The sequence below is a fragment of the Crotalus tigris genome, unplaced genomic scaffold, assembly GCF_016545835.1.
Source record: "Crotalus tigris isolate CLP2741 ecotype Arizona unplaced genomic scaffold, ASM1654583v1 scf7180000019840.826796, whole genome shotgun sequence".
In the NCBI taxonomy this organism is placed as follows: domain Eukaryota; kingdom Metazoa; phylum Chordata; class Lepidosauria; order Squamata; family Viperidae; genus Crotalus; species Crotalus tigris.
This window is the reverse complement of record NW_024097735.1, coordinates 228,616-686,454: the sequence shown is the minus strand read 5'-3', so window position 1 is coordinate 686,454 and position 457,839 is coordinate 228,616. Positions and strand designations below refer to the sequence as shown.

General features: G+C 42.8%; 11 protein-coding genes and 2 pseudogenes across 29 annotated transcripts; 6 read left to right on the top strand and 7 right to left on the bottom strand.

Annotated features, from left to right (window-relative positions):
• Positions 1-45,608: 45,608 nt before the first annotated feature.
• LOC120317829 (alpha-2-macroglobulin-like) lies at positions 45,609-131,071 on the bottom strand. Of its 2 annotated transcripts, XR_005559316.1 has the most exons (37): positions 130,759-131,071; positions 126,402-126,588; positions 126,068-126,263; positions 123,402-123,454; positions 121,277-121,297; positions 115,273-115,441; positions 113,896-113,980; positions 112,212-112,329; positions 110,533-110,647; positions 105,800-105,909; positions 104,590-104,751; positions 97,091-97,306; positions 96,523-96,583; positions 94,386-94,531; positions 92,863-93,012; positions 90,273-90,431; positions 87,022-87,106; positions 82,664-82,832; positions 77,885-78,113; positions 76,876-77,002; positions 73,664-73,785; positions 72,931-72,982; positions 71,333-71,416; positions 68,474-68,650; positions 65,875-65,959; positions 62,931-63,087; positions 60,156-60,230; positions 59,381-59,546; positions 56,184-56,413; positions 55,787-55,999; positions 53,596-53,723; positions 53,208-53,298; positions 51,639-51,707; positions 49,845-49,947; positions 49,563-49,604; positions 47,670-47,836; positions 45,609-46,078 (listed from the first exon to the last, which is right to left on the bottom strand). XR_005559316.1 is itself a non-coding variant. In XM_039364736.1 (36 exons), exons 1-36 carry the CDS (start codon positions 130,851-130,853, stop codon positions 46,053-46,055), a joined length of 4,473 nt encoding a protein of 1,490 aa, XP_039220670.1. In that variant the 5' UTR covers positions 130,854-131,070; the 3' UTR covers positions 45,609-46,052. The 2 variants fall into 2 exon arrangements, 1 of the variants encoding a protein (XP_039220670.1); XM_039364736.1 differs by lacking the exon at positions 47,670-47,836 and having other exon boundaries at positions 130,759-131,070.
• A 7,217-nt stretch (positions 131,072-138,288) lies between these two features.
• Positions 138,289-215,677, bottom strand: LOC120317830 (pregnancy zone protein-like). Of its 3 annotated transcripts, XM_039364737.1 has the most exons (37): positions 215,478-215,677; positions 214,705-214,888; positions 211,256-211,421; positions 208,752-208,804; positions 206,521-206,541; positions 205,410-205,520; positions 205,232-205,289; positions 203,629-203,713; positions 201,235-201,352; positions 200,590-200,704; positions 198,696-198,805; positions 193,431-193,592; positions 191,129-191,353; positions 187,360-187,423; positions 185,705-185,850; positions 185,186-185,335; positions 183,385-183,549; positions 181,928-181,991; positions 178,310-178,526; positions 175,283-175,574; positions 172,352-172,478; positions 170,856-170,977; positions 168,550-168,601; positions 167,826-167,909; positions 165,263-165,439; positions 162,578-162,659; positions 158,249-158,405; positions 155,162-155,236; positions 151,583-151,748; positions 149,493-149,719; positions 148,511-148,723; positions 146,531-146,658; positions 146,003-146,093; positions 144,330-144,398; positions 142,727-142,829; positions 140,652-140,693; positions 138,289-138,532 (listed from the first exon to the last, which is right to left on the bottom strand). In XM_039364737.1, exons 1-37 carry the CDS (start codon positions 215,570-215,572, stop codon positions 138,504-138,506), a joined length of 4,545 nt encoding a protein of 1,514 aa, XP_039220671.1. In that variant the 5' UTR covers positions 215,573-215,677; the 3' UTR covers positions 138,289-138,503. The 3 variants fall into 3 exon arrangements, with proteins under 3 accessions (XP_039220671.1, XP_039220672.1, XP_039220673.1); XM_039364738.1 differs by lacking the exon at positions 205,410-205,520 and having other exon boundaries at positions 205,232-205,400; XM_039364739.1 differs by lacking the exons at positions 138,289-138,532; positions 140,652-140,693 and having other exon boundaries at positions 142,729-142,829; positions 144,330-144,401; positions 146,005-146,093.
• An 11,097-nt stretch (positions 215,678-226,774) lies between these two features.
• Positions 226,775-252,441, bottom strand: LOC120317815 (zinc finger protein 91-like). Of its 5 annotated transcripts, XM_039364717.1 has the most exons (8): positions 246,338-246,647; positions 245,760-245,841; positions 243,912-244,038; positions 238,835-241,747; positions 229,717-229,724; positions 228,450-229,374; positions 228,279-228,365; positions 226,775-228,196 (listed from the first exon to the last, which is right to left on the bottom strand). In XM_039364717.1, coding segments are annotated over exons 1-8 (4,692 nt in total). In that variant the 5' UTR covers positions 246,340-246,647; the 3' UTR covers positions 226,775-227,648. The 5 variants fall into 5 exon arrangements, with proteins under 5 accessions (XP_039220651.1, XP_039220649.1, XP_039220650.1 ...); XM_039364715.1 differs by lacking the exons at positions 226,775-228,196; positions 228,279-228,365; positions 228,450-229,374; positions 229,717-229,724; positions 246,338-246,647 and adding an exon at positions 252,415-252,441 and having other exon boundaries at positions 236,943-241,747; XM_039364716.1 differs by lacking the exons at positions 226,775-228,196; positions 228,279-228,365; positions 228,450-229,374; positions 229,717-229,724; positions 246,338-246,647 and adding an exon at positions 252,202-252,319 and having other exon boundaries at positions 236,943-241,747.
• On the top strand, positions 252,255-266,982 carry LOC120317821 (major histocompatibility complex class I-related gene protein-like). The gene is made up of 6 exons (XM_039364727.1): positions 252,255-252,393; positions 257,988-258,263; positions 260,626-260,901; positions 263,588-263,878; positions 265,315-265,392; positions 265,849-266,982. The coding sequence occupies exons 1-6, from the start codon at positions 252,342-252,344 to the stop codon at positions 265,974-265,976; spliced, it is 1,101 nt and encodes a 366-aa protein (XP_039220661.1). The 5' UTR covers positions 252,255-252,341; the 3' UTR covers positions 265,977-266,982.
• Positions 266,983-272,893: 5,911 nt separating this feature from the next.
• On the bottom strand, positions 272,894-298,027 carry LOC120317820 (major histocompatibility complex class I-related gene protein-like). The gene is made up of 6 exons (XM_039364726.1): positions 296,984-298,027; positions 288,063-288,338; positions 280,621-280,896; positions 277,638-277,928; positions 276,176-276,253; positions 272,894-273,293 (listed from the first exon to the last, which is right to left on the bottom strand). The coding sequence occupies exons 1-6, from the start codon at positions 297,144-297,146 to the stop codon at positions 273,145-273,147; spliced, it is 1,233 nt and encodes a 410-aa protein (XP_039220660.1). The 5' UTR covers positions 297,147-298,027; the 3' UTR covers positions 272,894-273,144.
• An 8,148-nt stretch (positions 298,028-306,175) lies between these two features.
• LOC120317819 (major histocompatibility complex class I-related gene protein-like) lies at positions 306,176-329,431 on the bottom strand. Of its 4 annotated transcripts, none has more exons than XM_039364723.1 (10): positions 328,939-329,431; positions 323,054-323,335; positions 322,488-322,583; positions 319,268-319,453; positions 315,366-315,653; positions 313,238-313,423; positions 310,689-310,796; positions 308,155-308,190; positions 306,673-306,794; positions 306,176-306,540 (listed from the first exon to the last, which is right to left on the bottom strand). In XM_039364723.1, the coding sequence occupies exons 1-10, from the start codon at positions 329,003-329,005 to the stop codon at positions 306,490-306,492; spliced, it is 1,422 nt and encodes a 473-aa protein (XP_039220657.1). In that variant the 5' UTR covers positions 329,006-329,431; the 3' UTR covers positions 306,176-306,489. The 4 variants fall into 4 exon arrangements, with proteins under 4 accessions (XP_039220657.1, XP_039220656.1, XP_039220658.1 ...); XM_039364722.1 differs by having other exon boundaries at positions 313,238-313,507; positions 328,939-329,148; XM_039364724.1 differs by lacking the exon at positions 319,268-319,453 and having other exon boundaries at positions 313,238-313,507; positions 328,939-329,152.
• A 14,979-nt stretch (positions 329,432-344,410) lies between these two features.
• Positions 344,411-354,788, bottom strand: LOC120317817 (annotated as a pseudogene).
• Positions 354,789-355,874: 1,086 nt separating this feature from the next.
• On the top strand, positions 355,875-366,135 carry LOC120317818 (gastrula zinc finger protein XlCGF57.1-like). Of its 3 annotated transcripts, none has more exons than XM_039364721.1 (5): positions 355,875-356,213; positions 357,940-358,063; positions 358,224-358,306; positions 362,384-362,510; positions 364,218-366,135. In XM_039364721.1, the coding sequence occupies exons 2-5, from the start codon at positions 357,940-357,942 to the stop codon at positions 365,699-365,701; spliced, it is 1,818 nt and encodes a 605-aa protein (XP_039220655.1). In that variant the 5' UTR covers positions 355,875-356,213; the 3' UTR covers positions 365,702-366,135. The 3 variants fall into 3 exon arrangements, with proteins under 3 accessions (XP_039220655.1, XP_039220653.1, XP_039220652.1); XM_039364719.1 differs by having other exon boundaries at positions 355,875-356,635; positions 364,221-366,135; XM_039364718.1 differs by having other exon boundaries at positions 355,875-356,635.
• Positions 366,136-371,576: 5,441 nt separating this feature from the next.
• On the bottom strand, positions 371,577-376,210 carry LOC120317828 (general transcription factor II-I repeat domain-containing protein 2A-like). 2 transcript variants are annotated; one of them, XM_039364735.1, is made up of 3 exons: positions 375,523-376,210; positions 372,635-374,576; positions 371,577-372,546 (listed from the first exon to the last, which is right to left on the bottom strand). In XM_039364735.1, exon 2 carries the CDS (start codon positions 374,229-374,231, stop codon positions 372,639-372,641), a length of 1,593 nt encoding a protein of 530 aa, XP_039220669.1. In that variant the 5' UTR covers positions 374,232-374,576; positions 375,523-376,210; the 3' UTR covers positions 371,577-372,546; positions 372,635-372,638. The 2 variants fall into 2 exon arrangements, with proteins under 2 accessions (XP_039220669.1, XP_039220668.1); XM_039364734.1 differs by having other exon boundaries at positions 372,635-376,210.
• Positions 376,211-386,874: 10,664 nt separating this feature from the next.
• Positions 386,875-396,559, top strand: LOC120317836 (gastrula zinc finger protein XlCGF57.1-like). 4 transcript variants are annotated; one of them, XM_039364752.1, is made up of 5 exons: positions 386,875-387,537; positions 391,091-391,177; positions 391,420-391,533; positions 393,131-393,257; positions 393,800-396,559. In XM_039364752.1, the coding sequence occupies exons 1-5, from the start codon at positions 387,127-387,129 to the stop codon at positions 395,479-395,481; spliced, it is 2,421 nt and encodes an 806-aa protein (XP_039220686.1). In that variant the 5' UTR covers positions 386,875-387,126; the 3' UTR covers positions 395,482-396,559. The 4 variants fall into 4 exon arrangements, with proteins under 4 accessions (XP_039220686.1, XP_039220685.1, XP_039220687.1 ...); XM_039364751.1 differs by having other exon boundaries at positions 386,876-387,537; positions 393,797-396,559; XM_039364753.1 differs by lacking the exon at positions 391,091-391,177 and having other exon boundaries at positions 386,878-387,537; positions 393,797-396,559.
• An 8,512-nt stretch (positions 396,560-405,071) lies between these two features.
• Positions 405,072-414,708, top strand: LOC120317834 (zinc finger protein 420-like). Of its 3 annotated transcripts, XM_039364746.1 has the most exons (4): positions 405,072-405,725; positions 408,436-408,549; positions 409,340-409,466; positions 411,039-414,708. In XM_039364746.1, the coding sequence occupies exons 1-4, from the start codon at positions 405,306-405,308 to the stop codon at positions 413,057-413,059; spliced, it is 2,682 nt and encodes an 893-aa protein (XP_039220680.1). In that variant the 5' UTR covers positions 405,072-405,305; the 3' UTR covers positions 413,060-414,708. The 3 variants fall into 3 exon arrangements, with proteins under 3 accessions (XP_039220680.1, XP_039220681.1, XP_039220682.1); XM_039364747.1 differs by lacking the exon at positions 409,340-409,466 and having other exon boundaries at positions 405,072-405,438; XM_039364748.1 differs by lacking the exon at positions 409,340-409,466 and having other exon boundaries at positions 405,590-405,725; positions 411,039-414,707.
• A 5,949-nt stretch (positions 414,709-420,657) lies between these two features.
• Positions 420,658-442,508, top strand: LOC120317809 (annotated as a pseudogene).
• A 3,925-nt stretch (positions 442,509-446,433) lies between these two features.
• LOC120317835 (zinc finger protein 420-like) lies at positions 446,434-456,122 on the top strand. Its single transcript, XM_039364749.1, has 4 exons — positions 446,434-447,105; positions 449,955-450,068; positions 451,054-451,180; positions 453,233-456,122. Exons 1-4 carry the CDS (start codon positions 446,707-446,709, stop codon positions 455,092-455,094), a joined length of 2,502 nt encoding a protein of 833 aa, XP_039220683.1. The 5' UTR covers positions 446,434-446,706; the 3' UTR covers positions 455,095-456,122.
• Positions 456,123-457,839: the final 1,717 nt, after the last annotated feature.

The window sequence follows — 457,839 nt, the reverse complement described above, 5'->3', positions numbered from 1 at the left end:
GCCGACCCCCAAAGTGGGTTTTTAGATAAGCGGGTTCCGTGTCACGTGTGAATGCGGTCCCACTCTCCAAATGGCCACATTTTAACCCGTCTTGTGCGGATTTAGCCAAAGCAGGGGTGCGGTTTGCTGTAACGTGGGAATAAAAAAAAATTGGGATGGGAACATAGAAAATTGGTGGGGGGGGGAGTAAAGCGCGGTTCCATCAGTCCCGACGATGTTGTGAGAACAGGGCCAATACGGACTCCCTTCTATTCACCACCACCACCCCATTGCCTTCCTCGATAGACCTGACCACCATCATCGCCCATCCTTCTCCGAGTTGGCTGGGGATGATGGGAGCCGCAGCCCAAACCTCCACCCCGAGCCCATCTATTTCTCCACCAGCCAAGATCTGCTTAACCACGATCCCCCTTTTTTTCCCCTCCCGATATTTCTTGCGTGTAAGATAGCCAGAAGCGGCGGGATGAATAAAATCAAGACTAAACAAAGACATCCCTGCTGGCTGCGGATGATGGGGCCGATGGGTAAATTGCAAGACGGATGCGCCTTCCTCCCGCAGTCGTCGCGATATGTGCATGCAAAGAGCCCTTTCAGACGTGCGCCAAGCTACCGCAGATAAGATTAACGCCAGTCGCTTCGCGCACGTCTGAAAGGGCTCTTTGCACACACGTGTCGAAAGGGCTCTTCGACGCCCTGCAAAAACTGCTGCCACGGAATAAGAGTGTTTATTCCCAAGAGCGGTTATAAACGCATCGAAGCGACCCGGTCTCGGCTGTCGTGCCCAGGCGGCTTCTTGGAACTACAGCTCCCATCGTCCCCCACTGCCCCCTCCAAGGAGAGGGAGGCGGGCTTCGCCTTCGCTGCTCCGCCAGCCGGGAGAGCAAAGCCTGCTGGGAGTTGTAGTCTGGAGTCCAAAGCAACTGTCCGCTTTGATGTCGGGGTGGAGAACCGGGATCTCCGCATCCCGGGCGGCGTTGCTTCCAAGCGGAGATTCTGGGGCCGGGTTCTCACGATGCACGCAATTCCTAAGCCAGCGACCTGCATTTTAGCCCTTAGCCTGGTGCATCCATCCAGATCTTGAGAGTGGGGATTCCTGGCGCTCTCTGACCTTGGAAGATTTCTTTGCAGACGCTTCGTTAAACAAACTAGCTAGGTAATAAATACCATCGTGCTGCATCATCATCAGGAGCATGGATGATGTTACCTAGTTTGGTTATTGAAACGTCTGCAAGAAAATAACCCAGCTCAGGGAGCACCAAAGACTGCATAGTCCTCCTTCTCCTCTTCCTCCTCCTCTTCTTCCTCCTCCTCCTCCTCCTCTTCCTCTTGCTCACCACCACCACCACTCTACTCTCTACTAGAACTGATGATGTTTGGTTAATGACATGTCTGCAAGAAAATAATTCAGCTCAGAGAGTAACAAAGACCCCACAGTCCTCCTCCTCCCCTTCCTCTTCCACACACCCCTCCTCCTCCTCCTCCTCTTCTCCACCATCCCCACTCCCTACTAGCACTGATGATGTTACCTAGTTTGGTTAATGAAACGTCTGCAAGAAAATAACCCAGCTTGGAGCACCAAGAACCACTCAGTCCTTCCTTCCTTCCTTCCTTCCTGCCTGCCTGCCTGCCTGCCTGCCTTCCTTCCTTCCTTCCTTCCTTCCTTCCTTCCTTCCTTCCTTCCTTCCTTCCTTCCTCCTCCACCTCCTCGTCCTCCATTCTGCAAACCCCACTCCTTTCTACAGCTGATGCTGTTACCTACTTGGGTAATGAAATGTCTGCAAGAAAACCACCCAGCTCAGAGAGCACCAAGGGCCCCTCATTGCAAACCTGAGCCACAAAGATCCTCCTGGATTGGGCTCTTGAGTGTGTCTTGTGAACCTAGAAAACTGGGATCGTAGTGTAGGGAACGAGCTGTTGGGATACATGGTTTCTAAACACGGGTGCAAAAGGGAGCATCCCATGCATTAGCCATGCAAATGCAGCCATTTTTAATCTGACCATTCACAAATCTGGAGAAACCAGGGTTAACAGTTGTGGGTGCTCCATCATGGAAGGTTTTTAAGAAGAGATTCGACAACCCTGTGTCCGGAATGGAATAGGGCCTCCCGCTTGGGCAGGGGGTTGGACTAGATGACCTCCGAGGTCCCTTCCAACTCTTGTTATTTTGCATCTTGGATCCGAGTCGAGTTATATATGAGCTGCAAAAGGGGGGTGGAGAGAACAGAAGAATTTTGCCTTTGCCACAAGCACAGAGTGGGAGATTTGCTTTTTTTAAAAAAAAAAAGTATTAAAATATGTTTGGTTCACGTTTATGACAGTCGCAATGTCCCCGGGGGGGGGAGTCCCGTGATCCCCTTTTGCGACCTTCTGACAACCAAAATCAACGGGGAAGCCAGATTCACTTAACAACCGTGTGACTAACTTAACAACTACAGTGATTCACTTAACAAATGTGGCAAGAAAAAAATCACAAAATGGGGCAAAACTCACTTAACAAATGTCTCACTTAGCAACATAAATTTTGGGCTCCATTGTGGCTGTAAGTCGAGGACTACGTGTACTAAGCTGTGCAGTGGGTTTCCACAGTGAATCACCAATTATCCAACCCTGTTTTAATTCTGCTAACGTGCAACTTTGAACTCTGTCTGGTGCCATGTTGCTTGACCCGAGTAAAACATAAGTAAAATATGAATTCTTCAAGGCAGTTCGCTTCACAATCTGAATTGAAAACTGAGAAATAACTTTTCAGTCTGACAGAAAGATCAAGTCTTTGCACGTTGGTGGCTGTGCTTGCAAAGAACCCGGTTTCCAATTTCAACTATTTCTATTTCTGGGGTATTCCGATGTGCGTTGGAATTTAGCTGTCAAATATGTTTGTAGTCCCATATAATATAATATAATATAATAATAATAATAATAATAATAATAATAATAACAACAACAACAACAACAGCAACAACAACACCCCAGACTTAACAATTGTCGATAAAGACAAAAAAGTCTGGATAGTGGACGTGGCAGTGCCTGGAGACAGCAGAATAGATGAGAAAGAACTGGAGAAGATAACAAAATACAAAGACCTACAAATAGAAATAGAAAGACTGTAGCAAAAGCAAGCAAGGGTAGTACCAATAGTCATAGGCTCCTTGGGTGCAATCCCAAAACAACTGGAGCACCACTTGGACACCATCATCGGCATTGACAAATTCGCTATTAGTCAATTGCAAAAGGCAGCCTTACTAGGAACTGCTTCCATCCTGCGACGATATCTGTAATACCATCAAACAGCCACATCTGCCTATCCCAGGTCCTGGGTAAGGACTCGATAGGTAGACAAAATGCCAAATCCAGTCTGAACATCTGGCTGACTGTGCGATGAGATAATAATAATAATAATAATAATAATAATAATAATAATAATAATAATGGTTGTGGGGCTTGTGTACTCTGAGGAAGATGAGAGCTATGCTAGAGGTTCAACCATACTGGACAGGTCTCATCAGAGGAGTCAGACAAAGAGTGTCTCTCCCATAAAAAATATGGTGAGACGTAAATTTCAGAATGCCATACCGGCTCGGACGTCGCCCGGGTTAACAAGGTCCGCACTAGATATTGGAGTTCCTGGATATCTGGTGAAAAATGGGTTACAGGACTCAGGACTGTTGGCTGAGCAACCAGGGCCAGCAGCTGCAGAACTACTGGAAGAAAAGGTGTTTACCCGTCGCAGATACACAGTGATGGAAAACAAAGAAATAATGATCTGTTACTACAGATCAAGTCCAACAAGAAGAGGATATCTAAAACGAATGCACCAGTTCTGGAAAGAACAACATCCAGAATCAGAAATAACAGAACAGAGACTAGCAGATCAACGCCGATTTATAACACGAAATAAAATATTCACAGAAACAGAATTGGACGAACTGCAAAGGTTTACCCAGGGCAAAGAAATCAAAGCCTTACCAGAAGTAATTCAGAATGTAGAGGCAAACCAGGGGGAGTTGGCAGTGAAGGAATCTAGCAGAGATATACAACTGTTCTCATTTGGAAACCAGGCACCTCTACCTCAGGAAGAACAAAACCCTCTAACTAAAGAAATAAAAGAATTGAAACAAAGAATAACTGAGCATCTAGAACAGCACAAAAACAACAGAATAAGGCTACCTGCATTGAAGCTTGTTCCAAAGAAACAGCTAGCACAAGCATTAAAAGATGCAAATATTGCAATATCAAGTATAAGCACCAATTCATTGCAAGAAACAAACCAACTAATGTACAGCACAGCTGCAGTTATAACAGAATACCTGGGATGCAAAATCAACAAAAGAAGAAAAACAAACAAACAGTGCACCAGAAAAATGGAAGGTTAGACTAGAAAATAAGATCAGCAAGTTAAGATCACATGCAAGCAAGCTAGAACAGATGAAAGAAAAGAAGCTGAAGAACAAGAAGACCAAAGAATACCTAATCAAGAAATACCACTTAGAAACAAGGAAGATCAAGGAAGCACTGGAAATAATAAAGCAACAAATAACAGCTATAGCCAGGAAAATCAGTAGATATGAAGCTCGAATTGCAAACTATAGGCAGAACCTCCAATTTCAATCCAATCAGAAACGTTTCTACCAATCCATCAATGGAGAAACTGCAAGGAATCAGTCAGTACCTGACAAGGAAGAAACAGTGCAGTTCTGGAAGCAGATATGGGATAACCCAAAGAAATACAACAAGGATGCGGCTTGGTTAAAAGAGGTGGATGCAAATAAAACAGAAGTTGAAATGAAAGAACTAGTAATAACAACAAAAATGGTAGAAAAAAGAGCAAAGAAAATCAAAAATTGGTCAGCACCAGGTGAAGATGAACTGCATGGGTTTTGGTTGAAACATCTAACTGTTATACACCCACTCATTGCCAAACAGTTCAACAATATACTACAAGGAGGAGAAATTGAAAAGTGGCTAACAACTGGGAAAACCTACCTAATAATGAAAAATCCAGCAAAAGGGGCAACACCAGGTAACTACAGGCCAATTACCTGCTTACCAACAACTTTCAAATTACTAACTGGTGTGGTAGCTGATGCAGTACAACAGCATCTAGTTGAAAACAATCTCTTTCCACCTGAGCAGAAAGGAAACCGCCCCAATAGCAGAGGAACAAAAGATCAACTCCTAATAGACAAAATGATCTTGGAAAACTGCAAGAGAAGGAAGACCAACCTGAATGTGGCATGGATTGACTACAAAAAGGCATTTGACTCTCTGCCACATGATTGGATAATAAAGTGCCTAGAAATAACAGGAGTCAGTAGAAACATCAGAAAATTTGTGCAAAGATCGATGGCACAATGGAAGACACAGTTGCAGATCAATGGTGAGAGGCTGGGAGAGGTTAATATCAAGAGAGGAATATTTCAAGGAGATTCATTATCACCATTACTATTTGTTATTGCACTGTTTCCTCTGTCAACAATACTGAATAACTCAGGACATGGCTATCAAACATCAAAAACATCTGCCAGACTATCCCACCTCCTTTATATGGATGATCTGAAGCTGTATGGAAAAACATCATCTGAAATAGAATCGCTGCTCAACACTGTCCGTATATATAGCCAAGATATTGTAATGGAGTTTGGCTTGGACAAATGTGCCACACTTACTATCAAACAAGGAAAAATAATGAAAACTGAAGGAATCAAGATGCCCCACGAAAATAACATTAAGAGTCTGGATGAGGAAGAGTACTACAAATACTTGGGTATCCTTCAAGCTGACAACATCAAGCACACTGAAGTCAAGAAAAAGATTAGAGGTGAATACATCAAGAGAGTGAAGAAGATCTTAAAATCCAAACTCAATGGAGGAAATACCATAAAGGCAATCAACACCTGGGCAATCCCAGTCATTAGGTACACAGCTGGAATAGTGGACTGGACTCAAGCAGAACTAAAAGCAATGGATAGGCAGACCAGAAAAATAATGACAATGAATCATGCCCTTCATCCACGCAGTGACATTGATAGACTTTATCTACCAAGGCAAATAGGTGGGCGTGGAATGCTACAAGTACATCAGATGGTTGAAGAAGAAAAAATGGCTTTGGAAGAATATCTGAAGAACAATGATGAAGATGCACTGAAATTAGTATATCAGGAAGGCTTACTAACTACTGGAGAGACCAAACTGGCCTACAAGAAAGACCAAATGAAGAACAGAATAGAGGCATGGGAAGACAAAGCACTACATGGCCAATACATGAAAAAAATAGCTGGTGAAAGCAGATAATAATAAAACCTGGCAATGGCTAAGAGCAGGAAAATTGAAGAAAGAGACCGAGGGACTAATTCTGGCTGCACAAGACCAAGCCTTAAGGACAAATGCATACAAAGTCAAAATTGAGAAGACAGCAACAGACAGTAAGTGCCGCCTATGCAAAGAAGCTGAAGAAACAGTGGACCACTTGGTAAGCTGTTGCAAGAAGATTGCACAAACTGATTACAAGCAGCGGCATGACAAAGTAGCAACAATGGTGCATTGGAAGATCTGCAAAAAATATCATTTGCCTGTAAGCAAAAACTGGTGGGATCATAAAATAGAGAAAGTCATAGAAAATGATAAAATTAAACTGCTCTGGGACTTCAGAATTCAAACAGACAAGCACCTGCAACATAACACCCCAGACTTAACAATTGTCGATAAGAAAGACAAAAAAGTCTGGATAGTGGACGTGGCAGTGCCTGGATATAGCAGAATAGAAGAGAAAGAACTGGAGAAGATAACAAAATACAAAGACCTACAAATAGAAATAGAAAGACTGTGGCAAAAGCAAGCAAGGGTAGTACCAATAGTCATAGGCTCCTTGGGTGCAATCCCAAAACAACTGGAGCACCACTTGAACAACATTGGCATTGACAAATTCGCTATTAGTCAATTGCAAAAGGCGGCCTTACTAGGAACTGCTTCCATCCTGCGACGATATCTGTACTACCATCAAACATCCACATCTGCCTATCCCAGGTCCTGGGTAAGGACTCGATAGGTAGACAAAATGCCAAATCCAGTCTGAACATCTGGCTGACTGTGCGATGATCGATAATAATAATAATAATAATAATGTGATCCCCTCCCCCCGGGACACTGCAAGCTGTCATAACTATGAGTCAGTGGCCAAGTGTCTGAATTTTGAACACGTGACCATAGGGAGGCTGCAACAGTTGTGTGAAAAATAGCCATAAGTCATTTTTTTTCAGTCCCTTTGTAACGTTCAATGGTTATTAAATGAACTGTTATAAGTCAAGGATTATCTGAATGAGATGTAAACCAGACTATGATAGGAGATTATTATGTGGTTTGTTAGATGTCATATGAAGCTAGACAATTTTTGGGGGTTAACTCAAGAGTTCAGGCTTAGAATATTGCAGTGTTTCTCAGCCGTGGCAACTTTAAAAAGTCTGGACTTTGATTCCCAGAATTCCCCAGTCAGCAAGCTGAGTGGGGAATTCTGGGAGTTGAAGTCCACACATCGCAAAGTTGCCAAGGTGGAGAAGCATTAATCTACTGGGTGCATATAACCAACAAAGACATTTTTTTGCCAGATTTGTTAAGCGAATTGCTACAGTTGTTAAACGAATCGTGCAGTCGTTAAGCCAATCCAGCTTCCCGCATTTGACTTTGCATGTTGGAAGCTGGCTGGGAAGTTTGCAAATAGCCGTCATTTCCTTGTGGTCTCCTTTCCGCAGAAACAGGCCAAAGATTCCAAAGCCAGACGTAGTTAGCCCTTTGCTGGTGCATCTTATTAAATTTGTCTGAAATGGTATAGGGTTTCCTGCCTGAGTAGGGGGTTGGACTAGATGACCTCCAAGGTCCCTTCCAACTATTATTATTATTATGGATCATTGCACAGTCAGCCAGATGTTCAAACTGGATTTGGCATTTTGTCTACCTATCGAGTCCTTACCCAGGACCTGGGATAGGCAGATGTGGATGTTGGTGGTATTACCGGTATCGTCGCAGGATGGAAGCAGTTCCTAGTAAGGCCGCCTTTTGCAATTGACTAATAGCGAATTTGTCAATGCCAATGGTGTTCAAGTGGTGCTCCAGTTGTTTTGGGATTGCACCCAAGGAGCCTATGACTATTGGTACTACCCTTGCTTGCTTTTGCCACAGTCTTTCTATTTCTATTTGTATGTCTTTGTATTTTGTTATCTTCTCCAGCTCTTTCTCTTCTATTCTGCTGTCTCCAGGCACTGCCACATCCACTATCCAGACTTTTTTGTCTTTCTTATCGACAATTGTTAAGTCTGGGGTGTTATGTTGCAGGTGTTTGTCTGTTTGAATTCTGAAGTCCCAGAGCAGTTTAATTTTATCATTTTCTATGACTTTCTCTATTTTATGATCCCACCAGTTTTTGTTTTATTATTATTATTATTACTATTATTATTATTATTAAATGTAGCCCCATTTTCTATCCCTGCCAACGCAACCCGTGATCTGAAAGAAAGGAAATGTTTATGAATAATTTGTCTTTGCTGTAGAAGGTGGCACCCTGCTGAGTTTTGAGCCAAGATCTTTGCAGCCAGCCCAGAGTGGATAAAAACATGCTATCCACAACTGAGGTTTCTCTGCCCAAGAGAACGAATTATCCTTATATATTTGATTTAAAGATGGAGCAGCAGGGAGCCTGATGCTTCCTTCAGCTTAATTTCAAACCTTACATTAAAAACTTTTTTTAGCTAAGGATTGTATAATAATAATAATAATAATAATAATAATAATAATAATAATAATAATAATAATAATAGTAACAGGGACGACAGAGTAACAGGGACGACAGAGAATGAGATGGCTGGATGGAGTCACTGAAGCAGTAGGTGTGAATTTAAATGGACTCCAGAAGATGGTAGAGGACAGAAAGACTTGGAGGAACATTGTCCATGGGGTCGGACGGGTCGGACACGACTTCGCAATTAACAACAACAATAAATAATAGTAAAGTTGGAAGGGACCTTGGAGGTCATCTAGTCCAACTCCCTGCTCAGGCAGGAAACCCTACACCATTTCGGACAAATGGCTGTCCAATCTCTTCTTAAAAACTTCCAGTGTTGGAGCATTCACTGCTTCTGGAGGCAGGTTGTTCCACTGATTATTCAAAGTCAACCTCTATTTATCTAGATTTTTGGCTGCGGTAGCAGCCTAAAAAGCTAATACAATCCTTTCTTTTTTTATTATTATTTTTTTCATCAACATATGTTAATTTTTCCAATCAACAAGTTGTCTGGAGTTTGCTAAGCTATTACATGTTCAATTCCTAATCCATCATTCTTTTCTCTAACCAAGAATAAAATAAATTCCAAATTCGATAGTAGTCTGTATCTTCTTTGTCTTTCAACCTCATAGTTAATCTGTCCATCTCTGCACATTCCAGTATTTTCCTGAATACAGTCCTTGATTGTATAAACAGAGGCGTAGAATCAAAATCACGTGAAGTATTAGTACCGCTTTATAAAGCCTTATAAAGGCCACACCTGGAATACTGCATCCAGTTTTGCTCACCACATTACAAAAAAGATGTTGAGACTCTGGAAAAAAAAATGCAGAGAAGAGCAACTAAGATGAATAAAGGCCTGGAGACGAAAACATGTGAAGAACAGTTGCAGGAATTGGGTATGTCTAGTTTAATGGAAAGAAGGACTAGGGATGACATGATAGTAGACTTCCAATATTTGAGGGGCTGCCACAAAGAAGAGGGGGTCAATTTATTTTCCAAAGCAGCAAACGGCAAGACCAGAAACAATGGATGGAAACTCATCAAGGAGAGAAGCAACCTGGAATTAAGGAGAAACTTCCTGACAGGGAGGACAATTAACCAGTGGAACCACCTGCCTCCAGAAGCGGTGGATGCTCCAACACTGAAGGTTTTTAAGAAGAGACTAGACAACCATCTGTTGGAGATGGTATAGGTTCTTCTGTTTGAGTAGGGGGCTGGACTAGAAGACCTCCAAGGTCCCTTCCAGATTCTATTCTATTCTATTCTATTCTATTCTATTCTATTCTATTCTATTCTGTGTTTCTATTCTATTCTATTTCTATTTCTATTCTATTCTATTCTATTCTATTCTATTTCTATTTCTATTTCTATTCTATTCTATTCTATTTCTATTTCTATTCTATTCTATTTCTATTCTATTCTATTCTATTCTGTATTTCTATTCTATTCTATTTCTATTTCTATTCTGTATTTCTATTCTATTCTATTTCTATTCTATTCTATTCTGTATTTCTATTCTATTTCTATTCTATTTCTATTCTATTTCTATTCTGTTCTGTTCTGTTCTGTTCTGTTCTATTCTATTCTATTCTATTCTATTCTATTCTATTCTATTCTATTCTATTCTATTCTATTCTATTCTATTCTATTCTATTCTATTCTATTCTATTCTATTCCTTGCCTCCAGTAGTTGTGGGTACTCCATCACTGGAGACTTTTAAGAAGAGACTGGACAGCCGTTTGTCTGAAATGGTACAAGGTCTCCTGCTTGAGCAGGGGGTTGGACTAGATGACCCCCCAAGGTCCCCCTCCCAACTCTGTTATTCTGCAATTGAATAGAGGCGCGTCCTTACAGCAACAGCGGGATAATCGAATCTCGCTGCCCTCCTTTCCTAGCCGGTAGGTGACTCGGCCTCCTCCTCAGGCTGGGGATGATGGGTCAGAGGGGCCGTCATGCGCCAAGCGGCGCACGGTGCTGGGCGTCTCCGCCTCTCCCATCCTGGCGAGGGCGCGCTCCGTCCAGCCAGCCCAACGCAGGGCAGGCTCCGCCGGCTGCCTGGCTCGCTCGCGGGCGCCTCCTCCGGCCCGCGGGGAGAGACGGAGTCCAGCCCCGCCGCCTCTGCCCTGCCCTGCCCTGCCCAGCCCAGCCCAGCCCAGCCATAACTCCCGGCAGGCCGTGTCAAACGCCAGCTGGCAGGCGCGGAGGGGAGGCCAGCTCCGCCGACGCTTGCAGCTCCGTGGCGGGTCTGCCGGGGAAGGAGGCGGCGGAGGAAGCCGTAGCGCAGCCCGCTCTAGGGCTCCCGAGCCCAGGTAAGCCCAGGAAGCTCCAGACGACCCGCCGCGGCCGGGATATCCGCCTGCCCTTCTCCCACTCTGCGCCTTTACGCATCATCTGCGCCTCTGCCCGGCCTCGGCAGCGCAGCGAGCCTGGCCCAGATGCGGGTAGTGGGGTGGGGGGGTCGTGTGAATGGGGACGGAGGAGGGGGGGAAGATTAGCCGGTCGCGGGACCCAAAGCAGCCCCTTGCGAATCGGGAAAGAGGGGTGAAGGGTCTCCCCTCGCCGGCTTTGGAGAGCGCCCGGGGTCGCTTCCAGGCACCTCTCTGCCTTCCTTGCTTGCATGGTAACCCCTGGGCACTCGGGCTAAGAAACGGAGTTGCTTCCCCTTCGTGCGCCCCTTGTCCCCCGAACATTTGTCATGTGCCCCAATATGTCATGTGCCCCAATATTTGTCATGTGCCCCTAATATTTGTCCTGCACCCTTGTGCCCCTATTTGTCATGTGCCCCTAATATTTGTCATGTGCCCCTATTTGTCCTGCACCTTTGTGCCCCAATATTTGTTATGTGCCCCTAAAATTTTTCCTGTACCCTTGTGCCCCAATATTTGTCATGTGCTCCTAACATTTGTCATGTGCCCCCTAATATTTGTCCTGCACCCTATTGCCCCTATTTGTCATGTGCCCCCAACATTTGTCCTGCACCCTTGTGCCCCAATATTTGTTATGTGCCCCTAACATTTGTCATGTGCCCTCTAATATTTGTTCTGCACCCTTGTACCCCAATATTTGTCATGTGCCCCTAACATTTGTCATGTGCCCCTAATATTTGTCCTGCACCCTTGTGCCCCTATTTGTCATGTGCCCCTAACATTTGTCATGTGCCCCTAATATTTGTCCTGCACCCTTGTGCCCCTATTTGTCATGTGCCCCTAACATTTGTCATGTGCCCCTAATATTTGTCCTGCACCCTTGTGCTCCAATATTTGTCATGTGCCCCTAACATTTGTCATGTGCCCCTAATATTTGTCCTGCACCCTTGTGCCCCCAAACCTGGCTTTTCACCCTCGGCCTTGACTTTGGGCTTAAGTGCAGATTCTCTGCATGTCCTCACGGTTTTCCTAGATTTGGCCTTTCAGGGCAGTCCCAAGTTCTGTTTGCCAATGACCCAATTTGTCTCCAAGCCAACGGAGAGGCTGGGGACTGGGGCCCCAGACTCCAAAACTGGATCTCACAGGTTGTTCCCTTCTTTTACTGGTCTGGATGCGAATCAGGCTTATCCTGGGGTTTGTAGAAACCTGGGGAAGGGGCAGAATAACAGAATGGCAGAGTTGGAAGGGACCTTGGAGGTCTTCTAGTCCAACCCCCTGCTCAAACAGTAAGCCCTATACTCATTTCAAACAGATGGTTGTCCAGTCTCTTCTTAAAAACCTTCCAGTGTTGGAGCACCCACAACTTCTGAAGGGAAGCCAGTTTCACTGATTAATTCTTCTCACTGTCAGGAAGTTTCTCCTTAGTTCCAGGTTGTTTTTCTCCTTGATGAGTTTTCATCGATTGCTTCTTGTCCTGCCTTCAGGCGCTTTGGAGAAGAGCTTGACTGCCTCTTCTTTGGGGCAGCCCCTCAGATACTGGAAGGCTGCTATCATGTCGCCCCTCGTCCTTCTCTTCATTAAACCAGACATACCCAATTCCTGCAACTGTTCCTTGTATGTTTTAGCCTCCAGTCCCCTGATCATCTTTGTTGCTCTTCTCTGCACTCTTTCTAGAGTCTTTACATCTTTTTTACATTGTGGTGACCAAAACTGGATGCTGTATTCCAAATGTGACCTTACCAAGGCATTATCAAGTGGTGTTTTGGTCTGTTTGCATTTTGCACCAATCCCAGGCCTCTTTTGTGCGGTTCTGGTGGAACAGCAGAAGGAGATGTTTTCAAACAGTTGAATGGAAAGGGGTGGGTGGTGTTACTCCCCTTTGGCTTCTGTTCCTGAATCTGTGTTTACACAGCCCAGGCGGGGGGGGGGCATTATGTGAACAGCCTTTGAAAAAAAAACCCAGAATAGGGATGTTTGCAAAAAAAAAAAAAAAAGAAGAACAAAAAAAACGAGTTGAAAGAATTTTCAGGAATCTCCAGGGATTCTCCTAATGAAAACAACAACAACAACAATAACAACAACAAAGCAGAGGGCTTTGGATCGAGACAAATTCAAGCGCTAATCTCTAACTCCCACCGAGGGATATGAATTATCTCTCTCTTGAGCTGCCTTGAAATATTTTACATAACGGGGATAATTCAGGAAGAACGTTTAAAAAAAAAAAAGAGAGAGAGAGAGAGAGATATCAGGTTAGCAGGAACTTGGGTCTATATTTAGCAGCCCTGTGACCTCGATTTTCTCACGGAAGCTGGCAGTAGGACTACAGTGTAAACCTCTTGCTAAACACCAAATTATTTTCAGGATTGGACAGCCATTTGTCTGAAAGAGTATAGGGTTTAGACTAGAGCATGGGGTTAGACTAGATGACTTCCAAGGTCCTTCCAGCTTTGCTTTATTCTATTCTATTCTATTCTATTCTATTCTATTCTATTCTATTCTATTCTATTCCATTCCATTCCATTCCATTCCATTCCATTTATTCTTCTCTTCTCTTCTCTTCTCTTCTCTTCTCCTCTCCTCTTCATTCTCCATTACAGTGATGGTGCTCCAGCACTGGAGGTTTTCAAGAAGAGATGGACAGCCATTTGTCTGAAATGGTATAAGGTTTCCTACCTGAGCATGGGGTTGGACTACTAAATGACCTCCAAGATCCCTTCCAGCTCTATTCTGTTCTAACAGACTGGACAGCCATTTGTCTGAAATGGTCTAGGGTTTCCTGCTGAGCATGGGGTTGGACTAGATGACCTCCAAGGTCCCTTCCAGCTCTATTCTATTCTAACAGACTGGACAGCCATTTGTCTGAAATGGTCTAGGGTTTCCTGCCTGAGCATGGGGTTGGACTAGATGACCTCCAAGGTCCCTTCCAACTATTATTATTATCGATCATCGCACATTTATTATTATTATTATTATTATTATTATTATTATTATTATTATTATTACTTCGAAGTCAAGAAGATGCTATGGAGCACAGCTTGATGGTTTAATATTCCTAACCCCCGGTGTATATATATAGTAATGTATTTATAGTAATAGTAGTAAAGTTGGAAGGGACCTTGGAGGTCATCTAGTCCAACCCCCTGCTCGGCAGGAAACCCTACACCATTTCGGACAAATGGCTGTCCAGTCTCTTCTTAAAAACTTCCAGTGTTGGAGCATTTACTGCTTCTGGAGGCAAGCTGTTCCACTGATTAATTGTTCTCACTGTCAGGAAGTTTCTCCTTAGTTCTAGGTTGCTTCTCTCCTTGATTAGTTTCCACCCGTTGCTTCTTGTCCTGCCTTCAGGTGCTTTGGAAAATAGCTTAATTCCCTCTTCTTTATGGCAGCCCCTGAGATATTGGAATACTGCTATCATGTCCCCCCTTGTCCTTCTCTTCGTTAAACTAGACATACCCAATTCTAGCAACCGTTCCTTATATGTTTTAGCCTCCAGTCCCCTAATCATCTTTGTTGCTCTTCTCTGTACTCTTTCTAGAGTCTCAACATCTTTTTTACATCGTGGTGACCAAAACTGGATGCAGTATTCCAAGTGTGGCCTTACCAAGGCATTGTAAAGTGGTATTAATACTTCACGTGATCTTGATTCTATCCCTCTGTTAATGCAGCCTAGCACTGTGTTGGCCTTTTTGGCAGCTGCAGCACACTGCTGGCTCATATTTAAGTGATTGTCTACTAGGACTCGAGGTCCCTCTCACAGTTACTACTATTGAGCATGGTGCCACCTATGCTGTACTTGTGCATTTGGTTTTTCTTGCCTAAATGTAGAACCTTGCTTTTTTCACCATTGAATTTCATTTTGTTAGTTAGTGCCCAGTGTTCAAGTCTGTCCAGATCCTTCTGTATCTGAAGCCTGTCTTCTGGAGTGTTGGCTATTCCTGCCAGCTTGGTGTCGTCTGCAAATTTGATGAGTTCCCCATCTATCCCTTCATCCAAATCGTTGATGAAGATGTTGAAGAGTACTGGGCCCAGAACAGAGCCCTGGGGCACCCCACTACACACTTCCCTCCATATAGATGCAGTTCCATTGAGGACCACTCGCTGAGTACGGCCGGTCAGCCAGCTACGGATCCATCTGGTGGTGGTTCTGTCTACCCCACATTTTTCTATCTTGTCAAGTAGTAGGTTGTGATCTACTTTATCAAATGCCTTACTGAAGTCCAAGTAAATTATTTCCACAGCATTCCTCTGATCCACTAATTTTGTCACTTGGTCAAAGAATGCAATAAGATTTGTCTGGCATGATCTATTTTTGACAAACCCATGTTGGCTTTTAGTAATGACTTTGTTTGCCTCTAGGTGTTCGTTGATTCGTTGTTTGATTATCTTTTCCAGGATCTTCCCAGGTATTGAGGTCAGGCTGATAGGTCTGTAATTTCCTGATCCATTTTTTTTTCCTTTTTTGAGGATGGGAACTACATCAGCTCTTTTCCAGTCCTCTGGTAGTTCCCCTGTGTTCCAGGATCTTTGAAAAATATAGTTCAGTGGCTCCGATATCACATCTGCCAGTTCCTTGAGAACTCTGGGGTGTAATCCGTCTGGTCCTGGCGATTTGAACTCATCTAGGCTGGACAGGTGCTCACTAACGATTTTCTTGCCTATCTTAACTTGTGTTTCTGTTTTGTTTTTGTGGCACTATTTTTGATAGGTTGGTCTGTTTTTTCCCTTTGTGTAAAGACAGATGCAAAAAATGAGTTAAATAGTTCTGCTTTCTCCCTGTTGCTTGTCACCTTCTTGCCACTTCCACCCACTAATGGACCAATCATTTCCTTCACTTTTTTCTTGTTTTTTACATGTTGAAAGAAGCTTTTTTTGTTATTTTTGACTTTGGTCGCAAGCCTCAGTTCATTTTGAGCCTTGGCTTTCTTCACTTCATCTTTGCAGGCTCGGGCTATTTGCTGATATTCTGACTTAGTTATGTATACTTGTCCTTTTTATCTTTCAATTTTCAGAGAGTTCTTTATGCAGCCATGCTGGTTTCTTTTGAGAGCTGTTGTTTTTCCTCTTTGTTGGTATTGTGCTAGACTGTGCTTTTATTATCTCATTTTTCAAGATTTCCCAAGCTTCTTGAGTTGTTTTCCCCTTGAGGATTCTCATCCATGGAATCCTTCCCAAGCCCTCTCTAAGTTTATTGAAATTAGCTCTCTTGAAGTCCAAGACTCTAGTTTGACTGTGTTCTATTGGTTGTGCTTCTATAATGTTGAATTCTAATATTGCATGATCACTTCCTCCCAGGGTTCCTATGGCTCCAACACCGTCTATCATTTCATCTCTGTTAGTGAGAATTAGATCCAAAATGGCTAATCCCCTAGTTCCATTCTCTACTTTTTGGGAGACAAAGTTGTCTGCTAGGTTTGCCAGGAACCTGTTTGATCTTCCACTTGGTGCGGAGTTTGTCTCCCAGTTGATGTCAGGGTAGTTAAAGTCCCCCATTACTATTGTGATGTGCTTCCTACATACCTTAGTTAGCTGACTAGCAAAAGTTCATCTATTTCCTCTGTTTGGTTGGGTGGTCTGTAGTATACACCTATGGCAATGTCATTTCCCCCCCCTTTTATATTGACCCAAATGCATTCAAGACAGTTTTTATCATTGTTGTACTCTATTTCTGTGAAGATGTAGTTATTTCTTATATAGAGAGCAACTCCACCTCCTCTTTTATTTGGTCTGTTTCTTTTAAATAATTTAAATCCCTCTAGCTGTGTGTTCCATGTGTGAGTTTCATCCCACCATGTTTCCGTAATGGCAACAATATCGTATCTGCCCTCATTAACCTGAATTTCTAGTTCACCCTGTTTGCTGTTCATACTTTGTGCATTGGTGTATAAACATTTGAGTCCTTTGTGGGTGGCCCTGTGTTTCCTTTCTACATAACCTGTGTGGTGCCTGAGTTCCCCTATTGTCTTACCACCTATTTGGTTAGTGCACTTTATATGGCACTCGCTATTAGAGGCTTCATTTTGATTGGTAGCAAGGTTGGTATTCTTGTCCACACACACATCTGTGCTACATGGACTGATAGCCCTATAGTTTTTAAATTGCCGGGGACAGGGTTGTTCCGTATCAATTAACTCCCTGTCCCCGCTGTTTAGTTTAAATTTCCCTCCAGAAAATCTGTGAATTTATAGCCGAGTAACTCAGTCCCTTTTTTTGATGGATGCAAACCATCTCTTTTGTACATCTTTTGATTGGACCAGCTACTGACATCGTGACTAATATATCCAAAGCCTTCCCCTTTACACCATTCCTTTAGCCACATATTGAATTGTGCTATGCGCTGGCCTTTTCCGTTTTGCTCCTTATACACTGGTAAAACCTCTGAGAAAGTAAGCCTACAGCCTATTCTGCTAAGTTCCTTCCCCAAGCTCTGGAAATCATTCTGCACAGAGAGTACATCTTTTTGGGACAGATCATTAGTGCCAAGATGTACAATAGCCTCCACATCACAGTCCTTGCTGCCATTCTTGATTATTTTAGAAATACGCTTCTTGTCCCTACTGGCAGTAGCACCTGGAAGACACCTGACCTCTTTCAAAGCCTCTGTGTCCTTTCCTAAATTTACATCCCTTATAATTGAATCACCTACCAGAAGGTAGCTTCTCTTTTTGGGAGCCTTTCTATTCTTGCATGACTGATGTGCAATACCTGATTCACACTTCTCCCTATCAAAATCTAGTTCTTCATCTCGGACCACAATCCCCTGCTTATTTGAGTTATCTTCACAAATACCTTTACCAGTCTCCTTAATGTCCCTATTAAGGTCAGCAAGAGCACTGTAGCTGTTGTGCAGGGACACAGCGAAAGCTTTGTGTTTATGGTTCACAGCTCTCACCCTGCCAGATCCCACGGTTGTCCACACTGCCCTTTTCCTGCAGGATCTTTGTGGTAAAGGGGGCTGATAGCAGGGAGGCTTACTAGAGTAGAGGGGCTGAACTGGACACCTAATTTCTGCCCGAAGAGCACGGATTACAGACCCTAGGTAAATGATCTGTCCTTGTAGGCTAGTGATTTGTTTACAGATAGGACAGTTTCCAAGTTTGAAAAGGGTACTGCGAAGGACGGCTGCAAAGCAGGTGTTGCACTGAACTAAGCCGGACATCTTAGATACAGGGGATGTCAGACACACTTGCCCTGAATGTACTGCTACTGTTTGTGATTTTTAGTTATATAGTTATATAATTCGCGCGCCTAACGGCGCGCGGGCCGCTACTTTCCTGGTGGATTCTCCCAAAACTTACAGTTTAAGCAGCAGCTGGTGGAATGTAGCACGTTCCAGCAACCCGATCAGAGTTGGAATGGGGTTTAAATAGAGTATAATACCCTATAAATATAATGGAGATCCAATCAGGGCCTTGCTACTTTCCTGGTGGATTCTCCCAAAACTTACAGTTTAAGCAGCAGCTGGTGGAATGTAGCACGTTCCAGCAACCCGATCAGAGTTGGAATGGCGGTTTAAATAGAGTATAATACCCTATAAATATAATGGAGATCCAATCAGGGCCTTGCTACTTTCCTGGTGGATTCTCCCAAAACTTACAGTTTAAGCAGCAGCTGGTGGAATGTAGCACGTTCCAGCAACCCGATCAGAGTTGGAATGGGGTTTAAATAGAGTATAATACCCTATAAATATAATGGAGATCCAATCAGGGCCTTGCTACTTTCCTGGTGGATTCTCCCAAAACTTACAGTTTAAGCAGCAGCTGGTGGAATGTAGCACGTTCCAGCAACCCGATCAGAGTTGGAATGGGGTTTAAATAGAGTATAATACCCTATAAATATAATGGAGATCCAATCAGGGCCTTGCTACTTTCCTGGTGGATTCTCCCAAAACTTACAGTTTAAGCAGCAGCTGGTGGAATGTAGCACGTTCCAGCAACCCGATCAGAGTTGGAATGGGGTTTAAATAGAGTATAATACCCTATAAATATAATGGAGATCCAATCAGGGCCTTGCTACTTTCCTGGTGGATTCTCCCAAAACTTACAGTTTAAGCAGCAGCTGGTGGAATGTAGCACGTTCCAGCAACCCGATCAGAGTTGGAATGGGGTTTAAATAGAGTATAATACCCTATAAATATAATGGAGATCCAATCAGGGCCTTGCTACTTTCCTGGTGGATTCTCCCAAAACTTACAGTTTAAGCAGCAGCTGGTGGAATGTAGCACGTTCCAGCAACCCGATCAGAGTTGGCATGGGGTTTAAATAGAGTATAATACCCTATAAATATAATGGAGATCCAATCAGGGCCTTGCTACTTTCCTGGTGGATTCTCCCAAAACTTACAGTTTAAGCAGCAGCTGGTGGAATGTAGCACGTTCCAGCAACCCGATCAGAGTTGGAATGGGGTTTAAATAGAGTATAATACCCTATAAATATAATGGAGATCCAATCAGGGCCTTGCTACTTTCCTGGTGGATTCTCCCAAAACTTACAGTTTAAGCAGCAGCTGGTGGAATGTAGCACGTTCCAGCAACCCGATCAGAGTTGGAATGGGGTTTAAATAGAGTATAATACCCTATATATATAATGGAGATCCAATCAGGGCCTTGCTACTTTCCTGGTGGATTCTCCCAAAACTTACAGTTTAAGCAGCAGCTGGTGGAATGTAGCATGAATATGTATATTGGACTCGGAGATATTCTGCTCTTGTTTTTGTAAGTGTCTTTGTCCTGTTTTTCAAAGATATGAAATAAAGAGAACGGGGATTGCTTTGATTTTTTGAGATGGTTTCTTTCTGCCCCATCTTGCATTAAGCAAAATAAAGGCAGGTTTATTTTGAGTTTGTTTCTCACATTATGCCCTCTATCTCTGGACTATGTAATATTCTCTCCATGTCCATTTTTAACAGCTCCCTCCCTCCAATAGAGTAGAGTAGAGTAGAGTAGAGTAGAGTAGAGTAGAGTAGAGTAGAGTAGAGTAGAATAGAATAGAATAGAATAGAATAGAATAACAGAGTTGTAAGGGACCTTGGAGGTCATCTAGTCCAACCCCCTGCTCAGGCAGGAAATTCTACACCATTTCAGACAAATGGTTGTCCAATCTCTTCTTAAAAACTTCCAGTGTTGGAGCATTCACAACTTCTGGAGGCAGGTTATTTCACTGGTTGTTCTAACTGTCAGGAAGTTTCTCCTTAGTTCTAGGTTGCTTCTCTCCTTGCTGAGTTTCCACCCGTTGCTTCTTGTCCTGCCTTCAGGCGCTTTGGAGAATAGCTTGACTCCCTCTTCTTTGTAGCAACCCCTGAGATATCTATTATGTCCCTCCTAGTCCTTTTTTTAAAAATTAAACTAGACATACCCAATTCCAGCAACTGTTCCTTATATGTTTTAGCCTCCAGTCCCCTGATCATTTTTGTTACCCTTCTCTGCACTCTTTCCAGAGTCTCAACATCTTTTTTACTTCATGGTAAGTGCCTTACCCTCTTACAGCCACAATTAAATGGGCCTCACAGTTGTTGTTATTGAGTTTATTTTATTTATTTATTTCTAAAATTTATATGCCGACCAATCCCAAGGGACTCAGGGCGGCATACAAAATTAAAACAATAATCTGACAATAAAACAATAAAATAATACATTCATACAGCGTGTCCGATCATATCCCGCCCCCGGGGACATCAGCCCCAGGCCTGTCGGAACAGGAGAGTTTTAATGGCTTTCTTAAAGGCCGGCAGGGTGGGAGTAGTTCGAACCTTGGGGGGAAGTTGATTCCACCACGTCGGACCACCACAGAAAAGGCCCTTCCCCGAGGGCCCACCAGCCGACATTGTCTGGCCGACGAACCTGAAGGAGGCCCAATCTATGGGACCTCACAGGTCTCTGGGAACTGTGCGGCAGTTCCTAAGGCAGTTGCTAAGTCATGGCTGACTTTCTGCATTCCCACAGATCACAGCAAACTAGCCCCCTCCCATTGACCACTGTCTCCCGGAGTCCATCCAAATCCACACCCACTGCATTGATGACACAGAAGTGTAGTGCCCAGCAATGAACAAGGAGATGGGCAGTCCTACAGCAGAGAAGCTGGACAGTTGTCCCAAAGGTGCTTGTTCAAGAGGCAACTGGACTTTCTTGTTTTTCTTTGAAGATGTTTCCTTTCTCATTCAAGAAGCTTCTTCAGCTCTCATTGGATGGTGGGGAATGGAAGGATTTATAGTCCTTGCAGACAGCTGGTCATTTGCATTCTTTTAGAGAGTCATTGAGGCCACTTGGAGGTTTATCTGTGTCCTCAAGGTCACCTTATTGCAAATGGCTTGAGGATACAGATGAACCTCCAAGAGGCCTCCAAGTGGCCTCTCTAAAATAATACAAATGACCAGCTGTCTGCAAGGAATATAAATCCTTCCATTCCCCACCATCCAGTCAGAGCTGAAGAAGCTTCTTGGATGAGAAGCGAAACGTCTTCAAAGAAAAACAGGAAAGTCCAGTTGTCTCTTGAAAAAGCACCTTTGGGATAACCATGACCTGGATGATTGAGAATCTCCCTAGACATAAACTGGACAATTGTATCCAAATAGATCTCATGCTGATAGTGTCACCTCAAGATTCCTTCCTAGATCAGAGGTGTCAAACTGCCGGCCCACAGGCCGGATATGTCACGCTGAAACCATGCCCACTCCATTGCCGACAATGGAGAAAAAGTTGCGATACATTGTGACATGTCACGTGACATTGCCCTAGAGAAATGTTTGTCCATCTTAGCAACTTTAAGATATGTGGACTTCACTTCCCAGCATTCCCCAGCTAACCAGCCAGTCAGGCTGGAGAATTCTGGGAATTGAGATCCACATACAGTGGGGCAAAAAAGTATTTAGTCAGCCACCAATTGTGCAAGTTCTCTCACTTAAAAAGATGAGAGAGGCCTGTAATTGTCATCATAGGTAGACCTCAACTATGAGAGACAAAATGAGAAAACAAATCCAGGCAATCACATTGTCTGATTTGGAAATAATTTATTTGCAAATTATGGTGGAAAATAAGTATGTGGTCAATATCAAAAGTTCATCTCAATACTTTGTTATATATCCTTTGTTGGCAATGACAGAGGTCAAACATTTTCTGTAAGTCTTCACAAGGTTGGCACACACTGTTGCTGGTATGTTGGCCCATTCCTCCATGCAGATCTCCTCTAGAGCAGTGATGTTTTGGGGCTGTCGCTGGGCAACACGGACTTTCAACTCCCTCCAAAGGTTTTCTATGGGGTTGAGATCTGGAAACTGGCTAGGCCACTCCAGGACCTTGAAATGCTTCTTACAAAGCCACTCCTTCGTTGCCTGGGCAGTGTTTTTGGGATCATTGTCATGCTGAAAGACCCAGCCATGTTTCATCTTCAATGCTCTTGCTGATGGAAGGAGGTTTGCACTCAAAATCTCACGATACATGGCCCCATTCATTCTTTCCTGTACACAGATCAGTCGTCCTGGTCCCTTTGCAGAGAAACAGCCCCAAAGCATGATGTTGCCACCCCCATGCTTCACAGTAGGTATGGTGTTCTTTGGATGCAACTCAGCATTCTTTCTCCTCCAAACACAACAAGTTGTGTTTCTACCAAACAGTTCTACTTTAGTTTCATCTGACCATATGACATTCTCCCAATCCTTTTCTGGATCATCCAAATGCTCTCTAGCAAACTTCAGACGGGCCCGGACATGTACTGGCTTAAGCAAGGGGACACGTCTGGCACTACAGGATCTGAGTCCCTGGCGGTGTAATGTGTTACTGATGGTTGCCTTTGTTACGTTGGTCCCAGCTCTCTGCAGGTCATTCACTAGGTCCCCCTGTGTGGTTCTGGGATTTTTGCTCACCATTCTTGTGATCATGTTGACCCCACGGGGTGAGATCTTGCGTGGAGCCCCAGATCGAGGGAGATTATCAGTAGTCTTGTATGTCTTCCATTTTCTAATTATTGCTCCCACAGTTGATTTCTTCACACCAAGCTGCTTGCCTATGGCAGATTCAGTCTTCCCAGCTTGATGCAGGTCTACAATTTTGTTTCTGGTGTCCTTCGACAGCTCTTTGGTCTTCACCATAGTGGAGTTTGGAGTGTGACTGTTTGAGGTTGTGGATAGGTGTCTTTTATACTGATAACAAGTTCAAACAGGTGCCATTAATACAGGTAATGAGTGGAGGACAGAGGAGCCTCTTAAAGAAGAAGTTATAGGTCTGTGAGAGCCAGAAATCTTGCTTGTTTGTATGTGACCACATACTTATTTTTCACCATAATTTGCAAATAAATTATTTCCAAATCAGACAATGTGATTGTCTGGATTTGTTTTTTCATTTTGTCTCTCATAGGTGAGGTCTACCTATGATGACAATTACAGGCCTCTCTCATCTTTTTAAGTGGGAGAACTTGCACAATTGGTGACTGACTCAATACTTTTTTGCCCCACTGATATCTTAAAGTAGCTTATGTTGAGAAACACTGCCCTAGGGATTCCCCACTTGGAATGGATGAGGCAAAATGCTTCCATATCAGAACTTCCTATCTTCACCTATAACCTACATATCTTCACCTCCTTGATATAAACTATTTCAACATCTTCCCTTGGGACGATGCTATAGGCCACATTATACACCAAAACAACTAGACATGAGGACAGTTTTTCCACCATGCCATCACTCTGCTAAACAACTAATTCCCACAATACTGTCACACTATCTAGTAAGCTTGCATTATTATTATCCATCTCACCTTTCCTATTACCTATTTCCTTATCTTCTTAACTCTGTTGCTTGTATTTTATTATTTATATTGACTGCTTATTTAGTATCCTAGTATGATTTATGTTGGTTGCTTATTTAGTTATGCTATGACTATCACTGTGTGGTATCCTATGATTTATGATGATTGTATTTATGATTATGATCATGATTTAACACTTGTTGCTTGTATGTACATCGAGAGCTTATGCACCGGAGACAAATTCCTTGTGCATCCAATCACACTTGGCCAATAAAGAATATTCTATTTTCTACTCTATTCAACACCGCCAGTGGATGTCAACCTTCAGCGATGGGCTTTCAAGGAATCAGAAGTGATCTTTTGAGGACACATTCTTTTCAACCTGTTAGTGGGGTCCCAATGAGCAAATAGTGTAGATGGACCTCTGAACTGTCTTGCTCTTGGCTTCTTATTTGACTTTCCTTTGGTCGATTGCTCACATTATAGTCCAATTCTACCTGTGGGAGCTAACTTTTCCTTGCTTATTTAATCAATCACTTCTCTCTGGCTGCTGAATGTCCACTTTCTATGGAACATATTTTATCGCAAGCAAATCTTTCTCTTTCTAGCCATCTTTAATGTTCAGTCTTCATTTGGGGAAGACACAACAGTGAGGATAAGAACCAACTTCAGCCTTGCCATGGATCTCAACTTCAGCAGAACTTTTTAAAGCCTCTTCCTCTTGATGTCAACTCTACAATGAACCTGGCTGAAGCCATCTTGCTCATTCTAGATTGCCACAAGAATGGGAGGGTGGTGGTGGAGGATTTCTGCTAAACAATTCTTTGTCCCGTGGGAACCAAGGTTATTTCTACCAGTTAGATTGGGGTATTGAGCATTCTGTTAGAAAGCCCGCTAAACTATTTTATTGGGAAACATAATTGATTGCATAGTAATGGGGTGAGAAGGTTAACTTTGTAATAGTGTAACGTTTTGGAAGGAATTTCAGACTTGGCTTCACTTTTGACTGTCCAATACTTTGTAACCAATAAACATGTTATTTGAGGAAACCTCAAGCTACAGAGTTCTGATTTATTAGTGTTCATCTATCAGAACCATGACATTTGATTTAACCTATAACATTCATTTTCCCATCTATGATCCTGGTCACTGACTAACAAAGGTTCTCGATGGACTTTCTAAGCTGATGAACAGGAATATATAGAATAGAATAGAATAGAATAGAATAGAATAGAATAGAGTAGAGTAGAGTAGAGTAGAGTAGAGTAGAGTAGAGTAGAATAGAATAGAATAGAATAGAATAGAATAGAATAGAATAGAATAGAATAGAATAGAATAGAATAGAATAGAATAGAGCTGGAAGGGACTTTGGAGGTCTTCTAGTCCAGCCCCCTGCTCAAGCAGGAGAACCCATACCATCTTGTACAGGTGAATGTCTAGTTTCTTCTTAAAAATCTGGAGTGCTCATCATTTCTGGGGATAAGCTGTTCCACTGGTTGATTGTCCTCACTGTCAGGAAGTTTCTCCTTAATTCCAGGTTGCTTCTCTCCAGCCATTGTTTCTTGCCCTGCCCTCTGGTGCTTTGGTGAACAACCTGGCCCCCTCTGCCTTGTGGCAGTCCCTGAGATACTGGAACACTGCTATCATGCCTCCCCTATTTCTTCTTTTCTTTAGACTAGCCAAACCCAAGTCCTGCACATCCGTTCTTTGTATGTTTTAGTCTCCAGGCCTTTGATCATCTTAGTTGCTCTTCTCTGAATTTGTTCCAAGCTTTCAACATCTTTTTTGTGATACGGTGACCAAAATTAGCTGCAGCATTCCAGGTGTGATCTTACTAGGGTTTTATAAAGTGGTACTAATACTTTGCGTAATCTTGATTCTATGCCTCTATTTATACAACCCAGGATTGTATTAGCTTTTTTGGCTGCTGCTGCTGCACACTGCTGGCTCATAGTCAACTGATCATCCATCAGGATTCCAAGGTCCCTCTCACAATTACTGTTTTTGAGCCAGGCCTCGCCCAATCTGTATTCATGCCTTTGGTTTTTCCTGCCTAAATGTAAGACTTTGCTTTTCTCCACATTGAAATGCATTTTGTTGGACAGGGCCCATATTCTCCCATATATTCTGTCTCTCTACTCCAGGCAACTTCGTTATCTAAACAGAACAAATGAATTAGAAAGGTAAAGATTGGGCTTTCTGGCACCCTGGGAGCATTCTTCCGTTCCTTTCCTCCCATGTGCAAACAAGCTGGAAATGAAACCAGCCTTCTGGACCTTTAAAATCAAAAGAAAGAAAATCCCAAAGTTTTACTCTTTTTCTGTCCTTGGAACTAGAAGGGGAAAGTGGCAGAATGTTTGTCAGTTTCACCAGATTACTTTTATATCTATTTCTATCTATATCTATATCTATAATCTGTATCTGTATCTACATCTATATCTATACTGTACTTCTGTACCTCTATTATCTAATCTATATTCATACATTTATCTATGTCTATCTCTGTTTCTGTCTCTATATTATCTATATATCTATACAGTTATCTATTATATATGTATATTTATATCTCTATCTCTATTTATCTCTAATTTATCTATCTCTGTCCCTATCAATCATCTATCTCTCTACCATCTATCTCTCTATCTATTATCTCTTGCTCTCTCGCTATCATCTATCTATCTATCTATCTCTATCTATCTATCTATCTATCTATCTATCTATCTATTATCTCTTGCTCTCTCGCTATCTATCTATCTATCTATTATCTATCCATCTATTATCTATCTGTATCTGTCAATTATCTATCTATCTATCTATCTATCTATCTATTTCTCTATCTATTATCTCTTGCTCTCTCACTATCTATCTATCTATCTATCATCTATCCATCTATTATCTATCTGTATCTGTCAATTATCTATCTATCTATCTATCTATCTATCTGTCAATTATCTATCTATCTATCTATCTATCTATCTGTAATCTGTCTATCTATCTATCATCTGTCTATTATCTATCTGTCTGTTTATCTATCTATCTAATCTTACAGTCATCAAGGTTGAAAAAGGCACTTCTAAAAGGTATCATGATTTTTCTACATTAAAAAGTTTTAACCAAGTTTGGACAGTGAATCATCCCAGCTGGAGGAACCGCAGCTGGACCTTTTGATCAACATGTTTTCTCTGCCCCTTCATTGCAGACACAGAGACAATCAATCCTGTTGCCAGAACTGGGTTCTTTGCTCTATGATTATCAAAATCACAGTCATTTTCTCTTCTTTCCCCGGGGACCTCCACAAAGATTGTCTTTGAGTTGAGCATGAACAAGAGCGGGCGATGTTTTCCATCCAAGGCTGCACAGACTGACTCATAAATGCCTCCTGTCTACTGAGAGCTTTGACCAAGGTCCAGCTGAGGGGAAGAAGATGTAAGGTTTCTCCATTCCTATCCTCTCTGAGAAAGGAATCAAAGGAACGACTTTCAGGAGGACTTGGAAAGCTTCTCTTCATGTTCCTAATCGATTGTGAAGCACAAAAATATTCTTCTAATGGTCACCAAAATGTTGCTGATGTTTTCCCTGTTTCTGATGCTGCTTCTACATCCAGCCTGTGGGGTGTGGAAGACCAAATGCTCCTTGACTCTGGAAGGGATTATAACACAGCGAGTGCATGACTTCAAGCCAGCAGACTATATCCTTGGTGGGATTGCTTCGGAAAATACGGTTATGCGCCCATTTTACCATTTCAACATGTGTCCCTCTACCGAAGAATACATCCAGTGAGTCCAAAGGAGGGGGTGGAATTGCCTCTAGTTAATTCACTCCTGATTTCACCAACATCAGGCATCCAACTTCTACTAGGGATTCCCTGCACTAATGGCTGCTCCTTAAATCTCTGTCTTATCTGGGGAAGGCTTTGATGATCTATTTAATTAGAGCTTTTCAATGTAGGTGTACTTCTTCCTTACTCTGAATTAATTCTGAGTGGGAATGCCATGTCCATAATACAGCACGTAACCAATTCTGAAAGCACGATTAAAACTTCTCTGCTCTCTTGTTGCCTGTATTTGAGTTCTGTTTGTCAGTTTCTCAAAGTGACCATTTTTTCTGGTATGAGGTCCAATGAGTCCATGTTTTCTCCCACTCTTCAGTTTGCATCACAGCTTCCTTTGTAATGATCTGAGGATAGCTTCCCTGCTGCTAAGATTGCTAAATAATTTCCATGACAACTTCAACCAGATATCTACCTAATCTGACCATACAAAGTGAAACATGGCTCATTATGGTTCTAAGAGTAGTTGGCAATACAAATTCTCTTCTCTTTTTAGCTTTAATCAAAACAGCTAAGTCATGCTTAGACATTCAGGAAGGAAAGAGTTAATGGAAGGGCTGAAGGCAGAGGGAGTTGGTTTCAACTGTATATTAATCTTTAAAATCTTCTCCATGACAAAATTCTAGTATGTCACCATAAGTTAGCCATTTGTCTTTACTTATTATTTCTCTTCTGTACAATACATCTTGTGCAGAGAATCCTAAATGTATTTTCAGTCACAGCCTAGGTTTCTATCAATTCTATATTCTTGGTATGGCATATCTAACAAAATGGCTTTTAAAATCTGCATTAATCTTATCTTTGATATATATAAATTGATCACGTGAAGTGTTCATGATCACGCCAAGTGTTAATATCACTTTATAACACCTTGGTAAGGTCTCACTTGGAATACTGCCTCCAGTTTTGGTCACCGTGACGTAAAAAAGATGTTGGGACTCTAGAAAGAGTGCGGAGAACAGCAACAAAGATGATCAAGAGCCTGGAGGCTAAAATATATAACGAACTGTTGCTGGAATTGGATATGCCTATTTTAAAGAAGAGAAGGACAAGGGATGACATGATAGCAGTGCTCCAATATCTCAGGGGCTGCCATAAAGAAGAGGGAGTCAAGCTATTCTCCAAAGCATCTGAAGGCAGGACAAGAAGCAATGGATGGAAAGTAATCAAGGAAAGAAGCAACCTAGAATTAAGGAGAAATTTCCTGACACTTAGAACAATTAACCAGCGAAACAACCTGCCTCCAGAAGTTGTGAATGCTCCAACACTGGAAGTTTTTAAGAAGAGACTGGACAGCCATTTGTCTGAAATGGTATAGGGTTTCCTGCCTGAGCAGTGGTTGGACTAAAAGACATCCAAGGTCCCTTCCAACTCTATTATTATTGTTATTATATATCCATGCCACCTAAATCTTCAGTCATGTCTTTTTATTTCTCATGAACAACCACTCTTGCATTCAAATTAAACAAACTGCAAGGTATAATTTCAAGTCAAGTAACCCCAGATTCAAAATATCAAAAGTGTTCTCTGCATCTAAAAAAAATCTATGCAGCTTGTCCCAAAGATGGTTTTTCAGGAGGCAAGTGGACTTTCTTTTTTTTTCTTTGAAGATGTTTTGCTTCCCATCCTCTTTGACCCCTCTTTTAAACCAAGAGAATCTCCATAGACATTTAGCTATGCAGCTTGTTTTTCATCATTTTGTTTCAAATACCCTAAAATGTCCAACACCAATTCTAATATTGTCCTTTAACTGTCTTTTAGGTAACAACAGACACTGGTCTTCAGGAATAAATCCTTGTTAAAATTATTGGCATTGGAAATGAAGTTTAGTAGGACTTAATGTCCATATAGGCTACATTATATCCATGTGAGCATATCCTACACCTCTCAGCCATTCAACATTCATTTCTTCCTGTCATTTATTTATAGGGAGCAGCTGGGTGGAGAACAAGTGGGTTATCTTCTGATCGCTCCTTTATTTGAAGAGATTTCATGGGCTAATACTAGCACTCAGACTCCCATCTCTATTGCAATGATGTCCCCCTTCCTTCAAAAATGTCTAGTCTATCATAGATTTCACCAGAAACTCCCAGAAGCAGAGAATATGTTATGACCCAGAAGCTAAATGGAGGATGATGGTGTGATCCTATGTTTTTTTGCAGGGCAGGCGCAAGAAAACTATGGCATCTCCTTTCTTTCTTGTACACCATTCAAGAGATCAACCAGAATCCAAGTATCTTATCGAATATCACTCTGGGCTACAATGTCCATGATACCTATTGCAGTGAAGAAATGACTTCTGCAGCCTTGCTAGACCTTCTTTCTTTTGGACAAGCCAATATTCCAAATTATATGTGTGGAGGAGAGGAGAACCTGCCAGTTGTTCTTGATGAGACGGACTCTGACATCTCCATCCAGATTTCGACCCACTTAGGCATCTACAAAATCCCACAGGTAAAGCTGGAAAAACTGAAAACTATCCATTTCTCCCTTAAAATGCCACCTGAAAACTCAATGCAGAGCAAACAGTGTGCAGTTAGAAAGTGACAAGGATCTGTGGTATAATATCCTGGACTGAAGAAATGCATTCATTTTTATCCTTGGAATAACCTTTGGTATACATAATGAAATCATGCAGCAAGCTGATCTCAATTTATTCTGCAAAGAACGAGCCAGTGAAAGCAGAGGTCCCCAATCTGTGGGCCATAGCTGATTACCGGGCTGTGGTCTATGTACAACTGGGCCACATCAGTGGTAAGTCCTCACATAAGCAGTGGGCACTGGTGCTCGTAGCCCCACTTGTGCAAGCAATTTGGGTCTATAACTCAAATGAAGCTGCCCCTCACACAAAACCATCCCCTCTTCCTCCCCTGCCCCCCCCCCCTCCACGCCATGCCACCAACCCAGAAAGTTTGGGGAAGGCTGTCCTAAAGGACATAACCAATCCCTTCCTTTCATTCCAGGTATCTCATTCTTTTGTTTTCCAAGTGTTGAGCAATAAGACCCTGTTTCCCTTTTTCTATCGAATGGTCTTTTTCTATTAATGGCCCTTGGCACCATCCCAGTTAGGCCCTTCTGATTGGGATGTCTTGTTGAAAGCCAGTGTTTACAACTAGTTTTCAACAAAAATCCAAGAGAGAGGCGTAGTTAAGAAATATGGAATATGAATAACAAATAAGTGTATAAATAAATGAGGAATACTTGGTGCTCTCTGAGCATGGTTGTTTTCTTGCAGACGTTTCATTACCCAAACTAGGTAACATCATCAGGAACAATGCTCGTCACCCCTCATTTCAACCCTGAGCTACACATATTCTCCAATCAATCAATCAATCAACCAACAAATAAATAGGCTGTCAAGAATGAAACTTTGGCAGCTACATGCCTCTTCATTTTAAGTTGTTCATTAGAGTGGGGGAGAAGGTGTTGCTTTAAAAGTGTTTACATGGTGAAATGGAACCTTTTTGATTCTGCTGAAAACCATGAGAGCCTGAGCCATTTCCAAGCACACTGAAGCAGGTGTGGAAGAAAAACAGACGGTTCCCATAACAAAGGGAAATTGTTTATAGGGACTATGTGAGTGGGTGGGGGCTTGGGTGAAGAGTCTATTGTTTAATTCTTTGATCTGGTGTGAATTCTTAAAGTGAATTTTGCTTCGACAGTACTATGCCGTATATTCAATAAATAGTAAGGATTTTAGAAATGGAATGGTCCTGGTGATTTATTTGGATTCTTGAGTTGGATGTTGACATAAGCCCGTAGTGAACAATGGGCGCAATTAATCATTGTGATGTTCATTGAATGACTGCAGCAGTCACTTTATGACCATGGCATTTGCTTGAGTAATACTGTAAGAAAGATCATAACATTGGATCCAGTCACATCATGACCTCTGCAGTTTACAGCCATAATGGGGAGGCTCCATTAAGGTGATTTTTCAGGAGGCAACTGGACTTCCTTGTTTTTCTTTGAAGACATTTCGCTTCTCGTCCAAGAAGCTTCTTCAGTTCTGAATAGATGATGGGGAATGGAAGGATTTATACTCCTTGAAGACAGCCGGTTATTTGCATTCTTTTAGAGAGTTGTTGAGGCTACTTGGAGGTTTATTTGTGTCCTCAGGGTCACCTGGTGCACGTGTTTGGACCCTTCTTGGCTGAAGGATGTTTTTTCTGCCCTGTGTCCCTTCACTGGTGAAGACAGATGCAGACTGGTGAGGATGAGTCTGTACTGTCTGCATCTCAGATTGAAGTGCAGATGGGTTCTGTAGTCTGCAATGTGTTCTGGAAATCCATTCATACTCCTGCACCATTTGACGGCTGTTCATCCCAAAGTGCATAGCTAAATGTCTATGGAGATTCTCAGTCATCCTTCAAAGAAAAACAAGAAAGTCCAGTTGCCTCCTGAAAAAGCACCTTTAGGACACCATGACCTGGATGACTGAGGATCTCCGTAGACATGAGGCTCCATTAAGGTTGTAAGTTGAGGATTGCCTGTATTTTGTCATTTGTACGAATGTGTGTCCCTCGGAGCATTTTTATAGGTTTAAAATGACTCATCAGCAATCCCATCTTTTCATTCCAGATATCTTATGCTTTTGTTTCACAAGTGTTGAGCAATAAAGCCCTGTTCCCACTTTTCTACCGGATGGTGCCTGAAGAGGGAATCCAATATTTAGGGATGGTCAAACTCCTCCTTTATTTCAGGTGGACGTCCATCGGCCTCGTTGCTCCAGACACAGACAAAGGAGAGGAGTTTCTGAAAACATTGACGCCACTCCTGGAAACAAATGGCATTTGTGTCCTTTTCTCGCTAACTATCTCAGGGCTAAATCGGTATGAAGTGGATATCCCTTCTGATATCTTTCTCAAATGGAAGCAAATCAATGTATATCTTTCCTTGATGGAGACACATTCCGACTTCTTTAGAATGAATCTTATAGAAAAAGTCTTTGAGGAGGAAATAAAACCCAAACAAGGGAAAATCTGGATCATTACAGCAATGAGGAATATCGTCCTTGACTTGAGGTATTCTTCTCTCTCTTTCCAGTACACCTATGGCTTTTTTTCCTTCTCCATCCAGACCAAAAAGAAGATAAAATACGATGATATGGTTCTCTTCTTTGCTTCAATGCAGCGGTATGTTTATCGAGCATTTCAGTGTTCGTATTCAACACATGCCTTGTCTGTGAATGGCTGGATACGATGCAGAGAGAGAGAGAAGCTGAGGACTTTGCCCCAGGAGCAGATTGAAAGGGTGCTTTCCCTCGGTGGCTACCGCCTCTACAAGACCATCTGGGCTGTGGCCCGGGCCTTAAATGCTGCCTACTCTTACAGATCCACGTGGAAGAGGAGGAAAAGGAGGGAGAATTCAGGAATTCAGAGGCTGCAGCCTTGGCAGGTATTTTTGTTTTCGTCTCTGATTTCTCTGTCTAATGTAATCATCACTTTGCAAAAAGTTGAAGGTGAAATGCTTTGTTCTTTGCAATAAAGGAGAATATTTGTAGCCGAGGGTTGAACTGAGGAGTCCTTGGTGCTCTCTGAGCTGGCTTGTTTTCTTGCAGAGGTTTCATTAGAGATAGTGCCAAGCCAATCTTATTTCATTCTTTGTTGGAGTGATTAAATTACTAGACCAGCAAAATAATATGGACATAGTATACTTAGATTTCAGCAAGGCATTCAACAAAGTAGACAACAACTTACTTCTTGGTAAACTAGAAAAATGTGGAATAGACAACATCACCAGCAGATGGATTTATAGCTGACTGATAAACCATACTCAGTGAGTAGTCCTTAATGGTACTACATCTACATGGAAGGAAGGAAGCAATGGGATGCCACAAGGTTCTGTCTTAGGCCCAGTACTCTTCAATATCTTCATAAATGACTTAGATAAGGGCATATGTGGGGAACTCATTAAATTTGCAGATGACTCTGAACTAGTAGGAATAGCCAATGCCCCAGGAGATATGCTCAGGATCCAAAAAGATCTTGACAGACTTGAACAATGGGCACTATGACAATGAGGATGACAGTGAAGATGCTGACCGCAAGGAGGTTGTGCATTTGTAATAGTAGTAGTAAAGTTGGAAGGGACCTTGGAGGTCATCTAGTCCAACCCCCTGCACAGGCAGGAAACCCTACACCATTTCGGACAAATGGCTGTCCAGTCTCTTCTTAAAAACTTCCAGCGTTGGAGCATTTACTGCTTCTGGAGGCAGGTTATTCCACTGGTTAATTGTTCTCACTGTCAGGAAGTTTCTCCTTAGTTCTAGGTTGCTTCTCTCCTTGATTAGTTTCCACCCATTGCTTCTTGTCCTGCCTTCAGGTGCTTTGGAAAATAGCTTAATTCCCTCTTCTTTATGGCAGCCCCTGAGATATTGGAATACTGCTATCATGTCCCCCCTTGTCCTTCTCTTCCTTAAACTAGACATACCCAATTCTAGCAACCGTTCCTTATATGTATTAGCCTCTAGGCCCCTAATCATCTTTGTGGCTCTTCTCTGTACTCTTTCTAGAGTCTCAACATCTTTTTTACATCGCGGTGACCAAAACTGGATGCAGTATTCCAAGTGTGGCCTTACCAAGGCATTGAAGAGTGGTATTAATACTTCACGTGATCTTGATTCTATCCCTCTGTTAATGCATTTGGTGAACTGGTGTAAGAAAAACAGCCTAGTTTTAAACATTGGATAAATCAAAGAGATCATTGTTGATTTAAGAAAATGCAGGCACAGCCACACTCCTCTATGTATTAATGATTCACCTGTGGAGATGGTTACCAGCATCTAACTCCTGGGTGTGCAGTTAACAAGTAGGCTGGCTTGGTCACATCACAGTGAGACACTGGTAAAGTGGGCACAGTAGGGCCTCCATTTTCTGCGTCTCATGAGAAAAGTACATCTTCCTTCCCCTGTCCTTACCACTTCCTATAGAGCAGTGTTTCTCAACCTTGACAATTTTAAGGCATGTGGACTTCAACTCCCAGAATTCCACAGCCAGCATTGCTGGCTGTGGAATTCTGGGAGTTGAAGTCCACATGCCTTAAAATTGTCAAGGTTGAGAAACACTGCTATAGAGGGATGATCGAGCGCATCCAGTCATATTGCATTACTGTCTGGTTTGGAAGCATCACTGCTTCAGACAGGAAGGCAGTGCAGAGAATGGTGAGGATGGCAGAAAAGATTATTGGCAGTTCACTCCCTTCCATCAAGGACATAGCATATAAGCGTAGCTTGAGCAGAGTCTGCAGGATTGTCTGGGACTCTACACATCCTGTTTCACGACCTGTTTTCTTTGTTACCTTATGGGAGGAGGGGGCTTCATGGTATCCAAAGCAGAACATGCAGATTCAGTCATAGTTTTGTTTCATACAGTATTAACCTTGTGAACTCTAAAGCTTCTTCTTTCTGCTATGTATTCAAGATGGATAGTGATTAATTTTTATATGTCTTCAGACAATGCTAGCTTCCTTGGCTAGGAAATGGAGATCTTATCTATCTTATCTATCCCACAAAATGAAATTTAATGTGGAGAAAAGCAAGGTTTTACACTTACTCAGGAAAAACCAAAGGTACAGGTTCAGGTTAGGTGAAATCTGGCTCAAAATCAGTAACTGTGAGAGAGAGCTTGGAGTCCTAGTGGATGATCATTTAAATATGAGCCAGCAGTGTGCGGCAGGAGCCAAAAAAGCTAATACAATCCTTGGTTGTATAAACGGAGGCATGGAATCAAATTGACGTGAAATATTAGTACTGCTTTATAAGACCTTATCTGGAATACTGCAACCAATTTTGGTCAACACATTACAAAAAAAATGTTGAGGCTTTGGAAAGAAGGCAGAGAAGACCAACTAAGATGATTAATCACTGGCGACTAAAACATACAAAGAACGGTTGCAGGAATTGGTTATGGCTAGTCTAGAAAAAAGAAGGACTAGGGGTGACATTATAGCAATATATCCAGAGAGGCTGCCACAAAGAAGAGTCAACTTATTTTCCAAAGCACCAGAGGGCAAGACAAGAAACAATGGATGGAAACTAATCAAGGAGAGAAGCAACCTAAATAAAGGAGAAACTTCCTAACAATGAGGACAATTAACCAGTGGAACAGAAGTTGCCTTCAGACGTTGTGGTGCTTTATCACAGGAGGCTTTTAAGAAGAGACTGGATAGTCACTTGTCTGAAATGATATAGGGTCTCCTGCTTGAGTGGGGGGTTGGACTAGAAGGCCTCCAAGGTCCCTTCCAGCTCTATTCTGAATTGAAATTTAAGGTTGAGGGTACCCTTGTTGGGTGAGGAGTTATCTACACTAGATCCCTCTTTTGCGTCTAAGAGGCTCAACATTGGAAAGGAGCAGAATTAAAGTAAAGGATATTTATTTCCTTCCCCTCAAGTGTACTTTCTAAAATTTGTCATTCTAGCTACATCCTTTTCTACAAAATTCTCAATTTTATAACAGTTCCATAGACAGTGTATACCTAAATAAGGATGGAGTGCTGGTAGCTAACTTGGACATTGTCTACTGGGTGAAGTTGCCCAATAAATCTGTCAATCAAGTCATCTTTGGGAGCATAGAAAAACAGGGGTCCTTGGAGTCCATGTTGATTATCAAGGAGGAGGCCATCGTGTGGCCAAAATGGCTTAATCAGGTGAGAACATCACTTCCGCACATATCCTATGGTTGCTAGCAGCATTCTGGCAATGGATTGTAGGACACAACACAGCATCTGAATATCTTTTCCAATTCCTTCCTTGATACCTTATCAACTGTGGTATATTTCTTCACTGCTAGTTTATTTAATCGAAAAGGTAGAATCTATTTACCATCTTAAAATCTTTATTCTCATTCCTAAGGCTATTTATTGTATTATCATCATTAGTTTGGTCACCTTTAATGTTTGTCCTGTTGTTACTGTGTTCCTTACTTACTGTGCTACAATCAGTGAGGCACATATAGTCTTCTTTTCTTTTCTCTTTTCCTTCCTTCCTTTCTTCCTTCCTCCCTTCCTTCCTTTCTTCTTGCTTTTTCAAATATTTGTTGTTGTTAGTTGTGAAGTCGTGTCCAATCTATCGCGACCCCATGGACAATGTTCCTCCAGGTCTTCCTGTCCTCTACCATCTTCTGGAGTCCATTTAAGTTCACGCCTACTGCTTCAGTGACTCCATCCAGCCACCTCATTCTCTGTCGTCCCCTTCTTCTATTGCCCTCAATCTTTCCCAGCATTAGGCTCTTCTCCAGTGAGTCCTTCCTTCTCATTAGGTGGCCATTATAAATAAGGTCTCGTGTTCTGCTAGCATTAGTCATTCAGAATCTTTTGAGATTCTTTTTAGAAGTTTTGCCCAAGTTTTTGGTTTGTTTGTCTGTTTTGTGCCTACCAGTCAGTACTGACTCCTGGTGACTAGTGGGAGAGGTTCCTGCAGTTTTCTTGGCCAGACTTTCAAAAGTGGTTTGCCATTCCCTTCTTCCTAAGGCTGAGAGAGAGGAACTGACCTCAGTTCACCCAACTGGATTTGTGCCTAAGGAAGGATCGTGAATATCATGGTTGCCTGGTTTAAAGGCAGATGCTACCCCACATTGTTTGTTGCCTTAAGATTCTTACAGCTTAAAAATCAACAAAGAGAAAAAAGAAGGGGATAATGGAAGAGGAGATTAACAGAGAAGCCATCTGCATTTATCACAGTTGAAGAAAGTTAGTGTTGAATACCAATTTTTAGTTAAACTAAGTTTAGTTTCCTTTAGTGCCTTGGTAAGGCCACACTTGGAATATTGCCTCCAGTTTTGGTCACCACAATGTAAAAAGAGATGTTAAGCCTCTAGAAAGAGTACAGAGAAGAGCAATAAAGATGAACAGGGGACTAGAGGCTAAAACATATAAAGAACCATTGCTGGAATTGAGTATGTCTACTTTAACGAAGAGAAGGACGAGGGGGGACATGATAGCAGTGTTCCAATATCTCAGGGGTTGCCACAAAGAGGAGGGAGTTAAGCTATTCTCCAAAGCCCCTGAAGAGAGGACAAGAAGCATTGGATGGAAACTAATCAAAGAGAGAAACAACCTGCAACTAAGGAGAAATTTCCTGACAGTTAGAACAATTAATCAGTGGAACAACCTGCCTCCAGAAGTTGTGAATGCTCCAATGCTAGATGTTTTAAAGAAGAGATTGGACCACCATTTGTCTGAAATGGTATAGGATTTCCTGCTGAGCAGGGGGTTGAACTAGAAGATCTCCAAGGTCCTTTCCAAGTCTTCTCTTCTCTTCTCTTCTCTTCTCTTCTCTTCTCTTCTCTTCTCTTCTCTTCTCTTCTCTTTCCTCTCCTCTCCTCTCCTACCCTACCCTACCCTACCCTACCCTACCCTATCCTATCCTATCCTATCCTATCCTATCCTATCCTATCCTATCCTATCCTGTTCCTTAAATGCAAACTCCTAAGACCTGTTCATTAATATCTCTTTTTTATTTATTTAGTCCATGCCCTCTTCCAGGTGTGTTGAAAGTTGTTATCCCGGATGGGTCAAGCTTGTTCCAGAAGGAGATCCAGTCTGCTGCTACATGTGTGTTGTTTGTGCAGAGGGGACCATCTCCTCTCAGAAAGGTGGGGATTCTAGAGGATTAGGATTTTAGTCACTCCTATTATTCATCTGTGCATCCTCATTTTTATACCTCATTGATGGCCACATGAAAGGGTGGCCCAAGGTGGCCTCAAGTATAACATCATGAGAACATGGAGCATGGAGATGAAGTCACTGTGGGAAATCTTGTGCAAAGTTGTTGATGAAGATTCTCAGTCATCCAGTTAGAGCAAGTTGAATCATGGCAACCGGACTTCTTTTCTTGTTGGTTTGAAACATTTCATTGCTTATCCATGTAGCTTCTTCAAGGTGAGCAAGTTTTTTTGGGGGGCCCTATATATGTCCTGCAGGGTAGTTCCATTTATCACCTAATTTGAATGGGTATTAACATCCAGCTCGAGGATCCAAATAAAAATCCAGGTTCATTTAGTTTCTGAAGCTCTTACTGTTTATTGAGTACACTGCATAGTAATGTTGAGGCAAAACTAATTCTGAGGTTTCCAGATACCAGTTCATTCTTGACAATAGGCTCATTAAGACCCACCTTTGTCCAGATCTGAATAAATGTGTGACTCAGAGAGAATTGGATTCTGCCTCTTTATTCATGCCAGGCCAGGCCTAGTATTCCTACTTAACAAGTAGTCAGAGAGTATTTGGGATGTAAATGTTCCAATTCCTAAACATCCCAGGGGTCATTAAGAGTGGTCTTCTTGGTGAACCTATGAAGTGGTCTTAATCTTCCTGGGGACAGCATCAATAATGGGGGACAGGTTGTGCCTGAGGCCTCCCCTTCTACTGAGGGAAGGAGTTTCCACCAGCATAAATGGATCCCATCACTTGTGCAAAGTTAGAAAAGAAAAAAAATGTTTTTCTATTCAAGGTACATGGCCTTTGTGATTGACTGATGATTTGTGAGTTCTTCAGTGAGAACTCTTAAGTACTTTATACAGAAATCCATTTGTTCATTTATCTGGCTCTCTACAGTGCTCTACAGAATGTTCTCCAGCAACAAATGAGTCAATACTCTTCCTATCCTGCTTCTTTTAAGTCCAACTTTTATAAGGACATATGTTCAAATTTTCAACTAATAAGATTGTTGGTTGAGCAGGTATAAAGATAGACAGGGAAGTGATTGAAGCCTGGGAAGTGGAACCTTTGTCAATCAACATGAGGCTGATTTACCATCATCTTATCATGATGAACAGATTTCCAGAAAACAATGCAAACTAAAGGAACCACTTGCGCTTCAGTTTCAGATGTAGACAACACAGACTCATACGCAAAAGCCTGTGCCTATCTTCAACACTGAAGGGACACAGGGCAGAAAACATTCTGTAGCCATCAAGGTTCCACATATATTTATCCTACTCAGTGACCCTGAGGACACAGATAAACCTCCAAGTGGCCTCAATAACTCTCTAAAAGAATGCAAATAACCAGCTGTCTGCAAGGAATACAAATCTTTCCATTCCATACCATCCAGTCAGAGTTGAAGAAGCTTCTTGGATGAGAAGCAAAACGTCTCCAAAGAAAAACAAGAAAGTCCAGTCATCTCATAAAAAAGCACTTTTGTGGTCTTTGATTTTTATTATTAGAGCCTAAAACTAAGCTCATCTTCTGGTCTAGTTCCCCTTTATGTATATTCAGCATATAGATAGACTAAATAAGAAAAGAATATTCAGTGTTGTTAAACTCCATTGCTCACCTGGAATCAGTCTGTTTCACCTGCATATATCTGCCTGTACTGCAGCTTCCTGACCTGTATATATATATATATATTCCTCATGAGGACAATGAGAGATTCTAGAATTCCCATTTTTCTGAGCATATTGTGACCATGATTTTCTCAATTATCCAGTGTGCATCAGCTATAAAGTGTCATGTTCTTTAGTTTTTTCTAAAGCTAGCTTAGTCATCTGGCATCTCTTTTTCCATGTAGGGCTCTACTCTGCATTGGATGATCCTAAGCATTGTTTTACTTGCATGTGAAACTCAGATTATTGTATAATAGGTCATATACTCTGTTCAGTCTCTCTCTCTCTCTCTCTCTCTCTCTCTCTCTCTCTCTCTCTCTCTCTCTCTCTCTCTCTCTCTCTCCCTCTCTCTTTCCCGCTTCCCACCCTCCCTCCAGATCACCCTCGCTCTCAATTTGCGATTTCCTAAAAAAGTATAACTTGCTGGGAGTAAATGTAGATTCTTATCAAAAAGTATTTAGTGATTGAAGAATGAACGGATGGAAAATGGTGGAATAATTTAAATGTTTACTCTTGTTCTTTGCAGATGCAGACCAGTGCATCAAATGTCCTAATAATCATCACCCAAACAAAGATCAAGATCAATGTATCCCTAAGATTACAGTGTTCTTCCATTACAGAGAAACTTTGGGTATTATCCTGGTTTCCTTGGCTTTATCCTTATCCTTAATCACTGGCTTCATCTTAGGAATCTTTATTAAATATTTGGAGACCCCAATAGTCAAAGCCAATAACCGGGACGTTTCTTACATCATCCTCACTTCCCTCCTGCTTTCCTTCTTGTCCACTTTTCTCTTCATTGGACGGCCAAGCAAACCCACTTGCCTCCTCCGACAAACAGCCTTCAGCATCATCTTCTCAGTGGCTGTCTCTTCCATCCTGGCCAAAACGATCACAGTGGTACTGGCTTTTCTGGCTACAAAGCCAGGGAACAAGATGAACAGATGGGTTGGGAAGAGTTTTGCCAACTCCATTATCCTTTCTTGTTCTACTGTTCAGATAGTCATATGTTCCATCTGGCTTAGTGTCTCTCCACCTTTTCCTGACTCCGACATGTACTCCCAACCCAGAGAGATCACCTTGCAATGCAATGAAGGCTCTGTCGCCATGTTTTATGTTTCTCTGGGCTACATGGGCTTCCTGGCTGCCATCTGCTTCACAGTGGCTTTCCTGGCCAGGAATCTGCCTGGGGCGTTCAACGAAGCCAAGCTGATCACCTTCAGCATGCTGGTCTTCTGCAGTGTCTGGGTATCCTTTGTGCCTGCCTATCAGAGCACCAAGGGGAAGTCCATGGTGATTGTGCAAGTCTTCTCCATCTTAGCTTCCAGCGCTGGTCTTCTGGTCTGCATCTTCTTCCCCAAGTGCTACATTATCATCCTAAGGCCTGATCTGAATACAAAAGATCACCTGACCACAAAAAGGAAAGATGGCATCTGAATCTTACATATTTAAGGAGTGATTCATTTACTTTAAAGAAGCAATGCTCCTTCCAATTGGCATATTAGATGCTGCTAAAATAAGCAATTTCCTTTTTTTCCATTTTAGAGCTCTAGAGAAGAAGTCATCACTTCATGCTGCACTGGCCAGCAACCATTTAATGATTAAATCATGGCAAGTGAACCAAAAGTTTTTAATTGGAGACATTTCATTGCTCAGTTTGGTCCAGTTGTCATGATTCAACCTTTAGACACCTTTGGCCTGGATGATTGAATCTTCATTGACAGATTGCAAGCCATTATAAAAGAAAAACCTTGACATTGGTGTGACAAAAGTTGGTACATTCCAACGACTCTCTGCCCAACTAATTTTGGTCAGACTGATGAAGTTGCTTGGATGAACAATGAAATGTCTCAAATTTAAAAAGGTTGGTCCAGCTGCCATGATTCAATCTTTTGACACATTGCATGGATCCTCTTTGTTTTCTGAAATTCTTTTAGAGGGTTTTTTTTGGGGGGGGGAATGCTCCTTCGAATTAGTATATCAGATGATGCTAAAATAAGCAATTCCCTTTTCTTTTCATTATAGACCTCTAAAGAAGAAATAATCACTTAACACTGAGCTAGCTATGAACCATTTATTTTCTTTTAATGTTTAATCTGAATGTTCATCTTGAACATTTGAATCCATTGTCCTGCCCTTTGGCATAACAATGAAGATTATTACTGAAGTGTGACAACCCTTGAAATATTTGAAGACAGTTATTGTCTGCTTTCCAGTGTGTTTTTTGAAGTGCTGTGGTGATGCAGTGGTTAGAATGCAGTATTGCAAGCTGATTCTGCCCATTGCCAGGAGTTTGATCCTGACCAGCTCAAGGTTGACTCAGCCTTCCAACCCTTCCAACGTTGGTAACGTGGGGACCCAGATTGTTGGCGCAATAAGCTGACTCTGTAAACCACTTAAAAAGGGCTGTAAAGCACCGTGAAGCACTATGCAAGTCTAAGTGCTATTGCTATTGTAGGTTAAACAAACCCAGTTCCTTTAACTGTTCCTTCTTGAGCTTGGTTTCCAGGCCTTCAGTGTCTTGCTCATCTTTTGCTGAACTTGTAATTGTCCTTTCTGTACTGTGGTACCCAAACTGGATATATAGAATAGTGGTGAATATCTGTAGCTCAGGTGAAGGATGAGGGTGAAGATTCGGTCTCCGAGCTTGTGGGTTGGTTTCTGAATGTTTTGTTACCAGGATAGGTATCATCTCCCCATCACAAGACCCATCACAAACCTCTCACTGATGACTCACAGACCCATCAAAATACCCATCACAAGACCCTCTGTCATGGTTCCGACAGATGATACTCTTCAAAGAACTTTGAGGCATTGTTTACCTTAAAGAATCTTTATGGGAGAAGCATAGCTTTGGCACTAGCATAGTTGAAGCCAAAAACTGGATACCCCTCCCCTGAGCACATAGTATCAAAGCACAATTCCCTCCTTCAATTAACAGTCATAAATCACATTGTCCAATTAGTTTGAAATGCAGCCTTTCCCTCCTGTTCTGCTACCCTGCCAATTCTTATCATCTCTTATTTCACACACTAGTACAATATTATTATGTCTAACTGACTCCCACCACATTCTGCCTCCTCCCCCAGCATCATCTAATTCTAAGACTAAAGCATAAGAAAGAAAAAAGGTTGCATCTTCATATGTTGTCAAAGCAAGAACATCCAATGTTAGCAGCGTTGACACCCTCACTTGACACACCCACACCTGAAGCTCTTATAAACAGAAGGATACTGACACTGACATTCCCCAAAACTCCGCTGAAGATGTTACCTAGCCTGGTAATGAAACATTTGGAAATCAACCCACAAGCCCGGAGAATGAAGCTTCACCCTCATATGTAGAATATTCTACGTTAATGAGAACAGCTGCAAAGTCAAGATTTCTGAGGGGCAGATTTGTCAGGCCAAAGAAGACTTCTGTGCTTGTGATTGCATTATTTTTGTGGGTGAACTGACATTGCTGCAACTGTCTCAAGACTGGGATGTGAAAATGCTGAAGAAAGAAGAAATGATTGCCCAAGGGAGCAGATTGGCTGCACCAAGGACTGGTTGATGGAGGAAAAGGCCTACATTGGAAAAGGCATTCAAACAATAAGGAAATGCAGGAAGCTCTGTAAACAAATATATATTTGGTTGTTAATTGAAGGTCCCTGTATGTGGGAAACATAAGCATGAAATATTTCTTCTGCAGTGCTAACAATAAAAATCTGTTTAGTTTGACAGAAGAATACTGCACTTGTATCTGAATTTGTTCTAGTTTCTTTTCTAGCCTCAATTCTTTCATCTGGATATTTTTTTCTGATTCTTCTTCTTCTTGTGCCATATCCATTATTGGACATTGACAATCATGTTGGCGATCCTGTTTTTATCATCAGCTGCACGAAAAAGTGCTGCTAAGTTTTGTTCAAACCAGTCCCTTAGATTTTGAAGCCATGATGTTCTTCTTCTGCCTGGACCTTATTTGCCTTCAATCTTTCCCTGGAGGACTAAATGGAGTATGCCGTATTTTTCTGGGTGTCACATCACATGTCTGAAATACTCTAATTTTCGTTTTTTAATTGTTTTGATGATTTCCCTTGGTTTTCCCAGGCGGCTTATCACTTCCTCATTTCTGATCTTGTCAACCCAGCTTATACGTAGCAGCCACATTTCAAATGCTTCTAGTCTCTTCAGGTGGCCTTCTGTCAGAGACCAACTCTCTACTCCATAAAGCAGGAACCAAATTGTGATAGCTATAACCTATGGAAAGTATTTCCTGAGCATCTTCCATATGACACTATTTATGTACTTAAACCTTGATATCATGATTCCCTCCAGTCTTTTTTCTAGACTAAACAATTCCAGCATTCTCCACAATAGTAAATTGTGCTGTTCCAAAAGTTAACTTAGGACAAGAAAAAATTGACACTGGATGGGATAATCTGTCCAAATCTGTTCTTTTATTCCAGCCAAGACAATCAGAGAAAAATGATAAAGGGATATACAGGAAGCTGAAGATCTGAGTTCTGAAAAAAATATTCTAAGCAATATTGTAAGAGATCACAATGGGATGAGATGGGATGAGGTGGAATGGGAGGAGAGAAGAAGAGAGGAGAGGAGAGAGAAGGAAAGGAAAGGAAAGGGTTTTTTCATTACAAGAGATTCTAAAAAACAGGATTGAATTTGTAAAAATGGTTACCTTAAGAAACAGTCTCATCACAGTTCATTTTTAGTTCCCCCAGGTTGGCTAGGGAATTATGGGTGTTGGGGTTCACACATCTTCAAGTGGTCAAAATTGAGAAACCATGTCTCAAACATTAAAGTTAAATTTCACAGAAATGTGGAGCTCACTTGTTGACTTTTCAAATCATAATTTTCAATGCTTCTCCTATATGCTTGAAAACGACTGATCTTAAATATCTATGTGTAAGTATACTCTGCTGTTCCATACCTTCAACTGGCCAAATATTAATTTTATACATTGATTCATTTACTGCATTAAATGTTAATCCGTATCTGATTTTTTTTCTCTTGGTTTGCTTTGGCTTCCTTCAATCCGCACTTTGGTTTCCCACCCTGCCCCAATGATTTTGAGAGCAGCTCTTAGCAAAACTGCCTCCCGTACCCCAACATTCCCTACAAACACCTCTAGACATATCCTCAAGTTAAAGATTCACTTGAGAAACTCTGATGGAATAGAAAAAAAACTTATTTTATTTCATCCAATAATTCAGTGGTTCTCAATTATTTTCTGTCATGCCCCCCCTAGGAAGAAGAAAACATTTCGCGCCCCCCCCGCGTGACTGTCTATCCAATCGGGTCCTTTGCGTGTGTCACGTGCATCCATTATGACAGTATTTGCCGAGGTCAAATGAGCCCCCCTTTACGGAGCCTCGCGCCCCCCCGGGGGGCCCGCCCCACTATTTGAGAACCACTGCAATAATTGGAGAAAGTAAAACAATTTCTGCTCTGGATCTCCAGTAGTGATCTGCACCCCGGTTTTCTGATACCATAACTGGTGAAAATGTAAGTCTCCTGGAAGACAGTGTAAATGTGAAGGTTCCGACTAATGAAACCAAATAAAGCAGAACTCCGAGGCTTGAAGTTTCCTCAAAGCACATGTTTATTGGATACATAATGTTGGTATGATCAAAAGTGAAACCAACTCTAAACTTTCCCTTAGGGATTCAGTGTAATTAAATGTAACATTTCCCTCCACTGCATTATGTTATTGATTATGCTACCCAGTGAAAGCAATTGGTGGGCTCTGGGACACATCTCCACTCCTCCTTCCTGCACCTATGGGAATGACCTTGGTTCCCAAGGGACCGCTCCGTGTTTTGTCTAGCAATACTTTTGTGTTCCTTCTCTTCTTCCCCCCAAACCTATGTGGCAACTTAGATTGACAAAGATGGCTTCAGCCAGGTTCGTTTCAGAAGTTGACAGTAAGTTGGGCACATACATTTAGTGGGTTTTTGTACAGAAAAAAAGGGGGAGAGCAAACTTGATAGATTCTTCCTTGTTTCTCTTGGCTGGAGATTTTCTTGCTTAACGGATTTTTTTGACCTCTTCATCTGTTTAAGAAAAAGCAAAAAAATTTTATATATATATATAGGGGCTTTTTACATATCACCATTAATATTTGGTAAACAGTGTTTGTATTTACAAATAATCAATAACATTTAATTTTTATAGTTCCATATTCCACATAGTAATTTTCCTTGATTTTCTCTTCTTCCAATAATATTCTCTTTTATCAACCTTAAATTAAAACATTTCTTGGTATTTTTTTTTTGAAAAATAACAATTAAATGTCTATGAATATCTTCCATTTCATTATTAAGCTTCTTTTCTAATTAATCATCTAGATTCTGTTTTTAGAGTTCTCATTTAAATTTATTTCCCCCACAATATTCAAAAGAAAGCATTTTTACTTGTTAAAATTTTCTTAGCATTAATTACATTTATATATAATAATCTTTTTCCTCATATGAACCATCCCAACACTTACATTTTTCATATCTTGAAATAGAAAGAAGGACAAAAATAATATACTATCTAAAAAGCATATCCCTCTTAAACTAAAATACCTTAATAATCAATGTTTCATTTTTTAAAACATATTTGAATCTTCAAAATCCATTATATTTGAATATTTAACACATTTCCCTCATATAAATCTTCCCACACATTTTTATATTTCTCATATCATAGGCAAAAAAAAATACTGTATTGCTTAAGGAGCCTATCCCTCCTAAGCTAAGATTCATTTGTATTCAAAATTTTATTTCTTTACCGTATTCAAACAAGTGTTTAATCTTTAAATATTCCATCAAATGAATCCCTTCATCTAATTTCTTAATTCTGGCTTTAGCCCCTTTTGTTTTGTCAAACATTTTTCCTAATCAGTATGTTCCGTTGAATCGCAAGATATTCCCATGGTTTTGTAGCTAAGCTAAGTCAATTAAAGTGTTTTTGTGAAAATATTCCTCAGATTTGACCTTTATATTGTTCTCCCCAAAAAAATCAAGAGAGGTGAGATGGCCTTTACAAGCGAGAAAGATTTTTCTATGGCAACAGCACCCTATGTGTGCAATTATTTCCTGGAGAGGCTCGACAGATGCTCACATGAGTCTCATTCTGGCACCAGGTGAAGAACCTTTCCATGTTCCCATCCTTTTCAGTTGGCTTTTAACTAAGATTATTTTAGTTTTTAAATGGCTATTGTGCCGCTGTCTAGTTTATATGGTGTTTTCATTTTGCACTTGTCTTTATTAAAATTGTGGTTTTCTTAGTGTGTATTATTGCCAACCAACCACCCAGAGAATTTCAGCTTTGGGGCAGTTGAAAAGCCTCCACAAATAAATATATAAATTTTATATCAAACAAAACAAAAGAAAAAGTCCAGCCCAGCCTGGCCTAGGGTGTTCTTTTGTGGTACTGTAGGAGAAAGAATGGCACAAACTGGGGGTAGAGTCAAATGAGGACTTAGCTTAGAATCTCTTCATAGCCACAAATGGACTAAATCCAACAGACTCCCCTTGAATTTCATTTACCTTTATTAGCACCAAATAGTGCTAATCATTAGCTTAGGTTCCTGAGCGTAGGGATGAACTATAAATTAGTTTAATTGGAACTTCACCATGAGAATCTGGTCTTTCCCACCTGAGAGCTACTCTTTGACCATGAAATTATCCTACTTTTGAGACATTTTGTGAAGACTTAGTTTCCTGGAAAAGTCTTTGATGTTGGGAAAGGTGGAAGGTAAGACAAGAGGACAATTAGCAGCAAGGGACTCGGTGACAGTGGTGATGAAGGCATCACTGGGTGACCTGAAAGAGCAGATTATAGACAGACTGTGTTGGAGAAAATCTATGTGGTGGTTATGAGCTTACATGGACCTGATGAGATTAATAAATCAACCAATTAGCCATTTGTCTGAAATGGTATAGGGTTTCCTGCTTGAGCAGGGCGTTGGACTAGATGACCTCCAAGGTCCCTTCCAACTTTATTATTATTATTATTAGTAGTAGTATTAGTATTAGTAGTATTATTAGTATTAGTATTAATTAACCATATAAACAATTATTAAAAAACATGTAGGAGAGGATCAGGTCTAACTGGTCCTACAAAATCTGACTTGAACATGTATCTGGGCTCCAGATTTCCAGACGGAAGCAGAAGCTGATAATCTGGAAGCAGAAGCAACTGGTTAGTCCCATAAGAAGCAAAATGTTGGATTAAAGTGGGCTTTGCTTGGATCCAGCACAAGTGTTCTTCTTATAGAGAATAGGATAATGTGTACATGTGGTCTTAAGAGAAGTTGCTCTCTCTTGCTCTGATAATCAATGCTTTACAGCAGCGGTTCTCAACCTTTCTAATGCCGTGACCCCATAATACAGTTCCCCATGTTGTGGTGACCCCCAAGTGGGTGTGGCCACCAATAAGAGGGAGTAGGACAGCTAGGGAAAAGGGGAAAAAATGGCGGACAGTGTGGTTTGGCGACCCCCGTGAAATGGTCATTCGACCCCAAATGGGGTCACGACCCACAGGTTGAGAACCCACTGCTTTACAGAATAAGTGCTTTTCTCCTGCACTAGACCTATCATTAGCAATGTAGCCGCTGGCTATGATGTTATGTAAGTAAGGATAAATGATGGTTTTTTGTTGTGTCTTCTATGACATCTAAGTATTTTGAATCAGAACAGAGTTGGAAGGGACCTTGGAGATCTTCTAGGCCAATCCCCTGCTCAGGCAGGAAATCCTATACCATTTCAGACAAATGGTTGTCCAGTCTTTCTTAAAAACTTCCAGTGTTGGAGCACCCACAAATTCTGAAGGCAAGCTGTTCCACTGATTAATTGTTCTCACTGTTAAGAAATTTCTCCTTAGTTCTAGGTTGCTTTTCTCTTTGGTTAGTTTCCATCCGTTGCTTCTTGTCCTGCCTTCAGGTTGACCCCCCTCTTCTTTATGGCAGCCCCTCAAATATTGGAAGACTGCTATCATGTCATTCCTTCTTTTCATTAAACTAGACATACCCAATTCCAGCAACCGTTTTTCATATGTTTTAATTTTCAGTCCTCTAATCAGTTTTATTGCTCTTCTCTGCACTCTTTATAGAGTCTCAATGCCTTTTTTATATCATGACAACCAAAACTGGTTGTAAAACTATACGTAAGCATGCTCTTTGGGGGAGGTGTCAACATAGCATATGTGTAGGAAAACCAGACTATTCCATGGGGCTATCCCAGCCACAAGAGAGGCTGGTTTCTGTAGTGTAAGGTCCCAAATGGGCTTCAGACAAATTCTGTCCATATACAGATTGCAAACTGGGGTTCCACGCCATTATAACAAAATTCACATTAAAAAGTGCTCAATAGCCATCTAACTGCTCTTTGGAAAGGATTGTTCTTAACTCTGCAGAAACAGAGCAACATCGAAATACAGTATGTGGAAGTTCTTGTTAAAATAAAACAATCCGGTGATGTTGTCTGAGGAGAAAAAAAAATGTCTGAAATTGGGAATTTTGGCAAAAACCGATTGCTGTTTATACTCCACCTGTGCTGCAGGGGGCGATGTACTCCGAGATGGCATAGTCATCTGGAAACACAAACAAAAGAGGAAGAATTGTCAGAGCGCATCATTTAATTTGGTCTATCGACACCAGGGTCGCTAGTCCTCATGCTGCATTAGATTGTTTTCAAGAACTGGTGTCAAAGCCCTTGTCACTTAGACAACATCTTTGAAGTTCAGGGGTAAACTTGGAAGGAGATGGATTTTGAAAAATAATTGAATTAAGTACGCCGATCAGGCCTCTCCCCACTGGGATCCCTTTCTCACCGGTTTCATAATAATCATAGGCTTTCACCGGGGCAGGTTTCAGGCCCTGGACCGGAGTCTCAAGCTCGACCTTGAAGGAATAACTCTGGCTTAGACTGCTGACCTGCAGACCAAGAGAAATGATGGGATTATTCAAGAGACTAGAGAAGTGTCTTCTCTGAAGTAGGCAACTATCCACAGAGACATAATGGGGACCTTATTCTTGCAAGGCTATTTCCAAGTTCCCTAGTTACCTAAACTTCTAAGCCCAAGGACATATTTTGGGCATGTTCATAGAGGACCCCTGAGGATTAGCTGACTCCCTCCCATCAGAGAGGAACAGAACCATCAAATATATAAGAAACATATAAAACATATAAGGAAAGGCTGCTGGAATTGGGTATGTCTAGTAGTTTAACGAAGAGAAGGGGGACATGATAGCCATGTTCCAATATCTCAGGGGCTGCCACAAAGAAGAGGGAGTCAAGCTATTCTCCAAAGCGCCTGAAGGCAAGACAAGAAGCAATGGATGGAAACTAATCAGGGAGAGAAGCAACCTAGAATTAAGGAGAAACTTCCTGACAGTTAGAACAATTAACCAATGGAACAACCTGCCTCCAGAAGCGGTGAATGCTCCGACACTGAAAGTTTTTAAGAAGAGACTGGACAGCCATTTGTCCGAAATGGCATAGGGCAGTGGTTCTCAACCTGTGGGTCGGGACCCCATTTGGGGTCGAATGAGCATTTCACAGGGGTCGCCAAACAACGCAGTCTGCCATTTTTTCCCCCTTTTCCTTAGCTGTGCTACTCCCTTTTATTCTATTGGCTTTTGAAAGCCAATAGAATAGACTCTCTTGAATAGAGTCTAATTCTATTGGCTTTCAAAAGCCAATAGGAATTGTCCAGGCTGTCTCTGCCCTGCTGAGCCCGCCAAAGTCCCATTCTGCAAATGGTGCTGCACCAGTTGAGTAGTCCTCGACTTACGACCGGTTGGGGGTCGCGGCATTAAAAAGGTTGAGAACCACTGGTATAGGGCTTCCTGCCTGAACAGGGGGTTGGACTCGATGACCTCCAAGGTCCCTTCCAAGTTTATTATTATTATTATAATCAGAATAGAGCTGGAGGTCTCCTAGTCCAACCCCCTGCTCAAGAAGGAGCTCCTATACCCTTTCAGATAGGTGGCTGTCCAGCCTTTTTTAAAAACCTCCAGTGATGAAGCATCCACAACTTCTGAAGGCAACCTGTACAACAGAATAACAGAATTGGAATAGACCTTGGAGGTCTTCTACTCCAACCCCTTGCTCAGGCAGGAAACCCTATAACATTTCAGTCAAATGGCTGTCCAGTCTCTTCTTAAAGTGTTGGAGCACCCACAACTTCTAGGCTAGAGGCAAATCGTTCCACTGATTAATTCTTCTAACTGTCAGGAAGTTTCTCCTTAGTTCTAGGTTGCTTCTCTCGTTGATGAGTTTCCATCCATTGTTTCTTGTCCTTCCTTCAGCTGCTTTGGAGAATAGGTTGACTCCCTCTTCTTTGGGGCAGCCCCTGAGATATTGGAATACTACTATCATATCACCCTTAGTTTTTCTTTTCACTAGACAAACATGCCTAATTCCTGCAACTGATCTTCATACATTTTAGCCTCCAGTCCCCTGATCATCTTTGTTGCTCTTCTCTGCACCCTTTCAAAAGTCTCAACAACTTTTTTTATATCGTGGCGGCCAAAGCTAATTTTATCACATGACACGAGCCCTATCTTCTTGTAGGGCGGAAGAGTTCACCCACCACAACTCTCATTCACCAGCTCCTACTTACCTGTTCCAAATACAGGAGGACCTGGGTGGCTGAAATTTCAGCCCGCTGGACGAAATGACGTTCTTCCAGCTGGTGAAGAAAGGGAAAAGCTGGTGTCATAATACAAACTCTTTGGCTTGGAATGAAGGAAAGGAAGGGACAGTATTATCTATGTAGAAGGGGAAGGGGCTTTCTCTCAAAATGGAGAACTTGAGATCGTCCCTGGAGATGAATTGCAGGAGCATTCAGAACCAGTAAAGTAGACGTTAGTGTTATCCCCCACCTCAAATACATTTTTCTCAGGGAAAATAAAATGTCAACACTCTTAAGACCCTTACAGGAATATTAATTCAGAAAATAAAACTATAATAAAGTGTCAGGGAGAACCCTTAAAAGAAAGGGCTTCACTTTTTTAACTCAAGAAAGCTTCATATTCCTCCCAATTACCTCACCATTCGGACCTCATTAACTCACACGTGCTACAGCCTGATCAACTAAATGCTATCTTGATTAAATACCTATTGTAATTTGCAAAATTCTACATGGAGGGCTTGCGTCCCTTCTTCTTTTGGTATTTCAATCAATCAGAATACAGCTGGAAGGGAGCTTGGAGATCTTCTAGTCCAGCGGTTCTCAACCTGTGAGTCGGGACTCCATTTGGGGTCGAACTACCATTTCACGGGGGTCGCCAAACAACGCAGTCCACCATTTTTTTCCCCTTTTCCTTAGCTGTGCTACTCCCTTTTATTCTATTGGCTTTTGAAAGCCAATAGAATAGACTCTCTTGAATAGAGTCTAATTCTATTGGCTTTCAAAAGCCAATAGGAATTGTCCAGGCTGTCTCTGCCCTGCTGAGCCCGTCAAAAGTCCCATTCTGCAAACGGTGCTGCAAGTTGTCTGCAGCGAAGGAGAGCTGTCTGGAAGTTTCCACCCCTCCCTGCTGAACAACTACTAAAAATGTAAGTAAAAGAGGGCCAGGGGTGGGAGGCTGGCGGGCGCAGGGAGGGTTGCTGGCACGCGTGAGGCCTGGCGGGTGCCTTACCTCCCTTGGGCTGAGCCAGCTGGTGGCCCAGTCGGTGGTCAGCCTGCGCCATCTCTGCCGCTTCCCAGCTATGCCTCGGCTGGCGCAGGGGGCGGCACCACGCATGTGCGGCACTCCCGGGCAGGGAAAGTCCTTGACTTACGACCGGTTGGGTAGTCCTCGACTTACGACCAGTGGGGGTCACGGAATTAAAAAGGTTGAGAACCACTGTTCTAGTCCAACCCCTAGCAAAAGCAGGAGACACTATATCATTTCAGATAAGTGACTGTCCAGTCTTTTCTTAAAAACCTTCAGTGATGAAGCATCCACAATGTCTGAAGCACAATGGTGCTTCACCCCTGGAGGTTTTTAAGTAGAGACTGGACAGTCACGCGTCTGAAATGGTATAGGATCTCCTGCTTGAGCAGGGGCTGGACTGGAAGACCTCCAAAGTCCCTTCCAGCTCCATTCTGACTGAACATTAAAGGGTAATTCTTAACTTCTTAGGGCCCAGCTTTGTTGCTAAGAACAAAAATTCTTTGGAGAATTTGGAGAAAAAAAGTCTTTACCAACTTTACGGTTGATTTCACTGGGATGTATCCGGATAGCATCTTAATCTGGACAATTGCCATGTTGGAAACCACACGTTGGCCGGTGTAACTGGGAAACCAAGGAAAGAAAGAAGCCACGTCACATTTTTTTAAAGTAGAAATGCACAGCTTAAGGGACGAAACGCTGCATGCAGGTTCATAAAAGCTTGGGTGTGCCCTCAGGGCTTCCATCTATTCCATCCTGGAGTGCAGAACACTGGCTTTTAAGAAGATGGAGGAGCTGAGTTGAGGCCCTCAAACCCTTAGACGTTGCCCATCCCTGGAGGCGAAGCACTGGCTAAATAGCAAGGAGAGGTTCCCTTTGCCCCCATGCATATGCCCACGTGCTCAGGGTTGACCCGTTTACCTGACGCTGATAGCAATGTCAAAGGTCTGGTGCGCTTTAGGTCCAGTGCAATTCTGAGGACTTGTCTGCACAAGCAACTTGAATGGCGCCTCCTCCTGGGGTGGATGGATGTTATACCTCAAGCTGGTCTGAAAAGGAAGCAGCACACTTGTCTCTCTCTCCAAACGACCAGTTGTAAGCGAGATGCGTGGTTAAGATTTGAATGCAGAAAGGCCCGCAAAGTGGAAGAATACCTCACTTCACAAAGGCAGGGAACACAGCCCAGGGACTATTCAACCTACTGCAAGGACCTTCGGAATTTGTCTGAAGTTATGCCTCTAAACTTAGTCCCCCCCCCCAGACAGAGGTTCTTTACCCTCAAGGACTTCAGGTGACACAGTTTGTGACCACAAATGTGGTGCTCACAAAAGACTTGGAGATTAGCAAACATAGAGCTCCAGGGAGGATTGTGGGGAACCTGAAAGCTATCAAAGAACATTTCTATCTCCTTCCTGTCCAAAATTCTGTTCTGGATACCTTATTCACCTATGTTCGCCACCATAGCAAACACGTGTTCTTATGCTTCTGTGGCAACTGGAGATGGCGATGGTGTCACAACACAGGCTCCGCCCCATAATGGCATCAAAGCCCAGAAAAGTAAAGGAGGGGCTTGTGCAACACAGGTAATGTTGCATGGTTTACGGCCACAAGTCAGCCCAAAATTTCTGTCGCTTAAGCAAGACAGTTGTTCGATGAATTTTTCCCCCTTTCACGACCTTTCTTGCTGCAGTTGTTAAGTTAGCAACATGGCTTTTAAGTGAATCTGGCTTCCCCATTGCCCTTGCGTGTCACAAAAGGGCATCACATGACCCCGGGACACCACAACCATCATAAATATGAGCCAGTTGCCAAGCAGCTGAATTTTGATCACACGACCACAGGGGATGCTGTGATGATCGTCAGCATGAAAAATGGCCACAGGTACATTTTTCAGTGCTGTTGTAACTTCAAATGGTCACTAAATGAATGAACAAAGGCGATGATATGCGTCCCGCGGTAATGTTGCAGGATCCAATCTGGGTTGGTTCCCGGGACCAGAGGCTTTGTCTTCCAAGCTTTCCGACTCTCTCTAGCAGAGTGTGTGCTCTTCACGGTGTGGTATTTATAGTGCCTGTTGTGTGTGGCTTTTTTAGATGTTGATTGGGGTGTGTTGATGGCTGGCTTTTAAGTCGTTAGCTGTTGTTAGCTTGTTTACTCAATCCCTGTGATTGAAGCCTGGGAAAGCCTCACACTGCAGTGATTGCCTCATTCTGCACTGAACAAGGAAACACATTCAATTTTGCAGCTACTAAGATTGTTGGACAAGCAGGCACAAAAATAGCCAAGGGAGTGATTGAAGCCTGGGAAATGGACCCCTCATCAGTTAACAGGAGTGCTGATTTACCACCAGCCCACCAAGTACTTAGAAGGTGACGGTTGGCAGTATAAGCAAACAACAGCCAAAAACTTAAAAGCCAGTTATCAACACACCCCAATCAACATCTAAAAAGCCACTTACAACAGGCACTATAAATACCACACATAGAACAGCACACATTCTGCTGGAGACACATTGCCTGAAGATGGGCTCCAGCACGAGTCCGAAAGTTCAGAAGACAAAACCTCTGGTCCCGGCAACCAACCCAGATTGGATCCTGCAACTAAATAGAATACAATAGAATGACAGAGTTGGAAGGCACCTTGGAGGTCATCTAGTCCAACTCCCTGCTCAAACAGGAAATCCTATACCACTTCAGACAAATGGTTGTCCAATCTCTTCTTAAAAACTTCCAGTGTTGGATCATTCACTGCTTCTGGAGGCAGGTTGTTCCACTGATTAATTGTTCTCACTGTCAGGAAATTCCTCCTTAGTTCTAGGTTGCTTCTCTCCTTGATTAGTTTCCATCCATTGCTTCTTGTCCTACCTTCAGGCGCTTTGGGGAATAGCTTGACTCCCTCTTCTTTGTGGCAGCCCCTGAGATACTGGCTATCATGTCACCCGAGACCTTCTCTTTGTTAAACTAGACATACTCAATTCCAGCAACCGTTTTTTATATACCAATGAATGGTAGTAAACCAAGGACTATCTGTATTCTATTTCAATCTGCTCAAGCCATCTTTATTGGCAATGGAAAGCAATTTCCTTCTTCAGTGGCTGATTCAGGATACTCACTTGCATAAAGATGCAACCGGTCATCTCAGCCATGTAGTTCCCTGGCACCTGAGGCAGATCCTGGCACTGGAGCAGCAGAGAGTTGGTGCTGTCAACATGGAATTTGGTCAGGGCAATATCTCCAGAACTCAAGGTCACTCTGGCATCAACTCCATCCTTGGAATAAGTAATTGTCTTGTACTGGCAGAGGGCCTGGAGAGCCACCACCGTATCCTGCAAGAGAAAGCAAAGCTAGGACATCTCTCTTGGATGGCGTACCTCAGCTGGAATCTTGGGAATTAAGACTCGGCACATCTGGAGGGTCTATCGGGAAAAAACATCAGGTCCATCAAGTTGGGGCAGGGAGTATGGCAGCATCTTCCACTATCCTCTGAGAATCTGTGGGGAGGGAATGTACCTGTGTTGAAGAGAATCCTCCATTGGGATTCTGTTGGTTGGTCAACCATTTGACAATGGCAGTTGCTGTTGTTAATTCTTCCTGGGACGGGAATGGTTCTTTGGCCACGTAAGAAAGGAGAACGTAGGCGGTCATCTCTACCTCAGCAGAGGGAGCAAGGGGGTGGTAATATGGAAGATCGGGGGTCTTCTTCTGCTTCTCAGGTCTCTCCCAGTGGATGGAGCCATCCTCTTCAGAAAGAGAATGAAGGGTTTTAGTATTGGGTTGCCCCATTGAGGCAGCCCCATTGGTCAAGTACCTTTGCATCTCAAGGACATGTTGTTCTATTTAACAGAATAACAGAGTTGGAAAGAACCTTGGAGGTCTTCCACTCCAACCCCCTGCTCAAGCAGAAGCCCCTATACTATTCCAGACAAACAGCTGTCCAAACTCTTCTTAGAAGTCTCCAGTGATAGAGTACCCACAAGCCGTTCCACTGGTTTATGTTCTTGGCTGTCAGGAAATTTCTCTTGGTTGCTTCTAGGTTGCTTCTCTCCTTGATTAGTTTCCAACTATTGCTTCTTCTCTTGTGTTACCCATAACCCTTAAGTACCATGTCTGAAGCTTGGCACACCATTCATTGAGTAACTCTCCACATTTTTCATTATTTGTTAGCCCAGCATGTAGAGCAGGCCAGGAAATCAACTCCTCAGGAAGGCTAAAACTATCTGTATTGAGATTGGCTCCAATAACATACCGTATATTTTGGCATATAAGGCAACCCGGCATATAAGACGACCCCCGACTTCGACGCTGAGTCACATGCCTAGAAAGTCGTCTTATACGCCGGAAACTACCGTTATTTCCAGTGTATAAGACGACTCGGCGTATAAGACGACCCCCGACTTCGGCGCCGATTTCAACGCTCTCAAAAGTCGTCTTATACGCCGGAATATACAGTAATCTGATGATGCTACTACCATATTTCCCCCAAAATAAGAGCCAGACGGAAAATAAGCCCTAGCATGATTTTACAGGATGCTCATAACATGAGCCCTACCCCCAAAATAAACCCTCATTAAGATCGTCAGCCAGACAGACGCATTTAGCACGTCCATTGCAACATATGACGGGCGTATTGAATGATAAAAGAATAACATTAATATATAATTAAATATAAATAAATAAATAGTATTGAAATAAATACTTAAAATAAGACCTCACCTGAAAATAAGCACTAACGCATCTTTGGGAGCAAAAATTAATATAAGACCCGGTCTTATTTTGGGGAAAATATGGTCATGAAATGTCAGCAAGAAAACCACCAAGCTCAGAGAGCACTGAGGACGCCCATAATTGCACCAGACCTTCTCCCCTTCTTATATCCAGTGAATAGGGCAGCATTTGCTCAAACTGCTTTAAAAAAAAAATTCAGTTCCTTTTACCTTAATAATGATTCTTGCCTATGTCCATCAAGATTATCTTTCTTATTCTCTGCGTTATCCACCCCTTTCCCCAAATCTTAGATCTTCTTAATAGAGGATCAGAGGGTCTCGCTATAATAATAATAATAATAATAATAATAATAATAATAATAATAATACTGCCTGGAGATAGCAGAATAGAAGAGAAAGAACTGGAGAAGATAACAAAATACAAAGACCTACAAATAGAAATAGAAAGACTGTGGCAAAAACAAGCAAGGGTAGTACCAATAGTAATAGGCTCCTTGGGTGCAATCCCAAAACAACTGGAGCACCACTTGAACACCATTGGCATTGACAAATTCGCTATTAGTCAATTGCAAAAGGCGGCCTTATTAGGAACTGCTTCCATCCTGCGACGATATCTGTAATACCATCAAACATCCACATCTGCCTATCCCAGGTCCTGGGTAAGGACTCGATAGGTAGACAAAATGCCAAATCCAGTCTGAACATCTGGCTGACTGTGCGATGATCCATATAAATAAATAAATAAATAAAGTTGGAAGGCACCTTGGAGGTCATCTAGTCCAACCCCATGCTCAGGCAGGAAACCCTATACCATTTCGGACAAATGGCTGTCCAGTCTCTTCTTAAAAACTTCCAGTTTTTCTGGAGGCAGGTTGTTCCACTGGTTGATTGTTCTAACTGTCAGGAAATTTCTCTTTAGTTCTAGGTTGGAGAGCCTTGATTAGTTTCCATCTGTTGCTTCTTGTCCTGCCTTCAGGTGCTTTGGAGAATAGCTTGACTCCCTCTTCTTTGTGGCAGCCCCTGAGATATTGGAACAATTGCCATCATGTCATCACTAGTCCTTCTTTTCATTAAAGTAGACATACCCAATTCCAGCAACCGTTCCTTATATGTTTTAGGCTCCAGTCCCCTCATCATCTTTGTTGCTCTTCTCTGTACTCTTGTAAGTACTCTTGTAAGTCCAGGACTACTTGTATGTGAAATGGCTGGCTATATAAATTTAATAATAAGTGGACAAACACTTAGATTTGAGCCAGCCCTTTGCTGAAGCTGTCAAAAAAAGTCAACACAGTGCTAGGCTGCATGAACAGAGGGATAGAATCAAGTTCACGTAAAGTATTAATACCACTTTACAATGCCTTGGTAAGGCCACACCTGGAATTCTGCATCCAGTTTTGGTCACCACGATGTAAAAAAGATGTTGAGACTCTAGAAAGAGTATGCTCTACATGCTGGGCTTATTATTATTATTATTATTATTATTATTATTATTATTATTATTCATCATCATCATCATCATCATCATCATCATTGCATAGTCAGCCAGATGTTCAGACTGCATTTGGCATTTTTGTCTACCTATTGAGTCCTTCCCAAGGACCTGGGATACACAGATGTGGACATTTGATGGTATTACAGATATCGTTGCAGGATAGAAGCAGTTCCTAGTAAGGCCGCCTTTTGCAATTGACTAATGGCAAATTTGTCAATGCCAATGCTGTTCAAGTGGTGCTCCAGTTGTTTTGGGATTGCACCCAAGGCACCTATTACTATTATTATTGATACTTATTATTATTATTATTATTAGTTGTATTATTATTATTATTATTATTAATAATAATAAATAAGTAGCAGAGAAGCCAGACTCCACAAACATCCGACACAGAACGCAAGGGGGCTGACGAAGTTCCGTTGCTCATTGAGCATCCTGCACAACGGCCTGAGCATCACGCACCCACCTTGCCTCAAGCACACGCTTCTCACCTTCCTTCACAGCTAGTTTTTGAAGGGACTCCAACATCGCTTGCCTCCTCTCCTCATTCCCCGCCAGAGTAAAGGCATACGCCATCAGAGCCCGGGAATAAATGTGGATCTCTTCCGCTTGAGATGCCGTCTCCAGGAAATGCAAGGCGTTTCGTACCAAAAGGTGCTGCCGAGGGTGAGAAACGCAAGGCGGACAATTGTAGCCATTGACAAAAACTTGATGGGGTTCACAAAGTCTGGTTCGATTTGGATCCAGGTCTTTCTCACTCCCTGCCCATAATTCCGCAGGGAACAAGTTCAGCAAAAACATTTCACATTCTGCCTGGGGGTATAGCTAAATGCCAGTGTCTATGCTGATTCTCAGTCATCCAGGTCAGGGGTCCCCGTCCTGTGGGCCACAGCCCACTACCACTCTGCGGCCTATTGGCCACCAGGCTGCATGAGTGGCTGACCAAATGGGCCTGTATGGGCATGTATGCACGCGCACTCATTGCCCCACTCGTGCGAGCATCCTCACAAGTGTTGCATTGCTGGCTGAGGAATTCTGGGAGTTGAAATCCACAGATCTTAAAGTTTAGAGACTCCTTGTTTATTTTATTGTTCAGTTATCTTACTTCTGTTCACACTCTTTTCAAGTCTTCCTTTTTATCCTTGGAAGCTGCCTAGAGTAGACCTCCAGCGAGACACATGGGAAATAAATTTAACAAGTAATAATTTTCTTGGCCACAAGATAGTAATGGTTTGCCCTGAAATAATTCAGAGGGTGTTTACTTACTGTGCGAGGCAGAGGCATTTCCAGCAAAGTTATGGTGATGTAGGCCGAAAGAGAAATCGCATCATCAACCCCACCCTGGAAGAAGGGACACAGGCAGATATCAGCCCTTTTGCCATCTTTCTAGCCCTCTTTCCAAAATCAGTATCCCATCACACTCACACAAAAGCAGGATGTGATTTCCCCCCCCCCCCCGGCCTATGCATAATCTGGATGCTTCCATCCAAGGGCAGATATGTCAAGATTTCCAATCTCCATCAACACTGAGCCATGGTGGCACTGTGGTTAGCATGCAGTATTACAGGCTGACTCTGCCCACTGCAGTTCGATGCTGACCGGCTCAAGGTTGACTCAGCCTTCCATCTTTCCGAGGTTAGTAAATGAGGACCCAGAATGTTGGAGGCCATAGGCTGACTCTGTAAATCGCTGTGAGAAGACTGTAAAGCACTATGAAGTGGTATATAAGTCTAAGTGGTATGCTATTACTACTCATTCTATGTCTCTCTTGCCCTGTGGGAAGTCATCCCTCCAGAGAAGGAAATATTAAAAGGGCAGAAAAATGTATTTCCTCAAGGGATCTTAAAGAGGCAGAAAAGCATGCCCAGTTTTTTTTAATAGCCCCAAGTCTCCCTCCCCCAAGCAAAAACCAGCTCTGTAGAAATGCAGATTTAAATAATTCAGGAAGGTTGGAGGCCCCCAGCTAGAAGCTTAGGAAGACAAAGACACCTAAAATCTACATACCCCACCCAAACTCTAAGACAGGACATAATAGGATTAACCCACAGATGCCAAAGAGCACACCCAAACTCAGGTCAGAATACATGACACAGGAAATACAAAGCCTTAAATAGGAACAGGAAACAACTCCAAACAAAAGGCTCCAAAGGGTATAAAAACCCACTCCCTACATGTGCTCTCTCTCTTTTCTTCCAGAGCCATCTTCCCATCTGGCTCTCCTCTTCAATAAACTGCAACCTTCTTTCTAAAGCAGTCACCATGTTGTTTATTCCCAGCTTGGACTGAACCATGATGAAGACTTTTCCTTCAACAGCCCTTTGCTGAAGCTTCATCTTACTTTAGGCAGTATAACTCTCCATTTCTGCCTTCTGGTATGGCTCCTACCACTTCCCCAATAGCTCATAATCAAAACCTTGATGCTTAAAGAAGAGGCAACGTGGCTAAGTGACTTAAGACCATTTGCTAAGCCACAAGGGAGCAGCAAAGGGGGTGCAGAAATTGCACCTCCTTGGCTTCCAACCTAGTGGCCATTGGGAACTTTTCAGCCCACATATGATGGCCCTAAACCAGTGGTTCTCAACCTGTGCGTCGGGACCCCATTTGGGATCAAACGACCATTTCACAGGGGTCACCAAAAAACGCAGTCCGCCATTTTTCCCCCCTTTTCCTTAGCTGTGCTACTCCCTTTTATTCTATTGGCTTTTGAAAACCAATAGAATAGACTCTCTTGAACAGAATCTAATTCTATTGGCTTTCAAAAGCCAATAAGAATTGTCCAGGCTGTCTCTGCCCTGCTGAGCCTGCCAAAAGTCCCATTCTGCAAATGGTGCTGCACCAGTTGAGTAGTCCTCGACTTACGACCGGTTGAGTAGTCCTTGACTTACGACCGGTTGGGGGTCGCGGCATTAAAAAGGCTGAGAACCACTGCCCTAAACTAAAGGATAGTCTCGAAGTAAGAGAGGACTAACCCGTTCATTGCATTAAAAAAAATAGAAAAGAAAATCCTGCTCTATGCAAATATTGCATGATTTTGCACAATCATACCAGTAGGGGTCAAGGGTCTCCAAACTCAGCAACTTTAAGACTTGTGGACTTCAACTCTCAGAATTGCCTAGTCGTCATGGCTGTTTGGGAAATTTTGGGCGTTGAAGTCCACAAGTCTTAAAGATGCCAAGTTTGGAGATCCCTGCTGTAGATCATTAGACTATGCAAAATTTATCCCCAGTGTGAAGCATTATCATTTCCAGCCCTTGACTGGCAACTCCAATCTTATCAACAGGTCTCCCAGCAAATTGCCATCCTAATTTTTCCAATCAAAAGGTAATCCGGACTATATTGATCAGCACGATAGAAAAGTGAACAGAATGGAACTGAATTAAGGAGAGAGGGAGAGAGGGAGAGAGGGAGGAAGGGAGGAAGGGAGGAAGAAAGGGAGGAAGGGAGGAAGGAAGGAAGGAAGGAAGGAAGGAAGGAAGGAAGGAAGGAAGGAAGGAAGGAAGGAAGAAAAAAAGGGAGGAAAGGTGGTATCACCATGAGTTGGTTTTATAAGTTTTCTTAATAAATAAAATTAAAAATATAATAAAATTAAATTAAAAATATAATAAAACAAAATTAACATAATAAAACTAAAAATATAATAAATATAATAACAACGATAATAAATAGAATAAGATATAATAAAATAATATAATAGAAATAAAATAACCATAAAATATCAGACCTGTCAATTACAAGTACAAGAAACAGATGGAAACCAGGTCTTCCATCCCAATTGTGAATCACCGTTCACAGCTTATTGCGCAACTCTTAGCACATAACTCTGAACACTATATGCAGGGTTTGGTGCGCTGCAGTCTCTAGAATTCTTCCATAATGACTTCTTATCTTTTCTACAATAAATGCACTTGTTAAAAGTTCCCAGAAGATTGTTTATCCCGTTGAATTGCTTTCTGGTCTGAAAGAAGCTTGACGCTGACCTCATTTCCCCCCAAACCATACTCAAAACTTTTATCATCCAACAAATATTCCTCCCCTCCATACCTTTAGTGCGTTGTTCAGCAGAGACCCTCTTTTTAGGAAGGAACCATCTTCCAACTGCCTGAGCGCCAGTGAAGTCTGAGCATCAGTGATATAATTTTGTTGCACGGGGATGTAGGGCGCCGCCTGAGTGAAACTCTTCAGCACAAAAGCTGTCAACCTACAAGATAGCCCAGAATGTAAGAGAGCTTTCATTTTTCTTTGCATCAACTCTTCTAGTGTGAAATCTTCTTCACAAGGGGGCCTTCTCTGGTCCACAAAGAATTGTTTCCTTCACACGGCATAAGGAAAACTATTCCCTGGAGGACCATCTTGGAAGATCTGACACCTTATTGAACAAATTAAATTTCTGATACGGATCTTTTTCAGGAGCCTTAGAAATGGCCTCTCTTGCCTTGGAACAACAACAACAACAACAACAACAACAACAACAACAACAACAACAACAACAATAATAATAATAATAATAATAATAATAATAATAATAATAATAATAATAATAAAAGTTGGAAGGGACCTTGGAGGTATCCTAGTCCAACCCCCTGCTCAGGCAGGAAACCCTATACCACTTCAGACAAATGTTTGTCCAATCTCTTCTTAAAAACTTCCAGCGTTGGAGCATTTACTGCTTCTGGAGGCAGGTTATTCCACTGGTTAATTGTTCTCACTGTCAGGAAGTTTCTCCTTAGTTCTAGGTTGCTTCTCTCCTTGAGTAGTTTCCATCCATTGCTTCTTGTCCTCCTTCAGGTGCTTTGGAGAATAGCTTGACTCCCTCTTCTTTGTGGCAGCCCCTGAGATATTGGAACACTGCTATCATGTCCCCCCTCGTCCTTCTCTTCGTTAAACTAGGCATACCCAATTCCAGCAACTGTTCCTTACATGTTTTAGCCTCCAGTCCCCTCATCAGCTTTATTGCTCTTCTCTGTACTCTTTCTAGAGTCTCAACAGCTTTTTTATATCATGGTGACCAAAACTGGATGCAATATTCCAAGTGTGGCCTTACCAAAGCGTTATATAGTGGTATTAACACTTCATGTGATCTTGATTCTACCCCTCTATTAATGCAGCCTAGCATTGTATTGGCTTTTTTGGCAGCTGCAGCACACTGCTGGCTCACATTTAAGTGATTGTCCACTAGGACTCTGAGATGTAATATGTAATAGTAGTAAAGTTGGAAGGGACCTTGGAGGTCATCTAGTCCAACCCCCTGCTCAGGCAGGAAAGCCTACATCATTTCGGACAAATGGCTGTCCAGTCTCTTCTTAAAAACTTCCAGTGTTGGAGCATTTGCTGCTTCTGGAGGCAGGCTGTTCCACTGATTATTTGTTCTCACTGTCAGGAAGTTTCTCCTTAGTTCTTGGTTGCTTCGCTCCTTGATTAGTTTCCACCCGTTGCTTCTTGTCCTGCCTTCAAGTGCTTTGGAAAATAGCTTAATTCCCTCTTCTTTATGGCAGCCCCTGAGATATTGGAATACTGCTATCATGTCCCCCCTTGTCCTTCTCTTCTTCTCTCCCTCACAGTTGCTACCATTGAGCAAGGGACCCCCTATAGTATACCTATGCATTTGGTTTTTCTTGCCTAAATGTAGAACCTTGCTTTTTTCACCATTGAATTTCATTTTGTTAGATAGAGCCCAGTGTTCAAGTCTGTCCAGGTCCTCCTGTATCTTAAGCCTGTCTTCTGGAGTGTTGGCTATTCCTGCCAGCTTGGTGTCGTCTGCAAATTTGATGAGTTCCCCATCTATCCCCTCATCAATATCATTGATGAAGATGTTGAAGAGCACTGGGCCCAGAACAGAGCCCTGGGGCATCTCACTACACACTTTCCTCCATATAGATGCGGTTCCATTGAGGGATATAATATAAAGGGATGAAATCAATGATCCTTCAGTCCTTGGGGGGGGGGGTTCCTTGACACTGGTGCCCTGACTGACACACTCTAAAACAATTATAATCAAGGTTTTTAAAACAATGCATATCCTGGTTCCCACCTGAGTCAAACCCATAAGGGTGATACGGCTTCAACCTATTTTGAAAAGTCGCCTCCTTACAAATGTTAACAGGGTATTTGAGCAATAAGCAGGTACTCACCCCTGCATTGTTGACTAGCAGAATCCCATTTCCATTGGATGTAACATGCTCAGAGGTCAGGCTTATCGACTGTAAGGTTTCCCAGATCTTCTGAGTATACATCTTACATTGTAAAAAGTTTTTTTGTGCATGCCTTGGTAGGGAGGGATAGGACACTCCCCCCCCAGCCCCACTCCCACATAGAGCTGCCAGCATTTTCCCCATTCACATAGTTATTGCACCTCTTATTTAGAATGTTTCATTTCCTCTAAAAAAAAATTAAAAGCTCCTTGAGCTGCATTCAGCTCCTGGTAACTTCACTTAGATGTCTCATATAATTATCTTGGAAACAATACAGGGACTCTTCACTTAAAGATGACTGGTTCAGCGACCTTTTGAAGTTACTATGGTGTGGAACAAGACTTATGATCTCAAAGCTGTGGTCAACACAACATTCCTGTGGTCATGTGATGGCCAAGTGCAATCTTCGTTGCTGGCTTCTAACAAGCAAAGTCAATGGGGAAGCCGGCGGGAAATCGCAAATCACAATCAGGTGATGTTGCACTTAAGGATTTGTTTAATGACTGCAACCACTCAACCAAGTCAATAAGGTCAGGTGATTTCCCCCCCTTAATGACTACACTACTGGGTGATGGAGTTGCTGGTCCCAATTACATTTACTGAGGATTACCTGTATGGAGGCTATCTGGCCATTACCTTGTTCCACAATGCTTTTTCGAATTTCCTACTTTAGCTCTCAGCCTTCTGATTTCCCTATTCCAAGTGCTACCAAGTGCTTTTAGCTTTTGTGGTTAGTGAGAAGGGGAGAGGAACAGCCACACTGAGCATTATTTTTTCATACAACAAAGAAATCTCACCAGGTATTTCCTTCTTTTGAGCTCCTTTCTCCAAAGGTGCTGTAGGAACCATCAGAATGTTTGTAGTTCAGTTGCCTTTGATAGCCTGAAGCAGAAGATGAACATGAGTGGTGGGGCAAAGAGGCATGCGCAAAACTCCTTTCAAATCCAACTCAATGAGCTTCTTCGACTTTCTAAGCCAATTTGATTCCAAAATGGGATTAAACCAGACAGGGCTGGTTGATAGCCAGAGATTCCCCCAAACTACAACTTAAGCATTAGCTGTTACCGCTTGCCGTTGTGCTTCTTTTCCCAATAAATAGCACTTCCCTATGAGAGTGTACAAATTTCAGAATAACTGTTGGATGCACTCCTTTCCAACTTGATCCATTTCTCCTTATAGTACTAATTTCTTCTCTGGCATTTGTCAGCTGCTATAGGATGACCCAAGGAGATGGTATTTGGTTGCCCCTCTTCTTCTGAACAGTTGAAGAGTTCCAATGTGACTCAGCCAATGAAACCTGACCTAATTTACAATGTCCTTAATCAATAAATATCTATGGAGATTCTCAGTCATCCAGGTCATAGTTGTCCCCAAAATGCCTTTTCATGAGGCAACTGGACTTTCTTGTTTTTCTTTGAAGACATTTCGCTTCTCATCCAAAAAGCTTCTTCAACTCTGACTGGATGGTGGGGAATGGAAGGATTTCAAAAACAGAAAAGTCCACATTTTGGACAGAGAGGACCGCTGGTTTGAAAGAGGGGTCAAAGAGGTCATCTATGCCAAACTGAACAGCCTTCTCTCAACAGAGGGGGAGGGATACGACATTGTGTATCTCCAGTCTACAACATGGTCCTTTCAGCAGTTCCAAGAAGGATCCACACCCATTTGCACTAATCAGGTGACCCTGAGGACACAGATAAACGTCCAGGTGGCTTCAACGACTCTCTAAAAGAAGGCAAATAACCAGCTGTCTGCAAGGAATATAAATCCTTCTACTCCCCACCATCTAGTCAGAGCTGAAAAAGCTTCTTGGATGAGAAGTGAAATGTCTTCAAAGAAAAACGAGAAAGTCCACTTGCCTTGTGAAAAAGCATCTTTGGGATCCTTAATCAATAAAAGTAAAGGTTTCTCCTGCCCAATCACGTCTGACTCTAGAGCAGTGGTTCTCAAATAGTGGGGCGAGGCTCCGTAAAGGGGGGCTCGTTTGACCTCGGCAAATACTGTCATATTGGATGCACGTGACACACGCAAAGGACCCGATTGGATAGACAGTCACGCGGGGGGGGGGCGCGAAATGTTTTCTTCTTCCTAGGGGGGCATGACAGAAAATAATTGAGAACCACTGCTCTAGAGGATGGTGCTGACTTCCATTTTCTAGTCAAGGAAGGCAGCATTGTCTGAAGATACCTCCATGCTCATGTGGCTAGCATGACTATATACTGAGGCGCACTGAACACTGTTACCTCCCCGGTGAAGTACTACCTATTTATCTATTCACATTTGTATGCTTAAAACTGCTAAGCCAGCAGGATAAGATAAGATAACCTTTATTATGATTTTTTTTTACTGTGGGCACACTGGAATACATTAAAAATGAAATTCTGTTGCCTGCTCTCAGAAGTGTATACATACATAGCATACATATAAACATGCTATATATTCATACATATGTATGAATATATAGCATGCTCCTAGAAGCACGAAGCCGAAAACACCAGCCTGAAGATGACGAATGAGACTTCGTCGAAACGTCACCAAGACACTTCCAATTTCACGCGGGAGAAAACCCGAATGACCAAAGACCTACATATATATGTATATATCTACACCCTTACATATAAATACTTATAAATATTAATCACTGTCCATCTTAAATATATAGTGGAAAGAAGAAGCTTGAGAGTTCACAAGGTTGATGCAATATGGAACAAAACTGTGATTGAATCTGGATGTTCTGCTTCAGATATCATGAAGCCCCCTCCCAAAAGGTAACAAGGAAAATAGGTCGTGAAGAGAATATGTAGTGTCCCAGACAATCCTACAGACCCCCGCTCAAGCAATGTCCTGGATGGAAGGGAGGGAACTACCAATAATCTTTTCTGCCATCCTCACCACTCTCTGTCACCACCTTCCTGTCTGAAGCAATAATGCTTCCAAACCAGACAGTAATGCAATATGACAGGATGTTCTCGATCGACCCTATGTAGAAAGTGGTAAGGAAGATGTGCTTTTCTCATGCGATGCAGAAAATGCCCGCTTCGCCGGTGCCTCACTGTTGTGCAACCAGGCCAGCCTACTCGTTAGCTGCACACCCAGAAATCTGATGCTATTAACTATATCCACAATGAATCATTAATACACAGAGGAGTGTGGCTGTGCCTTCCTTTTCTGACATCTGGGGCAAAACCAGGAGCTCATTTCATCACCTGTTACTTGGGTTTTGAACTACCAGCCTACCGATTGACAAGCCCAGAGGCTTAACCACTAGGCCACTGCACCCCTTCCTTAATAAATACCAGTGGCCAATCTGTGGATCAAGCCTTTAGAAATTCCCAATCTCAGTAAGAAAACAAGGAGGGGAGAATTCATGTGGGACTGACCTGGGATGCTTCTCACCTGCCTGTAAGTATCCGATGGCCTTGGATTTGATCTCCTCGGTCAGTTGTCCAGTCTTATTGAGGTAGTTCAGGATGTAGATATTGGGGGCAAAGAGGGCCATGTTCTGCTCCCCACAGCCATAAGGCATCTTGAGAAGCTGATGGAGGTTCTGTATCGCTCCCCCAAGAATGTCTCCTGCAGTAGGGAAAGAGGTAGGTGGAAAATAGGGGTAATTAGAAGATTTTGGAATGGGTGTGTTGCAGGTTGGCAAGCTCAAGTCCAGAACTTCTGAAGAAGAGACAGATGATTCTGGAAAAAAAATGACAGTGTAAAACTGTAGTAGAATTTACATTTAGGAGGATGCCTGGGTGTGTTTCTGGCCATTCCCAGAGCAGATATAATTTAAATCAGGAGTCTCCAACCTGTGGGTCGCGACCCACTACCAGGCCGTGGCCTAATCACCACTGGGCCATGTGAGTGGCTAGCTGATGCACAAGCAGTGCCACATTAGGGGTGTTCATGGCCCCACTTGCACGAGCGTCATCGGGGGTGTTCGTGAGCCCACTCATGGGAGTGTCGAGGACGGTTATGGCCCCACTCGTGCAAGCCTCGTGGACGTTCATGGCCTCACTCATACAAGCATCATCATGGGCACTTGCGGCCCCATTAGAGCATTGCCGTGAATACTGCAGGTGCTCATGCACCCCCAACACAAAATCACCCCCCTTCCCCCCACCAATTTGAAAAGGTTGAGGAAACTGTGGTTTAAATGATGTTGCTGATGTTGCTTGTGGAGAATTGGCCAAAGAGCCTAAGCCTGACCTTGTGAGAGCTTGTGTTGCTCATCTCTAAATGACCCAAACTGAGAATTCCAGGTAGAATGGTTTTAATCCAGTTCAGCAATCTGTCCAACAATGGCTAAAGAAGCAGAGTGTGATAACCCCTGATATTTTAATCAGCAAAGTTTTACTGTGTAGAATAACAGATTAACAGAATCGGAGGAGATCTCAGAGGTCTTCTAGTCCAACCTCCTGCTCAAGCAGGAGACTCTATACCAGTGGTGGCAAACCTATGGCATGCGTGCCAGAGACGGCACTCAGAGCCCTCTTGTGGGCATGCGCGCCATGCCCTGGAGATGGCAACCATCCCTCTTCAATCAGCTTCCTGCTAACTCACTGAAGTCCCACGTGGCTGGATGCATCCCAGCACGGCTGGTTTCCCTCCCCCCCATCCCACCCCTCCTGGCTTCGCATGCTCTCCTTTTCCCGGGCACAATCCACTGCATTGCCTCTTCAGCTGTCGGCTGGCCGTCCAGCTCAGAGGCAGCTTGTCTGAACTGCTGGTGGCAAGCTGTGGAGCTGCTGACAGACACTGTTGGCCCCCATACACTCGCTGGCCTCTGTGGGGGGGGGGCTGATGGTGTCAGGCGCAGCCACCCTGGCCCCTTCCTCGCCTTGCCCTGCGACAATGGCATCCCTGCCCTGCCTCGCCTTACCTCACTCACCCCGGAGGGTAAGCTTCCTGCCCAATGCCCCACCTGCCAGAGACCCCCTGGATCTCCCCAACCCTGCCCGGCCCCCACAGATGTCCCTCTCCACGATGAACATCGAGGTAACCATGTCCACCTTGGCCACACCCATCCAATCTGCCATGACCACCACAGCCATGCCCACCCAATGGGCCATGCCCACCTGGCACCCGGTGATAAATAAGTGGATTTTGGGTTGCAGTTTGGGCACTTGGTCTCTAAAAGGTTCACCATCACTGCCCTATATCATTTCAGACAAGTGGCAGTCCAGTCTGTTCTTAAATATCTCTGGTGATGCAGCACCCACAACCTCTGGAGGCAAAATCATCCCACTAGTAAAACTACAAAGAAAAGCTTTGATTTCAGAATAATTTCTTCACACTGTCAGCTGCCAGCAGCCAGAGGAACAGGCTGCCACATGAAGTAGCAAGTTCTGCTTCATTGGGGAAGATCTTCAAACAGAGGCTGTCAGAAATGCTGAACTAAAGTGGCACTAAATCACGGGTGCCAAACTCACCACATTGTGTGATGTGTCGCAACATATTGCGACTTTTTTTGCATTGCCAGAGCTGGGCTGGGCACAGCCTCCGTATGATGCAACCGGCCCACGGGCTGGCAGTTTGACACCCCTGCACTAAATGATCTGTAAGATCCCTTTTGATTTAATAAGGCAGGTGATACTGAGGAGAAGAGGCAGAAGAGGTAGAAGCATGACTTCTGCAACACAAAAAGTAGATTAGAGCAGGGGTGTCAAACTCAATTTCATTGAGGGCCGCATCAGCATTGTGGTTGCCCTTGGGGGGGCAGGTGGGTGTGGCCAGGGTGGGTGCGGCCTACTGGGTGGGTGTGAATGGAGTGGGTGTGGCCTACTGGGTGGTGTGGCCAGCTCTACATTGTTTGCGTCAAGGGTGCCTGTGGTGGCCTGGGCAGGAGTGGGACAGATCTGAGGGTCTCTGGCAGAAGGGGGTGGGACCGGGGCAAGTGCCAAGGCATGGTGCATTTCTTCATTCCTCACAAAGGGTGACACCTCCCTAACATGCACCCAGGGGGCGGGGCCAACACGGCAGGTGCTGGTTCCTCGCTGTTTCTGGACGGCCTTGTGGAGCTAAGACTGATTGCATTTCAGCATAGATGGCCACCACAATATTGTACATCGGCTCCCAGCTGGCCTGGACTAGGGCCAAGGCAGCAGGGGCTGTTCCCTCACTGTTTCCAGGATGGCTTCGTGGGCCACATGAAACCACTTCACAGGCCGCATTCGGCCCCCGGGCCTTGTGTTTGACATGTCTGGATTAGAAGAAAAAAAAGAGAAGGGAGGGGGAGAGTGAGGAAGAGGGTTCTATACTTACCAAGTACACAAAAGGTCGCCCTGGCAGAGCCTTCCACAACATTTTCTGGCACCCTCAAAGATATTGGTTCTGACTGTACATCTCCTGGAAGAAAAGAGAACTTAGATGGATTTGGCTGCCTTACAGGGTTTCTATCTTCTCTGGGATATCCAGAACAAAAAGGGATACAATATAGGAAGCCCTGTTCTGCAATGACACCATTGCACAAGCCCCTCCTTTACATTTCTGCATTGTGATGCCATTATGGAGCGGAGCATGTGTTGTGACATCAGCACCATCTTCGGTTGCCACAAAAGGACAGCCGGACATTGACTGCCAGTAAAAAAAAACAAGCCAGCCAGCTCCGTTGACATGTTTTCTGAGGTAATTGCCAATTACTGGCTGAGAGCAGATCAATTGCAATCTGCTTCTGACTTGATTTCTGCTGGCCAGATACATATAAAGTGTCTTCTTTTTGTATCTGCTGCTTGGTTTTATTTTATTTTATAAAAATGGGGAATCAAATCATATCCTTTGTCTTTATTGGGTATAATGTAGACATATATATATATTCTAGCCAGTCTCTTTAGCATGTGAGAAGAGAGAGGTGGAAAGTTCTAGAATCTCTAGCGCAGTGATGGTGAACCTTTTAGAGACCGAGTGCCCAAAAACTGGTCCCGCCCCCGCTCCACCAACTGCCCTGCCCCCGCTCTGTCCCCCATCTCCTGCCCCGCCTGCCCACAGGACCACTCACCCCCTCAGAGCCCGCCGCAGATCACCCAGGCCGCCCAGCAGCGCTATGGCAGCCACACCCTCTGACCACACCCTGCAGCATCAACTGCATGATGGGGCGTGAGGGCAGTCTTGTCTACGCTGCCTGGCTGCCATGTCCTTGGCTGCACTGCTCCGTGTTGGCCACACTCAAGGACAACTCTCCTTCAGGGGGGCTGCTGGAGAGGAGGTCGTGGGGGGAGGCAAGGCTGGGGCAACGGCACATGTGCCCACAGAGAGGGCTCCGAGTGCCGCCTCTGGCATCCGTGCCATAGGTTCGCCACCACTGCCCTAAATTAAAAGTGGACCCATTACTTGGTCCTCTGATTTCAATTTCAAGCATTTCCTCCTGCTGTCAAATACACCAAATTTTGATTTTGTCCTACAAATGCTTCCCCACCACCCAGCAGGTTACTTAGAATACAGAATAGCAGAGTTGGAAGGGACCTTTCCACTTCCATATCCATTTCCACAAGTGGAAGGCAAGTGTGCCCACCTCTCACACAAATGGAGCTATGCATGCACACACACTTGCCTGCCGCTTTCACAGCCCGATTACAAATGAGCCATGGAACAGTACTGACCACAGCTCCTCCCCCCCCCCAGTTGGGGTTGGGGACCCTTGTTCTAGTTCAGCTAGAGAAGTCAGTTTCTTTAAGCCAGCTGTAAAAGGTAAAATGGACACCTTAACTAACTATAAAGTTTATACAGCTGGCTTAAAGAAACTTAAAAATACCTCCATGTTACCAGAAAGGGGAGTACATTTTTGGCCCTCTGCTCTAAAACAAATCATCCTCATCCATTTAATGCTGTGACGGGGAAGAAACATTGTGAAGAAGCAGCCATACCATCAGAACAGAGAAGTGAATTGAAGACTACCTCTTTCTCAATCCCTTCAGGCTTCACCAGGACAGACAGAAAAGAAGAACAAAGGAAAAGTTAGTGTTGAACATTGGAAACTAAACAAAAAACATAAAACAAAACCCAGTCTGCATAAATCTACGCAAATGCAACTGCCATTGCTAAAGATTAAGTTATTTAAATGATAGGGAGCAGCTCCATGTCATTTTTAGTCTTTCTTCTTTGTTTCCATCATTTTTCTTGGGCAAAGAGCTAAACAAAGGAACCACTGCTGATGAAATCTGAGTAAGTTATATAATAATCTAGGACAGATGTGCTATTGATTTGATTTTTATTCTGTAGACCAGTGTTTCTCAACCTTGGCTGCTTTACACCGTGTGGGCTTCAAGTCCCAGAACTCCTTAGTCAATCTTGCTACACTGCATGCTGCCTGGGGAATTCTGGGAAGCTTCCCCCGTCTTAAAGTTGCCAAGATTGAGAAACATCAAGTAGGTTAATTATTACTAGGGGTTGAGAAGAAACAGAGAGTGATAACTCTAGGAAAGCGAAAATCATTGAATGGAAAGATGGACTGGTGACCCAAGTTAATTTTCAGCATAAATGGACCAGCTAAAAATTGACTTAATGCGTTTGGAAACAAGAACATGGTTTTTTGTGCTTTTTTTTTTTTTTGCATGATTCTTCACCACATCCAGTCCACGATTAAATCATCTCACTTACCTCAACTAAAAGTGTTTTGATCACAACATCTTTTCGCTGCATGCTGGGCACCTCCACTATTTCATTCCCACAGAGCTGATCTGAGCTCACGGCCTCAGCACTGGCTGTGAAATTCACTTTGCCTAGGACCAAAAATAAACACAAATATGCCATATAAGCAGTTCTCGAGTTGAGGATGCTTTACTTAAGACCACCCCTAGATCTGAACAGTCTCCCTATTATTAAAAATGGTGGAGAGCATTCTCCTTTCTTGAGCTGATTAAGCACTGAAGGTATGCGGTCTTAATATACAGCCAGTTTTCAATAGATCCTGAGAGCATTGCGAGTCGTCAGCACTTCAACGTTTTTGAAGAAGAACAGTGCCGTCTGCCATTTTTAGGAATAGATAGTCCATTTGTAAGCACAGGTTCCAACTTAAACACAATTTGGGTCAGACACTGATTTATAGAATGGAATTCTGTAAATTACAGTGATTTTCCACCTTAAATAATTCCCCATTGTATATAAGAATATACCAAAGGGTCTGATAAGGTTATGTCTAGCCCAGGGGTGGGCAACCTTGGCTCTTTTATGACTCGTGGACTTCAACTCCCAGAATTCCTGAGCCAACCATACTGAGGGGAAAGGGAGAGGTTTCCAAGCTGAGCCATGCTGGCTCAGGAATTCTGGGAGTTGAAGTCCACGAGTCATAAAAGAGCCATGGTTGCCTACCTCTGTCCTAGAGGAACATATGAAAGCATAATTAATGTTAATTAATGTAGACTTTATTAGTTTAGAGCAGGAGTAGGCAACCTTGGCTTTTTTATGACTCGTGGACTTCAACTCCCAGAATTCCTGAGCCAACCATGCTGAGGGGAAAGGGAGAGGTTTCCAAGCTGAGCCACGCTGGCTCAGGAATTCTGGGAGTTGAAGTCCACGAGTCATAAGAGAGCCAAGGTTGCCTACCCCTGGGCTAGCCTTTTGAATATTATCTCTTTGTACATCACTTCTTTAGGGAGTTTGTTAAGATATTTAAACTGAGTAGCAGAAACAGTAGGGTTGTACAATGAGCCAGAACACACAGTTGTAGTTGATTGGTTGAAGAGTGCGGGATCCTGCCTGAGGCAATCTGCGCTGCGATTGGTTGCTATGGGTGTTGAGGGGAGTTTCCCTTTTCTCCCGCCTTTTTCTTCTGTTTGCTCTGTGATTTACCTCATGATGCTCCTGTTTGCCTGACTATCTTACTTGGTGTAGAATGTAAATATATTTATTTAGATAAACCTAAAGTTCGGGTCAACATCTCTGACTCCATTTGTGACACCAGTTACACAATTCCCTGACATATTTTCACACAACCTTCTTACCGAAAGACTTCTTCACCTGGCCAGCTGATAATCCTAGCAGAACTGGGAACTGGCAACACAACCATGAGTTAAGAGAAATGACGACAGATCATTTTAAGAAACTATTTTATCCGATGCACTTCTTCCAGTTCTACTTGGTATACCATGAGCTTTTGAGTCATCAAAGCACTTTTCCTATTGGTCAGGCAGCACTCATGGGCAAGGCTTGAGTACCCTAGTTCACTGGTGGCGAACCTATAGCACATGTGCCAGAGGCAGCACTCAAGAGCCCTCTCTGTGGGCACGCGCGCCACCGCCAGCAGCTCATGCAGGTCCATTAAGCCACTGCCGCCACCCGGAACAGCAGCTCCCCCAGCACAAAGGAGGTGAAGCAAACTCGAGTAGAGGTGGTAGAGCATGCCCAGTAAGCCAAAGACCACCCCGAGTGGGGAAAGCCGGATCCCCATTGGTGTCATGGCCGTCCAGGCCCAGCAGAGATGGGGGGCAGGCATGCAATCCTAGCTGGGACTGGGGAGCCATGACGCCGATGTGGCTTACCCCGCTTGGGGTGGCATTTGGCTTGCTGGCGTGGGTGTGCTCTACCACCTGGGCGTGCTCTACTGAAGCTTGCTAGTCGGCCGCTTTGCTTCCCTTTGTGCTGGGCAGGACTGCTGCTCCAGGTGGCGGCGGTGGCATAATGCACCTGCGCAAGCCTTTAATTACCTTAGTTGCTCTTCTTTGCACTTTTTCCAAAGTCTCAACATCTTTTTTGTTACGTGGTGACCAAAACTGGATGCAATATTCCAGGTGTGGCCCTACTAAGGATTTATAAAGCGGAACTAGTACTTCACATGATTTTTTTTTCTATGCCTCTGTTTATACAACCCAGGATTGTATTAGCTTTTTTGGCTGCTGCCACACACTGCTGGCTCATGTTTAAGTGATTGTCCACTAGGACTCCAAGGTCCCTCTCACAGTTACTGTTTGTTGAGCCAGGTTTTGCCTAATCTGTACTTGTACTTTTGGCTTTTCTTGACTAAGTGTAAAACCTTGCTTTTTTCCACATTAAATTTCATGTTGCTGAGTAGGGCCCACTGTTCAAGTCTGTCAAGATCTTTTTAGATCCTGAACTTGTCTTCTGGGGTGTCAGCTATTCCTGCCAGCTTAGTGTCATTGGTTTGAATTGTTGGATAGTTGAATTGCTGTAACAACCTTGAACCTTGAGCTGAGGTGGCGCAGCAGTTAGAGTGCAGTACTGCAGGCCACTCTAGCTGACTGTGTTCAGCAGGTCAGCGGTTCAAATCTCACCAGCTCAAGGTTGACTCAGCCTTCCATCCTTCCGGGGTAGGTAAAATGAGGACCCAGATTGTTGGGGGCAATGTAAATATATATATACATTGCTTACTGGTGTACACCGCTTAGAGAGTGCTTCCACTTAAAGCGGTATATAAGTCTCATAAATAAATAAATAAACCTTCTCTGATTTTGTTAAATGTGTTACCTCAATTTCATCTCAATTTCAAGTAGGTAGTCTATCCAAGAATGGCTGTTCAGCCCCAATTTCACATAAAACTGTTTTTTTAAAAAAAAATGACTAAAAACTGATTGTACACCACCACGAATCTTGAAGGTTCTGTGGCATGCAAGTTTAAACTACAATCATCACCACCATCGTCCCCATCCTCTGTCTCAGTTTTACCACAAGAGATAAGATGATGAAAACATTGAAACTTCTCTTGGTCCAGGAAGTTGGAAATCATCTTCTATCAAGATGAAAACGGCTCCTCTTCCACTCAGCCCCCAACCCTAACTGACTAGTTCAATTTTGTTTATACCTCATTTTTATTACTTTTATAAATAATTCAAGGCAATGAACCTTGAACTACCTACCAAGTGATTTGGGGGTCACCATCCAGGATACCGTTCTCCTCCCATTTGCACAAATGCAGTAAGATTCTTGCTGTTTGTCCATAGCGGTTGCCTCAAAGTCAGCAGAAGGAGCTAGAGATATTGTGACCTGGCCATAAATAATAAGATGACAGTGAGAAAGCTCTGTCCTCCAGGGAAGGAATTCATAAAAGGGGGAGGAAAAACAAGGTGGGCTTCAGTAGATAAGAAGTAAAGTTTTAGAGACACAGAGAGTTTCAGACAGAAAAGGCTAGATTTGCCTTGTGAGTTTTAGACCAATGCTTGTCCAATCTCCTTTAAAAAAAAAAAAACTCCAATGTGGGAGAATCCACAGCTCCTGGAGGCTTGAATAATTATAATAGCCTAAAAACAGCATGTGACAACTGGGAGCATTATCATTCTTTGAAATAATAGCAGAAGATAATAACAGAGTTGGAAAGGACCTGGTCCAACCCCCTGTTCAAGCAGGAGACCCTATACCAGGGTGGCGAAACTTTTACAGACCGAGTGCCTAAAGTGCAACCCAAAACCCACATGTATCCTCGGGTGCCGGGTGGGCATGGACCACTGGGTGGGCGTGGCTGCGGGTGGGCATGGACCACTGGGTGGGTGTGGCTGCTGTGGTAATGTAGACTTATGTATCATCGGGTACCAGGTGGGCATGGCCCATTGGGTGGGTGTGGCCAACTGGGTGGGCATGGACCACTGGGTAGGCGTGGCTGCAGTGGTAACGTAGACTGGGTGGGACTAAAAAGTTCAATCAATCAATTCCAACTTTGCGAGTTGGATCCACAAGTCAGAAAAGAGCCAAAGTTGCCTACCCCTGCCCTATACCATTCTAGACAAATGGCTATTCAGTTTCTTCTTAGCAACCTCCAATGATGGAGCACCCACAATTTCAGACAAGTGGTTGGTCCAATCTCTTCTTAGAAACCTTCCAGTGATGGAGTGCCCACAACATCGCAACCCACAACTGTCAAGGACTCCTTACCTGGATGCAGTGAGTCTGGTAGGAGAAGACTGTAGCCTTGAGTGGGAAGGCTTCTCCTCGCACCACGGAATAGGGCAAGGTGAGGTCAATGAAGAATGGCTGAAAGGCCTTCAGAGAAGTGGGCTGGGCCAGGCCAAAGCCGGTGTCTGCTGAAAGACAGAAAGCTCCAGCTTTCCATTCGGTGATGGTGTCCGGGATGGTGACAGGAAGAGACACGTTTTTAGAATCCCTGAAGGACAGAAGAGATCAGCAAGTGAGGAGAAGGGATTCCAAAATCCTGGCACCGAGGAAACCAATGGAGGGACAATACATAGCATCTCAGTTACAGATAATCCATAATTAACAACAGCAATGGGACCGCAATTTCCACCGCTAAGCCACGTGGTTTTAAAGCAAAATGTCATGTCGGTGAAAGCAGTTCTGGTTGCCATCATTACGTGGATCCCATGCTATTTGTTAAGCGTGATATAACGTGCTCACCACTTGCATCCTCCTGCTGGCTTCTCTGTTGAATACATGATAGCGTGTGTTCATGCTATCTATCCCACGTGATACCCTACATGATCCCAATTTTCCAATATCGAAGGAGTTACCACAAAGAAGAGGAGGACAACTCGTTCGCCAAAGAGCCTGAAAGCAGAACAAGAACCAATGGTTGGAAACTAATCAAGGACAGGGCCGATCTAGAAAGAAGGAGAAATTTCCGGACAGCTAGAACAATTAATCAATGGAACTTCTTCAGAAGGTATGGGTTTTTAAGAAGAGATTGGAAAAACTATCTGTCTGAAATGGGTACAGGGTCTCCTGTTTGAGCAGGGGGGGGACTAAAAGACCTCCAAGGTCCCTTCCAACTCTATCATTCTGTTATTGATTATCGTTATAAGAAGCCAGGTTATAAAAAAGGTTACAAATGACGGTGGCACCCTGTGATGTCAGAACTGCGAGCCAGGTGCCAAGCATCTGAACTGCGATCATGTGCCTGTGGGGACACTGAGACAGCCAAAACGTTGAGGACATGTCATAAGTAACAGTCATTCAGCATGGTCCTATGTTTAAACTGAGCTGAGGTGGCGCAGCAGTTAGAGTGCAGTACTGCAGGCCACTTTAGCTGACTGTGTTCAGCAGGTCAGCGGTTCAAATCTCACCGGCTCAAGGTTGACTCAGCCTTCCATCCTTCCGAGGTAGGTAAAATGAGGACCCAGATTGTTGGGGGGCAATGTAAATATATATATACATTGCTTACTGGTGTACACCGCTTAGAGAGTGCTTGCACTTAAAGCGGTATATAAGTCTCATAAATAAATAAATAAATAAACAAACAACCACTGAATGAGGGATCATTAAACAAGAACCACTTGCCTTTGCACTGTACTTTCAAATAAGTTTCTGAAATCATTTGGGGATTTTTATTTTCTTTTTGAATCAGAACAGGGCGGGAAGGGACCTTGGAGGTCTTCTAGTCGAACCCTCTGCTCAAGCAGGAGGCCTTATACTCTTTCAGACAAATGGGCATCCAATCTCTTCCTCAAAACCTCCAGTGATAGAGACCCCACAACTTCTGAAGGCAAAGCTGTTCCACTGGTTAATTGTCCTCGCTGTTAGGAAGTTTCTCCTTAATTCCAGGTTGCTTCTCTCCTTGATTCGTTTCCATCCATTGAAACGGTTCCTGCAACCGCTCTTCATGTGTTTTAGTCTCCAGGCCTTTAATCATCTTAGTTGCTCTTCTTAATTGCTCTTCTTCTTCTAAAGCAACTCCTATTCCTTTGGCCTCCCAAAAAGGATAAAAATTTAAGAACTGAAGCAAATGGGATTCATGGAATTGTTTGTGTGGAGGAAACTGCACCCAATGGGAACCTCGGTGAGAGAATGAAAAAAAAGTCAAGATATCTAAGATTGGGGGGAGTGGGAATCAAATCCGCACCCATTTATTGCCAATTTTAAAAGGGGCGGGGCTTTCAGTTCCCATGGATGCAGCTGAAAGTAAGAGACGATGCAAGGGAGCGAAATTAATTTAGTTAGGACTTGAATATGGGAGCATCATTTTGCACTTTTAATCAACACACAACCCAAAGGTTTGTTACCATTTAACCTCTTCAGTTCTCTGTAGTTTGCAAGGTGGCTTTCTAACAACAAAAACAACATACAGTAATGAAAATTCAATTCAAAAGGTTCATGAAATCAATGTCATAATTAAACTGTTGACTCCAACCCCCTGAAAAATGGAGGCGTTCAATATTAAAACGTCTCTGACATCTCCTTGAAAGAAATCCCATAAGAGGAACTCATCGTATCTCAGGATCAGTAATTTCTGTAGCCCCTGTTTGTGTCACTACTCTTGCCAAAATGAACAGAGCATCCTTGAAGTCTTTAAAGAACCATAAAGACAACCTTTGGACTATAAGAAAGACTGAGCGCCAAAGAATTGAGGTCTTTGAACTATGGTGCTGGAGAAGACTCCTGCAAGTCCCCTGGACTGCAAGGCGATCAAACCGGTCAGTCCTAGAGGAGATCAACCCCGACTGCTCTTTAGAAGGCCAGATCCTGAAGTTGAAACTCAAGTACTTTGGCCACCTAATGAGAAGGAAGGACTCCCTGGAGAAGAGCCTAATGCTGGGAAAGATTGAGGGCAATAGAAGAAGGGGACGACAGAGAATGAGGTGGCTGGATGGAGTCATTGAAGCAGTAGGCGTGTGCTCAAATGGACTCCAGAAGATGGTAGAGGATAGGAGGCCTGGAGGAACGTTGTCCATGGGGTCATGATGGTTCGGACATGACTTCGCCACTAACAACAACAAAGGACAACCTTGGAAGAAGCCATCCAGAAGCCATTAAGTAGCTAGAAAATTATTAGACTCAAATCAAGATGTTTTTTTCACGAGGCAACTGGACTTTCTTGTTTTCCTTTGAAGACATTTCCCTTCTCATTCAAGAGGTTTCTTCAGCTCTGGGCTGAAAGAAGCTTCTTGGATGAGAAACAAAATGTCTTCAAAGAAAAACAAGAAAGTCCAGTTGCCTCATGAAAAAGCATCTTTGGGACAACTATGACCTGAATGACTGAAAATCTCTATAGATTTATTAGACTATCTTCCTCCAAATACCATGGCGTATAAAAAGGGAGGGAAGTAAAAACGCAGGAGGCTTGCAAGATTCTGTTACCATATAGACCAGGCACGTCAAACTCGTGATGTCACGTGACATCGCGTGACGTATCTGAGTTTTTTGCAAATTGCCGGCAATGGGGTGGGCGCGGTTTCGTTGTGACACGTCTGGCCCGCGGGCCGGCAGTTTGACACTCCTGATATAGACTATTTCAATTTCGATTAAATTAAATTATTAAACTTTTTAATGTTTAATATTTTAGTTTTCAAGTTTTAAATAACTCCAATTTCCTTTATCACAATTCATCCCAAGATCTTACATCAGCTTATTAATAATACGATATAATATTCTTATTTTCTAATAATTTCCAAATATCTAAATTTAATAACCAAATTTTTTATCATTTAATACTTCCTCTTTTTTCTCTCAAAACCTACCAGGACATTGATTGTCTAAAAAGATTGAATGTTAAAATGACTAAGATATGTATAAACTAAAAATTATTGAAAAATGTAAAAAAGTTATTTGTATTAAATTGATATAATAAGAATTGTATTAATTTAAATGTGAGACAGTAAATGCCAAGGGAAAAAGAGAGGAAATATTTAACGTACTAGCTAGTGAGATGTACTAAGGAAATTTGTATATTATTGAATTATGAACCAACCCAGCTGCCACGTTGCTTTTCAAATATTTAAATGGAAAACTGGAAAAATCAATAAAAAATTAAATTATTAAACTTGTTACAGCCAAGGGAACCCGTTGGAGTTTCTTTCTAATATTTTCCACCTCCCTGAACTCAACATAAGCATCTACACCTGAGACTGTCTTAAGAGCTTCTGGCTGACGTCTCCAAGGTTGTCACAACATACCGGAGAAAAGGGTGTGGCTTATACCACATCACCACGATGCTGCAAAGAACCTGCAGGTTGGGGTGATTTAGCTTAAACCAGCGGTTCTCAACCTGTGGGTCAGGACCCCATTTGGGGTCGAACGACTATTTCATGGGGGTCGCCAAACAACGCAGTCCGCCATTTTTTTCCCTCTTTTCCTTAGCTGTGCTACTCCCTTTTATTCTATTGGCTTTTGAAAGCCAATAGAATAGACTCTCTTGAATAGAGTCTAATTCTATTGGCTTTCAAAAGCAATAGGAATTGTCCAGGCTGTCTCTGCCCTGCTGAGCCCGCCAAAAGTCCCATTCTGCAAACGGTGCTGCAAGTTGTCTGCAGCGAAGGCAAGCTGTCTGGAAGTTTCCACCCCTCCCTGCTGAGCAACTACTAAAAATGTAAGTAAAAGAGGGCCAGGGGTGAAGGCCAGTGGGTGCAGGGAGGATTTCTGGCGCGTGTGGGGCCTGGCGGGTGCCTTACCTCCCTTGGGCTGGGCCAGCTGGTGGCCCAGCTGGTGGTCGGCCTGCTCCATCTCTACCGCTTGCCAGCTACGCCTCGGCCGGCACAGGGGGCAGCACCACGCATGCGTGGCGCTCCTGGGCAGGGAAAGTCCTCGTAGTCCTTGACTTACGAGCGGTTGGGTAGTCCTCAACTTACAACCAGTTGGGGTCACGGCATTAAAAAGGTTGAGAACCACTGGCTTAACAGATAGCCGGCAGCAGATAAGGGAATATTTTCTGAGAAGCTTTATCAATGAATGGCCTGCTTTTTGCAGCCTGGCATCACCACTTACTCTATTATCACCAAATCCCATAGCCAGGTTTCAGGGAACTCCAATCTGATAGTCTCAACAGGCGTAATTTCAGTGGCAGAGGTCCTGATCATGGGAGAACTAGATGAGCGGTAAGCAATTGGAGAAGCCATCGGTCCTATGGCACCTGCCAATGGTACAGGGGCAAAATCTAGAGGGAAAGAATATGAGAGAATTTACATGCATTCCATCTTATTTGTAAGTAGCCTCTGTAGACCTGATCTGCAGGAACTCATCGCATCTCCTTGAAAACCATACAAATGAGTGCCCGTCACCCCAACTTTCCTGGAGATGAGTTCTACAAATTCATGCTGGAGAACTTTTGAAAAGAAGGCTAGGGGGGGGGGTGACATGATACCGTGTTTCCAGTGTGGGATTCAGCCGATTCTCACCAGTTCAGCAGAACCAGTAGCTAAATTTTGCTGCATTCAGAGAACCTGCCTCCAGAAGCAGTGAATGCTCCAACACTGGAAGTTTTCAAGAAGAGACTGGATGGCCATTTGCCTTCAGGCACTTTGGAGAATAGCTTGACTCCCTCTTCTTTGTGGCAGCCTCTGAGATATTGGAACTCTGCTATCATGTCCCCCCTCGTCCTTCTCTTCATTAAACTAGACATACCCAATTCCAGCAGTGGTTCCTTATATGCTTTAGCCTTCAGTCCCCTAATCATCTTTGTTGCTCTTCTCTGTACTCTTTCTAGAGTCTCAACATCTTTTTTACATCATGGTGACCAAAACTGGATGCAGTATTCCAGGTGTGGCCTTACTAAGGCATTGTAAAGTGGTATTAATACTTCATGTGATCTTGATTCTTTCCCTCTGTTAATGCAGCCCAGCACTGTGTTGGCCTTCTTGGCAACTGCAGCACACTGCTGGCTCATATTTAAGTGATTGTCCACTAGGACTCTGAGTTCCCTCTCAGTTACTACTATTGAGCAAGATACCCCCTATACTATACCTGTAGATTTGGTTTTTCTTGCCTAAATGTAGAGCCTTACTTTTTTCACCATTGAATTTCATTTTGTTAGATAGTGCCCAGTGTTCAAGCGTGTCCAGATCCTTCTGTATCCTAAGCCTGTCTTCTGGAGTGTTGGCTATTCCTGCCAGCTTGGTGTCATCTGTGAATTTGATGATTTCCCCATCTATCCCCTCGTCCAGATCGTTGATGAACATGTTGAAGAGCACTGGTACCCAGAACAGAGCCCTGGGGCACCCCATTACACACTTCCCTCCATGTAGATGCGGTTCCATTGAGGACCACATGCTGAGTACGGCCGTTCAGCCAGCTACAGATGCATCTGGTGATGATGCTGCGTGTTTTCACCACTGCGTGTTTTCCCAAAAGTAAGGTGTACCCCAAAAATAAGCCCTAGCTTGATTTTGGGAGGGTGGGCCTAATATAAGCCCTACCCAAAAAATAAGCCCTAGTTTTGGGGTGAGGCACACACCTAAAAATCAAGCTATGGCAGGGGTAGGGGTGTGGATCTGCCCCTTGTGCTCCGCACTCACTTACTTTGCAGCCAGGCCTCTCCTCACCAGCCCACTTCTTCTGCAGCCAGGCCTGTATTTCTCAGTCAGAGGCCTTTCTGGAAGGCCTCTGTAGCCAAGAACTGAGGTATGGATTCAATCCATAGCTTGGTTCTGCAAGACTATATGGCTGAGGACCGAAGTATGGATTGACTCCATAGCTTGGTACTCAGGCGCATAGGCCTTTTGGAAAGGCCTGATTGCAAAATGCAGGCCCAAATACAGCTGCAGAACCTCAGCCCCAGACGAAGTGGACCTGCTGGGCAGGGCTGTCTGTGCTGGAGGTGAATAAGACCTACCCCGAAAATAAGACCTAGTACCTCTTTTGGAGGTAAAAAAAAAAGATTGAGTCTTATTATGGGGAAACATGGGTAGCAGTGTTCCAATATCTAAGGGGCTGCCCCAAAGATGAGAGGAGCTCAACCTATCCCCCCAAACCCCTGAGGCAATAGATGGAAACTAATCAAGGAGAGAAGCAACCTAGAAATAGAACAATTATAACAATTAATCAGCGGAACAATTTGCCTCCAGAAGTTGTGAGAGCTCCAACGGTGAAGGTTTTAAAGAAGAGATTGGACAACTATTTATCTGAAATGGTATAGGGTCTCGTGCTTGAGCAGGAGGTTGGACTAGAAGACCTCCAAGGTCCCTTCCAACTCCATTACTCAAAAGGATTGCACTTCTTCACGTAGCACGCAATTAAGCTGGGGAACTGTGTTTTCATAAGACGTGGCAGTGACCACAAACTTGAGTGGCTTTAAAGAAGATTAGATAAATTCACAGAGGTTCAGGCCAACAAGGGCCATCAGTCCTGAAGATTCCATGCTACCTCTAGTTTGGGAGAAACATTAACTCCAAAAGCTCATTGGTGGGAGAAGAGTGGGTTTCCATCTCCTGCTTCCCAACTCCCACCATTCTGGTTGTCCAATATGAAAAATGTGGGCAACAGTAGTTGTTGGTTTGATCCAACACACAGCTGTTTGTTGTTCTTTGGAAAGAAGAGCCTTGGTGGCACAGTGGTTAGAATGCAGTATTACAGGCTAACTCTGCCCACAGTCTGAAGTTCGATCTTGACAGGCTCGGGGATGACCCTGCCTTCCATTCTTCCGAGGTCGGTAAAATGAGGACCCAGGTTGTTGGAGGCAACATGTTGACATTGTAAACTGCTCAGAGAATGAGATAAAGCACAATGGAGCGATATGTAAGTTTAAGTGCTATTGGTAAATGCTATGGCTAATGCCTCTTAAATTTACAGAAAGAAACTTCTGAGCAGGCAGGAATAGCCAACACTCCAGAAGACAGGCTTAAGATACAGAAGGATCTGGACAGACTTGAACACTGGGCACTAACTAACAAAATGAAATTCAATGGTGAAAAAAGCAAGGTTCTACATTTAGGCAAGAAAAACCAAATGCACAAGTACAGTGCATTTATAGGTGCAACAATTATAGGTGGTCTTCGTCTTACAACGTTTCGTTTAGTGACCATTTGAGGTTATGACAGCACTGAAAAAACATGCAACCGTTTTTCACACTTGTAACTGTTGCAGCATAGTCATGGGATCAAAATTCGGGCACTGGGCAACTGGCCCATATTAATGAGGGTTGTGGTGTCCCAGGGTCATGTGATCACTTTTTGCAAACTTCTGACAAGCCAAGTCAATCGGGAAGCTAGCCTCACTTTACAATTGTGTTACTCATGTAACAACTGCAGTGGTTGGCTTAATAACTGCGGCAAGAAATGTGGTAAAGTGGGGCAAAACTCACTTAATAACTCTCTTGTTTAGCAATGGAAAAATTGGGCTTCAATTGTGGTTGTAGCAATAGCAATAGCACTTAGACTTATATACCACTTCACAGCCCTCTCTAAGCGGTTTACAGAGTCAGCCTATATTGCCCCAACAATCTGGGGGGTCAGTTTACCAACCTCGGAAGGATGGAAGGCTGAGTCAATAGCAATAGCAATAGCACTTAGACTTATATACCACTTCACGTAGCTTCACAGCAGAATCAGCCTATTGCCCCCAACAATCTGGGTCCTCATTTTACCGATCTCAGAAAGGATGGAAGGTTGAATCAACCTTGAGCCAGTGAGAACCGAACTGCTGGCAGTCGGCAGTTAGCTGAAGTAGCCTGCAGTACTGCATTCTAACCACTGTGCCACCATGGTCATAAGTCAAGGAGTACCTGTATTTACCACTGCTACTACATTTACTCACTGGAGAAGGGCCTAATGCTGGGAAAGATTGAGGGCAATAGAAGAAGGGGACGACAGAGAATGAGGTGGCTGGATGGAGTCACTGAAGCAATAGGCGTGAACTTAAATGGACTCCAGAAGATGGTAGAGGACAGGAAGACCTGGAGGAACGTTGTCCATGGGGTCGCGATGGGTCGGACACGACTTTGCAATTAACAACAACAACTACATTTACAGGTTGCCCTTATGGGCTGTTTTTCACAGTTACGATCCTTGTAGCATCCCTGTGATCATGTGATCATAATCCCGATGCTTGGCAACTGGTTCATACTTATGATCGTTGCCGTGTCCCAAGGTCACGTGATCCCCTTTTGCAATCTTCTGACCAGCAAAATCAACGGGGAAGCCAGATTCACTTAACAACCCTGTTGCTAACTTATCAACTGCAGTGGTTCACTTAATAGCTGCAGCAAGAAAGGTCGTAAAATGAGGCAAAACTCATTTAACAAACTTAACGACCGAAATTTATGGGGTCAATTGTGGCCGTAAGTCGAGGACGAACTGTATTTCCAGAGCACATATCCCATTGTTTCAGCCCTCGGTAGATCAAATGCTTACCGGAGAAGCGTGGAAAAAATGGGGTAACCCAACAGATATTCGGCTTGCGTAGTTTAGTGCTAGTAAAAACTTTTAAACCCAAGTCCTGTCAAAGGAAATGAAGAAGTCACAATGAAACATTTCGAAAAGTATGAACACACCCAAATGAATTTTTTTTTTTTTGAAAGTCCAAGATGAATGCTAGGGTAACATTTCAATATTCTTACGGCTGAACTCATGTTTTGTGTCTTTTCCAGCAACTACCTGGAAATCATTTACCACTGTAAATGAACTAGCCCAGTGGTGGCGAACCTATGGCACGGGTGCCAGAGGCAGCACTCAGAGCCCTCTCTGTGGGCACCCGTGCCGTTGCCCCAGTCCTAGGCCTTCAGCTGGGTTTTATAAAACCTTTTCGCTTTAGGCCTCTGCTGCCCTGTCCAAAAAAAAAAGGTTCAATCAGTCAATTTCAACTTCTCACGGGGAAAAAAAGATCTTTATTTATTTTATTTTATTTATGAGACTTATATACCGCTTTAAGTGCAAGCACTCTCTAAGCAGTGTACACCAGTAAGCAATGTATATATATATTTACATTGCCCCAAACAATCTGGGTCCTCATTTTACCTACCCCGAAAGGATGGAAGGCTGAGTCAACCTTGAGCCGGTGAGATTTGAACCGCTGACCTGCTGAACACAGTCAGCTAAAGTGGCCTGCAGTACTGCACTCTAACTGCTGCGCCACCTCGGCTCGTCTTGCAAAGTTGGAATTGATTGATTGAACTTTTTAGTCCCACCCAGTCTGCCGTTACCACCGCAGCCACGCCTACCCAATGGGCCACACCCACCCAATGGGCTACGCCCACCCAATGGGCCACACCCACCTGGCACTCGACCATGCATTAGTGGGTTTTGGGTTGCAGTTTGGGCACTCAGTCTCTAAAAGGTTTGCCATCACTGAACTAGCCTATAACCCTGGGGTTTCCTGGTGGCCTCCTAGATGCTGTTACCTAACCAATCAAAGGTAAGGACTCAAGTCAAATTCAATTCTTGGTGGGGTTTTTTTGGGGGGAGACATCCATCGAGTGATTTTGGGAACAGTATGGAAGGAGTTTGCCATCACTTGCATCAAGGTAGATTTTTCAACCTAAATTATAATCCTGGATCTCCTGAAGGTTTCCTATCCCCCTATTAAGCAAGTCCAAACTTCCTTCACTGTTTGAGATCAGCTAAGCTGTTTAGTTACCAGCCTACTACCAGCCAATCTTCCACTGAGAAACTGTATACTGCATGAGCTAGTAAGAGGACTATGAAAATATCTAAAGACCCCCCATATCCTGGACATAAATTGCTTCAACTTCTTCCCTCAAGATGACACTATAGGACAGGGATCCCCAATCTGTGGGTCGTGGCCAATACCAGGCCACAGGCTATTGGCCACTGGGCCATGTGAGTGGCTAGCCGCTACGTGTGTATGTGTGCACTCACACACAGCCCCACTTGTGCGAGCGTTGCCGTGAGCATCACGGGTATTTGCAGCCCCACTCGTACAAGTGTTGCAGGTGCTTGCAGCCCCATGTGTGCAAGTGCTCATGGCCCCACTTGTGCAACAGGCGCTTGTGTGCATGTATGTGTGTGTTCACCCCCCACACAAAACCATCCCTTATTTCTCCCCTCCCCCCACTCCAGGTTGCCAACCCTGTAAGGTTGGGGAACTCTGCTATAGGGCATTGCACACCAAAACAAGTGCAATACAAGGACAGTTTTCCCCCCATGCCATCACGTTGCTAAACAGCTAATTCCCACAACACTGTCAAACTACCTAGTAGGGTTGTAATTATTATCCTTCTCATCCTTCCTATTAGATGGATAGATAGATAGATAGATAGATAGATAGATAGATAGATAGATAGATAGATAGATAGATAGATAGAGATTAGATAGATAGATAGATAGATAGATAGATAGATAGATAGATAGATAGATAGATATTGTAGATAACCTTTATTGTCATTTTTTATTGTGACCACACTGGCACACATTAAAAATGAAATTCTGTTGCCTGCTCTCAAAAGTGTACACATACATAACACACATATAAACATGCTATATATATGTAAATACCTACACCCTTACATATAAATATTAATCACCGTGTAGTGTCCCAGACAATCTGTGGACCCTGCTCAAGCAACGTTTCTGTGCTATGTCCTGGATAGAAGGGAGTGAACTGCCAATAATCTTTTCTGCCATCCTCACCACCCTCTGCACTGCCTTCCTGTCTGAAGCAGTGATGCTTCCAAACCAGACTGTCGTGCAGTACGACAGGATGCTTTTGATCATCCCTCTATAGAAAGTGGTAAGGAGAGGGGAAGGAAGATGTGCTTCTCTCATGCAACGCAGAAAATGCAGGTGCTGCTGTGCCCGCTTCACCAGTGTCTCACTGTTGAGCGACCAACCAGCCTACTCTTAGCTGCACACCCAGAAATTTGATACTGCTAAGCATCTCTACAGGTGAACCATTAATACAGAGAGGAGCGTGTCTGAAATTGACAATGATTTCTTTAGTTTTTCCAACATTTAAAATTAGGCTGTTTTTCTTACACCAGTTCACCAAACCCTCTACCTCAGGGGTCCCCAATCCCCAGTCCATGGACTGGCACAGGGGTGCAGTAAACCAGAAACCAGTCCACACAAACAAGGAAAGCCCCATCTGCGGGATGCAGGCAGTACATGAAAGCATGCCACCTCTGGTCTGCAGAAAAACTTCTCTCTCTGGTCCCTGGTGCTCAAAAGGTTGGGGACCTCTGCTCTATCTATTACCTATTCCTTATCTTCTTTTGACTATAACTTTGTTGCTTGTATCTTTACAATTTATATTAATTGTTTTATTTAGTATCCGTATGATTTATGTTGATTGCTTATTTAGTATCCTATGACCACCACTGAATGTTGTATCTTATGACCTATGATGAATGTATTTTATGATTATAATCATGGTTTATCACCTGTTGCTTCTATGTACACTGAGGGCTTATGCACAGGAGACAAATTCCTTGTGTGTCCAATCACACTTGGCCAATGAAGAATTCTAGTCCTTATCAATTGCTAGCCTGTCACTATTCAAATTAGAAAACTGAGCGATGGGTTTCTGTCCACAGATTTTCTAAATCTCAAGAAGGCAGAGACTAAACTCACCTTGAAGGGGGAGTGACCCATCTCTGCCCAGTAGAATAAGGGAAATTTCACCTGCCAGAAGCAGCGTAGAAGCTCACCTTAAGAATTTTGAAAACATCAGCTTCCCCATCAGAAAAAGGAACAGGGCGATAATGGATACCACCCACTTCAATGTTTTTCATTTTGATGCATTGCCTTCTATCCCATTCTCTTGCAAAGTGTGTGTCATATAAAGAGCCTGGGAGCAGGTTATAGATCTGAAAAGAGAGACATTGCAATTCAGAAAAGCTGTCCATCTGATGTGGGTCCCTGATCCTGTTAGTCCAACAATTGTTGTTGTTGTTAATTGCGAAGTCGTGTCCGACCCATCGCGACCCCATGGACAACGTTCCTCCAGGTCTTCCTGTCCTCTATCATCTTCTGGAGTCCATTTAAATTCACACCTACTGCTTCAGTGACTCCATCCAGCCATCTCATTCTCTGTCGTCCCCTTCTTCTATTGCCCTCAATCTTTCCCAGCATTAGTCCCTTCTCCAGTGAGTCCTTCCTTCTCATTAGGTGGCCAAAGTATTTGAGTTTCAACTTCAGGATCTGACCTTCTAAAGAGCAGTCGAGGTTGATCTCTTCTAGGACTGACCGGTTTGAACGCCTTGCAGTCCGAGGGACTCGCAGGAGTCTTCTCCAGCACAATAGTTCAAAGGCCTCAATTCTTTGGCGCTCAGCCTTTCTTATGGTCCAACTTTCACAGCCATACATTGCAACTGGAAAACCATGGCCTGGACTATAGGCACTTTTGTTGGCAGGGTGATGTCTCTGCTTTTCAGTATGCTGTCTAGATTTGCCATAGCTTTCCTCCCCAAGAGCAAGCGTATTTTAATTTCTTGGCTGCAGTCCAACAATAGAGGAGGGGAATCTTTCCATGTTTGTGCTTCATAAGAAGGGATACCCAACCATTTCCAATAACATTTCCCTACACTTGCAATTTAACAAGTGGTCCTTGACTTATGACCACAATTGAGCACCAAATTTCTGCCGCTAAACATGACAGTTGTTAAGTGAGTTTTGTCCCAGTTTTACGACCTTTCTTGCCACAGTTGTTAAGTGAATCGCTGCAGTTGCTAAGTTAGTAATACAGTTTAAGTAAATCCCCACCCTCCAATCACCCAACCAGCATCCGGCTGTAGTTAGTCCAAAGCGCAACAGTTGTCCCAGCTTGACCCTCTTCCTCCTGTTCGTCTGCGCAATCTTCGGCCTTCTGAGAAGCCCCGCCCTAACAGCGCGGTGCTCCCGCTCATCAGCTGTCCGGCAATCACTCGTTAAACTGTTCAGGCGTCTCCTCCACGTGGGCACGGCTCCCAACGTCATCCGGCATTCCGCTCGGCATCCGCTGCACACCAACCGCCCATCAGCTGTTTGGCGGTTCAAACGCCCCCAAAAGAGCATCACCGCTTGAGCTACTTCACCAAGATGGTGAGCTGCGTGGAACCGGTGCTGGCCGTCTTCTCCCCCAATGTGCTGTCCTTTTCCTTCCTCCCTCCTCTATGTCGAGCCCAGGAGGGCTTGACATCTGGCTTCCCCCTTAACTTTGCTTGTCAGAAGGTAGCAAAAAGTGATCACATGACCCCAAGACTCTGCAACCATTATAAAAATGAGCCAATTGCCAAGTGCCCGAATTTTGATCACAAGACAATGAGAATGGTACAATGGTCATAAATGTGAGTTGCTTTTATCAGTGCTGTTGTAACTTCCAATGGTCACTAAACATGAGCTGTGATGGTGCAGTGGTTAAAATGCAACATTGCAGGCTAACCTACTGCTCACTCCAGGAGTTCAATCCTGACTGCCTCAAGGCTGACTCAGCATCCGTCCTTCTGAGGTCAGGAAAATGAGGACCCAGATTGTTGGGGGCAATAGGCTGACTCTGTAAACCACTTAGAGATGCTGTCAAAACACTATGAAGTGGTATATAAGTCAAAGTGCTATTGCTAAACAAAGGGCTATAAGGAGAACTACCATTATTTCCGGCGTATAAGACGACTCGGCATATAAGACGACCCCCGACTTCAGCGCCGATTTCTACACCTTAGAAAGTTGTCTTATACGCCAGAAAATACGGTACCTGTATTTGGGGGGGAGGAAGTTTTAAGGAGATCTAAAGAATGAACACTATAGTTATTTGAAGGTATGGGCAGCACTAAGCTGGAGAAAATTGTTAGGTCCCTTCCAACTCAGTTATTTGTTAATTCTATTAATTCAAATACAGGTGGGTCTCAATCAATCAATCAGAATAGAGCTGAAAAGGACCTTGAAGGTCTTCTAGTCCAACCCCATGCTCAAGCAGGAGTCCCTATACCATTTCAGGCAAGTGTTCGTCCTATCTCTTCTTGAAAACCTCCAGTGATGAAGCATCCATAACTTCTGGTGGCAAGCTGTTCTGCTGGTTAATTGTCCTCATTGTTAGGAAATTTCTCCTTAATTAGTTTCCAACCATTGTTTCTTAACTTGCCTTCCAGTGCTTTGGAAAATAGGTTGACTTTTTTCTTCATGGCATCCCTTCAAATACTGGAAGACTGCTGTCGTGTCACTCCTAGTCCTTCTTCTCACCAGACTAGTCATACCGTGTTCCTGCAACCCTTCTTGGTGTCTTCATATGACCGTATGATTTCATACCTTCTTCATATGACTCACCTTCTCAGGGGAGAGCTGGGCTTCGGGTTTCAAGAGAAAGACACTCTGGTCAATAGCATGGAAAGCACAGAGGGAGCCAGAGGAAGCAGCAAGATGGAGTTGGGTTTTCTGCCCAGGCAGGCCTTCTTGATCAGAGAACCAGAGTCTGGCCTGTAAACATAAACCAGGTTTTTGAAAAAGTCATTTCTTCTGCAATAAGAAATGACACTCCTCCGCTGCCGCCACCCCCAAGCCATCCTTCTTGGAGGCTGCAGAAAGATGGGCTGTGCAGGCAGATTCAAAGCTTCTTGGCCCACTGCCATCGTCATGACAACCCAGCTGCCCATGATGCCCCCATTGTCATGATTATCTAATAAGCATTGTTGGGTAAGAGACAAAGGGGAGGGAAGACAAAATGGCTGGCGCCCCCATTGTCATGACAACCCAGCTGCTCATGATGTCCCTGTCATCATGATTACCCAATAAGTATTGTTGGGAAAGATTCAAAAGGGAGGAGGGAAGACAAAATGGCTGCTGGCCCCCATCGTCATGACAACCCAACTGCCAATCAAATAAGCATTGTTGGGTAAGAGATAAAGAAAAGGGAAGACAAAATGGCTGCCAGAAAGCTCTGCTATTAGCGTTCTCGGGGAGGCAGAGGCAGAATAAACAACCAAACTCTGGGGTAAAAATAAAGAATAATATTTTTTTAAAAATAAAAATATAGACAGCCCTGTGGGGACACGACAACGGGAAAAGAGGCGCCCGGTGAGAAAACTGGGAGGGAGATTTATTTATTTCCTTCCCGCAGAGCTGCATGAGGGAAAAATTCTTCAAGTTGTTTTTCTCAGACAGAGCCAAAAGAGGGAAAAAGGAGAAGAGCTTAAAGCCCAGCCATGATCCAATTAGCAGAAAAGGGGAAGAAAAGGTCAGGGTTTTGACACAAACAGAAATAGAAAATAAAATAAATAAAAAAGAAGAAGACCGAGCGCTGAGAAAAACATACAGCCCTAGAAAGTGACAAAAGATAAATGCGGGCAATAAAAGAAGGGAGATAAAGAAGATAAAGAAAAGGAAGATGGACAGCTATAGTGACATTGGACTTTAAAAAGTGTAGATAAAGAGCTTAGGGAAAATAAATTTTTAAAGAATATAGTGTAGATAAAGGTATGATATAGGTGGTTTATCTGGTCCCCCTGTTTGGTTTTCAATTTTGAGTTTCAACTGTCCCTAAAATTATCAGTTTAACTAAATAGTCTATTGTATTTGCAATTTTCTTCTTTTCATATTTCTCTTCTGCATGTCTTGTCCAATAGACCACATTTTTCTAACATATTCCTTGTAAATGGCTATTAAACTTGGAGGTCTTCTAAACCAATCACCTGTTCCAAGGTCCCGTGTTATTCTGTAATGCTGTAAATCTGTGCTGCCTTTTCTGTGGGTTCAGTCCAGGTCAAAAGGGGAACTCGTCTGACATTAAACACATGATCAATATGCTATTTCTAAAACCAGATTAAAAGCTGACATTTTGTTTTTCCACCTACCTTGTTGGAGAAGCACTTTTCTACAGTGAAGTCTCTGGAGTGAGCAACAAGTTCTCCATTGGGCAAAATGGTGTAGAGGAGCAAGCGGGTCACGGGAGCCGTGTCGACATCCACCGAGAGATTCAAAAGGAAGTCCCCTTTCGGTTCTAAAGCATGAAAAACCCAAGTGGAGAAAAGACAGAGAGAGAGAGAGAGAGAGAGAGAGAGAGAGAGAGAGAGAGAGAGAGAGAGAGAGAGAGAGAGAGAGAGAGAGAAAGAGATTGAAAAGAGGAATGTTAAAAGAAATGAGTTCCAGTTGGAATACATTAAATTCCAATAGGGCAACCATAACAGACTGAGAAAGTTCTAGGCTGCATGAACAGAGGGATAGAATCAAGATCACGCGAATTGTTAATATCACTTTATAACGCCTTGGTAAGGCTACACTTAGAATACTGCATCCAGTTTTGGTCAACACAAGATAAAAAAGATGTTGAGACTCTAGAACAGTGGTTCTCAACCTGTGGGTTGGGACCCCATTGGGGTTGAATGAACATTTCATGGGGGTCGCCAAACAACGCAGTCTGCCATTTTCCCCCCCTTTTCCTTAGCTCTGCTACTCCCTTTTATTCTATTGGCTTTTGAAAGCCAATAGAATAGACTCTCTTGAATAGAGTCTAATTCTATTGGCTTTCAAAAGCCAATAGGAATTGTCCAAGCTGTCTCTGCCCTACTGAGCCCGCCAAAAGCCCCAGTCTGCAAACGGTGCTGCACCAGTTGAGTAGTCCTCGACTTACGACCGGTTGGGGGTCGCGGCATTAAAAAGGTTGAGAACCACTGCTCTAGAAAGAGTGCAGAGAAGAACAACAAAGATGATTAGGGACTGGAGGCTAAAACATATAAAGAGCGGCTGCTGGAATTGTGTATGTCTGGTTTAATGAAAAGAAGAACTAGGGGTGACATGAAAGCAATGATCCAATATCTCAGGGAGTGCCACAAAGAAGAGCTATTCTGCAAAGCACCCGGGGGCAGGACAAGAAGCAATGGAAACTAATCAAGGAGAGAAGCAACCTAGAACTAAGGAGGAATTTGGTGACAGTTAGAACAATTAATCAGTAGAACAACTTGCCTTCAGAAGTTGTTGGTGCTCTATTACAGGAGGTTTTTAAGAAGAGACTAAACAACCATTTGTGTGAAGTGGTATAGGGTTTCCTGCCTGAGCAGGTTGGACTAGAACAGTGGTTCTCAACCTTTCTAATGCCGTGACCCCATAATACAGTTCCCCATGTTGTGGTGACCCCCAACCACTTATACATCACTGGGTACCAGGGGGGTGGCCAAGGAAAAGGGGGAAAAAATGGCGGACAGCCTTGTTTGGCGACCCCTGTGAAATGGTCGTTCAACCCCAAATGGGGTCCCGACCCACAGGTTGAGAACCACTGGACTAGAAGATTTCCAAGGCTGGTTCTAACTCTGTTATTCTAGTCTATTCTTCTATTCTAAATGTGGGACAGAAGTGGATCATTGAAAAATCAGGAGCTGAAGAACTTAAGCAGCTCTCTTCTCCTACACAGTTGCATGGGCTTGCCTTATCCATGAATCAGCAAGTGACTCTCCCACTGCCACTGGTGGTAACATCTCCCACTGCAAAACTACACCTGGCATGCCAGGCTGCAGCTCCGAGAGGCTGAACCCCTGAGCCTCTTTGTGGATCTCCAGGAAGAGCCAGTCCTAAAAGAAATGGTAGTAGGCAACTGGGCAACCTACTAATTGCAAAAGATGTCACTGTTGCACACTGTGATGCCCAACAAAAACTCAGGATGAAGGAAGTGGCTACATAGATTTGGGAGAAATGGCCTGTATCTTCTCCCCCCATGTTCCCACTGCTTGAGACCATCCTTTCCTTTGGTCACAGGCAAGGCTGGCTGTATGTACCCATGTTTCCTAAGAAATAGAATATAGCAACCAGTTGCAAGTGGGAAAAAGAGAGACTTTGCAGACAAGTAAGGGGCAGCCAGTATTTAGCAAGGGAGAACTGGAGTCCCCATAGATAGACACATCTCAAGCCCAGCACTTGAAATGGGAGGGGTGGACATTCCCAGGAAGCTTTTTGCCAAGCGTGGAGGGGAATGCAAGCTAGGGGTGGGGAAGCATTTACCTTTTCCCTCCATCGGCTGTGTGTGTGTCCCTGCTCGTATGATGTCTCCCTTTGCCATCACCTGGAAACAAAAGGGCAATTCTTGCAATGCAGGTCAAAAAGCGCCAAGGTGGCAGTCACCATCCTATCTTTTTTTTACCGCTTTCTGTGGACACCCTTGATCGAGATACTTTCAATACCCCCTGAAATCGGGCACCAGGTTTTCCAGTCATTTAGCAGCAAGAAGCTCATCAACAGTAGTGTGAGACAAACAGTCCTTGAACTTAATTTTTTTTAAAAGCAATTGTCCCTCTGAAATTCACTCTAAAATCACAAGCTGAAGATCTGGAGCATAATGCCGTAACAATATTCTACTCACTGGGGCCCATAGCTTCCTAAAATTGGTATAAGAGCAATCTCCAGCTTCCAAAAGGTTTCCAGTTGTGGTTTATGCCACTGATGAAATCAAAAATCAAATCTGTTGCTATTCTACCTAAGACTGAATCTTCATCAATCTATGTTCGCATTCTATACCCCTAAAGTATATCCTGTCTCCAGAAAAAAAGAATATCTTTCTTTTCCAACTCACCAAATAATGAAAGATAATTTCCTTCTTCACTGCATTTGGATCCAAGATGAAATGCACTCGAATCTGCTCTGTGTCACCACAGCTCAATGTTTTTGGCAGAGGCTCAATGTGGAGGTAACTTTGACTTGGTGAGTAAAATCGGTACACTAAGTGCGAGGCATGTCGGTGATAAATGGAGACTGAATTGTGACACCATTCATTTTCTTTGTAAACTCCCTGTTTATAGAAAGGAAAAGAAACCACCCTGCTTAAAGAGCAAAAAAATAATAATATTTTCACCAAATATAGTTACCGAATGAAGGAAAAAGCTAGACCAGTAATTTTTTCTCCCCAATTCTCTGCCACAAAGAGGACGGGGTCAATTTATTTTCCAAAGCGGCAGAAGGAAGGACAAGAAACAATGGATGGAAACTAATCAAGGAGAGAAGCAACCTAGAATTAAGGAGAAACTTCCCATCCGTGAGGACAATTAACCAGTGGAACAGCTTGTCCCCAGAAATTGTAGGAGCTTCATTACAGGAGGTTTTTAAGAAGAGACTGGACAATCACTTGTTTGAAATGGTGTAGGATCTCCTGCTTGAGCAGGGGGCTGGACTAGAAGACCTCCAAGGTCCCTTCTAGCTCTATTCTGATTGATTTGTTCAGTCCAACCATCGGCACACAGCAGGAATATACTACTACAGCATAGTCTTTAAATCCATAGGATTTTGTTTGAGACACCAGAAGGGTAGCACACGGGTGCAACTACCAATAAACCAGTACTCACTGTTTTGAGCCAATAGCTGAGTACTAATTTTTCCAAACAATCAGAGGAATAAATTATATTTATGCATTCAGTCAGGGTTCTGCTAAATACAATAGCATGTTTTGGTCTTCAAAATTCTGAATGCAAGATGCTCCTTTGCCTCATCTTGCTTGTGCACCATCATGATGGGCAGGACATAAGCCAGGAAGCAGGCAAGCTGTGTCTCTTCAGTAAAGACATCAGCTATACCATTGTTCAAGGAAGGAAAATGAACCTTTTAAAAGTAATCCTTGGAGGACCCAACCCTGTACACCCAATGTTTCTACACCTACAGAAGCTCCTCCATTAACCACCACTTATTCAGAGATTATTTGAATTTAACAGTAGCAATACTTAATGACCAGTTCTCAATTTTGCAGCTGTTTATTTATTTATTTATTTATGAGACTTATATACCGCTTTAAGTGTGAGCACTCTCTAAGCGGTATACACCAGTAAGCAATGTATATATAGATTTACATTGCCCCCAACAATCTGGGTCCTCATTTTACCTACCCTGGAAGGATGGAAGGCTGAGTCAACCTTGAGCCAGTGAGATTTGAACCGCTGACCTGCTGAATACAGTCAGCTAAAGTGGCCTGCAGTACTGCACTCTAACTGCTGCACCACCTCGGCCACCTGTTGCAGCACTCCTGCAGTCACACGATTGCAATCTGGGTGCACGGTAACCAGCCTGGATTTCCAAGTGTTGCAGCATCCTGAGGTCACAGAATCGTGATTTGCAACCCATCCCTGCTGGCTTTCCACAAATAAAGTCACTGGGGAAACCAGCAGGAAGTCAAACATTGCAAATTGCAGTCACGTGTGGTTCTCACTTAATGCCACATGGTGATTTTCATAATAATGATAATGGGGACTGTAAAAACTGCCCTCACTAAGTGGAATCACATTTTATGACCATGTCACTTAGCAGCAGAAATTCCAGTCCCAATTACTGTTGTTTAACAAGGGCAACCTGTATTGGGCTATAGGATAACTTGTGAGTTTTATCAGAGAGACTTCCTGGGCATAATAAACCTATTCCCAAGCATTCAATATCTTTGTTGCTTCCTCTTCCTTCTTCAGTAAAGATTCTCTCTTTAGTAATTCTCTCTTTAGTAAGTTATAGATCAGAAGTCTCCGACTTTGGCAAGTTTACAGCTTGTGGCCGTCAATTCCCAGAATTCCTCAGCTAGCATGGCTGACTGAGGAATTCTGGGAGTTGAAGGTCACAAGTCATAAAAGTGCCATGTTGGAAACCCCTGCTATAGACAGACTAGATCATTCAGATCAGTGGTGTTGCAGGGATGTCTATAGCAAAATATAAGGCAGCAGGGAAACTCCTTCCTTTGCACATCTTCATTATGACATTGCTGCAGGGTAGAATCAAAAAGATACTTTTCTTTGCCATGTTTCTGTAGCCTGTAGCAAAGCCCCGAGATATACAAGAGTGACATCTTTGTATGTTATGTGCATCTGAAATACACATCCAGCAAAATGGCCATGATGTGATGAAGAGCAGAATTGAAACAGATGTTATGAATGTGAGTGTCCTAGAAAAAAAAAAAAAGGAAGTTCTCAAAGCAGTGAGAAATTGGAAAGTGGTAAGGCTGCAGGCATAGATGGTATATAGTGGAAGAAATGTTCCAGGATGAAACAGGCAATTTGCTTATGGAATGCTTATGCAATTCGTTGAATGTTTGTGAAGACGGCATCTGTGCCAAACAATTGGAAGGACATTGCTATTGTTTCCTGTTACAAAGAGAGGGATAACAAGACCGAATGCAAAAACCACAGGGGATACCTTTGTGAGTTCTCCCCAAGATGGCACTTAGCAGAATTTGGAAGGAAAAGGGCACAAGAGGGGATTGTTTATTTAAAAAAAATACCGTATTTTCCGACGTATAAGGCGACCCGGCATATAAGACAACTCCCGACCAGCGCCGATTTCCATGCCTAGAAAGTTGTCTTATACATCGGAAACTACCATAATTTCCGGCGTATAAGATGACTCAGCGTATAAGATGACCCCCAACTTCGGCGCGATTTCCACGCTTTAGAAAGTCATCTTATACGCCGGAAAATACAGTATGTTTTATTAATTTTTTAACATAATCACCTTAATATTCGGTAAACAGTGTGCTGTCTGGGTTTACATTTAAGAAACATTCACTAACAGTTGATTTCTATAATCAATAATCTACATAATAACTTTACTTGATTTCCTCTTTTTCCCATAATGTTCTCTTTTACCAGCGTTAAGTTAATACAATTCTTGTTGTTTTAATGAATGATGATTGAGTATAAAAGTTTTCTAATATTTCTACAGATAACAATCACATCAATATAATATTCTTGGTTGTCTCATTATAGATCCTGTTTACAGTTCTTGTTTACATTTGTTTTTCCCACAATGTTCAAAACATTCTTATTGGTTAAGATTTTCTCAAAGTTAATTACAGTTAAATATTTAAGTATATTTTTTCTCATGTAAATCAACCCAATACTTTTACCTTTCTTAAGGAATAAATAAGACTAAAAAAAGAAAAAAGAAGAATAAGAATAAAAAAAGATAGTATGCTACTTAAAATCCCTATTTTCTGTAAGCTAATACATATTTATTTCCCAAAAAAATCGTTCTTTTTTTACCATAATTAAAAATATATTTAATCTTTAAATATTCCATTTAATAAATCTAATCCTCTAGTCTTTTAACTCTTATTCAAAACATTTTTAATCCATTGTAATTTTCTTAAAGTCTTTAGATTCTTTAGATATCTAAAACATTTGCTTTATATAAGCCATTCCAACTCTTTTATGTTACTCATATCAAGAAATAAAAAAATTTTAAAAAGAAGAAAATAGAAAGTACTATGTTATTTGAGGGGCTCTTCCCTCTTAAAGTCAAATTTACATCCAAAATTTTTCTATTTCTTTAACCATATTCAAACAGGTGTTTCTTTTTAAAATATTTTCTCTGATAGGTTCCATCGTCTATTTTCTTAATTTTCACTTTAGCCTTTTTCTTTTGCCCAGTATCTTTCTTTTAAAAAAACAAGTTTTATTGTTTTTTTTCATTTTACAAACAAGTGCTTAAGAAACAACGTGGTGGCCAAGCCATCAATTGTCCACAAAACAAAACCATACTCATAAAGTTCAGATTAAGTCATTAAAAACCTCCTCTCTTTTCCGTCTAATGACATATTATATTCAAATTGATATATTCCAATACAACTAAGTCAATCATAACAATCCTCAATAATCTTTCATCTAAATAAATCCACAAATCCAGATCCTGTGTTAAGTTTGACTATTTCACTTACTATGTTCCATATTTCTAATCTAAATATCTAGTTAACACTTCGGGAGTCTCCCCATAACCTTTTTCCTTAACATATTCAATAAACATTTATTAATATCATTTCTTCTTTTTTCCTATTCCTCTTCCATTACAAAATAACTATCAGTTCTAATAAGAAAAGAAAACATTAGTTCAAATCAGAAAGGAAAAAAAAACAAAGAAGAAAAAACAGAAACAAAGCAAAAAAAGAAAAGAGAAAAAAATACCTTTCTATTTCTATTATTCTTTATAATCTAACAATCAATCCTTCAATATCTGTATCAAATTTCTTTAACATCCTCCCAAAGTTACTATATCCAAAACATATTAATACATAGACAAAACAACCTGTTATTAAGTTCAAACCTTTAATTAATTTTTATTCAATCTAACCTCTTATTTAACTGTCTTAAGCCATAAATCAATCCATATCTAATAAGCCTTTTAAACCCATTACATAAAACCTTAAGTCACAGTTTTAAATCTTACTCTACCTTTCCTTTTATGCCAAAAAGGTTTCCATAACAAGGCCTCTATATCAATGAACAAGTCACTCTTTACGCCTTGTAGTATCCTTTGAATCAAACAAAGACGTCCTCTTTTCTGTTTTAGAGACCTAGCTCCTTTGTAAGTAATCCCTTGTTGTTTTGAAAAGTCAAATCTCCACGTTTGAAATTGTTGAATAACTGGCTCAGTTATGTCCAACTTTGTAGATGATAATTGTTTATCCAAGCTACCATAGTTCTCAGTTCGTTGGGCTTGTCCGTCTATTTCTATTGGTTTTAAGATTGTAAGTGGTTTAATTGCAATCCTTTTTAGTTCCTCAAAGATCTAATCAGCATGCATATGAAATAGGATGGAATCTTCTTTACCTTTAGTTAATCCCCCTTCTGTTGTTTTTTTGTCTACAGAGTGCTCAGAGAAGGTCTGGGAGTCAATTTGTAAATTCAAAGCAGAGTTTCTGTTTTTTATTTCCATAGTATATTCTTTTATTTGCAAACATATTTCATCAGTAGCTTCGTAAAGTTTTTCCAGTATAAGTTTATAGTCAAGTTGAACCAAGGGTTGCTCCATTTCAAAAATAATTAGAAACAGTCTGTATCATTTAGTAGAGGCTATGTTCAGAAAACATTTAATCAATGTCCACCCCCACCAGTACATCTGTTAATTTTCTTTGTATTTTCCCTTTTATGTTAATCTGAAAGTCAAGATCAGTCTGATCATCAGCAAAAAGGAGAAAATTGCAATTTTAACTTTTTCCACAAGGTGTCCTCAGTACAATGTAAAATCTTCTCCCATAGACCAGGAATCTCATAAACAAGATCAGGAAACACAGGGGGGGGGAGGGGAAGGAGAATTCAAGTCCAATAGCAGATTCAATATTAAAAAGTTTTCCAAGACCCCAAAGTGAAAAATAAAATAGAGAAAAAAAAGTCACTTTAAATTAATTCAATCCATAAGCTTCTTTTTCCCACACTCATCAACGCTGCCTTCTCAGAGCAGGGAAATGATTTCAAAAGTGCTTTTTACAGGCAAAAAAAAAAGGAGAAGCAAGAGAGGAAAGGGAAAAAGTCTCACCCAGCTCAGCCACGGTGGTTCCTGTACTTAGATGCTCTTCTGACTTCTGGTTACAGCAGCAAGGTGAATGGCCATTTTACTGGCCGTTCTTTCCACGTCAGCCCAAAGGAGCAATCTCAGTCCCTTGGAAGAAGCTGCCGCTCTCCCAAGGACGACAAGGACCTCCTCTCCGGTACCCGCCCCTCCAAGGCGGCTTTTCGACCCAATTAAGGGTCTAAAGGAGAATCAGCTGGCGAAGAGAGCAGTCTCCTCGCACAGCTGCGAGCGCCGCAATCCAGAACCCTGCCTAGTATCTTTCTTAATCAATATATTCTGCTGAGTCAAAGAATCTTTCCATATTCTTGTAGATGTTACGGTAGGTATAAAAGGTAAGTCAAGTACAATATCTTTGTGAGAGGCATTTGCCAATTTTTATTGAAAATCTTTTTCTTTCTTTTTCTCTCTGCTGCTGTTATCATTTTTTGCCTCTCCAGTTCTAGTGTTTTTCCTGGCATCTCTGCAGTCCATTTTGTCCAATCTTTTTTCTTATCCTCAAATTTGTTTTGTGGTGTTAAAGTTTTCTTTTCCAAATCCAGTATTTCTTGTAATTTTTTTTCCACTTAGGTCAAATCATACTTCTTTGTTTTGTTAGGTTCCATCTTTAAGTCTCTATCCTCAAATTTGTATTCAGTTGTTTGTTTTATCTGTTCCTTCTCTGTCGTTGTTTCCTGGGATTTTTTTGTTGTAAAGTTAAATTGGAGATGAATTGGTTTATATTTTCAAAGTTATTTTGGATTTCTTTGTGGTTTGAAATCATTCTTATTTGAATTAGTTGCAACATATCATATATCTCTTCTTGAAAAGTATTTATTTTTTCTTGATAGATTCTTTCTATAAATCTCTGATTTTCCATGATGACCAAGAATCCAAATTTTCTTTTCTCTGCAAATAGCTTTGAGGTCAGAGTTAAATAGATACTTGTAATCCAGAAAGTTCAAAAAAGTTTTTTCTTTTTTGTTTCTTTTTTTTTGTTCCCTGAACTTTGTCAGTCTCACTTTGTCTACAGCCCAGATTTTTTTCTTTTTTGTCACAGCTATTCTCTATTGTTAGAGCTTTGAAGGTCACAAGTAGAGATTAGTTTTTTTCCAGATTTTGCCAAGACCTGCATGAAAGCCATAGCTGTCATAGTCTTCATCCACCACTAGATGTCAGCACTGGTTTATTTTTCAAATTTTCAAAATGAACAAATTGCCTTTAAAATGAGAATCTTAACCATTCAGTAACTTCAAAGTTATCCAAACTTAGGTTTTATAGTCATTTCATTTCATTTCAATGCGTTTTGGTCCTCCATAAAAGGTTTAATTCACCACTTCCATTAATAAAAGGGTGGGGCAAAAATCCCCCTCCTTCACTTTCAGAGGTTTTTTGCTTCTTGGGATTTTTTTTCCCTTCAGGAAAGTTGATAAGTAGGATAGAGAAAATTGATGTTCTTACCCAGATTCAAATGCACTGTTTACAACCAGCTTAAAATAGTGTTTTTGACTTCAGTTGCTTGCAGCTTGGGCTAGACTCTGAAGTTAGGCTAGCCTTTCTCAGTTTCTGGAAGGCTTATCATGGACCAGTTGGGTCAACTGCCATCTCTCTGAGGTCCCCAGGACTTCCTTCCTTCTTTGCCACCTCTTCGAGGTGGCTTCTGGCCCATTTAGGGTCCCCTAACATGAAGAAACTCAACTGAAGAGCACAAAGTCCTGAACCCCACGACTACTGTGCTACTGCGCAGGACCCAGAGGGGATTGTTTTTCACTCCAAAACACTCACCTGAAAATTGATGGAGTCCTCTGTGAAATTAGATGTATCTATGGAAAACTGTATTCGTCCTTCCTCATTAGTTGTGTGCCTGGCTGTATATTTCACTGAAGGTCCTGTAATCTGAATGGTCTTGTTAGCCATCGGCACATCCATACCATCCACCAGTTTCATCTACATGGGAAAAAAAAAATCAACCCACATCCAATTATTTTAGATTCGAAATCTCATTAGGGGCATCCCTGCCATCAGAACCTTGCTGGTTTTTTTATGTGTGTTGCACATGGGACACACATTAAAAAGGACAAAGATTTTGATGCCCAGCCACTATCCTGACTTTTTTTGACTCACCCATGAATATTCATTGCTCAAGGGTCTTAAGGCTCCCTCTCCCAAGTTGAGTAGGAGCAGGATTTATGAGGAGGGGTTTGCTAACATGTTTTCATAGGTGGAATATTTGTGATAAGCAAATTAACACCACCACCCCAAATCTTCCCCCAAATTTTAAAGGCTGAAATTATTGTCCTATACTCCCTTGGGGAAAGCCACTAAAGGAATTATGGCAGGCTATATATGTGATCTTTGGTCTTTTTTTTCATCCCTGCCATATTGACTACAAAATTGAGAAGCTCTTTTTTGAACTCTGGTGGGTGGGGGAGGACAGATAGCACAGAGGTGATTGGGAAATGCCATCTGTTGGACTAGCACTGATGAGGTTACCTAGTTTGAGTAATGGAACGTCTGCAAGAAAACAGCAAACTGAGAAGCTACCAAGGATTCCTCAGATGCCATCAGAGGAATGGTTCTCAACCTATGGGTCAGGACCCCATTTGAGGTCAAACGACCATTTCACGGGGGTCGCCAGACAACGCAGTCCGCCATTTTTCCCCTTTTCCTTAGCTGTGCTACTCCCTTTTATTCTATTGGCTTTTGAAAGCCAATAGAATAGACTCTCTTGAATAGAGTCTAATTCTATTGGCTTTCAAAAGCCAATAGGAATTGTCCAGGCTGTCTCTGCCCTGCTGAGCCCACCAAAAGTCCCATTCTGCAAACAGTGCTGCACCAGTTGTCCTCGACTTACGACCGGTTGAGTAGTCCTCGACTTACGACCGGTTGGGAGTCGCGGCATTAAAAAGGTTGAGAACCACTGCCTTAGAGCAACTGGTTGAAAAAATCAGTGTTCGCCTCTTCCCCACCAGTAATCTCTTTCCCGCTGCCTTACCTGCAGGAAAAGGGGGATCCCAGGCTTATAATAAGGCTCTGCATTTTCAAAGTTCAGTTTGCTGGCTGTCGAAGTGATGCTTATGGTGCTCACCTCTGTCATTTCCACCCCTGTCAAAGAGAGGAAGCATTGAAGGAGACGGGAAAGGTTGACGCGTATACAGTGAGCTCAGGAGATGAGTGGAATGGGGATCCAGAAACCAGCCTTATCTGTTATGCCCCCAACCTCTTTTGAAACTGCTCTTCAGATGTTGGAATGGACCCCTGCTGCATTCAAAACCTGCTAATGTGAATGAAAGCAAATATGCATGCTCCAGGATAATATTGCAGGATCCAATCTGGGTTGATCACTAAGACGAAAGGTTTACTCTTCCAAGCTTTCTGGCTGATGCTGGAGCCTATCATCAGGGTGAATGTCTACGGAGATTCTCAAGTCATCAAGGTCATGGTGATACCAAGGGTGTTTTTTCAGGAGGCAACTGGACTTCCTTGTTTTTTCTTTGAAGACATTTTGCTTCTCATCCAAGACGCTTCTTCAGCTTCTTCAGAGCTTCTGAAAAAGCACCTTTGGGAATATCTTCTCTCTCTCTCTCTCTCTCTCTCTCTCTCTCTCTCTCTCTCTCTCTCTCTCTCTCTCTCTCTCTCTCTCTCCCTCCCCCTCCCTCCCTCGCTCTCTCTCTCTCTCTCTCTCTCTCTCTCTCTCATATGTCCGTTGGGCTGCTCAGTGGTTGTGTTTATACAGTTCCCAGTTGTAGGTAGCTTTAACTTATTAATTAGGGCATTAATGACTGGTAATAATAATAATAATAACAACAACAATAATAGGCTCCTTGGGTGCAATACCAAAACAACTGGAGCACCACCTGAACACCATTGGCATTGACAAATTCACCATTAGTCAATTGCAAAAGGCAGCCTTACTAGAAACTGCTTCCATCCTGCGACGATACCTGTAATACCATCAAACATCCACATCTGCCTATCCCACGTCCTGGGTAAAGACTTGATAGGTAGACAAAATGCCAAATCCAGTTTGAACATCTGGCTGACTATGTGATGATCAATAATAATAATAATAATAATAATAATAATAATAAAAATAAAAGTTGGAAGGGACCTTGGAGGTCATCTAGTCCAACCGCCTGCTCAGCAGGAAACCCTATACCATTTCGGACAAATAGCTGTCCAGTTTCTTCTTAAAAACTTCTAGTGTTGGAGCATTCACCACTTCTGGAGGCAGGTTGTTCCACTGGTTAATTGTTCTAACTGTCAGGAAGTTTCTCCTCAGTTCTAGGTTGCTTCTCTCCTTGATTAGTTTCCGCCCATTGCTTCTTGTCCTGCCTTCAGGTGCTTTGTAGAATAGCTTGACTCCCTCCTCTTTGGAGCAGCCCCTGAGATATTGGAACACTGCTATCCTGTCCCCCCTCGTCTTTCTCTTCATTAAATTAGACATACCCATTCCAGCAACCGTTCCTTATATGTTTTAGCCTCCAGTCCCCTAATCATCTTTGTTACTCTTCTCTGTACTCTTTCTAGAGTCTCAACATGTTTTTTACATCATGGTGACCAAAACTGGATGCAGTATTCCAAGTGTGGCCTTACCAAGGCATTGTAAAGTGGTATTAATACTTCACGTGAACTTGATTCTATCCTTCTGTTAATGCAGCCCAGCACTGTGTTGGCCTTTTTGGCAGCTGCAGCACACGGCTGGCTCATATTTAAGTGATTGTCCACTAGGACTCCGAGGTCCCTCTCACAGTTACTACTATTGAGCAAGGTACCCCCTATACTATACCTGTACATTTGGCTTTTCTTGCCTAAATGTAGAATCTTACTTTTTTCACCACTGAATTTTATTTTGTTAGATAAGTCATTAATTTTGTTTCATGCCATAGGGCGTCTCCTAAGTATCTGATAGGCTGGTGGTAAATCAACACTCCTGTTGACTGACAACATAATGGAGAGAGAGGAGTTCTCTGATGATGCCTGAAAGCTTGGAAGAATAAATCTTTGGTCTTGGTGACCGACCCAGAAGGGATCTTGCAATATTGCTAATGTTTTGCTCTGAGATGTGCTTATGTGTATGTATGTATGTGTGGGTGTGTTTGGGTGGGTGCTTGCATAGCAATTTCTACTAGAGAGTGGTTGCTCTTGTGTTATCAAAATTGATGATGTTCAGTTGAAATTATATGATTGTCTTTATACTGTACGCTTCTAAGCTGTCTAAAATCTGGGTCAGATTACAAGAATAGAATAGAATATAGAACTTAGAACATAGAATATAGAATACAGAATACAGAATAGAAAATAGAAAATAGAATAGAGAATAGAATAGAGAATAGAACAGAGAACAGTTGGAAGGGACCTTGGAGGTCTTCTAGTCCAACCCCCTGCTCAGGCAGGAAACCCTACACCAGTTCAAACAAAGGCTTCCAATCTTCTTAAAAACTTCCAGTGTTGGAGCATTCATAACTTCTGGAGGCAGGTTGTTCCATTGATTAATTGTTCTAACTGACAGGAAATTTCTCCTTAGCTCCAAGTTGCTTCTCTCCTTGTTTAGTTTCCATCCATTGCTTCTTGTCCTGCCTTCAGGTGCTTTGGAGAATAGTTTGACTCCCTCTTCTTTGTGGCAGCCCCTGAGATATTGGAACACGGCTATCGTGTCACTCCTAGTCCTTCTTTTAATTAATTTAATCAATTAGATTACATCTGGTCCAAGAGGGATACAGTGATCTCCCACTCTTACCATAGAGCAAAAAAATGCTGATCTATTGACACCACACACACACACACACACACACACACACACACACACACACACACACCCTTGTTCAGATGTCTTAGAGCTAGAATTTCCACCAGAGCAGCAGTTCTCAAATATTTTGGTCTTGGGAACCCTTTACATCACGGGTGTCAAACTCGCCATGTCATGTGACGTGTCGTGAAGTATCACAACTTTTTTTGCACTGCCAGAGCTGGGGTGGGTGTGGCCTCCATATGATGCAACTGGCCTGTTTGACACCCCTGCTTTACATTCTTAAAAAATGATAGAGGTTATATCTATAAATATATACTGTATTAAAAATTAAAACTGAGAAATGCTAACGCATTTAATTATTTGACTTTCCAGACCCCCTGAAAGGGTCTTGATCACACTTTCAGAATCACTGCACTGCAGCATCACTTGACATGGCCATCCCAACCCCTAGGAATAGCGATAGCCCACAAACCCACTGCCACACCCTTCCAGGAATTATCCAGAACCAAAGACAAGACACAGAAGGATGAAAGAAGCAACGTAATCTACAAAATCAACTGTAACGATTGTGACCACTTTTATGTGGGACAAACATCAGGTCAAATTAAAAACCAGGAACCGCGAACACTGGCTGGCAGTCCAACACTACAATCCCAAATCCTTAATCGCTACCCACATCAACACCGAACAACACCAGCCATGCTGTGACCTGCCAGGCTCGTGAGTTCATTGAAGCCTGGCATTCCACAAGCAATTCCATCAACAGACCTACAATCAGCTTAGGAACCTGTCATGCCTCCGTCTGAGCCTGAATCTGTGGAGGAAAATGAACTGGAACGGGATCCTATGGAGGCCGAGGAAGAGGTGTCTGTGGCTTCAGAGGAATGTGAGAAAGAGCAGGCTGAGGCAGGCCAGGGCCCTTCAGGATTGGGACAGGAGGAACAAGAGAGGCAGAGTTCAGGCCCCCACCTGATCCTACAGCACGGAGAGTGGAGAGAAGGAGGGAACAACACAGGCAGGCTCAATTACTCGGGAGGAGAGCGTCCCGCCCTACTCCACAAGGAACACCTGGAGATTGAGATTTAAGGAGCCGCTGTGGGGAGGGGCATTTGTCAAGAACAAATGCTGATTCATTGTAGTGTTGTGTATTGTTGCTCTTGTTCTGTGCCTTCTGTTTGGAAACCTGGAAACCTTGACTATCGGAGTGTATTTCAGATTCTCTCTTTTGGAAACTGTTCAGGCAAGCTAGGATTCAAACAGACTCCTTAAGTTTATGTTGTCTTCCTTGTTATCTCTATGGCCTTGAATACTTTCTTATGCTAATCAGACTGTATTTGAACCTACTTTCAGCCAGAGTCGGCTGAAGGGGTGTGTGTGTTATTTTGTTGGAGGTTTGCCAGCAAACGTGGGAGCATTTGGGGGAAATTGGGAGCAATAAAAGAACGGTTTGAATTGCCAGCTGACTGCATTGCCTCTGTGCTGTGCCCTGGGTCATCACAGAACCCCTCAGAATCCAAATCAACCTCACAGCCAACCAGAGACAGCATCGACCCTCAACCATGCAAGTCCCCTCTCCCCCCCCCCTCCAGTTCACCTCCCAATGAGCTTGACCTGATGTAGCCTCCCCATCACAAGACCCATCACCAGCCTCTCACTGATGACTCACACCTGACCCATCAGAAGACCCTCACTTGACACACCCATACCCGAAGCCCTTATCAGCAGAAGAACACTGACATCCCCTAAACTCCACTGAAGATGTTACCTAGCGATGAAATGTTTGGAAACCAACCCACAAGCTCGGAGAACGAACCTTCACCCTCATGACCATTCGTAACCTTCCTGAAGCCCTCCAATGAAGGAAAATTCATTGTTTCAGGTGGCAGCCCATTCCATCGGCTCACCCCTCACCCAATCAGGGAGTTCCTCCTGACATCTAGCCCAACCCTCTCCTCCTGCTGCTTCCTGAAAGATACCTGTGCCTTCTTCGATGATCTTGCCTTCTGCCTTAATATGCATTTCCAAACCATTTTGCTTCAGATGAAACATCTTGGTTTCTACCACCTGAGAGAAACACCCTTGTCCATTCGCCTGTAAGGGAAAACAAAAAAATACTAACCCAAGAAGCCAATGGTTTTAAGGACCATGTTGCTTTATGTGTTGCCTTCCTCAAATGGCTGTGTTCATTGGAACTGAAAACCCATCAGCCATAGCCAGCCTGTGCAATGCAGCTAGAAGGCATCAGAACAGCAAAGGGTGCTTTACAGATTACCGAAGAGGACATTTAACAGATGAAACCCAACTCGATCTCTTGGGAAACTACTTGCCTGCTTCATCTCAATCTTGCCAGGTTTTTTATAATATTTGGAGAACCTCAAGGCCATCTAATCCAACTCCTCAGTCTCTTCTTAAAAACCTCCAGGATTGAGCACCCATGATTTCTGAAGGCCAGGTGTTCCACCGGTTAATTGTCCTCACTATTAGGAAGTTTCTCCTTAATTCCAGGTTGTTTCTTTCTTTGATCGGTTTCCAACCATTATTACTTGTCCTGCCCACTGGTGCTTTAGAAAATAATTTGACCCTCTTTTTTTGTGGCAGCTCCTCAAATACTGGAACACTGCTATCATGTCTCCCCTATTTCTTCTTTTCTTTAGACTAGCCAAACCTAAGTCCTGCAGCCGTTCTTCGTATGTTTTACTCTCCAGGCTTTTGATCATTTTAGTTGCTCATCTCAACATCTTTTTTGTATTATAGTGACAGTATTCCAGGTGTGGTCTCACTAGGGTTTTATAAAGCGGTACTAATACTTTGCCTGATCTTGATTCTATGCCGCTGTTTATACAACCCAGGATTGTATTAACTTTTTTGGCTCCTGCTGCACACTGTTGGCTCATAGTCAAGTGATCGTTCACTAGGATTCCAAGGTCCCTCTCACAATTACTGTTTTTGAGCCAGGTCTTGCCTAATCTGTACTTATATCTTTGATTTTTCTTGCCTAAATGTAAAACTCTGCTTTTCTCCACACTGAAACTCATTTTGTTGGATAGGGCCCATTGTTCAAGTTTGTCATGAACTGCAGCTCACGAAAATTACACAGTCTGCTAATAAAATGTGTTAGTTTGAAAAGGCATCCCAGATTCCTCATTTTCATAAATTAACTACGCACCCATACCCGTCTACTGGCATTCATATAACTTTGATTTGAAATCTAAAAAGACATCAGGGAAAGGCTGTTAATGCAAGCACAAAATAGGGGCATGGCAATATGCAAGGGAGAGCTTTCAAAACATGGCAGATGAGCATCATCCCACCTGTTACGAAATCCATAAAAAAAATCAAGCAACTCCCGGAGACACCACTGGAAAATTCTCACTGATTAAAAAAAAGGGCTGGTATAACCATGTTTTGTGTCATCTAACCCTCTTTCCCCGGCATTGAAGCTGATTAATGAGACTGTGTGAATCTCGCTTGGGGTCTGACGGTAGCCTTAGATCCTCTAAAGCAAAGATGGTCAACATCTTTGGTAGCTGGGCTAACATTCCCTCTTCCAATTGTCCATGGTGGCTCAACCTAGCAGGAATCAGAACTGAAGAATGTTGGACGAACTACACATTCCTCATCCCATCTAGAACATTTTCCTTGGTCTGGAACCTACCTCTCCACTGTACTCTTCACACAGATTCAGCTCTGTCTCTGGACATGGATTATGTTGCATATAACGACGGCAGACAGCCATTTTCACTAGGCCAGGGACAGGTTTCCCATAGGTGTACCTGAATCCAGAACCAAACTGATTAAAGAGTTTAAAAAAACCAACCACAATCTACCGCGATAAGTTTTTGTGTGCTTTTATGATACAGAAGGGAGAAGGCTTGCCTCTTTTGTGAAAACAAGATTGTCTGTATCTGTTCATTCTTTTGATCACTGCAACTCATTTTATCAGTATGAGAAGTTGTCTTGCCAGGGATATTGTGAAGCCATTCCCCAAATACAGGACCTATTCTTTCATCAGCACGATTGATTATGGACACTGATGGCAATGCTCCCCTTCTCTGACTACTGTAATGCCTTGGGCTGGACTAAAATGGGAGGCTGGAAAAATACTGAGTGTCTGACAGAAATTGTGGGTGAAAGAGAGGTTTTCCTGTTCCCAGATGACACTTAAATTTAGAAATGCCAGATATCCTGTTTTTAACTCTGCACATGATATATTGCAAACTGCCTATCACTTGAAATATTGCAAATTGCTAAAAGCATTCCTATGTTAAAATGAGGAACTATAAATTATAACCATGTCTAGTAACCTTCCTATGTTAGAATAAGGAACTATAGAATGTAACCATGTATGGAATATGTCCTGATCAGGGAATACTTACGGTATGTATTGGGGGTTATAAATATGATCACCCATGCCCCTGTTGGGCTGTGAATAGCTCTCTGAACCTGCGCAAATAAACTTTCCTTCCACAAAAGAGTTGACTCAAGTCTCTCACTTCTACAACAGGATGACCACGAGGCTCATGACACAGTGATGGCACCTATCTTGTGAATGGTGCCTCAAGGAAGGATTGAGGTTGACAATGCATCTTATCCACATATCGTGCCTAAATTAATCTTTGGAAAGGGTCCTGGAACAACGCCGATCATTGATGTGAAAGAGAAGAGTTTGGAAGAGGAAGGAATGGGGGAATCCCCAGACTTGGAGGTATCTTTGTCCACCCCACATTTTCCTACGTGGCGTAGAACAGAGGAGGAATTACCTAGTCCCCTCCTCTTCCTCTCATCTCTATTCTGCTACTATAGTGTATGTCGAAGATTTAAAACTAGAACAAGTCTTTGGGACTCTTTATACAAATTATGAGCAGCATTGCTTTGAGCTGCCTTGGAAAGTTGTGTGCCTTTCATTATACAGCCGGAGATATGCAGATAATTTTAGTTTTTACCTGCTGTTCACATTTCTCCATGTTTTTACTTGGCTTTCATCCCTATTTTGCCTATTTAACCATTTCTGATGTTTTCTGATTTTTTTAAATCAATGCACCGCCAAGATATATATTTTTGCTATAATAGAATTTCAATATAGAATTGCAAGGGCTTACTCTAAACTGGATATAGGGAGTGACTTGGGGGCAAGAGAGGAAATTACCCATATAATTTCCCAACATGTGATTTCTAAAAAAAATTATCATGTCTTTCAGGCCACCAACTTGACCTTTTCATACCCTCCCCACATTCCCACCCCAAAGGAAGGTACCTAGGATGAGATAAAGATCCAGGGAGAAGTCCTCCATTCTCCCTTTTTTCCCCAAATAAGGAAAAGAAACCTTGTTAGATCTTACTTCCCACAAAAGGTTATTTCAAATTTTCCAGTCCAAATGGAGATTTGCTTCGGTCCCGTCATCGAAACTTTAAACTTGGGTAATACTAAAAAGAGGAGAGAAATGTCAACTCTAAAGGAGAACTTTATATGCTCTTCAAACCATGTTACTGTTTGCCTTGTTTTGCTATCCTATCATATTAACATGGAGTTGAATCCTAGCTGAAAATTCTGAGCATCTCTAAAAGCCAATCCAGTATTAGAATTAAGGATACATCCCGCATGCCAAGTTATTGAGTCTTTTTTGCCCTGGCTGGTCACAAGGGCTAACTTTGGGTTCTCTCCCTAGATCAGGGGTAGGCAACCTTGGCTCTTTTATGACTCGTGGACTTCAACTCCCAAAATTCCTGAGCCACAAGTCATAAAAAAGCCAAGGTTGCCTACCCCTGCCCTAGACAAAATGGAGATACCGATGCTAAGGCAATGTTTCTCAGTTTCAGCAACTTTAAGATGTGTGGACTTCAGCTCCCACAATTCCCCACTCCACACATCTTAGAATGTTGGCTGAGGAATTCTGAGAGTTGAACCCTTCTATATACTACAAAAACTCTTTGGTTTCTTTGTCTGTACATAATTGGGCAAAAAAATTTGAATCAACATACGTACTTCATATGGATTAACTTAAAGAATGCGCCCAAAATCCAGTTCCTGTGGGATTGAAATTTGGCAAAATAGGGACAGATTCAACACCATCACAGCCAGTTGCAGTCACATGTTTGTTATTTCCACTACTTCCTGCCTGCTTCCCACAAAGAAAGTCAATGGGGAAGCTGGCAGGAAGTTGGAAGTCACTCCCAATCCCACTGCTTTTTTGCCCTCCCATGATCATTCTGTTACTCAGTTGAGATAAGGAAATATCTCTGAAAAAATGACCCAGTGAGTTACATGTTGTCTAATGTATCTTCAGGTACTGGCTGGGGAATTCTGGGAGCTGGAGTTCACACATCTTAAAATGGGTGATATTGAGAAACATTGTGCTAAGGCAGGGGTAGGCAACCTTGGCTCTTTTATGACTCATGGACTTCAACTCCCAGAATTCCTGAGCCAGCCACACTGGGTCAGGAATTCTGGGATTTGAGGTCCACGAGTCATAAAAGAGCCAAAGTTGCTTATCCCTGTGCTAAGGCATTACTTGGAAATCCAGGAACTTTGTTTAACACAAGAAAAATATGAAGTAGAAGTCCCCCCTTGGACTCACAAGTTCATTCCAAGAATGCTGTGGAAGATCCATAGATATCACTTCTATTTCATTTATGAAAGTGTTCTTAGAGAGATTAATAGGAGTACAATCACCACCCAATTCTATTCAAGGCTCACAAGTAGGCTTGAACCTTCTTACCATATTCTTCCACATGAAATGTGTGCCCGGCAATCTTCCTGGAAGATTTTTCTATCACCAATTTGTAGGTGCCTAAGGCGGGCTCAGAAGACAGAAGGAAAGACAGCTGGGTGAGGCCCATGTTAAGCTTAACATCGTTCCACTGGAACAGACGATTCTTCCTGGGGTCCTGTCAATCACAAATTCAGAACATGAGAGCTTTTGATGTTGATAGCTAGCACACTTAATGCCCCACCTCATCTTCCGGTCAACGTTCCCCCAACTTTTCAGATTCTTAGAAATATAATTCCCAGATTCTTAAACCAACTCACATGGAGATTGCTCTTTTATTCTTTGGCTGCACAAATACATTTTCAAATTTTGTTCAGCTGCTTTCATTATTATTATTATTATTATTATTATTATTATTATTATTATCATTGATCATCGCACAGTCAGCCAGATGTTTATACTGGATTTGGCATTTTGTCTACCTATCGAGTCCTTACCGAGGACCTGGGATAGGCAGATGTGGATGTTTGATGGTATTACAGATATCGTCGCAGGATGGAAGCAGTTCCTAGTAAGGCTGCCTTTTGCAATTGACTAATAGCGAATTTGTCAATACTTATGGTGTTCAAGTGGTGCTCCAGCTGTTTTGGGATTGCACCCAAGGCGCCTATGACTATTAGTACTACCCTTGCTTGCTTTTGCCACAGTCTTTCTATTTCTATTTGTAGGTCTTTGTATTTTGTTATCTTCTCCAGTTCTTTCTCGTCTATTCTGCTGTCTCCAGGAACTGATTATTATCATTATTATTATTATCATTATTATTATTATTATTATATAACATAAAACATAAAGATACAAAAGAAAATAGTAAGTAACAATAGTAGGGGAAGGGGAAAAAGAAGTGTGGAAAGGAGGAGGGAAGGAAAAAAAGGCGTTGACTTCAAATGCCCTCCGTTGCAGTAAAACAAGGCAATAATATCGAATCTCAACTTTTTACATTTCTATAGTAGTATGAACTAGCCATTTCTATATCAACAAATCAATCTAATCAGTAAAATCCAAAATCATAGTATCATTTTTTTTTCACCTCAAGCACAAAGCCCAGAAATGGTTTCCAAGTAGAAACAAAAGTACTTATATTCTTTTCTTTTATCAAAACAGTCAGTGTAGCCATCTCTGCTAATTAAGCTGCTTTCAGTTGAAAAGCTGGTGCCTCACTTGGATTGTACTGTACTCGGAGAAGGGAACTTGGTAGGAATGGTGAACAGAAGCTCACAGACAGATATCTTGCAGAGATAAAAGGAAAAAAAACCTAATTTGGGCTTCATGGGTAGATAAGCCATCACACAAACTGAAGTTGGTTTAGAGCAGGGGCCTTCAAACTTGGCCCTTTTATGACTTGTGGACTTCAACTCCCAGAATTCCTCAGCCAGACAACTTCCTAGTCATTTTCTTCCAAAAACATGGGCTAAAAATATTGGAAACCCTCACACAAGATCTCCTAAAGTCAAGCGGTTAGGAAAATGAATCCTTTTTAAAAGCCACAGGAATCAGACCAGCTGTGAGGCAGTTGGTCTATATTAGGGTGGGTGGGTGAGCGTGTAAGTAAAAAACAGATTTCACAACAATAGGCAAAGCATTTGAAAAAAACCTCATTTTTTCAAAAAAAAAAGTTAAAAAAATATTCTGTTTTCAAATCTCCTTGGATCCACCACTTTGCCTTCCTTCATTCTATCAAAGCCAATCTGACTCATTTAAAAAAAAAAACATGCGAACGTTTGTCATCTGCACATCCCTAACAGGAAAACAGAAAGCATCACTTCCCTCTGATAGCCTGTTGGCCTCTTTCCCCAGTTTTGAAGCCAATTTGCATTCAATCTTATCAGAGAACTTTATCTGATCATTGACATTTCTCTCTTGCTTTCACAATAGAGACAGAAAACAGAGAATGTCCCAGTTGTAAAATGAAACATATTAGGTATCTCAGGTTGCTGGGGGAGGGGGTGGAGAGCTTAAAAGTAGTTAGGGTGGGGCAATAACAGGTTTTGCAGTCTTCAAAAGTATAGATCAGGGGTCTTGAAACTTGGCTCTTTTATGACTTGTGGACTTCAACTCCCAGAATTCCTCAGCCAGCGTGCTTGGCTGAGGAATTCTGGGAGTTGAAGTCCACAAGTCATAAAAGGGCCAAGTCTGAAGAGCCCTGATATAGATGAGTGGGGCAATCATCCCACAGCTGAGAAGTAAATCTTTCTTGAGAAAGCAAGACTGTGTTTCTGAAACTTAGCAACTTTAAGATGTATGGCCTTCAATTCCCAGAATTCTCCAGCCAGCCAACTTTAGGAGTTGAAGTCCACACACATCTTAACATTGTCAAGATTGAGAAACACTGAGCTATGGAATATTTGGACTGGTTAGTTGGTTATTTATGTGCTTGTTTGTTTGTTTGTTATCAAATTTACATGGCCACTCATCCAACAAAAAAAAAAATACTTGAATGGGAGAGCACTAGAAAATTCCCACTGGACTAAAAAGTCAGAAAAGCAGCTGGAGCACAGGAGTGGCAAACTTTTGTTATTGCTGATGTTAACCGGGTTGGAAATGGCTATTATCTTGATAGAAAATGCCTAGGAAATCTTAGACCTATAAATTACACTGAGACGTCTGAAAAAGTTTCCAGGAAATCATATCCATACTGCTGCCAAGAACACTTCCTGGACCTGTCCAGCTTTGGACCAGATTAGTTTCTAAATGGAAAATCACCAGCTTAAAGTGGACCAAGAATTAAAAAAATAAATAAATCTGGAAAAAGACCATAGCAACTTACTTAAGCACAATTGCTAAGAATGTTACCTGGGCAATGAGTCCAGGTGAACAGCAGGACTCACTGGCAGGTTTAGTTCAATTCTACTCCAATTTGGGGAAAAGCTACATTAAACTATTGAGGACCTTCTAAAAGAAACTGGAATTTCTTTGCGCTTCTTTTCTTTTCTGCAGCCAATTTTGGTCACCATATCCCAAAAAAGAGTTTGGAAAAAATTCAGAGAAGAGCAACTAAGATGATCAAAGGCCTGGAGACCAAAACATACGAAGAATGGCTGCGGGACTTGGGTTTGGCTAGTCTAAAGAAAAGAAGGAATAGGGGAGACATGATAGAAATGTTCCAGTATCTGAGGGGCTGCCACAAAGAAGAGGTGTTCAGGTTGTTCACCGGAGCACCAGAGGGAACGACGAGAAGTAACGGTTGGAAACTGATCAAAGAGAGAAGCAACCTGGAATTAAGGAGAAACTTCCTGAAAGTGAGGACAATCAACCAGTGGAACAGTTTACCCCCAGAAATCGTGGGCACTCCATCACTGGAAATTTTTAAGAAGAGACTGGACAATCACCTGTCTGAGATGGTATAGGTTCTCCTGCTTGAGCAGGGGGCTGGACTAGAAGACCTCCAAGGTCCCTTCCGTCTCTATTCTATTCTAAAGCAATGAACTGTCCCTGTCAAGTCCCCAGAACCTAATTCAAATTTAAATTCTTTCTTTTGAAACCCTTTCACTCAATCATTAACTGATATTGAGCGTGGATTTGGAAATCCTATTTCACCCCAACCAGAATAGGGAAGTACGCCTCTCCCCCTCCCCCCAAAAAAAAAGTACTTCTGCCCATATCTCTTGGTTAAAAAAATTGCAACGATGGTTAATATTTAACACTTTGTTCTCCCTATTTCTGCACCCGTAGTAAATCATATAAAAAAATCTATTTGCTCTAGATAACCTAAGGGACGAATGGTGCCTGCAACCTGAGCAGATTGTAACACCTTGCATTCTGGAGAAGAAAATCAAATAGTAATAGTAACAGTAGTAAAGTTGGAAGGGACCTTGGAGGTCATCTAGTCCAACCCCCTGCTCAGGCAGGAAACCCTACACCATTTCGGACAAATGGCTGTCCATCTCTTCTTAAAAACGTCCAGTGTTGGAGCATTTACTGCTTCTGGAGGCAGGCTGTTCCACTGATCAATTGTTCTCACTGTCAGGAAGTTTCTCCTTAGTTCTAGGTTGCTTCTCTCCTTGATTAGTTTCCACCCGTTGCTTCTTGTCCTGCCTTCAGGTGCTTTGGAAAATAGCTTGATTCCCTCTTCTTTATGGCAGCCCCTGAGATATTGGAATACTGGAATTCTGAAGCATCCCTAAAAAAAAATATACTCGTACAATAAACTAGAAATTAAACTTTAATTCAAATCATAAAAATGTCTTAAAAAACAAAAGCACTGAGCTGAGCTGAGTTCACAGATAAAAGTCTTCCCTAGTTATTGTCTCCCCTCCCCAAATTATTTCATTTCTTCATTTCCACAGGAAAATGCATTGATATTGCTAAATGACCTCATTTTTGCCCACTCATTAAGTCCCATTGACTTAAGGTCAATGTTTAAGTCCCAATGACTTAGAGTTCATGCTCTGATATGATAGCATGATGGGGAAACAAATTCAAGGCCAGCCAAAATACTTAGATTTCCTGGAAGATATAACAAAATACCATCCGTTATCCTTACTAACATAACATCATAGCCAGTGGCTACGTGGCTAATGATAGGCCTATTGTAGGAGAAGTCCCAAATTGTCTGTTATGCCCATGATAATGGTGTCCTCAAGTGATCACTTTGGCATTATTATTATTAACTTCCAGAAAATATCACAGAGCAATTTGAAGGAATGGGATTCCAGGATGAGCACGGCAGACTTATACTCAGGGAATATCCACTACCAATAAAGATGTTCCTTTACTGTTAGAAAGTTTTGTGAAATGTCTCTTTAAGAAAAAATTGGACCACCATTTTTCTGAAATAGTATAAGGCAGGGATGTCAAACTGCCAGCCCATGGGCCAGATGTGTCATGATGAAACCGCACCCACCCCATTGCTGGCAATGGAAAAAAACTCACGATACGCTGTGACATGTCATGTGACATTGTGAGTTTGACACCCTTGGTATAAGGTTTCCTGCTTGAGTAGGGGGTTGGACTAGAACAGGGGTAGGGAACTTTGGCTCTTTTATGATTTGTGGACTTCAACTCCCAGAAATCCTGAGTCAGTATAGCTGGTTCAGGAATTCTGGGTATTGAAGTCCACAAGTCATAAAAGAGCTAAGGTTCCCTACCCCTGCACTAGAAGAGTTCCAAGGTCCTCCCAACGCTGTTATTCTGTTACTGAACTGGAAACCTAAGATTATGACTTCTTAAATAGCCTTATTCTGTAGCTCCCTCATTTGGATATTTGAAATGGACTGTCCTATCCAACTGCTCATGTTTTATTAGCTTGTAAATCAGAATGCCACAGGGTACTTTGTCAAATGTGTTGCTGAAATCAAGTCATATTATATCTGTTGCATTACCACTATCTACTGAAAAAGTTACTTAATATAAAGATAAATATAATCTGACAAGAGTTGTTGACAAACATTCATGCTGACCTCTGGTAAATTATTGCACTGTTTTCAAGGGGCATAAAATATTTTTTTATGACCTACTGTAGAATCTTCACAGGCATGCATGTATACATATGTCTTATTTTGGCTTATATACTACTGCATTTCCAGAAACTTTTTTGTCAGTTTTGATACCAAATTGATTGGTCTGTCTTTTCCTCTTCCTGAAGATGTAGATATTAGCCCTCTTCCAATTTCTGGCAATCGGCTCTTTTTCCAGAATTTCTTAAAGAAAATAAAGTACACAGCACACGGTCCAACAAGCGCTGGATATATCCGTGTGTTCCAACTAATTCGCATATTAACTATAATTCTATCATGCCCAAACTGCATCTCTTCCTTCAGTGTGTTCCATAACATTTGTTGGTTCTCCTTCTTAAACAAAAGAAAATAAAATCTGAAAAGTTGTGGATGATGACATTAAGGAGGAGATTAAGCTTGAATTATGCTGAACATTGTGCAGTTTTGATACCAACAAACATAATTTGGGGGTGTAGCAGCCATCTTGTTATTACGGTAAAAGGAAAAAAATAAGTACTTACCTGGATGTAAATTAAAGGAATCTGACAGAAATAAAAGCAAGAGAGAGAGAAATCAGAAATTACAAGACTACAACAAATTATAATCTTATACACATGCACACACAGAGAGGAAATATGGATATATGAGATTACAGGTAATCCCTGCTGTTTGTGGGGCACGGGGAATTTGCTGCACTAGGACCGGGGAAGCCAAATCCTGGTCCTCCTCAGACATGGAAAGTTCTAGGAGAGTTTGGATCAGTGCCAAAGATGGTTAGGGGACTGGAGAATCAAATTAATGAAGAACGGTTGCAGGAATTGGGTACGCAACCTATTCTCCAAAGCACCTGAAGGCAGAAGAAGAAGCAATGGGTGGAAACTAATCCAAGAGAGAAGCAACCTAGATCTAAGGCAGTGATTCTCAACCTTTCTAATGCCGTGACCCCATAATACAGTTCCCCATGTTGCGGTGACCCCCAAGTGGGTGTGGCCACCAATAAGAGGGAGTAGGACAGCTAGGGAAAAGGGAAAAAAATGGCGGACAGCATGGTTTGGTTACCCCCGTGAAATGGTCATTCGACCCCAAATGGGGTCCCGACCCACAGGTTGAGAACCACTGATCTAAGGGGAAATTTCCTGACAATGAGAACAATTAATCAGTGGAATGGCTTGCTTTCAGAAGTTGTGGATGTGTCATCACTGGAGGTTTTTAAGAAGAGACTGGACAGCCATTTGTCTGTAATAGTATAGGGCAGGGGTAGGCAACCTTGGCTCTTTTATGACTTGTGGACTTCAACACCCAGAATTCCTGAGCCAGCCATGCTGAGAGGAAAGGGAGAGGTTTCCAAGCTGAGCCAGGCTGGCTCAGGAATTCTGGAAGTTGAAGTCCACGAGTCATAAAGCGGCCTAGGCCTAGGCCAGAGGTAGGCAACCTTGGCTCTTTTATGCCTCGTGGATTTCAACTCCCAGAATTCATGAGCCAGCCATGCTGAGGGGAAAGGGAGAGGTTTCCAAGCTGAGCCATGGTGGCTCAGGAATTCTGGGAATTGAAATCCATGAGTCATAAAAGAGCCAAGGTTGCCTATCCCTGGTATAGGGTTTCCTGCTTGATCAGGGCATTGAATTAGAAGTTCTTCAAGGTCCCTTCCAATTCTGTTATTCTGTGATGCTTACAGGATTGCCGTTGAGAGGAAAAGGGGAGAAAAGAGCCACCTTGAGCTCCTGGACAAAAGGCATGGCACAAAACTAACAAATAATTAATGGAAGAGGGAACACAAACTAAAGGACTCAGTTTGTGTCACATGTATGGCATGTTTGTGACAGACATATCATTTTGATGCCCATTGTGGTTTTTATAGACAGGGAAGATCATTGTGCTTATGTGAGTGTAAGGCAGGGGTGTCAAACTCAATTTCATTGAGCACCGCATCAGCATTGCAGTTGCCCTCGGGGGCCGGGTGAGTGTGGCCAGGGTGGGTGCGGCCTACTGGGTGGGCATGGATGGAGTGGGTATGGCCTACTGGGTGGGCATGGCCAGCTCTACATCATTCACGTCAAGGGTGACTGTGGGCGCCTGGAAAGGAGTGGGACAGATCTGAGGGTCTCTGGCAGAAGGGGGTGGGACCGGGGCAAGCGCCAAGGCATGGTCCATTTCTTCATTCCTCACAAAAGGTGACACCTCTCCAGCATGCACCCAGGGGGTGGGGCCGACACAGCAGGGGCTGGTTCTCGCTGTTTCCAGACGGCCTTGTGGAGCTAAGACTGAATGCCTTTCAGCATAGATGGCCACCACAAAATTGTACATTGGCTCCTGGCCGGCCAGGGCCAGGGCCAAGGCAGCGGGGGCCATTCCCTCACTGTTTCCAGGATGGCTTCATGGGCCACATGAAACCACTTGGCGGGCCGCCTCTGGCCCCCGGGCCTGGTGTTTGACATGTCTGGTGTAAGGTGAGCATGCAAGTTCATGATATTATTGTAGACCAGGATGTGCTCATGGGCCTAGACTTTATGTTACTATCCTTGCCTGCAGGAATTACATGAACATAGGAAAGGTATATTTTCTTATTATGCCAAGGTGGAGCTTCAGCGACGGCTGTAGCCTTCCAAGGAAGGGAATGAGCAGCCATTGTACTCTGTCACAGCCTACCTTCTTATTTGCAGGGCGAAAGTCTTCATGCAGACAAACGATGCGAATCTTCACTGTGAAAGGAATAAATAGTATTGGGTTTGTGGCCATGTAGATAGATATCTGGAGCCCAGCTTCAGCTTTATAAGCATAGTAGCTCCAAATTCCTCCTAGGCCAGTGGTGGCGAACCTATGGCATGGGTGCCAGAGGCAGCACTCAGAGCCCTCTCTCTGGGCACGTGTGCCGTTGTCCCAGTCCTAGGACTTCAGCTGGGTTTTATAAAACCTTTTTGCTTTAGGCCTTCACCGCCATGTGCAAAAAAAAAAAAAGTTTCAATTAGTCAATTTCAACTTCTCGTGGGAAAAAAAAGATATTGCAAAGTTGGAACTGATTGATTGAACTTTTTAGTCCCACTGCAGCCACACCCACCCAATTGGCCACACCCACCCAATTGGCCACACACACCCAATGGGCCACATACCCCTGGTACTCGACGATGCATAAGTGGGTTTTGGGTTGCAGTTTGGGCACTCAGTCTCTAAAAGGTTTGCCATCACTGTCTTAGGCATTTCTATCATCCATTTTTAGACTTGGAATGAAGGGAGAAGTCATCTATTCTGACTTCGAATGGGTACAAGATCAAGCCAGAACGGAATTGGCAAGAGTGACTGGCACCAAGGAAAGGGTTTATTTGGTTTATTGACTCATATCAGAAATTCTGTTTATATAAAGAGAATACAGAGCACAAATGAAGAGTACAGTCACCATGTGCTTTACTGCTCAACTATATCCTGTAACAGGAAACAAGAAACTCTACTCAGAACAAAAGATCACAGAGTATATAGCATAGATCCAAACTTGTAAATACTGCCATCTACTGGCTGAATACTACTGTAGTTGTTGCATAGAAATACTGGGTGTGACGAGCCATCCATTAAAGCATTCAGATTTTAAAAACCTGCACAGATTCCCAGAAATGGAATAAAATAAATAAATAATCTTCAACATAGTCTTAAAAATTATTGGAGGTGATCTGGTCCTCTGGGGGCAAGCAATTGCTGCATTAGTGGTATCCATAGAAAAGGGCCTGTTTTCATGCTCCGAAAATAAGCCCTAGCTTGATTTTTGGAGGTGGGCCTAATATACCCCCTACCCCAAAAATAAGCCCTAGTTTGGGGTCAAGGTACACATCTAAAAATCAAGCTAGGGTGGGGATCCAGGAGGTGGAGCTGCCCCACACGCCCTTCACCCACTTCCTTGCAGCCACTTCTGCTGCTGCGTCCCCAAGCCTGCATTTTGCAATCAGAGGCCTTTCTCATTGCACCAAGAACTGAGCTATGGATTCAATCCATGGTTTGGTTCTGCAAGGCCTCTGCAGCCGAGCACCAAGCTATGGGATTGAATCAATAGCTCGGTCCTCAGCTGTAGTGGCCTTCCAGGAAGGCCTTTGACTGCAAAATGCAGGCTGGAGCTCCATTCTCAGCAGCAGAATGAAGCTGCTCCTTCTGTCCCAGAAGAAGTGGTTCAGCTGGGCAGGGCTGTCAGTGCTAGAGGTGAGTGAAAAAGACACGTTCACACCCAAAAAATAAGACCTGGTGCCTCTTTTGGAGGAAAAAAAAGTCTTACTTTCAGGGAAACACGGTAGTGATCCTTTTTGACTGACTTCTCCATTCCTTTTCAAACCTGTCTACCATCTCTCACAGACAGATTTGTTCAGAGAGGCAGTTCTCCCAGTAACTGGGGGCCAAGGCATTCAGGGCTTTGAATTGGCCTCCAAAACCTAGTAGCAACCAGTGCAGACTTCTTGGGGGAGGTATGGCAAATTGAAAATATCTCTGCAAAAGTGGAATCAACCACAGCAACAAAGACCAAGTAAGTTTATCAGTTCCTTAGAACCCCTCTGGATAAGGAGAGGGCAGGAGATTGCCCATATGTGCTCCAGACAGCTACTCTTAGCAGAACAGTGGTTTTCCACAAATTGGAATGCCCAAAGACAAAAGGGATCAGCTATCTTTGCAATCGCAATGAAGCCTTTTAAAGGACACTAAGTTTGCAAGCCTCACTTTCTAATTTCTGTCAGAAATTGCCTATTAACCATCTTAAAAAGCAAACCGCCATACAGTGGTCATCCGCCCTTACGAATGATCGTAGAGACACTACAACATGTCCCCTGCCTATTTCAGTAAAGCCATGGGAAATGGGGTGGGAAGGAGTAAGTGGATTACGGGATGCTAGCAAAGCAGGCCCAGTCTGTGGAGACCTGGCAGGGCAGGATGGGGAAGAGCAATTGTGGGGACCCAAGGGAGTGTGAGGTATCTCAGTAGACCGGGGGAAATCTTGGGTGGCCTGCTCCAGCACCAGGCCCCCATAGTCTTCCTCACCTTGAGATACCTCATGTGCATTTAGCAACCTTCATGTTCAATTAGCAAATGCATTGGAGAAAGCAGGGAGTCATCACATTCATTTAAAGTGATTCGATCAAATGAATCCTTGGATTACAAATGTAATTGGTAGGCTCTATTATATTCGTAACTCGAAGATTAAGTGATTCACTTAAGAACCGTGGCACAAAAAAGATGGTAAAATCAGGCATGACTCAATTAAGTTGCTCAGCAATGGAAATTCTGATCCCAATTGTGTTCATACCTCTACCTCTACAATTTCTCCACTGGGAGACCTCACTTACCTTCCTGTCCTGCCTTGTAGATGGGCTTGTCTGTCTGAACAAAAAGTAGGTCACTTGGGTTTCTGACCATGACCAGTTCTTGTTGTGTCACGTTCAACTTTTTTCCCTTCAGTGCCACCTGGAGAAGGACCTTGGGACAATCTGTAGGGCTGGGAAATCTTGAGGGACAGCTTGAGGAATGATTCAACTTGGGAAGCTGGAGAAGAAACAAAGATAGCAGTGTGAGGCTTCTTCGCAGTTCCTATTGAAAGCATCTATAACCTCTTGCTTTACTTCCTGGACCCTTGCCAGTAATCATGGGGGCCAAAACAAAAACAAAAAATGGAATTCCTACCTGGAAGGAAATACATTGGAAGATGTCCTTCTCAGCCATCATGTTTACTTCAGTCAGGCTTATTTTCTTGTCCTCAAATTCCATAGTGATGCTCAAAGTCAAGGTCTCATTGAAATGGAGCATCTGGACACAAACCTTCTCAGAGGTCTGCGTGTGGATCACAGAGGGCACCAGAATCAAGTATTGCCTGGAAGGCAGGAAAGGTAAAAGGATTTATCAAGTGAGTGACATGGATGCCCTGTGACCAGGGTAGGTTTCACTACAGAAAGTCACCACCCCTGCAGCTAAAATAATTTCCTTGATGGATTAATTATCAGTTTTGTCAGTGTGGCAGAGGAAGGAAGGAAGGAAGGAAGGAAGGAAGGAAGGAAAGAAGGAAGGAAGGAAGGAAGGAAGGAAGGAAGGAAGGAAGGAAGGAAGGAAGGAAGGAAGGAAGGAAAGGAAGGGAGGAGGGGGAAGGAAGGAAGGAAAGAAAGGAAAGGAAAGAAAGGAAGGAAGGAAGGAAGGAAGGAAGGAAGGAAGGAAGGAAGGAAGGAAGGAAGGAAGGAAGGAAGGAAGGAAGGAAGAGGGAGGGAAGGGAAGGAAGGAAGGAGGCGGAAAGAAAGAAAGAAAGGAAAGGAAAGGAAGGAAGGCTCTTTTTTGCAAAAACTTTTATTGATTTTCTAATTTCACATTTAAATATTTGAAAAGCAATGTGGCAGCTGAGTTGGTCAATTATTCAATAACATACAAATATCTTTAGTACAGATCTCAAACTATTACATTAAATATTTCCTCTCTTTTCCCCTTGGTATTTACTGTCTCGTATTTAAATTAATACAATTCTTATTATATCAATTAAATAAAAATAACTTTCTTACATTTATCAATAATTTTTGTTTATACATATCCTAGTTGTTTTAACATTCAATCTTTTTAGACAATCAATGTCCTGATTAGTTTTCCCAATTTTTAGTTTCCCATTAATATTTAAATTTAACGTTTAATATTTATAATTTCCAAGTTTTAAATAATCCCAATTCCCTTTATCACAATTCATCACAAAATCTAATGTTCAGGATACATGTCTTGTCTATTTGAATCTCACCATCTTACATCAACCAATTAATAATACAATATAATATTCTTGTTTTCTGGTAATTTCCAAATATCTTAAATTCAGTAACCAAAGTTTTTCTTATTTCAACATTTAATACTTTCTCTCTTCTTCTCTTAATATCTACTATCTCATATTTAAATTAGTAATTTTTTATTACTTCTAAATAAGAACATATTTATTACATTCATCAATAATTTTAGCTTATATATATATTATCTTTACATTTAGCCTTTATAAGCAAATCAATGTTCAAATTCAACTGTTAATATTTCTACTTCCAAGTTTTAAATGACCAAAGACGGAGCTCGCCTTCCAGACATCCATGGCAACCACATTGGCAAGCCGAAAGTCAGAAAGAAAGGCTCTTAATGGCTAGATATATTGATATTTCTTGTCTCTTGAGAAATGTTGGCAGTTTGCAAGAAAAAAAAATCACCGCTTCTTCTCTCAATACCATTGCACCTGGTCAAATAGATTTGGTGGACTTTTTTTTTACCCCAAACCAACCAAACCTGTTTAAATCAAAAAGCAATATTTGTGCCACATGCTGCATAATGCCTCTCTCAAAATTACTTTCCTTAGACTCTAAAAGATATTCCTGTTCTCTTATTTAAATGGAATAATGTTCTCTCTTTTTGTCAAAATAGCCACTCACATCCAATTTGAAACAACACGCACAGGGCAATCTGTCTCCAGTTAAACGTCTAATGGCCTGATTGAAATACTATATGGATTCTTCCATGAATATAGCATGAGGACTAAAGGAACTGGGCAGGAGAATTAAATCTCATGAAATGATAGTCTGTGAAAACGACTTTTGAACGCTTACTGTCCTGGAGAAGAAGCCCGAATCCCTACTTAACAGAAGTTAACAGAATAACAGACTTGGAAGATACCGTGGAGGTCTTTTAATCCAATCTTCTGCACAAGCAAGAGACTCTATTCCATTCTAGACAAATGGTTGTCCAGTCTCTTCTTTAAAATCTCCAGTGATGGAGCATCCACAACTTCTGGAGGCAAGCCATTCTATTGGTTGGTTGTTCTCACTGTTAGGAAATTTCTCTTTAGTTCTAGGTTGCTTCTCTCCTTGATTTGTTTCTATCCATTGCTTCTTGTCCTTCTGGTGCTTTGAAAAATGCTAAATGAAATGCAGTTGGACTGGATCTTTGATTAAATTTTTGCCATGGACTTGTAAATTGATTTTTGCAAGAAAATTGTAAAGATGTATAACTAAAGTCGAAGCAAAACTAACTCTGAGGTTCCAACACAAAGCAAGTTCACTTTGTTATGGGAACCGTCTGCTTCAAACCCATGCCTGTTATGGTGTCCTTGAAAAGGTTTCAGGCTTTTATGTAGAAGTTTCTTTTCTCCATCTAACCCACTGAAAAGTAACACCTCCCCCCCTTTAAAGGCAAGTTGAAACATAGAGGCATGTAGCTGCCAAAGTTTCATCCTTGATAAGAAGTCTGTTGCAAACAGAATTAAAGTAAGATATTGCTCTATTACAATCAGTCATCACTTGGGGAATAAAATAAAATGGCCTGTGGATTTATCTGTCTCAATTCAAAGGTATAAAAGCCAGAATTGATTATTATTTGAAAATAAAACGGATGCCAGAAATCATGGCTGTGTGGTTAATAAATGAGAGAGAGAGATGGAGCCTTTTCAATATTATACTTCAACTCTTAGCTCCCAGAAGTTATCCAGAACAGAATAGAATAACCAAGAATACCAATATCCAAATGTATAATGCACATAAGTAGTAGAAACTTTCATATAAACCATGATCCCCCAGAATTCTATGAAAAATCTTATGATTTTTGAATTAACTGCCTGCACAATCCAGAGAGCTAAACTCTCTAGTCACAAGATCCATGTGTTTTCATGCAAAAAATCCTGAAATCTTTAGAAAAACCATTCTGCTGTGTTCTGGGCAAAAGGACATCAAACTTTTTTGAATCATTAACTCTTTGCAAAATGTAACTAAACTGGATTTTGGACCTGCATTTTGGACAACAACCAAGGCATGTTGTCACCTTAATTTGTTATTTTGGATCTACTTGATTAGCCATGATTCAATAAATTTTGGAAGCCCAGAAAAGTATTACTGCTGAGCCCTAATTAAATCATCTTTATGCTACTGTTTGTGTACATGCCTGGTCACATTCAACAAAATGGGACTAGCACAATTTTCTAAAAATAAGGGGTAGTGATAGTCCATAATCTGAATTTTCCTCCTCACATTGAGCTCTGGAATAAATTCCTACCAGGTAAGACAATTGTGAAGCATTCTGGATTGAAATGCCCAAAGGGGCTTTGGAGTGTGCTGTCTGCAACAGCAGAATTTTCCAAAGAGACACAGCTGCTTTAAAGAGTTGCAGATAAGAGCTGCATGAATATCCCATCACTCCCAGTTTTTTGCCTTTGAATATAGAGCATTGCATAGCCGTCGCAAACCCATCCGGAATGTTTGTTTCAGCTAATGAAACAAATCCTAGTTCCTCTAACTAGTTTTTGATGGCCTACAAAGACTCTCTAGAAAGAGTACAGAGAAGAGCAACAAAGATGATTAGGGGACTGGAGGCTAAAGCATATAAGGAACGGTTGCTGGAATTGGGTATGTCTAGTTTAACAAAGAGAAGGAGGAGGGGGGACATGATAGCAGTCTTCCAGTATCTCAGGGGCTGCCACAAAGAAGAGGGAGTCAAGCTATTCTCCAAAGCACCTGAAGGCCGGACAAGAAGCAACGGATGGAAACTAATCAAGGAGAGAAGCAATCTGGAACTAAGGAGAAACTTCCTGACAGTTAAAACAATTAACCAGTGGAACAACCTGCCTCCAAAAGCAGTGAATGCTCCAACACTGGAAGTTTTTAAGAAGAGACTGGACAGCCATTTGTCCAAAATGGTGTAGGATTTCCTGCCTGAGCAAGCGGTTGGACTCGATGACCTCCAAGGTCCCTTCCAACTTTATTATTATTATTACTCATGAGAACGCTAGGCTTACTTCCTCTGGCCTCAGAGTTTGTGGATGGGTCTCCAATTGATTTTTCTAAACCTCTGAGCCATACAAAGCCAGCTGTTGCCACACTGTTGCCACACTGGAGTCATTGTATGCAGCAGCCATACAATGACTCCTCTGTTGAGTGGGTGAATTCCCTACTTGCAAACCCGCAAAGAAGAAGAAGGAAGGACAAAGCTGCAAGTGGAGAACTGGTGAGGAAAGAAGGAAGACAAGAAGGTCCAACAAGCATCTTACGGTTCGGTGTAATTAGCCAAGGATGTCCGAGGAAGAAGAATCACCAGCAGCAGCAGGGCGAGGCTGGGTATCTCCCGGATCCATCCCTTCCCCATGATATTTGGATGGCTGGTGGTGTGCAAAGCCAAGGGCCCTGATCATTCGCCCTATGGCTGCTGCTACTTATACTGTCTAACTGCAAACAGAGAAGATAAGAAATGGGCTGGAACAGATTGCAACAGCCAATTCTGTTTGCATGAATTGATCTTCCTGGTTGCTGAGAAGGAAGAGGATTAAGTTGAGATAACTCAATTGCCAAATTGTTTTCCAGGGGTGCTGTGGCTTATGATTGAAAATTAGCGAAACTGGCCCCGTATGTTACCTTCCAACCAGCTCATATTTGCCTAGCAGCCACACTGCTCACTTCCTGTACCCACTAACTGATGTCATGATTTTCCAACTGTAACCCTTTAAAACCCACGGCCTTAGAACAAATCTCCGCACTTGCTTTGGAAACCTTAATCCCAAGTGACTTTTCTTTCGCAAAGCAAGGATTTCAAAAAGATTTGCACGCCTTGTGTGCTCAGTTAGCATTAACGCGCCATGCCAAAAGCAAAACCCAGCATTTCCTGGGACAACATCCTGGGTGCTTAAAAAGAAAAAAAAATCCATTTTACTAAGAGGATTCTGAGCGCCCTCGTTGAAAAAGGATGCTGGAAAATTGGGAGGGAGCCCAGGAGAACTACCAAGATGGTAGAAGATCTGGAAACCAAGCCTTTATTTATTTCAGTGTTGCTTCTCAAATTTATACGGCCACCATTTCACGCAAAGTGACTCTGACCCTCACTCGACACACCCACACATTCCCTAAGCCAGAGGTCTCCAACCTTTCTGGGCTCCAGGAAAGGAGGGAAGGAGAACAGCTTCAAAATTGGTGTGCGTGTGAGCGTGCACACTGGTGCGGCACTAGCAGCCCAATTCGAGCATGTGGCATATACTAATGCCTTGCACATGCGTGAACGGCTGCGCACCCCTCAGGGTGGCTAGCGGCCCATTCACACATGCACAAAGGCCACGCAAACCATCCGGGCTAGCAGCACATGCGCAAACGGGCTGTGGGCACTCACCCTGCGCTAGCATTCCGTTTGCGCCCACGCGCTTGCACAAACAGGACCACAGGCGCTAGCACGAGTGGGGGGGAAATGTGCACCCAGACATGCATGCACCAGCCAGCCATTTCCATGGCCCGCTGGCCAAGAGCCCACGCCCACCCGGCACCCAGTGATACATAAGTGGGTTTGGGGTGGCAGTTTGGGCACTCGGTCTCTAAAAGATTTGCCACCACTAGTCTAACTGTTGCTTTCTTGCTTTTTGTAATCGGCTTTTGCACCAGGGCAACCTCATGCAGGCGTGAGAATCATGTATCTGAAGTTCAAGTAAGGAACTGGGACCTTACAAAAGGAAGGAAGGAAAGGAAGGAAGGAAGGAAGGAAGGAAGGAAGGAAGGAAGGAAGGAAGGAAGGAAGGAAGGAAGGGAAAGAGAAAGAGAAAGAGAAAGAGAAAGAGAAAGAGAAAGAAAAAAAACCCAGTTTTCCTAACTCCAAGGATGACAGATGTGGCTTGCTAGCTGCAGAGCAGGAAGTTATACATCCTGAGCAGGGGATTAGACTAGATGACCTCCAAACTTCCAATATTATTATTATTATTATTATTATTATTATTATTATTATTATTATTATTATTATTATTATGGATCATTGCACAGTCAGCCAGATGTTCAGACTGGATTTGGCATTTTGTCTACCTATCGAGTCCTTACCCAGGACCTGGGATAGGCAGATGTGGATGTTTGATGGTATTAAAGATATCGTCGCAGGATGGAAGCAGTTCCTAGTAAGGCCGCCTTTTGCAATTGACTAATAGCGAATTTGTCAATGCCAATGGTGTTCAAGTGGTGCTCCAGTTGTTTTGGGATTGCACCCAAGGCACCTATGACTATTGGTACTACCCTTGCTTTATTATTATTATTATTATTATTATTATTATTATTATTATTATTATTATTATTTATTACTGTTGCCTGGGGGATGCCCAGTTGGGGGCTCCTTTCATGTCCCCATTAACGAGCTCACCATTCGGGTCTCAAACACGGGCCTGCAAATTGTCAATCCAGCATCCTAACCCATGTGAGCCACCATGTTCCACAACAGGAACTTTAAAAACATTGTGATGATTTATTTTAATTTTTTTGGGGAAGAAAGTCCTTTAGGTAGCATTTGTGGCTAGGAGAACCTTTGCACAACTACTTGTTGTGAACCCTTTCTTGCTTCAGGAGTTCCTGCACTCAGTCACTCCTGTTTGGACTATTGGTCATCTCCTGTTTGGACTATTGCAATTCTGTTCTCTTTGAATTTGTCAGACTGCACCTGGAACAGTATTTCATTCTGGGGGGGGGAGGGGGAGGTGCTGACTTCCTACACTAGGGGAAAGGAACTAGCCATGCTGTCTCAGGAATTCTGGGAGTTGAAGTCCACAAGTCATAAAAGAGCCAAGGTTCCCTACCCGTCCTACACAGTCTTCAAACATCCCCCCACCCCCATCACCTTCACCCATATTTTCTAAACTCTTTGCAATTCCCTCCCCCCACCTTTCTTCTATTGCGGCTACCAGATCCAGATATAGTGTTCCAGTGCAGTCTGACAAGTTCAGAGAGAACAGAATGACCACTTCCTGGTACGTTGCTCAATAGTAGTAACTGTGAGAGGGATCTCGGAGTCCTAGTGGACAATCATTTAAATATGAGCCAGCAGTGTGCTGCAGCTGCCAAAAAAGTCAACACAGTGCTAGGCTGCATTAACAGAGGGATAGAATCAAGATCACGTGAAGTATTAATACCACTTTACAATGCCTTGGTAAGGCCACACTTGGAATATTGCATCCAGTTTTGGTCACCACGATGTAAAGAAGATGTTGAGACTCTAGAAAGAATACAGAGAAGAGCAACAAAAATGATGAGGGGACTGGAGGCTAAAACATATGCTGGAATTGGTTATGTCTAGTAGTTTAACGAAGAGAAGGACGAGGGGGGACATGATAGCAGTCTTCCAGTATCTCAGGGGCTGCCACAAAGAAGAGGGAGTCAAGCTATTCTCCAAAGCACCTGAGGGCAGGACAAGAAATAACAGATGGAAACTAATCAAGGAGAGAAGCAACCTGGAACTAAGGAGGAATTTCCCGACAATGAGGACAGTTAATCAGCAGAATAAGCCAGGCTTCACACGTTGTAGCTGCTCCATCACTGGAGGTTTTTAAGAAGAGATTGGACAGCCATTTGTCTGAAATGGTATAGGGTTTCCTGCCTGAGCAGTGGTTGGACTAGATGATCTCCAAGGTCCCTTCCAATATTATTATTATTATTATTATTATTATTATTATTATTTCTATTGATGCAGCCTAAAATGGCATTAGCTCTTTTGACAGTTGCAGTACCTTGATGGCTTTGGTCTACCAGGACACCCCATTTTTTCTCATGGTTCTGCTTCTTAGCCAAGTACCATATTATCTCATACCTGGGCATCTGGTTTTTCCTGCCTATGTGCAGGAAAACCATTGAACAACATTTTGTTGGATAGGCCCCAAAGTTCAAGTTGATCAAGATTTTTTAAAAATCTATTTATTAAATTCATTTGCCTCCCATCTCGCTGTCACATGTCTCTGGGTGACTTACAAACTAGTAAGCTCTAGTATAAAACTTAAATTACGTAGTATGAAAATTAAAACAATAAATACTTTAAAATTAACAAGAAATAGCCAAGATAGCTGGGGAATATATAATATGGTGAAGCTGAGATCTTACAGTTAATCCAATAATCAATTCCAGAATAGCATGAATGGGGTGGGCTGATACTCTCGGGTTCAGACAGTTCCTCAGATAACCTAGATCCATGCCATAAAAAGCTTTATAGGTAACAACCAATACCTTGAATTGTACCAGGAAGCAAACTGGAAGCTCATGGAAGAGGTCTTACATAGGCCACTCTGAGACTCTCAGAACTATCCATGCAGCCATATTCTAGGCCAGCTCTACCTTCCAAATACTCTTCAAGGGTAGCTCCATGTAGAGTGCATTGCAACAGTCCAAACAAGAGATGACCAGGGCTTGAGTGACTCCTGAAGCAAGAAAGGGTTCAACAGGTGCACAACAAGAAGTTGTTCAAAGGCTCTCCAAGCCACAACTGCCACCTAAAGGACTTTCTTCCAAAAAAAAAAAAAAATCATCGTAGTGTTTTTAAACTTCCTGTTGTGGAACATGGTGGCTCACATGGTTAGGATGCTGGATTGACAGTTTGCAGGCCTGTGTTTGAGACCCGAATGCTGCTGTGCGACAGGGTGAGTTCCCGTCATTCGCTCCAGCTCCTGCCAACCGAGCCGTTCGAAAGCGTGCAAATGCAAGTAGATAAATGTTAATGGGGACATGAAATGAGCCCCCAACTGGGCGTCCTCCAGGCAACAGTGATGTCACTGGAAGATCCTTTCATTACAGAAGTGCCTCGCTGCTTCTGACACAGAAGTATGATATAACTTCCTGCTCTGCAGCCAGCAAGCCACATCCATCACCCTTGGAGTTAGGAAAGCTGGTTCTTTCTTTCTTTCTTTCTTTCTTTCTTTCTTTCTTTCTTTCTTTCTTTCTCTTTCTTGCTTCCTTTCTTCCTTTCTTCCTTCCTTCCTCCCTCCCTCCCTTCCTTTTGTAAGGTCCCAATCCCTTACTTGAAGTTGAGATATCATAATCTAATCAGATAACCCAAGTGGAGACTTCTTGATCAAGCAGCACTTTATCTGATCAAATCAAGCAGCTGGGCGGCCAACAATCTGGAACGCTGGCAGAGTTACATCCAGAAGTGCCACACCTTAGAAAGCTACTAAAATTGCTTTATAAACCTTGTTAACCAATGAAAATCAGATAACAGAGCCATTACAGCATAAGGAAGACATCAATCATTCCTGTATACTCCCTTATTCCCTCCCTCATGTACATCCCATCCATGTACATGATTCTCACGCCTACATGAGAGTTCCCTGGTGCAAAAGCCGATTACAAAAAGCAAGAAAGCAACAGTTAGACCAGGGGTAGGCAACCTTGTCTCTTTTATGACTCGTGGACTTCAACACCCAGAATTCCTGAGCCAGCCATGCTGAGGGAAAAGGGAGAGGTTTCCAAGCTGAGCCATGCTAGTTTAGGAATTCTGGGTGTTGAAGTCCATGAGTCATAAAAGAGCCAAGGTTGCCTACCCCTGAGTTAGACTAAACAATTTCCCTTTGTTCCAGAACCCTTCACTTTCATCCTCTTACAAATTTCCTTCTGAATCAGAAGGAAGCTCTTTTTCTGCTGTGCTTTGAAAAACAGTTGCTGGCTTGTGCCAGATCAAGAGGTCTATCCAGGTCACCTGCCATATTTCATTTCGTGGTAAGGAAAGATCTATTTGGCTCCTGTGCTCCATTCCTTCTGCTTCACAATGGGGTTTTTTTTTCCGGCACTTTCACCGATGGAGCAATGAAAGGATGGACTTTGGTGTGTGTGTGTGTGTGTGTGTGTGTGTGTGTTTAAGCCAGCCAAAATCAATAAGAGTAACCCCAGCTGGCAGTTTCTGGACAGCACTTGTACGTTTGCCAAAGCGCTTTGAGATAATTTATTTTTTTCAGAGCTTGCACCTTCAGACTTTTTTCCACACAACCTGTAAGAACCCACCCCACTTTGCATCTTAAGAAGACAGAACTCTTGGAATATTTCTTCCAACAGGCATCCTTTATTAAGAGAAAATGGTTGCAGGCGTTCTAGACAGGACTTGGGGGCCAAGTCCCATGGTTCAAAGTTTTAAGGGGTTCCCAGTAACCCCACCCCACCCCACCATCCTTCCAGTGACAATCCCAGACGTTACATTTCCACCCCTTTTCCTCACTGCCAGCAGAAGGGAGACTTCAGGGGGGAGTAGATGAAAGCTGATGGCCCCATTGTTATGTGTAGTCCTTTTGGTGGTATCCACATTCAGTCCCTTTTGAAGTTGTACCAAAGGAAGTGGGGGCCATAAAACCCCTTTGTTCACCCCCCTTCCCCTTCATCGTATGACAGAATCCTGAGAGGGCAGAAATGGGGTTTTCCATAGTCGATAACTAGAGATGAAATATAATTGGATTCTGACACAATCCTACCTTCTCGCTGAATGAAGGGATTGTTTGGCAGAATGCTCAGTGTGAAAAAGTTTCCCAGAGTGTCAAGTACCAAAGCAGGCTTTTGCTGATGCGACAATTATTGCTTCTCAGCTTGCCAATGATAGAAATAAAAGAAAGGTCTTCAAAATTTAATATTGAAAGAGAAATTTAAAATATAATTTGCTGCAGTGGAAATTTACTGAGTAGAGAAAAAAACCTATAATATATGGGAACCAGGAAAGGAGAGTGTAAAGAAAGGAAGTAAAATAAACACATAGGCAAAAATAGTTGGGTTTTAGAGTGGGAAAAGGAAGAAGACAAACTATAAAAACTAGCTGTAAGAGGAAATGGCTAGCCAGGAAAGACACTGAATTGAAATTGAAATAGGAAAGGACCTATTATTCTAAAAGGGGGACATAAATATCCACAGAGTTTAAAGTAACCATTTAAATGTCTAATTTTTCTTATTGTATATGTGAATATGATTTAATATGTTATCAGGAAATGTGTGAGAGGCGGTCAGAAAGAGTGTAATCTCATAGTACCTCAGCCAATAGGGAAAGAGGAGGGATGTGAGGCTGGGACAAGGATTGTATAAAGAAGAAAATATTTTGGGTTGGAACTTTGGAGAGAACCAAGCTTTGATAGCTTCTCTCCTTGCTTATTGCAATAAACGAAACAAAAGGCCTTCACTGTGTCTTGGATGGTTATTGGTCAGGCGAGCTTGCCTCTGGTCACGAAGGAAAGTAGCCAGGAGCACATAACACCAACAAGCTTGGGAGGGAGGGAAAGGATTGGAATGCAGGCTTCAAGGATTAAGAAGCCAGGCCGTGAGAGCCAAGGACAATTCACCTGGCACCTGGCCAGGCCAAGGATATTTTCTCAAAACCATATTTTTGCATTTAATTGGACAATGTGACATGGTCAAGAGGGAAGAGGAAGAATTCTGTGCTTTTACTATATGGGGATGGGTGGGGTCTTGCCAGAGCTGGTTTCACTTTCAGTCGTGCTGAATTGATGTACTCAATAAAGTTTTACATTAAGAGATCAGAATGTCTCAAAGATGTCTACTCTGTTGGCTTCATCAGTCGGAATCTTGACATTGCATTTAGAAACTATGGACATATTTTGAACTATATTTGAACTACATTTTTAATTTCTGTCTAAAAAAAGATCTCCCTCTCTCCACAACAATTTAAAAAACCCCAAAGTCTTCATTATTCCAACATGCCATTTGGACTGCTGCCAGAACGGATGGAAACACCCCATTTGATTTTCTTTTGGAAAATAAGGCACAAGGTAGAGTACACAGGTTTGAGAAGGAAAACCAAACAGCTGCCTTGATCCTGAAAAAAGTTATTTATTTATTCATTCATTCAATTTTTATAGCCACCCACTTCAGTCAACCACTCTGGGTGGGCTTACAGTTCAAAAAATGTATTACAACCAATTTTTAGTCTTTAGCGTTTAATATGTTAGTATATATAAAACCATGATCCTCCTTAGTTTCCCAGAAATTCATTCTTTCTGAGCTATTCCGGAAAACATGAGCTGAATCCTTAGACTTTATAGATTTCCTTGATGTCATCTGTCATGAAAAAAAAGTTAGAAAGTAAGTAAATAAAAACAGCTCAGATCAACTGATAAAAAACAAAGTTTAGGGTGGCATTAAGCAGAATGCCCAAATGAAACAACTCTCTTCTCATCCTCCTTTATGGATTACTGCCTTGTCGTGGCGAAGGGGCTTGCATAACTCAATGAAGCTATAAGCTATGCCGTGCAGGGCCACCCAAGACGGACAGGTTATAGCAGAGAGTTCTGACAAAATGTGATCCACTGGAGAAGGAAATGGCAAACCACTCCAGTATCTTTGCCATGAAAACCCCATGGACATACACAGACATAATAATGATAATAATGAAGATAATAACAATAATAAAGAAGATCTGCAAGAAATATCATTTGCCTGTAAGCAAAAACTGGTGGGATCATAAAATAAAGAAAGTCATAGAAAATGATAAAATTAAACTGCTCTGGGACTTCAGAATTCAAACAGACAAGCACCTGCAACATCACATCCCAGACTTAACAATTGTCGATAAGAAAGACAAAAAAGTCTGGATAGTGGACGTGGCAGTGCCTGGAGACAGCAGAATAGATGAGAAAGAACTGGAAAAGATAATAAAATACGAAGATCTACAAATAGAAATAGAAAGACAGTGGCAAAAGCAAGCAAGGGTAGTACTAATAGTAATAGTTGCTTTGGGTGCAATCCCAAAACAACTGGAGCACCACTTGAACACCATTGGCATTTACAAATTCACTATTAGTCAATTGCAAAAGGCAGCCTTACTAGGAACTGCTTCCATCCTGCGACGATATCTGTAATACCATCAAACATCCACATTTGCCTATCCCAGGTCCTTGGTAAGGACTCAATAAGTAGGCAAAAATGCCAAATCCAGTCTGAACATCTGGCTGACTATGCGATGTTCAATAATAATAATAATAATAATAATAATAATAATAATAATAATAATAATAATAATAATAGCAACAACAACAGAGTTGGATGGGACCTTGGAGGTCTTCTAGTACAACCCTCTGCTCAGGCAGAAAACCCTATACTATTTCAGACAAATGGTTGTCCAGTCTTTTCTTAAAAACTTCCATCATTGGAGCATTCACAACTTCTGGAGGCAGGTTGTTCCACTGGTTAATTGTTCTAACTGTCAGGAAGTTTCTCCTTAGTTCTAGGTTGCTTCTCTCCTTGATTAGTTTCCATCCATTACTTCCTGTCCTGCCTTCAGGTGCTTTGGAGAATAGCTTGACTCCCTCTTCTTTGGGGCAGCCCCTGAGATATTGGAACACTGCTATCATGTCCCCCCTCATCCTTCTCTTCATTAAACTAGAGATACCCAATTCCAGCAACCGTTCCTTATATGACCCAGTCCCCTGATCATCTTCATTGCTCTTCTCTGCACTCTTTCTAGAGTCTCAACATCTTTTTTACATCGTGGCGACCAAAACTGGATGCAGTATTCCAAGTGTGGCCTTACCAAGGCATTGTAAAGTGGTATTAACATTTCACATGATCTTGATTCTATCCCTCTGTTAATGCTGTCTAGCACTGTGTTGGCTTTTTTGGCAGCTGCAGCACACGGCAGGCTCATATTTAAGTGATTTTCCACTAGGACTCCAAGGTCCCTCTCACAGTTATTATTATTGACCAAGGACATATTATCCTGAAATAAGCCAGAGAAGTAACTATAGGTAGTCCTCAATGTACGACCACAATTGACCCCCAAAATTTCTCTTGCTAAGTGAGTTAGTTGAGTTTTGCCCCATTTTACAATCTTTCTTGCCACAGTTGCTAACTGAATCACTGAAATTGTTAAGTTAGTGACCCAGTTGTTAAGTGAATCTGACTTTCCCAGTGATTTTGCTCATCAGACGGTCACAAACGGTGATCACATGACCCCGGGATACTGCAACCATCATAAATATGAGCCAGTTGCCAAGTGTCCAAATTTTAATCACGTGACCATGGGGATGCTGCAATGGCCATAAGGGTGAAAAATGGTCATAAGCCACTGTTTTCAGTGCCGTTGTAACTTGGAATGGTCACTAAACAAATGGTTTGTGGTTGTAAATTGAGGACTACATGTACCTAAAAACATTTGGGCCAATGGCAACTCATGCTTTACCTGTACTGCAGGGGGCAGTGTACTCGGCTGTAGCAAGTTCACCTGAAATGCAAAAAAGAAAAGTATGTCAGGGCTGAGGTGTGTCTCTCCTAGACTTTGATCTCTATCGGATGGTTCATGATACTGCTCCAGGAATACAAAGTGCACAAATGGGAACAGCAGAATCTGCAGGATTGTCTGGGATGCTACACATCGTCTTTACGACCCATTTTCCTTGTTGCCTTCTGGGAGGGGGATTCGTGGTATCCGAATCAGAACATCCAGATTCAGTCACAGTTTTGTTCCATGTAGCATCAACCTTGTGAACTCTCAAGTTTCTTCTTTCCGCTATGTGTTCAAAATGGACAGTGATTAATGTGTGTGTGTGTGTGTGTGTGTGTGTGTGAAGCACCCAGTCTACCAAATATAAATCAGTCTGTTCTATGTTTCACTCCAATCTAGGAGCATGTTTTGCACGCAGACGTCACATACTGTGAAAACTGTAAATTCAAAATTTGTGACTGACAAAGAGTTAGTGGGAGACTAGTATAGCTATTTCAGGCTCATTTGCCCTCATCAACTAGTCACACCCTTCAGGGATTCGAACCTGGGCAGCTTGCATGTTAGGGAGCTGTATTACCCTTTTGAACCACAGGTTCCCCCTTACTTCTGTCAGCAGAAACCAGGGAGGATATATATCTTATCTATTGGGTGAAGCACCCAGTCTACCAAATATAAGTCAGTCTGTTCTGCGTTTCACTCCAATCTAGAAGCATGTTTTGCAGGCAGACATCACATACTATGAACACTATAAATTCAAAATTTGTGGCTGACAAAGAGTTAGTGGGAAACTAGTAGAGCGAAATGCAGAACAGACTGATTTATATTTGGTAGACCGGGTGCCTCGCCCAACAGATAAGAGATATACCCTCCCTGGTTTCTGCTGACAGGAGTAAGGGGGAACCTGTGGCTCAAAAGGGTAATACAGCTGCCTAACATGCAAGCTGCCCAGGTTCAAATCCCTGAAGGGTATGACTAGCTGATGAGGGCAAATGAGCCTGAAATAGCTATACTAGTCTCCCACTAACTCTTTGCCAGCCACAAATTTTGAATTTGTGTGTGTGTGTGTGTGTGTGTGTGAATATGTCCATGTGTATATATGTATTATCTATGGGTATGGGTAGATATATACCAGGCATGTCAAGCTCACGACTTCACGTGACGTTGTGTGACGTATCGTGACTTTTTCCCCATTGCCGGCAATGGGGTGGGTGCAGTTTCGGCGTGACGCATCCGGCCTGTGGGCCAGCAGTTTGACATGCCTGATATATACTTTCTTTCAAAGTAGGCAACACAATTTCATTTTTAATGTGGGCCAGTGTACTCACAGTAAAAAATGACAATAAAGTTTGTCTTGTCTTGTCCTGTCGTGTCCTGTCCTATCTTTTCATATCTTATCCTAACCTAATCCTAACCAGTTACAGACAAACAGAACCCACATGGAGGGGCCTGAGTTTCAACTGCCATCTTGACATTTTTCACTCCCACATCCAAGTGCTTCTGTCCTGAGCACCCACAGAGATGCAACTAAAAAAGCTCCAAGGGAATAGATGAAAAGTTCCATTCTGCATGACCACTCTAGGCTCCTACTTCTATGACCCCAGCCAGCAACGGCCTCAGTGGCACAAAACAACCCTTGTGGATTTGGACTTAATCATGATGCCTGGAAATGCCTGAGCTAGGTTGTGAAATGCAACTTTAAACAACTAAGTAAATTGCAACATGCAGACCAGTGAGGGGAGGGTGATTGTCCTCTGATTTTGCACACAGTTTCAAATGTTGTGCAGGAGGAAAGTTATCTGTCTCATTAAAAATCCTGAAATCTCCCCAAGAATCTGATGGATTTTTTCCACCAAGCAGTGCTTTAAGGCAGCTATCCCCAAACTTTGCAGCAGGGGACAGGGGAACTGGGCGGTGTGAGCAGTTTGAGCCCTTAATCTCCCAATGCAAAAAGGAGGAAAAAATGCCGATCAATTGCACGTTGAAAAATAATTAATGAAGCTAATTGGAGCTGCCACCATTCAGTCCCTTCTCACCAGTTTCATAGTAATCGTAGACAATCGCTGAGGCAGGCTTCAGGTCCTGGATGGGTGTCTCCTGCTCCACTGTAAAGGAGAAAGTCTGGATTGTGTTGCTTACCTGCAGAGAAAAGTTGACTGTGAGATTACTTGAGGGGAGGTTTAAGCAGGACAGACGGTTCTGCAGACATCACACTATTGAGTCCTTTCTGATCTCTGAGCTTGGTTGTTTGCTTGAAGACGTTTTATTACCTGCCTAGTGATGTGGAATTTGCTACTTTTTATATGCAGTAGCCTATCTATGTGTGTGTGGGGGGGTTGCTTTTCTCCTTGATTGTTTTCTGTTTATTTGTTTGTCTGGTATTAGTCCCTGCTTTTCTAGGAGTAAGCAGCTGGAGAGGATATCTTCTGGTCATATTGTTTCCTTCTTAGCTTTTTATTATCTTTTCTGAATGGTGTATAAATGTGCTTCATTTCTGTGCCTGTTGAAGGCTGATTTGTCTGAATGCTAAGCTCCTAGACTAGGGATATCAAACTGCCGGCCCGTGGGCCGGACGTGTCATGCGGAAGCCGCACCCACCCCATTGCCAGCAATGGTCAAACAGTCCCAATACGTCGCGCAACGTCACATGACATGACGAGTTTGACATGTCTGTTCTAGACATTCTGTAGCGTTTTTAGATTTGCCTTGGTCTGAGCTACGTGTGTTAGTTTGTCATGAGCTACATACATCTTTACAACCTTGAACTACATGTAATCTCTTTTATTGGAGGCATCACACTAGCAAGGATCCTAGAAAAACCTGGATGTATTTCAACCGTATCTACCATAGGCAATATGAAATACAGAAATACAATGGAAGTCTCTGAAAAAAGAGATTGGCTCCAGTAATCTCTTAACTATATTCCCTAGTGAGACCTCCAAGCTCTTTCAGAATCCTTGGGCCAAAAGGGGAAGATCTAAAATATACTGGTAGAGGAAAGATGGGCATTGTAGTCCAATCTATCTGGAGCCTTTAATCTTCCTTTTTTCCTTGTGTCCTAAAGCTGTTGGGGTCTCTTTTTCTCCCTGAACAGACTGGAGGCAAAGAATCCTGAAGCTGGAAGAGATCTTTGAGGCCACCCAGCCCACCCCTCTGCTCATTGCACAAAGCCAAATGAAAGTCATTTGAGCATCCTTTCACTGAGAAGATGCTATTATTTAATATGGGGAGAATTCCAACTGACATATTCTAATGTTGTAATGGAATTAAGCAGCATCATGACAGATGAGAGATATGCTATTTGTTTACGTAGAACAGGTTTCTCAGACTTACTGGCTGAGGAATTCTGGGATTTGAAGTCCATGCATCTTGAAGTTGCCGATGGTTGCGAAACACCGACATAGGAAAATATACCTGCCTCAGAGTGTACAACTTTGTGTAAAGTGTGGAAGCTGTCCTTGACCAGAAATAGAGGGTGTGGCATCCACTTGAAAAAACTCAACCCATAATAAACTTGTAACTCCTTGCTTCCAAGAAAAATAAGGACAAGGAGAAAGGAAGCTGTCCTGCCCTGCATTTTATCCCCTTGATTGAATGATCTTGTCCCCTGCTTGGGCTCTGCTCCTGATGCTCACTCACCTCCTCCAAGTATAGCAGGACATGATTAATGTTCACTTCAGTCCTCTTCACCTGACTCTGTTTTTCCAGCTTGAGGTGTGGAAACATTGGAAAAAAACACAAAGAGCTTTAGTAGCATTCATAGTCATACTTGTTTAACTAGTTCAGGGGTAGGCAACCTTGACTCTTTTATGATTTGTGGACTCCAACTCCCAGAATTCCTGAGCCAGCTGGCTCAGGAATTCTGGGAGTTAGAGTCCACAAGCCATAAAAGAGCCAAGGTTGCCTACCCCTGAACTAGGTGATTATAGAGTTGGAGCTGATGTTGTAAGTCACTAAGTTAAACCTCTCACTCAATAAAGAATCTGTGATGTCATCTTTGGCAGATGGCCTTCCAATCTTGAAAGCCTCTAGTGGAGAAAAATTCAGCACTTCAAGTGGCAGTCTCTTCCACTGGCTACCTGCTCATATAATCAGGAATGTCTTCTGATTCTAGCCTGAATCTGCTTCCTGGTAGCAGTAACCCACTCATTCTGGTCTTTGTCTCTGGGGCAATTGAAAACAAATCTATTCTTCTTCTGTATGACAACCCTAAAGACAGTTGAAGACTGCTGTATCACTCCTCCAGTCTAATGAAAAGAAGAACTGACATGGCCACAGTGTTCCAATATCTGCCACAAAGAAGAAGGGTTCAACCTATTCTCCAAAGCACCTGAAGGCAGGCCAAGAAGCAACAGATGGAAACTAATCAAGGAGAGAAGCAACCTAGAACTAAGGAGAAACTTCCTGACAGTGAGAACAATTAATCAATGGAATGACTTGTCTCCAGAAGTTGTGAGTGATCCAACACTGGAAGTTTTTAAGAAGAGACTGGACAAGCATCTGTCTGAAATGATATAGGGTTTCCTGCCTGAGTAGAGGGTTGCCTAGAAGACCTCCAAGGTCCCGTCCCATTCTAAGTGTATAAAAACACTTAGGGTTAACAGCTAGTCAGTGCTGACTTACTGTTAGCCCCGTCTTTGACACACGTAACCAAAAAAATGAGGCACTTCGTCAGGAACGGAGAACATCCAGTTTATTTCACAAACGTAAACGGAATAAAGTCAGCACTGACTAGCTGTTAACCCTAAGTGTTTTTATACATAGCTGGAACCCTTCCTAGCCCACACCCCTGTCACCGCCCATACACCGCCACCCACCTACGGACCGCCCCACACCTCCAAACTTGCTGCATCATGATGACTGAACGCTTCCCGACGACCCGGCCGCTTCCCGTTGCTTCGAGCTCTTCCCGAAGCTTCTGCCGTCTTCTTTCGACTCTTTGAAGATGTCCCGTGGCCACTATTGAGTACGCATGCGTTGGATTGCCTGTTCTGTCCTTCACGCATGCGCGGCTCTAGAAATCATGATTGCATGCCGGGCCGGCTTCTGCGCATGCGTGGCCGCCGGAACGATGTCGGGCCGACCGGACGTCACACAGAGTGGCGAGTGCCTTGCTGCCACAGGTAGGTTCAGCAGTTGGTTGCAGCACGGCCCGACAATTCTGTCAACTAAGCGTGCAGGTAAGCCTTGACTTACAGCCAGTCACCTAGCAAATGTTCAAAGTTATGATGGATTCCCCCAAAAGTACTTACCTGCATCAAGAAATAGGGCACCAAAGGTTTAGTGGAAAAAGGAAACTGGGAAAAAAATACCTTTTTTACACTGGATTTCACCGGGATGTATCCGGACAGCATCTTAATCTGGACAATTGCCATATTGGAAACCAGACGTTGGCCAGTGTAACTGAGAAACCAAGAAAGGAAAGAAGGCATATGACTCTTTTTTAAAACCAAGAAATACACAACTTGAGGCAAAATGCTGCATGCAGGTTCACAAAAGATTGGCCACGCCCTCAGGCCTTCCATCCAGTGGTCGGATTCAGCCAGTTTGCACCGCTTTGGCAGAACTGGTAGCTAATTTTTTGTTGCCCAGGCCCAGAATGGACTTCCGGAAGCGGCATCCACACAGAGAACCGGTTGTTCGCATATTTGAATCCCATGTTGCCTCCATCCCATGTTGCCATTGAATGGAACCTCTGGAATGTAGCACTGTGGCCTTTCAGAAGGTGAGGGAATTGAGTAGCAGCCTTTGGACCCTCGGACATGGTTCATCCCTGGAGGAGAAGTGTTTGTATCTGTCCAAGGAAGCAAGGCTCAGCGTTGATCCAAGGAAGAGATTACCTGACATTCACGGCAATGTCAAAAGTGACGTGAGCTTTGGCTCTTGTGCAAGTCTCAGGAACTGTCTTCACATCCAGCCTAAATGGTGCATCTTCTTGTCGCAAAGGGACATTGTATTTCAAGGTGGTCTGGAATAGAAATGTCATCATTTGATAAGCCGTGGTGGTGCAGTGGTTAGAATGCAGTACGGCAGGCTAACTTTGCTCACGTTGCCAGCAGTTCAATTCCTTTGATCCTGACTGGCTCAAGGTTGACTCAGCCTTCCATCCTTCTGAGGTCAGTAAAAATGAGGACCCAGATTGTTGGGGGCAAGAGGCTGACTCTTTACAAACTGCTTAGCGAGGGCTGTAAAGCACTGTGAAGCGGTATATAAGTCTAAGTCAATGGTGGCAAACCTATGGCACACGTGCCAGAGATGACACTCAGAGCCTTCTCTGTGGGCACACACGCCATCACCCCATACCTGTCTCCCCCCGCAGCCTCCTCCTCACCAGCAGCCCCCCGGAGGAGAGTCACCCCTGATCACGGCCCATGTGAAGCAGCACAGACAAGGACATGGCAGCCGAGCAGCGGGGACAAGATTCTGCCCTCACGCCCCATTGCACACAGATGATGCTGCAGGGTGTGGGGAAGGGTGTGGCCAACATGGTGCTGCTGGGCCACCTGGGTGATCTGCTGTGGCAGACCGTGGAGGCAGTGAGTGGCCCTGTGGGCAAGTGAGGTGGGGGGGCAGAGTGGTGGGGGGTGGGGGCAGTTTTGGGGCACTCAGTCTCTAAAAGGTTCGCCATCACTGGTCTAAGTGTTATTGCTGTTGCTATTTGGGATGTTCAACACTTCTGTGACGGAAGAATTTGGAGGTTTGAAACCAGTGGTATATGTAAAAGAGCAAGAAAAATCTGAATTCAAATACACACAGATACAGAGGATTTAAAGATTTGTAAACAGTTGAGACCAGAGGCTTTTCTTTGGGGAATTCAATGGACAAACAGTTGGGAAAAAAAGTCATAGAACTTTGCTGTAGTACATGATAACTACAGCAAGATTATTATATGCGCAAAGATGGAACGATTCAACACCTCCACAGTAGAGGAATGGTTGGTGAAGAGGATGGAATTCACTGAGATGGCCATATTGACTTATCTGATCAGAGAAAAGACAGGCCCAGGCCCAGAATGGACTTCTGGAAGCGGCATCCACGCAGAGAACCGGTTTTTTACATATTTGAATCCTACCATTGCCCTCTCTGAGGAGAAGGGCAGTTAAGAAGTATGAAATATAAACAAATAAATGAACAGCATCTTCCATTGCACCCAGAAGGAAACTGAGAGCTAATGCAGCTTGCCCAACAGAAATATTAAATAGGTAAATCTAAGAGCACCCATCACTGTGCACACTGTGACATTTTGGGCCAGTTGTAGCTTCCGGATGATCTTCAAGGGCAGCCCCATGTAGAGTGCCTTGCAGTAATCCAAATAGAAGAAGGAAATATCTTGGGAGGAGTGCTTCATTCATGTGTACAATTTAGTTGCTAGTAACTCTCAAAAGACCCTGGGTGGGAGCATTTTGCTTGGCTAGTGTAAACCACTCCATCGTCAGAAAATGGCTTCTCTAAAACTCTAGTCTCTGCCCACTTTTCTTCCCCAGTGCTTTACTCCCTCCCCTTCCCTCCCTTCTCAGGTCTCCTATATTTCATAAATGACATATGGATTTCATTCCCTCAAGACATGGTGATGGTTATTAACTTGAATGGCTTCTAAAGTAGGATTGGATGCATTCCCAGAAGACAAGGTTCCATGTTATTTCTGAATTCAGGACAGCAGGACCCCAAATGCCAAGTTGTGGGAGAAGTTCTGTCTCCTGCTTATCATGGCTGCCCACCATGAGAAGCAAAATGTTCTTCTTCTCTACTTGCGTTCCCATAATTCCCTTGGGAACCCAAAACACATCATCACTGGCCTCTTCTCTCATCAGGGCACTCACCTGCATAAAGATGCAACTGGTCACCTCAGCCATGTAGTCCCCTGGCACTTGGGGCAGCTCCTGGCACTGGAGCAGCAGAGAGTTGTTGCTGTTGACCTGGAATTCTGTCAGGACAGCATCTCCTGAACTCAAGGTCACTCTGGCATCGACGCCATCCTTGGAATAAGTAATTGTTCTGTACTGGCTGAGGGCCTGGAGAGCCACCACCGTATCCTGCAAGAGAAAGCAAAGCTACGACATCTTCTCTTGAATGACACACCTCAACTGGGAATCCTGGGAGCTGAGACTCAGCACAGCTAGAGGCCATATCAAGGCACATCATATCAGGTTGGTTTCCATTTGCTCTGTTGAAAGAAAAATCAGGTCCAGTTCCAAGCCGGGAGTAAGATGCTGGAAATGAAATGGAGGCTGCTTAGGAAAGAAGATTCCTGTTTATTGATGAGCAGAACCAATAACAGCATTCAGTTCTGGGACAGCTGACAAAATGGCTGAGTGAGCGGATGAATCTTTATGGGGCTCTGAGACTTTGAAGTGGAAATGTTTCTGGGTTGTGCAATAAGGTGAGCTTTTGTGTCTTTCACTAGTCTGAAGAAGGTGTTGGGTTAATCCTATTGTGTCCTAAAAGTCATGTCCTGTCCTTAGATTTTGGGTGAGGGAATGTAAATTCTTAATCCCTTCAGCTGTGGGGGCTGAAGGCATTTTGTTTATGAATGGACTGGCCCAGTCTTTCTTCACAGATTAGAAAATCTGCATTCCTAAAGGACAGCCTCTTCACGTTTCTTAGTTGGAAGCTGTTTTTCTTATGGCAGGGAGACTGGGGCTGCTTTCTGCCTTTAAGATTTTTCTCCATTTCTCCTTTGGGGAAATATCATAGTCTGCCTCTTTTTAATATTAAGAATAAAGAATATTTTAATCTGGGGAGCGGGGCCCTTCCCACAGCTCCTTCCAACATCCTCTGAGAATTTGTGAGGAGCAAACATACCTGTGTAGAGGAGTATCCTCCGTTGGAATTCTGTTGTTTGAGCAACCATTTGACAATGGCAGCTGCTATAGTTAATTCTTCCTGGGACGGGGTTGTATTTTTGGTCAGGCAAGCAAGGAGCACATAGGAAGTCATCTCTACCTCAGCAGAGGGAGCACGTGAGTAGAATGGAAAATCGGACCTCTGCTTTGGCTTCCCAGGCCTCTCCCAGTGGATGGAGCCGTCCTCTTCAAAGAGAGATGGAAAAGTTAACTTTGGGTTACTCAGTCCAAGCACTGTCAATCAAGTTTCAACTGGTTATCTCTTCAGAAACATCTGGCCTCGCTTGGTGTCACACCCTATGCAACTGGGCAATAGGACAAGCACATGACAGGTGGTCCTTGACGTACAACCGGTTACTTAACAGTTGATCAAAGTTATGACACATCTCCCCAGAATCACTTACAACTCATCTTTGGAGTTACAATAGCCATTCACACCTCTGTGGTCACATGATCACATTTTGGGCGCTTGGCAACCGACTCACCTTTATGACTGTTTGCAGAATTCTATAGTCACATAGAATCATGTTTGCAGCATCCTGTAGTCATGAAAGGTTTTTTTTGCCAGTAACTAGCATTTACTTCCAGTTTCTAGCAAAAAACATCCTTTGGAGAAAACGGATTCACTTAACAGCCGCCATGTTTACTAAACAACTGTCATAACAAAATGATTGTAACTTTGAATCCAATCTTCTGATACCTCAGCTTATGACTGCAGTGACTTATAATCATGATTCTGGGCTCAGCTACAGTGAATGGGATGGGATGGGATGGGATGGGATGGGATGGGATGGGATGGGGAGGGATGGGATGGGATGGGATGGGATGGGATAGAATAGAGTAGAGTAGAGTAGAGTAGAGTAGAGTAGAGTAGAGTAGAGTAGAGTAGAGTAGAATAGAATAGAATAGAATTCAGAATGAGTAGAATAGAATAGAATAGAATAGAATAGAATAGAATAGAATAGAATAGAATAGAATAGAATAGAATTCAGAATGAGTAGAATAGAATAGAATGGAATGGAATGGAATGGAACGGAACGGAACTGAATAGAATATAGAGTTGGAAGGGACTTTGGAGGTCTTCTAGTCCAACCCCCTGCCCAGGCAGGAAACCCTATACCATTTCAGATAAATGGTTGTCCAGTCTCCTCTTAAAAACTTCCAGTGTTGGAGCATTCACAACTTCTGGAGGCAGGCTGTTCCACTGATTAATTGTTCCAACTGTCAGGAAGTTTCTCCTTAGTTCTAGGTTGCTTCTCTCCTTGATTAGTTTCCATCTGCTGCTTCTTGTCCTGCCTTCAGGCGCTTTGGAGAATAGCTTGACTCCCTCTTCTTTGTGGCAGCCCCTGAGATATTGGAACACAGCTATCATGTCCCCCCTCGTCCTTCTCTTCATTAAACTAGACATACCCAATTCCAGCAACTGATCTTTGTATGTTTTAGCCTCCAGTCCCCTGATCATCTTTGTAAGTCAAGGGCTACCTCTAGACAGATTTCATTGAATCCCCAATAAATCATCCCATGACCATCATGATAAAGTGATAATAAGATGTTGAGTGTTAATACAATACTAACGTGAAAGACAGATTCATGATGGCCAGAAAGAACATCATCTCTGGATCATCTGCCCACTTATTTCCTTCCAGTGGTCATTAATGAATTATTCAGGTAATCAGTATATGCTTCCATCCTTATATAGCGAGATGGGCAGCAAATACAGTTAATAAATAAATAAAGTATACTCCTATATGAAAAACACTTGGAGCTATAGCAGTGATGGGATTCAAATAGGTGAACAACCGGTTCTCTGTGTGGATGCTGCTTCCGGAAGTCCATTCTGGACCTGGGCAACAAAAAATTATCTACCGGTTCTGCAAAACTGGTGCAAACTGGCTGAATCCCACCACTGGGGTATAGGCACCTCTTCTTGACTGGGGGGTTGGTTTCCAATGAACATTAATTACTCTTTGCATGCCAATAAAGTTTGTTGCATATCTCCAACTTCTTTGGTGGGTACATAATTTTCATAACAAAGAACTCATGTCTCACCGTCCTTCACAGCTACTTTTAGAAGGAAGTCCAACATTTCTTGCCTCTTCTCCTCTTTCTCCGCCAAAGCAAAGGCGTATGCCAACAGAGCCCGGAGATAAACGTGGATCTCTTTAGCTTCAGATGCCTTCTCCAGGCAAACTAAAGCATTTTCCACCACAAAGAACTGCAGAGGACAAGGTATTTAATGGAAATCAATATAGCAGGATACAAAGCATATACATCCCCGCCCTGTATTACCAGGGTCGTGGCCATTTGCAATAAAGCAGAAGCGAAAGTTAGTCACCGTGGAAGGGAGATGTTTGAGGAAAGCTGCTGGAGTAACCAGAGAAGGGATAAAATCAAAAATGAGATCAAAAGAGAATGAAATGCAATAGATCCAACGTTAAACATATGCAAAAATAGCAAGTTAAGTGGTTTGCTCACCTAGGGAGAATGTCTTTGAGATTCTATACCAGGGGTAGGCAACCTTGGCTCTTTTATGACTCGTGGACTTCAACTCCCAGAATTCCTAAGCCAGCCATGCTGGCTCAGGAATTCTGGGGAAGTCCACGAGTCATAAAAGAGCCAAGGTTGCCTACCCCTGTTCTATACCATACAAAGCATTTACAATAAAGAGGCCAAAGAATACGACAGACCCAGTAGAAGATGGAGAGACAGCATCAAAGACACAGAACAACAGCACAAAAATAACAATGATTGAGGCCACCAAAAGTGCAAGAACCAGAACTTTGTATTTCTCTCCACGCTTGAAGGGAGGGGAAGAGAAGGGGGAGGGGAGGGGGAGGGGGAGGAGGAGGAGGATTCTTGTAATCTAAAGTCAACAGGAGGAAGGTTCCTGAAGGAAGAAATTTTGAAGAAACTCAGGATCTCAGTAAAGCCCTGGGATGAAGGTATTACTATTACTATGAATTTCTGTATATCTGCTGCCTGAACCACCACTAGCTACTTGCTTTTTCTACATGTTCCTGTGTTTTTGGAACAAGGCTTAGCAGTTCCTTACTTTGTTGTTGTTAATTGCGAAGTCGTGTCCGACCCATCGCGACCCCATGGACAACGTTCCTCCAGGTCTTCCTGTCCTCTACCATCTTCTGGAGTCCATTCAAATTCACGCCTCCTGCTTCAGTGACTCCATCCAGCCATCTCATTCTCTGTCGTCCCCTTCTTCTATTGCCCTCAATCTTTCCCAGCATTAGGCTCTTCTCCAGTGAATCCTTCCTTCTCATTAGGTGGCCAAAGTACTTGAGTTTCAACTTCAGGATCTGGCCTTCTAAAGAGCAGTCGGGGTTGATCTCTTCTAGGACTGACCGGTTTGAACGCCTTGTAGTCCAAGGGACTCGCAAGAATCTTCTCCAGCACCATAGTTCAAAGGCCTCAATTCTTTTGCGCTCAGCCTTTCTTACTAGGTGAGGTCTAAAATGAGAGTGCTGGTGGGTCAATGCAGGAGGAGGAGGAGGAGGAGGGCAAATCAGGAATGATAATATAAGGATTCAGGAGATTGTTTTGTGAACAACCCTCTACAGACTCCGCCATTATCTGCAAAAAGAAGCTCCTTCTTTCCAGTTCACACAACAGCCCTTAGAAAGAAAGTCAAAGAAGTCTTCACTCTAATGTACTGAAGGACAACATGTTACTAAAGTGAAAGCTGCTGATGTTGTCACAACCCTTTCCTTCTCCTTTCAATAAATCTTGCTAAAGAAGACTGTGAACATCTTGCTTGGAAGAATTACATTGGTGGAGTCAGCTGCCAAGAGTCGGAGAGATGGCCATTAGGAGTCAAATCTAAAGAAGCAGGTGAGGTCAGAATAGATAGGATTATTATTGGCGTATGGCATTGTTACAGTAGCCAGGAGACCACAATGCTATTGTAGAGTAGCAGTTTGGCTTGCCGAAGTACCAGCCCTGTTATAGGACATTGCACACTTCCCATGGTGGGCCACAGGAGGGTGAGCTGGCTTTGCACCAAAGAGAAAGACGAGCGGTTCTTCCTGCAGCATCCGAGAGTTGACTCATAAATGGGCACCACAACTGGGAAGTGTTCTGTCCTAGCTACGTGAGTCCTTGTTAAGCTCACAAGGAAAAACCCCTCTTCCAACAAACAGGCTGGAACACAGGAAAAAAGCAATCCTCTTTTATTCTTCATAGACCTGAGTCAATGTCCAAGGCAAACAAACACAGTTCACAGAAACTCGATCCTCAACACTAACGGTTGCCTTCGGCAACCAGCACCTCCCACACCTTCTTTTTATTATGCAGCCAAGGCATGGCTTCCTAATGCCTTCTCCTTTGCCTTTGGAGCCACCCCATTGCATTTCTCTGTCCTACTCTGTTTTCTTGCCGGCATTTTTGTGCATCCTGGATATCTCCCATGATTCATCACTGTCCAACTCAGACTCCCAGCACAGCTGTGTCTCAGCCTGAGTGCAAGTAGAGGGGCCAGGCTCCTCATCAGACTGAAAGTCTTGGAGCTCCTCAGAACCTTCCTCTGATTCTGATGTCACTACAGGCCCCTCCTCCTCCTCTGATTCTTCAGACTCAGCTGCCGGGTCCACTGGCTGGTGAGGAATCACAACAGGAAGGTTCAGAGCCATCAGGAATCTGATTGCCTGCACAGAGCACCAGTTTGTCTCCTCGCCAAAGTGGTACCTATCTATCTACTTACATAGAACATGCTTTTCAATTGCTAGGTGGACAGAAGCTAAGGCGAGTGACAGGAGCTCATCCTGCCACACAATGCTTGGGCTCAAACCCCCAGAGCTGAGACACCTTCATCATTAAGCCATTGAACCACTCCGCCTCTTTTTTGATTGGAGACAGAAAAGGACAGAATTGACTGGAGAAGGGGAGGGATAAGGAAGAGGCAACTAGGCTTATTCAGCTTATATAATTACATTTTGGGTTCACCGGACTATGGCATGGTTTTGAAACTAGTCAGATGTGGTCTATTTCATTAGCCTAAGTCAGTGGTTCTTAACCTTTTTGAATGAATCACCCCCTTGAGCCAATGAGGAAGTTGTCATCACCCCCCTCCCCCAACATAACCTCCCAATCACAACATGGGAAATAATTCTTCAATTTATGCAAATACTTTTTTTGTTTTCTTTAAAATTGTTCATCAGGACATATCAATGCAAATAATTTATTTCCAGTCTTTTCCCCATATCTCCCATATTCTGGCTAATGGCATGCCACTGTATGGGTAGAGGCTGCTGCACAACATGCATGAAGATAAGCAATGCATATTTACATATGTACAGCGTTCTGTACTGAAGCTAGCTGGAGGAACATCTGAAAACACAATTCAATCCACTAATAGCGAGCGATCTGATGTTTTTGTATGACAGATATACAGCCATTCACTGTACGAAAAAGTCTCAAAAGTGCCCCCAAAACTTCTCGCTCCATCGCCCCCATATCGCCCCCTTTTTGTTCCTTCGCCCCCCGGAAAAATGAAATCGCCCCCTGGGGGGCAATATCACTGGCCTAAGTGATTGTGAACTCCATGACCAAGTGGGAACTTGAACATGGTTTTCCCCACTGCTAGTCTATTGCAATCATGGTTGCACTTAGCACACTTACGGAGGGAGATAGCGGCACTTCCAGCAAAGCAATGGTGATGTAAGCTGAAAGAGTGATCTGGTCATCAACTCCCCCCTGCAAGAGAGAAACAGATATTAGCTGCACCTATTAGACAAATGACTTCCACCATCTTCTATCACCCTGTGGGAATAATCCAGAGAAAGAAATATTTTGGGGAATATTAAAAGGCAGAATATTATATTTCCCCAAAGGATTTTAAAGGCAGAAACCACCCCCCCCCACACACACACACACACAAGTCTCTCTGCCCCAAACAGAAACCAGGTCTGCAGAAATGCAAATGTGATAATTTTGTCAGAAAGACTGGAGTCAGGAAACTGGGACTAGAAAGACAAAGATCTCTAGAATCAACAATCCCTCACACCAAAAATCCAACAGTCATCAGCCACAGCTCCAGGGAAGCAGGATATGACCTTTGGGACGTAATAGGATTAACCCACCACCATCAGAATATCAGAAAGGCACATTCAGACTCAGGTCAAAGTTCATGCCACAGGAACAACTCCAAACAAAAGCCCAAGAAGGTATAAAAATCCACTCCCTACTACATGTGGTCACTTTTTTCCAGAGTCATCTTTCTGTCTGGCTCTCCTCTTCAATAAACTACAATCTTCTTTCTAAAGCAGTCTCCATGTTTGTTTATTTCCAGCTTGAACTGGATCCTGATGAAGATTTTTCCTTCAACAACCCCTTCACTCTTTCCAAATCGATATTACATCTCCCTCACAAGAAATCATGGAGTTTTGGGAACTGGGCAATAAAGAAATGTTTCTCATCAGTAAATAGATTTTCTGGCATCTATAGCTAGCTTTGATTGGGAGCTTCCAAGTATATCAGCTATTACAGATGGTCCTTGCTTGCCGACTGCCTTGTTTTGACAACTATTTAATAAAATAATAATAAAGTTGAAAGGGGCCTTGGAAGTCATCAAGTCCAACCCCCTGCTCAGGCAGGAAACCCTGCACCATTTCAGAAAATGGTTGTCCAGTCTCTTTTTAAAAACTTCCAGTGTTGGAGCATTCACTGCTTCTGGAGACAGGTTGTTCCATTGGTTAATTGTTCTAACTGTCAGGAAGTTTCTCCTTAGTTCTAGGTTGCTCCTCTCCTTGATTAGTTTCCATCTGTTGCTTCTTGTCCTGCCTTCAGGCGCTTTGGAGAATAGCTTGACTCCCTCTTCTTTATGGCAGCCCCTGAGATATTGGAACACTGCTATCATGTCCCCCCTTGTCCTTCTCTTCGTTAAACTAGACATACCCAATTCCAGCAAACGTTCCTTATTTGAAGTTGCAATGGTCTAAAAAAAAAAAAAGCTTTGTGACCAGTCATCTCATTTACAACCATCACAATGTCCCATGGTCAGGTGATCACTCTTCTGACAATTTCCAAGCAGAATTAGTGGAAGAATGCAGAATTAAAATTGAAAGTCATTGTGACATGATGTTTTGCTTAATGACTGTACTGACTTGCTTAAGAACGAAATGGGAAGTGACATTGTAAATCTGCCCCTGTCAAATGATTTTTCCTCTTAGCAACTCCAGCATTGGAGTCAACAATTCCAATTGTGGTTGCTAAGCAAGACTAGCTTTAATAATTCTCATTTCATCCCTCTTTCAGTTCTGTATTGATTTTAGGTGGAATTGGGGCATGGGGTGCCTTTGTGGGGCTGAAAAAGACAAGATGGAGATTGTGGGTAGATCTTTGAAGCCTTGTTTATTTTTTACCTGCTTTGCAAATAAAAAAGAGTGGAGCTTCAACCGTGCAATTTTAGCTGCCATGTTGATTTTTATTTTTTTATTTTTTCTGCCTCTCCTGTAGATAACTTTGAAATGGGGGCACAGCTTTCATTAAATCACTGTTATCATATTTTAACATCATCCTAATTCTTTGCACCGTATCTCATTACATTATGCAGTTCACTGCTATTAAATAGGGTGGTAACCCCACCAATTGACATGGCCCTGAACGAAAAGGAGCATTGTAGAGAAATTCATGGAGGATCAGTCAATCCATAACTTCTCATCCTGTTAGATACCTTTTTTTCTGAATCAAAAAGAAAATATGCTGGGAAAAGATTGCAGAAGATTGGATGTGGATATTCTTGCCCTTTGTTTTTTAAAAAAAGTAATTTTAAAAAGCTTACTGAAGATATTCTGTCAGTTTTTCATGTAAAATGTGAAATCCTGACTGCAGAATATTTATAAGTCTTTCTGTTTTGTCAATACTGTCCTAGTTCATAAACAGAAAGAAAACACATATTTTCTTCCCAATTAGAAATCCAGAGTAATTCCCAGTCATTCTCTCTATGGCCAAACCAACTCAATTCATGTGTATCTTCAATCCACATTCTTTCTTGAGCTCATTCATTTAACGATGGTTCAAAGTTACAACTGCCTTGGAGAAATTGGTTTTCAGGTCATTCTTGAAATTACGACTCTCACATCACCCCCATAATCCCGTGTACACAATTTGGGCACTTGGCAACTGGCTTGCATTTACAACGGTTGCTTGCAGTTGTGTGATCATGGTATGCTACCTTCTTGCCAGTTCCGGACAAGAAAATGTTAATTGATGAAGCCAGATTTGCTTAACCACCATGGTGATTCGTTGAACAAGTGCAGTAAAAAGTGGTCGTAAAATCAGGTTGGTCATATGATCACTTGCTTAGCGACCATATCTTTTAAGTTCCAAAATTCCAGTCCCAAATTGTAGTTGTAACTCGAGGACAGTGGTGGGATTCAGCCGGTTTGCACTGGTTCAGCAGAACCGGTATCTAAATGTTGTTGAGTTTGGAGAACCGGCTGAACCCATGCTGCTTCTAGAAGTCCATTCTAGGTCTCAGAGGCCTGGAGGAGTCCTCCCAGGCCTAGAACAGCCCACAGGAAGTGCGTGGATGTCACTTTTGGAAGTCCATTCTAGGCCTCGAAGGCCCAGGCCTGCATCCACGCAGAGAAGTGGTTGTTCAGGTATTTGAATCCCACCACTGCTCGAGGACTACTTGTGTTCCCAATGTGCCCACTTCTCACTTCCAAAGACATGTCACCCTTTTCTCCCACCCGCCTCTTGTACCTTGAGGGCATTGTTGAAAAGAGACCCTGTGCTCCGAAAGCATCCATTTGTCTCCTGCCTCAGTGTCAGTGAGTTCTGAGCATCGATGATGTGCTTTTCTTCCACAGAGATGAAGGACCTCGCTGGAGCAAAAGACTTCAGCACGAAAGCCGTCAGCCTGTAAGACAGCCCAGAGCACAAGACAGCCTCATTTTAATTTTTCTAGTTCTTAATGTTATGATCCAGGTGGTCAAGGCAAGGCAGGCCTCTGCCTTCCATTGAGGACTTGTATACCACACGAGTCAAAAAGAGGGCTTTGAAAATATCTACAGAGCTTTCACTTCCTGGACATAAACTGTTTCAACTTCTACCCTCAAAATGATGCTATAGGGCATTGCACGCCAAAACTATCAGACACAAGGACAGTTCCCCCCTCCCTTGCCATCACTCTGCTAAACAACTAATTCCCACAACACCGTCAAACTACCTAATAGAGCTGCATTACTATTATCCTTCTCATCCTTCCTATTACCTATTCCTTATCTTCTCATGACTATAACTTTGTTGCTTGTATCTTATGATTTATATTGTTTTATTTAGTATCCTAGTATGATTTACGCTGATTGCTTATTTGGTATCCTATGACTATCACTGTATTATATCTTACGGTTTATGATGAATGTATTTTTACATTGACTACAGTCATGATTTATCACATATTGCTTTTATGTGCACTGAGAGCTTATGAACTGGAGACAAATTCCTTGTGGGTCCAATCACATTAGGCCAATAAAGAATTATATTCTATAAAGAAATAGAGAGTTCTTTATTTTTCTTAATAAATGTTCCAGCCATACGCCTTCCAACAAATGGTAAGGCTCCACCCTCACACTACTCTGAAGGCAGCCACTCTCAAGGCCCCAAACAGCAGCCCTGGTAGTTCAAATAACGCCCACAGAGTTGGAGCATGCTCACAGGGTAAGATCCAGGGTTCCAAGTCCCATCCACTAGGTAGAGTCCAGACACAAGACCAGGGCAGTCCTCAGGATAAGAAACAGGTCCCAGAAAAGAAGCAATTCCAAAGCCCCAGTGAAGCAAAAGCCAAACGTAGGCCACCAGAGAAGGGTGAGGTCCAGAACAAAAGGTGAAGAGCCATCGTCCAAGTGAGGCAAGGCAAACAGCAAACAGGCACTAGTCGAAGCCGGGGGAGTGTAAACCAAAGCAAGCAATTGTTCCTGGAAAAGACCAACTCCCCACGGCTTCTCCTTAAGTTACTCCCCTCCAGGTGTTCCAAATAGCCTTGCAGCCTTTCTCTGTGCTTGCCTATGCTCCGCTCTCCATGCCCTTGGATTGAGTGGGGGAGGAAGCTGTTCCTCATCAGAGGGGATCGGCTGCCTATCAGCATTACTGCCGGTCAGCAGTCGATCCTCCCCTGTGTCTGTGCAGGCAGGCAGCTCTCCATGTCCACCTCCGCAATGCCTGAGGGTCCTGGGACAATAACCTCAGGTGCCCCTTCCCCAGTTCCAATTCCTCCTCCTCCTCCTCCTCCAAATCGGGCTCTGCGGGGGCCATGACACCCAAGCTCCTACAATCTTCGGCCATCTTGGGATTGAAGAATCCATTGAAGGAGGTTATCAAGCAACTTAGGAGGGAAGCTATAACTAAGCCCCCTTTTTCACCAGCAGTGTGCTTGGTTTCACACAATTATAGGCAATTATCTTCACTTTTTTTTAACCATTCCTGAGTTATGCCCCCGCTTGGTATGGTTGCCATGTTTGTCTTCAATCCTGCACATGTGCAACTCTCTTAATAGAGAGGAATGGTCTGTTTCCCTGCATCCTTCCCTTTTAAAAAGGCAAAACTTCCCTCAAGGAATTAGGGATGTGTCTCTTGGGGACCACATGAATATCCCTGTGTAATGTTCTTGGCAGCAATATGGCACTCTCTTCCAACTGCCTTCTTCTGGGATGCCATTTCCACTTGCAAGTTTAGCCTAAAGCCATGGGATTTCCTAGTGGCCTGCCATCCAAACACTAAATGGAGCAAACCTTGCTTTTTGGGGCCAGAAGAACAGCCAAGTCTGGCTAGGTGGTGGTCCCTGCTGCCTTTCTCTCTAACTTTGGCAACTTTAGAATAGGTGGACTTTAATTTCCAGAATTCCCTAGCCAACATGCTGCCTGGGGAATTCTGGAAGTTGAAGACCATCCATCTTAAAGTTGTCAACGTTGAGAAACACTGTTTCAACACTGCTAACGTTGGATGTTCTTGCTCTGACAAAATATGCAGAACTGTGTGGTATTTTTAGAGTTAACTCAGATGACACTGGGAGGGAGGAGAAAGAATGTATGTGGTAATTATATTAGATAAAAATCCCTCACTGCAAATGGAAGAGAACCTTTGGCCTTCAAACTGATAGGAGAATGTGATTTATGACAGTGAATTAAGGGAGGGAACTGGCAAATATGTGCTCAGGGGAGGAGAATTTAGATCTTAGCATCCCTCATTCATGCCGTGCCAACATTTTGTTACATGAATAAAAGTCTTTTTAGGATAAACAATGCCTGGAAGTTCTTTGAAGTATTTCATTAGTTGGAACCATGACACACTGCTCTAAATGGTACACCCCATTCAGCTGCTCAGATTCCATTTTGTTGCCTCTGGTCCTCTTTGGCCACCATCAAGCTGGTTCAGGAAAGTGGAGCAATGGCTGGAAACTCATTCATTGAAGTTGCCAAGTAATAACACAAGGAGTAACATTCAGAGAACTGACAACAGTGAACAGGGCACCTCTGAACTGTAACTCGGTGTGTGTTTGGCTAGGTGGAACTGTGATTTTACACCAGAAATTCAAAAAAACAAATAAACCCAAAACATAAATTGGAAATACAATGATGAATATCTAAAAAATTGGACTGGGGAATATTCCTGCTCCTAGCTCTTTGGCAATGTCAGTCTTTCAGGGTAGACCAGACTTGGGAAGCCAAAATTTGAATGCCAAAAATCACTTTTATTGTAAAGTTACAGTAACAGAATTTTGCAAGTTGGAATGTTCCTGTCCCCTCCCTGCCTTTATCTACAAGAGAAGTAAGGAGGGACAAGTCAGAAATGTTTTTCTAAAATTACATTTCTGCTTTGGACTCTGATTTCCTTATCTGACTATTGTCTTGACTGCAGCTCTTCCTCCTGTCCCTCAAGGTTATTCTCATATCCCCTTACAGCAGGGGTCTCCAACCCCAAGTCTGTGGATCGTAATTTTTTCTTCAAATTACAAAACTTAGAATGATAGAATCTGTGCTCATACTTTATAGAATCACAGAATCGTGGAATCATAGAATTAGATTTGGAGGGCTTCATTTACTTTGTAAAGGATCTTTATTTCATGTTTGATGAAAAATATAAATTTACACAATGGCTCCTGAATTTTCGGAATGTTAATTTAGTTAGTCCATCATTGTAGAACAGACATGTCAAACACAAGGCCCGGGAGCCAGATGCGGCCCACAAAGTGGTTTCATGTGGCCCACAAAGCCATCCTGGAAACAGTGAAGGAACGGCCCCCACTGCCTTGGTCCTGGCCCAGGCCGGCCGGGAGTCAATGTACAATTTTGTGGTGGCCATCTATGCTGAAATGCATTCAGTCTTAGCTCCACAAGACTGTCTGGAAACAGTGAGGAACCAGCTCCTGCCGCATCGGTCCCACCCCCTGGGTGCATGCTGGGGAGGTGTCACCCTTTGTGAGGAATGAAGAAATGCACCATTGCCTGGAGGTGGCCAGGAAATGGCCCTCGCCTACTTCACATATCCGGCTTAATGGGCTCCAGGAGAGGTGTTTCGGCAGGCAGTGGGGCACTCTCCTCACAGCACCAAGAGGCTGAGCCAGGCGGCGCAAATCCAAAAAGAAGCACAACAATGCCCAGCCCCCAGCCTGCCCGGTTTTGGCAAGCAGCGGGGTGCTCTCCTCACAGCACCAAGAGCTGAGCTGGGTGGTGCGAAACCATACCACCATCCAGCCCCCCTGCATGGCCTGAGAGGAATGGTGAGGCTCCTCCAGTGGACCATGCCTTGGCACTTGCCCTGGTCCCACCCCCTTCTGCCAGAGACCTTCAGATCTGTCCCACTCCTGCCCCGACCCCCACAGGCACCCTTGACGCGAACAGTGTAGAGCTGGCCACACCCACCTAGTAGGCCACATCCACTCCATCCATGCCCACTCAGTAGGCTGCACCTACTCTGGCCACACCTCCCCCCAAGAGCAACCACAATGCTTATGCATCCCTCAATGAAATTGAGTTTGACACCCCTGTTGTAGAAAGTTTGAGAAATACTACCTTAGGAACCAAGAAATCTCACCAAGTGTTCCCTTCCTCTGAACGTTCCCCAAAAGCGCTATAAGAACCATCCGGATGCTTGTAGTTCAGTTGCCTTTGATAGCCTGAAGTGGAAAAAGAAAATTAGAACCGAGCTGAGTAGCATGTACATTTCCAGGTCCAACTGGAATATTTCATTCCAAGATTCATTTCCAAAAGTCCGTTTGACTTAGAAATTGAACCAAATTGACTTTGAATCTCCAAATCAAATCTGGAATATTATTCAGCCTGCTTGACTACACCACCACCCCTCTCCTTTCCCAAAGGTTCCCCTTATGATATCATGGAGACCAACCTCTGGCAACTGGGCGCTTAACTGTCAAGAGTGAAAATTGGGCAGTTATAATAAAAATTACTAACTTAAATATGAGATAGTAGATATTAAGAGAAAAAGAGAGGAAGTATTAAATGTTGAAATAAGAGAAGTTTTGATCACTAAATTTAAGATATTTGGAAATTACCAGAAAATAAGAATATTATGTTGTATTATTAATTGGTTGATGTAAGATAGCGAGAATTAAAATAGATAAGACTGTATCCTGAACATTAGATCTTGTGATAAATTGTGATAAAGGGAATTGGGGTTATTTAAAACTTGGAAATTATAAATATTAAACGTTAAATCTAAATATTAATGGGAAACTAAAAATTGGCAAAAACTAACCAGGACATTGATTGTCTAAAAAAAAATTGAATGTTAAAACAACTAGGATATGTATAAACAAAAATTATTGATAAATGTAAAAAAGTTATTCTTATTTAATCGATATAATAAGAATTGTATTAATTTAAATATGAGACAGTAAATACCAAGGGGAAAAGAGAGGAAATATTGAATGTAATAGTTTGAGACCTGTAGTAAGGATATTTGTATGTTATTGAATTATTGACCAACTCAGCCGCCACGTTGCTTTTCAAATATTCAAATGTAAAACTAGAAAATCAATAAAATTTTCTTTTTTTAAAAAAAAAATTGATAGTTACCTGCCTCTCTGTTTTTATCTTGCCATTAAAGAAGAGGAGAGGGAGGTGTTGTTTTTGAGTGAGTTAGTTAGAGAAATGAAACCTTTCCAGTTTACAGAAGCTTGCTGAAAGTTGGCAGTATGGAAAACTTTCAAGGACATTCTAGAACAGGGGTCCCCAACCTCCAGTCTGTGGACCAGCACTGGGCCACAACATACCAGAAACCGGTCCATGCAAACAAGCAAAGCCCTATCCACGGGATGCAGGCAGTACATGAAAACATGTCCCCTCTGGTCCGCAGAAAAACCTCTCTCCATGGAACCGGTCCCTGGTGCCCAAAAGGTTGGGGACCTCTGTTCTAGAAGGTGTGAAGAAGATAACAGATGGGTCCCATAACAAAGAAAACTTGTTTACATGAGCTACATGGACATCTTGAGGGGGGTGTTCGGCTAGGAAAGTCATTGTTATATGCTATCGTCTGATGCCTTACAATTTTAGAGTTAGTTTTACCTCGCCTTTACCAGGCCATGTATTCAATAAACAGCTTTTCAAAAATGAAAATTATCCTGGACTTTTATTTGAATATTTCAGCTGGAAGTTGAAATTAATGTTCAGTGTTCCTAAATCTTACACATTTTGTTTGTTTGTTTGTTTGTTTACCATTATACTTATAACCCCCTTTTCTCTTTGCATAAACACTCAACGGAGCTTCCATATTTAAACTGTAATTCATTCTAATTCTTTACTATTGCAGGATACCTGGATTGTCCCGAACAGCAAGCCATTGAGCAATATTTTATGTATTTATTTATTAGATTTTTTATCCCTCATTTACTATTTTTTTATAAGAAATTCAAAATAGTAAATATGCACTCCTTCCTTGTTTTATCATCCTCACAACCCTTTTCTATTTTCCCCAACCAAAATTTTGAGGCGACTTAAGCCAAGAGAGAGTGACTAGCCCCAAATCACTCAGCCAGTTTTTCATGCCTAGGCTATACTAGAATTCACAGTCTTCTGTCTATGGAGATTCTCAGTCATCCAGGTCATAATTATCCCAAAGGTGCTTTTTCACAAGGCAACGGGACTTTCTTGTTTTTCTTTGAAGACGTTTTGCTTCTCATCCAAGCTGGTTTGAAAGAAGGGTCAAAGAGGCCATCTATGTCAGAACAGAACAGCCCTTTCACAACAGAAGGGGAGGGATACGACATCGTCGATCTTGGTCCTTGCAACACTTCTAAGAAGGCTCCACGCCCATTTGCACCACTTAGGTGACCCTGACAACACAGATAAACTTCCAGGTAGCCTCAATGACCCTCTAAAAGAAGTCAAATGACCAGCTGTCAGCAAGGAGTATAAATCCTCGCATTCCCCCCCCCCACCCAGTCAGAGTAGAAGAAGCTTCTTGGATGAGAAGCAAAACGTCTCAAAGAAAAATAAGAAAATCCAGTTGCCTCATGAAAAATGCACCTTTGAGATCACAATCTTCTGGTTTCTTAACCACACACAAAACGGGTTCTCTATATTACTAATGTATCTTGTTCACAACCTCTGAAAAGGTCCCAAGTGCCTCAGTCAACCTAATTTGTCCAATTTACAACCTCCTCAATCGATACCAGTGACTCATCTGTGGATCCAGTCTTTGAAAGCTCCCAACTGCAATACAGAAAGCATGAGGGGAGGATTCCTGTGGGATGCTGCTCACCAGCTACTAAATATCTGATGCCCTTGGATTTGATCTCCTGGGTCAGTTGTCCAGTCTTTTTGAGATAGTTCAGGATGTAGATATTGGGGGCAAAGAGGGCCATGTTCTGCTCCCCACAGCCGTAGGGCATCTTGAGAAGCTGGTGGAGGTTCTGTATCGCTCCCCCGAGAATGTCTCCTGAGATGGGGAAAGAGGAAGAGAGATGACAAAGATGATCTTGCCAACGTTGTTTTTTATATATATAAAAGTTTTATTAATTTTAAAAAATTACAGTGTCAACACTGCTAACGTCGTTTGTTTTTGCTTTGACAACTTATGGAGTTGCAACCATTTTCCTTCTTGTGTTTTACTCTTAGAATTAGAGTTAGAATTAGATGATGCTGGAGGGGAGAAGGAATGTGCATGGGAGTTTAGTTAGACATAACAATACTGTAGCTAGTGTGTGAACCAAGATGATTGAAATATTTATTTATTTATTTATTTATGAGACTTATATACCGCTTTAAGTGCAAGCACTCTCTAAGCAGTGTACACCGGTAAGCAATGTATATATATATTTACATTGCCCCCAACAATCTGGGTCCTCATTTTACCTACCTCGGAAGGATGGAAGGCTGAGTCAACCTTGAGCCGGTGAGATTTGAACCGCTGACTTGCTGAACACAGTCAGCTAAAGTGGCCTGCAGTACTGCACTCTAACTGCTGCGCCACCTCGGTTCTTTTAAGAGATGATAAGAATTGGCGGGCTGGAGAACCTAGAGGGAGAGCCTGCATTTCAAACTAATTGGAGAATGTGATTTATGACTGTGAATTAGAGGAGGGAATTATGCTTTGATACTATGTGCTCAGGGGAGGGGAATTCAGATTTTGGCTTTGACTATGTAAATGCTGAAGTTATGCTACTTGAATAAAGATTCTTTAAGATAAACAATGCCTCGAAGTTCTTTGAAGAGTTTCATCTGTTGGAAACATGACATACAATCTTTAATGCTTAGTAAACAACATGTTGTCTGGGTTCAAATATTTAACATTAATGTCTTCACTATAAATCTGTTCAATACTACACAATACAGTATTTTTCCCTGATCCACCTTTCTTCTCCATATTTTTTCTATTTCTCCCTCATTACACCATTACAATTTTTGGCACTGTTAATGTTTACAAACTTAAATATAAGCATCTTCATCATATTTTACTAATATCACGCCAATAACAATAATAGCAATTCATAAATCAATAATGTCAATTCATCAATCAATATCCTGTTTTTCATGCTCTTGTTAAGGTTTAATTTCCCATTGGTATTTGAAATATCTTTATCAGTTATGATTTTCTCAATATTAATTACATGATGCTCTTGCCAACTTTGATCCCCCCTCAAAAGATGCCATTGCTTGAGTATCCAGAGAAATCTACCAACTTTCTCCCAGTCTTAGTCTGATGCCTAAAATGACCAACTGCAGTGAGGGTCTAACATGCTAGAACAGTGATGGCGAACCTTTTAAAGACTGAGTGCCCAAACTGCAACCCAAAACCCACTTATTTATCACCAGGTGGGCATAGCCAACTGGGTGGATGTGGCTGTGGTGGTCATGGCAGAATGGGTGGGTGTGGCCAAGGTGGGCGTGATCACCTCGATGTTGTTTGTGGGGAGGGACACCTGTGGGGGCTGGGCAGGGTTGGGGGAGATCCAGGGGGTCTCTGGCAGGTGGAGTGTTGGGCAGGAGGGGTGAGGCAAGGCAAGGCGAGGCAGGGCGGGGGTGCCATTGTCGCAGGACAAGGTAAGGCAGGGGCCGGGATGGCTGCTGCATGACACCCTCCACCCCCACACACAGAGGCCAGTGAGCAACTGGGGGCCAACAGTGTCTGTTAGCAGCCACAGCCCGCCGGCCCCTCAACCAGTGCATGCTGGGGCTCTGCAGCCCACCGTCAGCGGTTCAGAGAAGCCGCCTCTGAGCTGGACAGCCGGACAACAGCTCAGAAGGTCACAAAAGGGGATCACATGACCCCGGAAATGCAACCATCATAAATATGAGTCAGTTGCCAAGTGTGGGAATTTTGACCACGTGACTGTAGGGATGCTGTAACAGTCAAGTGTGGAAAATTAGCAATAGCACTTACACTTATATATCACTTCACAGGGCTTTACAGCCCTCTTTAAGCGGTTTACAGAGTCAACCTATAGCCCCCAACAATCTGGGACCTCATTTTACTGACCTTGGAAGGGTGGAAGGCTGAGTCAACCTTGAGCCGGTGAGAATTGAGCTGCCGAACTGCTGGCAGCTGGCAGTCAGCACAAGTAGCCTGCAGTACTGCATTCTAACCACTACGCCATCATGGCTCTTAAGTCAGTTACTGACTTAACTGACTTTAAGATGGTCGTAAGTCCCCTTTTTCAATGCCGTTGTAACTTCGGTTTCTCGCTAAATGAACTTTGTAAGTCAAGGACTACTTGTATATATGATGGGTGGGAGCAGCTTCTGGACTGACCCAGGGACTTTATAAAGGCATGCCCAAAGACAGAATTAATTTCCAAAATGAGTAGCATAGCAACCTCACTTACCCAGCACACAAAAGGAGGCCTTGGCTGAGCCTTCGACGACATTTTCCGGTAATGTCAGAGGAATAGATTCGGATTTAGGTTTTCCTATAAAAGAGAAACAAAATTTAAACCACGGTGCATTTGGCACTGTTATTCTGACTGGACTGTTGGTGCATGTACTGCTTAGATAGAAGGCTGAGCTACAGTAGTGATTTTAGCAGGAGTCAAATTGTTCAAGAGACTATGTCCAATATTTATATCATTTTCCCCCACCCTTCCTCTCATCTAGGCTTTCCCAAATATGCTTTTTCATGAGGCAACTGGACTTTCTTGTTTTCCTTTGAAGACGTTTTGCTTTTCGTCCAAGAAGCTTCTTCAGCTTTGAAGCTTCAGAGCTGAAGAAGCTTCTTGGATAAGAAGCGAAACGTCTTCAAAGGAAAATAAGAATGTCCAGTTGCCTCGTGAAAAAGCATCTTTGGGATAACTATGACCTGGATGATGGAGAATCTCCATAGACATTTAGGCCAGGGGTGTCAAACTGCCAGCCCACGGGCCGCGTGCATCATGTCGAAACCGCACCCACCCCATTGCCGGCAATGGAAAAAAAGTTGCGACACGTCAGTTGCGAGTTTGACACCCCTGATTTAGGCTTTGGTTTGGGAGGTGACGATCTTCTTTTAAAGGAGGTGCTTAAAAAAAGAGCATTTAAAGTAAGTTAATATTTGTGTCTACAGGGGCAACGTACCATCTGTGCAGAGATGAGTGTTGAAGACCACTTCTTTCTCGATCCCTTCAGGCTTCACCAGAATAGAAAGGGAAGGAAAAAGGAAGATGAGAACATGAGTGTTAGAATCATTTTTGAAAAAATCACTGTAGAAATAACATTTGAGTTAAGTAGATAAGCACCAACAGGAAATCCCAAAGGTGCTTTTTCAGGAGGCAACTAGACTTCCTTGTTTTTCTTTGAAGATGTTTCACCTCATCCAAGAAGTTTCTTCAGCTCTAACTGGATGACGGGGAAATGGAAGGATTTATACTCCTTGCAGACAGCTGGTCATTTGCCTTCTTTTAGAGCAGACATGTCAAACTTGCAACGTCATGTGATGTCGCACAACGTATCGGGAGAGTTTTGCCATTGCCAGCAATGGGGTTGGCGCAGCTTCCACATGACACGTCCGTCCCGTGGGCCGGCAGTTTGACACCCCTGTTTTAGAGAGTCGTTGAGGCCATTTAGAGCAGAGGTCTTCAAACTTGGCCGTTTTATGACTTGTGGACTTCAACTCCCAGAAATCCTCAGCTAGGCTGAGGAATTCTGGGAGTTGAAGTCCACAAATCATAAAAGGGATAAGTTTGAAGACCCTTGAGTTAGAGGTTTACCTCAGGGTCACCTGAGCAGTGCAAATGTGTGTGGAGCCTTCTTGGCTGCAGGATATTTTTTCTGTCCTGTGTCCCTTCACTGTTAAAGACAGGCGCAGGCTGTTGGGGATGAGTCTGTGTGTTCTGAATCTCAAACTGAAGCGCAAATGGTTTGTGTAGTCTGCAGTGTTTTCTGAAAATCCGTTCATCCTCCCTTAACAAGTAACAAGAGAGGTGAACCATCAAAAGCAGCATGTAGAATTCATATCACTGGATAGGTCAACGCAGAATTGCTTTGTGTTGTTTCCTAACAAGGCCATTTTGTTTTCCGTTGTATTGAACAGCCCCATAAAGATCTACTTGCTTGGTCCCTTAAAGTTTTATCTAGGTGACTAGGAAAGGAACGTTAGCTTTGATTCCTTAGACTGATGAAAAAACGTTATATTCTTCCCTCCATCTTGGTTACCACACAAATTCCTTTAACTCTTCACTTAATCCACATCTTTTTCAATCCTCAAACCCACAAATCGTATCATTTTTTTTCTTCTTCCAGCAAAAAGTCCACATAAGATTTCCAGTCTTTCAAAAAAAAGTTTTTATTGGTTTTATTTTTCTATTCAAACAGCAAATTCGAACATTTTCAAAATCCCTTTCTCCATTGTGAGAATTTCACTACGTTTCTATTTTTGTGCATACGATAATCTTTGTTGTAGGTCAATCTGTCATAAGTCTCTTCTAATTCACTACGTTCTTGCACTGCCCCCAGTCTGTAGTAGAATTCCTGGTTTCTTAAGTCCAAAAAAAGCCACATTATCTAGAGCCTTTTCCACCTCTGTTATTTCTGCTTTGTTTTCCAAAGTTCCTTTTTTTCTTTATTTTGTTTAACATCTCAAATTATTTTTTCTAGAATTCTCTAGATTTTTTATTCATTTTATTTTCCCAATGATCGTAGATCTCTTCAATTCTCTCTCTTAAGTTAGTCAGCTTCCTGTTAATTGATAAAGTTATACTTTTCCTAATTCCTCAAACAGGAGTCATGGTGGCACAGTGGTTAAAATGCTGTACTGCAGGCTACTTCTGCTAACTGACAGCTGCCTGCAGTTTGGCAGTTCGATCCTGACCAGCTCAAGGTTGGCGCAGCCATCCATCCTTCTGAGGTTGGTAAAATGAGGATCCAGATTGTTGGGGGCAAATATGCTGAGTCTGTAAATTGCTTAGAGAGGGCTGTTAAGCACTGTGAAACAGTATATAAGTGCTAGTGCTAGTGTTATTTTATGTAAAGTCTTGACTAATCCCTTTTTCTATCATTTGCTGGCTTTCTTTAAAAAGCCCCTTCTTGTTGTCATTTCTGTTGTTTTTGTTGCCTTTCTTATAGTAGCCATTTTTTCTATTGTAAAATTTGTAATCCAAAGAAGAAGAAAGTGAAAGGAGTGGGAGGCAAACAGATCACTGATAAGATCCCTTCCCTTCAGATCTTGTCAGACTTCTCCCAAGGAGCAACACTCCAGAGCTCAGATAGGTGATCTCATACCTTCTCTTCTTGTCCTGGGAAGCTCTACTGTCTGGGATAAATTGCCAGCTGTTGGTATTTTCCTCAGCATCTTCCCCAACATTTAGCATAGATATCCACCACTGCTTTACTCAAAAGTCTGTGTCCCCTCATTACCCAGCCCAGATTTAAAGCATCCCATATACCTCAACTAATAGTGACTTGATCATGACGTCTTTGTTTCCCATGGTGGGCACCTCCACTACTTCATTCCCACAGAGCTGATTTGAGCTCACGGCCTCTGCACTTGCTGTGATGTTTATCTCCCCTGGAACAAAAATGATCATTTCCTTACAATATGCTACCCTTATATTGTAATGGTATGTGGGAAAGATCTAGGGAGATTGGGCACAGAGACCCTGCCAAGAGTATGGTCAGATAAGGGACAGCAGAGCCTGCAGCTGTATAGTGGGAAGACGTCAACTGTCCAGTTGGCATTTCCAGAAAAAGGAACTCCTGGGACCAAGAATATAATACTTTACTGAAAATTTACATTGGCACAGAAGAAGCAAAACCAGCTCTGGTTTTCCCACTTGAAAATTAATTAAACAATAGATTCCCTTGCCACCACCCACAGGGTGTTCACATTGTCCAATATAATGCTTCCTCTTGTTACGGAAAAAGTCCACTTCTCCATCGAGCACCTCCATTAGTGATCTTGGAGTTATCAGCACCAAGCTCTCAAAGATGTCTCGGTTGCCTAGATACCATCCCTCCCACCTTTGCACTCCAAAATCATGTCAAGCTATGAGCAAAGGGAGAAAATGTAGGTGAAAAGGCAAATCAATCTTGACAGGAGGTGCAAGAGGATCAGAAGAGACCCTCCCTAGTCTCTCGGGCTGTACAGGAGAGTGCCGGAGAATTGAACTTTCAGAGTTGCAGGATTGATGCCAGTTAAGATAGACCAGACAGTAAACACAACCTGATGACTTAGTTCTATTTTAACTGTAAATCTGTATCAGTAGAATCTTTCATGTTTGAAAGTAAAAATCTCCCGCTGTCTCCTTTACAGCCCAAGAAATTAGGGAGGGTCTCTTCTGAGCCTCTTGCCCTGCCTTCTGTACATCTGCAGGCAATGTCGTCTCCTAGCTGACTATTCCCTAGGCCCATGGTGGCAAACCTATGGCACGCGTGCCACAGGTGACACGCAGAGCCCTCTGGGCACGCACACCCTCGCCCCAGTCCTAGGCCTTCAGCTGAGTTTTATAAAACCTTTTTGCTTTAGACCTCCACCGCCCTGTGCAAAAAAAAAAAGGTTCAATCAATCAATTTCAACTTCTCGCAGGAAAAAAAAAGATCTCGCAAAGTTGGAATTGATTGATTGAACTTTTTAGTCCCACCCAGTCTGCCATTACCACCACAGCCACGCCCACCCAATGGGCCACACCCGCCTGGCACCCAACAATACATAAGTGGGTTTTGGGTTGCAGTTTGGGCACTTGCTCTCTAAAAGGTTCACCATCACTGCCCTAGGCAATATCTTTTTGCCCGGTCTCCCAAGGTCTTTCTTGTAAACCATTATAATCCTAGGAAGAAATGATAATTAAAACTCTGCTCCTTGATTTACTTTATACACAGAGGAAAAACATCATCTTCTAAGTAATGGCTCAATGACCCAAAAGGATTGTTTAGTTACACTTACCTAGAATTTTAGGGGTCACCATCCATGGCACTGTTTTTCTTCCGCTTGCACAGATACAATAGGAATCCTCCTTCTTCTCCATAGGGGATGCGTCAAAGTCAGCAGAAGGAGCCAGAGATATTCTGACCTATTCATTTGGAAAAAAAAAATAGTTCAGTGGGAAAACTATACATCCCCACTGCAGTGCAGAGAAAAGCTCATAATCATCATTTCCCACGAGGCCCCTGTGAGCCTTTCTAAAGGCCCTGAAAACATGGTGTCTCCAGCAACACTGGGGATCCCGTGGGGAGCCTGCACAATGGTTATACTATGATTAGATGAATGTTCTTCTCCCCCAGTTTTGCTTTTATTTATTTGTTAAGTTTTGAACACCTGTGATATTGTTTGAATATTTATTTGTTTGCTTATGGAATTTTTATGCCATCAGCACACACATATACATATATAAATGAATGAGTGACTGAATGAATGAAAAGGATGATGTACAGTATGTTCAAAACTCTTTTATTCTCCAAAAAACTAGGCAATACACCTGCCTTTACCTATATCTATATCTGTGTCAGGCTAAGCTCAGGGTTGATGTCGAACAATTCAGCCAGAGTTCAGTTCTTTATCTGCTTAAACGCAACAGACAGAATCTTGCCGGACTAAACCCTTAACATTCCCAGTCTAACAGGTATATCCTGAGAGATTCTAGGAAATGACTATCCAAAATCTCTGTCTCCTATCCAGCTCCAAGCTGTGGTGCCTCTTATCTGCCCTAATTTCTAGAACAGTGGTTCTCAACCTGTGGGTTGGGACCCCATTTGGGGTCGAACGACCATTTCACAGGGGTTGCCAAACAACGCAGTCCACCATTTTTTTTCCCCTTTTCCTTAGCTGTGCTACTCCCTTTTATTCTATTGGCTTTTGAAAGCCAATAGAATAGACTCTCTTGAACAGAGTGTAATTCTATTGGCTTTCAAAAGCCAATAGGAATTGTCTAGGCTGTCTCTGCCCTACTGAGCCCACCAAAAGTCCCATTCTGCAAATGGTGCTGCACCAGTTGAGTAGTCCTCGACTTACAACCGGTTGAGTAGTCCTCGACTTACGACTGGTTGGGGGTCGCGGCATTAAAAAGGTTGAGAACCACTGTTCTAGAATGTGCCGCTCCTTCCTGAGAAACTGCTACTTCACTGTAAGCCACCTCCTCAACTCTTCCTCCATCTGAACCATCTCTCACAATCTTTTGGAATCAATTACAAATACACTTTGGAATATGGAACCATGACTGGTTGAATTAAAAACGAGTCATACTTCCATATTGTAGGCATGAATGTATGAGGAAGGAAACAGCTAGCCTGGTCCAAGTACTATGTTGCAAAAAATAAAGATAAATGTAGCATTGTGTCCCAAGCCTTGACGTCATCGTGCATATTTATTTATTTATTTATTTATGAGACTTATATATCACTTTAAGTGCAAGCACTCTCTAAGTGGTGTACACCAGTAAGCAATGTATATATATATATATTTACATTGCCCCCAACAATCTGGGTCCTCATTTTACCTACCCCGGAAGGATGGAAGGCTGAGTCAACCTTGAGCCGGTGAGATTTGAACTGCTGACCTGCTGAACACAGTCAGCTAAAGTGGCCTGCAGTACTGCACTCTAACTGCTGCGCCACCTCGGCTCATATACAATTCAAGTTATTCTAGTCCTAGAGGTAGGAATCCTACAAGCTTCTCTTTGCTATTCTTGGTAAAATAAGCAATTAAAGAACTGAAAAGGGAGATCAATCCCATTCTGGCTAATGGTAAAGCCGGATCCCAGCCACAATCTTCTGGGTACAACCTACACTTTCTCTGCACGTTCTAGTTCAGGGATCCCCAACCCCCAGTTCATGGACAGGCGCTGGTCCATGGCATGCCAGAAACCATGCCGCACAAACAAGTGAAATCCCATCCACGGGATGCAGGGAGTATGCAAAACCACACACCCCTCTGGTCCACAGAAAAAACTTTCTCCACGGACTTGGTCCCTGATGCCCCAAAGGTTGGGGGCCACTGTTCTAGTTCATTTCCCCTTAGGCACTCATTATTTTCATAGCTGTATAATTCAGTAGACAAGCATCTACTAGAACAATGTTTTCAAACTCAGCAACTTTAAGTTGAGTGGACTTCAACTGCTAGCTGGAGAATTCTGGGAGTTGAAGTCCAAACATCTTAAAGTCATCAAGCTTGAAATACTGTACTAAAGGGGAGGGAAAGTATTGAAAGCCAATTCTCTGGCGAAGATGGCAGTGAGAGAAATACAAACACAGTGTCTTAAAGAAATACGATGGCTTCAGACGTGTAGAATCCAGTGGGCAGTTCGGTTTCTGTTTTGTTTTTTTTGTTTTGTTTTGTTTTTGCAAACTGGGGCAGGATAATCTCAGGTTGTTTTGAGAGCTTGAATGCAAACCATGGACAGTTAAGAATTAAGCACCTGAAGGCAGAACAAGAAGAAATGGATGGAAACTAATCAAGGAAGCAACCTAGAACTAAGGAGACATTTCCTGACAATGAGAAAAATTAATCGGTGGAACAGCTTGCCTCTGGAAATTGTGGGTGCTCTATCCCTGGAAGTTTTTAAGAAGAGACTGGACAGTCATTTATCCAGAATAATATAGATTCCTGCTTGAATAGAGGGTTGGACTAGAGCAGGGGTAGGCAACCTTGGCTCTTTTATGACTCGTGGACTTCAACTTCCAGAATTCTTGAGCCAGCATTGAAGTCCATGAGTCATAAAAGAGCCAAGGTTGCCTTCCCCTGGACTAGAAGATTTCCAAGGTCTCTTTCAACTCTGTTATTGTGTTATTCTGAACTGGAGCAAATAGGCAGAGAAAGAGAACCAAGCAATTTCAAGAATACAAACAGAAGATTCCACAGAAGCCATTCAGTACTCCTTACCCGGATGCAGTAATCCTGGTAGGAGAAGACTGTAGCCTTGAATGGGAAGGCTTCTCCTCGCACCACGGAATAGGGTAAAGTGAGTTCAATGAAGAATGGCTGGAAGGCCGTCAGAGAAGCGGGCTGGGCCAGGCCGAAGCCGGTGTCTGCTGAAAGACAGAAAGCTCCAGCTTTCCATTCGGTGATAGTGTCCGGGATGGTCACAGGAAGAACAATCTCCTTGGATTCTTTAGAGACATCCCTCCTTCTGCCAGAACCAAGGAGGTGAGAAGGGCTACTTCCTTGAGAATCGCTGAAAGACGCAAGAGAACAGAAAGTGAGGGAAGCAAATCTGCTACAGGTAGTCCACGACTTCCAACCATTTGTTTATTGACCATTCCAAGTTACAACAGCCCTGAAAAAAGTGACCATTTTTCACACTTATGACCATTTGTCAACTTCCAGCTGAAGTATCCAAATAAAAGTCCAGGATTATTTTCATTTCTGAAAAGCTTATTGCTTATTGAATACGTGGCCTGGTAAAAATGAGGTAAAACTAACTCTAAAATCCCAAGGCATCAGACCATAGCATATAACAACGGCTTTCCCAGCCAATCCCCCCCCCCGAGATGCCCATGTAGCTCATGTAAACATGTTCTCTTTGTTATGGGAACCATCTGCTATCTTCTTCACACCTGCCAGAATGTCCTTGAAAGGTTTCCACACTACTGACTTTCAACAAGAACTGGAGAGGTTTCATTTCTCTAACTAACCCATTCAAAAACAACACTTCCTTCCCCCTCCCCCCGTATTCTAATAGCAAAATGAAAACAGAGAGGCACGTAGCTGCCAAATTTTCACTCTTTGACACCATTGCCACATCCTTGTGGTTGTGGTCAAACTCTGAACGCTTTACAACTGACTCATATTTATGATACTTGTAGAGTTCCCAGGGTCTTCTGACAAGCAAAGTCAATGGGGAAGCCAAAGTCCCATAACAACTGTGTCACCAACTAACAAGTTGTAAAATGGGACAAAATTCACTTAACACCTCTCTCGCTTAGCAACAGAAATGTTGGGCCCAATTGCAGTCATAAGCCGAGCACTTGCCTCTAAGGAACTCCATCAAGGAGACAGAGGATAATAGTTAAAACTGGCTACAGGTTTTAATTTCATTTACAATCAGTCGCTTAACAATTGCTTGAAGTTATGATGGTGTCCCCGACAAAGCTACACATTTTCAAAGTTATGATGGCTGGGCACAAACACACCCCCAATCTCATCTTACCATATTGGGCACTTGACAATCAGCCATTTGCAGCCTCCCACGGTCACATGACTGTGATTTATAGATTTGCTGATTTCTGGCATTTATTTCTGGTCTCCAGCAAAAACACCCACTGGGAAATGCCTATGGAGATTCTCAGTCATCCAGGTCATGGTTGTCCCAAAGATGCTTTTTCACGAGGCAACTGGAACTTTCTTGTTTTTCCTTTGAAGACATTTTACTTATCATCCCAGAAGCTTCGTCAGCTCTGACTGGATGGTGGGGAATGGAAGGATTTATACTCCTTGAAGACAGCTGGTCATTTGCATTCTTTTAGAGAGTCATTGAGGCCACTTGGAGGTTTATCTGTGTCGTCAGGGTCATCTAAGTAAATGAAAATGGGTGTGGAGCCTTCTTGAGTAGTCCACCCATTTGCAATACTCAGGTGACTCTGAGGACACAGGTAAACCTCCAAATGGCTTCAATGACTCTCTAAAAGAAGGCAAATGACCAGCTGTCTGCAAGGAGTATAAATCCTTCCATTCCCCACCATCCAGTCAGAGCTGAAAAAGCTTCTTGGATGAGAAGTGAAATGTCTTCAAAGGAAAAACAAGAAAGTCCAGTTGCCTCATGAAAAAGCATCTTTGGGACACCCATTGGGGGAAAAAAGGGTTTGCTTAACCATGGTATTCATTCAATGACCACTGCACAAACACAAAAAAAAAATCAGGTCACAATGCCTCAATTTACAACTGCAATGACGTATGACCATAATTCCAGGGTCAATTAGGATTGTAAGTTTAGTACTACCTATACATTTTTTGGGGGAAAAAACAGCATAGAAGATTGATCAGTCCTGGAGCAGTTGTGCAGAATACTTCAATGAACCAATGTCTACACAGCAATATAGATTTAGAGTGCTATGACCTGAATTGTCTTGAGAGTTTTAATTTTTTTTAAAAAAAAATCAATATTAAGATCAAGTTGAATTGCAGGCAGACTCCTTCCACGCATGTTTTAAACAGTTGTCTTCTTCTGGTGCCTTCTGGAACTATTGGATTGCAACTGCCTTCCTGTTCAGCCAAGCCAGCTTAAACTTGCCACTTGAGTTGGAGGGTGATGGGGGGAGCCCATGGTGACGAACCTATGGCACAAGTGCCACAGGTGGCACGGAGAGGCCTCTCTGTGGGCACATGCGCCATCACCCCAGTCCTAGGCCTTCAGCTGGGTTTTATTAAACCTTTTCACTTTAGGCCTCCACCGCCGTGTGCAAAAAAAAAAAAAGGTTCAATCAATCAATCAATTTCAACTTCTTGCGGGGAAAAAAAAGATCTTGCAAAGTTGGAATTGATTGATTGAACTTTTTGTCCCACCCAGTCTGTAGTTACCAATGAAGCCACGCCCACCCAATGGGCCATGCTCACCCGGCACCCGACAATACATAAGTGGGTTTTGGGTTGCAGTTTGGTTCACCATCACTGGGGGGAGCTATAGCCCTCCCTGTCTGGAAGGCTCCCAAGGTTGGAGAAATTGGTCTCTAGAGCAGTGGTTCTCAACCTTTCTAATGCCGTGACCCCATAATACAGTTCCCCATGTTGTGGTGACCCCCAACCACTTATACATCACCGGGTGCCAGGGGCGTGGCCAAAGGGGGAAAAAATGGCGGACAGCCTTGTTTGGCGACCCCCGTGAAATGGTCGTTCGACCCCAAATGGGGTCCCGACCCACAGATTGAGAACCACTGCTCTAGAGGAATCTCTTAGGCTGTGCCATCAACTTACTTTATCATAACCAGGCGCCACAACCATGTTTCAGGAAAAACGTGGCGAGGTGTCCTTTCAGGAGCAGCCACAACCTGAGGAGTGGGAAGCTGTGGAAGAGGACCAAAATGAACAGCTAAACCAGCTCCAGAGGATGGCATGCGCCCAGTTCCTGGGGAAGCGAAACCCTGACCAATAGCAGCCATTCCAGGTATCGGTAAATGCTCAGGCACCATCCCTAGAACACACAGAGAGAAAAATTGGATGAATTGCAACAAAGATGATCAGGGGACTGGAGGCTAAAACATATAAGGAACAATTGCTGGATTTGGGTATGTCTAGTTTAATAAAGAGAAGGGCTAGGGGGTGACATGATAGCCGTGTTCCAATATCTCAGGGGTTGCCCCAAAGAAGTGGGAGTCAAACTATTGAAGGCAGGAGAAGAAGCAACGGATGGAAACTAATCAAGGAGAGGAGCAACCTAGAACTAAGGAGACATTTCCTGACCATTAGAACAATTAACCAGTGGAACAACCTGCCTCCAGAAGTTGTGAATGCTCCAACGCTGGAAGTTTTTAAGAAGAGACAGGACAGCCATTTGTCTGAAATGGTATAGGGTTTCCTGCCTGAGCAGGGGGTTGACCTCCAACATCATCATCATCATCATCATCATCATTATCATCATTATTATTATTATTATTATTACCATCATCATCATCATCATCATCAAAGGATACCAGACCCTCCCCTCCTCAGGTCCGGTTTTGTTATTTGTCCGCATAAACCCACAGTGGATGATTGGAGACTTCCATATCCCCAATCTTTTTGGCACCAGGGACCAGTTATGTGGAGAGAGGCTTTTCCGTGGACCGGAGGGGGCGTGGTTTTGTGTGCTGCCTCCATCCCGCGGATGGGGCTTTGCTTGTTTGTGCAGACTGATTGCTGGCAGGCTGCGGCCCAGTACTGGTCCACAGACCGGGGTTTGGGGACCCCTGTTCCAGACAGTTGATGGGGGAAAGAGGTCCTAATTTCACCACTGGAAGCCCCGACCTTTCCACCTTCTTTGCTCCATGGAACTTGAAGCCAGGAGTCCAAACATCACCCCCATAAACTCTATCCTCTTTGTGACGATTATTGCCAAGCCCACAATTCAAACAGTATTGTTTTAGGTCCAAGTATATTTACCCATGTTGTAGTGGCAGCAGTGCTATTATTATCCTATTCACCTTCTCTACTGCCTGCTCTTCTTGTTATCGTATTATGATTATTAGCATGGCTTTTTTTCTCTCATAGAATGTACGGAACGGTGTTCCAGTACCTTTTTTGGAACAGAACAACTGGTTCCTTCTAAGCTGCCAGCAGGAGGACAGGTATGGCTGCAGAGTGATTTTGTGGACCCCCAGCAAGCCTATCCAGGCTCCAGAGGCCTGGAAAAGGCCTCTGCCACCCAGATCTATGGCTCCAGAGCGATTTTGCAGCCCCCAAGTGGCCCGATCCAGGCTCCGAAGGCCTGGAAAAGACCTCCGGAGCCCGGATCCATGGCCATGGAGCAATTTTGCAGCCCCCCCCCCAGTGGCCCGATCCGGGCTCTGGAGGCCTTTTCCATGCCTCTGGAGCTCGGATCCATGGCCGCGGAGTGATTTTGTAGCCCCCCCAGCGACCCGATCCGGGCTTTTCGAGGCTTTCTATCCCTTGCTCAAACAGAAGATCCTATACCAGTGATGGTGAACCTTTTAGAGACCGAGTGCCCAAACCGCAACTCAAAACCCACTTATGCATCGTCGGGTGCCAGGTGGGTGTGGCCCATTGGCTGGGCGTGGCCCATTGGCTGGGCGTGGCTGTGGTGGTAACGGCAGACTGGGTGGGACTAAAAAGTTCAATCAATCAATTCCAACTTTGCAAGATTTTTTTTCCCCGCGAGAAGTTGAAATTGATTGATTGATTGAAACTTTTTATTTTTTTTGCACACGGTGGTGAAGGCCTAAAGCGAAATGGTTTTATAAAACCCAGCTGAAGGCCTAGGACTGGGGCAACGGTGCGCGTGCCCACAGAGAGGGCTCTGAGTGCCGCCTCTGGCACCCATGCCATAGGTTCGCCACCACTGTCCTATACCATTTCAAACAAGTGGTTGTCCAGTCTCTTCTTAACAGTCGCCAGTGATGCAGCATTCAAACTTCTGGAGGCTGGTTGTTCCACTGGTTAGTTGTTCTCACTGTCAGGAAATTTCTCCTTAGTTCTAGCTTGCTTCTCTCCTTGGTTAGTTTCCATCCATTGATTCTTGTCTTGCCTTCAGGTGCTTTGGAAAATAGATTGACCCCCTCTTCTTTGTGGCAGCCCCTCAAATATTGGAATACCGCTATCATGTCCCCCCTCAACCTTTTCTCTAGACTATCCATACCCAATTCCTGCAACAAAGGGACACTCCCACTCAGCCCCTCTGCAACAGAGGAACTCAGGATCTCTATCAGGTCTCTATCTATGGAAGAGTTAGTAATAGTAATAGTAGTAAAGTTGGAAGGGACCTTGGAGGTCATCTAGTCCAACCCCCTGCTCGGGCAGGAAACCCTACACCATTTCGGACAAATGGCTGTCCAGTCTCTTCTTAAAAACTTCAGTGTGGAGCATTTACCTGGAGGCAAGCTGTTCCACTGATTAAGTTCTCACTGTCAGGAAGTTTCTCTTAGTTCTAGGTTGCTTCTCTCCTTGAGTTTCCACCCGTTGCTTCTTGTCCTGCCTTCAGGTGCTTTGGAAATAGCTTAATTCCTCTTCTTTATGGCAGCCCCTGAGATATTGAATACTGCTATCAAAACTAGACATACCCAATTCTGCAACCGTTCCTTATAGTTTTAGCCCCAGTCCCCTAATCATCTTTGTTGGTACTCTTTCTAGAGTCTCAACATCTTTTTTACATCGTGGTGACCAAAACTGGATGCATTCCAAGTGTGGCCTTACCAAGGCATTGAAGAGTGGATACTTCACGTGATCTTGATTCTATCCCTCTGTTAATGCAGCCTAGCACTGTGGTGGCCTTTTTGGCAGCTCACACTGCTGGCTCATATTTAAGTGATTGTCTACTAGGACTCCGAGGTCCCTCTCACAGTTACTACTATTGAGCATGGTGCCACCTATGCTGTACTTGTGCATTTGGTTTTTCTTGCCTAAATGTAGAACCTTGCTTTTTTCACCATTGAATTTCATTTTGTTAGTTAGTGCCCAGTGTTCAAGTCTGTCCAGATCCTTCTGTATCTGAAGCCTGTCTTCTGGAGTGTTGGCTATTCCTGCCAGCTTGGTGTCGTCTGCAAATTTGATGAGTTCCCCATCTATCCCTTCATCCAATCGTTGATGAAGATGTTGAAGAGTACTGGGCCCAGAACAGAGCCCTGGGGCACCCCACTACACACTTCCCTCCATATAGATGCAGTCCATTGAGGACCACTCGCTGAGTACGGCCGGTCAGCCAGCTACGGATCCATCTGGTGGTGGTTCTGTCTACCCCACATTTTTCTATCTTGTCAAGTAGTAGGTTGTGATCTACTTTATCAAATGCCTTACTGAAGTCCAAGTCCAAGTTCCAACACTCAATCCCGGAAGTAGCTGGATTGTAAAAGATCCCACTTTTCTCCCCATTCCAATTCTTACCACGGTTGAAGCAGATGTGCCGGTTGCGCAGCTTGGTGTTTGTAAAAATGCTCAAGCCAAAGTCCTACCAGATGAAGCAAAGAGCCACTGAGGAACAGTTCTTTCTGCTCATGAAAAACTAATTATCAATGTTTATTCTTCGTACGTTCTAATATACTCAACAGTAAGGAATATATTATTGTCCAACTCTCTCCAGTAATTCTTTTTTCATAATGCTGCATCCACTGCCCATATTGCTACCCATTTGGTGGGGGTTACTTAAAGGGACAGACAAGCAACAGATGGAAATTGGCATCTTCAATAGCCATCTATAGCCAAATAAAGGAAAGCCAATTCTTTGACGGGTCTTTTAGCAGTGGGAGAGGAGCCTTAGCTGGTGGCGGCTCCTGACTGAGCCTAGATCAGCTTGGAAGTTACAGGTAGTCCTCTATTTACAATAGTTCATTTAGTGACCATTCAAAGTTACAACAGCACTGAAAAAGTGACTTACAATTGTTTTTCCACACGCCCATTGCAGCGTCCCCAAGATCACATGATCAAAATTCAGATGTTTGACAACTGACTCATATTTGCAACAGTTGCAGTGTCTTGGAGTTATGTGACCACTTTTTGCGACCTTCTGACAAGAAAAGTCAATGGGGAAGCCGTATTCACTGAACAACCTTGTTATTAAAGCACTAGCACTTAGACTTATATACCGCTTCACAGTGCTCTACAGCCCTCTCTAAGCAATTTACAGACTTGGCCTATTTGCTCCCCAACAATCTGGGTCCTCATTTTACCAATCTCGGAAGGATGGAAGGCTGAGTCAACCTTGAGCCGGGTCAGGATCGAACTGCTGGAATGAAAAGTGAGTTAGCCTGCAGTACTGCATTTTGACCACTGCGCCATTATGGCTCTTAGTTTTAACGGTTGCCGTGATTCACTTAACAACTGTGGCAAGGGGCAAAACTCACTTAACAAATGTCTCACTTAGCAATAGGAATGTTGGGCTCAGTTGTGGATGTAAGTTGAGGACTACCTGTAAGGTCATACTAAATCCCAGGGAAGATGGCTAGGAATGACAAACGATTAAGAAAATAAGGAACGTACTATATATCATGAAGGAAGACAAATATACGTGTCCCACGATAATGTTGCAGGATCCAATCTGGGTCAGACATCGGGACCCAAGGTTTTGTCTTTTGAGCTTTTGGATTCGTGCTGGAGCCCATCTTCGGGGAACTTCTCTTTACCAGGATGTGTGCTACCTCCCTAAGGATGGGCTCCAGCACAAGACTGAAACCTCTGGTCCCAGTGACCAACCCAGATTAGATCCTGCAAGGAAAGTATATCCCTATGGATCTGAGCAGGAAGACATCAGGAGTCTACTTCAGCTCAGCAGAAAATCTACTAGGCACTTCTTCTTGCCTAATGAGAGCATCTACTGCATGGAGAACCATAGCTTTGATGCTTACCCTGAATATTTTGTAAGAATCCCCATCCATGGAAAAATGATGCAATGGGGCAAAGCCAATATTTTCAGACCTGAATGGTTCTTCAGGGCAGGGATGAAGATTGGTTTCATCCAAAATGAAGTCATCGGGGACGATGTGCTCTTTCTTGGGCAGGAAATTGTAAACCTGAAACCAGAAAGATTGCAACTAAGGATGGAGATTTGGGGTAAAGGAACTTCCTGCCTGTCAAGCTAATGAAACAGGCTGTACAATGGAATGGGAGAATGACCTTGGGAGATGAGGGAAGGGAGATAGAGGTCAGATAAAAGAGGGATGAACCTGAAGCTGACTAACGGACTGAGAAAGAAATGTAGAGAGGATCCACCCTAACCAACCAAATGGTAAAAAGAGACAGCAGGTGATTTGTGCTTTCAAACCTGCAAGATTGTTATCAGCCTCTCAAGTACAACAGACCAAACAATAAACACAATAAGGTTAGTTAAATCTACTTTATTGTAAGGTCACATTAACAGAATCTTGCAAGTCTGAAAGCACAGTTCTCCTGCCACATCTTTTCAGCAGTTGATAAATTAGAGCAGATCCCTTCTAAGTTTCTCTCTGTGTCCATTACTTAGTTTCGGGCTTCTTCCCCTTTTATCTGATCATTCCCCAAGAGCATATCTTCTGCCTGTGCTCCAAGGTCATTCTCATGTTTCATTATAGGCCGCCACATGAAATGATGAGTTCTCTTTTACTGTAAATCTCACAACAGAGGGCACCCTGGTCTTCTGGCCAAGATGCTCCAGATGATTCTACATTGAGACACCTCTGAGACAGGCTGGGTTGAGAATACAGGAGTGATCTGTTTGATGGAGAACCAGAAGTTGAGTGCTTAGTCTGTCCTCTTCCCCAATAGTCTGCACTGGTTTGCAATAGTGGCTAATATCTGTAGCTCAGGTGTAGGTTGAGGGTGAAGGTTCATTCTCCAATCTTGTGGGTTGGTTTCCAAACATTTCATTACCAGGCTAGGTAACATCTTCAGTGGAGTTTAGGGGATGTCAGTGTCAGTGTTCTGTTTATAAGGGCTTCAAGTATGTGTGTGTCAAGTGAAGGTCTTATGATGGGTCAATTGTGAGTCATCAGTGAGAGGGTTGTGATAGGTTTTGTGATGGGGAGGTTACATCAGGCCAGGGTCATTGGGAGGTGAACTGCTGGTGGAGGGAGAGGGGGGATGGTTGAGGGGGGATGGTTGAGAGAGATGGTTGAGGATCAGTGCTGTCTCTGGTTGGTTGTGTGGCCGATTTGGATTCTGAAGAGTTTGTAAGCTGGTTGTAGATCAAACTCCACTGAAGATGTTACCTAGCCTGGTAACGAAACATTCAAAAACCAACCCACAAGCTCAGAGAACGAACCTCCACCCTCACTCCACACTGGTTCTGGGAGTCTGAGGAGAGGACTGACCAGAGGTTCCACTCCCAATCCATCACTTTCACCACTATAACACATGGCCTCACATTATGGCAAACTCTCTGGACTGTGATACTGGGCTACCCTTGGTCTATATGCTTTGTCCTTCTATTTTTCTGACATTTTCTTCCCCTAAAACTAGTTTATGGACAACATTCTTTACGTCTCCTTGCCTACAGTCCTCCCACGGCACCTTAAATTTGATTATGACCTCTATCATCTGGTGTAAATTGTAAATAAGTGGCTGCAAGTGATCATATTTGAAATACATCTCTATGAACAAGTAAATCTTGGGGTGAAACCAGCAGAAGCCAGGACATATCTGGGCCCCAGTTGAAATGCAGTTGGGACCCACCTTCTCGGGGGAGATCTCGGTTTCAGGTTTCAAGAGAAAGACACTCTGGTCAACGGCATGGATGGCACAGAGGGAACCGGGGAAGGCTGAAAGATGGAGTTGGGTTTTCTGGCCAGGCAGGCCTTGTTGATCAGAGAACCACAGTCTGGCCTGTAAACATAAACCAGGTCTTTGAAAAAGCCATTTCCTCTCTGCGTGGAATGAATGGAAAGAGAAATGAGTGGAACGAAGTCATCCTTGTTGTCATGCACATTGTAACCTTGAGTTGCCCCCTGTGACTAATCTCAAGCCACAGTTTGACAGGGTCAATCAAACTATTGGCTGACCAAAGAAAAATAGGCTTTATTTTAGCTAATGTCTGGACAGGACATAGCTGATTACAAAGGATCAGGAGCAAAGAAGACTTTGTGGATATTAGCGCCAGTAGAGATGGGTAGCACCAGCTCAAAAAAAGACCTGTTATGGAACATTCAGATTCTGCCTTTCTTTAACAGCACAACACAAGATGCACAACTTTACCTTGTTAGAGAAGCACTTTTCTATGGTGAAATCTCTTGAGTCAGCAATGAGTTCTCCACTGGGCAAAATGGTGTAGACGAGCAAGCGGGTCTTGGGAGCCGTGTCAACATCCACCGAGAGATTCAAAAGGAAGTCCCCTTTGGGTTCTAAAGGATGAATTTTCCCAGTGGCGGGAGAAGAAGAGATCGAAAGAGGCATATAAATTTCATTAAACAGATGGACAGACAGATGAGAGAGAGAGGGAGGGAGAAAGAGGGACGGAGGGAGGGAGGGAAAGAGGGAGAGAGAATGAGAGAGAGAGAGCGAGAAAGAGGGAGAGACATGGATGGATGGACATAGATAGATAGATACATAGATAGATAGATGGATGGATGGATGGATGGATGGATGGATGGATGGATGGATGGATGACAGATAAAGATATGGATGGATGGATGGATGGATGGACGGATGGACGGACGGACGGACGGATGGACGGATGGACAGACAGACAGACAGACAAATAGATGATGGATGGACAGAGAGAGATATGGATAAATGGATGGATGGATGAAGATAGATAGATAGATAGATAGATAGATAGATAGATAGATAGATAGATAGATATAGATAGATGATAGATAGAGAGAGAGAGAGAGAGAGAGAGAGAGAGAGAGAGAGAGATGGATAGATGGATAGATGGATGGACGAATGAAGATAGATAGATAGACAGAGAGAGACAGAGAGAAAGAGAGAGAGATGGATAGATGGATAGATGGATGGATGGATGAAGATAGATGGATAGATAGATAGATAGATAGATAGATAGATAGATAGATAGATAGATAGATAGATGATGGATGGAGAGAGAGAGAGAGAGAGAATGACAGTTGTATCTCCCTCCAGTAACATCTCCCACTGCACAGGAGAGCAACGGACATAAAGCAGGCCCTGTGGCATATGCCATAGAGTCCTTCAACCTTTTGCCATCCTAGAAACCCAGGGTGCTGCCTTATTCAGTGCTGCTAATAGTGCCTTCCCATGGCTCTCTGGCGTTTCTGACCCTAATTAGGTCAGACTCTTGTTGAATTTGAGGCCTTCGGTGTACCAGGTGATTTGGGAACTCCGTCCCATTCTCTGTCCTTCATTCTTCTGCCGTGCATGTCTTTTGTTATGCTTGAAAACCAAGTCACAGCCAGCCTGCCAGGCTGCTGCTACAAGAAACAGAGTCCCCGATCTTCTCTGTGGGTCCCCAAGAAGCACCTCTCCCAGAGGAAATGGATTGTAGGCATCTGGGAAGCCTTCTACTGTCTAGTAGAGACATCATTGTGATGCCCAGCAAAAAACTCAGGATGGAAGGAAGCGGCTGCAGAGATTTGGGAAAATGGCCTATTCCCATTGCTTGAGACCATACCCCTTTCCTCTGCCCAATGGCAAGGCTGGCTGTACACCTTCCCTTGCCTGCCAGTGTGAAATGGGATACAGTGAACCCAGCTTTGAGTGGGAAAAGGAGGAGAGGTTTTTCAGACAAGCAAGGGGCACCTGGCATTCAGCAAGAGAGAACTGGAGCCCCACAGATGGACATACCCCAGGAACCTCTTGCATGTTTCTTGCCAAGCATGTATGTGTGTGTGGGGGGGGGGTAGAGAATACAAGTGGGAGGGAGAGTATTTTACCTGTTCCCTGTTCCACTGGCTGCCTGTGTGTCCCTGTTCGTATGATGTTCCCCTTAGCCTTGACCTGCATGGAAAGAAGAAAAGCCTGCTAGATATCCATCCAGTTTTGGTCACCATGGTGTAAAAAAGATGTTGAGACTCTAGAACAGTGGTTCTCAACCTGTGGGTCGGGACCCCATTTGGGGTCGAACGACCATTTTACGGGGGTCGCCAAACAAGGCTGTCTGCCATTTTTTTCCCTTTTCTTTGGCCATGCCCCTGGCACCCGGTGATGTATAAGTGGTTGGGGGGTCACCACAACATGGGGAACTGTATTATGGGATCGCGGCATTAGAAAGGTTGAGAACCACTGCTCTAGAAAGTGTGCAGAGAAGAGCAACAAAGATGATCAAAGGACTGGAGGCTAAAACATATGAAGAACAGTTGCAGGAATTGGGTATGTCTAGTTTAATGAAGAGAAGGACTAGGGGTGACATGATAGCAGTCTTCCAGTATCTCAGAGGTTGCCACAAAGAAGAGGGAGTCAAGCTATTCACCAAGGCACCTGAAGACAGGACAAGAAGCAATGTATGGAAACTGATCAAAGAAAGAAGCAACCTAGAACTAAGTTAGAACAATTAATCAGTGGAACAACCTGCCTCCAGAAGTTGTGAATGCGCCAACACTGGAAGTTTTTAAGAAGACACTGGACAACGATTTGTTTGAAATGGTCTATGGTTTCCTGCCTGAGCAGAGAGTTGGACTAGAAGAAATCCAAGGTCCATCCAATTCTATTATTACTGTTGTTGTTCTTGTTGTTGTTCTCTCCAAGGTCCTTTCCAACTGTTATTCTGTTCTATATGCTAGGGCTTGGTTAAATTGATTGATTGATTGACTGACTGGCTGATTGATTGATTGATTGACTGGCTGATTGATTGATTTGCAACTCCAAGCACTGGCTTTCATACCGGATATATACAATCCTAGAACTGTAGAGCCGGAACTTTCTAATTTCACCTTTTGAGAAGTGTGCAAGATTAAAACAAGAGAATAATATTTCACTCATGATATTGCAGTACTTTAATTAGCAGGTGTGAGATGTGACTAAAGCAATTATTCTGAAGTGTGCAACTCTGGGCAGCACCAAAGGAGTTGAGGAGCTGAAATGTCCCATTTAGTAGTACAAGAAGCTTGCTAACACAAGTTTCCCTCTTCCTGGAAAAGGACTCAGTCTTAGAACACCATCGGCTTTACCAAAATCCTAAAAAAATCCATAGTTATTCACCGTATGCTTTCATACTTTGTTAACACAAGATAAACTATATGTCAATGCTACTAACATCAGATGTTCTTGCTTTGACAACATATGGAGATGCACCCATTTTCCTTCTTATGTTTTACTCTTAGAATTAGAATTAGATGATACTGGGGGGGTGGAGGAGGAATGTGCATGAGAGTTTAGTTAGACATAACAATAGTGTAACTAGTGTGAGAACCAAGTTTTTTTGAAATAAGAGATGATAAGAATTGGTGGGTTGAAGAACTGGAGGGAAAGCCGGCATTTCAAACTAATTGGAGAATGTGATTTATGACTGTGAATTAGAGGAGGGAATTGTGCTTTGATACTATGTGCTCAGGGGAGGGGAATTCAGATTTTGGCTTTGCCTATGTACGTGCCGATGCTATGCTACTCGAATAAAGATTCTTTAAGGTAAACAATGCCTTGAAGTTCTTTGAAGAGTTTCATCTGTCAGAACCATGACACTACAAGCAGCGACTTTCCAGATTATACGTAGTCCAGGACATAAAACCATCACTGAGCCCAAAATTTCTGTTGCTAAGCAAGACAGTGGTTAAGGGAGTTTTGCCCCCTTTTGCGACCTTTCCTGCAACAGTTGTTACATGAATCACTGCAGTTTTTAAATTAGTAACACGGCTGTTATATGAATCTGGCTTCCCCATTGACTTTGCTTGTCAGAAGGTCGCAAAAGGGGAAATCACCTGATGCTGGGACACTGCACCAGTCATATATACTGTATGTCAAGGTCTTCATCGAAAATCGATGGACGAACAACAATGAACCAGTTGCCAAGCATCCCGAATTTTGATCACATATAACAGAGGTCCCAAACCTTTTGGGGACCAGGGACCAGGTTTTTCCATGGACCGGAAGATGCATGATTTTGTGGATGGGACTTTGCTTGTTTGTGCGGACCGGTTGCTGGCATGCCACAGCTCAGTACTGGTCCACAGACCGGAGGTTGGGGACCCCTGACATATAACCATGGGGATGCTGTAAGGGTCATACATATGAAATATGGTTATAAGTCATATTTTCAATGCTGTTGTAATTTTGAATGGTCCCTAAACAAATGAGTGTCAAGGACTACTTTTACAACATATATCATCTGATTGGCAAATAAATCCATTTTCTGGGTTCAGATAAAACACAAATTATCCATATCTTTGCATGTTAACACACATACACATGCATTAATTATTTTAGTATCTTCTGTGAATGCAGCTTTTGGATCTCTGGGCCTTTGCTGAGTAGAAATGCAGCCCCCCCCCTTCTCTCCGGTCCTATCCTTGAGTTTTCAGAAAACTAACCTGGTGTGAATCTGCTCTTCCCAGTGGGGATCCCACTCCTGTCTCTCTTTACTTCCATTTCAGCTCATTGCAGTTGCCTTCCAAAACCATGGAAAGCATAATAGATGTTATGCATCTTGATCACAAATACAGTTCTTTTAAGGAAACCTTGGACAGTGGCAGAAGAATAAGGGAAAATACTACTTGGACACAGTTTAACTGGGATAACCTCAAGTTGTCCAAAAATGCAGAAGTGTAGCCTTGGTTCTCACTGCTGACTTTTGGTATAATGGTACTGTAGGAAGTCAGCCCCCCAGAGAAGGAAATATTAAAAGGGCAGAAAAATATATTTCCTCCAAGGATCTTAAAGAGGCAGGAAAACATGCCCAGTTTTCTTAATAGCCCCAGGTCTCCCTTCCCCAAGCAGAAACCAGCTCTATAGAGATGCAGATGTAAATCCAGGGAGCTAGGAGATTAAGAAGACAAAGACCTAAAATCTACATACCCCATCCAAACTCTAAGAGTCATCAGCCCCAGGGAAGCAGGATATGACCTTTTGACATAATAAGATTGACCCATCACCATCAGAATACCAGAAAGGCACACTCAGACTCAGGTCAAAGTTCATGCCATAGGAACAACTCCAAACAAAAGGCTCCAGAGGGTATAAAAACCCACTCCCTACATGTGTTCAGCCCTTTTTTTCACTTCTCTTGCTGCCAGAATCATCTTTCTGTCTAGTTGTCCTCTCCAATAAACTGACTTGGGTTTGGCTAGTCTAGAGAAAAGAAGGACTGGGGGGGGGGGGACATAATAGCAGTATTCCAGTATTTGAGAGGCTGCCACAAAGAAGAGAGGGTCAACTTATTTTCCAATGCACCAGAGGGCAGGACAAGAAACAATGAATGGAAACTAATCAAGGAGAGGAACAACCTGGAATTAAGGAGAAACTTCATAACAGTGAGGACAATTAACCCGTGGGACAGCTTGCCTTCAGAACTTGTGAGTGCTCCATCACTGAAAGTTTTTAGGAAGAGACTGGACAGTCACTTGTCTGAGATGGTACAGGGTCTCCTGCTTGAGCATGGGGTTGGACTAGAAGACCTCCAAGGTCCCTTCCAACTCTATTCGCATTGATTGATTGATGGCTGTTTAACAAAGCAAAGCAAACATGCCTTGTGAATGCAGCCTGAACACTCACCATGTAATAGAAGATAATCTTGTCCTCCGTCTCATCATCTCGGTTAAGGATGTAACGCACTCGAACTGGCTCACGGTGGCCGCAGCTTAGAATCTCTGACGCAGGCTCAATATGTAGGTAACTTTGGCTTGGAGAATAAACCACGTTCGCTGTGTGAAATGCCTCCTTGTGCTGGGGTGTAACCCAGTGCAGGCTACCACACCAAGAATGGACTTGATACGTAGCCTATAAGGAAAAGCACAGATTTAGAGAAATTAGGTGAGAGGCTGGCTGAGAACATTTCATTGGCAGGGCTGAGAGAAATGGACAATTCAAAAATGTGACAGATGGATAGATGAAGAGATAGATAGATATAGATATACAATAGATATTCAATAGAGATAGATAGATAGATAGATAGATAGATAGATAGATAGATAGATAGATAGATAGATAGATAAATAGATAGATAGATAGACAGACAGACAGACAGACAGACAGACAGACAGACAGACAAATAGATAGATTAAAGGGAGATAACGAGATGATAGACATATATGATATGAGAGAGATACAGAGAGATAGCAAGAGAGAGGCAATCAAAAGTCAAGAGGGGGGCTGTGACTGTGTGCTGGAAATCACACTCCATTTGTTTTACCTTGTCACACACAAAAAAAACCCCAAAAGGAGTGGGTTCATTGACTAAATTTTGTTGCATGTAAAAACAGATGTGCCTTTGCATAATAGTGGCTTCCCTCTTGACTTTGTTCACCCCTCTGCAGACATCCCATTTGATGGTCCATCAAACTGTAATTCTCCTCCCTACAGCAAATGAGCCAGGTTGGCCAGAGAGGAACACTGCCCCTATCCCAGTGGAATGGAATTGTCAAGGATGAAACTTTGGCATCTACGTACCTCTGGGTTTCAACTTGCCTTTAGATTAAGGGGGAGGTGTTATTTTCAAGTGGGTAAGAAGGAGAAATGAAACTTCTTCAATTTAGCTGAAGCCTGTGGGAGTCTGAAGCCTTGTCAAGGACACCAGAACAGGTGTGGATTTGAAGCAGACGGTTCCCATAACAAAGCAAACTTGTTGATATGGCTTATGTAAGATGTTGGGAGTTTGGCTGGGAAAATTATTGTTTCAGTCTATGAATTGGTGCTGGAACCTCAGAGTTAGTTTTGCTTCCACAAAACCATGCAGTGTATGCAATAAACAGTAAGATTTTCAGAAACGGGATGAACCTGGAGGTTTATTTGGATTCTCAAGCTGGATGTTGACAGGAATATTCCTGACACCTGGCAAGTGAGATGAAAACAGGCTGTGAAGAATCAACTGTGCAGGAGTCCTGGCACAAAGGAAAATGCTCTGTGGGAAACGGGGGGTGGGGTTGGCTTAGAAAGCATCCAGCCCAGGCATAATGGAAAACCATCATCCATGGACCATACCGGTGATCCTTGGCTTATGACCACAATTGAGCCCAAAATTTCCATTGCTAAGTGAGATAGTTTCTCACCACAGTTTATTTATTTATTTATTTATTTATGAGACTTATATACCGCTTTAAGTGCAAGCACTCTCTAAGCGGTGTACACCAGTAAGCAATGTATATATATATATTTACATTGCCCCCAACAATCTGGGTCCTCATTTTACCTACCCCGAAAGGATGGAAGACTGAGTCAACCTTGAGCCGGTGAGATTTGAACTACTGACCTGCTGAACACAGTCAGCTAAAATGGCCTGCAGTACTGCACTCTAACTGCTGCGCCACCTCGGCTCTAACCCTAACCCTAACCCTAACCATCTCCTTTGACCCATCGTCACTCTTCCTGCCCTCATTTCCCAGCTCCCTATCCTTCTACTTGCAAAGTTCCCCCCAACAGGCTCTGCCTTTAGCACACACCACCAACTTAAGCAGTGAAGGACTCAAAATCTAGTTTTTGCGGAAGGGAAGATCCCATGCAGCTCTTTTATCTACGATCTACTGTAGAACTGAGCAGAGTCAGTTCTGTCCCATGCCTGGACAGGAGACCACAAAGAAATCTTCAAGTCTGTGGGTTAGACTGGGAAGTTGAAAACACATCTGTGAATAAAGCCACATCTGTGAATAAAGCCTGCTATGGAAATCACAGAGCCTGTGCAGGTGAATAAGATGGAAAATCACCTTAAAAGGAGAAAGCAACAATGAGGGAAAGAGAGAGAGAGAGAGAAAAGGGGGGGAGGGAGCCCTAAGTCCTTGCCACTGCTGAGAAGCTATTTCTTTTCATTTTTAGAGAATTTGTATGTCATAAAATACAGCCGTCGCAAACCGAGGAGACTCACCTTAAGAGTCAAAAGGTCACCTCTGAAATCGGTGGTGTCTATGGAAAATTGGGCTCGCCCCTCGGCATCCGTCACTTGAGTCATCTGCTGATTTCTTGACGTTATCGAAAGCTGCACTGTTTCATTGCCCATAGGCAACTCGGTACTGTCTACCAGCTTCACCTGCGCATGAAAAACCACAACATTTATCCAGTTGGTTGCTGCCAGAGATTTCAGTATTTACAAATGCAATTTCTCTTCTGCCTTCTCTTCAGGAACGCAAAGCTTCCCTGTCAATCCATACTAATTTTTTCCCATAACTAAAACTCTGTGAAAAAGGGGAGAACAGAGGGAGGGTCTAGAGCCCAGGAATAGATTGTTTGTGCTGCAGTTGAGAAAGAAAGGAAAGTATTTCTAAACTCAAGCAAGAAGCCACTGAAAGATGGCATTACAGGTTGGTTTGATAAACAGACTTTTTGTAAAGGAAAAAGATCTTTGGGAGCTTCAAAGCAGAGCATCCGCAGGAGATCACAGCAATAGCCATTGCACTTAGACTTATATACAGCTTTACAGCACTCTCTGGACAGTTTGACAATGTCAGGTTGTTGCCCCCAATAATTTGGGTCCTCGCTCTCCAGAGTGTCCATCGACTCGCAGTCACCCCTAGAGCCATCCCACACCATACATTCCCAACTCAGTCGGCATTGTAAAATGGAGGGGTCGTCCCATCTTCTTCGGATCGATCGTTTTATTTCTCTTGAGCCGTGGATGAGGTGTTGGTTTTAACAATCCCCCCCATCTCCGTCTGTATTGCTTTCTGCCGTATCAATTGGGAAGTCCCTGGTGTTCATAGTATGGGGATTCTGGGTTTTAGTTTTTATCGCCCTCCTGTTTTTTTGGGAGCGCGTTAACATTGTGGGGGTGGTGGGGTTCTCAGGCGTTGTTCTTCCTCTTCTGGGTTGTCCATGATTAGTCGGGGGGTTGGCATGTCCTCCTTAGTTTTTCTACTAGGTCCGCTGTTGGGCTGTCGGTAACGGGATGGTAACTGGCCGCACTCCATGATCTTAATGTCAAGTATGCAGAGCAGAGGTCAATATGTCGATTAATGGAGTTATTATTGGAAAGCCATGCCTCTTTAAGAAGGCGGCCTCCCTTTGTATTGTCACTTGCCAAGACGCATACCTCATTAAAATTAAAGCGGTGGCCCAATTCCGCCATATGAACCCATATCTGGGAGTGCTGCTCGCCCCTTTTCACTGCTAGTCTGTGCTCATGGACCCTAGTCTTCACTCGTTTTGAAGTCTCCCCAACATAGTTGAATGGGCAGTCCATACAATCGATCCTATATATGGCTGCCGATCTTTCCATGCTGGGGAGCGGGTCTGTGTGCTACCTTTATGTTATACAGCGCCAAAATTCTCGCAGTAGCCTCCGAGACATTGGAGATATAGGGGAGGGTAATGCGTGTTGTCTGTTGCACTAGTTCGCGGGGTGGTGGGTTACTCCGGGATTCCGATGGTATACTGAACCGATTAATGAATCTTACCGGGTACCCATTGCGCCTGCATACCTGGAAAAGATGGTTTCTTTCCTCTTTCTTTGCTTTGGTAGTACTGCAATGTGACTCCACTCGTTTGAATAGAGTCCTGACGCAACTGACCTTATGGGCTGTCGGATGGTTACTCTCAAAATGGAGAATCCTGTCCGTACAAGTTGCTTTTCGGTATACCTTGGTGGTCAGAGATCCATCCAGTTGGCATTGGACCAATACATCTAAGAATGCCAATACGCCCTGATTTTCCTCCTCCATGGTGAACTGGATGTCTGGGTATACCGAATTCAAAATACCCATAAAGTCAGTCTTGTGCTGCTTCTTGATGACTACAAACGTGTCGTCCACATAGCGGGCCCAAAATTTTGGTTGGTACTGGGCCAACCAGTACCAACCAAAAGGGGCGAGCAGCACTCCCAGATATGGGTTCATATGGCGGAATTGGGCCACCGCTTTAATTTTAATGAGGTATGCATCTTGGCAAGTGACAATACAAAGGGAGGCCGCCTTCTTAAGGAGGCATGGCTTTCCAATAATAACTCCATTAATCGACATATTGACCTCTGCTCTGCATACTTGATATTAAGATCATGGAGTGCGGCCAGTTACCCATCCCGTTACCGACAGCCTGACAGCGGACTTAGTAGAAAAACTAAGGAGGACATGCCAACCCCCCGACTAATCGTGGACAACCCAGAAGAGGAAGAAAAACACCTGAGAACCCCACCACCCCCACAATGTTAACGCGCTCCCAAAAAACCAGGAGGGCGATAAAAACTAAAACCCAGAATCCCCATACTATGAACACCAGGGACTTCCCAATTGATACGGCAGAAAGCAATACAGATGGAGATGGGGGGGGATTGTTAAAACCAACACCTCATCCACGGCTCGAGAGAAATAAAATGATCGATCCGAAGAAGATGGGACGACCCCTCCGTTTTACAATGCCGACTGAGTTGGGAATGTATGGTGTGTGGGATGGCTCTAGGGGTGACTGCGAGTCGATGGACACTCTGGAGAGTGGAGAGAAGAGCGAACCCGGATGGAGGAATGCGCGAGGGGGCAGAGCTTGCAGGATCAGCTTACCGCGCCTCACATCAACAGCACCCATTGACTCCAAAGATCCTTGTCACAGGCATGTAAGAATGAGAGGCAACAGAGCGAGGAGGGGGGTGGAAGAGGAATGCTGTGACGTTCGGAAAGATCGCAATCCCACCTCCCCCCAGATCAAGGCCTCCGATTACAACGTGGGGGAAAAGAGCACAAAAGACAAAAGAAAGGGGGGGAGGAGAATGTTAACTGGATATGGCCACATTTACGAGACTGGTTACATGGACAAACGGCTTATTGAATCACCCCAGCTTGCTACTATACCTCAGTTAACCCAGAGTGGTACATGTAACCGTCTTGACAGCAGTTGGGCACAGGGGGGAAGTACTAAGGATGAAAGGGAAAGCATTCAGAGAGAGAATAGTCATGCAGATGTGGATTGGGAGAAGGAGAAGGAGAAATGCAAACCACTAGATAAACCCGAGGGAGAGGCACACTCAAAAGGGCACACTCTGCGGAGACCATGACTGGGGAAAACACAAAGAACACAAGAGACAGTGCGATGTGATGGGGCAACCAGAATGGAGTGAAAAAAGGGGAGGAGAGGGGAGTGCAGCTAAACGAAATAGGGGTGACAGTAAAGCAAAAAAGGAGAGGGGAGATGTCTCATCAGACCCCGAATTTGGCAAAGAGAAAACACCCAATGACAACTACACAAATAGAAAACGCAAGAAAGCAATCATTGCCAATAAGAAACCAGCAATTGAGAAACAGCCTATTGCATCAGGCCCATTGACAAGATCTAGGAGCTGAGTGCAGACTCTGACCAATCTATAAAAGAGGACTCTCCCACTGACCGGCATTTTGAGCCCTGATGATGTCAGCAGTTGCTGACGAAAGCTAGGCGTTTTATTAGTTATTAATTTTTATGGTGATTTTATTGGTATTGTATTAAATTTTACTAAATTTTACTAAAAAATTTTAAATACTCCCTGGTGCTCACGTTTATTTGTTTGATTTTAAATATGGATATACCCAGGGATCATATTTTTAGTGTAATTGTTAACATATATACACACACACACACACACACACACACGTGTGTGTGTGTGTGTGTGTGTGTGTGTGTCATAAAGGTAAAAAAGAATATATGCAGTGTTATCTTCATTTTAGATGTCAAAAGGCTTTCTCTCTGTCTCTCTCTCCCTCCCTCTCTCCCTCCCTCCCTTTCTCTCTCTCTCTTTCTCCTCCCCCTCTCTCCCTCTCTCCGAACCTCTGCTCACCTGGCAAGCTGGATTCAAGCTGTTCTCCAACAAGCTCAGGGGTAGGCAACCTTGGCTCTTTTATGACTCATGGACTTCAACTCCCATAATTCCTGAGCCAGCATAGCTAGGCTAGCTAGGTCTCTCCTGCCTTTCCTGCTTCCTGCAGAGATGCAGCAAAGGAAGGAGCTCTGCCCAAAAAGCTTTTCAGCTCCTCGGTGAACACTGTGGGTCCACTCTCTTTTACACACACAAACACAGAGAGAGACAGGGAGAGAAGTAGGGAAGTGTAAGTGCCTCTCTCTGTCTCTGTCTCTCTCTCTGCAAATGACAGAAGAGGCTGGGAGCCACAGGGAAAGGCTCAAAGAGCCGCATGTGGCTCCGGAGCCACAGGTTGCCGACCTGTGGTTTAGGGAATATTAAAAGAGGCAGGATAGAATATTTCGCATAAAGGAGAAATGGAGAAAAATCCTAACAAAGACAGAAACCAGCCCCAGTCTTTCTGCCTCAAGCAGAAACTGAAGAGGCTGCCCTTTAGAAATGCGGATTTGGTGATCCTTTCAGAAAGACTAGGGCCAATCTATTCATAAGCAAAATGCCTTCAGCCCCCACAGCTGGTAGGATTAAGAATTTACATTCCCCCACCCAGCTCCAAGGACAGGACAGGACAGGACTTCCCAGCCACAATAGGAGTCAGGCAACAATAATGAGAATAGCAAAAGGGCACACTCAAGCTCAGGTCGAAGTACATTTCACAAGAACAGGCCCCTCAAATGCAAAGCCCAAAGAAGATATAAAAAACCCACCATTTCTCAACTCCATTTTGCCAGCTTTCCCAGAACTGCATGCTGTTGCTGGTTCTGCTCCTCAATAAACAAGAACCTTCTTTCCTAAGCAGCCTCCATTTTATTTCCAGCAACTTACTCCTGGCTTGGAACTGGACCTGATTTTTTGTCTAACAGTCCCTCCCTCCCTCCTTTGTCTGAAATAGTGTAAGATCTCCTGCTTGAGCAGGGGAATGAACTAGAACAGAAGCCCCCAACCTTTGGGGCAACAGGGACCAGTTACAAGGAGAGAGGTTTTCCATGGACCAGAGGGAGCGTGGTTTCACATGCTGCCTGGATCCCATGGAAGAGGTTTTGCTTGTTTGCACAGCCTAGTTTCTGGCATGCCGGGGCTTAGTGCCAGCCCACAGACTGGGGGTTGGAGACCCCTGAACTGGAAGACCTCCAAGGTCCCTTCAAAGTTTGTTATTCTGTATTCCTAAATGCTTTTACCCTGCTTTTGATCATTCGAGCTCAGAGTAGCTGGCCAGCAGCTGTTGGGGTGAAAAAATGGAATTGCAGCAGACTGAAGGAGCTGGCTGGGCTGATATGGTCTAAATCCAGCTTTGCAGAGAAACCATAGCTCCCATCTTACCTTCACAACATAGGGAATGCCGGGTTTATAGTAATGGTCTGGGTTTTCAAAGATAACTTTGCTCAATGTGGACGTGATGTCAATGGATTCTGTGCCATTCGATTCCACCCCTGTTGAAGAGAAATGTTGTCTCAAGAGACTTCTCTTCCTCTCCAAATTCCCAGAAACATCTTGTCTCTGGAGTGCCGAGAAGCCTGACTGTTTGATGGATATTTGCCCTATGTTTATGGTTTTTTTTTTGGACAAGGGGTTGGAATAGATGATCTCCAGGATCTCCCCCTCCCCATGTGCAGATTTCTCTAACATAAGTCCTCTCAGTTAGTTTTCCCAAAGGTGCTTTTTCAGGAGGCAGCTGGACTCTCTTGTTTTTCTTTGAAGACATTTTGCTTCTCATCCAAGAAGCTTCTTCAGCTCTGACGGGATGGTGGGGAGTGGAAGGATTTATATTGCTTGAAGACAGCTGGTCATTTGCATTCTTTTAGAGAGTCATTGAGGCCACTTGGAGGTTTATCTGTGTCGTCAGGATCACCTAAGTAGTGAAAATGGGTGTGGAGCCTTCTTGAGTCGTGCACCCATTTGCACCACTCAGGTGACCCTGAGGACATAGGTAAACCCTCCAAATGGCTTCAATGACTCTCTAAAAGAATGCAAATGACCAGCTGGCTGCAAGGAGTATAAATCCTTCCATTCCCCACCTTGTGGTCAGAGCTGAAGAAGCTTCTTGGATGAGAAGCGAAACGTCTTCAAAGAAAAACAAGAAAGTCCAGTTGCCTCCTGAATAAGCATCTTTGGGATAACCATAACCTGGATGACTGAGAACCTCTATAGACATCTCTCTGTTGGTTTTTAATTTGGCACTTGCTGGCCCTTTAAAGGTTTCCCTGTCCAATCATGACTAGCTCAAGGGGAGGGAGGTCATCTCCAATTCTCATCCTAGGGAGACTGTGTTGTTTCAGAGGCACTTACATCCTCATGTGTCCAGCACAAAAGTATGGAACGCAGTAACCTTTCCCGCCAAAGTGATACCCATTTTTCTACCAATGCTTTCTAATTGCTAGATTGGCAGGAGCTGGAGCGAGGATGGGAGCTCACCCTGTCCTGCGGCATTTGGGTCTCAAACCCAGGCTGTCAGTGTCATAGTTCTGACAGATGATACTCTTCAAAGAACTTCGAGGCATTGTTTACCTTAAAGAATCTTTATTCAAGTAGCATGGCATTGGCACGTACATGGTCGAAGCCAAAATCAGAATTCCCCTCCCCTAAACACATAGTATCAAAGCACAATTCCTTCCCTCAATTTACAATCATAAATCACATTCTCCAATTAGTTTGAAATGCAAACCTTCCTTCCAGTTCTGTAAACCGCCATTTCTTATCATCTCCTATTTTAAACAACCTTGAGGAATACTCTACTGCGATGTTGTTATGTCTAACTAATCCCCATACACATTCTTCCCCCTCCCTCCCCCCCCAGCATCATCTAATTCTAACTCTAAAAGTAACACACAGGTTAAAGAGAAAATGGCTGCATCTTCATATATTGTCAAAGCAAGAACATCCGATGTTAGCTTTCTAGCTGATAAGCCCAGAGTCTTAACAGCTGAGCCATTGCACCCTTTATGGGATAGCAAATTTGATTGGTATGTCTCAGACTGCTTGGGCTAGCTGATTATTTTCTCCTCATAAATCTCATCACTTCCTGTGAAGTGGGTGTTGGAGCAGAAAATAGTTTTCTCATTTATAACTCACATGCCACTACTCTCTTAAGACTTAAACACAGGGTGTGTTTTTTTTTCCTGTCTCCCAAACCTTCCTTGTAGGAAATAGGAGCTTTAGATCTGGTTCTGAGTTATTCTGGCAGTCAGTTGGTGCTCTTTTGTTTCATGAAGCTTACCTGTGCCTTCCTCTGTGATTTTGCCTTCTACAGTGATGTCCATCGAAAAACCAAGCCACATCAGGTGAAGGTCCTCCGTGTCCACCACCTTGGAGAAACAGCCGTCCCTATCTGCCTGTGTGCCACACAGCCAAGAAAGAACAGCCTGGGATCCTTTTGTCAAGTTTGAAGCGTGCTTATGCTATTGCAACCATTATTGCTTCTCAGCTTGCCAATGAACTCGGGGGGGGGGGATTGGAATGCTGGCTACAGATATCAAGGAGGAACCTGTGAAAGCCAAGGATGTTCCAACAGGTGTTTGCCATCTCACAGAGAGACTTTCTCATTAGGGCAATGTAATCACCATTCTTTTAAAAAAAAAATCCAGCAAAAAATGAGAATTAAAATAGGTCTACAACAGTGGTTCTCAACCTTTCTAATGCCGCGATCCCATAACACAGTTTCCCATGTTGTGGTGACCCCCAACCACTTATACATCACCGGGTGCCAGGGGCGTGGCCAAAGAAAAGGGGAAAAAATGGCGGACAGCCTTGTTTGGCGACCCCTGTGAAATGGTTGTTCGACCCCAAATGGGGTCCCGACCCACAGGTTGAGAACCACTGGTCTACAAAGACATCCCAGGTGTGGAAACTCGACGTCCCTTACCTCGCCATCAAATTCTTTACACAGACTTTTACCACTATTACACTGGAAAGGTGATTGTTTGGGTTGTCGGCAGAGGCGCAGCTTCAGCAGGCCGGGCACAGGTTTCCCATAGGTGTACCTGGAGTCAGACCCCACAAATGTGGACACAAACACAGATAGAGATGGTTGTTCAGAGAAAGAAGATCAAGGGGACCTGCAACATCTAGAGGAAGCCATGTGGGTATAGAGCTGTGGTTGGCACAATGGTTAGACTGCAGGATTGCAGGCTCGTTTTGCCCACAGCATTCCATCCTGCCAAGGTCAGTAGAATGAGGACCCAGTTTGCATAGCTAAATGTCTGTGGAGATTCTCAGTTGTCCAGGTCATGATTGTCCCGATGGTGCTTCTTCCGGAGGAACTGGACTGTCTTGTTTTTCTTTGAAGACGTTTCGCGTCTCATCCAAGAAAAGAAAAGAAAAACAAGGAAGTCCAGTTGCCTCCTGAAAAAGCACCTTTGGGACAACCATGACCTGGATGACTGAGAACCTCCATAGACATTTAGCTATGCACTTTGGGATGAACGTCCTTCAGATGGTGCGGGAGGATAAACGGATTTCCAGAAAACATTGCAGGCTACTGGAACCATTTGCGCTTCAGTTTGAGATGCAGACCACACAGACTCATCCCCAACAGTCTCTGCCTGTCTTCAACAGTGAAAGGACCCAGGGCAGAAAACATCCTGCAGCCAAGAAGGCTCCACACCCATTTGCACCACTTAGGTGACCCTGAGGACACAGGTAAACCTCCAAATGGCCTCAATGACTCTCTAAAACAGTGGTTCTCAACCTGTGGGTCAGGACCCCATTTGGGGTCGAACGACCATTTCACGGGGGTAGCCAAACAAGGCTGTCCGCCATTTTTTCCCCCTTTTCTTTGGCCACGCCCCTGGCACCCGGTGATGTATAAGTGGTTGGGGGTCACCACAACATGGGAAAATGTATTATGGGGTCGCGGCATTAGAAAGGTTGAGAACCACTGCTCTAAAAGACGGCAAACGACCAGCTGCCTGCAAGGAGTATAAATCCTTCCATTCCCCACCATCCAGTCAGAACTGAAGAAGCTTCTTGGATGAGAAGTGAAATATCTTCAAAGAAAAACAAGAAAGTCCAGTTGTCTCCTGCAAAAGCATCTTTGGGAGGACCCAGATTGTTGGGGAAAATATGCTGACTCTGTAAACTGCTTAGAGAGGGTATAAAGTTCTGAGAAGCAACATATAAATCTAAGTGGTATTGCTATTGACTAAGCCTTCTGTCCTTCCGTGTTTGGTAAAATGGGGCAAAATATCTCTCTCTCTCTCTCTTTCTCTCTCTCTCTCTCCTTGGATTGCTTTTATTTTTCTCCCTTTCATAATTAATTTATTACGTCAGATATCATTGATTTTATATTATATTGTATTGCATTATTTTTATTTTATTTTATTCCATTTATTCACCATCTCAGTCCAGATAGACTCCGGGTAATTTCCAGATACTATTAAAGAGCAAATCTTGCAGCCAGGATTTTTTTGTTCCTTTTTGCTTATTTGTCCTGTCTTTGTTTAAACAACCCAGGAAGATGGCCTTGTTCACCCAGCCTTTCACAATAACAACCAAACTAGGACTTGACTACCTTAAAGGGAACTCTGCTTATTACTGTTGTACTTCCTCTCTCACCAGCTTCATAAATATTTATTAGCAGTATTTATCTATAGCAGTGTTCCAATATCTCAGGGATTGCCCCAAACAACAGGGAGTCAAGCTATTCTCCAAACCACCTGAAGGCAGGATAAGAAGCAACGGATGGAAACTAATCAAGGAGAGAAGCAACCTGGAACTAAGGAGAAATTTCCTGATAGTGAAAACAATGGAACAACTTGCCTCCAGAAGTTGTGAAAGCTCAAACCCTGGAAATTTTTAAGAAGAGACTGGACGGCCATTTGTCTGAAGTGGTATAGAGTTTCTTGCCTGAGCAGGGGGTTGGACTAGATGACCTCCATGGCCCCTTCCAGCTCTGTTTCTATTCTATTCTGTTCTGTTCTGTTCTACTTATTCTATTCTATTCCATTCCATTCCATTCTACTTATTCTATTCTATTCTGTTCTATTCTATTCTATTCTATTCTTCATTGCATTATTCTATTCTATTCTATTCCATTCCATTCTACTTATTCTATTCTATTCTATTCTATTCTATTCTATTCTTTGAAGACATTTCGCTTCTCATCCTTCTTCAGCTCTGCAGGCTGAAATCACCAAGAGGCGAACTAAACCCAATCCTGAGCAGACTTTCCATCCTCCCTTTCTTTTGCAATCACACTAGGAAAATCTTGCACCCTCTGCTCATAATGCAAACAGGAGAGTAGATGAACATTACGTACCTGCCACACGCACTGACTTCTATCTCCTTAGTTACAACCTGGATGAGCTTGGGGGCCTTCACCAAAACCTCAAACTTGGGCAGAACTAGAAAAGGGGGAAGGGAAGGAAAATCATGGGGTGAACCTTCTGGAAGAAACACACTTTTCAGTTCTCTCCTGTGACCTCCCTTGAGGGGTAGGGTGGTGGGAATAATTGACCACACAAGGACTCCCTGATTACCTTGAGGTCTGAAAGGAAAAGTAAAATGTAAATCTAAGTAAGACGAATTAAATCTTGCATTAATAAAGTAATAAACATTATGCCAGAATTAATTTAATGATTGGACAATCTTCTAAAAAAAACTTTGGCTTCACTCTTAGCTAATTTGTCCTTGTTGTGGTGGCTTATGTTTTATAAAAGTTCAACCCATTGAATTAGTTTCTGGGGCGGTGGGTGAATGAGGTTTCAATTACACTGTCCTAACCACTATCTTTACTTCCTGGCAGTCACTCTGTATTCATTTGATTAGTCAGTAAGTCATATTCTCAAATTGCAGAAAATGGGTTAATTTAACTAGATCAATGTTACATTTGTTGGAGAAACTGAGTCTTAAAATTAAACTGGATAAACAGCATTGTGAAGTCACTGGTCGGCTAAATCCCTCATTGCCAAATACATCCATCTATCCATCCATCCATCTTTATTTATTTATTTATTTATTTATTTATTTATTTATTTTCTTTCTGTCTGTCTGTCTGTCTTTCTTCTTTCTTTCTTTTATTTCTTTTATTTTCTTTCTTTCCTTTCTTTCTTTCTTTTTCTTTTTTCTTTCTTTTCCTTTCTTTCTTCCTCCCTTCCTTTCTTTCCATCCTGCTTTTTTCAATCATTAAAAATAATCCTAATTTTTAAAAATCTACCAGCTCAACATGAAGAGGTATTTAACTCTTCAAACTTCAGTGTGCAGATTAAGCTGCTACAACTTCATTGGGACAAGCAAACCTTAATTCAACAAGGCAGAATAATTTGGACTGTCCAAAAGCTAGTTTTATTTATTCTATTTGAAGATGGCCAAATCAAGAAAGACTCATAGTGGTCTACAAGGATCCAATAAAGATATATGGTGAATATTGTGACAATTGAAGTGGGTGAATGCAATGCCTCATATACTTGCTAGACAGAATCGTACTATTGAAAGAGAGGGGAATTCAACAATGGTTTTTTTAAAAAAAAAAAATCCCCAAATTGGAAGGAGAGCCTGAGGCCAACTCACAGCACAGTGCAGGGATCTGAGTTGAATATATTTTTTCCAATGGATTCTTAGAAAAAAAAACATTGTTTATCTTGAAGGATAGAAGATCTCAGTTTCAGAGCTTGATAATAGCTTAGTGGTCATTTTAGCTGCAGAGCATATGAGTTATCTGATCTGGACGCAAATGTCTGAATGTCCACCAGGTGGCAGAAAGAGTAAGAAGAGTTGTGAAATTTGCAGTGCCCAAAAATCTGCATGGCCACTAGAGGGCAGCAATTCTTCTCTGCTATCTCTGGTTGTCCAAATTTTTGCTGATCAGATCTTGTAACCTTTACTGGTATATATCCAGGAAAAACTGGATCTCTCCTTCTTACCATATTCATCCACCTCAAAGCTGTATTGAGCAAGCTTTGTGGAGTCTTTCTCTACCACCACTTGGTAGATGCCCAGGCGGGGATCGGAAGACAGAGAATAGGAAAGCTGGATTATGCCCATCGGAACCTCCACATCTCTCCACTGGAACACCCGGTTGTTTTTGGGATCCTCTACCACCACTTGGTAGATGCCCAGGCGGGGATCGGAAGACAGAGAATAGGAAAGCTGGATTATGCCCATCGGAACCTCCACATCTCTCCACTGGAACACCCGGTTGTTTTTGGGATCCTGGAAAGAACAAGATAACAAGTCCCAAAGGCTGCCCATAATCCAGAATTGTTCTGGAATCAATGGTTTGTGACAACGTAGTCCTATCCCATTTTCTGAGCACAATTAGCAGTATATGGGATATGACAGTCTTCCAGAAGCCCACATATGTGTTGGGATTAAACTCTCAGAATCTGCATCCAGCAAGGACAATTGTGGGCTGGTTGGAAATTCAGGGAATTGTACTCCCTAATTTTCTGGAGGCCTAAAGTTGAAGGTGATAGCTATAGGTATTAGCAAGAAGGCAAAGTGATGTTCAAGCTCAGATTGTACAAGCTGAGGGAAGCTGGGACATAGTTTCTTGAATACTCTTAACAATTTTAGAGCAACTAATTTAAGAAGTAAAGGAGTGAAACAAAACAAGCCTCTGGGCTGGTTGCCAGATCAAGACTGCATTATTGCATAAGACCACTAGATGGAAGGAAAGTGTTCCCTGAATATCTCACAATTTTGCTACCATCTAGTGGACACCTTGAGGAATTGCAGTCCAGAGATGGTAGCACTAATTCACTTTCCATGAACTACTACTTTATGCAGGAAGTTGCTTGGTGATTTCCTTGATCAATGCTACTGTTTCTCTAATCAAATGCAAGGAGAAGTCTCTCATTCAGTCCAATTCCTAGTAAAGAAGATAGGAACAGGCCTGGTCAAAATTAAAGTACCCCTCATTTCTCAGCAGCACTAATTTTGCAATTTTGTGGGACTGTGAAATAGCCTCATTCTTAAAGAAGTGAAATGCGATACAACATTAGCTACTTAAAACTCTCTCTCTCTCTTTCTCTCTCTTTCGCCACCAAGGGATCTGCCTGAATCACTTTCTGGGCAACGATTTGGAAATGGTTTGCCATTTTGACTTCCCAAGAGCCTGTAGCCCTCAGATTTCCTGGTGGCCTCCCATCCAGAGATTAATGCGGTCCAATCAGCCATGGAGCTGGCACTGCTATGGTCTTTCAGCACTTACCTGGATGTACACAACTGGAAACTGTGGAGACAAAAAAAAAACATAGGAAAATCAAAGACAGCAAGGAATGAAAAAGAGGATAGAGAAAAAGTGTAAGTAAAACAAAAAAGGACATGAGAGATTCTTGTATGTCTATGGAGATTCTCAGTCATCCAGGTCATAGTTGTCCCAAAGGTGCTTTTTCAAGAAGCAATTGGATTTTGTTGTTTTTCTTTGAAGATGTTTCACTTCTCATCCAAGAAGCTTCTTCAGCTCTGATTGGGTGGTGGGGAATGAAAGGATTTACATATTCCTTGCAGACAGCTGGTCATTTGCATTCTGTTAGAGCAGCGGTTCCCAACCTTTTCTATACCCCACACCCTTAGAACGTTTCTGATATATTCTCGCACCCCTTACAAAAGTTCAAAATAACGGCAACAAATTACGCATACAGTAATGGCCAAAATTGTGGAAACCCTTTGGGAAAAGTGTACAGTAGAAATGCCACCTTTGGTTAAGTTTCCACCCATTTTTCTTCTAATTTCTTTATAACTGTAGCCTTGTTCACTTAATAATACTATTTTACATAGCTTTCTGGACGACCAGTCAACTCTTTGCACCATTACTTTAATTTTATTACGTTTTAAAGCTCACTAATGAAAGAACACAAAAAAACCCCAACCATCTTGATAGCGATCACATAACACATTGACAAATGTCCTCCTCTCAGCTTCAATACATGACATCAATAACTGAATCCTACTGTGATCCGACTGGCTCATTGCCAAAAGAAGATGACACCTGATTGGCTCTCTAAACACTCCTGCTCATTGGCTACAATCAGATGAAAGAAAACTACCTGATATCAACCTAAGCAAGTTGTGCTTCTTTTTTCTGGTTATTTGGCTATAACTTTTCATAGAATGCAGTACAGATAATTGAACTAACTTTGTTGCATTACATTCTTGATTAAATTATCTTTCCATTGATATATAATTTTATGGTACTACTCCAAAGGAGTAGTTAACCATCATACCTCAAAAATACACTTTTCCCAAAAGGTTTCCACAATTTTGGCCACTACTGTATATACTATAATTTTGAAAACCGAAGTTTTCGCACCCCCTGGAATATCATCTCACACCCCCAGGGGGTGCAAGCACTTCTGGCTGGGAAACCCTGTTTTGGAGAGCCATTGAGGCCACTTGCAGGTTTGTCTGTGTCCTCAAGGTCAACTGAGGTATAAATCGGTGTAGAACCTTCTTGGAACTGCTGAAAGGACTGTGTTGCAGACTGGAGATACATGATGTTGCATCCCTCCGCTTCTATTGAGAGAGGGCTGCTCATTATTGACATAGATGGCCTCTTTAACCCCTCTTTCAAACCAGTGGTCCTCTCTGTCCAAAATGTGGATTTTGCTATCTTCAAAAGAGTCTTTTGTCTTTTAAATGTAGATGGACTGCTGAATCTTGTCCTGATGGGTTTGTTCTCCTGTGTTGTCCATGCTTTTATAAAGTAGTTGTTTTGTTTCCCCAAAGTACAGATCAGCACATGGCTCACTGCATTGTACTGCATGTACCACACTGCTTAGTATGTGTCCGGGTGTTTTATCCTTGGGGTGGACAAGCTTCTCTCTTAGTGTATTCTTAGGTTTGAAATGTGCACATATGTTGTGTTGGCTGAAGATCCCCCTGAGCTTTTCACATATTCAGCTGTCTGCAAGGAGTATAAATCCTTCCATTTCCCCATCATCCAGTCAGAACTGAAGAAGCTTCTTGGATGAGAAGTGAAATGTCTTCAAAAAAAACAAAACAAGAAAGTCCAGTTGCTTTTTGAAAAAGCACCTTTGGAGGATTATTTTATGTTGCATTATCATTTTGATATTTATTTATTTGTATTTTGCCTTACCTCAAGGGATTACTCTTAGAATCCCTCCTCCCATAATAACCACCTTGTGAGGTAGGTTGGTTGACAGTGACAGGCTGCAAGGTCACCCAGCCAATTTTCATGACTAAGAGTAGATTTAAGGTCAGTCACCCTATACTAATCCAAGGCCTTCAACTACTCCATGAGTTTTCACCCAGGAGTATCTCCATACAAGCTAGGTTCAATGTTTTATGTGAGGAGGGAGGGGTCAATACAATTCCCCTGGAAAGGAATTGACCCCAGGGAGAGCATGGATTGAATATTTTCACATGGAGATGCCAAACGCCCCATCATGTCTGTCTGTCTTGGTACCCCACATAATTTACCTTTCTCTTCATGGGACGGAAATCTTTATCCATACAGACGATGCGAAACTGAACTGCAAAAGGTAGAGAGAGAATATGTGGAGAAAGGAGCCCACTGAATATAGAGATATTAAAATATAGATGGGATTGTTGTTGTTAGTTGCAAAGTCGTATCCAACCCATTGTGACCCCATGGACAACGTTCCTCCAGGCCTTCCTGTCCTCTACCATCTTCTGGAGTCCATTTAAGTTCACACCTATTGCTTCAGTGATTCCATCCAGCCACCTCATTCTCTGTCGTCCCCTTCTTCTATCGCCCTCAATCTTTCCCAGCATCAGGCTCTTCTCCAGTGAGTCCTTCCTTCTCATTAGGGGGCCAAAGTATTTGAGTTTCAACTTCAAGATCTGGCCTTCTAAAGAGCAGTCAGGGTTCATCTCCTCCAGGACTGACAAGTTTGATCGTCTTGCAGTCCAGGGGACTCGCAGGAGTCTTCTCCAGCACCATAGTTCTTTGGCGCTCAGCCTTTCTTATAGTCCAACTTTCACAGCCATACATTGCAACTGGGAAAACCATGGCCTTGACTATACACACTTTTGTTGGCATAGATGGGATCTTGAAGATCAATTACTGTAGTTCAGGGTTTCTCATACTTGACAACTTGAAGATGTATGTGGACTTCAGCTCCCAGAATTCCCCAGCCAGCTGGGGGGGGTCTTTCCAGAAAATTCCATGCTGGCTGTGTAATTCTGGGAGCTGAAGTCCACACATCTTCAAGTTGCTAAGGTTGAAACACACTGATCTAGTGTTTTACCACAGTGTAATACACTGCAGTGTATTACTGCAGTGAGCAGAGATTAGACTAGATCTAATCTATTCTGATCCTGATTCTGATTCTGACCCTCCCAGAAGGCTTCTGACTACGGGTTCAATAGAGGAAGCCAGATTCGTTTAACAACTGCGCGATTCATGTCACAAATGCAGTGATTCGCTTAACAACCAAGGGAAGAAAGGCCGTAAGAGCAGGCATGACTTGATTAGCAATCGCCTTGCTTAGCAATGGAAATTCTGGTCCCAAACCAAGGTCGTAAATCAAGGACTAAGCAAGGGGTAGGCAACCCTGGCTCTTTTATGACTCGTGGACTTCAACTCCCAGAATTCCTGAGCCAGTCATGCTGAGGGGAAAGGGAGAGGTTTCCAAGCTGAACCATGCTAGCTCAGGAATTCTGGGGGTTGAAGTCCACGAGTCATAAAGCGGCCTAGGCCTAGTTCAGGGGTAGGCAACCTTGGCTTTTTTATGACTTGTGGACTTCAATTCCCAGAATTCCTGAGCCAGCACGAGTCATAAAAGAGCCAAAGTTGCCTACCCCTGGCCTACGTGAACGTGGATTGCAAATTTGTAAAATACAGGTAGTCCTCGACTTACGATCACAATTGGGACCAGAATTTATGTCACTAAGTGAGAAATGTGTGAAGTGAGCTTTGCCCCCCTTTTACCATTTGCCTTGCCACATTTGTTCGGCAAATCACTGCAGTTGTTTAATTAGTAACCTGGTTGTTAAGTGAATCTGGCTTCCTGGTTGACTTTGCTTGTCCGAAGATCGCAAAAGGGGATCACATCACCTTAGAACACAGTGACGGTCATAAGTATGAAACAGTTGCCAAGCGTCTGAATTTTGATCATGTTACCCTGGGGTCGTAAGTGTGAAAAAACGGTCATAAGTCACTTTTGTCAGTGCTATTGTACAGTAGTGGCCAAAATTGTGGAAACCTTTTGGGAAAAGTGTATTTTTGAGGTTTGATGGCTAATAACACGACTTTTTTTGGAGTAGTACCATAAACTTATATATCAATGGAAAGTTAATTTAATCAAGAATGTAATGCAACAAAGTTTGTTCAATTATCTGTACTGCATTCTACGAAAAGCTATAGCCAAATAACCAGAAAAAGGAAGCACAACTTGCTTAGGTTGATATCAGGTAGTTTTCCTTCATCTGATTGTGGCCAATGAGCAGGAGTGTTTAGAGAGCCAATCAGGTGTCATCTTCTTTTGGCAATGAGCCAGTCGGATCACAGTAGGATTCAGTTATTGATGTCATGTATTGAAGCTGAGAGGAGGACATTTGTCAGTGTGTTATGGGATTGCTATCAAGTTGGTTGGGATTTTTTTGTGTTCTTTCATTTAGTGAGTTTGTAAAACGTAATAAAATTAAAGTAATGGTGCAAAGAGTTGACTGGTTGCCCAGAAAGCGATGTAAAATAGAATTATTAAGTGAACAAGGCTATAGTTATAAAGAAATTAGAAGAAAAATGGGTGGAAACTTAACCAAAGGTGGCATTTCTACTGTACACTTTTCCCAAAGGGTTTCCACAATTTTGGCCACTACTGTAACTTTGAACGGTCACTAAGCAAATTGACTTACAGGACTAACCTGTAAAGCCTGTAAAATATTCAAAGGCAAAGTTTCGAAAGGGTCAGAAAAGCAGGAATTTTAAGAGCAGCTTTCCCACCAGAGTCGCCCTTTACCTTCTTGCTTCGGTTTGTAGATTGGTTTGTCCGTCTGGATGAAAAGGAGATGCTTTGCTTGCTGAATCTGCACTTTTTTGCGGCTCCAGAAATTCTGGGTTAACCCATTTGCTCTCACCACAAGGATGGCTTCCGATGGGGGTGAAATGTTGCTCCACCTGGGAATCTACGGGATGAAAAGAGATGAAATCACACCGCTTGAGAGGTAGAAATGCCCAAAGCCATACTACAAAAAATATGTTGAGACCTGGCTCAAAAACAGCAACTGTGAGAGGGACCTTGGACTCCTAGTGGATGATCACTTGACTACGAGCCAACAGTGTGCAGCAGCAGCTAAAAAAGCTAACACAATCCTGGGTTGCATAAACAGAGGCCTAGAATCAAGATCACGCGAAGTATTAGTACCGCTTTATAAAACCCTAGTAAGACCACATCTGGAAGACTGCAGCCAATTTTGGTCACCATATCACAAAAAAGATGTGATAAGAGTTTGGAAAAAATTCAGGGAAGAGCAACTAAGATGATCCAAGGCCTGGAGACTAAAACATATGAAGAACGGCTGTGGGACTTGGGTTTGGTTAGTTTAAAGAAAAGAAGAAATAGGGGTGATATGATAGCAGTATTCCAGTATTTGAGGGGCTGCCACCAGGAAGAGGGGGTCAAATTATTCCCCAAAGCACCAGACGGAAGGACAAGAAACAATGGTTGGAAATTGATCAACGAGAGAAGCAACCTGGAATTAAGGAGAAACTTCCTAACAGTGAAGACAATTAACCAGTGGAACAGCTTTGCCTTCAGAAGTTGTGGGGTCTCTATCACTGGAGATTTTTAAGAGGCTAGACAGTCACCTGTCTGAGTGGCATAGGTTCTCCTGCTTGAGCAGGGGGCTGGACTAGAAGACCTCCAAGGTCCCTTCCAACTCTATTCTATTCTATTCTATTCTATTTTAAATGGATGAGAGCAGTCTAGGGATTTTGGACTCTGTTGCAGTGGCTGATCTCAGCTGCTCTCAAAATATATCATGGGACACGTATATTCACCTTCCTTCGTGATATACAGTACTTTCCTTATTTTCTTAAATGTTTGTCATTCCTAACCATCTTTCCTGGGATTTAATATGACCTTACAGGTGGTCCTCAACTAACATCTGCAATTGAGCCCAACATTCCTATTGCTAAGTGAGACATTTGTTAAGTGAGTTTTGCCCCTTGCCACAGTTCTTAAGTGGATCCCGGCAAAAGTTAAGAGTTAAGAGCCATAATGGTGCAGTGGTCAGAATGCAGTACTGCAGGCTAACTCACTTTTCACACCAGCAGTTCGATCCTGACCCAAATCAAGGTTGACTCAGCCTTCCATTCTTCCGAGGTTGGTAAAATGAAGACCCAGATTGTTGGGGGCAAATTGGCTGACTCTGTAAACTCTTAGAGAGGGCTGTAAAGCACTATGAAGCGGTATATAAGTCTAAGTGCTATTGCTATTCAAAACTAATTAGCCCTTGGATGGGAGACCATTGAGAAATCCCAGAAATGAAACTGAAACTGAAAAGATGAAAAATCTACCATAAAGAGGTTCCAGCAGACCCCTTGCCCCCCCCCCCCAAAAGGCAAGTTGATTCAAGAGTTAGCACTGTACTCTGGCAGCTGCATTTTCAAGGCTGACAGGTGTTTTTAGAATAGAGACACAGGTGGTCCCTGACTTACAACAATTTGTTTAGTGACCATTTGAAGTCACACCAGCACTGAAAATAGCGACTTATGACCATTGTTCACACCTAATGACCGTTGCAGCATCCTTGTGGTCACGTGATCAAAATTCAGACACTTGGCAACTGACTCATATTTATGACGGTTGCAGTGTCCCGGGGTCATGTAATCCCCTTTTACGACCGTCTGACAAGCAGAGTCAATGGGGAAGCCAGGTTCACTTAACAACCAGGTTACTGACTTAACAGCTGCACTGATTCACTTAACAACTATGGAAAGAGAGGTTGTAAAAATGGAGCAAAACTGATTTAGCAACTGTCTTGCTTAGCAATAGAAAAATTGGATTCAACTGTAGTCTTAAATCAAGGATCACCTGTATAGGCATATAGATATTTAAAAAATGCTTTCTGTCTTTAAAAAATATACAACCAAGTTCGCACCATGTTCTTCTGCATTGTAAATAGCAAGGCTTGAACCTGTGACCTTGGATTTGCAAAGCCAACATCTTTTACCTGCTCTGCATTTGTGTCTTCATTCATCTGACTCTTTCAAATGGTGCTTTCCCCCCCCCCATAGCTACACCCAGAGCTCAATTTAATTTTGCCAAATTCATTTTCCCCACAACCAGACATTGTGAAGGGGACAAGGAGTATTTCCAGGGCAATATTGAAGGAGAACTGACAAAAGGTTTTCAGGACCCCCCCAATGCTGAAGCATCTAGCTTAGCCAAAATGTATTTTTTTAAAAACAGGGAGTAGGAAATTTCTTGTGAAAGCTGGCGCTGGTTAAGCAATCGTGGCTTTTTAAATAAATATTTAAACTGTGCTTCTTTCAAGCTGGAATTTTATTTTTTTATTTTTTAAAAAAATATATATTCTTTCTTCACAGATAATCCATGTTGTGATAGTGTGCAATTAAGTGGTCCTGACCTGATCGCTCAACAGTGAGACCCTAGTGAAGTAGGCACAGCAGCGCCTGAATTTTCCGTGTCGCATAAGAAAAGCACATCTTTCTTCCCCTGTCCTTACCACTTTCTACAGAGGGACGATCAAGAGCATCCTATCATATTGCATTACTATCTGATTTAGAAGCATCACTGCTTCAGACAGGAAGGCGGTGCAGAGAGTGGTGAGGATGGCAGAAAAGATTATTGGTAGTTCACTTCCTTCTATCGAGGACATGGCTTATAAGCGATGCTTGAGCAGAGTCCACAGGATTGTCTGGGACACTACACATCATCTTCATGACCTGTTTTCCTTGTTGCCTTCTGGGAGGGGGATCTTCATGGTATCCGAAGCAGAACATCCAGATTCAGTCACAGTTTTGTTCCATACAGTATTAACCTTGTGAATTCTCAAGTGTCTTCTTTCCACTATGTATTCAAGAGGGACAGTGATTAATATTTATATTTATATATGTATGTATGTATGTATGTGTGTATGTATATAGCATGTGTATATATGTGTTGTATATGGGTATGGATAGATATATATTTTCTTTTGAGAGCAGGCAACAGAATTTCATTTTTAGTGTAGGCCAGTGTACTCTTAGTAAAAAATGACAATAAAGATTATCTTATCTTATATGAATTGGACTGTCTGACAATGTAGGTTAGAATTAGAAACACAGCTTGAGAGAGAGGGGGGGGAGAGGGAGAGGGAGAGGGAGAGGGAGAGAGAGAGAGAGAGAGAGAGAGAGAGAGAGAGAGAGAGAGAGAGAGAGAGAGAGAGAGAGAGAGAGTCTTACCTGGAAATGAACACACCGAAATCCATCTTTCTCTTCTACCGTCACTTGATTCAGGATCAAATTCTGACTACCATATTCCAGAAAGATGGTCAAGGTGAGTGTTTCCTTCAGATGGTTCATCTGGATGCAGAAATTCTCAGAGGTCTCCATGTGGATCGTGCTGGGCACCAACACTACATATTGCCTTGAAAAGAGGGACAAGGGGCTCTGATTAGGAAATATGTGGTGCAAATACAGGAGGGTTACCTGAGATTTGGGCCTGTGTTGGTGGAGATAGATAAGTATCATCTCTCTAAAGCAGTGTCAAAAAGTTGAATCATGGCAACTGGACCAAACCTGGTTAATCTGAGACTTTTCATTGCTCATCCAAGCAACTTCATCCATCAGAGCAAAATTACTTAGGAAGAGTCAAAGAGTTGTTGGAATCTACCAACTCTTGCCATACAACTTCAGGGGTTTCTCCCCAAAATGGGCTGCAATGTGGACAGAAACCCATGAAGAGTTGGTACATTCCAATCACTCTTTCCCTACACCTCCTATTGCCACCTCAGTGTCCAAAGCCCAAAAGAAAACTAATCTTCTATTTTTTTTTCAATAGCCCTCCCTCACCCCTCAGTGTCTCCAGATCATCACTCCTCCTTAAGCTTCCCTTTGCAAATCCCAGACTGAGAGATGCTTAGTTTAAAAATAAGACAGAGCAGAGTTGAAAGTCTAATTTTTTTTCCCCAGCCAAAGAAGACAGAAAAGGAGGAAGCCTGCAGAGGGCAACTTACAGTCTGGGGGTGGGAACAGCTAGAGTGGTCCTGAGAAGGGCAGATAGCAAAAGGAGAAGGAAGACATTTTTTTCAGGTTGCCAGCTTTTCCCCATAACCCTGAAGAGAGAGAGAGAGGCTGGCTGAGAAGCTGAGCTGAAAAGGCTGAGCCGTTCCTTTCTCAGCTCTGGTTGCTGATTGTCTCTCTGCAAATAGTCTGCGCTGCGGAAGAGGTCAAAGCTGGGAACTGTGTTGATATTTCTGGTGACTCAACTCAACACTGGGTCCTTGCCAGTGTTGAAAGCCAATTGGGCACACTGCGGTGGAGACTGAAGCAACACAACTTTAATCTGCACAGAAGAAGGACCCGGGAAGGTTTCCTTCAAAGCCTGTGTAACATAGTTGTTTACAGCCAGGTCTTTTATATAATAATAATAATAATAATAATAATAATAATAATAATAATAATAACAACAACAACAACAACAACAACAACAACAACAACAACAACTTGAACACCATTGGCATTGACAAATTCGCTATTAGTCAATTGCAAAAGGCGGCCTTACTAGGAACTGCTTCCATCTTGCGACGATATCTGTAATGCCATCAAACATCCACATCTGCCTATCCCAGGTCCTGGGTAAGGACTCGATAGGTAGACAAAATGCCAAATCCAGTCTGAACATCTGGCTGACTGTGTGATGATCCACAATAATAATAATAATAATAATAATCCCCCAGTGCGGCACTACCTTGACGTGGTTGTGGGGCTTGTGTACTCTTAGGAAGATGAGAGCTATGCCAGAGGTTCAACCATACTGGACAGGTCTCATCAGAGGAGTCAGACAAAGAGTGTCTCTCCCATAAAAAATATGGTGAGACGTAAATTGCAGAATGCCATACCGGCTCAGACGTCGCCCGGGTTAACAAGGTCCGCGCTAGATATTGGAGTTCCTGGATATCTGGTGGAAAATGGGTTACAAGACTGTTGGCTGAGCAACCAGGGCCAGCAGCTGCAGAACTACTGGAAGAAAAGGTGTTTACCCGTCGCAGATACACAGTGATGGAAAACAAAGAAATAATGATCAGTTACTACAGATCAAGTCCAACAAGAAGAGGAATTGCAAAAGGCGGCCTTATTAGGAACTGCTTCCATCCTGCGACGATATCTGTAATACCATCAAACATCCACATCTGCCTATCCCAGGTCCTGGGTAAGGACTTGATAGGTAGACAAAATGCCAAATCCAGTCTGAACATCTGGCTGACTGTGCGATTATCCATAATAATAATAATAAAGTTGGAAGGGACCTTGGATGTCATCTAGTCCAACCCCCTGCTCAGGTAGGAAACCCTATATGATTTCAGACAAATGGCTGTCCAATCTCTTCTTAAAAACTTCCAGTGTTGGAGCATTCACGGCTTCTGGAGGCAGGTTGTTCCACCGGTTAATTGTTCTAACTGTCAGGAAGTTTCTCCTTAGTTCTAGGTTGCTTCTCTCTTTGGTTAGTTTCCATCTGTTGCTTCTTGTCCTGCCTTCAGGTGCTTTGGAGAATAGCTTGACTCCCTCTTCTTTGGGGCAACCCCTGAGATATTGGAACACTGCTGTCATGTCACCCCTCATCCTTCTCTTCATTAGACTAGACATATCCAATTCCAGCAACCCTTCCTTATATGTTTTAGTCTCCAGTCCCCTAATCATCTTTGTTGCTCTTCTTTGTACTCTTTCTAGAGTCTCAACATCTTTTTTACATCATGGTGACCGAAACTGGATGCAGTATTCCAAGTGTGGCAGTGGTGGGATTCAAATATGTGAACAACAGGTTCTCTGTGTGGATGCTGCTTCCGGAAATCCATTCTGGGCCTGGGCAACAAAAAATTAGGTACCGGTTCTGTCAAACTGGTGCAAACTGGCTGAATCCCACCACTGAAGTGTGGCCTTCCTAAGGCCTTGTAAAGTGGTATTAACACTTCACGTGGTCTTATAATATAATAATAATAATAATAATAATAATAATAATAATAATAATAATAATAATAACAACCCCCAGTGAGGCACTACCTTGACGTGGTTGTGGGGCTTGTGTACTCTGAGGAAGATGAGAGCTATGCCAGAGGTTCAACTATACTGGACAGGTCTCATCAGAGGAGTCAGACAAAGAGTGTCTCTCCCATAAAAAAATATGGTGAGACGTAAATTTCAGAATGCCATACCGGCTCGGATGTCGCCCGGGTTAACAAGGTCCGCGCTAGATATTGGAGTTCCTGGATATCTGGTGAAAAATGGGTTACAGGACTCAGGACTGTTGGCTGAGCAACCAGGGCCAGCAGCTGCAGAACTACTGGAAGAAAAGGTGTTTACCCGTCGCAGATACACAGTGATGGAAAACAAAGAAATAATGATCTGTTACTACAGATCAAGTCCAACAAGAAGAGGATATCTAAAACGAATGCACCAATTCTGGAAAGAACAACATCCAGAATCAGAAATAACAGAACAGAGACTAGCAGATCAACGCCGATTTATAACACGAAATAAATATTCACAGAAACAGAATTGGACGAACTGCAAAGGTTTACCCAGGGCAAAGAAATCAAAGCCTTACCAGAAGTAATTCAGAATGTAGAGGCAAACCAGGGGGAGTTGGCAGTGAAGGAATCCAGCAGAGATATACAACTGTTCTCATTTGGAAACCAGGCACCTCTACCTCAGGAAGAACAAAACCCTCTAACTAAAGAAATAAAAGAATTGAAACAAAGAATAACTGAGCATCTAGAACAGCACAAAAACAACAGAATAAGGCTACCTGCATTGAAGCTTGTTCCAAAGAAACAGCTAGCACAAGCATTAAAAGATGCAAATATTGCAATATCAAGTATAAGCACCAATTCACTGCAAGAAACAAACCAACTAATGTACAGCACAGCTGCAGTTATAACAGAATACCTGGGATGCAAAATCAACAAAGAAGAAAAACAAACAAACAGTGCACCAGAAAAATGGAAGGTTAGACTAGAAAATAAGATCAGCAAGTTAAGATCACATGCAAGCAAGCTAGAACAGATGAAAGAAAAGAAGCTGAAGAACAAGAAGACCAAAGAATACCTAATCAAGAAATACCACTTAGAAACAAGGAAGATCAAGGAAGCACTGGAAATAATAAAGCAACAAATAACAGCTATAGCCAGGAAAATCAGTAGATATGAAGCTCGAATTGCAAACTATAGGCAGAACCTCCAATTTCAATCCAATCAGAAACGTTTCTACCAATCCATCAATGGAGAAACTGCAAGGAATCAGTCAGTACCTGACAAGGAAGAAACAGTGCAGTTCTGGAAGCAGATATGGGATAACCCAAAGAAATACAACAAGGATGCGGCTTGGTTAAAAGAGGTGGATGCAAATAAAACAGAAGTTGAAATGAAAGAACTAGTAATAACAACAAAAATGGTAGAAAAAAGAGCAAAGAAAATCAAAAATTGGTCAGCACCAGGTGAAGATGAACTGCATGGGTTTTGGTTGAAACATCTAACTGTTATACACCCACTCATTGCCAAGCAGTTCAACAATATACTACAAGGAGGAGAAATTGAAAAGTGGCTAACAACTGGGAAAACCTACCTAATAATGAAAAATCCAGCAAAAGGGGCAACACCAGGTAACTACAGGCCAATTACCTGCTTACCAACAACTTTCAAATTACTAACTGGTAGTAGCTGATGCAGTGCAACAGCATCTAGTTGAAAACAATCTCTTTCCACCTGAGCAGAAAGGAAACCGCCCCAACAGCAGAGGAACAAAAGATCAACTCCTAATAGACAAAATGATCTTGGAAAACTGCAAGAGAAGGAAGACCAACCTGAATGTGGCATGGATTGACTACAAAAAGGCATTTGACTCTCTGCCACATGATTGGATAATAAAGTGCCTAGAAATAACAGGAGTCAGTAGAAACATCAGAAAATTTGTGCAAAGATCGATGGCACAATGGAAGACACAGTTGCAGATCAATGGTGAGAGGCTGGGAGAGGTTAATATCAAGAGAGGAATATTTCAAGGAGATTCATTATCACCATTACTATTTGTTATTGCACTGTTTCCTCTGTCAACAATACTGAATAACTCAGGACATGGCTATCAAACATCAAAAACATCTGCCAGACTATCCCACCTCCTTTATATGGATGATCTGAAGCTGTATGGAAAAACATCATCTGAAATAGAATCGCTGCTCAACACTGTCCGTATATATAGCCAAGATATTGTAATGGAGTTTGGCTTGGACAAATGTGCCACACTTACTATCAAACAAGGAAAAATAATGAAAACTGAAGGAATCAAGATGCCCCACGAAAATAACATTAAGAGTCTGGATGAGGAAGAGTACTACAAATACTTGGGTATCCTTCAAGCTGACAACATCAAGCACACTGAAGTCAAGAAAAAGATTAGAGGTGAATACATCAAGAGAGTGAAGAAGATCTTAAAATCCAAACTCAATGGAGGAAATACCATAAAGGCAATCAACACCTGGGCAATCCCAGTCATTAGGTACACAGCTGGAATAGTGGACTGGACTCAAGCAGAACTAAAAGCAATGGATAGGCAGACCAGAAAAATAATGACAATGAATCATGCCCTTCATCCACGCAGTGACATTGATAGACTTTATCTACCAAGGCAAATAGGTGGGCGTGGAATGCTACAAGTACATCAGATGGTTGAAGAAGAAAAAATGGCTTTGGAAGAATATCTGAAGAACAATGATGAAGATGCACTGAAATTAGTATATCAGGAAGGCTTACTAACTACTGGAGAGACCAAACTGGCCTACAAGAAAGACCAAATGAAGAACAGAATAGAGGCATGGGAAGACAAAGCACTACATGGCCAATACATGAAAAAAATAGCTGGGAAAGCAGATAATAATAAAACCTGGCAATGGCTAAGAGCAGGAAAATTGAAGAAAGAGACCGAGGGACTAATTCTGGCTGCACAAGACCAAGCCTTAAGGACAAATGCATACAAAGTCAAAATTGAGAAGACAGCAACAGACAGTAAGTGCCGCCTATGCAAAGAAGCTGAAGAAACAGTGGACCACTTGGTAAGCTGTTGCAAGAAGATTGCACAGACTGATTACAAGCAGCGGCATGACAAAGTAGCAACAATGGTGCATTGGAAGATCTGCAAAAAATATCATTTGCCTGTAAGCAAAAACTGGTGGGATCATAAAATAGAGAAAGTCATAGAAAATGATAAAATTAAACTGCTCTGGGACTTCAGAATTCAAACAGACAAGCACCTGCAACATAACACCCCAGACTTAACAATTGTCGATAAGAAAGACAAAAAAGTCTGGATAGTGGACGTGGCAGTGCCTGGAGATAGCAGAATAGAAGAGAAAGAACTGGAGAAGATAACAAAATACAAAGACCTACAAATAGAAATAGAAAGACTGTGGCAAAAGCAAGCAAGGGTAGTACCAATAGTCATAGGCTCCTTGGGTGCAATCCCAAAACAACTGGAGCACCACTTGAACACCATTGGCATTGACAAATTCGCTATTAGTCAATTGCAAAAGGCAGCCTTATTAGGAACTGCTTCCATCCTGCGACGATATCTGTAATACCATCAAACATCCACATCTGCCTATCCCAGGTCCTGGGTAAGGACTCGATAGGTAGACAAAATGCCAAATCCAGTCTGAATATCTGGCTGACTGTGCGTTGATCGATAATAATAATAATAATAATAATAATAATAATAATAATAATAATAATAATAATAATAGTAAAGTTGGAAGGGACCTTGGAGGTCATCTAGTCCAACCCCCTGCTCGGGCAGGAAACCCTACACCATTTCGGACAAATGGCTGTCCAGTCTCTTCTTAAAAACTTCCAGTGTTGGAGCATTTACTGCTTCTGGAGGCAAGCTGTTCCACTGATTAATTGTTCTCACTGTCAGGAAGTTTCTCCTTAGTTCTAGGTTGCTTCTCTCCTTGATTAGTTTCCACCCGTTGCTTCTTGTCCTGCCTTCAGGTGCTTTGGAAAATAGCTTAATTCCCTCTTCTTTATGGCAGCCCCTGAGATATTGGAATACTGCTATCATGTCCCCCCTTGTCCTTCTCTTCGTTAAACTAGACATACCCAATTCTAGCAACCGTTCCTTATATGTTTTAGCCTCCAGTCCCCTAATCATCTTTGTTGCTCTTCTCTGTACTCTTTCTAGAGTCTCAACATCTTTTTTACATCGTGGTGACCAAAACTGGATGCAGTATTCCAAGTGTGGCCTTACCAAGGCATTGTAGAGTGGTATTAATACTTCGCGTGATTCTTGATTCTATTCCTCTGTTAATGCAGCCTAGCACTGTGTTGGCTTTTTTGGCAGCTACAGCAAACCCTTTTATTAATTTTAGTAAATGTTATCTCAATATAAAACACAGAAATAAAGACAGTAGAAAAGTGGGAGACGTAAAAGTAGGAAAGTGAGAAAAGAAATGGGGGATAAAGGGGAAAGCAAGCAAGCAGACTTCCAACTTTTTGGGTGCAGTAAAATGCAAATAGACCTTGACTTGCAACTGTTCATTTAGTGACCAATCAAAGTTACAATGACCCTGAAAAATGTGACTTAGGACTTAGGACTTAGGACCATGGCAGCATCCCCATGGTCATGTGATCAAAATTCAGATGCTTGGCAACTGGTTCATATTTATGACGGTTTCAGTGTCCTGGGACCATGTGATCAACTTTTGCAGCTTTCTGACAAGCAAAATCAATGGGTAAAGCAGGTTCACCTAATCACCATATTACCACTTAATAACTGCACTGATTAGTTTAACAACTGTGGCACAGAGGAGTCATAAAATGGGGGGGAAACTCACGTAACAAATGTATACAATGTTTTTCAAATATTTTTATTAAGGATTATAAATGAAAAAAGTAAAAGCCAGTGCAAACAATAAAAACTACAAATAGAAAAATAGAAAAGAAAAAAATTGCGGTGGGGGGGAAGAAAAGGACGGGAGGAAGAGGAGAAAAAAACCCTTTCTCCTTCATCCCAACAGGTAAAAACAATTTTAGTAGCTTATCTACCATCTTTAAATACAGCATAATTATCCCTATACCTCATCTCTTAATTTAAAAAAAAAAATCAAAATATTTCATTAAACGTTCTTTATTAAAAGTCCAGTAAGGGCAACCACATATATTCTCTCTCTCTCTCTCTCTCTCTCTCTCTCTCTCTCTCTCTCTCTCTCTCTCTCTCCCTCCCTCCCTCTCCCTCTCCCTCTCCCTCTCCCTCTCCCTCCCTCCCTCTTTCTCTCTCTCTCCCTCCCTCCCTTTCTCTCTCCCTCCCTCCCTTTCTCTCTCCCTCCCTCCCTTTCTCTCTCTCTCTTTCTCTCCTCCCTCTCCCTCTCCCTCTCCCTCCCTCTTTCTCTCTCTCTCCCTCCCTCCCTTTCTCTCTCTTTCTCTCTCTCCCTCCCTCCCTTTCTCTCTCTCTCTCTCTCTCTCTCTCTCTTTCTCTCCTCCCTCCCTCTTTCCCTCTCTCTCCAATATATCATTTAACTCTGATAAAATAAGCCACATTTATAAGTCTTCTCGGAATTTTTAAAGACAGATTAACTGCTTCCCCCCCCCCAAAAAAGCCCCCTCTAATCCTTCATTTATCACTTCTCATGCAGAAAGTGGAGGCGTAGCAGAAAGCAGCTTTCTTCAACTTGGACGGAGCACAGCCATCCAAACCACTAGCAGTCGACTGAGTGCAGAGGACGAGGAGGAGGAGGAGAAGAGCATGAGGTCAGGTAAGGAGTAGGTTGGCGATGGTGGCTGGCTAGCTGGGGAGGGGCAGATGATGATGAGATCGGCAATTATAGCTGGCTGGCTGGTTGGGGGGATCATGGCCACTTGGGGGGGCTCTGCAAAGCCTCATGGCAGTGGCATTGTGAGCTCCCCCCATCTAGCCCGTTTCCCCAGCTCCGTATGTTTGGCAGAACACCCCCCCCCCGCACCCTCTAATCCAGTGGTTCTCAACCTTTTTAATGCCGCGACCCCCCAACCGGTCGTAAGTCGAGGACTACTCAACCGGTCGTAAGTCGAGGACTACTCAACGGGTGCAGCACCGTTTGCAGAATGGGACTTTTGGCGGGCTCAGCAGGGCAGAGACAGCCTGGACAATTCCTATTGGCTTTTGAAAGCCAATAGAATTAGACTCTATTCAAAAGAGTCTATTCTATTGGCTTTCAAAAGCCAATAGAATAAAAGGGAGTAGCACAGCTAAGGAAAAGGGGGGGAAAAATGGCGGACTGCATTGTTTGGCGACCCCCGTGAAATGGTCATTCGACCCCAAATGGGGTCCCGACCCACAGGTTGAGAACCATTGCCCTAATGGAACCCACGCGGCACCTTTTTTCCAGGTCCATCGCAGTCCTCTTCTCTTCCTCCACTGCCATATGCAGTCCCAAAAAGAAAAGAAGTTTGTGGGCAGTCTCACAAACAAAAGAAATGGGACTTAAAAAGTTCAATCAATCAATTCCAACTTTGCGAGATCTTTTTTTTTTTCCTGCAAGAAGTTGGAATTGATTGATTGAACTTTTTTAGTCCCACTTTTTTTTTTTTTTTTTGTGGGACTGCTAATGGCAGAGGAGGACTGGGATCCGCAGTAGAAGGACGAAAGAGACTCATGCGGCTCCAGAGCCGCAGATTGCCGACCGCTGCTCTAGTTCCCTCCTCTACTTTTTGGATGATAAACTTGTCAGCTAGCCATGTCAGGAACCTATTCAATCTCCCGCTCATGGCAGAATTTGTTTCCCAGCTGATGTCAGGGTAGTTAAAAGTCCTCCATTACTGCAGTCGTGTTTCCTGCATGGTGCACATTTCAGCTAACTGATTAGCAAAAAGTTCATCTACTACCTTTGCCTAGTTGGGTGGCCCTATAGCAATGACATTTCTTTTTCCATAAATATTCACCCAAATGCTTTGTTCTTCAAAGTACTATAGGGCCACCCAACCAGGCAGAGATAGTAGATGAACTTTTTGCTAATCATCCCTGATACCATGTATTTCTGTGTAGCTGTAGTAATTCTTTACGTACATAAATTTCTGTGCAGTTCTAGTAATTCTTTACACACTGTACATACACAATAAGAATAGAATAATAACTTTATTGTCACTTTGAGTGTACACTAATCAGTGTACATTAAAATGAAATTACATTGCAATACAGCTCTCCAAGGGTCACTACCTCCCATATACATTACATAAATATGGCAAAAATAAATAAATAAATACAGAATTGTGCATATACCCGCATATATTATATGACACAGAGAAACAACACAGTCTAGTTTGGATTATGTATACATGTGCATAGCAAGAAACACGAATCTTGCGAGTTTAACAGACGGAAGACATAGGGAACAAAGCTATTACAGAATCAGGTAATCCTGCTAGAAATACTTCAAAACCTCCTCTTAGAGGGGAGCATCTTTGCATACTATGCATACATACAACTGCAGTATTGCTACTCTTTTGCTGGATCTGTTTCTTTTGAACAAATTATATCTTTCTACTAGTATATTATAATCATAGCTTCCATTTCGTCAAGTTTCAGTGATAATAGCAATGTTTGTCCCCAGGTCTATTGACAGTTTGTGGAGGTGGGGAGAGGATTAAAATTAACTTGCAGTTCCAGTAAAACAGGTGATCAACCTGTCAACACAACTGGGGAAGCCTGCCAGTTAAGGGAAAAACAACAACAGATTTACTCTTGGCCAAGGAAAATGTAACTATTGTGAAGGATGGGGAGTTTTTGGAATGTAATTAATTGTTGTGGTTGCTTCAGCCTGCCCCCAGATCTGTCAGATTAAAGAAAAAATAATTGCCTCCCACTTATGCTGAAAGAGCAAGCTGTTTCGGGACAGTAAGTAAATAACCAACCTTCCTTAAAATAATATTTAGATTACATGGACTTCCAGCCCAAACAAAGTTGGTCAGCTATTGGCATCCTTCCTGATACCATTTAAATTCTACTTTCATTGCTCCCACTAGAATTTTAAAGAAGAGACTAGTTATACCTACTAGATGTAACCATTTTTATTCTGGAGATTAGAAGGCCCATGGGAATTGAGCAGCCAATAAATTTAAATAAATCAACATGACCATCAAAAAGCCATTAAAGACACTGTTGATGCTATACATACCAGATTGGATGCAGCGAAGAATAGAATAGCTCAGTGGTGGTGAACCTATGGCACACGTGCCAGAGGCAGCACTCAGAGCCCTCTCTGTGGGCACTTCTCTGAACTGCTGGTGGTGGGCTGCGGATCCCCAGAGTGCGCCAGTCAAGGGGCTGGGAGGCTGTGGCTGCTGACGGACAGTCGCCCCCCATGCGCTCACTGGCCTCCGTGTGCGGGGGCCGACGATGTCAGGCAGCAGCTGCCCTGGCCCCTGCCTTGCCTTGCCCTGAGATAATGACCCCCCCCACCCTGCCTCGCCTCACCCCAGCTTCAGAGGGTATAAAAACCTACTCCCTACATGTGTTCAGCCCTTTTTTTCTCTCCTCTTTGCTACCAGAACCATTTTCCTGTCTGGCTCTCCTCTTTAATAAAGTACAACCTTCTTCCCAAAGCAGTTGCCATGTTTATTCCCAGCTTGAATGAACCAGGATGAAGACTTTTCTTCCAACAAGACCTTCTGTCATGGTGGCTAACCAGATGCTTGCCCTATTCTCTTCCCAATGTCTCCTTAATATCTGTGATTTCTTGCAGAGTCTGCTAAATACATCAGCATCCCACCATGCATCTCTCAATGTTAACTTTTCTCACCTGCTGCCTCTTTCCTGGCTCCTTGGTGGCAGCATGCCTGAGAAGGATGCCTTCAGCCAGGGCATTCCCTCAGCCAGCTCGCCAGCTCCAGGAGGGCAGCAGGCCCTCCTGGCCACTCAGAAGCTTGGCAGAGTGTTGCTTCTTAGACAAAAACTTGTAAGCTCCCCTTTTTTGGCTAGAGCGTTTCCTAAGGCAACTACCACCTCTCCTGTCCTCTACTTGGAATTGAGGACTGGCATACATCTTTTCCTGTTTTATATCTATTTTCGTTCTGTTGAAGTCTTGACCTTTTGTTCACTTTTTCTGCTTGATCCTTCTTGCTGGGTGGATTCTTAATCTGGTTTCAAGGGGCTGCACTACCTAAAATAACCCCAGAAATTGACCTTCTGAAGTGGGTTTGTCCCCTGGGTGGATTCAAATATGGGACCCAGAATCGCTGACCATGATGACAGGATCAAATAGTGAAAAAAGAATGCACCAAAGCGGACTACAGAATTACAGGTTATAAAGAGTTTTATTAGTAAGGTTCCAAGACAGTAAGAGCATAAGGAATTTCTTCCTCAAAATATGTTGGGAAGCTCAAGTGGTGAGGAATAATTGGGTGGAAACTGCTCAAAAAGATGTTGTCTTTCTGGGGCTGATCTTACTTCTCCTTATCCTGGTCAAAAGATAACAAAGGAAAAAGCCAAGATTTGTTTAGTTAAATCTTAAGAGGACAAAAAAGAATATGAGCAGTATTTTGTGGGAATTAACATAACTCTACAGATTAAAATACTTTCTAAATTAGATAAACGTGAATTGTTTTATATAGAAGGTTTTTTTAGTAAATTAAGAGGGAAGTAAGGAAGCCCTCAGTCCTCCCTTTGCAAAAGATAGTGAGATGATGATAGGCAATAAGGAGGAAACTGAATAGCTTTTCATATTTTGCATCTTTTTTTCCACATCATGGGGGTGGGGAGAAGAAAAGTGCAAGTCAAAGTAGGCAAGGGAAGACCTGGCTGCTCTTAATGAATTCAAATATTTGAGACCAAGATTATTCTGATGCTCCTTCCATGGATTTATATGGTTTCTTCTGTGTGCACTTTTTATGAGAATTATGGTGTCCTTCACGAGAATAGCTCTGTCCACATTCCCTGCATTTACATGATTTCTCCGTGTGGATCGACTAATGGTGAGTCAGATAAATTTCTACTGGAGCCTTTTCCACTTTGTCCATTTCCTCCCTGCATGGATCCTTTCATGATGAGTAAGATGTTCTTTTCCAGTAAAACTATATCCACACTCCATGCATTATATGGATTTTCCCCAGCATGGATCCTTTCATGAGTAAATGTCTTGATTGTTAAAGCTTTCTCCACACTACATGCATTCATGGTGTCTCCTTCAGGTGGATCCTTTTATGAGAATTAAGTGGCCCACTTTGAGTAAAGCTTTTTCCACACTCTGTGCATTTATATGGTCTCTCCCCTGTATGGATTCTTTCATGATTAATAAGAGCACTTCTTTGAGTAAATTGCTTTCCACACTCCATGCACTTGTATGGTCTCTCCCCAGTGTGGATCCTTTTATGATGAATAAGATCTCTTTTCCAGTTAAAGCTTTTTCCACACTCCAAGCATTTATATGGTCTCTCCACTGAATGGGTCTTTTTATGAGAATAAAGATGTCCTGGCCAAGCAAAGCTCTTTCCACATTCTGTGCATTTATATGGTTTCTCCCCTGTGTGAATCCTCTGGTGTCGAGTAAGACATCCTTTCTGAGCAAAACTCTTTCCACACTCTTTGCATTTATATGGTTTCTCTCCTGTGTGAATCCTTCTATGAGAAGTAAGATGTCCTTTCCAAACAAAGCTTTTTCCACACTCCATGCATTTATATGGTCTCTCCCCAGTGTGGATCATCTTATGATGAATAAGTTCTGTGTTCCAAGAAAAGTTTTTTCCACACTCCATGCATTTATATGGTTTTTCCCGTGTGCATCCTTTGGTGTAAAGTAAGGCGTGAGTTGTCAATAAAGCTCTTTCCACACTTCATGCATTTATATGGTTTCTCTCCTGTGTGAATCCTTTTATGAGATTTAAGGTTTCCTTTCTGAGTGAAGCTCTTTCCACACTCCAAGCATTTATATGGTTTGTCTGCTGTATGAATCATTTGATGTCGAGTAAGATCACTGTTGTAAAAAAAGCTCTTTCCGCATTCCAGACATTTATATGGTCTGTCCCCAGTGTGAGTCCTTTGATGGGAAATAATATCACCACTCTCAGTGAATCTTTTTCCACACTCCTTGCAACTATATGGTTTTTCAATAGTGTGGATCCTCTGATGGTGAGTCAAATTTCGCCTTGTAATGAAGCCCTTTCCACATTCGGTGCATTTATATGGTCTCTCCCCTGTGTGGATCCTTTCATGACTAGTTAGACATCCTTTCCGAGCAAAGCTCTTTTCGCACTCCTTGCATTTAAATGGTTTCTCCCCAGTGTGGATCCTCCTATGATGAATAAGTTCTGAGTTCCGACGAAAGCTTTTTCTGCACTCCATGCATTTATATGGTCTTTCCCCTGTATGAATCCTTTGGTGGACAATAAGGGGCCATTTGTCAATAAAGCTCTTTCCACATTCCATGCATTTATATGGTCTCTCTCCTGTGTGGATCCTTTTATGAGAATTAAGTTTCCCTTTCTGAGTGAAGCTCTTTCCACATTCCAAGCATTTATATGGCTTATCCACTCTGTGGAATCTTTGATGTTGAGTAAGATCTCTGTTGACAATAAAACTCTTTCCACACTCTAGGCATTTATATGGTTTGTCTCCTGTATGGATCCTTTGATGGGAAATAGTATCACCAATCTCTGTGAATGTTTTTCCACACTCCTTGCAACTATATGGTTTTTCACTTGTGTGGATCCGCTGATGGCGACTCAGATTACAGTTTGTACTGAAGGCTTTTCCACATTCTGTGCATTTATAAGGTCTATCACCTGTGTGGATCCTTTCATGACAAATAAGATGGCCTTTCTGAGTAAAAGTCTTTCCACACTCTAAGCATTTATATGGCTTCTTTCCTTTGTGGATCCTCTGATGATGATAAAGATTAGTCTTGTTACTGAAGCTCTTTCCACACTTCAGGCATAGTTTCAACTTTTTGCTTAGACTGAAATCCCTCTCATAGTTTGCAAACTTTTGTGGTTTGTGTTTCCTATCCAGTATTTTATGTAAAGTAAAAGAGAAGCAATGGCTCTTTGCAGACACTGCTCTTTGTAGTCTCAATAACTTCGGCTGCTTGACAACTTGTGCAGTATATAATCCCAAAGAAAAGCAGCAACAGAAGAAGGTTAAGGAAGTTTCATATTTAGTGGTTTCTGAATCTCTGGGAGATGTTAGACCTACAAAGTCTTTGGAGCAATCTTTAAGGGTGGAATTGTTGCCTGAAATGGAAACTGGGAAATCTCAGTCTGAGGGGCATCAACAAGAGAGGAACGGGCAGAGGATAACTTGTACAACTTACAATTGTAAAGATCAATACAAGGAGGAATTTAAGGAACCCTTATTGGCTTCGGAGTCGATGGGAGATTCAGGAATTTTGGAGCAGTCTCCTAAGGCAGAACTTGCAGCATTTCTTACGAGTTTGATACAAGAATGGAGAAGGGAAATGGAAGAATGGAAGAATGGAGAATGGAAAAAACTGGAATGTGAATAATTAATAATACTAATATAATTGAGATTGATAAGGATGTAGTTTTTTATGGATGGAATTAGTTATTGGTGAAGATTGAAATGTTTAATGTGTTTATTAACTTTGTTGTTTTAAGTTTTGAACCTTTAATGATAATATTGTTTAAATTTGTGTTTTGAAGGGATTATAATTTGCTTATTTTAGTGAGTGGATTCTAATGTTTTAAATTTTAAAAATTTGTGGTTTTGGAGGGAGTTTATATAGAGTGATGATTGTATTTAGATTTGTTTAGGATTTAAAAGTGTTTTTAGTTTTTAAATATTATTATTAATATTTTTAAGACAAAATAATTTGTTTAATTAAATGTGCTTAGATTTGTTTAGGACTTATAGGTTTTTTAAGTTTTTGTTTTTTTTTTTTTTCTTTTTGGATAGGAGAGAAGATTATGAAGATTGAAGGAAATATGTACTTACTTTAAGTTCTTTAAGAGTATTTAGCTTTAATGGTATAACAAAGATTTGTATGTTTATTTTTTCGTTTTAGGATAAAGAAAGAGGGAGAAATTAGATTTTATATTATAGATATAGATATTCAAAGAAAGTAATGTTTAAATTTGTGTTTTTGGAGGGAGCTTATATAGAATGATGATTGTATTTAAATTTGTTTAGGTTTTAAAAGTGTTTTAAGTTTTTTTTTTTTTTTAATTAAGCCTGTACTCAGCTCTGGGAAGTCCAGGGGAGGGTTTGGGAGCTTGGGAAGGGGGGGGGGGTGAGGTAGGGGGGGGTATGGGAAGGGGATTTGTTTTTGTAAAATGTAAAAATTTTCAATAAAAAAAAAAAAAAAAAAAAATAACTTCGGCTGCTTGTCATTCTCATTCTCCAGCTCATCAGCATCACCATCACCTGCTTGGAACAAAAAAACAACAGGAATTCTCATTAGAATTTACAATGATGACAAATGGGGGTATCCCCCCGTCAAAAAATATACCCATCTGAGCATTAAGCTAGGCACCAGCCATGTGTCAAATGAGGAGATACTGGGGGCAAATTTTTATCCAGGAGACTCTAATCATAGTCAAGGGATTTTTCAACTCAAAAGCTTTGCTGTTGATAGGTCAATCAGCCCAGAAATTTCCATGGAGCATCTAAGGCCTTTCCCAAAGTCATGGTGAGCATTTCTGCCAAGGTTATGTTGCAGAAGAGTTGTTATGGTGACAACCTTGAACAAAATTGCCCAAGAAGTGCCTTGGCTGATTTGTCATCCAGGGTGGCCCTGGCGGTGCAGAATCAAGGGGAAGTGTTCGGGCCTCTTTGCGGCCATGTCTCCTCCACTGGGTATTAGTTACACACTAAACATTCTGATCCTGAATTTCCTGAGATTCAGAGGGGTTTTAAAGTTGGTAGCTAGGTACAGTTCTGACCACCTTATGCAATTGAATGCAGGTATCATCCCTGTTTACCTCCCACTGAAAACATCTTTCCCAATGAATGGAATACAAAGCAAAGAGGGTCCTTACCCAGAGTGGCTATATTCCTAGAAACCTCCAGCATGATTTCCTTGCACAAGGCCTTCTGGCCAGAATCCAGCAGTGCCCATTCCTCCTCTGTGAAGTCCACAGCCACTTCCTCAAAGGGAGCAGAGTCCTAGAAAGAAAACAAAAATCTTCTCCAGCAGACAATCCTCTCTTACATTTTCTTTCTTATTTCTAAAACAGAAAACACAGCTTTGCAAGAGACAATATAGATTATTCTTTTCTAGGACAGACATAGACCCTGCACGTCTACATAGTCTTTAGAGCTGAGAAGTTCCCCTCCATCTCCTCCATGCTGCTTTTGCAAAGACACAAAACCCAGCTTGGAGGCAGCCAAGCTGTAGAACGGCACCCTTTCAACTCTTCCAACCTTTTGTTTGCATCCCCAGAACAATCTTGAAAGTTGAATGAGTGAAACTCCCTGAATCATTTTATCGAGATACCACGTTCACCACTCAAAATTTGGTTGGCAAAGTAGCTCAGGAACCAAAGGAGTTTAAACTTCTTACAAGAAACCTACACTTTCCTGGCAGGGTGTCCCCAGTTGGATCCGCCTGAAAGGAAGCTCTTTACAAGGACTGGATTGATCTCCTCTTCTCTGGAGTTCTGCTGAGATCTCCCTCATGAATGGCTCCTGCAACTGAAAAGAACAGCCTGAATTACGATCCACTTTCAAATAACTGTAATCATGTCAATTTGCTTGCCTTACCATTTCAATCTCCAATTGTAATTTTCCAACCCAAATCAAAATGAAAGAACTTGAGAATTCCTATTCTGTGGGTAGCTGCTATTTCTGGATAAATGCCAGCCACTTTTGTGAAATACTTCATTGCTTCTTCTTATTTCCTCTTTTCCTGATGATCGGGAGCTGCTTTTTTATCTTCTCCCTTCACTTGACAAAGTGTGGCCTTTCACTCTATGTGGATGTACTTAAGCCTGTTTTATATTTTGTTACTGAAATATTTTCTTTTAGATTTGGGGACTTTTATTTCTAGAGCGAGACAGGATTAATCTCCCATTCCGTTTGGTATGGCTTTTCTGTGCCCCTTGCAGTGGAGAGACCATCAGCATGGCAGTTCAGAGACTGACTTTGGGATAAAAATGGAGATGCTTTCGGCGGTGAAATGGGCTCCTTGAAAACATTGTGACTGTCAATAAAGGCAATTTGAATACTTCATTTTTTTTCTCACCTCAAATTCCCAATCCGGTTTAATTATAAATGTTTTGTGTTATCTACAATACATAGAAAGGATGAGCTGAACTAGAGAATTTTTATTACTATGTGTGGGAAGGATATCATATCCATCCTTCACATTCTGCCTTCTGCAGTTCAGAAACACAAATCAAAGTAGGCTCCAAAGATCAAAGTGCAGTGAGAAACAACAAATTTAATAGTGTACAACTTTCCTCCTAATTTGATTATAGTCTGAGATCTCTTTTATGCTGAAGTCTCTTTGATGAACTATGAAAATGGGCCTTTCTCCCAAGATTACCACTTTCAGTGAACAAATGCTAAACCTCATCTCAGCAGGGCACCTGAACTGCAGCCATTTCTGTCATAGTGGCTAACCAGATACTTGTGCTAATCTCTAATTAGTTATGCTGAAACTGAGCAATGGGTTTAACTATATTCAAGTTGTGATTTAGTAAAGTATTTTACTGGGTATCATCGCTTGGGAAAGCGATTGTACTTACTGGAGCCAAAAGCCTTGAAGAGGAAGGAAAAACAACTCTCCATCTTTTTGCTCCATAACATGTTTTCAAACAATAGCTAAATTGGATTTGGACCATGTATATATAACTTTCATCTTTTATTTTCTTGTTACCTTCTGGGAGGAGGCTTTGTGGTATCTGAAGAACATCTAGATTCAGTCACAGTTTTGTTCATATAGCATCAACTTGTGAACTTTCAAGCTTCCTCTTCCCGCTAGTGATTAGTACACAGTGATTAATATATACATGTGTGTATATATATGTATGTGTGTATATGTGTGTATACATATGTGTGTGGATTATATACATACAATGTATATATGTACGTGTGTGTGTATGTATATATGTATATATATGCATGGATATATACATATATACATACACACACACACATGTATGTATATGTATACAGCATGTGTATATGTGTGTTATGTACGTTTATGGCTAGATGTATACTTTTTTTGAGAGCAGGAAACAGAACATCATTTTTAATGTGGGCCAGTGTGCCCACAGTAAAAAGTGACAATAAAGATTATCTTATTTAACAACTTTTTTGTCATTGGTTGTGGCTTCTTTGTACTAAATTGCAGCTATGTAGTACTGTATACTTGTCCTTGTGTCTTGCCTCTTTCCCCCTCCCCCCCAAAAAAAAATTAACTAGGAGGAAAAAAATGTAACTTTTCAACATCTAATTCCTCCCATGGAATTTTTACCAGTGTGAAACAAAAGCGTTTGCTTGAAAAAGAAGCAAACTTCAAAATATTAGGAGCTGCTGAAAACCTTGCGCTAATTTCGTCTTCATATCTGTGATTTCTTACTGAGAGACTGCTAAATCTTATCAGCGCTTCCCTCCGCCAGGCATCTCTCGCGGTTAACTTGTCTCACCTGCCCGCCCTCTCCCGGGGGCTTCCGGGGGGCGGAGGAGGGCGGCGGGCCGAGCAGGCAGCCCTCGGCCAGGGCCACCGCCTGGGCGCAGCTCTCCGCCCCGCACTCCCGCAGCCAGCCCGCCAGCTCCGGGGGCAGCAGGGCCAGCAGCTGCTCCAGCACCACCCGGTCCAGCATCTCAGCTTTGCCGCTCGGCTCAGGCCGCAGCCATCCGCGGCACAGCCAGTGCAGGCGGCTGCAGAGCGCCCGGGGCCCCTCGGCCTCCCGGGGACGGCAGCTGCGGACGCGCTGGCGCTCGGCCTCGGAGCTGCGGAGCCTCTCGGGGAGGCCTCTCGGACCGCCGCCTTCGTTTCCCGCCTGAAGGGCCGCCGGGTCCGCTGCTGCTCCCGCCCCCGGAGACCCCGGAGCCTCCATTCGGCCTCCCGCTTCGGCGCAGCCCGAACGGGGGAAAGCTCCCTCTGAGGTAACCCTCGTCACGGCGGACCCTCCCCCGCCCGCTCCTCCCCCTCGCCCCGCCCCTCTCCTCCCCCTCCCCCCGCCCCTCTCCTGGTTGCAGGGGGGACAAGAAAGGGCGGGGCTTCGCTTCCTCAGAACTTCTGAGGCAGAGAACAGCTACAAGTCGTTCCCGCCACGATCTCCCCGCCTCCTTATCCCCACACAATTTCGGTCAGAGAGGGCTGCTTCCTAGAGAGGCAAAACCCTATAAGCCCTTTGGTTTACCGCACTTGGCTAGAGCGCCCCGTAAGGCAGCTACCTCCTCTCCTGTCCTGTGCTCGGTACCAAGGGCTGGCAAAGATCTTCTACGCATGCTCTGTTCTTTTTGCTCTGTTTATTTTTAATAATAAACATGATGTGAGGGAGAGCGAGGGCAAAGGCGTTCAGCCAATACATTTAATAATATATTTAATATAAACATATCTGATGTGAGGGAGAGCCAGGGCAAAAGCGTTCAGCCAGTAAATTTAATAATATATTTAATAATAAACATATGATGTGAGGGAGAGTGAGGGCAAAGGCGCTCAGCCAGTAAATTTAATAATATATTTAATAATAAACATATATGATGTAAGGGAGAGCCAAGGCAAAAGCGTTCAGCCAGTAAATTTAATAATATATTTAATAATAAGCATATATGATGTGAGGGAGAGTGAGGGCAAAGGCGCTCAGCCAGTAAATTTAATAATATATTTAAAAATAAACATATACAATGTGAGGGACAGCCAGGGCAAAAGCGTTCAGCCACTAAATTTAATAATATATTTAATAATAAACATATGATGTGAGGGAGAGCCAGGGCAAAAGCGTTCAGCCACTAAATTTAATAATATATTTAATAATAAACATATATGATGTGAGGGAGAGTGAGGGCAAAGGTACTCAGCCAGTAAATTTAATAATATATTTAATAATAAACATATATGATATGAGGGAGAGCCAGGGCAAAAGCGTTCAGCCACTAAATTTAATAATATATTTAATAATATATTTACTGGCTGGACGCCCGCCCTTGGGCTCTCTCACATACATGTTTATATATTTATTACTAAATATATACTGCACAAGCCAGAAAGAGGACTGTGAAAATATGTATAAACCCCACACATTCTGGACATAAATTGTTTCAACTTCTTCCAAGACAACGTAGTAGAGCAGTGGTGGCGAACCTATGGCACGCGTGCTAGAGGTGGCACTCGGAGCCCTCTGTGGGCACACGTGCCGTTGTCCCGGCCCCGCCTCCCTCCGCAACCCCCTCACCAGCAACCTGCCCGGAGAGGCTCCCCTAGGCGTGACCCAGGCAGAGTAGCGCAGCCAAGCACATGGCAGCCAGGAGCAGGGGCAAGACTCCGCCCTTGCGCCCCGTGACGTGCAGATGCTGCGGGGTGTGGGTGGAGGGCATGGCCACCATGGCACTGCAAGGCTGCCTGGGCGATCTGTGGTGAGTGGCCCTGCTGGTGAGCAGAGCAGGGGATGGAGCAGGGCCATGGGGCGGGCCAGTTTTTGGGCACCCAGTCTGTAAAAGGTTCACCATCACTGCAATAGGGCATTGCACACCAAAACAACCTGACACAAGGACAGTTTTTTTCCTCATGCTATCACTGCTAAACAACTAATTCCCGCAACATGTCTTATGCCCTTGGATGTCAAACCACCTAGTTGGGCTGTATTACTATTATCCCTCTCATCTTTCCTATTACCTAAGCTTCTTATAACTATGTTGTTTGCATCTCATGATTTATGTTGCTTTTTAGTATCATAATTTATGTTGATTATTTAGTATCCTATGACTGTCACTAAGTGTTGTATCTTATGATTTATGATTGTATTTCATTATTACAATCATTTATCCCTTGTTGCTTTTATGTACATTGATGCACCGGAGACAAATTCCTTGTGCGTCCAATCATTTAGCCAATAAAATAATTTCTATTCTATTCTGTTCTGTTCTATTCTATTCTATTCCATTCCATTCCACTCTAGCAATAAATGGTTTGGGGATTCCTTCAACCATTTTATTTGTCCTCTTTGTTGTCTATATTTCTGCGGTGACACTCAGTGAAAGAATCTCCCTTTTTCTACAGAGCACAATCAGCCCTATATCCTTTTCTGTTTTACATCTATTTCTATTCTGTTGAAGTCTTGACTCTTTGTTCACCTTTTTTGCTTGGTCTTTCCTGGTTAATTGATTCTTAATGAGTTGATCTGAATTCAAGGGCTGCACTAGCTAAAAAGAAATCAGAAATTGACCCCCTGAAGTAGGTTTGTCCCCCTAGCCTAGGTGGAATGAAATATGGCACTCCATATTGCTGTCCATGATGATTGGGTCAGATAGTGAAAAAAGACTACTCGGAAGGAGGCTGTGGGTCAATTACAGGCCATAAGAGTTTATTAATAAGATTCGAAGACTATAAGAGTATAAGGAGTTTCTTCCCCAAAAGCTCAAGCGGTGAGGAATAATTGCTTTAGCAACTGCTCAAAAAGTTGTCTTTCTGTGGCTGATCTCATTCCTTCCCATAGTCAGAAGATGACCAAGGGAAATGACAAGCTAAATCTTCAGAAAACCAGAAAGTGAGCACTATTTTCTGGGGATTAACATAACTCTGCAAATTAAAACGCTTTCTAAATCTGATAAATGTATGTGATTTCTGTTTTATATAGTTTTTTTTAGGGTAAATTAAGAGGGGAATCAAGGAAGCCTCTGGCTGGAAAAGATAGTGAGATAGTAATGGGCAACAGGGAGGAAAATGAAGAACTTAATTTCCGTTTTGCATCTCTTTCCACATTATGGGGAGGGAGAAGAAAAATGCAGGTCAAAACAGGCAACGGAAGACTTGGCTGCTCTGAATGAATTCCAGTATTTGGAACCAGAAGGATTACATCCCAGGTGCCAAAGAAACTGGTGGATGTGATTTGGAACCACGGATTGTAATATTTGAGGATATTTGAGGATTACAACCATTGACTGTAATATTTGAGGATTCCTGAAATGCAGAGGAAAATGCCTGAAAACTAGTAAGAGAAATGTTCCTGTCTTTATCTTAGGAAAAGAAGTGGCAGTACAGATCGATCACTTTGTCTTCAGTACCTGGGAAAATCCTAGAAAAGATAATTTAATTGTGCAGATAATCAGAAAGGCGTGCACGCGCATACACACAAAGTATAGGAGCACATACACTAAAGCACTATCTTGTTCTACCACTATCACGATCAAGAATTTGAAGTGGACATCTCTCCATCTAAACTTCCAAAACAGAAAATCGAGCTTTGCAATAGACCAAATGGTCATTTTCTTAAGACCTTGCAAGTCCATAGTCTTTAAGGCTGAGAAGCCCCTTTCCACCTCCTCCATGCTGCTGTTGTAAAGGCACAAAACACGACTTAAGATGCATCCAAGATGTAGAATGGCACCCCTTGGAGAACCCCCACTGCCCTGGAAAACCTCACCAAGGCTTTGAGGAGAGGAATCTCCTGACTCAGCAAAAACACAAATTTTGTAGAAAACACACCATACTTACTAAAAATTTCTTTCATGGCCTATTTCAAAATGTCGGAATGTAGCGACAGCTGCAAAAGCACCAGAACTCAGTCTCAGTTCTGCAGAGCCCCTCGGATGGGCAGTTCCTTCAAAGGACACCTTGCCCTGATTGTTTTATTCCCCCCACCCCCACCCACATTTCAGGCCTTCAGACAGCTCAGCCTTCAACATCTCAGAATGGATAGGATTTCCAGATGACTTAAGGAGAGACCTTAATTTCAAGGTCCTTAGGCTACTTGCTGTCTCTACCCTTGCAGGTGAATAAGGGCATGCAGAAGCGAAACTATATTGCTAAGGTGTTGGCAGCCCAACCCAACAAGAAGCAAGAACCTCCCCAGGGTTTTCTGAACAAGATTCATTGAAGAGAATATGATAGTTACAGAAATGGCAACAATGTATTCTGTCACTTTTGGAACCATCTTATCCTGAGTCTGTCTCTCTCACTCACTCTCTTACAGCAGAAAGTTTTTCATGCTCACTATGAACCATGAGAAAGTTGCTCTCTTGATCGATAAAAGGAATGTGCAGGTGGCCAGGCTGTGAGTTTTTCCTGGATAGTGATCATGTATATAAGTTTGTTAAGCATGATGTCATGTAATCACTATTTGAGACTTCCTGCTGGCTTCCCCACTGACAGCAGTAAAGATTGCAAATGGTAATCAGGGGACCGTGGGATGCCGTTTCACTTCTGAGTGAATCCTCTGATGGGAAGTAAGGTCACTGCTCCATCTAAAGCTTTCTCCACACTCCTTGCACTTGTATGGTTTCTTCCCTGTGTGGATTCTTAGATGGTTAGTAAGAGCACTGTTACTGCTGAAGCTTTTCCCACATTCTGTGCATTCATATGGTTTCTCCCCTGTGTGGATCCTTCGATGGTTAGTAAGGGCACTGCTGCTACTGAAACTCCTTCCACACTGCATACATTCATAGGGCTTCTCTCCAGTGTGTATCCTTCGATGGTAGGTAATGGCGCTGCTACTACCAAAGCTCTTTCCACACTCGATACATTCATACGGCTTCTCCCCTGTGTGGATTCTTTCATGGTAAGTAAACGCACTGCTGCTACTAAAGCTTTTCCCACACTCTGCGCACTTGTATGGTTTCTCCCCGGTGTGGCTCCTTCGATGATAGGTAATGGCGCTGCTGCTACTGAAGCTCTTTCCACATTCCATACATTTATATGGCTTCTCCCCTGTGTGGATCCTTTTATGTATGGTAAAATCATGGTTCAAAATGAAGCTCTTTCCACATTCCATACATTTATATGGTTTCTCCCCTTTATGAATCTTTTGATGGCAAGAAAGATTACTGTTTCTACTGAAGCTCTTTCCACACTCAGTGCAGTGATAGGGTTTCTCTCCAGTATGGGTTCTTTTATGAGTCATGAGGCTACTGCTCTCACAAAACCTCTTTCCACACTCCACACATTTATAGGGTTTTTCTCCCATATGAGTTCTTTTATGTTTTATAAAAGTATTGTTGTGACTGAAGGTCTTTCCACACTCCATGCATTTATATATTTTCTCTCTGATGTGGATCCTTTGATGGGATGTAAGAGCACTGTTTTGACGAAAGCCCTTTCCGCACTCCATACATTCATACGGTTTCTCTCCAGTGTGGATCCTTTGGTGGAAAGTAAGGGCGCTGTTCTGACGAAAGGTCTTTCCACATTCCAAGCATTTATACGGTTTTTCTCCAGTGTGAACCCTTCGATGGCAAGTAAGTTGAGGGCTTGTATTAAAGCTCTTTCCGCATTCTGCGCATGTAAACGGCTTCTCCCCTGTATGGATTCTCTTATGGACTGTAAAATCGCTGTTAAAACTGAAGCTTTTCCCACACATTGTGCATTTATAAGGCTTTTCCCCTGTGTGGATCCTTTGATGTCGACTAAGAATAGTATTTCTACTGAAGCTCTTTCCACACTCGGTACATTTATATGGTTTCTCTCCTGTATGGATTCTTTCATGCGTCATGAGGCTGCTGCTCTCACAGAACCTCTTTCCACACTCCGCACATTTATACGGTTTCTCTCCTGTGTGGATTCTTTTATGTTTTATAAAAATGCTGTGTAGGCTGAAATTTTTTCCACATTCCAAACATTTATACGGTTTCTGTACAACGTGGAATATTTGGTGAGACATAAGGATACTGTCCTTTCCAGCCTCCAAATGTTTAGATCGTTTCTCTCCTATGTGGATCCTTTGATCACAAGTAAGCTGAATGCTTGTGCTGATGTTTTTTCCATAATCCATGTGTCGAAATGATTTTTCTCTGGTGTGGATCCTTTGGTGGGCAGTTAAGGCACCACTCTGACTAAAGCTGTTTCCACACTCCAGGCATTTATACGGTTTCTCTCCTGTATGAATCCTTTGATGGGCAATAAGGGTACCTTTTTGACTAAAGGTCTTCCCACACTCCAGGCATTTATATGGTTTCTCCCCCGTGTGGATCCTTTGATGGCAAGTAAGGTGCGTACTTTTACTGAAGCACTTTCCGCACTCCATGCATTTATACGGTTTCTCACCTGTGTGGATCCTCTTATGTATTGTAAGATCACTGTTCAACCTGAAGCTCTTTCCACACTCAAAGCATTTATATGGTTTCTCCCCTGTATGGATCATTTGATGGCGAGTTAGAATACTGTTGTTATGAAATCTCTTTCCACAAACTCTGCATTCGTATCGTTTCTGAAATGTGCGGGTCCTTTGATGAAAAATGAGTGTGTTGTTACTGCTGAAGCTCTTTCCGCCCTCAGAGCATTTATACAGCTTCTCATTGGTGTGGATTCTTTTATGTATTGTAAGATCTCTACTCATACAGAAGCTCTTTCCACACTCAGTGCATTGATATGGTTTGTCTCCTGTGTGGATCCTTTGATGGCAAGTAAGGTGTCTACTTTTACTGAAGCATTTTCCACACTCCATGCATTTATATAATTTCTCCCCTATATGGGTCCTTTTATGATGAGTAAGGTCTTTGTTCTCAATTAATCTTTTTTTACACTCCATGCGTTGATAACGTTTCTCACCAATATGAAAAATAAGAATACTGTTTCCACGGAAAGTCTTATTACGTTTCACACACTTATATGGTTTTTCCTCCATATGGGTCCTTAGATGGAAAGTAAGGACACTGCTGTTACTAAAGCTCTTCCCACACTCAGAGCACTTATGTGGTTTCTGCTTTAGGTGAAATTCTTCAGAGCAACTCTGATAATTGTGGTTCAGCCTAAAATTCTTTCCAGATTTTAAAAACATAGGTGGCTTATTTTTCCTACAGAATTTTGCAGGTAAATTATGAGGGAAGGGAAGATCGATACTTTCCTCATGCTGTCTATATTTATATGGTTTCCATTTAGTCTGGGTTTTGCAATATTCATTGAAATCAAATTTATTGTCATCTCTTTTGTCACATTCTGGGTATTTCTCCTTTCTTTTCAGATCTGCCTGGATAGGGAAGTTAGGGAGTTCAACACACAGAGGAGGAAATTTCTCCTTTCCATCCTTTGAGTAGATTCTGTCTTGCTTTCTTTGTTTCCCTTGCTTTTCAATAATCAGTTCTTCCACCTCCTGCTTGATTGTTTGCAATGGCACTTCCCATGACTCCTTGTCATGCTCATTCTCTTGATCATAACCTTTGAAGGGAAAAAAAAATTCTGTTATAAATTATATGCAGAAACTGAGACAGCTTCTAGACAACACAATCCATTAAATGTATCCGTAATTCATCATTATCGTTTCCCTCTTTTGTCTTTGTATTCTTGGATCAAAATAAACCTAATTAATGTTGAAAAATCTTTCTTATACTTCTTGCTTTTAAGATGACTCTCTTTCAGAGGAACAAATACATCAAACTTTGCTGGAACGTATGGCAGGAAAAGGTAGTTGTTTCTCAGCTATGCATGAAAGAAATTAGCAATCTTTTTTATGCTAAACAATATTAATGTTCTTGCCAGTCTTTTAGAAACAAGCCTTCAAAGAACAGCCCCTGTTCAACAAAGATCATGCCGAGCAATCATGAAATCTAAATGAGGGAATATACTGAAGGATAGCAATAGGAATAGCACTTAGACTTATATACCGCTTCGCAGTGCTTTACAGCCCTCTCTAAGCGGTTTATAGAGTCAGCCTATTGCCCCCAACAATCTGGCTCCTCATTTTACCGACCTCAGAAGGATGTACAGCTGAGGCAACCTTGAGCTGGTCAAGATCAAACTGCTGGCAGCCGGCATTCAGCAGGAATAGCCTGCAGTACTGGATTCTAACCACTGCGCCACTATGGCTCATTTGTCAGGATAAGACAAAAAAAAGGACAGATTGCATCATGAGATAACAATTCTGGGAGTGTAAGGTACAATTTAAATCCATACAATTTTTATATAATCCCAATTTCACATTTGGCTTGCCACATATTAAGGAAATTACCTTTCCACGAATCTATGCCCCTAGTTAGGAACAGATACATCTGTAAATTAAGCTGCTGGACAGGCTGGAGTCACAATTTCTTCAAGCCAGTGATTAACTTGGTCTTCATAGGATTAGAGAGAACACGAAAACTCATTTAGGACCATCCTCATCTCCCAAATGGGAAAAGATCCTAACATGCATCTAAGGAAGGACCATTTCTTCCAGATGGATTCGTAGCTGGCTGATCAGCCGTACTCAGCATGTGGTCCTCAATGGAACTACATCTACATGGAGGAAAGTGTATAGTGGGGTGCCCCAGGGCTCTGTTCTGGGCCCAATGCTCTTCAACATCTTCATCAATGATTTGGATGAGGGGATAGATAGGGAACTCATCAAATTTGCAAACACAAAATTTGGCAGGAATAGCCAACACTCCAGAAGACAGACTTAAGATACAGAAGGATCATGACAGACTTGAACACTGGGCACTATCTAACAAAATGAAATTCAATGGTGAAAAAAGTAAGGTTCTACATTTAGGCAAGAAAAACCAAATGTGTATAGTATACACATAGTATACACATATACTATAGTATAGTATAGGTGGTACCTTGCTCAATAGTACTAACTGTGAGAGGGATTTTGGAGTCCTAGTGGACAATCACTTAAATATGAGCCAGCAGTGTGCTGCAGCTGCCAAAAAAGCCAACACAGTGCTAGGCTGCATTAACAGAGGGATAGAATTGAGATCACGTGAAGTGTTAATACCACTTTACAATGCCTTGGTAAGGCCACACTTGGAATACTGCATCGTTTTGGTCACCACGATGTAAAAAAGATGTTGAGACTCTAGAAAGAGTGCAGAGAAGAGCAACAAAGATGATTGGGAGACTGGAGGCTAAAGCATATAAGGAACGTTTGCTGGAAATGGGTATATCTAGTTTAATGAAGAGAAGGACGAGGGGTGATATGATAGCAGTCTTCCAAAATCTCAGGGGCTACCATAGAGAAGAAGGAATCAAGCTATTCTCCAAAGCACCTGAAGGCAGGACAAAAAGCAATAGATGGAAACTAACCAAAGAGAGAAGCAACCTAGAACTAAGAAGAAACTTCTTGACCGTTAGAACAATTAATCAGTGAAACAACCTGCCTCCAGAAGCTGTAAGTGCTCCAACACTGGAAGTTTTTAAGAAGAGACTGGACAGCCCTTTGTCTGAAATAGGGTTTCCTGCCTGAGCAGGAGGTTGGACTAGATGACCGCCAAGGTTCCTTCCAATTTTATTATGATGATTCCCTTTTTAATGCTCCAGAAAGTATTATTTCATCCAATTACTTCTGACTACAAAACCCCCTGCCTAATTTACTGAACGTAAGAGCAAAGAGGGGCCTTACCGAGAGTGGCCACATTCCTGGAAATCTCCAGCATGACTTCCTTGTACAAAGATTTTTGGCTAGAATCCAGCAGTGTCCATTCCTCTTCTGTGAAGTACACAGCCACCTCTTCAAAAGACATAGAGATCTGAAAGAGAAAAGAAAACAATCCTTAGCAGAGCGTCCCGGGGAATCCTTCCGTGTTTCTTCCCTTTTTTTTCCACAGAGCAGAAAAGCGGAATTTTGCCGCAGACTGAATGGACCCATTATTGTAGGATAGCTCAATTCAGCTTTGTCTCTGGATGCCAAGTTTAGTCACCGCGATGGTGGGCTCCCCAGCAAAGATGCCAATGTTTTGAGTGTCCAAAATGTAGCTTAGCTGCATCCAGGCTGGAGAATGGAGGAAGCAGAACTCCATTTGAAGAGGCTCTTACTGGTGATGCAGTATGATCAGTGGTGGGATTCAAATAGGTCAGGGGTGTCAAACTCAAATTTCATTGAGGGCCGCATCAGCATTGTGGTTGCCCTCGAGGGGGGGGGATGGGTGGGTGTGGCCAGGGTGGATGCGGCCTACTGGGTGGGTGTGGCCAGCTCTACATCGTTCGCGTCAAGGGTGCCTGTGCGGGCCTGGGCAGGAGTGGGACAGATCTGAGGGTCTCTGGCAGAAGGGGCTGGGACCAGGGCAAGGGCCAAGGCATGGTCCATTTCTTCATTCCTCACAAAGGATGACACTTCCCCAGCATGCACCCAGGGGGCGGGGCTGACGGGTCAGGGGCTGGTTCCTCACTGTTTCCAGACGGCCTTGTAGAGCTAAGACTGAATGTGTTTCAACATAGATGACCACCACAAAATTGTACATTGGCTCCCGGCCAGCCTGGGCCAGGGCCAAGGCAGCGGGGGCCGTTCCCTCACTCTTTCCAGGATGGCTTCGCGGGCCACATGAAACCACTTTGCGGGCCGCATCTGGCTCCTGGGCCTTGTGTTTGACATGTCTGAAATAGATGAACAACCGGTTCTCTGTGTGGATACTGCTTCTGGAAGTCCATTCTGGGCCTGGGCAACAAAAAACTAGCTACCGGTTCTGCCTAAGTGGTGTGAACCGGCTGAATCCCACCACTGAGACTGATGCAGCAGAGATCTTTGGGGAGGGATATTCTCTTCCCCCACTTGCCTGAGTTGAGTAAATTGTATCAGTCTTACCCAACAGCAGACCTATGCTTGGCATTTGCTTCGTACAAGAATTCAGCATTGGAGATGACTTTGGAAATCCTAACTTTGCAATAGTAGCAAATATCTGTCACTTGGGTGTAGGATGAGGGTGAAGGTTCATGCTCCACAAGCTCGGAGAGCGAAATCTTCCCCCTCACCCTAACTTCCTCACAACTTTGGCTTTTATATTCTTGCAACCTTTTATTGCAGCAGCCATTCAGCCCAGGGACAGCATGTTAATTCTTTTACATAGGGAATCTGTACTTTGCATGATCGTTTTAAATCTAATGTGCCCATGGATGTCTACAGCACTTTGTATAGTAGCCGTATTGTTTCAATTATCTATTTTTAGAACTCTTTTATGAGCAAAAGAGCTGGCTATTTTCATAGGTGAAAAGTTACCGTAAACTACCACAGACACAGGAAAAGTACCCAACTCTTTCCACAAATTAATTAATTAATTAATTAATTAATTAATTCTACAAATTAATTGCATTCCTCAGTATTAACCTCCCAGGCCAGTCAATACGGTATGTCCCTTTCTCTTTGTATTTCCACAACAGTCTTAAACGTAGATCAATTAGTTTGGGCTCTCGATGTTGCTCAGGAAGTGGCCCCATAACAAGATTTTGTCCCCTGCTCTTTTGAAATACCTCCTACCTGAGTTGGAGGCCCAGCTGCTTTTTCTCCTCCATCCCAAAAGGGAAACATTTGGGGGATATCCATCAATGTCCTTCTGTTCCTGTGAGAGAAAAGTGGGGAAATAGAAATTGGAAAGGCCTTGTGAAGAAGCTCTAGGCCAGGGTAGGCAACCTTGGCTCTTTCATGACTTGTGGACTTCAACTCCCAGAATTCCTGAGCCAGCCATGCTGAGGGGAAAGGGAGAAGTTTCCAAGCTGAGCCATGCTGGCTCAGGAATTATAGGAGTTGAAGTCCACGAGTCATAAAAGAGCCAAGGTTGCCTACCTCTGTCCTAAGTCCTCCTGTTCTAAGCGGTGAGCCTCCTAGACCAGGGGTAGGCAACCTTGGCTCTTTTCTGACTCTGGACTTCAACTCCCAGAATTCCTCAGCCAGCCTGGCTCAGCTTGGAAACTTCTCCCTTTCCCCTCAGCATGGCTGGCTGAGGAATTCTGGGAGTTGAAGTCCACAAGTCATAAAAGAGCCAAGGTTGCTTACCCCTGCTCTAGGCTGACCTACCTACAAATACAGACAAGTTTAGGATCTGTTGTAAAACAGACATTTGTAATTATTTGGAAGGAGCCTGGGCTTCTCAGAAGAATCCTTCATTTAAACCAGGGGTCTTCAAACTTGTCCCTTTTATGACTTGTGGACTTCAACTCCCAGAATTCCTCAGCCAGGCAGGTGTAAATAATGAGATGCTCTTCACAGAAATTCTTAAAAACAGCTGACAGAAATTGAATAGATGTATGAATCTTTTTCTGATAATTCTGTGAAAAAGTAAAAATTATTGGAAAAGGATATATACTTGGCTAGAACAGACATTAGGAGAACATGTTGATTTTAAACCTGAACTTTTTTTTAATTAGGTATAATGCCAGAAAAGACTAATAAACAAAGCTTATACTTGACTTTGCATGTCACAACAGCGGCAAGAATTATATTTGCGCAACACTGGAACAATGAAGGAATACGATCAGATGAAGAAATAATTTTTAAAAAATATTAGAACGCGCAGAGATGTATAGATTGAAACTGAAAGAAAAAGAAGAAATGGACTATTATCAGACCTGGAATTTATTTTACCATTGGCTGGAGGAAAGAAGAAAGGATTAGGAATTAAATATGTATTAGCATGTAAACTCAGACAGCACGTTGATTGAAAAATTACTATTGCATGTATGGAAAAAACGAACAAAAAAAACATATATATGAATAGATCTCCTTTCCCCTCAGAATCTGTCCAGCCTCCACCAATAACTCCTCCACCTGAAAGATCAATTACCATTTTTAAAAAAAGATCCTAACTTATGAACAATTTTCTGATGTGCATCACAGTATGTCTTGCCTTGCCTTTGCCCATTCCATCAATGTCCCACTAGTGTCCTGTTGCCAATATCCTCTTGAAACTGATAAAGTTTGCTGGTTCTATTGTATTTGTCTGCCTTACCATTTTCATGGTGTAAATTTATGGTAGACTCTAGAAAGAATACAGACAAGAGCAACAAAGATGATTAGGGGACTAGAGGCTAAAACATATAAGGAACAGTTGCTGGAATTGGGTATGTCTAGTTTAACGAAGAGAAGGACGAGGGGGGACATGATAGCAGTCTTCCAATATCTCAGGGGCTGCCATAAAGAAGAGGGAATTAAGCTATTTTCCAAAGCACCTGAAGGCAGGACAAGAAGCAATGGGTGGAAACTAATCAAGGAGAGAAGCAACCTAGAACTAAGGAGAAACTTCCTGACAGTGAGAACAATTGATCAGTGGAACAGCCTGCCTCCAGAAGCAGTAAATGCTCCAACACTGGAAGTTTTTAAGAAGAGACTGGACAGCCATTTGTCTGAAATGGTATAGGGTTTCCTGCCTGAGCAGGGGGTTGGACTAGATGACCTCCAAGGTCCCTTCCAACTTATTACTATTATTATTATTATTATTATTATTATTATTATTATTATTATTATTATTATTATTATTACTACTACTACTACTATTTACCATGATTCCAAATCTTTTTCCATTAAACCCAAAAGAAAAGTTTCTGGTTTTATTTTTATGTTCACTTTAAGATTGGGGGGAAAAATTGGAACTTTGATGTTATATATCTTGACGGCAGCAAGAATACTTCATGCACAAAAACGGAAGGACATTTGGATCCCCCACAATGGAGGTATGGCTGCAAATGTTGATGGAATTAGCAGAAATGGCTAAATTGACTGCTTTGATCAAAGGAAAAAACACTACTTTTGTTTTTACTTGGAAGTCACTTCTGGACTTTGCTTGAGGTAGAAAAAAATTGATTTTGAGTTTTACTGAATAGATAGATTTGTTGTCACAGAAATGGCTAGTTTATACTATTATGTATAAGTAAAAAGCTGAGGTTTGATGTTACTGCTTTATTCTACTGAACTAGAGGAACTCTGAAGTCAATGCCTTTTTTTCCTCCCTTCTTTTCTGCACTTCTCTTTTCCCTTTTTCCTCCCTTATTTTTCCTATTTGCTTTCGTATTTTTGTACTTTATATCATAAACTAAAAATACCTTGATTCCTTTCTTAAATGTATCAGTTCTTTTCCTGTACCCTGCCTATGAAGATTCTCAATCATCCAGGTCATGGTTGTCCCAAAGGTGTTTTTTCCAAAAGGCAACTGGTCTTTCTGGGTCCAGTGCTGAAGATGTTTCTTGTATGGAAAGCAAAACTTTTTCCAAGGGAAAAAAACGAGAAAAATCTAGTTGCCTTTTGGAAAAAACATGGTTGGGTTTCCTCTGCTCCCATCTTATGGCCTTTCTTTTTTTTTTTTTTTTTTATTAAAAGTTTTATAAATTTTACAAAAAAGAAAAAAGAATACAAAACAAGAGACAACATATACAAAAAAAATAAAACTAAACAATACATATATATAAAAAAAAAAAACCCCACCCCTCCCAAAAACCCCCCCCTCCCTTCCCCCCCCCCCCTGAGCTTCCCAGAGCAGAATATAGGCTTAAGAAGTAAAAATAAAAATTAAATTAAGAACTTTATATTTATATATATAAAAAGATTATCTATAATATATATGAAAATAAAACTTATGAAAAAACTATATAATATTTTTGTATACCCAATCTAAATTGTATAAATTTTATCCATTTATCCTTTCTTTGTAGCTTTACTTAAGTCTGTTTTACCTATTCTTAGTGGAGAATTCTGAGTGGAATGCAGGAATCTACTTGGTTTTCCTCTGCCTGTGAAGGTCGGCAGTCCACTGGCTAAAGAGTTAAGAAATCTAGGACACTGTGAATTATCACTCTCCCTCCCAGAATTAAATTCCTTTCTTACTTGTTTCAGAGAGAGGGAGGGAGGGAGGGAGGGAGGGAGGGAGGGAAAGAGATAGATGATAGACAAACAGGCAGACAGGCAGGCAGATAATTATAGAGATGATAGAGATGATAGATAGATGATAGAGAGGATAGAGATGATAGATATGATGGACAGATGAGAGAGATGACAGAGAGGGTTGATAAAGAGAGAGAGGATAGATGACAGAGATGATAGAAAGATAGAGATTATAGAGAGATGCTAGAGATAAGAGAGATTAGATAGATAGATAGATAGATAGATAGATAGATAGATAGATAGATAGATAGATAGGAGATGATAGAGATGATAGGGATGATAGAGAGGATAGATGAGAGATGATAGATAGATAGATAGATAGATAGATAGATAGATAGATAGATAGATAGATAAGATGGACAGATGAGAGAGATGACATAGAGGGATGATAAAGAGAGAGAGGATAGATGACAGAGATGATAGAAAGATAGAGATTATAGAGAGATGCTAGAGATAAGAGAGATTAGATAGATAGATAGATAGATAGATAGATAGATAGATAGATAGATAGATAGATAGATAAGATGGACAGATGAGAGAGATGACAGAGGGATGATAAAGAGAGAGAGGATAGATGACAGAGATGATAGAAAGATAGAGATTATAGAGAGATGCTAGAGATAAGAGAGATTAGATAGATAGATAGATAGATAGATAGATAGATAGATAGATAGATAGGAGATGATAGAGAGAGATGATAGGGATGATAGAGAGGATAGATGAGAGATGATAGAGATGATAGATAGATAGATAGATAGAGAGAGAGAGAGAGAGAGAGAGAGAGAGAGAGATATGACAGAGATGACAGGGATGACAGACAAGATAGATAGATAGATAGATAGATAGATAGATAGATAGATAGATAGATAGATAGATAGATAGGATAGGATAGATGATATAGATATGAGAGAGATGATAGAGATGACAGGGATGATAGATGGTATAGATATGATGATAGAGAGAGAGAGGGAGAGGGAGGTGATATAGATATGATAGATAACAGAGATGACAGAGAGGGGTGATAGAGGATAAATGAGAGAGAGATGATAGAGAGGAGCAATCAGACCGGCAATCAGGCACGACACCCCTCCAGCAGCCAGGAGGATCCTCCGGGGTTAGGGGAGACCCCAGAGGTGGAGCAGGAAGCCATCCGAAGCGCCTCCCGGACACCTAGGCACGGTCCCTGGATCGCTGCAGACGCCGGCAGGCAGCCGGGGAGCTGCCGTGAAGCGGCCGGGCGGCTGCCTCCCTCCTGTTTCACACCTTGGGAGCGCATGGGGGGGGGGGAAACAATAGAGTCTCGCCTCTACCAACTCACCTGCCTTCCTCCTGCTCGGGAGAAAAGCCGTTAAGACTCGCGTCCGAGTCTCCCTTCCGGCGGAAGAGAAGCCTCGGAAAGAGGGTAAGAGAGAGAGGTTTCCTAGAGAGGCCTCCCTTCCAAGAGGGCAGGACAAGAAACAATGGTTGGAAACTGATCAGAGAAGCAACCTGGAATTAAGGAGAAACTTCCTAATAGTGAGGACAATTAACCAGTGGAACAGCTTGTCACCAGAAATCGTGGGTGCTCCATCACTGGAGATTTTTAAAAAGAGGCTAGACAGTCACTTGTCTGAGATGGCATAGGTTCTCCTGCTTGAGTTGGGGGCTGGACTAGACCTCCAAGGTCCCTTCCAGCTCTATTCTATTCTATTCTAAATTCTGTTCTAAATTCATCATGATCATAAACAACATGAAACACATTCATCATAAATCGTAAAATACAACACTTTATCATAAATCATAAAGTGCAACACTTAGTGATAGTCATAGAATACTAGCTAAGCAAACCACATAAATCATACTAGGATACTAAAAGCAATATAAATTTTAAGATACAAGCAACAAACTTATAGTCATAAGAAGATAAGGATAGGTAATAGGAAAGATGAGGAGAATAGTAGTAATACAGCTTTACTAGAGATTTTGACAGTGTTGTAAGAATTAGTTGTTAAGCAGAGTGACTGGCATGGGGGGAAAACAATGGCCTTGTATATAGTTGTTCTAGTTTGCAGTGCCCTATAGTGTCATCTTGACAGAAAAGTTGAAATGGTTTGTTTGCTCTTCCCACTAGTAAAAGACGTGGGGAAGGGAAGCCCTGTTGTTGCACTCTTCTGTGGGTGTTTTTTTTAAAATCATCAATCATCATCTGCCACTCGAAACTAACTTGTTTCAAGTTTTGCTCGATCTTTTTATGATCTTATGAAAGACCTGTATGTGAGTAAAAAGCCACAGACATTTTGCTTCAAACAATGATTTAAAAACATGTATTTAAATCCACACACTTCCAAGGAAGAGACACAGTATTCTTCAAACAGTCCAAAAACATCCGGGATCTGCCCATTGATGAACAGCACATCCAATTCACCCCCTGCACATCTTGTTCCCTCTGATCTTTTTATCATAATTTATAATTTGATATATGTTGTATAGCTTCATTGCTTTTTCACCTTGTGATCTGCCCAGAGTCGCCTTGGGGCGAGATGGGCGGCAAATAAATTTAATAAATAACTAATAACCCAACCAAGAGACCCTATAGGACAGGGTAGGCAACCTCGGCTCTTTTATGACTCGTGGACTTCAACTCCCAGAATTCCTGAGCCAGCTACGTATAGCTGGCTCAGGAATTCTGGGAGTTGAAGTCCACAAGTCAGAGCCGAGGTCGCCTACCCCTGCTATAGGGAGATTTTGAAACGCAGCGCACAGAGAGCAATTTTTTAGGGATGATGCGGGAGACCGGAGCCTGGAAACAGGACATGTGGTGACCTGATGCACCTGCCTGACACTGGAGCACCGCAAAGAGTGTTGGTTGCAAGACAAAGTTCAACGGCCCACACACACACACGTTTCCCCCGAGCTCGCACGAAAACATAAGCGCCTTCCAACACTGCCTTCCTCTTCCCAGGCAATCAGCCTTCTTCTGAACCCGATTTATCCCCGGTCAACGTTCCTCCGCCCACTCCCGCTAAGCCACGCCTCCCTTTCCTCTTCCCCCCTCCTCCTGGGGTTCCACCTGGCTTGCAGAACTTGAGATCTTATCACGGCTGAGTAATTTAACCGCCAACCGATCGTGCCTCCGGCGACAAGTTCCTCGACCGTGAACCGAGGGTGACCTTCTTTTTCGGAGGGAGGGGGCGTTAAGAAGCATCGCCGATGGGGCTCCTGGCTGCGATGGCCTTGGTCCTCACCTCAGTGGGGGGCTCAGGTGAGTGCGGGGCTTACTCACGGTGTGAGACTGCAGGTCCCATGGTCCCAAGGCCAAGCGATTTAGCTTGGGACGATTGGGGTGTGGCGCACCCGAAGGCTCCGGGTTGAATGGGGTTTTTATGCGGTGCTCTTGCGAGATGGGGCTGGGGGGGAGGGAGGGAGGGAGGGAGGGAGAGAGAGAGAAAGAAAGAAAGAAAGAAAGAAAGAAAGAAAGAAAGAAAGAAAGAAAGAAAGAAAGAAAGAAAGAAAGAAAGAAAGAAAGAAAGAAAGAAAGGGAGGGAGAGAGAAAGAAAGAAAAAGAAAGGGAGGGAGGGAGGGAAAGAAAAAGGGAGAGAGGGAAAGAACGAAAGAAAAAGAGAGAGAGAGAGAGGGAGGCGGAGAGAAAGAAAGAAAGAAAGAAAGAAAGAAAGAAAGAAAGAAAGAAAGAAAGAAAGAAAGAAAGAAAGAAAGAAAGAAAGAAAGAAAGAAAGAAAACCGTTGGAACTGGCAATGGTTCCACCCGCGGGATAACGGAGAGTTAACTCCGGTTCGGCGTATTGTGTGAACGCAGCCCTTCGGGGACTTTTCCTCCCCCTCTCCTCCTTCCCTAATTGGGGAGGAATTTCCCGCACTTCAGTGAACTTTCGCTTTCGGCGGTTTAGATTTTTTGCGCAAGGCGTGTCAAAGCAATGACGATGCAGCTTGTTTTGTTTTCTACTGCATTCACTTTCACCGTGAAAAGCTGCGTGGCGGAGAGAACTTCCAGGAAACACCAGCCAGACCTGCGGGGGCTCGACAGGGGCTGCCTGATTTGGGCGGGGGGCAGGTGGGTGATAGGGCTGCCAAATGTGGGGTGGAGAACCTCGGCCAGCCACTAGATGGCGGCAGAGTGTTTGCATTTCCTGTATCATCTTGGGGGTGGGGTGGGGTGGGGAGGAAAGAGAGAGAAAGAGAGATGATAGGAGAGAGAGAGAGGAGGGATGGAGGGAGAGGAGAGGAGAGAGATAGGATAGATAGGTAGGTAGGTAAGTAGGTAGGTAGATGGAGGGATGGATAGGATAGATAGGATAGGATAGGATAGGATAGGATAGGATAGGATAGGATAGGATAGGATAGGATAGGAAGAGTGAGGATAGAGAGGATAGAGAGAGAGATAGGATAGATAGATAGATAGATAGATAGATAGATAGATAGATAGATAGATAGATAGATAGATAGATAGATAGATAGATAGATAGATAGATACATACATACATACATACATACATACATACATACATACATACTAAAAATAAAAGTAAAAATACGACTCTTGGGAATATCCATACTATTAAAACAGTGATCACCAAGAGAATGCTTTAAGAGAATAAAATTTAATTAATCAACCAAGCTTTCGTCAAAATACATTTGACATCGTCAGGGTTAAAAGGCAAGTATAGGGAGTAGACTTATATACCGTTATCAAGCGTCCCATTATCAAGCATCTGCTTCCAGCTCTTAGAGCGCGTCATAGGCCCCAGCTGTTCAGAATGTAACGTCATAGGCCCCAGCTGTTCAGAATGTAACCCAAGCGTGTCTCCTTTAATACACATTCTTTTGTTCCTAGTTTGCATTCCCTCACTCACCACTGGATCGGTAGCTTTGGGATTAAGTGGATTCAGGACTAAAGTCTTCCCCTTAGACAGAAGACAGAAAGGAGAACAATATGGGGTGGGGGGGGGGAGAAGAATCTGTAATACATCTCCAAGGGACGAATGGGCAGGACCGAGGTGAATTTGTGACTCGGGGATACTGGAGTAAATCCAAACCCCCCCCCCCACCCTCGATCGTATGCAGGGTGATGGAGGAGCTGCACATGGGGGAGGGGGAAGACCTTAGTCCTGAATCCACTTAATCCTGAAGCTACCGAACGAGTGAGGGAATGCGAGCTAGGAACAAAAAGAATGTGTATTAAAGGAGACACGCTTGGGTTACATTCTGAACAGCTGGGGCCTATGACGCGCTCTAAGAGCTGGAAGCAGATGCTTGATAAAGGGACGCTTGATAACGGTATATAAGTCTACTCCCTATACTTGCCTTTTAACCCTGACGATGTCAAATGTATTTTGACGAAAGCTTGGTTGATTAATTAAATTTTATTCTCTTAAAGCATTCTCTTGGTGATCACTGTTTTAATAGTATACATACATACATACATACATACATACATACATACATACGTACATACGATAGAGAGAGATGATAGAGAGAGAGAGAGATGATAGAGAGGTGAGAGAGAGGTAGACAGAAGATATATGGATGGATACATAGATAGAATAGTGGCATAATATTAGAGAGAGACAGATTAGATAAATTGTACGGAGAGATAGAACAGAGGCAAAATATTAGTGAGAGAATAGACCAATAGACCAAAGAGTAGATAGATAGATAGATGGTAAACAGACAGATAGGGGAGGGGATTTTCTTCAGTTTCATCCCCTTCAAATCCTGGTCAAAATATGCCCAGTTCAGCATGTGGGGCCAGCGAGGAGATTGCATTGGGGAAAACCCAGGCATACAGAGCATAACACTGAGGGAAAAACCGTGCTCACTGCAAAAATTACTGCACGGTTTAAGAAAGAGGAAACCCAAGTTTTATTCCCGTGCAAAGAGTTTTATTTGTATACAGGAAGTCACCTACGACCGCAAGTGAGCCCAAAATTTCTGTTGGTAAGACAGACAGTTATTAAGTGAGTTTCGCAGCACTTTGTGACCTTTCTTGCCACAATTGTTAAGCGAATCACCGCAGTTGTTGTTTAGTTGATAACAAGGTTGTTCAATGAATCCGGCTTCCCCAATGAGTTTGCTTGTCATAAGGTTGCGGAAGGTGATCACATGACCCTGGGACACTGCAACTGTCATTAATACCTGCCAGTTGCCAAGCTTGCGAATCTTGATCACATGATCAGGGATATGCTTCAATGGTTGTAAGGGTGAAAAACTGTCATGTCACTTTTTTCAATGCCGTTGTAACTTTGAATGGTCACTAAATGGATGGTTGTAAGTCCAGGACTGCTGTAGAGTTGAGGGCTGCAAGATAAGAAATCTGATTTGCTTGGGGAAGTTTAGGAAAGCTAGCAGGTTATCTTTAGATTTGGGGTAAATTTTAGGCAGACTGGCCCTTTCAGGAATAGAATCGAATAGAACTTTATTGTCACTATAAATGTACACTAAATCAGCATATATTAAAATTAAATTTTGTTGCATTCAGCTCTCAAAAGGTAACCATTATACATATACCAACACACACACAGAGAAACATCACAATCTAGTTCGAATACATGGCAAAAAAAAAAAAAAGAATCCTGAGAATTTACAAGATGGATGGCATAAAGCAGGGGTCCCCACATTGTGGGCCACGTGAGTGGCTGACCTGGGTGCGCGTACACACATGCACAGCCCCACTTGCACGAGCGTTGCTGCAAGCATCACGATGTTTGTGGCCCTGCTCACATGAGCATTTCCCTGATCATCATGGGCATTCACAGCCCAACTTGTGTGAGTGTCATTGCTAGTATTTGCAGTCCCACTCATGCGAGCGTTGGCACTGGCGTTCATGGCCCCACTTGCACGTCACCGCGAGCGTCCTGGACATTTGCAGCCCCACTCATGCAAGTGTCAGCACGGGCACTCACAGCCCCACCTGTGCAAGCAACAGGAGTTTGTGCATGCACACATGCATTCATACACCCCCACAAACCATCCCTTCTTTCCTCCCTCCCCTCCCCCTCACTCCAGGCCACCAACTCTGAAAGGTTGGGGAACCCTGGCATAAGGAACAAAGCTGTTATACAATCTAGTAGTCCTGCTAGAAATACTTCAAAACCTCCTCCCAGAGGGGAGCAACAGAAACAGACCGTGAAGTGGATGTGTGGGGTCTCTAACAATGCTTCGAGCTCTAAGCACATAGCTCTTATAAGCAGTATCCTGAATTATGAGAAGTGAGCTTCCTATACTGTAATCTTCTCAGCTGTCCTCACCACTCTCTGTATGGACCTTCTATCTGAGACTCTGCTACCACCAAACCAAACAGTGATGGAGTTTGTTAAAATGCTCTCAATCGCGCCTCTGTAAAAAGTGGCCAGGACAGAAGGAGCTGAAATGTTAAGATAATGGGGGGGGGGAATGTCCTTGATTCAGCTTGTTTCTTTGTTTGTTCAATTTCTGTGGCCGCTCATTTCAGTCAATAGCCTGGGCAGCTTACAGTTAAAAAAAAAACATTACAGTTAAAGTTATTGAAAGCATTTTAAAACAATAAAAATAGTAAAACCAATAAAAACACTAAAAGCATCCAAATGATTATATAGCAGTTCCTTTATTAGGGCTGCCTTTGGGCTGTACAGGTTGTTGTTGTTAATTGCGAAGTCGTGTCCGACCCATCGCGACCCCATGAACAACGTTCCTCCAGGTCTTCCTGTCCTCTACCATCTTCTGGAGTCCATTTAAATTCACACCTACTGCTTCAGTGACTCCATCCAGCCATCTCATTCATTCTCTGTCGTCCCCTTCTTCTATTGCCCTCAGTCTTTCCCAGCATTAGGCCCTTCTCCAGTGAGTCCTTCCTTCTCATTAGGTGGCCAAAGTATTTGAATTTCAACTTCAGGATCTGGCCTTTCTAAAGAGCAGTCAGGGTTGATCTCTTCTAGGACTGACCGGTTTGAACGCCTTGCAATCCAAGGGACTCGCAGGAGTCTTCTCCAGCACCATAGTTCAAAGGCCTCAATTCTTTGGCGCTCAGCCTTTCTTATGGTCTAACCTTCACAGCCATACATTGCAACTGGGAAAACCATGGCCTGGACTATAGGCACTGCTGTACAGGTGGTCTTCCTTTAATAACCATGCAGTCAGACTTCTAGCAGTCCTTGACAAGTAGTACGTACAACCAGACCACATATTTATGGCCAACGCAGCATCTCCACTGTCACATGATCAAAATTGGCAACCTTTCCCACAGGCAAAATCAATGGGGAAACCAACAGGAAGCTGGAAGTCATGGTCACAAGGAGGCCCTTGCTTAACAACTCATATGATCCTGGTTTAACAATGACAACAGGACCATTGGAACTGCCACCACTAAGTTACATCTGTGTGACTTAACATTCCAGTCCTAAAAAACTATCTGTATTATAAGCTGGTGGTGTCACCTGTATTCTTTGGTTGAAATGGCATTAGAGGGGGGAGGTTGTCTGGTGGCAGAGAGGGTTAATTTGGGTCTGGCAAGGAGATGAGCTTGGTCTGACCCAGATCACATCTAAAAGTCAGAGTGGAAGAAGGAAGCAGCCTCCATTTTATTTGCTACATATTTATTTTCTCCACACTGCTTGATAAGGAGGCCTCTGAGCATAGACCGGTTGGTTCAACAACATGATCTAGAACAGGAATCTCCACTTGGCAACCTTAAGCCTTGTGACTTCAACTCCCAGAATTCCTCAGCCAGACATGCTGAAGTCCACAAATCTTAAAAATTGCCAAGTTTGGAGACCCCTGACCTAGAAAAAGGAAAGTTCCTTACATGGCTTTGAGATAGATCCAATTACTGACAACCTTGTCACTCTGTCCCCCTGTCTTTCCCAGATTCCCGCTCCAACACACTGCACTATTTCTACACCACAGTTTGGGAACCCAAGCAGGATACCCCCTGGTTCACTGCCGTGGCCTCCCTGAATGGCCACCTCGGTGGTCACTATGACAGCAAGACAAGGCGGGCTGTACCTCGGCTGTCCTGGATGAAGAAAGTGGAGGAAGAGGATCCCCAGTTCTGGGCATGGAACACGGAGAAGGCCCGCAGCGATGAGCTGAGGCTTTGGAGAGATATGGAGAACCTCAAGAAACAATATAACCAAACTGGGGGTGAGTGGATAATCAGCGGCAACTCCAGTTTACCTACCTGTTGGTTGTAGATCAGCGGTCCCCCAACATTTCTGGTTTGGCAGACTGGCGGGGTGAGTGAGAGGGGATGGTTCTATGTGAGCAGCAAGCACGTGCGTGTGCGCACAACTCCATTTGAGCAAGTGGTGGGTGTATGCACATTGCTTCATGTAAATGGAGCTTTGTGCATGAGTGCCTACCGCTCACGTAAATGGAGCTTCGTGCACAAGTGTCTACCACTCACGTAAATGGAGCTCTGCGTGTGAGTGCCTACCGCTCGCGTGAATGGAATTTCATGAGCGAGTGCCTGCCGCTCATGTAAATGGAGCTTCGTGTGCGAGTGGCTACCCCTTGCGTAAATGGAGTTTTACGCGTGAGTGTCTGCCATTCACGTGAATGGAGCTTTGTGAACAAGTGCCTACCACTTGCGTAAATAGAGCTTCACATACAACTGCCTACCCCTCGCGTAAATGGAGCTTTGCACACGAATGCCTGCCACTTGTGTAAATGGAGCTTTGTGAGCTAGTGCCTGCCGCTCCCATAAATGGAGCTTTGCACATGAGTGCCTACCGGTGGCATAAACGGACCTTTGTGCGCAAGTGCCTATCACTCACATAAATGGAGCTTCGTGCGCAATTGCCACTCGTGTAAATGGAGCTTCATGCCATTTTGCAAATTCTGCTTATGTGTGTGCAATTGATCTATTTTTCCTCATTATCTGGACTGTCTTCAAAGAGAAAGATAAATAATGATATTATGTGAGATGGCGGTCTTCAAAGAGAAAGATAAATAATGATACTATGTGAGATGGCAATAATCAATAGGAGGCATTTGTTGGAGGTGCTTGGTGGGAGAGAAAGGTGAATCAATTTTTCAGAAAGATCTAAGTGGCTTAACAGTTTGTATATGAGAATGAGGAAAGGAATACACTGAATGTATTTATAATTTTTATCGTATTCGATCCATTTGAGACAGTCTTGATTCCAGCAAGGCCATTCAGTTCTCTTGGCAACATTTTTGGAAATAGTTTGCTGTTGCCTTTTCTTTCCTCAGACTAAGAGAAACAGACTGGCCCAAAGTCACCCAGCTAGACTAGAACTCACGGTCTCTCAGTTTTTCACCCAGCGTCTTTAGCATGGACACCAAAGTGGGGTACAATAATGACCAAATCAGCTAGTTCTACTTTGGGAATAATTCTGGAACAAAGAAGTGTTGCTGTACTTACTCTTATCAATCCCATCACCTTTTAATTCTAGAAGCTTCCTTGTCCCAAACCTTTGTCCCAGTTGGGAGGGGCAACCCAGAATGGAGGCTGCTCCCCATTCCTGCCCCTCTCCCTGATAAGTGTTGGAATTCATTGTTGGAATGTATTTCTATGCAACAACTACATTAGTATTCAGCCAGTAGATGGCAGTGTTTACAAGTTTGGATGTCATGCCTCCCTGAAAATGAGCTGGAACGGATCCTATGGAGTTTGAGGGAGAGGTGTCTGTGGTTTCAGAGGAATGTGAGGAAGAGCAGGCTGAGGCAGGCCAGGGCCCTTCAGGATTGGGACAGGATGAACAGGAGAGACAGAATTAAGGCAATGAGTAAGGGCCACCGCCACCTGATCCTAGAGCACGGAGAGTGGAAAGAAGGAGGGAACAACGCCGGCAGGCTCAACTACTCAGGAGGAGAGCATCCCACCCGTCTCCACAAGGCACACCTGAAGAATAAAATTTAAGGAGACGCTGTGGGGAGAGGCATTTGTCAGGAACAAATGCTGATTCTTTGGAGTTTTGTGTGTGTTGTTGTCGATCTCTTGTTCTGTGACTTCTGCTTGGAAACCCAGAAACTCTGACCATTGGACTGGCTAACAATGTTGCTTGGATGTTCAAAGATCTCGGACTGTATTTTGGCTTCCCTTTTGAAACTGCTCACGCAAGTGTGTATTCACACAGACATGTTAGGTTTATGATGTATGTGTCATTCCATGTTATCTCCGTGGCCTTGAGTAAATTCCTCTCCTAATCAGATTGTATGTGAAACTACTTGCAGCCAGAGGTAGCTGAAGATGTTTGTGTCTTCCTTTGTTTGGAGGCTTGCCAGAAACGTGGAGCATTTGGGGAAAATTTGGAGTAATTAAAAGGTAGTTTGAATTGCTAGCTGACTGCATTGCCTCTGTGCTGTGCCCTGGGTCATCACATTGGATCTATGGTATGTACTCTATGCTCTTTTGTTCCAAGTAGAGTTTCCTGTTTCCTGTTAGGTTAAAACAGTTGAGCAGTAAAGCACATGGTGACTGTACTCTGTGTTTGCACTGTGGTGCTATATATAAACAGAATTTCCCTGTTATTGTTTCCAGGGCTTCACATCTGGCAGAAAATGTATGGCTGTGAGCTCAGGGAAGATGGGAGCAAAGGAGGGTATGACCAATACAGCTATGATGGAAGGGACTTCCTCAGCTTTGACAAGGAGACCCTCACTTGGACAGCAACCGATCATGAGGCACAGCTGATCAAGAGGGCCTGGGAGGCCGACCTAGACAGACTCCAGCGAAACAAGCTTTTCCTGGAGGAGATCTGCATTGGACTGCTGCGGAAGTTCCTGGAATATGGGAAAGAAGCATTTGAAAGAAAAGGTGAGGCTGAAAACAAGCAGAAGGGAAATTTGGTGGGTTCCCTTTTGCCAGAGAAAAACAGACGATTTGAAAATTATATAATCAAGGACTACCTGTCTATAAAAGGAACAATTAAAAATATTAAAAAGTCAACATTTAACGTGACAGGCTATTTTATAAAACAAATTTTATTGATTTTTTTAATTTTTAAGACAATGTGCTCAAGACACACCATGGTACAGGGGTAGTCAAGAATCCAAAAACAAAACATATATAGATAACTTAATCAATACATCAAACATTCCCTCTCTCTTTCCCTCAAATAGCTTATATATTTAAAATAGTCTGTTTCTAACTTAAATTTCTAATAATCCTAAACCTGTTTTACAGCTTTATGCAATTACAAGACCATAATCAAATTTAACTTTAAATAAGCACATTATCAATTCAGGAGTTCCTTCCAAATCTATCCTAATTCTTTCATTTCATCATAAATCCTATTTATTCCTCCTTCCACTACTATCTCCCGGTTAAAATAAAATATTAATCTATCCAATACATATCTAATCCATCAATCAAACAGTTTCTTAAGCTAACACAATAATATCAGCCTTAAATCATTTAAGTCCATTAGACAAGGTTCTAATTTCATCCAATTAATTATCAGACCTAATAACATCCCTATTATCAGATAAAACACGTCATCTTATTAAAATAATATTCAATTCATTATTAGTTTAGTCCTAATCTAGAACACCTCTTCAATTTTCTTCATTCCATTGTATAATAACTTTCATACGTATAAACCTATTATTCCAAGACATACATTCTTACTTTATTTAATATATATATTCTAATAATCACCCATTTTTCTTACTTCTAACACAAAAGCTTAATCTTTAGATCAATCCATAATTCTAAAATGTCTTAAATCCAGTATATATAATTTTAGGTTTCTATTTTCAATCTTATTCTGGGCTTCTTTTCTGCCAAACAGGTTTCCACAACAACGCTTCCCTTACAACCAATGAGTCTCTCTTTGTTGCTTGTGATGCCATTTGAGGCAGTAATAAGCCTCCTATCCTCTGCATTGAACCTCTCTTTCTCTTATTCTTGATGGTGCTTTAAAGATTCAAATGTCAGTCTTTGCTTTTTGTGATCCTCAAAAATATAGATAAGAAGCTTGTAAGGTGAAATAAGTTCCTCTGTATCCTCCATAAAGTCATCTTTTAGTGTATTTTGATTTGTAGAATAGTCCGATGTAGTCAGAAAATCACTTTTAGGATTCAAGGAGGAATTTCTGGTTCTTGGTTCTGTAGTCTCTTTCGTTGTAGCAAATTCCTCTTTAGTCTTCCTTAATTCCTCTTCTGGTAGATTTTGGTTTGTAGAATAAACAGGTGTGGTCTGAAAGTCAGTTTGAGAGTTTGGGGTAAAATGTGACAGGCTATTGAAATTAAAAATATACAAACCTCAGGCAGAGAGAGCTTGAGTATATTCATCTCAATAGTGAAGAAATTAAACAAGTCTCCAGTTCCTTGGGATTCCCAGACCTGATGACATAACCAAGTTTTGAGGGATTTCTGAAACCTCAAAAGGGACATAGTTAACCTATTATTTGGGGGGGAGAGAAAATGTTTGATAGGTGGGCACCATGGCAGAAAAGGGCTGTTGCCTGGGACCTGAATAACAGAACAACAGCGTTGGAAGGGACCTTGGAGGTCATCTAGTCCAACCCCCTGCTCAGGCAGGAAACCCTATATACCAGTGATGGCAAACCTTTTAGAGACGGAGTGCCCAAATTGCAACCCAAAACCTACTTATGTATCATCGGGTGCTGGGTAGGCGTGGCCCATTGGGTGGGTGTGGCTACGGTGGTAATGGCAGACTGGGTGGGACTAAAAAGTTCAAACAATCAACTCCAACTTTGTGAGATCTTTTTTTTCCCGCGAGAAGTTGAAATTGATTGATTGATTGAACCTTTTTTTTTTTTTGCACACGGTGGTGGAGGCCTAAAGCAAAAAGGTTTTATAAAACCCAGCTGAAGGCCTAGGGCGATGGTGCGTGTGCCCACAGAGAGGGCTCATGCCATAGGTTCATCACCACGGCTATATACCATTTCAGACAAGAGGTTGTCCAATCTCTTCCTAAAAACCTCCAGTGTTGGAGCACCCACAACTTCTGAAGGCAAGCAGTTCCACTGGCCCATCAACTGTAGGTCCCTGACAGATAGCAATAGTACCTAAGACTTATATATTTCTTCATAGTGCTTTACAATCCTCTCTAAGCAGTTTACAGAGTCAATATATTGAGCCCAACAATCTGGGTCCCTCATTTTACCAACCTCGGAAGGATGGAAGGCTGAGTCACCTTTGAGCCAGTTGGCAGAATTCCTGGCAGTTGGCAGAATTAGCCTGCAATACTGCATTCTAACCACTGCGCCACCCCGCCATGGTATCAGCAGCATCCCTTCTCTTCTGGATCTAATGGGACAGGCTAACGCATGGGTAGGCAACCATGCTGGCTCAGGAATTCTGGGAAGTGAAGTCCACGAGTCATAAAAGAGCCAAGGTTGCCTACCCCAGGGCTAACATAAATGGGGAGAGTCAGTTCCTGATTGCCCAGAATCCTTTCCAGTCCAGCTTCCCACTTATGTGTTGCCACAGAGGGACTGCTAAGTGGAACTTTGCTTCATTTCATCCCTTTGCAGAGCTCCCAACAGTGGAAGTCACCCATTTGATGGATCCCTCTGGGAAGCTGGAGACGCTGGTCTGCCAAGCCTTTGGCTTTTACCCCAAGGAGATCAACGCCACATGGAGAAGGGACGGGGTCATCTGGGAGAAGGAAACCTTTCGGAAGAGCATTGCTCCCAATTCCGATGGGACTTATCATGCCTGGCTCAGCATCCGGATCAATCCCAAGGAGAGGGACCGCTATCGGTGCCATGTGGAGCATGCCAGCCTTGCAGAGCCCCTGGTTATGGGCTGGGAGGAGAAGACAGGTGAGAGGCAGAAGTGGAGAGGAGCTACTGGCCTTACAGAAAAGGTGGCCAGGTCTGGATAGTGACTTTTGTCCCAGGGAATAAACAATGGCAAACTCGAGGGACGCCTCAACAATCTGGATTAGAAGATCCTAGTGGAAGTTTTTGTGTGTTTGCTGCCGCAATGCAGGAAATACACCTGCATGGGAAGGGGGCAGAGTTTAGTTAACTCCTAACTACATTAATTGGTAAAGCCTACATTAAGTCAAACTTGACTTGACCTTTGCTGATTTTGTGGACTCCTCCAGGTAAATGTGGAAGGGAAGGAGAACTTTCCCATTGCCTTACGGGATTTTTGTTTAGTGAAGTATACAGCCCTGGGATTTCCTAGTGGTCTCCCCTCCAAGTAATAATCAGACCCAAGCTTGGACAAGTCCTTGTTACTTTCAGGGCAGATGTAGCTTGAGGTTTTTTTCTCATCTCTGGCCTTGAGAACTCTTAGAATTCTCCAGCTCCAATCTTGATCAGGTTTCTGGAGATTAACCCAGATTATTTGGGGAATGTGAGCTACATTCCAGGGAGCAAAGGATAGGAAGGCTTTGTCAAGGCTGCTAACATCAGATGTTCTTGCTTTGACAATATATGAAGATGTAGCCATTTTCCCTTTAACCTGTGTATTACTTTTAGAGTTAGAATTAGATGGTGCTTGGGGCGGGGAGGAGGAAGAATGTGTATGGGGATTACCGTATATTCCGGCGTATAGGGCAACCCGACATATAAGACAACCCCCGAGTTCGATGCCGGGTCGCAAGACGATCGACACTGAGTCGCATGCCTAGAAAGTCGTCTTATACGCTGGAAACTACCGGTATTTCTGGCATATAAGATGATCAACGCCGAGTCACATGCCTAGAAAGTCGTCTTATACACCGGAAACTACGTTATTTCCGGCATATAAGACGATCAGTGCCGAGTTGCATGCCTATACACTGGAAACTACTTTTTTTCCAGCGTTTAAGACGACTCAACGTATAAGACGACCCCCGAGTTCGGCGCCTGTTTCAGCGCTCTCAAAAGTCGTCTTATACGCCGGAATATACGGTAGTTAGACATAACAATATCGCAGTAGAGTATTCTTCAAGGTTGTTTGAAATAAGAGAAGATAAGAAATGGCAGGTTATGAAACTGAAGGGAAGGTTTGCACTTCAAACTAATTGGAGAATTTGATTTATGACTGTTATTTGGAGGAGGGAATTGTGCTTCGATACTATGTGTTTAGGGGAGGAGAATTCAGATTTTGGCTTCGACCATGTACGTACCGATGCCATGTTATTTTGAATAAAGATTCTTTAAGGTAAACAATGCCTCAAAGTTCTTTGAAGAGTAACATGTCAGAACCATGATAGGCTTTATTTAACAGGAAGCTCTGAGCCTGCTACTCTTTTTTCCCCTTGCAGTCCCTTTCCCTGTGGGCACCATTCTAGGAGTTCTGGCTGCTTTCCTGCTGGCGTTGGTTGGACTCATCGTGTGCATCAGTAAGTCTGATTTGCTTCGGGAAGAGAGGACAAGTCATCCCTGGCTTACAACAATTCGTTTAGTGACCATTCAGAGTTACAACAGCACTGGAAAAAGTAACTTACGACGATTTTTCACACTTATGACTATTGCAGCATCCCCATGGTCGTGTGGTCAAAATTCAGCCACTTGGCAACTGGCATGTGTTTATGACGGTTGCAATCTCCTGGAATCATATGATCACCTTTTACGCCCTTCTGACAAGCAAAGTCAATGGGGAAGCCAGATTCACTTAACTACCGTGTTACAATTGCAGTGTTTCACTTAATAGCCATGGCAAGCAAGGTTGTAAAATGGGGCAAACAGCTGAGCAGATTCTCACTGATTTGATTAAGCAGTGAGTCAGGTCAGTGACGGTTTTCAGTTAACACAGACAAAATCAAATCAATTCATCCATTTCTTTGTCCCAATCGCAGGAGTTCAGAAGAAGAAAAGGAAAACTTCTCCAACATCGGAAGATAAATCCTCGGAACCGGAGTCAGACAAATTGATGACCCTCACTCCTAGCCACAATACAGCCACAATACAGAAGTTTACAGCGTGACTTGTTCAACTACCCTCCAAGACCTCCTCCAGACATGGGGAATTTGGGAAGCTGCTCTTCCAATGCAGGATCCTCTCGTTTGTTTCTCTTTCAGTGATGTAGGTCAGTGATGGCGAACCTTTTAGAGACCGAGTGCCCAAAAACTGGCTCCGCCCCCACTTCACCCCCTGCCCCACCTCTGCTCTGCCCCTCCATCCCCTCCTCCGCCTGCCCACAGGACTACTTACCGCCTCCAGGGCCCGCCGCAGATCGCCCAGGCAGCCCAGCAGCGCTATGGCAACCACACCCTCTGGCCGCACCCTGCAGCATCAACTGCATGATGGGGTGTGAGGGCAGAGTCTTGTCTACACTGCCTGGCTGCCGTATCTTTGGCTCCGCTGCTCCGCGTGGGCCACACTCAGGGGCGACTCTCATTCAGGGGGTTGCTGGAGAGGAGGTTATGGGGGGAGGCAAGGCTGGGGCAACACCACGTGTGCCCACAGAGAGGGCTCCGAGTGCCGCCTCTGGCATCCGTGCCATAGGTTCGCCACCACGGATGTAGGTAAAAGAATCTGTTTCTTGTGAAGCTAAAAAGAAATTATTTGCTTTTGTAGGAAATAATCCTATTTACCTGCTGTGGAAGTATCTGGAAATTATTTTTAGACAGACAACAATGAAGCAAAAATAATGATAAATGTAGAGGGTCTGGAGGGGTATAAAAGCCCCATTTAAGCAATGCCACTCTAAAGATGTTCTAGGAAATAGCAAGCGTTCAGTGTTCACTGATTCCCTTTAGAAACACCAATGTCTATTCTTCTGGCTTCCTAACTGGCTGACTAACCTTTAAGGAAAGTCTCCTTTGAGTTGAGCTCAACTCCTAGAGTGACACTTGCTGGCTGAGGAATTCTGGGAGTTGAAGTCCACACTTCTGGGATGTGGCCAAAGGCTGTCTTATAGTGCTAATGTACATTTTTGGCAGCAATACTGACGTATTATGCCTTGGCCATCTTCTGGGTGTCTTTTTTTTCAGCAGCCTGAGATTTCCTAGTGGCCTCCTATCCAGTACTGGTTCACCTTTCAAATCAGTCAAAAACAGCTGGGAAATCCTGGCTGTTACTCAGGTTCTTTCAAGGATTCCTTTATTTACAGTTCTGGTTAATATTTATTCTGCAAGGAGTGGAGAATTGTCCGTGTATCCTGGACATCTACGGAAAACAATCTGAAAGCATGAAGAAGTACAGAATGTAATAAATTATAGGGAGTTAGGGAGGGGGGGAGGAGAGAGAGAGAGAGAGGCTTCTAAAGTGAAGGACTCTTCAAGGTAAAACTACCAAGTTATAAAATAGGACAGAATTAATTAGGAAAAAATGTCTTTAAGTCAAATCAAATTTCTCTGTGCACTTTCCTGATTTTATTTATATCTTTAGGGCTCTTTACTAAAAAGTTCTGTTACATTTGAAATTTGGGCATATTCATTAGGAAACCAGTCGGATTGATCTTTAAATTGATCTTTTGGTCATTTTTACATTATTAGACAAAAGATCAGGCAAAGGTCATATGAATATTTGCTCTGAAATTAGGTGTGAGTTTAATGAGATGGCTGGTATTTCTGAATTTGTATTTATAGCTTCCTGAAGGTTTGTAATGTGTAATGCAGTGGTTCTCAACCTTTTTAATGCCGCGACCCCCAACCGGTCGTAAGTCGAGGACTACTCAACTGGTGCAGCACCGTTTTCAGAATGGGACTTTTGGCGGGCTCAGCAGGGCAGAGACAGCCTGGACAATTCCTATTGGCTTTTGAAAGCCAATAGAATTAGACTCTATTCAAGAGAGTCTATTCTATTGGCTTTCAAAAGCCAATAGAATAAAAGGAAGTAGCACAGCTAAGGAAAAGGGGGAAAAAATGGTGGACTGCGTTGTTTGGCGACCCCCATGAAATGGTCGTTCAACCCCAAATGGGGTCCCGACCCACAGGTTGAGAACCACTGGTGTAATGAATATGTGTATTTTATTTAAATTGTTATATTTTTGTAACCGGTGCTGTTCTTGAAAATGATCTTTAGTAGAAAATACAACAGCATCCTTAAAGTAAGATTTCAGATCTCATTAAGGTGTCTTTGTGCCGTGATTTTGATTAAAAATTCACAGATGGAGCCTTCCTTTTATTGATTCGTAATTAAGTAATAATTAATGCACTCTCTTGAGTTGTACAAATAAAGGTGAGTTATAAATCAGGCAGACAAATAAATAAGGTGTACTAGCAGTATTTCTGACTGAGATGGAAATATTTTATATGATAATTTAAAACTGTTATATTATCAATGTTGCCACGTATGGCCTTATGAGCTGTTTGTGTGCAAATTATTACTGCCTCTTGACTCTAGTACAGTGATTCTCAACCTTTTTAATGCTGCGACCCCCCAACCGGTCGTAAGTCGAGGATGACTCAACCGGTCGTAAGTCGAGGACTACTCAACTGGTGCAGCACCGTTTGCAGAATGGGACTTTTGGCGGGCTCAGCAGGGCAGAGGCAGCCTGGACAATTCCTATTGGCTTTTGAAAGCCAATAGAATTAGATTCTATTCAAGAGAGTCTGTTCTATTGGCTTTCAAAAGCCAATAGAATAAAAGGGAGTAGCACAGCTAAGGCAAAGGGGGGGGGGGAAATGGCGGACTGCGTTGTTTGGCGACCCCCGTGAAATGGTCGTTCGACCCCAAATGGGGTCCCGACCCACAGGTGGAGAACCACTGCTCTAGTAGTTCTTCTACCCCCCCCCCCGGGGACTGAGTCATGAAAACTTGTCCCATTACTTTTCTTTTTAAGCACCTTTGTATCAGTGTCGGCTTCTTGTGACTGCCTCAACTACTTTGTACGATTGATATTGTCAACTGTCCAGTTGGTATTTCCAGAAAAAGAAATTCCTGGGACGTGATTTTACCAAGAGTATACTACTTTACTGAAAATTTACATTGGCACAGAAGAAGCAAAACCAGCTTCTTCTCCAATTAACCAGTGGAACAACCTGCCTCCAGAAGCTGTGAATCCTCCAACACTGGAAGTTTTTAAGAAGAGACTGGACCGCCATTTGTCTGAAATGATGTAGAGTTTCCTGTCTGAGCAGGGGGTTGGAATAGATGACCTCCAAGGTCCCTTCCAACTTTATTATTATTATTTATTATTATTTAAGAGTTAATGCTTTGTATTAAAAAAAATTCAAAATTGAATGAAACAATTTACAATTCACAGACATATCAGATTTCAAAATTTTAACCTATGGTATTAAATAGAATACAGGCAATATTCACGAACGTGTTTGCTATGAGTGAGTTTGGACTCAATGGCATCTGAGCAAATGCAAAGCAAGGATTTAACCGTATAAACATCACAGTCACAAATTAAATAGCTGCTACAATAAAAATGCCCTTGCCAGGAAATTCAATAGTTGTGAGACATAACACTTAAGACATAATGCTGAGGTAAGTCACATGGTGCAGAACACTAGCCCTTGAAAAGCTGCAAGTGAAATGTTATTTATTTATTTATTCATCATATATATATATATATATAGATATATATCTGCCCATCTCACAGGCAGAGTGACTCTGGGCGGTGTACAAAAAAGCTAAAATCAATATATACAAATAATAGTAGTAGTAGCAGCAGTAGCAGTAGTTTTAAATCATAAAAGACACGTCGTCAGGGCCCACTTCAAGACCTCATCCTAAGAAAGCAGAACTCGTGGAAGCAGTTTCTTCCAAAAGGAACTTTTCTTTTTTTAAAAAAGTTTTTTATTTGTTAATACAATTAAAACAAAAATGGACAAGCGTGACATTCCAGAGTAAGTATTCCTAACAGTTTGTTTCTCGTGGTACAAAAACATAATACATCATTCTTAACCTCTATATAAGCCTCATCTTTCTACGTAATACAATTATATGTACAATTATATATACATTTCAATCCTTTTTTTTTATTGAAAATTTTTACAGTTTTACAATAAAATAATCCCCCTCTCCCACCCACCCCCCTTCCCCCCCTTACCCTCCCCCCTCCTTCCCAGAGCTGAATACAGGGTTAATAAAAACTAAAAAAAAACCTTACAACTTGAATAAACATCAAACAATTATAAATACATTCAAGAAAAACAAATTTTTAAATACTTTAACTCCAATATATAAAAACAAAACAAAACAATAGTTCAAGTCGTTACCTTAAACATAAATTATTCAAAAGCTAAGTAATACTTTTTAATCTCATATTTATGCTGTATAAAATTCACCCATCTTTTCCACACCAAAAAATATTTCTCTTGCGATTGATCTTTCAAATAAGCCGAAATTTTTGCCATTTCAGATAAATAAGAAACTTTAAGAAACCATTCTTCTAAAGTAGGCAAAAACTCCTTCTTCCAGTATTGCCGCTGTAATTAAATTCAACATTAAAATAATTTCTTTATCATCACAATCAACAATAATGCCTAACAAAAACAATTGTGGTGTAAATTTTATCCTTCTATTAAAAATTCTTTGAATGTTCCACCAAATCTTAATCCAAAAAGCCTTTATATTTTTACATGACCACCAAACATGATAGTACGTTGCATCCAAACAACCACATCTCCAACATTTAGGCTGCAGATTTGAATACATGCGAGACATCTTCTGTGGATCAAGGTGCCACCTATAAAACATCTTATAAAAATTTTCTCATAAATTTTGAGCTTGTGTAAATTTAACATTCCTCACCCAAATTATCTCCCATGTATCTAATAAAATCGGCTCTTCAAAATTTTGAGCCCATTTAACCATACAATCTTTAACTAATTCTGTTTCTGAATCCAATTCCACTAAAACTCCATAAATTCTTTTTATATGAGTTCGACTTTGGTCTTTAATTTGTTTCAACAAAATCACATCCTCCCTAATCAAACCCACTTTTTGATCTATCCTCCACCTTTCTAATAATTGTCTATACTGAAACCAAGAATAATTAATATTTTCTTGTAATAATTCATCCATAGATTTTAATTGCCAATTTTTCCCATCCCAATTAAGTAATTGTTTATAAGAAATGCTATCCATCTTCACTCCTTTTCTTATTCCTTCTATCGCATGCCCTGGAATTGCCCACAATGGAATTTTAGAATCTATTCTATAATATTTCTTCCAAACTCGCAACAAAGAAATTCTTAAAACGTGAGACTTAAAGACCATATCCACCTTTTTATTATATATTAAATAGGCATGCCATCCATATAATAAATCCCATCCCTCCAAAAGGAGTATATTTACATTTGTTAAATTAATCCAATCACTAATCAATGTTAAAACCACCGCATCATAATACAGTTTCAAATTCGGTACCTTGAGTCCGCCTCTCTCTCGAACATCTTGTATAATTTTGAGCTTTACTCTTGGTTTTTTTCCCCGCCCAAATAAATTTATTAATACCTTTCTGCCATTCTTCTAAATTTGCCTCTTTCTTTAAAATAGGTATCATTTGAAACAAAAAAAGAAACTTTGGTAGAACATTCATTTTGACCGCAGCAATTCTCCCCAACAAAGATAGTTGCAATTTTTTCCAATCATTCAAATCTTTCTGTATTTTGAACCACAATTTTTCATAATTAATTTTATACAGTTTTGCATTAGAAGCAGATAAAAATACCCCCAGATATTTAACCTTTTTTACAACTTCAAAACCTGTCAACCTAACCAAAGTATCCTTATCCAAATTAGTCATATTTTTTGGTAATATTTTAGTTTTATTATTATTAACTTTAAAATCAGAAACTTGTCCAAATTGATTTATCAATTGTAACAACTCCACTACAGAATGAGTTGGTTGAACCAAAGTAACAACCAAATCATCTGCAAAAGCCCTTAATTTGTAATCATTTTTATTAATCTCTATTCCCTTTATTTTGGGTGATTCACGAATTTTTATCAACAAAATTTCCAACGTTAAAACAAACAGCAAAGGAGACAGTGGACAACCCTGTCTAGTCCCCTTTTCAATTTGAAATACCTCAGATAAATCTCCATTAACTATAAGTTGTGCTGATTGTCTTTGATAAATACCTCGAAAAGCCTGTAAAATTTTATCTCCAAAATTCATTTCTTCGACCAATCTTAAAATAAATTGCCAATTTAATTGATCAAAGGCTTTCTCAGCATCTAAAAAAATCAATCCTGCAGAAATCTGATTATTCTTGTCCAAGTATTCTATTAAATTAATAATTTGTCTAACATTATTCTTCATATATCTTCCAGTTATAAAACCTGTTTGATCCATATGTATCACTTGATTCAATACAATCATAAGTCTGTTAGCTAAAATTTTTGAAAAAAAATTTATAATCTACATTTAAAAGAGATATAGGTCTATAATTTTTTGGCAAAGATAGATCTTGATCCTCTTTCAGGATCAAGGATATAAAAGCCCTACCCCAAGACGGGGGGGGTCTCTAACCCCTGTAAGATATTATTAAAAAGTTCCTTTAGAGGTTCTATCATCTCATCAATCAAGACTTTATAATAAATTGATGTCAATCCATCAGTGCCAGGTGCTTTACCTGCTTTTAATTGCTTAATTGCTGTAATAATTTCCTCTGAAGTAATAAGTCCATTAATCTCTTGTCTCTGATCATCTGTTAACTTAGGAAAATGAGCATTTTGTAAATATTTGTCTATATCTAAGCTCTGTACCTTCTTACCCATATATAATTTCAATCCTATCATTAACTTGAGATCCGAGCAGTTCTTAATTCATACCAATGGTAAAATTTGTCCCAGATTTCAAAGTGTTCAAGTTCTGTCTTGTCCTTCATAATCATTGTAAGCCTGTCCATCTCAGCACATGAAAGGATTTTATACAGGATCTCTTCTTCCGTTGGAATTCCTTTATTCCAAAAGGAACTTTTATTAGGAGAAGCTGACAGCAAGCATAATAGACAGGATCTGAGGGTTTTCCGTTCGGATCAATAGGTTAAAAGTGTCCCAAGCAAAACTCCATTCAAAAGTTCATCCAGTCAGTTCAAATGAGCCAATCCCCAGGTGTTAAGTCAACCATTAGAGAAAATGCTAATGATGTTTCCTTTGATTAAATGAACTCAAAGTTCCATAATTTCGATCTTTCTTGTGGCCTAGTGGCCCAAATTCTGGTCCCAATTGTGATTGTTAGTCAAAGACTACCTGTAATTCATCACTGATTCAAGAACATCGTCAGAAGTGGTGGACTCTTCTTCTTCTTCTTTTTCTTCTTCTCCTTCTCCTCCTCCTCCTCCTCCTCTTCCTCCTCCTCCTCCTTCTTCTTCTTCCTTTTTCTTTGTCCAATATCCTGAAAGTACAAAAGAAAAACACTTGATGTTCTTCCTCCCTTCCCCTCCCAAGTTTGAGCTGTTGTCGAAAATCACAGGGTGCTTCCAAGAAAGGACTGCAAAATATTTCTTGAGCATCGCAGGAGCTCCAGTCACTGACCAAGAGACAGGCTACAGATCTAACCAGGAATGAAGGACGTGACACTGTGCATTTGTCAACGCTGCTAACATTGGATGTTCTTGCTTTGACTACATATGGAGATGCAGCCATTTTCCTTCTTATGTTTACTCTTAGAATTAGAGTTAGAATTAGATGATACTGGAGGGGAGGAGGAGGAATGTGCATGGGAATTAGTTAGACATAACAATATTGTAACAGTGTGAGAACCAAGGTTTTTTTGAAGTAAGAGATGATAAGAAATGGCGGGTTGGAGAACTGGAGGGAAAGCCTGCATTTCAAACTAATTGGAGAATGTGATTTATGACTGTTAATTAGAGGAGGGAATTGTGTTTGAGACTATGTGCTCAGGGGAGGGGAATTCAGATTTTGGCTTTGCTTAAGTACGTGCGGATGCTATGCTACTCAAATAAAGATTCTTTAAAGTAAACAATGCCTCGAAGTTCTTTGAAGAGTTTCATCTGTCGAAACCATGACAGCATTAAGCAGAAAAGCCAACTTGGTGCATTGATTAAGGCGTTGGGACTAGAAAGTGAGAGATTGTGAGTTCAAGTCCTCCTGTAAGCGGTTGGGGAACGTTAGGCCAGCAGTCCCCAACCTTTGCAGCTTTGTGTCCCAACGGGGGGGGGGGAACTGGGCTGCGTGAGCGGTGGGGCCAGCATGCATGCACGCACTTGAATGTGCAGCTCAATTTGCATGAGCAGCAAGCTGATCTATGCACACACAGCTCAACTTGAGCAAATGGAGCTGTGCGTGCATGTGCCAGCCCACCACTCAGCTGCCCGGTTTCGAATAGGCCACAGCCCAGTAGTAGGCAATGGTCCAGGGGGTTGGGGACCCTTGCGTTAAGCCACTCGCTCTCTGTGAACCTAACCCACTTGCCGGTTGTTATTGTGGGAAAAAGAGAAGGAGAGAGTCTTCTGTATGCTGCCTTGAGTCTTAATAAATAAATAAGAGCTACTGAGCTCCTATTTAGGGCCCCTCTCTCTTTTAGGCTGTAGGTTCCAAATCAGAATTTGGAAAACTGATTTTCAACTCCTGTAGAGAAGCTGCTGAGGGGGGAATCCTAGGCTCCTGTTCAGGTGGCCCCATTCTTATAACACCTATAACGTCAGCGCAATAGAAGAGCCGTGGCGGTGCCATGGTTAATAATGTAGCATTGCGGGCTAATTCTGCCCACTGCAGGAAGTTCGACCCTGACCACCTCAAGGTTTCATCCTTCCAAGATCACTAAAATGAGGACCCAGATTGTTGGGGGCAATAGGCTGACTCTGTACACCACTTAGAGAGGGCTACAAAAGACCATGAAGCAGCACAGAAATCTAAGTGCTGTTGCTATTGTTATTGCTATCGGTCTGTCAAGGAACAGGCTTTCTTTACATCAGCTACTGAATTCATGGGTGCCTTAATTCATGCTCTTTGTCATGGTTCCAAAAAGAAGCAGCTTTTCAAAGAACTTTGAGGCTTATTTACCTTAAAGAATCCTTTTATTCCTGCATAGCTTCGGCACATACAAAGTTAAGCCAAAAACTGAATCCTCCCTCCCCCAATCACCCGTGACAAAGCATAACTCACTCCTTTATTTTACAGTCATCAATCACATTCTCCAATTAATGTGAAGTGTGAAATGCCCCTCTCATTACAGCTGACCTTGGCAATACTGTGCTCAGATATTGTTATGGTTAGCTAATATATTTTCCCACCCACTAGGCTAGTATTATCTGCTTTAACTCTAGAAGTGCTATATATGCTAAATAAAACAGGTTTGCTTCTTCAGATATGGCAAGCAAGAACATCCGATGTTAGCAGTCTTGACACTCTTCCTATAAAAGGATGGCATCTCACCAAAGCTTCACAGGCTTTTGATTGCTCTTTGCATGGGGGAATGTCCATGGAGAGTCTCAGTCATCCAGGTCCTGGTTGTCCCAAGGTACTTTTTCAGGAGGCAACTGGACAGTTAGAGCTGAAAAAGCATCTTGGATGAGAAGCAAAACGTCTTCAAAGAAAAACAAGAAGGTCTACCTGCCTGCCAAAAAAGCACCTTGGAACTTTGCATCGGGGAGGGGGGGCTACCAGGACATCTCAGGACTGTAAACCAGTGGTGGGATTCAGCTGGTTCGCACCACTTGGGCAGAACCGGTAGCTAATTTTTCATTGCCCAGGCCTAGAATGGACTTCCGGAAGCGGCATCCACAGAGAACTGGTTGTTCACATATTTGAATCCCACCACTTTGAGAAGCCGAAAAATCATCCTCAAACAAGGCAGTGGGAAACCTGTTCTGTATCGTTGGCCAGAGAAGTATACAGATATGGACGTACACCTTGATTCAAAGGACATTTCTTGATGCCTGGGGCAGCTCAGACGTTTCAGACCATCTCTTGTGGTCTGCAAGTCACCTGGCGGTGAGACAAGTGGCAAATAAATTTAATATATAAGTAAATTAAAATCTCTTCATTGCTCTAACTTTTGAGTTGGAGAGTTTGGAAGCCGCAAATCCTCTGAGAAGTCCTTCTCTCTCCTTAGAATACTGTTTTTCAACATGGGCCATTTCCACTGTGTGGACTTCAACTCCCAGAATTCTACAGCCAGCATGGCCCCTGATGAGAATTCTGGGAGTTGAAGTTCACACACCTAGAAGTTGGAAAGCAAGGCCTTGGAGCCTAAACCCAGAACTGCAATTCCCTCTTTCCACAAACCTCCCTGGAGCGTGACAGCATACTTACCAATACATCCATATAATACCACCAGCAGGAGGAGAGAAATCCCCATTCCTCCCATTCTGAAATACACAGCGGTTGAAGCTGGGAGAAGAAAGAAATGTGAAATGTGACTGAAATACTTGTATCCATTTTTTTTTCTAATGTTATACTCAATTTGAAAGAATGTAATGCTTGTAATATCTACATCCAACATTCTAAGTAATATTAGAATGTTTAATTAATATTAAAATTAATATTGGTACAATATTCTGTTTCTTTATTTCCAAATCCCAAGTTAATAAGGCCCTTGTGTCTTTCAAGGCTTGTTCCCTCCTGTATAACATCTCTCTTGTACTTCTACCCTCAAAACGATGCTATCGGACATTGCACAACAGAAAAATAGACACAAGGATAGGTTTTTTTTTCCCCCATGCCATCATTCTGCTAAACAACTAACTACCACAACATTGTCAATCTATCTAGTAAGGCTGTATTACTATTATTCTTCTCATCTTTCCTATTACCTATCTTCTTATACACTTAGGACTATAACTTTGTTGCTTGGATCTTACAATTTATATTGTTTTATTTAGTATCCTAGTATGATTTATGTTGATTGCTTATTTAGTTATCCTGTGATTTTCACTAAATGTTATATCTTATGATTTATGATGAATGTATTTTTATGATGACTATGATCATGATTTATCACTTGTTGCTTTTATGTACATCGAGAGCTTATGCACCGGAGACAAATACCTTGTGTGTCCAATCATACTTGGTCCATAAATAATTCCATTCTGTTCTGTTCTGTTCTGTTCTAGTCTAGTCTAGTCTAGTCTAGTCTAGTCTAGTCTAGTCTAGTCTAGTCTAGTCTAGTCTAGTCTAGTCTAGTCTAGTCTAGTCCATTATTCTATTCTAGTCTAGTTCATTATTCTAGTCTAGTCTAGTCTATTATTTCCTATTCCATTCCATTCCACTTCTATTCCATTTCTATTCCATTCCATTCACTATTCTATTCTATTCTATTCTATTCTATTCTATTCTACTCTATTCTATATTCTATTCTTATTCTCTTATTCTAGTCTATTTCCTATTCTATTATTTCCTATTCCATTCCATTCCATTATTCTGTTCTATTCTATTCTATTCTATTCTATTCTATTTTTACTTCCATTCTATTTCTATTCCATTCCATTCCATATATTCTATTGTTCTTATTCTATTCTATTCTATTCTATTCTATTCTATTCTATTCTATTCTATTCTTATTCTGTTCTGTTGTTCTGTTCCATTCCAATCATTCCATTCCATTCTATTTTCTATTATTTTCTATTTTCTCTATTATTTCCATTCCATATTTTCGATTTGATTCGATTCTCTATATATTCCCCTATTTAAGTTTTGTGCTGCTGTAAATATCCCCACCCAGACTCTTCCGGGGAGAGCCTGCCAAATCACCCTGCCTTCTTTTCCAGCCTCTCACCAGCCTCCTCCATGGCTACATCCAAAGGTTCCTGCAGGCCATCGTGCTCCACGTGGCACCGGTAGCGGCCCCTCTCTTTGGGATCGATCCGGACGCTGAGCTGGTAATGGTAGGTCCCATCTGAGTTGGGAGCCACAGACTCCTGGAGGGTGTCTTCCAGCCAGACCTCTCCGTCCCTCCTCCAGGAGGCATCGATCTCCCTGGGATAGAAGCCGTGGGCTTGACAGAGAAGTATTTCCATGCCATCAGCCTGAGTCTTGCTTCTGATCGTCACCACTGGGGGCTCTGCTCCTGTGTAGTGAATGTAGAGAATTGTCAGAGAAAATGTCATTTGTTCACAATGTTTGATCCCGAGATTCACCATCCCCAGATATTTGCATCATGGTGATGCAGCTATGGATCTGCTCTGTGGCTCAGGGGAAGCCCTAGGGAACGGCCCCCCCCCCGAAAGAATGGAAGGACGCCTGGGTCTGCAACACCCCCAGAGAAGCCATCCCTGTTAAGAGGCATTTTCTCTCTGGGGCCTACGAGGAAACAACCATTCCGTTTTCTTGGCAATCGTATTTATTTATATAAAAAACTTAAGACACCACCCATCTCACTATCATAAGTGGAAGGAACATGGCGGCGAGGTTAGCCAGCTCACGTTCAAGAGCCCACTGCATGGTGGAGAAGGGAGCTCCCATCAATCCCTCCAGCTCCTTAACAGGGATATGAAAGGAGACAACTGGGTGTCTCCTGGGCAACTCTAATAATAATAATAATAGTAAAGTTGGAAGGGACCTTGGAGGTCATCTAGTCCAACCCCCTGCTCAGGCAGGAAACCCTACACCATTTCGGACAAATGGCTGTCCAGTCTCTTCTTGAAAACTTCCAGTGTTGGAGCATTCACTGCTTCTGGAGGCAGGCTGTTCCACTGATTAATTGTTCTCATTGTCAGGAAGTTTCTCCTTAGTTCTAGGTTGCTTCTCTCCTTGATTAGTTTCCACCCATTGCTTCTTGTCCTGCCTTCAGGCGCTCTGGAGAATAGCTTGATTCCCTCTTCTTTATGGCAGCCCCTGAGATATTGGAATACTGCTATCATATCCCCCCTTGTCCTTCTCTTCATTAAACTAGACATACCCAGTTCTAGCAACCGTTCCTTATGTTTTAGCCTCCAGTCCCCTAATCATCTTTGTTGCTCTTCTCTGTACTCTTTCTAGAGTCTCAACATCTTTTTTACATCGTGGTGACCAAACTGGATGCAGTATTCCAAGTGTGGCCTTACCAAGGCATTGAAGAGTGGTATTAATACTTCACGTGATCTTGATTCTATCCCTCTGTTAATGCAGCCTAGCACTGTGTTGGCCTTTTTGGCAGCTGCAGCACACGGCTGGCTCATATTTAGGTGATTGTCTACTAGGACTCTGAGGTCCCTCTCAGTTACTACTACTGAGCATGGTGCCACCTATGCTGTACTCTGATGTCACTGGCTAATCCTTTCAACCCAGAAATGCCTTTTTGTCATGCCCCCGTCTGAGCCTGAATCTGCTGAGGAAAATGAACTGAAAGGGACCCTATAGAGGCCGAGGGAGAGGTGTCTGTGGCTTCAGAGGAATGTGGGGAAGAGCAGGCCGAGGCAGGCCAGGGCCCTTCAGGAGTGGGACAGGAAGAACAGGAGAGGCAGAGTTCAGGCGATGAGCAAGGGCCACCCCCACCTGATCCTAGAGCATGGAGAGTGGAGAGAGGAGGGAACAACACAGGCAGGTTCAATTACCCGGGAGGAGACATCCCGCCCTTCTCCAAAAGGCACACCTGGGGATTGAGATTTAAGGAGACGCTGTGGGGAGGGGGCATTTGTCCGGAACAAACGCTGATTACTTGGAGTGTTGTGTATTGTTGCTGATCTCTTGTTAATAATAATAATAGTAGTAAAGTTGGAAGGGACGTTGGAGGTCATCTAGTCCAACTCCCTCCTCAGGCAGGAAACCCTACACTATTTCGGACAAATGGCTGTCCAGTCTCTTCTTAAAAACTTCCAGTGTTGGAGCATTTACTGCTTCTGGAGGCAGGCTGTTCCACTGATTAATTGTTCTCACTGTCAGGAAGTTTCTCCTTAGTTCTAGGTTGCTTCTCTCCTTGATTAGTTTCCACCCGTTGCTTCTTGTCCTGCCTTCAGGTGCTTTGGAAAATAGCTTGATTCCCTCTTCTTTACGGCAGTCCCTGAGATATTGGAATACTGCTATCATGTCCCCCCTTGTCCTTCTCTTCGTTAAACTAGACATACCCAATTCTAACAACCGTTCCTTATATGCTTTAGCCACCAGTCCCCTAATCATCTTTGTTCTGTGACTTCTGTTTGGAAACCTGGAAACTTTGACTATCGGATTGTATTTCGGATTCTCTCTTTTGAAAAACTGCTCAGGCAAGCTAAGATTCAAACAGAATGGTTAAGTTTATGTTTTCTTCCTTGTTATCTCTATGGCCTTGAGTACTTTCTTATGCTAATCAGACTGTATTTGAACCTACTTTCAGCCAGAGTCGGCTGAAGGGGTATCTGTGTGTGTGTGTGTGTGTTCTGTTGTTGGAGGATTGCCAGCAAAAGTGAGAGCATTTGGGGAAAATTTGGAGCTGTTTGAATTGCCAGCTGACTGCATTGCCTCTGTGCTGTGCCCTGGGTCATCGCACATTTTTAAAAAACAAAAAAGTGCTTTCAACATGTATGGGGACTATCTAAGTGAGTGGTTTTGCCCTTGTTTTTTTCCTTTGCATTTTTTCAACCTGCCTAGTGGTCTCCCTTCCAATTGCCAAGCAAGCCCAAGCCTGCTTAACACCAAAGAGTAGCTTTTAAATTCCTCTTTCCTTCAAAAGGCCACCTTTTTCTGGTTATTTTGCGAAGGAGACACCCAGCTCTTTCTTCAGTGGTGGTATTTCATACCACCCAATCAAGACTCCGGGCAGTAAATTGACACCCTCTTTTCATACTCAGTGTTGCCATCCTTACTCTTCCTTGCTCGAGCTTCTGTGCCATACTCCAGACATTTCTTCAGCCATGCAAAGCACTCCCCTTCCAGGTATATCTTTTTGCGCCAGCCCCTGTTCAACTCAGCGTCCCATTTCTTCTTGGTCATTTCGGCCTCAGCACTGATTGCCGTCCAGTTGAGGGTGGCCTTGTTGAAGCTGAGGAAGTCCTTCCCATCGTAAGCATAGTGATCGTAGCCTCTTTCACTCCCATCTTCCGCCAGCTCACAGCCATACAGCCGCTGCCAGACGTGAAGCTCTATAAAAGAAAGCAAAATTAGCGATCCATCGCCACACACTTGTGTAAGCTCTGTCAAAAAGAAAACTTTAGCTCCGATTTCCAGATTCCCTAACCAACCTAGAGGAAGGCAAAGGAAAAGGATGTTTGTCCACTCTTCCCATCACCAGTGTGCCAAGTTTTTTTTAATTATTATTTTATTTTTATTTCCAAAGTTAAAATACAAAATAAAGGGGAGGGGGGAAAGGAGGAAACAAGTTAACAACCATCCGATACTAATAATAAAAATAAAAAACAGGTGTACAAAAAAGGAACAAATAATGAATATATCACTCACACTGACATTGAACGTAAAAAGTCCACCCTGCTTAAATACTGACCAATATACCAAAATTATCTGATTTGTTCTCCTCCCCTTGTATAACAGGCCTACAAACTTCAGAAATTGTGGGAGCTTCCTCATTGGAAGCTTTCAAGAAGAGACTGGATTGGCATCTTTCAGAAATGGTGTAGGTAGGGTCTCCTGATTGGGGGGGTGGACTAGTTGACCGACAAGGTCCCTTCCAACTCTGTTACTCTGTTATAAACTTTCCCATCTTTCAGAGAAGTTTCTAAAACTGGATAAAGGGTCTTTTTTCTTAGGATCACGATGGTCTAAATTGCTCTCCTTCAAAATGAATGAGTGAGTGCATAGATAAGAAATAGATACAAATGCATGTCACCCGGGACCCAAGGACAAGCTTCCCGATTCTGATTGAAGCAGGATAAAAAGCCACACAGTTTGCCAAGTTTTCTCTTTTATTCGAGTTTAGAAAGAAAGCAAAAAGCAGGTTGGGTGTCAGCCAAGCCTTCTCAAAGTAGGTAGGTCCTTTGACTTTTCCGCCTAGCACTGCTGATTGTTTTGCATTCTACCTCCTCCTAGTGAGATTTGCATGACCCTTAAACCCTTTTTACTTTTTTCTCTAGACTTGGGTTTGTTCTCCAGAGTATTTTAAGTAAGCAAATTATAACACTGTATGATACCGTGTCATAGCGTGAGGGTCCCTAACCCCCAGACTGTGGCCCATTCGGAACCAGACCGTGTGAGCGGCAGTTGAGCACTTGTGGTGCACAGCTCCACTCGCGCGAGGGGCGAGAACTCGCACTTGCGTGATTGAGAACTCGCACTTGCGCGAGCAGCGAGAACGCACACTTGCGCGAGCAGCGAGAACTCGCATGAGCATCGAGAACTCACGTGAGCAAGAACTTGCACTCGCGTGAGCAGTGAAAACTCACGTGAGCAGCGAGAACTCGCACTTGCGCAAGCAGCGAGAACTCACACTTGTGCTCGCATACAAAGCTCCATTTGTGCAAGTAGCAGGCGCGTGCACCTGCCCCTCGCACACATGGAGCTGAGTGCATTCGTGCACATGCCTCTCACTCTCACAGAACCATCCCCTCCTCCAACACTGGGCCACCAAGCTGAAAAGGTTGGTGACTGCTGTCATAGCCTAGTTACACCCCCTCCTTTTGGTCCCTAATTACTGGTCTTATTCTCCCATTTACCATTCAGGAAAAGTTTATGAAATTAATTAGTATTACCATTCATTACCCCAGATTGAAAAAAATGGCAGGTGACCGGCAGGTAATTCTCTGGCTTGTAAACCTTGGATCTTGGTCTGGCTGGTAGCCAGAAGCCAAGATAGCATAGTTCATCCATCGTAAACACGGCTCACGCTCTCCATCGATTTTGGCCATTGTAGGATATTTAGCTGCCGGTCAGAATTTCATTGTTCAGCTTCTTTTCTCTTCCAATCCACTTTATACGCCGCCCTTTTATCACTTCTTAAAATAAGAAACAATATTCCATTAAAGCAAATCAACTCACACTACTCAAAACAAGTCAAATTAGGCCCCAATAAAATCTGAAATCCCACATTGTATATAACCCTGCCAGATCACCAGTAAGTTGCATTCAAATCTTAGTACTTGGGGGAAGAGGCTGTGATGGTGGTTAACCTTAATCCTAACTATCCTGGTCACTGTTCTTAACAGCAGGGCAAATATCAACTGTTTTGGTTCACGGTTTTGCATGGATGCAACGATATTGGAGGGTCAACCAGATGCCATGGGTTGGGAAGACGTAACTTCCCAGAAGTCTTGGGTTTCAAGAACAATTCTTGTCTAGATTCAGGGGTCTACCAAACTTGGCAACTTTTAAGACTTGTGGACTTCAACTCCCAGAATTCCTCAGACAGCATGGCTGGCTAAAGAACTTTGGGAGTTGAAGTCCATAAATCTTAAAAGTTGTTATGTTTGAAGACCCCTGGCCTAGATCATTCCATATGGAGACAGGAAATCAGATACAGGTATTCCTTGATTTATAACCACTCGTTTAGCAACCGTTCAAAGTTAACAACAGCACTGAAGAAAGCGACTTTATTTATTAATGTATGCATTTGTCCAATCAATTTTCTGTAGCCACCCAACTCAACCAAGTGACTCTGAGCGGCTTACAATTCTAAAATTATAAAACAGTGTAAACAATTTAAATTAAGTTAAAACAGTAAAAAAACATCCACCAAATAAATGAGTATGACAGCCATGATGATTAATGAACTGATAGTAAAACCAAGTAACGGGACCCTTAACGCGTTCTGAGCCCCAGGTGCATAGCCAGGTTTTTAAAGCTTTGTGAAAAGCCAACAGGTTGGGGCCATTCTAATCTCTGATGGGAGAATATTCCATAAGGCAAAGGTTGTAAGAGAAAAAGGCCATTTTCTCATTCCTGCCAGCCAACACTCTTCGGCTGATCGGATCTGCAGCATGCCTTATCTGTAGGATCTGATGGGAGGGATAGAGACTCTTGGAAAAGGTTCTCTATAAGTTGTACCTGTTGTTGTGTAGAATCCTCTTTGATATTAATTTGTTCCTTTTCTGTTGTTTTTTGGATTGTAAATTTATCAGTTGAAATCTGGGCTTCAAGTTGTAATTTTAAGCTGACATCTTTGTCTTTCACTCTGGAATTCATTAGCTCAGTGGTTTCAAGGATTTTTTCAGGTATGAGTTTATAGTTAAGTTGCGGGTAGAATTCCTCCATTTCTGTGGTGATTAGAGATAGTCCTTTAGTGGAGGCTATGTTTAATAAAAGTCAGCAGATGTCCATCTCCACTATTCCTAGAAGCTGTTTTCACAACCCAGTTGTTTCAAATTCTTATCTTTTTTAGATAGTACCAAGGACAAATCTAGGGAGTAAGCAGGCCTTACAAAGAAATTCACTTGCTGTACCAGGCTTCGCCACAAGATGTCCCCAATAGCATATAAAATCTTTTTCCAGACACCAGTTAGGCTTTTATCCAGTTTTTTTTTTTTTAAATTTCCAACTTAACAAATAGATAAGGTAATAGGTCCCTATAATTTTTAATTGTGACAACCAGTACACTGAATTGCACCCAGTAACACGACAACCAGTGCAGCTCACAGGCTAGTGTGTTACATGTTGTACCGGCACCAATTATTACTTGTGCAGCCACAATTTTGCACTAGTTGAAGTTTCCGAATGGCCTTCAAGGATCGCCCCATGCAGAGTGTATTGCAGCCATCTAAGCAGGAGGTTACAAGAGCGTTAAGTGACAGCGAGCAAATGATGCACTACCCGAAGTTGTGCAAAGCTCTCCTACCCACAGCTGCCTTCTGCTCTTCAAGCAGGAGCTGTGACTCTAGGATAGAGGTGGGTGATTAATTTTCCCAAGGGGCCACACGAGAAACTGGGACTGTTGTGGAGGGCTCTCCCCCCACCCCCACCCCGGCCACACACACATCCTGAACAGCAGGTTTTCCAGAATAACACAAGCTCCCTCTGGAACCCAGTCGGGTTCATTAGTTGCCTAGGATAGGCCAATCCAATCGACCCAGCCTCCCTGCGGAATGGAGGCTAATCAGCAAGTGGGGAAACCCATATCTCTTTTCAAATCCAGAATCCTCCACCATTGCCCCGACAAAAAACCAGATCCAGGCTATTACTGCTGTTATTAATCGGCCTCTGGACAGTTTGGGGCAGGGCTGTCATGGTAACAATGAAATCCCAAGGTACCTTTGACCCCGTGCCCAGTGAAGCCAGATTAAAGTCTGCCAGGTGTCTATGGAGATTCTCAACCAACCCAGGTCACAGGGGTCCCAAAGGTGCTTTTCCAACAGGAACTGGCCTTCCGTAGGTTTTTTTTCTTTGAAGATGTTTCAGTTCTCATCCAAGAAGCTTCTTCAGTTCCCTCCTTCACAACTCCATTCACCCAATCTACTCCATCCCAGAACTGGTTTATCTCACCTGTCAGCAGCGGGATTTGCAAGCACGTTCGTGCACACACACGCGCGCGCGCGCGCGCACACACACACACACACACACACACACACTATTCCTCTCAGCTAGAGAGAAGCTGGCTGGGGGTCAATTCCGGTTAGGAGAGCTGAAGCAGCATCTTGGATGAGAAGTGAAATGTCTTCAAAGTAAAACCAGAAAGTCCACTTCCCTCTTGAAAAAAGCATCTTTGGGACAACCACGGCCTGGATGACTGAAAACTTCCATAGACATTCTGGTTATCAGTCTCTGGCGACCATTTTCTAGGCTTGCTGGTATTGGGCCGGTTCTCCAACGACTCCTCTGACAGCGTTTCTTCTTCACTGTCTTTCCGTTGCCACTGCCACCATCGTCCCCGGTCTCAGCTTGGCACCTCAGGCCTCTGTTCTCCCAAGCAGGATAAATTCAGGTTCTGCTGCTTCCCTGCTGCTTCTTCTCCCTCACTGATCTTTGCCAGTGTTGTGACAGCCTGGATCTTCAGTATTGGCTTGATGTCTCTTACGTCTGGTCCATCCTTAGGACTCCTTATGAGGGTCCATCCTTAGGACTTCTTCGGATGCCACGGATGAAAACACCACCAGTTCTGGGCCTGGCTCGGCACCTCCAGCTGGAGGCTGACCTCATTATGCCTTCGCCTTCACCAGGCCTCAGGTCCACATTTCCACAGAATAACAAAAGTTGAAAGGGACCTCAGAGGCCTTTTAGTCCAACCAACCTGCTCAGGCAGGAGACCCTGTTGTATTTCAGACAAATGGGCATCCAATCTCTTCCTCAAAACCTCCAGTGATGGAGACCCCACAACTTCTGGAGGCAAGCTGTTCCACTGGATAATTGTTCTCGCTGTTAGGAAGTTTCTCTTTAATTCCACGTTGCTTTTCTCTTTGATCAGTTTCCAACCGTTGTTTCTTGTCCTGCCCTCTGGTGCTCTGGAAAATAATTTGACCCCCTCTTCCTTGTGGCAGCCCCTCAAATTCTGGAATACTGCTATCATGTCTCCCCTATTTCTTCTTTTCTTTAGACTAGCCAAACCCAATTCCTGCAGCCGTTCTTCGTATGTTTTAGTCTCCAGGCCTTGGATCATCTTAGTTGCTCTTCTCTGAATTATTTCCAAACTCTCAACATCTTTTTTGTGGTATGGTGACCAAAACTGGCTGCAGTATTCGAGGTGTGGTCTTACTAAGGCTTTATAAAGTGGTACTAATACTTCGTGTGATCTTGATTCTATGCCTCTGTTTATACAACCCAGGATTATATTAGCTTGTTTGGCTGCTGCTACATGCTGCTGGCTCATAGTCAAGTGATCGTCCACTAGGACTCCAAGGTCCCTCTCACAGTTATACTGTTTTTGAGCCAGGCCTCGCCCAAGCTATATTTGTACCTTTGATTTTTCCTACCTAAACGTAAAACTTTGCTTTTCTCCACATTGAAATTCATTTTGTTGGATAGGGCCCATTGCTCAAGTTTGTCAAGATCCTTTTGGATCGTGAGCTTGTCTCCTGTGGTGACAATTCTGGCCCTACTTGTAATCTAATGGAAGAGGTGGCTTTGTGGTCTTGAACGCCCTTCTTAAAGACGAGAGCCACTTTGGCACCAGGCCAGAAGCAGGGAGGCCCTGAGTTCAAGTCCCGCATGAGGCACAAGGCCAGCGAGATAACCTTGAGCCAATCTTTCTCTCTCAGCTCTGGGAAGGAAGCAATGGCAAATCAAAACCCTGGCCATGAAAACTGCAGGGGTTTGTCCTGGCAGTCGCCAAGAGCCGACAAAAACACAACACCTTTCTCGGCAGATTTTCATGGCAGACCTTTTTGGTTTGCCCCCTCCCCAATGTTAATGGATGGAAACTAATCAAGGAGAGAAGCAACCTAGAACTAAGTAGAAACTTCCTGACAGTTAGAACAATTAACCAGTGGAACAACTTGCCTCCAGAAGCGGTGAATGCTCCAACCCTGGAAGTTTTTAAGAAGAGTCTGGACAGCCATCTATCCGAAATGGTATAGGGTTTCCTGCCTGAGCAGGGGGTTGGACTAGATGACCTTCAAGGTCACTTCCAACTTTATCATTATTATCATCATCATCATTATTATTATTATTATTATTTTCCAGACAGGAAGACAAAAATGTTTATTTATCAAATTTATCTGTCGCCCACCTCGTAATAATATGAAATATGGGGGAATGTTAGATTTTCCATGCCTTTTCCCCCTTTCCTTTTGCTCTGAAGATTCCTGCAACTATTTCTTCCTCCGCCTCGTCTTGCAGGATCCGCCTCTCCTGCATGCAGCCCAATCCCCTGCCTTCAAATCAGAATTTATTAGCACCCCCCAGATTCAATAACTGTAAAGGATTAGTAAACGGCCCTTATATGAATCATTTTATATCTAGCCCAGGGGTAGGCAACCGTGGCTCTTTTATGACTCGTGGACTTCAACTCCCAGAATTCCTGAGCCAGAATGGCTCAGCTTGGAAACCTCTCCCCTTCCCCTCAGCATGGCTGGCTCAGGAATTCTGGGAATTGAAGTCCACTAGTCATAAAAGAACCAAGGTTGCCTACCTCTGGCCTAGGCCTAGGCCGCTTTATGACTCGTGGACTTCAACTCCCAGAATTCCTCAGCCAGCATGGCTCAGCTTGGAAACCTCTCCCTTTCCCCTCAGCATGGCTGGCTCAGGAATTCTGGGAATTGAAGTCCACGGGTCATAAAAGAGCCAAGGTTGCCTACCCCTGGCATAGTCTGTAGGTGTTGTTCATGTCTATGTGTCTATTGACGGCTGATTTGTCAAGAGTGTCAGATTCCTAGAAATTCCCTGGCATTTTTGGATTTGGCCTAGTCTAGGATGGGAGATTTCCTGGCCTTACCCTGGCTCTGGTTATTCTGTCGCAGGAGATCCTCCAGGTCTTTCCTGAACCGCTGCCCAGAATGGAAGGCTCTGTTGGTTATCCAGTCCCAGAAGTGGGGGTCCTCTCCCTCAATCTTCTTCATCCAAGGGGTTTGAGACACGGCCCGCTTGGTAAGGCTGTTGTAGGAACCAGCAAGGAAGCCGTCTACATATCCCAGAGCTGTGAACTGGGGCAAGTCCCCAACGGGTTCTGACAGGGCGGTGTAGAGATAAAACAGAGAGTGTGTGTGTCCATCTGGAAAACAAGGACAAAGTTGTGAGATAGGAGCACTTGTGCACCGTTCAAAGGGTGTGGGGGGGTGTCTTTTTGTTGATGTTAACCAATTCTGTCTTTTGGGATCTTAAACTTTCTGAAGACTGAAAAGCTTACAGGTGATCCTCAACTTACGACCACAATTTTGTTTTTTTTTTTTAATTTAGTTTTATTCATTTACAACATAAAAGGTGAAAATCCAAAAGCAAATAGCCAGGGGCAACAGTAGAAAAAGAGAAAACAAAAAAGGTGTGAAGAATGGGAGAGGAAGAAACAAAAAGCAATGTACTTCCAACTCTCTGTTGCAGTAAAACCAGACATTAAAATCAAATCTCAGCACAAGTTGATAAGAAAAAATGTCATACATGGACATTATTATTTGTACAAGCATGAAAAAAATGTTTATAATAAATCATTTATGCATTGAAAATATTAAGGATGACGTTTGTTTCAAACTGAAGAAGGAAGAATACTATTGGGAGGAAAAAAGATCAAAGAAATATACTATTAATATACTAATTATGCAATTACAAAAAGTAATTATTATTGACTGTTACTATTGGGTTTTTTTCAAAATATATGAACCAAGACAACGCACTGTACACTAGGCACTAAAGATGGGTATTGTAAAAAATTAATAAAACATTTCTAAAATAAATAAATAAATAAATAAATAAATAAATAAAAATCTCAACACAAGTTGATAAGAAAAAATGTCATACGTGGACATTATTATTTGTACAAGCATGAAAGAAATGTTTATATTTAACCATTTATGCACTGAAAATATTAAGGATGACGTTTGTTTCAAACTGAAGAAGGAAGAATACTATTGGGAGAAAGAAAGATCAAAGAAATATACTATTACTTAATATACTAATTATGCAATTACAAAAAGTAATTATTATTGACTGTTAATTTACTACAATTGTTTTTTTTTTTCAAAATATATGAACCAAGACAACATGCTGTACATTAAGCACTAAGGATGGGTATTGTAAAAAATTAATAAAACATTTCTAAAATAAATAAATAAAATAAGATCTCAACACAAGTTGATAAGAAAAAATGTCATACATGGACGTTATTATTTGTACAAGCATGAAAAAAATATTTACATTTAACCATTTATGCATTGAAAATATTAAGAATAATATTTGTTTCAGATTGAAGAAGGAAGAATACTATTGGACGAAAGATCGAAGAAATATACTATTAATATATTAATAATGCAGTTACAAAAAATAATTATTGACTTTTAATTTACTACTATTGTTTTTCTCAAAATATATGAACCAAGACAACACACTGTACACTAAAGATGGGTATTGTAAAAAATTAATAAAAGGTAAAAAGTTGAGATTTGATTTGATTTGATTTTAGAAATGTTTAATAAAACATTTCTAAAAGAAATCAATCAAATCAAATCAAATCTCAACTTTTTACCTTTCTATAGTAGGAGTAGGCACTAGCCATTCCTGTATTCTGTAACCCTAACTTATGGCCACCATTGAGCCCCAAATTTAGGTCACTAAGCGAGAAAATTGTTAAGTGAGTTTTGCCCCATTTTACGACGCCCCTTGCCACAGTTAAGTGAATCACTGCAGCTGATAAAGTGGTAACTCGGCTGTTAAGTGACCCTGGTTTCCCCCATTGGTTTCGGTTATGAAAAGGTGGCAAAAAGGGGTCACATGACCTTGAGACACAGCCGCCGTCGTAAGTGTGAACCAGTTGCCAAGCGTCTGAATTTTGCTGATGTGCCCATGGGGCAGCTACCAAGGCCTTAGGCAGGATAAACGGTCCTATGTCGCTTTTTTTCAATGCCTTTGTGTGGTCACTAAATGAACTGTTATGCTGAGGACTACCTGTGTTATATAAGCAGGGAAATACAGGATAAAAGAAGTCTCAAGCAGCGCAAATAATAATTTCAGATGAACTATTTGGCATTTATTTGTGACTCGGCTGATTGCTTTTGGTTCAGACAAGAGCAAGTAAGATGATCCAAGGCCTGGAGACTAAAACATACGAAGAACGGCTGCAGGACTTGGGTTTGGCTAGTCTAAAAAAAAGAAGAAATAGGGGAGACATGATAGCGGTATTTTAGTATTTGAGGGGCTGCCAAAAAAAAGAGGGGGTCAAATTATTATCCAAAGCACCAGAGGGCTGGACTAGATGATCTCCAAGGTTCTATTCTATTCTATTCTATTCTATTCTATTCTATTCTATTCTATTCTATTCTATTCTATTCTGTTCCGTTCCGTTCCGTTCCGTTCCATATATTCTATTCTATTCTATTCTATTCTATTCTATTCTATTCTATTCTATTCTATTCTATTCCATTCATTTCTGTTTGTTCCTGTTCCTGTTCCTGTTCCTATTCTGTTCTGTTCCGTTCCGTTCCATTCCATTCCATTCATTTCTGTTTGTTCCTGTTCCTGTTCCTGTTTCTATTCTGTTCTGTTCCGTTCCGTTCCGTTCCGTTCCATTCCATTCATTTCTGTTTGTTCCTGTTCCTGTTTCTATTCTATTCTATTCTGTTCTGTTCTGTTCCGTTCCGTTCCATTCCATTCATTTCTGTTTGTTCCTGTTCCTGTTCCTGTTTCTATTCTATTCTATTCTATTCTACTATTATTCTAGTCTAGAGAAAAGGAGGATTAGGGGTGACAGGATAGCACAGTGATGGCGAACCTTTTAGAGACCAAGTGCCCCAAAACTGGCCCCGCCCCCACTCCACCCCCTGCCCCGCCCCCACTCCACCCCCCATCATCCACCCCGCCTGCCCACAGGGCCACTCACCGCCTCCAGGGCCCGCCACAGATCGCCCAGGCAGCCCAGCAGCGCTATGGCAGTCACGTCCTCTACCCATGCCCTGCAGCATCAACTGTGCATTATGGGGCATAAGGCCAGAGTCCTTGTCTATGCTGCCTGGCTACCATGTCCTTGGCTGCGCTGCTCCATGTGGGCCCAGCTCAGGGGCGACTCTCCTTCAGGGGGGCTGCTGGAGAGCAGGGGGTCGCAGGGGGAGGTGAGGCTGGGGCAAAAGCACGTGTACCCACGGAGAGGGCTCTGAGTGCCACCTCTGGCACCCGTGCCATAGGTTTGCCACCATTGGAATAGCACTATTCCAATATTTGAGGGGTTGCCACAAGGAGAAGGGGGTCAATTTATTTTCCAAAGCACCAGAAGGTAGGACAAGAAACAACAGATGGAAACTAATCAAGGAGAGAAACAACCTGGAATTAAGAAGAAACTTTCTAATAGCGAGGACAATTAACCAGTGGAACAGCTTGCTTCCAGAAATCGTAGGTGCTCCATCGCTGGAGGTTTTTAAGAAGAGACTGGACAGTCACTTGTCTGAAATGGTATAGGTTTTCCTGCTTGGGGGCTGGACTAGAAGACCTCCAAGGTCCTTTCCAATTCTATTCTATTTTATTTTCTATTCTATTTTCTATTCTATTCTATTCCTTCCACACTACTGTGGTATAGTATGGTAACTTTTTCATTTACATGTGCAGTAAAACAATCCCTTCACCAACTAATCTTGTGAAGAAATAATAAACTTGCTTGCCACCCAAATCTCCACAACTCTGGGTGGCTCACAACAATCAAAGAAATTAAAATACAGATTTGATATGCATAGTCTCACAAGATGGGCGGCATTAAGTCAGATCATTCCACAATTATTTTATAACCCCAAGTAAGTATTGTTTTATGGTGGTCATGACCATATATGACGGAAGCCCTGCATCTAAAATTGGAGCCATTCTAGACTGTGTCCGTTCTTGTGCTTTGTATTCTAAATATTTTATGAATAGGAGAGGAGAGGAGAGGAGAGGAGAGGAGAGGAGAGGAGAGGAGAGGAGAGGAGAGGAGAGGAGGAGAGAAGAATAACAGAGTTGGAAGGGACCTTGCAGGTCATCTAATCCAACCCCCTGCTCAGGCAGGAAACCCTATACCATTTCGGACAAATGGCTGTCCAGTCTCTTCTTAAAAACTTCCACTGTTGGAGCATTCACCGCTTCTGGAGGCAGGTTGTTCCACTGCTTCTAAATGCACTCTGTTGCCTTCTAAATGCATTATATTCTTCTACTCCATATTCTCTCTCTCTGCTACCAGGAAATGGACTAAGAGGCCCTGTGTTGGCACCACCCAACAGAGAAATTATAAAACTAGCAAAGAATAAACAAACAAAACAATTGCACAGTTCAGTGTATATATATGTGTGTGGTTGTGCAAAGTCCACATTATATTCTGGCTAGATTCCCTTTGGGGACTTTCCAAAGTCACCTGAGATCCGCCCAATCAGAGGTGCTCTTTTCTTCTGGTTTCCCATTGGCTGTCCTGCGAACACACCACTGACACCTCTCCAGACAACCAAGCACCTGTCTGTCATTTATCAGGGAATGCCAGTAAGTGAGGCCCCACCTTTGATCTACCTATCAAATTTAAATGGCCACCCATCTCCCCATAAGGAACCCTGGGCTGCCTACAACATCAGTGAACCTATCAGAATCAGGGTACAGCTGGAAGGGACCTTGGAGGTCTTCTAGTCCAGCCCTCTGCTCAAGCAGGAGATCCTATACCATCTTGGACAAGTGACTGTCCAGTCTCTTCTTAAAACCCTCCAGTGATAAAGCACCACAATGTCTGAAGGTTAATTGTCCTCACTGTTAGGAGGTTTCTCCTTAATTGCAGGTTGCTTCTCTCCTTGATTAATTATAATAATAATAATAACAACAACAACAATAATAACAACAATAATAATAATAGTAAAGTTGGAAGGGATCTTGGAGGTCATCTAGTCCAACCCCCTACTCAGGTAGGAAACCCTATACCATTTCAGACAAATGGCTGTCCAGTCTCTTCTTCAAAACTTCCAGTGTTGGTTAATTGTTCTAACTGTCAGGAAGTTTCTCCTTAGTTCTAGGTTGCTTCTCTCCTTGATTAGTTTCCATCCGTTGCTTCTTGTCCTGCCTTCAGGTGCTTTGGAGACTAGCTTGACTCCCTCTTCTTTGGGGCAGCCCTTGAGATATTGAAACAGTGCTATCATGTCCCCCCTCATCCTTCTCTTCATTAAACTAGACATACCCAATTCCAGCAGCCGTTCCTTAAATGCTTTAGCCTCCAGTCCCCTAATCATCTTTTTTTTTTATTGAAAATTTTTATAAGTTTTTACAAAAAAACAGAAAAAAATATAACAATACAAAACCAGAAAACAACATATACAAAAAACTAAACATAACATCCCCTTCCCCATCCCCCCCCAAAACACCCCCCCTTCCCCCCCCTGAGCTTCCTAGAGCAGAATATAGGCTTAATTAAAAAAGAATTAAAAAAAATTATATATAAAAAAGAAAAAAAAATAAGACTGAAATATATGTATATGTATATAAAAATAAGAATTATGAAAAAGCAATGTGATATTTTTTATATCCAATTTAAATTGTATAAATTCTATCCATTTATCCCAAACAGCAAGAAATTTCTCTTGCGTTTGTTCCTTTAAGAAAGCCGAAATCTTTGCCATTTCCGCCAAATAAGACACTTTAAAAAACCATTCCTGCAGTGTAGGCAAAGATTCCTTCTTCCAATATTGTCTTACTAACAGCCTTGCGGCTGTAATCAAATTTAACATCAATATAACCTCCTTTGTATCACAATCAGTAACGATACCCAACAAAAATAACTGCGGAGTAAATTTTACCCTCCTTCTAAAAATTCTCTGAATATTCCACCATATCTTAATCCAAAATGCTTTTATCTCTCTGCACGACCACCAAATGTGGTAATAGGTGGCATCCAAGCAACCACATCTCCAACATTTAGGCTGTAAGTCCGGGTACATGAAAGACATTTTTTGTGGGTCAAGGTGCCATCTATAAAACATTTTATAAAAATTCTCCCTTAAATTCTGTGCCTGTGTAAATTTGACATTTCTTACCCAAATGGTTTCCCATGTATCCAATGGGACTGATTCACCAAAGTTTTGGGCCCATCTAATCATACAATCTTTAACTAATTCCGTTTCTGAGTCCAATTCAACTAGCACCCCATAAATTCTCTTAATATGGGCTTGTCTTTGATCCTTCACTTGCTTAATAAGATTTTCATCTTCTCTAGGAAAACCCACCTTGCAATCCACCTTCCATCTGTCTGCTAATTGCCTATATTGAAACCAAGAGTAAATAATATTTTCTTGTGCTAACTCCTCCCGTAATTTTAATTGCCAATTTTGTCCATCCCATCTGAGTAGCTGTCTGTAAGACACCATGTCCATTTTAACACCTCTTTTTATTCCTTCTATCGCATGCCAGGGTATAGCCCATAATGGTACTTTAAAATCACTTTTATAATATTTTCTCCAAATCCTAAGTAAAGAAGTAAATAATGTGAGATTTAAAAGCCCAATCCACTTTTTTATTGAATATTAAATAGGCATGCCACCCAAAAAGTAAGTCCCATCCCTCTAGATGGAGTATCTCAAGATTTGTCAAATCTACCCAGTCACTAATTAGTGTTAAAACCACCGCATCATAATATAATTTCAAATTTGGTACCTTGAGTCCACCTCTCTCACGGAAGTCTTGCATAATTTTAAACTTAACCCTTGGCTTTTTCCCTGCCCAAATAAATTTATTAACACCCTTCTGCCATTCACTTAGATTAGTCTCATTCTTCAAAATCGGTAACATTTGAAACAAAAAAAGAAACTTGGGTAGAATATTCATTTTTATCACTGCAATTCTTCCCATGAGAGATAGTTGCAGCTTCTCCCAATTCTTCAAGTCTTTCTGTACACTAACCCACAACCTATCATAATTATTTTTAAATAATTTTGCATTAGAAACAGATAGCATCACCCCCAAATATTTTACCTTGTTAACAATTTCAAAACCCGTCAAGTTAGCCAAAGTCTGCTTCTCCTGAATAGTCATATTTTTAGGTAGGATTTTAGTCTTGTTAACATTAATCCTAAAACCCGAAACCAAACCATATTGATGAATTAACTGTAATAACTTTACTGCAGAATAGGTTGCAACAAAGTAACCACCAAGTCGTCTGCAAAGGCTCTTAACTTATATTCTTTTTTATTAACTTCTATTCCTTTAATTTCCTACGAGTCTCGAATTTTGATCAACAATATTTCCAATGTTAAGACAAACAACAACGGTGATAGTGGACATCCCTGCCTAGTACCTTTTTCTATTGTAAATACCTCTGACAAACCTCCATTAACAATAAGTTGTGCCGTTTGTTTTTGATATATTACCGTAAGAGCTTGTAATATCTTTTCACCAAAATTCATCTTTTCAATTACTCTTAACATAAAATGCCAATTCAATTGATCAAAGGCTTTTTCAGCATCTAAAAATATCAGCCCTGCAGGGACTTGGTTATTCTTGTCTAAGTATTCTAATAAATTAATTATTTGTCTAACATTATTTTTCATATACCTACCAGTTATAAACCCAGATTGATCTTTATGCACAAGATGATGCACAACCCTCATAAACCTATTTACTAAGTTTTTTACAAATATCTTATAGTCCACATTTAAAAGAGATATAGGTCTATAATTCTTTGGTAAAGTAAGATCTTGATCCTCTTTTGGAATCAAAGAAATAAAAGCACTACGCCATGAAGGAGGAATCTCTGAGCCCTGTAAGATATCATCTTTGTTGCTCTTCTCTGTACTCTTTCTAGAGCAGTGGTTCTCAACCTGTGGGTCGGGACCCCATTTGGGGTTGAACGACCATTTCACGGGGGTTGCCAACCCACGCTGTCCGCCATTTTTTCCCTTTTCCCTAGCTGTCCTACTCCCTCTTATTGGTGGCCACACCCACTTTGGGGTCACCACAACATGGGGAACTGTATTATGGGGTCACGGCATTAGAAAGGTTGAGAACCACTGTTCTAGAGCCTCAACATCTTTTTTACATCATGGTGACCAAAACTGGATGCAGTATTCCAAGTGTGGCCTTACCAAGGCAATGTAAAGTGGTATTGATACTTCACGTGATCTTGATTAGTTTCCATCCATTGCTTCTTGTCTTTGCCTTCGGGTACTTTGGAAAATTAGCTGAACCTCTCTTCTTTGCGGCAGCCCCTCAAATACTGGAACATGCTAGCATGTCCCCCCTAGTCCTTCTTTTCTCTAGGCTAGCCATATCCAAGTCCTGCAACCGTTCTTCATACGTTTTTGTCTCTTAATCATCTCCGTTGCTCTTCTTAGCACTTTTTCCCAACCTCTCAACATCCTTTTTGTAACGCGGTGACCAAAACTGGATGCAGGATTCCAGAGCTGGCCTTACTATGGATTTACAAAGCGGTACTAATGCTTCGCGTGATTGTGCCTCCGTTTATACGGCGATCGCGCCCACCCACCTGCTCCACGAGGCTCGCGGCTCTCTCGATCCGCGACTTGTGAATCGGTCCCGTCCCCTCGCCGTGCTTTCCTGCTTGCGGCAGCAACAACAGTCCTGGCGTGTAGGCCAAGCGGGGGCGAGGCGATCGCCCCGAGCCCAAGCCCCTGCGACGAAGACCCCCCGCCCCTCCTCTCTCTCTCTCCTCCGCTCCCCTGGCTTTCCTTACGGGTCCCACGCGCGCTCTCCCCCCCAGCTACTCACCGGAGCAGCCGCCGCGCAGGAGGAGGAAAAGAAGCGCCCGGAGGAGGGAGCGCAGCCCCGTCTCCGTCTTGCGGTTTGGAGCCCTCCGTCCCGCGGGCCCTCGGGGGATCCTTCCCTGGGCGAAGTTCCAGGGGATCAAGTGGAAAAGAACCAGGCGATCCATTCGATCGAAGGCCCGAGGGGGTTCTCGCGAGCAAGCGACTTTAGGAAGAGCCTCCCCAGCAGCGCAAGTCTCGGAACAAGCGCTGCGGCTGATGCAAAAGCGACAATATTGCGCGATCGCTCCGTCTCCCAGACTGCGGACACACCTGAGTGGAAAGTACCTGGCCGGAGGCTAGATCAGGTGCGGCCGCTGGGGAGGGGGGAGGCGGCCTGTTGCTGCTGCTTCTCCCGCGATAGGCGCACCGTTTCCTCCTTCGCTCTTCTTCCGTCTCCTTCGATCAACTTGACGATCAACTTTGCCCTTCCGGTCCCAAAGGTGCTTTTTTTCCCCCCCCCAGGAGGCAACTGGACTTTCTTGTTTTTCTTTGAAGACGTTTGGCTTCTTCATCCAAGAAGCTTCTTCTGCTCTGCCTGGATGGTGGGGGAAATGGAAGGATTTATACTTCTTGCAGAGCGCTGGTCATTTGCCTCCTTTTAGAGAGTTGTTGAGGCCGCCTGGAGATTTGCCTGTGTCTTCCGGGGTCCCCTGAGTGGTGCAAATGGATGGGGAGCCTTCTTGGAACTGCTGAAATGATTGTCCGGGATTCAGTCAGAGCTGAAGAGTTGGAAGGGAGCTTGGAGGTCATCTAGTCCAACCCCCTGCTCAGGCAGGAAACCCTATACCATTTCCGACAAATGGCTGTCCAGTCTCTTCTTCAAAACTTCCACTGTTGGAGCATTCACCGCTTCTGGAGGCAGGCTGTTCCACTGCTTCTAAATGCACTCTGTTGCCTTCTAAATGCATTATATTCTTCTACTCCATATTCTCTCTCTCTGCTACCAGGAAATGGACTAAGAGGCCCTGTGTTGGCACCACCTAACAGAGAAATTATAAAACTAGCAAAGAATAAACAAACAAAACAATTGCACAGTTCAGTGTATATATATATATATGTGGTTGTGCAAAGTCCATATTATTTTCTGGCTAGATTCCCTTTGGGGACTTTCCAAAGTCACCTGAGATCCGCCCAATCAGAGGTGCTCTTTTCTTCTGGTTTCCCATTGGCTGTCCTGCGAACACACCACTGACACCTCTCCAGACAACCAAGCACCTGATTGTCATTTATCAGGGAGTGCCAGTGAGTGAGGCCCCACCTTTGATCTACCTATCAAATTTAAATGGCCACCCAGACACGACTTCGCAATTAACAACAACAAGAGTAGAGTAGAGTAGAGTAGAGTAGAGTAGACTAGAGTAGAGTAGAGTAGAATAAACAAAGTTGGAAGGGACCTTAATTTGTTTTGTTGGTTTAAAAAATAAAAAATTGAAATAAAAAATGTTGGAAGGGACCTTATAGGTCATCTAGTCCAACCCCCCGCCCAAGCAGGATGGCAGTCGTCTCTTCTTGAAAGCTTCCAGTGATGAAGCTCCCACAACTTTTGAAGGCAAGCTATGCCATTGGTTGATGGTTCTCACTGTCAGAAAATTTAATAATAATAATAATAATAGAATAGAGTTGGAAGGGATCTTGGAGGTCTTCTAGTCCAGCCCCCTGCTCAAGCAGGAGAACCTATACCATCTCAGACAGGTGACTGTCCAGCCTCTTCTTAAAAACCTCCAGTGATGGAGCGCCCATGGCTTCTGTAGGCAAGCTGTTCCACTGGTTAATTGTCCTCACTGTCAGGAAGTTTCTCCTTAATTCCAGATTACTTCTCTCTTTAATCAGTTTCCAACCATTGTTTCTTGCCCTGCCCTCTGGTGCTTTGGAGAATAATGTGGCCCCCTCTTCCTTGTGGCAGCCCCTCAAATTCTGGAATACTGCTATCATGTCTCCCCTATTTCTTCTTTTCTTTAGACTAGCCAGACCCATGTCCTGCAGCCATTCTTCATGTTTTAGTCTTTCCAGGCTTTTAATTTAAAAACCTCGTTTCTAAGTTGTTTCTAGTTTTATGGAACACAAGTCCCCTGCAAGAAACCACATTTACTTATTTATTTAGAAAATTGATATGGCTATCTGCTCAGTCTCAGTGACTCTGGGCACTTCCCAAAAAAAGAAACCCAATATACAACAAATAAATACAATACTCCCCCACCCCCCACCCCCCTAGCAATAGAAATTGGTCAATTGAGCCACTTGATGGTCTCCATCCCAACTTGGGTTCCCCAGGCCCATTGGCAAAAGCAGGTCTTCAGGGCCTTGCAAAAGAGTGTCCAAGTGGGGGTCAGTTTATTTTCCATGGGGATGAAGTTCCAAAGAGAGGAAGCCACTACAGAGAAGGCCCTTCTCCAGGTCTCCCAGATGTAGCTCCTTAGGAGAGGAGACCGTCAATAGCCCCTGCCTCCCTGCTCTGGTAGGTCAGGAGGAAGTAGCCAGGGAGAGACGGTTATTCAGATAATCTGATCCCAAGCCATGTGGGGCTTTAAAGGGCATACATATACTTGCATGCAGTGTGGAAAGAGCTTTATTTAGAAAGGAGAATCTTACATTTCATCAAAGGAGAAAACTTTGATGAAAGGGTAAAACTTAAGCATGAACATTAGTCTTGTTTATCATCACGGGATACAACATAGAGGAGAAAATGTTTATATCCATGGAAACAGGTTTTAGAGCCAACTGTTTCCTTTGTTGCTGTTAGTTGCAAAGTCGTGTCCGACCCCATGGACAACATTCCTCCAGGCCTTCCTGTCCTCTGCCATCTTCTGGAGTCCATTTAAGCTCACGCCTACTGCTTCAGTGACTCCATCCAGCCACCTCATTCTCTATCATCCCATTCTTCTATTGCCCTCCATCTTTCCCAGCATTAGGTTCTTCTCCAGGGAGTCCTTCCTTCTCCTGTTTCTTTACTTCCCATTAAAGAACCCATACAGGAGAACAGCTAAATCATAGCGTATGCAAACAGTGTGTTTGTGTGTGTACACACACATAGATATTTTGCATACACTATGATTTGATTGGTTGCATATCTAAAGATTTTAATTACAGTAAAGAGTGTGACTTGTTTGACAAGCTTTTTTGTAAATCCAGTAAAAAGACATTATGCAGATCCTTCTCTTGGTTTTATCATTTGCGTTTCACCTTTAATTTTTAAAACGCCAGCCAGCTTGTATATATTATATATATTTATTTTATTTAAAAAATTTATATAGCCTGCCACTCAGTCTCAGTGACTCTGAGTGCCTTACAAAAATGAAAACCCAATATACAATCATAAAAAAACTCACCATGTGACGTGTCGCGACGTATCATGACTTTTTCCCCATTGCCCTGATCTAAATTATTCTTTAAATTATCATTTGTATTTCCATTTTATATACCTTTTCTGTCTTGTAATCTACACTGTTTTTAACTTCAGCAATTCTGATTCCTTTATTTCTGCATCCGGCAAGATTTGTTTCACATCTGTAATTATTTCATTAACCTCCTTTAAACGTTGTCCATCCATACAAGCAGACTTTGTTACTGATTTTGCTATTAATTTCTAGTCCCATTCTCCAAAGAAGCTCCTTCAACATTTCAAACATTTTGTGTCATATTAAAAATTCCAATCTTAATCAAAACCAAAGACATTTTTGCATGATATCCTTAGTTCCTTGTTGGCTCAGCCCAACAATGATTCATTTGACTTGGTGCAATGAGGCAACAATCATGCATAGAGAGAAGAGTGGGGTTCAACACTTCATTGCTGTGCAGAATAAAAGAAAGGTATGTTTGGAGCCAAATCAAGCCTCCCTATTGGTATTCGACAAGCTGTTTTTATATCATAAAACTACATAAACAGATCCGAATTTCCTGATATTTCATCATTTGCTCCTAATTTATTTAATACATGCACACTTTAGGCTAATTTCCCCAAATAAACAAAGAGGTTGCACTTTCTTAGGTAAAGACTATATTTGACTATATTTTTTAAATGCTAAGATGACCCTTTTACCTCAGCATCTCTGTCCAGGCATTCTTGACCACAGCTAAGCTAAAAGCCATGCTATCTTTCCTTTTTACAGTATTGGGCCCACTTGCAAAATTCTTCAACCCAGTTATGAAGCCACATCCTGCCAGCGGGACTGACACTACTTACACATGAAACGTTTGTGATTGGCCCTTCAGCTCTTTGCTAACAGATGCCAAAGCTAGTGCTGACTGAATTTCAGCAAAAGCACAAACAGATTAAAATGGGGTAGGTCTGGCTGAAGCTAATTCATGGCTCACTTGCAAAAGCGCCTAATAACTTGCTAATAGCCAGGGCCTCTGACCCTTACCAATCAAATGTCCACTTTAAATCATAAGACTTTTAATCTTTTGCCTACTTATAGAAGACAAAATAATTCTGGTTCCTATATAAAGGTGATTATTTTATATAGTTAAATCCAAAATGTTATAATAAAAGTTTCAAATTTCCAAATTTGGACTCTTAATTCATTTATAACTTTCTCACTTAAAAATCTTGTTAAGCTTTTTTTAAGTCAGGGGTCCCTAACCCCACGCCATGGACTGGCACCAGGCCATGGCATGCCAGAAACCAGGCTACACAAACAAGCGAAGGCCCGTCCGTGGGATGCAGGCAGCATGCGAAACCACAGCAAGGTAGGGTGCAGGGCGGCCAAAAGGGCAGGGATGGGGGGAATAGGTGGGGGGGGGGAGTTGAAGAGGAGGCAGTCCCAAGAAGTGCTAGGCTGGGAGAGAGGAAGCCAGAAATGGCTTGGATCAGAGTGGGGCTTCAAAAGTAACTGGAACTGCCCAGGATTGCCATTGCTAAGCAATGTAATGTTGAAAAATGTTCCATTAGTTACAGAAGAACAGAGTTGGAAGGGACCTTGGAGGTCTTCTAGTCCAACCCCCTGCTCAAGCAGGAGACCCTATACTATTTTATGGTGTTACTCGGGGCTTTTTTTGTCACAGAACGCCCAGAACAGATCTCCGGCACCTTTATTTGGATGGAACCTTGTAGGGTAGGCAAGGTAGGTATGATGTGTGTGAGTTCCAGCACTTTTTTTTTTTTTACAAAAAAAAGCGCTGGTGTTACTTTCTGAGGAAATAAGGTTAATTAACTTTTTCTTTGAGTCTCTTTTTTTAAAAAATTGAGACCAAGGTAAATTTGCTTTAAGGATAGGAACTCTTCAGCCCTCATATAACCCCCTTTCCCCCCCCCTCCGCCTTGCACCCTCTGGCTCTCCCTCCCTCCTCCTTCGTGCTCTGACACTCTCTTCCCCTTCCTCCCACCCCCCACCGTTTAACGGTTTTCCCGCCAATATTCACCCCCACTCCTTTCCTCCGTCGTGCTCTGATAGACTCTTCCCACCCCAACTCCTTTTAACGGCTTTCCCGCCAATATTCCGCACAGGTTTTCCTCCCCTCCCTCTTATTCCAGGTGGGGCAGTGACATCATCTTACCCCCCCCCCTCTCTCTCTCTCTCTCTCTCACACACACACACACACACATTTGAGTCGTATTTTATCACTCTTCTGAAGGAAGCTTTTCTCTCTCCTCTTAACAGTTCGGAGAGCGATTTGGATAGAACAATTCGCAGTTGTGCCTAAGGGCAAAACCCCTTTAAAATTCTGTTCCCTTCTTCTCCTCAGAACGGTGCCTTAAATACGCCCTGGGCCCTTCAGAAACCCCCAGCCCCCCCCCTTCCCTCCCTCTGACAGGCTCTGCCTGACAATTCTCTCCCTTTCTCTGACAGTTTAACGGCTCTCCCGCCAAGATTCCGTGCGGGGTTTCCTGCCCCCTCTCTCATTCCAGCAGGGGCAGTGACGTCATAGCCTCCCATTCCTTTGCATTATCGTTGTATTCAGTTATGTTATAACATCTAGTTATAATGAAGAGAAGCCAAATTTAATGGAGAGAAAGACGGGGTGACATGACAGCAGTCTTCCAATATCTCAGGGGCTGTCACAAAGAAGAGGGGGTCAAGCTATTCTACAAAGCATCTGAAGGTAGGGCAAGAAGCAACAGATGGAAACTAATCAAGGAGAGAAGCTGTTAGAACAATTAATCAGTGGAATAACTTGCCTTCAGAATTGTAAATGCTCCAACACTGAAAGCTTTTAAGAAGAGATTGGACAGCCATTTGTCTGAAATGGTATAGTGTTTCCTGCCTGAGCAGGGGGTTGGACTGGAAGACCTCCAAGGTCCCTTCTAACACTGTTATTCTGTTGGATACATACATACACACATATTTGCTGATGCTTAATTTAAGCTTATATTTGTGTCTAATATGTTTTATTAGAGTTGTACATCAATGATTGCATGACCTCTGTAAATACCATATGCTAAATAAACCATTCTCTCTTAGAGGAAACAGGTTGATTTTAACAATCACTTTTCCAGAATGAAGCTTTTTATTTTATCGTAGTCTGTTGCTCTCTGCCCTCAAAGAATGATGGCAGTTGTTCCCTTAGTACAGTGGTGGCAAACCTATGGCACGTGTGCCAGAGGTAGCACTCAGAGCCCTCTGTTGGCACGCACACCACCGCCACCAGCAGCAGATCCATCAGGCTGCCACCACTGCCCAGAGCAGGAGCCCCACCCAGCACAAAAGAGGTGAAGCGGCTGACTAGCATTTTACATGCGTCCATGCGCACATGTGGCCACGAGCACGCACGTACTGCAAAAGGGGCAGGGCTAGTGCCTGCGTGATACTCACTAGCCCTGCCCCGTTCTTGTGCGGTGCAGTGCCTTGTATCTGCACCCTGCAGCATGGCGGTAGCTGATTTTGCGCTTTGCAGTATGCTGGTCCATTTTTGTGCTCCTGGGTTTTGCATGCCAGAGGTGGCACTCAGAAGCGCCTCCCTGCCCCCCCCAAGGGCACAACAATGCTGATGCAGCCCTGGCACTTTGCAATAAATAAGGGTTTGGGGTTGCGGTTTGGGCACTCGGTCTCTAAAAGCTTCGCCATCACTTCCTTAGGACTTGCCATTGTTAGAAGATAATTATTAAAGTAGTTAATTTTTTTTTAAAAGGCAAAATTAATTCCATTTTAGAAAAGAAGCTGGTGCTTTTCCATTATACAGAAGTGAGAGTGTCACTAATATAAGAAACACAAGGACAATTTTATGCTGATAGCAAGATAAGATGCACCAATTAGAAAATGAGAAAATTAGGATAGTAAAGCTTGAACATTCTAAAACTAGATGTCATGGTTCCAACAGATGAAACTCTTCAAAAGAACTTCCAGGCATTGTTTACCTTAAAGAATCTTTATTTTGAGTAGCATAATATCAGTGCATAGTTGAAGCCAAAAACTGAATTCCCATTCCCTCCTTCAATTAACAGTCATAAATCACATTCCCCAATTAGTGTGAAGGATGGGCCTCCTCCCCAGTTCTCCAGCCTGCCAATTCCTTATCAGCTCTGGTTACAATAACCTTGTTTCTCATGCTAGGTTTAGTGTTGTTATACCTAGCTGGACTCTCGTTCACATCCTCCCTCCCAGCATCATCTAACTCTAAAAGCAAAAGGTAAAAGATGGCTATAATGCAAAAACATCCGATGTCTAGCAACACCAGACATACTAGATAAGTTGTTTATATTATAAAATGGCTTGGCATCTCTTATAAGTGGCTTCCTGCACTCAGTGCCAAATGCTTTTGCTTTGCGTGCAAAACAAAACTTTTCAACTCTGAATTACAATATGTGGGATTCTGAGCACCCTGTGCAAGCAAGCAGCTGCTTGAGCGAACGCTCTTCTGTCTAAATATCCTATGACTCATTTGAAGATAATAAATGCTTTCAGGCTGGGGTTTTGCCTTGTAAAATGGCCAAATCCTGCAACTATTTAATTATTTTGAACTTGAGAGCCGTCCCTTCTCTTCTTTGTTTATTTTTCCTCTTTCACCAGAAATTTTATAATAATTTGTGAAGTTCCCTGGAAAGGGCCTTTGGACTCATTCCTAGCCCCTTTCTGATGAAAATTAATGACACATTTTTCCAGCCCGCACCCAGAAAGGAAGTGCAAGCAATGGTGTTCTTTACTATATTAGATACCAGAAGTAAACATAGAATCAATGTATTTCATTGTTTTATCACTTACTTTCTGACATATCACATATGTATCATTTGTTTCTGTACTGTATAAGAAGGCTTGATCTTCCCCAATGGCTTTTCCTTTGCCTGAATTATTTGGTGATTCATATTTTTAGGTGGACAAAGAATCCTTTTACCCTTCGCAAAGGTAAAAATCTCTCATATTCAGGGATCTTATCAGCTCCATGCCAAACTTTGGGTGCCTGAACTCAGAAGCAAAAGTAAGACACAAATATCTTCATAGAGATTCTCAGTCATCCAGGTGAGGGGTCTCCTAACTTTCTGAATTTGTGGACCGCTGGGGGGGGAGGGGATGCCGCTTACGAAAATGGAACTTCCTACTGGTAATGGGCCATGGCCCGAGAATTGGGGACCCCTGATCTAGGTCATGGTTGTAATTCTCCCTGTTTGTCTTAGGCTTGGGAAGTTCATCAGTTATCAGTTACCAAATCAAATTTCACTATCCTATCTTCAGTTGGAAGATTTAAAGTTACCATAAGTAGCTTTTACCTAGTCCAGCGATTCTCAACCTGTGAGTCGCGACCCCATTTGGGGTCGAACGACCATTTCATGGGGGTCGCCAAATAACGCAGTCCGCCATTTTTCCCCCCTTTTCCTTAGCTATGCTACTCCCTTTTATTCTATTGGCTTTTGAAAGCCAATAGAATAGACTCTCTTGAATAGAGTCTAATTCTATTGGCTTTCAAAAGCCAATAGGAATTGTCCAGGCTGTCTCTGCCCTGCTGAGCCCGCCAAAAGTCCCATTCTGCACACGGTGCTGCAAGTTGTCTGCAGCGAAGGCGAGCTGTCTGGAAGTTTCCACCCCTCCCTGCTGAGCAACTACTAAAAATGTAAGTAAAAGAGGGCCAGGGGTGGGAGGCCAGCGGGTGCAGGGAGGGTTGCTGGCGTGTGTGGGGCCCGGCGGGTGCCTTACCTCCCTTGGGCTGGGCCAGCTGGTGGCCCAGCTGGTGGTCGGCCTGCTCCATCTCTACTGCTTGCCAGCTACGCCTCGGCCGGCGCAGGGGGCAGCACCACACATGCGCGGCGCTCCTGGGCAGGGAAAGTCCTCAACTTACAACTGGTTGGGTAGTCCTCGACTTACGACCGGTTGGGGTCGCGGCATTAAAAAGGTTGAGAACCACTGACCTAGTCCTTGAAGCTCCATGTGAGACAGCCCAGTCTCACAGAACTTGAAATAAAAGCTTTGTCCCTTGGGGGAATTTCTTCTGAAATGCTTTTTTTTTCTTGTGCCGGTTTGAGTCCGTTTTAGCACTCGACCTTCCTTTTGAGAGCTTCTCAAACCACATCAAATTTGATCCAATTCTTTTCCATTCTGAGAGTTAGACGCTTATTTGATGGTTCTCAGGAGACTGTTTTTTCTCTCCGATGCCCTAGAGCAGCAAGATTAAAAAAAATCAGAGCTGGAAGGGACCTTAATAAGCTATCCAATCCCCATTTCTCTCGAACCAGCATAGTGAGAAGGTGAATCAAAAGAGGCAAAGGTGTCTGGAGGTATAACTAACCTGAGAAGGTGGAAAGTCTCCCTTGCTTTCTTCACCAGCAGTGTTGTTGAGAGGTGGGATTCCTTCTGTCTCTTTTAGTGGGGATCTTTCAGGATTATCCATGCTGGAATTGGGGTCACTCTCTGAAGGAAAAAAAGAACATGGAGTCCGTGTTGAGAAAAGAGAGAGGCTTTACATTCATCTATAAAAAAGATGTTGAGACTCTAGAAAGAGTGCAGAGAAGAACAACAAAGATGATTATTGGACTGGAAGCTAAAACAGTTGAAGAATGGTTGCATTGCAGGAACTGGGCATGACTGGTCTAGTGAAGAGCAGGAGTGACATGATAGCAGTGTTCCAATATTTGATGGGCTATCAAAGAGAGTAGGGGATAACCTATTCTCCCAAACACCTGAAGGCAGGACAAGAAGCAATGGATGGAAACGAATCAAGGAGAGAAGCAATCTAGAACTAAGGAGAAATTTTCCAACAGTGAGAACAATTAATCAGCGGAACAACTTGCCTCCAGAAGTTGTGGGAGCTTCATCACTGGAGGTTTTTAAGACTCGATAGCCACTAGTCTTAAATAGTATTGGGTCTTCTGCTTGAGCCAGGGCAGGACTAAAAGACCATCATGGTCCCTTCCAGTAATTCTATTCTATTCAATAACAGAGTTGGAAGGGACCTTGTAGGCCATCTAGTCCAACCCTCCACCCAAGCAGGAGATCCTACACCATTTCTGACAGTTGGCAGTCCAGTCTCTTCTTGAAAGCCTTCAGTGATGGAGCACCCACAACTTCTGAAGGCAACCTATTCCATTTGGTTTATTGTTCTCACTGTCAGAAAATTTCTCCTTATTCCTAGGTTGAATCTCTCCTTGATCAGTTTCCATCCATTGTTCCTTGTCTGGCCTTTGGGTGCTTTAGAAAATAGGTTGTCCCCCTTCTCTTTTTGACAGCCCCTCAAATATTGGAACATTGCTATGATGTCACCCCTGGTCCTTCTCTTCACTAGACTAGCCATGCACAGTCCTTGCAACTGTCCTTCATATGTTTTAGCCTCCAGGCCCCTAGTCATCTTTGTTGCTCTTTGCCCTTTTTCCAAAGTCTCAACATCTGTTTTGTGATGCGGTGATCTGTACCTGTACTTTTGGTTTTTCTTGCCTAAGTGTAAAACCTTACTTTTCTGTACATTGAATAATGTTTACTAATACGTTAGAATTTATGCCCTCCTTGATAAACAGAGCAGTATGTATCTTTCTCTGCCCTTTTTACAATGTTGTATGCAGGATTGACAGTGTCCACTAATTCTCTTTGCTTTATTTGGTGATGTTTACTCCTATTTCTCCACTGCATCCCAGTGCTATAATTCCTCCCAGGCTTCTACTGATGACATAGAAACATCTCTATGGCATGTTCTTTTGAAATGTTGATGGTATGAGCCCTCCTGTCCCTTTTTTTTTTGCTTCTGACTATCATGCAAATAGGCAAAGAGATGACTCACTTGCAGCTGCTCTGTAGTCACGTCGTCGACACTTCTCTGCAAGAACAAATATTGGAGAGTTAAAACTAAAAAGAATCCACCAGAGACCATTTAATCTCTTCATTTATGCCAGAAAAAGGCCCAGGATACCTTGCTAAAGTTGCTTTGTCATGGCTTACCCAAGAAATTATCTTAAGATAGTTAAACTATCTTATAAACTACCTTTAGAATAGCTCTGGTGGTGCAGTGGTTAGAATAGAGTACTGCATGCTAACTCACTGCTCACGCCAGGAGTTCGATCCTGACTGGCTCAAGGTTGACTCAGTCTTCCAAGCCTTCCAAGGTGGATAAAATGAGGACCCAGGTTGTTGGGGGCAATAAACTGACTCCTCTATAAACTGCTTAGAGAGGGTGTAAAGCGCTGTGAAGCAGTATATAACTCTAAGTGCTATTGCTATTAAGCAGAAATAGGAAGCTTTTCAAAATATAAATGTACCTCCTTTGCTCTGTGGGAAACCTACTGCCTCTGCAATGGACTGAGTACAATTGGTAGAATCAGCTGGATTAAAAAATATATATTTTATTGAAATATTTTTCTGCTGCTTTTTTGGCCCCAAACCATTAAAGGGTAGAATTGCAATACCTCTTCCCAGTTGCAGAAAAGAACTGGAATTGTCCTAACCTTCAACTAAACCAAATCCTTAGCAAGAAGCTAAGAGTTCAAAAACTCCTGAGGAGAGCCGAGGAAGAAAGGGAGAAAGCAGAACTATTTAACTCATTTTTTGCATCTGTCTTTACACAAAGGGAAAAAACAGACCAACCTATCAAAAATAGTGCCACAAAAAACAAAACAGAAACACAAGTTAAGATAGGCAAGAAAATCGTTAGTGAGCACCTGTCCAGCCGAGATGAGTTCAAATCGCCAGGACCAGACGGATTACACCCCAGAGTTCTCAAGGAACTGGCAGATGTGATATCGGAGCCACTGAACTATATTTTTCAAAGATCCTGGAACACAGGGGAACTACCAGAGGACTGGAAAAGAGCTGATGTAGTTCCCATCCTCAAAAAAGGAAAAAAAAAGGATCCAGGAAATTACAGACCTATCAGCCTGACCTCAATACCTGGGAAGATCCTGGACAAGATAATCAAACAACGAATCAACGAACACCTAGAGGCAAACAAAGTCATTACTAAAAGCCAACATGGGTTTGTCAAAAATAGATCATGCCAGACAAATCTTATTGCATTCTTTGACCAAGTGACAAAATTAGTGGATCAGAGGAATGCTGTGGACATAATTTACTTGGACTTCAGTAAGGCATTTGATAAAGTAGATCACAACCTACTACTTGACAAGATAGAAAAATGTGGGGTAGACAGAACCACCACCAGATGGATCCGTAGCTGGCTGACCGGCCGTACTCAGCGAGTGGTCCTCAATGGAACTGCATCTATATGGAGGGAAGTGTGTAGTGGGGTGCCCCAGGGCTCTGTTCTGGGCCCAGTACTCTTCAACATCTTCATCAACGATTTGGATGAAGGGATAGATGGGGAACTCATCAAATTTGCAGACGACACCAAGCTGGCAGGAATAGCCAACACTCCAGAAGACAGGCTTAAGATACAGAAGGATCTGGACAGACTTGAACACTGGGCACTAACTAACAAAATGAAATTCAATGGTGAAAAAAGCAAGGTTCTACATTTAGGCAAGAAAAACCAAATGCACAAGTACAGCATAGGTGGCACCATGCTCAATAGTAGTAACTGTGAGAGGGACCTCGGAGTCCTAGTAGACAATCACTTAAATATGAGCCAGCAGTGTGCTGCAGCTGCCAAAAAGGCCAACACAGTGCTAGGCTGCATTAACAGAGGGATAGAATCAAGATCACGTGAAGTATTAATACCATTCTTTAATGCCTTGGTAAGGCCACACTTGGAATACTGCATCCAGTTTTGGTCACCACGATGTAAAAAAGATGTTGAGACTCTAGAAAGAGTACAGAGAAGAGCAACAAAGATGATTAGGGGACTGGAGGCTAAAACATATAAGGAACGGTTGCGAGAATTGGGTATGTCTAGTTTAACGAAGAGAAGGACAAGGGGGGACATGATAGCAGTATTCCAATATCTCAGGGGCTGCCATAAAGAAGAGGGAATTAAGCTATTTTCCAAAGCACCTGAAGGCAGGACAAGAAGCAACGGGTGGAAACTCATCAAGGAGAGAAGCAACCTAGAACTAAGGAGAAACTTCCTGACCGTGAGAACAATTAATCAGTGGACCAGCTTGCCTCCAGAAGCAGTAAATGCTCCAACACTGGAAGTTTTTAAGAAGAGACTGGACAGCCATTTGTCCGAAATAGCGTAGGGTTTCCTGCCCGAGCAGGGGGTTGGACTAGATGACCTCCAAGGTCCCTTCCAACTTTACTACTATTACTATTACTAAATGTGGAAGAAAGATGCACAGAAGTGCCCAAAAGGGACACTTGGAAGGAAAATAGCTTTCACATCTTAATACCCACAACAGCAAAGATATTTTACATGATACTTACTGTAGCACAAAATTCCAATGATTCCAAGGATCAGGATGCCAAGGACTGGTATGGTATAGTAAAGGATGAATATTAGATTTTCCTCATTTGGGATTTCTAATTTTAAAGCTGAATTGGGAAAAAGAGCAAAGTAATTAAAAGGAAACCAAAGTAGTATTTGTCTATGGAGAAGATTAAAGCAGCCCTCTCGGCTTCATTTGGCTGGACAAACAGCATGGGAGACAGGCAGCCCCTCAAGAAACTGGGGCCTATGCCATGTAGGGCTCTATAGGTCATAACCAGCATCATGAATCACTCCCCCACCCCACCCCACCCCACCCCACCCCAAGCAAACTGGCAACCAGTGTAGATCACTAATCAAGAGTCTCACTGCACTGCTGGATATCATGCTGGACATGATTGCAGTATTCCAATATTTGAGAGGCTGCCACAAAAAGGAGGGGGTCAATTTATTTTCCAAAGCACTGGAAGGCAGGACAAGAAACAATGGATGGAAACTAATCAAGGAGAGAAGTAACCTAGAACTAAGGAGAAACTTCCTAACAATGAGGACAATTAACCAGTGGAACATCTTGCCTTCAGATGTTGTGGGTGTTTCATTCCTGGAGGTTTTTAAGAAAAGACTGGGCAGCCACCTATCTGAAATGGTTGAGGGTCTTCTGCTTGAACAAGAGGTTGGATTAGAAGACCTCCAAGGTCCCTTCCAGTTCTATTCTGATTAATTAATGTTGAGATTTTGGAAAGAGTGCAAAGAAGAACAACTAAGATGATTAAAGGCCTGGAGACTAAATGTATGAAGAACGGTTGCAGGATTTGGATTTGGCTACTCTAGAGAAAAGAAGGACTAGCGGGGACATGATAGCAGTCTTCCAGTATTTGAAAGGCTACCACAAAGGGGGAGGGGTCAATTTATTTTCCCAAACACCAGAAGACAAGACAAGAAACAATGGGTGGAAACTAATCAAGGAGAGAAACAACCTGGAATTAAGGAGAAATTTCCTAACAGTGAGGACAATTAACCAGTGGAACAGCTTGTCTTCAGAAGTTGTGGGTGCTTCATCCCTGGACGTCTTTAACAAGAGACTGGGCAGTCACTTGTCTGAAATGGTATATAGGATCTGTTGTTTGAGCAGGGGGCTGGACAAGAAGTCCTCCAAGGTCCCTTCCATTTCTATTCTGATTGGATTCTAAACCAGCAAAAGGTTCCAAGTGGTCTTCAGAACAGCCCTGTGTAGAGCATTTTGCAGTAGTTGAGTTATGGCAATTTATATTAATGATTTTCAACTATCACAGATAAATTTCTCTTTGTGATATATGCCCAAATCGCAATATAATCAACTCAAGTATGTTTTGATTTTTCAGCATGGACCAGACTCCTTAGTTGCCTCAAAGAAGACTGAGATACTATCATAGTTAACTGAGTCTGTTTCCTAAATCAAATTGACTGGGATTATGTCAGAAATGGAAAAATAACTATGGTTGAAATTACTGAATTTGAATAATTGAATTCAACTATAAAGTTGAAACGTTAATGAGTTATGGAGTAATGAGTTGGAATATCAGATGACGGGGGATCAATCTTTGTTTTAAAGGCCATTTTTAACATTTGAATGTTGTTTCCTTAGATTTAAAGTTGAAATTATCTATCAAAAAATTTTATTGGAGTGGTTAAAGAATGAATTAGAAAGGATAGCCTGTAGATTCTCACTGTTGGACGTGCAAGAAATTTGAAGATAGATTGACTCATGTGACTTTTCTTGTCCAGATTCAGTTCTTTGTAGAAGAGTACTTTAAAATGTCAGTCTTTTAAAATGTCAATGTTATTTTGAATTATATTCCAAAATTGTGGAACCTTATTCTTTTGCAGGAATAATGATTATTCTTCCCAATATAGCTATACTGGAAAAGTATATTGAAAATTAGATTGAAGAAATATGCGATTTCTCCATTTGGAAAAGACTGTTTTTTTTCTATTAACTAAAATATGAAATAATGCATTTCTGGCAGGAAAATGGCAAAAAAAACCCATCTATTGAAAATACTGGATTAACATAATAACTACATATTCACTTAAAAACCATGTGGTTCGCTTAACTTGCTTTATGACTATCATAAAAAATGGACATAAAACCAAGTCAAGTCATATGGGAACTTTTCTAATGACTGCCCCATCTTATAACTGTCTCCATGCCCAACTGTAATACTAAAACAATGACAATCTATAATGTGAACATGCTTGGAAAAAATGCATAGGAGATAGTAAAACCATATCTAATGCCACAGTAGTGGCAGTAAATTGGGAAGAGAACATTAGAGGTTCAAGTACATCTCATCACAATTAGCCTAAGTTAGTGTGATGGAATTTTTCAGCCATCTTTAAATAACTCCAGGCAAATTGTACAGACTCTTCATTGCAAGTCCAAAAACTAAAAAAAAAAAAAAAAGGAGAGAGAGTATTTTAATAGAATAAAACCAAGGTAGGGTCACCTATGGGAACTGCCAGGCAGAAATTCATCACCCAGAGTTCTCCCTTCCCTGCAGTTTGTTACCTTTTACACAGAGTGGTTCCTTCAAGCCATCATGTCCAACATAGCAACAGTAGCGATCCTCCTCCATGGGGTTAATTTCAATACTAATCCAGGTGCAGTAGGTCCCGTCCCAATTGCGGATGGTATCCCCACGATAAATCTCGTGATCCCAAAACTCTCCATCCTTCTTCCAGGTGGCTTCTATGTCTTCAGGATAAAAGTTGCAGACAGAGCAGTTCAAGCGGGTATCATTAACATTCAGCACATGAGTAGTTACTTTAGCTGAAGGGCCTGCAGAAATAGAAGCATCAGAAGACATAGTCATTCCTATGGTTGACAATGCAGGACAAAGTACATATTTGCTCCTATACTGGATAGTCTATATCCCACATTGATTAAATACTTGAGATGTAAAAAATTCCAAAGAGAGGTCCTTTAGAGAAATACAATTTTCTGTAGACTAAAGCACATATTTCACACGAAGTATTAATACCGCTTTATAAGACCATACCTGGAATACTGCAGCCAATTTTGGTCACCATATCACAAAAAAGATGTTGAGAGTTTGGAAAAAATTGAGAGAAGAGCACTTAAGATGATCCAAGGCCTGGAGACTAAAACATATGAAGAATGGCTGCAGGACTTGGGTTTAGCTAGTCTAAAGAAAAGAAGAAATAGGGGAGACATGATAGCAGTATTCCAGTGTTTGGGGGGCTGCGACAGAGAAGAGGGGGTCACATTATTCTCCAAAGCATCAGAGGGAAAGACAAGAAACAATGGTTGGAAACTGACCAAAGAGAGAATCAACCTAGAATTAAGGAGAAACTTGCTGACAGTGAGGACAATTAACCAGTGGAACAGCTTGCCTCCAGAAATCGTGGGCGCTCCATCAGTGGAGGTTTTTAAGAAGAGACTAGACAGCCACTTGTCTGAGATAATATAGAATTCTCCTGCTTGAGCAAAGGGCTAGACTAGAAGACCTCCAAGATCCCTTCCATCTCTTTGTTGTTGTTGTTAATTGCGAAGTCGTGTCCGACCCATCGCGACCCTATGGACAACGTTCCTCCAGGTCTTCCTGTCCTCTACCATCTTCTGGAGTCCATTTAAATTCACACCTACTGCTTCAGTGACTCCATCCAGCCATCTCATTCTCTGTCGTCCCCTTCTTCTATTGCCCTCAATCTTTCCCAGCATTATTCTAAATTCTAAATAAACTGAGTGGCATTATTCAATGGGTATCCAATGCCCAGAATTAGTGACCTCTTGGAAAGCCTAGGTCAGGGGTCCCCAACCCCAGGGCTGCAGTCCACTACTGAGCCATGAGCCATTTGGAACTGGGCCACACAGTAAAGTCCTTTGACTATAATAATTCATGTGCAGATGGTCCTTGACTTACAATCATTCATTTAGTGACTATTCAAAATTACAGTGGCACTGAAAAAAGGGACTTATGACCAGTTCTTGCATTTATGACTGCTGCAGCATCTCTATGCTCATGTGATCAAAATTTGGGCACTTGATAACCAGCATGTATTTGTGATGGCTGCAGTAATTTCCTGGGGTCATGTGACTGCCATTTGTGACCTTCCCTTTTCCAACAAAGCCAAGTGGGGAAGCCAGATTCATTTAACTGCCATGCAATTCAATTAAAAACTGAAGAGATTTGCTTAAAAACCATGGCAAGAAAGATCATTAAAATTGGGCGTCACTCACTTAACTGTCTTGCTTAACAACAGAAATTCTGGTATCAGATGTGGTCATAAGTCAAGGACTGCCTGCAATCACAAAGATCATGGAGTAAGGATGATGGACCAGGATCTTTGTAGTGCCTGAGAAAATCGTTCCCCACTCCTATAGGTAGCAGTGGAATTCAAATACCTGAACAACCGTTTCTCTTATTCGATGCAGGCCTAGAACGGCCTTCCAGAAGTGGCATCCATGAACTTCTAGTGGGCCGTTCTAGGCCTGGGCCATTCTGAGGCCTAGAACAGACTTCTGGAAGTGGCATCCACGCACTTCTGGCAGGCCGTTCTAGGCCTGGAAAGCCTCCCCCAGGCCTCCAAGACCTAGACTGGACTTCTGGAAGCCAGCCGGTTCTCCAAACCTTTTTAGCCGGAACCCAGACCTTTTCTCTATTGTGATTTCTCACCTGTTTCCTGCAAGACAAAATCCAGGGGTTCGCTGGAGCTGACATGTTCCACATGGCATCTGTAGAGTTTCCTCTTCTTGGGATTGATCTGAATACTCAGCCTGGCGTAAAAGGTCCCATCTGAATTTGGGGCAATGTGTGCAGCACTGTTGGTTTGGTTGAAGATTTCCCCATCCTTCCTCCAACTAACACTGATCTCCCTGGGATAGAAGCCATAGACCTGGCAGGTGAGGGCTTGAAGGTTGTTGATGCTGCCCTCCTGATGAGTCACTTTCACTACTGGAAGCTCTGCAAAATAGCAATAACGGCCTGTGTGAAAAGGACAGCCTTCCTCTGAGTGATACAAGAATCCTAAACAGAAATGGTGGAAAGTTTCCCAGGAGACCATCAACACTGGAGATGGTTAAGAATGGACAGCCATTTGTCTGAAATGATATAGGATCTTCTGCTTGAGCAGGGGTTGGACTAAAACAATGGCCCCCAACCTTTTGGGCTCCAGGGACCAGTTCTGTGGAAAGGTTTTTCCGCAGACCGGTGGAGGCGTGGTTTTGTCTGCTGCCTACATCCTACAGAAGGGGCTTTGCTCGTTTGTGCACACCTGTTTCTGGCATGCTGAGACCTCACTTCTTGAGGCAGTGATACACCACCTCAAAAGGCCACAGTTGGATTCAACAAAGCTGGACAATTTTCATCTAGTGTCAAACCTCTCTTTTCTGGGGAAGATAGTAGAGAAGTTGGGGAAGGTGTATAGCAGCTTCAGTGGGCCCTGGATGAAGCAGATTATGTAGATCTCTTTAAGTCAGGATGCAGGCCTGTAGGTATGTGGGAAAGACCTTGGGAGACTAGGTAAATAGACACTGCCAAGGGAATGATCATATAAGAGACAGTGTAACCCACAGCTGGGTAGTGAGTGGGGCAAGAGGCTCACAAGAGACCATGCCTAATTTCTCAGTCTGTAAAGAAGATGGGAAAGAACTGTACTTTCAGACTTTCAAGAGTCTGTCAATTAACCTCAGAATAAAGTAGAATTAACTTATCTGATCAAAGTTTCTACTTGGTTTATCCCACAACACAAATCTCCTCCTCTCTTCCAAAGGGAGGAATTTCAGGAATGGCTTCTGATTCTCAAGGAACTCTAGTACCCAACAAACATCTGGTGCAGTGTTGTTGCAACACCTGCAGCAGGTGGATGCACAGATGACCAATTTGCAGAATGCTGTGATACAGATAATGCAACAGCTGAGGCAGAATTTGCTCCAACCTGAAGCAACACAATTTGGAGACTACCAAGGCTCTTGCAATTCCATGTGAGATTGTCGAAGTTCAAAGGAAACCAGAATCAATTCTGGACATTCGCAACTCAGTGTGAAATGTTTTTGGACAGCAGACCGGTGACGTTTCTCATTGAGCACACCAAAGCAACTTATGTACTGAGTTTTCTGAAGGAAGCAGCAGCTAAATGGATAATAGTATCATTCATTGAGGGGAATGATTGGGTACTGGGCAACTTTAATGCATACCTTCAAAGGACAGTCTGAGATCCCATCCAAAAAATTATTGCAAGTCAAAAGATCTCAAAGCAAAAGCAGGCAAAAAGAGAAGAGTCAAATTACCTACTAGTGATGTAAGGTGGAATGACTTCGCCCTGATTGACTAGTTGAGAAGGGCTGACCTAAGAGAGAAGCTAGTAAGTCAAGGGACCCAAATACTCTGGAAAAGTTGTGTCAATGCTGTGCCATATTTTCCGCCGTATAGGGTGACCCGACGTATAAGACGACCCCCAACTTCGGCGCTGAGTTGCAGGCCTAGAAAGTTGTCTTATACGGCGGAAACTACCTTAATTTCCGGCGTATAAGATGACTTGGCGTATAAGACGACCCCCGACTTCGGCACCGATTTCAACGCTTTAGAAAATTGTCTTATATGCCAGAAAGTATGGTAATAATAGAGCCTGACTGGAAGACTTGAGGCAGGGAAAGCATGATAAGAGGAAAAGACCCTACAGCCTATCTCCCCCCCATAACCCCCTTCCCAATTGCCTCCTTGCAAACCTGAGCAAGCAGAGACACCTGTCATTAGAAGAGAAGCAAAGAAGAAGGGTTCAGGGGGGGGCTATAGTTTCCTAGAGCCCCTGGACATATAGCCAGATGATGCCTAGCAAAAGCACAAGCATCTGATACAGTGACATGATGCAGACTTTGTAAATGAACAGAGGAGCACCCCAGGGAAACTTTGCTGACCCTATTCCACCCCCTCCCAACAGCAAGCAAGGATACTCAATTACTTCTGTTGGTGTTACTTTAGTTGGAACTTTTTGCTCTACAAGACACAAATACCGTATATGCCGGCGTACAAGGCGACCCAGTGTATAAGACGACCCCTGTCTTTATTGCCGGGCCGCATTCCTAGAATGTCATCTTATACGCCGGAAACTACCAGTATTTCCGGCGTATAAGACGGCTCGGCATATACGACGCTCGCGGAAGTCGCCTTATACGCCGGCATTTATGGTAGATATAGAAACTGCGCAGACATTAAAATAGCCTATTTAAGATCTGGAATGCCCAATGATAATCAAGATGATTGACAGATAGCCACTAAGAACAGGGCTGATTTTGTAACACAGCTCGTTTCCAGTTGATAATCAAGGGTTATAGAGTTCATAAAGCTCTATGTAACTGCCACCCTGCAAGTACCGATCATTTGGGATAGAATGGCTTCACCTGCACAATCCAGATATAAGTTGGACACAAGGAACACTCTGATTCCCTTCTCCTAAATGCCAGGAGCATCATTTACAAGCAGTGAAAGCTTACCCCCTTTCCTATCCCAATGGAGGGGGGTATTGGTTTCTCTATTGGGGTTTTATCTTTGTAAGCTTCCCAGAGTCACTGACAGTAAGTTGGGCAGCCATATAAATTTTCTAAATAAATAAATTCAGAAAAAGGAAAGATTAGTATCACCAAAAAAATACACAAGACTTTGCAAATGTTTTGGGGAGAAAGAGGCAGCTGTGATAATCAAGGAGAGAAGCAACCTAGAACTAAGGAGAAACTTCCTGACAGTTAGAACAATTAACCAGTGGAACAACTTGCCTCCAGAAGCGGTGAATGCTCCAACACTGGAAGTTTTTAAGAAGAGACTGGACAGCTATTTGTCTGACATGGTATAGTGTTCCCTGCCTGAGCAGGGGGTTGGACTAGATGACCTCTAAGGTCCCTTCCAGCTTTATTATTATTATTGTTGTTGTTGTTGTTGTTCTTGTTGTTATTATGGATCATCACACAAATGGATTTGGCATTTTGTCTACCTATTGAGTCCTTACCAAGGACCTGGGATAGGCAGATGTGGATGTTTGATGGTATTACAGATATCGTCGCAGGATGGAAGCAGTTCCTAGTAAGGCCACCTTTTGCAATTGACTAATGGCGAATTTCATTGTTTTATATTGTGCTTTTAAGATGTTGTAAGCCACCCAGAGTCCCTGGACATGGAGTTGGGCAGCAAATACATTTAATTAATAAATATGCATGTCTTTATTCAGGAAAATTCACCCCAGTGAAAATTTAGCTTGGACAACTTTGATTGCATTGTAGATATTTCTGCAAATAGAGTAGTATAGTAGAGAGATGCCAGAGGGGAGGGTACCACTTCACACTGGATTGGCATTTTTAAATATTCTTGATATATAAGAAATTATTTCTGCAATTAGAACATTTTCCAGGGGGCTGAAAGATTTAGTTCCAAAACAATTTTGCTTACTTAGCTACATGAAATAAAAACAGAAGGTACATTTAAAAAAAAACTGAGGTCTTTACAACCATCATAATGTCTTGTTTGCCTCCAGAGCCTATCATTGATAGTTTAAGAAGATTAAAAGTGGGAAGAATATGGAAGCCTACCTTTCCTTTGTGGTTTGTTGCTCAGGTACCTATTCAGCCACTGAATGCAGTTTCCGTCCAAGTAAAATCTTTTATTGTGAAATTCCCCTCCATCTATCTCTTTTCCATCAACAGCATCCTGATGAATTTCTATTTCCTCTCCATTAGTTGTGAATTTACACCCCTCAATACACTGCAAGATGTGATCTTAAAAAAAAGACAGATGTGCACCAGTTTAGTGACACAAACACAAAGTTTCCACACCTCTTCTCTGCCATTGTGATATCTTAGTGTTTTATTAAGATGATCAAGATGATCAAGGAAACATTTAAAAAAGATTGAAGCAGAAACAAAAGAAACAATACTTTTTTCTTCTAACTGTTGGGACCAGAACATTACCTCCTTTGCATGTGGAAGATCATATTGATGCTAGCAAAAGTGGCATATCGAAACCTGTCCAGCTTGCAGAAAACATCAAATTCATAGATTTTACATTATGCAAGCTACTGAAGGAATGTCCTATGTAAGGAACTGGAAATCTGAATAATACAGGTAAACCTCCACTTACAACAGTTCATTTAGTGACCGTTCAAAGTTACAATGGCACTAAAAAAAGTGATTTATGACCATTTTTCCTACTCACGACCCTTGTGGCATCTCCATCGTCATGTGATCAAAATTCAGACTCATATTTATGGCGATTGCAGTGTCCTGGGGCTCATGTAATCACTTTTTATGACCTTCTGACAAACAAAATCAACAGGGAAGCCACATTTACTTAACAACTATGATTCTCAACTGCAGTGATTCACTTAACAACTGTGGCAACAAAGATTGTAAAATGGGGCAAGATTCATTTAATAAAGGTCAGCATCAGAAATTTTGGGCTCAGTTGTTGTAAGTCAAGGACTACCTGTATTTAGGGAAAGGTAGAAAAACTTTGTGGGGGGGGGTCCTTTATGCTCTGAACTTGGTGGTTTTCTAATAGACATTTCATTACCAAACTGGGTAACATCATCAATGCTAGAAGGGAGTTGAGTTTCTTATTTTTATGTACTAATGACTTGCCCTGTCAACATTGGTGGGACTGTTTTTAGTGGTTCCTTGATTACTGTAAGCTTTTGGTCTGCATTGGTAATTGTTTGGTTGGGATATTTACTTGATTGTTGGTCTAGTTACTAATAGTTAATCTTGGTGTTAATCTCTACTTATATGGGTGTTGATTCCTGGTGAGAAAGTGTTTGTCTTTTTATTTCCTTTTGGGTTTTTTCATTGTCTCTTTTAAGTGGTAGGTAAATATTGTTTATCTCTATGTGCCTGTTTATGGTCTAATTGTCTGAGTGCCAGGCTTCCGGGAATTCTCTGGCACTTTCATACTTGGTTTGATCTAGGATACTCACAGTTTACCAGTTGAATACCTTATGTTATCTCTTTCCAAGTGCAAAATGAAGAAGAAATTATAAATGATAATGTCATCTTCATAAATGACTTCGATGAGGGAATTGAAGGGGAACTCATCAAATTTGCACATGACACTAAACTGGCAGGAGCAGCCAACACTCCCAGAAGACAAACTCATTATCCAAAAAGATCTTGACAAACTTGAACAATGGGCCCGATCCAACAAAATGAGTTTCAATGTGGAAAAAAGCAAAGTTTTACATTTAGGCAGGAAAAATCAAAGGTATGGGCGAAACCTGGCTTTAAAACAGTAACTGCAAGAGGGACCTTGGAGTCCTGGTGGACAATCACTTGACTATGAGCCAGCAGTGTGTGGCAGCAGTCAAAACTAATACCATCCTGGGTTGAATAAACAGAGGCATAGAATCAAAATCATACAAAGTATTACTCTCACTTTATAAAACCTTAGTAAGGCCACACCTGGAATACTGCAACCAATTTTGATCACCAGACTACAAAAAAGATGTTGAGACTTTGGAAAAAGTACAGAGAAGAGCAACTAAGATGATCCAAGGCCTGGAGACTAAAACATATGAAGAACGGCTGCAGGACTTGGGTTTGGCTAGTCTAAAGAAAAGAAGAAATAGGGATGATATGATAGCAGTATTCCAGTATTTGAGGGCTGCCACAAAGAAGAGGGAGTCACATTATTCTCCAAAGCACCAGAGGGAAGGACAAAATAATGGTTGGAAACTGAACAAAGAGAGAAGCAACCCGGAATTAAGGAGAAACTTCCTGACACTGAAGACAATTAACCAGTGAAACAACTTGCCCCCAGAAATCGTGGGCGCTCCATCACTGGAGATTTTTAAGAAGAGGGTAGAGATAGTCACCTGTCTGAGATGGTATAGGTTCTCCTGCTTGAACGGGGGACTGGATTAAAAGAACTCCAAAGTCCCTTCCAGCTCTATTCTATTCCATTCATATTGCTACTTGTGCACATATCGTAAAGAGAAATTGATCAGTAATTGTTGAAAATCATTAATATAAATTGTCATTTATATTGCAAACTATTGCAAAGTACTCTGCAAGGGCTGTTCTTGAAAAGTTTGTTTTTTTAATCCAAATCGTTCAGTTGGATCACTCAGAATTTAAATTTTTTAAAAAATTCCCGTAACTAAATATAATCTTAACTCAGAAAATATTCTGTGCTAAGCAAATACATTTATATAACGGAGATATGTACTTTGTTTGTATAAAGGATAGACTTCATGCCTTTCCCTTTTCAAAAGAGATGCTCACCTTTCCTCCTACAAAGTGATGACAGACATGCATGGTTGTCACAATTTATTTTAATCTCAACTCACCCCCGTAATGCAGGCTAGGCTGAGAGAGACTGAATACCCAGGAAGAATGCATTATCCCTATCATGAGCCTACCAGTGGTTATCCAAAAGTGTGATAAATCCTGTTTCAGTCCCATGCCCAGGCCTGACTAGAAGGGGTCCAGATAATATATTGTCTTCTGAGTGGAAGTCAATTTGACATCAGCCTTTTTCCTCACCCAAACCTTTACCCACACAACAAACATCTCCACCAGGTGAAAGAAGCAGGCCTCATTTGTCAACAGAGAAGATGGGTCTTTTATTTCCTTTCCAGATGCTAAGAGGAAAGGAGGGACAGAGGATCCACACTGGATCAGTCCCTGAGCATCTGTCTTGAGCCTCTATCTGACTTTCAACTGAATCATCTATGAATGAATGAATGCTTAGATTCAAGCTGCTCAGTTGGGCCTTTGATTTAGCGAGGGAAGGATTCATAATGCTGTTTTGTCTTCTCACCCGTGCTCAGATTGTGATGTTTCAGTGGAACAATTGAGTTTTGGAATTCTAGGCTATCTTCGTCCAGGTAATCCATATATGTCTCCTCCGAGTAATCTTCACCCAGCATTTGGTTCATCCACAGCATTAAATAGATTGGAATAAAATAAGGTTAGGGTTATAATTAGAGTAAGAAACCGTTTTTATAATCTGTTTTTACCAGTTCAATATCTCATTTCATTTTTAAAAAATTAAATAATTTCCCCAATTTTGAAAAATATCCAGAAAGAATGGCTTTTCTTCTAATAAGCTACAGACCTATTACCCACACAATAAACATTTCCATCAGGTGAAAGAAGCAGGCCTCATTTGTCAACAGAGATGGGTCTTTTATTTCCTTTCCATATGCTAAGAAGAAAGGAGGGACAGAGGATCCACACTGGATCAGTCCCTGAGCATCTATCTTGAGCCTCTGTTTGACTTTCAACTGAATCATCTATGAATGAATGAATGCTTAGATTCAAGATACTCAGTTGGGCTTTTGATTTAACAAGGGAGGGATTCATAATGCTGTTTTGTCTTCTCACCCGTGCTCTGATTGTGATGTTTCTGTGAAACAATGGAGTTTCGGAATTCTTCTAGGAAAGTTTCCTTCAGAAAAAAGGTTCCTATATCAGACTCCCAGTTCCAGTAAACTTCAGTCAATGTTTGGTTCATCCACGGCGTTAAAGGCCTCATTCTTTTTGTGCTGCTGTCATAACGTTGAATAGGCTGGCTATCCAAGTAGGTCACCTCAACAAATTGGGGCCACCCCTCAAGGAGCATAGCATAGCGGAAGTGGAGCAGAGAGTGTGAAGGGGAGGAAGTGCCTGCAAGAGAGGAAACAAGGACATTAAAGAGTTGATAGCCAAGAGACTTCAAAGGACAAATGTAACTGTGTTTTCTCAAATATAATGTATATCTCTAGTGTCGTCTACCTTTCCTCCAAGCTCTTAGGAGAATTCTTCTCACCCATGCAATTTATTCTCCATGCAATCAAGCAAAATCAATGGGAGAAGCCAGATTCACTGAACGACTGGGTGATTCACTTAACATCTGCAGTGATTCACATATCAGTTGTGGCAAAAAAGGTCATAAAGTGGGATAAACTGGTGTAAAGAAAACAGCCTAGTTTTAAACACTAGAAAAACCAAAGATCATTGTCGATGAAGTGAAGAAAGCCAAGGCTCAAAATGAACTAAGGCTTGTGACCAAAGTCAAAAATAACAAAAAAAGCTTCTTTCAACATGTAAAAAACAAGACAGAAGTGAAGGAAATGATTGGTCCATTAGTGGGTGGAAGTGGCAAGAAGGTGACAGGCAACAGGGAGAAAGCAGAATTATTTAACTCATTTTTTGCATCTGTCTTTATACAAAGGGAAAAAACAGACCAACCTATCAAAAATAGTGCCATAAAAAACAAAATAGAAACACAAGTTAAGATAGGCAAGAAAATGGTAAGTGAGCACCTGTCCAGCCTACATGAGTTCAAATCGCCAGGACCAGATGGATTACACCCCAGAGTTCTCAAGGAACTGGCAGATGTGATATTGGAGCCACTGAACTATATTTTTCAAAGATCCTGGAACACAGGGGAACTACCAGAGGACTGGAAAAGAGCTGATGTATTTCCCATCCTCAAAAAAGGAAAAAAAAATGGATCCAGGAAATTACAGACCTATCAGCCTGACCTCAATACCTGGGAAGATCCTGGAAAAGATAATCAAACAACGAATCAACGAACACCTAGAGGCAACAAAGTCATTACTAAAAGCCAACATGGGTTTGTCAAAAATAGATCATGCCAGACAAATCTTATTGCATTCTTTGACCAAGTGACAAAATTAGTGGATCATAGGAATGCTGTGGACATAATTTACTTGGACTTCAGTAAGGCATTTGATAAAGTATATCACAACCTACTACTTGACAAGATAGAAAAATGTGGGGTAGACAGAACCACCACCAGATGGATCCGTAGCTGGCTGACCGGCCGTACTCAGCGAGTGGTCCTCAATGGAACTACATCTATATGGAGGGAAGTGTGTAGTGGGGTGCCCCAGGGCTCTGTTCTGGGCCCAGTACTCTTCAACATCTTCATCAACAATTTGGATGAAGGGATAGATGGAGAACTCATCAAATTTGCAGACGACACCAAGCTGGCAGGAATACCCAACACTCCAGAAGACAGGCTTAAGAAACAGAAGGATCTGGACAGACTTGAACATTGGGCACTAACTAACAAAATGAAATTCAATGGTGAAAAAAGCAAGGTTCTACATTTAGGCAAGAAAAACCAAATGCACAAGTACAGCATAGTTGGCACCATGCTCAATAGTAGTAACTGTGAGAGGGACCTCGGAGTCCTAGTAGACAATCACCTAAATATGAGCCAGCAGTGTGCTGCAGCTGCCAAAAAGGCCAACACAGTGCTAGGCTGCATTAACAGAGGGATAGAATCAAGATCACGTGAAGAATTAATACCACTCTTCAATGCCTTGGTAAGGCTACACTTGGGATGCTGCATCCAGTTTTGGTCACCACAATGTAAAAAAGATGTTGAGACTCTAGAAAGAGTACAGAGAAGAGCAGCAAAGATGATTAGGGGACTGGAGGCTAAAACATATAAGGAACGGTTGCTAGAATTGGGTATGTCTAGTTTAACGAAGAGAAGGACAAGGGGGGACATGATAGCAGTGTTCCAATATCTCAGGGGCTTCCATAAAGAAGAGGGAATTAAGCTATTTTCCAAAGCACCTGAAGGCAGGACAAGAAGCAACGGGTGGAAACTACTCAAGGAGAGAAGCAACCTAGAACTAAGGAGAAACTTCCTGACAGTGAGAACAATTAATCAGTGGAACAGCTTGCCTCCAGAAGCAATAAATGCTCCAACACTGGAAGTTTTTAAGAAGAGACTGGACAGCCCTTTGTCCGAAATGGTGTAGGGTTTCCTGCCCGAGCAGGGGGTTGGACTAGATGACCTCCAAGGTCCCTTCCAACTTTACTACTATTACTAAGTCCCTTGGCCTGCAAGGCGTTCAAACTGGTCAGTCCTAAAAGAGATCAACCCCGACTGCTCTTTAGAAGGCCAGATCCTGAAGCTGATTTCAGAAAAGACAGGCACAGCACACTTCTCTGTGCATTAATGATTCACCTGTGGAGATGATGATAATAATAATAACAATAATAATAATCCCCCAGTGAGGCACTACCTTGACGTGGTTGTGGGGCTTGTGTACTCTGAGGAAGATGAGAGCTATGCCAGAGGATCAACCATACTGGACAGGTCTCATCAGAGGAGTCAGACAAAGAGTGTCTCTCCCATAAAAAATATGGTGAGACGTAAATTACAGAATGCCATACCGGCTTGGATGTCGCCCGGGTTAATAAGGTCCGCGCTAGATATTGAGTTCCTGGATATCTGGTGAAAAATGGGTTACAGGACTCAGGACTGTTGGCTGAGCAACCAGGGCCAGCAGCTGCAGAACTACTGGAAGAAAAGGTGTTTACCCGTTGCAGATACACAGTGATGGAAAACAAAGAAATAATGATCTGTTACTACAGATCAAGTCCAACAAGAAGAGGGTGGCCTTACTAGGAACTGCTTCCATCCTGCGACGATATCTGTAATACCATCAAACATCCACATCTGCCTATCCCAAGTCCTGGGTAAGGACTCGATAGGTAGACAAAATGCCAAATCCAGTCTGAACATCTGGCTGACTGAGCGATGATTAATAATAATAATAATAATAATAATAATAATAATAATAATAATAATAACAACAACAACAACAGACAAGCACCTGCAACATAACACCCCAGATTTAACAATTGTCGATAAGAAAGACAAAAAAGTCTGGATAGTGGACGTGGCAGTGCCTGGAGATAGCAGAATAGACGAGAAAGAACTGGAGAAGATAACAAAATACAAAGACCTATAAATAGAAATAGAAAGACTGTGGCAAAAGCAAGCAAGGGTAGTACCAATAGTCATAGGCTCCTTGGGCGCAATCCCAAAACAACTGGAGCACCACTTGAACACCATTGGCATTGACAAATTTGCTAGTAGTCAATTGCAAAAGGCGGCCTTATTAGGAACTGCTTCCATCCTGCAACGATACCTGTAATACCATCAAACATCCACATCTGCCTATCCCAGGTCCTGGGTAAGGACTCGATAGGTAGACAAAATGCCAAATCCAGTCTGAACATCTGGCTGACTGTGCGATAATCCATAATAATAATAATAATGTTGGAAGGGACCTTGGAGGTCATCAAGTCAACCCCCTGCTCAGGTAGGAAACCCTATAGTATAGACTAGTGAGGTGAAGAGGGGGATGACCCTCTGTTCCATATATGATATCATTCTCCAATATAGTTGTAGATCAGTGGTTCTTAACCTTTTTATACGGCGACCCCCGATCATAAGGACGCGGCGCGCAGTGCTGTTGTAGATGGCAATAGTGCATGGGGAGAGGGGGAGCAACTTCTCTTATTCCGGTTCAAAGAAACTTTTTGTTTATTTTATTTACCTCTATCCTGTTTTTATTTTTTTTACAAGTAACTCAAGGCAGCAAACAAACCCAGACACATTCTTCCTCCTATTCTCCCCCATAACAACACCCCTGTGAGATGAGTTGGCTGAGAGAGAATGGCTGGCTCAAAGTCACCCAGCTGGCTTTTATGGCTAAGCCAAGGTGAGGCTTCAACTCAAGGTCTTCTGCTTTCTAGCCTGGTGCCTTAACCACTAGACTAGACCAAACTAGCTTTTGGTGGAGTTAGTGACATTTCTGATGCTTCCTCTGCCTCCCTTCCATTGCATCCTGCCAATCCTTCAAGTCTCTGATTGTGCCAGGAAGGAAAAGCACTTCTCTCTTGGGAGGATGTAACTCAGCTTCTACTTAGAAGATAGAAAACAAGTTCATTGGAAGGTGGAAGGAAAAAGTTTCATAGGGCCTTGGAAATGAGCCTCCCCTCCACCAATCTTGGCAGACTCACGTCAAATGTCGTCCTGTCCTCCTTCTCTGCTTCCCAACACTGCGTTAAACAATGGAACTTTGGCTAATATAAAATAAAGGGGGAAAAAACAGAGCGCCAAGTATCTTCAGTCTCCTACTTCTTGACAAAAAAGAAAACCACACAGACACAAATCTGAACAAGTTACAGTTCAGAGTTGTTGTATGGAGCAGGAATTGCTTGATATATTGCTTGACCTTTGTTCCAACATCTCCAGTAGAAAATGATTCACTGGAAAATTATGTGTGCTAAGTTACATTTTTCCAGAGAAATGGCTGTTGTTGCCTTCAGGTCAAGCCGCCCCCCCCCCCCAAAGCAAGTGAAATAATTTTATTTATATTCCCACTTTATTTTTTATAAATAAATGAGGGCGGCAAACATGACTAATATTTCCTTCCTCCTCCAAGTTTTCTCAGAACAAGCCTGTGAATTAGTTTGGGCTGAGAAAGAGTCACACAGTTTTCACGCCAAAGGAGGGAATGGAACTCATGGTCTCATGGTTTCTAGCCTGAAGCTGTAACCACTAGAGTAGACCAAGCTGGATCTCAGTATTAACTTCCTAATATTAAAGAATATTAACATCAGCAGTTTGGGAGAACGATTATTTGCAAGAAGGCACCCTGTCATTCCAGAGCAGCAGAAAGTAAAGGAAAGGCATGGAGATGATCAATGGAGGAGCATCAAGGTGGAATCTAAATAAGAAATAGTTGACTGAAAGATGGACAGATATAGACATGTTTTTAAAGAAGCAAATAAACTCTCTGGACGTTCTACAATTGCAGAAAAGTGCAACTTGCTGTCTCCAAGTCTTTTTATAGCCCTCAGAGTAACTACTCATTGGAAGGCTGGCAGTTTCCTTTCCAATACTGTGAGATGCAACCTGAACATAAACTATCTTATAAATCCTAAATAGGCATGCAAATTAAAGGGAAAAAACAGGCAAATGAATGTTCCAGGATTTCCTAAACAGCTCAATTCCTCCAGTCAGTGCAATTGTGTCTCACTCACTGTGTAAACCTTAACATCCCTCTCATTCCTATTAAGGTGCCCTTGACCCTGAAAAATTGCCCATTTCCTGCAAGGAGAAAGAGGAAAAGAGTTTCCAAGAGGATACAATTGCCTGGACTCTTCCTAATATTAGAAAAACAAATCAGTGTGATTACACAATAAGAAGCCACATACATAAGGCTGTGATGTTTACAGGAAAGAAGGATAGTGTTCCTTTTCCTTCCCAAGGAGGCTCGTGGCTTTTGCACGATCGGGATTGCAGAAGAAAAGGAAGAGGTCCCTATCAAGGAATGCTTCCAAAATCAGCTCAAGCGTTGTAGTGGGGGAAGAGGGTCCCTGGCTCGCGTTGTACGGGACCCTTAGACGGGATTCCGTGCCTTCGTGGTTAAGTAGCGGTAGTTACTCACCAGAAGCGTTTCCCAGCAGGAAAATAGCTGCTCCTACCAGCCAGAGGCGCCACTGAAGCTGCCCCATCGCGCTCCGCGGCGCGAAGCAGCTCTTTTTGCGTCCCTCTCGCTCCAAACTTCCCCGCCGAGGAACTGTGGAAATTCGCGGAAGTTAATTGCGCCGCAGATGTAACGATTGGGCGAGGAAGAAGGAATGGTTTGGCAAGTAGAGAAGACGTTTCTCTGAGTCATCAGTTGTTGGGCGTGTTTTTCCTGGATGGGAGAAAGTTGTTTTTTCCCCTCTCCTTTCAATCGGCTACTTATCACCGAGAAAGCGGGATTAAAACCTACCTCTGCCAGGTACAGATGGGGCATCGCATCAATGTATATCTCCTTTAAAGAAAACCCCACAAAGGACATTAGGATTTTACTTCCAAGTATATGGAGAGAGCTGAAAGGTGCCAGTTCGAATCCCCGCCACAAAGCTTTGGAATGAGATTCCTCTCACACACAACCCAGATTCAAACGGTTCCCATCCTTAAAGACCTGGGTCTTCACCCAGACCTCTGAAGAAGATGAATAATGCCCGTTTCTTCCTTTCTGTTCCTCTCTGGATTTTCTTTGTCATCACTCTTTTTTTGTCTAGTGTTGTTGGTTTTTTTAATCGTTCAACAAAGATGATTAGGGGACTGGAGGCTAACACATATACAGAACGGTTGCTGGAATTGGGTACTGTATGTCTAGTCCAGGGGTAGGCAACCTTGGCTTTTATGACTCGTGGACTTCAACTCCCAGAATTCCTGGGCCCGCATGGCTCAGCTTGGAAACTCACCCTTTCCCCTCAGCATGGCTGGCTCAGGAATTCTGGGAGTTGAAGTCCACGAGTCATAAAAGAGCCAAGGTTGCCTACCCCTGGTCTAGTCTAATGAAGAGAAGAACCAGGGGTGACATAATAGCAGTGTTCCAATATCTCAGGGGCTGCCCCAAAGAAGTGGGAGTCAAGCTATTCTCCAAAGCATCTGAGGCAAGACAAGAAGCAGATGGAAACTAATCAAGGAGAGAAGGAACCTGGAACTAATTTCCTGATACTTAGAACAATTAATCAGTGGAACAACCTGCCTCCAGAAGTTGTGAATGCTCCAACACTGGAACTTTTAAAGAAGAGATTGGACAACCATGTGTCTGAAATGGTATAGGGTTTCCTACCTGAGAACCCAGGGGGTTGGACTAGAAGACCTCTAAGTCCCTTCCAACAGTCATTCTGTTCTGTTTTTAAATATTTTAACAATTTTAAAGCACCCAGAGCCACTGGGAATCAGGCAGCATATAAATGTAATACATGAAGGGTCCTTGGTGCTCTCTGAGCTTGCTTGTTTTCTTGCAGACATTTCATTACCCAAACTAGGTAACATCATCAGTGTTAGGGGAAGCAGTGATGATGATGTTACCAGGTTTGGTTAATAAAACATCTGTAAGAAAACAAGCAAGCTCAGAGAGCACCAAGGACCCCTCCTGTCATTTCTTGAGTTACAAATATTCTCCTTTATTAGTAAATGTAATACATTCTTATAATTATTAAATCCAGCAGGTCTGAGCCACTCTCTCCCAGCCTTGGAGAATCTGTGCATAAAAAGTGAGACATAGTAATGCCAGCCTATTTATCAGGGCAGTTGCAGCCCAGCTCTGGACAAGGCTTTCTTCCAAAACAATTTTGACACATTTATGAAGGCAGAAAATGAAAGGCAGAAAAGCCCTACACAAATGCAGTAGGGAAGGACTCTTGTTATACTAGGGAAAAGAAGAGAAAGGCTAAAGTTTATTTTTAGAAGAGCAACAAGCAATGCTGTGGGCATCTGAAGACCTACAAATAAAAAAGGGGGGGGAACCCAACAGACTTGAAATAACGGGTATCTCAAAGATATTTTTTGTAGGGGACCATCTTTCCTCCTGTGCCTTGACATTCAGACTGTAAGCCTGCAGGAAGGGGCAGTCTGGCTTCTTTTCCATCCATGCTAATTTTCTGACTAAACAACGGCATATTAGTTGTTAGTTGCGAAGTCGTGTCCGACCCATTGCGACCCCATGGACAATGTTCCTCCAGGCCTTCCTGTCCTCTATCATCTTCTGGAGTCCACTTAAGCTCATGCCTACTGCTTCGGTGACTCCATCCAGCCACCTCATTCTCTGTCGTCCCCTTCTTCTATTGCCCTCAATCTTTCCCAGCATTAGGCTCTTCTCCAGTGAGTCCTTCCTTCTCATGGCACAATAGTAATGCCAATGAAACTCCTCCTCCCATCACAAGGCTGTTGAAAGGCCCACAGGGCTCTTGGAGTGCAGCAACTTAAGGGGCTGGGGAGTACTCATTCAATCATGGTGCCTATCCCCCTGGAGTAAGAATCAAGGCCTCAGATGTTTCCACATTACAAGGAAGTGGTCCTCCCCACAAGGGCTAAATCTCTGAAATGCTTCCTGGGAAAACCACAACTTTCGCAACTTGAAACAAGGAATGGTTTTGTGCCTTAACCATGATGGTCGTATCAGAGAGCTAATCAGCCCAAACAGAAAAATACATACACAATTTTTATCTGTGTGTTGTTGGAATGCACCGTTAGCATTCTAGCCATCCCTCTGAAGGGCTGATTGTGACGCCTGTGGCTCTTCCCAGCTCCCACTTTACCCCCACAATGACCCTGTGAAGTAAGATTGAAAACAGAGTTATCTAGTGAGTTTTGAGGATGGGAAATTGACCCTCCAGTCCCTGGTCTTAGCTTCAGGCACTACCTATGCCTTTCTGCTTGGTGCTACCGTTTTTACCAGGACAAGGAATGAATGGCATTCACGACCTTCATTTCAGAAAGACAGGGAGGGATCTGGGAGTTAGAGCATCTGGAATTAAACCAGAAAAACAAAGTCCTGGAATCCAAAGGGCAATTTCAGCTTCCAAACTCATCACCATTTTCAAAGCACCAGGACAATTGCCTCTGAAGGAAATGGGTCTTTCTCTGCTTTGTCACTGAGCGGAGGCTTGGACACCTAAAGAGGACATTACCCAGAACCATGGTTTCATTGGTTTTGCTTTCTGTGAAACCACCCTATTGTGGTGGACTTTCTTTTTCTTTGAATATGTTGAAGAAGCTTCTTGGATGAGAAGCGAAACGTCTTCAAAGAAAAACAAGAAAGTCCAGTTGCCTCTTGAAAAAGCATCTTCGGGACAACCATGTCCTGGATGACTGAGAATCTCCATAGACATTTAGCTATGCATCCTATTGTGGTTTACTTAGAAAATCATATTTGCTTTGTTCTGCTCCTATCCTTCTATTTTGCTGATTTTTAAAATTCTTTTATGTAGATTCAGTTAAATAGAAAGCGTCAGCTTTAATAAGCATTATTTTATTTTTGATTTTTTTTCTGAATTTTGCATGTACTTAGAGAAGACCCACCTGATTAGATTGTCCCAGTCTGAGTACAAGCCACTGTCTATTTCTCAAGGGAGGGATACACAACATCATGCTCTGTCTACCCCCAGCCCACCAAGAAGCTAATTGTCCCAATTTTTTTCTGCTACATTTATCTATTTTTAGTTAGTTAGTTTAATTCATTGTGGAAACTTGGTCAGTTTCATAGTCCCCATCAAAAGTGATTTCACAATAGAAAGTAAGGTTTATTGGTTGAGAAAATATATAATAAATAGATCTATAGAGTGTTGTTTGTGAATACTGTATGGAGTTGAAAATTAGTTGCTGAAAGCTTGAATTAGTTGAAATTGAAGTTGAAAATTAGTTGCGGAAAGCAGCTAATGAAGAAATTAAAAGATACATGGCAAAAAAATTAAATTTTTTAGAGAATAGTCCAATGCTGAGCAGGAAATAAAACAAGGATGTGTGATATTCCACTTCATTCTTTAACATATACCGTATGTGGGTAGATGTCTAGAATACTTGAAATAGCATCAAAGAAGTATTGGAGACTTGAATGTGTCTGTACTTCTACATGTAGATGAAACTATGTTGCACCCCACTTTGCATCTTAAGAAGACAGAACTCTTGGAATAATTCTTCCAACAGGAATCCTTTATTAAGAGAAAATGGTTGCAGGCATGCTAGACAGGACTTGGGGTTCAAGCTCTTCCATTCAAGGTTTTAAGGGTTTCCCCAGTAGTCCCACCCAATCAACCCCCCTTCCAGTGATAGTTTCAAGTATCACAATTCCATCCCCTGTCTTCTTCCGTCTGGATGGAGACTTCAGATAACTACATGAAAGGCAATTACTCTTCTTTGATATGTTAAAGCTTAGAGGCCACAATAAACACACATTCAGTCCTTTGAAGTGTGCTGAAGGAAGTGAGGGCCATAAAGCCCCTTTGCTCTCCCCCTTTTCTCCCTCTTATGGCAGAAGCCAGAGAAGGCAGAATTGGGAGTTTCTATGTTTGATAATTAAAGATGAAATATAATTGGATTCTGACATCCGGCCCCTCTTAACAATAAGAGAGATCCACCTGACAGAAAACACAAGTAAAAAATTTAGTTAGGCTTGTTAGGATACTCTGTGTGAAACTTCTTCAATAGCTTCGGGGCTCTGACGTGACGTTTATGGACCCACTCATTTTGTGAGGCAGGGAGGTGTTTACAGGCAACTAGGTACTGAGTTGTTCCACGATATCTCCTAGAGTCAAGGATCTCTTTTATTTCGAAGTGTTGTTCCCCCTCCACCATGATTGGAGGTGGTGGGGGGGGGATTTTTGGCCGTAGAGGTGACAGATGCTCTCTTTTCAGCAAGCTGCAATGAAAAATTGGGTGTATTTGCCTGAGGTTTTTGGGTAATTCTAATTCTACTGTTACTGGATTTATGATCCTTTTAATTGGAAAAGGTCCTATATATTTTGGTCCAAGTTTTATACAGGGCTGTAGGGACTTTAGGTATTTTGTAGATAAGTACACCATTTCTCCTATAATGAATGGTGTAGGCTCAACCCTTTTTTTATCGGCTTGTGCTTTGTATGCACGCCTAGCTTCATCTAGTGATTTTCTGACTATTGGCCAGGTGTTTTGTAGGTTTTCCATCCATTCTTTCAGTGAAGGGATCGTTGGTTCTTTTGGGGTTAACTCTGGCATAGGATTGAAACTTTGGCCGTTGGCTATTTGAAAAGGAGTGTAGCCTGTGCTGGAGTGGACTGCATTATTGTAGGCAACTTCTGCAAAAGGAAGTAAGTCCGTCCAATCACTCTGTTGGAAATTGAAAAAACATCTCAAATATTGCTCAAGTACCGACTGGCAGCGTTCCGCTTGTCCATCTGTCTGAGGGTGATGGCTAGATGTCAGTCCCTGAGTGGTCCCTAAGAGGGATAAAATTTCCTTCCAAAATGTAGACGTAAATTGCACTCCCCTATCAGAGATGATGCGTTGGGGTGCCCCGTGCAATCTGTAAATGTGCTGGATAAAAAGTTTTGCTAAGGCCTTTGCATTGGGAATTTTTTGGCAAGGGATAAAGTGCACCTGTTTGGAAAATAGGTCCGTGACTGTCCAGATAACAGTATTCCCATTGCTTTCAGGCAATTCCACTATAAAATCCATGGCTATTTCCCTCCAGGGGGCTGAGAGACTTGCCACTGGTTGTAATAGCCCTGGCGATTTCCCTTGCAACCTCTTTGCTGATGCACAGGTTGGGCAGCTGGCAACATAACTTTCTATGTCCTTCTTTATTGATGGCCACCAAAATTGCCGTTTAATTAAGTGTAAAGTTTTTACAAATCCAAAATGCCCTGCTGATTTTGTGTCATGGCAAAGTTGCATGAAAGTTAGTCTTTGAGTTGTTGGTATATATAACTTTTCCCCTACCCAAGGCAATCCGTCTCTCATTGTGCACACATGTTTGTTTTTCTGGAACCCATCATCTGTTTCCAAACTTTTTCTGAATTCAATCCCAGTTTGGCTGTCCAGTTGTGGTTTTATTTTGGCTTGGGTTCTTGTGGTTACTGGCGCTGCCAGTTGTGATTCTGCCATTATTGGTCTAGAGTCTGTGGTTCGTGCGCTGTTATATTGGGGCATGCGAGATAGGGCATCTGCCAGGAAGTTCTTTCTTCCTGGTAAATGTTTGAGCTTAAATTGGAATTGGTGAAAATGCTGGGACCAGCGGGCTTGTTTGGGATTGAGTTTCCTGGGAGTTTTCAGGGCTTCTAAATTTTTGTGATCAGTCCATACCTGGAAGGGGATTTTGTTGCCTTCCAGGAACTGTCGCCACGTGAGTAATGCCCAACGTATCCCATACGCCTCCTTCTCCCATACGGGCCAGCGCTGTTCTGTTTCCGTGAGTTTCTTAGATGTATATGCACAGGGTTGCAATACTGCATCATCATTTTCTTGTAATAGCACAGCCCCCACTGCCACATCACTTGCATCTGCCTGTATTATGAAGGGTTTGTCCATGTCTGGGTGCCTTAGTCCTGTCTAATGTGAGGACCCACCCCACTTTGCATCTTAAGAAGACAGAACTCTTGGAATAATTCTTCCAACAGGAATCCTTTATTAAGAGAAAATGGTTGCAGGCATGCTAGACAGGACTTGGGGTTCAAGCTCTCCCATTCAAGGTTTTAAGGGGTTCCCCAGTAGTCCCACCCAATCAACCCCCCTTCCAGTGATAGTTTCAAGTATCACAATTCCATCCCCTTTCTTCTTCCGTCTGGATGGAGACTTCAGATAACTACATGAAAGGCAATTACTCTTCTTTGATATGTTAAAGCTTAGAGGCCACAATAAACACACATTCAGTCCTTTGAAGTGTGCTGAAGGAAGTGAGGGCCATAAAGCCCCTTTGCTCTCCCCCTTTTCTCCCTCTTATGGCAGAATCCAGAGAAGGCAGAATTGGGAGTTTCTATGTTTGATAATTAAAGATGAAATATAATTGGATTCTGACAGAAATGGGTCTTTCTCTGCTTTGTCACTGAGCGGAGGCTTGGACACCTAAAGAGGACATTACCCAGAACCATGGTTTCATTGGTTTTGCTTTCTGTGAAACCACCCTATTGTGGTGGACTTTCTTTTTCTTTGAATATGTTGAAGAAGCTTCTTGGATGAGAAGCGAAACGTCTTCAAAGAAAAACAAGAAAGTCCAGTTGCCTCTTGAAAAAGCATCTTCGGGACAACCATGTCCTGGATGACTGAGAATCTCCATAGACATTTAGCTATGCATCCTATTGTGGTTTACTTAGAAAATCATATTTGCTTTGTTCTGCTCCTATCCTTCTATTTTGCTGATTTTTAAAATTCTTTTATGTAGATTCAGTTAAATAGAAAGCGTCAGCTTTAATAAGCATTATTTTATTTTTGATTTTTTTTCTGAATTTTGCATGTACTTAGAGAAGACCCACCTGATTAGATTGTCCCAGTCTGAGTACAAGCCACTGTCTATTTCTCAAGGGAGGGATACACAACATCATGCTCTGTCTACCCCCAGCCCACCAAGAAGCTAATTGTCCCAATTTTTTTCTGCTACATTTATCTATTTTTAGTTAGTTAGTTTAATTCATTGTGGAAACTTGGTCAGTTTCATAGTCCCCATCAAAAGTGATTTCACAATAGAAAGTAAGGTTTATTGGTTGAGAAAATATATAATAAATAGATCTATAGAGTGTTGTTTGTGAATACTGTATGGAGTTGAAAATTAGTTGCTGAAAGCTTGAATTAGTTGAAATTGAAGTTGAAAATTAGTTGCGGAAAGCAGCTAATGAAGAAATTAAAAGATACATGGCAAAAAAATTAAATTTTTTAGAGAATAGTCCAATGCTGAGCAGGAAATAAAACAAGGATGTGTGATATTCCACTTCATTCTTTAACATATACCGTATGTGGGTAGATGTCTAGAATACTTGAAATAGCATCAAAGAAGTATTGGAGACTTGAATGTGTCTGTACTTCTACATGTAGATGAAACTATGTTGTTGGCAGAGAACCCAAATTATTTGCAGCAAATATTATTTGCAGCAAATATTATATAGATTGTATGATAATGAATCTGAAAATTAGTGTATCGAAAGCCAAAGTGCTTGTGTTTGGCAAGGGAAGTGGGAATGAAAAGTTATATCTACATGGTGAAAAAAAGGTAAATTTTAAAAAGGCAATGTAGAAAACAGTATATGGACATGTTAAAAGGAAATATAGTTTGTAAAACAGAAAGGCATAGAGCAGGGGGTCCCCAACCCTCAGTCCGTGGATCGATACTGGGCCATGGCATGCCAGCAACCGGTCCGCACAAACAAGTAAAGCCCCATTTGCGGGATGCAGGCAGCACACAAAATCACGCCTCCTCCCATCCGCGGAAAAATCTCTCTCCACATAACCAGTCCCTGGTGCCCAAAAGGTTGGGGACCTCTGGCATAGAGCGTTCAGTTAGGTTGGTTATTTTTTCTTTTTTTAATCTCAAGTCTTTAATTCTTAAAAAAAATGTACTACTTCTTATTGCCTTTCTGTAACTTATCTAACGTTAAAGGTAGTCCTTGATTTACAACCATTTGTTCAATGACTCTTCAAAGTTACGAATTGCACTGAATGGATTTATAATCCATGCCCAAAGTTATAGCCGTTGCAGTGTCCCCATTAACATGATCAAATCCAGGGTTTTGCAGTCTGCCCCCACTTACAACCACAGGGATGTTTCAGTTCCCTTTACTCTTATCTCCACCCCCATTTACTATATCGTTTTGGCCTCCTGCACTCTGTGGGCCCTGCTTCCCTAACTGATGTTTGCTATCTTCTTGTTCCCGTTCTTCACCAATGCAGCCCAAGCCACAGCAGACTAAGAACTATGCATTTCTGGAGCTACTTGTTGCCCTGCAAGATAGGGTGCTGGGTGGCCAAAAGGGCACAGATGGGGGGAAGAGGTACTTGAGGGGAGTTGAAGAGGAGTCAGTCCCTTAGCCTACTGAGGCTCTACGCTAGAGGGAGCGAGCCAGAAATGGCTTGGATCAGAGTGAGGCTTCAAAAGTAATCAGAACTGCCTAGGGTTGCCGTTGCTAAGCAATGCAGTTACATGTCATGCCTTATGACTACTTCACTTAGTGACAAAAATTCCAGTCCCAGCCGTGGTTGTAAGATGAAGTCTTCCTGTACTTAAATTGAAAGGGAATATAGTGATGAGTGTGTATGTATATCACAGTGATGGCGAACCTTTTAGAAATTGAGTGCCCAAAAACTGGCCCCGTCCCTGCTTCACGCCCCCGCCCCGCCCCCGCTCCTCCCTTGACCCCCGGCCCGCCTGCCCGCAGGGCCACTCACCGCCTCCACAGCCCACCACAGATCACCCAGGCAGCCCAGCACTGCCCTAGCGGCCACACCCTCTGCCCACACCCCACAGCATCAACTGTGCACGATGGGGCGTGAAGGCAGATTCTTGTCTACGCTGCCTGGCTGCCATGTCCTTGGCTGCGCTGCTACACGTGAACCACTCTCAGGGGCGACTCTCCTCCAGGGGGGCTGCTGGTGGGGAGGGGGTCACGGGGGGAGGCGAGGCTGGGGCAATGGCATGTGTGCCCACAGAGAGGGCTCTGAGTGCCACCTCTGGCACACGTGCCATAGGTTCACCACCACTGGTATATCAGATGAAAGAATGAAAGTTCAGCTGGAATTAGAAAGCTATTTGGAGAGCCATTTTGCAGGCACCCCTTTCTTATTATGTTTTCAGAATGCTAAAAGTAGCACTTCCCACCATTGTATGGTGGGCAACTGATGAATACTGTCAAATTTATTTATTTATTTATTTATTTATTTTCAATATTTATATGCCATAAGGTAAATTTTCCACTGAGTTGACCATCTGGACATGTACCTGGGTTTTGTTCTTGTCTTTTTCTGGGACGCACTTCCAACTTCGCATGCTTACCTATAGTCCTGGGATTTCCTCGAAGACTCCCATCCAAGTATTCACCAGATCTGACACTATTTAGTCTTTTTGAAGACACAATTTAAGTTAACCGTGAGAAGAAGAATTCTTTCATTTCCTTTTTTTTTCCCCTTCTTCTTTCTCTGGAAAACATATTTGCTTAATAACACTTTCAGACATTCTTGCTTTGCTTCCTCTTTTTGTGTATGATAGCAGAACTGATATTTCTTATAATTAACCCCGCCTTTTTCTCTAGCAAACTAGGAACAGCAGATTATCCAGATTTCTTCATCAGAAAGGCAGCCAATGCATGCAACTGCATGATATGCTGGTCACAACAGAACCTCAGTCATGGCTTAGCCACTTCCTCCAAAGCTACGTGCAAGGGAGTGAGAGGAAAGCTGAGGCAGAAGAAACTTTCTGAGAAAGCAGATGTGCTGTTTTTTCCCACCTCTGGATTTAAATGTTTGGATAGAAAGGACCTTTTGATAGCAGAGAGAATACGTATACAGAGAAACACTGAAATCAGCAGGACAACTTTTATATTTTGCAGGCTGGGCCATGCATTAAACAAAATAAAAATACTGTATGTCATATTTAGAAACTAATATGGTATAGGAAAGCTTGAGTTACTTCAGTCTGTCTATAATTTAGAAAGTATTTGTTTATATAATTCCAGTATGTTTTTTTTACCATCCAACCCAAGTGGTTTTTTTAAAATTTATATAGCTGCCTATCTCACAAGTAAGCTACTCTGGGCAGCATGTGACAAAATAAATCATAAAATCATTATCAATAAAGATTAAAATACTAAACACTATAAATAGCTAAAACAAAGTTAACAGATGAGGATGTTAATAGTAATGTTACGAAGAGACTGAACAGCCATTTGTCTGAAATGGTACAGGGTTTCTTGCCTGAGCAGGGGGTTGGTCTAGACTCTAGATGACCTCCAAGGTCCCTTCCAACTTTATTATTATTACTATTATTATTATTACTATTACTATTATTATATTATTGTAATTGAGGTGTCTCTCCCCAAGGATGGAGGAGACTGAAGTGATTAGTCAGAAAGAATATTAGTCTTTATTTAGTACTTTGTTATTTTCTATTATCTGCTTTTCCAGACGTTGAAAAATGTTACATTAGTTACAGAATGACAGAGTTTGAAGGGACCTTGGAGGACTTCTAGTCCAACCCCCTGCTCAAGCAGGTGATCCTATACTACTGTATGGTATTAGACTCTCTGTGAAGAAGTAAGGTTAATTCACCTTTCCCTGGAGTCTTTTTTTTTTAAAAAAAACAAAACTCTGACCAAGATAAGTTTGCTTTAAGGACAGGAACTCTCCCGCCAGAGAGCCTCGGGCTCTGAATGGTGTAGGATCTCCTGCTTGAGCAGGGGGCTCGGCTAGAAGACCCTTCCAGCTCTATTCTGATTCTCCCTCAAACCCTCCATCCTTTCCTCCATTGCGCTCTGACAGACTTTGTCTCGCCCCTCCCCCCCAAATTTAATGGCTTTCCCGTCAATATTCTGTGCAGGCTTTCCTATTCCAGGAGGGGCAGTGACGTTATTTCAACCTCACACATACACGACAAATATTTTATCACTGTTCGGAAGGAAGCTTTTCTCTCTCCTCTTAACAGTTCGGAGAGCGATTTGGACAGAACAATTCGCGGTTGTGCCTAAGGGCAAAACCCCTTTAAAATTCTGTTCCCTTCTTCTCCTCAGAACGGTGCCTTAAATACTCCCTGGGCCCTTCAGAAACTCCTTAGCCCCCCCTCTTCTCCCCCTCTGACAGGCTCTGCCTGCCTCCTGACAATTCTCTGCCTTTCCCTGACAGTTTAACGGCTCTCCCGCCAAAATTCTGTGTGGGGTTTCCTGCCCCCTCTCTCATTCCAGCAGGAGCAGTGACGTCATAGCCTCCCTTTCTTTTGAGTTATCATTGTGTTCAGTTATATAACAGCTGTCCTATTTCTTTAATTTCATCTGTTTGGAATGAGATTTGGTCAGAACTGTTCCAAGCTGTGCCTAAAAGCCAAGGCTCCTTAATTCTGTCCCCCTCAGAGAATAAAGTAGCTCCTTAAAAAGTAGCTCTATAATAAAGTAGCATTATAGAATGGAATAAGAGTTGGAAGGGACCTTGGAAGTTTTTTTAGTTCAACCTCTGCAAAGGCAGGAAACCCTATACCATTTCAGACAAATGATTGTCCACTCTTCTTAATAATTTTCAGTGTTGGAGCATTCACAACTTCTGGAGGCATGTTGTTCCACTAATTAATTGTTCTGTCAGGAAATTTCTCCCTAGTTTTAGGTTGCTTCTCTCCTTGATTAGTTGTCATCCATTGCTTCTTGTCCTGCCCTCAGGTGTTTGGAGAATAGCTTGATTCCCTCTTCCCTGAGATATTGGAACACTGCTATCATGTCACCCCTCGTCCTTCTCTTCATTAAACTAGACTTATCCAATTCCAGCAACCGTTCCTTATATGTTTTTACCTCCAGTCCACTAATCATTTTTGTTGCTCTTCTCTGCACTCTTTTTAGGGTCTATACTGTACAACTATATCACAGCTCAGAGTAAAGTCTCTAGTTTAGATGTAGCAGTTCACAACTGCGCCTAAAAATGAAGCCTTCTTAACGTTGTCCCCTTTATAAGATAATGCAGCCCTTTTTTCACTTCACAGCAGCGCCTTAAACAAGTCCTTTCCCTCAGCCCCGTTTTTATCTCCTGAATTTCTCCTTCCCTCTGAGGTTCTCTCCCCGACCGTTAACGGCTTTCCCGCCAAAATTCCACGCGGGGTTTCCTTCCCCTCCCTTCTATTCCAGCAGGGGCAGTGATGTCATAACGTCCTCTTCCCCCCCCCCCCCGAGTTCCCTTTCACAGGTAAAGCGATTTATTCCAGTCGGAAAGATGTGAGGCCAAGCTAAAGGTTTTGATCTCGCAGCTCTGACTTGATACGTTACTATGTTGATTCCACCGCCCTGAAACACTACATGAAGTACACGAATGAAAAATCCGACTCTTTGATATAAGCGCCAAGCCAGACCCACCAAACTTCTGAGGGCTGAGGGGCAAATCTGGGCAAATCTTAAGTGGCGCTTTCTCCAAAATGGCTGCCCCTCTCAGCCCTTCGCTCTCCATTTCAGGAGGTTTCTCTCCCGGTGAGCCTCCCTCGTTCGTTTTCCAAACAGGAGCGTGAATCCTTCCCTCAGCCAGGCAAAAACGGCATCACCGCAGCGTAAAAAGCTCGGCCGGGGAACTCCGGGGCTGCAATTTCAAATCGCCCTCTACTGCAAAGCCCACTTCTCCAACCCTCCCTCGCAGGGTTGGTGTTAAGATGAAGTGGAGGCAGTTTCCCCATCTGCAAAAAAAAAAAAAATAATTAACCGGAGCGGCACCTTGTACGCCTCTACCGAGCAACCGATGACGACACAGAGGCGCCTTTTCGCCATTGGCCAAATCTTTGTTCTCCCGCCCACTCAAATGTCAATGGAGATTCTGTCATCCAGGTCATGGTTGTCCCCAGTGCTCTTTTCACGACCCAACTGGACTTTCTTGTTTTTCCTTTGAAGACGTTTCGCTTCGCATCCAAGAAGCTTCTTCAGCTCTGACTGGATGGTGGGGAATGGAAGGATTTATATTCCTTAGACCAGCGGTAAGCAACCTTGGCTCTCTTATGACTCGTGGACTTCAACTCCCAGAATTCCTGAGCCAGCCATGCTGAGGGGAAAGAGAGGTTTCCAAGCGGAGCCATGCAGGCTCAGGAATTCTGGGAGTTGAAGTCCATGAGTCATAAAAGAGCCAAGGTTGCCTACCCCTGCCTTAGACCAGCCTTATGCCAATCTAATTTACAAGGGGAAAAACCATTCCCATCCTTCATATGCTTATTCTTTTTAAAATCCTCAGCCTGCGCCTGTCTTCAAAAGTGAAGAGACACCGGGCAGAAAAACATCCTGGAGCCAACATCCTGGAGCCACACACATTTACACTACTTAAGTGACCCTGAGCACACAAGTGGCCTCAACGACTCTCTAAAACAGTGGTTCTCAACCTGTGGGTCGGGACCCCATTTGGGGTCGAACGACCATTTCACAGGGGTCGCCAAACAACGCAGTCCGCCATTTTTTCCCCCTTTCCCTTAGCTGTGCTACTCCCTTTTATTCTATTGGCTTTCGAAAGCCAATAGGAATTGTCCAGGCTGTCTCTGCCCTGCTGAGCCCGCCAAAAGCCCCAGTCTGCAAACAGTGCTGCACCAGTTGAGTAGACCGGTTGAGTAGTCCTCGAATTATGACCGGTTGGGGGTCACGGCATTAAAAAGGTTGAGAACCACTACTCTAAAAGAAGGCAAATGACCAGCTGTCTGCAAGGAATATAAATCTTTCCATTCCCCACTTTCCAGTAAGAGCTGAAGAAGTTTCTTGGATGAGAAGCGAAACGTCTTCAAAGAAAAAACAAGAAAGTCCAGTTGCCTCTTGAAAAAGCACCCTTAGGACATCCAAATGCTGCCTCAGCATCAATCTATAGCGAGCTGTCAATCACATTCTTGCTTGATATTGACTTACTTCTAATAAATGCTGTTAATTTGTGGGGTCCAATAATTATTCTTGAGATGGATTGCTTCCAGCACGGCAGAGTACTTCCAGTACTTCCTTCTGGTCAGAGAACCACTGTGCAATTAATACAGTACTGAGTTTTGTGTCAGCTGCAGTCAGTACAGGTAGTCCTCGACTTACTTTATTTAGTGACCATTTGAAGTTACAATGGCACTGAAAAAAGTGACTTAAGACCATTTTTCACACTTATGACTGTTGTAGCATCCCCATGGTCACTTGAATAAAATTTGGATTCTTGGCAGCCGATTCATATTTATGATGGTTGCAGTGTCCCTGTCATATGATCCAGTTTTGTAACCTTCCAACAAGCAAAGTCAATGGGGAAACCAGATTCACTTAACCTTGTTACTAATTTAACAAATGGGCAAGAAAATGTGTAAAATGGGGCAAAACTCACTTAATAAATGTCTCACTTAACATAAATTTTGGGCTCACTCTGTGTATTCCCTCCACCATTTTATCCAAGTAATTTACCAAAATATTAAGATTACCATGCCCAGGACAAATTCTGTGGCAACTCACTTGATATGTCATTCATTTGATGAGGAACCATTAATGCAGTGTTTCTCAACCTTGACAATTTTAAGGCATGTGGACTTCAACTCCCAGAATTCCACAGCCAGCATGGAATTCTGGGAGTTGAAGTCCACATGCCTTAAAATTGTCAAGGTTGAGAAACACTGCATTAATGAATATACCGTACCTTGAATACATGAATTCACCTGCCATCCAGGCCATTATCAATTAGCTTGCTAAACAGAATACTTTAGGCAACTTTGTCAAATTCTATTCTGAAATTAAAATAATTATGTTGAAATCAATTTCCATAATCCACAAAATTCCCAATAAAAACTACAAGTTTGACAGAAGCACTACTATTTTCAAGGTAATTACTGATTGCTTCATGATTTGTGCTAGGATCTTTTCAAGTACTGATCTGTGATTGTCAAGAGAAAAATAATGTTTTATCCCAAAGCTTTTGAACTTTCCATACATTTGTGCAGGGATCTCTTAAATCAATGTCTTGTTTATTTCTTGTCATAGACAAAAGTTGTATACAGTGCACAATGCAGCAAGACATAGGAATAACAATGTTATAATTTTAAAATAAATAGCTAACAGCTTTCTAATATGAAAATGACCTGCCTACTCCTGTTGAAAACTCTTATTTTCCTTATAGATATCAGGACTAAATCAAATGTTTTAATTTTTTTAGGGATTTCTGAGCAATTATGTGCTAAGAGAAATAGTGCATTATCTTTCATAATTAACCAGGACGATTGAATTAACTCCAAATTTTATAAGCATAAATCTGTGCACAACCTTGAAAAGCTCTCCTTGAATAATACATTTTAATGTGACAGAGGTGGAAGTGCACGATTGGGAAGAATTCATGGCGCCTCGGTTTAATTAATCTAACTCAACTATGGTTGTTAATTTTGGCAACTGAATGAAATGAATGAATGAATGAAGTCAAACTGACATTTAGCTTTTGCTTCACTGCCTCAGTTCAAAGAAAACTATTCTGCTTTGATTGAGTTTCCTCCATGTAAGTCTGATGAAGTGGAAAAATAAGGTGCCCACTGATATTGAAGCTTTTTCCCACTGTCCAGATTCTTATCTGCCTCTCAAGATGGAGCGTTTCCAGACCCTGTGCAATTATATGGTTATTCCTATGTGAATCCTTTTATGGGTTCTAAGGTGCCTGTTTTGACTAAAGCTCTTTCCACACTCTATACATCTATATGGTTTCTCTCCTGTATGTATTGTTTCATAAGGCTGGTGCTCTCACGGAACTTCTTTCCACAAATCACACACATATATGGTTTTTCCCCAGTGTGGATCCTTAGATGAGAAGTAAGAGTACTGTTCATACTAAAGCTCTTTTCACAAATAGGACATGTATATGGTTTCTCCCCTGTGTGGACCCTTTGATGGGAAGTAAGAGTACTGTTTGTGCTAAAACTCTTTCCACACACTAAACATTTAAATGGTTTCTCTCCTGTGTGTGTTCTTTGATGGGAAGTAAGAGTGCTGTTCATACTGAAGCTCTTTCCACACACTGGACATTTGTACGGTTTCTCCCCAGTGTGCATTCTCTGATGGGAAGAAAGATCTCTGCTCTGAATGAAGCTCTTTCCACACTCTCCACATTTATATGGCTTCTCCCCTGTGTGGATCCTTTGATGGCAAGTAAGATTGCTGTTCCTACTGAAACTCTTTCCACAGTGTGTGCATTCATATGGTTTCTCCCCTGAATGAATCCTTCGATGTGAAGTTAGTTCTCCTTTCTGAATAAAGCTTTTTCCACACTCCACGCACTGGTATGGTTTATCCCCGGTGTGAATTCTTTTATGTTGTATAAAATTACTGTTTCGACTAAAGCTCTTTCCGCAGTCCATACAGTGGTAAGGCTTCTCCCCTGTGTGTATTCTTTTATGTTGTATAAAGCTACTGTTCTGACTAAAGCTCTTTCCACACTCCGTGCACTGATACGGTTTCTCCCCAGTATGGATCCTTTGATGGGAAGTAAGTTCTCCTTTCTGAATAAAGCTCTTTCCACACTCTGTGCACTGGTATGGTTTTTCCCCCGTGTGGATTCTTTTATGTTTCATAAAGCTACTTCTCTCGCAAAACCTTTTCCCACATACCACACATATGTATGGTTTCTCCCCTGTGTGGATCCTTTGATGGGATGTAAGAGTACTTTTTAGTCTAAAGCTCTTCCCACATTCCGTGCACTGATACGGTTTCTCGCCTGTGTGGATCCTTTTATGGTGACTAAGTAGACTCTTTCTGCTGAAACTCTTTTCACATTCCGCACACTTATACGGTTTCTCTCCTGTGTGAATTCTTCTGTGCTGTAGAAAACTACTGTTCTGACTAAAACTCTTTCCACACTCGGTGCATTCATATGGTTTTTCTCCAGTGTGGATCCTTTTATGAGAAATTAGGTAGCTGCTGCTGCTAAGCCTCTTTCCACACTCAAAACATTGATACGGTTTCTCTCCAGTGTGGATCTTCTTATGAGAAATGAGATAACTACTGCTGAAGCACTTTCCACATTCAAAGCAATTGTAAGGTTTCTCTCCTGTGTGGATCCTTTTATGGCAAACAAGATTACTGCTGCTGCTGAACCTCTTTCCACACTTCAAACATTTATATGGTTTCTCTCCCACCTGGTTTCTGTCACGGGAAGTAGGATGCCTGCTCAAACTGAAATTCTTTCCACATTTTAAAAATGTACAAGGTTTCTGTTTTGCATATAGCTTTTGATGTAAGATTACAGGAAAGAAATTTTTCACACTTTTCACACGCACTCGATGGTCATATTGGTTCTCTTTAGTCTGAGTTCTAAAATGTTTGTTTAAATCAAATTTAGATTTGTCTCTCTTGCCACATCCTGAATATTTTCCCTTTCTGTTTTCTTTCTGATCTTGCTGGGTCAGGAAGCCATGGATTTTGGCATCCAGAAAATTAGAGGACTTCTCCCCTCCATCCTTTGAGTAGCTTCTCTCTTGACATTTTGGCTCCCTTTGATTTCCAAGCATCACTTCTTCCACTTCATGCTTGAGTGTTTGCAATTGCAAAACTTCTGGCTTATTGTAAATCTCATTCTTCTGTCCGTCACCTGTTGGGAATAATAGAAAACAAAGGTCCAAGTAGAAATGTAGCAGAAAGTGAAACTGTGAAATTCAATGGTGAAAAAAGTAAGGTTCTGCATTTAGGCAAGAAAAACCAAATGTACAGGTATAGTATAGGGGGTACCTTGCTCAACAGTAGTAACTGTGAGAGGGATCTTGGAGTTCTAGTGGACAGTCACTTAAATATGAGCCAGCAGTGTGCTGCAGCTGCCAAAAAAGCCAACACAGTGCTAGGCTGCATTAACCGAGGGATAGAATCAAGATCACGTGAAGTGTTAATACCACTTTACAATGTCTTGGTAAGGCCGCACTTGGAATACTGCATCCAGTTTTGATCACCATGATGTAAAAAAGATGCTGAGACTCTAAAAAGAGTACACAGAAGAGCAACAAAGATGATTAGGGGACTGGAGGCTAAAACATATAAGGAACAGTTGCTGGAATTGGGTATGTCTAGTTTAGTGAAGAGAAGGACGAGGTGGGACATGATAGCAGAGTTCCAATATCTGAGGGGCTGCCACAAAGAAGAGGGAGTCAAGCTATTCTCCAAAGTGCCTGAAGGTAGGACAAGAAGCAACGGATGGAAACTAATCAAGGAGAGAAGCAACCTGGAACTAAGGAGAAACTTCCTGACAGTTAGAACAATTAACCAGTGGAACAACCTGCCTCCAGAAGCGGTGAATGCTACAACACTGGAAGTTTTTAAGAAGAGACTGGACAGCCATTTGTCCAAAATTATATAGGTTTTCCTGCCTGAGCAGGGGGTTGGACTAGATGACCTCCAAGATACTTTCCAACTTTTTTATTATTATTATTATTATTATTATTATTATTATTATTATTATTATTATTATTATTATTATTAAGAGAAGCAACGTAGAGCTGAGGAGAAACTTCCTGACAGTTAGAACAATTAACCAGTGGAACAACCTGCCTCCAGAAGCGGTGAATGCTCCAACACTGGATGTTTTTAAGAAGAGAATGGACAACCACTTGTCTAAAATGGTATAGGATTTCCTGCCTGAGCAGGGGGTTGGACTAAATGACCTCCAAGATCCCTTCCAACTTTATTACTATTATTATTATTATTATTATTATTATTATTATTATTATTATTATTATTATTATTATTAAGAGAAGCAACCTAGAGCTGAGGAGAAACTTCCTGACAGTGAGAACAATTAACCAGTGGAACAACCTGCCTCCAGAAGCGGTGAATGCTCCAACACTGGAAGTTTTTAAGAAGAGAGTGGACAGCCATTTGTCCGAAATGGTATAGGGTTACCTGCCTGAGCAGGGGTGTTGGACTAGATGACCTCCAAGCTCCCTTCTAACTCTATTATTATTATTATTATTATTATTATTATTATTATTAAGAGAAGCAACCTAGAGCTGAGGAGAAACTTCCTGACAGTGAGAACAATTAACCAGTGGAACAACCTGCCTCCAGAAGCGGTGAATGCTCCAACACTGGAAGTTTTTAAGAAGAGAGTGGACAGCCATTTGTCCGAAATGGTATAGGGTTACCTGCCTGAGCAGGGGGTTGGACTTGATGACTTCCAAGGTCTCTTCCAACTACTACTACTACTACTACTACTTATTGTTATTATTATTATTACTACTACTACTGCTGCTATTTCTTTCCCAAATAATTGATCCCAGAGCAAAAAAAGGAGCTCCCTTACCCAAAGCAGCCACGTTCTGAGAATTCTCCAACATGACTTCCCTATGCAAGGCTCTTTGACAACAATCCAGCAGGGCCCATTCCTCCTCTGTGAAACTCATGGCTACTTCCTCAAAGGACACAGAACGCTGAAAGAGGAAGAACATTTTCCTTAACAGATAGCCCTGGAGGAGGACATGTTAAATTTCCTCTTATTTCATAAAACTAAAATACACGATTTTGCAACAGCACTCGCACTTGGGACTTATATACCACTTCACAGTGCTTTTACAGCCCTCTCTAAGCGGTTGACAGAGTCAGCATCTTGCCCCCCAACAATCTGGGTCCTCAATTTACCAACCTCAGAAGGAGGGAAGGCTGAGTCAACCTTGAGCTGCTCAGAATCAAAGTCCTGGAGTGAACAGCGAGTGAGCCTGTGGAGCAATGCCCACTTTCTTGCACTGATGGAATGACTACAAAGTTGATGACGGTATTCCAAAGTACACGGGATTATTTCAATTTATATGATTCAGCTACACCCAGGAGGCAGACTAGCAAAAGAGGTCCCCTTGGAGAGTTTCTCGCTGGCCCAGAAAGCATCACAGATGCTTAGGGGAGCAGTATGCCCCACCTCTATCTGCCTGTATAAGCAAATCACAGGGACTTTAGACAACACACAAACAGGGTAGGAATTTTTTCCCTGTTAACTATTCAAATCCTTGGAGACAATGATGCTCTCTGAGCTGGGTTGTTTTCTTGCAGACGTTTCATGACCCAAACTAGATAATATCATCAGCACGACATTATTTTCCTTTATTATTATCCTGAAGGCAAACTTGGAAACCCTAAGTGACTTCACCGACATTTTTTTTTTTATCTCGCAGCTTTTGTTACTTCTTCATAGTGTGACCAAAACATTTTTACGGTATGAAAGATTTAGCTTATGACGGTGAGAATATTTACATGGGAGATCGGTATTTCACATTATTACCTCATAAAGGAATTTGTCCTACACTTGTAGTGGTTTCTACGCCATACTTTACTTCACTCGTTCCATTCTTAACTGGCTTTGAGTACAGTAGTGGCCAAAATTGTGGAAAACCTTTTGGGAAATGTGTATATAGTAGAAATGCCACCTTTGGTTAAGTTTCCACCATTTTTTTCTTCTAATTTCTTTATAACTGTAGCCTTGTTCACTTAATAATTCTATTTTACATCGCTTTCTGGGTAACCAGTCAACTCTTTGCACCATTACTTTAATTTTATTACGTTTTACAAGCTCACTAAAGGAAAGAACACAAAAAACCCCAACCAACTTGATAGCGATCACATAACACACTGACAAATGTCCTCCCCTCAGCTTCAATACATGACATCAATAACTGAATCCTACTGTGATCCGATTGGCTCATTGCCAAAACAAGATGACACCCGATTGGCTCTCTAAACACTCACTCTCACTGACTACAATCAGATGAAGGAAAGCTATCTGATATCAACTTAAGCAAGTTGTGCTTCCTTTTTCTGGTTATTTGGCTATAACCTTTCATCGAATACAGTACAGATAATTGAACAAACTGTGTTGCATTACATTCTTGATTAAATTATATTTCCATTGATATATAATTTTATGGTACTACTCCAAAAGAAAAGTGGTCTTATTAGCCATCAAACCTCAAAAATACATTTTTCCCAAAAGGTTTCCACAATTTTAGCCACTACTGTACTTTCACAATATGCAAAACCATTTTATATTTTTACACCTGTTTCAGATGCTGGATTTTGCGTTTTCACACCAACCCTGTATAGCAAACCAAGACGTGCGAGTGTGGGATGAGAAGAACAAGACACTCCATCTTGCCAAAGAACTGGCCATAATCTGAGTCTGGGGGAGGGGGCGTATGGTTCCATTCTCTGATGAAACTTTCCCTACCTGAATTGGGGGCATAGCTGCTGTTTCTGATCCATTACAAAGAGGAGACGTTTTGGGGATTTCTAGTAATGCCTTTCCATACCCTGTGAACAAGAGAAAAAATGGGGGAAACAGACTGTTTTAAAGTCTTGTGAACAAGCTCTTAGGAAGCACTATATACAAAAGCCATCCTCATGCACAAGCCTAGTGTCAAGCTTCGAAGAACTCTTTATGCCGTTTCATCTATTACCGCTTCTTAGCTTGCCTACAGACTTGGGGAGGAGTGAATGGAATGCAGACTTCAGATAGCGAGCTGCCGGTCCGTGAGAACCAAGGACTGAGAACTACAGTAGTGGTCAAAATTGTGGAAACCTTTTGGGAAAAGTGCATTTTTGAGGTTTCATGGCTAATAACACCCCCCTTTTTGGGGGGAGTAGAACCATAAAATTATATATCAATGGAAAGATAATTTAAATCAAGTATATAATTGTTCAATTATCTGTACTGTATTCAATGAAAAGTTATAGCCAAATAACCAGAAAAAGGAAGCACAACTTGCTTTTGTTGATATTAGGTAGTGTTCCTTCATCTGATTGTAGCCAATGAGCATGAGTGTTTAGAGAGCCAATCAGGTGTCATCTTGTTTTGGCAATGAGCCAATCGGATCACAGTAGATTCAGTTATTGATGTCATGTATTGAAGCTGAGGACATTTGTCAGTGTGTTATGGGATCGCTATCAGGTTGATTGTTTTTTTGTGTGTTCTTTCATTTAGTGAGCTTGTAAAACGTAATAAAATTAAAGTAATGAGAAAAAGAGTTGACCTGTCGCCCAGAAAGCGATGTAAAATAATATTATTAAGTGAACAAGGCTACAGCTATAAAGAAATTTGAGGAAAAATTGGTGGAAACTTAACCAAAGGTGGCATTTCTACTGTACACTTTTCCCAAAAGGTTTTGACAATTTTGGCCACTACTGTAAATACTTTCTCTCATAAAATTTAATTGGATAATGTGACCTGCTGTACTGAGGGGAGGGAGACATCTATGCTTTTAATATACCGACTTAGGCGCCAATTAACTAGACCTGATTTTCCTTTCACCTGTGCTGAAATGACGTACTCAATAAAGTTGTGCATTACAGATTGGATCGTCTCAGCCGTGCTTACTTCATTGGGTTCATCAGTCAGAACCTCGACACACGGGATCTGGTGCTAAAGAAGCTCAGTCTCAATGCCTTCAAAAAAAGACCTTCTCTTACCTGACAAAGTGACAATAGTTGGATTATCCTGGGAGACCTTCCCAAAGAGTAGTTCCTGAGAGGAACTGAACAGATCTCCCCTTCCTTTGGGATGCCTTGTGATCATTTCCATCCATGGCTCCTCCACCTGAAAGACCAGTTGTCAGTTAGTATTAGAAGGCCCAATGAGATGTGATGCTGGCTACCATATTGCCTGCGTTCAAAAAGGAGTTGGGCCAATTCATGAGTATCAATACCTATTAGCCTTTATGGCAGTGTGACTGCCTCTGAAAGCCATCTGCTAGGAGAGTAGTGGGCTTCCTTGTGTGGTTGGCAGGCTACTGTGAGAAGAGATTGCTGGACTAGATGGGCCAGAGGTCCAATACAGCAGGCCACTGTTTTACATTTTTATTTATATCCTCTTTATGATGGACATAAAGGGCGGAATGGTGACTTAGCTGTCAAAACACTGGTTCAAGACTTGGGAAGAAAGAGAGTTAGAATAGCACTAGCAATAGCACTTAGACTTATATACCACTTCACAGAGCTTCACAGCCCTCTCTAAGCAGTTTACAGAGTCAGCCTATTGCCCCCCAACAATCTGGGTCCTCATTTTACCAACCTTGGAAGGATGAAAGGCTGAGTCAACTTTGAGCCAATGAGAATCAAATTGCCAAACTGCTGGCAGCTGGCAGTCAGCAGAAGTAGCCTGCAGTACTGCATTCCAACCACTGCGCCAACACGACTCTTACAAACACATAACAAACACATAACGGAAGATGTCTTATCCTCTGCCTTCAATTTGTGTGTGTGTGTGTGTGAGAGAGAGAGAGAGAGAGAGAGATAAAAATAGTCTGAGATTTCCCCTTCTCTGGAATTATCTGGTAGCGTAAACAGAACCATTTGCCTAAATAAAAAATCTCCTATTATACATTCAAAGAAAGATTGACTAGGCACTTAAGGAAGCACGGAGATTGCTAGACACATTATAATCCTGTTGCAGTTACAAGGATGAAATTCTCTCACCTGCTTCATGTCCAGCTCATTGTTTGCTGCTTGACTCAAAAGAAAGCCTTCAGCCAAAGCCACCGCCTGGGAACAGGACTCAGCTCTGCACTCCCTGACCCAGTTCTCCATCTCTGGAGGCAGGATGGCCAGGAACTGCTGCAGAACCACCAGATCCAGCATCTCAGCTTTGGTGCTCCTTTCTGGCTTCAGCCATTGATGGCAAAGCTGGTGGAGTTGGCTGCAAACTTTCCGGGGTCCCTTGTCCTCCTGGTAGCAGAAATTCTGGAAGCGCCAATGCTGAACATCTGAATTGATAGTGCTCTCATAAGGGGTCTCCTGGCTGGTTGTTTCCCAAAATTCTCTACTGTTTCCAGTTTGAATGGCAGGAGAGTCTTTTTCTGCTCTCAGTCCTGCTGACCTTTGCATATCTATTTTTATTGTTTCTGTTCTAACGCACCTCCAAGTAGAACCAAAAATTCCCTAGTCTACAGATCAATGTTTAGTCGCAATGTCCATATTTTACAGGAACAGATTTGGTTGTGATTTATTTTCGATTCTAGACAAGGAGTCACTTCAAAAGCAAATTAACAGAGTCGGCTCTCGGCGAGATGAGCGGCTTATATATTTCATAATAAATTTTAAAAAGCAAGTTAACATACTTGCCTATATTCCAAAGAAGGCAAATGACCAGCTGTCTGCAAGGAGTATAAATCCTTCCATTCCCCACCCTCCAGTCAGAGCTGAAGAGGCTTCTTGGATGAGAAGCAAAATGTCTTCAAAGAAAAACAAGAAAGTCCAGTTGCCTCGTAATAAAGCACCTTTGGGACATACATTTCAATCTGAACATGAACTGAAAAACAGAACAAAACAAAAATCAGAATAGGGGAGAAGTGCAGTCCTTGCAATCCAATTGCAAAGAATCATAATGCTCTTGCTTGGAGATCTTTGTCCCATCGGATCGTCTCATTAAAATCCCTCCAGAATGAAAATCCAGGAAGATCTGCAATCAACAGTCTTTTTTCAGTCTCTCTCCTCTCTTCCATGAAAATAAGCTGGTTTATTCAGCTACTTCTTACCGGCACTCTTGTGTTCTAGAAGGTTTTTGATAGAGGGGCTCCTCTCCACAAACTATTCTAAGATCCAAATCCAGCCTCTCCTCCAGGATTTCCAACAGAGAAGGATCCCCACCCCATTCCTAACACCTGATCCCTGGAGAAGGCTGGAGAGCCAGTCAGCCAACGCTCCTTCCCTTCAAGTACAAGTAGTCCTCGACTTACAACCATTCATTTAGTGACCGTTCAAAGTTACAACGGCACTGAAAAAAAGTGACATGATCATTTTTCACCCTTACGACCGTGGCAGCATCTGCACGGTCATGTGATTTACATTTGCACGCTTGACAACCGATTCACGTTTATGACAGTTGCAGCGTCCCAGGAGCCCCCCTTTGCGACCTTCGGAAAAGCAAAGTCAATGGGGAAGCCGGATTCACTTAACAACCGTGCTACTAACTTAACAACTGCAGGGATTCACTTAACCCTTGTGGCAAGCAAAAGCCATAAAGTGGGGCAAAACTTTCACTTAACACGTCTCGCTTAGCAACATAAATCCCGGGCTCCGTTGTGGTCGTAAATCGAGGACTACCTGGTATAAGCGGGGAAGACCCTTTCCAAGTTTGCTGGATCGCAGTCGGGGAGCTGCGGGTGAAGCCAGATAAGAGCTTTCCCTGCCTGATGGGGGCATCCCCTTCCTCCCCTTCTCCTACCGGGGGACAAAAGGGTCTCCCTTCTCCCCAGTCACCACCCCCTTCCCGGATTTCCAGCGATCTGAGGTTTCGTTTCCTCGCTTGTTGTTCCGGGATGAGCGACTGCAACTCGTTCGCGGATCCACGCTTGCCCTTTCCTTTCCAGGAAGGGAAGAAGGCCGAGCATAGCGCTTCTTCCTAGAGAGGCGAGACGCTCTAGGAAAGGATAACGTCCGAAGAGAGCTGAGCATGCGCCGTAGAGCTTTATTCATAAAGCTCGAGAGGAGACTGGAAGTGAAAGTCGCCTAAAGAAACCCCCCCCACCCTTGCCTCTCTAGGAAGAGGCGCTCTCTCACCCTCATCCCCAGGCGCCACCAGACAAAGAGGGCGAGGGGCTTCTCTTTGCCAGCAAAAATCGAGGAAGCCTGATTGCAAATGCCACCCCCCCCAAAAAAAGGGGGTTTACCAGGAAGGCTGGACTGTTGAGTGTTGGGAGGGGGATCCCTTTGCCCCCAGCGTGCAAAGAGGCGGGGAAGCATCATCCGCGTTGACTAACCTGCAAGATCCCCGGCTGGATCTCAGCAGCTGCAGCGATCCGGAGAGATTGGAAAGAGCCTGCGTCCTCGCTCCCCAAGTCACCCCATTCCTGATCCTGGAGGGTCCTAGAAGGGACTGGTGGGAATTCTGGATGTTGCGTTGCTCAAGACAGGAGACAAATGGACATTTGGATTGCGATTCTTTGTTGTTTTTTTCCCCCTCTTGGAATTGGGAAGAGGAAGGCATCTGATCTTGCCTGTGATGGCTCTTATGTGAAATAGTAAATCATAAAGGGAATGTTTATGAGGTTACTCTCTAATCTAGAGTTATTTTGATTTAAAGCTGAACTGTTACCAATTAAAGCGGAATTAAGGAGAAACTTCTAACGGTGAGGACAATTAACCAGTGGAACGACTTGCCTTCAGAAGAAGGTCCCGTCCAGCTCTGATTCTGATCAGACAAAAACATGAAGAACAGTTGGAGGAACTGGATATGGCTAGTCTAGAAAAAAGGAGGACTGGGGGGACATGATAGCAGTATTCCAATATTTGAAAGGCTGCCACAAAAAGGGGGGGGGTCAACCTCTTTTCCAAAGCACCTGAAGACAAGACAAGAAACAACGGATGGAAACTAATCAAGGAGAGAAGCAACCTGAAACTAAGGAGGAATTTCCTGACAGTTAGAACAATCAATCAGTGGAATAAACCTGCCTCCAGAAGTTATGAATGCTCCAACACTGGAAGTTTTTAAGAAGAGACTGGACAGTCACTTGTCTGGAATGGTATAGGGTCTCCTGTTGAGAAGGGGGTTGGACTAGAAGACCTCCAAGATCCCTTCCAACTCGGTTATTCTGTTATAGATGTTTATGCGGACCTGTTTTGCAAGGGAGGGGGAATTACTGCTGTTAAAATATGTCAATAGGCAACCGGGAGCCATGCTAATGGTATGCTGTCCAGGGCGATCAGATTAGAAGAACTCCAAGATCCCTTCCAGCTCTGTTCTAATTGATTGAAAGTCATTTTGTGGAGGCAGAAAACATTTACACTATTTTGAACTACACTTTACCAGGTAGAATGGAACTCCAGCGGTCTTCAGGGAGAGGAGTCGGTGAAGCCCAGGAACCTGTCATTTGGCCTGGAAGCAGAGGGGACTTTGGGGGAAGCAGCAGCCCAAGAGGCCTCCCTGTGGGGGCCCACAGCTCCGAGGCTGAGTGCCAGCACTTCCACAGCTGCCACCCCCGGGAGGCCGAGGGGCCCCGGGCACTCTGCAACCGCCTGCACCGTCTGTGCCGTGGGTGGCTGCGGCCCGAGTTGAGCGGCAAAGCCGAGATGCTGGACCTAGTGGTGCTGGAGCAGCTGCTGGCCCTGCTGCCCCTGGAGCTGGCGGGCTGGCTGCGGGAGTGCAGGGCGGAGAGCTGTGCCCAGGCGGTGGCCCTGGCTGAGGGCTTCCTGCTCGGCCCAGCTGCCTCCCAGGAGTTGGGAAAGTGGCAGGTGAGAGAATTTCATTATGGGAGCTTTCTAAGATGTAACAAGCAATGACCTGAATTCCTAAATTCTTTAAAGGCCTTGTCCGTCTTTTCTGCAACTATTCTCCTAGGTTCCTTTTTTTTTTTTTAAGATAAAAGGAAAAAAAGAAGTAATAGGTACATTGCACGGGGGCAAATTAGTAAAAAGAAGAATAAAAATTATACTAAAGACATTGATGCTATGATTTGGTGCTTAAAATGGAACTTAGCCTTGTTGTCAGTTGCGAAGTCGTGTCCGACCCATCGCGACCCCATGGACAACGTTCCTCCAGGCCTTCCTGTCCTCTACCATCTTCTGGAGTCCATTTAAGCTCATGCCTACTGCTTCAGTCACTCCATCCAGCCACCTCATTCTCTGTCGTCCCTTTCTTCTCTTGCCCTCAATCTTTCCCAGCATTAGGCCCTTCTCCAGTGAGTCCTTCCTTCTCATTAGGTGGCCAAAGTATTTTGAGTTTCAACTTCAGGATCTGGCCTTCTAAAGAGCAGTCAGGGAACTTAGCCTACATATCTGTAAATATGTAAAACTAAAAATTTAAATTTAATGAGCAGTTAGAGACTGGATGGAATACATTGCTCAAGTTGCCCTTCAGCGGCAGTCTTAATGTGCTTAGGATATGTGCCTTCCCCATAAAAGTATCACAATGTTGCTGTACCTTAACTGCCAGGCCAGTGGTCTCCCCATTGCAAGAGGCAACAGAAAACCAAGCTTGTCCTTAAATCTAAATCAAAATACTCCAGGTGGTAATAGCACTTACTTATATACCGCCCCATAGTGCTTTGCAGCACTCTCTGATCAGTTTACAATGTCAGCCTATTGCCCGCAGCAATCTGAATCCTCATTTTATTGACCTTGGAAGCCTTAGTCAACCTTGAGCCAGTCAGAATCGAACTTCTTGCGGTGAGCAGAGTTAGCCTGCAATACTGAATTCTAACCACTGCGCCCTCACGGCTCTAAACAGACCTAATTAAAACCACGAAGAAAGAAGGGCCACATCCTTGAAGAAACAAACCACAGTTGTCCTGTGGTTAGATGGGCTGCAAACAAATTTAATAAAGAAACAAAAGCAGAAGAGGAACTCGTAATCAGAATAAAAAGAGGAAATAATCAAAAGGGGCTCAGAGTCATGTAACAAAAGCAGCAGAGCGTTTAGCCAAATACAAAGAGGAATCATCAGCAGTTTGATTTGGGTTGGGGAGAAGGCAAGGCAAGGAAGCTGTTGCAGTCATGGTCATCAGAAAGTGGATCGTAAACCAGGCTGGTTTTTTTAGATGCAGGAATTGTTCGTGGAGGAGACCTCAGCAGGCTTCCAGGGAAGAGGAGATCAACCCGGTCCTTCTCAAGAGGTTTTCAGGAGGATCTCGCAAGAAGGCCCACCTCAAGTCACTTCCCCATGTAAGTGAAGGCATCTTCTGAAAGCCCAACCTCCTTCTATAGATGATCTGCTTTGGCCTTGAAATTCTAGGCCTGTCTCCTTTTGTTTATTGTGCATTCCCAGATCTTATTCACAGGCCCTACAATAATCTGTTTCCCCTCCCATTTCTCTCCTTAACAGGCCAGGGAAGAACATCCATGGAAACCCGTGAAATGGCACCTGTTTGTGATGGAGCAAAAGTAGCAGCTGTGCATCCACCTCAGGTAAGGGGTGGAATCCCAACAGGGGACTGTTTGGTATGGGGCGCAGTGCACAACCTGTTCCTCAGTAAAAGACGGCATGGAGGCCAAGCTTCAGTGACCTATTCATACTCAGTATAGTATACCCCCTTCAAGACTGTTGTTGAGCTACAAAGAGAAAATATACAAGCTGAGAGGCTGGTATTGTAATAAAGAAACGCAATTTATTGTTGAGAGAAATTAATGTTCTTTTTTTTTTTACTTTTACCTGAGGTAAATTAATACAGGTAATGAGGTAATGTCCCCCGCCTTATGACCACAGTTGAACCCAAAATTTCTATTAATAAGCAAAGCAGTTATTAAGATAGTTTTGCCCCATTTTACGACCTTTTTGCGGTGGTGGTTAAGTGAGTCGCTGCAGTTGTTAAGGGAATGACACCATCAATACGTGAATCCAGCTTCCCTCATTTACAAGGCCACACTTGGAATACTGCATCCAGTTTTGGTCACCTCGATGTAAAAAAGATGTTGAGACTCTAGAAAGAGTGCAGAGAAGAGCAACAAAAGATGATTAGAGGACTGGAGGCTAAAACATATAAGGAACGGCTGCTGGAATTGGGTATGTCTAGTTTAATGAAGAGAAGGACGAGGGGTGACATGATAACAGTGTTCCAATATCTCAGGGGCTGCCACAAAGAAGAGGGAGTCAAGCTATTCTCCAGAGCGCCTGAAGGCAGGACAAGAAGCAACGGATGGAAACTAAACAAGGAGAGAAGCAAACTAGAACTAAGGAGAAACTTCCTGACAGTGAGAACAATTAATCATTGGAACAGCCTGCCTCCAGGAGCGGTGAATGCCCCAACGCTGGAAGTTTTTAAGAGACTGGACATCCATTTGTCTGAAATGGTATAGGGTTCCCTAACTGAGCAGGGGGTTGGACTAGAGGTCCCTTCCAACTTTATTATTATTATTATTAGTAGTAGTAGTAGTAGTAGTATCTTTTATTCATTAAACATGAACCTCAGTCAACTGAACATTCAAATTGGCTGACGCTGATGGTTGACACGGGTTGCTACCAGCATCCTAGGTGTCAACCAGGTATCTCTTTAAAATATAAAATGTTCCGAGTAGTGCAGTTTTTTGTAACATTGCTGGTGTTATTGCAGGAAGCTGCAGTTTCTTGATGTATTTTGCAAAGTTTTTGGACATAGTTTTCAGTGCCCCGATGACAATGGGTACCACTGTTACACGTTTCATCCATAATCGCGCAGTTTCGATGGCCAGGTCACGATATTTCATCATTTTTTCCAGTTGTTGTAGTAGTTATTATTATTATTATGGATCATCGCACAGTCAGCCAGATGTTCAGACTGAATTTGGCATTTTATTACTACTACTACTGCTACTAGTAGTAGTAGTAGTACTACTACTACTACTATTATTATTATTATTATTATTGTTATTGTTATTATTATTATTTCTCATCACAAAATGGTATAGGGCTTCCTGCCTGAGCAGGGGGCTGGACGAGAAGACCTCCAAGGTTCCTTCCAACTCTTCTATTATTATTGTTGTTGTTGTTGTTACCACTTTGCTTGTCGGAAGCCAGCTGGGAAGGTTACAAATGGTGATCACACGATCCTGGGACAGTGCACATGTCAGTTGCCCAGGGCTGGAATTTTGATAATGTAACGCCATGGGGATGCTGCTACATCGTAGCTTCAGTCACTAAATGAATGGTTGTAAGTTGAAAATTACTCGGGGGTAGGATGAGAGTGCTTTGATGACACAGCAGATCAATCAATGAGTCATCTCCAGAAGTTGTGGGTGCTCCAACACAGGAGGGTCTGTAAGAAGAGATTGGGCAACTATTTGTCTGAAAAGATTTTTCTGGGTTGGACAAGAAGATGGTGCAAGGTCCCTTCCAACTCTGTTGTTTTGTTATTCTAAGAGCCTGGTTCAAATAGCAATATTTGCTCAGCAGTAACACAGAAGTAGTTTGGCAGTGCTGCATTCTGATATATATATATATATATATATATATATTGAATGTCCCAAACTAGCTTTGTTTTGCCCCATCCTCATACAACGAAGAGTTTCAGGCAACAAAACCTGAAACAATTTATTGAACAAAGCAAGTAAACACTTTTAACTACACATTAGAATATGGACAAGATAGATAGCGATAAAAAAAAGACAGGCAGATTAGTAGCTATATTAACAGTAGACATGTGTGAGGGTGAAGGTTCGTTCTCTGAGCTTGTGGGTTGGTTTCCGAACGTTTCGTTACCAGGCTAGGTAACAGCTTCGGCGTTTAAGGGGGATATCAATGTCAGGGTTCCTCTTCTGTATAAGGGCTTCAGGTGTGGATGTGTTGAGTGAGGGTCAGGTGTGAGTCATCAGTGAGAGGCTTGTGATGGTTCTTGTGATGGGGAGATTATATCAGGTGAGGATAATTGGGAGGTGAACTGCTGGAGGGAGGAGGGGGCTTGCGTGGTTGAGTATTCATCCTGTCTCTGGTTGGCTGTGCGGTTGATTTGAATTCTGAGGGGTTCATAGGCTGGTTGTAGGTCAGTGTGTCTGTTGATGGAATGGTTTGTGGAGTGCCAGGCTTTGATTAACCTGCGAGCGTGGCGGGTGGTAGTGTGGCTGGTGATTTTTTTAAAAAACTTTTATTAGATTTTCTAGGATTAGGGATAAAATGGGGTCAGGATTAGGGTTAGGGTTTAGGCTGGGGTTGGGGTTATCCCCCAGTAACATTTTCAATATTTAGCAAACCAAATATTGTCTGGGTACATATATTTAAATAACAATAATTAATATAATAATAGATAACAAAAGTAAATACAATTAGTTATAATAAACAGTATTAATTAAACAATCCATAACCTCCTTCTTACTAATATGTATTCAGAATTACATATCACATTCCTTTCTCATTCATTTTTCTAGCCATTGATAAAAGTTATCCCATGTTCTAAGGTAAACTGAGTCTTCTTTCTCTTTCGCCTCTAAAGTCAATCTATCCATTTCTGCACATTCTAAAATTTTCTTGATTAGTACTTCTTCAGTTGGTAAGTTTTCATTTTTCCAATACTGGGCAAATACAATTCTTGCTGCTGTTAATACATGTAGTATTAGATATCCGCTCTCCTTCTCATAGTTAGCTCCTATTATTCCTAACAAAAATAATTCTGGTTTAAAATCGATCTGTTTTTTAGTCATCTTCTCCAACCATACATGTATCTTAACCCAAAACCTTTTTGCTTTAGGGCATGTCCACCAGATGTGATAATAGGTACTTGGGCATGGCCAATGATTTTTGTGTTGCTCCAATCAAACTGGTGTTGTTTGATCTCAGTGTGGATAGAGATTAAGGATTGTGGCCTTTAACTGCCAGCTGGTGTTCATGGATCCTGGTTTCTAATTCACATAATGTTTGTCCCACGTAGAATTAGTTGTAATCGTTAACTGTTGAGATTAGACTGCTATTTTCTGGTATGGTCTAACCCCGGAAAGGGGCTGGGCTAAAACATCTATTTTAATCCTATAATTTTATTCTGTAATGAAATCAAATTTAATCAATAAGAAAAAACATAAAACAGTAGCAGAAATATAGAAGCCTATTCCCTTAAAAATCAACAACGTGAAGTACAGATTTCCTAAGTCAGTGGTTCTCAACCTTTTTAATGCCGCGACCCCCAACTGGTCGTAGGAGTCGAAGACTACTCAACCGGTCATAAGTCGAGGATTACTCAACTGGTGCAGCACCGTTTGCAGAATGGGACTTTTGGCGGGCTCAGCAGGGCAGAGACAGCCTGGACAATTCCTATTGGCTTTTGAAAGCCAATAGAATTAGACTCTATTCAAGAGAGTCTATTCTATTGGCTTTCAAAAGCCAATAGAATAAAAGGGAGTAGCACAGCTAAGGAAAAGGGGAAAAAAATGACTGCGTTGTTTGGCGACCCCTGTGAAATGGTCGTTCGACCCCAAATGGGGTCCCGACCCACAGGTTGAGAACCACTATCCTAAGTGGAAAAAAACTGCACTTAAATTGTTCCTGGGAATTGTCCGATACGTGATATTTTCTTCCACTTTCAGGGCTTCATATCCTGTGAGGAAGTGGCTGTGGACTTCACGGAGGAGGAATGGACGCTACTCAGTTGGAGCCAAAGAGCCTTGTGCAGAGAGGTCATGCTAGAGATTTCTCTGAATATGGCCGCTCTGGGTAAGACCCCTCTTTCCTCAATTCATTAGAGGTCTTTAGGGACGAGAAATCAAGGAACATATTTCTATGCATTGACCGAGGGTGGTGAGGACCTGGCCATCACATGAATTACCACTTTCCTAATCTCTAAAAATTAAACATGATCAAATGTGGTTGGTTCTAGGATGGGGAAATGGCTAAGACAGGGGTGGGCAACCTTGGCTCGTTTGTGACTCGTGGACTTGGCTAGCTCAGGAATTCTGGGAGTTGAAATCCACGAGTCACAAACGAGCCAAGGTTGCCTACCCCTGGGCTAAGATATCCAAAGTCTGTTGGCAAGGCCCACAAAGATAAAAACCGTCCAGGAAGAAGGTACCATAAGCCACTTGTCCATTGGCCAAGGAAACGACCTGTGTAAATCTGCGAAAACTACAAATAAGAACATTTTTTCTCCCCTATTTTATTTAGCTGGCTCAGGAATTCTGGGAGTTGAAGTCCATGAGTCATAAAAGAGCCAAGGTTGCCTACCCCTGGTCTAGTGGTTAAGGTACCAGACTAGAAACTAGGAGAGTGTAAATTCTAGTTCTGCCTTAGACACAAAAGCCCACTGGGTGACTTTGGGCCAGTCATTCTCTCCTAGTCCAATTCATTCCAGGTTTTTGTTGTGTGGAAAATAGGAGAAGGAAGCAATATCGTATGTGTATTCACTGCCTGGCTGGCTCAGGAATTCTGGGAGTTGAAGTCCACAAATCATAAAAGAGCCAAGGTTGCCTACCTCTACACTAGACCAAACTGGATGGACAGTGAATACTATTTATATGTTATTTATATGTAAGGATATAGGTCTGTACATATGTTGTATATAGTATGTTTTAAATGCATGCTTTGTATGTTTACACTTTGAGAGGAAGCAATGAAATTTCATTCTTAATGTGTGCCATTGTGCCCACAGGAAAAAAATGACAATAAAGGTTATCTAATCTAATTTCATGTACATTGTACTTTTACTGTATTGGTTAGATTAGCCCTTGTCCTCTGTTGCGTCATCTCCCAGAGTCCCGCTAAGTCACGGCTACTTAGGGGATCCTCTGTAAAAGGAGCCTTCCATCCTTCCGGGGTAGGTAAAATGAGGACCCAGATTGTTGGGGGCAATGTAAATATATATATATATACATTGCTTACTGGTGTACACCGCTTAGAGAGTGCTTGCACTTAAGGCGGTATATAAGTCTCATAAATAAATAAATAAAAATATTTTATTAATTTTCTATTTTTTTTTCAATCAAGTGCTTAATAGACACTGTGATGACTGAGTCCATTAGTAATTCCGTGGTAGAGGTAAGCTTCTTCATATTAAATCCAATATTACACCCTTCAATACATCCTCTCTTATTTATTTATTTATGAGACTTATATACCGCTTTAAGTGCAAGCACTTTCTAAGCGGTGTACACCAGTAAGCAATGTAGATATATATTTACATTGCCCCCAACAATCTGGGTCCTCATTTTTCCTACCTCGGAAGGATGGAAGGCTGAGTCAATCTTGAGCTGGTGAGATTTGAACCACTGACCTGCTGAACACAGTCAGCTAAAGTGGCCTGCAGTCCTGCACTCTAACTGCTGCGCCACCTCGGCTCTTGGCTCTTGGCTCTTCTTCTGGTAATAGACATTTTCCCACAATCCTTATACATTCTAACAGGAAGTTCTCTCTTCTTCTTTTTACAAGCAGGTGATAGGCAGAACAATGAGAATGACAAGCAGCCAAAGTTAGTACCACTGCAAACAGCCCAGTATGAAGCGGAAGTGATGTTTGGCCATCAAGGGGATCCAAAAAGCCGAGAGAAAAGCCACCCAGAAGATAGAGGAAAGAGGTCCCCCACTTCTCTCCCTTTTGAAATCCATCCATTCCAGATCCAGGAAGCTCAGATGGAAAACACCAACGGAAAATACGCAGGACGTGGCCAAAGAGAGAAAAATAAATTTAATTTGCATGAATATTGTAGAAGCCAGGCTAAAAGGAAGCAGTGTGGTTGCAGGCAATATGGAAAAAATGTTAATAGCTTCTTCCCTCTTGGCGCACCCAAAAAACTATACAGGAAACGCAAACCACATACATTTATCAAACTTGGGAGGGGTTTTAGTCTGAGCACGTATGGTTATTCCCGTGAAGAATTTCGCACAAAGGCGTGTAAGTGCGTGAAATGTGGAAAGAGCTTCAGTACAAATGGTAATCTCCGCCGCCATCAAATGATCCACACGGGCGAAAAGCCATATCAATGCGCGGAGTGTGGAAAGAGATTCATTGAGAACAGAGACCTCACTCGTCATAGAAGGATCCACACGGGAGAGAAGCCATATAACTGCCCAGAGTGTGGGAAGGCCTTCAGAACAAATGGTCATCTGACTCGCCATCAAATGGTCCATACAGGAGAAAAACCCTACAAATGCACAGAGTGCGGGAAGAGCTATATTGAAAACAGAGATCTTACTTGTCACAAAAGGATCCACACGGGAGAGAAACCATATAAGTGCAGAGCGTGTGGAAAGAGCTTTCCTCGGAACAGTGCCCTGATTGGCCATCAAAAAACCCACACTGGAGAGAAACCTTATAAATGCCTGGAATGCGAGAAGAACTTTATTAAGAAAGGACAACTCACTTCTCATCAAAGGATCCACACAGGTGAAAAGCCATATAAGTGTATGGAATGCGGGAAGAGCTTCAGTAGGAACAACAATCTTAGGTCCCATCAAAGGATCCACACAAGGGAGAAACCCTATGAATGCACAGAGTGTGGAAAGAGCTTTCTCTGTCACAGTGGCCTTTCTCGCCATCAGAGGAGACACACGGGGGAGAAACCCTATAAATGCACCGAGTGTGGGAGGACCTTCATTCAGAAAGGACAGCTTGTTTCCCATCAGAGGATCCATACAGGGGAGAAACCATATAAATGCACGGAGTGCGGAAAGACCTTCAGTAGCAAGAGCGCCATCGCCTACCATCAAAGAATCCACACCGGCGAGAAGCCCTACAAATGCACAGCCTGTGGGAAGACTTTTATTCAGGAAGGGCAGCTTGTTTCCCATCAGAGATTTCACACGGGGGAGAAGCCGTATAAATGCACGGAGTGTGGAAAGAGGTTCGGTAGTAGCAGTGCCGTTACCTATCATCAAAGAATCCACACCGGTGAGGAAGCCGAGCTTCGCACGTGAGGAAAGATCTTCAGGTAGAGCAATGGCCTCCCTTGCCATCACATGACCCAGACATAGAAGTGGGTGAGAGGAAGGCCGAGCATAAGTGAACTCTCCTCTCACTCCGCTTACACTCCATGCATGCCCAGATACGAGGAAGAGGAGGTCCTTTCATGGGATTACCCCAGTGGAGTTTGGTTGCCACAGTTGATGGCTAAAGGAATGCTGGAACTAAATATGGCGGCGTACCTCAGTAGATGGAAGAAGAAGAAGGAAGAACCACCGAGCTGTAGAAAGAGGTGAAAAGGGTGTGTGCAATTCGCAAAGTTATTTTTTAGCCATTCATCAGGCAGGAAAAGTCCATGGTAATGCTTTTGACATTTACCCCTATTTATGTGTGCCTTTAACAAAAGGGTAGGCAACCCTGGCTCTTTTATGACTCGTGGACTTCAACTCCCAGAATTCCTGAGCCAGCCATGAATTCTGGGAGTTGAAGTCCACGAGTCATAAAAGAATCAAGGTTGCCTACCCCTGCTTTAACATTTAATATAACCAGGGTAAATGAATTCCAAACTGCATGTCTCTCCTTCGGTCTACGTTGCCCAAATTATTTTTGTTCCCAATTTTGTACAGGTAACCCTCGTTTTAGCAGCCACAATTGAACCCAAAGCTTCTGTTGTTAAGTGAGACATTTGTTAAGTGGGTTTTGCCCCATTTTACGGCCTTTCTTGCCACCACGGTTGAGTGATTCGCTGCAGTTGCTAAGGTAGTAACCCGGTTGTTAAATAAATCTGATTTCCTCATTGACTTTGCTTCTCAGAAGGTCGCAAAAGGGGGATCACGTGACCTTGGGAGCCAACAACCGTCCTAAGTATGAGCTAGTTGCCCAGCGTCTGAATTTTGATCACATGATCAAGTGGATGCTATAAAGGTCATTAAGTGTGAACAGTCATAAGTCACTTTTTTACAGTGCCGTTGTAACTTTGCACGGTCACTAAATGAACTGTTGTACGTCAAGGACTAACTGGATAGATTTGTCAAATTCCATGACTGAATTTGATGATTTCTTGAACATGATGTGATGTATCCTTTGTCTAGGGCAGGGGTAGGCAACCTTGGCTCTTTTATGACTCGTGGACTTCAACTCTCAGAATTCCTGAGCCAGCCATGTTGAGGGGAAAGGGAGAGGTTTCCAAGCTGAGCCATGCTGATTCAGGAATTCTGGGAAGTCCATGAGTCATAAAGCGGCCTAGGCCTAGGTCAGAGATAGGTAACCTTGGCTCTTTTAGGACTCATGGACTTCAACTCCCAGAATTCCTGAGCTGAGGGGAAAGGGAGAGGTTTCCAAGCTGAGTTCGTGAGTCATAAAAGAGCCAAGGTTGCCTACCCCTGGTCTAGGGTAGGGATGTCAAACTGCCGGCCCAGGGGCTGGTTGCATCATACGCAGACCGCACCCACCCGAGCACCAGCAATGCAAAAAAAAAAAAGTCACGATATGTTGTGACATGTCATGTGACGCGGCGAGTTTGACACCTATGGTCTAGGGCAGGGATAGGCAACCTTGGCTCTTTTATGACTTGTGGACTTCAACTCCCAGAATTCCTGAGCCAGCCATGCTGAGGGGAAAGGGAGAGGTTTCCAAGCTGAGCCATGCTGGCTCAGGAATTCTGGGAGTTGAAGTCCACGAGTCATAAAAGAGCCAAGATTGCCTACCGCTGGTCTACTCTAGGGCACTTGAAAATCAGGTGCAGTGGTTAGGGATTTGGATTATAAGAGAAAGGATTTTCCTTCTGTTTTTTTTCCTCCTTCATTCAGATGTTTCTCCTCACTTTCTCCTCCCTTTTTTTCCATAGGGCTGTATTCCCATATAGGTAGTTCTCAATGTAGGATTTTCAATCGAGCCCAACATTCTGTTGCTAAGCAAGACAATTGTTGTGAGTTTTGCCCTGTTTTACGACCTTTCTTGCCACGGTTGTGAAGTGAATCCCTGCAGTTGTCAAATTAGTAACACAGTTGTCAAGGGAATCTGGCCTCCCCACTGACTTTGCTTGTGAGAAGGTCACAAAAAATGATCACGTGACTCCAGGACACTGCAAATGTCATAAATACAGGCCAATTGCCAAGCGTCTGAATTTTGATCACATGACCAATGGTCATAAGTGTGAAAAATGGCCGTAAGTCACTTTTTTCAGCGCCACTGTAACTTTGAACGGTCACTAAACAAGCAGTTATAAACCAAGAACTACGTGTCATAAGATTATCTATCAGGAAGAGAGCATCTTTAGCCCACTGTTAACTATCTATCTGTCTGTCTATCTATCTATCTATCTATCTATCTATCTATCTATCTATCTATCTATCTATCTATCTATCTATCCTTAATGGTTGTAAAAATACGAATCCCGGGCATATTTATTCAATGATGCACTTTTTGATCTCCGGGAAGAGTATAATCCAGTTATTTATTGTTAAAATAATATTTAAAACAATAAAAACAGTTATATACAAGGTTAAAACAACTTAGCTTTTGCTGGTCCTCTACCAGCGTCCTCAGAGTGGGGCTTAGGGGGTGGGAAAGTTTTTTTTATCCCCTTGCTGATCCAACTGCCTGCTCATTGCCCGCGTGACGGGGCCACTCTTCCTGATTGCCTGTAACTGCCTTAACTGTTCCGCCCTCTCTTTCCTGCACTCCAACTTTGCATTTTTCTGCTCTGTCATCCTTGTACCGCCTCCTCCTCTCTGCGCCGTTATTACCAACACGCTCTCCAATCCCTCCTCTCTACTCAATGCAAGGCACTCCCTCCGATTCGGCACCACACGTATCCTGCCACGGAGTTCCTCCTTTTTATTCTCCCTGTTAGACTGCTGGTCTGCCTGCCGTTTTTGCGTTCCATTGTCAGTTCCTATCCCATCTCCCTCCTCCAGCCCCACTCCTCTCCTGACCTGCCGATCCATGCACCCTTTCTGCCTTCTGTCATCCATTCCTGTCACCCCTCCCTTCTCCAATTTTTCCTCTTCTCTGACCTGCCTACTTGTATACCATTCCTGCCTGCCATCATCCCCTCCTATTGCTCTTCTCCAGATTTTCTCTCCTCCTGTTCTGCCGGTCTACCTGCTGTTCCTGTTTCCCATCATGCCTTCCTATCAATCCTCCTCTCTCCAGTAGTTTGTTTCCCCCCTCGGTCTGCCGATCTCCCTGCTGTTCATGTCTTACATGATCCATTCCTGCCCCGCTTTCCTTCTCCAATATTTCTCCCCTCCCCCCGCCTGCCGATCTGCCTGCCATTCCTGCTTTCCATCGTTCATTCCCATCAATCCTTCTTCCTCCAATTCTCTATCTCTAACCTGCCAGTCCTGCCCTACGTCATCCATTCCTGTCAATCCCCCCTTCTCCAACCCTCTAACCTGTTGATTTACATATCGCTCCTGCCTTCCGTCAGCCATTCCTGTCGATGTTCTCCTCCTCAATATCCTTCCCCTCCTAGTCCGCTGCTCTACTTGCTGTTCCTGCTTACCCTCCTCCATTACTATCCATCTTCCCTTTTCCAATATCCCCCCCCTAATCTGCTGACCCGCCTGCTGTTCATCCATTTCTGTCCATCTTCTCTTCTCTAGTATTCCTCCTCCCTTAACCTGCTGTCCTACATGCTGTTCCCACATACCGACATCCGTTCTTGTTGGACTTTCCTTCCCAAGTTTTCCTCCCCCCCAGTCTGCCGTCCTGCATATTGTTCTTGCCAGCCCTTCTCCATTCCTGTCAGTCCTATCTTCTCTTGTTTCCTCCCCCCCTTTAATGCGCTGCTCTGCCTGCTGTTCCTGACTATCATCCTCCATTCTTACCAGTCTTCCCCTCTCAGACGTCCTTCCTCCCCCAATGGATATGCCCCCATTCCTACATGCCTCATCTTTTTTTCTTCTATTCTTTTCTCCCTCCCCTTCCCTTTTGATCAGTCCCATGGGGTCGGGCATTCCTCTCCCCCGTGTTCTGGGTCGTACGGTCAGATCTGCTACTCCCAAGACTCTTCCCTGGTCCCCTCCTCCTTGCAGTCCCTCATCATACCCACCTCCTCCCTCCTTAATACCCTTACCTGTCTCTGACTCTAATGCTTCCTCATCCATCCCTACCTTTACCATGTCTTTGGGATCCTCCCTATGCTTGGCCATGTAGTAAGTATCCCCCCCAGTCCTGATTTTGCCTCTGACAATCGGCATCCGGCTCTTAACATGCTCTTCATGTACTCTTAGTGCCTGATACGCCGGGGGCAATTCTACATATCGATTGATGGAGTCTATGTTGGAAAACCAGGTCTCCTTTAGTAGGCGTCCTCCCTTGGAGGCGTCCTGGGTGATGGCTTCTGCCTCCTTAAAATCGAATGAATGTCCGGTGTTAATCATGTGCATCCATATTTGGGAATACTGCTCCTGCCTTCTGACAGCCAATTTATGTTCATGTATCCTAGTTTTTATTCGTTTGGCTGTCTCCCCCGTATAGTTACACTGGCAATCTTTGTAGTGCACTCTGTATACAACCGATGATCTGTCTTCCTTCGGCAATGGCTCTTTGGGGCGCATAACTTTCATCCGGAGTGTTTGATCAGGCCGGTGGGCGACTTTAATGTTATAAGGTGCCAATATGTGTGCTGTTGCTTCCGATACTCCCTGGATGTATGGTATTGTTATCCAGGCCATTGCTCCTGGATCATTGGTGCCCTGCAAGGTTTTTGACGTTTACTATACCTCCGAATGAAGCTAGTTGGGTAGCCATTCCACTTACACACTTGATAAAGATGCACACGCTCCCTCTGCTTAGCCTTCCTGGTATTGCAGTGCGTGTCTATATGTGCAAATAATGTCCTTACGCATGAGATCTTATGGGCTGCTGGGTGATTGCTCATATAGTACAACATCCTGTCGGTGTGAGTGGCTTTTCTATACACCGTCGTATGGAGGGCACCATTAATTTGACGTGTAACCAAAACGTCTAGGAAGGCCAAGCTGCCATTGGCCTCCTCCTCCGCCGTGAATTGTATATCCGGGAATATTGAGTTAAGTTTCTCCATGAAGGCAGTTTTTCTTGCACATTTAACAATGACAAAAGTATCGTCCACATACCTGGCCCAAAACTCCGGTTGGTAGTCGGCCATGGCCCTGCTTTCCAAACGCTGTAGGACCGCCTCCGCGATGACACCCGAAATGGGAGATCCCATCGGCATGCCCTTGATCTGTTCATATATTGTTCCCTGGAATGTGAAGTACGTTTTCAAGCATAGCCGTAATAACCTGACAACATCTTCTATCCCAAGGGAACCTTGACTCCGTAGTCCTTTCAGTTGTAATAGATCTTTTATAGTCGTAATGGCCAATTCTTGCGGGATGGACATGAATAGCGATAATCATAATCTCATCATCCCGTATCCTCATCCTCTTTAATCTCTGTAGGAATTCTTGCAAGGATTTCACAGTGGCCGTGTTGTCCTCCACCAGATGTTGTAACCTTCGACTTAGCCATTTAGCCAGGCCGAACATGGGTGTGCCCCTAAGTGCCACAAAGGGTCTCAATAGTGTCCCTTCCTTATGTATTTTGGGGAGGCCATAAAATCTCGCCATAGCCGAGTCTCTTGGCCGTATAGCTCTCAGATCTTCTTCGTTTATTCCTCCACGTTTTTAAAGTCCATCTATGATCTTATTGAGTTGATTTTTCATGGACGTTGTGGGGTCTGTCCTAATTACTTTATAGGCACTGTTGTCATCCAGTAATGTCTGGGCCAGGGGTAGGCAACCCAAAACACTCAAAGAGCCACTTAGACCCATTTCCCACCGAAAACAAAACACTGGGAGCCGCAAAACCCTTTTGGCATCTAAAATGCAGATAACGCTGCATATATCCTTTTTTTTACCTTTGTGCTATGTATAAAAAAATTATAGTGTGTTGCATTTATGAAATCAATGAACTGCTACAAAGAAAACATTTTTTTATTTCTGCACTACATGCAAGAAAAACATTTCGAACTAAAAAAAAAGATGCTGGGTTGAAGGTTACCTTCAAGTAAAATACTGAATGTCTATTTGAGTCCTCCTCATATTTATTTATTAAATAAAAAGCCAAACTTAACTTATCCGCCTGCAGTAAACCCAAACGTTGTCTGCTTGTCATTGCGTCCATCCATCCACCCATCTGTCAGACCGCTCGTCTGTCCGCATATCTTCCCGCCCGCCAGTCCATCTGCCCATCCGTCTGATCGTCCGTCTGTCTGCCCGTCCATCCGTCTGCCCGTCCATCTGCCCATCTGTCCATCTGTCTGTCCGTCCATCCATCTGCCCGTCCGCCAGTCCATTTGCCCATCCGCCAGTCATCTGTCTGTACTGGAGCGTGCAGTCAGCTGACAATGAATTAAAAAAGAATTATTTCACTGAACGTCAAATATATATTTGCAAAATAATAGTCAATTTTTATTTCAACATGCAACAAAAAACATTTTGAACTCCAAAAAAGAAGACTTTGGGTTGCAGGTTACTTTCAAATACAATAACAGCTATTTGAGTCCTCCTCATATTTATGAAATAAAAAGCCAAACTTAACTTATCCGCCTGCAGCAAACCCAGAATGCTGTGCTTCTGTCATTCCATCCATTCTGTCCGCCCACCAGTCCATCTGTCTGCCTCTCCATCAGGCCATCTGCCCATCCCTCAGTCCATCTGCCCGTCCGTCAGTCTGTCCATCTGTCCGTCCGCCCGCTTGTCCATCTGTCTGCCTCTCCGTCAGTCCATATGCCCGTCTGTCAGTCCATCTGCCCGTCCGTCCACTCGTCTGTCCATCTGCCCATCCGCCAGTCCATCTGTTTGTCTGTATTGGAGCGTGCAGTCAGCTGTCAACCAATAAAAAAAGGACTATTTCACTGAACAGCACCAAATATATATTTGCAAAATAATAGCCAGTTAAAATATTTACTTTACCTGGTTAATGTGATTTTTGCTTCTCAACATCAGCACACAGCATCTGAACATCAGGGCTGTAAGACGTCACTTTCATCTTTAGACAAGATTGCAGGCTATTGTCTGTGAGGCGTGAACAATATTTGTTTTTAATGTAATTCATGTTTGAAAAGACCTGTTCACATACGTATGTGGATCCAAAGATCGACAGGATTCCAAATGCGTATTTTTTCATATTTGAGTAAGTGCTGGGGATGGCATTCCATGTGTCGTATATAAGTTTGTCCTGTTTGGGAAGGTTTTCAATGTCACTCCATTTGTGATTCAGCGCAAGATTGGCCTTCTGACGGGCAACATCTTCAAGATTATCTCTCAAGCGTTGGAATTTGGACACCCATATATCTTTGTCGGCTATGTCTGCAAGTTCCATCTCCAGGTCGGGTTGACTTACCCCTGCAAATGCAGTCATATTAAATGCAGATGGATCGCTGGTCAGGGGAGTGACAGGGAAAGATAATGTGGTTTTTTCCTTTCGGAACTCACAGAATCGCTTCCCAAATGATGTCTGCATTGCAATGATTGCAGACTGCAAATACTCTGAATTTATCGTATTGTCACCTTCTTTGAACTGTCGCAAAGAGGGGAAGTGAGACAGTGTACCTCTCTGTAAATCTCTGCCAAACACTGTCAACTTGCGCTCAAATGCCAAAACTTCCTCCAGCATGTGCAGGGCTGTGCTTCCTTTACCCTGAAGAATTGTGTTCAGTGTGTTCAGGTGTGCTGTCATATCAACCATGAAGTGTAGCTTTTCCAGCCACTCTGGTTGTTCCAGCTCAGGAAAGGTGAGCCCTTTGCTGCCCAAGAAAGTTTTCACCTCTTCCAGACATGCAGCAAAGCGTTTTAGCACCTCCCCTCTGGACAGCCACCGGACTTTGTTGTGCAGCAGGAGATCAGAATATGTGCTTTCCATCTCCTCTAGTAGCAAACGGAACTGACGGTGATTTAAACCTTGTGCCATTATTTTATTGACAATCTGAATGACAACATTCATCACTTCTGTGCATTCCGGAGGAAATGTTTGAGCGCACAACGCCTCTTGGTGAAGGATGCAGTGAAATGTTAGCAGCTTTCTACCCAGCGACTTCTGCAGTAAAGCCACAAAGCCCTTGTGTGCTCCTGTCATACTCGGTGCCCCATCAGTAGCCACTGACACCAGGTGGGTGGTGTTTATTTCATTGGTTCTTAAATAATCCAAAACAGCCTCACAGATGTCCTCTCCCCGTGCTTGGCCTTTTAGTGGTATCAACTCAATCATTTCTTCCTGTGGCCCAGCAGAGTTCACATATTGGCAGAACAGCGCTATTTGTTCAATATCACCTTTGTCTTTGGATGCATCACAGGCGATTGAGTATGCCACAGCTGAATTGATGTCGTTAATTTGCAGTCTGGTGATGTTTTCTGCCATTTTTATGGTTCGATCTTTGACAGTCTTCGCAGAGAGGCATCTCTCTGATTTTCTGCACAATTTCACTCTTGTTTTTGAAGTCCGAGAATAGATGTTCTGAAATCTTAATGAATGATTCCTTGATATACTCTCCATCTGTGAATGGCTTCCCATGTCTGACTATTTCCTGAGCGGCCGCAAAACTAGCATATGTAGTCGAATTTGCAGACTTCACCCACTTCTGAAAATGATTCTTGCTCAGATCAACCTTCCGCATCAACGGCTTTTTTTCTCTCATCTCCATCCGGGTATTTTTCAGCAAAGGCTGCGTGTTTATTCTGGAAATGTCTTGCAACATTTGACTTTTTGTTGTTTGCCAATTTCTCATTACATATTAAACATACTGGTAAACCAGTCTTGTCAGTTGTGAAAGCAAATGAATGTGCCCATGTATCATTAAACACTCTGTTTTCTTCTGAAATTTTTCTTTTCTTGCATGATTTATCCATGGTTGGCCTACTGGAGGTTGAAAAGCACAATAAATCTCATGCTGGCGGGTGTCACATATTGGCAGTTATAACCAGTACTGGGAATCAAATCATTTGACAATCAGTTCACAGCAACATTCCCCCACCACCACCACTTCCCCCCCTCCCCTGGTGGAGCAGTCCACTGCCACTGCTGCTTCCTCCCCAGGACGGAGCACTCCACCGCTGTTTTACCCAGTGGCGAGGGTGGAGTTTGGGAGCAATCCTGCTGTTGCACTTCCACTTCCTTCAACTATGATCCCCCCTCTCCAGCCAGCCAACTCTTCATGAATTTAACATGGACATTAAAATGTTTCAACACCTTTACCAATATCACAAAGAAAAGTTTAAGAACTTTAATTGTGCTTGATCAGGTTCACTCATTTTCCTCCAGTCACTCTCTTTGCATCTCTTACCCACTTCATCACCCCCTGAAAGCCAGAGGACTCATAATGAGTCCTACAGAGGATCCTGCAATCTAATCTGAGCTGTCATAATCTTTTTTTATAGCAGGTTATGCTCTATCTCTCTTTGTCCATCTCTGTCTCTCATTACAATGTTCTCTGTTTTTCAAATATTTTTATTAAGGATTACAAAGGAAAAGAGTAAAAGCCGGTGCAAACAATAAAAACCACAAATAGAAAAATAGAAAAGAAAACAAATGGGGGGGGAGAGAAAAGGACAGGAGAAAGAGGGGAAAAAACCCCTTTTTCCTTCATCCCAACAGGTAAAAACAATTTTAGCAGCTAATCTACCATATTTAAATACAGCATAATTATCCCCATATTTCATCTCTTAATTAAACAAACATCACAATAGTTCATTAAACATTCTTTACTAAAAGTCTAGTAAGGACAACAACATATATTCACATTCTCCTCCTCTCTCTCTCTCTCTCTCCCCCCCCATCTCCCTCCCCCTCCCAGCAGAGCACTTACTTGGAAAGTAGGACAAGGACCTGCAGAATTAACCAACCGGCTTTCTTTTCCTTTATTCAGAAAAGTATTCCAGCAGTGTTCAACAAATCACTGTAAAGAGACGAATACCTTCTTGTTAAGCCATTTTATTTGGATGAGTTGGATTTGTGTTGTTAAGTGAGACATTTAATGAGTTTTGCCCCATTTGTGACCTTTCTTACCACCGTTGCTAAGTGAATTACTGCAGTCAATAAGTTAGTAATCAGGATCAGAAAGTGGAAATTACACATTGCAACTAAAACGGCTTGTAGTTCCCTGTGCGATGCAAGACATATGATATTCAAGGGTGCTCCTGAAGAAAAGGCTGTATGCAGGTAGAAAGGGTTGTATTCCAGTAAGGGGGTGAAATGTTTACAATAAGCTCCTGCATATAGAATAGAATAGAGCTGGAAGGGACCTTGGAGATCTTCTACTCCAGCCTCCTGCTTAAGCCTGTGCAGACAAGTGGGGGTCTTTAAATAGTCATGTCCACTTTTCCCCCTTTTTTCCTATTTTTTGCAACGACCAGTTGCAGACATCCACATGTGTATGCATGTCAGGTTTGGAAGCCTCCCTTTAAGTCTGTGCGTGTGCACAGACATACACTGACTTAGGAGTGAAAACACTGCTGGTAGATCTTGTGGGATTTTTGCATGCAGTTTACTTGTGTGCGGGGGGGGGGGGGAAGCAGGAAGCGCGGAGCAGTCAGTCAGAGTGATTGTTTTCTTATTGAGAGAGGGAGAGAGAGAGAGGGAGGGGGGAAAAAAGAAAGAAAGAAAAAGAAAGAAAGAAAGAAAGAAAGAAAGAAAGAAAGAAAGAAAGAAAGAAAGAAAGAAAGAAAGAAAGGGAAGACAAGAAAGGAAGAAGAAAGGCAGGAAGAATATGGGAAGGAAGGTAAAAAGAGAAAGAAAGAAAACAGGAAGGAAGGAAGAGGAAGATATAACCTTCAGCAAAGCAAAGTCCCTGCAAAAGAAACACATTTGCATACAAGCAGCTCCCCCCTCAGCCTCGCTTGCAAAGACCTTGCCCTGCCTGATGAGGCCCTTTACAACCGGAGCAGTGGACACGGTAAAGGCTTTCCATGGAGCAGGGAATTCCCAAGAAGCCTTTTGGAGCCTAGCCTCCCCCCCCCCAAGCCCTTCAGCCGAGTGAAGCCGGGGCCGTTTATAACGGCAGCAGCGGGCATAATAAAGGCTTTGCTTGGAGCAGGGAGTTCCCAAGAAGCCTTTTGGAGCCTAGCCTCCCCCCCACCAAGCCCTTCAGCCAAGTGAAGCCAGGGCCGTTTATAACAGCAGCAGCGGGCATAATAAAGGCTTTGCTTGGAGCAGGGAGTTCCCAAGAAGTCTTTTGGAGCCGAGCCTCCCCCTCCCCAACCAAGCCCTTCAGCCGAGTGAAGCCGGGGCCGTTTATAACGGCAGCAGCGGGCATAATAAAGGCTTTGCTTGGAGCAGGGAGTTCCCAAGCAGCCTTTGGGAGCCGAACCCCCCCCCCCATGAAGCACTTGGACCGGGTAATAAGAAGCCGTTTTGAAAAGGGCCTACTTACCTTTCTTGCAGTCTGTGAAGACTGAAGAGAGAGAAGAGGTTTGTGGGCAGTCCCACAAACGGCTTGTGGGCAGTCCCACAAACCAAAGAAGTTCGTCCAATGAATTCAAACTTCACAAGTTTTTTTTTTCATGAGAAGTTTGAATTGATTGGTTGAACTTCTTTAGACCCTTTTTTTTTGAAATGCACATGGGCTGGGAGCCGCAGGAGACTGCTCAAAGAGCCGCATGCGGCTCCAGAGCCACGGGTTGCCAACCCGTGGTCTGGGCCTTGCCATTATACGTGGCTCTGTGATGTATGTTCTTCTATTTGAGACCTAACGGGGAGGGGGGGTCTGGATGGTAGTCCATGGCACCTGATGAACTTCATGGGGTAACCATTGTGCCTGCACACCTTAAAAAGGTGCTTCTTTTCTTCCGTGCTAGCCTTAGCAGTGTTGCAGTGGAAGCCTACTCTTTTGAAGAGTGTTCTAATGCAGCTGGCCTTGTGGGCTACTGGATGGTTGCTATCATAGAGCAGAATTCTATCTGTGTGCATGGATTTGCGGTAGACCCTGGTCCTCAGGGTTCCATTAGGTTGGCGATGGACCAGGACATCAAGAAATGCCAACTCACCCTGGTGCTCTTCTTCCGTAAACTGCAAATCCACGCACACCGAGTTAAGTATGCCCACAAAGCCAGCTTTTTGGCTCCTCTTAATGATGACAAATGTATCGTCCACGTAGCGAGCCCAGAATTTAGGACAACACTGGGTCATCGCTATGTGCTCCAATTGCTGTAACACTGCCTCCGCTACGATGCTGGAGATCGGTGACCCCATGGGAGTGCCCTTAACCTGTTCAAAGGTAGTGCCCTGGAATGTGAAGTATGTTTTTAGACATACTTCTAATAGATTTATAAGGTCCTGAGGCCGAAGATGGTCCTGCTGATAACCTGAACCCTTTTTCTCAAGAAGGTCTTTTATCGTCTTGATGGCCAGATCTTGTAGGATAGAGGTGAAGAGGGAGACAATGTCAAAAGACACCATTACCTCATCATCCTCTATCCTCAGAGACCTGATCTTGTCAAGGAATTCCTCAGCAGATTTAACGGTAGTAGAACTACCTTCAACCAAATGACTGATGCGATTGCTCAGCCATTTGGCAAGGCCTGAGGTCGGAGTGTCCCTAAATGCCACAATAGGGCGAAGGGGGACACCCTCCTTGTGGACCTTAGGAAGGCCATGGAATCTGGCCATTGCGGTGTCACTAGGGTGCAGCTTTTTAAGAGTGACATCATCAAGCCTCTTACTACGTTTGAGGTTGTTAAGTAATTTATTAGTATGGTTTTTAAGGGCCGTCATGGGGTCAACGTCTACCACTCTATAGGCTGTAGTATCGTTGAGCAGGCACAATGCTTTACCAATGTATTGCGCTTTGTCCATAATGACAGTAGCCCTCCCTTTATCTGCTGGCATTATAAGGATGGTGTCATCCTTTTTGAGCTGGTTTAAAGCCTCTACTTCTTTCTTAGATAAGGTTTGGTGGCCCCTATGATTCATAACCAAACCTGTGACCTGTTGTCTGATGGCGTTTCTTGTCTCCTCTCCCACTCCAATGCGGTGTATGGCTGGTTCTAGAGCTGCAACGAAGTCCAAGGGATGGGCGTCCCTGAGATTACATCCCGCATCTCGTTGTAGGAGGGTAAGTTGGGGCTGAGTCAATGTCTTATTAGACAGATTATGCACCAGTCTTTCTGAGGGATTGTAGCCATTCAAATTATGTAGTCTCTCAGTCCTATGCTGAAATTTCTCCGTCGCCCATTGGCTTGTAATCTTAGCCATGGAGTGGATATGTTGGTCTAGCACAGGGGTAGGCAACCCAAAACACTCAAAGAGCCACTTGGACCCTTTTCCCACCAAAAACAAAACACCAGGAGCCGCAAAACCCTTTTGATATCTAAAATGAAGATAACACTGCATATATCCTTTTTTACCTTTATTATAGGTGTGTGTGTGTGTGTGTGTGTTTGTGTGTGTGTGCGTTTGTGTGTGTGTGTATATATATATATATACACACACACACAGGTAAAAAAAGGATATATGCAGTGTTATCTTCATTTTAGATGTCAAAAGGATCTCTCTCTCTCTCTCTCTCTCTCTGTTTCTCTCTCTCTCCCTCCTTCTCTATCTGCCCTTGGTCTGCCACTCCTCTTCCCCCACTCTCTTTCTTTCTCTCTCTCTCTCTTTCCTCTCTCTCTCTCTCTCTCTCTCTCTCTCTCTCTCTCTCTCCCCCCCCCTCTCCTATCTGCTGCTCACCTGCCAAGCTTCAAGCTGTTGTCCAACAACCTCAGGGGTAGGCAACTCGTCTCTTTTATGACTCATGGACTTCAACTCCCAGAATTCCTGAGTCAGCCTAGCTGGGCTAGCTAGCTCTCTCTCCTGCCCTTCCTGCTTCCTGCTTCCTGCAGAGACGCAGCAAAGGAAGGAGCTCTGCCCAATAAGCTTTTCAGCTCCTCGGAGAACACTGTGAATGCACTCTCTTTTACACATACACACAGACACACACACAAAAACACAAACACACACACACAGAGAGAGAGAGAGAGAGAAGCAGGGAAGCGCAATTGCCTCTCTCTGTCTCTGTCTCTCTCTGCAAAGGCAGAGGAGGCTGGGAGCCACAAGGGAAGGCTCAAAGAGCCGCATGTGGCTCCGGAGCCGCAGGTTGCCGACCCGTGGTCTAGCATAAAGAAAAGCCGACTCACGAGTATCCTCTGGCAACATTCTCGATGATTCTGAATGTTCCTCATCAAGCCATCAATACGTCTATGTAGGTCGTTTATGAGTGCTCGTATGGTTCGATGTTGGAACCGCCGGAGTGCCTGACGACACTCAGTAGAGTCAATAACGAGTTTCCTCCTCAACGACCTGGGTGGAAGATTTTCCTTGATACAATTATGCAGGAATGTTAGCTTGCAATAGTTATTGGCAACACGGCGTGCAAGCTTTTCCCATCTTCTGGCTTCGAGCAGAACTGCTCTATTATAATTATTTTTAAGAGTATTAAAAACAAAACAGTGATTCCTGGGTAGATTCATGTTAAATAATAAAATATACGAACACCAGGAAGTTATAAAACTATAAAAAGTTTTAATAGAATAAAACCAAGCTTTCGCTGGCTTCTGCCAGCATCATCAGGGTAGCGTCCAGTCGATGGGAAAAGCTATTTATAAATGTGGCGCTCTTTGCACCCGGCTTCTTGACCTCGTCATAGGTCCCAGCCAATCCACCTGTGTTTTGATCGTAGTTTCTGTATTGCAAGCTGTAATTTCCTCACTTTCCTTGCTTGTGCCGATACCACAGCTCTTCCTCCCTTCTTCGTATAACTGTAAGTCGGGGGGGACCCTTTAATTCTACGTAATTAAATGTGCACTGTCTGTGTTTATGTTGTTTATTCCCCCCATCCTCCCTCTTAGTATTCTCTATTTTCGTTCTCCTCCCCCTATCTCTCTGTCTACAATCCTCCTTCACAACTATATCCTCATTGTTCGTCTCCATAGCCCAGGATTCCATTGTGTTCTTATCATCCTGTTTCCCGATCTTTCGTATCGCTTTGTTAACTCCCCTTTCTATATTCTCTTCAACGGGGGTAATTTTAACATCCTCCCCGGAATTCGTGGCACCCACAAGTTGATTGTTAACCCTTTTTCTCGAGGGGGCTGTCCCCTCACAGTTATACGAAGAAGGAAGAGCTGTGGTATCAGCACAAGCAAGGAAAGTGAGGAAATTAGAGCTTGTAATTTCTGGGGGATGCCTTCCTTTATGGATTTTTGGGAGCCCATAAAACCTTGCAAACGCCGTATCGCATGGGCGCACTTTCCTTAGGGTATCATCTCCGATTTTCTTACTGCGCTTGAGATTGTCTAGCAGTTTATTGATTTTATTCTAAAGTGTAACTGAGGGATCTTTCTCAACTATTCTATAGGCTGCTCAAGCGCCTTGGTGGTATATAGCGTCCTATCCATGATAACAGTCACTCTCCCTTTATCTGCAGGGAGTATAACGATGTCCCCATCTCTTTTAAGCTGCCCTAAGGCTTTAATTTCATCCCTGGACAATGTACGATGGTATCTGTGGCTTGTAAGCAGCCCAGTGATCTGTTGTCTTATTGAATTCTTGGTGTCCTCATCTACCCCTATGTTATACATAGCTGGCTCTAGTGCCGCTGCGAAGTCTAAAGCATTAGCGTCCATCAGGTTATGGCCTGTGTCACGCTGCAGCAAAGAGAGTTGTGAATGGATAAGTACCTTAGAGGAGAGATTACAGATCAATCTATCCATAGAGTTACTGTTACATTTTAACTCACGTAACGCGTTCATTTTGTGTCGAAGGCGTGTTGTTATTTCTTGTCTCGTCTTCTTCTCTACCGTCTCAATGTGGTGGGTCAATTCTTGAAAATGGTGTCCCGATAACGTTGCACCGCATTGCCTTTGGCAGTCCTGGATCCATTGTTTTAATGTTCTTACCCACCTATGTTGGTCGTTAATGAGGGCCCGGGTGGTCTTGCGTTTGAATTGGTGGATGGCTTGTTGGCATTCAACAGAGTCAATTATGGCTTTCTTCTTCAGTGATTTGAGTGGTAAGTTCTCTCGGATACAGGAATGTAGGAACGCCATTTTACGATAACTTGCTGAAATATGGCATGTCAGCTTTTCCAATTTTCTGGCTAGAAGCAAAACTGCTCTATCATAATGTTGACAAATGTCCATAAAATACGACTCCTGGGCATGTTTATAATACAAATAAAAATACGATCATCAGGAGAATATAGGTATAAAAAATATATTTTACTAAAACCGCCAAGCTTTCGTTGGGAGGCTCCCAACATCATCAGGGCTGAGAATCCAGTAAACAATGATGACTTAAATGGGTTTGGCTGACATTTGCACCCGGCTCTTGGACCGCGTCACTGGTCCTGGCCGGTCAGTTTGTGTTCTAGATGTTTCCTTGTTACTCTCCTTGCATTTTCTTTCATCGTTCCTCCAGATCACTCCTTTTACCGTTTTATTGTTGACCCTTTCCTCCTCCTTTCTTCCAATGCCATTAGTTCTCCTCCCATTCCCCTTTCTGTTATATACTTTGGGGTATCTAATTCCCCTCTGTCAGTATTATAACTCCCACTGGGATCACAGTTATTTCCTTGTGTTTCTTCGCGCTGCGGGTCGATGTTTTCCCTGTTTCATGTCCTTATCTCTCACTCCCCTATTATTACCAATAGCATTTGTACGGGCGTTACATATTTGGGCAATCCTACGCTCCTCCCTTGTTCTATCGTTGTTTTCACCGTTTCCCGTTGTTCTACCTGTTTGCTGTGTGAATGAGTAATGGTTCCACCTCTCTCTTTATGTTCCTCCCCCCTCCATGTTATGTGTCCTTCGCTATTGCCGTTGTTGATGTTTCCCCTATAGCTAGTATGCAAGCAAGACTGGAGCGTATGAATCCCCACGCTCTCCCTCCCCCCTCTTGTATCCATCGTCCTCAGTTGACGATGGTCATCTTTTTTACTCGAGAAGGGTTCGAGATGTTCATTCCGGGGGGGGGGCGAGTTGCTGGTGGAGATGCTCTTTGTTTGCGGCAGATCTGAAAGAAAGATCGTCCCCCTCCCTTTTTTAACACGCACGGGCATCTGTGCAGCTCTCCCTTTCTTCTCCCCCCCTTTTTTCATCGTACAATCCTCGTCATCGTCCTCCATAGCATTGGGTTGCAGGATCCTCTTACTGGATCTCCCAGATTCTCCATTGCCGTCTTCATGCTTCAAGGGTAGGGGTCCATTGGGGTGGTGCTGGGGGAGACACAGGTCCTCCATCGACGAGTGCTTGCATATGTTTGGAGATGGTAGATTCCCTGGTTGTTCGTTGGGATGCCGTTGATGTTGGTCAGGCATTGTGGGGGTGCTCCTGACGTATCGGGGGTTGGCTGAGGCACTGTGTATCTGCTCAGGGTGGGGGTCAGGTACTTCGTCACAATTGCAACCACGTGAGCATTGATCAAACCGTTTATGGTGGTTGGAATGGTAGCTGTAATCCCATTTCCTCAATGCTTGTGCTGGATGTAAATCAGCGTGACGGTTAATTGAGTCATTGTTGGAGTACCATGCCTCTTTCAATAGCCGGCCTCCTTTAGTGGCATCTTCAGACACGATACGTGTATTCTCAAAGTCAAACAAGTGGCCATGCTGTGCCATGTGCATCCATAATTGAGAATGCTGGTTGCCCCTTCTTATAGCTAACTTGTGCTCATGTAGGCGTGTTCTTAAACACTTCGCTGTTTCACCCACATAATTGCCATCGCAGTTCTTGCAGTTGATTTTATAGATTACTGCTGATTTGTCCATGGCAGGGAGTGGGTCCTTGGGGCGCATGACTTTGGACCATAATTTCTGATTGGGTTTGTGAGCCACTTCTATCCCATAGGGGGCCAGCAATCTAGCTGTCGCCTCTGAGACGTTATTAATATATGGTAGAGAAATGCGTGTCTTTTGTTGTGATGGTTCCTCTCTCCTTTGGTTATTCCGGAGGTGGGATGTGGTGCCATGCTGTCTGATAAATCTCAAAGGGTACCCATTGCGTTGGCAAATACGGAAGAGATGTTTTCTTTCTTCCTTTTTGAATTCCTCAGTGCTGCAGTGGGAGTCCACGTGCTTAAACAATGTTTTAATGCAGCTAGCTTTATGGGACACCAGATGGTTGCTCCTGTAGTGGAGGATTCTGTCCGTATGGGTGGATTTACGGTACACTCCTGTATGTAACGACCCAGGTTGATGGTAGATTGATACATCCAGGAAGGCCAAATGGCCTTGTTTTTCTTCCTCCACTGTGAACTGAATGTCGGAGCAGGGAGAAGATCGAGTTTAGTGTTTCCATAAAGGTAGCTACATGTTGTTTTTTAACAACTGCAAACGTGTCGTCCATGTACCGAACCCAAAATTTGGGTTGGTATAAGGCCATAGCCCTGTGTTCTAATTGTTGGAGTATCTGCTTTGGGCCATCAAAGCAGATAAAATCACCAGGTAAGACTAAAACCTAATTGGTAATTTCTGGCACTTGGTCAACCTTATCTAGATAAGCAGGATCAGCCCTGTTTAGAGATGGGACAGGAGGTAATCAGGAATTCCAAGATTAAAGGCCCATAATAATGTCTGAGGAGGACAGAATGAAGCTGTAGGATTAAGAGTCCATCTTTGACTCTATATTCTTTTCTTTGGACATACTCCTTCCCTGAATATAACTAATTATTCCCTTATCTGTAACTCAACGTCTTGTGTACCTTATAATGTGCAGCAAAAAAATATTTGCTTTGTTGAATAAATCATTTCAGATTTTTATTCTGTGTGTTTATTGCCTGAAACTTTTTCTCATACTTGACCTGGGCAAAGCAATGCTAGACTGGGAAGTTTAAAACAACATGTCTGAATTCGGTAGAAACTACTTCTGTATCATTGCTGAGCAAATGGTACTGTTTGAACTGGGCCATCACATCAGTCATTTGATTGATTGATTGATTGATAGGCCATCAAAGCAGATAAAATCACCAGATAAAACTTGTCCAGGATACCTGGCTCTTTAGGAATCTCAAAGGTGTGTTCGTTGCTTCTGTAATAAAAGCCATCTTCCTTGTTTTTATTCATTTTCCTTCCATCATTTCAGTGGAGTTGGGTCTTTGAATAATATTCCTCAAAAAAAAGTTCCTCAATAATAATAATAATAATAATAATAATAATAATAATAATAAGAAGAAGAAGAAGAAGAAGAAGAAGAAGAAGAAGAAGAAGAAGAAGAAGAAGAAGAAGAAGAAGAAGAAGAAGAAGAAGAAGAAGAAGAAGAAGTTGGAAGGGACCTTGGAGGTCATCTAGTCCAACCCCCTGCTCAGGCAGAAAACCCTATACCATTTCAGACAAATGGCTGTCCAGTCTTTTCTTAAAAACTTCCAATGTTGGAGCATTCACCGCTTCTGGAGGCAGGTTGTTCCACTGGTTAATTGTTCTATTTGTCAGGAAGTTTCTCCTTAGTTCTAGGTTGCTTCTCTCCTTGATTAGTTTCCATCCGTTGCTTCTTGTCCTGCCTTCAGGTGCCTTGGGAAATAGTTTGACTCCCTCTTCTTTGTGGCAGCATTTTATGCCCCAAATAGGTATTGTAAGCCGCCCAGAGTTGCTGTATCAGTGAGGTGGGTGGCGTAGAAATTTAATAAATAACCATGGATTGATTTTTTTTTCTGTGATCCATATGTTGGTTTTCCTGACTGGCTATTTTCAAGAATCCTCTCCCTACATCAAAGTTGAAAAGCATCAATATTCATCTATCCTGCTTCTCCAACTTTTGCTTCTATAAAGTTGTGTAGAGAAAAGTATTGCCAGTGTAGGAATTGCTTTTTCAAAACTTTAATCTCTTTTCTTCCTGGGCACTTAGGCAATAAACCTTATCAGCTCTGCCATAAAACACTTCAAAAGCCAAGAATGTTAATAAAAGGTAGGAGAAGATGCTAAGAGGCAGACTGGGATGCAAGGCCATTTTAAACTAAAAAGCAACTCTCTTAATAAGCAACTGAGTGTGAAATATTGTCTCTTTTTTCCTCCCTAATGCACCCTTGTTTTTAAATGTAGTTCTGTGTACTGTGATTAATATATTAACTAATTAAATATAAGAGCTATCTGATATCCAGCAACTCTGGGGAGTCTCCTGCTTGAGCAGCGGGTTGCACTAGATGACTAGAAGACTTCTAACGCCCCGTCCAACTCTTATTCTCTACAGGTAGTCCTCAACCTATGACCCCAACTGAACCCAACATTTCTGTTGTTAAGTGAGACATTTGTTAAGTGGGTTTTGCCCCATTTTGCAACCTTTCTTGCCACAGTTGTTAAGTGAATCACTGCAGTTAATAAGTCAGTAACCCAGTTGTTAAGTCAATCTGGCTTCCCACATTAACTTGGCTGGTCAGCAGGTCACAAAAGGGGGGATGACATGATCTTGGGAGACTAATGGTCATAAATATGAGTAAGTTGCCAAGCCTACAAATTTTGATCAAGTGACCATGGGATGCTTACAAAGGTTGTAACTCTGAAAAACAATGGTCAATCACATTTTTCAGTGCCATGGTACCCTTGAACAGTCACTAAATGAACTGTTGTAAGTCAAGGACTACCTGTATTCTATATTTGCTTCTTTATTTAATAATAGATAAATACATTTATTAGCTGGATGCCTGCCCTGGGGCTCTTTGCATCTCTCTTACTTTCAAAGCCCTACAACAGATCTCTCCCCCTCCCAGCCCCAATTTCTTCCACCTGTCCACATTTCCAAGAGGATTCTGGGAAAAAGAGAAATCCCAGCTGCCCGGAAGCAGCAAATCCAACCAGTTTCCAACCAAGGCCGCTTTGCTCATTTCAGCCCCCACTCATCCATGATACCCAGCATCCCCAGCTCATTCGTCTTTCTCCACACCGCCCCATCTTTTCCCACCCCCCGATTGTTTAAACCGGGGGGGGGGGTCTTCAAACTTGGCCCTTTTGTGACTCGTGGACTTCAACTCCCAGAATTCCTCAGCCAGGCAGGCTGGCTGAGGAATTCTGGGAGTTGAAGTCCACGAGTCACAAAACGGCCAAGTTTGAAGCCCCCCCCCCCGGTTTAAACGTTCGCAAGGAAGGGAGCACGCGCAGATCTTTGACAGGCGAAGCGGTGGGTTGCAGTGGGAGACGCTCTAGGGCAGGAGCAGTAAACGAAGGGCGGGAGGGGAAGGGGCTTATAAGGGTTTCCCCCTCTCTAGGATGCAGCACTCTCTAAGATTCTGAGGGGATAGGAGGGCGGGACAAGCGGAGGCGGGAGCGACTTGCGGCTGCTCTTCTCCGCCTCAGAAGCTCTGAGGAACCGGAGCCCCGCCCCTTATCGCCCCCCATGAAACAGGGAAAGGGGCGTGGCAAGGGGAGGAGTGTCTGAGGAAGGGTCCGCCGTGAGCGAAGGCCGCCTCAGAGGGAGCTTTCCCCAGTTGGGGCCGCGACGAAGCGGGAGGCCGAATGGCGGCCCCGGGATCTCCGGAGGCGGGAGCAGCAGCGGCCCTTCAGGAGGGGAGCGGCGGCGGCGGCAGCGACCTGAGCGGCCACCCCGGGGGGTCCCGCAGCTCAGAGGCCGAGCGCCGGCGCTTCCGCAGCTGCCGCCCCCGAGAGGCCGAGGGGCCCCGGGCGCTCTGCAGCCGCCTTCACCGGCTGTGCCGCGGATGGCTGCGGCCCGAGCGGAGCGGCAAAGCCGAGATGCTGGACCGGGTGGTGCTGGAGCAGCTGCTGGCCCTGCTGCCCCCGGAGCTGGCGGGCTGGCTGCGGGAGTGCGGGGCGGAGAGCTGCGCCCAGGCGGTGGCCCTGGCCGAGGGCTTCCTGCTCGCCCCGCCGCCCTCCTCCGCCCCCCGGGAGCCCCCGGGAGAGGGCCGGCAGGTGAGAGGGAATTTCATCCTCTTACATGCCTCTTTACGAAACAATCGCAGAGAAAACAGAGGTAGAGAACGTGTGCTGAGATAGTCTGATGCAAGGGGTCTTCATATTTGGCCCTTTTATGACTTGTGGACTTAAACTCCCAGAATTCCTCAGCCAGGCGTGCCTGGCTGAGGAATTCTGGGAGGTGAAGTCCACAAGTCATAAAAGGGCCATGTTTGAAGACCCCTGGTCTAATTATATGTGGGAATAACTGTGGAAGATGCAGACAAGCCTTAGACTGGGCAGCCATAGGATAGAAGAGACTAGAGATTAGATTTTGGCTGTGGTTTGTTCTCGGAGCTTGCTTTAGTATAATTCCTGAACGCTTCATTACCAAGCTAGATAACATCATCAGCAAGATTTTCTTGTCATATTCTCCTTAGTTCGTAAAGGTCTTGTGTTCCAGTGTGGTCAGTTGGTGGCGCAGTTTGTTTGTTGGAGCTATATTCGAATTCAAGCAACTGATTGGTTCTCTTGATTGGCATTTTGAATGGTCTGGTTTACATTTGTTAATTGCTCCTTTGGTGGAATACCTGGCCATAATAAGTTTATTATAACTTAGAGAGAATAGAGAGAATAGAGAATAGAAGAGAAGAGTTGGAAGGGACCTTGGTGGCCTTCTAGTCCAACCCCCTGCTCAGGCAGGAAACCCCATACCATTTCAGACAAATGGTTGTGCAGTTTCTTCTATAAAAATTTTCACTGTTGGAGCATTCACAACTTCTGGAGGCAAGTTGTTCCACTGGTTAATTGTTCTAACTGTCAGGAAATTTCTCCTTAGTTCTAGGTTGCTTCTCTCCTTGATTAGTTTCCATCCGTTGCTTCTTGTCCTGCTCTCTGTTGCCTTGGAGAATAGCTTGACCCCCTCTTCTTTGTGGCAACCCCTGAAATATTGAAACACTGCTATCATGTCACCCCTCCTCCTTCTCTTCATTAAATTTGACATACTCAATTCCAGCAACTGTTCTTTATATGTTTTAGCCTCCAGTCCCCTGATCATCTTTGTTGCTCTTCTCTGCACTCTTTCTAGAGTCTCAACATCTTTTTTACATGGTGTGGTGACCAAAACTGAATACAGTATTCCAAGTGTGGCCTTACGAAGGCATTATAAAGTGGCATTATCTTGATTCTATGATTCACGTGATCTTGATTTTATCCCTCTGTTAATGCAGCCTAGGACTGTGTTGGCTTTTTTGGCAGCTGCAGCACACTACTGGCTCAGATTTAAATGTTTGTTAACTAGGACTCCAAAATCCCTCTCATAGTTACTGATATTGAGCCAGGTCCCAGTGTACTGTACTTGTGCACTTAAAGTCATAATGTAAAAGATAATCTCAGTCCCCAAAAGATGACTGCAGGAGGGGGATGTGGTGAAAAAAAATAAATCATCAAACCCTTCCCTAGTTTTCCAGTGAGTATAAAGAGAGGATGAGAGAAATACTTTCAGAATTGCAAGAGTCTATTAAATGTGGCTTTACGATAAAGATCGAGCTAGTATTTGCTGTCCTGCGTTTTGTCTGGACTGCTTCAAAAGGCTGATCAATGGTTTGCAGACCAGGGATGTAGAGTCCAAACCTGAATTTAAGAGGTCTCCTTGGTACTCCTTGACTTAGGACCACAACGGAGGCCAGCATTTCTATTGTTAAGCAAGGTGGTTGTTAAAGTGAGTCACATTCAATTTTACAACCTTTTTTGCCGTGGTTGTTAAGTGAATCACTGCAATTGTTACATGAATCTCTACGGAGATTCTCGGTCATCCAGGTCATGGTTGTCCCAAAGGTGCCGTTTCATGAGGCAACTGGACTTTCTTGTTTTTTCTTGACGTTTCGCTTCTCACCCAAGAAGCTTCTTCAGCTCTGACTAGATGGTGGGGAGTGGAAGGATTTATACTCCTTGCAGGCAGCTAGTCATTTGCCTCCTTTTAGAGAGTCGTTGAGGCCACCATCCAGTCAGAGGTGAGGAAGCTTCTTGGAGGAGAAGCGAAATGTCTTCAAAGAAAAAAACAAGAAAGTCCAGTTGCCTTGTGAAAAAGCACCTTTGGGACACGTTAAATGAATCCTTCAGTCATTAAGCAAATTTGCTTCCCCAATTAACCCTGCAGAGAGTGGTGAGAATGGCCGAAAAGATCATTGGCTGTTCCCTCCCTCCCATCCAGGACATAGCACAGAAGCGTTGCTTGAGCAGGGTCCGTAAGATTATCTGGGACACTACACATCCTCTTCACGATCTGTTTTCCTTGCTACCTTCTGGGAGGAGGGGGCTTCGTGGTATCCATAGCAGAACATCCAGATTCAGCCATAGTTTCATTCCGTACAGCATTAACCTTGCGAACTCTCAAGCTTCCTCCTTCTGTTATTTATTCAAGATGGACAATAGTTAATATTTATTTGCTACGTATATGTAGGGGTGTGAATCTATACATATGTTGTACATAGTATGTTTTAGGTGTGTGTCATGTTTGTGTTTCACTTTGAGAGCGGGCAACAAAATTTCATTTTTGATATGTGCCGTTGTGCCCACAGTAAAAAAATGACAATAAAGATTATCTTTTCTTATTTTAGAACAGGGGTAGGCAATCTTGGCTCTTTTATGACTCATGGACTTCAACTCCCAGAATTCCTGAGCCAGCCAGAACTTTCATTTCTTCTTCTTTTACATGCCTATTTCTATGGATATTCCTTTTGTTCCTATATCAACTTGGTCATAAAGGGAGTGCTGATCATACCTCATCTTCTATTACCAGAGTTTCTTGCAATTAGGGAATTTCTTCTAAGGAAAGTGGGTGTCCAAATCTCTACTGTATAGTGTTTCAATATACACACTCCATCTTCCTCTGATCTCTGAACATTTTGCTATCTGAGACCCTCAATCTACAGTAGTGGCCAAAATTGTGGAAACCTTTTGGGGAAAGTGTATTTTTGAGGTTTGATGGCTAATAACATCACCTTTTTTTTGGAGTAGTACCATAAAACTATATATCAATGGAAAGATAATCAAGAATGTAATGCAACAAAGTTTGTTCAATTATCTGTACTGCATTCTATGAAAAGCGATAGCCAAATAACCAGAAAAAGGAAGCACAACTTGCTTAGGTTGATATCAGGTAGCTTTCCTTCATCTGATTGTAGCCAATGAGTGTGAGTGTTTAGGGAGCCAATCAGGTGTCATCTTGTTTTGGCAATGAGCCAATCGGATCACAGGATTCAGTTATTGATGTCAGGTATTGAAGCTGAGAGGAGGACGTTTGTCAGTGTGTTATGTGATCCCTATCAAGTTGGTTGGGGTTTTTTTGTGTTCTTTCCTTTAGTGAGCTTGTAAAATGTAAGAAAATTAAAGTAGTGGTGCAAAGCATTTACGGGTGCCTAGAAAGCAATGTAAAATAGAACTATTAAGTGAACAAGGCTACAGTTATAAAGAAATTAGAAGAAAAATTGGTGGAAACTTAACCAAAGGTGGCATTTCTACTGTACACTTTTCCCAAAAGATTTCCATAATTTTGTCCACTACTGTAAAGGAAGATACTCCTGGAGGAAGAGATAGAACAGGAAAAAGTTCATCCACAAAGAAGGAAACACTACACCTATCAAGAAACGGGGAGAAGGTAAAGAACTCCTGATCAGAATGAAAAGAGGAAATAAAAAGAGCCAATTAAGCATTTCACAAAAATTGGCAGGGATTTACTGAGAAATGGCAGGTAGAGAGAGAGAGAGAGAGAGACCAGAAACCTTGACTTCTCTTTATCTGGGCTGTAGAAGTATAAGTAGAGAGACAGAGGGTGAGGCAGGTGAGCTAACATGGTTATGATCTTCTGCAAGTGGATCATAAATGAGGCTGTGCTTTCAGATGCAGGAGCTGTTCACAAGGGAGATCCCAGCAGAGCTCCAAGAAAGAGGAGACCAACCCAGTCCTTCTCAAGAGCTATTTTTCAGGAGGATCCAACATGGGCCACCTTGTCAGGTAAGTGTAGGTTTCCTCTGAAAGCAATAGAGTTCAAGCTTTCTCTTATTTGTGAGCTGCTTTTTCTGCCAAATGCTGAATCTGTGTGCATTTGAACACAGTGTGTTCTTCCCCCACACCCCTGAATGAGCCAATGAATTACTTACATTCGACTTTCAGATTATTTTGGAGATACAAACAAGAGATACAAACAAGAGCCGAGGTGGCGCAGCAGTTAAAGTGCAGTACTGCAGGCCACTTTAGCTGACTGTGTTCAGCAGGTCAGCGGTTCAAATCTCACCGGCTTAAGGTTGACTCAGCCTTCCATCCTTCCAGGGTAGGTAAAATGAGGACCCAGATTGTTGGGAAATGTAAATATATATATATACATTGCTTACTGGTGTACACCGCTTAGAGAGTGCTCACACTTAAAGCGGTATATAAGTCTCATAAATAAATAAATAAATAAATAAATAAGAGACAGCTCATGGACCGAGAGGCTTGTATTAGGAAATGTTATTTATTTGTTGAAAAAGTTACCGAAAACCAATTAAAAAGATGAAATCCATGAATAGACTAGTAATAGCATAAAGACCCCTACAGAAATGTACCAGCATATCCACTTAAAAATGAATAATAGATTTCCCATGTAAAATTCTTTAATCAATCAACCAACCAACCAACCAACCAATCAGAATAGAGCTGGAAGGAACCTTGGAAGTCATCTAGTCCAACCCCCTGCAGGAGACCGTATACCACTTCAGACAGGTGGCTGTCCAGTCTTTTCTTAAAAACCTCCAGTGATGAAGCACGTACAACTTCCACTGGTTTAATTGTCCTCACTGTTTGTGAAATTTCTCCTTAATTCCAGGTTGCTTCTCTCCTTGATTAGTTTCCATCCGTTGTTTCTTGTCCTGCCCTCTGGTGCTTTGGAAAATAAGTTGACCCCCACCCCCTTCTTTGTGGCAGCCCCTCAAATACTGGAATACTGCTATCTTGTCATCCCTGATCCTTCTTTTCTTTAGATTCACCCTACCCAATCCCTGCAACTGTTCTTCATATGTTTTAGTCTCCAGGCTTTTAATCGTCTTAGTTGCTCTTCATTTCACTTTTTCCAAAGTCTCAACATCTTTTTTTGTAATGTGACTAAAACTGGTTGCAGTGCTACGTGGCTGCAACAGACAGATTGTTAGTCAAATGACTTCGATTTACAGGCTTATATCCAACATTTTGAATTAAGCTAGGGAAGAAATCCCAAGTGGGCGTATCCCGTTTTTTTTAACACATTTGGAATTTGGTCCCCAAGTTGAGGTGAGGTCAGGGGATTCTGCTCCCCAAAACCTCCTTGCTGAGTTATTCTAGGCCACTGGGAGGCTCCCAATGGAGGCTCTGTTGCCATTCTACAGCTTGGATGCCCCTAAGCCATGATTTGTGAAGTTAGACAGAGGCAAGGTTTCCAAGCCCCCAAAACTAGGTGCACATACAGACATAAACCTCTCCTATAAGAAAATGTCTGTTTGGTCCCTTACAAAGCTCTGTTTTCGGTTTTGTGCAGTAAGAGGGAAAACTTAACAAGGTCTTTCCTGGGATTGAATGATAAGGAACATTCTCTTTCTAGGGCTCTAATTCCTTTGAAGAGATGGCTGTGGACTTCACAGAGGAGGAGTGGGCACTGCTGGATCCCAGACAGCGGGCCTTATGCAGTGAAGTCCTGCTGGAGGTTTCTAGGAATATGGCTGCTCTGAGTACGTCTCTTTTCTTTGCATTCCATTCATTGGGGAAGGGTTTTTCAGAGAGAGGTGAACAGGGAAGATCCCTGCACTCAGTTGCTTAAAATGATCATTGACACCTACCTGGCCATCACCTGAATTAGTGTACTCCTTTCAAACGTTTCCTAATCTTATAAAACCAATCGATGACCAGAGCCCTACTAGATCACAAACAAACATAGGGTCTTTAGGGGAAACTTTGCCCAAATAGCTGGTGCCAAACTTGGAACATGAATACCGTATATGCCGGCGTATAAGACGACTTCCGGAAGCGCTAAACTCGGTGCCAAAGACGGGGGTCGTCTTATACGCCGAGTCGTCTTATACGCCGGAAATACTGGTAGTTTCCGGCGTATAAGACGACGTTCTAGGAATGTGGCTCGGCGATAAAGACGGGGGTCGTCTTATACGCCGGGTCGCCTAATACACCGGCATATACGGTAGTTTTTGAGATGGGTAGACTCCCCTCCTTAACCATTCTAAATTCTAATGGGGACTTCTTCTTTTTTTCCAAGAAGGTGATGGGCTGGAGGAGGAGAATGACGAGCAGGTGAGGTTAATGCCACTACAAACAACAAAGCATGAAGTGGAAGAAGTAATGGTTAACTGTGAAGGGGATCCAAAAAGTCAAGGGAGAAGACACTCACAAGACATGGGCGACAGGTTCCCGACTTCTCTTCCTGTTGGAATCCATAGCTTCCTGACCCAGAAAGGGAAGAAAAAGGAAAATTCCAGCAAAAGGGAGGAAAATAGGTTTGATTTGCACGAGTATAGCAGAAGTCAGACCAAAGGCTTTATAACTTATGGAAAATACGTCAATAATTTATTCTCTCTTACTTTTCTTAAGAAACTGTATAGGAAATACAGATCACATACATCCCTAAAAGTTGGTAAGGATTTCAGTCTGAGCAGAGACATGAAAGTGTGCATGAAGTCTGGAAAGAGCTTCAGCATCAACAATATTTTTAATCACCATCAGAGGATCCACAAAGGGGAGAGAACATATAAATGCATGGAGTATGGAAAAAGCTTTTGTCAGGATAGAACACTTACTCATCATAAAAACATCCACGCTGAGGAGAGACTAAATAAACGGTTGGGGTGGAGAAAGAGGTTTATTGACAATAGAAATATTATTTCCTGCCAAAAGATCCACACAGGCGAAAGACCATATAAATGCCTGGAGTGTGGAAAGGCATTTACTAGGAAAGGACATCTTACTTGTCATGAAAGGATCCACACAGGAGAAAAACCTTATAAATGTAGTGAGTGTGGAAAAGCCTTCAGAACAAATGGTCATCTAATTCGTCATCACAGGACCCACACAGGGGAGAAAATGTATAGTTGCAGGGAGTGTGGAAAGAGATTCATTGAGAATAGAGATCTCATTACCCATCAAAGGATCCACACAGGTGAGAGTCTGTATAAATGCCCAGAGTGTGGAAAGAGCTTTACTCAGAAAGGACAGCTTAATTCTCATCAGTGGGTTCACACAGGGGAGAAACCTTATAAATGCCCAGAGTGTGGAAAGGGCTTCAGTACAAACTGTAATCTGGCTCGACACCAAAAGATCCACACAGGGGAAAGACCATATAAGTGCTTGGAGTGTGGAAAGCGCTTTCTTGACAACAAAGATCTTACTCGCCACCAAAGGATCCACACGGGGGATAAACCGTATAAATGCCTGGACTGTGAAAAGAGCTTTGCCCAGAAAGGACAACTTAATTCTCATAGAAGAATCCACACTGGTGAGAGACCATATAAATGTATGGAGTGTGGAAAGCAGTTCAGTCAGAAAGGAAATCTTACTGATCATGAAAGAATCCACACAGGGGAGAAACCATATAAATGTACTGAGTGTGAAAAGAGCTTTGCAAAGAAAGGACAGCTTAATTCTCATAAAAGGATCCACACAGGGGAGAGACCACATAAATGCATGGAGTGTGGAAAGAGCTATTTCGATCAAAGAGACCTTACACGCCACCTAAGGACTCACACAAGGGATAACCCGTATAAATGCCTAGAATGGGGAAAGACCTTGATTGTCAACAAAGACCTTATTTGCCAACAAAGTATCTACACAAGGGAGGAACCGTATAAATGCACTGAGTGTGAAAAAGGATTTAATGACTACAGCATCTTTATTTGTCATAAAGGGATCCACACAGGAGAAAATGGAATGTGGAACAAGCTTCATTGAGAATTGTGCACTTAGTTCTAATAAAAAGATTAACACAAGAAAAATCATATAAATCCATGGAATGAGCTTCATTTGAAACAGTCAACTTACTCATCATCAAAGGAGTCAGACCTGGGAGGAAGCTTATTATTGTATGCAATGTGCAAAGATCTTTGGTTTGAAGTGGAAACCTACTTTCCAAACATCCTGTAAGGACCTGGATGAGCTGTCTCTCTCAGGAAAGTATAACTCTTGATGCCATGTGTTTAATCAAAAGAACTTTTACTGAGAAACAGTGGTTGTAGCAAAGTCAAGTGGAATCTAACATTCCCATGCAAAGCACCAAACTATTCTTCCCCGCAAAGCCCATCCCCCCTGGCCAGTCCACCAACAACCAATACTGTGCTGCAAGGTTGTTTTGAGAGCACTGATGTATAGGACAGATAATGGGTCATCTTCAGGGCACCTTGGAACCAGGCTGAAACTGTCTGGGAAGGAGCCCGTCCTCCATGTGGTTGCAGCAAAGTGAAAGCATGCAAAGAATGCTCCCCCAGAACATTGTCCTCCTCCCACCAAAATGGCAGGAGGGGGATCTGACATGCTGCCCCTCCCAAAGAGAAGGATTAACCCTGCAAAAGATGGAAGACAAAAGACAATTACAACAATCATTTAGCTTTATTAGGATATTGATTATGAAAAAGTTTCATTAGCCTAGGGGCTCTAACATGCTGAGAATTAACCCATTCATTCTGGCTGGTAAGAATGTCCTTCCATGCCACTAAATGTTGGAGGTTTCCCCTGTGCTTATGGGAATCCAATATCTCCTTCGCCTCAAAGTATAGTTCAACCTTCATCATTAAAGGCTTGGAAACCGGGAGAGGGACTGGCCTAAGGGGCAAGGAAACCTTGAGTTTCAATAAACTACAATGAAAAACCAGATGGACCCAGTGCAATGACTTTGGCAAGTCTAATTCTACTGTGACAGTTAATCAGGTGTTTGATGGGGAAAGGTCCCACAAACTTAGGTCTGAATTTCTTGGAAGGTTGAAGTGACTGCAAATAGTGAGTAGATAGATAAATATAATCTCTCACTTTAAAAGGTTTTGGCTCAGTTCTTTTTTTGTTAGCTTGTGCTTTATAGGTATCACGAGCATCTGCGAGTGCTTTTTGTATGACAGGCCAGGTATTTTGTAATTGGGAGACCCATACCTTCAGGGACAGTATCCCAGGGTCGTTAACGGGGAATTCTGGCATGGGTGTGAGGTCTTGACTGGTAGCCAATCAAAAAGGTGAAGCCACTACTGCTGTGCACATAGTTATATGACACTTCCACAAATGGCAAGAGACCAGTCCAGTTATCTTGTTGATAATAAAGCATCTAAGGCAGTGGTTCTCAACCTTTCTAATGCTGCGACCCCATAATACAGTTCCCCATGTTGGGGTGACCCCCAACCACTTATACATCACCAGGTGCCAGGGGCGTGGCCAAAGAAAAGGGGGAAAAATGGCGGACAGCCTTGTTTGGCGACCCCCGTGAAATGGTCGTTCGACCCCAAATGGGATCCCGACCCACAGGTTGAGAACCACTGATCTAAGGTATTGTTCCAATACTGAGTTCATTCGTTCACACCCTCCATTCGTTTGGAGGTGGTGACTGGAGCTAAGGGTCATCCCAATAAGTCCAAAAAGGCCTGCCAAAACTTAGAGGTGATTTACACCCCCCTATCTGAAATAATTGAGGTGAGGTGCTCCATGTATTCTATAAATATGATGCAGAAACAGTTTAGGAAGACCTCGGGCAGTTGGGATCTTTTGACAAGGAATAAAATGCACTTGCTTGGAGAACAGATCAGTCACCACCCAAATTACGCTTTGGGGGAGTTGCACAATAAAGTCCATAGAGATCTCTCTTCAAGGTGCTGACGGCTCAGCTATTTTTTGAAGAAGCCCCTGAGTTTTGCTTGATGTCGCTTTGTCGAAGCGCACACCAGACAGCTGGCAATGTAGCCTTCAATGTCTTTCTTGAGGAATGGCCACCAAAATTGCCTCTTAACTAGGTGCAATGTTTTCACAAAACCAAAATGTCCCACCATTTTAGAGTCATGACAACAACTCATGACTTTCTGGAACATAAATTTTGCCCCCACCCAGGCTACTCTGCTTCGGATTGAGCAAACATTGCTGTGAATTTGAAATCACTTATTCCTTCAGGGAGGATTGTAGAGCAGAAGTGATATCTTTAGGTATTGGCACTTTTTCTCTCCCCTGGGCTCAGGTGATCACTTGAACAGCTGATAGGACAGGAGCATTGGCTTGATTATTTCTGCTTTGGAGCAGTTGTATTGCAGCATCCATGACAGTGCATTGGGTGGAGTCAAAGAGGTTAAAGTACTGTGACCATCATGCTTGTTTAGGAGAAAGTTTTTAAGGGGTTTTAAGTGCCTCTAAATTCTTGTGATCAGTCCAGACTTCCAAAGGTATTTTACTTCCTTCTAAGTAGTGACTCCAGGCCAGGAGCACCCATCTCACCACATAAGCCTTTTTGTCCCACACTGCCCATCATTGCTCAATTTCAGAAAGCTTTTTGGAAGTGTAAGTGCAAGGCTGCAGTAGTCTGCTTTCATTTCCCTACAGAAGCACCGCTCCCATAGCCACGTCACTTGCATCAAGTTACATAACAAATGGCTTCATCGGTTCAGGGTGTTTTTTAACACTGGTTCGGCTGCAAACAAGCGCTGGAGCTTTTCAAAAGCAGTTTTGCATTCCTTCGACCACTTAAGTGGTCGATTAGTTTTAGGTTTGCCCCCTCCTTTCATTTTGAGTAAGTTCATGATGGAGAGTGCTATCTGGGCAAATGAGAGAATGAATTGCCAGTAAAAGTTTGCAAATCCTAGGAAGCTTTGCAGTTGCTTCCTAGCGTGGGATGGCGCCCAATCCAGCACAGCTCTTAACTTTTTCCGGGTCCATTTCAATCCTTTCATGCGAGATATGGTAGCCTAGGCAATCTTATTTTAGTCTGGTGGAACTCGCATTTAGAGTTCGACATGCAGCCTGGCAGCTCGTCATTTTTGGAGGACTGCTCTCACATGTTCTGCTTGATTTCAGTGTAGATTAAGATGTCCAAATACACGGGCGGGAACTGGCTGGGAAGGAGTCCGTCCTGTCTCCAGAGACGATCCCCCTCCCTAGTTTCCATGTGGTTACTGCAAAGCGAAAGCATGCAAAGAATGATCCCCCAGAGCGTCTTTTCTCCCCCTCTCCCAGAATGGCAGGGCACCCAAAAAGGGAACCTGGCACATCCCCACAGGAAAACACCTAAGTGCTTGCATGCAATAAGAGCTGAAGATAGATCAGTGGCCTTACTAGTCATAGGATGATCCTACTGGGGAGTTATGGAAATGTACAGGAGAATGGGTGAGTCAGTAAAGTGCACCATTATCTCATTCATTTTATACTTTCTACACATACTGAGTTCTCAGTTCTGAGGCATGGAGAACATACCATCTCTTTAAAAGCTGGTTCCCTCAATAGGGCTTGAGAGCTTGGTTTGTGGTCAAATGAATCTAGAAGATGTGCATAATAATCAGCTGTGGAAGGTGGAATAAAAGCTATAGAGGTGAAGAGGAGGTATATTTTCTATTTTATTGTACTAATATTTTATAATCCTTATGGAGGGAGATTCATGTAGGACTTCAGGATTTCTGATCTGCCTGGGAAATGGGAAATTAGTTACAGTAGTGGCCAAAATGGGAAATTAGTTACAGTAGTGGCCAAAATGGGAAATTAGTTACAGTAGTGGCCAAAATTGTGGAAACCTTTTGGGAAACGTGTACAGTAGAAATGCCGCCTTTGGTTAAGTTTCTACCGATTTTTCTTCTAACTTCTTTATAACTGTAGCCTTGGTCACTTAATAATTCTATTTTACATCGCTTTTTGGGCAACCAGTCAACTCTTTGCACCATCACTTTAATTTTATTACATTTTACAAGCTTACTAAATGAACGAACACAAAAAACCCCAACCAACTTGATAGCGATCACATAACACACTGACAAATGTCCTCCTCTCAGCTTCAATACAGGACATCAATAACTGAATCCTACTGTGATCCGATTGGCTCATTGCCAAAACAAGATGACACCTGATTGGCTCTCTAAACACTTATGCTCATTGGCTACAATCAGATGAAGGAAAGCTACCTGATATCAACCTAAGCAAATTGTGCTTCCTTTTTCAGATTATTTGGCTATTGCTTTTCATAGAATGCAGTACAGATAATTGAACAAACTATGCTGCATTACATTCTTGATTAAATTATCTTTCCATTGATATATAATTTTATGGTACTACTCCAAAAGAAATGGTGTTATTAGCCATCAAACCTCAAAAATATACTTTTCCCAAAAGGTTTCCACAATTTTGGCCACTAATGTATATTTCCATTTTAACATTTCAGTCCATTCAACTGTTTTTCTAATCCAAGTGACTTTGTTCAAACTATGATATTCCACACTAATTTTACAGTTTCCCAAATTCTATAAATGAATTTGTCCTGTTATTTCTTAATGGCATCTTGTCCTGGGCAGACAAGAGTCCACAAAAAAGATTAAGGAATTCAAAAAACCGATGGCGTTTTTGATTTTCTTCTTAATTTACCTAAAAAACCATCTATATGAAACAGAAGTTGCCTACATGTATAACATTTAGAATGCATTTCAATCTGAATAGATGTATTAATTTCCGTTAAAGATTTTGGATGCAAACAGGAACTGTAGATGATGTAACTTGTAGAAAGAACTTTATTATAAACAGTACTCCTACTTGCAAGTAAAGGATGCCTACAAATGAGAAAGTATTATGAATACTGTTAAATTCCAAGAGTAATGTTACGTACTGCTGAAAGACACTCTGCACAACCAGGGGTCCTCTCAGAATTATGAGTTCTATTCAAAGCGCAGGTGGCAGCTTTGGCTAAGAGGGCCTTTGAACAGCTTCATGTCGTGTGCCAATTGTGGCCATTCCTGGATCAGGAAGCTCTGCTTACAGTCACTCATACCCAGATGGAATACTGTAATTGTGTTCTACACGGAGCTGTCCTTCAGCATCCAGAAGCATCCAGATACAAGATGTGATTATGTGGGCATTTATGTGGTCCCCTATAACAGCGTATGTTACACCTCTGCTCTGTAAGGTGCATTAGTTGCCAGTTTGATTCCAAGTCCAATTCAAGGTGCTGTTTTAGATCTTTAAAAGCCTTCAGAGCATGAAGCTGGATTACTTCTTCCTGAGTATACCTGTCTATCCTATCAGATCTAGCAGAAAATGTGTGTTGCAGGTCCTCTCTGTTAACGGAGTTACATGTGGCCGGACAAAGGAGATGGGCCTTCTCTGTCCTGGTGCCCATCTTTGATATCTTTCTGGAAGTCCCTCAAAACAACATGGCTATGTCAACAGATTTGGAGAATCTCAAAGAACTGTTGAACCAGTGAGGTTGAGGCATTCCTTACCATACTGAATCCTTTTTTCCTAGTCTTAATAATAATTTTGATTTTTTTTAAAAATCGTACAATGTTTTTTATTGTATGCCAATCAGTGTCATGTTTTGGGAGATGTTCAACTATAATAAATATGAGGAATGAATGAACAATTCACAGAGGAGTGAAACTTTATAAATGCACGGAGTGTGGAAAATGTGGAAGAATTGCTAGTTTAAAGCATCAGGGCATCTAGTTGTTGATGTTGTTATGCAGGAAAAGAAAATCCAAAGCATTAAAGTCAGAATTATAGTGGGAACTGGAACACACTGAATATAGAAAAGCTCACTGCAGTAAAAAATGAAACAACAAAACATTGGAAACCACTTATAAACTCTTTGTGTAAAAAAAATTAAAAATGACTTTGTAATTTATGGTGTTGATTAGACAGCTATGTAGAAAGAAAAATGTTATGCTGTAACTTGGCAAGATAAAGGTTACAATATAATTGTACTTGCAACCTGTGAAGAGCATTCTTTATATATTTTTTTCTTTTTTCCTACTTTCTTCTATTTTTTTATCACACTTTAAAAGCTTGATTTTGCTTGACATCAAGGTTGTCTTTTGTTAGTTTTTTTTTTTACTATAATCTCTTGAAAAAGGATCAACTCTTGAAGAAGAATCAACCAGGCAGGCACAGCCAAGCAGAAAAGATGAATAAAAAGTCAAGATTTGCACAGACCAGAAATAGAAAATGGAAACTAAACAGGTAAAAGGCAGATTGTACTCTGTAGAAAAAGGAAGCCATAAAATCACCATAGAGAAACACAGATAAGACAACAAATAGGACAAAAAAAACCCCCTAACCTAATGGACTCCTTGAAGCATTTACTTATCTCAGTGGTTCTCAACTTTTTTAATGCCGCGACCCCCAACCGGTCATAAGTCGAAGACTACTCAACCGGTCGTAAGTCGAGGACTATCCAACCGGTCGTAAGTCGACTTTCCCTGCCCGGGAGCGCCGCACATGCGTGGTGCCACCCCCTGCGCCGGCCGAGGCATAGCTGGCAAGGGGCAGCGATGGCGCAGGGCGACCACTGGCTGGGCCGCCAGCTGGCCCAGCCCAAGGGAGGTAAGGCACCTGCCGGGCCCCACGCGCGCCAGCAACCCTCCCTGCGCCCACCGGCCTCCCACCTCCTATCCCTGGCCCTCTTTTACTTACATTTTTAGTAGTTGCTCAGCAGGGAGGGGTGGAAACCTCCAGACAGCTCACCTTCGCTGCAGACAACTTGCAGCACCGTTTGCAGAATGGGACTTTTGGTGGGCTCAGCCGGGCAGAGACAGCCTGGACAATTCCTATTAGCTTTTGAAAGCCAATAGAATTAGACTCTATTCAAGAGAGTGTATTCTATTAGCTTTCAAAAGCCAATAGAATAAAAGGAGTAGCACAACTAAGGAAAAGGGGAAAAAAATGGCGGACTGCGTTGTTTGGCGACCCCCAGGAAATGGTCGTTCGACCCCAAATGGGGTGGCGACCCACAGGTTGAGAACCGCTGACTTATCTAGTAATAAATTAATAAATTTACTGGCTGGCCCCTGCCCTGGGACTTTTTCCATTTCTCACATTTCCAGAGAGCTTCCTCAAATCTCTTTCCCTTCCCCCTTCTTCCAGAACCACACCTGCATTTCCAAAAGGATTTGGGGAGAAAGAGAAATCCCAGGAAGGTCTGGGGGGGAAGGGATGATCAACTTAAAGATCATGGGGCAGGACAATGCATTAGATTGGTGACATGGGAACCAGAGGGCAGGCTATGAATAGTAGAAGATCCCACCCCACCTGACCCCTTCCCTGTGTAGTGGTGAGTTCCAGCCTCCTAAGCTCATGCCCAATTCCTGGACAGCACACCCTGGGAGTGGCCCCTGGTTGAATATTCCCCCCTACTCCTGGGCACAATAGGTCCACATAAATGTCTATAACAGAATACCAGAGTTGGAAGGAATTTTGGAGGTCTTCTAGTCCAGCTCAGGCAGGACACCCTATACCATTTCAGATAAATGTTTGTCCTATCTCTTCTTGAAAAACTCCAGTGGTGGAGCACCTACAACTTCTGAAGGCAAGCTGTTCCACTGATTTATTGTTCTCACTATCAGGAAAATTCTCCTTCGTTCTAGATTGGTATTTTCCTTAATTCGTTTCCATCCGTTGTTTCTTGTCCTGCCTTCAGGTGCTTTGGAGAATAAGTTGGCCTCCTTTTCTTGGTGGTAGCCCCTCAAATATTGGAACCGTGCTACCATGTCACCCCTAGTCCTTCTTTTCATTAGACATAGCCATTTGCTAAATTAGTATAAAACATTAAAAATATCACAGATATGAAAATCTATTATAATCAACCAATTTGACCTACCATCTATCTACTGTACAAAAAAAAGGTAACAAGTAATCCCTACACTAAGCTTGGCTTCAAAATCCTCTGTTAACAGTCTATTATTGTATTTAACTCACAGAAAGTCCACAAATCGTTTTTAATATCCCAAGAACCCCATAACACTACCCACTACTACTATTGTCAGGGACCTGCCTCAATTAATCCTCTCAAGAAAGCAGAACTCTTGAAGCGTGCATTGTTTCAACAGGAACTTTTATTGGAAGGCCCGATCAGGATCGTATACCTCTGATTGGTTCTTGACAGTCATCTCTGTTATAATTGAATATTTTAAATGGATGGCCTCTTCAGCCCCCTTTCACCAGGCTCTCAGTTTCGTGTCACATTTAACTGCTGTTACCTGTATTAGGATGTCTTCTTTAGGTTGATTTAAAACAGTGCACCTCTTTGCTTCCTTGCAAAGCATCAACAGCAAGCATCCTGTCATGACCTTGGGTTCATAGCCAACTACTTATGCCTCCCTTCCAGGAGGTTAATAAGACTACCAGTTTATAGTAATACGAAATTTTCTGTCTGATCTTTTTATTTTCCTCTGAAGATTTAGCTAAAGCCATTTTGTTTGCTTTTTCTGAGGGGGGCACATTTCTAGAGTGGGGAGAGGGAAGACTGAAGGGATATGAGATCTGCCTCATGAAGGCAACCAATTTGTGAGCAGTACCATGGTAAATTACATCTCAGGACTGAATCTTCCTGAAGATGGTAGTGAAGAAACTCTTTGATGTTACAAATCTTGGCACTTTATTAATACTCTTTTTTTATCTGTAATCCTGCCATTCTGTGTATTCTTTTCTCCCCTTTATTAGAATCCATCATCGTGGCTAGCAGTACTGAATCTGCAATTTAAACACAGCTGTGGGGCAAACCCAACCCATATATTGTACCTATGTACACATGTATGCATACAGCATGTCTGTATGTGTTTTATGTATGTGTACATTTTTGAGAGCAGGCAACAGAATTTCATTTTTAATGTGCGCCAGTATGCCCACAGTAAAGATGACAATAAAGGTTATCTTAATCTTAATTGTCCAGCTCAGATTGTCGGACAATCTGACACTTAAAACAGAGGTGGGGATAAAACCAGCCCAGGGAGTCAGTGTACTTAAAAAAAAAAACTTGTACAACACTTGAAACCTGATCAACTCTTCAGGAATCAACGAGCTACAAACAACCAAACCGAAAAGGTGAAGATAAAAATATAAGATTTGGATAGAATAGAAATAGAAAACCAACCAAAGTAAATAAACGACAGGCTCGGCTCCAGAGAAAAAGGATACCTTCATTGAGTGTCACCACATGAATACAATTAAGACAACAAGGTCAAATAAAGTGCCAGAAGGCATCTCCAGAATATTTACTTGCTTACTTATTTAATAATAAAAATACATTTACAGGCTGGATGGCTGCCTTGGGGCTGCTCTGTTCATCTCTCTAATTTCCAGAGCTCCATCAAGCCTTCCTCTCCCACATCTTCCCCATGTCCCAGGAGCACATCCACATTTTTAAGATATTCAGGAAAACAGCTTTGATCCCAAGGTCGCCTTCTTTATTTCAGGCCCGCCGTGCCCATCATCCCCGACCTCCTCCCCCATCTCACTTCTCCTTCCGTCCTTCCCAGCGGAGAAGTTCGAATATTGGACGTCACAATGGAATGGAGCATGCGCATTCAAGGGGAGGAAACGCGTACAGCATTTTGCCTCTCTAGGAAGGGGCGCTCTGTGATCCAGGCTCCGTGAAGCCAGGACGGCGCGGGAAATTTTGGCGGGAACTATTTGTAGCTGCTCTGCTGAGGCGCAGAAACTCTGAGGAAACGGAGCCCTTCTTCTCTCCCCCTGAAAGCGGGAAAGGGCCGGTTGGGAGGGGATCGGCGGCGGAGGCTCTGCCGTAACTGAAAGAGGCCTTGGGCGAGGCTGAAGACGGAGATCGAATGGAGGCCCAAGGGTCTCCGGGGGCGGGAGCAGCAGCAGCCCCCGCGGCCCTTCAGGCGGAGTGCGACGGTGGGGAGTCCAGGGGAAACCGCAGCCCGAGAGGTCTCCTTGAGGGACCCCGCAGCTCCGAGGGTGAGCGCCGGTGCTTCCGCAGCTGCCGCTCCCTGGAGGCCGAGGGGCCCCGGGCGCTTTGCAGCCGCCTGCACCAACTATGCCGCAGGTGGCTGCGGCCTGAGCGGAGCAGCAAAGCGAAGATGCTGGACCGGGTGGTGCTGGAGCAGCTGCTGGCCGTGCTGCCCCCGGAACTGGCGGGCTGGCTGCGGGAATGCGAAGCGGAGAGCTGCTCACAGGCGGTGGCCCTGGCTGAAGGATTCCTGCTTGGTCCCGCAGCCAGCCTGGAGCCGGGAAAGGGGCGGCAGGTGAGAAAAGTTAACCGTGAGGAGATGCATGAGCCGCTGATATATTTAATAGGCTCTATAAAAACCATGAGACATTAATAAGACAGATGTCTGCATTTCTTGTAACTCTTAATATTTTGAGAACTTACTTGTTCTTGAGGCAAATGCTTTGTTTTCCTCTTGGAGATAATTCCATGGGAGGAAAGACAAATTCACCCTCAGGGCTGAAGAGAGTCCAAAAGTTTGAGAGAGGAAGCTGAAATCCTTTCTTTGCCCTCCCTTTGTTTCCTTTAATACATGAATGAATGAATGGATTTATTTGTTCCATTTCAGCTGATATTCTTCAAATTACTCGTTCTCATTAATGACATAGCACATCTTACTTTAAAGCAGACATGTCAAACCCAAGGCCCCCGGGCCAGATGCAGCCCGCGAAGTAGTTTCATGTGGCCCATGAAGCCATCCTGGAAACAGTGAGGGAACAGGCCCCCGCTGCCTTGGCCCTGGCCCAGTCCGGCCAGGAGCCAATATACAATTTTTTGGTGGCTATGCTGGAACGCATTCAGTCTTAGCTCCACAAGGCCATCTGGAAATAGCAAGGAACCAGCCCCTGCCGCATCGGCCCCACCCCTGGGTGCGTGCTGGGGAGGTGTCACCCTTTGTGAGGAATGAAGAAATGCACCATCACCTAGAAGTAGCCAGCAAATGGCCCTCGCCTGCTTTACATATCCGGCTTGATGGGCTCTGGGGGAGGGGTTTCGGCAGGCAGTGGGGCGCTCTCCTCACAGCACCGAGAGACTGAACCAGGTGGCGCAAATCCCAAAAGAAATGTGAGGCCACCCAGCTCCCAGCCTGCCCAGTTTCAGCAGGCAGCGGGGCGCTGTCCTCACAGCACCAAGAGCTGAGCCAGGTGGCACAAATCTGATGAGAAGTGCAATGCTGCCTAGCCCCCAGCCTGCCCAGTTTCAGGAGGCAGCAAGGTGCAAAGCTGGCAAGCTTCATACTGCCTGGCTCAATCTCTCGGCACTGTGAGGAAAGCACCTGGCTGCCTGCCGAAACTGGGGGCTGGGCGGCATCACACTTTTCAGATTTGCGCTGCCTGGCTCAGCCTTTCGGCGCTGTGAAAAGAGTGCCTCGCTGCCTGCCAAAACCGGGCAAGCTGAGGGCTGGACGGCATTGCGCAGGTAACGTTGACTCTCACGTTGCTCATGGCATCACCTCCTCCAGAGCCCACCAAGCCAGATATGTGAAGTAGGTGAGGGCCATATGCTAGCCACTTCCAGGCGATGGTGCATTTCTTCATTCCTCACAAAGGGTATGCATTTCTTGCCTGTTTTTCTCCCTCCCTGATCTCAAATATTTTCCCACCACACTGTACTTAGTAAGGACAGAAGGAGAGAGGGAGAGGGAGGGTCTGAGGGAAGTCCTGCCCTGCTGCCCTTTCACCATCCCTTTCCCCCTCCTTCTGGCCTATCCTGGGGGTCTCCCATCCTATTGCTAAGAAAGCTTTGGATACAAAGCCGGGTGTCCTCCCATGGAGAGGGAATGGGCCTCCCTCTGACTTTGCCCTCGTACCCATCATGAGCAATCTGGGTAAGGAGAGCAAGCACAGCAGCAGCAGCCTTGAGGAGGAGGTAAGTGCAGCTGGATGCCCCCTTGGGGAAGTGGGGCTGGGCTTGGTGCCGCTGGTGCTTGAGGGCCAGGCTGGGCATTTGACCTCTGCACCACCATCGACCCCCCCCCCCGCATGGCCTGAGAGGAACAGTAAGGCTCCTCCAGCGGACTATACCTTGGCACTTGCCCTAGTCCCTCCTCCTTCTGCCAGAGACCCTCAGATCTGTCCCACTCCTCCCCAGGCCCCCACAGGTACACTTGACACGAATGATGTAGAGCTGGCCATGCCCACCCAGTAGGCCACACCCACTCCATCCATGCCCACCCGGCCCCTCAAGGGCAACCACAATGCTGATGGAGCCCTCGATGAAATTAAGTTTGACACCCCTGCTTTAAAGTTTTACCGTACTTGCCTGCTTCTCTTCTTTACAGTCACTGGGAACATACATCTAGAGAACTTAAATTGGTATGTTTATATTGGGTTAGAAACATGCAGAAGAGGCCTTCATCCTGTGTGGTAGATAAACAATGGCTATTATGATGATAATGTTGGTATAGTGTAATAGTCTATGGGGAATGAGGTCAGGGGAATGGTTGAAAAGCCAGGATGAACAAACATCATTAAAATGTTTCTCAGTCCTCACAAAGAGACTGTGTGCATCTCCCTCACAAAACCATCTCTGTGTTCATCCCGAGGTCTGTCTGAATTGCCAGGTTGGTGGTCTCTCCACTGCAAGAGGCATAAAGAGGCCAAAAGGAAGGGAAGATCAATTTCTTTCCACTCAAGAGGCAAAGTTTTGTAAATCTAAAGGAAAAGATTCCTCAAGTAAGACATAGAACAGGCATAGCTGTATCCACAAAGGAGGAAAGACCACAGCTATCAAAAGAAGGGGAAAAGATGCAAGCAAGTCTGATCAGAATGAAAAGAGGAAATAAAGATAGGCAATGAAACATTTCACAAACATAGCAGACATTTACCCAGAAATAGCTACCTTCAAATCAGAATCCCTGAGTTCTCTCATTTTGACTTGGATTGGGGGATTCCAAAGGTAAGGCAACCGAAGTAACATGGTTACAGTCCTTTGAATGTGGGTCACAAACCAGGCTTCTTTTTCAGATGCAGGAGCTGTTCACAGGAGAGATCTCAGCCGAGCTCCAGGAAAGAGGAAATCAATGCAGTCCTTCTCAAGGACTGCTTTTCAGGAGGATCCAATTTGGGCCACTGCAGCAGGTAACTATAGTTTATTATGAGAGCAGCAGAGTTCAAGCTCCCTCTGTTCCTGAGCTCTTTCTACAGTGTAACGAAATGCTGAGTCTATATGTAGTTGAACACCCTATCCTCCTCAGTGAGCCTATTCATTGAACTTTCAAGATCATTTTGGAGATACATACCAGAGATAGTAACAACCTCAAAGGCTACAGTTAGGCAATGTATTTTGCTTGCTTAATATTTTATAATACTCCAAAGAGGAATCAGAAAACCAGTTAATCTCATGAGTTGAGATTATTAAACTCTCATGAAACTATTGAATAGCATAATAATAATTTGCTTCATAAATATTGTGTCTTAATGACCGATTTTCCATGAAAAAACCCCAAAGTTGACTAAATGACAGCAACAGTATGAATGTTCTTCAAGTGCCTTAAGATTTCCAGACTCACTTCTATCATGTTGAAAGAGAGAATAATTTCCTAGTGGATGTATGCTGTTTTATAAAGAATGTAGAATTTGCTCCCCAAGTCAAGTGAGCCAGTGGAATTGGTTCCCCAAATTCTTGCTTAGTCTAAGCCACCGGGGACTCCCCAAGGAGTGCTATTGCCATTCAAAAACCTGAATGCAGTCATGTTTTGTGCACATAGAGCACCAGCTATTAGGAAGAGGGGCACTGGGGGCTTTACAGCCACAAGGACATTTTATTCACCAAGAAAGTGCTCATTTTTGCAAAGCTGTTTTGTGCACTAAGAGAGAAAATGCACAGGTCTTTTCTGGGATTATCTATTAAAGAACATTCTTATTCTAGGGCTTTGATCCCTTTGAGGAGGTCACTGTGGACTTCACAGAAGAGGAGTGGGCACTACTGGATTCTGGCCAGAGAACCCTGTGCAAAGAAGTCTCACTGGAGGCTTTTAGGAATATGGCTGCCCTGGGTAAGGTCTCACTTTGCTCTGGGTTCCATTAATTGGGGAAAGTTATTTCTGTCATAGGTAAACAGGGAAGATCATGCATTCAAATTGCTTAAGGTGATCATCTCTACTTAAGACCTTTTTATAACTGTTTACCGTGGCTTTAGGAAATGACCCACATTGTCTAATCAACAGCAAAGTCTTATTGAGGTTCCCAGCTTAAAAAATTCCTTGGATATCACAATTTGCACCCAACACCTCCAAACTGGATTCATGGCTGATGGCATACCTGTAATGCAGACAGGCATACTTTTGAGAGAAGATCCCCCCTTAACAGCTGGTGTTTATTTTGACATAATTTATTAAGGATTATCTTAGATAAAATACATACAAAAATGAAATTCAAAATACATTAAAAAGAAAATATGTACAAAACACAGAAAATCCCCCTTGTGTATGAGTATGTTTATGAAAATTCCCCCTTAATCTCCAGCATGTATGTACAATGTTAACAACTAATTGCTGTCTCTTATAATACAACCAAAATACTCTTCATTCCATACATCATCCAATATTCTATAAACTCTAAATCTTTAGGTCTTCTTACTAGTTAGCAGATATAATAAAATATAATAAAAATAAAGCTAATGACATAAGTAGTTACTAATATAGTCCCCATTTCCTTTTAGTCTACTTTGCACATCCCTCTTTTAACAATTAAACTTTGCAAAAAAGGAATTTAAAATTATTAAACATTACCAATCCCTTACAAAATGTCTTGTTCAGATATAGTAAAATAAATTCATCACCCCATTAAATATTTCTACAAGAAACACTATCCATTCCAAACAATCCTTTTCCCTTCTCTTCAAATTCTTACGCTTCAGGGTCCACTTGTAATTTCCCTGAAAGGACTTGAATAAACCTCTTATATTTTAATTTAAAATGTATCATCCAATTGCATTTGTAATTCTAGTGAAGCCTTGTCTTCAGAGGGATTTGGTTTTTGATAGTAACCCTTGATTCCAATAAAAAGATACAAGGATCAAAAACTTCAAATAAGTCAAATTCATATGTAAATAAGACGGATTTTTCCCATAAATATGTTGTTTCTAATTAACTTTATAAGCTTTAAATCAGTTTCACAAAGCATTTAAAAGCGTTCCAAAAATAACTCTAAAATTATCTCTTGCCTGTATATTGCAATAGATTACAAAAGATAATTCAGAAAGCTGCAAAGCTATGATATTCTTTCTCAAATGAACTAAAGAGAATGGTACCCAGCAATTGATAAGGTTGCATTTATTATTCAGAGCATGATAGAACCCACAGCTTTTAGCTGAACACAAGTGGCTGCAGAAATGAAAGGTTTTGCTGTCAGCTTACACAAATCAGATGTATAAAGTATATTTGGACAATCTCCAATTCGTTTTTCTAAAAAAAAGATTGGCTTTTCAAACCTGAGATCCACCGGCCAGTTTCAGCAAAATCAGAGAAATAAGAGTATTGGTTCTCCTCAGTATACAAGACGTTATCTCCCCTTCCCTAACCGTTTTAAATTCCAACAGGAATTGCTATTTTCTTTTTTCCAAACAGGTGACAGAATGAAGAAAGAGAATGAGGAGCAGGAGAGGTTAATGCTGCTGCAAACAACAAACTATGAAGTAGAAATGATGTTTGACCATCAAGCAAATCCAAAAAGAAAAGAGAGGAGCCAGTCAGAAGGTCAAGGGCAGGAACCCTCTACACCTCACAATTCCTTTTCTATTACTTTACCTAAGAAACGTTATAGGAAACACAAACCACATATCATTGTAAAGTTGGGGAAAGATTCCAGACTGAGCAGAGAGACTAAAATATACAGAAAATGTGGAAAGACCTTTAGTATTTTTAATGGCCATGAAAAGAGCCAAATAGCAGAGAAACCATATAGTTGTGAGGAATATGGAAATAGCTTTGCTTTAATAGGAAAACTTAATTTTCATAAAAGGATTCACACAGGTGAAAAATTATATAAATGCATACAGTGTGGAAAGAGCTTCTGTTTCTGGAGTACTCTTGATTTACATGAAAGGATCCACAGAGTGGAGAAAAAACATAGTTGCACGGAGTGTGGAAAGCAATTCTTTAACAAGGGTGCCCTTACTGTTCATCAAAGGAGCCACACAGGAGAGAGACCGTATAACTGCCTGGAGTGTGGCAAGAGCTTTATTTCAAAAGGAAATCTGAATTCTCATAACAGAATCCACACAGGGGAGAGACCGTTTAAATGCATGGAATGCGGAAAGCAGTTCACTCAGAAAGGATATCTTACAGATCATGAAAGGGTTCACACGGGAGTGAAACCATATAAATGCACAGAGTGCGGAAAGAGTTTCCGCTTCAGGGGTAATCTGACTCGCCATGAGAAGATCCACAGAGGGGAAAAACAACATAGTTGCATGGAGTGTGGAAAAGGATTCTATGAGAGGAAAGACCTGACTGTCCATCAAAGGATACACACTGGGGAGAGACCGTATAAATGCTTGGAATGTGGAAAGGCCTTTGCTTTAATGGGAACACTTAATTGTCATAAAAAGATTCACATAGGTGAGAAACTACATAATTCCATAGAGAGTGAAAGGAGCTTCAGTTTCAGAAATACTCTTGATCACCATGACAGGATACACAGAATGGAGAAAAAACATACCTGCAGCAAGTGTGGCAAGAGATTCTTTCAGAAAAGAGAACTTACCATCCATCAAAGGAACCACACAGGGGAGAGACCGTATAAATGTCTGGAGTGTGGCAAGAGCTTTATTTCAAAAAGAAATCTTACTTCTCATAAAAGAATCCACACAGGGGAGAGACTATATAAATGCATGGAATGTGGAAAGCAGTTCACTCAGAAAGGATATCTTACAGATCATAAAAGGGTTCACATAGAAGTGAAACCATATAAATGCACAGAGTGCGGAAAGAGCTTCCGTTTCAGTCGTAATCTGAATCGCCATAAGAAGATCCACAGAGGGGAGAAAGAGCATAGTTGCATGGAATGTGGAAAAGAATTATGTGAGAAGAAAGACCATTCTATCCATCAAAAGATCCATGTAAGGAAGAAACCATATAGTTGCGAGGAATATGGAAAGGCCTTTGCTTTAATAGGAACACTTAATTTTCATAAAAGGATTCACACAGGTGAGAAACTACTTAATTGCATAGAGAGTGGCAGGAGCTTCAGTTTCATAAATACTCTTGATGGCCATGAGAGGATCCACAGAAGGGAGAAAAAACATAGCTGCAGTGAGTGTGGAAAGAGATTCTTTCAGAAAAGAGAACTTGCCATCCATCAAAGGAACCATACAGGGGAGAGACCGTATAAATGCCTGGAGTGTGGAAAAAGCCTTATTTCGAAAGCAAATCTTAATTATCATAAGAGAGTCCACACAGGGGAGAGACCATATAAATGCCTGGAGTGTGGAAAGCAGTTTGCTCAGAAAAGGTCTCTTTCTGATCATGGAAGGATTCACACAGGGGTGAAACCATATAAATGCACAGAGTGTGGAAAGAGCTTCCGTTTCAGAAGTAATCTTAATCGCCATGAGAGGATTCACAGAGGGGGGAAACAGCATAACTGAATAGTGTATGGAAAAGGATTCCATGAAAAGAGACACCTTACTGTGCATCAAATAATACACATGGGAGAGCTTCCTAGAAATGCATTGTGTGGAACAGGCTTTCAAAAGTTCTCTTAGTCGCTATGAGAGGATGCACAGAGGGGAGAAAAAAACATACCTCCAGGGAGTGTGGAAATGGATTCAATACAAGCTCAATTGGCTCAACATCAGAAGATCCACACAAGGAATAAACTGGAGTGTGGAAAGAGCTTTACTTAGGAAGGGCAAATTAAATCTCAAAAGAATCCATATTGTGGATAGAACATATAAAGTTAGTCCTGGACTTAAAAGTGTTTGTTTAGTGAGCATTCAAAGTTAGAGTGAAAAAAAATGAAATAAAATGAAAAAAGTGACTTAGACCAGTTTTCACAATTATAACTGTTGCAGCATCCCCATGATCGTGTGATCAAAATTTGGGCACGCCTACTGGCATGTATTTATGATGGTTGCAGCGATCTGGTATTATAATCTCCAGTTGCACGTGTTTCATCACTGGAGATTTTTAAGAAGAGACTGGACAGTCGCTTATCTGAAATGGTATATGGCTTCCTGTTGAGGTAGGGGGTTGGACTAGAAGACTTCAAAGGTCCCTTCCAGCTCGATTCTGATTCTGATTAGTTGCCACTTTGATTTGGTCAAATTCAAGGTGCTGTTTTTGATCTTTAAAGGCCTTCAGGGCAAGAAGCTGTGTTACATGAGAGAAGATGTGTGTTGCGGGTCCTCTGTTAAGGAGTTACATGTGGGACCAAAGAGATGGGCCTTCTCTGCCCTGGCACCCATCCTTGATAGCTTTCTGGAAATCCCTCAAAACAACATGGCTATGTCAACAGATTTGGGGAATCTCAATTGTTGAACCAGTGAGGTTGTGGCATTCCTTATATTGAATCTTTTTTCCTAGTCTTAATAATAATAATATTTTTTTTTTAAAAATCGTAGAATGTTTTTCATTCTATGCCACCCAGTGTCATGTTTTGGGAGATGATCAACTATAATAAATACGAAGAATGAATGAATGGTTCACATAGGAGTGGAACCTTATAAATGCATGGAGTGTGGAAAGAACTTTCTTTGAGGAATTGCTAGAGGCATGCTGGCTGAGGAATTCTGGGAGTTGAAGTCCACAAGTCATAAAATGGCCACGTTTGAAGTCCCCTGTGCTAGATTAAAGCCTCAGGGCATCTAGTTGCTGATGTTATGCAGGAAAAGAAAATCCAAAACAGTAAAGTCAGAATTATAGTGGGAACTGGAACACTGGATATAGAAAAGCTCAATGCAGTAAAAGATGAAGCAACAAAACACTAGAAACTGTTCTGCGCAAAAAAAAAATAATTAAAAATGACTGTGATTTATGGTTTGATGATTAGACATACATAGAAGAGCATAATGCTGTAACTTGACAAAATAAAGGTTACAATATAGTGTACTTACAACCCTGTGAAGAACATTCTTTATATATTTTTCTTTTTTCCTACTTTATTTTTTTATCACACTGAGCTTTTTCTGTTATTTCTCCCCCTTTTCTGTTCTAAAGCAATTTCTATTGTTCTTTTTAAAACTTTCAATAAAAAGTATATTTCAAAAACACTTGATATTTTCGACTTCAGTTAATTGAAATGGACTGGAGTTGGACACTTTGAGATAGAAGATTATACAGTTTATTACTCAGGATGTGACAAAGAAGAAATGGCATTATTTTCATAGCCAAGAATATTATCTCCCACCCCACATTTGCCTTCTCAAAATAGAACCATTGAGTGCTGCCACCTTCCCTTCACTGTCCAAGAATCACTGCTGATTAATGGGTTAGTTTTTTATTTTTATTTATTTGAATCCCGACATTTTTACAAATAATTCAAGGTGAACATATCTAACATAACTTTCTCCTATTTATCCCCATAACAACCCTGTGAGGTGGGTTGGGCTGAGAGAGTGATTGGCTTTCATGCCTAAGGTTGGATTTGACATCACGATCTCTTCTTTGTAAGAGTGTCCTGAGAGTGGCATACTATTTTTAATTAATACCTGAAAAATGGCTGGTTAGACAAGTAGCTATTTTTATTTATTTTCCTGTGCAGTGCACCATTTGCTGGCTAGGGGCCAGCCACTAACAGCCAAGCTCTGGCCATAAGCTTAAATTCATTGTGGACAACTCACTTCTCCATAGGCTTAAAGCTTGCATTAATACCGGTAAGTGGCTTTCCGTGTGTGCTCTCTACTGTTTATTAGTTGCATTTTTTCTTTCTTGTTAAGATTTAGCTACAGAAATCTTGTGATTTCCCTTCTGAACAGGGTGAGTATTCCTTGGGACGTGGGAAAGAGTGAGTGGCTATCACATCAGCTTCTCAAAGAAAAAGTCTTGTTCAGCTATTGCCATGGCAATTGCTCCTTATCACTTCAGCACATCTTAGGGAAGAAATTCTTTGACACTAAGCATGGGACTAATTTGTTAACTTTTGACCTGTCTCTGTGTTTTCTTTTTTCAATATGTGAAAAAAGTTGTCACGGCCAGCAATACCAAGTGGCATGTTTCAGTCCACATAGGAGGAAAACCCATTTCTGTTTGAGGGTGTGTTTTGGGGGGGGGATAATCCCTTGGAAAACAACTCTTGAAGAAGAATCAATCAGCCAGGCACAGCCAAGTAGAAAAGATGAGTAAAAAGTCAAGATTAGCAAAGACCAGAAATAGAAAATGGAAACTAAACAGGTAAAAGGCAGACTGTACTCTAGAAAAAAGCCATAGAATCACCATAAGGAAACAGATAAGACAACAAACAGGACAAAAAAAACAACAACCCTAGCCTAATGTACTACTCAAAGCATTTACTTATCTAGTAATAAATTAATAAATTTACTGGCTGGACCCTGCCCCGGGACTCTCCATTTCTCACGTTTCCATTTCCCTTCCTCAAATCTCTTCTTCCTCCCCCTTTCATGCATCCCAGAACCACATCTATATTTCGAAGAGGATTTGGGAAGAAAGAAATCCCAGGGATCCAGGAAGATCGGGGCGTGGAGGGATGCTCTACTTGCGGATCACGGGGCAGGATAGTGCATTAGATTGGTGATAGGCAAGGGATGCTACGAGAGCCAGAAGACAGGCTGTTAACTGTAGAAGATGCCACTCCACCCTCCCCCTCCTGGTGTAGTGTCAGTGGTGTGTTCCAGCTTCCTAGGCTCACTCCCAGTTCCTGGACAGCACACCCTTGGACTGGCCCCTGGTTAAATAATGATATATTTAAACAGTAGTAATTCCCCCCCCCTTCTAAAACAGGTCCATATAAATGTCTATAATAGAATAACAGAATTGGAAGGGATCTTGGAAATTTTCTAATCTAACCTCCTGCTCAGGCAGTAGACCTTATACCCGTTGTGGCGAACCTATGGCACGCGTGCCACAGGTGGCAGAGCCCTCTCTGTGGGCACGTGCGCCATCGCCCCAGTCCTATGTCTTCAGTCCCGTCCATGAGCACCTGCTTCAAAATCTCCCCGGACAAACTGGGTTTTATAAAACCTTTCTGCTTTAGGCCTCTGCCACCGTGAGCAAAAAAAAAAAAAGTTCAATCAATTTCAACTTCTCACAGGAAAAAAAAAATCTTGCAAAGTTGGAATTGATTGATTGAACTTTATTTTTACTCCCACACAGCGGCAGAGGAAGTGACACATCAGAGATGGAAAGAAGGTGCCGCGTGGGGGTGGGGAGCAGCAGGAGGAGGGCGCTACGTGCAAGGGGTGGGGTGGGGCCTGTGCATGGAGTGGAGAAGCAACACGGCAGCACTAGCATGGTGGTAGACCAGTTGCTTCCTTCCTCCTGCCGAAGCCGTGCAGGGTAAGGTTGCTGCCCTCACCTCCCCCAAGTGTTTTTTTTTATTAACCTGCCTTTCAGCTGCATTCCGTTTCTCTGTTCGCTTCTCAGCCTTCGCCGCTTGTTTGTGGACCTATCAATAAAAAAAAAAGTTTCATCAGACTTTCTAACTTCTCACAAGAAGTTAGAAAGTCTGAAGGAACTTTTTTTTTTTAAACCGATAGTCCCACAAACACGTGGCGAAGGCTGAGAAGTGAACAACATTGTTTTGCATGGTCCCACGGTAGGGGTTTTCCCTCCGGGTTGACCACTTTGCAGATCTGCCTAATGTAAGGACCTGACTCAATTAAACCTCCTAAGAAAGCAGAATTCTTGAAGCGTGCATCGTTTCAACAGGAACTTTTATTGGAAGCTATTGACAGCAGGAACAGAAGGCACAATCTGAGAAATTCTCATGCGAAACAATAGTTTAAAGCAGTGGTTCTCAACCTGTGGGTCGGGACCCCATTTGGGGTCGAACGACCATTTCAAGGGGGTCGCCAAACAAGGCTGTCCGCCATTTTTTCCCCCTTTTCTTTGGCCACGCCCCTGGCACCCGGTGATGTATAAGTGGTTGGGGGTCACCACCACATGGGGAACTGTTTTATGGGGTTGCGGCATTAGAAAGGTTGAGAACCACTGGTTTAAAGGAAGCATTGAAAACCCCAGGCCCTGTCCATCCAGCTAATTCAAACAGGCCAATCCATAGGTGTGAAATTGTTGTGGGAACAGACTGATAAGGCGCCACTTTCAAGGCAGCCAGGTCTCCAGGGCTTCATCTCCCCGACCAGAGATAAGGCAGATGGCCGGAAGCACATTCCATTCTCACCCCAAGGAATATACTTCAAAGAAGATAAAGCAAGAACAAAGGGAAAGCCAAGCAAAAGGAAATGCACTGTAGCATCCCGATAGCTTCCCCCCCCCCCCAGGAGAACGGCAGAACCTGAAAGAGAGATGGAAACATTAATAACCAGAAGAAAGTAATAACCAGAAGAAAGACAGGGTTCTGACACCCTGATCCATTCAGGATTGAATTGATTCTTGACAGTAAAGATAACTCCTTCCAGTTTATTGTCTTTAGTTTTCCTTAAAATTATAACTGGGATCTTTTCAAACCACTATGCCTCACTCCCCAAAATCACAGATTACTGTTGAAAATATCTCCACAGCACTTATTGTTCAATAGATTTTTCCTGCAGGTTGAAATGTGCAGTCTCTTGAGAGTTGTCTTCTGGTTGCATATAGTAAGTCTATTCCATAAACTCTATCAGCTTTCTTAAGAAAATCCAGTTCTTCACTTATCCATTCTGTCATCTCTGTTATAATTGAATCTTTTAAATGAATGGCCCTGTGGGAAGTCAGCCCTCCTCCCCCCCCCCAGAGAAGGAAATATTAAAAGGGCAGAAAAATATATTTCCTCAAAAGGATTTTTAAAAAGCAGAAACCAATCCTGCCCCCAAGTCTCTCTGTTCTAAGCAGAAGCCAGCTCTGTACAAATGCAGATGTAAACCTTCAGAAAGGCCCCAACTAGGAGATCAAGAAGACAAAAACACCTAAAATCTGCATATCCCACCCAAACTCTAGGAGTCATTAGCCCCAGCACCAGAGAAGCAGGATATAAACCTTGGGACATAATAGGATTAACCTACCACCATCAAGAATACCAGAAAGGGACACCCAGACTCAGGACAGAATACATGACACAGGAAATACAAAGCCTAAAACAGGAACAGGAAGCAACTATTCCAAACAAAAGGCTTTAGTGGGTATAAAAACCTACTTCCCACATGTGCTCAGGCTTTTCTCTCTCCTCTTTCCTGCCAGAACCATCTTTCTGTCTGGCTCTTCAATAAACTGCAGCCTTCTTTCTAAAGCAATCACCATGTTGTTTATCCCTGGCTTGGATGAATCATGATGAAGACTTTTCCTTCAACAACCCCATCAGCAACCTTTAACGAGGCTCTCAGTTTCATGTCTGGTTTAACTGCTGTTACCTGTATTAGGATGTCTTCTTTAGGTTGATTTAAAACTGTTACTACTTCATTGAACCTTTTATCTAATTTTTCAAGAATTTCCAAGAAGGTTTTAGTAGAAAGTTCCTGTCTTTTCAAGTAAAAAAGGACAGAGATATGTAACAAAGTAAAATGAAGCAATGGAGTACTTTTAAAAACTAGTAAAATACAAAGTACTTACAAAACAAATCCAGTATGTCAGATTAAATCACTTTCACTGCAAAAGGAAAAAAAAAACATATAAATGCCTGGAAAGAGCTTTACTCAGAAAGAACAACTTGTTTATAGTTGCGAAGTCGTGTCCAACTCATTGTGACCCTATGGACAACATTCCTCCAGGCCTTCCTGTCCTCTAACATCTTCTGGAGTCCATTTAAGCTCACGCCTAACTGCTTCAGTGACTCCATCCAGCCACCTCATTCTCTGTCATCCCTTTCTTCTATTGCCCTCAATCTTTCCCAGCATTAGGCTCTTCCCCAGTGAGTCCTTCCTTTTCATTAGGTGGCCAAAGTACTTGAGTTTCAACTTCAGGATCTGGCCTTCTAAAGAGCAGTCAGGGTTGATCTCCTATAGGACTGACCGGTTTGATTGCCTTGCAGTCCAGGGGACTCGCAGGAGTCTTCTCCAGCACCAGAGTTCAAAGGCCTCAATTCTTTTGCGCTTAGCCTTTCTTATGGTCCAACTTTCACAACCATACATATAAAAGAATCCACACAAGGGAAAGACCCTATAAATGTATCATGTGGAAAGAGCTTTTGTTTCAGGTGTATTCTTAATTGCCATGAGAGGATCCACAGAAAGGAGAGAAAAAAAACTTAGCTGCAGGGAGTATGAAAAGGTATTCTATGAGAGCAGAGACCTTACTACCCATCAAAGGATCCACACAGGAGAGAGACTGTGTAAATGCACAGTGTGGAAAGGGCGTCCGCAGAAAGGGTCATCTGGCTCAACAGCAAAAGATTAACACAGTGAATAAACTATAAGGCAACCCCTTTGTGAGCAGTGCCTTGGCTCTGAAGCTTTCTCAAGGATGTCAGGGAAGAAACTCTTTGATGTTACAAATCTTGGCACTTTATTAATAAACTCTTTTTTAAAATCTGTAATCCTCCTGGCATTCCCTTCTGTGTATTCTTTTCTCCCATTGTTAGGATCCACCATCGTGGCTAGCAGTACAGAATCTGCAATTTAAACACAGCTCTGGGGCAAATCCAGCCCAGGTATTGTATGTATATACATATGTATGCATATAGCATATCTATATGTCTCTGTATGTATGTTATGTGTACATTTTTCAGAGCAGGCAACAGAATTTCATTTTGAATATGTGCCATTGTGCCCACAGTAAAAAATGACAATAAAGGTTATCTTAATCTTAATTGTCCAGCCCAGATTGAATGACAATCTGACACTTAAAACAGAGGTGGGGATAAAACCAGCCCAGGGAGTCAGTGTCCTTTAAAAAAAAAACTTGTACAACACTTGAAACCTGATCAACTCTTCAAGAATCAACAAGCTACAAACAACCAAACCGAAAACGTGAAGATAAAAATATAAGATTTGGATAGAATAGAAATAGAAAACCAACCAAAGTAAATAAAGGACAGGCTCGGCTCCAGAGAAAAAGGATACCTTCACTGAGTGTCACCACAGGAATACAATTAAGACAACAAGGAGGTCAAATAAAGTCTCCAGAGTATTTACTTGCTTACTTATTTAATAATAAAAATACATTTACAGGCTGGATGGCTGCCTTGGGGCTGCTCTGTTCATCTCTCTAACTTCCAGAGCTCCATCAAGCCTTCCTGTCCCACTTCTTCCTCATGTCCCAGGAGCACATCCACATTTTTAAGATATTCAGGAAAACAGCTTTGATCCCAAGGTCGCCTTCTTTATTTCAGCCCCGCCGTGCCCATCATCCCCGACCTCCTCTCCCATCTCACTTCTCCTTCTGTCCTTCCCAGCGGAGAAGTTCGAATATTGGACGTCACCATGGAACGGAGCATGCGCAGAAGAAACTACGGCCTGCGGTTCATACCGTAGGAGAGGCCAAGCTTTCGCTTTTACTGGGGTGTGGGAGGGGCAGCTCTCTCGTCAAAGAGAGGACACGCGTTTTATCTCTCTAGGAAGGAGCGCTTTCTGAGGCCAGAACGGCGCGGGAAATTTTGGCGGGAACTAACTGTAGCTGTTCTGCTGAGGCGCAGAAGCTCTGAGGAAACGGAGCCGTTCTTCTCTCCCCCTGAAAGCGGGAAAGGGCCGGTTGGGAGGGGATCGGTGGCGGAGACTCTGCCGTGACTGAAAGAGGCCTTGGGCGAGGCTGAACCCGGAGACCGAATGGAGGTCCGAGATTCTCCGGGGGCGGAAGCAGCAGCAGCCCCCGCGGCCCTTCAGGCGGAGAGCGGCGGTGGGGAGTCTGGGGGAAACCGCAGCCCGAGAGGTCTCCCCGAGGGACGGCGCAGCTTCGAGACTGAGCGCCGGTGCTTCCGCAGCTGCCGCTCCCGGGAGGCCGAGGGACCCCGGGCGCTTTGCAGCCGCCTGCACCGGCTGTGCCGTGGGTGGCTGCGGCCCGAGCGGAGCAGCAAAGCTAAAATGCTGGACCTGGTGGTCCTGGAGCAGCTGCTGGACCTGCTGCCCCCGGATCTGGCAGGCTGGCTGCGGGAGTGCGCAGCGGAGAGCTGCTCGCAGGCGGTGGCCCTGGCTGAAGGATTCCTGCTCGGTCCCGCAGCCAGCCTGGAGCCGGGAAAGGGGCGGCAGGTGAGAAAAGTTGACCGTGAAACAATGCATAAAAAAAAATAAAAAAACAATAGATATTAATAAGACAGATGTCTGCATTTCTTGTAACTCTTAATACTTAAGAACTTACTTGTTCTTGAGGCAAATGCTTCGTTTTCCTCTTGGAGATAATTCCATGGGAGGAAAGACAAATTCACCCTCAGGGCGGCAAGAAAGTCCCAAGAGTTTGAAAGAAGAAGCCAAAATCCTTTCTTTGCCCTCCCTTTGTTTCCTTTAATACATGAATGAATGGAGGATTTATTTGTTCCATTTCAGCTGATATTCTTCAAATTACTCATTCTCATTAATGACATAGCACATCTTACTTTAAAGTTGTACCGTACTTTCCTGCTTCTCTTCTTTACAGTCACTGGGAACAAATATCTAGTATGTTTATATTTGGTTGGAAACATGTGGAAGAGGCCTCCATTCCCCAGTGGATAGACAATGGCTATGATGATTACGTTAGATAACCTTTATTGTCATTTTTTTTACTGTGGGCACCCACAGCACTCTTTCCCTCACAAAACCATCTTGGTGTTCATCCCAAGGCCTGTCTGAATTGCCAGGTTGGTGGTCATCAATTCCTTCCAACTCAAGAGGCAAAGTTTTGTAAATCTAAAGGAAAAGATTCCCGGAGTGTGAGATAAAACAGGCATAGCTGCATCCACAAAGGAGGAAAGGCCACAGCTATCAAAAGAAGGGGAAAAAATGCAAGCAAGTCTGATCAGAATGAAAAGAGGAAATAAACATAAGCAATGAAATATTTCACAAACATAACATTTACCCAGAAATAGCAGCCACCTTCAAATCAGAATCCTTGAGTTCTCTCATTTTGACTTGGGTTAAGAGATTCCAAAGGTAAGGCAACTGAAGTAATATGGTTACAGTCCTCTGAATGTAGATCATAAACCAGGCTTCTTTTTCAGATGCAGGAGCCGTTCACAGGAGAGATCTCAGCAGAGCTCCAGGAAAGAGGAAATCGATGCAGTCCTTCTCAAGAGCTGCTTTTCAGGAGGATTCAACTTGGGCCACTGCATCAGGTAACTATAGTTTATTATGAGAGCAGTAGCGCTCAAGCTCCCTCTATTCCTGACCTCTTTCTACAGTATAATGAAATGCTAAGTCTATATGTAGTTGAACACCCTATCCTCCCCAGTGAGCCTTGAACTTTCAAAATTATTTTGGAGATATAAACAAGAGATAATGACAGCCTGACAGGCTACTATTAGGCAATGTAATTTGCTTGCTTAATATTTTGTAATACTTCACAGAAGACTGGGGAAACCAGTTAGAAAAATTAATCCCATGATTATGCTATTGGAATAGCATAATAACTGCTTCATAAATGTGTCTTTAGAATAATTTTTCCATGAAAAAGCCTCAAAGTCAACACTAAATGACTATCAGTAAGAATGTTCTTCAAGTGCCTTAAGATTTCCAGGCTTATTTCTAACATTTTGAAATAAGGAAGAGAAGAAATCCCTAGTGGATGTGTCTTGTTTTGTAAACAATGTAGAATTTGCACCCCAAGTCAAGTGAGCCCATGAAAACGGTTTCCCAAATCCTTGCTAAGTTATTCTAACCCAACAGGAGGCTCCCCAAGGAGTGTTGTTGCCATTCAAAAACTTGGCTGCAGTCATGTTTTGTGTACTTAAAGCACCAACTATTAGGGAGAGGGGCAATGGAGAATTTACAGCCAGAAGGACTTTTTATTCTCCAAGAAAATGCTCATTTCATTCTTGCAAAGCTGTTTTGTGCACTAAGATAAAATGCACAGGTCTTTTCTGGGATTATCTATTAAATAACATTCTCATTCTAGGGCTTGGATCTCTTTGAGGAGGTCACTGTGGACTTCACAGAAGAGTGGGCGCTGCTGGATTCTGGTCAGAGAGCCTTGTGCAAAGAAGTCTCGCTGGAGGCTTTTAGGAATATGGCTGCTTTGGGTAAGGCCCCACTTTGCTCTGGGTTCTATTGGGGAACGTTATTTCAGTCATAGGTAAACAGGGAAGATCATGCACTCAAATTGCTTAAGATGATCATCTGTACTTAAGGCCTTGTTAGAAATGCTCACCATAGTTTTAAGAAATCCAAATTGTCAAATCGACAGCAAAGTCTTATTGTGGTTCCCAGCTTTAAAAATTCCTTGGATATAATCAGAATTTCCTAACTAACAATTGTACTCAACATCTCCAAATTGGATTCAAACAGGCATACTTTTGAGAGGAGGACCCCCCTCCTTACCATTTTTTGTTTATTTTAACATAAGTTATTAAGGATTATCTTAAACAGATAAAATACATACACAAATGGAATTCAAAATATGTTAAAAAGATAAATATTTACAAAATGCAGAAACACTCCTTATGTGTGTGTATATATGAAATTTCCCCCTTTATCTCCAGCATGTATATACAATGTTAACAACTCATCGCTATCTCTTATAATACAACCAAAATACTCTTCATTCCATATGTTGCCCGATATACTATTAACTCATTTCTAAATATTTAGATCTTCTTGCTACCATGTTTCCCCAAAAGTAAACCTGCCCCCAAAAGTAAGCCCCAGCTGATTTTTGGGAGGTGGGCTTAATATAAGCCCCTCCCAAAAAATAAGCCCTATTTAAAGGCCTGCACGAATGGTCTGCCTGTGATGAGGCGAAGCCAATGGGGGAGGGGGGATCTGATCCACAGTACCAGTATACTGGTTCCTTGCCGTGGCCTCATGGCCATGGCATTGGGCAGGAGGCGGCAAACGGCCAGCTTCAGTGCTATGCGCCTGTCTGCCGCTGGCTGCAGCTGTTTGCTGCCTTGCATGTCGCACCCAATGCCGCTGCCATGAGGTCTGGCAGATCCTCCCCCTCTTCTGACTCACATGTCATTATACTGGTTCCCTACCGCCACCCGGGTGGTTCTGTGGCCTCATGGCAGCGACATTGGGCACGAGGCGGTAAACGGCTGGTTTGGTGCGATGTGGCCGTTTGTCACCTCGCACGTCGTCCCAATGCCGTTGCCACGCCTACCGTACATTAACTCTAACCCCACTGCCCCCCAACCGTAACGGGAGATGGGAGAAAAACAGTTTTTCCCGTTTGTTTACAAATTGCTTTGGGAACAAACAGGAAAAACCGTTTTTTCACCCCACCTAAGTTTTTCCGTTTTTTTCCCAAGGGCTTCCCATCTTCCGTTAGGGTTGGGTAGCAGTGGAGGTGGCAGGCCTGGCTACAGTCTCATGTGGATTAGATGGGGGGAATCCACCAGGCCTCATGGCCGCACCATTGGTGAGAGCAACATGGCTCTGCCGAAAATGGCCGCAGAACAAGTGGGGCAGGTTTCCCCCTCACCTGCCCATTCTCTTCTCTTTCAGAGAAGAGAACTTCGCAGCTCTGCCTACAGAGCCACCAAAGCGACAGGTGAAGTGCTGGAGGCTCGGACAGGGAGGGTGGGAAGGCCATTTGCAAGCACAACGCAGCTTGGCTGAAAGAGGCCTCGGAATAACTGGGGCAGGCAAGAAAAGAAATCCTCGTTCGCTCCAGGAATTGCCTTTCTTTGCTTACCTGACTCCCAGCCCCGTGCCATTTTTCCCTCGCGATCCGCCGCCGCTGTGTGCAGCAAAACAAAGGAAACATTTTTTGGAAAAAAAAGATCAATCAATTCCAACTTCTTGTGAAAAAAAAAAATCTCATGAAGTTGGAATTGATTAATTGACAGGTATCTGGCAGGCGGAGGGAAGCAACTCCACCCCCCCACACACAGCAACCTTACCCTGCGCGGTTTCGGCAGATGTCTGGCAGACAGAGGGAAGCAACCCCACACCCGCCTCCCACAGCAACCTTATCCTGCGCAGCTTCGGCAGTTGTCTGGCAGGCAGAGGGAAGCAACCAGTCCACCACCACGCTCTTGTTGCCACATTGCTTCTCCACCCCATGCACAGGCCCCGTCCCACCCCCATACGTTCGCGGCCTACTGGTGCCAGTACTGGCAAAAAGTAAGCCCTCCCTGAAAGTAAAACCCTGTGCTTACTTCAGAGCCCAAAAGAAAATAAGACGGTCTTACTTTCAGGGAAACATGGTAATTAGCAAAGATATAGTAAAAAATAAAGCTAATGACATGTAGTTACTAATATAGTTCCCATTTCCATTTAGTCTTCCTTCCACATCCCTCTTTTAACAATTAAACTTTGCAAAAAAGGAATTTATAACTATTAAACATTACCAATCCCATAAATAATCTCTTGTTCAGATATAGAAAAACTAATTCATCACCCCATTAAATAGTTTTACAAGAAACACAATCCATCCCAAACAATCCTTTTCCCTTCTCTTCAAATTCTTACGCTTCAAGTCCATGTTGCCTCGTCTTGACTTCACAATCAGCAGACACAAAGTCACCACGTCAGGAACGAAGAACTTCCACTTTATTTCAGTAAAATAACGATTTAAAGTCAGCACTGACAACCATTACATTCATGGTTCCTTTATACAATTCACAAAGTCCCCGCCTAGCCCACACCCACGCTACCACCCATGCGCCACCACCCTCTTCCGGACCGTCCAATTACCCCCTATATGGCCATCCATCCGATTACACTGGTCTTCAGCTGCCACCTCCCGACGCTTCGACGGCTTCCCGACGCTTCGGCAGCCTATCAGCTTCACTTAGTGTTGTTAGCTTCATCCCGGTGTCCACGCAAGGAGACTGGGCAGATTTAGCCTTTCCAGCCATCTGCGCATGTGCTGTACTATCCGGAGCACCGTCTGCGCATGTGCGGCTTTGGCGAGGCCAGCTGGATGTCGGGCCGTTAGGACGCGCATTCGAGGAGTCGGGGCTTCTTTGGCATAGGTAACCGGGATGGCCTCCGCTACGGCCCGACATACTGCCCCCCTTTAACAGGGCTCCCCCTGAAGAAAAGATAAGATATGTTACTTCGGTTCACCCACGTCCACCTTTCCGACCCCCACTGTGCTAATGGTTTTTGGTTTCCCAGGGTTTTGCACATGGAATCGTTTAACTAGACGAGGAGCCTGTACATTATTTGCCCGTACCCACGTAGCCTCAGTTAAAGGGTAACCTTTCCATCTAATCAGATAATACAATTTACGTTGCTTAATACGGGAGTCAAATATTTCTTGTACTTCATATTCGTCATCAATAACAGGACCTGGTTCAGCTCCTTTCCGGCACATATATACTGGTTTTATTAAACTACAATGAAACACCGGATGTATTTTCCCCAACAGCCGGGGTAATTGTAATTGTACAGTAACCGGATTAATGATTTTAACAATTTTAAACGGCCCAATGTATTTAGGTCCCAATTTTCTACACAGGATTTTCAGTCTTAGATATTTGGTGGACAAATAAACTAGTTGTCCTACAACAAACGGCTTACAGGGTTGCCGTTTTTTGTCCGCCTGTTCTTTAATTTTTCACCCATATTCTACCAGCGCTGTTTTTACAGCCGCCCATGCCCCAGAAACCCTTTGTGTCCATTCCTGTGGGAGATATGGCTGTGCCTCCAAGTTCCGGCATTCAGGTATGGGAACAAAATCTTTTCCAGAGACCACTTTAAATGGTGCATACCCTGTACTGGCGTGTACCGCGTTATTATACGCAACTTCTGCGAACACCAGCAGGTCTGCCCAGTTAGTTTGCTGGTATGACACATAACTTCTCAAATACCGTTCGACCGCTGCATTAGCCCGTTCAGCAGCTCCATTGGTAGCGGGATGGTACGCAGTGCTAAGTCCCTGCGATGACCCTAGCAATGCGTGCCGTAAATTGAACCCCCCGGTCAGATATTATTCGCCGGGGAGCCCCATGGATACGGTATATATGTGTCAGGAACATGTGGGCCAATTTCTGAGCAGTCGGCAACTGCCTGCACGGAACGAAATGGGCTTGTTTTGAGAATAAATCGATTACCGTCCATATTACTGTATGTCCCTTACTCTTTGGAAGTTCCACAATGAAATCCATGGCAATATCCTGCCATGGATGTTCCAGGTCAGCTACTGGTATGGAGTGAAATTGTATGTATCACTTGTGTTAAGGGCTAGAATCCTTCAGAGGTGTCATGATGCAAAACTGGCGGGACATTTCGGATTCGTAAAAACATTACACCTGACTAGATGCCAGTTCTGGTGGCCCACGTTACGAAAGGATGAAATGACTCCATTAAATCTCTTAAATTTCAATTTACAATGGCATTATCCAATTGCATTTGTAATTCCAGTGAAGCCTTGTCAGTTCTCTTCAGAGGGTTTTGTTGATTTTCATTCATAACTCTGATTCCAGTAAAAAGATAAAAGGACGAAAAACTTCAAATACGTCAAAAATCAAACATTCCTTTAAAATTGCCATTATGTGCTCTGGTAATCAACCTTCAAGGTTTGCTTTTACAATTCATACATAAACAAAACATATTTTTCCCATACAATATGATCTTTCTAATTAACATCATAAACTTTAAATCAGTTTCAGAAAGCATTTAAAAGCATTCCAAAAACAACTTTAAAATAATCTCTTACCTATAGATCACAAAAAAGAAAGAATTTAGAAAGCTGCAAAGCTATGATATTCTTTCTAAAATGGACTGAAGAGAATGCCACCCAGCAATTGATAAGGCTACATTTATAGTTCAGTGCATGATTGGAACCCACAACTTTTATCTGATCACAAGCGGCTGCAGAAATGAAAGGTTTTGCTGCCAGCTTATAAAAATCAGATGTATAAAGTGTATGTGGATAATCTCCAGTTCTTTCTTCTAGAAAAAAATCTGGCTATTCAAATCTGAGATCCATCAGCCAATTTCAGCAAAATCCCATACAAAAAAATGGGGGTGTTGGTTCTCCTCAACACACAAAACATTATCTCCCCTTCCCTAACAGTTCAAAATTCCAACAGGGATTGCTCTTTTCTTCTTTCCAAGCAGGTGACGGAATGAAGAATGAAAATGAGAAGCAGGAGAGGTTAATGCCGTTGCAAGCAACAAACTATGAAGTAGAAGTGATGTTTGACCAAGCAAATCCAAAAAGACAAGAGAGAAGCCAGTCAGAAGGTAGAGGGAAGGAATCCTCTATACCTCATCATTCCTTTTCTGTTACTTTACCTGAGAAGCCTTATAGGAAACACAAACCACATACCATTGTAAAGTTGGGGAAGGATTCCAGACTGAGCAGAGAGACTAAAATATACAGAAAATGTGGAAAGAGTTTTAGTAGCAAAGCTACACTTAATGGTCATGAAAGGAGTCAAATAGCAGAGAAACCATATAGTTGCGAGGAATGTGGAAAGAGCTTTGCTTTAATAGAAAAATTTAATTTTCAAAAAAGGATTCACACAGGTGAGAAACTATATAAATGCATACAGTGTGGAAAGAGCTGTTTCAGTACTCTTGATTTACATGAGCAGATCCACAGAAGGGAGAAAAAACATAGCTGCAGAGAGTGTGGATTCTTTGAGAACACAGCTCTTGCCATCCATCAAAAGAACCACACAGGGGAGAGACCATATAAATGCCTGGAGTGTGGAAAGAGCTTTATTTTGAATGGTAATCTTATTTCTCATAAAAGAATCCACACAGGGGAAAGACCGTTTAAATGCCTGGAGTGTGGAAAGAGCTTTATTTTGAAAGGAAATCTTATTTCTCATAAAAGAATCCACACAGGGGAGAGACCGTATAAATGCAAAGCATGCGGAAAGAGTTTCTGTTTCAGAGGTAATCTTAATCGCCACGAGAAGATCCATAGAGGAGGGAAACAACATAGTTGCAAGGAGTGTGGAAAAGGATTCTATGAGAGGAAAGACCTGACTGTCTATCGAAGGATCCACACTGGGGAGAGACCATATAAATGCTTGGAGTGTGGAAAGGCCTTTGCTTCAATAGGAGAACTTAATTTTTATAAAAGGATTGACACATGTGAGAAACTACATAATTGCACAGAGGGTGGAAGGAGCTTCAATTTCAGGAATACTCTTGATGGCCATGAGAGGATCCACAGAAGGGAGAAAAAACATAACTGCAGTGAGTGTGGAAAGAGATTCTTTCAGAAAAAAGTACTTACCATCCATCAAAGGACTCACACAGGGGAGAGACCATTTAAATGCATGGAGTGTGGAAAGCAGTTCACTCAGAAAGGATATCTTACAGATCATGAAAGGGTTCACACAGGAGTGAAACCATATAAATGCAAAGAGTGTGGAAAGAGTTTCCATTTCAGGGGTAATCTTAATCGCCATGAGAAGATCCATAGAGAGAAACAACATAGTTGCATGGACTGTGGAAAAGGATTCTGTGAGAGGCAAAAACTTACTATCCATCAAAGGATGCACACTGGGGAGAGACCGTATAAATGCCTGGAGTGTGGAAAGAGCTTTATTTCGAAAGAAAACCTTAATTCTCATAAAAGAATCCACATAGGGGAGAGACCATATAAATGCATGGAGTGTGGAAAGAGCTTTATTTTGAAAGGAAATCTTAATTCTCATAAAAAAATCCACACAGGGGAGAGACCATATAAATGCATGGAGTGTGGAAAGAGATTTTTTGAGAACAAAGATCTTACTCGCCATCAAAGGATCCACACAGGGGATAAACCGTATAAATGCCTGGAGTGTGGAAAGAGCTTTGCCCAGAAAGGACAACTTAATTCTCATAGAAGAATCCATACTGGTGAGAGACCATATAAATGTATGGAGTGTGGAAAACAATTCAGTCAGAAAGGAAATCTTACTGATCATGAAAGAATCCACACAGGGGAGAAGCCATATAAATGTACCAAGTGTGAAAAGAGTTTTGCAAAGAAAGGACAGCTTAATTCTCATAAAAGGAGCCACATGGGAGAGACCACATAAATGCATGGAGTGTGGGAAGAGCTATTTTGATCAGAGAGACCTTACACTCCACCTAAGGACCCACACAGGATAACCCATATAAATGCCTAGAATGAGGAAAGACCTTGATTGTCAACCGAGACCTTATTTGCCAACAAAGTATCCACACAAGGGAGGGAGGAACCATATAAATGCCCTGAAAAAGGCTTTAATGACTACACTACAGCATGTTTATTTGTCATAAAGGGATCAACACAGGAGAAAATGGAATGTGGAACAAGCTTCATTGAGAATTGTGCGCTTAGTTCTAACAAAAAGATTTAACACAGGAAAAATCATATAAATCCATGGAATGAGCTTCATTTGAAACAGTCAACTTATCATCAAAGGAGCCAGACATCGGAAGAAACTTATTATTGTATGCAATGTGCAAAGATCTTTGGTTTGAAGTGGAAACTTACTTTCCAAACATCCTGTAAGGATCTGGATGAGCTGTCTCTCTCAGGAAAGTACAACTCTTGATGCCATATATTTAATCAAAAGAACTTTTAGTGAGAAACTGGTTGTAGCAAAGTCAAGCAGAATCTAACATTCCCACGCAAAGCACCAAACTATTTTTCCCCCTTCAAAGCCCATTCCCCCCTGGCCAGTCCACCAACAGCAAATACTATGTTGCAAGGTTGTTTTGAGAGCACTGAGGTACAGGATAGATAACGTGTCATCTTTTGGGTGCAGCGACCTTGGAACCTTCCCCCGCCCTAATTCCCATGTGGGAATTAGCGAAAGTATGCAAAGAATACTCTTCCAGAACGTCCTCCCCTTTCCACCAGAATGGCAGGCACCCAAAAAGGGGGCCTGACATCCTGCCCCTCCCAAAGAGAAGGATTAACTCTGCAAACACTGGGAGACAAAAGACAATTATAACAATCATTTAGGTTTATCAGGATATTGATTATGAAAATGTTTCACTAGCCTAGGGGCTCTAATGTGCTGAAAATTAACCCATTCATTCTGGCCACTACGAATGTCCTTCCATGCCACTAATATTGGAGGTTTCCCTATGCTTACGGGAATCCAATATCTCCTTCAGCTCAAAGTGTTTTGTCAGCTTGTGCTTTACAGATGTTGCAAGCATCTGTGGGTGCTTTTTGTACAACAGGCCAGCTATTTTGTAATTTGGAGACCCATATCTTCAGGGACAGTAACCCAGGGTCATTAATGGGGAGTTCTGGCATGGGTATGAAGTTTTGACTGGTAGCCAGTCAAAAGGTGAAGCCAGTATTGCTGTACACCGAATAAAGTGACACTTCCACAAATGGTAAGAGACCAGTCCAGTTATCTTGTTGATAATAAAGCATCTAAGGTATTGTTTCAACACTAAGTTCATTCGTTCACACCCCCCATTCGTTTGGGGGTGGTGACTGGAGCTAAGTCCTTGGTCATCCCAAAAAGGCCTGTCAAAACTTAGAGGTGAATTACACCCCCCTATCTGAAATAATACGTTGAGATGCTCCATGTATTCTATAAATATGATGCAGAAATAGTTTAGCAAGATCTCGGGCAGTTGGAATCTTTTGACAAGGAATAAAATGCACTTGCTTGGAGAACAGATCAGTCACCACCCAAATTACTGTATTTCCCCCATTTCTGTGGAGTTGCACAATGAAGTCCATAGAGATCTCTCTCCAAGGTCCTGACAGCTCAGCTACTGTTTGAAAAAGCCCCGGAGATTTTCCTTGATGTCGCTTTGCTGAAGACACACCAGACAGCTGGCAACGTAGCACTCGATGTCTTTCTTGAGAGATGGCCACCAAAATTGCCTTTTAACTAACATGTTTTCCCGAAAATAAGAACTATCCCGAAAATAAGCCCTAGCTTGATTTTCTATATTTTTTTAATATAAGCCCTATTCCGAAAATAAGCCTGTAGGGTGGGTGTGGCCAGCACAGGAGGTGGCGAGTGCGCAGGGGCTGAGGGTATCGAGGTGGGGGGAGGCAGGCAATCCGGATATGCTGTGCAGCTGCCTGGCTTCAGGGGAGGCTCATGTGGCAGCAGCAGGCAGAGTCATGGGGGGGGGGGCAAGCGATCCAGACATGCTGCACGGCCACCTGGCTTTGGGGGAGGATCAGAGGAGGAGGAGGAACTGAGCAAGAAAACCTCTGCGTAGGATTGAGAAAATGTAGAAAAACTGGAAGCAGGAAGGCCAGGTGTGGAGACTCAGCCTGGGAGGGAGGCGGGACTGATGAAGGGACTGCAGAAGTGGGCCACCTTAGGCCCCTCTTCCAGCCAGTCTGCGAGGGGAGGCTTGTTTGTAGAGCTTCTTCAGTGCAGCCCATTTTAAGCCTTGGCTTCCAGCGGAGCATCCGAGGCGGTTTAGAGGTGCATGGAGCTAGTGGTGGATTTTTCAATGAACAACGTCTTCCCTGCCAATCTCCTTCCTGTGGCGTTGCTCAGCGCCCGCACCAAAGCCATTCAGTTCTCCTGATTCTTTTAGAAGGGCCCATCCCTCTGCCCCTGCCTGCTGCTGCCATGCGAGCCTCCTCCAAACCTCTCCCAAGCCAGGTGGCCGCACAACACGTCCAGATTGCCTGCCCCCCCCTCATGCCTCTGTCTTTGTGCTTGGACTTACCTGTGCTGCACCAAGGGACCAGCAAGCTGCTGCTGGACACCGTTGACTCTCTACACAGCTTGCTGTCTCTTGTACATGCGCTGGGTGGAGGGGTGCCCTACCGGGCTGATCACCCTGATACTGTATTTCCCCAAAAAATAAGCCATAATGGCTCTTTTGGAGGCAAAAAAAAATATATAAAACAGATCTTATTTTGGGGGAAGCACAGTAGGTGCAGCATTTTCATGAAACCACAATGTCCTGCCATTTTAGAGTCATGACAACTCGAAACCATGAATTTCTGACTTTTTGAAACATAAAAATTTCTCCCCCAACCAGGCTAGTCTGTTTTGGATTGAGAAAATGTTGCTGTAAGTTTGAAACCATTATTATCCTTCAGTGCGAATTATAGAGCAGAAGTCACATCTTTGGGTATTGGCACTTTTTCTTTTCCCTGGGCTTGGGTGGTCACTTGAGTGGCTAATTGATGGGACGGGAGCACTGGCTTGATTATTTTGCTTTGGAGCAATTGTATTGTGCATCCACGACAGCGCATCTGCCAAAAAATTCTTCTCCCCCAGGGAGATAGTGTAAGGTAAAGTCAAAGTGGTTAAAGTACTGTGCCCATCGTGCTTGTTTAAGAGAAGGTTTGTGAGGGGTTTGTCGTGTCTCTAAATTCTTGTGATCAGTTCAGACTTCAAAAGGTATTTTACTCCCTTCTAAGAAGTGACCCCAAGCCAAGAGCGCCCATCTCACAATGTAAGCCTCTTTCTCGCGCACTGCCAATCATTGCTCAGTTTCAGAAAGTTTTTTGGAGGTGTAAGCGCAAGACTGCAGTTTTCTGCTTTCATTTCCCTGCAGAAGCATTGCTCCCTCAGCCACATCACTACTGTATGTCAAGACATTTTTTAAAGTGCGAATGCTGATATGTAAAATAAAGGTAAAAAAAGGATATATGCAGTGTTATCTTCATTTTAGATATCAAAATAGTTTTGTGGCTCCCAGTGTTTTGTTTTCGGTGGGAAACGGGTCCAAGTGATTTTTTCAGTGTTTTGGATTGCCTACCCCTGCCCTATACCATTTCAGACAAATGGCTGTCCAGTCTCTTCTTAAAAACTTCTACTGTTGGAGCATTCACTGCTTCTGGAGGCAGGTTGTTCTACTGATTAATTCTTCTAACTGTCATGAAATTTCTCCTTAGTTCTATTCTCTCCTTGATTAATTTTCATCCATTGCTTCTTGTCCTGCCTTCAGGTGCTTTGGAAAATAGTTTGACTCCCTCTTCTTTGTGGTAACCACTGAGATATTGGAACATTGCTATCATGTGCCCCCTCGTCTTTTCATTAAACTAGACATACCCAATTCCAGCAACCGTTCCTTATATGTTTTAGCCTCCAGTCCCCTAATCATCTTTGTTGCTGTTCTCTGTACTGTTTCTAGAGTCTCAACATCTTTTTTATATTGTGACCAACACTGGATGTAGTATTCCATGTGTGGCCTTATCAAGGCATTGTAAAGTATTAACACTTCACGTGATCTTGATTCTATCCCTCTGTTAATGCAGCCGAGCACTGTGTTGGCTTTTTCGGCAGCTGCAGCACACTGTGTTGAATTGTGGTTGTAAGTTGAGAACTACCTGTATTACTGTCCTTCCTGATGAAATAATCAAAATAATTGATTTCATTAAAAGATTCTATTGGCGGAATGGAGCTGTTTGTTACCTGTGAGTGAATTTAAGTTCCTCTCCAGAAATGTCAGGCCCTTTACATCTAAGTATTTAGCTGGTTATAAAGCAGAGCTTCTTGCTATTCCAAATGCGAGTTTGAACCAGGGTAAAAGATATCTCCTTTTTTCTGTGCTTTTTGTACTAATTGGCAAGTAAATCATATTATTGCATTTGATTTCATTATTATGCAGAAATATTCCAATGCCCTGATTAAATTTTCAGCATTCATTGCCCAGACATGCAAGTGTTGTTTCTAGTGCACTTGTTTTAATCCAAATAAATATGAAGTATTTGGAGATGTTAAAATGCAGACCTTCAGAAGGCAGATAGTGGAACATATCAGCATTCGCAGTTTAAAAAATGTCTTGGCCTTGACATACAGTAGTGGCCCAAATTGTGGAAACCTTTTGGGAAAAGTGTATTTTTGAGGTTTGATGGCTAATAACACCACTTTTTTTGGAGTAGTACCATAAAATTATATATCAATGGAAAGATAATTTAATCAAGAATGTAATGCAACAAAGTTTCTTCAATTATCTACTGTGTTCTATGAAAGGTTATAGCCAAATAACTAGAAAAAGGAAGCACAACTTGCTTAGGTTGATATCAGATAGCTTTCCTTCATCTGATTGTAGCCAATGAGCATGAGTGTTTAGAGAGCCAATCAGGTGTCATCTTGTTTTGGCAATGAGCCAATCATCATAGTAGGATTCAGTTATTGATGTCATGTATTGAAGCTGAGAGGAGGACATTTGTCAGTGTGTTATGTGATCGCTATCAAGCTGGTTGGTTTTTTTTGTGTTCTTTCATTTTGTTGGTGTTAGTTGCGAAGTCTTGTCCAACCCATCGCAACCCCATGGACAACGTTCCTCCAGGCCTTCCTGTCATCTACCATCTTGTGGAGTCCATTTAAGCTCATGCCTACTGCTTCAGTGACTCCATCCAGTGACTCATTCTCTGTCGTCCCCTTCTTTTATTGCCCTCAATTTTTCCCAGCATTAGGCTCTTCTCCAGTGAGTCCTTCCTTCTCATTAGGTGGCCAAAGTATTTGAGTTTCAACTTCAGGATCTGGCCTTCTAAAGAGCAGTCAGGGTTGGTCTCCTCTAGGACAAAATTAAAATAATGGTGCTAAGAGTTGACTGGTCACCCAGAAAGCGATGTAAAATAGTTTTATTAAGTGAACAAGGCTACAGTTATAAAGAAATTAGAAGAAAAATTGGTGGAAACTTAACTAAAGGTGGCATTTCTACTGTACACTTTTCCCAAAAGTTTTCCATAATTTTGGCTGCTACTGTATAACACTGTATGCAGAAGACACGTTCAAAGTCTGTAGTGGACTTGTGGCATTCTTTTTAATCTTTACCAAAATCCTTATATGAAATTTGCACTATTTATTGGCTGTAGAGAGCAGGGATTCATCTGGCATCAACACAAGAAATTACATTACCAAGTTAAATATTCTTTCAGATATAACTATAAAACAAGGGGAGCCGTTAGTTCTGGCATGCAAATACAGAGAGTAAATGATAAAGAATAAAAACATAAGTCAGCTGCATTTTGTCGTAAGTTGCAGTTTTAACATCTTTATAAATGACATCTCAAAGAACCATAAGATGCTTTGGGTAAAATCTGACTGAAAATGCAGTATTGCAAAATAGGTTGTCATTAGATGGATGATTAGTAAAGCATATGCAGGCTGCACATTAATGAACGCTTTCTGGATGTTTCATGAAGACTCAGTTTCATAACAAGTTACGTAGAATAGTTATCTCAACTAGGGATGGAATATTTTCAAGAAACACTACTTGCCATCATTATTACATTGGTATCCCTTGTGCTTTGATGTTGTCTCATGCAATGCATTCACATCTGATGACTGCTTAGAAAAGCAGTTGTATTTACTTTCCTTTGTGATGCACCTCTTAGTTTCAATAGCAAACTCTCAAGTACCCCACCTTGATCTTCGGTTTGTAGCCAACTGCTTATAAGTCCCTTCCAGGTTAAGTTGAAATATGACAATCAACAAGCTAAAAAGGGAACAAAAGGACCAAAACATCTCCTCACCAGCCATCTCAGCACCAAGATGAGCACAGATTTAATCCAAAATTGTTTACAAGCAGTAAACAATATGCCAATCAAGAACTGCCAAAAAAAGCTAAAAGCAGCCCAACCAAAGAACCTCCCAGACCGCTCCCAGCACACAGACGGGGCAAGGTAGTAGATAGAATATAAACTGAGAATAAACCGCATTTCTTAACTAGTACTAATGATGTTTACCAAGTTTTTATAATGAAACGCCTACAACGAGTAGGCAACCTTGCCTCTTGACTCGTGGACTTCAATTGCCAGAATTTTTCGCTGGCTCAGGAATTCTGGGAGTTGAAGTCCACCAGTCATAAAAGAGCCAAGGTTGCCTACCCCTGGCCTACAAGATAACCAAACTCGGAGAGAAGGAAAGACCGCTCCGTTAGGGCAGGGGTAGGCAACCTTGGTTCTGGGAGTTGAAGTCCACGAGTCATAAAAGAACCCTGGTTGCCTACCCCTGCTTTTAGGGCAATTATTTATCGTCGCAAGGGAACTGAGCATGCGCATAAATAAGACTTGACGAAAATCCCTGCAGTGCAAAGAAGAGGCTTTGGATTGCGCTGGGAGGCTCTCCCGCCAAGGGCAAGAAAAGAGGGTTTTGCCTCTCTAGAAAGCAGCACTCTGACCAAGGCTCTGGGAAGCCTGCAGGGCGCGGGAATTTTTGGCGGGAGCGATTTGCAGCTCCTCTTATCCGCCTCAGAAGCTCTGAGGAAGCGGAGCCCCGCCCCTTCTCGCCCCTCCCCCGAAACCGGGAAAGGAGCCGAGCGAGGGGAGGAGCGGGCGGGGAAGGGTTCGCCGTGAAAGAGAGCGACCTCGTAGGGAGCTTTCCCCCGTTCGGGCCGCGACGAAGCGGGAGGCTGAATGGCGGCCCCGGGGTCTCTGGAGGCGGGAGCAGCAGCGGCCCTTCAGGCGGGGAGCGGCGGCGGCAGCGACTCGGGCAGCCTCCCCGAGGGGCCCCGCAGCTCTGAGGCCGAGCGCCGGCGCTTCCGCAGTTGCCGCCCCCGGGAGGACGAGGGGCCCCGGGCGCTCTGCAGCCGCCTTCACCGGCTGTGCCGCGGGTGGCTGCGGCCCGAACGGAGTGGCAAAGCCGAGATGCTGGACCGGGTGGTGCTGGAGCAGCTGCTGGCCCTGTTGCCCCCGGAGCTGGCGGGCTGGCTGCGGGAGTGCGGGGCGGAGAGCTGCGCCCAGGCGGTGGCCCTGGCCGAGGGCTTCCTGCTCGCCCCGCCGCCCTCCTCCGCCCCCCGGGAGCGCCCCGGAGAGGGCCGGCAGGTGAGAGGGAATTTCATCCTCTTACATGCCTCTTTACGAAACAATCGCAGAGAAAAAACAGTCTTCTCTTTCAGAAGCAGGAGCTGTTCACAGGAGACATCTCAGCAAAGCTCCAGGAAAGAGGAAATCGTTGCAGTCATTCTCAAGAGTTGATTTTCAGGAGGATCCAATTTGGGCCACTTCAGCAGGTAACTAAATTTCTTCTGAAAGCAGGAGAGTTTAAGCTCCCACTTTTTATGAGCTGCTTCTACAGTATAGCCAGATGTTGAGTCTATGTGTAGCTGAACACAGTATCCTCCCCAGAATGAGCCTCATTCATTAAAGATAATTTTGGAGACAACAAACGAGAGAATTCAGAGCCTGAGAGGCCTACATTGGCAATGTAATTTAATATTTCGTAATACTTCACAGAGGAGTGGGGAAGCCAGTTTAAAAAAATTAATCCTATGAATTGAAAATATTGGAATAGCATAATAGTATAACTGCTTCAGAAATATTGCGTCTTTAGAATAAATGTTTCATGAAAAAGTCTCAAAATCAACACTAAATGACTGCATCAGTAAGAATGTCCTTTGAGTGCCTTCAGTTTTCCAGCTTTATTTCTAACATTTTGAAATAAGGAAGAGAAGAAATTCCTAGTGGATGTGTCCTGTTTTGTAAACAACGTAGAATTTGCCAATGGCTTTTATTTCCCAAATCCTTGCTGAGGCTTCCCAAGGGGTGCTGTTGATGTTCAAAAACTTAGATGCATTCATGTTTAGTGCACTTTTAGCACCAACTATTAGGGAGACGGGAACCGGAGCAGTTTCTTTCCTGCAAGACTGCTAATTTTGTTTCGTGCAAAAGAGTTTTGTGTTTTGTGAGAAAATGCACAAGTCTTTTGGGGGATTATCTGTTAAAGAACATTCTCATTCTAGGGCTCTGATCCCTTTGAGGAGATCACTGTGGATTTCACAGAAGAGGAGTGGAAGCTGCTGGATTCTGGCCAGAGAGCCTTGTGTAGAGAAGTCACGCTGGAGACTTTTAGGAATATGGCAGCCCTGGGTAAGGCTTCACTTTGCTCTGGGTTCCCTTAATTGGGGAAAGTTTTTCCAATGGGAGGTAAACAGGGAAGATACCTGTATTCATGTTGCTTAAGGTGATCATCTCTCTTGTTAGAAATGCTCACCATAGATTTGAGAAAAACCCCTGATTGTCCAATCAACAGCAAAGCCATAATGTTCCCAGCTGAAAAATCTCTTGGATATCATCAGAATTTCCTAGTTAAAACTGCACTAAATATCTCTGAGCTGGATTCGTGGCTGATGCCATACCTAGAATGCAGATGGGCATGTTTTTCAGAAGAAAAGCTCCCCTCCTTAAGAGATCTTTTTTCACATAATTTTGTTAAGGATTATCTTTAAGAGATAAAACATGTAGAAATGCAATGCAAAATATACAAAAAAGAATATTTAGAAAATGCAGAAATATCCCCATGTATGTGCGTCTGTATGAAAGAAATTTCCACTTTCATTTCCAGCATGTATGTTCAACATTAACAACTCATCACTGTCTTTTAAAATGCAACCAAAATATCTCTTCATTCCATATGTTACCCATTTTATATAAACTATAAAGACTACATTTTACAGTTCAGAGCATTATGGAACTCACAGCTTTTATCTGATCACAAGTGGTTGCAGAAATGACAGGTTTTGCTGTCTGCTTAAAAAAATTAACGGTATAAAGTACATATGGACAATCTCCAGTTCTCCTCCTAGAAAAAAATTTGGCAGTCCAAGCCTGATATCTACCTGCCAATTTTGGCAAAATCCCCTACAGCAAAAAGGGGGTATTGGTTCTCCTCACCCCACAAGAGCATATCTCCTCCTCCCCCACAGTTCTATATTTTCTTCTTTCCATGCAGGTGATGAAATAGAGAAGAAGAAGCAGGAGAGGTTAATGCTATTGCAAACAACAAACTATGAAGTAGAAGTGACATTTGACCATCAAGGGAATCCAAAAACACAAAGAAGCAATTCAGAAAGTGGAGAGAAAGAGACCTCAACATCTCATTCCTTTTCTCGTACTTTACCTAAGAACTTTTATAAGAAACACAAACCACATACTATTGCAAAATTGGGGAAGAATTCCGATCTGAGGAGAGAGACTAAAATATCGTTGAAGTATGAAAATAACTTCAGTAGCAAGGCTAGTCTTAATGGCCATCAAAGGATCCACATAGGGGAGAGAACTTATAAATGTTTGGATTGTGGAAAAAGCTTCCATTTCAGGAGTAGGCTTATTTACCATGAGAGGAGGCACAGAGGGGAAAAAAACTATAGCTGCCAGGAATGTGGAAAGAGATTCTTTGAGAAGGGAGCCCTTGTTATCCATCAAAGGATTCACACAGGGGAGAGACCATATAAATGCCTGGAGTGTGGAAAGAGCTTTTTTAACAACAAAGTTTTTACTTGTCACCAAAAGATCCACACAGAGGAGAGACCGTATAAATGCCTGGAATGTGGAAAGACCTTTATTTGGAAAGCACGTCTTAATTCTCATAAAGGAATCCACACAGGGGAAAGACGCTATAAATGTACAGAGTGTGGAAAAAGCTTTTGTAGCAAACCTAGTCTTCACTGTCATCAAAGGATCCACATAGCTGAGAATCCATGCAGTTGTGAGAAATGTGGAAAGGGGTATGCTTTAATAGAAGAATTAAATTCTCATAAAAGTATTCACACGGGAGAAACCATATAAATGCACAGAGTGTGGAAAGAGCTTCCATTTCAGGTGTAGTCTTAATCGTCATGAGAGGATACACAAAGGAGAGACAAAATACAATTGCAATCATTGTGGAAAGAGCTTTTTTGTGAAGAGAGACCTTACTGTCCATCAAAGGATCCACACAGTAGAGAGACCGTATAAATGCACAGAGTGTGGAAAGAGCTTCATTAGGAACACTCATCTGACTCGTCACCAAAGGATCCACACAGGGGAGAGACCATATAAATGCCTGGAGTGTGGAAAGTGTTTTGTTGAGAAAGGACATCTTAATTGTCATAAAAGAATTCACACTGGAGAGAGACCCTATAAATGTATAGAGTGCGGAAAGCAGTTTACTCAGAAAGAAAACCTTACTAATCATGAAAGAATCCATACAGGAGAGAAACCATATAAATGCACAGAGTGTGGAAAAAACTTTCGTAGCAAGCCTAGTCTTAATGGCTGTCAAAGGAGGCACATGGCTGAGAAACCATATAGTTGTGAGGAATGTGGAAAGGGCTTTGACTTAATAGGAAAACTTAATTCTCACAAAAGGTTTCACACAGCGAAACCATATAAAAGTACAGAGTGTGGCAAGAACTTTGCTCAGAAACTACTTAATTCTCATCAAAGGCTCCGCACAGGAGAAAGACTGTATAAATGCACAGAGTGTGGAAAGAGCTTCAGTGCAAACTCTCATCTGACTCGACACTTAAAGATTCATAAAGGGGATAAACCATATAAATGCCTGGAATGTGGAAAGAGCTTTATTCAGAAAAGACAGCTTAATTCTCATAAAAGAATCCACACGGGAGAGACCCTATAAATGTACAGAGTGTGGAAAGAGCTTTTTTGAGAACAAAGTGTTTACATGTCACCAAAAGATCCATACAGGGAATAAACCATTTAAATGCAAAGAGTGTGGAAAAGGCTTCATTCAGAAAGGAAAACTTCATTATCATACAAGAATCCGCTCGGGGGAGAGACCTTATAAATGCCTGGAATGTGGAAAGAGCTTTATTCAGAAAGGACAACTTAATTCTCATAAAAGAATCCACAGGAGAGAAACCATATAAATGCACAGAGTGCGGAAAGAGCTTCCGTTTCAAAAGTTCTCTTAATTGCCATGAGAGGATCCATACGGGGGAGAAACAATATTGCTGCAGGAAGTATGGAAAGAGATTCATTGAGAAGGGAGCCCTTACTATCCATAAGAGCAGTGTTTCCCAAACTTGACAATTTTAAGGCCTGTGGACTTCAACTCCCAGAATTCCACAGCCAGCAATGCTGGCTGTGGAATTCTGGGAGTTGAAGTCCACATGCCTTAAAGTTATCAAGTTTGGGAAACACTGCATAAGAGGATCCACACCGTATAAATGCCTGGAGTTTGGAAATGGGTACTCAGAAAGGACAACTATTCATAAAAAGAATCCATACTATGGAGACACCACATACAGTAGTCCTCGACTTGCAGTCGTTTGTTCAGGGTCTGTTCAAAGTTAACAATGAAAAAAATGAAATACTGCAAAATGAAAAAAAGGGACTTAGATCAGTTTTCACATTTATGAACTTTGCAACATCCCCACGATCATGTGATCAAAATTTAGGCAATTGGCATGCCTTTATGAAGACTGCAGCATTCCGGGGTTATGTGACCTCCATTTGTAAACTTCCACAAAACCCAGTTATTGAGGGAAAGCAGATTTGCTTAACAACTATACGATTCATTTAAGAACTGCACTGATTTGCTGAACAACTGTGACACTAAAAGTTGCAAACTAGGGCGACTCACTTAACTATCTTGCTTAGCAAGTGAAATGTTGGGCTGAATTGTGGTTGTAAATTGAGAACTGTCTGTACTACTGTCTTTCCTTTTGAAATGTGAAAAGACCCGATTCCATTATCTGATTTTGTTGGCTAGAAGGGGGATGTTATTCTTCATGAGCAAATTTTATTCTTTGCGAGAGTGGCGAATTTTATTCTTTTCCTGAAATGTCAAGCCTACTGTATACAACTCAGTGTTTAGCCGCTCAGAAAGTGGAGCTTCTAGCTATTACAAATGTGACTTTAAACTAGACAAAGGGAGTTCCTCATTTTTCGGGTGCTATATGTACTAATTGGTGATTAAATTACATTATTGCATCTGATTTCATTATTATGCAGGATTATTATAATGCCCCAATCTATTTTCAACAGATGTTAATTGTTCAAACAGGCAAGTTGTCAATGCTGCTAACATTGGATGTTCTTGCTTTGTCAACAGATGAAAATGCAGCCATTTTCTCTATTCCCCTTTTCTTACTTTTAGAATTAGTTGGTGCAGGGAAGGGGGGATTGGGATGTGAGTTCAGTTAGTCGTAATAATAACTCTGCCGTGGGAACCCAAGAACAAACTGGGTCCAGAGCTGATAACGTTTTGGCGGGCTAGAGAGCTGGGGAGAAAGCCCACACTTAAGCTAATTGGGGAATGTGCTTTATGACTTTATTGGGGGTGGGAATTATACTTTGTTACTTTGTATCCAGGGGTGGGGAATTTAGTTTTTGGGTTCAGCTATGTAGTGCCAATACTTTGTATCCTGAATAAAAAGATTCTTTAAGGAAAACAATGGCTCGAAGTTCTTTTGAAGGGTTTCATCTATCGGAACTATGACAAGTGGTGTTTCTCCTACATTGTTTTACTCCTGATAATTATGAAGTATCTGCAAATGCTAAATTGCAAACCTGCACATGGGAAATACCCAAACATAACGGCACTCATACTTTGAAAAATGTTGCCTGGGGCTTGAGGTGCAACACTACATGCAGCAGATTAGCTGATAGGTTGCATTGGACTGGTGGCATTCATAGTTTTAAACCATTACTAAATTCCTGGCAAGGAATTTGTATTGTGAACAGCAGGGGTTCCTCTAATCTCAGCACAAGAAATTAAACTACCAAAGGAAATGGTCTTTTAGAGGCACAAATGGTCTTTTAGATCCCCTGCAATTGTGATCACATGACCTCGGGATGCCACAACAGTCATAAGTGTGAAAAGGGGTCATAAATCACTTTTTCACTACTGTTTATTTATTTATTATACTTATATACCGCTTTAAGTGCAAGCACTCTCTAAGCGGTGTACACCAGTAAGCAATGTATGTATGTATATATATTTACATTGCCCCCAACAATCTGGGTCCTCATTTTACCTACCCCGAAAGGATGGAAGGCTGAGTCAACCCTGAGCCGGTGAGATTTGAACCGCTGACCTGCTGAACACAGTCAGCTAAAGTGGCCTGCAGTACTGCACTCTAACTGCTGCGCCACCTCGGCTCCTATTGTAACTGTTGTAACTTTAGTCACTAAATGAACTGTTGTAAGTTGAGGACTACTGGTATAACATTGTAGGCAGCATATTACACTTAGGTTTTAATGGACTCATGGCATTCATACTTTTAAAACTTTACTAAAATCCTGTAAGGAATTGTTACCATTTCTTGGCTGCAGACAACAGAGATTCATTTGGTCTTGGCACAAGAAATTAGTCAAATTCAGTGGTCTTTTTGATATAACTAAAAAAGGGCAGTAGTTTCTAGCATGCAATTACACAAGAGTGAATTATAAACAGTAAAGACATTCAAATTTTGGCTGCATTTGTTGTAAACCAGGGGTGTTAAATTGCTGGCCCATGGGCTGGACGTGTCACGCGGAAGCCGCACCCACCCCACTGGTGGCAATGGCAAAACTGTCCTGATATGTCATGCGATGTCATGTGATGTCATGAGTTTGACATGTCTAAGTCTTTCTTAAATAATGACACCTCAAAGAGCTGCTTTGGATGAAAACTTTTTTCTGAAAGATACACTATGGCATGATAGGCTGTCATTAGATCAATCATTAATAGAGCATACGGAGGCTGTACGTACATTAAGCAAAACTTTCTGGATGTTTCATGAAGGCTCAGTTACCTAAGAGAAGATAGCCAGAATAGTTGCCTCCCTAATTAGGGATGGAATGGTAGAAGAGGACTTCTCCTAAAATCCACTCTCATCTCTAATTTTAAATCTGTTCAACTCCAGATTGTTCCTTCTGCACCACGGGGCCAGTTGTTCAACCTCCCGTCTACAGTAGTGGCCAAAATTGTGGAAAGTGTATTTTTGAGGTTTGATGGCTAATAACACCACTCTTTTTTTTGGAGTAGTACCATAAAATTATATATCAATGGAAAGATAATTTAATCAAAAATGTAATGTAACATAGTTTGTTCAATTGTCTGTGCTGTATTCTATTTAAAGTTATAGCCAAATAACCAGAAAAAGGAAGCACAACTTGCTTAGGTTGATATCAGATAGCTTTCCTTCATCTGATTGTAGTCAAGGAGAGTGAATGTTTAGAGAGCCAATCAGGTGTCATCTTGTTTTGGCAATGAGCCAATCAGATCACAGTAGGATTCAGTTAGTGATGTCATGTATTGAACCTAAGGAGGACATTTGTCAGTGTGTATGTGATCACTATCAAGTTGGTTGGGTTTTTTGTGTTCTTTCATTTAGTGAGCTTGTAAAGACGTAATAAAATTAAAGTAACGGTGCAAAGAGTTGACAGGTCGCCCAGAAAGCCATGTAAAATAGTATTATTAAGTGAACAAGGCTACAGTTATAAAGAAATTTAAAATAAAAATTGGTGGAAACTTAACCAAAGGTGGCATTTCTACTGTACACTTTTCCCAAAAGGTTTCCACAATTTTGGCCACTACTGTATGCCTCTCTTCCAGGAGGCTAACTAACACGACATTTTCTGTATGCTCCCCACTGTCTCTCTCTCTGGCCTTTTTCTTTCTTGTTTTCTTAAAATTTAGCTAAGAACAGAAATGGAAAAGCAAAGCAAATAAAGGACAGACTCAGCTCTAAAAAAAAATATACCTTCGTTGAGTGTCACTCCAGGATACAGCCGAATTGAGACCAGGGAGAGGACAAATAAACTGGCTTGAAGGAATCTCCAGAGTATTTATTCCCTTATTTCATAATCAATCAATCTACTGCCTGGATCCTGCCCTGGGGCTCCTATGCCCCTCTTTCATTTCCAGAGCTCCATCAAGTCTTTCTCTCCCACTTCTTTCCCCTGTCCTAGGACATCCATCTTCCCAAGGGATTCTGGGAAAAGAGACACCCCAACAAAGAAAGCAAGAAAACACTTTCTGTCCCAACGTCGTTTTGTTTATTACAGCCCCACTCCCGTGCCCATCATCCCCGACCTCCTCACCGACATATTGTTTCTCACCCCCCCTCCGACCAAATACTCCGCCAGCGCAGGAGTTCGGTCTTCGACGTCACAAAGGAACAGAGCATGCGCAAAAAAGACTCTTTGACAGCACGACCTGCGGTTCAGAAGAGAGCCGAGGCTTCTGCTTGTGCTGGGGGGCGGGGGGGGAGGGAAGAGCTTGCTCGTCAAGGGGAGGAAACAACGTTCGCCTATGGGCTTTTCCCTCTCTAGGAAAGAGAACTCTACCTCTAGGAGGTCCGACCTCCAGGAGGCCAAGACGGCGCGTGAAATTTTGGCGGGAACGATTTGCAGCTGCTCTTCTCCGCCTCAGAAGCTCTGGGAGCGGTGCCCCCGCTCTCCGTCACCGGGAAAGGGGCGGAGCGAGGGGAGGGGCGGGGGAGTGGGTCCGCCGTGACCGAGGGCGGCCTCAGAGGGAGCTTTCCCCCGTTCGGGCTGCGCCGAAGTGGGAGGCCGGATGGAGGCAGGAGCAGCAGCAGCGGCCCCCGCGGCACTTCAGGCGGGGAGCGGTGGCGGCGACCCGAGAGGCCTTCCCGAGGGGCCCCACAGCTCCGAGGCCGAGCGCCGGCGCTTCCGCAGCTGTCGTCCCCGAGAGGACGAGGGGCCCCGGGCGCTCTGCAGCCGCCTTCACCGGCTTTGCCGTGGGTGGCTGCGGCCCGAGCGGAGCGGCAAAGCCGAGATGCTGGACCGGGTGGTGCTGGAGCAGCTGCTGGCCCTGCTGCCCCCGGAGCTGGCGGGCTGGCTGCGGGAGTGCGGGGCGGAGAGCTGCGCCCAGGCGGTGGCCCTGGCCGAGGGCTTCCTGCTCGGCCCGCCGCCCTCCTCCGCCCCCCGGAAGCCCCCCAGAGAGGGCCGGCAGGTGAGACAATTTGACCCCGAGGGATGCCTGGGATGGTGTTTTTATTTAGCAGCCTCTGTCAGAAATAAGAGACATTAAGAAGACCTCTGCACTTCTTGGGACTCTTCATCTTTTGAGGGCTTACTTGTTCTGGAGGCAGATGCTTCGTTTTCCTCTTGGTGATAATTCCATGGGACGAAAGAGAAATTCACTCAGGGCTATAAGAGAGTGCAAGAGTTTGAGGGGGGGGGCAGAACCCCTTCTCCATCCTCTCCTTCTTTCCTTCAGTGCATGAATGAAGGATTTGTTCCATTTCAGCTGATTTTCTTCAAATTACTCATTCTGATGAATGGCAAAGCAAATCTTAAAAATCTTACTTGCCTGCTTCTCTTCTTTACAGTCACTGGGAATATACATTTAGAGAAAATATGTTGTTACGTTTATATTTGGTTTGAAACATGCGGAGCAGGCCTTCGTCCCACAGTGGATAGACAATGGCAAAAATGATGATGATGATAATGGTATAGTGCAGAGGTAGGCAACCTTGGCTCTTTTATGACTCGTGGACTTCAACTCCCAGGATTCCTGAGCCAGCCATGCTGAGGGGAAAGAGAGGTTTCCAAGCTGAGCCAGGCTGGCTCAGGAATTCTGGGAGTTGAAGTCCACGAGTCATAAAAGAGCCATGGTTGCCTACCCCTGGTATAGTGTAATAGTCTATGGCAGGGGTGTCCAACTGCCAGCCCACGGGACTGGATGCATCATACTGAAACCGCGCCCACCCCTTTGCTGGCAATGGGAGAAAAAAAATCACTATACATCACGCAATGTCATATGTTTGACATGCCTGGTCTATGGGAATGATGTCAGGAATGGTTGAAAAGCCAGACTGAACAAACATCACAAAAAATTTTCTCACTCCCTACAAAGAGACTGAGTGTGCGTCTCCCTCACAAAACCACCTCAGTGTTTATCCCAAAGTCTGTCCGAATTGCCAGGTTGGCGGTCTCTCCACTCCAAGAGGCGTAGGGAAGCCATAACGAAAGGAAGGTCAATTCCTTCCCATTCAAGAGCTTATTTTTCCTTTTGGAGTTAATTCCATGGAATGAAATTCAACCCCGAGGGCTATAAGAGAGTTGTTTTTTCCCCCATATATTTTATTGATTTTTTTAAAACAAAAAAAATCGCTTAATAGTTGGTAAACAATGTGTTTGCTGGGTTTACATTTGTAATGAAAAATCATTAACAATTGGTTTCTATAATCCATAATCCACATAGTACATTTAGTTGATTTCCCCTTTTCCCCAAAATGTCTTTTTTGCATACCTTGAAATAATACAGCTCTTATTATTTTGATAAATTACATATATGATTTTTTTTCCCCAATATTCCTAGAAATAATGATCGCACCAATATAATATTTCTTTTCTACCTAATCATTCTGGTTTCCTCATCTTATATCCTGTTACAGTCCTTATTTAGATTTGTTTCTCCCTATAAAGTTCAAAGTATTCTTGCTGGTTAAGATTTTCTCAACAGTTAATTACATTTAAAGATTTAAATCCATTTTTCCCATATAAACCATCTCAACAGTTTTACATTTCTTAAAGAATAGGTAGAAACAGTAAAGAGAAAGAGAGCAAGGATAAAGAAACATAAAAAGTAAAATACTACTTAAAATATATATTCCTCCTAAGCTAATATATATTCATTCCCCAAATTTCTTACTCTTTTTAACCATGATTAAAAATATATTTAATCTTTAAATACTCCATTTAATATGCCTAGTCATCTACTCCTTTAACTTTTATTCAAAACATTTTTTCTGTTTTATACATTATAATTTCCCTAAATTCAGACACATTTAATTATCTAAAACATTTCCTTCATCTTCTAGGCCATTTCAGCAGTATTATATTACTTATGTCTTATATAAGAGCGTCTTAAAGCTTTGAGGGAGGAGGCCAGAATCCCTACTGTGCACTGCCTTTCTTTCCTTTAATGCATGAATGAACTGAGGCACTATTCCATATCAGCTGACATTCTTCAAACTATTCATTTTCATTTATGATAAAAGAAATCTTATTTTGAAGTCCTGCACTCCTGCTTCTCTTCTTTACAAACAGTCATACATTGGTATAGTGCAGGGGTAGGCAACCTTGGCTCTTTTATGACTCGTGGACTTCAACTCCCAGAATTCCTCAGCCAGCCGTGCTGAGGGGAAAGAGAGGTTTCCAAGCTGAGCCAGGCTGGCTCAGGAATTCTGGGAGTTGAAGTCCACGAATCATAAAAGAGCCAAGGTTGCCTACCCCTGGAAGGGTTTGTGGGAATGATGTTAGGCAAATGGTTGAAAAGCCATACTGAACAACCAAGGTATCTTAGTCCCCACAAAGAGACTGGATGTGCATCTGCCTCACAAAACCATCTCGGTGTTCATCTCAAGGTCTGTCCCTAAATTGCCAGGTTGGTGGTCTCCTCACTACAGGAAGCAAAGGGAAGCCAAAAGAAAAGAGAAAATCGATTCCTTCCCACTCAAGAGTTACAGATTACTAAATCTAAAGGAAAAGGCTCCTAGTAGAAGAGATAGAACAGGTATAGATAGGTACATCCACAAAGGAAGAAAGGCCAAAGCTATCAAGAGAAGGATACAAGATAAAGGAGCAACTCCTGATCAGAATGAAAAGAGGAAAAAAACAGAGGCAATGAAACATTTCCCAACAATGACAGGCATTTACCCAGAAATAGCCACTTTCAAATTGGAATCCCTGAGTTCTCTTATTTTGACTTGAGTTGGGGAATTATACAGGTAAGGCAAGTAAATAACAAAGTTACTGTGTTCTGAATGTGGATCATAAACCAGACTTCTTTTTCAGATGCAGGAGCCATTCACAGGAGAGAACTCAGCAGAGCTCCAGGAAAGAGAAAATCAATGCAGTCCTTCTCAAGAGTTGCTTTTCAAGAGGTTCCAACTAGGGCTATTTCAGCAGGTAAGTCTAAGTTTCTTCTGAGAGCAACAGAGTTCACTTTTTATGAGCTGCTTCTACAGTATAGCCAGATGCTGAATCTATGTGTAGTTGAACACAGTGTCTCCCCCCCCCCAATGAGCCTCATTCATTCAACTTTATCATTTTGGAGACACAAAAGACAATTCAGAGCCTGAGAAGCTTGTATTATGCAATGTAATTTATTTGTTGAATATTTTGTAAAAAGAGTGGAGAAACCAGTTAAAAAACTACCATGAATTAAAATTATTGGAATAGTATAATAACCCCTTCAGAAATATTGTATCTTAAGGACAGATTTCCAATGAAGAAGCCCTAAGATCAACACTAAATGTTGATCAGTAAAACTATTCTCCAAGTGCCTTTGAATTTCCAGGCCCTTCTGAAATAGGCCATGGAAGAATTTTTATTCGTGGTGTCCCCTTTTGTAAAGTATATAGAATTTCCTCCCCAAGTCAGGTGAGCCTCTGGATTCTATTCCTTAAATCCTACTTGCTGAGTGTTTCCAAACCAGCAGGGGTACTGTGTTGCTGTTCAACAACTTGGATACAGTCATATTTTGTGCACTTGGAGCACTAACTATTAGGGCAGTGGTTCTCAACCTGTGGGTCGGGACCCCATTTGGGGTCGCATGACCATTTCATGGGGGTCGCCAAACAACGCAGTCCGCCATTTTTTTCCCCTTTTCCCTAGCTGTCCTACTCCCTCTTATTGGTGGCCACAGCCACTTGGGGGTCACCACAACATGGGGAACTGTATTATGGGGTCACAGCATTAGAAAGGTTGAGAACCACTGTATTAGGGTGAGGGTGACTGGAGGCTTCACAGCCACAAGGACCATGTGGACATCCAGACCTAAATTTGTTCTGTAAGAAAATGCCCATTTGTTTTCTTGCAAACCTCTGTTTTATGCAGTGAGAGGGAAAACATCTTTTCTGAGATTCTCTGCTAAAGAACATTCTCATTCTAGGACTCTGATCCTTTTGAGGAGGTCACTGTGGACTTCACAGAGGAGGAGTGGGCACTACTGGATTCGGGCCAGAGAGCCTTGTACATAGAAGTCACACTGGAGGCTTTTAAGAATATTGCTACCCTGGGTAAGTCTGCACTTTGCTCTGTGTTCCATTCATTAGACAAAGAAGGTTTTTTTCAGTGGGAGGTAAACAGAGAAGATACCTGCAGTCTAGTTGCTTAAGGTGATCACATTTCCTTAAGGCCTTGTTAGAAATGCTTACCATAGTTTTGGGAAACACCCCAGATCCGTGGTGGTGAACCTATGGCATGCATGCCACAGGTGGCATGCAGAGCCCTCTCTGGGGGCATGCAAGCCATCGCCCCAGTCCTAGACCTTCAGCTGGGTTTTATAAAAAAAAAAAAAGGTTCAATCCATCAATTTCAACTTCTTGTGGGGAAAAAAAGATCTTGCAAAATTGGAATTGATTGCTTGAACTTTTTTGTCCCACCCAGTCTGCCGTTACCACCGCAGCCATGCCCGCCCAATGGCCACACCCACCCAATGGGCCATGCCCACCCAGTACCTGACGATACATAAGCGGGTTTTGGCTTGCAGTTTGGGCACTCGTTCTCTAAAAGATTCACCATCCCTGCCCCAGATTGTCCAATCAACAGCAAAGTCTTTATGTGGTTCCCAGCTAAAAAATCCTTTGGATATCATCAGAATTTTCTAGCTTACAATTTGCATCCAAGACCTCCAAACTGGATTCATAGCTGATGCCATATATGGAATGCAGATGGGCCTGTTTTTCAGAGGAGAAGTCTCCCTCCTTAACAGCTGGGTTTTTTCCACATAATTTTATTAAGGATTATCTTAAACAGAGAAAACACATACACCAATGTAATACAAAAGGAAAAAAATATTTAGAAAATGCAGAAACATCCCATACCTATGTTTGTATGTATATGAAAGAAATTTCCCCTTCATCATCATCAGGTATGTTCAGCATTAACAACTTACCTATTAAAATGCAACCAAAATACCTCTTCATTCCATATGTCACCAATATTCTATGAACTCATTTCTAAATCTTCAGAGCTCCTTACCATTCAGCAAAGATCCAGTAAAAAATAACAAAAATACCTAATAACATATTTAATAATATATTCCCATTTCCACTTAGTCTCCTTTCGCCTATCCCTCTTTTAACAATTAAACTTTGGAAAAAGGAATTAAAAACTATTAAATGTTACCAACCTTGTCTTCCTCCCAACTATCATTTAATCCCATATTTTTTTCTATATTCTTTTCATTCCAAATTCTTATCACCCTTCAAGTCTACCGTACTTGTAATTTCATTAAAGTAACTTGAATAGATCTCTTATATTTCAATTTAAAACAGTATCATTCACTTGCATTTATAATTCCAGTGAAGCCTTATCAATTGTCTCTAGAGAGATTTGTTAGTTTTTGTTACTAACTTCTGATTCCAGTAAAGAGTTAAAAGGTTAAAAAACTTCAAAGGCCCATAAATCAAATCTTTAAGGTAGCCATCTTGTGCTCTGATAATCAACCTTCAAGGTTTTGCTTTACAACTGATATGTAAACAAGACAGATTTTCTAGTAGAAAATGTTCTTTTGTAACTAACTTCATAGATTTTAAATCTTTTTCACAAAGCGTTTTAAAGCTTTCCAAAAACAACTCTAAAATCACTTCTTGCCTGTATATTGCAATGGATTACAAAAAATAAAGATTTTAGAAAACTGGAAAACTGATGTTCTTTCTAAAATAAACTGAAGAGAATGCCACCCAACAACTGAGAAGGGGGCATTTACAGTTCAGAGCATGATGGAATCCCTTTTAGCTGATAACAAGTGGCTGCAGAAATTGTCAGCTTACAAAAATCAGCTGTATATGTGGATAATCTTCTAGAAAAAAATCCAGCTATTCAAATTAGATTCACCGGCCAGTTTTAGCAAAATCCCATACAATATAAAGTAGAAATGGGCAATCTCCAGTTCTCGCTTTCTTCTAGAAAAAAAATTGGCAGTCCAATCCTGACATCCACCTGCTAGTTTTGGTGAAATCCCTTAAAGAAAAAGGATGGTATTGGTTCTCTTCACCCCATGAGAACTTATCTCCCCCTCCTTCACAGTTCTAAATTCCCATAGAAATTTCTGTTTTCTTTCCAAGCAGGTGAGGCAATGGAGGAGAAACAGGAGGGGTTAATGCTGCTGCAAACAACAAACTACGAAGGAGAAGTGATATTTGACCATCAAATGAATCCAAAAAGACAAGAGAGAAGCCACTCAGAAGGTGGAGGGGAAAAGTCCTCCACATCTCGTCATTTCTTTTCTCTTACTTTACCTAAGAACTTTTATACGAAAAACAAACGACAAAATACTGTAAAATTGGGGGAGGATTCCAGCCTGAGCAAAGCAACTAAAATATGCACGAAATGTGGAAAGAGCTTTAGTAGCAATGCTAGCCTTAATGGCCATCAAAGGATCCACACAGCTGAAAAACCATACAGTTGTGAGCAATGTGGAAAGGGCTTCGCTTTAATAGGAAAACTTAATTCTCATAAAAGGATTCACACAGGAGAGAAACCATATAAATGCACAGCGTGTGGAAAGACCTTCTGTAGCAATGCTAGCCTTAATGGCCATCAAAGGATACACATAGCTGAGAAATCATATAGTTGCATGGAATGTGGAAAGGACTTTGCTTTAATAGAAAAACTTAATGCTCACAAAAGGATTCACACAGGAGAGAAACCAAATAAATGCACGATATGTGGAAAGAACTTCCATTTCAGACATAGTCTTACCCGTCATGAGAGGATCCACAGCAGGGAGAAAAAATATAGGTGCAACAAGTGTGGAAAAAGATACTTTGAGAACAGAGCCCTTACCATCCATCAAAGGATCCACACAGGGGAGAGACCTTATAAATGCCTGGAATGTGGAAAGACCTTTTTTGACAACAAAGATCTTATTCGTCACCATAGGATCCATACGGGGGATAAGCCCTATCAATGTCTGGAATGTGGAAAGAGCTTTAGTCAGACAGGACATCTCAGTTCTCATAAAAGAATCCACACGGGGGAGAGGCCCTACAAATGTTTGCAGTGTGCAAAGAGCTTCCGTTCCAAAAGTTCTCTTAATCGCCATGAGAGGATCCACACAGGGGAGAAAAAATATAGCTGCAGAGTGTGCGGACGGGGATTTTTCGAGAACAGAGCACTTACTATCCATCAAAGGATCCACACAGGGGAGAGACCTTATAAATGCCTGGAGTGTGGAAAGAGCTTTATTGAGAAAGGAAAACTTAATTTTCATAAAAGAGTCCACTCAAGGGAGATACTGTATAATTGCATCGAGTATGGAAAGCAGAAAGAAAGTCTTACTCATGATAGAATCCATGCAGGAGAGAAACCATATACATGCAGAGAATGTGGAAAGAGCTTCTATAGCAAGACGGGTCTTAATGGCCATCAAAGGATCCACATAGCTGTGAAACCATATAGTTGTGTGGAATGTGGAAAGGGCTTTGCTTTAATAGGAAAACTTAATTCTCATGAAAGGATCCACACGGGGGAGAAACCGTATAATTGCACAATATGTGGAAAGAACTTCCATTTCAGGGGTAGTCTTAATCGTCATGACAGGATTCACAGAGGAGAGAAAAAACTTAGTTGCCAGGATTGTGGAAAGAGATTCTTTGAGAAGGGAGCCCTTACTATCCATCAAAGAATCCATACAGGGGAGAGACCATACGAATGCTCGGAATGTGGAAAGAGCTTTTTTGAAAACAAACTTCTTATTCGTCACCAAAGGATCCACACAGGGGAGAGACCATATAAATGCCTGGAGTGTGGAAAGAGCTTTACTCAGAAAGGACATCTTAATTCCCATAAAAGAATTCACACAGGGGAGAGACCTTATAAATGCACAGAGTGTGAAAAGAACTTCCGTTTCAAAAGTTCTCTTAATCGCCATGAAAGGGTCCACACGGGAGAAAAAACATACCTGCAGGGAGTGTGGATTCATTGAGAACAGAGCCCTTGCTATCCATCAAAGGATCTACGTGAATTAAACTTCATAAATGCCTGGAGTGTGGAAATAGGTTTACTCAGGCCAACTTAATTCTCATAAAAGAATCCATATTATGGAGAGACCAGATACAGCTACTCCTCGATTTACAACCATTCATTTAGTGACCATTCAAAGTTACAATGAAAAAATGAAATAAAATGAAAAAAAGTGACTTAGGCCAATTTTCACACTCATGACCGTTGCAAAATCCCAATGATCATGTCATCAAAATTCGGGTACTCGGCCACTGGTATCTACAGGTAGTCTCCAATTTACCACAGTTCATTTAGTGACTGTCCAAAGTTACAATGGCACTGAAAAATGTGACTTAACGACCATTTTTCAGTTAATCTTCACAGTATCCCCATGATCATGTGATCAAAATTCAGATCTGTGGCACTTGCTTCATATTTATGACCATGGCTGTGACCCAAGGTCATGTGATCCTCATTTGCGACCTTCTGACAAGCAAAGTCAATGGGGAAGCCAGATTCACTTAACAACCACTTACTTATAAGCTACAATGATTTACTGAACAGTGGCAAGAAAGATAAAATGGGGCTAAACTCCATTAACAAATGTCTCATTTTACCAAAACTTTGCACTCAACTGTCATAAGGATTATCTGTATTTATGATACTTGACATCCAGGGTTATGCAATTTCCATTTGTAAACTTCTGTTGTGATTTCTCGCCAGCTAGTGGATCTGCAGCTGAGTCTGAGGAATCAGATGAGCAGGAGGGGCCTGGACTGACATTAGTCAGAGGAAGGCTCTGAGGAGCTCCAAGACTTACAGTCAGATGAGGAGCCCAGCCCCTCAGGCTGAGACACAGCTGTGCTGGCAGCCTGATTTGGACAGTAATAAAGAACAGTTGGGACAAATCCAGGATGCACGAAAGTGCAGGCAAGAAAAGTGAGTAGGACAGAGGAATGCAATGGGGTGGCTCCAAAGGCAAAGGAGAAGGCATGCTTTGGCTGAATTACAAAAGGGAAGGTGTGGGAGGTGTTGGCAACCGTTTGTGTTGAGGATCGAGTTTCTGTGGATCGTGTTTGTTTGTCTTGGACATTGACTCAGGTCTGTGAGAATAAAAGGGGTTGTTTTTTTTCTTACAATTCCTGCCAGTTTCTTGGAAGAGGGGTTTCTCCTTGTGAGCATAACAAGGACTCACGTAGGCTGGGGCAGAACAACTTCCAACAAGCAACAGTTAATGTGGGAAGACAGATTCACTTAACCATACATATGGCTGTTAGCTGAACAACCCTACTTAAGAACTTCAGTGATTTAATGAACAACTGTGGCGTAAAAGGTTGCAAACTGGGACACGACAGACTTAACTGTCTTACTTAGCAACAGAAAGATCAGGCTGAATTGTAAGTTGAGAACTACCTGTATTACTGTCCTTCTCTTTGAAATATCAAAAGACTTGGTTCCATTAACTGATTTTGTTAATGGAGGTGGGGGGGGGGCTATTCCTCATGAGTATTTTTTTTTCTTTCCTGAAAAGAAACCAAAATAAAACCAAATCCAAATGTGATTTTCAATCAGGATATACGAGATTTCTGCTCTTCTCTGTGCTGTATGTACTGACTGATGCGTAAATCACATTATTGCATTGGATTTCATTATTACGCAGGAATGCTCCTATGTTCCAATGTTTTCTAACAACATTAATTGCCCAAACTTGCAAGCATTGTTTCTGCTGCTGTTGTTTTAATTCAGAGAATTATAAAGTATTTTGAGATGTTAAAATGCAGACCTGCACAGGGCAAATAGCCTAACGACAGCAATCATACTGTAAAGAGTGTTGCCTGGGCCCTGACATACAGGTATCCTCGACTTATGACCAGAAGTCAGCTCAAAATTTATGTTGCTAAGGGAGAAATTTCTTAAGTCAGTTTTGCCACGTTTTATGATTTTTCCTGCCACTTTTGTTAAGCGAATCACTGCATTTGTTCAATTCGTACCCGTTAAGTGAATCTGGCTTCCTCATTGAATTGGCTGGTCAGAAGGTTGCAAAGGTGATCACATGACCTTGAGATGTCGCAATAGTCGTAAGTGTGAAAAAGTCATAAGTCACTTTTTCGCTACTGCTGCTTAGTGTCGAATGGTCACTAAATGAACTGTTGTAAGTCTAAGACTACCAGTATAACACTGTATGCAGCAGATTAGCTCATAGGTTGTAGTGGGTTCGTGGTGTTCATAGTTTTAAATCTTTTGCTAAAGTCCTGATAAGGAATTTGTATTATTTCTTGGTTGCAGGCAGCAGAGATTCATCTGGTCTCGGCACAAGAAATCAGCCAAATTCAATGCTCTTTTAGGTATAACTGAAAAACAAGGAGGGCTGTTGCTTCTAGCGTGAGATTGCACGAGTGAATTATAAACAATAAAGATGTTCAAATTTTTGTTGTATTTGTTGTAAAACCTCAGTTTTTAATACCTCAAAGATCCATAAGCTGCTTTAGATGAAATCTTTTCTCTGAAAGATATGACATTGCAAAATGGGCCATCATTAGATCAATCGTTAGTAGAGCATATGGAGGTTGCACGTACATTAAGCAAAGCTTTCTGGATGTGTCATGAAGGCTCAGTTTACACAAGATAGCTAAGATAGTTGTCTTCCTTACTAGGAATGGAATATCTTCAAGAAACAATACTTGCCGTTACTATCATTACATCCGTAACTCTTGTACTTCGAGGTTAT

Coding starts and splice junctions, on each gene's coding strand:
- LOC120317820 (XM_039364726.1), bottom strand. CDS start 297,146: ATGGATCGCCTGGTTCTTTTCCACTTGATCCCCTGGAACTTCGCCCAG. Junction 277,929..280,620: donor AGAAGCTCGAGCAAGGAAGA/GTAAGGATGGCA, acceptor TTCACTACACAG/GAGCAGAGCCCCCAGTGGTG. Junction 276,254..277,637: donor TGTAGCCATGGAGGAGGCTG/GTGAGAGGCTGG, acceptor TTCTTCTCCCAG/CTTCAACCGCTGTGTATTTC.
- LOC120317818 (XM_039364718.1), top strand. CDS start 356,219: ATGGAACTCCAGCGGTCTTCAGGGAGAGGAGTCGGTGAAGCCCAGGAA. Junction 356,636..357,939: donor AGGAGTTGGGAAAGTGGCAG/GTGAGAGAATTT, acceptor TGGTTTTTTTAG/ATGCAGGAATTGTTCGTGGA. Junction 362,511..364,217: donor TCTGAATATGGCCGCTCTGG/GTAAGACCCCTC, acceptor TCTTTTTACAAG/CAGGTGATAGGCAGAACAAT.
- LOC120317834 (XM_039364746.1), top strand. CDS start 405,306: ATGGAGGCCCAAGGGTCTCCGGGGGCGGGAGCAGCAGCAGCCCCCGCG. Junction 405,726..408,435: donor AGCCGGGAAAGGGGCGGCAG/GTGAGAAAAGTT, acceptor CTTCTTTTTCAG/ATGCAGGAGCTGTTCACAGG. Junction 409,467..411,038: donor TAGGAATATGGCTGCCCTGG/GTAAGGTCTCAC, acceptor TTTTCCAAACAG/GTGACAGAATGAAGAAAGAG.
- LOC120317819 (XM_039364722.1), bottom strand. CDS start 329,005: ATGGGGCAGCTTCAGTGGCGCCTCTGGCTGGTAGGAGCAGCTATTTTC. Junction 322,584..323,053: donor ACATCACAATCAGAGCACGG/GTGAGAAGACAA, acceptor TGCTGGGTGAAG/ATTACTCGGAGGAGACATAT. Junction 308,191..310,688: donor CATTGGAATTTTGTGCTACA/GTAAGTATCATG, acceptor TTGTTCTTGCAG/AGAAGTGTCGACGACGTGAC.
- LOC120317828 (XM_039364734.1), bottom strand. CDS start 374,231: ATGGGAAGCCATTCACAGATGGAGAGTATATCAAGGAATCATTCATTA.
- LOC120317815 (XM_039364717.1), bottom strand. Junction 228,366..228,449: donor AAAGAGCTTTTTTTACAACA/GTGATCTTACTC, acceptor TCACTCAGAAAG/GAAACCTTAAATCTCATAAA. Junction 228,197..228,278: donor GAGCTTTATTGACAACTCAC/GCCTTACTTTAC, acceptor CTTGGAACACAG/AACTTATTCATCATAAGATG.
- LOC120317829 (XM_039364736.1), bottom strand. CDS start 130,853: ATGGGGAAGGGATGGATCCGGGAGATACCCAGCCTCGCCCTGCTGCTG. Junction 73,786..76,875: donor GGTGACCCCCAAATCACTTG/GTAGGTAGTTCA, acceptor TTTTGGTCCTAG/GCAAAGTGAATTTCACAGCC. Junction 53,724..55,786: donor CCGGTTGCATCTTTATGCAA/GTGAGTATCCTG, acceptor CTTCCTTTTCAG/ACCAGCTTGAGGTATAACAT.
- LOC120317821 (XM_039364727.1), top strand. CDS start 252,342: ATGGGGCTCCTGGCTGCGATGGCCTTGGTCCTCACCTCAGTGGGGGGC. Junction 258,264..260,625: donor ACAATATAACCAAACTGGGG/GTGAGTGGATAA, acceptor TATTGTTTCCAG/GGCTTCACATCTGGCAGAAA. Junction 260,902..263,587: donor AGAAGCATTTGAAAGAAAAG/GTGAGGCTGAAA, acceptor ATCCCTTTGCAG/AGCTCCCAACAGTGGAAGTC.
- LOC120317836 (XM_039364751.1), top strand. CDS start 387,127: ATGGCGGCCCCGGGATCTCCGGAGGCGGGAGCAGCAGCGGCCCTTCAG. Junction 391,178..391,419: donor TATCAAGAAACGGGGAGAAG/GTAAAGAACTCC, acceptor CTGTGCTTTCAG/ATGCAGGAGCTGTTCACAAG. Junction 391,534..393,130: donor AACATGGGCCACCTTGTCAG/GTAAGTGTAGGT, acceptor TTCTCTTTCTAG/GGCTCTAATTCCTTTGAAGA.
- LOC120317830 (XM_039364737.1), bottom strand. CDS start 215,572: ATGGGGAAAAGCTGGCAACCTGAAAAAAATGTCTTCCTTCTCCTTTTG. Junction 193,593..198,695: donor GCATTCCCTATGTTGTGAAG/GTAAGATGGGAG, acceptor TTTCATGCGCAG/GTGAAGCTGGTAGACAGTAC. Junction 144,399..146,002: donor TGAAATCCAGTGTAAAAAAG/GTATTTTTTTCC, acceptor CCACACCTCAAG/CTGGAAAAACAGAGTCAGGT.
- LOC120317835 (XM_039364749.1), top strand. CDS start 446,707: ATGGAGGCAGGAGCAGCAGCAGCGGCCCCCGCGGCACTTCAGGCGGGG. Junction 447,106..449,954: donor CCCCCAGAGAGGGCCGGCAG/GTGAGACAATTT, acceptor CTTCTTTTTCAG/ATGCAGGAGCCATTCACAGG. Junction 451,181..453,232: donor TAAGAATATTGCTACCCTGG/GTAAGTCTGCAC, acceptor TTTCTTTCCAAG/CAGGTGAGGCAATGGAGGAG.